Raw genomic sequence first — 576,716 nt, 5'->3', positions numbered from 1 at the left:
GACCCACATCAAAACAGCTAGAACTCTGCGGCAAGAGAACTTGGCAACTAGGTTCTTGGAAATGATGGTTTTCCAAAAATAACTACACTTACAGAGGGTTTATATTTGATATGTCCAGTCCTCGTAAGATAGAAATACGCCCCATTTTGCAAATGAGGAAGCTGAGTATCAGGGGAATGATACAACTTGGGAGAACTCACATAATCTACTAGCTTGGCAAAGTTGAGATTCAATCTTAGGTCTGTCTGAAAGCTCTTCTCCAAGTTGGCTGACTTGGAGAATAAAGGGACACCTTGAACCCTGCAGGGTTCTATGATGTCTGGTTCCCGGTTCCACTCTAGAGTTACGAGCATTTATTCCACTTATGGGCCAGGCAAGATTTCTCAAGAGTGGAGGTCTAAACATGGTGTCAGTCTAAGACAGGAGATGGTTAACAGTTGTCTCCATAGCATTAGGTGCTAAATGGGGGGTTGTAACACCACTGGAATGCTCAGTCCAAGCTGCTAGCACCAAGGTCCTTTCGACAGTCACAGAAGCTGAGATTTTTAAGACCTGAGTGTAATCAATACCCTGGTTCATACCAAGTGTCCTAGTTACAATACCATTGACAAGGCCACCTTTGAACTACATGGAACGTTGAAGCCTTGGTGAAAGAGATTAGTTTATTTTTCAATCCAAATGTGCCAAGTGAGCTCTAAAAAGTTGTGGAGATCAAGTTTTTGAGATATCTTCTGGGAAGATCATAAGCTGAAAGGCTGCTGTCATAGATACTGAAGTCAGTCATCACCCACTTGCTAACTGAGTCACCTGTCAGGTTAGTGTGGATTTTTTCATGCCCAGGTGCCCAACCCTTCTAGGTAGAGGGCCGGTTACCCAAAGTAACCTTGGCTGGAGTAACGAAAGGGCATCCCTTGAGTAAGTGGCATTTTGGAGGCTCTGAGGGTCAAAACTGGCAAAACTAAAATTGTTGGAAACCCCAAGGGTCACAGTCGGATACACGCTGAAACAAAGCAGGGGCACAAAGCAAAGGTAGGGAACATCTAGAGGGACCAAGGTAATTGTCACACTGTCTTGTAAGATTAGATTCACCTGTGTTTAGCAGACCATTCCCAACTCACACAAAGGAATCAGGAGAGTTACAGAATTCACAGAGAGTGCAAGAAGTGTGGTTTGTGTCTTTCACATACAGACGTTCCAAGATGGGCTGTTCTGGGGTAGTATGGCCAATCTGTTCCCCGATGGTCTTAAGGACTCTCTTAGGGTCAGTGCTGGCTGCAGTGACAAGCAAGCCCCCAGATGTGAATGTCTTAACACAGTAAAAGCTGTTTCCCTGATGATTTAACAATCCAATGTGAGTGTTTCTGACCAGCAGGCATCTTTCCTCCCTGTGGGTCTAACCTATTGTTGGCTCTTATAACCACTTGTTAAATAAACCTATTTCGGGAATGTATTCAGAGAAGCGTGCACATGGATTCCTTCCATCTTGGGATTCTGCCATTCCCTAAAGCCTAGGAATCTTCTGCATGTGGCTAGATGATGGAGAAAGAGTACAGAGGAGGGAACATGGACTCTAGTGGGCCACATCTAGAATTCCATTCCATTCAAATTCCATTGGCTGCAAGGGAGGTTTGGGAATCTAGTCCAGCTGTGTGCTGCAGAAGAAGAGCAAATCACTCTGGTAAGCAGTCTTTGCTACAAGGACCCAGGATCCTGGTGGCTCCTTGCAGCTCAGTGGTACCTTGCCCTCAGGGTCTGGCCCTTGATCAAAAGTGGCAGCCAGCAATGCCTCATTCTAGCTAGCAACCTAGCTAGAAGGGCCAGTGAGCTAAATCCTTAGTATAAGTCATCGCTCCCTAAGTAACTAATCTCTTGGGTCAGTTTGGATTTTTTTTTTTTTCATCTATAAGAGAAAGAAAGGAACAAAGCAAAATAGAAATGAGGGCGTGTATCAGGTGTGCCTTAGTTTCCTCATCTGTAAAACCAAGACGATAAGAATACTTACTCCATAGGATTGTGAGAAATAAAGGAGCCGATACATGCAAAATGCTTGAAGGCTCATAGTGTTTGATAATAGAGAACTACGGGAAGGGGAGAGGGGAGAGGAGAGAGAAGAAAAAGAGGAGAAAGGAAGGTTCCCTGAAGCAGAAGGGTCCCCAAAACATAAATTTTCCGGGCGTTTCTGCTGATTTGCCATTGGTCAGAACTTAGTCACATGGGCACAGAGCTACCAGGGAGGCTGGAAATGTAGTTTTTACTCCAGAGACTCATACACCTGACTAAAACTCAGGGACTTTATTACTATGGAAGAAAAGGAGAATGGACACTGGGGGACAACAGTTTCTGTCACGATCACTAACAGCCTAGACAAAGGTTCAATGTTCACAGCCACTGAGTTCCCAGGGAGTGAACAGAACCCCCTGGTTTAAACGACAGAATGGGGGCCTGAGACAAAGTCCATAGGCATGACTCTGGAGTGACAGGCAGTTGGGTGCCCAACCAGGGGCAGCCCTGAAAAAGGTTGATGCTGGTACTACTCTGCAGCTGGGAGAGTAGAACACCCAAATGTGCACCATCGGTCAGGGAGTATGCGTGAGCCGAGGCACCTCCGGGACTGATGAGAGACCCTGGCTTCAGCCACGCCTCAATCACTTCCTCTTGCTTCCTTGATTCTTCAGCCCCCAAGGACCCTCCAGGTTCCTAATTCCATCCTAGGCCCCATTCATGCCTGGCCAAGGCCCCATCTAGGCTCCTCTCACCCTCTGCACCTGGTGTTACAGGTTGAACTATGTTGCCCCCGCCCACCCACATTCACATGTTGAAGTCCTACCTACCCCCAGTAACTGTGAATGTGACTATTTGGAAACAGGGTCTTTGCAGACGTAATTAGTTAAGAGGCAGTCACCTTGGACCCTAGCAGGTGGGACCCTACTTGCATGTGACTTGTGTCCTTATAAGATTGGGATACCAGGAGAGTGCCACGTGGACATAAAGACAGAGATCAGGCTGATGCATCTACAAGGCAAGGAATGCCAAGGACGGCCAGTAAGCCAGCAGAAGCTGGGGGCATGGCCTGGAACAGATTCCTTTCACAGCCCTCAGGAGGAACCAAACCAGCCAGCACCTTGATCTTGGACTTCTAGCCTCCAGAACTGGGACACAATAACTGTCTGTTGTTGAAGCCCCCCAGTCTGTGTGACTTTGTTATGGAGGCCCAAGTAACCAAATGCACCTGTTCTGGCTCCAGCTTACTGTCAGTTTTCAAGTCCAGCTTTGCTCCAAGCCTCCAGACCCCGCCTCCTCAGCTGGTCTCAGCCCTCGGCGGCGACTCGACCTCTGCTTTCCCTATTCCACGCCCACCTCACTTGCCCCTTCCCCCTCCACCCATCTGCTTCCCTGATGCCCCAGCTCTCTCCCCCTGAAACCCTGGTCACCTCTGCCAATACCCCTGGTGTGGATCACACCTTCACTTTGAGAACCCTCCACCCACAAAACTGTTTACAGCCAGTGAGGGAGCATTTTAGGGGAAGCCAGAAAGCCTCGCCTCCCCTTCGGCTTTATTTGTACCATAAAACGAAATCCAGTCGAGTACCTTCCGGATAATCTGATTAACATTGACAGCCAAACTGAATAATTAGACTGTGTTTCTTTGGGCAGGGAGGGGTGGTATTTTTGCCAGAAACCAAGCACCCTTTCTCTCTAGAATGTCTGGGCACAGTTCTCTGCGTCTGTGCCGTCTGGTTAACTCGGAACTTCTGATGTATCTGGACCATCGATGGAAGAAGCCTCAACCGTTATTTACAAAATATTTCCCAGAAACTGAAATTAGAGAAGCTCGTGAGACAAAGACTTAAGAAAATAAGGGACGTGAAAAGATGTGCAACTAGTCTGACCATATCCAAAAAGGAAGTCCGTTGCTGGAAAGTTCCCAGGCCACCCAAGCAGAGAGGCAGACGCCAGCTTCCCAGCACAGCCCCAATTTCAAAAATTCACTTCCCTGAACACCTCAAGTCCCCATATGTATGTGTTTGGGTTTGGGGTTCAGCAAATACGGCCGCCATTGAACCAGAGCTCATGAAGAAAGCCCCCCTGCTTGCATCAGGGCACAGTGGAAGGTGGGGTTTTAAGGGGTGCTGATGGAGATCTGAGGAAGGGTCACGGCATCATGGAGCATCCAGGCTGCAGGGGACAGTGATGCCCCCTGGGGGGAATGCAGTCAAAGGTCTCCTCCCCCAAACTGGTTGGTAAATGCTGTCTGGTTAAAATGAATCAGGAAGGCAGTCTTGAGATGGAAGAGAAGTCCCAAATGGATAACGCAGGAGCAGGCATGCAGAGGACAGTCGTGGGTCCTTTACTGCCCCACTCCCTGCACCGTAGGAGTGAGCATCCTGGGGGCTGAGTGCTGTCAACACTGGCCTTCAGGGAGAACCGAGATCAAAGGTGGTACAAAAGGACTGCCCGGGAGCGGTCAGCTGGTGCTGGAACTGTAGGTGTGGCCCAGGCTTTCCTCCTGGTCTCCTTCAGGGAGAGACAAGAGGCATTCTCCCTGAGCTAGGGCCTGCACCGCCCTGATGTGTCCCAGTGTGGGCTCCCCTTGTCCCCCGAGCCCTGCAGATCCAGGGTTCAGGGCAACACAGAGTCCCTGGTGTCTGGGAGCCACGGTTGGTGCTCAGGCATTGCTCCCATGAGAGGACAAGAGAGAATATGACCCCCACCCCCCCAACCTGGCACTGGCCACAGTGGGAGGCCAGGACCCCAGCCTCATTTCAGAGGAAGGGGAATTTAAGGAGCAAAGGGCAGAGCGGGGTGGGGGGGCGGGGGGAGGAGATTCCGTCTGCGTTGCATCAAAATTTTGTTTTGTTTTGGCTTTTTTTTGTTTTTAATTTTCAGATGAATAATTCAGTGGCTATGCCAAGGTTGAAATATTTTTCTGTTTTCAGTAAGATGTGAGAAAAGGAAATGAATTTTAATGAAATGTTTTGGTTTACTTTATCAGAGGCTTCCAGTATAGTGGGATTCCCACGCCCTAAACAGATGTCAGCTGTTTTATCCTCTCGCCTGCAAAAGGCAAAAGAGCCGTGCGGCTGTCTTCATTACCTGCTTACCTTGCCCTGCCCACCCTCCCGCATCTGCCATGTCCTGGATGGAAAGAGCTACCTGTGTGCACCAGGCTGCTAGAAATTTGAAGCCACGCACATTTCAGAAAACGAAAATTACAAGGGATGCTTATGATGTCTTCACTGACACAGGCCAACAGGTCTCCCCAGGTGAGGGAGGGACCTTCGCATCCCTGCCCCGCCGGGTGGTGCGGGCTCTGGCAGGTGGCCCAAATTCTCCAAGCCGACCACTCCCAGGAAGGACTCGAGCGCCACACAATTCTGAAAAGAGGATTTAAGGGGGAGGCGGAGAGATGTGGCAATATCTCTAACGACAAGGCATTGCCGTCAGGTGGAGGTGATGTCACAGACATCCGAGAATATGCCAGAACATGAGCTCATTTATAGCTGCAGGCTCAGGACATGTTTTTAGCAGAAGCATCTGAACTAAGTCAGCAAAGAATAGACCACATGGACTCTCATAAACGGGATTACTGATGGGATTCTTCCTAATTCAAGAAAATGCCTGCCTAAAACGAGGTGACGTCTATAGATCAATCAAAAGCATGACTGGTTAGCCCTGGAGCACTGCACTAGTTTGGGGGACGGAGAGGTAAGGGGAATCGGCTCCTGCCTGCAAGGGCTTATGAGAATATGCTTGTCGGGGCAGTGACTGCACAGCCAACCAAAGAAAACCCAAACAAAGTCTGCAATCAGGTGCTCCTTACCTGGATTTCCAGCTGCCACCATCCCTGTGGCGTCACCCTGTCTGAGATCCAAGCAGGTATTTAAAAAAAGAAGAGCAGTTGTTGAAAGAACAGAGCTGTCAAAGATTCCTGCTGTCACAGGGGCCCCCTAATAACTCTGGTTTGATACGTCTCCATGTAAGTTTTTCCAATCATCTTCCAATCTTATCACATCATTGCCCTTGTAAGAAAAGAGTGGGGGACAGCTTTGTCCTGGTCTTACCGGTGATTTTGAGGAGAACTCGGCCTTCCTAGCTTCCTAGGAGCATCTTCACTCTGTTCCCCTGATTCATGCGGAGGGTGGGTGCAGCGGGCAGAAATCCCGTGAGGTAGAAACTTCTAGGGGAAGCCAATGAGGAGGCTCCCCTTTCCCCTTTCCTTTCCCCAGTCCGACTCCCCAGCAGTGGAAGGGCCCAAAGTGGCCAGTGATGGAGGAGGTGCCGGGAATGCAGCAGGAACAATTTCTATGTCCACAGGCTTTGCAGACATCCTCGAATATAGTATGGAGAAGGCGGGTGGGTACCTCATATAGACCTGGCTCAAGGAATGGATTTGCTGAGGAAAAAAAGGATCAACAGAGCAAACACAGAGCCCCAGTGTGTAGACAGCTGCAGCCAAGGGGTGAATGGATCAATAAGAAACAGTAGAAATTTAATATAAGCCTGAAAAAGATACCCACTCCTTTATCCTGCCATTAGACAAGCTGACTCTAACATTTATATGGGAAAAACAAACTAGACTGTGCAGGAAAACTATAAAAAGGAAGCGCAATGAGAAGGGAACCCTCCAGATCAAACATACGGCTGAGCCTCAATAGTGAAAATAGTGTGGGAATGGCCACAATAGCCAGACATACCAAGGGAAGCATAGAAACTCCAGAAACAGACCCAGAGACACACAGGAATTTGATTTCTGGTAACAGTGGTGTCTCATTTCAGTGGAGGTAATGTTAACATTTTTAATAAATATATTAGGACAAATGGATAAACATCCAAAAAAGATATAGCTGAATCCAGGGGCGTCTGGGTGGCTCACTCTGTTAGGCACCCGACTTTGGCTCAGGTCATGATCTCATGGTTCATGGATTCGAGCCCTGCGTTGGGCTCTGTGCTGACAGCTCAGAGCCTGGAACCTGCTTCAGATTCTGTGTCTCCCATCGCTCTGCCCCTCCCCTGCTTGCACCCTGTCTCTGTCTCTCTCTGTCTCTCTGTCTCAAAAATAAATAAACATTAAAAAAAATTTTTTTAAAGATATAGCTGGGTCTATACTTTACATTGTACAGGATAAGCTCCAAATGGATCAAAATTTAAAAGTGAAAAATGAAATCATAAAAGCCTAAGAAGAAAACATTAAAAAATTTCTTTGAAACCTTAGTGTAGAAAAGGTCTGCCTATGATTTGAAAAATGAAAGCCATTACAAGAAAATTATTATATAAATATAAAAAGCTTCTAGAGGGCAAAAAATAGCACAGCAAAGAGATAAATAACAAATGAGGGAAAATATCTGCAACTCATACCTCCCTCCCATATACGGAGCTCCTAGTCATGGAGAATATGGAAAACCAAGAATCTAATACAAAACAGGCAAAAAGATTTAAACAGAGAGTCCACACATACGCACACACACACAACGGCTCTTACATTTATGAAAGATGCTTAACAGAAAAATGCAAATTAAAACAACACTGATGTAGCATTTTTCTCCCATCAGTTTGGAAAAACCCGAAAGTTTGGGAACATACTCTACTGGTGAGGCTATGTGCAAACTGAGCTGGTAAAAACGCAGAATCGTTCATTTCTTAAGGGGAGGGTGTCTGGTACTCAAAAGTTTATCAAAACGACTAATGCCTTACCTCTGCCCAGCAATCCCACCTCTGGGAATTTACCCACAGCTGCACATCACATAAGTATGCTAACACAAGATTCATCATTATAACAACATTTGTAAGTGGGGGAAAAAAGTATAAACATCTCGGGTGCCCATCAATAGGGCAGGGATTAAATAAACCATGGATTATCATGTAGCTATTTTAAAAAATGGGGGCACCTGGCTGGCTCATTCCATGCTGCATGCGAGTCTCTTGATCTTGGGGTCGTAGCTTTGAATTTCACACTGGGCGTAGCGATTGCTTAAAAATAAAATCTTTAAGAAGAAAAAGAACGAGGGGCTTTTTTATATTTTAATATGGGACATTTCCCATGGTATAGTAAGCCGAGCAAGGAAGTTTTGGAACAGTATGCTACCTTTCCCGAAAGAAATGGGAGAGATGAGATTGTGAGCATTTGCATAAACGACACTGGCAGACTACACGGGGAAACTCATAAAAGTGGTCACGGGGCACATGTAATTGAATAGTCAGAAACAGGAGGAAGACTGAGACCCTCTGTCTGGGTCTGACCCCCTAAATGAGGGCTATCCAAACCTTCCCAGGGGAACCAAGTGGATTCAGTACATTTCAATTAAAAAAAAAAATTCTTTTTAGTCAATAGGAAGAAATTCAAATGACAAGGAGCTTGTTCTGAATCTCTACCAACCCCAAATCCTTAGTCTGACTTCCAGCCTCCACTCTGGCAAACCTCAACAAGAAATTCCAACAAGTTTGGGGTTAGTGTTTCCTGACAAGATAAATTATAGCTGATTTCCAAGTTTAGTTCAGCTATTTGCTTAGTATAAAAGATTTCTTGGGGGTGTGAGATTGCAACCCCAAACAGTAAGATTGCACCATGACTTTGGGAGGACACATATATGTCTCTTGTATGTTTGACTTCATGTTGTAAATATTTAAAATAAAGCAATCCTTTACGATGCTTTAAAAGGGTAGGAGAGATGTATTTACTCATTCTTTGACTCAGTGTTTTCTGAGTGTGAACCGGGTGGAAATTTCTGTGTCAGACCCTTGCCACCAGCAGAAGAAACCAACTCGCTCTGCTAAGCAGCATGACTTTCATGGCGAAGTCTGGCTTACCCACTCTCATATTCTGTGTTGTGGCCACACAGGTCCCTCCGCTATATGCTATCCCTAACCGTTATCTACCGGAAATGTTCCGCTCCCCACTGCTTGACAAACTGACCTCTACTCATCCATCAAGGCTCAGCTCGAGAGCCCATCACGCAAAGCTGATCAGGAAGTAGCTGCCAGGGGCTGGGAAAGTGGGGAACCCAGAGGGATTGCTCATGACCACGGGGTTTTAGGGTTGATGAAAATGTTCTGCAATTAGAGATGATGGTTCTAAAACTCTGTGCACACACTGAAACCACTGTACCCGTTCAAGGGTGAATTTTGTGGTATGTGAATTATATTCAATACGTATATATTTAAAGATCCCTTCTTCAGAGAAATCTTTCTGGATCAGACACCCAGTACTTCTGAGGGCTCTGTGGTACCTGTTATGGCAGGGATCACAATTATAAAGAGTAATTATGTCACTGGTTATTAAATACAGTGGTGTACTGAGGGCAAGGTGGTGGGAAGGGTCCATTGCAGAGAATTTAAAAGCAATAATAAAACCAACTAAAAGCTGATCTTCTCTTTACTATGCCATGTCCTGGCAGTTCTAAGCAATGTCGGTGATAAAATACATCCTCCTTCCAACCAAAAAAAAAAAAAAAAAAAAAAAAAAAGGCTTTTTGCTCTACTTTCTAAAGAATCCCAGGGATTACCATTGAGTTTAAGTGATATGTGTGTAAGCTTCAAATGAACACATTCTTATTCTTTTAATAAACATTGTATTCTACATGGAAGTTAATTCAGAGAATTCCCAATTATAGCCAGTCCCCTGCAGATGAACTCAGCTAGAGGGGTTTCTTGTGCGATAAATTTGTCATTGTAACGAAACAGTTAGAAATGTTCAGCTGGTGTTTCCAGCCTTGCTACTACAAATACGTGCCTTTCAAATGTGGATTCAAAGTAAACACTGATAGCACACTGATTATGAAGACGAAAGGGGAACATGAGGTAATCACTTCTGCGGGTTCATGTAACTACTTGAGTTTTTGTGTTTTAAAATTTTAAACAGCAAAATAGCGAGAAGAGAAATTTTCATTGGTGAGTGCAATAGTTCGTGCATGGAATATTTTACTGAATTGCATTCTTTTCTAATTGTTGTTTGCTTTAAACTACAGAACAAATTCAGAAAATAAATTTTTACAACAGTGGTACCATATGGTGGTTGCCTAAGTCATACCTTTCCCAGTTTGGTTTTATTAAAATTCACTTATTAGTTACCGAACAATTATTTACACCAAATAATATTATAGGAGACTGTAACCAAAGGATCAAAGTTTAATTTTAAATAGATCTAAAAATGAATAATAATCAGATTAGGTTTTTCCCCTTTTAAGCACAATAATATTTTTATTTTCCTTTTTTACTGCCAGATTATGCAAACAAATATTTACTATCAGGAAACTTTCCTTTAAAAAAAATTTTTTTAATGTTTATTAATTTTTGAGAGAGAGAGAAAGCAGTGGAGGGCAGAGAGAGAGGAAGACAGAGAATCCAAAGCAGGCTCCGTGCTGACTGCAGAGAGCCCAGTGCAGGGCTCAAACTCCCAAAGGGCAAGATTATGACCTGAGCCAAAGTCAGACACTTAACTGACTGAGCCACCCAGGCATCCCTAAGAATACTTTCAACATGGGGAGAGTATCTGTATTTCCTTTCTGGCCATTTTTGTTATTCATTTCATTTTGTGATCATTGCTGGAAATAATTTAGTCACATAGTGGAAGGGATTCGTTTCTAATACTCCTTTCTGTTCAATCAAATAGTAATATTCATGAAGGATATGTTGATGAGCTACATATGTTCTTGAACATATTCCCAAATATTTGGAATGTATAATAAGGTTATATATTTTTGAATAATGCTCATATTCATTTAAAATATTCAGGAAAGATACTCATCAAGGCAAGGTGTTGGTAAATGGCTAAACTGGGTGAATTAACTGTTTGGTGTCTTAGCCAAAACTCTGATGTAGAAAATGTGAAATAATTTTTCTGTGGTCAGAGCATCCGTAGGAAGAGCTGGGATCTGAACCAGAATCTTGTAACCGGAGAGCCTGCTCTCGTAACCATCACACAGTATTTCTTCCTCACACACGTACTATTAAAACTCAAGTCACCCATGAAATGCCAATTGTAACTACACCAGAGAGGTTGCCCAGGTAAAGATGGAGATACAGAACCCCAGTCTACACACTGGGTCAAACTCACATGTCAGCCCAATCGCAAGAATCAGAGATCACAAACAAGCAATTCTTCAAATGCCAAGGATCCACTTGCAGGGTGGTTCACTGGGTTCCTCTCCTAGGCTAGGTCCTGAGCCATATTACATCACTCCTGCCTCAGGGCCTTTGCACTCACTGTTCTTTTGTCTAGCTTTCCTTCCTGGCTCTTGAAATAACTAACTCTCAGGTTACCTCCTCAAAGAAGCCCTTCCTGACTATCATATATAAAGTTACCCCTCCTAATCACTAACCAATCGCTAACAGTTGCCCTGTTTCATTTATTTTTTATAGCAGGTCGCACTGCTTTTATTCTCCATCCCTTTCTTTTTTAAATCAACTCAGTGGCTGGTATATAATGGGTTCCTAATAAGTATTTATGAAGTTATTGAAAGAACGGCCATGTGAAAGGATTAGTAATGCCGTGCGAAGGAGGATTCTGAGGTTGCATCTAGGCTCAGTGGCACAGAGGACTGTGAGAAATTAGCCACATGTCATGCACAGGATGTGGGGGGGGGGGGTGGGCAGCATGTACATGTGGGTCCCGGACTGCCATATTATCCAAAATAGAGGGATGGGCTAGGGCTCGCCCCTCATCAGCACCCATCAACCAACTCACCGGTGTAGGCTCACTCACTGATGGGATTCCTTAGCTCTCCCTCCCTGGTTCTTGCGGAGGGAAAGTGGGCACAGCACAACTAAGGCATTACTGACAGCTGACAAGCCAGATCTCAGAGTTAAGAGGCTAAAGGCTTTTTTTTTTTTTTAAGACTTTTATTATGATTCTCACCTTCACGTGGAAACGACAGATTTGACTGGTGAGCAAAGCTTCCTCCATAGGGTTCACAGTTCATAAACCAAAAACTCTACCAGTGACCCACAGCCTGAGTCTGGAAGGAAGGAGTTCATGGAAAGGAAGCAGGCACGTAAAACCAACCCCAGCTGTGGAAGATTCTCTCCTTCCCCTCCCAAGTCATTAACAAAGACTGACACTGTAGTCTTTATCAAAAAATCTTGTTCCCTAAGTGGTGATACAGAATAATTATCTCAGCATGCAATCAGCACAGCGATCTTCTTCAAAGCAATTTGTAAAATTTGTGGCAAGGATATGCATTTTTAAAATAGATTAAATTTTCAAGAGCTCGCCTCTTAAACCTGGTCAGAATGTATTTACAACTCACCTGGTGAGATGATGCATATCTCCAAGCTGGAATTCTCTTTCATTAGGCCTTACTTAATTGAATCAGGCAGAGTCATTTTGGGATGGTCCCAAAAGAAAACCTTTTATCTCAAGGCAAATGTGTCTTAACAAGGCCCTACAGGTAAATAAAGCCAGGTTTCCACAAACCCAAGTCTCTGCTCCTCCTTTCAAAAGCTTACCACCGGACTTCATTTGTTTTTCTCTTAAGTGAGGAAATTGCTTATGGAGCTCACTGTTGCTAGTGAAAGCAACAAGTTGCCCCACCCCCTCCCTTTGTAACTATTAAGAAACACCTTGTCTCCTTTCTTTTTTTCCTTCCTTCCTCAACAATTAAATTGTGGATATGCTGGAATGCCCTTGCAAAGCAAGGGCTTGTGCAAGGTATAACCTGGAGTGTCAGATTCAGCCTCTGGTTGATTCCCACTGGGTGGACTCTAGAATTTAGGCTTTGAGCCAGTCTTTGCTGGATTCACTAAAGGTCAAAGACCATGACTCTGCATTCCCCCAAATAAGGTATAGTAGGAGCCCACCGTGTTTACCATGGGCTTCTTGGCTAGGCAGCCAGAACACCGGGGCTCTCCAACATTCATGTGCCCAACCGGGATCCTGGGGGCCTGGGTGGAGGCGGGGCTGGCCCCTGGGCCACACTCTAGATTTGAGAAACTGTGAAGGGTAATTGTCGTGATAACTACATACTTTCAACAGGAAGGGGTCCACTCTATTTCTTGTTTTTTTTTTTAATTTTCTAAAATGTTTTTACTCATTTTTTAAGGAGAGAGACACAGAGCATGAGCGGGGGAGGAGCAGAGAGAGAGAGAGAGAGAGAGAGAGAGAGAGAGAGAGACAGACATAGAATTCGAAGCAGGCTCCGGGCTCTGAGCTGTCAGCACAGAGCCCGATGCGGGGCTCGAACTCATGAACCGCGAGATCATGACCTGAGCCGAAGTCGGACGCTTAACCGACTGAGCCACCCAGGCGCCCCTATTTCTAAAACCAATTCCCAAATCTGCAGCGTGGCTTGAATGGTCTGTCGCCCGCCAGTCCCCCTACAAACACTCCCCCACCCCCCCACCCCGGGTCTCCCTGCTCCTGGCCCAGGAGAATCTAAGATTGGTCTAGAAACGGGACTTGTCTTTCCTGGCACTTTTTCTCAGTAGGTTTCCTTGACGCAGTACAAAGTCGGGTTCCAGCAAAAATCAGAGGCGGCTGAAGCGGCCGTGACTCCCCTCCATCACCAGCCACGCTGCCCGGTCCTGGTACCCGGCCGCCTGCCGCACAGATCGAATGTCACTCGGGGAGGACTAATCGCGGACGCCGACGAGAAGCCTTGAGTCTGACGGTAAATGAGCCCGTGCAAACTTAGCTCGAGTCATCTGACGGGTCACGTGGGCGGGGCGCGGCGGGCCGTCCCCCCTCGCCCGCGTCCTGCGTGACTCAGTGCGGCACACGGTCCTCGGAGAAGGGCAGCAGTTACATAAACGCCAGTGAGTTCGCACAGTGCGGCAGGGAGGCCGCGACCCACACACCTCCTCTTTTAGCTCCAGGGGTTGGGGGGCGGGGCGCCCCGATGGGGGCGGGCCCCTACTCCCCGCCCTCCTCGGATTCCCGGGAAGGTCTGCGAGGCCGCGGGGAGGTTTCCAGAACGCAGGAGCGCCCCCCCTCGCCCCCCCTCCCCCAGGAAGATTTTCTCACGCGGGGACCCGGCCCGGAGTTGGTAAACCCGGAAAAGACATCCTCCATGCTGGATCCCTCCAGAATTGCCCAGAAAGCGATTCCTCCCCATCCCAAAGCCCGCAGGGGCGGGGCGGAGGACGCGAGGCCGGAGAGACTCGTTCTATTATATAAACTTGTAATTGGCTTTGGCTTCTGCGGCTCAGGGCACTGCACGATGTTTCCAACCAGATGGATTGTGAGGTCGGTCAGCTTCCATTGCCCCTCCTTCCCACTCCTCCCACGTCCCCTCGCTGCTCAGGCCCCACCCTTCTGCCTCCCCAAGACTGCCAGAATTTCCCTTTCTTTCCAGGCCTCCCCTGTCTAAGGGATGGCACCCAAAAAGGCACTATTATTTGAAAACGGTGCTTAGTTATTAAACTAACGTGTACCCAGCCTGCAAATCCGCATGTAGGAGTATCTCACTAACTCAACTGGAAAATGAGTGATCTAACACCAGCGACCAGGCCTCAGACTTTTTTGCATCAGAAGGCCCTGAGGGGCCTTGTTAGAACTCAGGGTGCTGCGCCCTACTCCCGGAGTTCTGCTCACTAGGTCTGGAGCGGGTGGAGGAAATTTGCATGTCCACGAATTACCAAGAGATGCCGCAGCTCGTTGACCCACTAGTATAGATGGGGGGGGGGGGGGGGGGAGGGGGTGAGGGCAGGGCTACAATTTCTGTTTTTTCTACCACTGAAGAAGGTTAGTCAAACAAATCAATGGTGTGAACAGGATGTCGGGAAGACCAACCACCCCTTGAGGACTCTCTCGCATTTTAGAAGTGTGCGTTTACAAATCACACGTTTGTTTTAAATCGTAGCATCCATCCCCGTGCGTAATGAAACAGCTTTGCGCGAGCCCCACGAATTAGCAACCAAAGCTGGCTCATTCCAAGAGTTTGGAAATTCAGCATTTTATAGTAGGAGGTGACCTCAGAGACTGGCCAAGCCAAAACCTCACCTAACAGGTGAAAACCGAAGGACAGCAAAGCTGGTAGATTGGTGTAGAGAACTGGGAAAGCCAGCGTTCCGGTAAACAGGTATAACCAACTGCGTTTATTCAAACCCCCGCTCCACCACTGGTTAGACATGCAGTCTCCATTTCCTTCTGTTTCCTAATCTGTACAAAAAGACCGAGGTCTATTTTGCTGCAGTATTGTGAAAATGCTGTATAATATTTAAAACTTGCATAAATCAGATCAGATTTGCACCTGTGTCATATTGTGGTGTTAGTAGTGATCAAGGCCACGGTGCTAATTAACAGGTGAGCTAGGATTCAAACTCAAGACCCCTGGCTTCCAAAATGATTTTTTTCACCGTCCTAGTGTGTGGGGAATGTTTCTTAAAAATATGTGCCTGAGGTACTTAACCTCAATGATGCCTCTGATGCTGAAGCATTTTCTCCTGATTTGTACAAATAGTTGATATGTGTTGGACATTCTGGTTGTATATGAGCCTGACTGAAGTAACAATACCAACCCAAGAGCCCGAAGGATTCAAGATGCTATTTTGGAGCTTTTTGTGAAATACGTACCCTGAATTGGCTCACTCAATCTCGCCTGCTTTTTAAAACTGATGTTTTCCATTATTGGGGGACCGGGGTTACCTGTTAGCTAAATGACTCCCACCATCGCCCCACCCTAGGGCAGATATCCTTAGGACTAAAGAATCTTTGAAATTTCAGGCTGGAGCTTGGTATTGCCTAGTCTGAATCCCTGAACAAGCCACTGCTAGTGCCTAAACCACTCCCTCTGTGTTATTAGCAAACAGGGCTACCTCTGCACCTGCTTTTACCAAGCCCCCTGAGAGACCCCCTGCGGCTCAGAGAGTCACAGATCAGAAAGGGTTAGGGGAGGGAGGAAAAGCAGTCAAATCATCAGGGTGACTAATTGGAAATACAGAACCCAACGCGGCACAGAGCGCCATCGTGGGTACACGAGTACGTGGCATTCACATCCCCTCAAGAAATGAGATGCTAAATTGCTAATAGCCTCCCTGGGGTTCGGTTCCCTGCTGCGACGCCTTCTAGATTTTGTAGGAGTTTAGGCGCATTAAAATATCACAGCGTATGCTCACATGTGAGGCATCCACTCATGCCCTTGATATTGATGCTGAAATTCCATAAGGAAGAAAAGCCTCTTTCCCATGTAATCCAACTGTAAATTGGTATGAACAGGCACTTCCAAATGAGATCACTGTTGCTGTAAGCACCGCTGTGACGTCTGAGGCTTCTGAAGTTGTGATAGTGATACACAGAACAAGTTTTGAGCTGATCATTTTAATTCTTAGAATTTGTGTCTCTGCCACATTGTTTCTTTCTTCCGCCTCTCCACACTGACTCTGACTTGGCCTTCAGTTTTATTTCATCATTGCTCTTATTTTTAACTTTTCTCTCTCCCCCACCCTCATTTTAGATTTACTTGGCCTTTAAGATGGTGATTTTCCACTTCGGTTCCCATCGTTGGTTGGATTGTGAAATCAACAAGTCCTTTTATTTTTATTTATTTATTTTTAGAGAGAGAGAGTGTACACGTGTGCGTGCAAGCAGGGGACAGGGGCAGAAGAAGAGGGAGGGAGAGAATCCCAAGCAGGCTCCACCCTCAGCACCAGCACAAGCCTGACATGGGGTTTGACACGGGGCTCAATCCCAAGACCCTGGGATCATGACCTGAGACGAAATCGAGAGGCAGATACTCAACCAACTGAGTCACCCAGGCGCCCCAACAAGACCTTTTAAAAATTGGTCATACCGAGATTTGTGTGCCTAAAGTGTATCTTCAGGTAGGTGACATCCGTGACTAGAATCTATTTTAAATCCGTATGCTAGTCTGAACACTTATTCTGAATTTTCTCAAGTCATTGTCATGGAGTGATCACTTATTTTCCCTTTTCATCTTGATATTTTCCTCTGCGGTCAGTAACTCTTTTAGCCTGTCCTCAGGCACTGTGATAGATTGTGATTTATCTAACCTCTTACGGATTCAAGAGTATGGTTCCTATTTCTGAATATTTGCAAGCTAAGTTTTGATTGTTTTTGTGACAATTATTGATATATGTAATATATCCGGACCTGTCATCATTTACAGATACATCCAAAGAGGTGGACTTCATATAAAACTGAAATAATCACTCACTTGGCTCCCTTTCAAGGTTGCAGAATGGTTGTTCCCCTTGGGTTAGTCACTTCCGTATTAAAAACATTTTGTCTTTTTTTAATTGTGTCAGTCCCAATGTTCCTTCAGGGAATCTGGCGATGGTGGCAAAAGGTGAACAGATTTTATCTCTAACAGTGTCACTGTTAGACCAGGGACTCTGGAAGCCCGAGGAGGAGCATCTGATCTGCTTTTGGGAGGCCAGGATGGCTTCCTAGAGAAGATGGCACCTTTTCTGAGTGTTATAGGAAAAAGAAGAGGTTGATGGACAGAAAAGTCATCAATCAGTCAGTTAAGATGATGCTTTAAAGCATCTTGTATATAGGCTAAGATCTTCTTGTTTGTCTACAGATAACAAAGATTGGTTGTTAGTTGGCAGTTGGAACAGGTAGAAGTTCATCTCTCACACATAAACAAAAGCCAGCAGTGGTATGGAGGCTCTATAGTGTCCTCAACCCAAGGTCCTTCTATCTTGTTGCGCGGCTATGCATGATCTCTTGGTCCAGGATGGCTGCAGGAGCTCCAGCCGTGACATCTTCATTCCAGGCAGCAGCATAAGGGTGAAAGGGAAGGAAGGAAGGAAGGAAGGAAGGAAGGAAGGAAGGCCTTTTCCTTTTAAGAGGATCAAACTTTATTACCTTCTTCCACATAGCTGCAAGAGAGGCTGGGGAATAAGGTCTTTAATTCCATGGCAATATGCCCAAGTGAAGTCAGGGTTGTTAGAAAGGGAGAAGGGGAGGTATTGGGAAGCAGTGAGCTGTCTCTGCCAGAGTGGTAATTGTGGGTGGGGAGAAGACAGTGTGAGCAAAGGAGGGAAAGAAAGCTTATCTTGTTTCAGGGAATAAAGATAAGTAGGTCAATTTGGCTTAGAGTTTAGTTTGCCAAGAGATAAGGCTGGAAAAATAAACAGATGCTAGGTTGTGGGAGGTCTTATAAGCTGTGCCCTGCTGAGAAGCTGGAGTGTTATCCTGAGGACCACGGGGAGCCATTGATGGAATTCGTCCTTGAGGTAGAGGGGAAAGTGCACTGGGAGGTGAGGGCAGAGGCCTCATTGAGAGGTGACAGCCTTTCAGGAGGAGCTATGACAGCCTGAACTAGGCAGTGGCATCAGGGATCTGGAGACGTGAACAGATTTAAAAGGTATTAGAGAGGTAGAACAGGTCGGGTGTAGGTGGTGAGGGAGAAGTGACCAAAGATGGCAGAAACCCAGCAACCTGGGTGGATACACCATTCCCTGACATCACAGGGAATGCTGGAGAGGTTGGATGGGGAAGATGAGCTTGGTTTCGGTGCTCTGTCCCAAGCATTGTATCTGCACGTTCAGTTTGGGTTAATCCCGTTTTCTAGCAGTTTTGTCGAGGTTTCATTTATGTATCATAAAATCCACCCATTTTAAGTGTACAGCTGGATGCGTTTTTAGTAAATTTAGATAATTGTGCAACTATTATTTAGTTTTGGAAGACTTCCACTGTAGCAGAAAGTTCCCCCGTGCCCATTTATAGTCCACTCCCTCCCACCCCTAGCTCTGAGGAATCACTGATTTGCTTTTGGTCAGATCCACTTTTTCAAGCGTAAGTTCAATAAAACAATGAGTGTAGCGGATTTCCTGGTGGCGAATCAAGGGGCGACGAGGTTGGGGTGGGGGGGGTCATGATTCCCCAGGTGAGTATACAAAAATCGTCCAGGGGGCTTTTGCAGACTGCACACCAGTCCCACACCCCCTCAAGGACTGTGTTCCCTTTGCACCTCCAACCTTCCCCCATCATGAGCCACTATGTTCCAAATACCATATGAGATAGTGCTGGAAAGCACACTTTGTATTATGTAACATATCACTTTTCAATACCATCCCCTGGTTTTCCCACAGTCGGTGTCTCAACAGTATTGATGTACTAATCCCACCCGCCACTCCTTGAATAGACTTTTTCAAGTGCAGATCAGCAATTTACAAACCCAAGAGGTGTCCCAGCCTCCCTTGATACAGTAACTGTGTTGTTTTTTGTTTTTTGTTTTTTTGACTGTGAGTAATTCCAAATGTAAAAACGGACCGATGATTCTTTTTAATGGCAACGCAACCCTATTGAATGCTTTGAGGATACGTTGGTTTGAACATCTACGTTTGGTTTTCCCCAGCACAACTGTTCGATCAGGAACACCTTTTCCTAGTACTTGATTTGAAGCTTATTATAGATATCTAAAGTCTCCGAGATCCATTTCCATTATATCTATCTTGAGCAAAGTCAAGATTTCTTAATTAGTTGCGAACACCATCAAAGCTAGGAATCCTAAGACTGCTGTTTTAAAAATGAAAATTATGTAGGCACTTTTTGCTCCCTTAATTGTCTCAAAGCATTAGAGATTCAAAGCGGGTTTTGGATGGGACTATGGCTCTAACACATTTCCATCTCTCAAAAAGGCTTTTCCACTGTTCAAACCTCCCCCAATCTTTCTGTCACTTTCATAGATAGAAACCACAAGCTTTAAAAACCCATCATATCAAATATTCTTCAAATTCAACTTTCCTTCTAGCAAAGAGCTCTGGTGTAAGCAGCTCGTTGAAATCAATACCTCTCTGAGAAAAGTGGCCCAAAGGGGTTACCGTGTGTTCCTTCACCCCACAAATATTTTTGAGCACCTTCTGTCTGCCAGGCCCTGCCAAGTGGGGCACAGGGGATTCAGCAATGAGCAAGGCAGGAGACTCTCTGCCTTCCAGGGCTGACATTTTGGTTGGGAAAGTAAAAGACCATCACCAGGATAATTCCGAACTAGTAAGTGGAATAAATACAACAGGATGATGTGCTAGTGAGTGACTTGGGGAGGGTCTTCTTAGAAGGGTCATCAGGGAGGGCTTTTTGGAGGAGGTGGAATTTTTGCTGAGCCCCAAATGAAGAGACCAGGCAGTTGTGGTCAGAAGGAGGACAGTTCCAGAGAGAGGACCCAAGAGAGGACAGAGACTGACACACTCAAGGCACTGCCAGGAGGCCAAGGGTCTGCAGAAGTATGATCCAGGGGAAGGGGTGTGTGATGGGGTGGTTGCCGTGCAGGCCAGTAGCCCATGGGAACGTTTTCTGTCTATTGTAAGAGCCACGGAAGGTCACTGGAGAGCTTGAGGCTGGCAAGTACCAAGATGCCCTTTGCTAGGAAAATCACCCTGGCTGCTGAGTGAAGCCTGGACTGGGGCAGGGTGAAGGAGGAGATGGGGAGACAGGTTGGGAAGCTGTTGCCTGATACAGGTGGGAGATGACCATGGCTCTGAACTGGATGGGGATGAGGGCAGGTGGCAGCAAGGAGGAGGATTGGGGGCACGTTTTGGAGTTGGAGCATTGGGATGCAATGATGGGTGGGGTGGGGTGGGGTGGGGTGAGGAAAAAGAGGAAGCAAACATGATGCCAAGGTCCTTGACTTGGACAGCTGGATGGATTGGGGGTGGGTGGGGCTGCTTACTGGGGTGGGGAGGAGGGCAGGAGGAGCAGGTATGGAGAGTGTGGGGAATGAAGAGTTCTTTTTGGACATGTTCCATCTGAGATATCTGTTCACCCACTCCTTCATTCATTCACTCACTCACTCAGTCAACTCTTCTTCAAATGTGTCCTCTGTTCCAGAGACCAAGCATTCTCCCTGGGGTGATAATGATAAGCCAGAGTCCCTGCTTCCTGGGTGTGCTTAGTATCACAGAGGAGGCAGACATGTAAGAAAAGGTCATGATATGGGTGATCAGCGACATAATAGAGGTGAGCCGGTGGACCAGCCGTACCTGACTGAGGGTATGACCAAACTGAGGTTAGAGATGCTCAGGAGAGCTGGCCTCTTCAGGAATGACAGAAGCTCCTGAGTTTACCAATAAGGGGCATTTTCCTTGGGCACTGGAGATGGTAGCCATGGGAGTCCATAATCCAGGGAAGGAGGACCCGGAAAGTATGTGGCCCTCAAGAGGAGCCATGGATCCACAGTGACTGGCAACTCTTTTGAACCTGGGCCAAATTGAGAGAGTTACATGTACTGGATAACACAGATTTAAAAATAGATATATGAATAAACATGCTATACTGTATTGGCCCCAAATAAGAATTCTGTAAAGAAAGATGTATTTTCAGTAGTATTTTTGGAGGTGTCTCTCCATTTATAGAGGAACATAAGAAAGTTAAGGAGCTTACCCAGGGTCACTCAAGGGGTAAGTGCCCAGCAGGGATTTCAGCTCAGGAGGCCTGGCTCCAGAGCCCAGTCCGGCCCCTGCTCCCAAATGTGCCATCATGGAAGGATTAGCAAAGGCAAGATGAGCACATTGCAGAACAGTGTGTTCAGCATGATCTTGACTCCATTTATATTTGCAGGGGGGAAAGGCACTTAACCATAAACACGCATTCTGTGGATAGAACTTTTCTAGGAGGATTGAAAAAAGACTTAGAGGTCACTTTTGGGGAGTTGGAATAAAGCTAGACAAAAAAGAAACTTTTACTTTAAATTTTATATCCTTCTGCTGCCTAGATTTTTAAGAAGTGAGAAAGCATTAATTTAAAATTAAAATGTTGGGGGGGGGGAGGCGCCTGGGTGGCTCAGCCAGTTAAACATCCGACTCTTGGTTTCAGCTCAGGTCATGATCTCACAGTTCTGAATTTGAGCCCCCCATCAGGCTCTGAGCTGATGGTGCGGAGCCCGCTTGGAATTCTCTCTCTCCCTCTCTCTCTCTCTGCGCCTCCCCCCGCTCGTATGTGCTTTCTCTCTCTCTTTCTCTCTCTCTCTCAAAATAAATAAACTTAACAAAAAATTACTTTAAAAATAAACAAATAGGGGTACCTGGGTGGCTCAGTGGGTTGGGTGTTCGACTTCGGCTCAGGTCATGACACCGGAGCTCGTGAGTTCAAGCCCCACATCGGGCTCTGTGCTGACAGCTCAGAGCCTGAAGCCTGCTTTGGATTCTGTGGCTCCCTCTCTCTCTGCCCGAACTCTGTCTCTCCTCTCTCTCTCTCTCAAATAAATAAACATTAAGAAATTTTTTTTTAATAAATAAAATTAAAATATTAAAGATCGGTAGTCCAGGCAGGACCATGCCAGCATCCACAGTCCACCTTGCCTACCTCCCTTTCCTCCGTGGGATTTTTCGGATGCTAGGTTATTTTCCTTCTGGCGGCTGTCCAAGCCTACTTTGCCATTGCCCCAGGGCCTACGTGGGTAGAAAAAGCAGTTTTACTTTTGGATGCTCATCTTCTGAAAACGTACTCCCTGAACCTTCTTCCTGATGCCTCTCACCAATCTTGGTTGCCCTCAACTCGAGAGAGAGTTCATCGAATTCTTTCATTATTGCCCCAGGAGGACCATTCTCTATGGTCTCACCCTGAGAGGTTACAAAACAGGCTGGAGATAGTTTAGGGGTAGAAACCCTAACTACAAGAAAATCCTGGATGACTAAGGATGACAAGAGAGTACAGAAAACCCAAGTGGGACAGTTCATGAGTTCAAGTCCCACGTCAGGCTCTGTGCTGACAGCTCAGAGCCTGGAGCCTGCTTCAGATTCTGTGTCTCTGTCCCTCTCCTACTCGCACTCTCTCTGTCTCTCTCTCTCTCGCAAAAATAAATAAATATTTTTAAAAATGTAAAAGTGGAAGAGACCGTCAGAAGAAGAGAATCACAAGGAGATCTGAAGATGTTATGGGCCTAAAGAAGGAAGAGGTCCACAAGCCAACGGATGCAGGTGGCCTCTAGAAGATGGGAGAAGAGAAAGATAGGAATCCAATCCTAGTGTCTCCAGAAAAAACACAGCCCTGCCAACACCTTGATCTTGGCCCAGTGAGATCCAGGTTGCATTTATAACTTCTAGCATTATAAGATCATGAACCTGTGGTTTTAAGCCAGTAAGTTTGTAGGGACTTGTTGCCACAGCCATAGAAAAGCAAATACAAAGGACAACAAATGGAACGGGAATTTCTTACACTTCTCTCCCTTGCTATGATTCCTCAGGACTCTCCAGTTTGCTCTGGTCTCTTTAAGGGGCCCCATCAAAATTCCATCCCACGTATCCCAATTCCACAAATATTCTCTGTGCGTTATGTGACAGTGCACTGGGATTGGAAGCGAGGACATGACCACTGCCCTCAAGAACAGTGAGTTAGGGGCGAGCTAGACACACACGTGACTGATCCAGGCACGAGGCAGGCTGTGGCAAGTGTAGTTCCAGAGGTATGAACCAAGTGCTATGCGTGTAGTGGAAAGAATGAGATAAGTATCAGCTGGGAGAACCTGAGTTACTCATCTCATTTGAAGAAAAAGCCAAAGGCAGGATTGAAGGCAAGTAGGGATGACAACCACCTGGCATCCACACCTTATTAACCATACCTGGCCTGTGGCAGACATCACTAATCAATCACTAATTTACTAATTCCTTTTCTGCAGAGTTTAGCCTTTGCCTCAGAATTTCTCTGTTTCGTGCACCTGGCAGGAAATAGCAATTGAGTGCATTTGGCACTTGTGGTAAAACCTATTTGCCACATCTTGTGGGTAGGGTATTTATCACACTGAGATGGCGTCAGGCAAGGGATGTAGTAATGTTCGAACTTCAGTTGGTCCTTCCCTCCTTATTGCTACCTGAAGTTGCCCCATCATGACCTGAGCTGAAGTCGGACACTTAACCGACTGAGCTACTGGCCTCTTCCACTTTTAAAGGCACTTATGATTACATTGAGCCCACCACTGGGAGATTCCAGGACCATGTCACTATCTCAAGGTCAGCTGATTAGCAAAGAAAATGTATCCTTCATTTTCTTTTTCCAGGTAAGGTAGCATATTTACACGTTCTGAGGATTGGGGTGGGGACATTTTTGGAGGGACCGTAATTCTGTCTACTGCATCTTTAAACTTACAGACAACTCTGAACGCCCAGCAGGTGGATTTGAGGGGACATTTCATCTGACTCAGAGTGGGGGCTCCCTCCCGTCGCCTCACAGAGACCATAGAGGCCTACAGGGCCCCAGGGGCATGGCGGGAGGACCGCTATACTCCTGTCCCTCATGCTAACATCATGTCGGCATCACTCAAGAGGTGAGTTCCCCTCAGGGTGCCTTTCAGTTTGGTAGTATTCTCAGGTCTGGGAACCTCAGTGGAGAAGACCCAGCATCCCTGGGACCCCCAAGGACCTTTCCCGGTCTTCACAGACACTCTCCCCTCTCCCCTTCCTACTTTGGGACCTCCAGCAAAAGCTGTCCAGTGAGCTGGGAGTGTTTCAAGACAGGATCCCCTTTCCCCAGACACACACGCTTTATGCTTTTAATGGAGTAAAAACCCCTGAGGCGAGACTTCCAAAGGCCCTGACTACTTGCTTGGAAATGGGGTGGAGGGGAGGAAAACACAGAGAAGGAAGCATACATTAATACCTCAGAAATGTCTCAGGCCACACCTTTCACCCACTTTTGCCTGGGGCCCGGCTCTGCACTGTAAATGCCTCATCACAGCCCTCCTGCCTGGGGCACTCTTCCCATTTGGACGGCACTGATCTGCTCCTCTCTCAGCCCTGGGCAGGAGGCAGTCCCCCTGTCGCTGGCTGCAGTGCTCATAAATGCCCAGGCCAGGCCGGGCACGTCAGAGCCTCCCCGGGGAGCCGAAGGGTGTTTACACGGCTGGCAAGGAGGCTGGCCTCAGCGTGAGAAGAGGCCTGTTTGGAATAGAACGCCCGGAAGGATTTATGGAGGGCAGGCTGCTGAAATAGAGCAGTCATTAAGGAGAGGTGGGCAGCCGTTGGAAGCGGGAATATTTAGTAATGGCATGGGCACAAACATCAGTTAGGGAGGGCCTTCCTAGAATGTGCTGTTTTCTATTTGCTTTGTGGGGGAGGAGAGTCTGCTGCCTTTTTTGGAAAATGGGGATAAAAATGATGTGACTTTAGTGCTCGTGAGAGGCAGAGGAAAGCCCTGGGAGCAGAAGTCCTTAACACAGCCCCAGGGGCGCAGGTGGGCCTGGCTGTGACCTGGCGCCCTGCGGTGGGGCCAAGGCCGGGGGGAGGAGCCTGCAGGGTGGACAGAGCCTAGAGATACACCTGCGCAAATCATGCCACCCAGAGCCCGTGAGCCAGACTTCGGGTTTTTCCAACTGCTTTGTCCTTCGTTTCACCTGCAAAGACAAGGCAAGCTTTTATTCTTTCCCTTTTTGGATTTATTTTAAAATTCTGAACACTCTTGGGGCACCTGGGTGGCTCGGTCAGTTAGGCGTCTGACTTCAGCTCAGGTCATGATCTCATGGTCTGTGAGTTCGAGCCCAGCATCCGGGTCTGGGCTGACAACTCCGAGCCTGGAGCCTGCTTTGGACTCTCTCTCTCTCTCTCTCTCTCACTCTCAAAAATAAATAAACATTAAAGACGAATTATAAAATTCCAAACAGTCTTGAAAGGTCTTTACCTTAGAGTCTAAGGCTTAGACAGATTTTCATATGTGCTCCTTGAGGGTATTTACAAACTCTTTCTGAAGTTTTTGTTACTTTTATGCGTTGACTTGGCTTCACCTGAGGCATGGGTAGCTGAATCAGAAAGAGTTTCCTGAAATTGGAAGAAGCCCTAAGTGTTGCAGTCCTGCATCCCTTTCTTTGGGAGAAGATTCCCTCCCTCATCTATATGGTCCTGCTGGTCCATCAATCATGGGACTCACATTTCCCCTTCAAAGAGATGGGTGTATGAGCGGAGCAGACATGGTGATTGGTCAGGAGTAGACACACGACCCAGTCTTGGCCAGTCACAGGACCCTCTGGATACAGTGATTGATCTAGGATGAATACGTGGCCCAAACAAGGGCAAAGAGTGTTCCTTTAGGGAATAGCTGCACATTAATGATCCACAGCATCATTAATTTGAAAAGAAAGAGGTGGGCTTTCAGGGTGCCTGGGGGGCTCAGTCAGTTGAATGTCCAACTCTTGATACTGGCTCAGGTCATGGTCTTACGGTCATGGGATGGAGCCCCAAGGCGGGCTCCTCACTGACAGGGGAGCCTGGAGCCCGCTTGGGATTCTCTCTCTCCTCTCTCTCTCTCTCTGCCCCTCCCCACACTCTAAATAAATAAGTAAATAAATAAATAAATAAGAGGTGGGCTTTCTACTGGAACTGTTAAGGGGCCATCTGGGCCATCTTATGTGGCCACAGGAGGGAGCCTATCTGGAGTAGGAGACAAGGGAGCCATGGCACAGGAAAGGAGAATGGGGACAGGGAGGCAGGAGGATCCAGAGTCATCATTTGTGCCCTGGGAGGAAACTGAGCGTGGAGTCGGTACTCTTGGACTTTTTAGTTGCGTGAAATTCCCTTTGGATGTTTCACCTATTTTGAGTTGGGTCTCTGTCACCGACAGCCCAAAGTTGCCAACACATTTAACAAATACATTTTGTAAGACAGAAAGTTATTTTGTATCTCCAGATGAGCCTTGAGAATATTGTTTTCCTCATTCTGTTCCTTCACTCATAAAGTCTCTGTTTGCCAGGTGTGTGTTTCTAACTCAGGAGCTACTAACCCCTCCTCATATGTCCTGTAGCATCAAGAGACCAGACGGTCGTTGTTCCACCAGCATCCACAGACCCTTGCCCCGGCTCTTTTGGCCAGCATATGCAGCTGAGGAACAGCTTGGGGGTGGGGGGCACCCAAAGTTTGACGGTGAAGTGCTCGGTATGAGAATAGAAGTCTGTGCCGACCTTGTGTGCCCTGATGCTCCCAAGGCTGGCCCAGATGGGTGGAAAACAAGGAAAGTTTGTCACCAGGAGGCAGCATGGTGTAGTGGTTGAGGAAGAACATGGTTTGGGGGGCCAGAGACATGGTGGTCCGATCCCAGATTTACCAGCTGTGCACAGTTGACCCTGTTCCTTAGGTTTCTTGTGCCTCAACAGCCTTATCTGTTCAGTGGAGCTGATAAGAACGTCTAACCCACAAGGCTGGGCTGGGGGCCCAGTTGTTCATGTTACTAATTCAACCCCAGAGCCCAGAAGCAAGACACTTGGTGCAGAATCTCACACAATGATGACAGTCCAGTTCAGCCCTTTCCTATCTGTGTAACTTTGTCAAATGACTTAAGGCCTCTCGGCCCAGTTTTCTTGCCTGAGACAGGAGGATGGTAACACCTTCCTCATACGAATGTGTGAGCACTGGACGAAACGGTGCTGGCAAAATGGACATGATTGTAAAATGTGCATGGCGACTACTCAAGACGCATCAGCTATCAGCTCTCAATGTGGCTCTTTCCCGACAGATTAAAATCGAGCCACCCCAGCTGTCTTTGCCAAGAGCAAGCTTCGCCCAAGCATGAGGTGTGGCAAGGGGAACCCTGCCTGAAATAGGGGGTCAGACCTTCTGCCGCTGGCACAGTCCCCAACCCTTGTGGGCACTCACACCTGCGCGGGGATACCTGTGTCAGGGGCCTCTGCGTTTTCTGGGACAGGAGGCAACTGCTGGGACAGCTGGTTCCAACATTTCCTGCTTGCTAATTACATATTTTAATTCAAATGGAATATCCTGATGCCTTGCTCAGAGAGTTTCTTTCACGTATCAAATAACACTCTCTACTTTTGCAGGCTAAGAAATACATTTCCTCGAAACTTTACTGTTTTTAAACAGTATCTGTTTTGAAGTGTTTAGTTAACTTCCAGTGTAGAAATACATCAATATAATTAATTTCTATGTAACTGGCTTAAAAGCAATCAAATTTTACCTTTAACCAACTGCGTTTTGATCTGATACGTATTTGATAATTTAGGCGTTGAGTAGTTTCAAGTGTGCTATCATTATTGTGAGATGATTCATCACAGTGTATTTTATTCTTTTCAGAGAAAAGCTGATCCCCTGAAAAAAAATGATTAAATTTGTATTTTTAAAAGAAAACCAATAGGCTTTTTAGTAGGTGTAAAGCTAAATTAAAAAATAAATAAATAAATATTGAGATCTTTAGACAGGACTGTTCACCATTTTTTTTTCTCAAGGATGAAAATATGACGATGGATAGAAGCAATGGTATTTCTAAACAATGTTAGTTGAGAGGGGAGGAAATCGTAGTCTAAACATAGAATTGCAAAAGGAGGAAGCGAGAAATCAGAGGAGAAGGAAAGTGTTCTGCGTGCATGGCACCGGTGCTGGCTGTGGCTCACCTTGGCACAGAGGAACCCTTTGCAGACCTGCCCTCAGACTTGATGGGCAGGCGGACCCGGGAGTGAATGAAAGTTCCATTCAAATGGCTCTTTTCAGCCTGGAATCAAAACGGACTGCTCAGAGCCCAGGTCAATGAGCCGTGGTGTAACCGCAGACAGGCAGCCACCTCTGAGACGAAACACAAACCCAGGTTCTTGCCAGAATATTCCACGAAGGGGATGGGCAGGCACCACACACGTTTCCAAGTAGCTGTGTGCTGACTTCTAATGTTTCTTTATCCGTGCCAAATGTTTTGCCCTCTTTGTGTCCGATTTAGCACTTTTTCCTAATCTGCCTTGTGTTTGTCACTGTTTTGCATCTCTGTATTTTCTCCCCAGGGTTGGTCGGGAGGCAGAATGGGACACTGTAACCGACTGAGGTTTTACAACCAAACAGACTAGGCTCTGATGCCCAGCTGAGTGCCTTAGCCACCGAAGAGAATTTAACACATCCTATGTGTTTGAAAATTTGACCCTGAAAATCCTTTCTGGGCCTCAGTTGCCTCATCTATATGTGATACTAATACCTGCCCTACACATTTTTTTGTGAGAATTGAAATAACCCGCACACAGGTTCGCACCTAGTAAGTTCTTAATACATATCAACTATTATTATTTGCATTTTTATCGTCATAGTTGGAATACATGCGTAGCCTTCTAACGTTTTAAAGGCCCTACTTTCAAGAACAATGGTTGCCCAATGACAAGCTTCTTGCATGATGTTAAAAAATGAGCCTCATTAAATAATAATTCCCAGACTTCCTGGGAAGATGACAAAGGAGGAAGATCTTAAGCTCATCTCATTCCACGGATACAACTGGATAAAACCCACATCAGTATAAATAACCCAGGAAATTTCCCAGAGACTGGCAGAGCAAACGCTCCACAGCTAAATGTAGAGAAGAGACCACATTGCAGAGGGTAGGAAGGGTGGAGACCCAGTTGGGAGCTACATGGACCCATGGGACGGTCTGCGGGAGGGAGGGATGCATTGGGTGTGGAGAGGGGAGAGAAATAGACCCTCACACCGGGGACCCCATAAGATTTGGCTCTGAAAACCAGAGGGGCTAAATTTCATGAGATAGCACAGCAAATATCCCCACAAAGATACAGCATAAGAGCAGCAGTTTGAAAAACATCTGGGGCATATGCGAGAGAGATGTGTACTAATCTCAGAGCGTGTCCTGGAGGGGCAGGGATCCTCGGGAGACTTCTCCAAGAGCAAAAGACCTGGCAGGTGCCATTTCCTTTCCCCAGCCCTCTACCCACCTAGACACGCAGACACCTGCAGGAGCCAGCATGGCACCACCATTCCCTACCTAACTTGCTAACAGCACACCCCACCTTGTGATCTCCTGCAAATATACCCCCTCCAGCCAGGCTTCCACTACAGGTTTCCTCCCAGAGCAGACCTGCACAGATAGTGCTAACACTGGGCACCTCAGCTCCATGTTCCCCTGCACACCTGCCCCCTCCAACATGCCCTTGGCTGGAGCCCATCCAGAGCAACAAGCCTGGAAGTGTGCAAGCAGCCCCAATAGGGGCCAGGACTACCCCAAAGTGACTCCTGCCCTGGGGACAGAGGAAGCTAACTACACACAGACCCCGGCTGTGGGCTGGGGACAGCATCTGGTCTGACTGCAAACGCTGCCCACCAACAAAAGCTTCTCAGGAGACAAAGCAGAGAAAGCGCCCTGCAGTTCAATGCTGTTGCATCTCTGGCAAATGCCTGGTCTGACTCAGTGCAAACCCAAGGTGGCCCAGACTGGCCCACTAGCAACACAGGGACCAAACCCTTCCCACAATCGGCAAAGAGACTCATTGCAGATGGCTGGACTGAAAGCAAAAGCAAAGCAGCTCACCCATGATAGCAGGGTGCACACGACACACATAGGAGACACCCCTGGAGCACCAGATTCCCATGAACAGAGGACACTGCCATGCAGGACACTCCAGGACCTCTTCTCCATAAGCCCACTACTTTGAGGGCAAGAGACGTAGCTAACTTTCCTAACATATAGAAAAAGGCACAGACTTAGACAAAATTAAGAGACAGAGGATTATGTCCCAAATGAAAGAATAGGACAAAATCACTAAACAAGAGCCGAGTAATATGTCTGATAGAGAATATAAAATAATGGTCATAAAAATACCCCCTGAACTTGAGAAAAGAGAGGAGGACCTCAGTGAGACCCTTAACAAGGAGATATAAAGCATTAAAAAAAAACACACACACACACAACAGAGGGGCACCTGGGTAGCTCAGTCGGTTAAGTGTCCAACTTCAGCTCAGGTCATGATCTCATGGCTGGTGAATTTGAGCACTGCATCACGCTGTATGCTGACAGCTCAAAGCCTGGAGTCTGCTTCAGATTCTGTGTCTCTGTCTCTCTCTCTCTGCCCCTCCCCCCTCGCATCTGTGTCTCTCTCTCAAAAATAAATAAACATTAAAAAAAAATTTTTTAAAGAAACAGAGATGAAGTACTCAACTAAAATCAAAAATACACTAGATGGAATAAATAGTAGATTAGAGGAAGCAGAAGAATAGATCAGCAACCTGGAGGACAGAGTAATGGAAAGCAATCAAGCTGAACAAGAGAGAGAGAAAAAAAAATAAGAAAAAATAAAAATAGACTTAGGGAACTCAGCAACTCCATCAAACATAATAATATTTGCATTATAGAATCCCAGAAGGAGAAGAGAGTGAAAAGGAGGCAGAAAATTTATTTGAAGAAATAATTGCTGGAAACTTCCCAAATCTGGGAAAGGAACAGAAATCCAGAATTAGGAAGCACAGAGAATCCCCAACAAAATCAACCTAAGGAGGTCCACATCAAGACACATAGTAATTAAAATGACAAAAATATGTGATAAAGAGAACTTCAAAAGCAGCAAGAGAGGGGCACCTGGCTGGCTCAATTGGTGGAGCATGCAACTCTTGATCTTGGGGTTGTGAGTTCGAGCCCCACATTGGGTGTAGAGATTACTTAAAAATAAAAAAAAAATAAAAATCTAAAAAAAAAAAAAAGCAACAAAAGAAAACAGTTACATATAAGGGAAACTCCAGAAGACTGTCAGCTGATTTTTCAACAGAAACTTTGCAGGCCAGAAGGGAGTAAGGTGATATATTCAAAGTGCTGAAAGAAAAACAACAATAACAACAAAAACTGCAGCCAAGAATACTCTATCCAGCAAGGTTATCACTCAGAATAGACAAAGAGAGAACGAGTTTCCCAGACAAAGAAAAGTTAAGGGAATTCGTGATCATTAACCCAGCCCTACAAGAAATAGTAAAGGGGACTCTGAGTGGAAAGGAAAGACGATAAATAAGATTAGGAAAAGTAGGAAGCACAAAGCAATAAAATAAGTATACTTATAAAAATCAGTCAAGGGTTTCACAAAAGAAAAGGATATAAATTATGACACTATAATTGCCTATAAAAACATAGGCAGAAGAGGAGTAAAAAATGGGTTCAAACTTAAGCAACCAGCAACTTAATATGGACTGCTATATGCAGAGGATGGTATATACAAACCTAATAGTAACCACAAATCTAAAACCAGTAATAGATATGCAAAAATAAAAAGAGAAAGGAATCCAAATATATCACGAAAGAAAGCTCACAAACCATGAGAGAAGAGAACAAGAGAATAAAGGAACAGAGAACTACAAAAACAACTATAAAACAAGCAACAAAATGACAAGAAGTACATACCTATCAATAATCACCTTGAATGTAAATGGACTGAATACTCCAATCAAAAAACATAGGGTGACAGAATGGACAAAAAAGGAAGACTCATCTATATGCTGCCTACCAGAGACTCATGTCAGACCTAAGGACACATGCAAGTTGAAAGTGAAGGAATGGGAAAGCAATTATCATGCAAATGGAAGTGCAAAGAAAGCCAGAGTAACCATACTTATATAGGACAAAATAGACTTTAAAACAAAGACTGTAACAAAAGACAAAGAAGAGCATATATAATCATAAAGAAGATATAGCAAGAAGATATAGCAATTGTAAATATTTATGCACCACACATGAAAGCCCCCAAATAAATAAAACAGCTAATAACAAACATAAAGGAAGTAATGAATGGTAATACAATAATAGTAGAGGACTTTAACACCCCACTTCCATCAACAGATAGATCATCTAAACAGAAAATCAACAAGGCAAGAGTACCTTTGAATGACACATTGGACCAAATGGATCTAAGAGATATATTCAGAATATTCCATCCTAAAACAGCAGAATACACATTCTTGTCAAATGCACATGGAACATTCTCCAGAATAGATAACATAGTAGGCCACAAAACAAGTCCCCACAAATTCAAAAAGAAAAAGTCATCTTTTCCAACCACAACACTTTGAAACTAGCAGTCAACCACAAGAAAAAATCTGAAAAGAACATAAGTACATGGAAGTTAAATAACATGCTACTAAACAATGAATGGGTCAACCAAAAAATCAAAGAGGAAATCAAAAAAGATTGGAGACAAATGAAAATGAAAACACAATGGTCCAAAATCTTTGGGATGCAGCAAAAGCAGTTCTAAGAAGTAAGCTTATAGTAATATAGGCCTACCTCAAGATACAAGAAGAATTTCAGATAAACAATCTAACCTTACACTTAAAGGAGCTAGAAAAAGATCAGTAACAATAGCCAAATAATCCAAAACCAGAAGAAGGAAGGGAAAAAAATAAAGATTAGAGCAGAAATAAAGAAAATAGAAACTAAAAAAACCAATAGAACAGATTATTGAAACCAGGAGATGATTCTTTGAAAAGATCACAAAAATTGATAAACTTTTGCCAAACCCATCAAACAAAAAAGAAAGAGGACTCAAATGAACAAAATCAGCAACGTAAAAGAAATAACTGACACCACAGAAATACAAAAGAGTATAAGAGAATATCATGAAAAATTATATGTCAATAAATTGGACAACCTAGAAGAAATGGATTAATTCCTAGAAACATGTAACTTTTTAAAACTGGATCAGGAAGAAATAAAAAAGTTGAGCAGACAGAAAGAAACACACACAGAGACACACAGATACACACACACACACAAATGCTAGCATAATTTTAGGTCTCCTTAGTAAAGAATGATGTCCATTTTGTTGTAAAACAAAACAAAAAACCAACCTAAATGGGCAGTAGAAACAAATTGTCATAGAAGGGTATTTAATGGCATGGAAAGATATTCACCACATACTGTTAAAAATATAAGTTGCCAAATAAATGTCCTGTGTGATCCCTTGTGGTGAATTATCTACTTTTGTATGTTGCTAGAAACCTGTATGTAAATGCATAGAAACAAGACTGAAAAGAATATACTCTCAAATAATGAGATTTCCCCCCTCCTTTTTGCTTATGAAATGTTCTACTGCGAGAATACATTTTGTTTACTAATAAAAAAAGATACACTAACAAATGGAAAGATATTCCATACTCATGGATTGGAAGAACAAAAATTGTTAAAATGTGCATACTACCCAAAGCAATCTACAGACTTAATGCAATCCCTATCAAAATACCAACAGCATTTTTAACAGAGGTAGAACAAACATTCCTAAAGTTTGAATGGAACCACAAAAGACCCTGAAAAGTCAAAGCAATCTTGAAAAAGAACAAAACTGTAGATATTATAATCCTAGATTTCACAATATACTACAAAGTTGTAGTAATCAAAACAGTATGGTACTGGCACAAAACAGACTCATAGATCAAATATAGAACAGAATATAGAGCTCAGAAATAAACTCAGGATTATATGGTCAATTAATCTTCAATAAAGAAGGCAAGAATATTCAATGGGAAAAAGAGTCTTTGAACAAATGGTGCTGGGAAAATTGGACAGCTACATGCAAAAGAATGAAATTGTACCACTTCCTTATACCACACACAAAAGTAAACTAAAAGTGGATTTAGGACTTAAATTTGAGACCTGAAACCATAAAAATCCTAGAAGAGAGTACAGGCAGTAATTTCTCTGACATTGGCTGTAGCAACAATTTACTAGATATATCTCCTGAGGCAAGAGGAACACAAGCAAAAATAAACTATTGGGACTACATTGAAATGAAAAGCTTCTGAGCAGAGAAGGAAACAACCAAGAAAACCCAAGACAACCCACAGAATGGGAGAAGATATTTGCAAATCACATATCCGATTAAGGGTTAGTATCCAAAATATATAAAGAACTTATACAACTCAACTCCAAAAAAACAAATAATCCAGTTAAAAAATGGGCAGAGGACATGAACAGACATTTCTCAAAAGACATCCAGATGGCCAACAGACTTATGAAAAGATGCTCAACATTATTCATCATCAGGGAAATACAAATCAAAACCACAATGAGATATCATATCACACCTGTCAGAATGGCTAAAATCAACAACACAAGAAACAACAAGTGTTGACGTGGAAAAAGGAACTCTCATGCACTTTTGGTGGGAATGCAAACTGGTGCAGCCACTGTGGAAAACAGTAGGGACGTTCCTCCAAAAAATTGAAAATAGAACAGCCGTATGATCCAGTAATTCCACTAGTGGATATTTACCCAAAGAATATGAAAACACTAATTCGAAAGGATATATGCATCCCTACGCTTATTGCAGTATTATTTATAATAGCAAAATTATGGAAGCAGCTGAAGTGTCCATCAGTAGGTGAATGGGTAAAGAAGATGTGAAAATAATATAAATATAAATATAAATATAAATATATAATACACATACACACAAAATAGAATATTGCTCAGTGATAAAGAATGAAATCTTGCTATTTGCAACAACGTAGATAGATCTAGAGAGAATAATGCTAAATGAAATATGTCAGAGAGAGACAACATGGTTTCACTCATATGTGAAATTTAGGAAACAAAATTTTAAGTGAACAAAGGAAAAGGAGAGAGAGACAAACCAAAAACAGACTTTAACTATAGACAACAAACTGATGGTTACGAGAAGGGGGGGGGGGGGCGGGGTAAAATAGTTGATGGGGATTAAGAGTACAGTTATCATGGTGAGCACCGTGTAATGTATAGAAAGGAATGTTGAATCACACTATTGTACACCTAAAACCGATATAACACTGTGTGCAAACTACACTGGAATTAAAAAATAAGTCCTATATCATTACAGTCCCACACCAAGAGGAGATGAGTATTTCTTTAAGTTTGAACACAATAGGAGTAAAACAAATGAAGATAGAATAAAATAAACATCAGTCCACTGCTCCTACATAGCAAAATGAAAAAGTGGAGGGGGGGAGCATATGTGTGAGAGATTTTATTTAAAATAAATTACAATCATTCTGATCCCGTGCTCTCCCCTGTGTCATATGGGTGGTGGTCAGTTTCTTAAATCTATCCTTAAGGAAGTTCCTTTTGATTTCTTGGTCACTCACTGGAATTCCAGCACAGGTGGCTAGGTTTTGGTGCCCTGCTCGGTTTTCTCTCAGGAACCCTTTGAATTTTCCAGTGGCTGGCTGCATAACGTTCTGCGTACTCTTAGGCAGTAGACAAACCTAGAGCCACCTTAAATTACAACTTGGATGAAGCATCCAGTACAGGACATTAGCCACCATTTTAAATGCTTATTCAAAGCTGAGACTTCCCCCCTTTAGGCAGCTAAAAACAGAGTGACACACACCAGGGGTTGTCTAGAACAGTCTCAGTTTACCCCTATTGTCCTGGCATCCTGTTTTCTTTAATATCTGTCTTGCATTTCCCATTTTTAATCAAGTATTGCCTGTAATAGTGCCATTTAACGAAGCTGGTATCGCTTTGGTAGGTCTCCATTTGGTACCTTTCAGTTCTTCCAGGGTCTCTCTACTAGAGTCATGCAAGACTCACGCACAATGAATAGAGTTCTCGCTTCGACACAATATGAAAACCAGAAGTTGAGTGAAACTCTTTTTCCCAACCCTTTCCAAACTCAGGGTTAATGAATGACTTTTTTTACTCTCTCTCTAGGGACAGCGTGCAGGGTGGTGGCTAATAAAACAGTGTGCCCGCACATAAGCATTTGGGGGCAGGTGGCTCCTTTCATTCTCAAACAGGGATGGGAAAAGAAGCAATGCTGTTGGGCCAACCAACCACTTGATATACCAGCCAGCTAGCTATACCATGGTGGGTGCTAAGTCACAAAGCTTCCAGGTGTCCCTGGGCAGAGTCAGCATAATGTGGAAAATACTAGGTTATGTGTGAGAGAAGAAATATGTGCAGAAAATGGAAGCTGTGATCCTGTTGTAGAGCATTTAGACAATAACCTGAAATTTTCTGCTATGGTGGTATTGTTCCTTGTTGTATTGTATACAACTACTATTAATTGGTAATGCTTTTTATGTGCGATAAATCTTTTCAGCAGCAGTGATCTCAAAACCAATGTAAGTGCATGTTTAATGAAATGTTAAATATTGAATTTTCATCCTTTAAGAAATCGGATGATGAATATACAACTTGCACAAAATATCTCTTGGCATCTGTCATCCGTCAGGGGAGCTGCAACAATATTATTGGCCACATGAAAACTCAAAGACACCAATCTGATGAAAAAGCACTAACATCTTCAATGCATGCAACTGCAAACAGGGTTTTATATATCATTCTGTGAAGCATGACTTTTCATTTAGATCAAACATCTTCCTTGTAAATTAATTTTTCTTATCTTTGATTCTCCATTTTCTTGTGCATGCGTGAAAAGTGAACCCATGGCTGTTAATGCGTTGGCTCCTTTAGCAGCAGAAGAATTTTTGCAAACAGTCAAGTGTACCTGATTTATATCAGCGACATCAGATGCTTCAAACAGAAAGCCAGTTAACTCTAGTAATAATTTAATATTTTTGTCCAATCTATGGAATCAAAGTCTGGTTTTTGGAGGTTCATTCCATCAACAGTGAAATATCTGACATTATATGGATACTTTCAAAAATCTTAATAAGAAGTTCAACATTGAAGATAAAATTCTTTGTTTTTACAGTGATAATGGATTTATAAATTTTGGTAGAATATAAAATTGTGGTTAAAACATTAGCTCTAACTTAACAACTTTATGGAGTAGAAGTATATTTGGAATTGATTGTGGTGCACAGGTAATTTAGAATCTCATCTAAACAGGCTGAAACATTTTACTTTCAAAATAGAAGTGTTGGTTATCTCTTCATCTACCTATCTAGTAATATCTACTAGAAATTGAACTACAAAATTTTTGCAACTGAGATGATGCTGAATACAAAAAGCCTTCAGCATGGCAGTATGTGTTTAGGGTTTGTTTGTTTCATTTTTGGAGTTAGTCATGAGTAAAATTTTAAACATGTTAGAGCTTTTAAAGAAATATTTCATAATCACCCAAAATATCCTGTAATGGAATTACACTCTCCCAAAGATGAGTCATCCGAATATTGGTTGCATTTTGGTTGCACTCTGTTTCAAACAAATGATTCCAACAAATCAGTTGGAAATATTCAATCAAGTACTCCAGGAATGGAGCAAAAAAAAAAAAAAAAATCAGCTTTTGAAAGCTTTTTAGTCAGCTGTGATGGTTAAAAACAATGTTTGAGGCAAGAAGATACTACCTTTGTTTTCTCCACAAAAGCAAGGGAGGCACAATGAGATGCCACTTCACACTCACTAAGATGGCTATAATGTAATAAATAAATGGAAAATAACAAGTGTCAGGGAGGATGTGGAGAAATAGGTACCCTTGTACATGGCTGGTGGCTATGTAAAATGGTGGAGCCGCTGGGGAAAACAGTTTAGCAGATCTTCAAAAAATTAAATACAGAATTATCAGACGACCCAGAAATTCTACTCTTCAGATAAATACATAAAAGAATTGAACACAGGTGCTCCAACAAATACTTGTACAGAAATGTTCATGGCAGCATTATTTACAATGGCCAAATAGTATAAACAACCAAAATGTCCATCAAAAGATGAATGGATACACAAGATATCCTTTCTACTATATCCATATAGTAGAATATTATTCAGCTATAAGAAAGGAAGGAAGTACTGGAAATGCTATAAGGTGGATGAACCCTGAAAACATTATGCTTAGTGAAAGAAGCCAGAAACAATAAGCTTATATATATATATATATATATATATATATATATATAAACAATAATATATATAAGCTTATTGTTTATGTATATATAAGCCTATGTATATATATAAACAATATATATATAAGCTTGTTTATATATATATATATTATATATAAAAGCTTATTATTATGATTCCATTCATATGAAATATCCAGGACAGGTAAATCCATAGAGACAGGAAGTAGATCAATGGCTGCCAGGGCCTAGGGGAAGGGGGGACTGGGGAACAACTACTTAATGAGAATGAGGTTTCCTTTTGAGGTGATGAAAACATTCTAGAACTCGATAGAGGTGATGGTTGGACAACACTGTAAATGGACTAAGCACCACTGAATTGTGCATTTTAAAATAGTGAATTCTATTTCAATTTTTAAAAAGCGAGGAACTAAACATTAAACATAAATGGTGGGGCGCCTGCATAGCTCAGTCGGTTAAGCATCCGACTCTTGGTTTTGGGCTCAGGTCACGATCTCATGGTTGGTGGGGTCTAGCTCCACATGGGCTGTGCTCTGACAGCATGGAGCCTGCTTGGGATTCTGTCTCCTCTCTCTGCCCCTCCCCTGCTTGCTCTCTATCTTTTTCTCTCAAAAATAAATAAACATTAAAAAAAAACATATAAATGCATGATTTGGGGAGGAGTTCCTATTTTCTAGTAGATGTTTAGTGTTATGTTTGGTAACAGAATGGAATATAATTGAAAAGACCTAAAATCTGCAGTGCTTAAAGTTGATGAAACATTAAAATTCAATCATAAATAAAAACAATTTGATTATTTTTGTCTCGCGCAAATAATTGCCGAAGAAAGTTTCTCTGGATGAATGCAAAATGACAATAGCTGTGAAAATATTTTAGCTAAAATATTCACACATTTTGAATCCTGAAAAAAATAGAATACTTCACTTAACAGAAGTTGCTATGAGGTTACCAGTTACCTGTAGAGAGAGCATTTTGTCATTAAAATTATTGTAGTCTTTAGAGAAAGCTCATTTAAATATGGCACCAATTTCAGACTTATTATTTATAATAAATGCATACTACAGTGCATCTTTGAGGATGGCTTCAGTCAGTTTTATGAAAAAAAAAGACTATATTAAAAAATATATGCTATTAGAGCAAGGCTGATAAAGCTGATAAAAGTATGTGAATATGCACCCAAATTATTTACTCTATTTTAAATGTTCAAATAATCAGCATAGAGGAGTTTTATATTTTTCTTAATGTACATTGTATATATATGTTTTTCTTTCTTGTACATTATACTTATGTATAATTTTATTTTAAAATAATAATTGTATTTAAAATAGTTTTAAGAGGACTATTTTCTTATAAAAAGTAAAACCAATTAGGTATTCCAGTTTGGATGATCAATCATAGAGGCACACTAGGGAAGGCCTGGAAGACAGAAGAAGGGGACCTGGTTCACTTCTACTGCCTCTCTTCCCATCTTCCCTCCCACACTGGCTAAACAAGGTAGAGGGAGGAGAAGTAAGGGGGTAAGAGTCTTTGACCGGATGTCCTGAGCTCTCTGGATCTAGAAGATACTTGATATTGACTTTCTCATGGACACTTTCATGGGCTTAATCTAGATTCCCCACATTTGGGAACCTCCACAGAAGATCCCAATAAGTAGCTAATGCATATTCTTTGGCAAACACTTCCAACCTGGCTTTCCACCACTGCCATTTTCTCCCTCTCACTCTGGCTAGCGGCATGATGCTATTCTCCCGGGTTGCCATGTTGGATTTATTTTATTTATTTTTTTTTATTTTTGAGACAGAGAGAGACAGAGCATGAACAGGGGAGGAGCAGAGAGAGAGAGGGAGACACAGAATCGGAAGCAGGCTCCAGGCTCTGAGCCATCAGCCCATAGCCCAACGCGGGGCTGGAACTCACGGACCGTGAGATCGTGACCTGAGCTGAAGTCGGACGCTCAACCGACTGAGCCACCCAGGCGCCCCTGCCATGTTGGATTTATAGCAGGATTTACAATGGTTTCAGAAGCAACACAAATGGCCATCAATGGGAACTAGTTGAATGAGCTATGGTACACAATGGGTTCCAAACACTATGCAGTAGTAAAGAGGAATGAGGGAGATCTCTGTATAGACATACAAGGAACCTTTAGGATATATTGTTAAGTGAAAAAAGCAAGGTGGAAAATAGTGTTTAAAGAACATTACTTGGGTGCCTGGGTGGCTCAGTAGGTTGAGAGTACAACTCTTGATTTTGGCTCAAGTCATGATCCCAGGGTCATGCGATCGAGCCCCGTGCCAGGCTCTGTGCTGAGTGTGGAGCCTGCTTAAGATTCTCTCTCTCTCTCTCTCTCTCTCTCTCTCTCTCTCTCTTTCTTCTTCTTCTGCTTCTCTCCCCTGCTCATGCACTCTCTCTCTGTCTCGCTCTCTCTCTCTCAAATTAAAAAAAAAAAGAATGTCACCTTTTGTGTAATAAAAGGGTGAGCAGATAAAAATATGTGTGTCATTACATTAAACTTCAAGAAGAAACAATAGATGGTAAAAAGGGAAACCATAGGAAACCTATGGAAAAAGGGAATAAAGAGGGTCGAAGTGCGACTATGAATGTACCTTGGCATAGAGTAATGACTTTGGAGTCTTGTACTTACTTTACATAATTCAAAAACAAAGTTAAATCAAGATAGTGAAAATCAGCCCCACAAAATTGAAAACAAGTGGAAATGACTTGTATAAGTTAATTTGTGCCGGTGGCATAACCATCTAAAGACAAAAACTATTTCAGGAGATTTTAAGCACATCAGATTGACGGTACAGGGTGATGGTTGACAACAGTGTGAAAGTACTAAATGCCACCGACCTGTACGTATAAAAATAAAATGTTAAAATGGTAAGTTTTATGCTATGCATATTTTACCAGCATAAAAAACAAATACATAATTCTTTTTAGAATTTAAGAAATACAGAAAGCTAAAAAAGGAGAAAATACATCATCAATATTCCTATTATTTAGAGGGAAAAAATGTGTTTGCTAGCTGGAAAAGCCGAGAAGTAATGGCCAGCCAATAGCAAGAGCACCACTACTGCCCAGACAGTGGTCTCTAAATATCACTTCTCACTAGAGGGAACCTGGGCTCCTAGGAGAAATAACTGATTCTAGGTCTACTGCAATACTCAACGATTGATACGGTCATGTCAAAAGGACGCACGAGAAATATGGATGAGTTTCTGCTGGCCAAATCTAGGACAATTTTTACATCAAAATAATAATGACTGTGGTTGTTTCTAACATCTTGAATGAATACATAATCATTAATGAATAATAGAAGTCACACACAAAAAAAGGAGGCTTCTCTTTCAAAATGTTTTTTAATGTTTATTTTTGAGAGAGAGAGAGAGCACAAGCAGGGGAAGGGGAGAGAGAGAGGGAGACACAGAATCTGAAGCAGGCTCCAGGCTCTGAGCTGTCAGCACAGAGCCCAATGCTGGGCTCCAACCCATGAACTGTGAGATCATGACCCAAGTCGAAGTTGGACACTTAACTGACTGAGTCACCCAGATGCCCCGAGGAAGTTCTTCTTTAAATAAAAGTGTCAACTAATATAGGGGTGTAAAATTAGAAAATCAGCATTATACAAACCCCAGTGTAAAACTGATTCAGGCAAGGGTCTTCAACAGCTGGCAAAACCGTAGAGGAAATGTTTTAGGGGACCGGATATTTATGTGATGTCAAAGCATCACTGTATGGGCTATTTGCTAATTTCAAAAGAAAAAAGATATCTTCATAGTGAGAGTTCCGAAGGTGACCATCTTAAATGAATAATCAAGCTTAACGTCACTAACAGTGGAACAACATGATATCACCTGCTTTCTGGTATGATGCAATTTGAAGAAAGCAAATGGTTAAGAATTTCCTGCCAAAAAATAAATAAATAAATAAAAACCCAAAACACATAACCTAAATATGATCAAGCCTCTAGACATAATTTCCAGATGACAAAAAGCACAGGAAGTAGAGAAACAAATTCCAGTTCAGTGACAGCATGAAGAAACAATCAGACAAATCTAGAATCTAAGATGTTCTAAAAAATTTAAAAAAAGAAAGAAAGAAAGAAGCCTGAATACTTGAGAAAAATCAGTGTCACCCAGGACTCATATTTTGGTCTCTAAATACCACTGTCCACTAAAAGAAAACACAAATCTTTGGAGAACTGGGCAGGTCGAGGATAGGATAGGAGAGTCATTGGAAGAACATGGAATTTGTCCCAGAGGGTAAAGGAACTATCAAAGTCTATTAGGGTTATGGTAAAATAGCTCAGGACCATCTTGAAGAGTCTCACAATGGCCCATGTTGGTAAAATTTGAGCAATCATAAGAAGAAAGCTGCAATGAATGGGAAAACACTAAAGAAGCTTAAAAAATCAGTAAGTTCATGATAATATTTAAAAATCATTGACCGCCACTGGATTTTGCTAGAACCCAACTCGTGACTCTAGAACATGATGAAGGTAGGGAATAACACATTTTCTGCATTTTATACTATCTTTCTTTTATAAAATTTATTTCAAAGCTACTAAATAGTTTGTTATGGTAATTTCTTTGCAGATATATTCCAGCTAAAATGCAGGAAGAATGATGGAACTATAACCATTTTGAATCCCCTAATGAAATAGTAGGTGGAGGAAATGAATCAATGGCTTCTAAAACTACAAAGAGAAGTGCTTATGGGGAGCTTTGTAATGATGGATTGGGATGGCAGCACCTGGTCCCACTGATTGATCTTAATATCAAAAAGAGGTAACAAGACGTAAGATACACAACAGGAAGTGCACAACACGTCCTCTTAAGCGTTCTTAAAAAATATTGGGCCGCAATCGAATTAAACCTTCAGATACAACTATTCACAGAAAACACAGGGAACAGAAGAACATGCTAAAACAGCATGGATGGAATCAGCAAAAACCAGAATATGAGAAATTCTACAGACAAATCCCAGTTTTTCCAATAAATAAGTAGCAATTAAAAACAAGAGAGAAGAGGAACTTGTAGATTAAAAGCATCTAAGGAGACATACGAACCTAACGCAACATGTGGACATTGTTTCGGTCCTGATTCACACCAGCTCATTGGGGAAAAAAGAGACAATCAGGAAATTTGAATACTGGCCAATATTAAAGATGGAGGGAGGGAGGAAGGGAGAAAGGGAAGGAGGAAAAGGGAGGTTAAGAACACTTTCTTCAAGTACATTCTTCTGCAGAGATGGGATATATCAAACAGATCTCCTTGAGCTACTCAAGACATAGTTTGAAACCCTGAGGGGTCTCTGGGAAGAACATGGCTAAATGGGCTTGAAGAACACCAGGATCTACCTTAAGCACCTAAGGGCCTGCCTCCCCCAACACTCCCTCAACCAGGCAACGAGATTCATTCCAGTGTCAAACCCTACGCATCATATCTCAGTTCCCAAACTGTTTCCTCAGAGAATCCAAAGGACGTACCCTGAAGTTTTAGTTTCAAGAGCCATCACCCGTAGGAGCCCCTTTCAAGGCTCTACTGTGGTCACGTGGTCACATATTTCTGTAAACTTTACAAGAGATCACAATTGGTTAAGACCGCTGCCTCTCTCCATTCTGACTCTGCCTCCCTCCTGCTTTTCCTCTGGCTAGGTTTGGAATGGGTGTGGGGAAGCCGAGCAGGGAAGCCATTTAGTTTGGTTTTGGTGGGACATACATGTATATTTGGTCTTTAGTTACATCTATACATAGGGGAGTTACTGCCGGGTGTTCTGATCCAGGAAAGGCTTCCAGGAATACTTTCACTTCCCACTCTGCTGATTTACCTGGCAGAAAGAGACTAGAAGGAATGAAGCCAGGTCACATACAATGTAAGGGTGTCCTACAGCACCTGGCACCAAAGTCTGGGCAGAGTCCAAGAGAAGTAAGGTCTGAAATGCACAGAAATTCTGAAATGCACTGGAAGCCAGGCTGTGGAAAGTTCTCCCAAATATTACAGATCATACATAAAACTTAATGGAGCTTTCCCCAAAACTACCACAATCCTTACGCTGCACACGACTTCAACAAAAATGAGTCGTAAAGCTGAAGGAAACATTTGCACAGCTATCAATAATAAAAAATACATTTTCATCAACCAATGCTGGAGTAATGGCTAAGTTATCTTTCTGTAGTCTCTGTGGAACAGACACCACAAACTGCTACCCTATGAAAGTGTGATTGAAGAGTAGGCAGACAAAAGATGTTACCTAGGTATGTCAGAAAGTTAATTAATAAAAATATTATGGGCTGGTGGGGGGAGAGGAGATTTTGTGTTGTGGTATTTGCAGCTTTAAACTTTTGTGACTTGTCATCATTTATTTTTCATTCTAAATACATACTCCCTTTTAAGCCTGATTTTATTTTATTTTTTAATTTTTTGTTAATTTTTAAATTACTTTTTAATATAATGTATGGCCAAACTGGCTTCCATACAACACCCAGTGCTCATCCCAACAAGTGCCCTCCTCAATGCCATCACCCAATTTCCCCCTCCCCCACACCCCATCCACCTTCAGTTTGTTCTCTGTATTTAAGAGTCTCTTATGGTTTGCCTCCTTCCCTCTCTGTTTGTATCTATTTTTTTCCCTCCCTTCCCCCACGGTCTTCTGTTAAGTTTCTCAAGATCCACATATGAGTGAAAACATATGATATCTGTCTTTCTCTGACTGACTTATTTCACTCAGCATAATACCTTCCAGTTCCATCCACGTTGCTACAAATGGCATGATTTCATTCTTTCTCATTGCCAAGTAGTATTCCATTGGGTGTATAGACCACATCTTTTTCCATTCATCAGCCGATTTAAGCCTGATTTTATGGTTGTCATTTTGTACTTTTTATTCATAAAGATGACCCTTCCTTATATAACCTCAAGCCCTACAAAACCTGAATCATTCCAAAGATGCCTTTCCTGAACCCCAAAACATGGGTTATCCTACTAATGTCATCAAGGAACCTCATACTTTCTCTTGACAGCTCTAACTATGGTTTGTAGTAATACATTCATCAGGGTGAAAATTTGATTAACACCTATCTCCGCCCCTAGCCCCTGCCGCCCAAGACCTTAAGTTCTGTGAGGATAGGACCACTTCTGGTATTGTTCCCAATTATATTCTCTGCTTTCCTGTGCTCTGTACAGCAACTGGCACGTAATAAATGTTCAGTATATATCTGTAGAATTAATTAATAAATGAATGTATAAATATGCCTCCTCTCCTTATCAACATTAAGTACTCTGTTGCTTTATTAGTCAGAGTCTCTATTTATGCCAATTTCTCAGTTTCCACAGGTGGCTTAAATTGGGAAGCTGCGGAAGTATTGTTTTGATGTGTTTTCTAGGTATTGGATGTTTTTATGTATTTATTTTTTAAAAGACAGTTTATCAAAAAAGTTTATTTCATATCTTAATATGTGACACTGCAAGAAGTTTTTTTCTACTTTGTTACTTTAAAAGAAATAATGCCTTGGGGCACCTGGGTGGTTCAGTCGGTTAAGCATCTGACTTCAGCTCAGGTCATGATCTTGTGATTCATGAGTTCAAGCCCCGTGTCAGGCTCTGTGCTGACAGCACAGAATGTGGAGCCTATTTCAGATTCCCTCCCTCTCTGTGTCTCCACTACTCGCTCTGTCTCTCTCTCTCTCAAAAAAAAAAAAAAAAACAAAAAAAAACACCCTAAATAAACATTTAAAATTTAAAAAAATAAAGGAAATAATGCTTCTTTGGGGCTTTATCAGAAAATATATACTTTCTCTCCCATGTACTAAGCTCTCCAGGCTTTCATAAATTTTGCTATAAGTGTTCCTGAAATGCTATCTTCATGGGTGAAAATTAGCTACATCAGAGGCATTTATTTAGGAACCTGAAGGTCTCTCAGGAGCCAAGGGTAGTCCCAGCAATGTGTTAACGATGGGACCACCACTAAAATGGGGAGAATAACACTTCTCAGGGTGGTTCTGAGGATCAGTGCAGAAAGGGAAGAGATGCTATTCCTGAAAGTGCTTTCAAAACTGTAACATTTGTTACAAATACTAAGCATTCGTCACCACCATCATCATCATCACAGCGTTTTGCCAAGGCTTTGACATTATTAAATATATAACTTACACCAACTCAAGGTAGGGACAGGAAAAATCTTGGGAAAACATAATTCTGTGTATTTATTACTTCTATTATAGCATTTTAATGAAAATCATATTTTTGTTTAAATGAAATACTTTCTTCTCTAGAACAAAGGTATGGTAATTCTGTCTGTTAATAGCTCAATTTTTAAAAATTTAAAATCAAGAGTTCTGAGGAATAATCTTCCAGGAGCAATAATCCTTTTTCTCAATTCATAGAATCTGCTGTCGGTTTATTCATTAGTAATTTTACATGAAGGGGAGGCTTGATTTCTTCGAATTCTATTCCACCTTTCCATGTCTATTGCCAACTTGTGAGCTAGAATATAGAATTATTTTCTGTATGAAAAAGCCTCATCTTGTTGCAGATGCTAACAACTATAAATTTCAGTGTTGTGCCAGTGTAAATAATGGTAGGGGCACAATGTATGCACGAATGCGTGAATGAAAGCAAGGATGTCCCTTATTAACCTCTTCACACAATGTCCACCAGAAAGGGTTTTGAAAATGTTCCTTTTTCAAATTAAAAATAAATACAATAACACAAATTTGACCCCCAAATATTTCTGCTCAGCTCTGAGCTTGCTTACCCATCATTTTGCATAAAACCCGACCAGGATTTTGTGGGGTCATGCAACCACCTGTAAGTTTCTCGTCTCCCTTACTGAGAGCTATTACAGAAATACAAGTATCTCATAGTTACTGTATTTTTGTCTGAAATAAGACAAGTAGAGGATGAGCTGTGGGTCTTCCTATTATCACCAGTCATCTGTGTAATATGGTTTGTAGGTTTATCACAATCAACCCAACATCCACAAAGGTAAACTATATCATTGAAGAATGTTTAGAAAAAGACAGAACAAAAAAACCAGAAAAATACAAATTAGAAAATAAAACTTACCGTCACCCCACCTCCCAGAAAGAGCCTGCTAGGAACATTTGAGTGGTGGTCTTTTCAGTCTGTTTTCTAAGCATATATGATGATTTTCACTTTCATGGTGTCTTCAATCTGATTTGTAACCTGCTTTTCTCATGTCTTACCATTGTGAATTGTATTATGTAATATTAGTATCTACACAGTAGACAACTAATGACTGTACCATAACTTACTTCATTCAGTATTTGGTTACATTTGTATACAGCTTTGAGCAAATCTTTTCATACACTCAGGATATATCCTAAAAGTGGAATTTCTAGAATAGAAGATACTCATGTTTTTGAAAGCTTTTGATAAATAGTTTTAAAATACTTTCTAGAAGGCTTCAAATAATTTATTTTTTAAATTTAAAGCCAGTATATTTCTATATTTCTTTTCTTTCTTTCTTTCTTTCCTTCTTTCTTTTTCTTTTCTTTCTTTCTTTTTTTTTTTTTTTTTTTTTTTTTTTTTTTTTTTTTTGAGACAGAGCATGCACAGCAGGGGAGAGGAATAGAGGGAGGGAGAGAGAGAATCTTAAGCAGGCTCCACGCTCAGCACAGAGCTTGAACTCATGACCCTGGGATCAGAACCTGTGCCGAAATTGAAGAGTCAGACACCCAACTGACCAAACTACCTCAGGTGTCTCAAGGCTTCAAATAATTTAAAACCACAAAGTCCTCACCAGCATTTGGTATTATTATTAAAGCAACACACTTAAAGACAAAAAAAAATTACCCCACTATTTTAATTTGCCTATTTGATTTCTAGTGAGTTTGAATTTTTAAAATACATTTCACTGTGGTACCTGGGTGGCTGAGTATGAAGCCTCCTTAAGATTCTCTCTCTCTCTTTTCCTCTGCCCCTCTCCCTTGCTCACTCTCTCTATCTCTCTCTCTCTCTGAAAAATAAAAAAAGAAAAGAAAATATGTGTGTGTGTGTGTGTGCGTGTGTGTGTGTGTGTGGTATTTTGGGAAGAGGGGATCACCTCTTCATGTCTGCTACGGCAAAAAGTTGTCCTTATTTGGGGGCGCCTGGGTGGCTCAGTTGATTAAACGTGGAGTTTGGCTCAGGTCATGATCTCGCGGTCTGTAAGTTCGAGCCCCGCATTGGGCTCTGAGCTGTCAGCTCAGAGCCTGGAGCTTAGAGTTGCTTCGGATTCTGTGTCTCCCTTGCTCTCTGCAACCCCCCTCCCCCCAACCACCAGTACTTTCTCTCTCTCTATCTATCTCAAAAATAGATTAACATTAAAAAAAAATTTTTAAGTTGTCTTTTTTTTATTGATTTATACGAATCAGCTTAGTTGTTTACAAATGGCAGCAAAAGACAAATTTCCAGGACAACAGAACTAGCTGGTTGGTGATAGATAATTTGTTTTACTATATGAATACCACACTGGTCGTTTGGATAGAATACTAACTGAATGCTTGCATGCACGCACACACACACACACACACACACACACACACACACACACAATCTTTGCAATGGCAACCTGTAGCTAAGACATTGTAACTCCACTCCTGTATTTCAGTATGAAGTACGGTCCAAGGAGTAGAGGCCAGCCTTCACCTCCTCCTAGACAAACCCTGTGAGGACCCAGAGTACGCCTCCAGCCGTTACCACACTTCTGTCAGGAACATTTCTGGCTGTGACCAGGTCTCGGGAGGAGTGGGAATGTCCTTTCCTGCTCAATTTGCCAAAGAGCTCAAGGCATCAGGCACACCTTACTACCATTTACTAGTAAGAAGACTCCGGACAAGCTTCGTCTCAGGCCAACCTCAGTGTTCTCATTTGTGAAATGGGAATAATAAGACCACTGCTCCCATGGATTAACATGAGTAACAAGTGATCTAAGAACCCTAAAGGACTTCGTGTAACACACAACACATATTAAATGTTTAATCAACATTCCAAATGCACAAGGTGATTGACTTTTTCTTATCAATTTATAAGAAAACCTTTAAATTTCAGGGGGCACCTGGGTGGCTCAGTCGGTTAAGCCTCTGACTCTTTTTTTTTTAATATATGAAATTTATTGTCAAATTGGTTTCCATACAACACCCAGTGCTCATCCCAAAAGATGCCCTCTTCAATGCCCATCACCTACCCTACCCTCCCTCCTACCCCCCATCAACCCTCAGTTTGTTCTCAGTTTTTAAGAGTCTCTTATGCTTTAAGCCTCTGACTATTGATCTCAGTTCAGATCTTGATCTCAGCTCAGGTCTTGATCTCAGGGTCACTAGTTCAAGCTCTGTGCTGGGCTCCACGTCAGGCATAAAGACTACTAAGAAAAGAAGAACAGGAAAGGAAAGGAAAGGAAAGGAAAGGAAAGGAAAGGAAAGGAAAGGAAAAAAGAAAAGAGAAAAGAAAAGAGAAAGAAAAGAAAAGAGAAAGGGAGAGGAGGGGAGGGGAGGGGGAGGGGGAGGAGAGGAGAGGAGGGGAGGGGAGGAGAGGAAAGGAAAAAAAGAAAAGAGAAAAAAAAGAGAAAAAAAGAAAAGAGAAAGAGGAAAAGAAAAGAAATAAAAGAAAAGAAAACCTTTATTTTTATATTTAACTTTCTAGGGTGACTTAACTAGCTGGTCGGTTGCTGATGATCCGATTATGGGACCAATACAAATAATACCATACTCTTGTCCTGGATAAAACTCGCTGGAGGGGGCACCTGAGTGGCTCAGTCGGTTAAGCTTTTGGACTCAGCTCAGGTCATGATCTCGTGGTTAGTGGGTTCGAGCCCCGCATTGGGCTCTGTGCTGACAGCTCAGAGCCTGGAGCCTGCTTTGGATTCTGTGTCTCCCTCTCTCTCTGCCCCTCCCCCGCTCACACTCTGTCTCTGTCTCTCTCAAAACTAAATAAACATTAAAAAAAATTTTTTAAACCCACTGGGCACCAAAAGGAGTATTATTTGTATTATCTATTTATTTGTGTATTTATTTATTATAAGATTGGCAGGTGGTGGGAAGGACAGCAAGATAGAAGAGAGGAAGAAGGAAAGTGGACTTAGGAACTGGGCACCACTGAACACCATCTGGGATGGTTAGGATCGGGTAACACCACACTCAGCAACTCACAAACAACCCCAGCCACCTTCTCAGAGCACAAAGATCCTCATAAGCCTGGTCACTAAGCACATACAGCTCTCCTCCTGCAAAGGTACAAAAGAATTCCTTATTCACACAAGGCTTTCTGCACTTCTACTCCTATCTGATGTTGACCCAACGTGGCAGAGCGGAAGCCACATGGAAATCATAAACGGAGCCCACATCCCTGCCAGAATGCTCCCTGCAGCCAGACAGCTGGCCAAGATGCTGTTGTTAGTGGAGGATATGCGTGTCACTGAGGATTCCAAGGAATTTGGCTTGTTCTGGGCTCTGCCTCTCCAGCAAAATGATTTCCACTTGTTCCCTGCATTACCGGCTCTCTCGATTATGTGCAGTGGTGGTATCCCTTCCCGGCACAATTGACAACACTAATAAAAATAGATAACGTATTTTTAAAACCTACAGCAGATTGTCATGGCAATAAATAATTGTATCATGTTGCTGTCATAGCAACGAAGTCTGTGTAACAGAGACAAATCAAGCCTGTATGGAATTTTTCTAAATTTAGGTGTTTTAAAAGAGTTAAAATAGCCTATAGTCATGGAGAGGTGCGTTAAAAAAAACGCTTAACCTTCATTGGAAGAAACATTTTTAGCGATATTTTAAAAACAGAATTGCTTATTGTTATATTTCCTCATTCCCTTCAAATTATAAATAAACTTCCCATTTTGTCCATTGTGTGTATATATACATATAATATATATATAATATATATTATATATATTCTTAAGGGCTTTAATAAGCAGTGCAAGATTAAAGAGGATATTCTCTGTCTCACGCTTTCCCTCTCTCTTCTTCAAAAGTAATTTACAAGGAAGCACATCATAATTCTTGTACTTTTCCCTGGCAGCTAATGACACAATATTAATGGAATAACAAGTTACATTAGCTAAACCACGCCATAGCAAATTAATAGCTAGTTTCCATACACTTGGCTCCATTTTTTTTAAAGCATTTATTACTGCGTGATATCTAGAGCGCCATTAAGAAGTACAGACTACCAGAGCTAACCGTGATTATTCTCTGACACAGTAAACTTTCCCTCCCGACTTCAACTAAACGCCACTGAAGTGACAAATAAATGGCATCACCCAAAAAGGGGAAAGTGATTTTTTTCGCAGATACGTCATTATTGTGCCGTTAAGAGAAATCTCGAAGTCCAAAGTAATTACAGGAAAAAATGCCGCAGTTTCCCACGTGACAAAACAAGGCCTCTTTCATTTGATTTGTTTTCTTCTTTCATTTGGCTTTGAGGAAATGAAAATATTCCTTTTTTTCTTCTGTGAAGGGTTCTTGTATCCAAGTCCCCACGGGGGAGGAGCTGTCTCGTCATAGAAACGGTTCAATTCCGAGCTCAGCTACTTACACGCTGTGTGCACCTGCAACACCACGATACGGTATGAAACTTCTTAAAACTGTTATTATTTTGAAAAACGAAAAATTAGGTCACCAATTTTAAGGATAAAATAATTAAATGAGATAGTACATGCAGAGTATCTATACATAGTAAGTGCTCAGAAATATGCAAGCTGCTATTTTTAATTCAAATCAGAGATTGAATTCTGTATTTAACTTTTGAGAGGAGTCTAAAATGAGATCCTTAAACATCCGTGATGTAGGGAAACATCCAATATAAGCATCATAAGCAATGTGTTATAAATCGGTGCCTCTAATGACACTCTTTTTCTTTACTATGTCCCTTTATAATAATTTTCATGATATGTTTTTCTCAGATGAACTTTATGAAAAAGTGGTTGTCAGAAAGTGAGCAGGGTCTTTGGGGCGCCTGGGTGGCTCAGTCGGTTAAGCATCCGACTTCGGCTCAGGTCATGATCTCGAAGTTTGTAGATTCAAGCCCCACCTTCGGGCTCTGTGCTGCCGGCTCAGAGCCTGGAACCTGCTTTGGCTTCTGTGTCTCCCTCTCTCTCCCCCTGCCCCACTCGCATTCTGTCTCTCTCTCTCTCTCTCTCTCAAAAATAAATAAACATTAGACAATTTTTAAAAAAAAATGAGGAGACTCTTAGGAAAAGGGGAGATCGTGTTACCACATTCTGGCACTCACTCCACCAACGGCCACTGGTTTGCTTGCTTGACTCCCTGTAGCGAGTGGGGCTTCCCGGAAATTGGGAGACAACCCGAACCTTCTGCAGCCCCAGCTGTACCCTGAAACCCTGAAACCCCGAAACCCTGATGGCGAATAATAAATGTCTGCCGAAGAAGCCTGTGAAGGAATGAGACAGATTATGGCTTGCCCCTGAAATCAGAAGTGTACATATTTCGACGGATGAAGTTTGCAGCGTGCCTGGGAAGGAAGGCCCTGCCTTCTCGAGGACTCTTCACCAAGAGCTCAGCCTTGGTCTTGCCCGAGGTCTGCTCTCTCCCGGGCCGCTCTACCAGCCAGAAGCAACAGCGCCTCGTGCTTGCAGAGACAAAACCGGTTTGTAGGGTCGCCTCTCTTCTACTTCTGGGAGGATTCCTTTTCGCCTTTACTCTCTGAGGTTCTGTTCTCTTCGTTTCGTTTTGGTTTGTCTTTCAGAGGTATTTAAATGCCATCAGAGGACAGACCAACTTTTCGATGCTATTTTACGGGCCAATCATGCCTTTTAAAGTTATACACCAGCAGGAAGCTCTCACAAGCGAGAAAAAGCCTTCACCAGACACAAAGATGCTCAAGTTTGTCCTGCTGCGGCAAAACCTAACTTCGTAGATTCAATGCCCCATGCGTTTTACAGCATAAATTTCAACATGTAATTCTAAAGAAGGAAGGAAAAAGAAGAAAATAGATATTATATTTAAGTGATAATACTACAGATAATTCTTATTTTTCTTACCTACATTTTACCCCATTCCCACGACGAATATCTTTAATCTGAAAAAAAAAAATGGACATTCTGTAGGGGAAATCAAATTCTTCTTCATGTGTATCTGGTGCCCTGGCTGTAATTAAAATTAAATCAGGGGCACCTGGGTGGCTCAGTCAGTTGAGCATCTGACTCTCGATTTCTGCTCAAAGTCATGACCTCACGGTTCATGGGATCAAGTCCGGGGTCCAGCTCTGTGCTGACAGTGCTATACCTGCTTGGGATTCTCTCTCTCCCTCTGTCTCCGCCCTGCTCACTCTCCCTGCTCACTCCCCTGCTCGCTCACTCTCTCTCAAAATAAATAAACTTAAAAAAAATTAAATCAGAATGATGACACTGGGCCAGATGGCGTGTGTGACCCCTTCAGCTTCTAGATGCCATGGATTCGATTTGCACGGGCATGCACTGCCAACTGAGACCATGTGGCAGCGATAAAGTCATCCGATCTTATTACCTTAATGACCTTAATTGTCGGATTTATTGTTTTGGTAGTATCACTCCTGTCGCTGCCTTGCATGTGACATTTTTAAACAATTTCAAACTGTTTTCCAGTTGGTTATCTTCTCCTGAGACTGCAATATAACTTTACCCATTTTACAGAAAAGAAGACTCATCACCTCGTACTCAGGCTTCAGATCCTCTTCTCATCCTGTCTCTCTCTAGGAACTCCAAACGCCATTCAGTGTTGACATTAATTCATAAGTGGCGTGTGATTCTTGTGCGCATGTGAGAGGTGGCAGCAAATTTATCTTCCTAATTATGTTTTGCTTAGGCTAACATAAAAATCGGCTTGCGTTTTCGGAGCATTCCCCAGCTGGGAAGTACAGAATGTTTTGTGATGGGGGGAAGCCGCCTTGAGAGTCAAACTTGGCCATGTTTTAAAACAAACAAATAAGCACGGGGAGACATTTGGAGCATGTGGCCAGGCAGTATGGCAAGAGTTAATATCTCTATTATATAATGAGCTTACACAAATTGTTAACAGCAGCATGAAACCCCACCAGGCACAATGAACACTACCTTATATTTACATATTTTCTACGACTAAGAAAAGATACGTTTCTAGTTGAAAATCTAGAAATGTTTGCTTAAACATTGCATTGTGGCTTATCCCTCTAATAATCAAAGAAATTTAGTTTAAACCAAATTGGAGTGAGGCACTTTCCAGAACAAGGATTTAAAAATAGGAAATCAGTATACTTAACCTTGAAAATTATCCATTTTGAAAATCAATCTGCCAATATGTATGAAGAGCCATCAGAATGTTCCATCATTCTACAGGGTTTTTTTTTAAGGTTTATTCATTTTTCAGAGACGAAGACAGAGCGTGGTAGGGGAGGGGCAGAGAGAGAGGGAGACACGGAATCTGAAGGAGGCTCCAGGCTCCGAGCTATCAGCACAGAGCCCAACACGGGGCTAGAACTCACGGATGGTGAGATCATGACCTGAACTGAAGTCAGAAGCTTAACCAACTGAGCCACCCAGGCGCCCCTATCATTTGACAGTTTTAAGGCAACAATGTCATATATGGAAAACACAAGAAGACATTTGTGAAATGTAAAAAGCAACATGGAAAAATATTCTGGATAAAATCAGTGGGAGAAAGAAAGTAAAATTGCATGTACCCTAGGATGATAATGACCTAAAAATAAATATGTGACAGGCACCTGGGTGGCTCAGTCAGTTAAGTGTCTGACTCTTGAGAGTTTGTGAGATCAAGTCCCACATAAGGCTCTGAGCTAACAGTATGGAGTCTGCTTGGGATTCTTTCCCTCCCTCTGTCTCTGTCCCCGCCCCCCCCCCCGACTGAAAATGAATAAATAAAAATAAAAAATAAATAAATATGTGAAAACAGTGGCGGGGTGGGGGGGGGGAACACCCTGAAAACAGTGATTGTGGGCTTTTTATTCTTTCTACTCTCTTTTTGAAAATAGTAATTGTGGAGATTATTTTCCCCCTTTCAATTTTTATTATTTCCATCCCTTTCCTTCATGCTTTCATGAAAAAATGGAGCCGTGGACCATCCATGTCCGGAACACAGAGTGTGGGTAGGCTACCCTGGAAAGATAGTGGAAGGAAACCCAGTATCTCTCTCTAGATTTCAAAATGTATCAAGTCCAGTGGAACAAGGACTTGCAATGCCTTTTTTCTGTGTTCTCACCATCATGACCACAGCATCGCAGAAATACTGTCAATCAATTGCCATTTAAAGACATCTATAGAGGGAGTTTCTGAGAATAAGCTACTGGTACAGAATTTCTCTCATAAAATGATACTTGAAAATGTTGTCTGGGCCACCTACTCGCCCTTTCGCAAATACCCAAGTGATCAATTCCTGTTTGCATTCAGTTGTAGGAAAATTTTTTATGGAAGGGCATTAATTTGTAAACTCTCTTCTTGAAACAAAACAAAACAAAACAAAACAAAACAAAAAAAGCACCACTCTGTAGCCCCACAGCATGGACATGAACGCCTTTTTCTGTTGTCCTGGAGTTACCGGGAAGCTTCCAGCCAGACATTACCTATTTGACTGTAATCAACATTGAACATCTCTACCTTCTGTTTCCTTCAGGTTATCTGTGTCCTGTGGTTTTAACGCTTTGATGTTTCATCTTGGAGTTTCTCAGAAGTAGGTTGGTACAGAAATTGAAAATAAACAAACGAAGAAAAAAATTTTGTTGTAAAAACAGAACATAAGAATGTTTTTTTAATATAGGTGAAAATGATCTAAATGAGCAGAAAATGAGAAAATCAAAGTGTCTCTCCACCCAGTTCTGTTCCCCAGAGGTGACCTACTTTGCAGTACATTTTCTCATATCTCTAGACAAACTTGTTTTTCCCCTAAAAAATAAAAAAAAAATAAAACCAGCGAAACACTTGTTTTTAACAGAGTTCAATGTAGTCTTGAAATGTTATTTTTTTTAAGTTTATGCTTTTTTAAAAATGACTGTGGGATACCCGGGTGGTTCAGTTAAGCATCTGACTCTTGATTTTGGCTCAGGTCATGATCTCACAGTTCCTGAGTTCTAGGCCTGCATGGATCTCTGCACTGACATCATGGAACCTGCTTGGGATTTGTCTCCCTCTCTCTCTCTCTGCCCCTCCCCCACTTGTTCTTTCTCTCTCTCTCTCTCTGTCAAAATAAATAAAAATAAGCTTTAAAAAATGATAAAAACAGACTGTAACACTGAGGTATGTGTGATTGCTCACAACTCCATGTAGGTGAGGCATGCTAAGACTCAGGTGGGTTTTCTGAAAATAGAAGAATTACATTCTGTGTGGCAGATGAAATATTTTACATATAGATTAAGAAATTACCCATATCCAAATACCTAATCAAACTCTTCTTGAGGTATCCGAGCAGCTTAGGTTTGCAAATTTAGATGAAACCCTGGCAGAAACATAAGGGGGGAGCATTCGACTGTTTCTGTGTTTGTTGTGTATTTATGTTTTGTATTGATTTTGGTCTTTTTGTCTGGGAGGATGGATTTTCTGTCCTGATAGTTCAGACGTGTGATGAAAAACAGTGCTTTCCAAAGGCTGCTTTGGATGTTTTACCACTAACCCTCTTTTCTCAATAGGAAGCTCTAATTGACTCCTGGAAGACAGTGGACACTGCCCCTAAAAACTTAACTCCTGAGGGGTGCCTGGGTGGCTCAGTAGGTTGAGTGTCTGACTTCAGCTCAGGTCATGATCTCATGGTTCATGGGTTCGAGCCCCACATCGGGCTCTGTGCTGACAGCTCAGCCTGGAGCCTGCTTCAGATTCTGTGTCTCCCGCTCTCTCTGCCCCTAACCCACTCACATTCTGTCTCTGTCTCTCTCAAAAATAACACATATTAAAAAAAAATTTTTTAAGTTAACTCCTGAGCTTTCTGCTTAAAAAAATAGTCAACTTTCTTTTCTTAATAACACAGAAGGGATAGAATTCTTAGTGATTTTAACTATAGAAGATATTAAGACAGCTAGAATGTATATAACGCTTCACGTCATGAAAATTTTCAGTCAAGTTTGAAAGCTTAAAGAAAAAATTTTAAATTAGTCACATAAGCATATTAAAGTTACCAAAGAGCTATATAAAATGAACTGAATTTTAAAAATTCTTTCCAGAAGTATTAAGGGAAATTTAAAATCAGAATTATTAGCTATTTCCATGGCTTTCTTTTAGATCTAGTACTAAAGAATATGTTTGCAATTTGCCAAAAATGGATAATTATGTTATTTCAAATGAGTGAAAATAGGAAAACTCGAGGTAGGATTATACTATTTAAATGATTCTTGATGATTTAAAATTAGTTTTGATGAAAAGAAGGGATATTATTCCCATGAAAACAAGAAATTATTTAGTTCATTTATTCCATCAGCCAGCAAGCTGAAAAAGCCTATATCACTTACAAAGGAGGTGTTTCCTTTATTTAAAAGGCTATATTCTTTTAGGATAGTTATTGATCATAATCATTTAAAATTCTGTTGGAAGTCCGGCTGGACACATTGCACAGGATGATGAACAAATTAGGATTAGGATATTCTATTTGCTGACAGCAAATAAACATCCAAAATCAAAAGTACTTACAAAATATAAAATATTTTCAAAGGAAAAACAATGCTCATGTTAAGTGCCCATGTAAATACTGCATGTGGCACAAAGACAGTCTCTTTTTCTCATGATATTTGATACTAGCTTTAGTTTGTGATCGGGAAGAGAACCCACCCTGCCATGATTCAGAAAAACTTCCTCCAAACCATAAATGTGAAAACACACACACACACCTTAAAAGCAAAATTCTCTTTGACATTCAATTATTAAACTTTTGTATAAATGGAATTTCAAACTGGAGTATACCTAAAGCATGGAATGGTACTCAGAAATAAAAAGGAAGGAAATACTGATACATATTGATACATACAATCACTTGGATGGAGCACAAGAAAATTATGCTGAGTGGGAAAGCCAATCCCAAAGTTTATATAGTCTAGGAAATGACAAAATTATGGACATGGAGAGTAGATTGGTAGTTCCCAGGGGTTAAGCAGAAGAGAAAGAGCAGGACAGAAGTGAATAGATCTATAACAAGGCAACTGAGGGATCCTTATAGAGATGGAAATGTTCTGTATCTTCATGGAGGTGATGGACAGTTGAACCTACACATGTGATAAAATTGTATAGAATTAAATACATATGCATACAAGTGAGTTCAAGTGCAACTGGGGAAATCTAAACAAAATCTGAGATTGTATCAGTGCCAATATCCTGGCTGTGATATTGTACTATAATTTTGCAAGGTGTTACCATGGGAGGAGATGCGAAAAGGGTACCGGAAAATGCCTCAGTACTATTTCTTATAGCTGCATAGGAACTTACAGGTATTTCAAAAGAAAACCTTTAATTTAAAAGTTTTACTGTTTTAGGACAGTGCCTTCGAACCTGATTGAAAACAATGTGCTGTCTCTTGGAATAAAAATATTAGCAAGACATATGCGCTGAGAAAATACACAATATTCCCACATATCCTGCACCTTTCATGCATCCTGACAATGAAGTTGGATAGGCCTTTAAGTTGGAGAACAAAACAAATCCAACCCACCTGAACTTTGAAAAGCTTCCAAACACTCAGAAGCCCCAGGTGATGCTACACTTCTCCTGGTCCCAACAGATGTTCAGAGAAACCCTTTCAGATGCTCCAGAACAGAGTCCTAGCTGTCTTGTTACCATGTATAAAAATATCAAGCTTCAAAAAATACACATTATCTAAAACATTTTTCTCCCTCTGTGGACTTTCCTCTCCCCACAACAGGTGTTTTGTGTTTAGATGGGACCCGAAGAAAACTCCCCCCTCGCATGGCATGCCCTCTCCATTCTCTGGGTGTTGTGAGTGCAGCTCTGTGTCCTTGTCCACTACCGTCCACGAATGGCCGGGCACCTCTGCCCCCACCTTAAGTAGCTCTTGCCTCTTCGTTTTGTCCAAGCTGCGGGATGGGTCCAAGAAAACAATCATTTGGAAGGGCTCTGAGCAGCCCTAACTGTGAAGCCCTTAGTTCCTTCTTGCTACACTTTACAACTATGTTGGGATTCTCCAAACCAGCTGTTCTCACAGGGGAAGCTGTTAACAACTTCTCTAGAAAGAAATAACTCTTGCTGTTTCTAAAGTCAAATACTTTGGCTATTAACACACGGAACTGTTCTTCTAATTCATCTCTTGTTATGCCAGAACCTGTCCAACTCTTGGCTCTGGATTGTTTTTCAGTGTCATTTACTCATGTTTTTTCCTACTTTTTTTCTGCTTGGATCTCACAGAAGGCATGCCGGCTTCCTTTTATCTTTTCCCCTTCAAATCTGTTTAGCCCACGCATCTCCATAGCCACTAATGCAACAGGTCTCTCCAGGGAGGATGCCACCTCCTCTACTTTGTCATATATGAAGCCTAGGAAACAGGACTGTCTTTTGTTGTTGTAGGGGATGAGCTACTGAGGGAGAGAGTTGCCAAGATCCTGTGGACGAGTTGATACAAGAAATAATAACACTCGTATCTGTTTGGAGAAGGCACAGTCTACTCTTGATAGGGAAACTTAGCAGAGTGTCCCCCAGTAAAGTCCCCAGGATCCTCAAGCAACTTATTAATTCCAGGGGGGGATTTGGTAGACAGTATATAAAATAACTTTGAAGCTTTCCTTTATTTCACTTGCCTGCAATAATAGTTTTAGGTGGGGGAGGGGGGGAGAACTATTTAAAAGAAATTCTTCTTTAAAAAATTTTTCACTTTTTTTTCCTTTAAATTTTTTTTACATCTTTATTTACTTTTGAGAAAGAGAGAGACACAGAGTGCAAGTAGGGGAGGAACAGAGAGAGAGGGAGACACAGAATCCAAAGCAGGCTCCAGGCTCTGAGCTGTCAGCACAGCGCCTGATGCGGGACTCGAACCCACGAACTGTGAGATCGTGACCTGAGCCAAAGTCGGATGCTTAACCGACTGACCCACCCAGGCGCTCCCCCCGCCCCAGGTTTTATTTATTTTAGAGAAAAAAAGCCAGCAGGAGACAGGGGCAGAGGGAGAGAAAGAGAATCTCAAGCAGGCTCCACACCCAGCACTGGGCCCACTAGGGGTTCAATCCCATGACCCTGGGATCATGGCCTGAGCTGAAAGCAAGAGTCAGATGCTCAACCGACTGAGACACCCAGATGCCCCTGAAACAAACTTTTCTTGATGCCATTTAAAAATGAGGTGGGGGTAGGTTCACGCTCTACCCCGTTGGTGATTCGGACTTGGCACGGCCTGGAAATGCCTGGAAATGTTTACTGTTCTCCAGGCTCTCTCATCTCCTGGCCCATTTGTGGGTCCTGAGGCTCCGTCAGAAATGTGGTGGTCAATGTGGGCCAGCCGTGGTAACAGGCACACCTCACCATGAGGCAGGGCCTGCCACTGGCACCCCCATTTCATTAAAGAAGCTCTTCCCCTGTGTCTTGCTTCCCCACCCCTCCTGTGGGTGGCAGATGTGGAGAGACACAGGTCCGGTGAGCTAGACAGCCGAAGAACTTTCCATGGGAACCAGCTGCATCCAGCATGGACATTCCAATCCAGCACCAGATCCAGGCTCTGTCTTCTCCAACCTTGGATTCCACCCCGGCCTTCTTGTTGTCAGTTCCTCCTTAAAGTCACTCTGACTCAGTTATCCCCCTCCTCCCCAACCCCACTTACCCTGCCAGCCCCCTTGAGTTTCACAAGAAAGGGGCCAGACCATTGAAAGTTATGCTCTACTGCCCAGCCCTGTTTTCAGCTCTTCATATTCACAAAATGGTACAAGAAAATGAAACAAAACAAAAAAGAGAAGTTAATTCTAATAAGATGTTGGGCATCTGGGGCTAGGCATTTTGGTGACACAGAAAACACAAACATCAATCATCTCGGGCTGCAGAGACTAATTAAAGCCATCCATCCACGTGGAACCAAACATTGGCTTCTGGTCATGTCAATCCAGTGGTCTTGGGGAAGTGTCCCCCTCTTCAGGTCTCAGTTTCTCCTTTTGGAAAGTCAGGAAAGTGAAACACATGATTTTCAGGGTGACTTTCAGAGCTAACATTCTTAGAAAATACAAACGAATTCTTTTGAAGAAGGAAGTGAAGATGAACTTCTTGAGAAGTGCGATGTCATTTTAAAAGATTTAGCAAGGGGCACTGGGGTGGCTCCATCGACTGAACATCTGACTCTTGATTTTGGCTCAGTTTATGATCCCGGGGTCATGGGATTGAGCCCCGCCTGGGGCTCCATGCTGAGTATGGAGCTTGCTTGGGATTCTCTTTCTCCCTCTGCCCCTCTCCCCTGCTCTGTCTCTCTCTCAAATAAAAAATAATTAATCAGTTAAATTTCTAAAAAAATTTAGCAAATTTGTATATTTTTTTAAAATTTATTTATTTTGTGTTTTTTTCTAACATTTATTTATTTTTGAGACAGAGCATGAATGGGGGAAGATCAGAGAGAGAGGGAGACACAGAATCCGAAGCAGGCTCCAGGCTCTGAGATGTCAGCACAGAGCCCGATGCGGGGCTCGAACTCACAAACCATGAAATCGTGACCTGAGCCAAAGTCAGACGCTTAACCGACTGAGCCACCCAGGCACCTCTATTTATTTATCTTGAAAGAGACAGAGAGAGTACTAGCAGGGGAGGGGCAGAGAGAAAGGGAGAGAGAGAATCCCAAGCAGGCTCTATCAGTGCGAAGTCTGGTGTAGTGCTCGAACTCATGAACCGTGAGATCGTGACCTGAGCTGAAACCAAGAGTCGATGCTTAACTGACTGAGCCACCCAGGAACCCCAGCAAATTTGTATATTAAAAAAACTCAGATACAGATACGAAGGGTTCTTCTATCTGAATATTTATACCCAAGGACTAACAGTTACAAGGTTGCACAGAGAAGTAAAAGTCATCCTCATGGAAGACTGACTCATGAATCGATCCCTTACAATATTTTTTTCTCAACTGAACATCCTTCCAGGTTCAAGAGGAACACTGACCCATACCTGTCACATCAGTTTTGTTTTAGGTCAGTCTCTCTACAATGGTGACGATGCTGCAAATATCTAACAATACGAGGTACACAAAACCAAATTGGCTGCAAAGTGGAAGTATAAATTGTAAAACAAAACAAAACAAAAACAAAAATCCCATTAGCTTCTCACTTTGGAACAGTGTTGCCAAACCCTTACCACCAAAAATGATACAGGCTTGATTCTGAAAATCTGCACACGTTTGTCATCATTACCCAGGTGATTAATTTTGGCCACATTTTAGTTCATGTCTTTGATACTAAGTTCCAATTAAATGTGTTTCTCCCATTATTTGCTATAAAATTTGGCTCCTTTTCAAGTGGACTTATTTTAAGTAGTGTGCCCCTGGCAGTGATCATCAGGCAGTTAGAATTCACTGCGCTTACCAGTGAAGCCCCACAGAATGTGCCCACTGAGAAACAGTGGCGGGTATGCTCAAAGAAATCTCCAGATCCAGTGTGGATCACCTGCAACTTCAGTAGCATCAACACGGAAGGGGCTGAGGCCATCTCTCTGATAGGAAGAGGGTTCCAGGGAGCCTGACTTAAACCCTGTTTGGATCACAATAGGTGTCGTTTATTGAGGACCCACACTGTAATTCGGTCTACAGACACCATCTCTTATAAACATCACAATAACCTCATGAGATAGCTACAATTATAATTACTCCAATTTCACAGGCCATGAAGCAGCACAGAGCTGTCGCCCATTCACACAGCCACTAAGAGGCTACGGGAAGTATAACCCAGGCAATCTGGCTCAAGAGCCCGTGCCGGTCCGAATTAATTTGTAAACGACACGGAGCTGTTAGAGCTGGGCCAGGGGCTTGGGACTTTCTGGAAAGCTCCCAGATGACGCTGACAAGCAGCCGAGGGGCAAAACCCGGTGCGGGGCAGCACCTCTCCGATTTTAACGTGCACACGCGTTCCTGGGGATCTTGTTAGAATGCCAACTCTGGTCTGGAGGCAAAGCATATTCCGTGGTTCTATAGCTCTAAGAAACTCCTGTGAGAAGCTGATGCTGGTGGTCAGGGACCACACGTTGAGGGGAAATGTAGGTCTCTCTATTTGGAGCTGGTTTTGAAGGGGCTGATAAAAGGTCCTGGAGGCCTAGCTCCTACCTCGTCTGTAAGCCAGACCTTGGTGGCATCGTACAGGGAATCCTTGAAAATACACCCTCAGCTGGTGTGCCCCTCAGCAGGTACCTCCCTCCCTTGGTGGAGCAGGGAGATAAAGGTTAATCTTTCATAATCTTGAGCCGTGGAGATGCCAAGTTGACATAGGTAGGAATGGAAAGGAAAATCGCCTCCAGACACCCTCCCTTGTCCCTTCTCTAGGCTGGTAGGGGGATTTTATCGCCAACCAGTACCCAGGACTGAAGAAACTCCTCCTTTTCTGGCACTTCAGTGACACATCTCTCCTTTCCAAAAGGGGGCCTGAGGTCATTTTGTTTTCTTCTGGAACTCCAGGACCAATACCACTGGGAAAGGAATAGATATCCTCTGCACTGGTGCCTGGAAGAAACCCAAAGCCCTTTGAGAAGCGTTCCAACCCTTCTCCTTCCAGCTCCCGCTGCCCTCAAATTAGTCCTGCCTCCCCGAGGCACACACATTGCTGTTATTAAATAACTATTATTGTTTAACAGTAACCGAATACATTGTGTACAGAAAAGATACAGTCATTACCAGATGGACCTAAAATCTAAATGATACAAACAGGCACCAAACAGACACATTGAGAAAGCCTGTGTGCCAGTGGATTACATAAGGCTGGGGTAGAGAAGGAGTGGCGGGGACTGCAAGATGTTTATCGTCATGAAGATATCTGGGTAAAGAAGGAGCCATGCAGTTTAACTTCAAAGGGGACGTGAAGAGCTGCGTATCTATTTGAGGGCTAGTGAGACACAGCTCAAAAGCTGGAGCATTCGGAGCATTTTGGCTTCTGCCACTTCCAGAGGGCTGCGTGCGTGTGTGCGTGTGCGCGCGCACGTGTGCGCGAGTATGCATGTGTGCATATCTAAAAGGGAGCTTTGGATAGAGAGAGGGAGCTATTTAAAGGTAATAAGGACAATGCACTATTTCTCTTCACTCTGTTGAACCCTGGCCAGAACTGGATTACACACCTTCAGCATCCTGGCCATGACGCTCGGGCTGTTAAACTCACCAAGAGCAAGCGCTGAAGTCCCCTGGGAATGCGTCACAGAGGGACCCCAGGGCGGCATGCCCTGCACACCACTTCCACTCCGAAACCTTCTCCAGGTCTTAAGAAAGGCCAGACCTGGGTACGAAGGAACCTTCTCTCTCCAGAGGCCAAACTGTAAGTGGTTTGTTTGTTTTTCCTTTCTGCTATTTTGCTCTATGTTAGTTGGAAGGTTCCTGAAGCCTTAGTTGCTAGCAAGACATTAGGGATGGACGATGCCTCTGACTGCGGTCACCTGGCTTGTGGTCCTCTGTCCCACACCTTCCACCTCACCAGACCATCACCCATCTTCTATACATGGGATGCTTCCTTTCAGGAGATGTCCGCCCATGCCCTGAGCTGCCCTGCTTTGCTGAGGGGCCCCTCAGCCACAACCAGTTTGATCAATTTCACTTTCTTAACACCCCTCACCCCCACAGAGTGTCCAGAAGCCTAGAATCTCTGACTCACACGTACCAAGAACCCACTGTCCTAAGCCCTCTAAGGTCAAATCATGGCAGTCAGAGTGAGCATAAGCACCTAGAGAAATGTTCCAGGACACCTTCTAGAATCTAATGGCATCCCCCAAGGAAAAGTTAGGGCCCTCTGCATTCCCTAAGAGCCCTCTAAAAACCAAAAAAACATTTTTTAAAAATCTTAACATCTTCCACCCCCTGCTATATTCTAAATTCTCATTAAGATGACATTTTGCTCCCAAAGGATTCCAGTTGTCATTTTCAGATATTCTTTTTAAAACCCCTTAAACACCTGATGTGTGAAAAACATTTGAATTGAATTTCCCATTTGTAATTCGAACCAACATTAAGAAGGATTTGTCGACAAGGTTTTTGTAGAAATGTCTGTAAACATACAGGCTTTTAGCATACATGTAATAGCATGAGTTGGCTGAAGAGAGGTATAAAAATATGCAACATATCATTCCATAAAGCAAGAATGTCTCAGGTAATGGAAGAGAAAACATACTTCAGGGTAAGTTTGAGACTTAAAAAAAGACTTCAGATAAGACTGGTTTTAGATAAAGCGTTTGCCTCTGTTGTGTGGTCCAGAGTCGCTCCCCCTCCCCAGCATGGTTCTGACTGCATAATTGGTCTTTTCCACCAGATTATGAGCTCAATGGTGTGAAGAGTAGAGGATTCTGTCTGTTCGGTTCACTATTCTATCACTATCCCCAGAACCCAGTTCAGAATTTGGCAACGCTGTAGGATCCTGCAAGCATTTGTTGAATGAACTACTTCTATACCTGAATGCTGGGAAAGCCCACCCATTGTATTAAAAGGGGGGGGGGGAGTCATTGCTTTTAGATTGATTTATTTAATTATACTCCTAGAAAAGTAGTATTTCTTTAACTCAACTTCCCAGCTATGGTTGAATATGCAAATCTTAGTGATAGTGGCTAACATTAATGAAGGGTGTACCATGCTTCATAGCTTATTTGATTGGATCCTGACAACACCCTTTGAGTTCTCCTCATCATCATGCCCATTTTACAGATGAGGACAGTGAGGTTAAATGGTTGCCCAGGCTCCCGGAGCCAGCAGGAAGCAGAGCCAGAATTGAAGCCGAGGCTATCTGTTTCCACATCACTGCAAACTCATTCCTGGGAAAGAATACACTGGGTTTCGGTGATAAAGACAAATCATCTGCTCCCCCCCCCCCCAATTGTATAGTATATTTTTTTCATGTTTATTTATTTTTGTCAGAGAGAGACAGAGCATGAGCGGGGGAGGGACAGTGAGGGAGGCACAGAATCCCAAGCAGGCTCCAGACTCTCAGCTGTCAGCACAGAACCCAATGCGAGGCTCGAACTCACAGATGGTGAGATCATGACCTGACCCAAAGTCGGGCGCTCAACTGACTGAGCCACCCAGGCGCCCCATGGTGTGTTTTTAATTTAAAACCCAAAGCTACTAGGCTTCTGAGTCAGGATCCACTGGATTTGAATCCTAGCTCTGAACATGTGACTTCAGGCAAATGACTTATCTCTTGGAAGGCTGAAAAAACACCTGTCTCCTAAAGATGATGTGTGGAAACTCTTGGGCCCATAGTAGCACCGGGCAAAGCTGGTGGCTTCTAGGAAGGTTTCTTCTCTCTTCATACACACTGGGGGGGGGGGGGGGGGAAGGGCGGGGAGGAGAGTAGGGATTTTATGTCTGTGTCATTGAGATAAAAGACATGTATAGACAAATAATTGCATTTATCAGCGGGATACAAAGGGAAGAGTGTGGGGTGGTGAGTGGCAGAAATGCAGATTTTGTATACATGCTGGCAAATATCTGGTGCCTAGAAGCCTGAGCGCTGCGAAACAAACCATTTCTATTTACAGCTGAGGATGGAGAGCCTGTGGGCTTTGCAACTGTGTTTTCCTCTTGCCGCTAGGAAGGAATGGGGATTTCAGACCAAGTCCCAAGTTTTTCATGACAATCCACACCAAGTTTTAGAGTTAACATTTTGAGGGCCCCTATGTCATGAACTGAATATGTGAGGTTCAAAAAAACTGGAATGGAATTTAATTTCCAGAGGGATCAGGACCTTTTGCAAGTAACTGAGGACCTAGGGTGCGTAAAATGCACACACGTGTGCAGGAGAGAGCTTTAAGTAGGAGGGCAGAGCTGAGGCCTCCTGTAAAAAAAAAAAAAATGCTACACACAATTCCAAGAACAAGCAGGCCCCTATATTCCTTGAGCTGGAAAGAATTGGGCATACAGGTATGTTTACAAAGATTGGGCTCACTGAAGAGGTTTTAAAAGACTAAAAAAAAAGTTCAATGGGAAATAATACTTCCTCTTTCTTCTCCTTCCCTTCCTCCCCATCTTCCTCCTCCTCTTCCTCTGTCCCTCTCCTCTCTCTCTCTTTCTCTGTTCATGTGTGCGCATGCACGTGTGCACACACACGCACACACACACACACACACACACACACACTGTATCATCAAGGATTCCATCCTGAAGGCTGCTGACTGACTCCTGCGGTGGTCACTCCCCAAAGAATGTGTTTTTTTGGATTTCCCTGTAAGAGGCCTCCAGTCCTCTCTCCTGGCCTCCAGCCTGCTTTCTGTTGGTCGTTTTCACTCTTGCTTTCTCTCCATTGAAGCCCTCTCCTGATTTATGCCCACAGCCCGAAATCCTACAGATGGGAAGATTCCACACTGTGTTCATAGTAAACATATTATGCATTATTTAATTTCTTCTCAGGCTGCAAAAAGATTTCCTTGAAAACAATTGTCACTGGAACGTGGCTACATTTTGCAGTGGGAAATAACAAAGTGGCCAAGGAAAAGCTCTGTAAAACCTCAGGGAGAGCATACAAATTAGCCCTTTTGTATACATTTTTGTTTCCTTACAAAAATCTTAGCCTTCCTAACTTTCATAGTAGCACACTGAAAGCAGCAGACAAAAATCATTCTGAAATAGCAAGTGAGCCGTATGGAAATTATAGGCAGGTCTAGAACATTTGAATTGTTCAAGTCTTGTTTTTCCCTTTATTTAAAAAATTGTGTCGTTAAGAAAGTTAAAACACAGCTAACAACATGGGAGAAAATATTTGCAAATCCTGTGTTTGATAAGGGACTGGTATCCAGAATACGTAAAGAATACTTATAACTCAATTACAAAAAGGCATATAACCCAATTTTAAAATGGGCGAAGGATTTGAGGGAATATTTCTCGAAAGAAGATAAAACAATGGTCAATAAGTACATGCCAAGATGATCAACATAATTAGCCATCAGGGAAAAGCAAATCAGAACCACAATGAGATGCCCCTTCATATGCTCCTAGGTGGCTATAATAAAAAAGACAGACAATAGCAGGTGACAGTGAGGATGTAGAGAAATTGAAATAATCCTACGTTGATGGTGGGAGTGTAAAATGGTACTCTGCCACTTTGCAAAACAGTCTGGCAGTTCCTGAAAATGTTCCGCACAGAGTTACTAAATGACCCAGCAATTCCACTCGTAGGCATCAACCTGAGAGAAATGAGATCTACATCCTCACAAAAGTTTACACGTGAATGTTGATAGTGGTATTATTCTTAGGAACCAAAATATAAAAAAAAAAGAAAGAAAAAGCAAACTCAGCTGTTTTACGAACTCATGAATGGATAAATAAAATGGGGTACATCCATATAATGGAATATTATTCAGCTCTAAAAAGGAACAAAATACTGATCTATGCTAAAACATGGATAAGCCTTGAAAACATTATGCTAAATGAAAGAAGGCATTCACAAAAGAACACTTACCATATGATTCCATTTATTTTATTTTATTTTTTAATGTTTATTTGTTTTTGAGAGAGAGACAGAGACAGAGACAGAACATGAGTGGGGAGGGGCAGAGAGAGAGGGAGACACAGATTCCGAAATAGGGTCCAGGCTCTGAGCTGTCAGCACAGAGCCAGATGTGGGGCTCAGACTCATGAATTGTGAGATCATGACCTGAGCCAAAGTCGGATGGTTAACTGACTAAGCCACCCAGGTGCCCCTGATTCCATTTATATAAAATGTCTGGAATAGGCAAATCTATAAAGATGGAAAGGAGATTAGAGTTTAACTAGGGTTGGGGAAGGAGAAGTGGGGAATGAATCCTAAGGGGCATAGGATTCCTTTTTGGGGGTGATGATCATGCTCTGAAATCAGATCATGGTGTATGGTTGCCGAGCTCTGTGAATATACTAACACCATGGAATTGCACACTTTAAATGGGTTAATTTTACAGCGTGTGAATTATATTTCAAGAAGTACATTTCACCTATAAAATTAATTCCATGTTAACATTTTGCAACTCTGTGCTAAGCACCTTAATTTATCATTTTGTTTATAACACCCCTTGGTACACCTGTTAGGCTATTTCCATCCCTAATGGTAAAAATATATATCCGTTTTGATGGTAACATTTAAAAGAAAATGACAATAGTTAGGAGTGAAGCTCTTCTGCTTTTCTCAACGTTAGTACCAGGAAATGCCACCGTTTGGCTGTGAAGTAGGTGGGTAAGCTAGTTGGGGTGAGAAGGGACCTCCTTTGAGACACAGAAGCTCTCAGGAAGGGAGCTTCCCCATTCATCTGTTACCGGAGGAAAGACTTGCGTCATGCTGTAACTGAGGGGATTCTCTGGATTTTCAGAGTGGTGGGCTAAGTTTTCTTACCACCACTGAGAGAAAGTTGAAGGAGGAGGGGTAGAAGAGGATTGGGACCCTGACCCCCATTACAAGGCCCTATTGATTTTTTCATGTTTGTTTCTTTGTTTGTTTTGAGAGAGGATGGGGGGAAAGAGAGAGAGAGAAAGAGAGAGAGAGAGAGAGAGAATCCCAAGCAGGCTCTGCACTGTCAGTGCAGAGTCTAACGTGGGGCTCAAACTCATGAACCGTGAGATCATGACCTGAGCTAAAACCAAGAGGCAGATGCTCAACAGACTGAGCCACCCAGGTGCCCCACAGGGTCCTGCTTAGATCTCTGCTCCTCCAGAGACTTCCTGGCCTCCTCCCCCCCACCACCAGTCCCCCATCCTGGGAGCATGACAGCTCCTTGGAATCTGGCCCATCTTTTCTTACTGCCCTCCCCAGGTTGGCTTCTAGTTACCAGTCTCTTCTTTGACCAGAAGGAAGAAGTTGACCCAGTCATTATCTTTGTGTCCCTAGCTCTTATTTTATTTTTATTTTTATTTACTTATTTGTGTGCCTGTCCCTAGCTTTTAGAGCCATGCCCAGCACAGGGCAATCTTCCTGTAAATGTTTGTCAAGTGAAAAACCGATGGTCGAGGTGCCTGGCTGGTTCAGTCAGGAGAGCATGTGACACTTGATCTTGGGGTTGTAAGTTCGAGCCCCATGTTGGGTGTAAAGATTAAATAAAATCTTTTTGAAAAGGTATTTTCTCCTTGCATCTTCTTCTTCTTATTTTTAAGTCTATTTATTTATTTATTTTGAGAGAGAGAAAGCATGCATGTGAGTGGGGAGGGGCAGAGAGAGGGAGAGAATCCCAAGCAGGCTCTGGGCTCAGTGCAGAGCTTGACACAGGGCTCGATCCCACGACCTGGGATCATGACCTGAGCCAAAATCAAGTGGAATGCTCAACCGGCTGAACCACCCAGGTGCCTATTATTATTATTATTATTATTATTATTATTATTTTAATATGATCTCATTTTCTTCTGTGCCCTCACTGGGGTCTACCTAGCCAGAAGAGCCTGATCTCTGGCCAGGGACTTGACCTCCTGGTGCAGCCTTTGAGATGGAGCAACAAAAATGTGCTAGGACGTAGGGCATCCAAAGATCATCTGATCTAATCTAATCCTATGAAGGAGAAAATAGGACTCTCCCAGTGTAACCCCGATTTAACCCATGCCCTGATTTCGGTCCAGTGCTCTTAGTGAGATCCTCTTATGTGTAGGGGTAGGTAAGATACTAGATAAGAATGGATCCCTACAATTGTCCGGTGATCAGCTCTGGAGGCAGGAGAGGTTTGGGCAAACCAAGAAAATTTCCAGTCCCAGTCTACTCATCTAAAAAAAGGACAGAAATTATTATTTTTTTCATCACAGGACTATGTGATTCATTTTATCTGAAGGTTTTTTTGAAATATGGATGCATATTATAAATGTTAGTTTTTGGTACTTTTGTTCTTATTCGCCATAAACCCAAGGCTATCTGAGAAGGGAGACTACATCTTACAGTGTGGCAGTGACTTTTATAAATGCTGAAAGACTATCAAGATGGGAAAGCTGAGGAGGCCTAAGATACTTGGTTTGTAAAGACTTTCTAGGAGCGTGGGCGGTGTCACGTGCACTTGGACATGGCCAGGTGTTGGCTGATCTGGTTGCATAAGAGCCCAAGGCAAGGATTCTGAAATATCGGGGTCCCCCTGTGTGATCCTGAGCACATCCCTTTTGGCCCAAGTTCAAGCTTGTGCCTCACCCAGGAGAGGAGAGATGTATCCCTTGCCTCAGTGTCTGCCTACAAGGATGTAACTAGGGGATGTTTATATCCTCAGAGAGCACAGGGTACCATTTCCCTAGGTTCTCGAATATTTGCAGAAACTTTCCAAGAATGAATTCTACAAATCAGCACTGCATACAAGAAAGTCAAGCAAGGTTAGAGTACCTCAGAAGTCTGCACTAATGACTCTTTCCAGAAATGTCGGGCCCTTGGGGTTCATCTGAGATCTATTCCAGCTCTTCCTCCATGAGAAGCATAGGCTAGGTCAAGTGTCTAGGTCAACTCTCTGGGGCCTAGGTCGTTGGTGTCTCCCATACACATCCCCTTGGCCCACATTTTCTTTTCTTTTTTAAAAAAATTTTTTAGGTTTATTTATTTTGAGAGAGAGACAGAGAGTGAGCAGGGTAGGAGCAGAGAAAGAGGGAGAGAGAGAATCCCAAGCAGGGTCCGTGCTGTCAGTGCAGAGCCCCACGAGGGGCTCGAACCCATGAACTGTGAGATCATGACCTGAGCTGGAACCAAGAGTTGGACGCTTAATCGACTGAGTCCCCCAGGTGCCCCTTGGCCCACAGCAAGATCCCCCTCTGTCAGCACCATGGGTGACAACCAGGTGAGGAAACAAAAGTGGTGATGAGGTCACAGCCCCAGGGGGGCTCTTTAACCCCTTCCCTCTTCCCACCAGTTTGGAGGACATACAAGCTCACAGGACCCAGGCTCTGCCCCCTTGACATTGGATTTTATATTCTCCCCCACGAACCACCTGCATGCTATTTCCAAGTACACATCGTTTATAAATTAACAGGTTCAATGGTTGGGATGCATGGTGCTTTTTGTGGGTTTATCACCTATCCTCCAAGTGTTCTTACAGTTTCCTTTTTTTGACTCATCTGCTCTTTAATTTTACACCGTGGAAAAAATTAGACATGACCACAGAGAATCCTGGCTGCCATTTCATCCTTTGCCCAGCATCCCACTGGCAGAACAAAAGAAGGACACTGTTCTCCATGAGTCTATTTTTATATGACCATTTATAACAGTTTTCCCCCAATCCAAAAGCCATGCATGTTCAGTTCATACATTTGTTCGGATGCTGACAGATTTAGCTGCATCCACTGTGTGTCAAGTGCTCTTCTAGGCACTGGAGCGCTAAACAGACAAAAATCCCTGCCTTCACTGAGCTTTTATTCTAGCAGATTCTGGGTGTGGAAGATACAATTCAGGGGGAAAACTGGATTTGAATCAGCCTCAATTTCAATTGCTAATGGTTTAGAAATATCCTTCTGGTGCTTTTTAAAAATGTCTTTCCCTTAAACATCTTAATTATTTTTTAAAAAGGTGATACATTCCCTTTTACTGTATATTTGAAAATTCTAATAGTAACCTTTTTTTTTAAATCAGGAAATACAGTCATAGGGCCCTCTCTACCTGTGTCTGCCCTCCTGAAGAAAACAAGCCCCAACCCCGCGCCCCCGCCCCGGCCTCCTGCCTGTTCCTCCTGAGTGAATCTGTGGCTGTACAAGCATATATCTGTGCCTCCTCAGATTCCTACCTGTGAGTCCTAAGAAGGTGGGCCTCTTAGACGTGATAGAAGATTTGGGGTAAGGGGATAGGGGGAGCACTTCCTCAGGGCTGGGGCTGCCTCTGTTCCATGAGAACTTGGCCCGTGCCCATGACCTAGGCTCTATCCAGCATAGCACCTCCTGCCACTGTTGTGCAGTCTGGGCACAGAACCTCTTTGAGACCTAGTCTTCTTACCAGTGATGAAAGCATGATGCTCTCTGGCTGGTCTCACAAAGGCCAATGGGGTCAGTGGGTTGGGACAGTCTTACAGAGACCTACTTGCTGTGTATTGTGTGGTGAAAAATGGCCCTAAAGCCGAGGTCTTCCCTTTGGTGGCACATTAGGACCACCTAGGGAGATAGACAATCTATACACCCCAGTGCCCAGGCCCCACCTGGACCAATTAAATCCACCTCGCTGAGCCCAGGAGCCCAGGAGCCCAGGAGCCCAGGTGTCAACTATTAAAAAGCTGCCCAGGTGGTTCCAGAAGGCAGGCAGACTGTGGGCCAGCACTCAGGGGCTCACGGGCCTCAGGCAGAGTTTGTGGAACGAATCAGCGTAGATGGAGATGTCAGTTGTGTTGTGGGATGGGGGCTGTTTTCCAATTCCGATGTAGGGGGGGGTTGCAATTCCAGTTTAGGGGGACATGGTAGCCATAGGATCATTGATTGGGTTTAATAAAAAGCTGCAGGTATATCAGTCAGAGTGTTCTCAGAGGTGGGAAATCAGGCAGCACTCATGCTTGGGGGTGGGTATAGCTGGAAGGGGTGCCCGTGGGATACTAGTTACTTAGGCCTGTTCAGTTTGCTATATGCTGAGGATTTGTGCACTTTACCACAAGTGTGTTACGTTGATGAAAATCTTAGAAATCTCTCTCTCTCTCTCTCTCTCTCTCTCTCTCACACACACACACACACACACACACACACACGTCACTACCAAAAGGTTAACAGTTGTAACCTCTTGGGTGGTTACATTTTCAGTACCTTGGGTTTTTTCCTTTGCGCTTTAATGCATTGTTTGAATATTTCACTGCGAGCAGGTATCATTTTACAAGGATAATACATTTCTAAAAGAAAGGCAGTGGAGAAGAAAGGGCACAGAAGGAGGGAGGAGGGGAAGAGACATGTGATCGTTATCAGGATAGCTCTGCCGGTGTATCATGTTTATTACAGAGCAAACGGTAATTATTTGATTGTTTCTTATTGCAGACCAGTTCCCTAGCAAGTAGTCCAGCCTAGTTCCTGGTGATCCTCGTCTTGAGTGTCCCTCCCAAGTCCTAGGACCCTGACCTCAGCTCCCAGCCTTCCCGAAACAGTGGCTGCCTGGACCTTTGCTGAACCTGGGTGAGGCAAGCCCCTTGGTCTACGTTAAGCAAGAGCACAGACATGTTCACATGGACATCTGCCCAGGCGTCTTTCCTGGGCATAAGAGAGGGGCTGGGGAAGTCAGTGTACATGCTCCTCTCTGTTGGAGAGAAGTTTCTACTGGGTGTATGCTTGGACTTCCCCAAATTTACCTGGCCAGACTCAGAAATCCAAAATTAACTTTCCCCTTTATACTTTATGCTTCTTCAAAATTTCCCCTGCTAGATGGAGAAGGGGGGTGAGAAAGAGCAGGGGCCATCAACCCACCAATTTAATCTGACAGCATGAAAAACTTAGCAATGATCATTCAGTCGTAGAGAAAGTGCCCTGAAATAATTGTATTGACTATTACCGTCGACTCTTTTGTTATTGATTGATTGATGAAGGAGAAAGTGTGGTAGCTTTTGTTATTATCTGTCAATATTTCCTATAGGCTCAAAAAAAACTTTTTTAAGTACCCCCTTGACTGTTGCCCTGTAAGCAATGGCTAGGTCCCCATTTCAAGGAGAATTATCCATAGCTGTGTCAATAGCGGTTGCCTGTTCCCGCCCACCAAAGACATCTTGAGAAATGAATGTAAAAATCCCCACTGTCCAGCCCAAAAATGGCTGCGAGTTTCTTCTGCCTCCAGCAGAGTCACAGTCAAAGCAGGTGGCCATGGTCCGAGCTCTCGTTTTAGCAAGCCAAGTACCTACTCTAAAGGTCAGACAGGTGGGCAGAGTGCAGAACTTATAGGATGAGACCTCCAACTCCCCACTCCAGCAAAAAGCACTCTGAGAAAATGAATTACGTGCAGCAGCAATTTCCTTTTCCTACGGCTCAGCCTCTGAACCCTACCAGGATCCTGCCGTCTCTTTCCTTCTGGGTGAATGCAGTGGGGACAGCACCAAATTAAGAGAGGACCCGAGTTCAAGTGCAGGTTCTGTGTCTCATGGAGCAAGCTTTGGCCTTGAGCCTTTATCTGTGAAGTGGTGTTAATACACAGGGATGGTAGTCATCTCTTGGAGGGTTCCACGAGCTGGGACAAAGTGAAAGTACTTAGTAGTACAGAAATCTCTGTGCAGCCGGGAATGGTTTGGATGTAACTACATTCTTATTCCTTGTTCTTACACATCTTCTGTTCTCTCTGGCTACCATGTTCATGGTACTCCTCCTGACTCAGGGAGATCCAGGGTGAGAATTTATTGGGATTGGAGGAGGAGAAGGTAATGCCATATCGTTTATTTATGTGCTTATTATTGGCCTATCACATTAGCATGTCAGCTGCACCAAGGCAGAGTTCACTGCCTGCACGTCCACTGCTGTAACTCTGGACAGTGCCTGGACCCCCTTACCCACATTTTTAAAAATAAAGTTTATTCTTATTTATTTTCGAGAGAGAAATAGTGAGTGGGGGAGGGGCAGACAGAGAGAAAGAGGGAGAGAGAGGATCCCAAGCAGGCTCCACACTGTCAGTGCAGAGCCCGATGTGGGGTTCGAACCCACAAACTGCAAGATCATAACCTGAGCTGAAATCGAGAATCGGACGCTTAACCAACTGAACCATCCAGGTGCCCCCCGCTTACCCATATTGTAAATTATCACTATTATATATATCAATATCATCATAGATATTTATAATTGACCTATTGTTGGTTATAGATTACCTAGAATAATTGCAGTGATATAATAGCATCAATGACTTAATAATATATCAATATGATAAGTTCTAAGCCCCCTTACCCCCCATTAAGGAGGAACTCCTGGACACAAGAGAGAACCTTACATCAGCTATGCTGGAAGGGTCGTTGCCCTTTGAGACCTGTCACTGGAACATTCGGACTTCAGGCTTTGAGCTACAATACCACACTTTACATATGTTCTCATGGAAATCTCCTTGAAGCCTCTGTTGCACCCCCAGGAGCCTTTTCTTCTCTCTTTTGAATTTTTTTTACTTCTTTAAATTTATTTATTTATTTTGAGAGAGAGGGAGAGAGAGAGGCAGAGTTCCACGTGTCAGTGCAGAGCTGGACACAGGGCTCGAACCCACCAACTCTGAGACCATGACCTGAGCCAAAATCAAGCGTCGGATGCTCAACAACTGAGCCCCCCAGGTGCCCCATTCTCTCTTAATATGTCTTTGATGAACTCCAGAGAAACTTTCTATTCTACATGGAACGTCCAAAGCTTTATTTTAAAAAATTCTACAGTTCCCGATCTCATTTATGTTGTCAGATGAATCCTCCTGCTGGTAAAGCTTGTGAGGGCTGGGATTTCCATGAAGCCTTCCTTTCATTCAGGCTCGTGAAGAAAGAATTAACTTAGGGTTTCCTTCTTTCTGCAGGAAGGTCTGGGAGCCAGGTTCAGGACACCTGGTGTGAAATTGGGGAGGCACTTTGTCTGCCTGGCACACAGTCATTGCCCGTTGCATCCTAGTTGGATTTCTAAAAACATAGAAAATGAGATTTCTTCTTTCCAGAACCTAGAGCTTGATAGGAAGATTATAGAGAGTGTCAGAAACTTAAAATAGGAAAAATAAAGGTGAGGTTTGGCCTGGAACAGAAAGAGCCAGGAGACTACCTGCTGGAAATCACAAGGGACAGTGAGGACCTGGGGACAGAGCCACATGACAGTCAACTAACCAGGAGTCAGTGCTTTGTCAACTAGGTCTTTTTGTGTCCATTGACTGTGTCCCTTTTGTTTTCTATTAATTTCTAAAAAAGTTGCATGTGTGTGTGTGTGTGTGTGTGTGTGTGTGTGTGTGAAAACACCTCCATCCTGCCCTGTTTTTCTCAGGGAAGACGAGGAAAGTTCTGGAAGCTGTCATGAACCAGGGACAAAGGAGAGTGGAAGCCGTGCATGAGGAGTCATGACCACAAAGCCTTTCCATGTTCAGGAAACTCTGTCATCTCTCTTTTCTCTTTACAACAAACCTGATATAGTCAAGGTCAATTAGAGAGAGTTTACTGAACCCCACTGTGGAGGGAAAACTCAGAGCGAACCCCCCTCCCAGGACAGCTCTCCCTCCTATGCAAACAGCCTCTCAACCAGCTTCGTTCCACAGTGGGTTCTGACGACCAGGGTTCTCTGGGTTGCGACAGGTGTTTCTCAAAGGGTTTCAAGGTCAAAGCAGAAAATCTGTTGCTACTATAGGACCGCTCAGAGCTGTTTCTACATGTGGTAGGCTGAATAATGGCCCCAAAGATATCCGGTCCTAATCACCGGAAAGGTGTGTGTTTAGTAAAAAGGTCTTTGCAAATGCGGCTAAGTTAGGGATTCTGAAATGGGAGATTATCTGGGTGGTTCCTAAATGCATTCACAAGAGTCCTTAAAAGAGGCAGGCTGAGGGGGATTTGACACAGATGGAAGAGAAGGAAGCAATGAGACCAGAGAGGTAGAGACTGGGGGATGAGGCCACAGGTCAAGGACAGCCAGCAGTCACCAGAAGCCGGGAGAGGCACGGAACAGGTTCTCCCATAGAGTCTCCAGAGAGAGAGTGGCCCCGTGGACACCTTGATTGTGACCCAGATATACTGGTTTCAGACTTTGGGCCTCCAGAACTGAGAGAATACATTTCTGTTGTTTTAAGTTTGTGGCAATTTGCTACAACAGCCACAGGAAACTCATACTATGTGTTCAGTTAAAACAAAACTGCAAGTTTCCTGAAGGTTTGGGACTCCCTCTGATTTGTTCCCTGTTTAATGCCTAGCCCCCAAATGTTGCTGGGCAGTGGTCATGCTCAATAAACTTATTTACTAAAAGAACCCTTTTTCAAAAAAACACCTTTTGGCACAAAGGTTGTCTGCCTTGGGAAATACCGATTTTTTTCTCATGTGAATCTTTGGAAAGATATGGAGGGGGGTGTTTAAAGTGGTGCATTGTGGCATTCCTGGCTTCTTAACGAGGAGCCCTGCTTTTCACCTTGGAATGCCCAGCGTTTTACCAAGTGTCTTACATTTGGTGGGTGATGGGAAAAGCATGTGGCTGTTGATGCTCAGATTGTGAGGGAAAATATTTATGGGAGTGAATGGCTCTGATCACACATTTGTATTAACAAAAACGTGATGCTTTGAAATGTTTAAATGCTACCCAGGCACTATTTATAGATTCTCCATTTAAAAGGAGAGGCAGTCAGAAATGTCATGCTTGCTCAGCTTTACAGTAATAACACTATTTATTGCAGGGATACAAATAGTAATGTTAGCAATATTTAGCAGTGGCATCCAGCTTCCCGTTTCCCGTGCAAGCTAACGCGGTGTTTTGTGCGTCAGCTGCAAATTATCAATTACAGTTCTCCTGAAGAGGGCCAGCTTCCTTTCTGTGTACAAGAATGAGAGAAGCCCTGACTTTCCCTCCCTTCCCCTGCAGGTTTATTTTAGGCTTCCAAAAGAAAAATGCACAGGGGCGCCTGGCTGGCTCAGTCAGAGGAGCATCTAACTCTTGATCTCTGGATTGTGAGTTCGAGCCCCACCTTGGGTGTAGAGATTACTTACATAAATAAAACTTTTTTTTTTTTAAAGAAAGAAAGATGCATGAAGATATTATTCAGATGTATGGGCACTTTGGGGGTAGGGGTGATGCTGGGGGCAGCTCCTGCAGAGCCCGCGGTAACATAAAGCCCTGGAGCCTGCTGCATGCTGGGTGCGTGTGATTTTCAGTTTACTCAAAGATGTGCTCCTGGGAAGGTGTTTAAGCAACACAGGGGTAAACAGGTGGGGGGACGGGGCAAAAGGCGATGGTGCTGAAACCATTCTAGTCTGTGTTTAAGAAAGATTTGTTTTGGGGGCGCCTGGGGGGGGCGGGGCTCAGTCGGTGAAGCATCCGACTTTGGCTCAGGTCATGATCTCACCGTTTTTGGGTTCCAGCCTCAGTGTCAGCCTCTGTGCTGACAGCTCAGAGCATGGAGCCTGCTTCAGATTCTGTCTCCCTCTCTCTCTGCCCTTCCCCCTCTCATGGTCTCAATCTCTCTCTCTCTCTCTCCCCCCCCCCGCCCCCCTCAAAAATGAATAAACATTTAAAAAATCGAAAAAAAGAGAGAAAGATTTGTTTTGAGGGCACCTGGGTGGCTCCATGGGTTAAGGGTACTCTTGGTTTTGGCGCAGGTCATAATCTCTAAGTTCATCGGTTGGAGCCCCACATCAGGCTCCACTCTGACAGCACAGAGTCTGTTTGGGATTCTCTCTTTCTCCCCCTCTCTGCCCCTTCCCTACTCTCTCTCTCTCTCAAAATAAATAAATAAACACTAAAAAAAATTTTTTAAAAAAGAAAGATTGGTTTTCCCCCCCACAGAAAACATACCTGTATTAATAACTTCTAAAAACTCCATAAGAGAGGGGATTACATATCCAGATGGAAGGGGTTGCTGAGAAGCAGACTTGTATTTAAGTGATTAGTGATAAAAGGTCAAACTGTAGGAATCAAAAGACGTTTAAGGGAAGAAAGCTTTTCAACTCTGAGTAAAGTTAAGTTCTCACGTGTGTCTCCTTTTCCAATAGTTAAGAATAGTGATGTTTTGTTATCAAGGCCAATTACAGTAATGGACAATATTTTTTGTTTCACAAGGTAATTTGCATTTTCCCCGGGTTCTTTTGGTAAAGTCAAGTCGTTTGAAAAGAGCAATGTTCTGAATCGATGAGGGAGTGAGAGTTTCTGTAAGGTAGCTCCTGTCTGTTAAGACTTACCGAGATGCCAATTAAAATATCAGAAATCTAGAACCTCTTTAGTGAATGAGCCTTCTTGAGAAGGAAATGAGCCTTCTTAGGAACTGTGTAAAAACAAAGAAGAGTAAACACTTTAAAAGTAGGTGAAATCCTTATTCCATACACAACATTAATAGCAAGAAAACCATTAAAGCTGCAGTCCCTCTTCCTAAAAAGAACAAGTACAAGAATCACAATTAGAACATAGATGATATTTCCTTCTCAAATGAAGAAGAATGGGAGAGAATGACCACACAATCTGTTGCAGCTTTAAAAACAGAAAGGTAGGGGCGCCTGGGTGGCTTGGTTGGTTAAGCATCCGACTTCGGCTCAGGTCATGATCTCTCGGTCCATGAGTTCGAGCCCCGCGTTGGGCTCTGTGCTGACCGCTCAGATCCTTCAGCCTGTTTCAGATTCTGTGTCTCCCTCTCTCTCTGCCCCTCCCCTGTTCATGCTCTGTCTCTCTCTGTCTCAAAAATAAATAAACGTTAAAAAAAATAAAAAAACAAAAAACAAAAAAAAACCCAGAAAGGTAGGGGTGCCTGGGTGGCTCACTTGGTTAAGTTTCAGACTCGATCTCCAGTCAGGTCATGATCTAACGGTTCTTGAGATCGAGACCCGCACTGGGATCTGCACTGACAGGGTGGAGCCTGCTTTGGATTCTCTCTCCCTATCTCTGCCCCTCCCCCACTCATGTGCTCGGTCTATCAAAATAAAGAAATAAACTTAAAAACAAAACAGAATTGTAGTGATTGCTTTAAACATGACCATCTAGAACAAACTAGAAGCAGGCTCGGGGTATGGGAGAGACAACACTCCAGAATCTTAAATCATTAAGATAAAGGATAAACTGGAAAATCAAGTGTAGAATTAAAAAAAAAAAAAAAGATTAATCCTCCAGGAAAATCATAAAAGAAAAGAAAAAAAAATCACAAGGCACTCTGAGTCGAAACGATGGTTTCCAAAACTGACAGTGAGGCAGCTTGTGGCAAAAGGTCAATAAATGTTAGCCATCGCTGATACTCTTCCTCCTAGCGAAAAAGTTAGCGCCCCAGATGCTCATTTAAACTGTTAGCAAATAGAATTTCCAGAACCGATTGAAGAGCCCAGACTGGAAACTGTAACAGTGTTGAGTATACACTTGATTTCATAGGTATTTAAACTATTCCACATTTCATTCCAAAAAAGAATCTCAGCTGTGTGGGGCAGTTATATAACAGAGAAGCTATAAATAAAGAAAGAATTAGTTCAATCGATATATAAATAAATGAACAGGGCTCTGGGAGAACAGAGCTATCACCAGAGATCCAGAGATTGGCCCCTTAGACTACTCTCTGTAACCTTGAGAGCACCTCAATTTTTAGAAGATGCTGCGGTCGGTAGCAGAGCTAAATTTTGAATTCTAAACTCCGTGCTTCTCCCAGCAAGGGACCATGGGGTCTCACAAGCACACAGAAAGGCAGCCAACTAGTGACTCGAACATTCCTCGGTCAAGAACAGAGAATTCAACCACGTTTTCTCAGCGTCCACTGTGAGGTGAATACAAGCCACTGACGTGATGTTGCCTGTTCTATTCATGTTCTTCTTTAAAATATCATGAAGACTGGTGCTTTTCTGCTTTTAAAAAGTGCTTTAGATTAGGATCCAGTGAAGCAGCTGGGGCTGGGAGTGTCCCAAAGGCAGTGGAAAACTATCTAAAGCATTCCTAAAAAGAAAGAACAGAAAAGAAAAAGGAGAACCTCAGAGATTATCTACCAGTTCAATAGCAGAAAACCCTACATAAACTCCTTGGCCGTACACTTCGCTTTCAAGCAGCATTTCCAGAGTTATGGCAATAAGCAATCAGTACCAGAGGCAGAAAAATAGAAAAAACTTAAGAACGATTTATCTCAAATATACAAGCTGTGAGGAACTGGGATAAGGAGAAGAGGAGAGGGAAGGTATAAAGTCAAGGACACAAAATCCTAAGTGTCAGATTATTCTTAACAGTTACTATGGTATATTTATAAAAATACAAATATTTATTTTCTATTTCTTTTCAGAAATGAATGAGGTAAAAGCAACTTACATATAACTCCCAAGTGAAGAAACAAAAAAGAAATATAACAAAAAATATATCAAAAAATAAAAATAAAATATGTTCATGATGGTCTAAATATGACAATTGTAAGTGTATATGCCAATGGATTAAATTTCCTTATCTAAAAAAAAAGTTTCAGGTTGTATTTAAGAAAAAAAATCAAAAATATTCTATTTAAAAGGGAAGGAAAGATAAATGTGGAAAAAATAAAAATAATTGATTGGGTCAGAAAATATCAATCAAACATATTATGATATAAAAGCAGAAAGCAAAAAGGGTGATGCAATAGAAGTGAGTTTATTATGTGAGAATCAAAGGCAAAATAATCAGTGAAAACAAAAAAGTGTTAAATGTATGTGAACTAAAACACATTGCAACAAAGTACGTGGAAGAAATTTAGAATTATAAGATGAAATTGGAAGAAATAAAATTGTAGCAGAAATTCTTAATCCACTAAAACAGTTAAATGAAGTAGGAAAAAAGAAATAAGTATTTGCAGAACTGCAATTAATAAGGTTGAATAAGCAATTTTAGGGTGTGAATTTAAAGGGAAAACATCGAATGTGGCAAACTTTCACAAAGAAACTAACAGGAAATTTCAATAAAGGAAAGATACCCTAAATTATATGCAATACATGCATGATTTCACTGCAAAAATTGTGTATATTTTATTTTAAATTTTTTAAAAATGACCAAGTGCCAATGAAACAAAGATTCCAACTATTACCTAGTCAGGGAAGAAATTTGAAATACAATAACATATCATTTTAAAATATGGAAAACAAGTATAGTACCCATCAGATTCTTGAACTTAAAGGAAAGATATGTTTAGAGAAAACTTCACTGCTTCAAATGCCTTTATTAATAAGAAAAGAAAAATTTCAAAAACCAGAAATATACTTCTAGAAAAAGAACCAAGCACAAACCTCCAGGAAAAAAAATACATGCATGATTAAACAAATAAGACAAGAAGTATTCTCTGAAATACTAAAGCTGAGATCCCTTACTTTGAAAAGGCAGGAAAAAAAAATTCACTAGTAAATTCAGTGAAAAACATTTTTTAGAAATCAGAAAAAAAAATAAAACACTAAAAAGAGGCTGATATTTATATGGGAATATGTTGCCCATTCACCATGGTGATACATTTGGACATTCAAGTAAAATGGATGATTTTACCAAAGTTACAGAATTTAAAATGTTACAATAAAAGACTGAAAATGCAAATAGACCAATAACTAAGGAAGAAATTAAGGTTAGCTAAGAAACTGCTTTTCTTGCTACAAAGACATAATGAGTTAAATACAAATTTTCCAAAATTTCAAATAAAACTAATTACAACACATAAAATTTTTAAAAAATATTTATTAGTTTATTCTAGCAGACAAAAAATTATTCTGTTCTTCCCCCTGGTAACATTACAAAGGAAATCTCTTTCTAGACAAAGCTCTTAAAGATGTGAGAATATCTGTAAATAGAATACAACCCTGTTCCTAAAGTAGTTTTTCCACAAACAGGTAGGCTTTATTATAGTAATATGTCCAGGTAAATACAATGAAGCTAGGAATAAAATACACAATTTAAATAACTTCAGAACAAAATTTATATGGCCTTAATAAAAGATTAAAATATTTGATAAAACTCAATGCTGTTTTCTGGTAAAAATTTAAAACCAGAAATAGGAAGTGCTTCTTTAACAATGATAAAACCTACCAGTTTGTAATAGAGAAACTTTTGAAGCATTCCATTTAAAAACAAGGAAAAACAAAGAGGATTTTTGTTAAAATTATTTAGCATACCTTTGAGGATTCTTGTTGTCCTGACAATGCTTTAAAATACACTAAAGAATCAATATTATAAAAAATTTTTAAATATTACTATTTTAAATTGAACCTAAAGAAATTAAGGATTCCAACTAAAAGTATTAGAAATAAAATAAAAGTTCATTAAGTATACAGATAAAGGGTAAATCCACATAACATCACAGCATTTCTAGTAAAAACCAGCAAGTAACTAGCACTTTGAGGTGGTCCCATTCATAACACTAACAAAAATCTATAGTATTCCAGAATTATCCTAACTCAGGATTTACAAAGAAAACTAGAAAATGCTAAATTTTAAGAGGAGATATAAAGGAAGAAACTGTACTACATCACGAGATTGAATATTAAAGAAGAATGCATTTTCCCACCTATTAATTGTTGTATCTGATTTGCTTTCAATTAAACCTATAAAAATATCTATAAAAATCTGACAAAAAATATTCCAACGTTATGGCTCAAAAATAAATATGTATGAACGGTAAGTACAATTGTTAAAGATGCTTCATCATTATAAAAAACCAAATGCAAATAAAATAACATATGTGCTTATTTAAAAATTTAGAAAACACAGAATAGTGTAAATAAGAAAATAAAAATCATCATGGTTTTGGTTTAAAAACAGAAGAAAATTTAAACACAAGAGAGGATGTAGGGGTAGACTATCATATGTAAGAACTTGGTAAATGATCAATTTTAACAAAGCAAATGGAGAAGTAATAATTATGTAATAAACTCTTTGGTGATAACTGGAAATCAAAATGAAGAAAAAATTAAGTTAGATCCAGACCTCAAATCTACTACCATAATAAATAGTGGGTACATCCAATGGTAAACAATAATTGTTTCCTATTATCATAGGAAAAATAGAAAACATGATAGAACTATGTATGGAAATAATTTTGGTTATTCAAACAACGGAAAGAGTAGATTCATAAAATTCGATTTCTAGAAATCATATAAGATGATGAAAAATATTTGAGTGAAATGATCTGCAAATGCTTATTATCTAAAATAGCTGTAGGATTTATATAAATTCATTAGAACCAAATCAAATGCCAGTGCTCAAGAGACAGATGTTAAAAGAAAAGGGATAGTGTAAACAAAATAAAACATCTGATGAACCAGCCACCTATCCTAAAATTTAAAGAAATTCCCATTGAATCAGTGTGGCATCATTTCACACTGAATAAATTAAATGAAAGTAAAGCAAATGACAAAACTCATTGCTCAATGTGCTTTGGGGAGACAGAGAACTGTTGTTTGTCGATGGCAATCAAAATCGGTTAATTTCTTCCAGAAAGTAATCTGCGGACGCACATCTCACAAACAAACAAAAGAATGTTTTCACTCCAAAAGATGTACCTCCCAGAATTTTTCCCAATCAAGTGAATTTTTAAAGAAATTATATACCAAGATTCTTACCATAGCATGGTTTCAATTGTCAAACACTGAAAACAATTAATTGCATAGGAAAGGGGATTGTGAAATGCTGCAATGAATTATCACAAGGGGTTCATCAGTCCAAGGCTGGGGGGGATCCCGCCAAACAATACAGGATTTTCTTCAATATAAGAATTATTCTACCAAAGGATGCTTGAGAGTTACTGCTTTCCAGGAAAAAAAAATTAATGGTAATTACAGATACATTGAAAAATGTGTACAAGACAATTAAAAGTGAAAAAAGCAGAAAATAAAAGTAGATGAAAATGTATAAAACGATGGATAAAGGTGGTGTGAAATCCATTAATGTACAGATAAAACTCAGAGAAAGGCTTAAAGTAATATAAAGAGTTGAATGATTTAACCAAAAGAATGTGAACATTGTTTTTAAGGTGTTTCATTAATAAAGAAAAGTAAAATCTAGGTTGGAAACTAGAAAAGGTAAGGATGTATCCTTAAACTCTGACTAGTGTAGGAATCATGTGCTTTTTGGTATGCATTTCTCAAATCACACCTTAGCAAGACCACCTACTGAACTCATAAGTGCATTCACCCCGTTTGGGGAGGGGGCACAGAGCAAAAGAAAATGATTTCAGATCTGGGATCTCTGCCACTTCTCTTATTCATTTCCTGAAGATCTTTTTCCTCGAGTAGAAGTGTTCAAAGAAGAATTGTGGGTTATTTGAGCAATCTGAAACCAAATCTCTTTCGACTTATTGGTGTTTACAATGTGCCAGTATCTCTATGGCTATTTCTGGTATCAATTAATACAATATTTAGTTAGATATCTTTATGATACTTTGTTTAAAAAGTGAAACAAATAAGTGTTTCCATCACAAACAGCACCGTTCCTCTGGGCTTTTACTGATGGTGTGTGTGTGTGTGTGTGTGTGTGTTGTTTCAGGAGCACATGGGGGAGGGTAGAGGTCTTTTGGCCTTTAATTCTTGCTTGCTCAAAGGGGTTTTTGGAGACAAAGACCTCGTGAATTTCATCTCTGTATGACACAGCCAGCCCAGTGCTGCTCTTGTGTAAACCAGTATTGATGAAAATAATCAAACCAAACAAAAATACCAAGATAATTAGAAAGCAATGGAATGAATTAGGATGATAGGACAGATAGCAGTAAAAATAATAAAAGAAAAGAATGAATATACATGAAGTATATGTACTCTTTAAGAAAATTTATCCTAAACTCTGCTATTAAACTATCTCCTAAGACATTTATTATTAAGACAGCATTCACACTTGTCACCCTTAGAACACCTACAACACTGCCATACAGCATCTCTGTGCTTTTTAGCCCCTTACTTGCAGAAAGGGAAAACAAAGTCCTTTCTTATATTCCTTTCATTTTTAAAATTTTTTTTAAATTTTATTTTATTTTTTTAAATAAATTAGTAGCTTTAATTTTAAACTACGTATTTATCTTATGTTCCTTTCAAAAGAGTCATTTGAATGTAAGCCCTCTTTGTAGTTAGGTCTTTCTAAACTTTGCAACTTGACATGACATTTTTACATCAGAAAAGTGACAGAATGACAGAGGATGGCCATAATTTTGAAAGAGCAGCTTGAAGTGTCTTGGAGAATGCTCAGAACATCAGGCCAGAAGTCTTAGGTGTAAGTTGCTGCTTTGTCCAGCTTTCCCGAACCTGGAAATCGGCACATAAATAACCTGGTAATAATGACGATCAGGGCACCACCAATGTCACCCACTAGTTCTGAGACTCAAAACCGATTATTTAAAATTTTTTTTAATGTTTATTCATATTTTAGAGAGACAGAGTGTTAATGGGGCAGGGGCAGAGAGAGGCGGGGGACACAGAATCTGAAGCAGGCTCTAGGCTCTAAGCTGTCAGCACAGAGCCCAACTCAGGGCTTGAACTCCTGAATGGCGAGATCATGACCTGAGCCAACAACTGACGCTTAACTGACCGAGCCACCCAGGCATCCCTCAAAACCAATTTTTTTTTTTTAAACTAGGTAACGTATGTTAAGATTAAGATGCTACACAAATTCAAGTTATTACGTTAGCACAGCTGAAGATAATATTTCTTATATTGTAAAATCTGAGTGCTGTTCAAGAATTGAGTACTCGTTGTAAAAGGTACCATGTTCTAGGCAATGGGGTCGTCTGCCCATCCTGCCCTGCCTCTCATACCCCCACTCGCAAGAGAAAAGGCACAACATGCCAACCAGGGGCCTCTCCCCCTTTACTCCCAGCTTGCCTTCCGCCCAGATCCCAGAATCCTGGCCCCCACCTCTCCCTCAATTTGTTTCAGATGGTATTTGTGGGTGGCATTTGCACCTATGGTTTTTCCCCTCCCCCATTCCTCACTCTGGGAGCTGTTCCACCTTTGGCCCTTGGGGGTTTGTTAGAGATGGATCTCAAAGAACGGACGGGTCTGTACTTGAGGAAGTTGGTGAGAAAATATTTCATGGGAAAGGAAATGGCAGCAGCAAAGATACAGTAGCTGGACACTGAGCACCTAGGTGTGGCTGGAGGGGTCTGGATGGTGGGCAGGCATGCAGATGTAAGTCCCCAAGCAAGAAGAGCCCTCAAGATGTCTCCATCTGGATCACAGTGGCAGAGAATGACTGATCATTCCAATGTGCCAGATCTCTATTGATTTTTGCCATCCCTTGTTCAATCTGTGAAAGTTACCTCTTTCTCTAGGTGGCTCAGTAGGTTAAGTGTCTGACTTCGGCTCGGGTTATGATCTCCTGGTTCGTGGGTTCAAGCCCTGCATCAGGCTCTCTGCTGTCAATGCGGAGCCTGTGGGATCCTGTGTCTCCCTCTCTCTTTGCCCCTCCCCTGCTCGTGCATGCTTGTGCTCTCTCTCTCTCTCTCTCTCAAAAATAAACATTAAAAAATATCTTAAAAAAGAAATAACCAAATGTTCACAAAAGGTATATATACAAGGATGTCCATGACAAAGCTGTTTAAAATTGTGAAAATATTGAGGGGTGCCTGGGTGGCTTGGTCGATTAAGACTCCAGCTGTGGCTCAGGTCATGATCTTGTGGTTCATGAGTTCAGCAGCATGGAGTCTGGAGCTTACTTCGGATTCTGTGTCTCACTGTCTCTCTACCCGCCCTCCTGCCCCTCACCCACTCATGTTCTGTCTCTCTCTCTCTCTCTCAAAACTGAATGAACATTTTAAAATTTTTTAATAAAAAACTGCGAAAATATCCAACAACTGTTGATTGGTTTAAATAGGCTGAGACTCACAGGTGAGATTGGATTCTACTGATGTTTAACAACATTCGGTAAGAAAAGCAGACTACTATACAGGATGATCCTGCACACCCTATGTACCTATGGCCAGAAAAAAGAGAATGCACAGTTCATTAGTTACATATTATCACTGCACAGCAAGGTAACAGGTGGCTTTAATTTTATTTTACTTGATAGGTTTTCCAAGCTTCCATTATTAAGTATTTGTTGTTTTACTGGTAGTAGGGCTTGAAGAAACGTCTTTTATAAACTTTTTTTTTATTACAGTAAAATACAGGACATAAATTTTTGCCATTTTAGTCATTTTAAGTGTATAACCATTTTAAGTGAAAAATTCAGTGACATTAATTACAACCACAATGGTGTGCAATTATTACCCCTATTCTTAAATTTTTTTCATTTCCCCCAAACAGAAACTCTGTCCCCATGAAGCAGTAACTACCCATCCCCCTCTCCTCCCAACCCCTGGGTAGCACTAGTTTATTTTCTGTCTCTATGAATTTGTCTACTCTGGATATTTTGTGTACGGGGACTCACTGCAATATTTTTCCCTTTGTATCTGATTTATTTCATGTAACATCATGTTTTCAAGGGTCATACATTGTTGAAGCATGTATCAGAATTCCCTTTAAAGGCTAAATATTAATTCATTGTATACGTATACCACGTTTTGTTTATCCATTCACTGCTGATGGACTCTTGGATTGTTTCACCTTTGGCTGTTGAGAATAATGCTTCTATGAACACTGGTGTACGAATATCTGTTTAAGGTTCCAGTTTTCAATTATTTGGGGTGTGTACCCAGAAATGAAGTTGCTAGTTCATATGGTAGTCCTCTGATTAATTTTTGAGGAATCTGTTACTTTTTTTTTATCAGAAAATAATGCCATATTTAAAATCTCACTGTGATTTAGCTTTTTAAGAATATAGAGAAAGGAGGGACAGTTTAATGTTGATATCTATCTGTTGTAAAATTGAATGCTTCAAAATGTTCCATGTTTGACACGTGCCCACACCAGCTAGAAACCTGTGCCAATTTTTAGAAAATGTCAATATAAATTTAATTTATCCAAATATCCGTAAGAGCTCCATGTATGCCAAGTATTTCGAGGCTAGAAGCTAAAAGAAACTTTGTGATCAGTAACTCTTTTTGGAATGTTTCAAGTTGCAAAATCACCCCTGAGAAAACCACATCATTTACTTTATTGCGATCTTTTGCCAACACTTAGATCTTTTCCTCACATTTCCACACACAAAATTTTCAGTTCCAGGCAAACTCCATGTATTTTCTTTTAGGAGTTAGGTATCATTTTTTTTTTTTTAATCAGAATGTCACTTTTAAATTTTAGTCTGAAATTCAATTCTGTTTAGTTTAAGGAAATTTTTCTTAGGTAACTTGTCAGGAAAGCATGAATGATTGCTTATGACTTGAATATTTTTAAAAAAAGAATCGTGGAATTTAATAAAGCATATTGTTTTCTCATGGGCTTAAGGCATCTACAAAGGATCCAATTCAAATATGAATTTTAACCTTCCTGAATTTTTTCCACCAAAATCTTTTCTTATTAACCTGGCAAAAGAAAAAAATCTTGCCAACACTTTTCAGGACAGGGGATATCTCTTTTGATCTGCTTCGAAAACTCTTTCATACAAAGAGAAGGTTCTATAAATGGAGAATGGATAAAGTATGGATGGGAAAACATTTATTTATAATATTTATAAACATTTATATTTATAAACATTTGAGGTTCAAACGTTTCTGGTTATACAACCTAACTGTATAATCTAAAACCACGGGTACCTAGGATATATTCCAGAAAAAAAACCCAATACAGTGGATTTAATAGTGGATTGGTCATATAAAATATAGACTTATATGGAGAATGGGACATCAGGAAGGGAACATAAAAGTAGAAATTTAATAGGCAAAGGATTTATGTCAAGAATGCATAAAGAATTCCTGTAAATCAATAAGAAAGAGACAAACAATTCAGCTTCAAAATTGACAAAGTGTCGAACTGGTAATACCCAGAAAAGGAAACCAGAATGGCCGATAAACAAATAGTAACATGCTCCACTTCACCAGCACCAGGGGCAATGCAAATTAAAACAACCATGAAAAGGCATTTTATACCAATGATATTGGTGAAAAATAAAGTCTAACAGCATCAGCTAATAGAATGGAAGCAGGGAAATAAGGACTCTCCTTATGGGAGTGTAAACTGATGAAGCCACTTTGGAGAGTCATTTGGAAAAATCTAGAGTAGTTTGAAAATGTACATCCCCTGTGACCCAGCAATTCCACTGCTAGGTTTATACTCTAGAGAAACTCTTACACATGCACTTAAGGAAATAAATGCAAATCCCTCTGCTAAAAATAGCAAGTCTTATGGGGAAAACAGGGTTGGGGAACATCACTCAAAACCTGTGGAATTTAGTCACCCAAGAAGTAACAAAAACAAAAATGTTTTTAAAATCATGACAAAAATACAGTACAGTTAATCCACTGCTGGCATTTGCCCCTAGGACCCCAGATGCCTCTTCTTTGGGGATCCTTCCTGGACAGGTAGGTGTGGATTTTCATTAAAATTTTCATAAAATTAAGAATATGGCCCTCGGGATAGTTTTCTTCGTTATTTCATTGTTTTAGCACAGGAGGAAATGATCCCATTTCTCTGTTTTCTTCATCTGCCCTCTCAAGCATCACCTGATCATTTATTAGTGCAAAGCATAGTGGCCTTTGAAGCCATTAAACCTGTTACTATTTGCTCTGAAGAAAGATACTTCTGTAGATTTTCAGCTCAGGTCTGTATTCATTGCTAAGACTTTCTCTTTTCTATCGCTTCAAGACCGTAACATATTGGGAAAAACCACCTGTGAGCCAACGTGACTTCCATGTTATACCAACATCCTTCCCCTATTTACCAATATACAAAAAGTAACCCAAGTTGTAAAACGGAAGTTCATTACAGCATTGTTATAGTGAAGAGTTGGACAGGAACTCTCTAAATGCCTCTCACTTGGGAAGGGATAAGTAAGACGTGATATAGTCAAATTATGGGACATTATGTAATAACTAAGAAATAAACTAGATCGATAACATCAACATGAATAGATCTTGAAAACACATACTAAGTTTAAACAGCAAGGTACAGAATATGTAAAATTTTTAAATCATGTAAAATAATACTGAGGATAGTGGGTAGTAAAATTATAAAAATATAGGGGCACCTGGGCAGCTCAGGTGGTTGAGCGTCCGACTCGGGGTCAGGTCATGATCTCGTGGTCTGTGAGTTCGAGCCCCGCGTCAGGCTCTGTGCTGACATCTCAGAACCTGGAGCCTGCTTCAGATTCTGTGTCTCCCTCCCTCTCTGCCCCTCCCACACTCATGCTCTGTCTCTCTTTGTCTCAGAAATAAATAAACATTAAAAAAAATTTTTTTAAGTATAAAACTATAGATCAGGAAGATACATGCCAAAATAATGATCATAGTTTTCTCTTCAGTGGGCAGGAGAATGAAACCAGAGTAAAACCATCTGCAAATTTTATTCCTTTAAAGCAAACGAACATCTAAAACAAAAATGAGAACATATTATTTGCTGCAAATCCTGGCACATGGATCATGTGTCTCTTCAAAACTTTTCTTATTTTTCTGCATTAAAAATGTTTCCCATTAAAAAGGTAGGAATTTAACTCAGTTTAGCAGACATGTACTGAAGGCTTCCTATGTGCACACACGCCCCTAAGTAACATTGGTGGGAAAAATGGACACAAACTGTCTACAAATCATTTGCAATGGTACAGATGGTAACAAAAAAAAAAAAAAAAAAAAAAGTGGGGGTGGGGTGAGGTGGGAGAGTGTGAAGAAAAAGCTGATTCCACATCTGGGAAGCAGGGCTGCTCCTTCCTAAGAGAGGCAAAGTTTTATGGAGTGAATGAGTGAGTAGTGTCCAACGGGGCATTTTCTCTTTAAGGTATGACATGTTGTAGATATACTAGGACTTAAAAGAAAAAAAACAAAAACCTTTCCAAATGAAAACCCAAGAAAATGAGACAAAGGAACCCAATGGTGTAATCGTATGTGGCACAGGAATCCCTAATTCCACTGATTTTAAGTGTTATTTTGATAAGACAGAATTTGAGTTCCCCCGTCAGAGAACATTAAGTGCATTTTGCTAAATAAATTAATTTTTGTAAGTAGTGTATTTTTAAAAATGTTCTCCATGTCTGTGTTTAAGACAGAAGTTTTAACACCTTACATCACAAGTTGTACCACATTGGGAACACCTTTGTCCTCTGCTTGTACCTCAGTTTCCCCCTCTGTGAAAATGCCCGTGGTAACAATAACCAGCTCTGTGGTTTAAGGAAAAGGAAATACTACATCAGATACAATGCCTGGCCAAAAGTAAGCACTCAACAAAGGTAAGTTCTTTTCCTCCTCGCCTAGAAGAATCTATTTATATCTAAGCAATCTCTATGTTGCACTAACTAGAAATAATCATTATCTATTCATTAATGTAGCATTTCTATTTTGTTGCAATTTTGTTATTCCAACGCAACTTATTTTTGTAATCTTGAAACTAATGAAAGGTCCATTTTAAAGAGTCTCATTTCAAATGCTCACAATTTTCTTATCACACAGGGGTAACAAACTTGGGGTTCAATGGATGTCCATAGAGGGCTATCAGGGTCCCTGAACCCTAGAAGATGCAAAATTGTGTTTTGAATAGAGGCAGATTCTTCCAGGGAGAGGGGCCACAACTTTCATCAGATGACCCTCTCCCAAACGCTGCTGTACCCTTATGTTGTTGTGTGTCTTACTGTATAACCCTGCTTTTACATTATATACAAAATTTAAAACTACCTGCCTACATTTATGATGGGGTTCCCCACCCCACTCCTTAACCTTGGGGTATGGGGATAAAAGGGAATAAATTAGTAAAACAAGAGAAGAGTCTGGTACACAACAATAAAAGCAAGACGAACACAGCCCTGTCTGTGGCCCATTCAGAAGCAAGAAGCAAGCAGCAGCCCAGGGGCAGCTGATCCATGATAAAGCAGGTGAAGGGGATGATATTCGTAAGAATATTCAACATATCATCTTTCGTTGGAGGAATTTTTTCCACTGTCTTAGTTGTGAACCAAGAGGAAATGTGCAATGAAAATTTAATACCTCTGTTGCAAATGTCAGATTTTGTAGAGCAAAGAAACATCTCTATTTTTATGTTCCAAGTGCTGCAGATTTGGGGGGAGCTCTGGTTCCTTTGGGAAATGTCCAAACCCCTTTATCTTGCTTCACCCTCACTCCCATTGGCCAGTGACCCCATGGCAAAGGAAAGTACCATGCACCCTTCCCCCTCTGGTTCCTTAGTAATGACTTCCGTCCCTTTTTTTTAGCTGTGGTCTTTGGAGATTCTTCAGAAGTTCCCTCCTATTCCCCTCTCCCGAGGTCAGAGGGCTTCTGATTGACACAGTGATCCTGGACAGCAGCACCCCCTTTTTCTTCTCATAAGTGGACACAGTCCACTTTTCCCATGAGGAGGGAAGGGAAACTTTTGAGAGGCCTCAAAAATTTCCCTTACTCAGGTAATGGGATTTCGCACCTACCAGCATAACTTCTGAAATGAGGGCCCGGGCTGCCCTCACTTTAGGGAGACCCACAGACCCCAGGACTCAGCCTCAGCCTCCTCTGCTCTCTCTCTCTGCCTCATTGCATCCACACCACACAGTCTCCTCTGGGGTATCCTATATCATGCAGTGGTTTTCAAACTTTTTTTTCTTTTAAGCAGTAGAATTATTCTTTCCAAATGAACTATTGAGCCAAAATCCAATCTGTAAAACAGCTTGAAGCAGAACAGAGCTTGGATAAGGGAATGGGTCATATCTTTACCTACTTAACTTCTCCACCAGGGAGGGGCACTATAGCACTTCCCAAATCCCAGGAACACCACTGAGGAACGCTTGATGGAAGGAAACAAAGGAGCCACTGGCCACTCATCCTGTCAAGTTTGTAGATCACAAACAGCAAAATCCAGTTCCTGGCCAGCTGATCACTGAAGGGATTCACTGGAGGGCTGCTGTGTAGCTGAGAATTGTAAGGAAGGCTGGAAGAACCAAGTGCAAAAAGGAGAAAGAACGGAGAGGATCTAGATCGGCTGAGCTCCTTCTGAGAAGGAGGGCATATATGATCATATAGTTTATGCACCGCACAATTCCGAGGTGGTAATCACTAGATTTGTGTGCAGTGCACAACCTGCATAGCCATCCATGACAATCCTGAGCTGGGCCCTTGGGATCCCCTCTAAAAGAGATGATGTTCAGATGCTGGACCATCCAAAGCAATCGTCTTTCCTGCTCCTGTGTACCAAGTGCTTTACCTGTTTTAGCTCATTTTATCCGCTCCAAAGCCCACAGAATATCATAAGAAGCATTGGGGGCCCTTGTTAAAATGCGGATTTCTAGGCTTTTCCCCTTAGGATTTCATAAGAGAAAAACATTGGGGTGGCAGCCTGGGAAGTTCCATTTTACAAGCACCTCAGCTGATTCTGATGTGAGTGGTACCAGAAACACTGTCCTGCATGCCAAATTTATTATTGCCATTCTACAGATGGGAAAAGTTTCACTTACCCAAGATCACACAGCTGGCGATTGGCAAAGAGAGGGTTTGGATCCAGACGCTTCTGGCTCCAAAGCATGTGAACTTTTCACTATACTCAAGACATCTCTCTTTGCACCTAGTTTCAGAACCTCAGTTCCCTACGGTCCCAAATGTCACTTCGCATCTTTCTCTAAACAAATTAAAAAAAAAATTAGATTGGCTTTAAGAGAAAAAAATTTTTATCTCCATAAATAGAAACCCAGCATCACTTGCTACTTGCTGTAAATGGGAGGTCATTATGAAAGTGGATGGGCAGCTGCTAGTGACAAATCCTGGACCCACACCTGGAAGGCAGGCGCTTTGCCCACCCCGAAAACAGCTGGGCTCAAACGATGCGGTCTTCACCCGGAGCCCACCTGCTCACCCCTCCCTGTTCACAGATAAGCAAGCCCACAAAGTTGACATTCGTGAAATATACACAAGGCTTTCTTAACCTGAAGTCCAAGTATAGGCTCAGAGGTGAGGTTTACCCCACCATGGGACAATTTTTTCATGCTGCTTGATCTGTGTGAAGGCTTTTCTGGTTTGAGGGTCCATGGCCCTCTTCTGAGTCTTGCGGAGATCTACAATTCAAAAGAGATTAGGAGCTGCTGCTGAAAATGAACGTTTCCTCTCTGGATTTTCTCTTTAGCTTGTATCCCACGACTTTCCTTTTTGGCTAATCTTCTTCAAGCGCCCTGCCAGGTGCCCTTCAGTGGGCTTCTGCTTTCCCATATGGGCTTCAGGGACTGATTTTGAAGGGACATTTTGCCTGTGTTTCCATGAGTGCCTACTGGAAGGGTGCAAGGCACCAAGGGAGGTCTGGGCTGTAAATGGATCATGACATGAAGTGTCCTCTCCTGGCAAATGTCTACTCTGTGACTAGTCTGCACCTTTGGTCTGGATAATGCACTAAGTTGAGGCATTTCCCTACAGCTTTCCTTTTTCTTCTTAAAAAATTGTAAATGGAGAAATAATTAATGGATGGAAGATGGGGAGAGTCAGGTTCCTCACTGCTGTACTGAGAGCAAGGGAGAAGGTCACAGTGGCCCATGTGCTGATGGTTTAGAGCTGGGGACTGGGTATGAGACTTCAGTATGAGTTTATATTTACCTTAGTCTAGATGCAGACACGTGTAAATACACATTAGTATACACACATGCTTTCTTGTTCTGCCAGCCAAGAGGATCTAGAAGCAAGAAACACAGCTAGTGCCCAGATTTTGGTTTCTCACAGGGTTCTCCATCAGAAGGAATGAGAGCTCTTGGAGAAATGACTGATCACAGGACCGACACAGGAGATACATAAGCCTGGAGTATCTTATACTCCAGAGAATAAGGAGGATCTGGACTAAAAAAAACCCCAAGAACCAACGAAATTCAATGATGGGGATATGTCAAAGGGACACAGGAGCCAACTGATGGAGCTCCCAATAGCCAAAGCTGGAACAAGTTGAACAAAACAAAACAGATAAAGTAGTGTTGGATTGTCACCCAAAATATGAAATACGTGTACATGAGTCCATACCAATAGAAACAACAATTAAATAAATGCAGAGGATAGACAAAGCCTCCATGCAGAATAACTCCCAATAATTTATGGAACTATTTCGCTGTGAAGGGGGGAGCATATGTCCCTACACCTTAAGCATAATGACTTTCTTTCAAAAAGGATAGTATGGAAATAGGGGGAAAGAGTAACTCTACTGTGGAAAAATCTGAGAAACACCACCTCAGCCAGGTGGTCATGGTCAACATCAACAGTGATAAGTCAGTGTGTATCCTTGACACGATGGGATGAGAACGCAACCTTACCTCCGTGGTTTTCCTCCCCAAAACACGTTAGTCCAGTCTAATCATGAGAAAAACACCAGAAAAATTCCAGTTGACAGACATTCTACAAAATACCTGAGCAGTACTCCTCAAAGCTGTTAAGGTTATCAGAAACAAGGGAAGTCTAAGAAGCTCTTACAGTCAAGAGAAGTCCAAGGAGATATGATATCTAAATGTGATGTGGGACCCTCAAAGGGATCCCAGAACAGGAAATAGACCTTAGGGGGAAACTGAGGAAAGCTAAATAAAATATGGGCTTTAGTTAATAATAATAATGTGTCAATATTGGCTCATTAATTGTGATAAGTGTGTCATAGTAACATAAGATGTTGATAATAGGGGCACCTGGGTGGCTCAGTCGGTTAAGCATCCGACTTTGACTCGGGTCATGATACTGCGGTTCGTGAGTTCGAGCGCCGCATTGGGCTCTGTGCTGACAGCTCAGAGCCTGGAGCCTGCTTCAGATTCTGTGTCTCCCTCTCTCTGCCCCTCCCCCGCTTGTGCTCTGTCTCTCTCTCAAAAATAAATAAACATTAAAAAAATTAAAGAAAAAAAGATGTTAACAATAGGGGAAACTGGGTTTGGGGTATACAAGAAAGCTCTGTACTCTCTTTGCATTAACCTGTAAATCTAAAACTGTCCTAAAATCAAAGACTTATTTTAAAAAAGACAAAAAATTATAAAATAGTTCAAGCATATAGAAAAGTACAGAAAATAATTTAACAGACATACGTGTATCCATCATCCAGGTTGAACAGATACTAACATTTTGCCACATTTGTCTCAAATCTCTTTTGTCTTCTCATGAAATAAAGCATTACCAATACGGTTAAAATTACTCTATTCCTTTCCTCTCTCATCATTCTCAGAGATAATGTCTCAAGTTGCTGTTTATTATTTCCATGCGTATTTTATACTTATGCTACATATGTATATTTCTATTAACGAATATATGCTATAGTTTTGTGTTAATAGTTACATAAACAGTAACATGTGGTTATATAACTTTTGCAAATTGTTCCTTTACACAATATTAGTTATTAAATTTATCTATGTTGGTTCACTTTGATCTAGTTCATTCAATTTAACCTCTGTATAGTATCCTATTGAATGAATAATGCACCATTATTCATCCTTCCACTGAGGGACAGTTAGATTGTTTCCAGTTTTTTACTGTTGAAAACAATGTTGCAATTAACATTCTTATATATGTCTTCTGGTGCATACATCAAGAGATGTTAGGGTATATGCTTTATGAGCAGAATTGCTGGGTTATGGGCTAGGTGCATCTTTAACATTATGGATATGGCCACGTTGCTCTCCAAAGTGGGTTCACTAATTTATCTTCTCAGTAGCAGTGAATAAGAGTTCAGTTCCCCCATTTATCCCTATGAACAGTTGGTATTGTCCAATTCTTAATTCTGCCAATCAGGTTAGGGAATATATTTTTCATGCTTATTGGCTGTTCTGGTTTCTTTTGTGAATTTCCCGTTTATAGCTATTGCCATTTTTGTACTGCGTTGCTTAATACATTGCTTACTGAATACATATTTAATTTGTTTAAAAAAAGTAACACAAGGTTCTCAGGTGTCCTAACCCAGTGATGTCCTAGAGCCTCACAAAATCCAGATGTATGTCTCCTCAGAACTCTGTACTCTGTGACCTCACATTGGCAGCTTTCATTAGCCAAGGTGGAATATTTACACAGAGGAAATTGACAAGCTCTACAAATCAGACCTCCCTCCCCCAGCCTATTGTCAAACATTTGCAACTAGCACACTATTATCTTAACCTCCTCCTAGCTCCTACCTGGCTCAACCATCTCCCACACCATGTGGCAGGTTTGAAAGCAATCCCTGACCTTCTAACTTTTTAGCATATTGGAACCAGGCCTCGGACCGCTTTCAGGAGCTATCTCAACAGGGTTTCTATAATATAAGATAAACTCAACATCCCATTAAACTAATACATCTTCAACTTTAAAGCTCATCCCTATTCATTTAAAGCAAAGCTAGGCTCCTTCAGTGACCATCAGACACAGTAATCCAAGCACAGAAGTAGAATTTAAATATCCAGGGACCTCAGATATCACTTGTCATCCTCTCAGTTAATCCAGTGCTTCTTTGGACGATTTCCCCGGTAGGTGTGGATCCAGTCTCTGTATGAACAGCCTAATAACGCAGAGTTCTTTCCGGTACAAGGCAGTGCTCCAAACAGAGGTTATTTATTTGTATTGGAAAAGAAGAAACATTCTCAGAAAGAAGTGAAATCTGTTTTCCTTCCCATTAGTCTAGCTCTGCACATTGGAGTTACCTGGGTCAAGTCCAGTAATAATCTTCCAGGTATATAGAACCAGAGGTCATAGAAGACTTCTCTTAATGTCTATATGTCTTAATCATCCCTCATGGGATATAGCATCCAGCCCTTTCATACTCGTGCCCCTGTGTCAGTGTTCAGTTCTCTTGTTGATCAATGGTCCTCCAAGAACAAATGTCAACAACTTGATATTGTGGTCTCCACACTGTAGAGCGCAGACATCTGCATAACTTCAAGATCTCACTTATCTGCAGCGCGTCCATGAGGCCAGAACAGGGTTTGCTACTAGTTTGGACCCAGACACACCAATGTTGCTTAAAAAAAAGTCCTGAAGAAATGTACAAATATATCCTACAGAATAAGGTTTACACTGGAACTTAATATCCCAAAGAGGGCATTTTACAGGAACATTTTCAATAGTCAACTGGAAGATGATTCCTCTCGTGGATCACCTATAACCATTCGCATCTGCTGTGGTGATGTATCTGTTTGTCTCCCGTACCATATTCTTAGAAGAATACATATGAGAATTTAGAAGTGCTAAAAAATGGGTTCTACTCTAAGAAATCCTAATGTGTGGGAAATCTGCATTAATAAAACAAACTAGGAAGCAGTTGTTCCCTGAGCCTGGCTTCTCTTGCCTGTGCCTTGATTTATAGACTGTTAATTACTTAACAGAGAAGGCAAAGGTAGGAGACATGTGGGTTAGAGTATAAGATACCAAGGTAGCACTCTCGATTAAAAACCAAAGAGGGAAATCATGGTATTGCAGAAGCCAAAAGATCTACTCCAATGCAATCATTTCACAGAGGAGGAAACACAGAGGCAAAGAGGCATGCACAAAGTGACATACAGCACTATGGAGTAGGGTAGGGCAGGCGGGCAGGGGTGGGGGTGGGAGGTGGCGGGCAGCCTCCCTGCTGCTGATAAAACATATTTGGTCAGGGCGCCTGGGGGACTCCATCAGTTAAGCGCCTGACTTCGGCTCAGGTCATGATCTCACCATTTGTGCATTCGAGCCCCGCGTTGGGCTCTGTGCTGACAGCTCAGAGCCTGGAGCCTGCCTCGGATTGTGTCTCCCTCTCTTTCTGCCCCTCCCCTGCTTGTGCTCTGTCTCTCAAAAATAAACATTAAGAAACAAAGAAACAAAAACATCTCAGAGCTGGTGGCATTAATCAGAGGGAACACAAATCTTGATGTAATCCTACTTTGCAGGTACTTTTCTGATGCATTTCAAAACCAAAGTAACATCGGGGCACCTGGGTGGCGCCTCCGTCATCAGCTCAGGTCATGAACTCTCAGTTCACGAGTTCAAGCCCTGCGTGGGGCTCTGTGCTGACAGCTCAGAGCCTGGAGCCTGCTTCAGAATCTGTGTCTCCCTCTGTTCCTCCCTTACTTGCACTCTGTTGCTCTCTTTCTCTCTCTCTCAAAAAAAAAAAAAAAAAAAGTAGCATCTTTGATGCTCTCTGCCAGGCAGAGATCCTTACTACTGGTATGTGTGAAAGTTAATTACATGGCGGATAAAGAACATCTCTACCATCAGGATGCAGATAGGCTAGTGCCAATCTGTAGAAGGGTATGGTCAGGGTGTTGGTGCAGAGACAGAAGCCTTGAACCTATGGTGATTCCAAGGATGCCTGTCACTCCTGCCCCAGGTTTTCCAAGAACTTTTCTTATTGATGTTTCACCCAAACATGGTTCCGGAAGTTGTCAGAAAAAGATGTTCCAGCCATCTCTATCCAAATTCTCTCTGAAACCTCCATATTGCCTTTAAAGCATCACAGAGGAATGTAGCATTTACGGTCCTGTGAGCGCCGGGCTATCTGTGCAAATCTAAAATAAAAAAATCTTCTCAAGTTGGGTGTAAACAGATCTCATGGAGACTGCGACTCACATCGCCTTGACCATGCAGGGACTTGAACCAACTTGAGATCACTAGTATCTTTTCTACCCCTGGATTGCTTTGTGGACACCCCTTGGTGCCTAACACAGCTAAAACCCTTTCCAGTGGACCTTAGGCAGATGGACTTCTGAAAATGTATTTATATGTAGAGACAGCTGTGGGCATGAAGTTTGGAGATGAGCATCTCTGGGAACTCACATAATAGCAAAAATGGAAAGCCTTGTGCTTTCTTTTTTTAGAACGGCTGCAAAATTTCTAATTTACACAATACACACTTTAAAACTTAAAATCAGATATATTTACGTATAGTGAAGTGCATCCATTTTTTTAAAAATTAAGTTTATTTATTTTGAGAGACACAGAGACAGCATGAGTAGGGAAGGGGCAGACAGAGAGGGAGAGAGAGAGAATCCCAAGCAGGCTCTGTACTGTCAGTGCAGAGCCTGATGTGGTGCTCCAACTCACAAGACCACGAGATAATGACCTGAGCCGAAATCAAGAGCCGGATGTTTAACCGACTGAGCCACCCAGGCGCTCTATGAAGTGCATTTGTCTTAAATGTACAGTTCGATGTGTTTTTGATGAATGTCTACACTACCATGGCCAATACCCCAATCAAGACAAAGAGCATTGTCATAACCCTAGAAAGTTCTTTGTGCTTCTTTCTAGTCATCCACAACTCTCCTGCCCCCCATCAAAGGCAAACACGATTCTGATTTTTATCTCATAGATCGGTTTTGCCTGATCGTGAACTTCATGTGAACAGACTAATATACAATATGTGCCTGGCTTATGCATTATATTTTTGAGGCTCATCTGTGTTTTTGTATATATTAATGGTTTGTTCCTTTTTATTGTTAAGCAATATTGGCTCGAATGGACATATCACGATTTTTTAATTTGTTCTTCTTTGGTGTGCATTTGGGTTGTTTCCAGTTTGTTGCTATTAAGAATATAGCAGCTACCAACATTCCCATACAGGTCTTTTGTGAACTTTTCATTTCTTTTGGTTAAATAGCTAGGGATAGAGAATTGCTGGATCATAAGTCAGGTGTATGTTCAACCTTACAGGAAATTGCCAGACAGCTTACATAATACACTTTTAATTAGTGAACCTGATTACCTGTGAAGTGAATATTTCTACATTTTTTTATCTCATGATTTTTGTCTCAAATTCCACTGATAGGTTATGAGTACACATTCTTTTGAAATGTATCCTGAAGGATAAGTCCTTGAGTAACTATATCATTGTAGTGATTCTTTAATTCCTCTGAGTTATTTATACAAACAACTTAGAATCTGGAAAAATCATATTGGAAAACTGGGGTGATCTCTTTTGTGAATCCCTCCCATATTTTTATCATCTTCTTTCATAGTTTATACATACAAAAATATGTGCAATATATGCATTAGTTATAAAGTATAATTATAAAGTGGAAATCTGTAAACCCACCACCCAGCCTGAGGAATGAGCACAGTTCTGAGAACATTGCGTGTGCTTCTGGGCTTCTCCCCAACCCCTCCCAGAGGTAACCAGGATCCTATGCTTTGTGCTCCTTATTAATCCTTTTGCTAAAATAATAATGATTATAATAAATAAAGCAAAAATACTTTATTGTGTAATTATCTTGCTTTAAAAATTGCCACATGCTTTTTGTCGTCTTTGCTTTTAAGAGCTTTATCAAAATGGTGTTGTGTGTACTTTTTCAGAACTTGCATTTTTTTTTAAATTTAAAATTGTGTTTCAAAGCTTTGCCCACATTGTATGTGGCTGTAGTTTATTCACTTTTGCTTTGAATGACATTCCTTTCTGAGAATATATCACGATATATTGTGTACGTAAAATACTTGTCGATTGTCACCTGTGCTGTTTCTCACATTTCTTTTTTTTACTTGGTATATGTTACGTTTTGGGGGAGCATGATACATTGAGCAGAATATTTCGAAATAACACTTTTCAAGTAAACAGTTTTAAAAAGTGAAAATGAGCAACGATTTTCAGCTCCAAATGAAGGGAAATTTATAAGATACGTGGGGGGAAATTTGCATACAACAAAATGTGTGATGCATTGTCAATGCTACTGTAAAACAAAGACTCCAGTCATGTTTTACTACGTGATTTAATTTCCAAGGTTGAAAAAAATAAGTTTGACTTTGATATGTAGCATCTAATCCTGGAAGAAAATAAAAATCACCTTCTTTGTCTACGTGATCAAGTTAGAGCTGAAAAGCAATCTAAATTTTGACTCTCTTCTAAATATTAAGCTATATAATAGTAAGCATCTTCACGGTCTAAAATAACTTTATCTTATATATTTCCTACTACTTTAGGAAAACACAGGCTTTAAAAAAATTCACAAATGAAAAATCAATTTGGTCAAAAAACCCCTACAGTTTAAATAACTACGCATTTCTCTTTATTCCATAAACCTCCTTATGTTCTCAGGCACAACTCAGTGGGCATTTTTACTACTAATACTTGAAATATATTGTGTAGTAAGGATCTTATATTAGCATTCACCTTAAAAAATCAGCTCTAAACTTTTGTCTTAATTTAGAAGTACATATTAAAAAATTCTGAATATGAAATATGAAAATATATTATGGATATTCCTTTATATTTAGCTGTAGAATGGATCTGTAGGCTTCAAGACCAAACTCATGCAGGGAACTCTCTGAAGAAATATTTAAAAATTAGTAAACTAAATTTTAATTATTCACATATACTGCCTAATTTTTAAATGATACATGCTAAATTTAAGTTTCTTTTTAAAGATTCTAGTATGTTTCTTTCTCTGTTAATGTCCAGAAACATCTAAAACTGGAACACTGTATTTGAAAATTAAGCTGAATTCAGTTAAACAAAAACAATCCCATATGAATGACTTTCTTAAGTTAAAAAAAAAAAAAAGATTTATTTTCCTTCTATACAACTGACTCACTGAATTGAGCTAAAAATTTCCAAGGGGAAAAATGATCTAGGAAATAAATATAGGGGAGAAAAGGGCTAGGTTTCCATTATGATAGCTTCTGACTTGTTTTCAGCTCTTAATTAAAAAAAAAAAATATTTACGAATGATGGGATGCATAATGTAACGCGGAAATCTTTTACAATTACAGTAAAAAAAGAAACCTACCTTTCCTTTAGAACAGATCCCTACTTACCAGACAGTCTGATCGTTTATGAGACAAACACTTCCACTCGATCTAGAGATTCACAACTCTTTCATTAGCCATCTTCTTTTTATTTATTATTGACATCAATTAGCCTGAGTCATGAAACCGGACCACATTACAGACGACACGTGGTCCAATCACTATTTTTAAAAGTCCACGTATTTCAAACTCCTTTCTCCAGCCATTGCTGGGGTTTTTCTCCTTTGAGGACCTGGTCTCCGCGGCATTTATTCATTAGATGGCTGTCCTAGGGCAGTCTCGCTTTGGGGAAACCTCTCCTTGGTCACAATCAAGAAAACCACCAAGGAGACTTGGGGTTTGTGCTGGTTTCTAGCCACTTACGTAGCAAACGAAACTAGAGAGACGTGCTCGGGAGGACCCGAGGCAGGTGCGGGTGGGTTTCCGCAGTGACCACGGATCGCGCGTGTGTGCGGCATGTTTCCGGGTCCCGACACCAGCGGGGAGACTTGTCTCAGCTCCGGCCCTGGCCCCCCACCCAATTCTCAGGAGCCCTTCGGACACGCCCCCCCCCTGCCTCCGGGGCCCCGCAGACCGGCACTGTGCACGCGCCTCGGCCGCTCCCCGCAGCCGCCCACGTGGTGGATCCCCGAGCCGCGTGAGACCGCGAGGAGCGGCCAGGGCGGGCCACGGGTAGTGGAGGCCCGGCCAGCGCGACCCAGCCTAGCCAGCCCCCCTGCCCGGGCCCCCACATTTCCTCTCCCGGAGGGAGGCGACACTCCGCCAGCCGGCCTTCCCCGGCGCCTGCCGCGCCCCCTGGCGGCCGCTGCGGGGACGCGCCCTGGGCACGCGGGGCAGTCTGTCTGGGCCCCCCCCTTCCCCCGCTCGGGGCCCGCGGCAGGCGGCGGGCAGTATCCCCCTCACGCCCCTGGGCTAAACCACGCGGGCCGCGCCCTCCCCCTTCAGCTCCCCGCGAGCCCCCAGAACTCCGGACTCTGCGGCCGCGACGCCGCGGCCATCCCACCCTTGCGTGAGAGTGCCTGCCTTAGTAGGTTGGGGGTCTGCTTTCTCCCAGGTGTGCCCCTCCCGCCACATTCGGGCTTTCCAGCACGCTGCGAAAAAAATGCCGCATGCACGCACTTATTTATTTATTTTGCAACAGCTGCAAGAAACAATGAAGCTTTTCAAGAATCAGGGAAACGCGCTTTCCAGCCTTGCTGTTGTTTTCAATGAACCTCTCCGGCCCCGCACTGCCGGCCCACCCTGCCCCCTCCCTTCCTCCCTTCTCTTCTCCAGCCTGCCCCTTCGCGGAGCCCAGGCCGGCGCCGGGGGCATTGTTTTTGGAGTCTTGCGGGAGGGGAGGGCGCGTGCAGGGTGGCCGGCGCAGTGCGGGTGGGGGCGAGAGCTTGTGGGCGCGCGCGCGCGTGTGCCGGCGCGGGCGGGGGGCGGGGGCGGTGCCTCGCAGCCTCGCACCCCACGCCCCGGCTCCGCTCCGCACGTCCCTGGAATCCCGGGCTCCGGCTCTTGGCGCGCGCCGGCCTGGGCCGGGCCCTCGGCGCGCCGCGGCTGCGGCTGTGGCCGCTCCAGTGTGCGCGCGGGCGCGTGTGCGCGGCCCCGAGAGTGCGCGCGCGCGCGAGCCCCCAGTGTGTGGCAGCAGCGGCGGCAGCGGCGCGGCGAGGCTGAGGCTCTTGTTTACCAGCATTAACTCCGCTGAGCGGAAAAAAAAAAAAAAAAAAAAAAAAAAAGGGAAAAAAAAAAAAACCCGAGGAGGAGCGAGCGCACCAGGCGAACTCGAGAGAGGCGAGCGAGCGAGAGGGACGCCGCCAGCGAGCCTGCCCCCGGCGCGCCCGTGCCCGGCGCTTGCAGACCCTCGGCCCCACTCCCCGGGCCCTCCACGCCCCTCCCGCGCTAGGGGAGCTCCACGGCGCGTTGCGCGCCTCGGCTTTGACCTTCAGCGAGCCGGAGCCCCCGCGCGCGGAGCCGGCGGCGGCGGGCGGGGGCCGGGCGGGGGCCGGCGCGGAGCCCGGGCGGCGCGGCGGGAGTGCTGAGCGCGGCGCGGCCGGCCCGCCGCTTTGTGTGTGTTCTGGATTTGGGAAGGAGCTCGCGGCGGCGGCGGCGGCGGCGCTGAGGGAGGAGGCGGCGGCGAGCGGAGCCCGGAGGAGGAGGAGGAGGGGGAGCCGCTCATTCATTTTTACTCCGCATTTCTGCCCCCGGCCGGCCTCGCCCGCGACCCGGACTTCGGGGCAATCTTGCGAACTGCGTCGCGCCCTCCCGCCGCGGAGGCTCGGGTGTCGGACAGCTTCCCGCTCTGCCTGGGGTCGGGCTTGTTTTTCTCCGCCGAGACGAATTTGGGCTTTGCCCCCTTTCTGTGCAGTTCCCCCCCCCCCCCCCCCTCCTGCCTCTCTGGGTTTGAAAATGGAGGCCGACGACGCCGACAGCCCGCCCCGGCGCGCCTCGGGTTCCCGACTCCGCCGAGCCCTGGGCCGAGGCTGCCGGCGCTGAGGGGCCGCCCCGCGCCGCCGCCCGCCCGCTCGGCGCACCCGGAGGGTCCCCGGCCGGCGCCGCCTTTGGAGTATTGTTTCCTTCGCCCTTGTTTTCGGAGGGGGCGAAGACTGAGTTTGAGACTTTTTCTTCCTTTCCCGTTTTTTTTTTTCTTTTTGTTTTCTTTGTATTCTTTTTCTTTTTCTTTTTGTTTTTTATTTTTTTGAGAGAGGGGAATTTCGTCCCAAATAAAAGGAATGAAGTCTGGCTCCGGAGGAGGGTCCCCGACCTCGCTGTGGGGGCTCCTGTTTTTCTCCGCCGCGCTCTCGCTCTGGCCGACGAGTGGAGAAAGTGAGTATGTGCCCGCCGCCCGCGGCCACTGCGGGAACTTTTCCTCCGAGGGGCTGCGCCCTGTTTGCGAAACCCGAGTTGCCGTCGTCGCAGCTGTCGGGCCCCTGGACTCGGGGGCAGCCCGGCGGGGTGTGGAGGGGCTCGGTCTTCCCGCCGGAGCGGCCCCCGGAGCCCCGGCTCTGCGCACCCCCGCGCGGGAAGAGCCTCGGGGGCTTTCTCTTTCGCTGTCCCGGGAGCCCTGCCCCGCGGGCCAGTTGCCTTGGGAAGCGCTCGTGCCCCCGCGGCCGTGCCCGCGCTGGGACTCCGTCGGGGAAGTTCGCGCCGGGCCGGGCCCCGCCACCCACACCTCACCCCCCTCGCGGCGCGCGGGCCGCTCAGCACGGCGGGCTGGCCCCCGCGCGGCGCGCAGACGGTGGTGACAGCTCCCGCGGTCGCGCGGGGCCCTGGCTGCCGGGACAGGCGGGGATCGGCTAGCCCACCGGCCGTGGGGTTCCAGGGGGAGGCGGCCGGCGGAGAGGCCCCGCAGCCCCAGGACACGTTTCCAAACATCCCAGAGCGGCCTCGTGTCGCCAACGCGCTTTACCCCTCGGGCATTTTGGGTTCCTGGCCTTTCCCTCCCCGTCACTTTCGCCCGATCCTGTGCGGGTTACCTGCCCCCGGCTTCCCGCGACCGCTCTGTGCGGCTCAGGCGTTGGGGGGGGGAGAGTTCCCGCTCTAGACTCCCCCCACCCCCCACCCCCGAAAACTGCAAGGTCGGGGGCTCTGCATCAGTCCAGCTTTTCCGAGGAGCGCGTCTGGGCCCCTAGTTCACAGGGTTCTGGGACTTTCTTCTCCCAGTTGCTACCCCGGCCCGTAGACCCCTCTCCTCCTGCAGACGGGGGTGGGGAGTGTTCGGGCAGCATCCGACTGTGCGGGAGTGGGTGTGTGGTCCGGGCCGACGTGCATTTCCACACACGTGCTCTCAACGCGGGGCTGTAGCTGTCGCCACACGGCCGCTCGGGGACACCTAGACGCCTGGCCCCGGCGAGAGGTGTCGCGCGCCAGCCTTTAAGGCGCGCCGGGGTCTGCGGCAGCGGGGGGTGGGCGGGAGGGTGTTCTGTTTTGCGAGCGCGGAGCCCTCGCCTTGGTTTGCTGGCCAGAGTTGCGTCGCACTGTAGCTCTCCTGCCCCGCACTTCCTTTGTACAAAGTTAATAAGCAGTATCGCTCCACACTCGCTATCGCTTGCAATCTGATAGCTTTTGTTTTGGTAGTGTCGGGTAGGGGTAGGGAAGTGCGGGGAGGGGGGAGGGAGGGGGGAGAACTTAGGGCCCCACGACGTGTGGAGGAAGGAGGAGGAGGAGGGGGTTCTATACTCAGAAAATGGAAGCGTGGTTTACTGGCTTATTCGCGATGGCAGGGTAATTTGAACACGATTAAAGTTTAAATGCAGTCGGGGAACTGGGGCTGGGAACGTTGAGGGCGTGTTGGTGAGTAATGTTTGCCGAGGGTATGCAGGTGGTGCCAGTTAACTTTGAAAAATCACGACGGAGCCTCGAAGAGTGAGGGAGAATGGTGGGGGGTGGGGGGTGGGGGACGGCGGCGGGGCTGTCTGGCCCCATCACGGGGGCAATTCGGAAAGGCTGTTGTGTAAACAAACCCTTCTTAAGTGTCTTGGAAGAAATGAGTCCGTGATGGAGTAAGAGGAGATTTTTGTAAAGAATTAGTGTTTACTACACGGAGTAAGTCGCAGATTGAGGCCGGACCTTCCACAGAGCTGAGCTCTCCTCCTCTTTGTTTTCTAAACTTTCAGCTCACTGGATTGGACGAAAGGCTTTCGGCTCCCTTCTCAGGGTTACAGATGGTGTTTGGGGGGACAGAAGAGGGTTTCTAGCCTCTCAAGGCTAAATACAGTTTAGAAGACCACAGGAGAGCTAATCCATTTTTTTTTTTAAGGCATGATATTGAGGTGTGTAATGTTTCTAGTTTTATTATTTAATGTTAGTTGTGAGGTTCACAACACCAGTGATGGCCTTGCGTCTTGAGGAAGGAGTCGGGCATTTTAAAATAGGATGTCTTGTTGTTCCCAGCGATCTTCGTGAACAGTATTTGTGAAAGGAGGCTCTTTCTTGAGAAAACAGGAGGAGAAGGGGCATTTTCATGCATGTTTATAATACAGAGAGATACAGAGAGGCCAAAGCTTTTCTCAAGGATCCCTTGAAAATTGTTGGTTCCTGAAAACCTGACGGATGGCCCGAAGGCACCCCGACTCCTGTCTTGGTTTGTTGAAGTCCTAACTCAGTCTCTGTTCCTTCCTACAGCTCTGACGTTTTCAAGAGAAAAGGATATGCTCAGTGTTTAGCATGTGTTCAGTTTTTAGTCAGGTGCTGGAACCCTTAACTCTGATGGAAATAAACTACTGAATCCAGTCAGGGATGAGTATTGTTTTGGGATAAAAATGGGGCTGGTGTTTGTTCCTATTGTATTGGCATATTTAAGGATTAGTGTTTACTCTTCGAACACTGACACCTACAACAGTAAGGTGATTTTCTTTTAAATCTTTCACTGAAAAGATGTAGAAGTTTTTGAGGCAGATGAAGTCAAGCAGACACGTTTGTTTTGTTATCAACATAATGTGAACAGAGCATCTAAATAAGAGAGGCTGGGAAGTTCTGAGTGATAGCTAAATCATCTGATGGCTTCCTCTTTTTTTAAAATCCACATGTATTTTAAACATATTGGCTATCTCATTAAAAGGGCTCAGTCCTCTTTCTGCCCCAGGCACAGCCCTATCCTATTGTCAGGGAAATATAGGTATGTGAAAGGTTGATGTTTAAAGAAGTTGGTGTTTTATTACCAGAGGAAGAATCCAGAATAAGAAGGTTGGAAAAAACCTAAATAGCAAATTATAGTTTAGACTCTCTAGAGGGAACTAGCAAGTAAATGGTACTTTTGAGTAGGGATGGGGTGTGGGTCAGGATTTGAAGTTTAAAAGGTTATATGTTTGATTTGTCAGAAGGATTAGAAAACTCTAACCTTAAGAAATATGCTAAGGTTGACTGGAAGAACCTTAAAAGCATCATGCTAAGTGAAAGAAGCCAGTCACAAAAGACCACATATTATATGATTCTGTTTACATGAAGTCTAGAATAAGCAACTCCATAGAGACTGAAAGTAGATTAGTGGTTGAGTAGGGCCGGGGGAGGACGGAACAGGGAGTGACTGTTCATGGGTATGGGCTTTCTTTTGGGGGTGATGAAAATGTTCTAAAATTAGATTGTGGTGATGGTTGTACCACTCTGAATATACTAAAAATCATTGGAGTGTCCACTTTAAATTAGTGACTTTTATGGCATACAAATTGTATCCCAATAAACCTGGGTCGCCCCCCCCCCCCCTTTTTAAAGAAATCTGCGAAGGTTGGCAAGAATGCATTGTCACTTTGAACATAGAGGTTAGATTAAGTAAATTTGTCCAGCAAGTGATCATATCTCTTTTTTATTTGTGGAGTTTCTTACATCCGTGCACTCTAGCAATACGGCAAACTGATGGCTGGTGTTGTAACAGTGGGGTTTCAACACCATAGGAGAAATGGGCAGGAAAAAAAAAATCTTGGTTATACACAGCTCAAGTAGGGATTTAGGGGTTGGACTTAAAAAACACAAATGCCAATGAAAGTCAGATTTGTGACAGTGAAATCCTTAACTGAATCCGAAACGAAGTTGGTCTTTCCAAGACTAAAGTTTAGGAGCTGAGTCCGGAAGGCTTTTTGTATTTCCAGTTTTCTTACATGTGTTTTCCAACAAAGAAATAATGTACTGTTTTAAGATGGTAAAGAATTTCCACTTTGTTTTTTCTTTCTTTTCTTTCTTTCTCTCTTTGATATCCCTTATTAACTACTCTGGTAGTAAAGACTGAGGATGAATGGGGTGGGTTTTTTCTTTGTTGCTCATTTTATTTTTTTAAATGGCTTCAGAATCTGAGCAGGAAACAGGATCTTTGTACGCGACAGTAGTTTTTTCAGGCATACGATAATTTTTTTTAATTAAAATTTCTCGTGGAACAAAAGATTTAAACATACAGCAAAGGCATTTTTGCTATGCCCTTTTCCAGATTTACCTTGGCCTTTTAATAGAAAAAGATGTGGAGAATAGTGGTTGTTTACATTTGTTTTTGGTCTTTGTCTAGGACTTAGTTTACTAATAAAAATGTTTCCTGCCCTTCTTATTGTTGCAAGATCAGGGCAGTAATGAAAATCAACTGTATCGTTTTCACTTGTTGCCTTAGAGTTTTGCCAAGGGGAGCCCTCAAGGGACAGTAGCTTCCTTTTAAATCTGGTTTCATTTGTTTTGTGAGAAGCAACTGAAGCTGTAAGAAGCAACTGAATCCAGCCAGCACTTATTGGGCACCTGCTGTATGAAAGCTGGACCCTATGCCAGGCAGTGAGTAAGCTTACAAGGAAAGAGGGCTTTGTCTTTGTCCTTGGGGCATTTTTTAAAACTCCTGCGTGAAACAAAGTTGCTTAGAAAATCAGATCTTTTTCAGACTCAGCACAGAATGCACGGTTTTCAAATAGGCGGCAAACAGCATTTTAAAGGCCCTTTAAAAACATTTCTGTAGACTTAAGATACGAAGTAAACCAATGTTGCTGAATCTTCTAAAGCCCTCTGCTGCACCATTTTTGCCTTCCTCACATATTGCCTCCCATTGCAGTACTGGACGCACGGGACACATTCACCGGTCTGTGCTCAGCCTCTCAGCTTTTTTACAACATTGGTTCTGACAATTGTGATTAAAAATGTGGAGTGTTGCAGGTACCTTTTGCCAACACTTCAGGAGTTACAGGTGGCATTCGTGAATGCTGCACGGCATGTTTTGAGTTGTACGGAAGGTGGAACTTATTTCAAAACTGTTCTGGAGTAACACATTGCTGAGCCTTCTGGACATTATTAGGAAACTTGCTTAATTGTAAGGCTTTATCATGTAAAAGAACTCACTGTTTGTAAAGGTGCAGAAGGGAAAGAATAAGATCCAGGAGGCAATTGAATCGTGACTTTGTTTTTTTTAATCGTAAAAAGTAGAAGCTGTGTTTCTTTCTGGGTTGTGATTTGCTTCGATTTGTTTTCAACACTCATTTAAAAATCCTAAGAAGAGGTATCTGTGCCTGCGGGCCACCTTACACCGAACTGCTTTTCTTAGCCAACCTGTGACAGGTGCTGAGTCCAAGGTATGCATTCCCATCAGTTGTACTAAATATATAGTAGTTGCACACGTGCTTGAGATAGGGTTTCTCCATTTCTCTGTCCGAGATGTTCTGAAGGAAAACGTTGAACACTTGAAGGACAACAAAGTGAATAATGAATGAAGCACTCTGACCCCCCCTTTTTTTTTTTAAGTTTATTCTTTGAGAGCGAGCGAGCAAGTGGTGGTGGTGGGGGGGGGGGGGAGTTGCAGAAAGAGAGGGAAAGAGAGAATCCCAAGCAGGCTCTGTGCTGTCAGAGCAGAGCCTAACTCGGGGCTCCAGCTCATGAACTGTGAGATCACGACCTGAGCCAAAATCAAGAATCAGGTACTTAACTGACTGAGCCACCCAGGCACTCCCCTCTGACCTTGAAAATGGTGTTTGGGGTCAGATTATCAGGAGGAGGTTTTCCCGTTATTTGTAAACATGTGATTTGGCTTAAATTTAAGGAGGGGATACATGCAACAGTCCTGATGTTTGCGCACAATGAGACTTGTTGACATTTGGGGAGAGTAACTGATTTTCAGTATTTGGAAAGAAACCTCTAAGTATCTGTAAAACTGATTTGTTCTGAGCAAAGGGCATATGTTTTGTATAAGATTATTGGTAAACAAAAGATCTTTAAAAACAAGTCAGGTTGTTACCGCAATAGATGCGTATTCCCTTGGCATGATGAAGTTTGTTTCTCTTGTTATATTGCTATGGTCTTTTTTGACTCAGAATAGTAAGTATCTTTGATTTTGAGACTTTTGAAGACTTAGATTGTTTTCTGTTTTTAAAGCATCAGTTTTTACTCATGTTGTAAAGTCCCACATACCATTTTTGAAGACTTTCCTACTTTTTTCAATTATGCCAGTTTCACTCATGGCCTGTGAAACTGATTCATTTCAAAATCTTAAGGAAACATTGATATTTCTTGAATTGACAATTTTTTTCTCCCTCCTCTCTCAGTAAATGTATATCGAACACTTAGTGGGCTTAGATCTTTAAGTTTAAAAATTCATTCTGATACCATAAAATATTTTACAGAAGATTTTAAAGGTATGAATCAAACCATAGAAATCACTTGTTATGTTTATTTAAAACACTAAAGAAACGGGATGCCCAGGAGGCTCAGTCGGCTGAGTATCCGACTTTGGCTCGGGTCATGATCTCACTGTATGTGGGTTCAAGCCCCGCATCAGGCTCTGTGCTGACAGCTCAGAGCCTGGAGCCTGCTTCCGATTCTGTCTCCTCCTCGCTCTCTGCCCCTCCCCCCCCCAAAAAAAAGAAACATTAAAAAAACAATGAAACACTAGAGAAACAAACTAGTAAGCAAGGCTTTTATTCTTTTTTGTGCCCTATCAAGAATTTTTAAACGTATAGGTTGCTATTCAGATTTTACTGGAACACAACAGAAAGTAGTTTCTTTTATGATGAAAGATGCATGTTTGCAATGGCAATAACTGTTACAAGGTATTGTTGCTGTTATTTATGACGGGGAGAAGTAGGTAGGGATGCAGGGACTGCCTTTATTCTCATATTTATCCTCTCCTTGGTTAGTGCTGGTGATAGCTTACTTTCTAAGTTGCTGGGGTTGTGTCCATGGAGCTGAGTGTCCCACTTATGATGGCTGACGGTCTTGCAGCCCATACTTTCTTATTTGACCTACTATGGTGGCTTAGCCACATGGGGAAAATGTGCACACACATAACTGGTACCACAAATACTACAGAGGTAGCTACGTCTGCCTTAGATTGCTCACATTATAATAGTCTGGATTTTTTTTAAAGCATTTATATTTAAAGACTTAGAAGTATTCTATTCCTGGTCCAAAGGGTTCTTGGCGGGGAGGGGGGAGGGAAGGGAGCTGAAACTTTATTCATTTATTTCACTCCTCACTGTCTTAGCCCCCTGAGCAAGACAGGCACCGACTTCAGTAATATACTTGTTCACAGTTGTGTGTGTGTGTACGTGTATTTCCATCCATTCGAATTCTGACTGTTCTAAATACATTACTGTTTCCGTCTTGTGTACTCTTGTGTGGCTACTTTCTTTTTAACCTGGTGCTGGCTTTCCTTAAACCGGCTTTGGAATAACTTGTCAGTTTGGTAATTCAGGTGTACACATGCTGCTGTTTAAATTACTCTTGACATGGGAGAACAAATACATTTTGACAGCCTTAAAGCATAAATGTTTTATAGAGCAGAACTTTTAAATTTTCCTGAGATATTTTGGATGCATACTTTCAGCTTCTCTCATGTAAAATATAGTTGGTGGTTTGTCTCTATAAAATTGATCACTGGAAATACATATTTGACTAAGTAAATGAGACAGCACCAATTTGGGTTAGGCAAATTTTAGTTAATGCCTTTAGTTCATAGTAAAGGAACAGGAGTCTGATGATATTTAGGGGGAGATAGGCTTACGTGTTACGGCTTTTCCCAAATTTGGAGTATCCGAGTGGCTTTTAATAACTTCCTGGAAAAAAGTAGGAAGCATAGAGAGAAAGCCAAGGTGTGCGGTCCATGATCCATCTGGCAAATAGTTTTCTAAGTTATTAGCTTTGTATAGATTGTAAGATCTTCATCTAATGTGCTCAGATTAATCTGTGTTGTCCTGAATTTATTCTCCCCATATTCTTTTCCTGGGTCTCCTGCTAGTGGGATAATACACAAGCTCACAGACTCAGGATTTGAAAGAGGAGCACAGATTGCCATGAAAACAAACGAACAAAGAGACCAGTGACAGGAAGATCTGTCGTTCAGCTTTCCTCAGTTCTGTCGTCTGATTTCTGCGGACAGTGAGTTCATGGCATACGTTAGGTCGCAACGTGGTATAGTTTGGTTACAGGAAATTCTTTTGCGATCATCGCCTTGCACGGTTGGGTGACCTATTTGGGATTTTCTTTCTGACATGTCCCTCAGTAAGATTTCCAACAACAAGTGTTGAGTCAGGATGGAATTTCTAGTTAAATTTTAGTTCTTCAGCTCACTCGTTTCTGGGGAGACTGGTTAATTGAATGTTTCCTTTCTACCTTACCGAGTCCCTTGAAATCATTCAGATTCTCTCCTGATTTTAGCTCCACCCTGGTCCAGTCTGCCAGACCTGCATCATCTGTCTGAGGAGATGCTCAGCTTGGCCTCCGACCCGCTTGGGCTACTTTGACTCCTGTTCCTTCTCTCTGGTGTGATGGATGGGCCAGCCTCAAATTCTCAGCGTGTGCCTTTTGTGGTGCTGCATTGTGGTTCAAGAATCAAGTCCAAGGCTCCTCACACTGGGCTGCAATAAATACATCCTTAGTGAGACGGCTGTAGGGATCCCGTGTTAATTCCCAGCACCCACGCTTCACCTCTGCGGTGAACACGCCATGCCATTGCTGTCTCCATGGTTTTGTTCCTGCTGTGTTCATGGTCTGGAATGTTTTCTCCTCTCTGCTACCCGCGTACAGAATAGTGGAAAGTGCTACTGTAGAGAGCAACAGAGTCACCTGGTTCGAGTTTCTCCTTTGCTGCCAGTTAGGTCTTTGGCCCTGAACAAGTTATTTAACTTTTTTGAGGCTCAACACAAATGTAGAGACTTAAAATAACTGGGACGTTTTCTTCTTTTCTCATCAAGCAACATCACAAAAACGTCTTCTAATATATTCAGAAAACTAATGTCAGAAAAATTGGAGGGGGGAGGGTATAGTTTTTTTATTTTTAAAAATCTCTGGATTTCAGACAGATCTGTGGAGCAGGGACAGGATGGTGCTAATCAGGAAATTCATTTCCTCCAAGTACCTTTCTATGGTTTTAAAAGATCTGAGATGATACACTTTTGTTTCTAACTCCCGATGCCTCTTCCTTCATGAAGCCTTTCAGATTGTTCAAACTTCCGTAGACCTAACCTCCCCCCTCACTCCCTTTGAGTTCGTTACCACTACTGTGCTGGTTAGCAGTGATTTGTTTTGTCCTGTACCTGAGCTGTCGTCATTTTATGAGGCCGCCGAGAGCAGTGGAGCCAAAGAGCTTGCCTTGAGTCTCAGCTCCTCAGTAGTGAAGATCTCAGGCCAATGATTTAATCTTCCTGTGCCTCAGTTTCCTTGTCTGTGAAATTGCAATTTTAATAGAACCCACTTGATACACTTATTTATAGAAATTAAGTGAATTAATACATATGTCAAGTGCTTAGAGCAGAAGCTGGCATATACTAAGCTCCTCAGACTTCAGCTTCCTACTGCTCTTATGGATGTGACATTCTTGAACGTAGGTGTTCTTTGGATAGTGCCAGGAAAGTAGGACACACTGGAGACTTGACTGTCCTTGTAACTTACATGCGGTTGATATATAGTAGGTGCTCAGTAAATGTTCTACAATAAAACTTAAGGTGCTTAACAGGATACATTTTGCTTGTTAAATCCCAGTAGTACGATTTTACCTATTTTCAGCAAACAGTGGTAAACCCCAGCAGTTCACCTTCTGCTTCAGAGATCTGTTCACTACGCTTTCTCCCCTAATTCTTCCCCTTGTCCTTTCCTGCCGGCGCCTGAGAAGTCTCCAGTGCGTACTCTGCCCACCTCACTAATGCGTAGGCGACACCTAGTGGCCAGAAAAAGAGATTCAGCCTCTTCCGTGACTGATTTAACCCTGCTAGTGCCCAAGGATGAAGATCGCGATCGCCCGCTCCCTCCCCACGCGCGTCCCTTAGATTTTGTCTTCTGGCTTGGTTCCTGGGAACTGATAGCAGGAGAATGTGTGGACTGCAGGCTTCGGTAGAAACCACTGGGATTTCGGATTAAGACTGCTGTAGTGTGTCAGCCAGCTCCTTTGAGAATTAGCTACAATTAGGGTCTTCCTAAGTGAGGTAAACACCTTTGGCAGAGTCCTTGTATCTAGCGTACCTTTCACAATTCAAGATTTAAGGTGTTTTTACAGGACTTTAGCAAATAAAAAGTTCTAAAATATTTCTCTTGAGATTAGAGATTAAAAAAAAAAAGCCCTACTAATTCATTTTGAAAAATAAAGCAAGATCCCCATTGCTCTCTTTCTGTGGTAACACTTAAATTATCATTCTTATAGGTGTTGCCTTGGACAATTTCAGGTAGTTAAGACACTCACCAGTCAGAATTCCTAACGGAGAATGACAGACACTTCCGTTAACCGGTGTTAGATCTCACATCAGATGTACTGGGTTCGGTATTTTTCTGTGTTTTGTTTCATGCTTTTTTTGGTATTTTGAGAATCCACTTTGTCCCTTCCTTGTGACAAACTTACTATGTACGTGGTTACTCCATTTTACCTTTTGAAAGTTGTAGACTCATTTCCCTGTGATTGCTGTTTATTATTTTTATTCATTTTATTCTATTTTATTTGCTTTTTATTATTTTTAATTTGGAAATCATTCCTTTGGCTGAGAGAGGACCGCAGTGTGCCATCATCTCAGTCGTTTTGAACAACTCTTTGGGCTCCTTCTCAAACAGGCTGTACTCTTTCAAGTCCCTTTGCTCTGGCTGGTAGCAACCTCTCTGTTTAAAACAACTCTTAACCAGTTTGCCCTCTGGAAAACTCCTTTAAGCATTAGCTACAATTTCACCCCCTCCGCAGCCTTGATTCTGCATGTAGGGTGGTCACGTGACACGCTATAGCTCTATGAGTAGCTTGCCCTGTGTTGTTTCCCCAGTGGCCGAGAAGGACAATGATGGCACCTTGGTCATCTGTGAATTTCCAGGACGTGGCTCGGTGCCTGCCACACGGGAAGACCTCAAACAGGAGACTTCTTAGAGGGCTAAGCTCCGTCCCACTCCCCCTACCATTCACTGTGAAGCATCTTGATAACAAATGTATTCTCATCTTTTTGTTATAGCCCTGCCAGCAGAAGCATCTTACTGTGCTAGTTACTACTATGTGGAACTCGAAAGCAATAAAATTATCTTTAAAATCAAACTTTTGGGGCGCCTGGGTGGATCATCATTTGAGCTTCCGACATCGGCTCAGGTCACGATCTCACAGTTTGTGAGTTCAAGCCCTGTGTCGGGCTCTGGGCTGACAGCTGGGAGCCTGGAGCCCACTTCAGATTCTGTTTTTCCCTCTCTCTCTCTGCCCCTTCTCCGCTTGTACACTTGCTCGCTCTCTAAAATAAACATTAAAAAAAAAAAAAAAAGCAACTTTCACCAGGCTTTTTGCAGACTGAGGTGAACAAAAGCCTTAAAACTCCAGGAAAGCCCTGTCAAGGCTGTCTCATCCCTGTGGAGGGATGCCTTTTCCCGCAAGTTCCCTCCAGATAGGAATTAATGACTCCTGTCCACCAGTTGTTGGTAATGGGGCTTCGCTGGTGGTACTGGGTGCCTGACTGAAGGCAGGCACTCAGGCTGGGTTGGGCTGTGTTGTGGTCCAGGGGTGGCCTGATACAGAGGACCCCCAAGGTCCAGCCTCCGGGCCAGGTGGATGCTTCCATGTCTGTAGCTGCCCACCGCTCGCTCTCTCCCTTCTGGATCACACGGCAGGCCTAGGTCATTTCTCATGACCTGAGTAGCCTCCAGATCCCAAGACACAAGGTAGAGAGAGATGAAGTGCTTTGGAAGGTCTGATTGGAACCAGCAAAAATACTGTGAACAGACACTTGCTTCTGTCCCTTGCCTTGTTTTCTTGGTGAGGCCAGTGAACTTTTGCCTTGGATGCTGACAGGGATGGCAGCCAGTCGTAAAAGGCTCTCATCACTTGAGTGCCCCCCTCTCCTGGGTTCTGGCCAGGGCCTTTGATTGGCCTCTCCGACCCCCCCCCCCCGCCCCCGGAAGTTTACTTGTCTCGGATGGCGTGAAGAGGGCTCCTGAAAGTAATTAACACCTAAGAAATTATCCTTAAAAACTCCATGCTCCTGAGGAGACTGGTGAGGCGGGATATTTCTTACGGAAAATGTAAACATAATCATTTGAACCTGGCATGTTAATTTAAAGCGTACCTTGTAAAAAAAAAAAAAAAAGTATCTTGTAAAATTGCCCTATGAATGTTGCACAGGGTGGATGTGAACTCACCAGGACAAGCCAGTACAGCGCCCGCCTTTCATCTGCCCTCGTCATTGGGGTTTGCATGTGCACAGCGCTGCCTTTGAAGCCCTTTCTCCTCAAACACCTCGCCGTCTCTGTCTCTCCGATGCAGGGAGGCATATTGGGATTGGGAAGGGAGCTACAGGCCTCAGTGTCCCCATCGTCCCCATCTGCAGTTTGGGGTATTTGGGATGATACGAAGATTAGCAGTAACGTTTCTGAGGTGCCAGCAAGTAGAAGGCATCCAAAGGCATGTTTTATCAGTCTGTTTTCCATGTGCCATGGTGACCCTGCTGGCCTCTCGCTGGAGCTCCTATCCTCTCGCTGTCTCCCTGGCACCGGGTATCACTGTCCCTCAGGGATAGACCTCCTGTCCCTTGTCTACAGTGAAGTTTTAACTTCATGAAGTCTGAGCCTCAGCTCAGCCCTCTAGAACCACTAACAGGCTGCCTCTCTGAGCCAGAAGATAAGTTGTCTTTGAGTTAACTCAGGCTGGTTCCTGTGGACCCTTACATTCAAGGTCATCGCCCATCTAAAGAGGAGGACGGTGGGGAAGATCCAAAACCCTGCTTCTACTGCCAAGGCCTCCAATGGCCTCAGCTCCCCTGAGAGCCTGTGGAGAGCATGTGTACTACTTTCTCAAGGGGCTGACTCTCCAGATGGAAACAGTCAAATGCTGCTGGATGGTTGCAGGCAGATGCATTCAGTGCTTACTCATGGGATGCTGACTAGTGGGGAAGTTTGTGAGCTGGAGGGGTGCTGTCATGGAGCTACTGAGGAACCCGAGAAGGTGTTAGGCAGTCTGGCTAGGGTTCCAAGGGGCAGTAGCATTGGCATTGGCCTGGGCATTAGCGCCAGGCGCGCTGGTGAAGGGACTCAGCGGTGAATAGAGAGAGTGGGGAGCTTTGAAGCTTTTTGAACCCCGGAAAATTGAAAGGGGTTCAATTGAAATTGAAAGGGTGCTGGGGAGGCTGCCCTGGCCTTTGACGGGGTCAGGGTTGGGGGACCAGAGATAGAAACCCCAGGGTGAACCAGTGAAGGTGTAGATGGAGGAGGACCCAGGGGGAACACCCTCCAGTGAGGCGCTTGACATTGCAAAGCCCTTTGGAAACTGCCGCCCCGGACTTCAGAAAAGTTCCTGTAGGGGAGCGCTTACCTTTGTCAGGGGCATCAGGGGTACCTGGTAATGTCCAGTACGAGTGCTGAAACTGCGGGAGTAAATACACAGCCTCCAGACATACTCCCAAAGTGAAACCTTTTCAGGCGGCTGCTCTCACGTTCATTGCCAGGGCACTGCTTTCTAACTTTCTGAGAAAAGCCAGGCAAGAGATGACCCTCGTTTCCATCTGAGCTGGGTCGGGTGGACCCGAGTTGGCCCTGGCCTTGGCTTCCTGTGGTTGGGATGGACGGGGAGGGGCCCCTGCCCCCCCACCCCCCTGCAGTGCTGGCAGACCTTGCAGGGCTATTTCCAACCGTCACCGCACAGGCTGAGAGGAATGAGGAATAATTTGTTTAAACGAGGATGCCAACTTTGCGTCCAGGTCTGGGCTTTGCTACTGGTGCTTTTTAACTCCTATTGATTGATGTTTTTAACTTGGCTGGGCACATTGTAGTTCTCGATGAGAAGCAATCACCAGTGTTTAGCTCGCAATTGGTGCTCGTAGATACGAGCTGCCCGTTCTCTACGACTGTAACTGTTTTCACTGGACAAATACCATTAAAAGACGCAGTAATGCAAGAGGCTTCCTGGAAGGGTGACATCATGTGGCCTGGGGGATTTTGTATTCCTCGTCTGCTATCAGGATAGAGAATTCTGAATTTTAAATCATTTTCTACCTGTTTGAGCAAGTAGAGCCTAAGGATCTCAACCGGTCTGTGTTTTCATTTGGAAAACAGGCCTCCTGCCATGTCCCAGACGCTTCTGCCTCCAGTCGTGCATGATGGTCCAGGTTCCATTTTGAGATTTGAATTAGAGCCCAGAGCCTCTCAAAACAAGTCTACAACGTGCTGTTGTTCATGGGACACCTTATTTCCTGTGTCTGCCCCAGTCTTCTCATCTGTAAAATGGGAAATGGTAATGGCACATGTACTTCATGAATGAGTACACATAAATCTCTTAGAGTGTCTGCCACAAGTACTGGGGGTCGGCTGTTACTGTCTGTCATTAAGAATGGAGAATTTACACGTTAGAAGTTGTTTACTTAAGGGGCGGCTGGGTAGCTCAGTGGAGCGTCCGACTTCGGCTCAGGTCATGATCTCGCGGTCCGTGAGTTCGAGCCCCACGTCAGTCTCTGTGCTGACAGCTCAGAGCCTGGAGCCTGCTTCAGATTCTCTGTCTCCCTCTCTGCCCCTCCCCTGCTTGCTCTCTGTCTCTCTCTCTCAAAAGTAAATAAATAATAATAATAATTGTTTACCTAAAAATAAAACTGATGCCCTCCTGGGTGTGTATGATTGCCATGTTTGCTCTTCCTACGTTTGCCTTTTCTGATCTTCATGTTAAGACTCCAGCTTCATTTTACATAGAGGCATTTCAGAAGAGCTCTGTCCGGCCTCTCTGTCTCTGGGGATAGAGATGCACCTTCCTCCCCTGATTTTTGTGTCTCTACCTGATATCCCTCTGCCTCCGTGGAAGGGCATGAAACATTCTCCTGCAGGAGAGGGATTATTTGGCTCCCAAAAAAACCCATGTGTCAGGCCAAATGACCGAAATGAGTCATTCACATGGTAGTCTGAATGGTGTACTTCCCAGCGTTGTTCCTGTCTCAGGGATAGCTATGGAATTAGGGGTCAAGTGGCCTTCTGGGGGAGAACCAGATCTGCATGGTCAAAGACATGAGTAGCTGGGACTGGGAGTGCTATCCCCAGCCCAGATTTAGGACATAGGGTCTGGCATGAATCTAGGTATCCAGAAAAACTAAGTGTAGTATTTTAGATCAAAAGTGGGGAAAATTGGGGTCCGACTCTTGACTTCAGCTCAGGTCATGATCCCGCGGTTCAGGAGTTCGAGCCCTGCATCCATCTCCACACTGACAGTGCAGAGCCTGCTTGGAATTCTCTCCCCACCCCACCCCCCTTCTCTCTCTCTGCCCCTCCCCTGCTCGTGCACACACACTCTCTCTTCCAAAGTAAGTAAACTTAAATTTTTTTTTTAAAGTGGGGAAAATTAAGAATCTGTGCCCCTCGTTGTTGGAAGGCTGTTTCCAGAGATGGGAGTCCCTGGAGTCTGGGGCCTCAGACCTCCAGGGACAGCCTTAGTCAGGGGTTTGGAGGCCAGCTGCAGAAATGGCACCTGGCTAGTAAATGTTTTGCTGGAGAGCCTTTCTCTGGGATCTCGAGAAGAAACTGCCCTTTTACTTTGCTCCCTTGGGTTGTACAGGGTCTCTGCTTCCCAGGATTGGGATTCATTTCTCTTTCAAGAGCTTGTTAGGTGGGCTAGGGTGGTCTTGCTAGGGGGCCATCACCTACAGTGATGATTTTCCCAGGGAAACGTATTTTGAATGCAAACCACTTCCTCATCTTTAATGAAGCAACTCATAGTGTGATGGTGATTTTCTTCTGTGAGAAAAGCTCTCTGAGGAGGAAGAGTTCATTCCTTTGGTTCAAAATTTATTTCTTGAGGTCTGGAAGCGCATGAAAAGATGCTCAGCGCAGTACCTGTCATTAGGGGAATGCAAATCAAACCTACAACGAGATACCCCTTCATACCCGTTAGGATGGTGATTATCAACAAATTGAAAATTACGAGTGTTGGCAAGGATGTGAAGAGATTGGGACCCCCGTGCCCAAAGAATTGAAAGCAGGGAGCTGGACAGAGACTTGCGTACCCATGTTCATAGCAGCAGGTCATGATTTGCAGCAGCCCAAAGGTGGGCGCACCCTAGGTGCCCGTCAGTGGTTGAATGGTGAAACAGAATGTGTATACACACAGTGGAGTATTATGCAGCCATGAAAAGGAAGGGGATTCTGCCACCTGCTACAGCATGGATGAACCTTGAGGACATCATGCTAGGTGAAATAAGCCAGTCACAAAACAAAACAAAACAAATACTGTGTCCGTCTACTCACATGAGGTGCCCAGAGTTGTCAGATGTACAGAGACAGTAGGTAGAATGGCAGTTCCCAGGGACAGAGGGGAGGGGAAGGGGGGCAGTTAGTTTCTGGTTTAGCGTTTTAGTTTTGCAAGATGAAGACTGCCATGGATGGATGGTGGTGATGTTGTGCAAAAATGTGAATGTAACTACCGATACTGAATTGTGCACTTAAAAATGGTCAAAACGGAAAATTTTATGTTGGATTTATTTTACTACAATAGAAAAAACACCTTATTTCTTCTTCTTTTTTTTAAATGTTTATTTTTGAGAGAAGGAGAGAGAGCATGAGATGGGGAGGAGCAGAGAGGGGGACAGACAGAGGATCCGAAGCAGGCTCTGTGCTGACAGCAGAGAGCCCGATGCGGGGCTCGGACTTATGAACTGCAAGATCATGACCTAAGCCGAAGTCAGAGGCTCAATCGACTAAGTTGCCCAGGTGCCCCCAAACACCTGATTTCTTGATTGAGTCAGCTGTGAGCGTATACCATGTGGGATAGTGGGGGGTGGGGGGGCAGATTTAAGAAGACCAACTCCTGCCCAGCATGGCCACGGTTGAGGAGACAAGCCAAAGGTTTTACAGGTGCGGGGGGGGGGGGGGGGGTGCACAGCATAGGACATGGGAGGTCAGGGGAGGCCTCACCAAAAAACATAGATTTCAGATGAGTCACCAGGGATGGGTTTGTTTTCCATAGTGAAAGAGTGTCACAGATAATCTTTTCCTTTCGGGGAAAGTAAGTCAGGAGTCAGACTTTTGTGCTGTCTAGTCACAAAATTTATTACTAATCAGCCATGTGATGTGTAATTGCGTTTTCATTTTTTTATTTTTCCAGAAGAGAGATTTGTTTAGATATTTGGTTCCCTCACTGATTACCCTGGAAGTTTTTCATTTGTTTTGACAGCTCAATATTTTATTGCACACTGACTCCCCCATTACATAGGGAGCCCTGAAGGAAAGGGATTGACCTCTGTAGGCAGAAAAGGGAACATTTCAAAGGAAGGAAAGAGCCAGAGCCTTCACCTTACAGAAGGAGAAACTGAGGCTTCCAAGAGGCATGTTGCTGAAGGGGACAGGACGTCTGGCACATATCGAAGGCAAGGCTTGCCTGTCCATCATGCCAGCAGATTCTCTTGGGCTGGTTCTTTGTAACTGAGTTGTCACCCTCTAGTTTTCGAAGGCAAGGCTTGCCTGTCCATCATGCCAGCAGATTCTCTTGGGCTGGTTCTTTGTAACTGAGTTGTCACCCTCTAGTTTAACCAGGAGTCAGGGCTCAGGCCTGGACCTGCTCGATTCCAGCAAGACTGGGAGGTAGCTGAGCCTGTCTGGCTGCAAGACGAGTTTTCTCCACCCCACTCAAGGTACAGCTTCTTGGTCTGGGCCCCGTGGGAAGGAGAAAGCTGGCTACCACAGCTCATCCGGGTCTAGAAGTTGGACTGGCATTTCCCCTCCATCTCAGAGGCAAGCCTGAGTGACCACTCTTTTCCTGAGCGGGAAGTGTTTGTTAAATGACAAGAGGGAGGCGGTGCCTTTTCCTCAGGTTGGTGATTCGCTCTGCCTAGAGCCGTGGGGATGTCTGTGTCCGCTTGGGCTGTAATAAATTGCCAGGCTGGATGGCTTAAAAACAAAACAAAACAAACCCAGACATCTATTTCTCACCGTTCTCAAAGCTGGAAGCCCAAGATCAAGGTGCTGGCAGATCTCGTGTCTGATGAAGGCCCCCTTCCTGGTTTGCAGGTTGCCATTTTGTTGAGAGGGAGACGGAGAGTTCTGGTCTTTTTCTCTTCTTATGAGGACACTCATCCCATCACAGGGGTCCATCCTCATGACCTCATCTAAACCGAATCACCTCACCAAGGCCCACCTCCTAGTACCATCCCATTGGGGGTTACAGTTGCAGCACAGTGGTGGAATGAGCTATAGCGAAGGCTTCTCAAGACCAGGATTCTGTTTATATACACATTCTTGGCCAGTTTTGAGAGTTGGTTACAGATTCATCTTGAAAACTTCAGTGGGGGGTCCCGTACCTAAAAGTGCGTATTTTCAAAATGGCACTAAGTACATTTGCCTTCCAATGCTTTGGTCAAATGCTTGAAACGTATAGTTTGTCTTGTGTGTGGGCCATTGCTTTTCTTAAAGTGAATACTGCTTGAGAGGAATACAGTTACTGGGAAGTCTCAGAGGAAATGACCCCATTTCCCCCATTTTTGGACAAAGGAGTTGCTGCTTTTTAAACTCTGCAGTAGCTACATCGAGGAGAATTATACTCCAGGACAGCTTGACTCGTATTTTTGAAATCTCAGTTCGCTGGTGAGCACACACCTATTGGACGTATGGAATTCAGCTCAAAGGCACTCACCTCAACTTCCCCAGGGTCTGTTTTGTAAACCCCGACTCCAGTGTGGTGGGTTGGGGGGCCGGGGTAGTGTGCGTGGAGGACTGCGGCCCGTCTCGGAGTGCTTGGCGGTGGGTTTCTCTCACAGCAAATCCAGAAGGCTAGGGAGGTGATTGTTAATTGTTTATAAGCATTAGCTGTTTACAAGTCATACTTGCTATTTTAAATCAGACCCTGCTATTATGTTGTTTTGTTTCTGTTCACAGCTGAGTTTTAAGCTGGGTAGGATTTAATGGTGAGTCACTCCCATGACGGTAAAATCAGTATCGATCAAGCCTTCTTGTTAATCCTGCAAGCAGTTTAGAGCCGGATAAAGGCAGTCTTAAGGCTTCTGCCCGTGAGGATCCCTGGGTGCAGGTTGCTGCCTACAGGCTGGGGCTTCCTTAGGACCGAGTTAGCCCCTCCTACCTGCTGACCTGGAACCTGCAAGGAGCACTTCTTGTGCTTTTTTGGAACCTCCTCTGCCTGAAAAGAGGGCATGATCAGATGAAAGGGACACATGCCCCGGTGAAGTTTTTCTCCTCCTCTTTCCTCCCTGAACTTCACCCCTGCTACAGTTTGAATATTCAGTGAACGTGTGTCAGTGAACTGGGAGGAATTCATGATCCTTTTTTTTTTTTTTTTTTTTTTTTTAAACCTCCCTGGGCTCTGAATAGAAGTCTCATTTGCCACCTTTTTCTGGTCTGGGTCAGGAAGTTGTCCTAAGCATCGTTTGTTCGGAGCTGCTGTGGATTCTTCTCAGCTGATGGACAGAGAAAGGTTGAAGGCTAGATGTGTGGGTGGAGTGTGATGGAACTCTGGGACCCTCTTTTTCTTGGCTCTGGGAACTCCACCCCAACTCCCCTGAGGGCAGTGGGCAGGCACGCACACCCACCTCTCCTCAGTCCTCTGAGCAGCTTGCCAAGAAGGTGTGCAAACTGCAGGGTGCCTGCCCAGGGCCGTGTAGCCATCTTGGCATCCTGGCTTCGCGTCCTGGGCGTGGACTTGGAGGTTGGCGGCCTGGTGATGAAGCTGCACTGGGCATGGAGGGGTGCTCTGGCTCCTGGCAAGGGCAGTGGGTCATGTCCACTGATACTGGGCCTGCCAAGGGCGCCCATGAGAGCATGGGCTGAGGATACCACTTAGATTCGGTACCGTGAGCGAGAGAGGGGGATTTGGTGTTGGCTTTTATTGCAGAGCACATGAGGCAAAGGGGCAAGCCAGCGGCCCAAGGGAGGCTGAGCTGAGCTAGGTGGAGAGGATTTGGTTTTGTAGGAGTCAAAGAGAGAGGTTGGAGTATCTGGATATGGAGGGACCTGCTGGAGGTAGACAGGTGTATAAAATGCAGCTCCTGCCTTAAAAAGAGCTTATGGGATAGTCGAGAAGATAAGGGGTGCACGCCTGCTAGGATAGGAGGACTCTTTTACGAATGAGAACAGAATGAACAGGCTGGAGAAAAGCCGTGGGAACTGAGGAAGAGATCCTAATGCCCAGAGGGATCCTGGAGGCCTCATGGAGGAGGTGCTTAGAGGACCAGAGGATTTAACTACCTGTGGGGGTGGGCTGAGGTCAGGACTTTCACACTGTAGTGTGGGGCTTGAAGAAAAAGGCAGGAAGGAGGAGAGGAAGGTTTATTGACGTAGTAGTGGGGGATGAGGCTGGGGGCAAATTGGGAATTTGGGGGTCTGCAGAGGCCAGGCTAAGGGACATGGTTATTTCCTGAGGACAAAAAGAGTTTATTAAAGACTGGGTCTCTTACTTGTGCTAAATTAAAATACTATAAAGTGGAGGCTACTTGTCTTTGTGAAATAACCCAGAACCTTTTCGCGGAGATGGTGGTAAATGTCCCGTGGTGGACATGAGAGAAGGCTGGTCCGGGGGTCCTGTGTGGTCCCTCCCTAGTGTATGTATGCAGGTGCTCATTCTGCACGTTTCAGTTTGTATTTTCCTGTTTGATTATGGCACATTTACTTATTGGGATGCTGGGGAAAAAAAAGATCTCCCAAATTACCATATTTGACAGGAGCAAGTAGAAATGACTTTATTTCCTTCTTTTTTTTTTGCTTTCCACCTAGATGAACATTTTAAAAAACCTGTCATCTAATATAATCTGCTAGTAGAGGAGGTATGTTTGATTTCTATAGAAAATAATTGGGAATATTTTACAAGCTCTGGTAGCTTTCTGGTGTTCAGATTGTTAGGACTTTGGAACAGGAATAAGTTTCTGATTGAGTTGTTATTACTTTTGGAAGAAGGATGACAGTACTCGCTTTTCCCTTGATCAGCATAATAAACTCCTGTGCAGACATTTGTTGGGTGTCTCAGGTTGATGCAAATGCAGTCTTTGTAGAGAGCGAGCTCCACACTGTTCCTAGAGCTCTGTTTGAAACAGGTGATCTAAAAGTGAGAGCAGCATGCAGGGCTGAAAGCGTTTATGTAGTTTTGTTCCACAGACCTTTGAATTTTACCCAAATCTAACAGGATCTATCCAGGTAGTATCTTTCCCAAAAACAAAAGTGACCATGATTTTTAATCAACTGGCGGCTTTTTGAGTTGTGAAACGTTTCGGGTCCTGAGTCTGCTGCAGGTTCAACACTAGGAAGGAATGAGGAGGCTGAAGTGTGGGGGCAGGCCCTGTCTGTGCAAACCATGAGCCTCTCACCGCCCCCCTCCCCTCCGCCAGCAGCATCTCAAACAAAACCCCATTTATAGACAGCGAGTTCCCACTGAGCCTTTAATTATGGGGGCAAGGTATGCGTGGTGGTTGAGGCATGAAGCCAGAGGCTAGGGGCTTACTTACTGGTTAATTTTCTCTGGCCTTTCTCTCTCAAGTCTCAGCTCTCCTTAAGATTCAGAAAATAATGCAAAATGCCTAAGATTTCTGAAATTCCTGGCCTTGGAGACTTGACTACATAAAAGAGCCAGGATTTTCAGGCTGGCCATTTCAGCATCAACCATTTCCCACTTCCTGATTCATTGCCTGCAGGATTTGTAATGCCTCTAGACTTTTTTTTTTTTTTTTTTTCCCTCTCTCTCGCCTAAAAGCAGCCATTGAAAGAAAAAATAAATAGCAAAATCCCCATCCCAGAAGTTCTACTTCCTGTTGTTGTACTAGTGAGCTCTGAAAAATAGCTTTGCAAGTTTAGGCTCTTGTTTGGGCTCTTTCAAAAGAATTCTTGAGATCTTTTTGTTTGGATAGGCTGTATCTGTATGAAGGCGATAAGTTAAAAGGACTTCAGTTTAATCAGCACAGAAATTTTAGATCCTTTCTTAGCTTTATGGTGTGTATATGAATATAATGGAAGCACCAGTGAGTTAGCCGGGACACATAGATGTTTTCAACAATGCCAATTGTTTCCCTTATAATGTTAATGTTTATTTAAAAAAAAAAACTACTTAGGTACAAATTACACTTCGAGAATGTAAGAGATGTGGGAACATTTAGAATTCCTGCAACAATGGAGAAAGGTCCAAAGTGATCAAGAAAATGATGGAATGTCAGACTTCACACTTTCCCAACAAACCCTTTCCATTGAGTAAAAGTGTAGATCAGCAAAAGTGTCTCAAGTTCAAGTACATCTGTGCTATGACTTTTATTCTTCCTTTGAATAAATTTGAAAATTCGAGTCTAATTTGTCATAAACGTAGTAACATTTTAAGAAATATAAAAGCCTTTCGGCTTTAAGGGGTGGTGTTTTGGCCACTGAAGTGGTTCTGAGTTGACTAGTTCTAGTCCCAGAATCATTTCATCTGTGGTGAATAGACTGACCCCACCCCCACCCCCACCCCCTGCCTCTGCCTCCCTGCAAATCCAGGTGCCTGAAAAGTTGAAGCAGGATATCTAGCGATACTTGATCTGGGACTTCATGAGGATTAACACAAGTATCTCTGGGTGGAATTCTTAACGTCCAGCTTCCATTGTATAGCCTAGTAATTGTTGTTTGGAGATGCTGGGCTGTGTTGTCAGCCAGGGGTAGGTTAAAGTGGTATTGCCTACCTTCTCTGGGGTTTGTTGGGTCCATTCAGAGCACACATGATTTCATACAATATGGTTAATTGATATACTGGTGGAACAGCCTGTATTCTGGGGGGACTCTTTCTAGAGGTCATTAATAGGGGACATATCTTTTTGTTTTATCCTTCCTTAATTGCCCATCCAGTGTGGGGGGGAACAATAGCTCTCTTAGCTAGTTTTTGGGGGTTCTCTTAACAATAAAAATTGGGGAAAAACCCCTCAAATCCCTGGGTGTAATTTTTAGTTTTTCTTTTCTTTCCCTCCCTCCCTCCCTTCCTTCCATCAGACCTACACATCATCTTTGGAAACACCTGCATTTGTAACAAAATAGATGGTGACCACTGGATTCTTCCAGGCAGAGTTCATGTTCTGTAATCACAGTTAGACCCTCATGCCTCACCCTTAGCTGTTGGAGAAATCTTTTCAATTCCTGATGATGGTACAGAGCTCTTGGGAGCTGGGTGCTCTGAATTAGCAAATGGGCAACTGTTTTTTGAGGCCACTGAACATTCTGTGAAATAGGTGATGTGCACATTCCTGGTAAGCACCCACTTTGCATTGGGCTTGGTTGATTCGTTTTCAATTTTGTGTGTTTGGGGCCACCATCTTTTTGTCTCCGGAAATTAGTGAGCACTCTTTTCTCCGCATGCAGTGAACTTCCTGTTGTGGTTGCTGTTTCTCCAAAAACTGTGGAGTCTAGCGGAGGCTCTCTTGAGAGCTCAGACAAGTTTGATTGACAGAATGAGTCAGTGGTAGTCTCTGAGTGGTCAAAATGTTAATGCTTTTGATAGATTCTAGCAAATCTATGTGTTTAAAAGTAATGGTAAACTCCCAGCTTTTGGGGAGAGTGGATTTTAGGTACATTTTTAAATAACTGCTGTAAAATGGATCTAATTCTTGTATTGAAACAATTTGTTATCAAATTATAATTACACGTGCCAACAGGGCAAAATGGTGGTCAGATTTGCTCAAACTTAAAATTTTGTAAAGGTAAGCTGTTCCATAAAAGCAAGAACCATGTTCATGTGGGTCCATGGTACCTGGTATATATAGTGGGTCTTCTGTAAAGGTACGTTAAAGAAACGGAGGTCCAGAGGGTTCTAAGATCATGGTCAAGACTGCAGTCCAGCAAAGCTTCCTGCCTTCTTCCAGTTACTACATGCCCAGGAGAGCTCATTGCCTCCTGTATGTGGGGCCTACAAGAGAGGGTTCAGGTAGTTCTGAGAATTTGATTCAACCATCACGTGTCCATATGGCAATATAAGCATTTCACATAGTTGACCTGTTCTGAGATAACATGCCACATTGATGAACAACGAACCTTTAATTAGGGACAGATTTGCCTGCCACCATGTACTATAATTATTACATTTATTGCTTTTTTCAAATTATAATAGTAATACATGGTTATTAGGGGAAAATCTAAAATTAGCATGGGGAAAAAAAGGAAAATAAAATTCATCTTTAGTCAACCAGTCTAGAGGTAACCATTCTTAATATTTTGTTGTAATGTCCTAAGGTCTTTTTCTGCCCTAATCTTACACATCTATTTATATGTTTTTAAAAATAAAATGGGTGTTATGCAATATGTACAGTTTTTTATCCTCATTTTCCCCACTTAGCATCACATTGTGATTTTTCTGTTTTTTGGCTGTTACATTATATTCTTATCATCTGGAATATGGTTGTAAATGAAATAACTAAATATAATTGTATAACTGCTAAATTTAACCATCTTACAATTTTTGTCATTAAAAATAATGTGATAAGATCATTGTGCCCTGTTGTTGATGTGCTACTCTGTTTCTTTGGGTTAGCCTCTTAAAAGTTGAAAGTATAGAATACTAGGAACTTTTAAAGTGTGTATACTTTTGATCCTAGGTAAATATTGCCAAATCGCCTTCAAGAAAACTCCAGTTTACGCTCCTGGCAGGAGTGCCTGCCACCATACTCTTCACCGGTGTTGGATGCTAAATTGTGCTAGCAATTTTAGCATTTAAAATTTTTTTTTTTTTTTTTTTTTAGAAAAATTTTTTTTTTTCAACATTTATTTATTTTTGAGACAGAGAGAGACAGAGCATGAACGGGGGAGGGGCAGAGAGAGAGGGAGACACAGAATCGGAAACAGGCTCCAGGCTCTGAGCCATCAGCCCAGAGCCTGACGCGGGGCTCGAACTCACGGACCGCGAGATCGTGACCTGGCTGAAGTTGGACGCCCAACCGACTGCGCCACCCAGGCGCCCCAGCATTTAAAATTTTTTAATCTCACTGTTTTAATTTCCTTTTTTCAAAAAGTTATGGGATGTTCATTGTCCTTTTTTTCCATTTTTCCCTTGGGTTAATTAACAATGCAGCCTAATAGATTCGTGTAGACCTTTCTGTTATAAAGATGTTTTACCCTGTGCTCTCTGTATTGCAGATATTTTCCCCTGGTCTTTTTGTTTGTTGGCTTTTATTCCTTGTTGAGTTACTCAGTGTTTCGTTTTAATGTAGAATAGCAGTCTCTTCATTATGGCCTTTAATCCTTTTGTTTGGAAAGTTTACATTTATGTCAAAATCAGTCAAATTTAATCAAGCCTATTAAGTTCTAGTTTATGTTTCATCTTTTTCTTTTAATTGTTTAATGCTGCTAGGATTTATTTGGTATTTAAACAAAGCAGGATACTTTTCCCTATTGATTATTCAGTTTTCCCAACATGATGATGTTTTCTGTTTTTCTTCATTGGACGTCTAATATATTTTACATTGTAGGATCTTTTTTAAAGCTGTCTTTTCCCACCAATCTGTGTGTTGGCTGTGGTCGTCTTACACATGATAGCTTCATCACACATATTAACACCTTCTAGAAAGAGTCTGCACTCAGTTAAAAATTTTTGAAGACACTTCCAGATGAAGTGTGTGCATGTGTGTGTGTATGTGTGTGTTTTGCTTTGTTTTGCTTTTGCAAGCATCTTCACCACCACCTTCCTCAAAAAAGGGAAATCCATTAGATTTTAATTGTGATTGATAATAAATCACTTTGGGAGAAAAATAACATTTCCAAATACTTGGACTTCTCATTCAGGGACATTTCATGGCTCTCCATTTATTCAGCTTCTATTTATCTAATTAAGAAATTATAGAAGGTCATAGAGGTCTTATACTTTTCCTTTTGGGTTGTTCCTATGTCATTAACACTTTTGTTGCTAATCTGGAGGGAATCTTTATTCACCATTATATATTTTAACTGATTATTGCTTGTGTTTGAGGAAAGCTTAGATATTTTATATACTTATCTGGTTTCTACCCAAATCATTGATTGCTCTTTTTTAGTAATTTTTTCAGTTAATTTTCCTGATTTTTCTGTGCAGAAAATGGCTGGTAACCAACAAGGAGAATTTTGTTCCCATTTTCCCAGTCCTCACACCTCTTAACTCTGTTTCAGGTATGTGTCATTTAGGAATATAAATGGCTGCAAATAACAGGAAACCTGCCTAATAAAAATTTAAGTAGTCAGGGCTGAGTTTTCTCCAGTTCAGGAAGTTTAGAGGAAAGCAATCTGTGGCTACTGCAGTGTGCTCCAAGAGCGGATGGGGCACGGGACTCCTGGCTTCTGTTTTCTCCATCCATCCATGTGGCTTTTGTCTTCATGTCTCAAGACTGCCCTGTGCCTCCAGGCATCACGTCTGCATTTCAGGCAGGAAGAAAGAGGAATGTGAAAGGTGAAGATCCAAGGGAGAGAGAATGGCTTCTCAGCAAGCCCCGCTCAGCCAGCTGCCCTTCCCTGTCATGTCTAGACCTGAGTCACATGGCCCGCCCCTGATTAGAGGCGGGGAGGTGGCCAGTGGGTCTCCATGGGGTTTGGGTCAGCCAAGCAGTGTTGACCGCAGGATCTTGTTGTATTGGCTGGTACATCCAGAATCATACTAAATGCTGATCATGGGTATATATGTGTCTTTTGGTATATTAATGAGGCATTACACCTCTGATACTCCCCAATATGTATGATCTTTTGTGGTTTAACAAAGGGTTTCATCATGTTGAAGAATTATCTGTCAAGTTTGCATGGGTGACTTCTTAGGGATGGGTGTCAAATATCCTCAGATGTCCTTTTAGCATCCATTAGATTCAGACATTGTTATTGTCATACTTAGTCGTATGATGTGGGAATAGATTACCTGGTGGTAATTCCGCAAGTCCTGGGATGACCATTTTTGGTTGTTGCCGGAGACTGTTTATAATCCTAATTAAATGTGGTTTTCTAACATTTAGAATTTTTCCTAAAATTTAGAATTTTTTTCATCTCTAAATTTAAGCGAGATAATTTTATCGTTCTCTATGCTGTCTTTTCCCGATTTCGTTATCAGGTTTATGTTAGCTTTGTGAAATGAATCAATAACTTTTAATTTTCTTCTCTGTAACAGTTTATATAATATGGCGATACGCTGTCTTTGGAGGTTTGAAAGAACTCACTTGTTAAACAGTTGGGAGGCTGATGCTTTTAAAAATGGATAGTTCTGTGGGAACTTTAAAAGATTCTTCCACAGGTATTGGTGTTTTTTGGGTTTCTTGTCTTTTGAATCAATTTTGGTAAGTTAAACATTTCCCACGGGTCAATGTCATTATGTTTAAAAATTATAGCTCAGTTGTCTGTAGTTTTCTTTATGGTGTTATTTCCTCAGTATCTGTTTCCTCATTTCTATTTTTAGTTGCCTTTCCCTTTTATTCTTTGTTAGACCTGCCAGAGCTTTCTTTGTTTTGTGCTTCTGTCCTTTCCCCAAAGAACCAGAATTAATTACTTCCTTCTTTAAGCGGTGATGGCACTCCCCCTACGTTAGGATTCCGTCTCTTTACAAATCTGCTTTGCTGATAGATGGGGAGCCCCTTGAGGGCAGGTGCTGAGTGTCTCTATGTCTGTACCATTCTTGTTTCCCTCATCTCCCTGGCACATGACACGCACCTGATTATTTGCTTCTTTGCCTGTCTTTGCATCCACTATCAGTTAATACAGTTGTAGGGAAGTTTTCATTGATTACAGTCCATGCAGTGGGTGTTGCATGGACCTTAGGGGCTTGATGGAGAGGCAGATGTTTGCAAATATGGGTTCATCCCAAAGGGTAACCCCTGGATAAACCTCCAGGTTGAAGTAGTGTTGTAATTTGCCGGATATTAGGGGAGCCCCAGAAGGTGGCTCGGATGGCCTCAGGTGGTTCCCGGCTGCAGAGATGGAATAAGGTTGGGACAACATCACCCTCTGTGATGTCCCATGTGAGGGAGGGCTTGTGTCTTCTCTGGGTCTCATGCTCCAACCTCAGGGTTATTCTCTGAGGTGCTGTGACGTGCCCTTTGCCTCAGTGGAGAGCCTCTCCTTGCGTATTGGTAAAGGTCAGTCTGGCTCAGTTTAATTTGAAAATTCTGTTCATGTCTCTTGATTTAGGCCTATATCAAGCCAATATTGAATGTAGGGCCTTTCTCTGATATCATCTGAATGACTGTTTGGTATAGTGACCATTAGGAGAATGTCCGTATTCAGCTGGGGTGGGGGAGTGGGAGAAGAAATTCCACGAGTTCTGTTGCATCATGTGAAGTCAATTTAGGATTTTGATGGCATCCTTGTATTCTCTCCTTTGAGCTAGGTGATTTTCCGTGTAAGGTAGAGAGTGATGAGGAAGTACTTTTCTGCCCACACGGATACGGAGGTCCTTGGGCCTAGAGTCCGTCCCGGAGAGCAGGATGGGCGACAGGGTGGGTGTGTGAACAGGCCTGTGCCCTGGAGACCTGCAAGGAGTTGCCACTGTCATTTGGTTATACAGAGTGTTCAGTGGTGATCTGGTCTGATGTGCTTTCCAGGACCCTTTGTCTCCCAAATCATACTAGGAGTCTTTCATCTACCAAGGTGACCTGAGTTGTGTTCCAGAAGGGACTGGGAATATTCCAGGAGAAATGCCTCTTTTAGGTTTGCTTGGGGTGTTCCTGTTGGGCGATGTAGTATTCCATTTAGGGCCCAAAGAGACCAGGCTTCGCATTGAAGAAGCATTATCTGTGCTGTTCATGGGGAAAAGTGTCAAATGTAATTATAAGAGGAGCCTTTTTCTTTAAATAGTTGGTTCAGAAATGTTGGAAGTTTAATTGAAGGCCTTGTCTACATTTTCACGTTTTCCTTGGGGACACAGAAACTAATACCTTTCTTTGGGTTGCTTTTTAAATTTATATTTAATGTCTTATTTGGGCCTCGCATGGAATCAGTGGTTAGACTTCTCTTCCTATGCATTTTACTCAAAGTAGCCTCTCGGGCGGCATTCCCGTCCTAAAAGTTGGTTACACTCTCATGTCAGCGACCTCTTTACCTGTCAGTATACCTAGTATGCACTGTGGGCTATACTGACCTCATGGTACTGGGATGACTGGTTTATCTTTCTCTCCCTCCGCACCCCCCATCGTTACTAGGGGTTCTCTAAGAGCAGGGTACGTGTTCTTTGTCTCCCTAGAGTCTGGTGTCTGGCACATAGTAGGTACTCATTAAAACAGGTGACACTAGGTTGACATTCCAAGGGTTCTAGGGGAGATCTGACTAATTTGGGTACTTGACTTAGCAAGAGATAAGGTGCCTTTCCAAGGATACACCTCAGGGATTCCTCAGACGATTGGGCTATTTATTTTAAAAGTCAAAAAGTAAAGTGTTTGTTTCGCAGACCACATCTCTCACAATGTGATGTTATCCACTCCTATTGAGTCTCCTTCAGCGTCCCAGAGCCGGGGGCCAGTCCTGCTCAGCAGGCAGGGAGGTTGCTGGCAAGCACCCCTGGGTGCTGCAAAGGACGTGTGCTCGTGCGGGCACTGCCCAGCTGGGTTATGACTTGTTTACTGCCGTTGGTTTTTGAGGGATGAGGTAATCTCAGCTCAGCTTAGTTTAATACACAACAGTTTCGTTTGTTGAGGAAATCGTTGTCTATTGAAGTTTGTTGGATGTTAGGGACGTTATGAATTGCAATCAAGTGGGTATCCTCTTATATAAGTGCATCTGACAAGCCAATTTCACAAGCGCTTCTCATCAGTCACAGTCGGATGGCAAGGTTTATTGTTTAATGTGTTTTTTTGGGGGGGGGGGGTGTGTGCGTATGTTTTTTCTTTTCTTTTTTTTTTTTTAAGTAGGGAAAGGAAACCTCTATATAGAAACCAAATGGTTTCAGAGGCCAGGAAATGGCACAAAAGCGTGGATGTTTAGGAATCTGGACAGAATTCCCCGTTCCCCTTACTCTTTTTTTTTTTACTTCTGATCTCTGGGTCTTAGAGACAGCTGTTAGTTGAACTGCTCGTTCAAAATATTGAGAAGTAATGAAATACAAGTGTTGTGACCACCTGGCGGGACCGGTCCTGAGGCCGATGAGGCCACTCCAGAGCAGTGTCCTTCCCAACTTGGCCTCTGAGCAGGAACCACATGCTCTGCGTGCTCACAGACAGCGCTGCCCATCCCACTAGCCAGTTGTTAACTCATTTTGGATGTGTTGACAACCTCCGAAAAGTTACAACCCAGGGGGAAGAAAAAAAGTTCAAATTTGAAAAAAAAGGTAAAGAAATGATCTCCTCGTGAGACAACTTCTCTCTAAAACATAAAAGCTCCGAAGACATAAATTCTGTGTTATAAACAACTTGTAATTTTGATCGTTTTCTCTTGTAACTCCAACAGCCTCTATGATAGATCTTAAATATGTTTATCGCAGCTGGAAAAATGCCTTATTGTCATCCTTGTTTATCATAATATACCACCTACTCTGGCTGTATCTTACTGTAGCTCTGCTTTTCTGTTTTATGTTTTTTGAATGGGGGAGACAGGGTTGCAGGTGAATGTAAATGATACCTAGAAATTTAAACAGGAAAAAAAAAAAGATATATTCAGCCAGTGTTTTTTTCCAGGTTATAGCTAGACGTCAGCTGGTAGCCTCCGAGCTGTGGTTTATTGAATAATACTTAATACTTAGCACAGCCCTTGGTGAAGATCTTTTTATGGCCTTTTCTGAATGTTTTACAAACATAACTAAAGCTTATCCAGATGAGAGCAGGGAGCTTTTTTAAAAGGAGCAAAAGTTGGCCCTTGGGATGCTACAGCTTAGAGAATAGGAAGAGCATTGTGGTCAGGGGAGAGACCCCTGTTCTGGGAGAGCTTCCGCGGGGTTTGGCCTTGGTAAATCTGGGCTTGCATTTCACCCAGCATTAATTAGTATTTAGTGACCGATTTAAGGTGAATTATGAAGTCCCCCTGAGCTTCGGGATGTTTGGGAAACCTCGTGAGGAGTTGGGCCCTGTACTGTATGCTCTGTAGATGCATTTCTTCTTCCTCTTTTTCTCCTCCAGACCAGAGATCATCCCTGCATCGATTTTTTTTATAGCTTCGGTTGTGCCCTGCCACTCGGCACATAATTGGGTGCCATTTGTTAACGTAATTTGGAAATTGCAAATTCATTTTAATAATATCTTAGGCCAAGTGTAATGAGGAAAGCCAGTTATATGGTCCCAAATCGTATTACACAGCTAAACGGAAACCAGTTTAGATTATTTTAATTTATCTGTGTCTTTGCCATCGCGTCTGTCCGATGTATACTAGAGGATCAGATTTCACTAGATCGAAAATCCGAAGATTGGTTCCTAGCATTTCAGAATTCCGTTTAGCTTTGCAGTTGGAGCTCTTGTCTTTTTAAGAAGAACGATGCTGTGTTTGAATTCAGTCAACATCACTGGTTTCTGGGAACTGAAAGGAAATGGTTGATGGTGGGAACATGAGCCTAGCAATGGTGTGGTGCTCCTCAGACCCCTGGGAACTGCCCACGGTGGGTCCCTACTGGGGCTGTAACTTACAAGAGCGCAGACCTGAACTTCTGCTTGAGTTGGTTGGTGCAGAGGCTTCAGGGTTATGAGGCATAGACTTTGCCTGGGGTTTCCTCCCTCAGCCTCCTGCAGTGCTCCGCCCCTGCATGCCTTGCTGGGAATCTCTTCCTCTTCCTCTTCCTCTTCCTCTTCCTCTTCCATTTCCACTTCCACTTCCACTTCCACTTCCAGATCTTTGCCTTTGGGCATCTTCCCAGGGGCTCGGACACAGCCTCTTTCCCTGACTGGCTCAGACCATGTGTGAGCTGATTGCCCGCTCAGGGGCTCTCTGAGATGTCTCTTGAGAGCTGAGCTCCTAAGTAGCACCCCCAAATGACTGTTAAAGGTGGAAAAGGGTGTGCAAAAGACCAGCATGCTCCCAGCGTTGCAGATCTGGTTCTACGGCTGGTGGCAGGTTCCCTTTCCCGCATCCCATGTACCTCATCACTGAGCCTTTGAGCTATATAGCCTCTTTGGATGGCGGGGCAGTGATCAGGGCCTAAAACTACTTTGAGCTTTGCTTACAACAGTGTCAGACAGGAGCACGTGAAGGCACTCCAACCCCCTCTCCCCCCAATTTTAATTGTACACATAACATAAAATTTATATATGGATAACATAAAATATACCTAAAATTGACCACCTTAACCATTTGTAAAGGTACAGGTCAGTGACATTAAGTGTATCTACGCTGTTGTGCAAGCAGCACTCCCATTGATCTCCAGAAGTCTTAATATTGCAAAACTGAAACTGTCCCTGTTTAACAAATACTAACTCCCCATTTCTGCACCATTTCCTTCCCCCGGCCCTTGGTAACCACCATTCTACCTTCAGTCTCTACGAATTTGACCACTCTCAGTACCAGATAGAAGTGGGATCAAACCCTATTTGTCCTTTTGTGTCTGGTTCATTCACTTACATGATGTTTTCAGGGCACGTCCGGATTGTAGCAGGTGTCCGAATGTGCTTTTTAAGGCTGAATAATATTCTATTGTATGTAGAAACGGCATTCTGTTTATCCATTGGAGACGTGGGTTTCTTCCACCTTTTGCTGGTGGAATAATGCTGGTATAAACACGGGTGTGCACATGTGTTTGAGTCCCTGCTCTCAGTTCTTTGGGGGTATGTTCCCAGAAGGGGGAATTGCTGGATCGCGTGATAATTCTATGTTTAATTTTGGAAGAACCATAATACTCTTTTCCACAGCTGGCTGTACCGTTTTATATTCCCACCAATAGTGCACAACGATTCCAGTTTCTCCACATCTTTGTCAACGTTTGTTGTTTTGTTTGTTGGTCAGCGGTCTGTAGCCGTCCAAATGGGTATGAGATGGCATCTTGTGTTCCATCGAGGACACTTGACAGTTTTAGCAGATTTTAATGACGTGTTGGGACTTTCCATGGACACACATGAATTTAAAGCCCAAAGGCTTTCAGAGGAGGAAAGGAGAGAGTGTGTGGACAACGATTAGTGGCTGATTTTGTACCTGTCATTCATTCGCTGGGTATTTACCAGGCACTGGCTACTCCTCAGGCCTGTGCTAGGTGGGCCCTCAGAAAATAAATACAGGAAAGGCCCTGCTGTCCAGAGGCTCCCAGTCCAGTAGGCTGGTTGGTGAGCACCCAAACACAAGGGGGAGATGAGTGCATCCAGGGTCCTGTGGCAGAGCAGAGAGTGGAGGGTCGAGCTGGCACTAAGGTGAATTTTGAGGGCCTGGCTGGCATAGAGAAGATGCGTGTTTTGATAGAAGGAGCTATCAGGAAGCCTGTGTGCCTAGTGTCTTAGAGTTTGGGAATCTTAAGGTGGGTTCATGTATTGTCCTTGGTGGGGGACTACCAGAAGTGGACACTGGAGGTGTTGGCATGGGTCAGATCACAAAGGGTCTTAGAGGCCATTCTAAGGAGGTGGATTTTTTTCTGGAAAGCACAGGGAGCCTTTGAAGAGCCTGAAGTGAAAGAATAGGCATCATCAGATTTGCATTTTAGAAAGATGGTCTTGGAAGCAGGGTAGAGGGTACATCATAGAGGGTTGGGCTGGGGGTCCAGCCCCCAGCCAGGTATGTGCTCTGTGGTAACCAGGGAAGAGGTGATGGCAGCAGCAGCTAGGACTTGGTATAGATGCCATAGCACCCCAAAATTGCCATTATATAATGGTTAAAAAGCCCTGGCCTGCTTTCGTTGGGACACTGTTGCTCACTATGCAGACTGGGTGCGTTACAACAGAACTGTGTCACATATGTACCACTGTGTGGCATTGGGAGGTGTGGAAATAATGTTATGATCCCTTTTTGGGGGGATCAAGGCTAATTTCTGCTGGATGTGCTGTATGTTTTTAGAAACGTCTCTTCTTGGTAGCACAAGACGAAGGCTTCATTTCCATCCTGCCACCAGCTAAGGGGGACTTTGAAAAAGGCCGTGGAATCTCTCTAGCCCTCTGTTTCTTCCTCCGTAAAATGGTATTATAAAGGTTTAAGGCTCAAGTGTAGTTGATTAGTGATCGGTGACTCAGGAGGACCGTAGATGGGCTTCAGAAGACCTCTTGAAATTGCATGCAAATCCTTTGTAAGTGTGGTTCTTTGGAGAAAGGGCCCAGCTTTTAGCAGACATTCTGAAAGACGCAGGACCTAAAAAAGAAACCACGATTAATGTCAGAGGTACCCCACTTCCATTCATCAGCGTATGCACCTTGATGCCCCTCCCTGGGCCTAAGGTTCCCTGCTTCTCTCCCTTCGGAGTGGTGGGTGGTGACTTTGGCCTGCTCAGAGGAACCAGGGAACCAAGGAATCAAGGAAACGGAGGCTCAGCCCATCTTAGCGAAATTAAATCCCTCTGAGAAAAATCGATGTTGGTGAAATTAAGTCACTTGATCTCAGAAGCAACGTGGAATAGCAGTTTTTCATATTTGTTGTGCCGTTTTCTCCCTCTAGGTATCTTACCGTTATTTCCAGTTGTTTGTTGTCGACGTCCTTTTTGGGGAGAACCAGCTTTGGACTTTCGTAGTAGGTGGTTAGCCTCCCCAGGTGGGGACCTGGGAGTTTGTCATAGGTTGAAAAATCAGAAAGTCTTCCTCCAAAGTATTACAGTCTACTTACTGCTGGAGGAGACCTTGCATAGTTTAAAGATGATTCAGGAGGCACGTTAGGAACTTGCCATACTTTCCTGCCATCATGGAGATCAGTTACCACGTTCCTGTGAGTCTGCCAGGAAACTGCAGTGGGGAGCACTGTTGGTCCCTTACAGACCCTGTTGGATGGAGAGATTCTGTTACCAGCAGTCCAGCTAACATGCGAGGGAGAGGGGAAGGGGGGCACCAGGGGGCTGTGGGCAGGGGCCGGGGTATGGCCCTGCAAGCAGGATGGCAAAACGTTTGTGGGCTCCGTTGGGTGGTTTGGGGTCAAGGCGATGGAGCAAGTCAGGAACGAACTGGGAGGATGTATTGTCATTTTGATAATGATTGGAATAAAAAAGACTTGCTCTTGGTGAAACACGTACACAGTAAGACGCAAACATGCTGAGCCCCTCCTCCCCTCCTTTCTTTGGACTCTTCCTCCTTCCATCCTACTTCCCACAGGTAAGCTTTGCCCACATTCACCACTCATGGCAAAATGTCGCGTCCTCGGTCTTTTTAAAACATAAATGTGCGATTTGTGGTTTTTTGACGTAATGTATCTTGGATATCTTCCTGTAGCAGAGTGATCTGCTTTGTTTTTAAAACGGCTTTGAGTGTGCAAGTAATACATGAATGTAGGGTCCTTGTACAAATGGAAAGGGCACAGTCACAGAGTAGAAGGTGACTGCCGTAACCTGTCCTCTCCCTGCCCTCAGAGGTGATCACTGCTGACAGCTCAGCGATGCGATGTCCTTCCAGATGCTTTCTCCTGTGTGCATGTGTATACCTGTGTAAACTGGGGAGGGGGTTGGCGAGTAAGGAGGGAAGCAGCCACAGAGTGGTATAGATAATTAAAAAAAAAAGACATAAATAGGATCCCTATTGTCCTGAGTCTGTCCATCTGTTTGTTTTTTTAAATTACTTTCTAAAAATTTTCTTATTTTTTAATTTTTTTTTTTATTTTAGAGAGAGAGCACATGAGCAGGGAGAGAGGGGGAGAGAGAGAGAGAGAGAAGGAGAATCCCAAGCAGGCTCCATACTCAACACGGGGCCCAATGTGGGGCTCGACCCCATGACCTGACCCACAATCATGACCTGAGCTACAATCAAGAGGTGGGCGCTGAAGTGACTGAGGCACCCAGGTGCCCTCTCTGCCTCTTAAAAATAATATTTTTAACACTTATTTTTTTTTTTTTTTTTTTTTTGGGACAGAGAGACACAGAGCATGAATGGGGGAGGGGCAGAGAGAGAGGGAGACACAGAATCGGAAACAGGCTCCAGGCTCCGAGCCATCAGCCCAGAGCCTGACGCGGGGCTCGAACTCACGGACCGCGAGATCGTGACCTGGCTGAAGTCGGACGCTTAACCGACTGCGCCACCCAGGCGCCCCAACACTTATTTATTTTTTGAAATACAGAGAGACAGAACATGAGTTGGGGGGGCGGGCAGAGAGAGAGAGGGAGACCCAGAATCTGAAGCAGGCTCCAGGCTCTGAGCTGTCAGCACAGAGCCCAACGAGGGGCTCGAACCCATGAACCACGAGGTCATGACCTGAGCCAAAGTTGGATGCTTAATGGACTGAACCACCCAGGCGCCCCTATCTATCTGTTTTAAATAACTCTTTCCTATTACAATAGTTTTAGATTTGCAGAAGAGCTGCCTTGACAGTTCAGAGTTCCTACCTGCCTCTGTTTCCCCTACATCCATGGTACACAACCACAACTAACATCACTACCTCACTTTTAATTACCTACATCCCATACTTGATTTGGACGTTGCTGGTTTGGGTCCAGTGTTCTCCTTTCCCAGCATCCCACGCAGGATCCTGCGTTACATTGGGTCTTCACGTCTCTGTCCCCTCCTCTGGTCGGTGACCGTTTCTCAGACTTTCCTACTCCTTGGTGGCTGTGCCCGTTTTGAGGAGCACTCTGGTCAGGTTTATGTAGAGTGTCCCTCAATTTGGGTTTGTCTGATGGTTTTCCTATGGTTGGACCCGGATCCTGGGTTTGGGGCAGGAAGACCCAGAGGTCGAATGCCCTTGTGTCACAACTCATCCAGGGAGCACCCTGCCAGTGACACTTATCCTCACCCAGCCAATGTGGTGTTCACCGGGCTTCTCTTCTCTAAGGGCTTTTAAAAATCATCTATATGTTGATACTCTGTTCTTTTCAGTCGTGCTGTATTAATCACTGTAAGGAGGCCTTGTAGCTTCTCTGAAAGATGGACGTTTAGGTTGTTTCCTAGTTTTTGATTTTATACGTACGATTCTAGGGAATACTTTTTGTCTGTCTTCCCCAACTGTGTGAGGGTTGGGTCCCCAGGAGCTAGTGACTGGGTCTCTGGTTTCAGAGACCCAGTTGAACATTGGGGTTGATGTTGCCCTCCAAACATGGCTGTAAATGTGCTGTTCACATTGTCCTGTGTCTACTCAAGCTTGGTGGTATTAGATTTGTAAATTTTTTGCTAATCTGATAAACTAAAAGTGTTCTAGTTCACATTTTTCCAGTCATGAGAAGCGTGTTTATGATGCCCTGGAAACCTTGATGAAGATGAGCGCAAGAATGCGACTCTCCAGTAACATTGGATAAAACATCTGTTTAGCACTAAGCTCTGCTAGAAATATAAACATAATAGGGATCTCCTCTCAAAGAATCAGAGCCTTCCTTCAAAATCTTCCCTGCCCCCTGCGGCATCTACCTAAGATATTCTCCTTGGTCATGGGCCCCAGTATTTAAATATGAAAAGCACTCAGTGTTACTCTGAGTTTGTTGTTTTCCTTCAACAGTGAGAGCTGCTGCCTTGATGGTGTGGGGAGATGGTGGGGAAGGGAGAAACACATCTTGCTCTGGAGCACTAGCGGATGCAGGGGGAGGTAGGCCTGGTGGGATGCGGGCGTGAGCGAGCCACCTGAGAACCCACAGCCCTTCATCTCCAGGGCCATTGCATTTTGCCAGGGCTTTGGCTCATGTCCCCTTTGCCAAGGCGCCGGCCTCCATAGCGAGCATGGAGGGGCACACAGAGCATGTGCAGACCCACTCCCCAACCTCCGGCCCTGTTGCTGCATCCGTGTGAACACCCTGTTCTTCACACCCCTTGATCGACTACCCACCAGCAGTGCTGTGACTGGGAGACCCCTAAGGCTGGGTCCAGGATGAGCAGAGCAGACGGCAGGCAGAGAGGTGGTGTTGGCCGTGGGCAGGTGAGCATTAACCCGGCGTGTAAGTGGTGTCGCCTGCATGTGGGGGGGGGGGGGACAGGATTTATTACCTTATTGTGGAGACTTGAGGCTTTTTGTTTAGACTTTTTCTCCCCCTTCACAAACAGCTCTGTTTGAATCCCGTACTTTGGGCGTGTTTCCTCGGCAGATCCCTGGGAAAGCTGGTCCATGGAGCTCCTGAGCACGGCTTAGGAGCCCCTGTCCCCAGCTGCGGGACACGGAGGGTGCTGCAGACTCGATCCTAGGGTCTCTGTGGCCGGCTGCTTCCCCAGCGCTGACAACAGAGGCCAGTCTTGTCAGAGTGCCACTGAGCTGGGCCGGCTCTGCCTCGCAGGGGTTTGTTTGTTCCCTGACAGAAGGATCATCTGTCTTCTGTGTTTGCCTGCTGTCTAGGGTAGAAGTCTTCAAGGCCTCACCCTGTGTTACCCTAAAGAGGGAAAGCGCCGAGGTGGGGTGCCTCCATCGCACCTGTCTTTGCTCTGGGCACCTTGGAGACGTGCCTGTTAATCCGGTACCAAGGAGCACTGGATGCTGCACTTTTACGTACCCAGGCTTTATTAGTATAATTGTTCTTGTCTCCACGGAGGTACCATGTTATCACAGTACGTGCTGGGGTGCCAGGGGGCAGGGAAATCGAATTGGAGGAGTATCAGAGTATCAGAGGGGCGATACTCCCACTGCCTCTTTTGTTCACGGGTGCCCATTCCAGGCCAGTGTCGTTCATCCTCTATGACAGTCCCTCAAGAGGGCACGTGTGTCACCCCTTCGCTAATGAGAATCAGCCATGGCAGGTTCCGGTGCCCTGGTCGTACCGCTCTGGAGCTTCGGGAGCATCTGCCACCTTCCTGGAGTGAGGGGAGACGGCAGCATGGCTGTGCCCCCTTGCCGTGGGACTTCCACCTGCGGTGCCCCGGCCCCGGCACCCCTGAGCCCACTTGAATGGAAGGCCCGGGTGAGACGGGGTGCAGATGCTGGTAGCCACGTTCCGTCCCTCACATCTCACTAAGTGGTTTGCTTTAAAGGCAAGAGTTGCTCGTTCTCGTCCAAGTTGAGAGTACATTGTTCTCAATCTGAACTGGTGAAGAAAAAAAAAGCTTCTCAATTGCTGTGGAAGAACATAGAGATTTTTCCGTTGGGCTGGTAACTCTCTTAACATTAGGGCATCTTTGTGTGATCTGAATTTCAGCATCAAATAAAGAATGTCTGTGGTAAGGTTGAGGGGGGCCGACTTCCCTATGACTTGCGGAGGGAAGTTTGACCTGTTTCTAAGTAGAATTGTTACAAAGAGCGATGTGTGGAAGGAGAGCTATTTGAGAGTTGAGATAAAGGTGGGTTTGTGATTTCGTGGGAACACGGGGAGCGATGAGGGGCACTTGTCTGATGGGGTCGAAATCTCGAGTTCCTGATTGGTGAGCTCTGTCTCCATCTGCCAAGGAAAACATCACCTGCACAGGAAGAGTTCTTGTAGTTGGGTGAGACTGTGTTTCTTGTCTGTCCCCCCGCCCCCACCATGGTGTGTGAACAACAACAACAAAAAGAATTTGACGTTCTGCAGTGGAGTTAGCTTACGGTGATGGTATATGCTTTTTCGATGGAACATGCGGTCAGAAATGAGAAGTTAACCCCCTCAATGTCTTGTCCCTTTACATATGGGTGGAGATACCTGTAAGGCTCTTTATAAGTTTTCTTTCGTTCTTTCTTTCTTTCTTTCTTTCTTTCTTTCTTTCTTTCTTTCTTTCTTTCTTTCTTTCTTTCTTTCTTTCAGGGGTCAGGGCTCTTTGGGCTTGACACAAGTGTCTGCTTACCCTGAGAGCCCTTAAGGAAGTGCCCACAATGGTCAGATGGCACCTGGGGTATACCGTGTGTTGGAGAGCCCCTCTCCCACACATAAGCACCTGGCTGTAGCATCCTTGCTGCCTGGCCATACATCGGAAGAGGAATTTTCTGCTCCAGGTTGGTGGGAGGAAATTCAGATTTAAGCCCCAGCTCTGCCCCCCCCCCCCCCCATAACAGAGTGATCCCAGTGGGTCATTTTGTTGTTTAGTCATTGTGTCCTCAGCTGTAAACAGGGTGAATAACACACCCACAGAGTTATCAGCAGTAAATGCAATCAGGCTTGTGAGGAGCCCACAGAAATCTTTATTACCTCCTTAGGCAGCCCTGCCTGACTTCAAGTAAATCCTACTTCGTGTTCTCAGATGCAGCCTGAATCTTCCCCTCTGTGCTGGTCCGACTTCTGTGTTCCCATCCCCCGTGAGAGGGATTTCTGGTCCTTGCCCCTCCCGGGCTGTCACATGGATGTCCTCCCATTTAGTCTCATCTCTTTTAAACGGTGGAAACAGAAACCCAGTTTGAGGGGGCTCTCCTCTGGCCCCTTACTGTACTCACTCTCCCCTAATACGGTCTAAGACCACCTGACTTTTTTTTTTTTTTGGCAGCCACAACACCCCATCATCACATGCAGAAATTATATCCAATTAAATCTCCTAAGTCTTTTTCACACCTCCTACATTTGTGCATTTCTTTTTTTTGCACCCAAGTGTCCAAATAACATTATTTCCTCTCGATTGCAATTCCAATCTGTTGATCTTTTTAGCTCTTGACTCTGTTATCCAATGTATTTGCCATCTCCCCTGGAAACTTGGCATCCTTGAATTGGATAAACATTTGATCTGTGCTGTCGTTCAAGTAATTGATAAAAATGTTGAAACATACAGGACTCAGAAAGAGCCCTGTGGCCTTCCACCAGAGACCTTCCTTGGGCCATTCATTAATCAGCACATTGGAGGGTGAACTGCACATTCACCCAGCTGTTCAAATGTAGCTCAGCAAGGATATGATGAGATTTTAACAAGGCACTGTAGATAAAGTCTAGTGTCCCCACAATCTACCAATTAAAAAAATCCTCATGCTAAGGAGAAGAAAAATCCCCAAATCCCAGTCATTGTGGCGTGTGATGGTTTAAGGCTTATGACCCATGGCTTCACTCTGCTGCAGTACGTTTCTTTCATTCTGCCTTTGGTTGATAATACTGCTGGAGTGGAGCGGGGAGTGTTACGACCGGGTCACCTGGGTTTCGGGCTGTTATCTGCAGCAGAGTGGGATTGAGTGAAAGATGTTCGACTGATCTTTTTGGGGAGCCAGGGTCTTGAAGGGCACTGGTTTAGGACACCCTCTCCTGCCGGGACACCGAGCGTGGCTTCCATGGGCCGCTGTCCAGGCTGGTGGGTGGACACCCCCATGGGGTGGATGAAGAAATCCCCACTGCAGAGGGTACCTGGTCTTGGTAAAAAGTGCAGCATGCCTCAGTGAAGGAGTCAGGGATGTGTCGGCCTCCAGATGCTTGGCTAAGCACAGAGTGGAAAAAATACCTCTCTGGAGGTGTTAGAGCAGAATAATAAACACAGACGTGATAGAAGGTACAAAGGCCTTTGCAGGAGTGGGCGTGAAGGCCTAAGGGATGGCAGGAGATTGTGTATGGGGGTGGGGAGGACAGGACAGGCTGGAGTGTGATTCTCCTTCTCAGGCTTACTCTGCCACATTGTCCGAAGGCCAGAGCTGCGTGGAGCTACAGATGTACCCGGCTGTAAGACGTGAACTGCCACAGGCAAAGTTAGAAAACTGATGCAATGGAGTGAGCATTCTGCCGATGGGTCCTAGCAGATAGGGAGGGTCAGCCACGGGCTCCGTGGCAGAGGGCGGTGGCTTGTTTCTGCCCACTCCCTAGAGAGGTGCGTGCAGGCAGGCGCCAGTCGATGGGACCACTTACACCTGCCTCGGATGCTCAGCGCCCATTTCCCCGGGGAGTCTGCACCTGACTCTTCCTGAGGCCCCGCTGTTTGTGCCCCAAGGTCTCTGGCTGTGCTGAGTTCAGCCCCACAGCCATGCCTGGCCTGGGGCATCATTCTCAGTGCCCAGCCCATCTCTGAGCCTGTTTTCCTGCCTGCTGGGCTCTTTGTGGTCCTTGCTGCTGGATGGGCTACATGGCCTGCCTTTAGCTGTCCTTTTTACACCTCTGTGACCCACATGAGGGGCAGAATAAAATGCAGTGAACGTTTATACTTAAAAAATTGTGGCAAAATACACTTAACATAAAATTTGGCATCTTAGCCATGCTTAAGTGTACCGTCACGTTAAGTACATTCACATCGTTGTACAGCTCACCTCCGGAACTCTCTTCATCTTGAAAGCATGAAACACCGCACCCACTAAACTACCCCTCCCCATGCCCCTTCCCCCTGCCCTGCAGGCACCATTCTGCTCTCCGTCTCTGTGAATTTGACTACCCTGTGTAGTGGAATTGCACAGTATTTGTACCTTTGTGACTGGCTAATTTCACTCAGCCGAATGTCCTCAAGGTTCATCCCCATGCAGCCTGTGTCAGAATTACCTTCCTCTTTTTTTTTTTTTTTTTTAGTGCTTATTTATTTTTGAGAGAGAGAGAGAGGGAGGGAGGGAGAGGGAAAGACAGCAAGTGGGGGAGGGCCAGAGAGAGAGGGAGATGCAGAATCTGAAGCAGGCTCCAGGCTCGGAGCTGTCAGCACAGAGCCCGATGTAGGGCTCAAACCCATGGACTGTGAGATCATGACCTGAGCTGAAGTAGGACGCTTAACTGACTGAGCCACCCAGGCACCCCGTCCGTGGCCTTCCTGTTGCTTTGAGAGTTCTGAGGTGACACATCCGGCTGGGGTTTTCTTCTTGGCTTCTTTAGTGCCTTCTGTTCCAGGCCTTTCTTTGCCCTTCTCTGGCATGCCTTGCCTCTTCCTGCTTTCCTTCAGACCTCTCCCTCCCTTTCTTCTCACCTGCTTAAATCCCTGCCACCCCAGCTCCAGGAGGTCCGTGCTGCCATCAGCAGCCCCTGCTGTGTGTGGCCCTCAGTTAGGCTCGTTTGTCCCAGGATGACTGTCTGGGCATTGGAGACCCAGCATCCTCTCATGTTTTGTGTGATGGCTCTTTGTAGTAGGTGTGAGCTGACTCTGTGGGTGTCCAGCAGGGGCATCTGTCTGAGCACATCAACCCCACAGTGCCCTTTGTTAGGGTGGCCGTGGGTGAGCCTGGGAGCCTGCCCTGGAGAACTTGGACTGGGACGGTTTTAGGGCTCAGTGGGACCGGCCGCTCCACGAAGGCAGGAATGTGTTGATTCTGTTCACCGCTGACTTCTGGGTACCTGGAACGTTACGTATTAGCACACGGTAGGCATCTTATTAGTATTTGTTGGAAGAAAAAATAAACTTAGTCCCAAACCTGATGAAGTGGCTGACCTCAGGCCAAGTGGCAGGTGGTCCCTTCCCCTCTGACAAAGCCCCCAAATCAGGTGAAAAGCCTCAACAGTTGAAGAGACTGACCTTCAGCACCATATCCATGAGGAAGTGCACCACGGCACAGAGGGAGCTGTTGAGGGGGGTTTGTACACCCATAATCAGCTTGCCGAGATAACTGCCTAATTGAAACAGTACAGGTCACTTGAGGTAACTGGAACATTGGAAAATATTTTTGAAATGAGGATGTGAACTGGAGTGATGTAACACGTTCTATAAAAGCCCGTGAGATAGGATGGGGGCCACAGGGCCGACTTTTATTTGGAAGGTTAGCCTGGTTCTGAGCAGAAAATCCAAAGTCAAGAGAGAAGGGAAAAGGAGGCAGAAGGAGCACATATTTTCCAGGTCAGGCTGCAGCTCCTGTGTTGAGGAGGCTGCCCCAGGGAGGTCGGGCAGTGAAGCCTGATGGGTATCCCCCAAGGTCCCGTGAGCGGCTGAGTGGGGGGTAGTGGGTGGGCATACCCAAGGGAGTCTCGTCCTTGGGTGCCGCTTCATCAAAAAGGCAACCAGCCATTGGGACTGGGAATAGTTACAGACGATTTGGGCTCTTACAAAGGTGCTTTTAAAATCTAGGGACTTGGAGTGCCTGGGTGGCTCAGTTGGTTAAGTGTTTGATTTCGGCTTGGGTCATGATCTCATGGTTCGTGGGTTTGAGGCCCGCATGGGGCTCTGTGCTGACAGCTCAGAGCCTGGAGCCTGCTTCAGATTCTCTGTCTCCCTCTCTCTCTGTCTCTCCCCCATCTTGTGCATACACACCATCTCTCTCTCTCTCTCTCTCTCAAAAATAAATAAACATTAAAATATCTCTATATCTATATATATCTATGTCTATAGAGATAGATATAGATAGACCTACCTATATCTATCTCTATATAGATATCTCTAGATCTATCTATAGAGATCTATCTCTATATAGATATCTCTAGATCTATCTATAGAGATCTATCTCTATAGATAGATCTAGAGATCTCGAGATAGAGGTAGGTATAGATATCTATATCTAGATATAGAGGTAGATATCTAGATCTAGATCTAGATATAGATATTTATATCTACCTCTATATCTATAGATATCTATATAGATATAGATATCATGATATAGATATAGATACCTATCTATAGAGATAGAGATAGATATTTTAATGTTTATTTATCTCTAGATATCTTTATATCTATATCTATAGAGATATCTATAAAATATCTATCTCTATCTCTATAGAGATAGATATAGATAGATCTAGAGATATCTATATAGAGATAGAGGTATATAGATATAGATATATCTATATAGAGATAGATATTTAGAGATAGAGATAGATATTTTAATGTTTATTTATCTCTATATAGATATCTCTGTATCTATCTATAGAGATATCTATATATGAATATGTGAATATCTATAGAGATATGTGAATATCTATAGAGATAGATACAGAGATAGATAGATAGATAGATAGATAGATATAGGGGCACTGGGTGGTTCAGTCAGTTAAGTGTCCGACTTTGGCTCAGGTCATGATCTCACGGTCTGTGAGTTCAAGCCCCGTGTTGGCGCTCTTCTGACAGCTCAGAGCCTGGAGCCTGCTTCTGATTCTGTGTCTCCCTCTCTCTCTGCCCTCCCTTGCTCATGCTCTGTCTCTGTCTCTCTCAAAAATAAACATAAAATAATTGAAAAAAAAAATATATATGGACTTGGGGGCACCAGGGTGGCTCAGTTGGTTAATTGTGACTTCAGCTCAGGTCATAATCTCATGGTTTATGAGTTTGAGCCCCATATTGGGTTCTGTGTTAACAGTGCAGAGCCTGCTTGGGATTCTCTCTTCCCTTCTCTCTCTGCCCCTCCCCCACTTGTCTTTTCTCTCTCACTCTCTCTCACTCAAATAAATAAACATTTTTTTTTTAAAGTTTTAAAATATAAGGACTTGGAATATTGGACTTTTGATATTTTCAGATTAGAAAAGAGTTTGGAGTCACCATCAAGGCAGCAAAGTTGTTCTCATGAAGACCCAGGAAAATAGGTGTTGTTCCTCTGTTCGAGCAAATACAGCTTTCTGCACCAGCCTGTGTGGCTCCAGATGCTTTATGTGATGGGGACACTGGGGCTTATGTTCCCTCCAATCTTTGAAGTACTTCCCAGTGAAGTTTCCATTTCTTCATCAGAGAAGCAGGATGTAAACATCTCAGCCCGCTTTGTGAATTCTTTGCCCAGCGCACTCTGTTAATGTTCAGAGCCTTCAGGGCTATGTCTTATGTGTGAATGGGTTTTTAGATTATGTTTATATGTATGACAGAGATGGCTCTTCTGTGGGGCAGTGGAGGACAATTTGCATGTTGAAAATTACACTTAATTTTTAATTTCCGTTCCGAAAGCCACCTGCGCGATGCAATCCCTTACATTCTTGTGATTGTGGGTAGTTATTGAATGTGTCAGGTTGTGAGGACTGCTTGCCGTGTGTAAGATATCAATGTACATATACAGTGTAAACACATTCTCTTTGAGGCATGAAGATAAAAAGGCTTAACATGAATTGTGTCTGTTTACACTTACACAGAAAATTCTACTATAACAAACTTTGGAGTATCCACAGTGTTTATTATCACAACATTGTTTCTCCTCCCCCACCCCACCCCCCTTTCTGGTTTTTTGGTTCGTTGAAGTCTGGGAGGGAGTGGGTGGAAAGAGACCCATGCCACCCCTTTCCTGAGCACATGGAGGGTGTGCTGAGACAAGCCGGAGTAGGCGCTGCAGATTCAGCAGCCGCGGGTGGACCGTGAGGTGCTAAGGACACTCTGTCTCCACCTGATTTTCCTTCTGCTTTGCTGTGCTTCGTGCAGTTTCTATGGGTTGCTTGGGGATTTTCTGGTAGAGTGAGGATCAAATTAAGAAATGCAGGTGCACAAGTTTTACGTGTGCCACATTGCATGTGTGAGTGGGTGGGGAGGGTAGTGACGCATGAGGGGGGTTACAGGATTACTTTCTAGGGCAGTGGTTCTCGCAGGGTGGTGCCCAGGCCAGCAGGCTCAGCATCACTGGGCACTTATTAGACATGCAAATTCTTGGGTCCCTGCGTCTGTGTGTTAACAAGCCCACCAGGTGGTTGTGATGAACGTTCAGGGTTTTGAAGGCTGTTCTTACCTGCAAAACCAAGTTGACCTCGTAACAGCTCATCTCAGACTGCTTTCTAGCTTCTGCCCTGCAGTTGCTTTTGTTTCTCTGTCCACAGGCTCTACTCCTGGGGGTTCCCAGGCACCTCCATGTGTGTGCACCCCCTGACTGGTGCCCTGGCCCCCTGCCTTTCCTGGCAAGACCCTGCTCATTCTTCAGACCATCTTCAGGGATCCCCTCCTCGGAGATGGCTTCCAGACCTCCCCAGAGGTGGGGAGTCATGGGTCCCCTTCTTTGTGGTCCTGCAGCCCTGTTCACTGACCTATTAAAAGTTTTAGTTCATTTAACTTGCCACTGGCTGGAGAGGTGGTTGTTTGGCCCCTTTGTACAAAATTCAGTTAGACATGAATGCCCTCCTAGCCTCTTAACATCAGTGTGACTTTCACAGAGTCTAGAGATTTTTTTTTTAAGTTTATTTATTTATTTTGAGAGAGACAGAGAGCAAGGGAGGGGCAGAGAGAGGGGGTAAGAGAAAGAATCCCAAGCAGGCTCCGCACTGTCAGCACAGAACCTGATGTGGGGCTTGAACCCACAAACCCTGAGATCATGACCTGAGCTGAAATCAAGAGTCAGATACTTAACTGACTGAGCCACCCAGGTGCCTCTAGAGTTTTTATAGTACTAAGTTATTGATTCCAAAGAACCCATTTTAAGGGACATAAAGAACTTGTATAGAGGGCCACTGTCTGAAAAGAAAAAAAAAGGGGGGGGGGTTGTTATGTTGGGCTTTTACCACCAGAACCAGACATGACAGCTGGTTGACGACCATTTTACTCATTATCTGCCTGTGGACCTGTAGTAAAATGAGGCTAATTATGCTTCCCAATGTCTTTTATTTCCAATCCTGCAAGCTAAGACTGCCCCATATTTTTAAAGAAGAGTTGATCAGAGTTGAAAACATTTTAATTAGGTAACTACCTCTGATCATCTTTAATGGAATTGGTGTCAGAAGGCTAATCAACAGATTTGTTCATTTTCCCCTTTGTTGTCCATATTTAGATTGGGGCAACAAAACGGGGGCGTGTTTATGTTTTTTTATTCATGTTTATTTATGTAGTAACATGGCCTAAAGCCCCTTGCCAGCCACAGGAACATGAAAGTCCTATCTGATCTTTATGACCTCTTCCTTCGGGTAGGTATGAACAGCCCATTTTGCAGGTGAAGAAAATGAGGCTGAGGAAGGGTATGTGCCCCCTTGAGGGTAGGAGCCGGTAAATGGAACTTGGGACTCAGACCTAAGTCATCCCATTTTTCTTTTTCTAGGACACAAGATTGTGTTTCGCATAGAGCATGCCAAAGCGGTCATTGATTTCCTCCTCTCTTTCACATACTTAGATTCATAGCTTTTTTTGGGGGGGTGGTTTCTCAGGCAGATGCTTTTTATTAACCCTTCTTATATTAGCAGTTCTTAGGGATTTGTTTCCCGAATATGTATCGTTTGTTTATGTTGTTCCCTTAGGTCCCTAGAGCAGAAATTCTACCCTTTGATGTCTTAAAAATACATAGGAAATTTTGGGGGAGCAGTATTCTTTCAACTAAAAGACTTAATTTAAAATTTTAGTTTGGAGGAAGTGATTTCTACCCCCCCAGGTCCTTGCCTGCCTGTCTGCTTGCCTGCCTCCCTCCAAAGGGTCCTGGCCTGGGGTACCAGACCACCCCTGCCTCTCCCCTCCTCATCCCTCCCCGTGCCCTCTGCTCCTGCCTTGGCGGTCTGTTCATGCTGCCCCTACCTTCCACAGTGTTCTTTCCCTCTGCTTCCTGTTTGCTTTCACTTCCATAAGCTTTGATTATTCTTTATGGGGCCAGCCTGAGAGCTCACATTCCAATGCCTTTCGTAAAGTCGAGTTGTTTTTTTGTGTTTTTTTTGTGTTTTTTTTGTGTGTGTTTTTTTGATATCTGCTGCTTTGAAAAGGGAGAAACGGTGTTTTGCAATTTCCTTTTAATCATCAGTGAGTAGTAGCAAGGGTGTGTCTGTCTCTCCTTAGTGTGCTGTGTGGAATATTGACTCCCTTAATGCTTGTATTATTTCACGGCCCCAATGAAGTATGCTGCATTCTCTTTTCCTGTTTGTGGCTTGTGCCTTCTGGACACTGTGTTATCATTCCTGGCCCAGCTGGGTTTTCCTTTTTCTGTTCCTATCACAAAATACCCCAAAGGCGAACAGTGTCGCTCCTGGAATCCAAAACACCCAGTAGCCGGGTCCTGCCTCGCACTTTGTGGCTTGGGCTTGTCTTCTCTTCAGGAATAAGTGGTTAGTTTCTTCCTTGTTTTTTTTCCCCCCTTTTCTTTTCTTCTATAAATGGGGGAAAAGTGTCCAGTGTGGAAACAGTTCTTTCATTTGAAGAATCTGTCCATATCAGCTCTGTATCATGGCTCATTAACTGAGTGGTCTACATGGCAAAGCCGATTCTTTCCCAGTGTCTTTGATCGCAGTATAAACTTTTGGCAGACTTTGGTTATGAGGCTTCATGCTCTTTCACTGGGTCCCGAGCTTTCTGGTCTGCAGGAAATGATAGCAAACTAATTGCTGCCTAACACCTTATAATAGGATCAAACACATGCTGAATGCAAAACCAGACCGCATCCAAGTACTCTTCTCTAAAAACTTCTGTTTATCATTTCAGAGTAAACTAATACGCTTAGTTTATAATGGCATAGAAGGAATGTAAAATTTTAGGCGGGCCTAGGAAAAAATGAATAGTTCAAAAGCAAAGAAGACTTGCGTATTGAGTCACTGACCTGAAACTATCATTGGGTGACATTTCTTGATTTTGAGAGAATTCTAGTGGCACCTATCTGATAGATGCTTTGTTCTCCCCATCCCACCTTAGGCTCACCTTGGCCCCCAGCCAGGCAGCACATCTTTACGAAGCTGCTGGATGTCAGACGTGTACGTTATGCTGGATGTTAGGCATGGGAGACAGGCAGAAAACTGTACAGAGCCTCTCATTTCCATGAGGGTAATAGACAGTGATCACTCAGCTAAATACATCCTTTCAGGGCCTGACACTTTTCAGACATGAAAAGTGCTGTAAAAATAGTGAAATAGGGAAATGAGGTGGGGGGAGAGAGTTAGGGGGGGATTCTCAAAGCTAGGGTGTTGGGGCAAAGCTCTGATGAGGTGACAGGACGAGAGTGGAGGGCTGTCCATGTGACAGGGGACACACTTCAGACAGGGGATAAGGAAGGAAGGCGCTTGGCAGCTATAGTGTGCTAAGCAAGAACATACTGGCAGCTGAGATAGAAGTAGACAGGGACAGAGACGGGATGGTGGGGAAGGTGTAGATGAGGCTGGAGATGACAGTGGCTCAGACCAGGGCTAGAGCAGTGGAGACGGACAGATGTAGTGAAATCCATTCATTCTACGTGTGAATTAATGGTGTGCCCACCATACATCAAGGACTGCTTCAGGCACTGGGGGTGTCGTGGTGGGTGAAATAGAAAATAATCTTCTGTCCTCCTGGAGCTGACACTAGTGGGACAGATCAGTGGGGGAGACCCTGGGATGAGAAGAAGGCCAGAGGACGGCAGACATGCCCTGGGTGGGGCGGGGGTGGGGGGAGGGGAGTGAATGGGGCCATTGAGAAACAGTGTACAGAAGAGGTGGGGTGTAATGGTGGGAAGAACATCCCAGCTTCCCACAGGCTTGGAAGCTGGAGCCAAGAGGACTGTTGTTTTTTGTTTGTTTGTTTTGTTTTTTCAGCTTTTTTTTTTGAGATATTATTGACATTAATACACATCAGTTTAAGGGCACAGTGTACTGATTGGATACGTGTATGTATTACAGAATGATTACCATGATAAAGTTAGTTAACACCTCCACATCCTCTTACATAAGTATAATTTGTGTGTACAGTGTGTGTGTGTGTCTAGATAACATTTACGATCTACTCCCCTAACAACTTCCAGGAATACAGTGTTGTCAGTTCCAGTCACCGAGCTGTGCCTTAGCTCCCCAGGTCTTCTTTATCTTAGAGCGAGGACTTTGTACCGTTTGACCAACACCTCCCCACTTCCCCCAACTCCCGGCCCCTGACACCTACCATTCTAACTCCGTTTCTGTGAATTTGACTTTCTTTAAGATTCTGTGTATATGTGAGAACACAAAACGTTTGTCTCTCCGTCTGACATGGCAGTTAGCATAATGCCCAAGAGGATGGGATCTGTACAGTGTAAAGGGAGAGAGAGGAATCAGGAATGAGCCCTTGATTTTGGACACGAGCAATTCAGAAAATGGGGTGTCACTGACCCAGATAGGAGACTGCAGGAGGCAGATTTTGTCGGAGGAAGGGAATGTTTTATCAGACACCTAAATGGAGATGTTGAGTAGGCAGATGGACATGCGACTCTGGAGCTGCCACTGGCATGCATTTGACAATCATCTAGTGTATGGGTGGCACAGGAAGCCAGCTGTCCATGTGAGAGGACAGAGAGGGGGGAGGCTGAGGCCAGAGGCCAGCATTTAGAGGTGAGGTAGGACCTGAGGGTGGTGAGTGGGTGTGTGGAATCAGAGAGGCCTCGAGAAGGAGGCAATGTCAGATAACTGGAAGGATCAAGTAAGAATAGGACAGGGAATTGTTATTGGCTTTGATAATGTCATCAGGGGCTTTGCAAAGAGTTGTTTGGTACCATGACTGGGACAGAAGTTTAGCTGGAGGAGTTTGGGGGTAACCAGTTGGTGAGAATACTAGGAGCTGGGACTATCCAGAAACCACATGTCAAGCTTTGCTGTGAAGGAGCCAGCATCTTACATACGTCACCTGTGCAAAGGGGTGATGATATTACGGAGTGTGAAGTACTATTGAGAGCATCACGTGAGATGAGACAGAATGAAACAAAGCTTCCCTCACAGCCTTTTTCCAGCATGGGATGTTCTCAGGGCCCTGGTTTCTCCCATCTTCTTCTTTGTTGTAGAGGCTTCCTTTGCTCATCAGCAAAAGAGGGGAACTGGACCAAATGAGGTTTCAGGTTATAGGTTCTCAAGCTTTGACTGCTTCTCTGCTCTTGGGTCCCCTGGACCCCACCCCCTGACTGCCATTCTCTGTCCAGTTCCTGTCTATGGTTCTGTCCCCCACTGGACTGGTCTTCCCTTTTCCCTCAGCTGCTCCACTTTGATTCTGTCTTGCACTTGACCACAGATTAATCCTCCAAAAAAAGGTCTCCCTTGGGCTTCTCTCCCACTCGAGAGTCTTGAGAGGGGCCTCATTCCTGAGACGAAAGTTTCCATCCCCCTGTGTGACCTTTTGTGACTTGGACTCTACCAAACTCATTTATTCGCTACATCCCTGGCCATCAGTGTTGCTGTCCCTTGAGTGTATATGCTTTCCCTTTTCTCTGGCCTCTGGAATGTTAATACCCAGTTTTAAGTCCTACCCATCCTCTAGGAGTCAGGGCATGCAAGGGCTTTCCTCAGCCCTGCCACAGAAAGGGCCTCCTCTCTGTGGGTAGCTCCAAGGCTGTCTGTCCTGCCCAGTTCGGTTCACATCTAGAGTGGACTTGCAGTCTACACACCACTGACCAGCTTCTGCCACATACGACAGTTGTTTGTCGTGGGTCTTAGCTCTTGGCATTCGCCGTGAGCCTCTTCAGAGGGCAGGTACCACTTCTTTGCACTTCCTACAGCGTCATATGTGTTGAGTGCTCCAAAAACTAATGAATTACACCAGTCAGAAAACTTGACTCTATCTGAGAAGCTTTAATGGAAGGTTTGTGATTATTAAAGCCTAAGAAAGGGTACTAACCAAGGTGTGTGTGTGTGTGTGTGTGTGTGTGTATGTGTTTAGAATTTTAAAAATAAAAGTTTCCAATATCAAGCCTGTTCTATCAAAAGCATTTCAAATCTGCAGATGCCTTGGTCCAGCAATTCTACTTCTAGGGACTTATCTCAAGAAAAGAGTCTTGGATCTCTGCCGAGAATGTTCCCTGGAATGTTCCTTATGATGAGAAAAATTGGAGATAACCTAAATATCCAACAATACGGGATTGGTTTTTTAAAAAATAAAAGAACTCATGGTGCATATTCACAGCCTAGAATCAGTATCTCCTTAAAGTGATAACGTAGAAGGACATTTATTGATTTGGTGAAATGTTCATATTAAGTGATTGAAGTGTATTTGAAAACGTGATATTATTGCCTGATTTCTTTTACCTTAATCAAATTCCTTACAGAGAGAGGATCACTGGCATAGGAACTGTTAACAGTGATTATCTTTGGACGTTGAGACATGGATGAGTTTTACTGTCTTTTGGCTATTCTGTTGCCTAACCTTCCTATGGGAAGCCTGCTTTCTTGATTCTTGATTCATAAAATATTAGAGTTGGGATTGCATATCCCTTTTATTCATAGAAACCGTGCATTCTTGCCTTTCTGTTAAGTTAGCCTTTGTATCTACATTCACGCAGTATTAGGGAAGAACACAAGGCCACCTGGCCCGCATCAGATGGTAGCAAGAAATGTGGGAATGTGCTTCTTTGTGTCCCTACTTTCTAGGTCAGGGTGACTGTTCTCCAATATCAACTGCTGCTTGGTGTCCTTGAGGCTCGATGCGGTAGGAAGTTGTTATGTGGCTGCTGAGCTGTTTGTTCAGACTTTGGGCACTGGTGCTCTGCGGAAGGGGTGGGGGGTGAGCGGCTGGCAGCTCTGGAGCCTGCAGCCTTGATTCCCGCATGTGCTTCTCGTGTACGACCCCGGGCTCAGAGCTGTGGTTTACACATAAGTGGGACGGGGACGGCATCCCCCATGGTCGCCGTGTGTGTTGCACAACATCCGGCCCAGAGTAGACGCTTCACGAATGACAGCTGACCAACTAGAGACTCAGATAGTCCGCCTGCGGCCCTATACCTAAAGCTGGTCTGCTGCGAAGAACTGAGTCTTATTTCTTTAAAAATAACAATAATAAGATAGGTTTCCTGAAAACTGACCATATTGTGGGGTGGGAAGTAGTTCTGAAAATGATTTCCTTTTGACTCAGACGTGTCCCGCCCTTGCCCTCTTGTCTCCCTTCCAGTCTGCGGGCCGGGCATCGATATCCGTAACGACTATCAGCAGCTGAAGCGCCTGGAGAACTGCACGGTGATCGAGGGCTACCTCCACATCCTGCTCATCTCCAAGGCAGAGGACTACCGCAGCTACCGCTTCCCCAAGCTCACGGTCATCACCGAGTACTTGCTGCTGTTCCGCGTGGCCGGCCTCGAGAGCCTCGGGGACCTCTTCCCGAACCTCACGGTCATCCGCGGCTGGAAACTCTTCTACAACTACGCCCTGGTCATCTTTGAGATGACCAATCTCAAGGATATTGGGCTTTACAATCTGAGGAACATTACCCGGGGGGCCATCAGGATTGAGAAAAACGCTGACCTCTGTTACCTCTCCACGGTGGACTGGTCCCTAATCCTGGATGCGGTGTCTAATAACTACATCGTGGGAAACAAGCCCCCAAAGGAATGCGGGGACCTGTGTCCGGGGACGATGGAGGAGAAGCCCTTGTGCGAGAAGACGACCATCAACAATGAATACAACTACCGCTGCTGGACGACCAACCGCTGCCAGAAAAGTAAGAATGGCGCTGATGTGGCTTTCCCTGTGCCGCTTCTCTTTCCCCTCCTTCTCTCCCTTGCCCTCCTCCTCTTGGAACGCACGGGTTCTGCCGGGGGTTCTGCTGGGAGGGTGCGGTGACGTGGCACTGAGGACACGTCCGCCTGCCGTGTGCCGGTGGGGGTCTTGGTTGGCTTCCTTTTGCATCCGGGAACTAATGGGATGTGGGACTGTGGCATGGCTGCCATCAAGACCTTTCAAATCATGTACTAGAAATAATCCACCACCCTTCTGGGCTAGAAGCTTGCTCACCGACCTTCAGCTTTGGATTTCTGATGAGAAAGGTGATCCGCTGTGTTTGGAAGGGCCTACGCCCTGGCAGTCAGGGACTGCTTAGGGATCAACTCGTTCATCCTTTGCACGAAAAGAGATCTTTTGGCATGGCGGGACTTCCTTAGCATGAATATACTTGGAATATGGTTGAATAAAGGAAAAGTAAAGAGCTAATGCAATTCACATCCTGTGAAAATGGTGACCTCCACTCCCTCCTTGGTCCCCAGTGATGTTATGATGCTTATGTGTTGCTGGTTTATGATGGAGCACCTGGCCATGGTGCGAGAGCCCTGGACCAGGTTTCAGGAATCCCGCATTCAGGCTGTACTTGAAGGTGGCTGTGTAGTGAGTACAGTTGTACACCCCAGTGCGTCCATTTCCTTTTTTCTATCTTTTTTTTTTTTTTTTTTTTTTTTTGTCCCCTGAAGAGTTACAGGTCTTATGAAATCACTCAGTGGAAGAATTTTGAAATATGCCCACTGCTCTTCTGGTCCAGGTGGTGGTATTCTGAACCTTCTTGTTCATCAGCAGTCTGCCCGTTTTACGCCTGAGTATAACCAGACTCTTGAATTATTGTGATCAATACCTTGAGACCCAAGTTGTTTGGTATTAGAAGGTGACTCTGGGCCTTTGCTGTGTTGCTTTTCGCAATGTTTAGGTATATTGGCCAGGAAGATTCCTCTCACTGGTTGGAAGTCAGCGTGGTAGCTATAAATAGCTATTATTTAATGGTTGGCCCAGTTAAAGACCCAAAGAGCTCATGTATTCTAGCTAGTCATGAAAAGCCAAGAAATCCCAAATTGGTAGGCTCGCCTAAACCATGAAGTGTATAAAATAAACAAAATAAAGGCCAGACCCCACAGGTAGCTGTTGTTTCTGTTTCCCTTCCAGGGTTGAAGCAGGAAAAGGATGGTTTCTTTGACCCAGCTCACACTTTTTTGCTATCATTCCATCAGTGTGTACATGAACATTTGATTAATGAGGGAAGGGGTCCCACTGGCTTCAGCTAGGACCTTGGATGGCCAAGAACGCCATCAGGCCGCTGAAGAGTCCCTGTTGGCTAGGGTTGGAAGAAGGTCCTGTGCTAAAGTCACATTTGTGATTGATTAAAACGGTACCCTATCATTAGGTTACCCACTGGTTTTGGGAAAACAACAAAAATACCTTTTTAAGGAGTCTTGACATTTTAAAATTTTATTTTAAAAGAAAAAGGCGTCAGCAAGGGAGGCATCGTGTGTAGTGGGAAGATGTTGGATGCGGTGTAAATGGCCTGGGTGACCTTGGACGAGCCTTCTGGGCCATGGTTGGGCACCTTTAGAATGTTCCTTAGGGCAGTCCCATATTATTCCTCAGTGGTGACCAAATGTGTGCGAAACTGCTTTGAAAACTCATAAGCTCTGTACAAAAGGGAGGTGTTATTTAAAAAGTCATTAGGTGGGCACTTGTTCAGTGATTCAGTCGATATTTACTTTGGCCTCACTGTGGATTTTTGGCTGTTTCTGACCAGCTGGTTGTTGAAGAAGCCTGGAGCAGAGGTGAGGCTTGGTTTCTGGGTCCAGGTCTGGTAGCTGGGACCGGGAATGAGCAAGTAATTTAAATTGCCTGGCCCTCAGTTTCTTCATCTGGGATAGATCCTGTCTTTCTCATAGGACACTTGGACTATTTAAAAAAAAAAAAAAAAAAAAAAGGAAAAGCACCAGAAAAAAGAATGGGGGTTAGAAATTGGGCCTTGGTGCTGGTATGGCTGATGTTGACAGGCCTGTTGGCTGGACACCTGCTTCCCCAAGGCCGCACCCTGCAGGCTTCTCCCCCGCCAGTTCTCAGTCCTGCTGACGTTTTTCTGAGATTTTACAAGGGAGTATTTATTGAAAAATTACTACCAGCATTCAAGGAAATTGTCTTCTCTTCATCTGGGAGTTTCAGGAAAACTCCAGCATGCATGGGCAGGCTTCTTAAGAGGTTTTTCTAATTGAATCAGAGCTCTCTCTTTACATAGATTCCCTTCAGACCTGTGCTGTCTGATGTGGTAGCCACTAGCCACATGTGGCTTCATTCAGGCTTGAACTGTGGCCTGGTCCGAACTGAGACTCACTCAAAGCGTAAAATACATTGGATTTCAAAGATGTAGCAGGGTCAGGAGAAAAAGTAAGGTATCTCCTTATTAATATTTTGTTGTTGAAATGATAATATTTTGGACAGACTGGAGTCCATAAAGTATGTTATTAACTTAATTACACCTGTTTCTTTTTACTTTGTCATGTGGCTACTATAGCATTTGAAGTGACAGGTGTGGTTCTCATTCTGTTTCTGTTGGAGAGTGCTGTTTTAGAGCACTCCTTCTAAGGCCATACGTTCTCTGTCCCCCATCGTCTCTCTGGCTGAGCACTGCAGTGCTGTGATATCCCTCTCCAGGAGGATGCTTATGAGTCATTCAAGGAGCCTGGTGAAGGGTGTTGAGCCTGGACACAATGTCTACCTTGAAGTCAACGTAAGCATTAAGATGCCCATTTAAAACAGTGAAGTGTGGAAGAACCCCATTCAGTTATTCTCCACAGGGCTGCCCACAGAAGCAGGGAGAGCGTCTGGAGAGCTACGTCAAATCAGGGATGCGTGTGAAATTTGTGACACCGCGGAGAAGGCCTCAATCCTGGAGTGCTCATACGCACTTTTTACTTGGTGCTCTTCCTTCGGCTCCTTCTTAGGTATCCTAACTGGGCGGTGGGTGGCAGGCAGCTTCGTAGACAGCCCCATCAAGGAAATGACTACTTCGTGGGTTCTCCACCCACTTTAGGATTTCTCTGTTGTCCTGTGATTTGGAGAAGTGGTTTTATGCAGGCTTGAGTTACGGCTAAAGAGTGACTGACCCTTAAAAAGTCATGTACGGTGTTCTCCCTTCTGTAAAAATGTAACTTGTGGCCCTGACCTTCAGCCCTGGTGACCACCCCTCCCCCCCAACCCCCCCCACCCCCCCCACCCCCCGGCCTCCTAGGAAGATACTGCTTCTCTTCCTATGTCTACAACCATTCCTTTTCCGGCTCCTTTTCCTTGGTTTAGTCTTTAGTACCTGGCGGTCTCCAGACTTCCATCCTAGGCCTCTTTTCACTGCCCTTGTTCCCCAGAATGCTCCACCTGCTGCTTCACCATCCTTTTGTCTACAGCTGGTCCGTAAATATCATCTTCAGCTTAGACCTCTTTATAAGCTCTTAGACCCACATATCCATTCCTGTCTAGACAACCATGGGCATTTCAGTGTCTTCTAGTCTTCTCTGTCTCCTCCCTTCTACTGAGTCTTTTTCTTCTATTCTGTCTCTTCGTGGACAGCGTTCTGGTGCTCCACGCTCCCATGTCGGGAACTTGGGTGTTTGGATGCTTCCTCCTCCAATTGCAAGACAAGCCCTTTCCATCCCAGGGTTTCTCAGATCTACCACCCTCCGCTGTCCCCTCTGCCCTTTTCAGCGACCTGGCCTCTCTCCAGCCTTCCTGCACCCCTGCCTCGGCCCAGTGAACTCCCTAACACATGCTCTGACCGACAGGCTCCTCTACCTGAAATCCTGTAGTGGGAGCTTGTGGAATCTCATGAAATTGGGCCATGCATGCCCCCGACAAGCTCCCTGCCTGCCTCCTGCCTGCCGTGTCCCTGGCCCGTGATGGTGCTTGCATGTGCTGGCCAGGTGGCCGCCCTCACTGGCAGACTTCTTGCCCCTTGGCATAGGACTCTGGGACTTTGCAGACTCTGGTGGGCCTTTCCCGTAGCAGAGAAACCTGGCAGTGGCACTTTCTGCACTGCTGAGTCAATTCTGGGCGCGTCCTCCACATCTCGGAGAGCATGGGTGTCACCCCAGGGGTGAGCACGCACCTGCTTTGTGAAAGATTTATTGTCAGGAAGATCTGTTTCCCCCACCCCCCGCCCCTCTGCAGAGAGCAGTGTGTAATAACAGTCCTCAGCAAGCCAAAAGACTCGAGGATTATGAAATGTGGATGTCTCCTGTGTCGCTTTCACGGTCCTTGCTACCCAGGAGCTCCATCACGAACCCTGTGTCCGGCTCATCACTGGCAGGGAGGATCAGCCGTGGATGGTAGGAGCTCTTCTCTGTCCTGCCCTTGTCAGAAGGATTCAAGGCCCAAGGTGATGGAGAAGTGCAGAAACCATCTTAAAAGTTGAACTTGGCCTGTGGCACTTGGCACCATCCCTTACTTTGTACAGTTATTTGCTGAAAGCCAACCGTGTCTAGGGAGGGGGGCGGGTGAGGGTGGATACTCTGGAAGCACCTGTGGTTCTTTTCATGCCCGATTGAATTGCCTCAGTGGCATCTGGCGTTTGCTTGCCACTGGGGCTTTCTGGTACTTGATTTCAGTTTTTGTAAATGTTTATTTATTTATTTTGAGAGAGAGAGAGAGAGAGAGGTAGAGAGCGAGCAGGGAAAGGGCAGAGAGAGAGAGAATCCCAAGCAGGCTCCGCACCAGCACATGGTGCCCGATGCAGGGCTTGAACTCATGAACTGTGAGATCACGACCTGAGCCAATATCAAGAGTCTGGCGCTTAACCAACCGAGCCACCCAAGCACCCCTCTGGTACTTGTTTTCAGATATGGATGGTCCTCCAACCAAAAAAAAAACAAACAAACAAAAAAAACCAAACCCAAAAAACAAAACAAAAATCTAAAACTTACTACTAAACTCAGTGTCTCCAAGTCCTCTTTAACCCATCAGGATGAACAGCTTGTGGTCTACTCACATCCCTGTATTGCCTGCGAGAAGGCCTGGTCTTTGCCAGGAAATTCATGAAGGTGGCGAGCCTGGCCAGCTTTGCTGGTGGCACAGCCTTCTTTCAATTAGAAGGGTGCTGACTGGAAACAGTGGTCCCGGGGTCTGTTGCGTTTCCCCACTGCCTTCCAAATGAGAAAGCAGGAAAATAGCAGATTGGAGCCTTTGTGCGAGAAGGCAGTAAACGGCTCCCTTTATTGACAAAAGGAAAACATTTTACAGCCATCTTGCTGATGAGATCAGGGACTCAAAATGAAGGCAGGTAGTATAAAAAAAGACAATTCTACATCCCCCCCCCCCCCCCCCAAAAAAAAATAGGTTCTCATGTTCCTGTTTATCAGATACTTCTCACAGGGCGGTATTGGTGTGTGGAGTGAAATTGTTCCCCTTCCTCATTTTCTTAGAGATTGGCCTGCCGGGTGAAAGTGAGGGGCTTGCTTAAGTGTTTGTAAATCACCTGCTGGAGTGGGGTGAGGTGAGGGACACGGTTTCTCTGCCCTGCAATGTGCCTACTTCATCTTAATTCTCCCCTCCTCCCCCTCCTCTCCATTCTCCTCCTCCTCCTCCAAGTTTTAAGCTTCCGTGAGGGGTATTTCTTTCTGCGAAATACTGTGTGGTCGGCCGCCAGGTTCTAGCATGCCTGGGCCCTCCAGACTGCCCAAGGTGGATGAGAAGAGGGGCCTGCATTTTCCAGCTGGAGCCGGGGCAGGTCTGTGGATCCTGGATGAGAAGGCAGCCAGTGGAGCGGGTCTGGCATGGTGTTGATGGTAGGAGCTTGTCTCTCTTCCCCCGGAAGGCCCCTGCTCTGGTCAGCTGCTCCCAGTGTGGGGGTGATCTTTATTTAGAAGGGGGTCACATGCCCCTGGGCCTCATTTCTATGCCTTTTATAGTCAAGCATGGAGATCACATTCTGTTCTCCCTGACTGTCGACCCTTGTTACCAATACGGTGAAGCAGTTTGTGTCCATGGCTCTCTGGGACACCTCTGAGCCCACCCCCATCTCTTAGTTCTCCTGCCTGGCTCCTTGAAAGGCTTTGTTCTTGGCTGATTTTCCCCTAATTAAGGTGTCACTTTCCTGGGTTCCCTTCAGGAGTTTGTTTTTTAATAAGGATCTCAGAGAGTAAAAAGGCTTTCAGAATAACTCTCCTAGGGTGATTTTTGCAATTCTAGGTGTTTGGAAATATCTGAAATCCCTTCAGAACTCACCAGTTGAGCCTACTTGTAAGATTGTCCTGATTTCTGGGACACCTGGGTGGCTCAGTCGGTTAAGCGTCTGACTCTTGATTTTGGCTCAGGTCTTGCTCACAGTTTGTGGGACTGAGTCCCGCATCAGGCTCTGCCCTGACAGCACAGAGCCTACTTGGGATTCTCCCTCTCTCTGCCCTCCCCCTGCTCACATTCTCTCTCTCTCTCTCAAAATAAATAAATAAGCTTAAAAAAAAAAAAAAAGCTTGTCCTCTTTTCCTTCTAGTCCTAAAATGCCTCTTTTGTTACGTTAACATTTCTATCTTGCTTTTCTTGTGTGTATGCCAGTGTGACATTCTTGATTTGAGTGGGAATGACGTGGATCACGTGGGCCCAGGGCTAACCTTGTGCTAGACAGCATCGCTCAACTTGAATGCATAAGGTGGTTCAAAAGTTAGGTTTGGCCCGTGGTGAAGCTGGAAGCCATGAATTGGAACCATACCTCCTTCTAGCGTGTGATGTGACTCCGGGACTCAGGCTGTCTGAATCGGGGTCTCTGAGCACCATTGTGGGATGGACTGCGCCCCTGACTGGGAGCAAACGAGAGACAGCCACAGTGTTCCCGGAACTCTGATAGCAAGAGATGCGATCTTTCTGTCTGTGACACACAGGATATTAAACAGAGCAGGCGTCTGTTTATCACTGTGCATAACTTGAGAATCTAGATTTAAGACATGTTGTAATCTTTTGTGTGGAAGAAGGAACCTCCGGTCAAAATCTGAAATCTAGAGCATTCTGGGTTCTCTTCTGTATCCAGCCTATCTTCTCAGTCTTTGGAACAGTCTTCCCTGTCACTGTGTGAACTGCTCTGCAGGAGCAGGAATGAGAGCTGAGCAGTTCTCGGAGCTTGGTGGAGATGATTGTCATCTCAGGTCAGGGAGTGCTGCAGGCTCCTGGGGTCAGTGGAAAAGGGCGGGTCATAGACAGGAAGAGTGGCCATCCAGGTAAGACTGTGCTCCTGTGTGTTAGCTTAGACGCTGTTCTACAGTCCTTTGAGTGTCATGGGACTGGCTGGGGCCTCACTCCTGACATTCCGGGGGTATCCACCCTTGACAGTTGTCATTGTGGATTCCGTGGAGACAGCACCTGCCATCACATGCCTGGCATCCTCTGTTCGGCTGGTCTCCAAGCATGTCCAGTGGCTCTGCACCTGAAAGATGTGATTTTCCCCAGTGGACCATCATGGCATGTTAACGTTGATATTTGCAAGAATATGTAGTTTTCTACAAAATGGGAGATACATACATACACACACACATACATATTACATTCCGGTATGGACAGGTGGCATCATACGGCAAAGGTTTAAGAAGAGTCGATGAATTGAGAGGGTTCCGCTCATTAGCCTCGTGTGTTTCCAGGTCCTGGAATGAGGCTGCCTTCCCCATCTTCCATTTGTGAAACAGGACGGGGCAGGGACAGAACTTACAAAGCACCAGACAGACTGCCGAGCACATAGTAGGTTTTTGGGAAATGATAGCCAATTGCTAGTCTTTCTAAAATTAAACTGTCTAAGAGCTGCATTCTGAGACCATCTAGAATTGTGAGCATTAAACTGCATTGAATGTGTATGTTTACTGCCATATCTTAAATGGTCTTTCTCTATGGCTTTTTCTAAATTGCAAAAATTCAATTATCATAAATAGCATGGCATAGTGTAGGAGTGGATCTTGCTAATTTAATCCAAATTGTTCAAATTCTTGTGTCTGTCCAGATAAGCCGTATCTTTAAAGAACATTCAGTGAGGTACATATGACTGTATCAGGATGCCAGTGGGGCCTCTGTAGTTACATGTAAACTCTATTTATTTGGTTATCAAACCCTATGAATTTATTCTGCTTGCAAGCGTGGTGTGGGGAAGAATTTAAGAAATATCAACAAGATTCTTGTTTGATACTAACATTAAATGTTATCTTTTTTTTTTTTAATGCGTTTTTTGCAGAGAGCAGTAAAGTGGTTATAGAGTGGGAACGATTTGGGGGAAGATAACAAGGATGTACATTTTTATTTGTGACAAATGCCAGTCTCACATAGTAAAGGTAGCCAACCGTCTGCTCCAGGCTGAAGCATGTCTGTTTATTTCTCTTCTTTGGGAAAGGCTCGCAGTATGTGTGTGTGCGTGTGTGTGTGTGTGTGTGTGTGTGTGTGTGTGTGTACTTGCTCATGCATACCACTCTGTGCTCCCACCCGGCCTCTTCTCCTGTTTAGGCTGTTTTGTTTTGTTTCCTTTCCCTCCTCTCGCCCCCAGTGCAGGAAACAAACAGTGGCTCTCTCTGTCCTCCCTTAGATCTTCCTTCCGTTCGAGGGGATCAGGTGGGTGGGAAAATGCTGTGCAGGAATGTCAGGCCTTCTCCCGGAAGCCCGGTTTCTGTTTCATCTCATTATCGGACAGAAGTCGCTTTTTGTATCTTGGCCTTGGTCACAAACAACCGCCCGGTCGTCTCTCGTTTCTTCGTGCCATTTTTCACGGAATCCACGTGGGATGGGAACAGAGGCAACGTGTTTGGAGACTCGGTGTTGCCTGATCCTCACTCGTAGCCTTGTGTACAAAAGGCTGTGCGGACTGACCCAGCATGCAGCTGCCTCTAATTTGTGTTTGCAAGTTCTGATGAAGGGACTCGGATGGAGTTTACGAGGTTGTAGCTGCCGGAGCCCATGCAGGCCCTGGGCCCGAGCCCACTGTGCCCAGGGGCCCCTGGGGAAGACGGCCCAGCTGCGATATGCGTACATCTGCCCTTGGCAGCGGATCTATGAACCAGGGCTGCCATTCTGGATTTCCGGATAGATGCAAAGTGCTTGGATGGTTTTTAGCAGCTGCCTGAGACCAGGGAGTTGGACATAGTAGTAAAAAGAGGTGGGAAAATAATAAAGAAAGATGGGGAAGCAAATAGCCTACGATACAAGAAAAAAGGCAAGATGAAGGTTGGTATTATTAGAAACATTCCTGGGGAGCCATGGTGTTCGAGTTAGGAGTCCCCCTCCCCACCCCCGACCCCCACAGAAGGTACTAGTAGTCATATGCAAACAAATGGAAACTAGCTAGATCCCTAGGTCAGAAGGGACTAGCCTTGTTCCTGGAGTTGTAACCTACTAGGACATTTCCATTCTGATTTCTTAACCTCTGAATGGTCCCTTTATGCTTTGCCAAGTAGATGATATTGATAGGTTCCTAGTCTTTCCTCAGGTAAGATGTAGGGGTATAGTTTTTGTTGTCTTCTTCAGTGAACTTGAAATGATTGGATTATTTTGTAATCCATAGGTACTTCCTTTAAAGGGTTTTGAATAACTGTGTCAAAGAAGCTTTGGAACAGATTTTAAGCAAGGTTGTGGAAAATGTACCTTGTCCTGTCTCCCACACACGAGGAAAGACAGGGAAGCCTGGATGCAGAAGGGCATATTCTTTACCTGCTCTTTATAATTTCGTGCACGGTCTAGGGGACACCAGCGAGGCAGCATGGTCCAGGTGGCATGGTGTCATCTTCTGAGATCATTGGGTTTCCTGCTTCTTCTTCGCCACCTGCCACCTTATCCCTGGCCATCTTTTTTAGGCTCATAGGCAGTCAGGGCTTGAAGGATCTTGACATCGTCGTCGTTTACGAATGGAATTCTGAGAACGCGTCATTTTTCTCAGAAGAATGCTTCTTCATCTCAACAAATATTTGTTTGTTGTGGGGGGGGGGGGGGGGACTTTCCGTGGAAAAGTCACGGGATGCCAGAGATGGCGATTAGGAGGGTGAATGTCTAGGGGTGCTTAATTAAAGCAAATTTTATATGATGGATAATTGGTAAAACAGGAGAAGCCGACCTAACAGACCACCATTTCAAGAGAAAGTTGTTTTGCGGGACGAATTTGATTTTAGATTTACTGATGGGCCCATAGGGATAACTGTCAGGGCCTTGCTTCCTTCTGCCCAATTACTATGCCCAGGAAGACCCCTGGAAATGCAGTCACACTGCAAGGTTGGGGGCTTCAGACCCTCAACTTGCTTTGGTCTTGCGGGAAGGTCTATACTGTTCGTTTGGGTAACTGCAGCTCTGTCTTGCCGGGCACGGCATTCATGGAAAGCCTCAGAGTGTGGATGAAGAGCCGATGGAGAAGGCATTTAAGTGGTCATTAGAGGGAAATGGTAATTGGGATGGTGTTCAGACCCCACTTCAGCTAATCAATAAAAGGTGAGTGGTTTTTGTGAATCGTTTAGTATGAGCTCATTCAGATTCTGTGTGTGTAAACAAGCCTGGTGTACGTCATGCATTTTCAAAAAAAGCGTGAAGCGTGGACTCTGCTTACAGCAGCTCCTCACCCTCCTGTAACTCCAGTCTTCAGTGCCTCCACTGTAGCAAAATAAATGCAAACCTCTGGTCGGTGCCTTCTCCTCTCTGAAGGCAGCCTGGAGAGGTGGGTGACTGGCTCATCAAATGGCAGGAAGGAGAAGGGGGCAGTGCAGCTGATCAGTGCAGTGGAGCTTGCATGAAAATTTTGTACACATCATGTATTGTGGAAAGCACTGATCGGACCTCCTCCACCACACCTTAGCCAGGCACTCAGTCTCCCTGCTCCTTGGTCTCCTCATCTTTTTGAACCAAGTGAGCCTGAATTTCCTTCCAGCTCTGAGATTCATTATTGCAGAGTAGGGTGTTAGGAACCTAAGATGGACCCATCGGCCCTGGTTTTCAGTCAGTACTGCTAGAGAAATGGAAACAGACATTATAGACTTGTAAAGGCATAAAGCATTTGACCTGCTCTTTGGATGGGCTCTACCCTTAGGGACAGGATTGGAGAGTGGTAGGTGGGCTGTGGGGTCCCAGGAGGTGGCTGTGATTCACAGGCTCTGATGAGCTGGTAGCAGATGTAAGTAAGATAGGAGGCTGGCGAAGCATCTCGGTGATAGGGTAGAAAGAAATAAAAGTGGTTAGAGAAGGCGTTGAGACTAGGAAAATCAGTAGGATTTATGTTAAGTCTTGTATCTTTGAAGTGACTTATTCTGGTCTGGCTTTTGCTGTTACCAAAGTGAATTATTCATAAGTACTTTGAGAAACACCGATGTAACACGATTATGTTGAATGAATTTAAATTCATCTAAATCATTCTTTTCAACTAAAGTAGGCTTTCCCTCATCCAGAATCTGAGCAAACTGATAGCCCAGCAAGAGTTTCCTGCTATCATGGCAAGTGACTGATGTCTACCATGATACTGCTGAGTTGCTTTGGACTCAGAAGCACTTTTGGCTTGATCAAAGTGAAACTAAAATACTTTCTCAGTAGTTTGAGAGTTGGGTGTGTTTTACATTTGTGTGCATTTTTGGTTCTAGGCAATCTGGCTTTGGTGTGTATCATGGCGAGTTTCAGCTGGGGCAGACGTTGCCATGCTCTTCATGGCTTCTCCCTAACCATTGTCTGCTTGGCTTCTCCCTAACCATTGTCTGCTTCAGGGTTTGGCTCAAGTCTGCTCTTCCGTGAGACCTCCCCACATCTCCCTTACGGAGGGCTCATGCACCTGTGAGTCATTCGTGTACTGGCATGGAGTAGGCATGGAGCCATTGCTGTGTTCTCTGGTCAGTGATCATTTCCCTCTGCTGACAGTCATTTCAGAAGACCTTGCTTACTCACCATTTGTGTCTTTCTGCAAATAGATGATAAGCCCCTTGTGAGTCCAGACTTGAGCCCTGTTTATACATTTTGCTTCTCTACCTTCATTGCCAGAGGGAGGCCCATGGAAAAGATGTTTCATACAAGTCCATCTCCCACATGGGCTTGACCCTGGGTAGCATGTGAGTAGTTTGGTTCCCGTGAAGATGGGGAGGCTGGGTTGTGCGGGAAGGGAGGTGTCTGGGATGTAGAGACTAGGGAGTCTCCACTCAGGGAAGGGCAGGTGTGAGCACACTAATCTTAGGCACTAATACTGCCTCACTCTAGTCTAGGAACTTTAAAAAGGGATTGATAAAATATTTTTAGATGACCAAAGCAGTCCTAGCTGGAATGAGTAAACCAACTCATTATCAACCAAGTCTAAGAGCAATTGCATGAGTGAAAGTTTGAGAGTGTACCTGCATGTACACTTAAACATGGTTTGGGTAAGTCCTTAACCTCTGCTGAGTTGTGAATTATTTTGGGTCTCCTGCTCCTCCTTACCATTCTCATGAAATGAAAGAGAATATATTATATACGTATCATTCCTGTGGTAAGGAAGAAGGGTGAAGAGGCTTGAATGAGAAGTGCCATCTAAGTTAGGTCTCGATGTGTCTCTGCAGGTTTTCACATTTGTTACTTGGCCACAATCGTCTCCATTGTTTCTGTTGATCTATTTAGGGCAAGTTCCATGCAACGTGAACGAAACTTGTGATTTTGTTATGCGATAAAATAAAACACATGACATTCCAAAGGATAGAGATAGAGCATTTATGCTGTGTAATGAGGCGCTCCAGAATTTTGGCCAAAAGAAGAGGAGAGGCAAAGAGTGCTGAGAGCAGAGGAGGGGGAGAGTGCCATATTTGGGGCTTTGCATGGGAAGAATATTTGCCTTAAGTGAGATTGAGGCCTTTCATTAAGAATGTCTACACTTGCTCAGTACTATTTGCCTGGCATTGTATATACGGCCCTCAACTCGTGAATGGGTTGTGCTCCAAAACTTGGTAAGGCGTTTGGAATTCGGAGTACATTATTTCATAAAAGCAGAAATCTGAATGGTGGTTGAGGTCCAAACCAGCTCCCCCTCCTGTGCCCCCCACCTGCCCTCAGTCTGTTTGTCTTAGATACCATTTGTATCTACTTCCCACAGCTTTGGTTCCATGTGGGAGAAGACTTTTTGAGTGAGCTCTATCCAGAAGCTCTATCCCTTTGGTGTATGATGGTTGGATGAGGCAGGGGTGGTGGTGGGAAGCTAGTCGTTTTCACTTTATATCCGATATCAAAAAGAAGGACTCTCTCTCCAAGGGCTTATGTTCAGGTTTGGGGGAACAAAGAAGTTGCCTTTGCAGGGGTCTGTAGGTGTGCAGTCAGGATAGGAGCTGAGAGTCAGCACTGCCAGGTTCCTGCCTGTCTGGGTGTGAGGATTCCGAGTCAAATCTGGAACGTGTCCACCAAGTGCTGTAGGAGGTAAGAAGCAGATGTGTGTGAAGAAGAAGAAGATGTGTGTGATTCTTGCCCTCAAAGGACTTGAGTTGGTTTCTGTATGGTGGACTTTTGATTGATTACTCATGGCATGATTTGTATGAAATGTGGACTTGGGGGTCCATGTCTGGGTTCGACTCCCTGCTCCACCACGGGGCCACCAAGCAAGTTTTATGATACAAGGTCAGGGAAGTGTCTAACAGTGCCTGAAACAGATGGGCTCAGTGCGTTTTAGTCGCTTCTCCTGTTCTTCCCCCCTGCACTTTGGGTCTGAAACGTGCGGGTGCTGATCTAAGCTTTTGATAATGTATGGAGAATTGCTCCCTGGAGTGGTCTACAAGAATGAAGGGATTCCAGACATCCTCCCCCTCTCCTCATCTCTTCTGTCTTCCAGTCAAAGAAAAACTCAGCGTATGATCTTTGGCCCAGAGAAATATTAAATCTATGTTAAGTATGCAGACATGAATGGGCAAAGGAGGCATTTGTGGCAAAGAGGAACTGCTAAAACAAATAAGTAATGTAAATGGGCAGAATGAACTGTTAAATTGATTGCATCTTTCAGCTCCTGCTACTTAATGCAAAGAAGAGAGTGGGGAAGGGCTGCCATTTGAAGTAATGGAAAGATGAGGGAGCTTTGAAGCTAGCCAAGATTCTTCTCCCTGCTAATAGAGCAGCTTGGATCACAGACAGTAAAGGTGAAGATGTTTGAGTATGGCAGCTCCATTTAGCATGGCGCGGGATACTTGCTGCTTTTTGCACTGCCTCTGTAGTAGAGGGAGAAGCCAAAATCGCTAGGCCTGGAAGATAGCGGTTAACAGCTCATTAATCTCTTGTCAGGAGCCTTCACTGAACGTTGTGGGAAGACTTGGAATGTCTACGTTATGAAGCCATGTAGATCTTTTAAAAAAATGTATGTTGTTAACATTTTTTGTTTATTAAGTGGATCAGGAGATTGGAGGTCGGTAGATTTGATTCTCTCCTACTGTGTAGTATGCCAGAAGCCCAAGGTTTCCTAGAATTTTTATCAGGGCAGTGAGGGCAAATTTAATTAGCAGGTTGAAAAAGCTTTGGAGCAGTTTAGGCCAGTCCGCAGTTAATTGTATCAATGATTTAATATGTCAAGAAAATGGAAAGAAACAAACTTCCATTTCTTCTAGGATTTTATTGTGTTATTTGAGGTTATGGCAAATGAGTTAATGTTTGAACGAATCAACTAAGGCAAACCACAACAGGTAACCATTAACTTTTTGTGTTGCGTATCATCTCCCCACTGCCCCCCCCCCAAGCTAATTATGCCATTAGCGTATGAACAAGCTTGATTAAGGAGACTTAACTCTTTGGATTTCCATGTTGAGGACATTTTAGGTGTGGGCCCCAGAAATGAGTTTCCTGGAGGAAAGAGGTTGTCTCTCCAGGTGGGTAAGTGGCGGGGTGGGGGTGGGGAGGAGGTGGGGGGCGGGGGAGGCGATTGTGCCCCAGGCCTGGCTCCCAGGGACTACTACTAATGGGGGATGAAGAAGCCAGTTGGAGGAAATGTTGTGCATCTGTGGATCTCAGGGTGGAAAGGAAGCATAGAGATCATTTAGATGGTTCCCTGACTTAATTCAGGAATCCCTTCTTCCAGGACCTCAAGCAGGTGCTTTCATGAACCTGCCATTTTTACTAAAATTACGACTGTCATGGTGAACGTCACCTGGGCCTGCATGTTCCAATTAATATTCTTCATGTTTGTATTCCAGTTAGGCGAGACCTTTGTGATAGACACAGCCTTGCCGTTGTCCTGTGTATCTAAACGTATACTTGACTGGGGGAGGGGGGTGTCTTCTGGCTCAGAGGGAGCCTGGGGGAGAGCACACGGGACGTGATGACTCTGAAGTACTTTGACCTCGTGGAACATGCTCAGGTTTAGCAAACGAGAAGAGAATTTTTCCTGCAGTGGAGAAGTAAGGGCTGCAGGAGGCTGAGTTACCTGGTCTTACTCCTTGTCACTCACAGCAGAGTCCTTCAGACCTGCACGCTATCTCCGGATTTGGTTATTCAAGGATGTGCTGCCATTAGCACACAAGAAAAGGCTTAGGCTCTGGAATATATAAAAGTTCAATTAGAATTTGCATTCCATAAAGGAAATATTTCTAGGAAATAATTTCACACACTCTGCTTAACCCTCCGGAAAAGTCCGAGCGGGTTAGAGGGAAACTAACTTGGAAAAGGACGGGAAGATTTAGCCAAGGCCACACCCAGGACTCTGAGGGTCAAGCCGGATTAGAACCTGGGATGCTGCCCAAAGACAGTCTCCACCTATGCATACTCTATCCTTTCCCTGCCATCACTCCCTTTTTTTCTGCTTCCTTTTTCCACCATCAAGGGCTCTGGGTCCAGTGAGAGGGACGGGTGAGTCAGTAAGTGACACTGGCACACTGTGAATGGCACCAAGACAGAGCTATTCATCTGATGGTAGAAATGGAGCTACAGCATCTTATTGGGTCAGAATCTTGGTCTTCTTGTCCAGTGTCTTTATGTGACTCACTTTTCTCTGAACAGAAATCCCAGGCATCTAACCATGTTGACAAAAGTACATTTTTGCTAATCTGTGTTAAAGCTCTCCAGAACCTTTTAGAAGATTCCCCTGCCTTTCGATGTTTTGCAGATTAGAACCCATGTCCCCTCACAGTGCTTCAGCGTGTCCCGCAATGAGCTAGACCTCTGAGATGCCTGTGGATCTATCCCACACGTGCCAGGTCCCTTTTGGACACTGGGGTGTGGCCTCTGGGGTGGAGAGGAATCAGGGACGAGGTGGATTCTGCACGTGATCCGTACATTGGTGAATGGACCCCAGTTGCCCTCTGGATCCCTGTGGCCATTAATTGCTTAGAAAGGACTGTGTTTACGATCATGACCTGCCTTCGCTGAGCAATCGGTATGTGCCAGGCCATTCTCATGGAATCTGTCACTCTAGAGGGTGGATACTGCTGTTCCATTTTGGGGAAGAGAGAAACTGAGGCATCAGAGACTTGACATAACACCTGTAAGGTGCTGTGCAGAGCTAAGCAGCCAAGCTGAATCCAGACCTGCTTTTCTTTGAGTCCATAGCTGTCCCTTCCTTACTGTCCCCATTGCCCCATGCCAGTTCCCAGGGAGCCCCCTGAACCGTCCAGTGCACGGCACACCCAGCAGCCACTGGATGGCCTGCTTTGCCCTGGAGATGGCCAGGCTCCATGTTTCCACATTTGATGAGTTCTTGGCAGCCTGCTCTGTCTCCCCAGTGAGGCTTAAGTCAGCTTGGCCCCGCATCACTCTCCCCTGACTGCCCCCTCTTCTTTACCTGATCAGAAAATTTACGACTCTTCAGATAAAGGAACTATGACAGTGAAGGAGTGACATAATTATAGTCAAATTGAGATGCTTAATTATGAAACTGCTTGTTTCTGAATGTTAATGCCTCGCTTCTGTCCCCATCACTAAGACCCCCTCTCCTTTAGGCATTTTTACATTGATGGATCCTGTTCCCGTTGGCAGCAAAACTTTGATGCTGATCAGTGATCAAGCACCTTTTTTTTTAAACTGATTTTTAACGGGGAGATTTTTTTTCCTCTCTAAAACCCTTCTTTAATCTTATAAAAATATCTTTAAATGGAGGTGGGGGGGGTGCTTTAGCCCTGATGAATGGCAGGTTGTGGTAAAGAAAGAAAGGGATGTGGTTTACAGGAAGCTTTTTATTCTGTGTGTATGTGTGTGTATAAACATAACAGGGAATAAAATAGAAGGTGTCAGGAAATGATTTATCAAAATCAGATCTCCAACTGCTGATTTTACCATGTATTAGGCTCCTGAAAAATCAGTTGGCCATGCAGCCTTACGTTTCTTTTTTTCTTGTTTTATTTATTGGGCCAACTGAACTTGTGGTTGCCTGCCCAGAGTTTAATTCTGCCTCCCTCAGGCAAACACCCAGCATTTACCTGGAGTTTTTCTCGAAGAGATAAAAGGTGTACCATGGACCTTGGCTTTCTGATCCCTTAGCGCGCTGCAGGGCCACTGGCGGCCACTGGGCTCTCACCTGCGCTCAGGTGGCCTCTTTTTCTTCTGCAGCAGAAGCCGCCCTCCCGTGCTGCACCTGGAGCTTGAAGGCAGAGCTAGGGTTTTCTTTCCGAGGAAGGGGCCCTGGGCAGCCACGGGGCTTCCTCCGGCTGCCTGTCCTTGTTGTCCTCTGGGTGGGTCGGGCACGGGCCAGATTCCTGTGGGCTTAGTCACCACGCTTGCGGGGCTCCGGGAGGATGGGGAAACCGCGGCCGGCCACTCTGTCACCCCAAAGGAATGCCGGCTGGGCCGGAAAAGGTCTCCTGGAGGCTGTGCTGCAAATTCATCCCTGCTGAGGCAAAATAAAGCCCCCTCTTCTTTTCCCGTCATAGAAAAAAATGAACAGGAGGTAACCACTGTACTCACTGAAGTTGACTTTTTTTTTTTTACTCACTTTTTAAATACTTTTAAAAATATTTTTGTTTTGCATGTTCCTGGACCTGCAAACATACCCACAGTTATTCAAGATAGGCGTTTTAGTGAAAAGTGAGGTTTCCAGGGAGAAATCCTGCCTGTTGTTGCCTCTGTTTACTAGCAGTCCTTTTGTCTGTCAGGGAAAGGCTGGCTGGAGTTGGTGCGGTCGGGAACGAATGGTGAGGTCAGCTGGCTTTAGACTGGACAGTCTTCATCCTCCTGGAGAGGCCCGAGCCACTCCTGTACTGCTCCCCTCAAGACCCCTGTTCAGGGGACAGCAGAACAAGGGTGAGAGGTGGCCCCCAACTCTTCCCCATGCTAACTTGGTTGAACCCATTCGGCCCTCTGTCCCAACACCAAGTGCTGGGTGAGACCCCAGGGAGTATTTGATGGCCTTTCTTTGTACAGATTTTTAGGTGGCTTCCTCTTCTCTGGTGGCGAGGCCAACACCTTTGCCCTATGTCAAGAAAGTCCCTTCTAGTAAGAAGTCACTGAATCAGATAGATCCGGCTTAAAGTCTTGGCTCTGTTACCCCCTGGCTCTGTTACACCTTGCTCAAACGTTTATCTTTCTGAGGCTCTTCTTCTGTAAGACAGGATACTAGGTCCCTTCCAAGGTTGTCATGGGAAGTAAAGAACTCAACGCAGGGCCTGACACAGGACAGCTCTTCAGTGAAAGACTAGTGTGGATGGTTGTAATGTTTTTGTTCCCATGGGTGTAATTTTTAAACAACAAAAGGATTGTAGAGTAGGCACAAAAAATATTGCAATTTGAGTTTGCTTCGGATTCACACGTTTCCAAAGAGTAGAATTCTCACTACATAGCTGTTCTTAAAAGAGGTAGCTATTTGGAAGAGTTTGGGACCAAGATGGCACATTAGGAAGACCCTGAACTCACCTCATCCATGAACACACCAGATGCACATGTACTTGTAGAGCAGTTCCTCACCAAGAAAAAAATGGTCTGCATATGCTCATACAAATTAAGTGAAAAAACACAGGCCATTGTGTGTACCGTGATCCTTCGGGTCTGACTTTTTTGGTGGTAAATATATACTGGCAAATGCTGGTACACTCACTAAAAAGTCTTCCAGAAGGTGAGAAACACTTATTTTCCATGGAAAGGGACTGGAGATCCTGGGTGACCCTCACTGCTCATCTTGTACATTTTTGGCCCTGTTTGGATTTTCTAACCATGTGCTTTTCTTGCTTTTATTCTTTTTAAAGGTCAACAGGTATTATTCGGACAGTAGGGTATGGTCCATTTCCTGTGTTTGTTGTTACACTTCTTTGCATTAAAATAAAACGCCACTTAAAATTTTTTTTGAATTTTTTAACGTTTATTTATTTTTGAGAGAGAAAGAGTGCCAGCAGGGGAGGGACAGGTAGAGAAGGAGACACAGGATCTGAAACAGACTCCAGGCTCCCAGCTGTCAGCACAGAGCCCAACACAGGGCTCGAAGCCACGAACTGTGAGATCATGACCTGAGCTGAAGTTGGATGCTTAGCCGACTGAGCCACCCAGGCACCCCTAAAACTCCACTTTAATGCGTTTTTATAAGCAGACTTCTCTACATCTGATTGTCCTTCCATGAGAGCAGACTCTGTGTGAGGTCTTAGTGAACTCCCCAGCTCTCTGGAGACATTAGATGGGGACCTGCTTGCCATTCTCAGTGAGAATTGGACCTTCTCAGGAATTGAAGCCTGGGATTCACCACCTCTGTGAGAGCCCAAACAGTAGGCCCTGGCAGGGACCTTGGTCTATAATGCCCTTGGGACAGTGTGTGTGTGTGTGTGCGTGTGTGTGTATGTGTATCTCCTTGGTAAATGGCCTTGGAAGTGTCATGTGTGCTTTTGGCAAACTTGGATAAGGTTTTCCCTGCGTAACCCTTGGAAAGAACAGTTCTCACTTGTAACACCCTGTTTCTGCAGGTCCATGATTTTGTAATTAAAAGTTATGGGATCACAAGGGCCCATTTAAAGGGCATCTGGTCTGAACAGCCCAGTTAAAAGCAGAATTTGTGTCAGTGGCTCCCTTAATTTCTCAAATGTGGTTATTTGTAAATTCATCCTACTGGATGCTTGTGTGGAGTGTTTTATTGATGAAAGAGGCAAGATTGCATAAGGGAAAGAATGTTTAAAAGCCAGGACTCCATGTCTCAGTGCACAACTGCTTCCTCGGCATTAACTTGGGGGAGCTTACCTCACCTGTCTTGGAAACAAAGGTAAACCACATCAGTGGTTTCAGAATGTTTTGACCCACAGTAAGACATAGATTTATATCATGACCCCAGGACAAAATAAGTATGTGACTAAAATAAATGTTTCTAGAACACTTCTTGTGTGACGTAGTGCTCATTCTTCCTACTTAAGCAGTACCGTTGGATGTTCTTCTATTCTAATGCTAAGAGATCCATTAAAACATTTTTGAGAACTGATGGGGGGTAACTAGTGGTTGTAAAAGCACATTAGGGGCACCTGGGTGGCTCAGTCAGTTAAGTGTCCGATTCTTGACTTCTGCTCAGGCCATGATCTCACGGTTTGTAAGATCGAGCCCTGCATTGGGCTCTGCCCTGACAGCATAGAGCCTGCTTGGGATCCATTCATTCATTCTCATTCTCTCTCTCTCTCTCTCTCTCTCTCTCTCTCTCTCTCTCTCTCTCCCTCTCTCTCTCTCTCCCTCTCTCTCCCTCTCTCTCTCTCTCCCTCTCTCTCCCTCTCTCTCCCTCTTTCCCCCTCCCTCTCTCCCTCTCTCCCCCTCTCTCCTTCCCTCTCCCCCCTTCCCTTCCCCCCTCTCCCTCTCTCTCTGTCTCTCTCTGCCCCTCTCCCACTCATGTTTTCTCTCTCTCTCATGCTCTTTCAAAATAAATGAATAAACTTAAAAATAACACGTTATTAAGGTCTTTTCATAGTTCTGACTTGGAGTGAGTTCCTTGGCTCTGAGTTGAGAACCTTTGAAGTCAACCTGTTTTCTTATGAAAATGAGGAGCGAAGGGCATTGATTGTTTTTTTTGTGGCTCCCCCCCCCCTACAATGGGAGGATTTTTAGAATTTAAGTGTGTGTTCCTAATGGTGAGATATATTTTGTTGTCCACCCACAAGCACGTTTGAATATTTGAGATTTATTTTGTCTTGTATAATTTATATCAGTGCCTATTCTGTAAAATAACTCAAGGTCAGTTGTTAACATAACAGAAATAATGACAAATTTTATACCTTCCTGTCCTTCCTCAAACTTTAATACATACAAACAAATTTAAAGAGTTTTATCACATCAATGTAACCACCAGTGAATTATTTCATACCAAAGGCTTTGGAGAGAGTGACAGTAGATAGTATTTGAGTGCTTATTATGTACTAGGCATTCTTTCTATTAAGTCACACTCGTAAATAACCCTATTAGCTAAGTTCTAGCCAAGCTTTGTTGGGCGTGCGGAATCATTAGATGAATTTTAAAATAACTTGGTCTGTTCTAAAAGCCCTACTAGATCCAAACTGTTGTGGACTGGTGCCTGGTAACTTTGACAGCCATTTTGAAATGTTACCATAGTGATAATTCTTCTGGAATCTCAAGTCATTAAAAGTGATATGGCTTAACTCTGGGCTGTGTGCTATAAAAATAGATGTCATGGGATGTGTGAATCCTTTTCTCAACATTATAGTTTATACCAACTGAAGGAATATTTTAGTCAAGGCCTGAATTCTTATTAGAGGCTAGTTGCTCTGCTTGTTTTTTGTTCTCTGCACAAGTCATGTATCCGCGTAATCATTAACCCTTAAAAATGAATGGCATTTAAAAAGGTTCGATTTTTTTTCCCCCTCATTTGACTTCAGTTATTTTGCCTATTGTTTGTTCCTCCCAATGAATTTTTCAAAGGCTGGGTCATGACAAAAGATTAATCATCATTGATAAACTGTTTCCATAGATTTGTTTGTTTAAACTGCATCCAGTGACCCTGGGTTCTTTGGCTGGCATCGCGTGCCTCTAATTCCCATGGTGGTGCCTCTTGTGCAGGGGGGATTGGGAGTTGGCACAAATCATGTCCTGTTGCCTGTAACGTACTGTGGACAGTTCAGCTTTGTGCTGGCCCTTTCTCCTCTGAACCCCAGGGTAACAATTAAAAGAGTCTATATTAGTTCCTTCTCTAGTTAGAGGAATACAGGTTGGGGACTCCTAATTAGCTATTACCCAGTTGGTCCAGGATGTGACGGAGACCACTGGAACATGTGGTCAGCAGTGACCGTTGACAGCGTGTTTACACACAGTTGTGTTCTTTGGTTCCACTTGTTGACTGGAGTTACTGGCGTTGGGAGAGGTACAGCTTCTTTCGCCAAGTGGGTAGCGTTAGAGCCGCTGTGTTTATTTCACAGGTGCAGTCTTCTCCTCCGAGCTCTCGCTCCAACCAAGTCAGGTGCATTCAGCCCACATTCCTAGCTTGCTGCCCTCTGCCAGGCACCAAGCTCAGCTCTGGGGATCTGAAGACCAGTGAGACACAGCTGCTATCCTGGAGGAGCCTCCCCTGGGTTAGGTTTGGGGGAGATTGATAAGTGAATCAACTACCCAGTAATGTGGAGTGGGTTTTATTAGGGCTGTGTTTAAAGTGTCATGGGAGTCTGGAAGGGGGCATGTTGGCGTGGAGGGCATCAGGGAAAAAGGCTTATGGGTGAGCAGGGCCTCAGCGGATGCAGAGGTGTTCACCAGGTACCAGAGCTTAGGGACTGGGGTGAATAGATAAAGGTAGGTAAGAATAAATCGGGATAAGCAGATTGCCTCAAAGAGTGAGGGAGAGGTTGTGTGGGGATGGTCGGTCAGCCTGCCTATGGAGGTTGGACCTGACTTTACAGGCAGTGGTTGTGAAGCAGAGGAGGGCTATAAGTAGATCTGTGTTCCATAAAGATTCTCTGACAGTCACTTGAGGGAGGGAGAGAAGCTGGCAGAGCCGGTGGGTAGAGAGTGAGCGTAGAAAAGGGTGTCAGAGACCTTTTGGAGATAGATCTGGCAGGGCACGGTGAAGGAAGACGGTGATGGGCAAGGTAGAAGAAAAGCAAAGAGCTTAAGGATCACGGACGACCGACTGGAGATACTGATTGATCATCGATGCCATTAACTAGGATAGGAAAAAACAGAACAGAAATGTGGTGGGGAAAGGAGAGAGAATGTTTGCACTTTCAGTATTCGAACTTGAGGTGCTTTGTGGCCTGAGCAAGTGGAGCTGGACTAGGAGGTTTCTGGAAACGCTGACCTGGCTGGGAACAGCACTGGATACCTATTTTGGAAGTCATCCCAGTGCTTTGGAGGGGTTGTGGGGAGTGGGAAGAAGAGAGCAGCCAGCAGCCAGGACCCCCGTCTTTTTTTTTCTCACAAATCTTTGTTTTAAACACTTTCTATAAGGAGTAGCTGCTATACAGAAGGGCATCTCTGCGTCATCAAGCGCCTGGCATAGTCCACGGAGGAAAGCTTCAGTGAACCTCCCCTCTGTAAGGGACCGGGTCCAGGGGCACTTCTGAGTCTCTAGAGAAGGAGGCTGTTTTGAAAGGCTCAGATTCTCCCTCAAGGAAGGTTTGTTTAACCCCCATGTGGTCAACAGGAGGCCAGAGCATTTAGAGTAAGGAAACGCACCCGAGGCCACTCAACCCTTGGAGCCAGGCCTCCCCCAGCATTTGAGAGAAGAACGCTCCAAAGTCTTTAAGCTTATTCGCAGTACAGTCTGCTGCATAACTACCTGATAAATATGAGAAGCGATGGACACCCCCCTCTGCCCCAGACTGTAAGATTTTCACAAGATCTGTACGGAGCACAGGACTCGTTGCACAGGACTTCTGTTTCCCAAATCACGATGATAGGGACCTCAAACAACGCACTGAAAGGTGTCTCTGGGAGGCAAAGCCTAGAGATTTGTCTAGCTTACCTCTCATCATCCCATCCTTTCCCTTTCTTGCAAACTTTATGCCTAGATAATTTGGTACACTCGATCTACTAACAGCCAGGACCACCTTTGGGGCTGATATCACATACCCTGAAAGTCCTTTACAAATGCGTTTGCAGCGTGGATAGAAGAGTTTCCTGAGCAGCAGGTAACATTAGCCCGCCTCCCGGGACCCTCCAGGGCTGGCTATGCATGTTGCAGTCCTTAGACATAAAGGAGTAGTGTGCATCCAATCCATATAAACTCTACTACGATTTCCATTTGAAGTTTCTGTTGTACTGTCATTTCTTTGGGAGTTTTCCATCATGGTGTTAATGTGAAAATCATGCAGGCTTGGTGGCTGGATGTAGTAACAGGTATTTTCCTCTAATCGTTGTGCTCGGATATATTAACCTAATAAAGTTACAGGACATGACATTTTTTGTATTCAGCCTTTTTTTTTAATTTTTAAAATACTCAGCTATAAATTCATCCTTTTTTTTTTTTTTATTTCCAAGTAGGTCAGCCTCAATCAAATCTCAATATTTCTCATCATGCTTTTTTCTCCCCCCACTTGAAACAGACACACGTGGAGAAAAAAAGTCACATGTTCCTTTTCCCTCTCTGTACCCAGAGTGACTTACGGAATTTGCATCCAGGGAGGGTTCATAAAAGTGGCATTAACTTTGCAGTAAAGTAGCTGACCCCAGACCTGTGTCACTTCAGGCTTAGGCACTAACAGAGCAACTTAAAACTTAAACAGAGGTGTGAGCTTGATAAATCAGTGCGTGTTTTGGACTAATTGGTGACCACCATTCTGAACATTAACTGCTCTTTGTGCTTTAATGACGCTAGGAGGCTGATTGTGCGACCTTTGAATGCCTCCCTGAGTTTGGACAAGAACTCAATTAACATGGTGCTTTCCTACTTAAAAAGACTTTTAGGAAGCTATGAATCACTTTCTTCTAAGTGTAATTTTTGCATTATTTAGTTTTTATGATGTTGTTTGGAATTTGGTATTTCCCATCTATGCTGAGATGAATTTGTAAGTTAAACCAAAAAACCCCCCAAAAACAAAAACAAAAAACAACAAAACAAAAGCCCCAAAACAAAAAAAAAACAAAACCTTAGGTACAGCCTAAATCTCTAAAACCTGGTCCTGAGGAAGGAGTATCTAATTCTACTTCCAATTTCAGGCCTTTAAAAAAAAAAAAAAAAAAATTCTTTCTTCTCTCTGCTTCCCAGTGATGTGTGAGACTCTGGAATGTTCCAGTGGCACTGCTGATTGATTGTGGCTGTGGTCACCGTGGATTCCAAGGTGGGGGAGCATGGAGGGGCTGTCAGCCAAAGTGCTGTCGTGTTACATTGGGGAGATGACCACTCTAGGGCAGCTGCACCCCATCATTCCCTCAAATCTGGGGAGGGCCTTGTGGCCTAATGGGAAATGTATGATGTCTCTTCATTTTCATTTCCAGGACTGTGGAGGGGGGGCGGGGGGGGTGGGGTGCGGAGTGTATGTGGGATGGGGAGCATTTCTACTGATTTATGCAAAACAAAACAAAACAAACAAACAACAGCCCATCTCACTTAATGGAAAAGTCTGGGGACGGGCAGGCTGCAAAAGCCCCACTGGGGGCTCTTCACGACTCACCTGTCAGCATATTGGCTTCATCCTTGGGGTCCATGTGGCAGCAGAAGGGTTGTTAGCAGCTTCAGCCCTGCAACCCCAACTTTGGGTTCAGTGCAGAAGAACCAGGGCTCTGTTCTGATGGCACAGATTTGTTTCCTTATGTCTCCGTGGGCCTGCCCTCCACCGGTGTGTCCCATGGCAATGATGCTCTGATGGGCCAGCCCAGGCCACTGGTCCTCCAGCCTCAAAGGAGGGAGAGGACAGGGTGGTCCGCCTGAGGAAAATGTGGATATTCTGATCAGAAGAAGGAGGGTTTAGAAGGAATACTCACCTGCCGGTAGATGCTTAGTGCGATGTTTGCAGACATGTATTTGAGCGTGTGAATTTGGAGGCGCTTCAAAGGGCAAACAGGACTCTGGTGTCTTTCTCTTAGTGAGTTACTTATCTCTGCCCTAAAGGAGAGCCTTGTGCCACTGCTCTGTTGTCAGAATTGTGTCGAACAGGGACATCAAATTAAAAACTTGGGCTCACTCACCAAAATGGTTTCCTGTACAGCCCTCCCCTGAGGGGGGATTGCAAGCAGTTAATTCATCCATTTCATTGATCTATCGTTTTTATTACAAAGGAAAAAAAAGGAAACCTCCAACCACCAGAGGAAGTGCAGCCAGCTGCCTAACGAGTGGAGATGATAGGAGATGATATTTTGATTACATTAATCTATATCCTGTTAGTTCACTTTGCTTCTGTCACTGCCACTGGTGAAGTTACTAATGTGAACTAATTACATTTGCTCTGAAAAGCCAGCATTTTTAATGCGTCTCAGCAAGAAAGGTTAATATTATCCGTTTAACAGCATGAATGAAACATTGTGTGTGTTGAACTCAAACTGTCCTAAAAGCTTGGATAATAAAAACCCAGTGGCTTCTTTTATAACTCGCTGGATAAACAGCTATTGGTGAGATACAGTGAATACTTTCTTCTCTTTCAATGTGACAGGGCGGTCAGCAGTCGGTGTTGGGTGCTGTCTGTTGACGGGGCAGTCTGGTAACTGTGTGTGACATAGCCAAGCACGTTAGAAAAGGTACTCCCCCCCCCCCCCCTTTGAAAAACTGCACGGGGCTGCATGTGTTTTCCTAATCAGCAGGGCTGTTTTTAAAGAAAAAAACGAATCATGTCAACCCCAAATAGTAACAGCCCTCCTGTTGTAAAAGCATCTATGAATTACCAAGACCTGTAGCACAGTGTACTTTAAATGTCAGTCACTTCCCTGGAACCAGCCTGCTGCTGAAGACAGCATTTTGGAGAGGGGGTGTTCTGGGAAGGGGACCTCATCTACAGGGACTTCGTTGGATGGCCCAGCCTCTTGCCCACTCACATGGTCCCCTAATGATCCCTTTCTTTTTTGTTTTGTTTTAATGTTTGTTGGTTTATTTATCTGAGAGAGAGAGAGAGAGAGAGAGAGAGAGAGAGAGAGAGAGAGAGAAAACACAAGCAGGGGAGGGGCAGAGAGAGAGGGAGACACAGAATCTGATGCAGGCTCCAGGCTCCAAGCTGTCAGCACAGCCCAACTTGGGGCTCGAACTCAGGAACCACGAGATCATGACCTGAGCCAATCAGGTCAGATGCCCAACCGACTGAACCACCCAGGAGCCCTGTTCCCTTATCTTTAATTATTTCCTGCTTTCCTGTGGTAAACAATGAGAATGGGCACAGCTTGTGGCAGCTCTGTGCCATCCATCATCTCGGGAGCCACCGTGTGGCATTCTCTCTGAGGCAGGGCATGAAGTTTCTGGCTGGTGGCATTTGGGTACCAGTTGGTTCCTCAGCATCTTTCAGTGTCAACATTAGGAACCCAGAGAGGATCTGTCCTGCCAAGAACTTGACATCTCTCTCTCTGTCTCTGTCTCTCTCTCACTCTCTCACTCCCTCTCACTCTCACTCTCGCTCTCACTCTCACTCTTGCTCGCCTGGGAGTCAGGGAGCTAGAAATACTCTTTTGGGAGGGACTCATTCAAAAGGGTGGGCTGAGGCAAGGACTTCTGAGTTTGTGATCTTTTAGATTCCAAATTGTCCTCCAGTAAATGTGTCAACTGGGATTTTCCAAAAATAAGTCCTTGAAAAAAAGAACTTAAAGAGTTCATCTTGAGGCACCTGGGTGGCTCAGTTGCTTACGAGTCCAGCTCTTAATTTTGGCTCAGGTCTTGATCTCAGGGCTTCGTGAGTTTGAGCTCCCACATCCACTCTGTGCTGACAGTATGGAAGCTGCTTAGGATTCTCTCTCTCCTTCTCTCTCTGTTCCTCCCCGAATTGTGTGCTCGCTCTCTCAAAATAAACTAAAAGAAAAAGAAAAAAGTGAAGAGTTCCTCTTGTTTCCTTCCTGCCTCTTCTCCTCTCCTCGCCAGTATCCTAGGACAAAGAAAAGTAGGTTTTCGAAGAGCTGTTTGTCATCATATGTTTTTAAGCAGTCTGAGCCTGTTGAGATCCAAGTTGATCACTGTTGGTCCAGGATCCACTGTAGAGCAGTTGGGATGGAGTTGGAAGAGGAGAGGGAGAGGTCTTTGAGAGGAGGTATGGATGGGGAAGGAGTGGAAAGTTCTGTAATCTCTCTAATCTTCTCTCTGGCCCTCATTCAGCCCTTGAGGATTTGGGCCGTTTGTGCTACGTCAACAAGGAAAGGACCACTGAGGCCCTGGATGTCTGTTGTAGGAGCACAAGTGTTCCCTGGTTCTGATCTGAGCTCATACAGCCTTGTGTACGAAGGTTTGTCACTCCGATTTGGATGGCACCTGTAGGCAGGCTGTTCCTCTGGCTGCACGTGCTTGGTCATGCTCATGGTGTGTCTAGATTAAAATCCTATCACAGTCCCCCAGCGCATATCTAAATTTGTTCAGGGAATCCTACACAGAAAAAAAAAAAAAAATGACAGAGGCAACAGTTAGCCTTTACTGGAGCAAAATATGATTTATTCCTTGGTTTGGTCCTATTGTGAGGCCAGGGGAGAAGCCAGATGATGAAGAGCTTTCTTCGAAATGAATAGGATTTAAAATAACCACGGGGATGTGGTATCCTGTTCAGAAGTAGGCTCTTCTGTTGCAAGTACCCAAGGCCTTTGTCTTCGATGCTGTGTTTCTGTGGTGGATGCCTTTGCTAGATGTGGGTGAGTGCCCACCTTTGCTAATGGACACCATCAGGCTCCCTGAGCCTCTATGCCTTGCACATGACCCAGGCCTGATAAATACAAGAGGGGAGCTGTTTATGAATGTGTACAGTCATTTGCTTTAAGTTCCAGAAAACCATGGCACAGAATTTTAGTCCTGACTTATATGTTATGAGGCAGTTGTGTCCTTCTGAGACCAAGCCACAACCTCCCTTTTCTAGCGCCTCCCATGGCCTTTTGAGGATTTAGTTGGATAAATCTCACCTGGGTTTTCATGTGAATTTCTTTTTTAAGGTTATTAAAGACCAGAATGACTGGAAATTCAGATTTGTACTGGAATACCTAATGATGCCCACCATCCCATGGTACAGTTTGCCCAGGATGCTCATTTGAACCTCCCAACTGCCATTTAAGTGGGTATAATTAACTCCAGTTTACATTCTGGACGACTGAACATTGAGTGTCTTTGCCCAAGGTCCCTCAGCTTCTGAAGTGGTTAAACGTGAACCCTCACGCCCTTCCCGCTCCAGGATGTATACTTCTATGTCCTGAAACACAAAACAAAATAAGAACAAGGTTTAGATGACCTTATGTCCTACTTAAAAACTTCAAAGTTTACATTGCTTGAAAAAAAAAAGTTTGAAGTTTGAGTGTGGGAACAACATGCTCGCTATTTTCATGCCGTAACTAAGCCATCTGGGAGCCGTGCTCTCTGTGCATTTCATACAGAATTGACCTTGATTAATGCCCACTCAGGAGCTATGCACAACATCCAGGAAATGGTGGCGGCTGATCCGGGCAGTTCTTGGTTTGCTGAAATGGAGGCTCCCACGCCACGTTAGCTGAGTGACCTGTTCGAGGTCTCGTTATGAGAGAGAATCTTCTACCTTTGTGTCTGTCACAGACTTTCTAGTAACATCTCACGCACACATGGTATTTTTTCATCCTTTTTCTCACAGTGGCACTTTGGTACTTCTTCAGCATCGAGGTATAACCATGGATATGTATCATCAACAGAATTCTAAACTGACTTGGCATCATGTCTTTCGGTACCAAACGGCATGGTTTTTTGTTTTTGTTTTTTGTTTTTTTGGTGCTTCATCAGATCCTGTCTTAAAAATTTGTCTTTGAAAATACACAACTTACATGAGCCTGTTAGGAAAGTAGAAGAGAGTTGGTGAAAAATGGCACCTTTGCTAAAAGAAAATATTAGCCTCATGACCGGTGGCTTGCTCCGCAGGAGAGGCTGGGGACCTTGTGACTGCATGCAGCAGGTGTCCCAGCCCCACTGCCACGTACGTTTACGAGGGACAGGGTTTCACAGTTCTTTGAAAAACTCAAGCCTGGGGAAGGAACTTGCGAGCAGGCTCAGATAGTGCCACTTTTCTTAAAATATTTTTGCCTCATTATTTGATTCAGAAAGTGAAAGCACTGAGGCTAAATGTTAAGTGTTGGTTAGTCCTCGATGTTTCAAAACACCTTCTTCCCATTCCTACGTTGGTCGCGCGCCTGATGTCGTCTTGCCCCGATTTACACACCTCGTGCATGTGATTAATTCGCCGTGGGATGCCCGTGGCTTTTTGAACTCCTCTTTCCAGTTTTTTCCCTCAGAGAACATCGTGGCTGTGGTTAATGAGATGATAAACGGGACCGAGACGAAACGAAGGCTAAAAAAGCATTTAACAGGTCAAGCATCTGAAGCTTTTAAGAAGAAGAAACAAGAAACCCAAACGAAGCCAAAACAGTCTCGAAGCACACCCATCAAAACCCAAGTTTCGGAATTCCCTGTAGCTTGGTTTGCCAAGTCACTGCAAACTTGAAAAGGCTTTTGTGACATAAGAAATCGTGGTGTCTGAGAGAAGTAGAATTTCTCTTTTTGAGGAGAAAAGTACAACAAAGGGAAATGTTTTATTTGGAGCTATTTTACTTACAGTAAATATGTGGCTTGCCCTCTCTGTAGGGCAAAAGTTTGGTTGGGAGTGTTTTGAAGGCAGAGTAAAGGGAGATGTTAAAATGTCCATGCTGCGTACTATGTAGTGTGACTACACATGGGAGAACATTGTAGAATCCACACAGTTAAAAAAAAAGTGGGTGATTTAGGAAATACTTCTGCCCATTCCTTGGCACTCCCGTGTGTCTCTTCCTCTGCCCTCTCCTGCCACTCCCCGTTATGAATCTGGATTGGCTCTTGGAAGAAATGGAGTGAAATCTAATTATCTAGGGAAACCTCACTTGGTATGCCACGAGAATAGTCTTTCTGGTCAGCAGATCTCAGCTGAGTATATCTGCAGTCAAAAAATCCTTCTACTGAGTAGAAATATCAAAGAATGGTATTTAATAATGCTTAGAGTTTTGTTTTTTAAAGAGCTTTATTTATGCTCTGTACATTTCAGCCTAACTTCACATTTCTAGATTTTCTATTTGAGAATAACTCTCAGGGAAGTTGTTAGCAGAAACTCCTGTGTCGACCTAGGCCCATTTTCCTTTCCTTTAAGGTTGTCCCCACCAGAGGTCTTTTGATAGGACTTGAATGGGGTTTTCCTGGGCATTTGGGGGGTAACGAGAAATCTGTGCTCTCTGAAAAAGTGTTGGCTTTTCAGTTTATATCATTTCCTGAAACTTTTAGATGCTACGTGGAAAAGTGACTTTCTTCCAGGGTTAGGTAAAATCCTTCCTTTCTGGTTGAGGTTGGCACTCCAGTCTTGCTGCCTGATCTGCTCATTTCCTTCTTCAGCAATGGGAGGCCCTATATCACCTTTTACTGGGCACCCTGAGGGTCATGTCAGAAAACAGCAGACTGCAAAAACATCCCCTCATGAGAACAAATTGCCAAGTCCTTTCCAGGCCAGCGAAGAGGTCACATTCATATGTGTTGGGGAGCAGACGTGTCCTTGCATACCTGCTGGCCAGTGCCAGTTCATCTCATGGTACCATATTTCTTCCCTTTCTGGGGAGTTGTTCTTCTTAGACTAGGGGCTCCCTCAGAGTTGTTGGATTTTCCCAGGAGATGCTATGAAGGGTCGTCATAAAGAAAGCAAGCCATGTCTTGGTTTAAAGCTTTCATTAAGTAGGTTTAAAGATGTATCTCTGTTGTTTTCTTCCTACGTATGGATTTCTATGTGGTTGATAATACGGTTGTGTACATTTATTCATCTAATTTTTTATTATTTGTTCGTGTTATGTATATAGCATGTATACATGTGTGTGCTATGTATGTGTATTCATGAAAGACCTTGGAGAAGATTGATAGGCTTACTTTATGGTAGTCTCTGGGCAGTAACAAGTGACCGGTGGGAGGGCGGCAACAGGTGAGCCGGCAGGAGGTGGGGAACTAGCCCTTTAAGAATTGGTATGTCCCTGGTAAGCCAGACTAGAGCCCTGTCTTCTTTCCACAGCTGGTTCCTGAAATGGTTCACCCTACAGTTCAGCTGGTGGGGGGGGGGGGGGGGGGGAGTCTCTTTAAAGATCAGAGTTTCTTCCTGAGGAGTGTATCCAGCCCTCCCACGTGCCTATCATGTTAAATACCTGTTTAAGGTTAGCCCAGGCCTGGAAAATGGGACATGATGGATCCAGGTCCAAAACAGAGCGGTTTGAGGATGCACGAGGACTTTGGTGAAATTTGAAAACAAACCCAACAGAACGGGTGCTGCTCTTGGTCATTATTAAGGCAGGCAGGGGTGGTGAGTAGCTTGGTCTAGCTGAGCTGTGAAGTGCTGGTGGGAATCCGTGTGGGGTGAGCTGTTCTGACACGGTGAAGGTGTTTGCAACAATTTCTGAAGGGATTAAAATAATTTTGTAGAATTAACTCCGGGCGAACGTGGCTTGATCTGAACTACTCCCAGCCAGAATGCCTGTGTTGCAGTGTTCGCATAAGGTTTTCTGAAGTGCAAGATTAAAAAAAAAAAAAAAAACTCTTTTTTTTTTCTTATTTTAAAAATACAGGTACTGATCACTTGGGATTGTTTCTAAATAATATTATTTTCACTTGTTACAAAAATTGGCTCGCCGGTATAATAACGGCCCTCATCACAAATCCCTTCAGGAAATGTGTGTTAAGTTAATCATGATTTCAGAGTAAATCGGTTATTTTTAGATTTTTTTTTTTATTGCCCCTTCTTTCAGTGACTAGGCCTTCCGTGTCTACCTTTTGAAAATAACGTACTAATTAGATGGATGTTAACCTAAAGGAGGTAAGGTAGAAATGCATTACCGTTTTTCTTATTTGTTGCTGATAAGGTTTAGAAACATAAACACAGTAGGCTGGGTTTTCCATGACACAGCTGTATTCTTACAAGGCACTTTTGAGGTAACTGGGATTTTCATGTCACTTGGAGGGGGGCAGGCCTACTGATTCATCTCTTGTTTCATTGGTTCATTTATTATACACATACATATTAAATGCTCGCTGGGCACCAAGGAGTCATTTGCATGCCCTGGCGCCTAGGGCACCGACTATCAGGAGACACGTTCATCACACCAGCCGCAAACAAGTAGAACGTTCCATCTGTGATATGTGCCACAAAGGCCAGGCGTGATGCTATGAGACCAAGAGGGAAAGGAAGTAATATGTAAAAGGTCTGTAGTGGGAATAAGGGGGAGGTGTGGGGTGGGAGCTGCACCATGGCAGGGCCCCAGAAGCCATGTGGAGAGTTGTGTTTTCATAACAATGGGAAGAGAGGCGCCTGGGTGGCTCAGTCAGTTGAGCGTCCAACTGGGGCTCAGGCCATGATCTTGTGGTTCACGGGTTCGAGCCCCGTGTCGCTCTCTGTGCTTACTACTTAGAGTCTGCAGCCTGCTTCAGATCCTGTGTCTCCCTTTCTCTCTGCCCCTCCCCTGCTGGCACTCTGTCTCTCTCTCTCTCAAAAATAAACATTAAAAAATTTTAAAAATAATAACAATGGGAATAATAATAGCAATGGGAAATCAGTGTAGAATATTCAACAGATAGGGTATGTGCGTGTGTGTGCCAGAGAGAGAGATAGAATGTCATGTTGGCATTAAAAAAAAAAAAAGAAAGAAAGAAAACCACCCTGGCCACAGCGTGTGGAACAGCTAAGAAAGGAGGCCCATTAGGAAGCTGTTGAAGTGAGCAAGGCAAAGCATTGAAGCTCATTTGGACTAGCAGAGGTGAGGAGAAGTTGATTGGAGAGTGAAATTGCCCAGATTTGTGTTGAGGAGTGGACGGGCAGGATGTCCGGGGTAAGATCTAGGGTTCTGTCTCCCCTGGGCAGGCGAATGCTGGAGGGAGACCAGAGGCGAGGATTGGGAGCCTGAGTTTGATTTTTTGGAGGTGGAGAGTCTGGGGCACCTCCGAGTCACATAGGCCTTTGCGGAGTGGGGACTGGTGGTGCTCAGAGGGAGATCTCTTTAGAAGTTGCCTCTGTGGACGTGGAACCTGAAGGCCGAAACGTGGTCCAGCGCACCAGGGAGTTCAGGACCAGAAGGTTGTGCTGGGGAAAGGTCCTGATGGAATGGCAGCATTCAAGAGCCGGTAGAGAAACAGGGATCTGTAAAGGGGACCCAAGTGGTCCAAGTGGAAAGAGGAAAGCCAGGGAGTGTGGTGTCCAAGATTCCAGGAGATCGGGTCTCAGGAGGTAGCTGGTCAGAGGTTCCAACAGACACTAAGGAGCCAATGAGGAAGGGAAACGAAGAGGTCCACCGGGTCCTGCTGCAGGGAGGCCCTTGAGGACCGACCTGGGAGCGGAGTCAGTGCAGGGGGTTTTACTGTGGGCTTCGTGTATGTTTCCTCATTTGATCCTAAAAAATCCTCCGACTAGAATCTGCCATTACCCTCTTGTAGAGGAGGGCACTAAATCTGGAAGGGTTTAAGAAACAGTCCACAGCCCCCCAGGGGGAGGACTAGCACTGGGAGATGGCCCCAGGGAAGTTCCCTTCCCTGAGCCGAGCTGGGGTGGACTGGTGCCTCGTACTCTGACCCAGAGGCCTGGATGCAGCCAAATAATGACTTTTTTACCCAGTAAAATTTAACATGGACTTCATGCTTGAGGGGATGGTTGCCTTTATTTTAATGATTAGTTCTTTTTCTAGAAATATTAACTAGTGCAGGAAGGGAAAAGCTAAGCACTCTTCAAGTAAAACAGTATGTGTGTATTGATTTACTCCACTGAGCTTTCTGCTAAATTACAGGAGTTAATTTACACCTTGTTATACTCTGGGTATCACGAAATGATGGCCATGCATTTATTATAAAATGGCACTAGCTATTTTCTTGGAGTGCCACTCGCTGCACTAAAGCTTTTGCCCCGGGGTTGGCTGCCCTCGGGGTCCCTGTGGGTCATGTCATCAGTGACCCGCATCACGGGCGGGGGTGGGTGGTGGTGGGGAGGAAGCCAGGAGATGCAGTGGGCCTTCAGGAACTCCTGAGTGGCAGAGTCCTGTCTCTTCTCACTTGAAATGAGAGAGGACTTTGGAACCTGGCCTGCATGAGGGCCCTTGGTAGGGCAGGCAGGCTATGCTTCTCTTGGGTTTTGTTATGGTATCCTGAGGATAAGAGAGGAAAAAAGAAAAGCATCTTTGAGGAATTGCAGATGCTCCTGTGGAAGATGTCGGGGCTGAACCTCCTCCTGCGATTCCAGTTCCTCTTTGGAGAAATTTTTGTTTTCCCTTTTTTTCCTATTTTGAGGGTTAAAGCCGCCCTGAGATCCCAAAGTTTGTGCAGCAGCCTCTATTGTCACGACTTTGGAGAAGAACTCTCCTACGTGGCTGCTGAGGTGACAAAATGGCAGCACTCTCGTGGAGGGCAGTGTGGCGGCATCCATGAACGTGAAGTCCCACTTCTGGGAATGTATTGCTTGAGCACACCCGTCCACATACCAGCCACGGCACTGTGCCGGATAGTAGTAGACTGGGAACATTCCTCATGCCCTTCAGGAAGGGGGACTGGCTAGTTAATTAAGAGTTATGCACAAAGTGGAATACCCTGGTTTCGTGAAGCATAAGGGTGCTCCATGTTCTGTATGAATAGGTCTCCAGGATGTACGTAGAAGACAAGGTATACTCCTTTTCTGTAAAATTAAGAAGAAAACCATAAGGCTGTGTCTTTGCATTCGCTTGTGTCCGTGTCGCCTGACACCGGAAAGAAAACCAAGGGCCTGGTTAACATGATGGCACGTGGGGGCAGGTGGGGAACAAATCGGGTGGAGACAAGGATGGGAGGGAGCGACACAACTCAGGGTACATTTTTGCATCCTTTTTTAAGTCTTGTGCTTATATTACATGTTACAGCTTAAAAAACAAAGCAAAACTGCTGTGCTCTCTCCTGCTCAGGGAGCGTAGGTTGATCTAGGATGGCCTTACCTCTGCAGGAAGACCGGATCCATGCCTCTTGGGTAGATCTCCTTCTGTGACTTACCGGTTCACAAAAATCGCCTTATTGGTCCTTGTTCTGTGGGTTTTCTCCCCCAGTCTGTGCCTTGCTAACAGCACACTCACCAACAGAGGGGACACTTGTGTATTGTCTTAGTTTCTAGAAAGAGGTATCTCTGGACAACATGCTTGTCTTTGTGTTTTGGTCTCCTTATCCTTGTCGTTACTCAGATCACAAGTTCTGCTGTTCAGATGCTCTCCCTTACTTTAAAAAGAACTTGCTTTTTGATCTGTTTTGTTTTTGAGAGTGGGGGCCCCCAGGTGCATGTAGTAAGGAATTCAAGGGGCCAAATGGGTGTGTCTTTTTAGTTCTTTGACCCTCCCTCGACACTTGACTGGTTTTGATTGTTCACTAATTAAGATTAGTTAAGAAAGCCTTTAACACTGGTTTGGAGTAGTGGTGTTCTTACACACCCTCTCTTGGTGTTGATCCTGTGCAGTCTTGATACATGAACTTGTAATTCACCAGGTTCATGGACCACTATGATTAATTTCTCAAGCGTTCAGTTATTTAACTGTCTAATACCAAATGTTCACAAAATAATGCAGATTCATACCGGTGACTCCAGCAGTCTACCTCTTAAATTATAGCTGTATTGGCTCCCATTTATTGACACCCTTTTCCTATCAGGTTGTAATCAGTAAGTAATTTGGGGTGCTGGGTCAATTAATCAAGAATGGGTTATTTTGCATCTTAGATTCTCTCTGACAACTAAATATTAGAAGCGGAGGCAGGTGAGCGTGATAACTGTGTTGTGTGGTTCTGTAGCAGGGTCAGTAGTGATCAGAAGGGGTTTCAAGATTAAAAAGAAAAAAAGTGACCCAAGACTGTATCTTCTGAACAGTTAATTGACTGGTGGATCGTCACTCTGTATTTGGAACTTTAGGGAAAGTCTCTAAAGTTCTGTTGTCCCTCTCAAAAGCAAGAGAGAGACAAGAATATGATCAAATTTGGGTCAGCTATGTTGTAGCACATGGTAGTGAGTGTCACTAGTTTGTTGAGAAAATGGCTGCTTACTGACTCTTAAAAATATGACCTGTGGTATTAGCTTTAGTAGCAGAATGGTTCATTTATTGTGTGTGTGTGTGTGTGTGTGTGTGTGTGTGTGTGTGCGCGCGCGCGCGCGTGCGCACGCACTTGTGTTGCAGGGCAGTAGAGAAGGGATTAGTTAGGTCAAAGATTTTCGAAATCTATTTGGAGAAGGTAAATGTTTGCCTATTGAATAGTTCTAAAACTAGAAATATTCCCCCCCCCCCCCCGGTTATTTTTTATTTCTGATTTTGCTTACTGCTAACAGGGAATAATTCTTATATGATCAGAGTATGTTTTCACACTTAGACTTCTGCATGTAAGATTTGTCCTTTCTTTGCCTATTAGGTGCACTCCTCAGGATTATTGTAAAATGAAAATATACATGTGAATCATTTTTTGCTATTGACTTTCCTTGTCAAATCTGAAAAGCTGTAAGATCTGAAACAGGTCCCATTTATGACTCCTCTAACATCCACTTGTGGGACTTGCTTGCCTTTTTCAGCAGAGTGTTTTAAAACTTTTTGCTATGTAAGTAGAGTTAGTCCATTGGCAATTATATATGTTGGTATCTTTACTGCAGACATGTGGTTAATTTCTTTTATTCTTGAAGCCATCCTTGCTTTACTCCTAAGACTTGATTTTCAGTAGCTATAATGGTTATTCCAGGAGTTACTACAGCCAGAGAGAGATGCTGTTTAGTTACTCTTAGGCTGGGTTGGTTCACATTGTGCATATGGGGTGTCTATAAAGGGGCTCTCTGCTGCCGGGTGGGGGTGGGAGAAGGCCCTTTGGATGTACCTCTTTTTCTCCAATGAGACCCCAAATGTGCATTAGTTCAGTGGTTCCTGTTGGCCCATTATTCAGCCAGTATTCTTTGTTCCTGGAAGACACCATCGCTTATTTTTCCCCTGTTAGCTTTAAAAAATTGAGTTTAGGTAGGATTTGTGTTGAAGCAGTATAATAGATTATTTACCACCTTTCTGCAACTCTTCATCCATGAGATGGGTCTGTTACCACCTATCTAACTGGCTCAGATACTACAGGCTGACATTTTTTTTGAATGACAACTACATTGGGAGGCAAGCAACCTAAAAGTTGACTTCAGAGATGCTTTAGTTTGATTTTCAGGTTGCTTTACAAACCGGTGAGAGGTCCTGACACTAGCTTGTGACACTCTCCCTGTTAATGCTTCATAAACTTCTATTAGTACCTACTGGGAGCCACAGAATAAATCCTTTTAGTATGTGAATACCTTTTAATTTACCTATTTTTAAAACTTGGGTTTTGTACTTGCCTTGTTGTATACAGCTACCAGGGACTGCTGTCTCCCGCTCTTTTTTCAACGCAGAGGCAAAAGTTGAAACTGTATCTTAAATATTTATATTTCTGTTTGTTCTTGGTGACACAGAGTGATTTGGGTCACTCTGACATTTAATCAAGTTAAACAGTGTGGCTCTTGGAAAATATGTCTAGCAGGTAATCCGAGAGCTGGATTCCTGGTAAAACAACTGAGAAATTTCATCAGGATTAATTCATTAATTTCTTAAGCACCTCTTATCCAGTTTGCCCTTATTTTTGCACTTTTCGAAATTCCCATCAGCAACTCTGGCCTCTCTCGTTACTTAATAATGAATGGTTACAAATTGTTTGTGTGTTTTTGTAATTAGAATGTGCTAGTAGTTATCTACCGGATGAGCTGACATTGTAATGACATAAAGTCAGTAACAATTAGGCCTAACAGGAAAATTAATTATGTAATCCTATCATACCATATTTTGCCTAAGAGATTAGATTTGGCTGTTGCTAGCCTGGGCCAGGCAGGCGACAGTCTGGTGTAACACTTCTCATTTTTCCGGATGGACCAGTTCACTGTAATGTTCACTGTGTCACCTGGGAAAAATTGTTTGATTATTTTAGATTTTTAAACTAGGTATTTTCGAGCTTTTGATTTTCTGCTTAAAAGAGAGAGAAAGAGAGCAACACACCCATTCTAGTTTGGATATTTTATTCTTCCAGCTTCTTAGTGAATAAAGGTATTTGCTGGATTTCTTTCCTGGAGGGGCCCGTACTTCTTACCTGTATGCAGCTGCTTGCATACAGCCATACCACTTTGAAGCCAGTGAAAGTCCTCATCTTTCCCTTTTGTCATTCCCCAGCCTCTGACCTAAGGCACCCATTCTTCCAGCACACGAAGCAGCTGCAAGCCTGGGGTGCAGGCAGGGGACTGGCCTCCCTGGCCAGTTGCACTTTGCCTGAGGACTCGGACCCTGGAATGATCTCATCCAGTTTATCATCTTCCAGGAATAAACACTGATGCTCTAAGGTGTTTAACAGTTTGTCTAAGGTGTGTGTGTGGGCGGGGGGGGGGGGGGGGAGTTCCTGGGTAGCTCAGTCAGTTGAGGGTCTGACTCTTGACTTCGGCCCAGGTCATGATCTCACGGTTTGTGAGTTCGAGCCCCACATCAGGCTCTGTGCTGACGGTGCAAGAGTCTGCTTGGGATTCTCTGTCTCCTCTCTCTGCCCCTCCTGCACTCTCTCTGTATCTCTCTCAAAAATAAATAAATAAACTTTAAAAACAACAACAACCACCACAATTCATCCGAGGGGAGGGCCAGGACTACAACCCAAGTCTTTTTGAGCCTGGTCTGGTATTCTTTCAATCATACATTGTTTTTATTTTGCTCTGTTTTAAAAAATTGCCTGAAGCTAATCAGGCCTCTAGAAGTAAAAGTTTGCCTTGCAGCTAATGAATGTGGAAAAAAAAATAAATCCAGAAAAGTCAAGAACCCTATAAGTCCATCACTGAGAGTAGTTAAGTGCATTTTCTACTAGATTTTTAAACATATGTTAGTATAGTCCAGCCTCTTAGAGTATTATGTTTATTTCCTGGCATTTTGAAGCTTTTCAGTGCCAAACACTCATTCTTCGCCTTGTTTTTAAAGACTACGTAAAGTTACATGTGATGGAGATGCCATCATCTCCTGAACCATTCTCCAGTGTTGGGCGTTTGCTTTGGCTCCAATGCTGTAATTTTTCGCAACGGCCAGGAAGGCTGCAGTGAACATTGTTGTACCTTAAGCCTTGCCCTTTACTTCAAATTAATTCTTAGGGTACATCCTCTGAAATAGAATTTATGAGGAAAGATATGAATTTAAGGCTCTTGACCCACATTGGCCAATTTGCCTCCCGGACAACGTACGCCCACGTATACTCAGACTGGCTTTCCTAAGTCACGTGTACAAGATGTTCGTGTTCACTTAGTGAGAAATTCCCCATGAATACAAAAACCAGGAGAAGACAGGATAACACTATTGTTTCAATATATGCTGTGGTTTGGGTGGGCATCTCTTACCCTGTCCCCTCCCCAGCCCAAGCCAATCTTATTCTAGGGAAGCAATGTATATTATAGAAACTCTTTACTATTTATATTATACATTTATTTTGCCAGCCCCTGTCAGTGTTTACATGGGAACTAGAGCATCACTCTTTTTGGGGGTACAACATGCACAATTGTGTACAGACTTAGTTCTTTGGGTACTGAGTTGAGGTGATCCCAAACCCGTTTAGACAACTGTCCAGGCACCTGACCTCAGTATTTGCCCTTCCTGATTTCCCTCCCCTATATATTAGTCAATGACAAAAAGATGCTCTAAGTGAAACACTCATTTGTGGACTTTTGACATCTGTAACTGTTTTCCAAACCCCAGACCAGGCCATTTTTTTATAAAAATGAAAACATATAACTGAAGACTCAGGACATATGGCCTTCCTAGCTAATGGGTCCTGCTGCCTGTGGAGTTGTTTTGATTTAAGCCCATTTTTAAGGAATAGAGTATTTATTAAACTATATTTAAGTTTTATCCTCCAGCTGTATTTTACATGCAAATTATATAGCTCAAATTTGTGATACATATATACACACACACACACACACACACACACACACACACACACACACATATATGTATATATACACACACACAATCACAAATATATTAGTATATGTAATACTAAATGTACTTGGAGTTGTACATACTACATAATTAGCTTTTAACTTAAATGTATTAATATCAAATATTCAAGGAGAAAAACCTTAAATAGTAGTAAAATAGTTGCTCAGATGAGATGAGGAATATATTTGGGGCTAGAGAATCAGATAAACTTTGATATAAATTCGTGAAGAAATGTGGACGGTTTTGTGCTAAGCATATTTATGAAGTTAAGTAAGTTATATCTTTTGAATCATTTTATTTAGTTTTTAACTTATCATCTGGGAGGAGATTGTGGAGAATTCCCTGTTAGTGAAACCATGTTGGATTAATGTTTCTTACAGATGGTTTTGTTTCCTTTTCATATTACTTGGATCATGGAACAAGTATCTTGGAAAATGTGAGGTACAAAGATGTGAGTTTCTCTCTCGTATGTAAGTTCTTTCTGTAGTAGAGAACGGATACTTTCCTTCAAAGCCAAGATGTTTCTCCTTTGCACTCTGGGCTGTGATTTTGTTGCAAGGAGTTTGCGTGCCGTTCTCCTTGGGGACATTATCTGCTCCTTGTCTTTGCAGTGTTCCAGCCACCCTCCTGGCCACCTCATTTCTCAGAAAAGCCCTGTTTTTCTTTTCTTTTTTTCTTTTTTTTTCTTTTTTTTTCTTTTTTTCCTTTTCTTTTGTTTTCAGAAAATTTAAATGTATTTTCAACACACAGTTTAACCCCTTTCCTTGTTACCTTTTCCTTCTCTGTATTTTGTTCTTAACTAACAAACACTGTCTTAAAGAATGGGATCCAGTGTCAGGACAGGGAGGTGACCAGGTCTCAAAATTTCCCTTTTCTCTTTTTCTTTTCTGCTTTTAATGGCCCTTAATTAATCCAGGCAACTTGGAAGCAGTAGCTTTGACTCTTCCTGATGTTTTCCTTCTACGTTTCCCCCTGGGATTTGCAAAGAGAGGGCTCTACCAATGCCTCCTTTGTCCTTTTCTTGCCCGAAAGAGTCTTACGTGATCTCCTCCAGGAAATCCCTGTCCTCTGCCAGCCATCTGCCTGTGAATGTTTGAGAGAAGTTGCTGCTTTTAAATACCAGTTGAGAAGTTCAAGGCTGGTGTTGTGGTTGTGACTGACTCCCAACGTGACAACTGGGGACTGCTGACATTTTCAGTCACCGTTGACTCACTTATACTGGCAGCAGTGGTGACACTGAAAAGGAATCTGCTCGAAACCTTGGCTGTAGTTGCAAGTAGCAAAAGCCGTGGATTTAGGTACTGCCAGGCAGCCCTGGGAAACCCACGGGGAGGCAAGCTTTTGTTCCTTCTTTCTGTCTGCAGTTTTGAGAGGATAGAATTAGTGACGAGCTTTGCAAAGCCAGGTACAAGCATTTTAATCCTCTTGACAAGCCGATGAGGAGTGGGAGAAGCTACACCCATTTTACAGATGATGAAACAGAGACTCAGAGAGTCTTAGAAACTAGTTACAAAGTGAAGTTGGGATTCAAACTTGATCTGAGGCCAGCTGCTACAATCAACGTATGCTCTTCTGACTTGCCCAAAAAATAGCAATATGCACAAGATCTCTTTTCTTAATTTTGTGTGCCTGGCAGCTGGCTTTGTACCATCAAAACATATTTTGGGGCCCCTTTAAAATTTTCTTTCACAACATAAACACAAGCAGTGATGCAAGTAAAAAATAAAAGATACATATAGAAAACTTAATCTCCACTGTGTTCTTTCTCTTGCAGCATAAAGCTATGTACATACATATAATTTGGGGTGTTCATAAAAATGGGATCATGATAGTAACATAGAGTATTCTGTATATAGTATTTTGTAGCATTTTTGTACAAGTATGGACACCACTTCGGGTCAATTGCATATAATTGAAAGAAGAGTTAACATTTTAGCAATTTACAATATGGGTGTATCATGATTGAGCCACTTGTCTTGTGTGGATGGACAGTCTTGTTGCCTTGGGTTTGTTTGTTTTTGTGTGTTTTGTTTTGCTGCTAAAACACGATTACAGTAAATTCACTTGTGTATGTACATGTATCCACCCTTATTTGCTGGTACTTTCGTTTCTGTGGAAAGGAACATTGCTATCCTTCTCTTGATTTTAATAAAACAATTTCAGCGTTGTAAGCATTGAATGTGTTTATCGTGAAGTTTTGGGAAGTAAAATTTATCATTTTTGAGTTGTGAATCTCCATTCATGTTTTAATTTTTATTGAAAGAGGCTGATGAATATTATCAAATGCCTTTTGGACATGATGTAATTGAAATATTTTGCCTTTATTTTGTGGCGTAAGATATTACATTGATTAGATTTCCCAATACTGAATCATCTTTGTATTCCTGGAAGAAACCCGAATTCATTACAGTGTGGAATTCTTTTGATATATTGCTAAATTTGATTTGCTAATACTTTAATTTTTATGAGTACAGTCTTGAGAAGGGTCTGGAGATTTCCCCTTATTTGTACTTTATCCCATATTGATATCATGATTATGTTTTTTAAAAAAAATAAGAGAAATTTCATCCTTTTCTAGAGTCTGGAAGCATTTACACAATAAAGGAAACCTCTAGTTCTTAAATATTTAAAAATCAGCTGGAATATCACCTGGCTTTGGTATCTCCTCTGTTCCCCACTTTACCCTGAAATCTTTGAAACTTTTTTTTTTTAATGTTTCTTTATTTTGAGAGAAAGAGTGAGAGTGAGCAGGAAAGGGGAAGACAGAGAGGAGAGAGAAAATTCCAAGCAGGCTCCACGGGGCTGGTGCAGAGCCTGACATGGGGCTTGAACTCACTAACCGTGAGATCATGACCTGAGCGGAAATCAAGAGCCAGATGTTCAACCAGCTGAGCCACTCAGGCACCCCTACCCTGAAATCTTCTAAAGCACATTCTGTAGTTTTCCAAACAAATTACAGTTGTTCTATTCACCAATTTTACCTTTTCTCTGGATTTTGTTGTTTTCTCTATGCTGGGGAATTATTAATCTAAAATTAAAGTTTCTTGCATAGAGTTGTATATAATATATAATTTTTTGGGGGGGGCATTCATTGTAAAAACCTCTTCCCCATTACTAATGCATATTTTTGCTTTTGTTCTTTTTTCCCCTTAATCAAACTTGTGAGGGGTTTGTATATTTTATTCTCTTGAAAGATCTGGGTATATTAAGTTTATATTCATCTTCTAAATTTAATTTCAGTGTTTAATCTTTATTAATTTACTTATTTTTGACTTCAAAAAAATTTTTTTAGTGTTTAATTATTTTAGAGAGAGACAGCGTGAGCAGGGGAGGGGCAGAGAGAGAGGGAGAGAGAGACAGAATCCAAAGCAGGCTCCAGGCTCTGAGCTGTCAGCAACAGCCCAATGCAGGGCTCGAACTCACAAACCATGGGATCTCAACCTGAGCTAAAGTCAGGTGCTTAACCTACTGAGCCACCAAGGCGCCCGTTGACTTAGTTTATTAAGTTGAATGCCTATCTCATTTTGCTTTTAGTCTTAAAGTAATGGCATTTAAGACTATAAATTTTCCTTAGGAATAGCTTTAGCTATGTGCCTTTGGTTTTAGGGAATTAATCATTTTGTTATTTTCTAGATGGTTTGCAGTTAAAAGATTTACTTGCCTTTTGGTTCTGAGATTATCTAGAAACATATTCCTAAATTTTGTGCATCTTTTTGATATATTTCGTTGTGATCTATGTGATACATAGTTCTGAAAGCTCTATGTAAAGGGATTGATTAAAGTTTGCTTGCTTGTCCATTGCTTACATGATCAATTTTTAATTGTTCCATGGGCATTAAAAAAACATGTCCTTGGTAAAACACAGAGCTTTCATTTTATATATTTAGTGAATCAAACTTATTGATTGCATCATGTTTAACTAGAGTCTCCAAATCCTTGTTTGGTTTTAACTGTGAAATTGAAAGGTATGTTCAAGTATCTTTTGTAATTTTTTTAACTTTACTGCTTCTTGGAGCTTTCGCTTGATGTGTTCACCTGCCGTTTTGTTTGATGCATAAAGATGTATAATTCTTATATTTGCCTCCAGTTGCACATTTGTCATTATGTAATAGCTCTCTCTTCAGGTTCATGCTTCTGCTGATGGCCTTGAATTCTACTTTGACTTCAGCATTGCCACCCTTGCTCGCTTTTTGTTTGTATTTGCTTGTTATACCTTTGTTCGATCCTTGTTTGTCAACCTCGTCGCTTCGTTTGGGGTAGGTTCCTTTTTCTGTTGCTGTTAGGCAGAGCCAGATCTTTCAAACGCAGTGTGACAGTTCTGTCATCCAACGGGGACATTCTGCCTTGTCCATCTTGACTGGAATCACGGAGACGTTGCATTACTGCTTTCATCTTATTCAGGGCTTGTCCCTGATTTTACTTTGTTCTGTGTTTCCCAATCCAATTTCTCAATTAACTCAACAGTCCCCTTGTTAACTTGAAAGCTGTGTCATTTTCAGCTCCACCCGTGGCTAACAGGACGGAAAACTTTCTCTCCTAACACACCAGTATCCAACCACCGATTCCCCCAAGATGTGCATTTGCACATTCTGTCATGCATGCAGTTCTCTGTAGCTCCTTCACAGCCTCCAAATTTCTTACCTTTGGCTCATGAATTCCACGTTCTTTTTCCTTAGTCTTGAATACTTGCATTTCTTCTTTTATTTTTGTAAGATTTTATGTGCAAGTAATCTCTACATCTGACATGGGGCTCGAACTCACGACCCCAAGATCAAGAGTCGCATGCCTCTCAGACTAAGCCAGCCAGGTGCCCCCACGTGTCTTCTCCTTAAGCCTCCAGAATACTAATTTCATATTCCAGAGTGACAGATGTTTTCTGTTCATTTTATTTTTCATTTTTAAAATTTTATTTTGTCGGGTGAAGAACCCTTTGCGTGAGATCTACCCTCTGACCGAATTTTTAAGTGTATAATACAGTCTCGTTGACTGTAGGTACAGAGTCATACAGCACCTTGCTTAACTGAGACTTTATGCTTTTCTGTTAGTTTTAAGTTTTTTTTAATTCAAAAGTTGTTATAATGGGGTGCCTGGGTAGCTCAATCAGTTAAGCATCTGATCTTGGTTTCTGCTCAAGTCATGATCTCACGGTTCATGATTTCAAACACTGCATCGGGCTCTGCGCTGAGTGTGGAGCCTGTTTGGGATTCTTTCTCTCTCTCTCTCTCTCTCTCTCTCTCTGTCTCTGTCTCTCTCTCTCTCTCTCTCTCTCTCTCTCTGTCTGTCCCTCTCTCCTTGCATGCACTAAGTATAAATATAAACATATAAATACATATATTTATTTATATATGTATATATGTATTTATATATGTGTGTGTGTGTGTATATGTGTATGTATGTATATATATATATATATATATGTTCACATATCTTCCCTGTGAAGAATGTGCTGGAGTAGATTTTTTACTTGCTGTACTGTGGGATGGCAGAAGAAAAAAGATGTGTATATCTGTATTTGGAAGCACCTCTAGGAGCGATGATGCATCTGTGAGGCAGGATCGCCTTAATGTAACTCTGGAAATTAGGATAATTACATAAAGGAAACACAATGCACAGCATGTTTCTCTTATAGAAAGGATTCTACTTCTTACCCTTCCCCCCACCCAGCACCTTCTCCCCTACATCAGTGTCTCAGCACAGAGAATAATACATCTTATCAATGGAGTAGTCTTTGTTAATAACATTAATTATGTAGCTGAAGTGTATACACACGCGCGCGTGCACACACACACACGCAGGGAAAGGTAGCATTTCCTCTCTTCACGGCTGAAAACCTTGAGGCAAAATGCCTAACCAGCTTTGGCCCCAATTTGAGAGTGTTCATATGGGCATCTCAGTGCAGGTGTTTATGGCTTACATTCACAGCCTATTTATATAAAGTGGTGCTGGGGCGCCCCAGAAAGGACGGCAGCATGAGGTTAAGACCACGTGTGCTGTTGCTTCATCTTGATGACAGTCTTGTCTTTGGAATTAAGTGTGTTTTCCCATTTCTCAGGATCATTGGACTTAAGTGCTAAAGTACCTCCACAGTTTGGTCCCAACATGGGAAACACCTTCCCTTGCATCACCGAAGAAGGGCCTCCTCCGTGGTCTGTTCGATGACCACATATTATTGCGGAGAGGTGCCAGAGAAATAGTCTCATGTCCTCGCAAAATTGCCAACACAAGTAAGAACCTGGAAATTGTTGCTATGGATGTTGTTACAGGTTACTTAACCACTTCCATACTGAATTTAAAAAAACACACAAAAAACTTTTTTATTTCCAAGTCTTGTAGGGGTTTGGGGCAATATGTCAGGCCAGATTGGGTATTCTCAAGGTTTTTTTTTTTTTCTTTCGTTCCTTGGGTATACTGTTTGGAATATTCCTGTGTTTCAGGCCTAAAAGTTAAAGCGCCTGTAACCTGCTAATGAAAACACCTGAGGTTCAACCACAGTGTGACTTGTAGGGTCACTTAATGCTGCTAAAGCCTTTCAGCCCTCAGACCCACGTACTTTGAGACTCGCTTCTTATCTATGTTGACCAGTGTTTGCAGATGGGGCTGCTGCCTTTGCTGCCACTTTTGCTTGGTTATTGCAAGAGAACACCATCATTTTTCTCTTTTTTAATGAAGCAGTAAGGTCCGTTTACATAGTGATAAATAAAGTAATTACTGCAGCAATGGCATTCTGCCTAAGTCATCTCGAAAACTGAATGCAATATCTTTTTAATAGCCCCATAATGGTCTCTTGAAGTGTTACAGATTTTTATAACGATAGCTGTAATACAAGTGCCATTATTTACTGCAAGACCTGAACACTTTGACCATCTACGTGGGTCCTTATGCGCCTCCAGCTGAGCTGAGCGCGTATCAGTGGAGACGGGTGGCTACTGGCTTCCGCAGTGGGCGTCTGTCGGGTCACCCTCTGACAGGGAAGGAGGCTAGCCTCTCACAGTCTTGTGATGACCAGAGTGTATCTTCTCTAGCTCCAGGTTTTAGGATCTCTTCTTTTTTGGGCAAAACAGAGATTCTGTTTTGGGAACTCCCAAGCCTCTGCCCAGTGTAGAGGGTGTTATGTAAGAAGTTCTATTTCTCCTGTTTCCCCAGGACCCGCCATTTGATACAGACTGAACAAAGCACTACAGTGATGAAAAGGGGAGAGGAGACTGTTGCTCAACTCTTCTCTTGGCTGGATCATTTGCTTTTTGATGTCTAATTTATTAAAACAGTTTAAAATGACTTCTACTGTGAACAGCCTCTTCAAGCCAAATGTAAAATTAACTAGAGAGGAGTTTAGCACAGAGCCATGTGGAATGTTATCCTCTTGATAGAGTCTAGGCCTAGGTGCCATCTGGCCAGTGGATGGGCGACCAACTCTATTGTGGGGATGTGGCAGCTCTGTGTCGAAGGCAGCTCTCTGGCTCTAAGTTCCAGAGTGTTCTCCTATGGGAAAGTCTTCAAGGCCATGGCAGAACACTTGTGCATTTGCACATCTGTTGTGGACTATCCTTGGCTCAGATGGCTGGCGGTCTCATGGAGACACATCACTGTGATCCACAGGGGTCAGGGTTGTCTGTCACTGCTAGCTTTCCAGTTCTAGGTCTCAGCTGAGTTTCAGGGACAGAGGCAGGGAGGGAGGAAGAGCACATTCCAGAGCAGGTAGAGAAATGAATTCATCCAAGAGTTCATAGAGGGGGACTCAGCCAGGGGTTAAGCCCTCGAGATTTGACTCTATAGCTTGTCTGAGACTGGCTACCTGGTTGAGTTGGCCAGAGCCATGGGTACAGATTCCAGACACACCCCTGTCCTGGGCTAGGAGAGCCCACATGACAGCATATGGCTCTGTGGGGACTTGCCCTTTCTGCTGGGGTTTGAGGCAGACCCTCAAATGGCATTTCTACCTAGTAGTCCCCCACCGCCCCGCCCCAAGTGTGAGCCATTGCCCTTGCCAGAAAAGCCTTCTGTGGGTATCTCCAAATCCTTCCTTTCTTTGAGGTCTCATTCAGTCCCTAACTCCCTTCATGATGGAATATTGGTAGATGCACCCATGTAACGTTTATTGGCCACCTATCGTGTGCCAGTCCCCATGCTAGGCATGGGGGCGGGGTACAGTGATGACCTCACCCTTGTTCCTGCTTTCAGGGACTCACAGTCTGGTGGAGAAACAGACAAAACTGACATCTTAACTACACACCTTTTTACTCTTTATGTGTTTTATCAGTCTTGCCTTCCTAACATTTATTCCCGGTTTTAGAGCATGAGTGATGTGAACGGCTTTCCATGTAGAGATTGCAGTGTGCATTTCTTCACCTCTAGAAATGATGCGACTGACTTGGTCCGACAACAACAGTAATTCTTGCATGTGTACAGTGACTGTTGTATTTGTGTAAAGAAATGGAAGCATATACAAGAAACTAGTAAAAACTATTACTTCCTTAAATATGTACCTTTTGATACCATTTTGGTTTTTTAACTGTGTGGTTCCCTATTCCAAAATAAGTTTTGGGGCACCTGGGTGGCTCAGTTGGTTGAGTATCTGACTTCAGCTTGGGTCACGATCTCACAGTTTGAGTGTTCGAGCCCCGTGTCAGGCCCTGTGCTAACAGCTCAGAGCCTGGAGCCTGCTTCAGATTCTCTCTCATTCTCTGTCTCTCTCTCTGTCTCTCTGTCTCTCTGTCTCTCTCTCTCTCTCTGTCTCTCTCTCTGCCTCTCCCCTGCCCACATTCTGTCTCTCTCTTAAAAAAATGAGTAAACATTAAAAAAAATAATAAGTTTTAAATTTAACAAAATTCATCTTTCGAAAATGCATACACATCTAGGGACACCTGGGTGGCTCAGTTGGTTAAGCATCTGACTTTGCTCAGGTCATGATCTCACAGTTTTTGAGTTCTAGTCCCGCGTCGGGCTCTGCGCTGACAGCTTGGAGCCTGGAGCCTGCTTCAGATTCTGTCTCTCTCTCTCTGCCCCTCACCCACTCATACTCCGTGTGTCTCTCTCTCTCAAAAATGAATAAACATTAAAAAAAAATTAAAACAAAACAAAACAAAAGTATACACATCCAGAGGTTAATTTTTCTGTTAGGGAGATCCCATTCATTCAAATATGTAAGCTGAATTTAAACGAAAAGGTTAACATTTGCGAGGAAGTGAAAACCAATGTAACGTGCACAAATGCAGTTTTGATAAGCTCTTACTTAATGTGGGCATATTCTAAAACATTTCCCTTTTTTAACTCGAACTTTGTTTTTCTCCCCGTGTTTAGATTCTTCCCCCTTCTGTTTTCTTAATTTGTCCTGTTATGCTCCAGCATGTGAATCAGGGGTCACAAACAATCTTTGAAAGCAAGCAGCCCATGCCCAGCGTCATAGTTTCCTTGTTTGTTTGTAGGACAGTTGATATTGTGCAACTGGCATGGTTGGGACTCCTGTCTTTTTGTTTTTGTTTTGTTTTGTTTTAAGAACAAAGCATCGTGTCCATTGTCATCCTGGCATGGAACAGGTGGCCTGCCCCCGGCCCACACCCACCCTTCCCTTATTTGTGAGGCATTCTAAACCTTGTTAATGGTCCTGACTCTGGGATCGGAACAGGTTCCCTTTAGAAACCTCTGGATCTTCCCCTCATCCAAGTTGTAACCTTAAATCCTGGCACAGATTCTCTTGTTAAAATTGGGGTAAGTTGTTTTAACTTCTTTTGTGCCTTTGTTTTGAATATTTGGGCCGGAGTGTCCCTTAGAGGCCACCTGACTGGGTAAGTACTGTGTAACTTCCACAGCTGGTTGGTTGGTCCCCCATATGTACCTGCTGGTGTCACACACTACTTTTTATTATTTTTTTGGTAGCAGCTTTATTGAGATTCTATTCAGATACCATTCAGTTCACCCCTTGAAAATGTACCACTCAGTGACTTAGTATATTCAGAATTATGCAATTATCAGCACAATGAATTATTTTTAGGGGGGACAATGTGATGATTAATATATGTATACACAGTGAAGTGATTACCACATCCATCACCTCACATTGTTATCGTTTGTGTGTGTGTGTGTGTAATTGAGAGCACCTAAGGTCCACTTTTCAAGCAAATTTCAAGTGTATATGATACAGTATTAACTATAGTCACCATGCTGTGCGTTAGACCCTAATAATGTATTCATCTTATAATTGAAAGTTTGTACCTTTTGACCAGAATTTCCCCATTTCTTGACCCCTGACCCCTGGCAACCACCATTCTATTCTCTGATTCTATAGGTTTGACTTTTTAAGTCAAACATGTAAGTGAGGTCATGCAGAATAAGTCTGTCTGACTTATTTCACTTAGCATGATGTCCTCTGGGTTCATCCAGATTGTCACAAATGGCAGGATTTCCTTCTTTTTTTCTGACTGAATGGTATTGTGGGGTGTGTGTGTGTGTGTGTGTGTGTGTGTGACACCTTCTTTATCCATGCACCCATCAGCAGGCTTTAGGTTGTCTCCCTGTCTCGGCTATTGTGATTAATGCTGCAGTGAACTTGGCATATACTGTCAATAATGGACACACGTGGGGTTGCCACGCATTTCTAACAGAGCTCTCATCCCAGCCAGTAGGACCCCGCTGATGTGAGTGGTTTCCCCTGAGAGGGCGTCTCCTTCTTCGAGCGCTCATTCCCATCCTGGGTGCATACGAGTGGGCCTTGCCACATGCGTGTGCCAGGTAGGATGTGTGTTTCAGCTTTTTGATTATTCTGGAGAAAATATCGTTGATGAGAACACTTGACATTGCATCTGATTTGTTCTTGTGGCTGCTGTATTAGCAATAAATAGATACTCGGTTTGCATATTTAACACCCCTTCTTCCTTCAGCCTACACTTCTGCACTACAGAATCAGCTTTTCGTTGCTTAGTAGAGCTTTTAATTATGTGAGGCTTTTGTGTCTTAACTGGTATATAACTTTCCTCCTTATTAATCAGAAAAAGTCACCAAGAATATTATAGTTTATAATGGAGGAATATTCACAAAAAAGTTTTTTTCCTTTAAAGAAAAATTTTATTACATGGGGCACCTGGGTGGCTCAGTTGGTTAAGCGTCCAACTTTGGCTCAGGTCATGAACTCGTGTCTGTGAGTTTCAGCCCCATGTCAGGCTTTGTGCTGACAGCTCAGAGCCTGGAGCCTGCTTTGGATTCTGTGTCTCCGTCTCTCTCTGCCCCTCTCCTGCTTTCACTCTGTCTTTCTGTCTCTCTCTTTTAAAGATAAACAAACATTAGGGGCACTTGAGTGGCGCAGTCAGTTAAGCATCCGACTTCAACTCAGGTCATGATTTCACGGTTCGTGGGTTTGAGCCCCACGTCTGGCTTTGTGCTGACAGCTCAGAGCCTGGAGCCTGCTTCAGATTCTGTGTGTCTCTCTCTCTCTCTCTGCCCCTCCCCTGCTCATGCGCTGTCTCTGTCTCTCAAAAATAAATGTTCAAAAGATTAAAAAAAATAAACATTAAAAATTTTTTTTCTTTACACGACCTTTATCACCAGGGAAGAAAGAAGGGAAATTTTGGACGTAAAAATAAATTATTCATGTGCTAAAATCATCAGCCTTCATGAGTAACACTTACATAGAATGTTGGTCTGGTGTTTGTAGCAAAGGAATTACATACTGGAGAATTCTGGGGACTTTTACCGAATAAGGGAAATTAGATCTCATTACAAATAGAGGGCTTTCAGCACAGAGAAAGGGGACACTTTATAAATATTGTGAAGAGTTTGCAGAGATAATAGAATAACAGAGGATACTAAATTTAAACAATTTCTAGTATATATTTTTAATGACACTGTTTGAATGATAATTCCTTATACTGTTTTCAAATCCATAGCCCCCCTGACCGAAGTGCCTACGTGTTTTCAGAGCCCCTGAGAGTCTGTTTGAAGACTTCCTTTCTGATGTATGTGATGAAAGATTTGCTATTTTTTAAAAAATGTTTGTTTTTTATTGAGATAAAATTCACATAACATAAAATTAGCCACTCACAGCGAACAGTTCATTGACATTTAGTGCATTCACAGGGTTGTGCGACCAGTATCTCTATCTAGTTCCAAAACATTGTCATTACCCCAGAAGGAAACCCTGTTCCCATAAAATAGTTGCCCCGCCCCCATCACTGCCCATTCTTCCCAGCCCCTAACCGCCATGAGTCTGCTTTCTGTCTCTATGGCTGAACTTACGCTGGACCCTTCATATGAATGGAATCATACAACATGTGATCTTTGTGTCTGGCTTCTTGCACTTAGCATCATACGTTCGAGGTTCATCCATGGTGCAGCATCTATCAGTCCTTCATGCCTTTTTTATGGCCAAATAACGTTCCATTGTATGGTTATACCACATTTGTGTTTATCCCAAAGATTTGCTCTTTATCGCGTAAACCTAGGACTTCACGTCTCAATCTTTGTTCTGAGATGGATACACTGTGCATTATCTCTCTTTTCCGTTCTCCCTCTGGGAAACCAGATAATCGCGCCAACACTTCTTATGCAGAGCATTGGTTAGAATGGTCTGAACAATAGTGAGAGCACTTTAAAAAGATGATCTTTTACAGTTACTGCATAACGTGTATTTCTATAGTGCAGGCTAATCTTACATTAACTTAGACTGACTAAATTCTTTACAACAGTCTAGTGTTGCAGAAAACTCCCCCCGTAGTCTCACAGCTGGCTTCTCAGCCAGTGTGTATTGGGGATCAGCTGTGCACCTGAGACTGCCCCCAGAGACCATCTTCCAGATGTTCATGGTCCAGCAGGGAGATGCCATTCGGGGCAGTGGTGTCATGCTAGTGCTGAGCATCTGACGGCAGACATCCTGATGGCACACATCGAGAGGGCTTCCAGGCTGTGCAGGGATGCTGGCAGAGCTGGGGGAGCGGGCTAGCTCAGGGGGAAGAGAGCGGCCTGGGGAGGGGGGCTGGAAGCAGCCTGTGGAGGGAGTGAGGCTGGACCACAGGTCCAAAGAGCACTTTCAGGGCCATGCAAAGGTTCTTCATTCTTTAGTCATTAGGGGATCCCAGAAGCATTTTCATTGAACCGGAATTTCCCTAATTTATTACTTCTAAGGCTTAAATACATTCAGGGCTAACAAACTGACCAGCACCAAGTTATGAACTGGATCCCACAAGGCTTTCCAGGTCCCTGGAAATCTTTGTCCTGTGTCACCTGGCTTTGCAGATTGCAAGTCCACACTTCTTTGGGAACTTGTTGGCTTATTTTCGATTCCCACACCCACTTTTCCTCACTTTTCTACTTAGTGGGTTTGTGAACTTCAACAAAATAAGGATGAAGTGGGTATTCTGAAAATTCCAATATTAAAAATGGAACTTTTATCCATTGAAAGATAAAAATTGGGGTGCCTGGGTGGCGTCTGACTTCAGCTCAGGTCACGATCTTGCAGTCTGTGGGTTCCAGCCCCACGTCGGGCTCTGTGCTGACAGCTCGGAGCCTGGAGCCTGCTTCAGATTCTGTGTCTCCCTCTCTCTCTGCCCCTCCCCTGCTCATGCTCTTGTCTCTCTCTGTCTCAAAAAATAAAAATAAATTAATTAATTAAAAAATAAAAATAAAAATCACTATGTTCTATACTTTAAGGGTTATTCTTTTTTTGTTGTGGTGGTGATGATGGTAATGGTGGTTTTTTTTAAGGGGTCATTCTGATTATATATTAAGATGTCTTCTTAACATATCTGCAGGACTTGAATGGCTTGTGACTGAATTACTCATCTTTTGATTATTTAACTCTCTGTGGGTCTACAAGGACCCATCTTTATACATCTTATGGTCTTTTTTAGTCCACTTTTTAAAAAATTTCACAGTGTCAGCCTTTGCCAAAGTTGATGCAGTTCCTGCGGGTGGTAGGAAGCAAACCTGTTAATGTATTTTACCTTAAATTATTGTGTCAGGATCATCTTGTACCTATAATTCTGTATCAAGTCAGTTACTTTGTTAATTTGAATTACTGTGAAAATAACAATAGATTACTTAAGCAAGTAACAAATTTATAATTCTGTTTGTAGAAAAAAACACATCTGGCCAGCCACATCATTCTGGGACTGGGTAATGTCAGAATGGGCTTCCCTCAGGGGTACCCTCAATCCCACCCCTCCCCAGTTAGTGGCCCACATTCCCAGTGGTGCATTCTGAGCTATTAGGAACCCAGATAGGCATTTCACATTGGTCACTGGGAATCATTAATTTTCCCATCTATATTTGTTTTGTGTTCTCTGGAGCATTAGTTATAGTTTTTTTTTCACATGCATGTGTTAGGTGTTTCATATACTCCCTTGATAACTGCAGTGGGGGTGAATGATTTCAATATTATTCATTTTTTTATTTTTAATGTTTATTTACTTTTGAGAGACAGAGAGAGAGTGAGAGAATGAGAGAGAGTGAGTATGAGCAGGGGAGGGGCACAAAGAGAGGGAGACAGAATCCAAAGCAAGCTCCAGGCTCTGAGTTGTCGGCACAGAGCCCAACACAGGACTCCAGCCCTCAAAACTGTGAGATCAGGACCTGAGCCAAAGTCGGACACTTAACCAACTGAGATGCCCCTCAATATTATTATTTTTAATAGTTCAGATGAAATCCCTTTGCTGAGCATGAGTCTTTCTGTTCCTTTTTTCTTTTCCAGGTAGGCTATAATTCTCTGCTGTGGCTCTCTTTAGGAGTGCTGTTCTTGTCACGATTGCTATAGCTATTAAGAAAGGTGCCTCAGTACATGGGGCATCACTGTACGTATGACCCATCCTGGTTGGATGGGTCTGTATTGTCTTCCACCTCTTCACGAAATTTAGAAAAATTGAGACCAGAAGTGAGGTCATTTTCCCCCTCCAAAAGCTGTTTGAAAATAAAAGTGTATCAAAAAAGTTGTATGCATGTTTTGAATAACCCAGGAAATATTTTTTATTGTCAATATTCAATACTTCGCAAGCGCAACGGTCTTATAAGTAGGTTTTTACCAAGATAATGATTTCGGGTATGATGGGATTTAATGTATTAAGATATATGGTTCTCAGTGAGAATTGGATTAAAAAGCATAGTGAGCACCAACAGAATTTTCCATGCGAACCCCTTGTGTTTGGTCTAAGCAGCCAGCATCCCTGGCTGGCTGGGGCATCCCCCTCTGGCTGGTGCTTGATTGGGAAGAAGTGGCGAACATTATGCCCGTCCTATCTCCCAAGTGAGATCCTTAGCATTGCTTGAATATTTGCATGTTTGTGTGGGGGTGATGTTTCCCTGAGAATGTTGCTAAATAATAGAAATTCTCTGAGTTCCTCAATCCACAGACTGTAGCCGAGTGGCGCATGCCTTCTAGCAACGAGGTAGAAATTCAGGTTGATGGAAAGACAGACTTCGGTTGGAAAAACGGAAGTGCGGGAGGAAGCGGTGGCCTCTTTGTCTCCCTGCAGGCCACACTCAGGACCTTGGATGAGCTCCTGTGTCCAGGAAGTTGGGCTGAGGTCTCCTGATACCATCAGCTGCACCGAGATTATTATTTTTTTTTTAAGTAACTTTGATTTCAGTTGGTATGTCATCTCTCCGAAGAAAATACTCATCAGATGCCCTTTCTACACTGTGGCACTGTGCCAGAAGTATCAGATTAAAAAAAAAATGTTAATGTTTATTTTTTGAGACAGAGCATGATTCGTGGAGGGGCAGAGAGAGAGGGAGACACAGAATCCGAAGCAGGCTCCAGGCCCTGAGCTGTCAGCACAGAGCCCGACGTGGGGCTTGAACTCACGGACTGTGAGATCACGACCTGAGCCAAAGTCGGACGCTCAACGGAACTGAGCCACCCAGGTGCCCCTCCTCTGCCCATTTCTTAATTGGATTGTTTGTTTTTTCAGTGGTGAGTTGTGTAAATTCCTTATATTTTGTTTTTTGTTTTTTGTTTTATATTTTTTATGTTTATTTATCTTTTGAAAGAGATGGAGAGACAGAGCAGGAACTGGGGAGGGGCAGAGAGAGAGGGAGACACAGAATCCGAAGCAGGCTCCAGGCTCTGAGCTGTCAGCACAGAGCCCGACGTGGGGCTGGAACTCACAGACCGTGAGATCGTGACCTGAGCTGAAGTTGGAGGAGTATCAGATTTAAACGTAAGAGCACCACAGCTATGGCCCCAGTGAGCTTACCTGTTCATGAATGTAGTGTGCATGGTGAATCCATTTGCTATCTGTTGCAAAAAAAAAAAAAAAAAAAAAGTTTGATCTCACCCCTTGTTTTAACTCCTTTGACACAGATCTCTGTATCAAAAGAATCAGCAAGAGTTTTAAGTGTGCCAGTACCTATTTTGCCTAGTTTTGTGAAGATTTTCAAACAGAAAGACTTAATGTTTTCTTTGTAAGCAAACAGCATCAAGAAGCAGCCCACCTCTTGTGTTTCCGGCACGCATCTTGTGATTTGTCCATGAAGGGATATGCTCTGTGTTGTGTTGTTTAAATCACTCAGCGCCTTTAAAGTGTTGCCAAATTCGCCTATTTTTGCTCTGAGAAGTACAGGGTGTCAGCACATGAATGGAAGTGAGCTCTTATTCTCACCTTTTCTGCTGGCTTCCTTCTGTTCTTTTTCTGGGAAAACTCCCCAAGCTTCTGCGTCTAGGCGCGCTCCCGGGAGCCTTTGAAGCCCTCCCTCTAGCAACCATGCTACCTGATTGCAGGGAGGGGAGGAAGACACTCTGGTATCATTCCTTCCTCTTACACTCGTAAGAAATCTGTCAGAACCTATCCGATGCCCTCAGGATCGCAGTACGTTGCACTACTAGGAATTAAAACTGAAGCCCAAATTGAATAAGAAATAATTCTTTATTGATTGCTGGCGTTTGTGAAAAAGGTTTAATTAGATCAGGAGACGGAGGGGGCTTATTGGCACTTTCATTAGACATCGTTGACATGGTTATTTTCTCTGTCTCCTTTTGCTTGGGAATTTATAATTCTCTTCCACCTTCTTGCAAATATGCCAGCAACAGTAGTGGATGCTGGGTAGCCGTTGCTGTTGCTGTTGTTGTTGTTGTTTAACTTACACATCCCGGCGCGTGCTCAAAGGGTTTTCCGGGCAAAATTTCTGTTAAGCAGGAACCGAAATGGTCATTCTCCTTCGTCGTGGGTTATGCCCATGAGTGTTGTCTCAGCCTTTCTGTGGTCTTCGGGTTGCTTCCTGGTTCTCTGGAGATCTCTGCATGGAAGTGGCCATCAGCTGCCTCTCAAGTCCCTTCCCTTCCAGCCGTCCTTTGGCTCCATACCCTGGCGGGCATCTAACTTGGAATTCGTTTCTGACGTGGAATCCTGGATCTCCACCATGTCAGTGTGACTTCCAAGTTTGGAGGTAATAATGAGACACCCCAGACTGAAGCAGTGACCCTCATCAGAGTTACCACCTGGGAGAAGAGATAGGTTGGGCATATGTTTTTACCCTGAGGACCTTTGAACTGGGGAGTCGAGGGACAAGGTTCAGGGTGTGGTAAGTCTGTGAACCCCTCAAAATATGTCAAAATTTATACGCGTTTTTCTGGGCAAGAGGATCCCTCATTGTCGTTGGACTCTGAAAGAAATGTCTGATCTGTAAACCTTTAGAAATCACCAGTCAACAAGAAGGTTCTAGTGCTGCCTTACTGGTCTGCATGGTGGGGTATTTGAAGGGTTAAAGCTGGAGAATGGGTCCTTTTGGCTTAAACCCATGGGTGAAGCCCTGAGTGGGGATTGTTGATGGGAGTTGGATCATCAATGAATGATGAAGTGCAGCTTGGAACTAGTGGGACCCTCAGAATTGTTGTGACACTGCTGTGTCTGTGTTTTCTACCCACCCATCCATCCCTCCTCACGTCCAAGTGCCCAATATGGAGATCAGAAAGGTGAGTTGCATGTTGACCCCACTCTTCTGGTTTTCTTACAGCCCACATTTAGATTTCTGGAGAGTAATGCAAATTGGGATTTGTGGGTTACTTTTCCTCCTCTTCCCCTCCCCCCCTGTTTGCCCATCCTTCCCTCTCTCTCCTTTTCCTCACTGTCTGATGTTTCCTAGGGGTTCCCGGACTCCTCTGAATGGAGCGAACCCTTGTGCACATAGGCGTACGTGCTTATCAATGCATGTGTATTCGCCAAGGAGAAGGGCCAAGGCCAAGGCTTTGAGCAGTGAGCTAAGTTTCATATGCAGTGATACCCAGAAAATGGTGATGTGGAAGGTGAGGCAGTTGATCTGGGCCAGAATATGCCTCCAGAGTGAAGATCTCTGGTGAGACTCCCAGGCCTGTTGGAGAGAATGTATCTCAGATTGGGGCTTGGGTTTCCCACTGCAGTTCATCTGTGAATAAGCAGCGTGCAAGAGATATAGCTTTTGTTTCAGAGTGAACATTTTCAGTGTTAAGGGAGAGAAAAAACTTAAGGGCAGTGTTAAGTTTGCATTGTTTCGTTATTGGCAATTGTTACAAAGCCCAGGGTATTCTTTGTTCACCAGCAGCTTGCTTATCAAGTTACTGATATTCAAGCTTACTTTCCCTCCCTCCCTCCCTCCCTCCCTCCCTCCCTCCCTCCCTCCCTTCCTCCTTCTTTCTCCTACCCTGACTACAATTTATTTATTCTACTTATTTTTTTTTAAGTAAACTCTACCCCCCAACACGGGGCTCGAACTCACAACCCCGAGATCAAGAGTCACATGTTCTATCAACCGAGCCACCCAGGTGCCCCTACAATTTGTTTTTAAGTAGGCAGGAAGGCGTTTCGTTTTTCAGCAGCGTGGGGAAAGTGGGGAATAGCTTAAATGTCCCCCCTCTAGTGGTGTGTTCGTAGCAGTTTAGATGAAGAAAGACGTTGGCACAGCTGAGTTCTTAAAATGAATACATTGCTTGCGGTCTTTATGCACACGCATGGAGGGCTTCTCCAGTGAGATCCCCAAACTGTGAATAAACAGAATTTCAGCTGAACTAAAAGCATTATTTTTTTTCTTTAATATAGGACCCCATGACACCTGCAGAATAATTTGAAAATTTCTGAAAACATGAAACAGGTGTTTGATTATAACTTTTCTGACTTAAAAAAAATCATGAGAGAAATATTACACCAATTTTATTAAAAATTACTAATTTAGATTTGCGAGTATTTCTTACTGTTGATTTATTGATACTTTTTTGTCTCTGGAAAAAGGGACTTGTTAAAAGTTTATTTATTTGGTGGCGGCGGGGGGGGGGGGGAGAGAATCAGAATGTGGGGAGGGGCAAAGAGAAAACGAGGATGCCAAGCAGGTTCCCACCATCAGCATGGAGCCTGTGCAGGGTTCAAACCCAGGAACCATGAGATCAGGACCTGAGCTGAAGTTTTTTTTTTTTTTCTTTTAATGTTTATTTATTTTTGAGAGAGACAGAGACAGAATGCGAGTGGGTTAGGGGCAGAGAGAGAGGGAGACACAGAATCTGAAGCAAGCTCCAGGCTCTGAGCTGTCAGCACAGAGCCCGACGCAGGACTCAAACTCATGAGCTGTGAGATCATGACCTGAGCAGAAGTCGCTCAACCGACTGAGCCACCCAGGCGCCCCAACCTGAGCCGAAGTTGAATGTTTAAGTAACTGAGCCACCCGGCTCAGCCACTTTTTGAAAGTGACTGATATTTTTGCTATATATATATATATTTTTTTTAATCCATTCTCATGGAGTGGCAGGCGATATTAAACAGGCCGTTCTGAACAGAAGAAAGGTTTGTGAAGAATCAAAATGACCAAAGTCTTCAAAAGGTCATCTTTTGGTGGCTAAGGAGAGGAGGAATTTGGAACGGGATTAGCGACTAGGATTTGCTGTTATTTTTTTCCAGAGCAGATAAGTAAAGAGCTTACCTATGCTACCTGTTGATCACAGGATTGTGTTTGCTTTTGAGTTGGGGAGATGTGGACGGGCCAGTGGTTAGAACGATTACCCTTCTCCTTGGGGCAGAGTGGCCGTTCATTACTCCCTGACTCAAATCTCTCTTTAACCTTTAAGTTATAGGTACCTGGACTTAGGAGGTTAGAACTTCAGAATTACAGAATCTTGCTTCACATTTCTATGCCTTTCTGGAGTTAAATGCTGTTATGATGCTTACCTCAGGCCATTGGTGGACAACTATAGATAAGAGAGTTAGAATGTCGTTTCCAATCGGGGAACTTTTAGCATCTTCTTCTCTGACTACTGTGCCCAAATACTTTCTCGTTGTTGTTATGGCTAGATTAGCAGCTCGTGTTGTAGAAGGTCTCTGCGCCCTCCCCCAGATGCATTCCCATCCAGAAAATGTTGGGGGCTGTACAAAACTCAGGGCCCAGAGTGATTGCCATTTTTTAGAAGATAAATATGGTGGCTGTTGGCTTGCAAGTTCAACGTTATAAAAGTACACGTAGTTAGAGAAGATCAAAGCACACCTATGAACTCTTGCTTGATCATAAGGGATAAAATCAGTACCCTAAGAGAAAGGGAGGGAACGTTCTTAAGTATGTGGAATTTTGGCACAGGGGTTAACATGGAATAATTGCTTAAGCCATCAGGTACCTTGGGGGACATGGATCAGCTGCCATTTCCTTTTGTTCACAGCACCGAGATTTTCCTTTGGGGACCACCCTATCCACACAGGAGCAGCCACACATTTTGTATGGGAATAACTCCAAACTTGGCATAAGTTAATCAGAGCATCCTCCTCCTCCCCAAAGGATGCCATTATAATCAGTGGAAGGCATTTCCTGGCCATAATTTCACAGTCTAATTCAGGTCGATTCATTAGGACACCACTCAGAACTTGGGCTTGGGAGTTTTGAAAAACAGAATGTGAGTAAGGTTGCACATTGCTCTAGTTGGTGCTTGAGCCATCTTGTGGTCATGAGGGATGCCAGCCTGAAGATAAAGCCAGTGGGGAGACAGACAGGACAGGGAGAATCGCTGAAACACAGAGTAGAAGCCCTGGGCAAACTGTGCCTGAAACCCACCCTATTTCTTTATGTTTCAATTTTAAGCAAATCCCTTTATTGCATAATCAGTTTTAATCAATTATTTTTATTCTTTGGAGTTGACTGTTGGTCAGTTGCCATAATTTGGAAATAGGTGAAGAACTAGGCTGTGGGTTAGATGTGATGCAATGACAAAAAGGAGAGGATCTCAAAAGTGGAGGGCCACTCAGGTTTTCTGAGATCTCCCTCAGTCCCTTCAAATCAGATTATCTTTTCCCTCTAAGACTTCTGTGCTCAGAAATGTTGCATATTAAGTCACATTGGGTACAATACTATCCTGGATCCCTCATGATTCAGGTTGTAAAAGTGGCTTCCACTGGTCCAAGATATAAGGCAGAGACTGAAAATTGAGAACATCTTGCCCATTTCCCCACAAAGGATCGAGGGGTGTGTCTCATGATTGCATGAGAACTGGTGTCTGTGTTCCCGGGCATGGGAAATGCAGAGCTGGGCTAAAGACTTTAGTTTTTACATTTGGCAATTGTTTCTGTAGTCCACAGGTGCCTGTGTGGTGCAGTCCGTTAAGTGTCCGACTCTTGATCTCAGCTCGGGTCATGATGTCACGGTTCGTGAGTTCGAGCTCCACATCGGGCTCTGTGCTGATGGTGTGGAGCCTGTTTGGGATTCTGTCTCTCCTTCTCTCTGCCACTCCCTCGCTTGTGCGCTCTCTCTCTCTCTCTCTCTCTCTCTCTCTCTCAAAATAAGTAAACTTAAAAATTTTTTTTAAAAAGAAGAAATGTAGACTATTATTATTCAGCCTGAAACAGGAAGAGAATTCCAGCACCTGCTACAGTATAAGTGAACCTGGAGGACATTGTGCTGAGTGAAGTAAGCAGGTCACAGAAGGACAAATAGTGTTTGATTCCATTTGCATGAGGCACCTAGAGGGATCACATTCATAGACAGAAAGCAGCGTGGTGGGGGCCGGGGGCCGGGACAGTGGAACGTTAGCAGTGAATGGGGTCAGAGATTCAGTGTCACCAGATGATGACAAGACTTCGGGGCAATGAATGACGATTGACGACAGTTGTTCAAGAAAATGTACTTCATGCCCCTGAACGGTATGCTGAAAATGGTGGAAAGGGTAAATTTTATTCTATGCATATTTTACCACAATTAAAGTCAGTTAATTTTTTTTTAAAAAAGAAGAAATGTGTTAGTTGGTCATTGGTTCTTGGATCAGGGAACGGGATGTGGGGTCTCACTTGGTCACTTTTTGTAGCTCAGGGACCCTGTGTCCAAGCTCATGCACCAGCCAGGCAGTCCTGGGTGTGAGTTCTGGCTCCAGTGTGGGGCTGTGTGACTCTGAATACAGTACTAACCCGTCTTAGCACCAGATTCCTTATGAGGGAAATAGATCTAGATAGTACCTGAGGTGATTTGCGTCAAGCCCATATTGGTGTCAGGCCCCTGGGAGCAGTCAGTGCAGGATGATGCCTGGCTTGTCTTGCACCAGACTTCGGGGTGACATTCTTCTTCATGTCACGTGCCCCCTATGGCCATGTGTCAGGTACCTCTAGTGTCCTGCCTGGTCTCTGTTTTATCAGCCACAGATCAGCAAGAAGAACTAAACTTACCTGCTCATTGTAATCACCCAGGGAGCTTCTTAAATTCCAGAACCAGGCTGCTGTTCTCCCCTAGACCAACTGAATCACCACTTCTGGGGGTGACACAGGGCATCGATATTCCTGCACCCCCCTGGTTTTTTGAGGTATAACTGACCGATAAAATTGTATATCTTTAAAGTGTACAAGGTGAGGATTACATATGCATTGTGAAAGGATTCTCACCATCAAGACCATTAACACATCCATCACCCCACATAGTTATTTATTTTTCTTTGTTTTGGTGAGAAGGCTGGAGGTCTTCTCGGCAATTTTTTTTTTTAATTTTTTTTTTTAACGTTTATTTATTTTTGAGACAGAGAGAGACAGAGCATGAACGGGGGAGGGGCAGAGAGAGAGGGAGACACAGAATCGGAAGCAGGCTCCAGGCTCTGAGCCATCAGCCCAGAGCCCGACGCGGGGCTCGAACTCACAAGCCGCGAGATCATGACCCAAGCCGAAGTCGGACGCTCGACCGAATGAGCCATCCAGGCACCCCTGACCTTTCTTCAATTTATAACTGGAAGTTTGTACCCTTTTGCCAGCCACTCCCCACTCCTGGCTCCCCCACCCCTCTGCCCAGGCCGTGGCAACCACCATTCTGCCATCTGTTTCTTGAGTTTGACATTTTATTTCAGATTCTATGTGTAAGTGACACCCTGCAGTTGTTGGCTTTCTGTAAGCTTTATCTGGCTTAATTTATTTAACACGATGACCTTCAGATTCATCCACATTGTCATACATGGCAGGATTTCCTTTTTTTGTGACTGTATAGTATTTCATTATTGTGTGTAGGGGGGTGAGACACACACAATGCACATATCATATTTTCTGCATCCAGAAATCATATTTTCTGCATCCATTCTGTGCCAGTTTGTATCCCCACCAACAGTGCGTGAGGGTTCCCTCTCCTTCACAGCCTGGCAACCCTTCCTGTCTTTTGTCTTGTGATTCCAGCCATTCAGACAGATATGGGGTGACGATTATCTCCTTGCGGCTTTGATTTGCGTTTCCCTGATGGTCTTGGGTATTTTTAAAGCTCCCAGGCAAGTACCACCTGCAGACAAGTTCAGGGACCGCCTCTCTTCATGTCTCAGCCTGGGTCTCCTATCACCGCTGCCACTGCAGCCACCTGTGGGCTGTCCCAAGGCCCCACTTGTTGGGGGAGCTCTGAGGGAGGGGTCTTCTGCCTGCTCAGAGGCTGTGAGGGAGAGTGGGATGCCTGCTGAGCCCCAGCTGAAGCTTGGCCAGGGGTCAGCAGCCCAAGGACCACAGACCGGAACCCCTGGGGAACGTGCTGAGAACTCACCTGACTGGCCTTCCCTTCAGGGTTTCTGACTCAGCATATCTTTTTTAAATAAAAAAAAATATGTATTTTTTAATGTTGGTTTATTTTTGAGAGAGAGTGTGAGCAGGAGAGGGGCAGAGAGAGGGAGACACAGAATCCCAAACAGGTTCCAGGCTCCAAGCTGTCAGCACAGAGCCTGATGCGGGGCTTGAACTCACGGACTCATGACCTGAGCTGAAGTCGGACGCTCAACCGACTGAGCCACCCAGGTGCCCCTCAGCACATCTTCTGACAAGTTCTTCTCCCACGCCCCTGCTGCTGCTGCTGCTGCTGCTACTGCTGGGCCTGGAGCGCACCTGGGGAACCACTGGCCGGTTGAGCAAATCTGCGAATTAGGGAGGTGTGTTGTGGGAGGAAGGGCGCTCCTGAGGGTTGAAAGAGTATTTGCTTAAATACGTTGCTGGGCTTGTGCCAAGTACACAGCCTTCTTTCTGGCTTTAATCATACATAGACTTTCTAAATCACACGTAATTGCACATCCTTTAAGCTGCTTTTGACCGACTTTGGTTTTCTCCTTGTGGTGATTTTCCTTAAACTCCTGAAGGGCAGGCGGGTGGGGCAGGAGAGATTGTATTTCTTTTTCTAAAAAGGGGGCTTATTGGTTATTAGCAGAGTTGCCTTCTAAGTGCTGGGTTTTGTAAGCATTACTGTAAGAGCCTCTTCAGCTGCCCCCCTGGGTTGAGGCAGGGGCTCTGCAGAGCTAAAGTGTGTGCACAGGCCGCCTGGTCACCTGTCATCAGTGCTGATCCACCCTAACCTCCCTTGACTCACCTGAGGCCACATGAGTGAGCAAGGATGTAGTCTGTCATGTCACAGGCAAGTTCTCAAAGTGGTGGTTTGCTTGCTGCCTGGATGCGATTCTGCTGAAAAGGCTTCGTGGGACGCACATCTTAAACACCCGTGACCTTGAATGGTCTTTCTGGTGGGGTGGCTGGATTTGCGTTCCTGTCACACTCAGGTATGTGTCAAGCCTGCCGTTGATTCAGCACTGGACACAGGTGCTTAGGAAAATTCCTTACCGAAGGGCTTTCGGGATTTACAAATTCTTGCTGTTTCTGTGACCTTGTGCGGTTTCTGGTTTCACAGAAGGCTTTGTTTCTCAGTTCTTGCTGCTGCGTTCAGCCTTGCCCTGTAATCACCGGGCGCCAGGGAGGGCTGCGGTCTGCTTCCCGGGGTGTGCTTAGATACCGCGTCAGCCCACGTGTGTCACCGCAGGGGTCGGGGGTCGGAGGGGCGGGGCGTTCTGAAGCATACTCAATTCCTAATCACGGCCTTCATTTGGATGTTGCACTTGTCCCAAATGCAGTCATTCCTTTGAGCTGCTCTGTGTGGTTTGTTTTCGGTGGACCATCCCTTAATTCACGTGACTCTGGAACTTAGTATAGTAGATGCATGCGCTTTCCAAGTTCAAAGTTTCGGGGCTGTTAGTTATAACCTTCCAAAGAGGGAAAAACATGCCTTGAATTCATTGCAGGGTTTGGGAGTTTGGCGAAGGTGGCGGGAGAGCAGGGCACAGCGGAGACCCTTATGAAGCAAAGTGTTGGTCAAGGACACAGCCTCATAGCCTGTGTCAGGAGGCTTTAGTGTCCTATCTGAGGAAGGAATGGTGGCCAAAGACGATTCTCAAGGGTGCAGGTGGTTCTGGCATTCCAGGCTGCGTGTCAGTGATAGATAGAGCAGCTAAGGAGTGGTGTATATTGTGGGAGCTCTCCAAAGTCATGGAGCACGCTGTGGCCAGCACAGGGGCTAGGCAAGCAAATCCTGACAACGAATGGAGAGGCTAGCCTTTTAAGGAAGAGAGAAGAACGCAGATGCAAGACAGAGCTGCAGATAGTCATGCTGGATGCGGAGAGAAGCAGCTTGGGGCCACTGCATTATTTTTCCAAAAAGTAGCCTGTGTTCACTGCTAGGGTCCCACGCAGAGACTCTCACAGTAGGCTCTGGATGAATGGACTGGGGAACAGGGGAGAGGAAAGTAGCACCTCACAGTATTAAGACCCATGGATGCTATTTCCGAATGTGTGTGGGTTGGGGATGGGAGGGATATTTTCAGTTATTGGGCACCTGCCACTACCAGGTGGGGCATTCAGCAGTGACAGTGCAGAGCTTACTAAGACCAGGGTCTGGACTAGTCTGTGGGAGGAAAACAGAGCAGACATGGTCAGTTATACCCCTGACCTGTGAACACAAGCGGGGATCCGTGGGCAGCACCATCAGCTGTGCCTGAAGGCTGCTGGAGAGAGGTATCTGCCATGCTCACCGCCATGCTGCAACCACATCTTTGCTGTCCTCACTCCGGTGGGAAATGGCGAAGTTGTAAGACTTGTTCAGTCTGTCTTCATCGACTTCCATTTTATTATTTGGAAACCTGAGAGTGTCTGGATGCCTCTGCTCCTTTCTCATAATCCTTGGCACAAAGCTGTGCACTTAGCTTATTAGTTTATGGTGTCTCATTTTATTCTGCATCATTCATGACCTGCACTCCTGGTGGCAGCCATCTTTTGATCCCACGCCTCCACTTTACAGGTGAGAAGACTGAGGCCCCGACAGAGGTTGTGATTTATTTAGCCGAACGATGCAGACGCCCACTGGGCACAGAGGCTCTTAGACTCTCTCAAGTCCAAAGGCTCCTTGACATTAGGAAGGACGCTTTCCAGGGGAGCAGGGGCGGGGTGGGTGGCCCTGGGCTGGGTAGACGTACACTGGTCTCTGATTGGCCATGTGACTCTGGCCAGCTCCCCTCAACCCCTTAGTCTGTTCCTTTTTGTGGAGTAAGGAAGTGAGGCTGTTCTCGTCTGACCAACAGTGTTCCCTTGCACATCTGTCCTGCACAGAGCCACCTTCCCAGGGACCTAGCAAAAGCCCCGTAGCAGTCCTGCAGCTCGGGCGGCAACCTTTTCTGTGTGATTTTCAGTGACTGATCACTGTAGCATCGCTGTAAGTTACCATGTGGGTAGTTCTCTGTCTTTTGAAAACAATGGAAAAACCCACCAGGAGCCCCAAACCAGCTGTCTTTCTGCTGATGAACAGATAGCAAACCCTGAGGAGCAAAAGAGTAGTTCCTTGTAAGTGCTCTGGGAGTGCATAATACATTTTAAATAAGATTAAAAATTATGTATTATTCTTACATACTAACATCACTGTCAGATAATGGAGTGTGAGAGCATTCAGCGTCGTGTGCTAGGTACGAAGCAGTAACATCAGTTCAGTGTTCAGCACATCCACTTTGTTCAAGAACAATGTATTCAAGGTCAGCGTATCTTGGCTGTGCTACAGAGTTCTGGAAATTCCCAGGAGAATAAGTTTTTTTGTGTGTTATGTAATCCAGCACAAGTGAATGATAGCAGCACCCCATGTTTAGTAATGACCTGTAAAATGTGGTGGGATCTAAAATTTAGCTTTTTAAAATTTTGACTGACTTAAAAAAAAAAAAAACACCTCTTAAGTTTAGGGTAGACTTTTGCTTACTTGATTTCATTCATTCAAGAAATAGTTACAGAGCACTGCTCTGTGCTAGGTACCAACACAAGCGCTTCAAAAATATTAATTTCTTTAACCCTCAACCTCATTAGGTACGTTATGGCCACACCTATTTTACAGATGAAGAAACTGAGCCAGGGAGAGGTTGAAGTACGTTGCTCTAGTGACACAGCTAGTCAGAGGCCTTGATGACTTTGTAAGTGTCACATAACCACTCTGAGATTTTATCCCCTTGAGCGACACATCTCCCACTCTTCCCTGATGCGGAACTCTCATTTAAAAATACCAGCCCTTTCTCCGGAGTCCGACGCGGCAATAACGTCGCAGCGGGCTTGTTTATGGAGGAGGGAGACCTCCATGGTCGCCGAGGCTGGGGCTACCGCAACTCTGGGAAGGACAGCCTTCCTTCCAGTAGAGGGAACACGTGAGCAGGCTGCCTGTCTGTCGGGAAGTCCTGACGGAGCAGAGGGGGGAGATGGACAGAGAGAGCCCCAGCGAAGAAAGGTCAGAGATGAGTTAATGAGCGGTGGAATTTTCCTTCCAGGCCTCAGTGGGCATGTCTGCATGGGGATCTGGAGTTCCTTGGGCTGTTGTGATCATTAAAAAGCTCACCGAGTCCTCTGGCTTGGGGATGTCCTGCTGTTGTAAGTCACCTGCACACAGCTTTATGGGGCTGTCCTCTGGAGAGTCTTGCCTCCCCACAGGACAGCCTCCAGAAAGGGGGTGCCGTGGGCTCTTTGCAGAGGACACTCCTCCTACACTTTAACACCATCTATTCAAAGTTAGTGGCCAAGAATGGAGCCGGTGGGCATTTTTCTCTACGTCACAGCAGCAAAACATTCATATTTACTGAATATCTATCTTGGTGTGTCAGACACTATTCTAGGTGTTTCTGCAATGTATTATCAGATTTAATAATTCTGGATAGTGTAAATTAATCCAGTAAATAAGACTGTAAGGTGAATATGGAGCCTACGTGATAGAACTCTTTTAAGTACCTTGAAGAGTTTCATAATTTCCTATTTACAGGTGAAATTAACATGCTAATTACAAATCATTCCTCACAATTCATTCAGGCAGGTTAGCTCCTGAAGGATCCCCTTAAGGTTCAGATGGATAACTTAATTGAATTGCTTAATATATTTGGAATTAATAACCCTGTGTTTCTTTTTAATTATATAATCTAGATAACAAGGAATAACTCTAATAGGAAATGTGCAGGACGTATTTATGGAAAATGTACAGTATCTTACTGATAAATACAGGAAAGAAGATTCAAATAAAATTAAATGTCATTTTTCCGGGATGGAAAGCTAGACGATTACCAATGTCACTCTTTCCCAAATGGATTTATAATTTAAAAACAATTTTCCTGCTTCTACAATTTGTTTGGACTTTGATAAAGTGATTCTAAAGTTTATCTTGAAGATTCATCTGGTGAGACACATTTTTAAATTTTTGGGAAAAAAGGAATAAATCGGGGTTGGTATGTAGGGGGCTAGTCTGATCACTTTCGCTAGAACTAAATGTCCCCTGAAAATTACTAATGTTCCACTTCAGATTATACTTCAATCCATTAGAAGATTTTTACCTTTTATGGAGAACTACCAAATAACTGGTATAGACTCTGCGTATAACATGTGGGAACCCAGTTTCTCGGTTTTCAGCTTAGATTTACTTCACTGAACTTTTGTAAGGTAGTACTTGGCTGTATTTTTACTGTTTATCAAATCCTTTCTGAATTGAAATGATGAGTTAATCGCTTTTAATCTGTGTTGGTAAATTAATAGTATAAACAAGATTGTGGAGCAAATATTTAAACCACTTGGAATTTTGCATACCTTGCAGATTTTACAGCTCCTATTTGCATATGCACGTCACGTGTGCCTTATCTGTGGAAGAGTGCCTCGTGAAGAGTGCCCCGTGCTCTCATTGTGCCAGGTGCACAGGCCATGTTGGGTCCCTTGCCTGTCTTTGTCAACTTGATGGATAATATGGACAACTTTGGGATATTGCAAAGGCAAGGGGGTCAAGTTCAGAATTTCTCAAACTCTGAAATGCGCAGAGCATCTTTTCATGCACTAGCCAAATGAAAGGTTGATCACTATATTCCCTTCCTGTGTCTGCTTTAGCCTGCATGTTTCAAATCTATGGGAGCAAATAACTTTCCTGTTAAAACACAGGATTCCTGGAAAGACTGGAGTTTGAGAGCCCCTGATCTACTCACTTTTTAAAAAGGAACAATTCAGGGGTCCCTGGGTGGTTCAGTTGGTTGGGCGACTGACTTTGGCTTGGGTCATGATCTCACAGCTCGTGAGTTCGAGCCCCGCATCAGGCTCTGTGCTGACAGCGGGGAGCCTGGAACCTGCTTCGGATTCTGTGTGTCTCTCTCTCAAATAAATAAAACATTTAAAAAATTTTTTTTAAAGAAGGAACAATTCAGTGACAGATTTGGATTAAAACCTGAAGCTGTGCTTTTGGGGATGATATGAAAGGAAGTAACTTTTTTTTTTTTTTAACTCAGTTGAATTATGTGGAAAATACATCTTATTTTTTTTTTAATGTTTTTAAATGTTTGTTTGTATTTGAGAGAGAGACAGTGCACAAGTGGGGGAGGGGCAGAGAGGGAGGGAGACACAGAATCTGAAGCAGGCTCCAGGCTCTGAGCTGTCAGCAGAGAGTCCAATGCAGGGCTTGAACCCACGAGCTGTGAGATCATGACTTGAGCCGAAGTCGGACACTTAACCAACTGAGCCACCCAGTTGCCCCTTAACATATCTTATTTTAATCAGAGTTGATAGACATCTAAATTTTTATGTGTTGTGATTGATTGGGTTTGTTTTTTTTTCTTACAATAAGAATATATTTTTTTAGAGTTTATTTATTTTGAGACAGACAGACAAAGAGAGAGAGAGAGAGAGAGAGAGAGAGATCAAGTAGGGGAGGGGCAGAGACAGAGGGAGAGAGAAAAAATCCCAGGCAGGCTCCGCACTGTCAGTGCAGAGCCCAACTCAGGGATTCAACTCACAAACTATGAGATCTTGACCTGAGCCAAAGTCTGATACTTAACCAACTGAGCCACCCAGGGGACCCAAGAATACCTTTTTCATTGTCTTTAGCATAAAGCCATGCCTCCTTCACCCATCCAATTCACCATCCCTTTCCCCTTCAAGTCTTTATCACAAATAACTTTGAAAACATTCCCTCATTTATATCATGTATGCACATATTCGAATCTGTAGTTTTAAACTACATAGTGTTAATGGGATCATTCTTTTGCATTGTTCTATACCTTTTTTCAGCTTAATAACTTACCTTAATTATTATTTATTCACTATCAGTCCATATGGATCTACCTTGTTATTTTTAACCATTGCATAATGCTAGAATGATGGGCAAAATTTCTTTAATCATTCCAAATTAGGCAGTTAGATTGTTTTCAGTTTTTTAGTATTACAAATAACCCTGCCATAAACATGTCTTGGGTATGCATTCTTTTAGTTTAAAATAGTCTTGTTTCTTCAGAAAGTTGCTCAATAATCGGCTCAAAAATTCTTTTGTGCTAATTACTGTGATTGCTTGTTTTTTGAGCTACCCCTTTAGTTTATTGTTTTCATAATATATAATCCTAAACTATTATAACTGAAATGGTCCTTTTGCTACAAATGCAATTTAGCTTAAAGATGGGATTTCTAAATAGAGGCTTAAAAATTAACCTCTTTGGAGCTGTGACTTCTTGATGAAGTGGTAATGCGTGGACAGAATATGTTTTACATCTGGACGGCCTACATCAATCAGGAAATGATGTGATTTGCAAGAAGCCGTTTGTCTGCCTAGGCTGCTGGGCGATTGCAAGTTAACTTATTTGTTGAAAGACTTTTTACATTAAATTTTTTTTTATTTTGAGATAATTGCAGATTCACATGTGATTAGAAGAAATAACACAGAGAGCTCCCGTGCACACTTTCTCCAATAGTAATATTTTGTGAAACTGTGTTACAGCATCACAAGCAGGATATTGACATGGGTACAACCAAAATACAGAACGTTTTCCTCATACAAGGATATCTCCTATTGCCCTTTTATAGCTACTCCACTTCCCTCCCCCGCCCCACTCCCTCCTTAACCCTGGTTACAAGTATTCTCCTCTCCATCTCTAAAATGTTGTCATTTTAAGTATGTTCTTTAAATGGAATTATAATATGTAACTTTGGGGATTGGCTTTTTCCCCCTTCAGCCTAATTTTCCAGATTCATCCAGGCTGTTATATGTTCCTTTTTATTCCTGAATAGTATTCCATAGTAAGGATTTACCACTGTTTATTTAACTGTTCATCCCATGAAGAGCATCTGGATTATTTCCAGTTTTTGGCTGTTAAAAAAAAAAGTTGCTATAAACATTCATGTATAGGTTTTTGCACGAATGTCAGTTTTTATTTCTCGGGGGAAGGTGCCCAGGAGTGCAATTGCTAGGTAATATACTAGATGCATATTTAATTTTTTAAGAAATTGCCAAACTATTTTCCATTTTACATAACTACGAGCAATGTGTGAATGACCCACCTTCTCCACATCCTTGCCAGCAGTTGGTATCATCACTGTTTTTTATTTTAGCCTATTCTGATAGATATGGACTGATATCTCATCGTGGTTTTAATTTGCATTTCCCTGATGGCTGATGATGTTGAACACATTTGCAGGTGTTTATTTGCTCTCTGTATATCCTCATTGGTGAAGCACCTATTCGTGTCTTTTGCTGATTTTCTGGTTGTGTTGTTTTTTTTAATGTTGAATTTTCAGTGCTCTTTCATTGCAGAGACTAGTCCTTTGTTGGATATATGTTTTATAAACATGTTCTCCCAGTCTGTAGCTAGTCTTTTCATCTTTTTAATAAAGTCTTGTGCGAAGCAAAAGTTTTAAGTTTTATTGAATTTTGTTTGTTTTATTTATTTAAATTGGAAATTTTATCAGTTTTCCTTTTATGGTGTATGCTTTTGATGTCTAGCCTAAGAACTCTCCCTAGTGCTAGCCCCCAAAGATTTTCTTTTATTTTTTTTTCCAAAAAGATTTATAGCGTTATGTTTTCTATTTAAGTCCATGAGCCATTTTTAGTTAATTTTTTTATTAGGCATAAGACTTAGGTTGAAGTGTTTTTGTTTTTGTGTTTGCCTGGGGTTGTCTACTTCGGCGTCATTTTTAGTTAAAGCTCTCATTCCTACATTGAATCGCTTTGGCACCTGTGTCAAAAATTAGTCATACCTAAATTTGTGTGGGTCTATTCCGTTGATCTGCTGTTTCACACAGTTTTCATTAGTGTAACTGAGTAGTAAATTTTGAAATCAGGTAAACTGATTCCTCCCACTTCATTCTTCTTTTTCAGAATTGTTTTAACTATTATAGTCCTTTGTCTTTCAGTGTAAATTTTTGAATAAACATGTCTGCGTTTTAAAATACCACACTGGCAGGGCACCTGGGTGGCTCAGTCGGTTAAGCGCTAGACTTCAGCTCAGCTCAGCTCATGATCTCACGGTTTGTGGGTTCGAGCCCCACATTGGGCTCTATGCTGACGGCTCAGAGCCTGGAACGTGCTTCAAATTCTGTATCTCGTTCTCTCTCTGCCCCCCCCCCCCCCTTGTACTCTGTCTTTCTCTGTCTCTCAAAAACAAATAAACATTAAAAAAAATTTTTTTTAAAAATACCACACTGGCATTTTGCTTAGGAATGGCAGTAAATCTGTATATAAGTTGTGCAGGGAGAGTTGATATCTTGAGGAGGTTGAACCTTTTATTCTTTGAATATGGTGCCTCTCTGCTTCTTTTAGTTTGTCTTCGAATTCTTTCATGAGCATTTTGTAGTTTTCAACATATGTGTCCTGTATATGTTTGTTGTAGTTAATACCTAAGTATTTAGTTTGTTGTTGTTGTTGTTGTTGTTGTTGTTGTTCATTGCTAGTATATGAAGATACAACTTGTTGAACTCACTAGTTTTTTGGGATAATTTCTTAGGATTTAAAAAAAATTTTTTTTAATGTTTATTTTTGACAGAGAGAGACAGAGCTTGAGTGGGGGAGGGGCAGAGAGAGGGGGACACAGAATCCAAAGCAGGTTCCAGGCTCCAAGCTGTCAGCACAGAGCCCGATGCGGGGCTCGAACCCACAAACCATAAGATCATGACCTGAGCTGAGGTCGGATGCTCAACCGACTGAACCACCCAGGCACCCCCGAATTTCTTAGGATTTTATGCATAAACAATGCCATCTGCAAATAAGGACAGTTTTATTTCTTTCTTTCCAATCTTTTTTTCCTTTTCTTGCCTTATTGCAGTAGCTGAATAAATGCAGTGATAGGAAACTTCTTGCCTTGTTCATGATGTTAAGAAGGGTTTCCATGTTTGTTTGTTTGTTTTTTTAACTTTAAGCTGAAATGCAACCTTCTGTTTCTTAAAGATATAGTTCTGTTTCAAAACTTTTTCCTGTACTGGATAGTACCAACAACTGCCTTACCACCCTGTGATGGCATTTAATTTTAATCTAGTCTAAAGAAGTTCCTGTATGTTCAGGTGATGTAAACTCCTGTTGTTTTTATGAGGAACCACTTGGTGAATTTTGTGGAGCATACTGTTGCTATTTCCCCGAAAGTGCTTTTGTCACAAAGTCAGCTTATATAGGGGCGCCTGGGTGGCTCAGTCAGTTAAGTGTCCGACTTCAGTTCAGGTCATGATCTCGTGGTCTGTGAGTTTGAGTCCCGCGTCGGGCTCTGTGCTTGCAGCTCAGAGCCTGGAGCCTGCTTTAGATTCTGTGTCTCCCTCTCTCTCTGCCCCTCCCCTGCTCATGCTCTGTCTCTCTCTGCCTCAAAAATAAATAAAAACATTAAAAACAAAGCTTATATATATTTAAACCTCTCTCTCTCTCAAACTCCTGCCTTCCTCCTAAGATAGAAGTTATTTACATACTGTGTGCACATACACTTTGTGATTAGTCTGTCACAAACAGTATGGCATTTAAATTCAGTTTTTAGGTATAAAAAGTTTTTCTCCACCTTGGGGACTAGTTTATACATGGTGCAGAGATCTGGCATTCTTCTCATTGCAGTAAACAGAAGAGACCTAGGGGAATCCTGCTCCATTTGGGAGTATAGAATATGTGACCATCTTTTCTTTTTTCCTTTTACTTCTAGAAAGAACAGTGTCAGGATGAGGTACCAACCTAGGTGATCAGAATTGGCCAAAATACTAATGATGTTGTTGAGCTTTTTACACTAGTTTCACTCATACTTAATCCCCTGCTGTAGTTCTGGGTCTAATGTATAGACATCCTTATCTGAGTTTTTATAATTCTAAACATTTACCATTTGAAACTGAAAGTTATAACGTGTCTAGTTTTTCGATGACTTGGATTAAACTGAAAAGAATACACGCACACACACACGTGTGTGTGTGTGTGTGTGTGTGTGTGTGTGTGTGTGTGTGTTTGGAAAGGGGCAAGCAGTTAAACAGGGTAAGTAGTTCCTAGTTCCTAGTAGCTTGTAATTTTATGATTACAATCTTAAAACCCAGTTTTACAACTGAAATTTGCCTTGATTGGTTACTGTCTTCTGGTAATTAACCTCCAACTCATCAGCATGACATCTTGTTACAAGGAACTGAATCTAATTTTCTTATGTAAAGGCTGTTTTTGGAAACAGTACACTGTATATCTACTTTGTAGCAAGAATTGAATGTACCCAGGCAGGTACTTGGAGATTCTTTTTGAACTGTGAGTTTCTTCATCCTTCTTTCTGTCAGATGTTACAGTTTCCTATTCCACGGTAGCACATGAAAGTTGTGTGTGTGCCCTGAATTTGGGAACATCAGGTAATAGTACAACTAGAGTATAGTCACAGATTTCAGTGCTAGGTAGTCCAGAGTTCAAAATAATGTCCTTACGGGAAAAGGGTGGCAAATTGTACATTTGGATACTAATTATAGGAGATGGTGTTAATCAGTCCTGTAGGGGTTTGGGATCCAACAGACTTTGTAGCTCCAAGGGCTTTTACAGAGCTTGACTGGAGTCCTCGTCAGTACTATGGGAATAAATAAATGCCTTTCGACGTATTTTGAGGATTGAATTAGATAATGTGAGTAAAGCAGTCTAGCCTGCTACGTTATACTATTAACGTTAACATTTAGCAACCTGTGTTGATTTCCCTTCTGCTGGCATGATCTGTTCCCCAGGCAGGAAGGGAAAGAGGCAGGAGATCTGACCATATGAGATGGCCAATAATGGATCTTTATGGTAAATCTGGAATCTGGGCATTGGGTTTCCTTCAAATAAAGTGCACCTCCGTGATCAGTCGCTGGGCTGGGTGTACTGACGTGTGGGTTGGCTGCCTAATCTAATCATGGCTGGTTTTTCAATTTACCCTAGTTCTCTTACTCTTCAGTCACTGTGCATGGTCCAGGGTTGCCCCAGAAATCCCAAGCACTTGTAGGCCTCGCAAGTACAGCCTCCTTAAGCAGGCATCCGAAGCATGTTGCTGAGGTGTATGGATGAGTGTTAGATTTTTTAGCACGTCACCTAACTCGAGGTCTTGTTCATTGCAGCCCTGTCCAGGTAGTACCAGTTTAAGGCCAGGAGAACAGAGCCAGGTGAGGGCATCTTGAAGGTGCAACATGGTTTCCTTGGCTCATCTGACAAGACTGAGAATAATTATCATTGTTGCAAATAGTTCTTACTCTATGGTTTGTTAGCCATAGAGTTAAACATCTTTTTTATACCTCTCAACCTTTCTGAACAGATCTTGAAAGAAAGGTGCTCACTGAAGGGAAGCACCTTGGTCTTAGTGTGTGGGACCTGAGAACATGGGTGATCTCCATGGCGACTATTTTTTTTTAATTTTTTTAATGTTTATTCATTTCTGAGAGATGGAGAGAGACAGAACATGAGTGGGGGAGGGTCAGATAGAGAGGGAGACACAGAATCTGAAGCAGTCTCCAGGGTCTGAGCTGTCAGCAGAGAGCCCGACACAGAGCTCGAACTCACGGACCCTGAGATCATAACCTGAGCCAAAGTTGGATGCTTAACTGACTGAGCCACCCAGGCGCCCCTTTTTAATACGGTAAAAAAAAAAAACAAAAAAAAACAAAAAAAAACAAAACCCTCTCTCTTATTTGTGTTGGGGAAAAATAATCCAGATTTGTGTGTATATATCCACTCCTAGGGCCAGTTTAGAATGGTTTGGGGAAGGACGTTGTTCTCCGGCCAGGAACCAGGCCATTTCCCCAGTCACCAGATGATCAAGCAAGTGCCTGCACCATCGGAGGTCTGAGAGATGGGCTGTGAGAGTCACTTCTGAAATGTGACCCCTCTCTCTGCTTTTGTTGCCATCCTAATCTTTTCCTAAGTCATGGAGAACTGATCCTGCCTGGAGCATTCCTTACCTTTCTCACCCACTTGAGGGTTGCTCAGAGCCTGGGTTCTGGATTGAAATGGCACTATTTCTGGTTGTTGATGACATTCCCTAAGCCTGCAGTGTGGTTTAAATATCCACAAGAGTGCCCGGGATCCGTCAGCACCCGTTAGTACGTGGTCATGAGACCTGGGGGTGGAGGGACCTGCGTAGGGTTTCCTTGTCCCAGCTCCTCAGCAAGGGGACTCCAGCTTGATGTGGATACACAGGTCTGTCTCCCATTTTCTGTCCTTTCCTTCATCTGTCTGGCTTGCAGGGCAGAATTAAGTCACTGTCCTCACCACTCCTTGCTGACCTGACATGGCTTGGGTAGAAAGTGCCCCCTTGGTGCTCCCAAATAAAACACCCTCAAACAAATGCAAATACTATTGCTCCCAAAACCACCCACCTCAAAATTGTGAAATTTTCAGGTTGACTAAATCCAAGAGAAGGTGAAGGAGTATGAGCAAATGCAAAATGGCTAGAAAGGTTTGCCTTTCACAATCCAAATTCAAAGCTTATATAGTTAAGTGTTCCCCCCCCTCCCCACCGCCCACACACACCTTTAGTGGAACCCTTGAACCCTTAGAGGGTAGATATCAAATGCACTCTATCTGTTGATCCTGAAAAAGATGACCACTCACCTTTACCCCAGGTACATCTGGTATGCTCAGCTCAGGAGGAAAGAATTAGAATACTCAGCTAGTACTCTCTGGTAAGGGCATATCTCTGCTTTTTGAATAGGCTCCATGTACTTTTTTGTACATGTGCCTGGAGGCCATTTGTGGCGCGAGAACATGTAATTTGATGAGGCCAGAAGGAGGCCAAAGAAAAACAGGAATGATTCTCAGGGCTGCATCTTTGTGAGGGACAGTGGGGTTCTCAGTTTGCACACTGGGCTTCATGACAGATTAGCCTCTGTATCCTCAGGTCACAGTCCGCTGATGGCTAGGGTATTTTTTTTCCTTCCGAGGTGTTTTCTTTTTGGTAATGGGATTGGTGATGGCTATACATTAGTGAAGAATGCTGGGGTGGCCTGCCCACACCCTTGCTGCATCGAGGGGCTTTGTGCGGAACAAATGTTTGATCCCCCCTCCGAATGGACACATCTTAATCTGAAACCATCAGATTGTGTGCCACTTCCAAAATCAGAAAGGAACGTGCCCACCGGCGTGGATTCCGTGGCTACTCTCATCCCAGGGTTCAGAGGAATGTTGAGGACCTGGAAGATGTTAGATGCGGAGGCACAGGCATTTTTCCTGGAGGGACAGTCCCTGAGTCAGGAGCTGGGGCCAGTGAAAGGTCAGAGGGAAGTTCCATTGTCTTCCACATCATGGTCTCTCTTCCTGTTCTCTGGGCCCTGTCACACTCTACGTGCTTTTCCTCGGAGGTGCTAGTGTGTGCTTACACGTAATGTACGTCCCTGCCATTAAAGGATTTCTCAGGTATTTATCTAACGCAGGTCTCCCTCTGCAGAGACATCTTCTCCCTGGTTGCATGTACCTAATGATGTCGGCTTTGCAGTTTGTGTAACTCTGCAAACCGTTTGTTTACTGCGCGGCCTTACCCGGGGCTCCCTGAGGATGCTCCCGTGGCAGGGAGCCCTGACAGCTTGGGGAGGGTGGGGAGGGACTGTCCTTTTCCCTGCACTCCAGTAGGTAGGCCATCCAGCTCCGGGTGGGGGCTGGACGGAAGCAGCCCCAGTAATCTTTGCAGAAGACTCATTTTCTCTCTCCCCCTTTCCCCTTTTCTGGCTTGATATCTTCAAGGTTCAGGGCAAGGCAGTAGGCTTCGTGTTTATGGTCTGTGGTTTCTTAGCAGTTACTGCTAGCAGTTGAGTTGATTAAAGCAATTAAAGAATTTTTGTGCTCAGTAATCAGTTAAATATTTTTTTCTAGCTCTTAACTTAGAAATTAGTCTTACAGTGGCTCCTTGCTTGCTTGCTTTTTGCCTTCTACATTTCGGAAGGAAGACCGCGGCGGCGATCAAGGTGAACACGTGAGCTTATAGCTTACTTTTTCCAGGTCACTTTCCTATTCATTTACCTTTCTGTAAAATGGAAAGACAAACAAGCAAACCCTTAAGGCTACCTCTGATCACGACTGCCAACTTTTTTCGTTGTGCGTAAGTAGTTATATTATTTCTAGGTTATGCCTTCTTTATTTATCTTTGAGAGAAAAAAAAAAAACCCTCGCGCTGTTTACAAGAACGCATTGTTCTAGGCTGTACAATTGCGTCTGTGACGCTTTTTTCCACTTGGAACCATGGGGGTGATAAGGTCGATGTTGGCTGGCCAGACTTTTTTTTTTTTTTTTTTAAGGCAGAAAACCATAATCTTAATCTATACCATGATCATTTTCATTATGTATATATAGTGTATTTCTCAGGAAACCAGATGTCACAATTCCAGATTCTGTGATTGACATCTGTTCCCCCCTTCCTCTGCCCACCACCTCCCTGCTCCTGACTTCTAGTCCTCTCCTTGGAGAAGGCCTTGTTCTCCCATTTGAATATTAACAATTCCATGCCTTACAAAGAAGGTGACATGTTTCTCAAATGTAATTTACATGCAACTGTGACTTTTGAAGTGGGCCTCTAAAATGATGCCATTGAACCTTTAATATGGAGGAGGGGCTTTACAAATTGGATGGTGATCTTACAGTTTAATAAAGAACAAATAAACCAGGCTCTACAGGGCATGTGTTCTTAAATCCTGTGACCAGGGTGGGTAACCCCGGGGCTCTTTCATGCCCTAGGAGTGTTGTCTGCTTTGTGGGGGGGGGGGGGGGGGGAGGAAGAGGTGGTTCTGGAGGGAGATGGTCAGAGTAGGGGCTCCTGGGGCCCAGAGGAAAAAGAAAGTTCAGACACTGAAAATAGCCCCGATTTGCTTTGGGTATACTCCATCTGCCAACATTTAATATCTGTGACTTAGCCAGAGGGAATGCGTATTAACTGTTGAGTTTCTGTGGCTTGCGTTCTGAGACTTTGCCCCCTGAGGAGGCTCTGTGACAGAACAGGTGGCTGTGTTCCACCTGGGTTGGGGCAGGCGCTGGGACAGGTGACAGAAGCAGAAAGCTTCGGCAGTGCAGGGGGCATCGTGCCTGGTTGGGGTTCCAGGTGGCCCAGCAGATTCGGCATCTTGGAGCATCATGTGTGGTGCAGTGCTGTGGGCCTGGGTACCAGGGGGTGAAAGATATAAAGTGAAGGGGGCACGTGGGTGAGCTGTGTCCTTGCCTAGAAAGGTCATCAGTCCTTTTGTTTAAAAGAAGCATGAGAAGGAGCCTCAAGGATCATTTCTCCCTCTGTCCTTCAAGGTGACACCTCTCCATAGGCCTTCACAGACCTGCATAGAAGGCATCCCGACACGGGAAGCATATCTGAGGAAGCTTGTCTCAAATCCATTTTGCACCTTGCAAAGGGGCCGTGGTGCAGGGGGTGGAACAGCGTGGCAGAGTCCAGAGACCTGGGAAGAAGGCTGGTCCTGGAGTCTGGAGCCTCTGGGCCTTACTGTTTTCATCGGCCCAGCAAAGCCTCTAGTCTCCCTGGACTCTTCCCCCTGTAGGACCTTTCTGTCTTGGGCCATGAGGGCGTATATAAAAGCGGAGAAGCGTTAACTTCTTCCCCTTGCAGAGGTAAGGAGAAAAAACTATTTAGCAGCATTAAACCCAAATATAAAACTCCTACCATCATATAAAACCTATTTTTTTTTTCATTCCTTGTTGAATTATGTAGTCAGGCTAATCAAATGATGGAGTTTTCACTTACTTCCCTAAGTATGTGTATTCAACTCACTTACTTTGTAACGCTTAAAAGCAGAAAAGGATATTGGTAAACATGAAGAAAAAGAATCATTTTCTTTTCTTTTCTTTTTTTTTTTTTACAGCACCCCCCTCCCTTTTTTTAAAGCAGTCTCCACGCCCACGTGGGGCTTGAATTCATGACCATGGGATTAAGAGTCATGTGCTCTACTGACTGATCCAGTCAGACACCCCTTATTTTCTTTTTTTATATATTTTTAATGCTTATTTATTTTTGAGAGAGAGAGAGAGAGCGTGAACAGGGGAGGGGCAGAGAGAGAGGGAGACACAGACTCTGAAGCAGGCTCCAGGCTCTGAGCTGTCAACACAGAGCCTGACGTGGGGCTGGAACTCAAGATCCGTGAGATCATGACTTCAGCTGAAGTCGGATGCTTAACCAACTGAGCCACCCAGGCGCCCCTTCTTTTTTATATTTTTTGATGTCCCCTAGTCAGATAACTCTGACTGCATGCAAAGTAAAACCATTCCTCAGCCTTCATTAGACTGAAGCTTTTTCCAGAACTTTTGTGAAAGTTTTGTAGCAGCAAGTTCACATTCAGATGGTTCAATGATGATGGGTTCTTGATTAGAAATTACTTAATGCCTAATGATCTGTTGACTAATAACGTTACAACACATTCTTTTAGTCCTTAAATCATATTCTTATGGTGCCAGGAAGGCCTTCTGGGTGTGGTTGCTTTTGTTATAAGCTGTTATGTTGTTTATCAAATGCAACAAATGTTACTCTGGTATCTCAAAAGACTTAAAGAAGCAACAACTAACTTGTTTTGTGTCTTTTCCTCTAACAATGTATTTTAATTCATTATTATTGACTATTAAACTTGCTAGGAGGTTTACTTTTTTTTAGTGTTAAATTTTACTCGTAAAAGCACGAAGCCAAGAAGATTAGTGAACTATTCAAACAGATTAACATCCCTGTCTGTGACCACCTACCGTGTAACCACTTGTGGTCTGAAACAGGACAGTTTTCCAACCCAAAGTCCTAGTATCACAGATGGACAAGATCCTTTTGCCATCTGATGAAAAGTAAAACGTATGGGTGAATCTTGGAAACAATATGCCAAGTGAAAGAAGCCAAGTCACAGAAGACCACATATTATATCTGATCCCATTTTAGTTTGTAAGTTGAAGAAAATGTTGTGTGACGGGGAAAGGCTGGGTGTATCTTAGTAAACAGAATTATAGTGCCAGAATGAGTTAAAATTCACAGGCACATGCGATATGGTTAATAATAATGCACAGTAATTTATTGTGTTGCATGGAAATGGTGCACAAAGAGAAGGTAGCATAGCACATTGCAGGTTCCTGCTATTTTACACAAACACAAATAGAAAGTTTCAGTGGGATAGTTCGGAGGGGGAGAAGCAGAAGAAGGAAAAGAGGGACGTTGGCAGAGTAGAAAATCTGCTCTAATACTCCCAGTACCTAATCTAGACTTCGATCCTCATCTAGCAGGGAGTGAAGTAGAAAGGGTTGGTAGAGTGGCTCGGGGTTTAAGGTTACTTTGCCCCCCCCCCCCCCCCACCATTCCCTTTCTGTAGAACACTTGAATCAGATTGCCTTCCTAACATTTAGGTTTAAGGTGTGAATGGCGGATGGCTCTCTTCTGTCAGCATCGGCCTCCCGCATTTATTTACTGATTCAAAAGAGTGTTTAATTGGCAGACTCCAAATGAGTATAAATGTATTGAAGGTAAAATCTAAGCCTTCACATGGTAGCTGCTTAGTGTCAGGGAGAAGAGAAGGTGCCTGGTACCCACACAAATACCCACCATTATATGAACTGAGCATTTATGAGATCTTGTCACATATCTTAGAGACAGGAGCATCCACAAGTGAGATTTCTGAGTGAGATTCAGTCTTTGGAAATATGGAAGACAAGTTGGCAAAACCTTTCTAATTTTAAAATGTGCATTTTGATTTGATGTCTGTTTGTTTGGAAAGAGGCTTTTAAAGCAAAAGCTATCAATGTGTGACCATTTTCATCAAAAGCTAAATTCTGGTGGGTAGATATTACCCAGGTTACCATACCAAGATCATTATGGCTGGTGCAGATTATGGGCTCTTTCATATATATGTGTGTGTGTGTGTGTGTGTGTGTGTGTGTGTGTGTGTGTATTTTACACTATAACTCAGTCTTTTTTTTTTAATCTCCTTTGGTGGAGACAGGTGCAAGGCCAAACTCCCAAGGCCCAAGTTTTAAACAGTCATCATTCCTCTTAGTGATTAGATATTTCCTTGAATTTACTTTTTCTTTCAAGAAAGGTTTTGAATATTTTGTACTGATAGTCTGTGTCTAAACAAAAGAATTTTTTTCTTGTTCCATAAGAGTTGATATTTTGTCAGGGGTTGCTTCCTGTGAGAGTCCCAACACCGATCCAAGTTCAACAGGCTTTTGAACCGGATGTTTCTATGTGCTAAAACTCTGTAAACACGTGTAGCTTTGTCTACCATTGTATATCGCTGTATTGATTTTTTTTTCTTCCTGAAAAGCTCTAGCCTGTCTGTTCCATGCTGATACAAAGGCTGGCCTGTTCCCCGGGGCCACTGGAAGAGAACCTTCAGGGTGTGTGTGTGCTATTAGATATTATTGTTTGTGAAGTCACTCCAAATTCCCTTGCACTCCATCCTAAAATTCCATTAAGAGTTTAACGTTACGTGAAGTTTCTTTGTCGAAAAGAATAAATGTTTACTCAACAGATCCAGTTGTCAGTCACTGACAGATGTGAACATTAACACAGCAAAAACGTCTTCCTTTTAGGAGAGGAAAATGAGTACTTTAAAAAATCCTGTGTTGTCAATAAACGAATCCCATTTTAACAGCATTTTCAAACGTTTGTCATGAAAATGGAAGCCTTATAATGTTTCAGGGCTTATGGGAAGCCAGCTTATAGGAATCACAAGCTTCTGTTACTCTTATCACTATAGGAATAGGGCTGAGTTGTGATTTTCAAGTCACAGGCTCAAGTTACTCCCGATTTCGGAGGCCGTCACTACACGTTTCTTTTTAAAAAAGAAAAGAGACCGTAAACCAGTATTCCTCTATGCTAAAACATAAGAAGCTAGACTGTTGAAATGACAGTTTAGATGTTGTTGTTTTTGATGGAAATATTAGTAAATATGTCAGATTATCCTTTGCTAAATATTTAGAGCTTCGAATGCATCTTCTGATGCATAATATTTTATGAAGGAAATATCCCTGCCTCGAAACTCTTCCACTGCATTAACATCAGTCTACAATTTACATCCAGAGATCTGTAGGCAAAGGCTATATTTAAAAAAATTTTTTTAATGTTTCTTTATTTTTGAGAGAGAGAGCGAGAGACAGAGCATGAGCAGGGGAGGGGCAGAGAGGGAGGGGGACACAGAATCTGAAGCAGGTTCCAGGCTCTGAGCCGTCAGCACACAGCCTGACGCAGGGCTCCAACTCATGAGCGGTTAGATCACGACCTGAGCCAAAGTCGGACGCTTAACCGACTGAGCCACCCAGGTGCCCCACAAAAGGCTACATTAAGAACTTTTATTTCAGCAAAGATGTAACTCTATCCTAATGAGGGGACACCCTTGAATCTTTGGAACCCATAAGTCTGGAGTGTTCAGAAAAACGTGCATGTTTATTTTTTTGCTAGGATTTTAAATAGCTTCACTTCTGTGAAAGGTCATGAAAGGAAGGTGATTTCAGGTGTGAAAGTTTGGTTTCTGAACTGAGCGAGGTGCACAATGGTGAGTTAATTACCCAGTCTCAGTACTTAGGTAATGGCTATGACAAGCATCCTATGCATTCCCGTCCAGAAAAGAAATGCTCTTGTGAAAATGCCGGTCTCCCCTGGGTTCAGCTTTGTAACCGAAAGACGTCGTTCAACAGCTGTGGGTTTATAAAATGTCACACACCGAATATTTCTCTCTGGCTTATTTAGAGAAACCAACCTGGACTTCTGTAGTTTTGGATTCATGGCCGTTGTTTTGGATTTTATTAGATGGCTCTCAGAGGTACTTTTCAGGTGGACATTGATTTCATGCCAGCTGTCTGAGACGATTTTCCCTAAAAATGGATGGGTATATAGGATACATTCTGTATCGGAGAGCAGATGTTATCTGAGGTGGTGCTCAGATTGATTATGTGTGAGGAGGGAAAGAGCAGAGATAGAGGGCAAAGGCCATACCTCCCACACAGCTCTGTTAACAGCCTGATGGTTCTCCAGGATGGGCCGGTTACTGTTTTTATTTACAAAACGGTCTTGGAAATCAATCAGTAAACAGACCGGCTCCATTAGACCAGAGGCATTCTGATGTGTCTCTGAAAAGTTCCGTTTCCCAAGGAATGTTCTCCAACACACATACACAAACCCTGTCCTTCACATACAGTGACCACAAACTTCTCTACTAACATTTGCTGTCATTTGTGACAAAATCAGTCATGGGTTTCACAATGGAATAATTTCAGAGCCCTTCATTTACAGTTGTCTGGGAGACCCTTACAACACCAAGTGATCTTGATTGACTACAAACTCTCATCAGGAGATGGTTTTAGTATGTCCTTGAAGCAAGACTCCCCCCTCCTCTTGACCCCTCACCACGTCAACCCTGAGTGTTCAGCCTTGTTTTATAGACGTCAGTATACGACGTACTGTGTAATCTTTGACCTTCTCCCTTCCCTTCCAAGCCACGACCTGACTGTTTATATGTTCGTGTTGCTATCAGTTTGGACCAGAAGTCATGAATCTTTCCTTGACCTTAACCTCACTGTGGGTCAGCTTAAGGAAGAATCTGGATCTGCTGACGGGTAAGCACTAAATTATGTGAAAAGTAATAACACTTAACCCTCAAGTCCACAGATAAAGTAAGTGGGAAAAAAAACTGAATATGATAGCAGTTGTAAATTATTTAGGGAATAGCTATAAGGTAAGTTTATATTTAACCAAAGTTTAGAAAAGCAGGTGAAAGACAGTGGGAAGGGGAGGACTCATTGAAACTCCCTTTAACTCACGTACCGCCATATTTTTACTTTGTCCTCTAGGCTTGGTTAAATAATCGTGTATTTTACGTCTTAAAAAACATATGAACATATATTAGTAACTTAGATATTTAATGATATACAGATTATTATGTTAGCATTATGTGTTTCTTCAATTAATGAAGAAACTTTAAGAAGCACATTTTACATATGCTATTTCTTATAACCGTTTCTTCCAGATGGAACATGCCAGATATTTGGGGTAACCCCTTTCTTTGTATTGTCCACATTTTCTCCCTAAATAATACAAAGCACCTACTTAAATTACTTTTGGCAAATAAAATAACCAGCTCGGCATTGAGGTTTATAAGGTACTTCTGGAATATCTAAAATACTGAAGATACTGCACCTCTCAAGTTTGCTGCCCCATGGACAGGCTGTGCTCCATTGGGTATCCCAGCAGCTGGATCAGTGCTCAGCACGGCCCTGCTCCATGAGCATGCTGAGCACAGGGGGAGGTGTCTCTGTAGAAGGAGAGTGGCCAACAGGAGATGTGAACTCTGTGACCAGGCATCATGTTAGGTGCTGTGCTTGCAAGGGCGGGATCACGGAGTGTGCTGGCTGATTCGAGTAGACCTTTGTGACCCTCAGCGGGTCAGGAGTACTGTAAAGGTGCCTGGAGAAGAATGTGTGTATGGGGGGGAGGGGAGGTGGTTTTGCTTGGGATTTGTTGTAAAAGCCCCAGCTGCTCACCTTTGGAAAAATTCCAGTCCTATCCAGAGAGTCACCTGCCAGGGATATTGTGGAAGCAGGACCTTGCTGGGCAAGCATTTCACTTCTTCAGTAAAAGTGTGCTGAATTTCTGACCTGTGCCAGGCACCCCTCTTCAGCTGAGAATCCTTGGGGGAACAGAAGGGACACAGATAGCGTGATCCTGCAATTTACGTTGTAATGTGCACACTTTTGTCCATCAAATAGTATAACTTCTCTGGTATGTCTTCACTTCCGTGGTCTTAGCTGCTGGGATCTCATCACTGGTAACTGGTGATTTCAATCTGGATTTCCCCACTTATGTTCTAACATACAATCTTACTTACTCAATAATTAGGTCTTTTGTATATTTTTCTCTCTCTGTCTCCCCTTACCACCCCCAACCCTGGCCACACACACACACACACACACTGATGAGCATAACAAGGGCAGGTATCTTATCTTTCTTGTTTTCCTTACGATTGTCTCCTAAGCACCTAGACAGAGCGTCAGTTACCAAAGCTTCAGTAAATGTTTGCGGAATGTGTGTTCACACTGGATTTGTTTGAACACTCTCACTTACGAATCCTGTTGGAGTCCCGAGAGGGGACCTGTCTCTCAAAGCCACAGTCCTGGAGTGTCTTGGGTGGGTGAGTTTGCTTCCACTTTTTCTCTGGGGTGACTGAGACGTCCCCCGCATTCTTCACAGCCCTGCCCCCTCCCCTGTGCTGGGGCAGAGCCGCTGTGCCCACAGTCACGATCTGTGGCTCCTGGCTTTCCCCACAGTCACAACAGCAGCACCATTAAGCATCACACCTGCTTTCTCAGTGGCCTTGAGGGTAATTTTTCCTCTTCAGGGAAGTCGCCTGATGTCCTTGCTGGGTAGGAAACACGTCCGAGGCTTCGGGAACTTGGCGCTGGCCCCCGGGCTGTGGTTGTAGCCTGTTTTTGAGTGGCCGTCTCCCAGGCAGCTGTGATGACTGCTCTAAAGCCCGCTCAGGGAGAAGGGAAACCTGTCACCCTGTATTTGGACAGGTAGCACCACGCAGGGATCGTTGGCTGTGCAGAGTTGCGCATCTGTGGTGACAGATGTTGGGCTGTTATTTAGTAACTTAGATTTGTTTTCCTCTGTGCACAAGCCATCTCCAGAGCCTGAGTGCTTGCACCGGCCACCACAGAGAGCTGATCAGTAGGTGGGGTGTTTCCAGGTGCCCAGGGTGTTTCACTGAAACACTGGGGCAGGACAGAAAGAATCCTCTCCACCCCTCCCCTGGATCCGTGCTGTTAGTTTTTAATGAACGTCATTATACCTACCACCATCCATTCAGAAAGATGGGTCAAGTGCATCGTTGACGCTGTGGTAGCCACTGGGGGCACAGAGATGGACGAAGCCAGATCCCTACTTGGATAGAAGCATCCTAGTGACAGAACCAGACAGTAAACAAGCAAACAAGTAACAGCATCAGATAGCAATGGAAGAACTGGTTGGGGTGGGGGGAGGGGGGGGGGTTGGGGGGGAGCAGGGACTTTGGGCCGGGCTCTTGGAGGAGGCATTTCTGAGGAGGGTACAGTTGCTCTGAGACCAAAGCCAGAAGACATGGGTAGGGGTAGAAGACGAGCACGAGATGGAGGGGTGCCCAGGTGAGAAAGATCTTGGGGTTCGAGATCAAGGGCCATTTATTCACTCTACAAGTGTACTTACTGAGCAACTGCCCTGGGCCAAATGCTGGTGTGGGATAGAGTGGTGGGCAAAACAAGGTCTCTCCTTCATGGAACTTTTGTGAAAGTGGGGATGGCAGGCGGGGGTTGGGCTGTGCTGGGGCTGGAGTGCTCTTTTGCATGGGGTGCTCAGAAGAGGTCTCTAGTAGGATAGCACATGGGCAGAGACCTAGAAGAAGGGGCACAGGAAAGCAAGGAGGCCAGAGGGCCATGGTGCTGCAGCAGGTTAGTTGGGGCAAGGAGCCATGGTAAGGACCTTGGCTTTGACTCTGACAGGAGCTGACAGGGTTCCGAGCAGAGAAGGGACATGGGCCGTGATACGCCAGCTACTGAGTTAAGAATAGACGGTGGGACACAGACAGAAGTACAGAGACCGGTAGGAGGAGGCAGTGGCCACAGTCCACGGCAGAGAAGATGTATCTTAGACCAGGGCAGTGGCAAGAGACGGTCAGTGTGGAAGCACCAACAGGAGTGGCAGAGGCAGATTGGGATGGCTGGGAAGGGGGAAGAGACAGGTGGTGGGGCAAGGCAGAGGGCGGGCATAGCCAGATCACACAGCCGGTGGAGCCACAGTGAAGAATTCGGATGCTGTTCTAGGTGTTAGAAACTCAATAGAGAGTTGGGACAGGTGATGGCATGGCATAGTGACAATATTAGCAACAGCGGCTAACGTTTATTGAGCACTTTTTGTGGACCAGTCCTTATAACAGCCCTGCAAGGGCCAGTTTCATTGTTACATGCCCATTTTATACAGGAGGAAACTGAGGGACATAGAGATTAGATAACTTGCCCGATATCACGCATTTGGTTTCGTCTAAACTTAATGAAACGATGTGTGTCCTGGGTATGTATTTTATTGTTCCTGTTGGGAAGTTACCACATCTTTGGGCAACCATACCCACACCTAAGGGGGTGAGGAGCATTTTGGTGATTAACAGGAAATGTTTGGGAGTGGGGCCAAAGATAATTGAGGTGTCACAATCTCACTAAATCTGCATCTATTCTGTGACTCACTCCCCTTTCTAGGGCCCCACAGAAATGATCATGGGTACATGGAAAGCATCATCATGGTCACAGAAAAAAAATACACTGAAAACTTGTAAAGAACCACAGACCTGCATAGGAGCTCTCTGCATAGGAGCTCTCACACAATGGCCAGAAGGTCTGAGACAAGTTAAAAAAAAAAAAAAAAAAATCGTTGTGGATTCTGGGCTGCAGCCACCAGAAGGTGTGGGTAATCTCTTTATAAAGCTTGGCATCATTTCTGTAAGACTTGTTTATTTTGCTCTGAGCCTGTTATCTTGACATATTTGCCTTTGAAGAGGTTATAGAATTATTGTGATTTAATCACTGACCAAGTATTCCACAAGATTCATTTGCTATCTCCAAATTATTTTCTTGTTTTTTTGGCTGTCAGTCCCTGGGCGAAGGTTGGGGGAGGGGCCGCCTCAGGGGAGAGAATGTGGTAGAAATGAATCTGAGGAGAGTACTGAGGGCTTCTATTACGGTTTCCGGGCGCCTGGCGGAGAGCGTGTAGGAACATGAACTCCCGCTCACCAGCCCTGATGAGCAGGGTGGGATTATGGAGGGATGGTGGTGTTAACGCTAGCATTTTCTGGAAAGGTAGTGGACTCCCCGAGCCCCTTGCCCTGTGAGATTTTGAAGCCCTATTTGTTTTGGGAGAGTTGAGAGGGGACCAGTTCATAGCTCTAACCATCTTGCCTCTGGAGTAAATTTATATCTCAATTCACCAGAAGACAGCTCTGGTATGAGGGCAACAAGAATGGTTTTATTCCTTTCTTCCCTTCCTGCACTCTGTTCCTATTTAATTCTTGCATTAAAACCATTCCTAGTAAATTAGAACCTGTTCTTATGTTCAGACCTTGTTTTTAAGAAGGGTGTTGAGTCTAAAACAAGGGATCGCCTCTCATTTTTCATGGTGATGTCTGAGTTTCCTAAGGGATGGGTGTTTGAGCAGGGCTGCTCCCTTTGCAAGAACCGGCACCACCACCACCACCACCACCCCCCTCCACCCCCCGCCTGGGACGTGGTAAGAGATGCTGTGCAAGACGGGGAGCCACGCAAAAGGGATTAGACTTGGGGGGACTTTTGCTAACACGCAGCATATTGATTGTCGATTTGTTTTGTTCAGAAATCTGGGAAGTAATATTGAATTAAAGTTGTGGGGCGCCTGGGTGGCTCAGTCGGTTAAGCATCGGACTTTGGCTCAGGTCATGATCTGATGGTCCATGAGTTCGAGCCCCGCATCAGGCTCTGTGCTGACAGCTAAGAGCCTGGAACCTATTTCAGCTTCTGTGTCTCCCTCTCTACCCCTCGCATGCTCACGCTGTCTGTCTCTCTCAAAAATAAATAAACATTAAAAAAAAAAAAGAATTAAAGTTGTATCTTACCTCCTAAGGTTTCTAGCGTAGATGTAAAAAGTTTGAGTATGGCAATACCAAATTAAACGTGGATGATCAAGAAATGCCACCCCTTTCTTTAGGAACTTGGTTGCCGCCACCCCATTAATGTGGCAATCTTTAGATACGCTGTTAGCCCTCATTTTACCAACAAGGAAGAACCTTTGATTTTCACTTTTTATCATTTTTTTTTTCTTAAATGATAGGGAAGTGCAAGATACCGAGTGTGACTAAGCAGATGGGAATTCCTTTAATAACACGCTGGGTGTGTTAGCATTAGAACGGCTGCTGACAGAGCCCTGCAAAATGCCCTCTGCCTGTTTGGGTAGCAGATCTGGAGACCAAGAGAAGCCGCAACGTGACTTCCCAAGAGAAGGCAAACTCGGTGATAATATCCGAGGGATTCTCTTTGTCTCAATTGTTTTCCCTCTGTCTTGGAAAATACAGACGTAAATCCAGTCCCGGTTGCTGCAGCTGCTGGGGCAAAGCAGGCTTTTTATGAATGAGGTCCAGGAGGGGGGAGGAGAGGGCTTGAGTTACACCAGCAGTTGGGTAATGCATTTCATTCACTCCCAGCCATCCAGCCCAGGCTTTATTTTAAAGGATATCGTTCATTTTCGGCAATTCACGTTAGACTGTTTTCCCCTGCGCAACTGGCGGTAAATTAGAACACTAAGCATGTGTGTGCGTTAATTTTGTTTTTCTTTCAGTGTTTGAGTGTTTGCTCATTTAGTTGGGGGGAAATGGTAGGAGAGGTGAACTGAGAGAAGGGAAGAAATGGCTTTGTCATCCCTGGGAGACTTAGTTATGTGTCTGTCCCTGTGCCCTGCTATGAGTAGGCAGGTGGGGTCCCTCTGCCCCGTCTGGCAGCCATCTGAGTGTAGTGATGGGGTGACTTCTACCTGGGGTCTGCCCAGGTCTCCATGTGCCAGCCCCCCTGTCCTGCTCCCATCCTGCTCCCAGTGGGTGGCTCTTTATTTGTGGCACTTGGAGCTCCATTGTTGTGGTACCAAAACCTGGATTGGAAGCTGTGTGGCCACCCTGCCCCGCCTCCCCCCACTGCCACTGCTTCCTGCTGGGGGCAGAACGAAGAGGGCAGGCATTGTCTTGGGCATAAATGAAGTTCTATCAAAACAAACACCCAGAGAGGGGGGTGGCATGGGTCACAGCTGCCTGTGTGAGCCTGGACAGAGGGCCTCATTCCTCACAAAGAGCGCTTTAAGGCCCGTATGAGGCCTTTACTTGGTGACCATCCTGTGCACAGAGAGCAAACCACCCCGCACTTAACGCAAAGCAAACCCCAAACTAACTGACAGTCTATGCCACCCTTGAAATGATTCCCCAAATTGGAAATGCCAAGTGTATGTTCTTGAGCATATTTGGGGGGAAGAGAATTACCCTCTGAGGCCTCAGAGGTGTAAAACAGAATGTATAATTCTGTTTTAAAGCTGTGCTGTCAGTGAGGTTAAGCTCACTCTCCTCCAAGGTGGACCCTGAGAATAGACTCGGAGAGGATTAAACTGTTTGGTTTGGGGGGCGCCTGGGTGGCTCAGTCGGTTAAGCGTCCGACTTGGGCTCAGGTCATGATCTCACGGTTCATGGGTTCGAGCCCCTCATCAGGCTCTGTGCTGACGGCTCAGAGCCTGGAGCCTGTTTCGGATTCTGCGCCTCCCTCTCTCTCTGCCCCTCCCCCACTTGCGCTCTCTCTCTCTCCTTCAAAAATAAATAAACATTGAAAAAAAAATCAAATGGTTTGCTTTGGGTTTTTTCTTTTGCTCCAGCTTTTAAATAGGACTGCTTCCTCTGTTGCTAGCAGCAACCAGGTACCTTAAGACACCTACTGGCCTGATGTCACAAACAAACATTATCCAGAGACCCTGAGCACCTTTCTTTTGCTCTCCACGTTTTGATGTCATATAAACACACCTGGTAATGACCCCAAAGCACCGTTTCCCAGTACTGGTGTAGAAACTCACACTGCATACCCAAATCCTTTCCCTGGTCCCCTGGTTTCCCTCTTGTGTGGGTGTTGTGTGTCCTGTTAGCACAGTGTGGCTTCTCCCCAAACTGTGCACCTCACCTGGGGGGTAGTAGGTGTGGGCAATACGAGCCAGGTTTTCTTACCATAAAAGGGAAAGTGGGACGGGTTGCTGGTCGTTTCATTGCAACTACACCAGAGGAAGGTTTGAGAGGGAATATGTTGAGGCCTTGATAGAAGTAGCTAGTCTTGGGTCCTAATTGTCATGTGTCTTGCTTTGGCAAATCGCCAACCCGGTGTCGCTGTGTCCAGCCTCCCGAGGGTCTGAAGTAAAGGCAGTGATGGCCTCTGCCCTGGAGTCCAGTTGGAGGCCCTGATTAAAAAAAGATGAGGCTGAGCTGTGGCAGGGTGTGGCTGGCAGTTCTAAGACAGGATTCTGGCCTTCGCCTAATTGCTAACAGTGGCAGGTCACTTAAGCCCACAGTCTAGGCCGTGACTTCAAGACTTAAGGAAGGAGAAAGAATGGAGAAGGTTTGCGGTGAGAAATAAAAGAAGAAACAGGAGAGAATGGCCATAGAAGAAGAGGGAGCAAAACCACTCTGAAAGAGGTATTTCTTTATGTTAGGAGGTTGAGGTGGTGCTGTGTGACTGGGTCCAAAACTATTTTAGTAGAAGGAGCTGGACAGCCCAGCGGTTAAGCTGTCTGTAGAGGCAGGAATGGGGGGCTCCTCTTTCTGAAAGACAGCCAGAAGGTTTTGGCTTTGTTTTGTTTGGCCTGGGGCCGGGGGATGGCCAGAGTGAGATCAAGAGAGCCAGAACTGTCAAGATCGAGAAGCGTTTCAAAGATGCTTTGACCAACAGCAACTGTGTGGAGCAAAATATGCAGGCTTTGAACTTAGCTCCTTAAAAGAAGAGTCTCTAGAGGTACCTGGGTGGCTCAGTGGGTTCAGCATCCGACTTCGACTCAGGTCATGATCTCACGGTTTGTGAGTTCGAGCCCCGCGTCAGGCTCTGTGCTGACAGCTCAGAGCCTGGAGCCTGCTTCGGATTCTGTGTCTCCCACTCTCTCTGCCCCTCCCCTCCCCCCTTAAAAGTAAACATTAAAAAAATGTTTAAAAAAGATGAGTCTCACTTGCGCGCACAAATTCACATTTAAATAATGCCTCCTATCGTGGCTGCAGTCTTTCTGTACGTGCACACATCTACATGTGCATTTTATTTGTCTAGCATCATTGAAACAAGTTTTTTTTTTTGCCTGAGTTGATTGCCTACGTAACTGAAGCTCACTTTCTCACAATGCAAGATACTTACATTTTTCTCTCGGTTGTTATTGGTTGAAGGCGCCTAGGGCAGTATTAGGAAACCTGTTGCCTCACAATCTGTTGTCGTGTGGGGTTCTGATTTTCCTTAAATTAAATGGCCTTGGACATCTATGTATGTTTATATTGGATTCCTTTTTCTGTAGTGTCCCTATGTTTAGGGATTGTAAATTCTGATCTTAGGCTATCTCTCAGTAAAATAGATAACTCTGAACTTTTGTAAATGATTTTCCATGAAGCTCAAAAGGCTTTTGAGATTGCTTTAATGTTGGCATCAGGTTCCAAGTATTTCATGGTTGAGATACTAGAATTCTGTCCATCAGATACATGGAGCGTTACTATAAACACATACTCGGGTATGAATTCCAAATGGGAAAGATTTCTCCGTAATGGTTTTCAATTTTGAACTACTTCTGTTTATATCATTGTATTTTTTCCCTCGTGTTTGTGGTCAGACCCCCTAAGAATTTTGGTTTCTTTATCTTACTTTTTGTACACATGATTCCTTATGTTTTTTCTGGATAGGAATTGTGCTACCTAAAAAAATGAAAAGTAAATGTAACATTTTATTGGTAATTGTTTCCATTTGGGGTTGACACTGAACTAATGATTTTTTAATTGTAGCTGACTTTGAAACACAGTGAAAAAAGTGGCTTCCTGCTGTTTTGTTTTGTTTCTGTTAAAGCTGGATTCAGTAAGTTGAAGTTAATTAAAAGTGTATAGATCCCAGTAATGCATTTATATTCCATAGTCATGAGTTAACCAAGCAGTGCTCATGTATAATAGCTGGATGCGATGAAGGAACACCGAGCTAATGAATAGTCAGTTTTATATATTTATTACATCATTATTTATTTAGAGGACTAAAAAAAAAAAAAAAAAAAAAAACACCTTTTCTCTGTAGTGCTAAAATGCCATGAAATGTCTAGTTGAGGCATTATCACGCCATTTTGCAAGGTAATCTTCCATTTTGGAACAGTGTGACACATAACCAGTCCTCTAAGGGCTGGTTTGGGACTACATTTAGGGGCCACAGGTGAAAGGGAAGAAGTAAACACATACCTTTTCTTTTCTTTTCTTTCTTTTTTTTTTTTTTTCCAACGTTTTTTATTTATTTTTGGGACAGAGAGAGACAGAGCATGAACGGGGGAGGGACAGAGAGAGAGGGAGACACAGAATTGGAAACAGGCTCCAGGCTCCGAGCCATCAGCCCAGAGCCAGACGCGGGGCTCGAACTCACGGACCGCGAGATCATGACCTGGCTGAAGTCGGACGCTTAACCGACTGCGCCACCCAGGTGCCCCTACCTTTTCTTTTTAAAGGAAGGATAGTAGCTTGCTTGTTGGCTTAGCGTTGACTATGGAGAATGAAGGATACACTCCAGGGTGAGTCAAGGAGAAGTAAAGAAGGGGTGGGGTGTGAGGTGCACACAGAGCACGTGTGCGGACATGATTGTGAGTGAGGGAGAAGAGTACTCAGGCCATTCTAGATCCTCAAAAAAGTCCTTACTCCTCTGTGTGAAGTTACGGGAACTGGAGAGGATTTTTACAAGAAACAGTAGATTCTCACGGTGAGAAAATACAGGAAAAGTTATTCACCAGAGTTTGAAATAATCATTATATTCAAGAATCTTTCCTCTTGGGGTGGCTTTTTATTTATGGTTTGAATTTCGATGACTCATGATTTTAACTCATGAGGCATTTGTGGAGCATTGCAGGGGCATCTATCTCACAGACATGTGGGTTAAAATTTTAATTTGAAGATATTCCCCCATTTTAACTTAACGCTGCCCGAGTTGGCAAGCTAAGTGAAAAGCTAGAAGAAATTCATATAGGCCTAGCTCCCCCACCCCCTCCAAAAGCTGGTTTTCACTTTGGATGAAATGTTTCTCATTTTTCACGGACCTAATGTTTCTCCAGGATTGTTTTCCCCGAAGCATGTTCTCATTCACCCCTGCATTTGGGCACAGCAACAAGATCGGGCTTACAAATGGCACGCTGCATTTTAATGTGCTTTTGTGCTCATCCTTTCCCAGAGGTGCTGCTGTGTTTATATGGTATCTTTGCGTGTGTGTGATTCAAGGCACTTGGGACCTGTCCACCATCACCCCCAGCAGCCTTGGCAATGTATACAGCCTTTCTTGTATGTTTTAGTCGTCCTCTTAAGTGTTAGCAACCTATGATAATTCTGGGAGAGTCAGAAGGAAGTATGTATTTGGGTTGGCTTGTTGAAACCAATGAAACCTTTAATCTTGGCCCTTAAAAGAAACTCTAAAATACTAAAGTAGCTCTGATAAGTTGTCATCATAAATTGTTTTTCGGTGTGTGAATTAACATAAAGGAGTCCCCATTCCCTTTTCTTTCTGGTTGGTGGGCTTTATAACCTTAGGTAGCACAAGACCATTTCTAAGAGTCGTGTCAGCTTGTTAGGGAAGACAAATGCCTTTTTGGTCCTTTACCTTAGAAAAAGCACCCACCGTGAGCTTCCCACAGCCCTTCTCTCAGTAGATGTGGGACAGAATATGTTAGATGGGGGCACTCGGCAGGGTGTGGGTGTGTGTCTGTGAGAAGCTAGAGTGAACATGGGCCCACACATGTTCCCATCCACTCCCTGGGTCCTATCTGTCTCAAATTTCTTTTTTAATGTTTATTTTTATTTATTTTGAGAGAGAGAGAGAGCAGGGGAGGGATGGGGGGAGGGGAGAGAGAGAGAGAGAGAGAGAGAGAGAGAGAGAGAGAATATGAATCCCAAGCAGTCTGCACACTGCCAGCACAGAGCCCGATGCGGGGCTCGAACTCACAAACCGTGAGATTATGACCTGAGCTGAAACCAAGAGTCCGATGCTTAACCGACTGAGTCACCCAGGCGCCACTGTTTCAAGTTTCTGGGTGAGTCTTTGTCTCACATTTTTCTGTTTTTGATGAACTAATCAGGAACACTGTAGGAAGGGCTGGGATGGGTTAGCACAGGGATTTAGTGAGGCCACCTATCCAGATTTGTCTCATGTGTCAGAGAAAGGTGCAGAAAGAGTCACATGTCCTCCATTAGCCCTCCTTACGCCCCGGCCACCAGATCGCCGGGCTCCAGGGAAGAATGCCACCCTGCCGCCCCTGACCAGCCCTCCTTGTGTGGGGCACGTCATTCAGGGAGCTCTCGAAGGAGACTTTTTTCCTGTTGTTTTGCCACACGACTTTCATAGCTACTACCCGAGCACTCCAGGATAAGACACAATCTCTTCCCTCCCCTCTGCCTTCTTCTATTTGCAAAGTTTGAGGCTAGCTTGGAAGGAAAGTGGGAGAAGGGGTTGCAGGAGGAAGAGCTAGAAGCAAAAACGATGCTTCTGTTAGAGGTGTGAGCAGGTAAGAATTTAGCTGCAATACCACGTGCTTCTGCTACACCCACGTAGGATGGGCCAAGTTCTGTGTGAGGTCCATGCCAACTCAGGGACACCGGCAGGGGCCCAGCCCACGCCCTAGCTCACCATGTGCCACGTCTGCTGGTGTCTTCTGGCTTGAGATGGCTCCCCTCCCTTACTCTTCATCTGTTTCTTGAGAGGAGCTTTTAAAAAATGAAAAATTCTGGATAAAGGATAGGAGCCTCTCTATATGATTGGCATGTGTGGGAATAAACACCTTCTAATAGGTGTTAGCAGAACTCCTATGGAAGTTCTCTCGCGGTGTTGTCAGCGCTGTGAACAGAAAAGCCGACTCCCTGGGACGTCCCTGTTCTCAGTTCTTTGTCTGGATAGCAAAGCCAGGAATGGTACTTTGCCCAGAAAAATCCATTCTGGCATTAGTAAGAGATAGCCAAGCATGTATATTTACCAGTATAGGCCAGACATCCACAAGATGTTGGATATTGACATAAGAATTTTAGGGGCGCCTGGGTGACTTAGTCGGTTAAGCATCCGACTTCAGCTCAGGTCATGATCTCGTGGTTCATGGGCTCAAGCCTGGCATCAGGCTCTGTGCTGACAGTGCAGAGCCTCCTTCATATCCTCTGTCCCCCGCTCTCTCTACTTCTCCCCCCCCACCCACCTTTTTCCCTCTCAAAAATAAAGAAACATTAAAAAAATTCTTTAAAAAAAAAGAATGCTAGGGCACAACTGACTCTAGACCTGACATGATGGGTAATATCACGCAGGCTGAAAATTTTTATGACATCTAATGTGCTGTGTTCTCTAGACGTTGATGTCAGAGCTTCCTTGTGTCCCCCCACCTCCCACCCACCCAGCACAGCCTTCTTCGGCTCAACTGCCCTATGCCTGGCTCACAGTTGCTCAATAAATGCTTTGTTAGCTGTAGCTTTGGCGGGATTTTTATAAATCTAAATAACTTGGAGGTAGCTGTCACATTTTTAGCAGCTGAACACATACTGATCATAAAACTTAGATTCTTCCAAGCAGGGCGTTGGATGCAGGATGTATGAACAGATGAACCACATCATGTGATACATTTTTTGTCTCTCAGAACTTCCCTTTGCCTGCATGTACCATACAAGGCCTGAGCTGCTTTCTAGAGACTTTCCTTGTACAACATTGTGCACTAGATGTACTCCTTTGTGATATCTGAGACATTTTGGTTGTATGGAGCTTGTTTGAGTTACATTTAGATTATTCCCAGGGTAGGTTCAGACCTGAATGCATTCTCTGAGATAAGGCGGGGGCTGGAAGCATCAACTGTTGCCAGATGGGTTCTCTCCAGATTCTACCACTTACTGGCTCAGATCTGTGCCTCTGTTTCTCACTGTGTAAGATGGCATCGATAGTGGTGCCCACCTGGAAGGGATGGTTGTGTTTGAATGAACGAATTCACCTGTGGAGTTTCAGTGGTGCCTGGACGTAGTAAAATGCCACCTGGATAAGTGTAAGCCTTCTTTGCTTTTGTGAACATGGTCAGTAATTAACGCGTGCACTCTCCCTTTGCCTTTTTTCTTTCATCCCAGCAGTGGAACTTTCTGTCAAACAAAAGAAAGCCTCTATGTTTCACACAGTTGTCTGTTTAGGGGAAACAGTGGCAGCTGTAGCTAAACAGTAACTTTCCTTGCAAACTGATACTTGTAAATTTCATCAGCATATCTGGTCAACAAGCTCTCACTCTAGACATTGCCTTGGAGTCGGAAAACTCTTTGAGAGCAGCTCCAATGGACACAACTTTTGCATAGTTGCAGAGTTGAGGTATGGCTTCTGTATGGTAAAGAAACTGTGACACAAAGTTACCAAATATCTGCTGTTCACTAAAAGGTTGGCAGCTTGGCATGGGGAAGGAATGATGTTGGAGTATTCCAGTGCGGTTTGGAGCTGAAAAGATAAAGTCACCTTTGTTGGTATAAGATCTATTAATATTAAAAAGGAGCGCCTGAGTGGCTCGGTCATTGGAGCATCCAACTCGTGATTTCAGCTCAGGTCATGATCCCACAGTTTTGAGTTCAAGCCCTGCATGGGATGCTCTCCCCTCCCCTCCCCTCTCCCTCTCCCTCTCCCTCTCAAAATATATAAATAAATCTATTAATATTAAAAATAATTTTCAAATAATATATCGGGCTTTTGGGTAGCCATCAAATTAAGTACCTACCACTAAATAGCCTTTCACTAATTCTGAAACCTGAAGTTCAAAGATATCCATTTTTGTTTTCAGTAGGTTTATCTCCCTCAAAAATATGTTTCCACCTTTGGGATGAATTGCAAATAATCATTTTGCTTTGATTTTTAATATTTCCAACACAGCGGTTTTGCATTGGAAGGACAATGACTATGAGAATAGTTGGTTAGCCCTGTGGGATTGCTGCATGTACCCTGTGTCCCCAACAACACACAGGAGCCGGGAGAGCAGATGAGTTTAATATCCATCTATTGAGATCACACTGTAGGCCATTACAGTTTCTGGTGCCGGAGATCATGATGAGGAACATAACATGAACTTCACCTCTAGTCTGTGCGGGGATGGGAGAAATATATTCCTGAAAGATTCCTTTTAGACAAGTAAGGAAGAGGCTGTCAAGACGTCCACCTGCCCTGAATGTTGCAGTCCGACAAGGTGCTAGGCACGTATGGGGATGGAAGAAGCCTCAGGGCAGCACAGGGATTCGTGGCTGGGCCGACAGCAAGCACATCAGGGTCCAGGGAGGCCTGAGGACCTCCAGCTGTAAGCTTGGATTAGCCTTTTCCAGGGCAACAGAGATCCGACTCCGTTTGCTCAGGGTCTTAGGAACCGGAAGGGCTAGATTCTGCTAAGGTAAGTCTGGGAGAGGAGCCGTGAGGTCACTGTGAGCTCTGCTGCTTCCCAAGCCCTGCTGGCTGGAGAGGTTTGCCTGATGCCAAGGCTTTGGGCATCGGGAGCGTTGCCTGGCCTGCAGGGCAAGAAACGTGAACCACCGCAGTGAGCTGGCAGTGAATTAGCAGACTCTTTAGCTGACATTTTCCCCCCCATTCCATGTTTTTATAACGCCACTGAGTAGACACCAGATTATAAATCCTGTGCAAATAGTCTTAGAGTTTCTGGATTCAACCCCAGAGGAGACCAGTTTGGGTTTTGAGGAATACTTAAAGGAAATGTTTGTTTGGTTCCATTCTCCAATGTAAAGTGCTATCCAAAATGCAGGAGTGTCCACAGCCATCAGTGAGTGCCTGTAGTGGACACACTGCTTGGGAGGGAAGTGGTTCCAGCAGACTTCATACCCTCCGTCCTAGTTGCTAAAATTGGGTTTCCCATGTGTTTTGTTAATGTAATGAAAACCCACCACCCCTCCCATGGCACCTAGTAGGGGGAAAGACAGTTGTGCACAAGAGTGGCATAGGGCTTGGTGTGAGCTTGGTAGAGTTGCTCTATCCTGAGGCACAGGAGACTGACCCAAACAGATCCTTTGGGGCATTTTGGATGAACTAAGTGAAGAGAGATCGTGAGAGCCACTTTTATGGTTTGAATGAAGGTTGATACACATCCCAGCCTTGGTAGATGGGCCTCGGATATCCAACCTTATGGTATAAGGCATAGTGGGGGGGAAGGCAGGTTTCTTCCTTGCATCCTGAGTGGTCACTGTTGTCTGCAGCAGCCGTTCTGGTGGTTTGCTTAATGTCTGCATTATATCAATCCTGCATCACAGCGCGATCCTTCACATGATCGCTGTGCCTCGTGAAGCTAGTACTCCTATGTTTTAGATGAGCTCCCCCATCCCACCTCCAAAGTAAAACCTTGCTGTTTTAAGGAGAAAAGTCAAAATTGTTTATTTTAGTCTCTTTGGTTAAATTAATATTGGGGAAACAATACTTACTGAATGTTCATGCTTGTATACAGCCACCCCTTTATATCCTACTTAGAGGGTGCAACCCTTGTAAAATCAAAAATTCTAAAAGATTTTCTTAAATTTAATTCAAGGATTGGCATACTATAGCCCACACTGTCAAATCTGGTCCACCACACCTGTTTTTGTCAGTGAAGTTTTACTGAAACACAATCACATTCATTAGCTTACATATTGTTCGTGGCTCCTTTCACACTATAATAGCAGAGGCGAGTAGTTGGGACGCAGCATGGTTTACAAATCTTTTTACAGAAAAAGTTTACTGAACACCAGCATATTTGGCAAGTGAAAAGCAAAAGATTCTCCTATACACCTCCATAGCCTTCATCTTACAATGGAACTCGTTCCATTTTCAGGCACCTTGTGAGTGTTGGAAAATTCTTCCCTTACAGAAACAAACAAAACCTTACTTCCTCGTGACTTGATATATGTTGGTTCTATTTGTATCTTATGACCCATAAAAAATAAGTCAAATATCTTTTCAAGATAATTGCTTTTTTGAATATGTGAGGACATCTTTCTGTACTCTCTGAATTAAACCCTCTAGATTAAACATTTCCAGTTATTTTATCTTTTTTTTTTTAACTTCATAATATTTAGTCTCCATTGGATAGATTCTAGTTTAACAACTCTCTAAACCACGTGAGAATTAAAAAGTCATTTTGGAGGAAATCAGTAGAAATCAGACCAGGACTGTTTACTGCCCTTATTTTGGATGCCATGGCCCTTGGGATATAGCTGAAGACTGTGTCATCTTGCTTGGGCACTTCCTACCCTGCTGACTTGTTGACATGAGCCAATGGAGCATTTTGACTCTCTGACCCTTTCAGCTGTTAGCCCTGTCACCCTCATCATGGCTGCATTGTCGTTCTTTATAAAGTGTTTCAAAACTTTGTTGTGTAATATTTGGACCCTCTTTCCAAACTTGATCTTTTTATATCTGCTATTCTCCAACGAATTTGTCTTTGAATTTCATATGTGTGTCGTCTAAGTCTCTCTTTGAGGCATTGTCCTTGGCCTTTCTACCAGCTGACACTGGGCCGACCCCAATGAGCTGCCTTCACATGTATCATGCAATCTACTATTGTTGACAGGTGACCAGGTAATCATTCCATTACCTTAAGTCCCTAGACCCACTTGACTTCTTTTACGCCGTTCTAACCTTCGGCTGAAAAACTGTGGTTTAAGTGGCATTTCTTTTTTTTTTTTTTTTTTAATTTTTTTTTAACGTTTATTTATTTTTGAGACAATGCAAGAGACAGAGTGCAAGCAGCGGAGGGGCAGACAGAGGGAGACACAGAATCCGAAGCAGGCTCCAGGCTCTGAGCTGTCAGCCCAGAGCTGGACACGGGGCTCAAACTTACGAACCGTGAGATTATGACCTGAGCCGAGGTCAGATGCTCAACCGACTGAGCCACTCAGGTGCCCCATTAAGTGGCATTTCTAATAGTGCTAGTAAATTGGGAGTTTCTATTTAGATATTCTCATCATCCCCCTTGACTTGAGTAAGGATTATTACTTGGGAACATAAAAGTTTTGACCTGATTGACTTATGCTACCTTTGTGAATTAAAATCATGCCTCTTTACTTTCGTAATTCTGATGCTTTGACATCTTGGGTCCTTATGACTCTGGAGAGACTACCCGTTCCAGAAACAGCCAATTTCTAGAGTTAGTAAATGAGCATACCTTCCATATAAACCCCATGCTTCTACCTACCCATCTTGGGTAGGGCTCTGACACTCAGGAGCAATATTCCTCCAGGGCCAGGGGCCAAACAGTAACAGATAGCTCCCACAGCCCCAGAGCCCATATTCAACTCTGGCCAATCCTAAACCTGCTTACCCTGCCTCACCTGTTTCTTTCTGTGGAACCCACAATAAATCTCTTGCTTACATTTTCCTCTCCTTCCTCTGCCTCCTGACTGGCCCTGGTGCTTCTCCACGTGACCCTGCATGGTGTGGCCTGGCACAAACACTCCATTTGGGAACTATAACCCTGTTTTTCTGGTGACTGTCATCCCCTGATCTGTTGGTCTCACCATACCTGAATAACAATAAACCTCACGTTATAGGGTTGAGATTGTCACATGTTGAAAAATGCAAGGGGATGAGGTCAGTTTACTGGATGCAGAGCAGCTCCATCTATTCCTTTTGTCTGAGCCCTGAGACTTTAGAAAAGGTATAGTGGAGCCTGAATTCCAAGAATTGCCTTCTCTCATGAATTCGGTTGAACACACATGACCCCCTTCCATCATTATGCCTCCATATGTTGAAAGTTACAGTGACTTTTGACAACATAACTCAATCCATTAGAGAAAAAAGATCCGGAATAGATCCTGGTCTACCGTAATTGATGGGTTTTGTTTTTTTTTTTTTTTTTTTACTTTCAGTGCTGAAGCCCGAGCAGATGTGAAAGCATCTCTTGGGTGTTTTGTAAATTGTGAGATCATTGGAGTGTGTGATATCGTGAATAAGCCAGTGACTCCTACTTGAACTTCATAACAAATGAAGCACGTGATGGTGGATTGCTTGCCTCGCTAGATCCTGTCGAGAAACCAAGACTAAACTTTAAAACACATTTTAGTCCCCTTTATGCTCCGATGTATCATTGATCTCTGCAGACTTATATGGTTTGTTTACATGGTTTGAAAAACAAAAATGTATATGCTGTCAAGATGCTTTTAGAGAGTGTGTTAGTGTCTTGGCCGTTCAGAACTCCATCTCACTTAAATTGGAAGAATGAACGTGTCCAGGAGAAAGACTGTAAAATAGGGGGAGATAGGGCACCTGGGTGGCTCAGTCCGTTAAACGTCCAACTTCGGTTCAGGTCATGATCTCGCAGTTCCTGGGTTCGAGCCTCGCGTCGGGCTCTGTGCCGACAGCTCAGAGCCTGGAGCCTGCTTCCGATTCTGTGTCTCCCTCTCTCTCTGCTCCTCCCCCACTCACGCTCTGACTCTCTCTCTCAAAAATAAATAAACATAAAAAAAAATAGTGGGAGGAGTAACCTCTTTGTGTCTAATGGCCGTGGCTCAAACTGGAAGAATGGTCATCCTGAATTATTGGGAATATAAAAATTTTTAAATTTCCTTAGTGGAAATATTGTAACTGGCAAATAAAGGCATTTATGGCTGAGACTCTCCCTTGTACCTGTGGGACAAAAATCAAACTTAAATTCCAGAAGGGCACATGTGCTTTGTATTTTTAAATACAAAGGATGCATTTTTCAAGTAGCGGCTAGGAAGTGAGTTTTATCCTTTATTTCACACTTTTTTTTTTAAACCAGGAAAAGTACTCAGTAGTACAAAAAATACAGGCACTCCCTTAAACCCTGTGTAATTCCGAAACTGGTAATATAGAAAAATAAAAACAGGAACGTTTTTCAAGTTGCAACTTACTACAACTTAAAATCATGGTTGACATTTCGTAAAAAAGTTTCAAAGAAATCACCAGCCTAAAACTGTGTCATTTGGACTTGAGAACAAACAGCCCTCTTCTGGTGAAAGGAGAATTTTTCTGGGTGAGGTCAAAGGCAACAGAAAATCTGGGGAACAATGGCCGTTCTCTTTAATGGGTCTTGTTCCTTTTCCTTTGTGGTAACAGCCTCTTCCTGTGCTCCTTCCCTAACGGAATGGCTGCAGTGAAGTTCCTGAAGAAATGGGGAGGGGGGAGTCCTATCCATCCTTCTGCAGCAGAGAACTGGCCTGGGCCTCTGAAAGCAAGCCTTTGTGTGTGCTGGGCTGGGCCCCTGGCAGACAGGGCACAATCAGCCTATTGTTTGTTTGGGAAACGCTACGACATCCTATTGCAATTATTTATGGAAGAAAATATTTGATGTTTTTGGAAGAGGTTGGGTGGGGGGGGGGGATGTGGGAGTGAGGGCAGGAGGCTCACTGCTCATCCCGTCCACCCCAAATCTCTCGGTGGGGGGTGGGGGGTAGGTGGGGGAGGGTGGGAGACAATGTTATGTGACTCCGTGTGTCCGGGTGTTTGGGGACAGAGAAATTCAAACCCTCCCCAGCATTGGTTCCAGGAAGGAGAGAAGGGATGGTCTTACTTTGCCCAAGGCCAATAGGAGGCAGCTTGTCCTGTGTTTGAGCCTTCCGGCCCCTCTTACTCCTTGATGCTTTCTTTGTACTTTTGCCCACACCCTGCCTCCACTCTGGCTGGAGTCTGGACCTGTTAATGTTGATTCTGAACTAATTGCTAGGGGAAAATGAGAAAATATTTGCAGCTACCCCTCTTCCCGTCGATGTTCACTTTTGAAGTCGGAATGCTCCTCCAGACTGCATGGGCGCACTCCTGCAGACCCCTTGCACACCGGGCATTTCGTGGTCTGCTGTTTCTGTGGCCTGGACTCATGCCCCCACCCCCCTTCAGACTTCATGTTCTGCCAATTACAGCCCCCTGGCCTCTGCCCACTTCATCTTCTCTAAAATCTCTCTCTCCCGTCTCATTCATCATGTTCTCGTCTCCATAGACTTCCCTGGTGGCCCTAATCAGGGATGTCACCCTGTTCACCTGTCTGTGATTTGAGCGACCGGCCCCTCCTTAAGACTCTCCATGAAATTCCCATCAATAAGTCCAAGAGCCGCTCAGGCCTAGCCTGTAGTAGGCCGTCAGGAATTTGTGAGTTTATACATTTTCCTTCACCAAATCATCATTCCTCGCCCTGCCGTTTGTGTCCAGACCTCCCTTTTCAATGACCTACCAAATTCAGAAGCACCTGCCTGCATCGAGTATGGTACAAAAAAGCAGTTCGTCCCAGCTGCTGGGTCTCTCGCCTTGGACCCACCCTTTCTTTCCTCCTCTGCTGCCATGGCTTGCCTTGGGTTTCTTCAGGCAGTTCGAAGTGGGCCCTTGAGGAGTTGTCTTATCGAAGGGACACCTGCTCTGTAGCTCAGATAACAAACACTGGGTCTACCCTCATGCTTCTTTGTGCCTGGATGATTTTTTTTTTCTCAGGCCCATGTTTCAACATAACATTGAGACTCAATGTTCCCTGGAGTGAAAGAATATGAATTACTGCTCACTGTGGATATTGCAGTTAATTATTCTCTCCTGTCCCATTTGGTCCCCAGAGGAATCTGAGATTGGCACATACTCAGGATGTCTTTCTTTGGGGAGGTGGAGGAGGGGAATGAGTCGTGGGGCAAGGCAGATTCACTTGGCCTCCTGGCTCCGGAAGCTGACTGGCTCAGAGAATGGCTGGAAAATCCCCATTCTTTAAATGTAAGACCTGCAAAGGCAGATTCATTCACTCACTCACTGGTTTAACACATATTAAGCACCTACTTTGTGTCCTGTCTCCATACAGTGGTGAACAAGACAGAAAAGGTTTCTGCATTGCCTACCCGGGGGGCGGGGGGGTGACAGAAAATAAACAAAGAGAGTAATGGGCTAGCGATGCTTACCCAAGAAGAAAATTTAAAAAAACAGGGTATTGCAGTTGAAATGCAGGAGTGCTAGGTGGGGGCATGTGGCGTTGGGGATGCTCGTTAGGCTAGCTAGTTGGGCCTCTCTGACAATCAGGTGGCCCTAGGCCCAAATGGACTAGAGATGGTTGGTAAAGGGTCAGCCAGGGGAAGTTCAGGGAGGAAAGCCAGGACAAAACACCATGATGTGGGCATAGGCTGATGACCAGAAGGCTGGGAAATTGGGTGTATCAGTCAGCTCGAGCTGTCATAACAAAACACCATAGCCTGGGTGGCTTAATCTACAGACATTTAGTTTGTCACAGTTCTGGAGGCTGGGAGTGTGAGATCAGGGGCCAGCAAGGTTTGGGTTCTGATAAGGACTCTCTTCCTAACTTGTGAATGGCCACCTTCTTACTGTGTTCACATGTGATGGAGTGAGCGAGTGGGGTATGTTATTGCTAATCCTGCTGTGTTAGGGCCTTACCCTTACGATCCCATTTAATGCTAATTACCTTCTTAAAGGCCCTATCTCCAATACACTCACACAAGGGTTAGGTCTTCAACATAAGAATTTGGGGTGACGGTGCCTAATTGAGTCCACAGCACTGAGTTATAAGAAGCGTCAGGAAGCAGAGCGGGAAGGGCCTCTAGGCCATGGCAAGAGTGAGAATTTACTTAGTGTAAAACAGAAGAGCAGTGTGCTCTGATTTATAGATTTTTACAGCAATTATTCTGGCTGCTGTGTGGAGAATAGAGCAGGAATGGGAAGGGGAAGTAAGAGCAGAAGCAGGGAGATTAGTTAGGATGCAGTTTGGATAACCCAGTGGAGAGAGAGATCAGTGGCTTGGACCAGAGCTGGCTCCTCAATGTTAGGACTATTGACATTTGGGCCCAGATAAGCCTTAGGGGTGTGTGTGTGTGTGTGTGTGTGTGTGTGTGTGTGTGTGCGCGCGCGTGTGTGTGAGAGAGAGACAGAGACACAGAGACAGAGACAGAACAGTTGTCCTGTGCACTATAGAATGTTCAGCAGCGTCCCTAATCTCTACTTGATAGACACCAGCAGCCCACACCCCTATCCCCAGTCATGAAAATCAAAAATTTATCCAGACATTGCCAGATGTGCCCTGGGAAGGGAGGAGAGGGTGCCCTGTGGAGAACCACAGGATCTGAGTGATAGCATTTGCAGGTGGATAGATCTAGGGATATTTAGGGACTTGTGAAATACACAGAATGAGGACCAGAGTTGGGGAAATGGGAACTGGGGCTCGAGAAGAGCAGGGACTAGAGGTGTCAGTTCCTGAGTTGGGAGCAGGGTGTTTTGGGAGGAGCTGCGTCTTGACTCTCTTGAGTCTGAAATGCCTCCTAGACATACAGGGGAGGAGCTAAGAGGGAGTTGGATATAGGAGCATGGGGGCTCAGAGGGTAGGTCAGGGATGGAGAGAGGCATTTGGGACTCCCCTGCCTGTCACCGCCCTGGTAGGAAGGATGAAGCCATTCAGGGGCTTTCATATTCAATGCTTTTGGGATCCCTACATGTGGACAAAAACAACCCCAAAGAGCTTTTATTTATGGGGGTTATACCTACTGATGTTTGCCATATGAAGCATTACAATTCAATGACTTTTAAACAATTATGCATTAGTTCATTTAAAAATAATAAACCCATTACATGTTAACCCCCCCCCCCCGCCCCCGACAATGTAGTAATACAGTGGTGATGTTTTATGTTGTTTCATAATCTCTTCAATGTCTGGGGGATAGAATTCAACTGGATTCTCATATCAGCTTCTGCATTCAGTCTGTGCTGATAGCACACAGCATCTGGAAAACTCCACCATACACTCATGAGACAATCAGAGTGAAAAGGCAGTAGTATCTTCATAATGTTATGAAAATAGTTTGATCTCATAGACCCACCCAATCTCATAGAACCCCCAGGGGTCCACAGCCCACACTTTGAGAATCATTGATCTGGAGATTCAGTTCGCTGATTTTTATGCTGTTTGGAATGTGCCTGAGGCTCTTCACAGATAATGAGTTCCATACCCAAAGTTGATATTGCAGAGTTTGGCCCCTCTTTAACAAAAGAACTGCTGAAGTCACTTGCATTTACGTGTAATTTTAACTTTCCTCTCTGGTCACTAGAAGACATACATAGGTGCTTTCATATCACGGAAATATGTCCAAAACAGCAGAACATTCTAAGATTATGAGGAAAAACTTTAATTCTGTAAATGACAGCCAAGTTGCCTGGTTGCTCTAAGAGTCAACATTTTTAAGCAGCACCATTAAAATCATTTCTTTAAAGGAAATACTTCTAAAGGACCTTTCACATTGCTTGCATTAAAGAGAACGTAGTGAACATATCTCTTGTTTTCAGTATGCAAGGCCATCACCGTGAAAGTAGCTTTATTCTATGATGAGATAATATAGTGATTCTCCCAGAGCAGTGTTTCTCATCTGTGGTAATCTTTTAGGTAAAAGGTAAAAGATACTACTACCCCTTAGTGTCATTACAAATTACTTTGGTATAAAGATATTTAAACACCTACAACTGTAACACTAGGCATAAACTTCTTATGGTTCTAGATATTTTGATAACTCTGAATTAAATAAATGTACACATTAAGTGCACATTAAAAAATAAGACCCAAACATTAATTTAATGACCTGGGTGATATTTTGCTGACATTAAATCACCACTCAAAAGCAGGAGTACCTTTGAGTTATGGAATGCTTATGTTTGACATTTCAGTTGACTTTTCTCTTTAAGTGTGGTAAAGCCTCAGTTCACACGGAGTACCACAACCTTGCTTGGTCTTCACATGGTGTGAAAACACAGGTTTAGGTGTTTAGTGCACCTTTTCCCTTCTTTTTGGTGTACAAAAGCTAGAGTAATACAGTTTGCTTCCAATGTGTTTCTGATATAATTGCTGATGCTAAAATCACTTGGCAACACTGAATTCTAAGAAGGTTAAATAGATGAACTAGAAGATAGAAAAGTAGGTCACACTTGAAAACAAACAAAATAAAAATTATTAAGGGGAACTCTCAGGCCCTCAGGAGTGTGCAGAACAACTTTCGGTATGAGCAGCCGTGCAATGTGCTAAATGGCCTATGACTGCCTAATTTTTGAGATCCTGTGGTGGGTTTTTTTGTTGTTGTTGCCTTTTTTTGCATTCCTTGTGGTTTTTTTTGTTTTGTTTTTACTGCTTTTATCATCACTATTTCTAACACTACTTCCTAGAATTAGCTGTCTCTGATCTACTTTGGGCTTAGAACTTAAATATTTACTCTTTACAAGTATATGCAAGTTAATATTCAATAGAATATGAATGAATTTAGATGACTAAAACAGAATCGTGAATATGTAGTCACTGTGGCCCTTTTCTTGCTGGAATACTAGGTTTGTAACCATGTCGGAAGGGGTGGAAGAGGAAGGCGTAGTTAACTTATGGGTACGGGAGATGTTGAATGTGCCTCATACTCTAAAATGCTTCAAATAATTTTACTATGACTTCTTTTTCACAGATAATAAAACCAAGACAAGGAAATGGGATGTGGTTCTTTGATCTTGGTTAGTGGTGGGAGTGCAGCTGATTTAGTCATGAAACTAGAACCCAAACTACTAGGCTGTTTTGTGGTATAACCAAATTTGCTTGATTTGATATCTGCAAGGAACTTAAGGAATAGGTTGCCTAGGGCCAGAGGGCCAAACGATTTTTTTTTTTACTTGAAGTATAATTAACATACAATGTTATATTAGTTTCAGATGCACAACGTAGTGATTCAGCAGTTCTATACATTATGCAAGGCTCACCACAATAAGTGTAGTCACCATCTGTCACCACACAATGTTATGACAATATTATTTTTTAATTTTAATTCTGGTATAGTTAACACAACAATATTATTGACCATATTCTCTATGTAGTACGCTGCATCTTCATGACTTATTTATTTTATAACTGGAAGCTTGTACCTCTTAATCCCCAACTCTTCCTAGGCAGCCACCAGTTTATTCTCTGTATTTAAGGGTCTGTTTGTTTTGTTTGTTCATTTGTTGTTGTTTTTAGATTCCACATGTAGTGAACTCATACAGTATTTGTCTTTCTCTGCCTGACTTATTTCACTTAGCAGAATACCCTCTAGGTCCATCCATGTTGTCGCAGGTGACAAGATTTCATCTGTTTTTATGGCTGAGTAATGTTCCATTGTACATATATCACATCTTTTTTTTTAACGTTTATTTATTATTGAGAGACAGAGAGACACAGAGCATGAGCAGGGGAGGGGCAGAGAGAGGGGGAGACACAGAATCCTAAGCAGGCTCCAGGCTCTGAGCTGTCGGCACAGAGCCCGACGCGGGGCTTGAACTCACCAACTGTGAGATCATGACCTGAGCCGAAGTCAGTCACTTAACCGACTGAGCCGCCCAATCGCCCCTACCACATCTTCTTTATCCATTCATCTATCGATGGACACTTGGGTTCCTTCCATATCTTGGCTATTGTAAATAATGTTGCATTAAACTGTATCTTTTTGAATTAGTGTTTTCATTTTCTGTGGGTAGATACCCAGCAGTGGAATTACTGGTAATTCTATTTTTAATTTTTTGAGGAACGTCCATCCTGTTTTCCACAGTGACTGTACAAATTAACATTCTCAATTGGCCAAGATTTAAAGTGTCATAGGATAGGAGGGAATTAGTTACTGGGCCAGCACATGAAGAGACACACATGTATGCATGCACACACACATGTTTATATTCATGGTGGCTTCTGAATTCCAACTTCATGCCGGCTCAGTTCCCTTCCCCTCAACAGGTAGTTATGTACTTACAAAGGGTTATGAAGCACTAAAAATATTTACAGAGTATGTTGCAAATATGAATTACTCTGTAAATGGTAAATAATCATTGACCGGCAAGTCTGGGCAGGGCAAGTCACAAGAAAAAAGATGTTAGGCCTTCAGAAAGTGGAAAATTCCCTTCATCTCTGCAAGGACTGTTATAAAGCATTTTTGAGCCATCCTCAAATAGTTATCTAGTGAGTGTTCCAGCAGAGAAAGCAGCCCTGAGAGGGAGCCCCTTCTGAGACTTGCACCAAGGGTAGTCATCGTGTGTGGTGCTGAGTCTTGCCCTTGCCCCGCAGGCCAAGGCGGAGTTCTCCTGAGTGTGTTCACTCACCTCTGGTGATGCTTCTGGCAGGGAGGAAGAAAGTACAGGATTGGGGTCAGAAGCATGTTTTAGCTTCGAGATGGCTCTTTATGTTTGGTTAATGTTACTTCATTTCCCAAGGCATAGTAAAGTTCTAGAGTGACAGAAGTTCCTGTCTTACAAATCCCAATACAAATAATTGAGCCTAACTTAGAATTTTTTTTTCAGTTTATTTATTTTGAGAGAGAGAAAGTGTGCATGTGAGTGGGGGAGGGCCAGGCAGAGAGGGAGAGAAAGAATCCCAAGCAGGCTCTGTGCTGTCACCACAGAGCCCAATGGGGGGCTCGATCTCACAAACCATGAGATCATGACCAGACCAAGAGTCGGACACTTAACCAACTGAGCCACCCAGGCACCCCAAGAACTTAAAATGCATTTGACCCATTGATATTAGAAGCTGGTATAACTTCATGCCGATGAATCACTGGGCTTTTCATTGGTATGGATTTGTAAAGCCTGTTAAATGTTTTTTAACACATTATCCTACAAGGAAGCTTTTTCCTGTGAATTGAACACAAAAAGTTAATAATGTTACACCAGAGTACTTGAACTTTCTCTACTGCTTTGTGACTTCTGTGGTAATACTGTATGGAAGATGGGGAAAAAATCAGAGTAAACTGCCTTAATGTGCAAATCAGAAAGGAGCCGTTCCAACTTCTGGTGGCCATGTTGTTAATGTAAAAATAGTAGGGTTAGGTGAAATAAATTAAGAGGACCTGTAGAGAACGAGAGGTAGTATTTGACTAAATTAGAAATGTTCTCTGAGAGTTCCCGAAGTGTGAATGATTTAAATGAGGTTCTGGCATAGAATCGCATGTGGTTTCCATTTTATAGCTCTCCGGCTTGAAAACAAACTGTCAGGATTTTTATTTAAGTGGATCAGATTTAACTTACTCAAAGATTAGCATCCACCTGTACTCCTCTGCCTGTCTCCCTCCCTCGTGCTTTGAAGAAGGTCTTACACCTTGGTGATGTTGATTGAAATCTTTACTTCACCTGTTGTAAACTGGCTGAAGGGAAACAAAGGACATTTGGCACCTCTCGACTACAGAAGACATGCTTCTTCCTCTCTCTTTCTCTTCTAAATGACTTGACTTGGTGAGGTCCCCAAGTCCCTGACAAGGCGGGAAGCTGAAGTACAAGCAGAGCTGAATAACCAAGTGACATCGCTCGGAACCAATTGGAAGAGTAGGCATCATGTGCCTGGCAACTACTTCAAGTGCCCGTAAAACAAGAGCAATGGCTTAAGGCCCCTCCACCATCCCCACGCCCCTGACCACCCCATCCCACCCCCCAGTCAGCAGCAGACTTCTAAAGAACAGAGGCAAAGCAATTAGTACACCAGTCTGAGTTGCTCACAGAGAATGATGCATCTTAACTAGTTAGTAGGTTTTTACAAAGCATTAAGTCTAATCACATCTTATTTTTCTGTTTTTGCCCTACCGGGATGGCTAGGAACGTTTCTTACTGAGTGGGAAATTGGGGCATGGTCAGGTTCGATTCCAGATGAGTTTGCGAGCCAAGCAGAGCTAGTCTGTGAGCCCTGTGGCACTTTTCCAGGTGACAGACCCGTGGTTTTAAGCTAACGTTATGTTTACTGAGCCTGATAGCAAGAGCGTCTTGGTTTCATTATCATGGACGTTTTCGCACAGCCTCCGCACGTTTTCTGTTTGTGACCTAATAGTTGAAACTCTCCCAGAAAATGCTTCTCGCTCTAGACCACCCTGGTTTTAAAAAAACAAAAACAAAAACCAAAAAACAAAAAACAAAACCCACCACTGCAAAACAAACAAACAAACAAAAAACGCAAACAACTTGGTCAACTACTACTCTTGGGCATATTCTGGGAGAGAAGGGACTAGGCATCCTGAAAACAAGCAACATGATTGTGTTGACTTGTTATCACCCAGTCATTTGTCAAGGATGTGTTTCGAACAAAACTGAAATGGGAAGAGTTTTTCTCATCAAAAATGTGAGTGCTGCATTCGGAACTGGTGAAGGTAGCCTGAGAGCATAGTTCGGGATTCTCAGGGCTGACTCTTTGATGCAGCCCAGCCCGTTGGGGAGAGGAAAGCATGGATAGTTAGCGCTGTCCCAGGTAGCAGGGCGTCTCCCCTGTAGAAGAGAGCAAATGCACAGGCCTGTGTGCACGCCCACCTCCTTCTAGTCTCACTTCCCCGTGTGTGCGTGTCACATGGCTCGTCATCGTTAGGCAGAGCTTGGAAGGAGCCTTCCTCCCAGACCATGTCCTCCACTCTTACGCAAGTGCCTCACTTCTCCCTTCCTCTTTCAGTCCTGCCGCTGCTACTCTAACGTAGCCTCCCAGTTAGGAGTCCTCACTTACCCCTCCTGCTCTCTATGGCACCCTGTAACACACTGCCAGCCTGTTAGATCTGAACTGCTCCTCTTGTTGACACACTCACCTGCTCAGAATTCTCCGAAAGGGCTCCCTACTGGCTACGACGTCCTGTCAGACATTGCTCCCCCACTCACACCTAGGCTTGTCTTTTACTGCTCCCCAGGGGCACGGGCCACTGAACTGGCTTCCTGAAGCATGTGGTAAGATGCCGGGTCCTTGTCTCTCACCTTCGTGCCTTCACTCATGCTCTCTCCCACTGGATTGGAATTTCTTCCCTCACTCTTTCCTTGATTGTCACTCCCTCGTTAAAGTCTGTTTTCTTTTGTTTTGTTTTGCTTTTTTCTAAGCACTGTATTATCATTGTAGTCTCCAGTTACTCCACTAAGACTTGATCACGCACTGGGTTGTTCTGTTCTTTTTTTATTTTTTTTTTATTTTATTTTTTTTAACGTTTATTCATTTTTGAGAGACAGAGTGTGAGCAGGGGAGGGGCAGAGAGAGGGAGACACAGAATCCAGAATCTGAAGCAGGCTCCAGGCTGCTGGCTGCACGGAGCCCAATGCGGGGCTCGAACTCACAAGCCGTGAGATCATGACCTGAGCCGAAGTCGGACGCCAGACCGACTGAGCCACCCAGGTGCCCCTGTTCTGTTCTTTAATTTCACAAGCTTGGCATAGCCTGGGAGGCATTGTAGCAGTGCCATAGATTGGTCAACTTTTGGGTTTGGGAGTTGGATGACTCCTCCAGTATCATCAGCCATCTGGCCTTTATGGCCCTCAGCATGGCTTTCCATATCTTTCGAATGGGATGAATTCCTCCCAGGAATGTTGTGGGGTATAATGGCATGGCCCGTGTGTGCTGGTGTGTCCTACGTGCCCATAAAGCAGCGAGTCACAGTGGTAGTACTTGACTCCTTGAAACCATGGAGGTCCCCAAATCCCTTCCCCAAGTCTGGACACATGTGTTAATAGAAGTTCAGTAGGTACTTGTGTCTGGTACTTGAACACACACCTGTTTCACACACCTGAATATTTTAAAGCCAACCCAACTGTAGCACCTTCCTCCAGAGATTTGACTTGCTAAATGTAGAAGACTGAATGATAGAATATGTATGCTCTCTTTTTCTCGTATTTCTACACACTGTCCATGTTGCAGCTTAAATTAAAGATTTTTGGAAAGCAACGTAAAAATGATTTACTCTTCTATAATTGGTTTCCTGAAAGCAAAATGGTATTTATGTGAGCTGCAATGAAAGATACAACTTCTGTAAGTTATCGTTGAAGAGCATTTTCAAAGTATGTAGAATGACTAAAGCCTAAGTGTATTAAATATTCTAGAGGAAGACATATTTAGGCTATAAATCCATAGACGGCTTTAGACTTTGTTTTTCCTTCTTCTCTGCCAGGTGTAAGAAGATTTTAAGTTCTTAGGCCTCGGTGGTAGGAAGATTTAAGGTTTCGGGAGTACATTTGTATCTCTTTTAAATTTTCTATTGTTTATCAATGACATATATAAATGTTTTAGGGAAGTGTTTACTGTAACATTGCCCACGTTAGCTCTGTGCAGTTGTCTGGCAACCAGCGTGATAAAGACAGAAGGAAGTGCTGTATTTTGTTGCTGACAAGGATATCTCAAAAGTGCTAGAGCACCTGAATAGGCAGTTAAATATGGAGAGCTGCTCTCTCTGGGTGACGTGTCTGTGGGGTTTATGCTCGGTCTGGCCATCCGCCTGCCTCGGCTTACACGGTCTTCACATCACACTGAACACCCTTCTTAGAAAAAAGAACAAAAGGGTAGTTGATTTTAAAATGCAGCCACCGTGTTCCCAACATTTGCATTTAGGATAAACCATTGGTTGAAAATATTCTATCTGACCTACCCCACCCTCTTCCACCCACCGCCCCTCAAATCAGAGGAAATAATAAATGAACATGACTTCAAGGTCTTACGGTTGGCATTTTCATACCTATGTTCAGGAGTTTCCGAGCGAAGGGCTCTTGGACACCATGCAGAGTACATCTCAGTGGGCATTTGTAGCCCTTTAGAATCTCTTGAGTTCTGCGTTGTGCCACGTGCCTACTGTGCACATAGGATTTGGATACATACCTGAAGACACAATTCCATTAAGAGCCCCTTAGCCCAGATCGCTTTGTTGTGTTTAAGCGATGCCAACATTCTTTTTTTTTTACATTTTTTTTAACGTTTATTTATTTTTGAGACAGAGAGAGACAGAGCATGAACGGGGGAGGGTCAGAGAGAGGGAGACACAGAATCCGAAACAGGCTCCAAGCTCTGAGCTGTCAGCACAGAGCCTGACACGGGGCTCGAACTCACGGACCGCGAGATCATGACCTGAGCCGAAGTCGGCCGCTTAACCGACTGAGCCACCCAGGAGCCCCATCGATGCCAACATTCTTAATGAACCGAAAAGGAAGCAGTTATGGGAGAAGAGCCTGGACTAGAGTTCATTCTAATGATTTTAAGGACAGTCTGAGGAGACCCTCTGACTTGGTGAACTGAGGCACTTGGAAAGAGTGTGAATTAGTTTAAAAGGCCATTTATCCCTTCTTTGGTAAATGGCCTTTTAAACCAGCTTGTACTTCTCTGATTAAATGTGGTCATTTAAGCTGCTAGTAACAATCAGAAGGGACTACATTCTCATTGCTTTATTCTGCAAAAGAGGAGGGGATTGCACAGAAATTTTTTCATCTACCCTCCTCTTACCTGCTGAAAGCTGGTTGATCAGTCAGGTATTGATTTTTCCTTATTGGTAATAAACTAGGCTCCAGAATTCCAGGGAAGGGGGATGAGGGGCGGAGACATCGCAGAAAATAAAAAGGCAGTCAGGAGAAATGTCACCTGGAGCATTCGGCACTGGACAGATGTGCCCTTTGCGAGCAGTCACTTTTGGCCAGTTTGACTCCACTTACTTGGGAGAGGAGTGAGTTCTAATGTTCTCCTCAGCACTCACATGCTTGAGCTAAACTTCTCACCATCAGATCTTCAACGTCAGGAGAGGATGGGAACTTTTCTTTGACTCCCGGGGAGTTCTGCCCCAGCCAGAATGCCAAACAGAGCCCACGAGAGCCCTTTCATGCAGCTGTGTAAGACACAGCAGCTTGGTAGGGTCGCTGCCACTGATCACGGGGCGGGCTGGCCGTTGGCCACACGGGGACACGGTGAGATGTCTCATTGGTGCATCTGATGTCTTATCCTTCTGACTACTTGGATTCAAACGGGGTGATGGAGTGGCCTCTGGAAACCATGGGGAGAGAAAGGGTTAGTTGGTAGGTTTTGAAAGATGATGCACACTTTTTAAAACCCCAGTGAGCTTTACTTCCTGTGCTCTGGCCATGTGGTCTCTGGACCCCAGCACCTTTGTGAAGTAATTAATGAAGAAGCACTTACAGGCCTGGATAGGACCTACTATTGAAAGGACTCCTGAGCTGAATAATTTTCTAATTTATATTTATGCTAATGTATTTACTTAGCATGTGTTTTTTTTTTTCTATTTTTTGAAGTTTGTTTTTTTTTAACCCTGGGAATACCTAATATGTACTCTTTAGTGCATTTCTCATTTTAATAGTCCACTGCATGACAGAGTTGACCAATTCAGTTAAATGCCATAGAATCTTTTATATGAACTTGATGATATTTGAACTACTTGAGAACAACTACTTTCCAGCCCTCAGAAGCACTTAGTTGCAATTGTTGGCCTAATTGCACATTATTCTTATTCATTAAAACAAGTCCCGAAGGGCTTCTTAGGATACTGCATAAGTCCTTCTTATTATTATAAGTCCTTACCAGTAGAAAAACTTCATTAATTTAAAAATAATCTCCAATTCACACTTCATTCAAGCAAGTCATTTTACAAATAAGTCCAGCTCAGAGAGGTGGGTTTTTTTTTGTTTGTTTTTTGTTTTTGTTTTTTTTTTTATTTTACCACATTCGATGTGCTTAGGAAGAGAATATCTGTGCTAGATTTCCCAGTTGTTACTGTGACCAGTTCTGATGTCCTTTTCCCTGTCTTTAGCATTATCCACGTCTGAAAGAACGCGACGCTAAGTGACCAAAGTACTGATTTGATGGAATTGCTGTGTGATTTTTCCCACAGCAATAGTGGCTATGACGTTAAAAAATAACTTGAGATTTTTTCCCCCTTTATGTGGATGTTATACAAATATGTAATTAGGCAGTTTGGGGGTTACAGTTGGCAAACCAAGGAGTCCACTTTTTAAGAATAAATTTGCAAGCCAAAATTGAGTGGTGAACCGCTTCAGAGTGCGGGTCTACAGAGGGGGTGATGTCTACTTTACTTTGTCTTGTGGAATAATTTTTAACATTTCTATTTAGCATTCATGATGCTCGAAATAGAAGCAGGAGAACACTGTAGATCTTGGATCCTGGGAGAGGCAGGCCACAAGGGCTCCTGCTGTTTGGGGACAGTCTGTGACTCTACATCTTTTTATACGCAGCAATTATGACCTTGAATAATGGGCAACTCTAATATTAGCATTTGTCAACTTGAAACATTTTTTAAGTGCACAAATGCCAGAGACCAGATTGTCTCAGATGGACCAGAATTGACCACTGCTGTGTTTGGAGCACAGTGTTTTGGTGAAATCTGATGCCCTCACTTCTCTCTGTGTACCTTGTTTTTTATTGGAAAATAACTTATTTATGAAAATAACTTAGGGTGAAAAAGCAAAGTATAATTGAATGTACGAGACAGCTCTATATAGCTGTAACTAATTGACCGCTTATCAAATATCCACCATAAATACGCTAAGTGTGATTTTCTAGTGTGGAGACAGAAAGAATAGGGTAGCTCGTCATTCAAAGCCTTATTCATTTGCCCCCACTGTGTCCTGGCCTGGAATGCCCTCTCCCCTCCCTTCAGCAAAGCTGAACAACTCTTTGAGCTCAGCTCCAGCCTTGGTTCCATAGAAATTCTTTCCTGTCCACCAGGGCCCTCCTCCAACTTTCTAGAGCGGTGTGCCTGCCGGCCTGCCTTCCTCCCTGTGGCATGTGGCAAGAGCCTATCATCTTCATGGATTTATCACGGCCACAGAGATAGGTTCTTGGACCTGTTTTCCCTTCTCTTTTTCTCTCTCCCCATGTCTCCACTGTCCATCAGACTCATGCATTGCGAAAGCCTCCCGTTATTTCAGACTCATCACGTGAAACACCACATGCATTGGATTTTCAAAGCCAACCTACATCCTGGACTCTATTATGGATGCATTGGCCTAAGCTGAAAACCTTGAACTCTGCCATCAGTGATCAAATTCTACCAATTCTTTCTAAGATCTCTTTCCCATTGGTTCCACCCACATCCTACCCCAGGGTTTCTAGTATCCTACATGAATTTTTTGTATTCACTTTCTCCCCCACCTAAATCCATGTTGCCTCGCCACCTGCCAGCTTCATACTCGTTTGCATGGACTCTGCTCAGGCATGAATGTAGCTCACTGTTACCAGTTCTAGAACCCCACACCCTGCTTTGTATCTTGCATGAAATCTTCACGTGTTTGCACTGGCGTATGCCATTCACATTCTTATGTTGACATCTCACTGCCTTTTATTTTCCAGAAATAGTCTTCACCCTCTTCTCCGTGTTTCTGGGTCCTTTATTCCCCCTGCGCCCCCTACCAGGGAATTCTTCTTCCTCTCAATTTCCAGAACTCACATTTCTTTTGTCTTCTAGCACTCTACTTCTATTTAATTTTATCATTTTGTGCAGTTTCTGTGTGTCCAGAGAAATTGTAAACTCCTAGAGGGCAAGGATTATGTCTTAAAACACTAGAGTGTAGTCAGATGTCTTTTAAAACACTCCTGCAGCCCTGCTTCGTTCGTGGGTGTAGCAGGCATACATATCTTATACCCTCCCAGGTCCCCAGTACATGGCACAGGCCCAGGCTCCTTCTAGAAACTTATTACACTTAAATGAGTGCCTGAATGAGGGAAAGAATGCAGGAAGGAAAGTTGGTAAAACTTTACATTATTGGGTTATCTCTGAGATGTTTAACCTCCTCACAAGTTAGATTTCCTTAAGCCACAGTGTGGGCATTTTAGTCCTACTCAAAGACCTGAAAGATTAAGCATAATCCTTCTACAGATATATGTTGACATGTCTCTGTGAATGTGAATTAACTATGTAAATCTTGGTTGCCTTTCTTGGGTGCACAGTTTTCTTTTGAAAAGCAAACTTAAGTTAGGCGGGATGCCTCGTGAAGCTTAAGGCACCTTTCTCTTTTTTTTTACATTTTTAAAAAATGTTTATTTATTTTTGAGACAGAGAGAGACAGAGTGTGAGTGGGGAAGGGGCAGAAAGAGAGGGAGACACATAATCCGAAGCAGGCTCCAGGCTCCAAGCTGTCAGCATAGAGCCCGACGTGGGGCTTGAACTCACGAACTGCAAGACCATGACCTGAGCTGAAGTCAACGCCCAACCGACTGAGCCACCAAGGCGCCCCAACACCTTTCTCTTTTTTAAGACACAGTTAATTACCTTATGCTAAAGAGAAACTGGCTTCCTAAACTCTGTTTACTTGCTATGTCTAGCAAAAAAAAAAAAAAGATACAATCTGTGGTTTATAGAATTTTGGTCACATTCACCTGGTCCCTGCTAGTCACAGATTTGTGAAACCAATTTCTTATTGCAAACAGTACTGTTATCAGTTTAATTGTTTCAGATCCTACACTGCCTGCATCTGTAGTAATGACTGCATTCATTCATGGCCTTGACTGGGGGGACCTGAATGTTGAACCAGTGTCGTAGGTTTGGGTTGGGTCAAATACTAGTCATGACTGAGAGAAGATGGCAGGAACCACTTATAGACCCTCTTCCCGATTCAAAACTGTCAAAGACAAGTCACTTTGAGTTGAGATGTCCACTGGTACCCTCTCCCAAAACTCAGTAGAGTAACAACGATGTTCCTAGAAAAACAAAGAAATCTAGATTCTTTATTAACCCATTCAGTCTCCATCAACAGCACTTTTCTCATCTGTCAAACAAAGAGTTTTGAAAAGTTAACCCCTGTGCTCCCCATCTGGAAAATTTAAGGACCACCATATATGGAGTATCTGATTGTTCAATGCTCTCCATTCTAGACCTTTGCCTGTAGTGTACCTCTAAGAGTCACAGAAAATGATGAAAACAATAGTTCTGAGAGGTAGGAGGACGTGACTGGTTGATTCAGTCCTGGTTTTTGACTTGGTCGGCCTGATTTGGTCTAGCCTCAGAATGAGTTCACAGGTAGATGGCTTCCTAATGTCAGTTCCAAGTACGCAGCTGAAATACGATATTTGCATCAGCCATTTTGTGGAAATGAGTTATTCTCTTGGTGGTAATACCTTCAGAGTTTCATGTGAATGGCTCGACAATAGTTTCCATTTTTGAATGGCCCATTGACAGCTGTAGTCAAAAATTTTCCAGAAATTACATGAGGGATTTTTTTTTTTTATAAAGGAGGTGGGCGTGAGGAGGGGGCATATCAGTTCCAGAAGGATCTTTAGGGCAATTATACTCTGTTAGGAAATGCGTGTAATAGGAACACAGATATGTAAGCTTATATCACATAAATCATTAATCATGCATGCTCTTGACAGGGAGATTATTTTCCAGTTTTTAAAAAAGAAAATCTTAAAAGCTTCAGCTTTTTTTGTTTGCTTTTTTCATTAAAAAGTAATTTGGAGCCAGTAACTTAACCTGTTTTTCATAAACGTGCTAGCTAGAGGCAGCCAAAAAAATATTCCTGCTTACATAGTTGGGGTCCTCAAGTGAACTTATGTGTTGGATCATGATAACTCTAGTAATTGCATGAATTATCCTTGTTGAGTAATCGTGTGGACCCTGAGTACAGGGGTTTGATTTATTATGGCCAGATGTCTGCTCTGCTGGGTTTATGAAGTCTTGCTAAATGCCACCTCCTAATTAAAACCCTTCTTTACCCTTGCGATCCTTCTCCACTACCCCTGGGAGATAATCCATTTTATCTCTGTAGCATGCAACAGTTGATGTTGTAGTTCTATGTTTACAGCTTGATCTTTGGCTAGACTGTAGCTTTTTAAAGGGTTTTTAAGACTCTGAAGTTTAATTTTGACTTAGCTTGGTATCCCCAGCATCACCGTGGTACCTGGTACACAGTAGGGTTTACATTTACAATAGAAACAAAATATGTTTATGGTGGAAACATCAGAAGGAACCACTTCCTCTAGCCATGGTGGTTGTCATCTGTTTAGGGAGAAGATACTCTTAAGAAAGTGGAAGTCATTAAACACTCCAGCTCCAGCGGTATAATTTGTGTTTTTATTGTGTGAGTTATATCACTAAAGGATCAGATTCTTGCAAAAACTCACGGCTTCACACTTATTTCTGCTTTATTTTATCTTATTCTTATAAGGCTCCAGTCTAGTTGGGACAAATTGAGCTGAAAAAACTGAATTGGAACATACCTGAAAACAGCAGGTACTGATAGGTGTACCTCTAAGCGTCCTTATCTTTGTAGATCTTTGTAACAGTTCTGAAAGAGTTTCACTATATGAGCCAGGGAAAGCCATCCTGGATGGTTCACTTGGCTCGAGCATTGGATCAAGGGCACTCTTTACCCTTGGACTTGGAAGGGTTTTAATTAGGAAAGATATTCAGGGCATCCTCATAAACTAGCAGACATAAACCTACTGATATAAATCAAACTTCTGCCTCTAGGGTGTAGACTATTACCTGAAGTTAGACTGTTGTCACTGTTATCAACAAATCTGTTGACTGGGGATTTGGGGGGGGGGGGGCAGTGGGGCTCACATCAGTGTTTGCCTGTGTTTTGTTCTGTTCTTTGTTTTTCTTCTCAATGTTTATTTCTTTTGAGAGAGAGCGCAAGCAGGGGAGGGGCAGAAAGAGAGGGAGATATAGAATCTGAAGCAGGCACCAGGCTTGAGCTGTCCACACTGAGCCTGACATGGGGCTCAAACTCATGAACCATGAGATCCTGACCTGCGCTGAAGTCGGATGCTTAACCAACTAAGCCACCCAGGTGCCCTGCCTGTGTTCTTAAGAGGGAAAACGTTGAGCCCCGCCTTACGAGCTTATATCGAAACAAAAGTTATGTGATCCTTTGTCAGAAGTAATTCAGGCTTTTTACATGGCCAGGGCAAGAGAAAAAGGCGCGCACGCACGCACACACACACACACACACACACACACACAATTTAAAGACTCTGCTGAGAAGCTACAACTATACAGGTAGGACCACCTGCCATTAACTTACTGGCACAGTAGAAGCACTTGTCTTCAGTCATCCTTCTCTCATTGTTACCCTTCAGGAGATAGTTGCAGTGTGGGGTGATTTTAACACATGGCTTTACAGTGGAGATTTCCTCCAGGAATAATTGTTCCTGTCTGCAAGGGTAGGTTTTTCTATTGTTGTTTAAAATTGTTTTTGTTCGCACAAAGGGTTCAGTTTAGTTAAGTTCAATTTCAGTTAAATTTTAGGCACAATAGATCAAAGAGTGGGGAAAAGTTGCCATTCCTGGTAACAAGCGATACTGACTTACACTATTAAGGAAGTCAGGAAGGAGTGGAAAATGGGAGCCATCCTGGCAGCCTCCTCATGCAGGTGAGGTCTGGGAAGAACACCCGGTCCCCAGTTCTCTCTGTGGAATGGGGCCTCTGCATCCTTCCGTAATTTACTAAAAGTTTGTCGGAACTGCATTTTCTACAAAGCCAAGTTCTGAATAAGGAGTGTTTGTTTTGGAGTCTTGCCAAATTACTGCAGTGTTGTTGAGGGAGGTTTGCCCACGAAAAGGGTGGGGGCCTGGGATGGGGGTTATTGTGAATCATGAGGGTGGTGTAAATTACTTAGAATTTTTTTAATTTCTCAGTTATCCCTCTTTCTATAGCATCAGTGCGACTTCTTTATTCATGTTCATCCTTCATTCTACCCAATTTGAATTTCAACTGTGTAATATTAGTGCTACCAAAGATGATAAAATCCATCAAGTGAGGAAAATCTGGAGAGCTGGAACAACAACCAGCGCCTTTGTAGTGAGGGTGACCCCACTCTCCAGGGGTGAACTGAACAGTTCTTCTTTCCTTTTTTTTTTTTTAACTTTTTATTTTGTAATAATTTTAGACTTACACAACAGTTGAAAAACTACACAGAATATCCAAAATGTCACCCAGCTATCCCTAACATTGACATCAGACATAACCCTAATCCAATGATCAAAACCAAGAAATTAACATTGGCACAGTACTCTTAACTAGAGTGTATTCAGATTTCACCAGTTTGGGCATGAATGTCCTTTTCCAGCCTCAGGATCGTTCATTGCATCTATTTACTGTATCTGCTTAGTCTCTTCCAGTTGTGGTAGTTTCTCCATCCTTCCTTGTTTTTCATGACCTTAACACTTTTGAAGATTATTGATCAGTTGTTTTGTAGAATGCTCTTCAACTTGGGCTTCTCTGATGTTTTCTCCTAATCAGACTCAATGTCTGTGTTTGGGGGAAGAATACCACAAGAGTGATGTTGTGCCCTCCTCAGTGCATCGTATCAGGGTGATGTCAGTATGTGCACCGCTAGTGATGGTAAGCTTGATCACTTGGTTAAGGTGGTGGGTGTCGGCCAAGTTTCTCCACTGTAGTTACTACTTTCCCCTGTGCACCTAATGTCTTGGGTATGGGGGGTGATACTTGGAGACAGTGCATATGTCCTACTTCTCATCACTCACTAATTTCAACTTCCATTGGTGTTGCTTACCTGTAGCAATTGTTGCTCTGACACCCTAATGGCAATTTTCTTTGTCCTTCTCTATTTATTCATTGGGATTTTTCTATAAGAAAGAGGTGCCCTTCTCCCCTGAACAGATCCTTTAACCATATTTTTCTCCAGGTAACTTTCTGGGTGGCTGAAGGTGATTTACAAAGAATGGAGCGGTCTTTTAACTGTTAAAAGGCCGGCAATCAAATGGATCCAAAGAATGCTTTTTTCACATGACACTGACACTCTATAAACTACCTTGACAACAATTCTGATTTGGATCCATTGGATTGCCAAACCTTTTAGACAATTTACAAAATAGCTTTTATGGCTTGAGAGTCTTTCTGAGACTGATTTTTTTTTAAACTATTTCTTTACAAACAGCCTTTATTTAGTAATATATTATATAGAATGTGTTTTGGGTCCACCTTTATTAGAAAGAATTTAGACTTTCTGATTGCAGCCTTTTTATTTTCTATCATTGCTGATTTAGGATATCATGCGGATCTCTTTCTTTCTCATCTGTCTGCATTTGACCATCTCAGTTCTTATTAGCATCTTAACCAAAGGTTGGGCGATCAGTGAATGGAATGAAATGTATCTCTTTGGAGCTGTACCAGAAGTCTAAGGTAAAGATTAGAAAAAGGGAAGAAATTGATATTAGTGGCTAAAAGGAATTTCTAAGATTATCTGTAGATTTCAATTAACCATGCTCTTTGGCCATGCTTACCACAGATTATCAAAAGTTGGCTGTCCTGCAAGGAGATAAGAGAGACATTTGACATCAGTTCTACCAAGTGATGATAATGATGTATTTATTATTGACGCACAGCTACTAAAATTGCGGGATCAAATTAGAGGCCTCAACAGGGATGGTAGCCAAACTATATTTAGAAAGATGGAAGTTAGAATGTTCTCTGCATCTTGCCCGTAAAACAGTGCAAACTTACACATGACCCTGGGAAATTCTCTGCCTCTCACTCCAGGTTTTGCACTTGAAAATGGAGTGTTAAGAACTAAGTCTATTCTAGGACTTATTGGAATATGCATATTTAAGGGATGGCAATGGTAAGGAAGCCTAAGATTGCTTTCTTGAGTTCCAAACTTGCTATTTAGAAGGTCGGTGGCAGCCTGTGTGCAGCTGAGCAAGGTTTCCGAATGGCTGTTTGAAGCCTGTGCTTTAGTGGTCTTCTCACTGGCCCGTCAAGACCTTTGCAGCACTCTGAGGCCAAAGGGCAGCGGACCATTGCTGATACTATCATAGTGTCACTCTTGCCTCCCTCAGCTGCATGTGTTTGTAGGCCCCAGTGCCCAGAGAATCCCTTTAGAATGAGACTTAGGACAACTTAAATAAGCCTCTAGCCAGATGGCAGCTGGCTGCCATCCTGGGGGAGACACTCAGGCTCCCTTGTCATTGCCCGAGGCTCTCTTCTCCTGTCCCTCAGCTTTCCTCTTGTGACCACTCATGTGATCTTGGACAAATACAAGAATTTGGTCCACGGTGTCTGCTGGGGAGATGGGGCTCCTGCTTTTGCCGGGTGAGTCTCAGGTGCCTCGGTCCCCACTCAACCCCGAACTCCTGCCAAGGCCACCAAGGGCAGGGCGACTAGAGGACGGTTAAGGGGTGAAAAGGCCACTGGGTTTCACAGATGGCACTGCCAGCCAAGCTATAGCTTGTTAACCATCCAAGATTCTCATTCCTGTTCCTGGCAAGCTTACACTTCGATGGCAACAATAGCCGGCACTTACTCAGCACGTACCGTGTGCCAGGTGCTATTCTAAGCACTTTACACATGCCCACTCAGTCTTCACAGAGATGCAGTTGTTATCCCCACTTCAGAGGTGAGAAAATGGAGGCACAGAGCGGGTAAGTAGCTTGACCAAGGAAGCACAGCCAGTAAGTAGCAGACCTGGGATTTGAACCCAGGCAGTCTGGCTCCAGACTGCATACTCTTAGACCCTGTTCTCCACTGCCTCTTGTTAGAAGTCCCCTCCCTGCCACACAGACACACAAACATGGAATCTGGCTGAATGTTTCAGACAGCTGAAGTGGTATCTCCGCTCTGTGTGCCTCAGACGTGAAAATGTGAGGGTCATTCGCTACGGAGCATCACATATTCCACTAGCTTCGTGTAGAGGAAGGAGACAAAATGTTTGGGGAGACAAATAGCCCTTCTTTGTCACGAGATTGTGTTCCCCTTCTCTGTAGATTTAGTGACAAGAGCAGTATCCTGGATAGTGGGGAAGGTAGTGGTAGGAGAGACACAACAGCCCCTGTGTCTACTTTGCCCCCATTAATGACAGGACGGAGGGGCCCCTGCCTCATCCATGCACTAAGCAGCCATCTCTCAGCCAGACCTGTGGAACTGGGTGCCAGGAGAGGCATCCAGAAGAATATCTCCATAAACCCCTGCTTCTGCCAAGCCATCCTCTGCCATGTGGAGTGGTGATCACCTCTCTTGTCATTTTCCCAACTTCCCCTTGGGTATTGGTCACGTCATCAAGTGAGTGGATGTCTTTGCTCAAATGGTCCCTGCGTCAGGGAGCCTGGGTGGCTCACTGCTTTGAGTGTCCTGCTCTTGGTGTTAGCACAGGTCTTGATCTCAGGGTCATGAGATCAAGCCCTGCATTGGGTTCCACACTGAGCGTGGAGTCTACTTAATAAAAAAAATAAATAAAATGGTCCCTGGGTCCTTTCATTTTGGAAGGAAAATCATTTGCCTGCTGTCATTTTATCTGTAATATTTTTTTAAAGTCATAATCCAGACTTTTTAGCATGTTATTTATCTTGCGGTTAACTCTTTTTTTTTTCCAGGTCCCTTCTAAAAACTCAGTTGTTCGCACCAAACTTTGACACAGCCCTCCTGATTAACTTTGCCTACAGAAATCATTCCCCTTGTAGTTTTAATTGCGCGTCCGTTCTTTTCTGCCTCCTTGGACATTATTGCTGGCACGGTTGGGGTAGGGCAGGCTCTCAGGAATCCCCCACAGCCTCCTGAGTGGGGGCATTCCAGAAGGGAGTATTCAGAAAGTCCAGAGCACACGACGTGAGAGTCATTGTTGGTGCAAGACACTTGCACAAACAGCGTGTGCTTTTATCAAGCCCCACTGCCTTAAAATGCCTCTGTCTGTGGTAGCAAAATAAGCTTTATTTACATAGTGTCTTATTTCTTCTGGCATTATCTAAACCAGTGAAAAAAGTGAGTAACTTGTAACCTTTAGGAAAAAAAAAGAGAAGATGTACTGAAGGGACCTGGCTTTACCAGTAAGTTTTTTTTAAGTGTGTGTATGTGTGTGTGTGTGTGTGTGTGTGTGTGTGTGTGTGTGTGTGTGTGTGTGTTGAAAATCAGTCTTACCATCACAGTGGAGTTATCAAGTGCATTTCTTTTTTTTTTTTTCCAAGTTTATTTATTTATTTTGAGAGATAGAGAGAGAGTGGGGGCGGGGCACAAGTGGGGAAGGGGCAGAGAGAGAGGGAGAAAGAGAATCCCAAGCAGGCTCTGTACCACCACTGCAGAGCCTGGGGCTGGAACTCACAAACTGCAAGATCATGACCTGAGCTGAAGTCAGACACTTAACCCACTGAGCCACCCAGGTGGCCGCCGCCCCCGCGCAAGTACATTTCTACAGGCTACCAAGAAAGCCATTTCTCTAGTCTTGTCTCATGTTCAGCCTCATCACCATCTGGAAGGAGTTCGGGTTGGTAGGTCTGCCTGTTTAGCCACTCCTCTGCAGATTGAGAGCCTTCAAAAGCAGAGACACAAACAACGTGTGGAAGTCTTTGAGCAGTGCCTGTGAGGAGCAAGCTGCCGGGTTCATTCTAGTCATTTGCTGCAGGGCCAGAGTAGTGGGTGCTTCCCTTCCTTGACACATGGGGGCCACGCCCCTGCTGCGTTTGTACATTTAGAAAAGAAGTTCATCCAGGTGCGCCTGGGTGGCTGAGTTTGAGCCCCACATCGGGTTCTGCTGACAGCTCAGAGCCTGGAGCCTGCTTCGGATTCTGTGTCTCCCTCCCTCTCTGCCCCTCCCCCGGCTCACGCTCTGTCTCTCTCTCAAAAATAAACAAACATTAAAAAAAAAATTTTTTTTAAAGTTCATCTGCTCCTTGAAATGTTCTGGAAAAGGGGCTTCTCCCTGACTTCCCAGCTTACTAGCTTCTGTACTATTGGCTTCCTGAGGTTCAAGAACGTTGGCCTTTCTGTCTTCCTAAAAAGGGACGACTCCAGGCATCTTCCTTCTAGATCAACTCCTTCCTATGACTCCTTTAGAAGCAATTTTCTGTGTGTTTCATTTTGCTTTTGTTTTGTTTTTCCCGGTAGATAGGAGTAACAACATCCTGACTAGAAAGTTCCCTGTTATGATACTGAAAATGGCCTCCTTGGAAAATTCCAGAACAGACCTCTTAATCTCTATCCCTAGAGAGAGGCAGAAGCAGGTGACGTGCTTTCCTGGCAAGCCGAGCACCCACCATTTTTGAGCAACCTAAGCATAGAAATCTATGCTATGTGCATTCATTTTTTAAATTTGTTTTTACTCCTTTACATCCTTTAATAAGGGAGAGACTTCCTTATTAAAACTAATTTCACCCAGAGTAGGCTAAGAGAAAAACAATCTATTGTCCCATAGAGGTCAAGGCCGAGCTCAACAACAGGACCATTGTTCTGCTATAGTTTGGTTTGGGGGACAAGGAGAATGTTTATAAAAACAAACTTCGGAACCAGGGACAGTGAAAGGTTTTTGTTTACCTGACGCTCTAAACTTAAGGTACTCATTTCGCCTGAAGAATAATGAAATGCAGAGTTGTAATTTTAAAAAAGGTTGATGTAATTGATATGTTAACAGTCTCTGCTTGAGGTTTTTCTCTTTCCAGTTTATGGCAGCCATGTACTTATTTTTCTGAAGCCGAAATCAGAACTGTCCGTCGAAGGCAAAAACAGGCCTCAAGAAACACTGTCTTTTGGCAAAGAAAGACAAAGATCCTTGTTCCGTAGGCCAACGTGCGTGTGTGTGTGTGTGTGTGTGTGTGTGTGTGTGTGTGTAATGCTTTAAGGAACAATTTTGAAATGAACTCTTAGAACAAAACCCTGTTACAGAGTCCTTTTTATGGAGGTGCGCTAGGATTCGTGCAAGCATTCTCCTTTGAGCCCAAGATTTCCAAAGTTGAAACATAATCACAACATGACTCGTTCACTTTAACAGTATCTCTCTTAATCCGAGAGTAAATATTTGTAGAAAATCTGTAGAAACTCCACCGCACTCTTTTGTCTTCATGCTTTTAACAAAGGGCGGTATAGTATATAGCCTGGCGAATGGGATTTCAAGTGTTCTTTTTGTAATCAGATTGAGCATTTAATTTGGAAAGCTGCAAGTTAAATTTCTTCTTCTCATGGCAATAAGGTGTGTCCTCTGTTTGTTCACCAGCATGTGCATTCTTATGTCATTCTGGTTGCTGAAAAAGCTCTTAGCCAATCTTTCTTCCTTTAACCTGCTGTTTATTTGTGTTCAAAATGTAATCACCAGGGATAGTCTTTTTTGCATATGTTTTTTTTCTGCCTGAAAGTAAGAATACTGGCATTTCATCCGTATTAGTAAGACTCCCACCTGACGTGGCAGGATGTTTTCTTACCGCCGTAGTAGGAGTAGGGTGAACTCTCTCTAAGTGGAGTCAGACTGTCCATCAGCCTAGACTAGGGTGCCCTGTGCTGTGTGCCCGACACTGAGCATGCCCTGGAGATTACAGAAATAAATAGGACGGAGCTTTTTTTTTCCCTTGTTTTTTTTCTCTACTTCTCATTGGTTTAGGGGCTTGCCAGTTCTGGATTGCATTGAAAAGGAAATTTCATATATCCAGTGACAGTTCCAAATATTTTTAAGTCTTCCTCCACACTCGCTTTCCCTGTGTAGACAGGATACCTAGCTTTCCTTCTTTCTTAACTGGACCACAGAGAAGCAGCCCCTACAGAAGAAGGAAAAAAAAACAAAAACAAACAAACAACAACAACAAAAAAACGTATCCATGTGAGAGTTCTTTGCTAGCACTGTGTGGTCCAGAAGAAATTCACTGCTGGTTTCTTCTGAGCTTTCTTCAGGGTGGGATTGGTTTTTATTTTACCATAAGTAAGGAATAGTCTATTAAGTGAACAGTTGCTAGAGGAGAAACTACATCTAGATATAGAATTATATTCTTGTCAGCAGTACGTTTTCGTAATAGCAAGGGAGAAAAGAATTCTCACCAGCAGCCGAAACATACTAATACCGAAGAAATTCCTGTGAACTGTGTTCGCCGCTTCCTTTTGTTTGTTTGTTTCCAGAGCAGATGGGCTTGTTTGCTTTTTGCTTAAACATTAATCAAAAATCAATTTATGGCTATGTAAGTGGCATTAGATAATTCTCATTCTGACTACAGTAAATAATATCTATTTGTTCATGTTAGATAAGTCCGGGCGGCAGTGAAATGTAAAATAGAATTACATGAGATATGACATATGGCTATGTGTTTTATAAATTAATGCTTTTATGCATGTGGGAGGAGAAGTAATTTAGTTTACTGACAAAAGGAAAAGCAGAGGAAATTGCAGAGAAAGAGCAGGATAGCAAGTCTAAATAAATTTGGAAGATGAAGAGAATATGATAATTCGGTTGCATCTTTTTAACACATCATCCCGATTTGTATGTTGGGATAAGAAGCAGGAGAAAAGGTATATTCTAAGTGCTGAACACTTTTATATTCTCCAAAGGTGCTCTTATAAGTCTTCTGCTGACCAAAAAAAAAAAAAAAAAAAAAAAAAAAGTAACTGGGGTTTAGGGTGAGGGGCATGTCAGTATAGAAGAATACATTTTTCCCAATCTTCTAGCAGACATGCCTATTTGTAAATAAGTTGCCTCAGCTAATCACCCCTGTGCAAATATAGCTAACATTTCCTTAATATTAGAAAATGAAAAATTAAGTTTTGCTGAGTAATATATACATAACATATACACTCTATAGAGAAAGAGATACACACCCTTCATGAAATACTTAGAGAAAGTGAGAGATTATTGAAATTAGTTATTAATGCTTCCTTTTTTGTAGATGTAGATCTGCTAATTGCAAGAAATCTGTTTTTAAATCAATCAATGGGAACTTTTTATTTCTTCTCTAAGATTCATTTAGCCTTGAAAAAGGCCAAAAGTTTAATGAAGCTTCTAAATGCCAATCTTTTCTTCCTTCTGTAGAAAATGTACTCCAACTATAATTACATTTGCATTGTTTAAAATATTAGTAATTCTACAGCCAGCCCTCTGAGATAAGCTGAGAAATGTCAAAGGGAAGGCTTGAGGGCATCATCAGGCCCCCTCCAGACCCTCTCCACACACCACATGCTGATTCATCAAAGGATTTCATGGGAGGGTTGTTTTTTTCCCCCCAGCTTTATTGAGGTATAATTGACAAATGAAAATAATTGACCACCTCACCGAGGGGGGAATAACGTGATGTTTCAATATCCATATACATTGGGAAATGATCCACAATTAAGCTCATTAACATACCCAGCACCTCATTTGAAATGAAGTTACAGTGAATATTTTGGCCTAGTTAAGGATCTGCCCAGAGAAAGATCTGGGCAGTGCCCATTGCAAACTCTTCTTGTTATCTTCTATACAGAAGGGGCTCAGTAACTGAGAGTAGGGAGAGGCATAGGACATACACCTTTAATACCGTCTCCGTGTGGCTATGAACGGTACACATTCTGACTTTCCCAGGGAATTGTGCCGAGGAACTTGTTTTTCGTTTACCCTAATTCAGGATCGGGACTGGCATGATAACTGTTGAGGAGCTTTCTATGTGTGCAATTTGGAAATTGAGTCCGTCTGTCTGCCCCACCACCCTTGTATATTCTTTCTCCCTCCCCCACTTTCTCTGTCTCTCTGATTTGCAACCTTTCCTGCCAGTTAAGATGAGCGTGCGAAGCACTCTATTTGCAGTTGATTGGCAACTTACTGTTCTTCTGCAGCTGAATCATCACTTACCTCTATCAGTTTTTGAACACCTCACCTAGTGATCTTGGTGGGGAAATTACAGTGACTAATGCTCCAACTCTTGTTTGCCCATAAGTGTTCCAAAGTAGTATTTTTTAAAAGCTCTTCTAAGTTACTTTTTTCTCTCTCCTAGTAGATACAGTGAATATTAAATGTCCCCTAACTGATGAAATTTTTGTACTATAAAATTGAATTGGCAGCTTTGCAAAATAAAAATTTAGAGGTATGAGCTTGATTAAGGCTCACAATTTCACAACATCCTTGGGTTGCCTTGCCTGGTTTTTTTTTTCTTTTTTGTATTTTTCTTTTGTTATCATGTGACTGTTACCAGTGGCTGTTTTCACTTAATCTTGGCTTTTTCTAAAAGATGTGTTGCTGATTTTTCTATAGCTTCTCTGATATCAACCAAAAGAAAGAAGCTTTCTTTGATTATATATATTTTTCTCCCCACCCTCTTATTAATATCAGAGTGTGCTCTTTCAAATGACTTATAAAAATTCGAAATTACTCCAGTTCCATAAGCTGTGCATACAGAGCAGAACATGTCCGTGCGCTGACGATCCATTTGTAATTTGTGTTGTTTAGCAGCTTTAACATCCTCTGCTAATTCCTTGGTGCTTCTGCTAGCTGATAAAGTGATCGAGGCATCCCCGATGTGGTCACGCTTCCCTGGGCAGTGGCCAGTGTAAAGGCACCACAGTGCAACTTTACTAAATAATAAAGGAGATAGGAGAGAATTTAAGGGTAATGTAGTTAAACATAATCTTTCCTTTAGTGCCTATAACGAACTACAGTGGGAGGAATTTAGGGACAGGAAACGTGAAGATGTCTGCCCCGTAGCACCACTAACCAGTGGCTGACTTTGGGCTGGCCTGTTGGCTTGGTTTCCTCGGCACCACCACAAAGTGATGCGGGAGGTGCTGTCCAGTCTCTGGCTCACACAGCCCGGGTTTCTCTTCTCCCCGCGTGGAGAAGAAGGTGACTGCTGGACTCAGGGACGCACTCCAGCCAGGGTCGCCCTGCTTCTCTTACGCGGCCTCAACACAATGCTGGAAAGCCACCGGAGAACCCTCCCTTGTGCCCCCCACCCAAGATTAATTTTACCGGTTTAATCAGTCAGTGCGACCAGGGGAAATGGCACAAACATTTTCTCAGGAGATGTTTAAACAAATTTGTGAATGCTCTGTTATTGGCTTGGCATAAACAAAGAACAGCCTTGACCCAGGGACATGGTACTAGGCTCCCAATTATTATATCTGCTCCAAAGACAAAGACACAACAGGCCGTTGTTTACAGGGAGGTATCTAAGTGTAGGTACAGAAGCACCCGGGGTGCCATGCCAGCTCCAAACTGCATCAGCACCATGACTCTGCTGATGAACTAAGAGTGTTGGACGGTGCACCAGCAGGAAAAGAAAGGCTCTGGAACCCAAAAGACCTGCCTGCATTTGAATCTGAGTTCTCCCATGTATTTGCATCAGGCACTCCTTGTCTATAAAATGGAAATGATCATACCTGCTGCCTCAGGTGGACGGGAGGACAAATTAAGCCAGACAAACTAATGTAACTGCCCAGCCTTCAGTAAATGCTTACATACAGCCATAGATTTGTGATTTGAGGCCTTTCTACTTCCGGTTCCAGAATTGTCTGGTCCTGCATTATGGGGGGATTTTTATTTCCTCCTTTTCTCCCAACATTTCCTTTTTTTTTTTTTTTTTTCTTTCTTTTTCTTTTAAGTAGGCTCCATGTCTAGCATAGAACCCAATACAGGACTTGAACTCACAACCCTGAGATCAAGACCTGAGCTGAGATCAAAGGGCAGACACTTAGCCCAGTGAGCCACCCTAACGCCCCTCTCACATTTCCTAAGCACTGTCATTGCAGGTTGGGTTTTCCTGCAGACTTGAAGGTGAAGTTACGAATGTATAAGATTTACCTAAAGAGCAACATTTGCACAAGGGACAGGGGAGGAGGAGACGATGGATGTGGGCTGGAGGTGAGGGGGCACCTGACCAGGATTCTGATCTGACAAAAGTTTTACCAGCCCTTAAGGAGCTCCGAGCAAAGGGGGTCCATTTGAGGAGTCCCTTGTTGGATGGATATAACTAGGTCCCTAGGACCATTGCCATGCTCAGGGGCTGCCCTAAGAAGAGTGTGACCTTGGCCAAAAGCTGAAGTGGACCCTAGGAGAGCCAGCAGCTGGAGGCTGTCAGCTAGTGACACTGTGCAGCTGGACGGTGAGTCCTGTCTGAGAGGGGAGCCAAGCCATGCATCTGTCTCTGTGCCCATACGGCTCTGATGTTTAAAGTTGGGATCTCTAGATTAGAAAACTGTGTGTTTTGAGTGAGAGTTTGGTTATTCTTTTTTTAATTTTTTTTATTACATTTATTTATTTTTGAGGAATAGTGAGACAGAGCGTGAGCCGGGGAGAGGCAGAGATAGAAGGAGACACAGAATCACAAGCAGGCTCCAGGCTGTGAGCTGTCAGCACAGAGCTGGAAGCAGGGCTCCAACTCACGAACCATGAGATCATGACCTGAGCCAAAGTCTGACACTTAACCGACTGAGCCACCCAGGCGCCCTGAGAGTTTGGTTATTCTTAGAGGGATGCCTCTTTAAAACATATGGTGATGGGAAAGGAAGCAATTTCTTGACTTGTAAATACCACCTTGAGTAATCACCTCATGAGAGGTTGAGTCCATTACCCACAGTTTACCTGTTCCTACTCAAGTGCCAATCTCCTTGGAGTTTACCTCGTTTCCATATATGCACTGCTAATATATGACAATATAGCTAAGATATTACCATCCTCTGTAGGCCTTTAGGAAGGCATGAAATCAGCTATTCATGATTGTTAGATCAGTCGTTAATTTTTTTTTCTGTTTATTTTCCCTAGCCCCTCTAAATCTATTGGGTCTAAAGCTTAAGGAATACCATCTTCTCTTTGCCAGAGTCCTGCCTTAGCCATTCCAACAGTATGCCCCACACCGTTTGATTTGCTTATTTTGTGAATGCCAACTCAAAATGGGTCATTTAGATGGTTGATTAGGAACCTCTCCTCTATTTATTGTTGAGAATATTCAACCTTTGATTTCTTTTTCCATCCCATTGTATTTTTCTAAAGGCACAGAATAGAATTTCCTCTGCTAGAAACAACGTAAACAGTTTAGCCATAACACAATCCTACAATATGCAAGTAACTTGTTAGAAGATACTATAGAAGAAAAGACTCTATTTCCAATGAAAACAAAAAGAGAAAATACCTAAGGATTAACAAGAAAACTTTACTGGGGTGCCTGGGTGGCTCAGTTGGTTAAGCGTCAGCTCAGGTCATGATCTCACAGTTCATGAGTTCAAGCCCCGTGTCGGGCTCTGTGCTAACAGCTCAGAGCCTGGAGCCTGCTTCACATTCTTTTTTTTTTTTTTTTTGTTAAATGTTTATTTGTTATTGAGAGACAGACAGAACATGAGCATGGGAGGGGCAGAGAGGGGGAGACACAGAATCCGAAGCAGGCTCCAGACTCTGAGCTGTTAGCACAGAGCTGGACGTGGGCCCCGAACTCACAAACAGCAAGATCATGACCTGAGCCGTAGTCAGAGGCTCAATGGAGTGAGCCACCCAGGCGCCTGGCCTACTTCAGATTCTGTGTCTCCCTCTCTCTCCGCCCCTCCCCCACTCACTCTCTGTCTCTCCTCTCTCTCTCTCTCAAAAATAAATAAACACTTAAAAAAAAAAAACAACAGAAAACTTAATGCTATTAAACAATACAAAAGACAACTTGAGTAAATGGAAAGACATACCATATTATTAGATGGGAATAATCAACATTATCAAGATGTCAGTTCTTCATGAGTTAATTTATAAATTTACTGTGATCCAAATACCAACAGGGTTTTCTTTTTTTCTAATTAGACTAATTCTAAAGCTGTCATGAAAAAAAACAAGATAGCTAAGAAAACTGTAGAAGAACAGTGGGGAGCCCTAGCCTTATCAGATATTAAAATAGTCCGTAGAGTCTTAATTAAAACATGGAGGTACTGGTGCATGAAGAGACAGGCCAGTGGAACAGAATCGACAGTCCAAATATAGACAGAAGTGCATATGGAAATTTAGTGTTTGATAAAGGTAGCCTCTGAAATCATTTGGATAAAGATGAATGCTTCACTTACTGGCACTGGGGCTTGGGTGACCATTGGGAAAGAAATCAAGTTTGGGTCCATCCATCATACCATACGCCATCATTCCAAATAGATCCAAGGTAAAAATATAAACAACAAAACGATAAAAGTCCTAAAAGAACATGGGGGAATTCTTTATAACCCTGGGGTGGGGAAGGCCTTTTTAGTTGCAATACATAATCCAGAAGCCAGAAAAGAGAATATCCATAAGCATGACTTTTTTTAAAAAAGCAAAAACAAAAAAAATCTGCATAGCCAGAAACCATAAGCAAAGACAAATGCCAAGCTGGGAAAGATACATGCAGCTTCTATCACTGACAAAAAGCTAATCTTCATACTTAAAACACACACACACACACACACACACACACCCTTTGACTCAGCAACTTTGGAGAAGACATTTACCCAACAGATATACTTGCACACATGCAAACGGACAATTATGCAAAATTATTCATTATAGCACTGTTTGATATGGCAAAAGATGAGAAATAACCCAAATATTCATCAATAAGGAAATAGATACCTGAGTTAGGACAATGGCTCCTAAACTTATGTGCTCACTAGAATCACTTGAGGATTTATTTATTTGTTTGTCTGTTTGTTTATTTATTTATTTAAATCTCAAAGTTCAGGTCACACCTCAGACCAGTGAAATCAGGCTCTGGAAGGTGGGATACAGATTTCTTTCTCTTTTTCTTTCTTTCTTTCTTTTTTTAATGTTTATTTATTTTTGAGAGAGACAGAGACAGAGTGTGAGCGAGGCAGGGGCAGAGATAAAGGGAGACAGAATCCAGAGTAGGCTCTAGGCTCTGAGCAAGCTGTCAGCACAGAGCCTGATGCGGGGCTCGAACCCACAAACCGCGAGATCATGACCTGAGCCGAAGTCACATGCTTAACCAACTGAGCCACCCAGGTGCCCCTTTCTTTGTCTTTTTAAAATTCCCCAAGTAATTCCAATGTACAGATAAGTTTGGGAACCACTAAATTAAGGTTTATCCATCCAGTGGAATATTATTTAGGTGCTAAAAATAGAGATCTCCATGGTATAGTAAATGAATAAAATAACATGCACAACAGTGTGTATGAAGGTCATTATCTGTGTAAAAAGAGAGAAATAATAATACTGGCATTGGGCAAATGCTGAAAGCAAAGACCCCTGAGAAGGATGATTCTGTGTTGGGTCTCATAGATACATTTTTGTTTTCATTTCTGAGCCATGTAGTTATTACCTGTACCAAAAAATTGGAATTGAGAAGTAAGTACCTATGATAAGAGGCTTAAAGCAGGGCTGGTTTTTACTATCGAAAGTACTAAGTTTGTCAGTAATGATGTACCCTTTCCCACCATTAATCTTCATCCATTTGGGAGTATATACAGGATGACGCACATAACATGTTCTACTGGGTACAAACAGGGACCGTGAGTTTCAGCTATGGAACCCTGGGATTCTCAGAGCACCCGAAACTCTTTGGGCCGAGTGAGGCCACAGAGCTTAGTCCTGTCCATCTCTTTTTGGTTTACCCAAGTGTCAGCCTTAGGGTATTTACTGAAACATGCCCTCCCAAAAAGCTTGGCTTCTGTCTGCCAGGATACCTTGCTGGGTGATGTGTTCTCTGTTGTCCCTTATCGTGCCCAAAGTTAGTTTGGAACTTCCGGTATGGGCCAGGCATTCCTCTAGGTGTGCTGAAGATACAGTGAGTACAGCAGATGAAAAGTTCCTGTCCTTATTGGAGCTTGCATGCCAGGGACGGGAGAAGACAGGCTACAAAGCCAACAATTGGATAATCAGATAAGAAGGATGATAGTTAAATCTCATGAAGAAAATTAAACAGATCTGTGTGATAGTGGTCAGCAGGTGGGCACGGTGGGGCGACATCTGAGCTGTGACCTAAATGTTGAGAAGCAGCCAGCCACTCGCAGACATAAAGAAGCCTTCTGGAAGAAAGAGCAGGGAGAGGGACCCTGCCAGAAACACTGCCCATGGCCGTCTGGAGATCAGAATGTATTGGTTTGGTAGATACCTGGGAGCACCACTTTGTGAATCTGCCTTTCTGCCCCTGGTTCTTCCAGCAAATCTTGCCAGAGAGAGGCACTAGAGAGAGGAGAGGGTGCACCGGAGGGTCTGTGGAATGCTCTACAGGGAATGGGGTGCTTGTGGAAGGCCTGCCCAAGGTAGGAAGTGATGTTTAGGCAGAATAGGAATTTGCAGAGTCGAAAAGGCAGAAAAGGATCAAACTGGCCAAGGAAACAGCATGAGCTGAGAGCAGCTGTGTCTGAGGAAAGGACCTCTGAGAGATGTGTAGGGGCAGAGCTGCAGGGACTCCTGATCTCCGGGCTTCGGGGGGGGACACATTAGCAAGGAGCCAGTGGTGGGAGAGCATGAGGAACTGACTGGGGACAAGGGGAGAATGAGGACGGCTTGCAAATGTTGGGCAAGACTGGAGTGTGCTTATGGTGGGCGTGTATCTCCAGGAGGTGCACAGATCAAAATGTGACCCAGATTGCCCTTGCCTTCAGGACGCGCGGGGTCTGCCAAGGTGGACTGGAAGCTCTGACAGTGGCACTGACAGAAAGGCGACTGATTTCCAAGCAGTTCCGCAGGGCCAGGGAAAGCGATGGAGAACAGTGGCCTCTCCCGGGCAGGCAGGGGTAAGGCCTAGAAAGCAGAAGGCACAGTCTGAGGGAAGGGTGTGTGTGGCTGGCTCAGGGACCTGTGACAGGAACAGAGTGGCTGGAGGGAGGGGTGCTTGAAAGGAAGGCGGCTGCATGCCTAGGCGCTGGGGCCAGGCTGGAAGGGCCAAAGGGGGCTAACTCCATTCTGCAGGCTTTTTACGGGTGGGTGTGGTGACTGGAGGGGCTGAGAGGTTTCCTTAGGAGTGCTTGGAGTGAGGCTTGGTTGGAGCAGGCAGACACCACAGCCTGGTGGAGAGTGTGCGCTTTGGGGGTGATGAAGAGGACCCCCCCCCCAAGGTGGCCAGTTTACCCTAAGCTCTGTCCTGCAGGGAGTCTTTTGTACCTTTTTTTTTTTGTTTTAAACTTGGACCATCTGGCCACCAGTGAGAGCCTAGCTTATCATCAGTGTAGATTCAGTGGGGAAACAAGTGAAGTGGAGATCCCTCCTGGGTCCAGCTTCCTGGTCCCCTTCTCTGGCCTCCCCTGCCCTCCATCAGCACAGGGAGGGGCCTCTCTGGAATCTCTGTTTTGGAGGTTGTGTAGACCTCTGAGGTGATTATGCACCTCCCGGGGCAGCCCCAGGAGCCGCCTCACTCGAGAGCAGAGCCTCCATGCTGGAAGCTGCGCATTTTCTCGCTAGGGTCCTGAAAACCGGGAGGCCAGAATGAGGAATGGATTGTGATTCAAGTCAAACCAGAGGCGGAATTATCTTCGACTGCAGTATCCTGGGTGAACTACACCCTCTATGGAAAATGCGAGTTAACCGTTTATTTCTTGGCAAGTGAGCTTAATGCCATCGTCTCAAGTTTTCTTTTTATATATGCTGCGGAACACAGGCACCTCCGAGTGAGATCACAGCTTGAGAAACTTGGGATGAATCGGTCTAACAGGGCATCTGATTCACCTCTGTGCCATTAACAGCGTATCGTGTAAGGAAACAGTTTTTAGTACAGGTATTGAAATCAACTTCAGAAAAGCCAGAACTAGAAACTGAAGGTGGAGGAGGGGTGCAGCTGGCAGGAAGGAGGGTCCACTGCATTGGCTCTCACTCCCTTTGGAGAGTTTTTAAACCCAAAGAAGAAGAGGAGTAAGAATCGTGGCAACAAAACCTTTACGGTTTTGCACAGAACAAAAATGATGTGAAGCTGCAAGTCAGCAGATCTCGCCCAGGGGCTCTAAAGGACGCCCACTCGCGTTTGCTTTACTGGGCAGCTCCTCATCGCCTCCCCGCTGCGGGTTCCTTTTGTCTCGGGTGCTGCCCCCCAGCTCCCGGGCGAGGGCCAGCGAGCTGGCATCCTGCGCCCTCCCCGTCGCGGTGGACCAAGGTTGTTTACTACTTTCTACTCCGAGTAGCACGCCAATCACGAGGGCCCGCCCTCCCCGCCGCCCAATCAGCTCGTTGGGAAAGTCCACCTTTCTGCGGGGCCCAGGCAGCGACTGGCTGGAGCAGCTGTCAGTCAAGCGGGCATCCCGCAAGGATGCAGCAGGAGTATTAGGGACGCGATCACCAGAGCGGAGGAGGAGTAACCTTCCCCATAAACAAGCTGTGGGGCCCCCCCAATAAAGCGGGGGGTGGGGGCTTCGAAGCACTACCCAGCCCTGGGGCCCCGCTGGAGCGGAGCGGGCTGAGCGCAGAGTCGGGGAATCCCTCCCCCCCCCTCCCTCTGCCTCCCGCCCGCCGCCGCTGCAGTTGTAAACACGTTTCCCTCCATGTCTGTTTTCCCTTCTCTCTAACAGTGGCCATTACAGGCTGCTGTTTACCAAAATCCCGTAGGGCAGAAGCATCTTCCCGGCCCCCGTGCTCCATTGCCATCGCCTCCCTGCCCTTATTCTGGCCTTTTTCTTTTCCACCCTCTGGTCCGGAGAGTAAAGGAAGCTGGGTTGTGATCAGTCTTGTTTTCCTTTTATTCTTGCCCATGTGGGACAAGTCATGCTTTGTCAACATGCACCATTTTCTGCGGAGATCCTGCTTCCTTTTTAAATTGCATGCAAGGGCTAGATGGATTTTGGTTAGGAACGCTGCAGCCCAGGCAGGCGCTGCTCTGGAAGGACTGGGTGGGTTTTTTTGTTGTTGCTGCTGCTTTTGGACACATGGAATGCTCTTTTAATTCTGCGTTTTCTTCCAAGATGGGTCTTGAATCCTTTACTGACGGGTAGATTTGAGATAGGTACACCCCACCCCTCAAAAAAGGGACAGCATTGTGTTGAACTGTTTTTGTACCTTCTTCTGTGATCTGAATCAGGTTTCCCATTTCCAGCTGCACAATGTGGTTGTATTCAGTGTGATAGGGGCGTAGTGGACATGAATTATTTGCGACAGGGCTGCCTGGAAGATGCGGAGCGGAGTTTGCGTGGCCTGGAGCAGCTCCAGTGTCTGAGGCTCCTCTGTTCTGTTACACAGGCTCCAGGCAGGAAGCGCAGTCAAAATGGCAAAATACAGCATGTGGCATTCGGTTCAAAAATGCCCATTCTAGGAGCTGCTATTCCACATAACATCCAGTCTGATTTAGCTTTTCTTTTTAAAGGAAAGGAAAAGTTATCTATGAAGGTGGCTGGTTTGGGATATTCTCTGATAAGCCTTGTTCAACAAAAAAACGATTTTGAGGTTCTGGTTTGCTGAGTGGAGGTTAGGCCTCCTTCGTGTTCTGAATCACAGCCACAGAGAGAGAAAGCATTGGGTTTTGGATTATAGGAATTGTAGCAACATACTCTCGAGCTGCAGCCATGGGGGAAGAATGGAGTCTGGGGCTCATCTCAGCCTTGCAGCCTGTGTACTTTTTCAGTCTTGGGCATTAGAGGTGCTTCCAGGGAAGGAAAAGGGTTGAAAAGATACATTGCAAGTATAAATGTAAGGAATTGTACGTGGTGGCCAGGATTTGCAAGAGCACCTTCCAGACCTACTTAAGCCCCAGGAAACATGTCCTATTTCAAATTAGCCACCACATCTGATTTGGATTTCTCTCTCTCGCTCTCTCTCCCCCTCTCTCGCCCCCCTCCCCCTCTCTCTCCCCCCCTCCCCCTCTCTCTCCCCCCCTCCCCCTCTCTCTCCCCCTCTCCTCTCTCCTTTTCCTCCTCCAGTCATCCATTTGTACTCTTTGACCTGCTAGGAGTATTTTTCCAAGATGATCAAGTTTATGTATATCCTTGTGTTTTTGTTAGAATGGGTTCAACTGTCACTTCACGATTTGACAGAAAGAGCTTCTGTGAGTCAAGGGGTGAGGGCAGGTGAGGGAGAGGGCCAGAGCTGGGCAGCGTTCGGCCTCAGGGCCATGACGTTCCTGGCAGCATCATCACAGCACCTTGTGAGCTACCAACTTAGCAACTGATTGAAGGCAGAAAGCCGCCGCGGGTGCCGTGGGGATGTCTGCTCTGGCTCCGAGCCCCCATTAGCTCAGCTGGGCAATTTCACATCTGTGAGCCTCAGTGTCCCCCTGCACGAGCTGGGAATAGCGTGTCTGTGCCATCCTGTAAGGACCAAAGGAAATACCTTAAGAAGTACGCCTGCCTCTCTGCTTGGCCCCGGAGGTCCCCGAGGTCCTGGCTCCCCCACCCCCTCCGGTAAATCATCTCCTGGTTCTTTCCTCTGTGGCCCCTCACGTGAGCCTCCTGCTTTTCAGCGTGGCCCAGCAAGCTCATCTTTTGCTGGGTTTTTGCGTCACCTGCTCTTTTCTGGCCAGGTCAGCCTGTTCATTTTTCCATGCCAACAAGCCTCTACGTGCCAGTAAGTCACGTCTGAATAACCAAAGCATGTTTCCCTGCTGGAGAATGCCAGGGCAGGCCGGTCTGGGAGCCAAGTGGCTTTCTCGCGTTCAAATAAGCAGGGGAAGCAGAAGGGCCCTGGTCGTTCAGCTCCTCAGTGACTTGAGACTCGTTTTGAATCACCTGGGGAATCTCCTGAAATCCTGCTTTAATCCCCACCCCGGTGTCAGGTTCCCCCTTTCTTTCCCACATGACTGGGCTTTGAGCCCTCTGTCCTTTAGCCTGGCTTTGCCTCCAGGCCCCCAACCCTGACAAGTGCCTGTCTGCCACCCGCCAGAGTGCTCAGTGCTCCTGTGACCACAGCACCCGTGGACTTACTTCCCTGGCCTCCCCAGTTCCAAATGGCTCCATCTTCTAGAACCAACTTCACACTGTCCCTCATGAAGCTACCCCCACTGCACTTGTTCCTCACCTTCTTTTCTTGTGAGTCATGTTCTCCCCCACTTAATGGGACATGGATGCATTCTTGTGGTGTCCTCGTCGATCTCATGTTCACCTTTTACTTTCCAGGTGTCTCCCAGTCCCGGGGAGAGGCACTATTATATAATGGTGCTCTGGGCTGTTGAGCCAGACACACTGGCACCTCCAACACATGACTGACCCTCTGAGCCTGTCTTTCCTCATCTGTAGAAGGGGGTGATAATGCCTTTCCCGTGGGGGAGCCATGAGGATTAACTGTGCTTGGCACTGAGTTCGCGCCTAGTAGGCACTTAGTAAGTGTGAGTTCTCATAAGCGTTGTTGTTCTTTGTTTTTATCAGCCATAGATAGACATTTCACCAACTTTACAGGACCAGTGAGAGATTAACTGAGAATTATGCACAATCACTTATTAGCGAATCCCATTAATGTTCATTTATCTTACTTCTGTCAGGACAGGCACCTTTTGTTATACTTCCGCTCTTTTGTGTCCCATCCGGCAAACCCTCAGTAAATACCTCTTTTAAAAATTTGCTCTTTGTGTGTGTAAATTTCAGAACTTGCTCCTTTATCAATAGTGATTTTTTATGAAAATGAATGCTTCTAGGTCAGACTTCTAGAACTTCCGCCTTGAGGGAATTGGGGCCAAACAAGAAAATCTGAGCCCCTGAGTTGTGTGACCAACACCTGGGGCCTGATGGATCCCGACTGATTCATAATCAAGTGTGTTTTTAAAATAACAGGGTTATTGGGTAGGAGTTCAGAACAGTGAGAAAAATGATAACATTTGACGTACGGCCAGCTCCTTCCAATGCCGTGCAGCTGGTCGGCCTGCAGAAGCAAGCTGGCCCCTGATGCAGGATGGCCACAGAGGCCAAAGCATGAAGCTGCCGTATAGGGGGCAGGGTCACTGTGATACCCCACTGTCACCATGGGTGAGAGATGGGGTGTGCCCGGCTCTGCCCCCCTTCCTGTGACCCCAGGCGTGGGTACCCTTGAACCATTAGGACTGTTAAGCTTTTTTTCAGCAAACATTTGCGGATGCCTACAGGGCAGATGCTCTGCTAAACTCTGGGGGTGCAAAGATACAGAGCCATTCCCTTCCTTGAAAGAGTGCCCCGGGACCACTGTAGATTTCCCGACCCAAGCAGGAATTGTACAAGCAGGCATTATGACGGGCATGATCCATTTTCGTCACCTGGGGAGGCTTTCCAACTAGATGTCTATACCTTTGTGACCTTGGACAGGTCCCTTAATTTCCCTCAGCCTTGATTCCCTCCTCCTCGCAGCATAGAAGGTATCAGAGTGAGGGGCAGATGAGAACGCATATGTGAACTGCTTCGTGCTATGCCTTTTGCTGTGCCTTTTAGAAGGAGCCATTGCTGAGTATGGAAAATATTGAACCGTAGCACGCATGCTTGCATGAATCAGTCTGCTGAGTTATTTTAAGTTTGCATCTGAAAATAAAGGGTGGATTGCTGTCCAAATATAAAAGAATTGGATCCAGGCTCTAAAAGGATGTTTGCTGTTCTTTAGCAAAATACCATTCTTCTTAAGTTTCATTCAATCATTCCACAAAAATCTGAGCATCTGTTTTGTCCCAGGCACTGTGCTTGTAATGGGTGTACAACAGCAAACAGAACACTTGCTTTCTGCTCAGCTCGGGCTGACACTTGGACAGGGAATGTAGACGTTAAATAAATAGAAGTATGATGATGGCCATATAGGGGGAAGCCTGCTGTGTGTTTTAATATTTAACACCTGCTATGTGCGTTAATATTTAAATGTATCTTGGGAAGGTCTTTCCAACTAAAAATAATGATTTGTCCATTTGCCTGCAAATACCTCCTTTCTCTATAGGCAGTAGGCTGTTCATTTTTTGAGTGAGAGGTTCTGTTATTTGGGAAGAGAGCAGTTTTATAATTGAAACTAAGCTGGAGATGATTCAGAGGAGAGACTATATGTTGGGTTTTCCTTGGCTTGTGTGTTGAAGTGGCTTAGGGAAAGTGGTTATGTGCTAGTGGACAAGGGTTTAAAGAAGCCACCCCAAATTCAGGTAAACCATGTTGTGTATGTCGTTGAAAATAAATGTAAATACCCAAAGCTCACACCTCTGTTCTTCATCTAGACCAGAGCTGTCCTGTAGAATTTTATGTGATGATTCAGATGTTTTAGATCTTACCTGTCCGGTAAGGTCGCTGCTTAGCCACGTGTGGCAATAGAGCACCCCAAATGTGGCTAGTGGGACTGAGAGATGAATTTCAGATTTTATTTAATTTTTAATTCGTTTAAATATTTGAATAGCCGCTTGTGGCTTGTGGCCACTAGACGCTACAGATCCAGACAGAAGATTAACTGACGAAACTCTTTCCTCCTGAAGTATGTATTTATTTTGATTAAGGGTAACTAAGACCTGTACATTTCATTTTTTCCGTCATATTTACGGCAAATAAAGGGGGCATGCACATTTTTAAAAATGCGACACAATCAGACCAGCTGCCTAATTGCACACATTTTCTGGGCTGTGAGCCTTAATGACCTAAATACTCCTAATAACCTAGGAACTATAAAACAAGCAAGTCATATTCTATAACTGAATACCAGTGGGTTTCTTGGCTGAGAGAAAGCAGTCAAGGTCTTTGGGGTTCTATCAAGTGGCTGTTGATGCATGGACATTCAAAAGCTTTTGTGAAAATAAGGTAGATTTTAGAAATTTTGAAACCAAATTGAAACTCTCATTCAGGTTTAAAATTTCATTGGAGTTTATTTTCATTTCTTCTTTTGGTTCATCTGTGGGGTTTTTGTTCCCCCTGCTTTGTTGTTTTCATCAGGTTGGGAGAATAAAGCCTGGCTGGTCAGTTTCAATTTTATTTAAATTCATTTTGTCTTCATTCCTTCTAATCTAGCACAGTCCTGTGTTATATTGAGATCAGAGTGCTTCGGGGAAATGTTGAAATATAAAAACATTTTCATGAAAACATTTCCACTTACATTTAATTTTTCTTCTCAATACAAAAATATTTCCAAGTTAATCCTTCCTCTCCCCTCTTGAAATGAATTGCATGCTTTAGAAATAACATCAATCCACCCAAGTACGCAAGGACGATCTCAGCCATTGAATGGAGATATAAAGGCTCAGAGCATGGTGGGGTTCAGAGGCAGAGACTGCCTTTCAGGATGCTGATAAACATGGGCGAGGCCCTCAGAGGGCCCTCGGTTCCCCACACACCAGCGCAGCAAACCAGTACAGCACTTAGGTCTGGGCCTGCCATGGAGAAATCTCTCACTCCATCTTAACCCATCAGCATCGTAGAGCTTATTTTGAATAACTCGTGAGTGTCTGCCAAAGCACTCGATGTTGAAACTTCCTCTTTCCAAACCCCATCTGACATCTGGGACCAGCTATGCTAGAAGGTGTTTGAACACGCCATGGAGTGGCTCACCCGTTTCTTAAGGAAAAAATGGCAAGCAAGCCCCTCTCAAGGGCAGACTCCTGCCTTCCTTCTGCCCTTTTATTTTGTTGTTGTTCCTTGGTAACCTCAAGCTTACTAGGAAGCCCAGCCTTAGGGGAAGGTGAGCCTCTCTTCCAAGGAAAAAGCAGCCGCTCATGTCCAACCTAGAAGCACCTCCAGTGTGAGCTACCCTGTGCTATCATTCCAGTCTGCAAAGTGCAGGGATATGGAGGCTGTGTGAAAATTTAGTGCATTCACCTGCATTGTAACGAGCGATGTACTGAGAGCTTACTCTACAACTGCTCAGGCACATTTCATTTAGTTTTTACAATAGCCAGTGGGGTGGATTCTCCTGACATTGTTTTACTGTTAAGCAAGTAGAGGCCTGGAAAAAATCAGTTGTCCATTGTCACACACACCTGGTAGGTAGAAGAGACTGGATTTGAACCAAGACATGCCCAATTTTAAAATGTATGCTTTCCTGGGGCGCCTGGGTGGCTCAGTCGGTTGAGCGTCCAACTTCGGCTCAGGTCATGATCTCACAGTCTGTGGGTTCGAGCCCCGTGTTGGGCTCTGTGCTGACAGCTCAGAGCCTGGAGCCTGCTTTGGATTCTGTGTCCCCCTTTCTCTCTGCCCCTCCCCTGCTCATGCTCTGTCTCTCTCTGTCTCAAAAATAAATAAACACATTTAAAAAAATGTTTAAATATATGCTTTCCTTTGCTGTACTCCGTCTGTAGGCTTTGCACCCAGAAGAGCAAATTTTTGGTTACATGTTTTCTCCCAAGAAAGAGCTCATGAAAACAAAGATTTCCAGTTTTTAAGGTTTGCCCTCAAGAGGGGAAAGAAATTTGTGGGTTCCTAAAACAATAAGAAAATGAAAAGTCATTTTATTGTGTCTGGGTTTTCTGATGAAGTTGTGACTTTTGTAATCAGGTAGATTTTTCAAACAATATCAAGATCTCTAAGGTTTTTCCTTAAATGAATATACACATCCCATTCTTACATGCGTTGATTAACCATAAAGTGATTCAGCTATAGGATGTTATAGCCTAAATATAAGAATGTATGAGTGTCAGAATTAATTTCCTCAACAAGGAGAAAGAGTCGGCAAATTCAGGAAGTGTAGTTCCGCGGTCCTTTCATATTGTTACATTTTTGTGCAGGCAAAGTCGCATGCCTTGGTCATGGGTACTGATTCTTCAGGTGTTGACTACTCCCTGATTCCTAACTGTTTGATCAAAGCCTTGGGCCAATTTCGTTTGCTCAGATCCAAAACCAGGTTAAAACTTCTTTCAGACCCAGTTCCTAGCACTGACCACAAAAGTCCAAACACTGGTGCAGGCTCTCCAGGTAGACCTATGGGTCCTGAGCAAGTGAGACTGTGAACTCCATTGACAGCAGGAACCTTGCCTCTCAGAGCCATTTCTCCAATGTGCTCAATCAACAGTCTGTCCAATGAAAGCATGAAGAGACAGGGAAGTACCATCAAAGCCATAGGGATAGCCGAGACTACCACACCAGCTTTCGTACGCTATCATGCGGGAAATCTTTCCAACATAAACTATGTACTTCTTTCCTTCTTACTCTAGTGAATATAATTTAATCATTTCTGGCCAACTTGGGGACATCAGTGAACATATATTGTTGTATTATGCATAATATGGTGATAGCCTTAAGGCGTAGTGGGAGGCAGTTTGCCGTATACTGAAGATTTCTTGTGTTTATTGTGTTCTTATGGTTTGGCTTTATCATTTTTATGTCCCCATTTCTGTTTAACAGACTTACTGCAGTACGACAAGGAAGCTCCATCAGCCTCTCTGTAGGTCATTATTTGCTGCTTCCTCTTTGCTGTGGGTACTCTGAAAACAGATTTCTAAGCTTGCTAGAATTATATATAAGATGGCGCGCCTGGGTGGCTCAATCGGTTGACCACCTGATTCTTGATTTTGGCTCAGGTCGTGATCCCAGGGTCCTGGGATTGAGCCCCACATCGGGCTCCGTGCTGAGCATGGAGCCTGCTTAAGATTTTCTCTCTCTCCCTCTGCCCCTCTCCCCTGCTCGCTCTAAAAATAAAACAAATCCTAGAGAGAGAGAGAGAGAGAGAGAGAGAGAGAGAGAGAGAGAGAATTATGTGTAACAGTAAGTAGGCTGTAAGATCTAGCTTCTTTCTGGTCCTTGGCTGTGGACCCCCACAAACATGTTTTTGCTGGATAGTTGCGTTCCGGAAGGGTGTGGTATCCATCTGTGAGAAGTGTTTTCCCTTCACATGATCGTGTTTGTTTTGTTTTTTTTTTATTTTACTTCTCTCTCTGCATCCATGTCTCTGTTTCTCTAGTAATATGACAGGTGCTGGAATAATTAAAATTAATGGAACACGTTTATCCACATGGGAGCAATTGTAGTGGTCAAAAAACATTTTCAAAAGGCATGCAATCCCCCCTTCTGTATCCCGGACCAGCCCTCAGCACCTAGTTTCATGACATAGTATTTTACAAGGGTCCCCTTGTATTTCACTTTCAGATAGCTATGCCTGAAGGGGCTTTTCCACTCCCGCCTGGTATGGGTTCTCCCTCCCCTGCTGTCGTCTCCCACTCCTGGTCTTCGTCCTAGGCCCACGCCAACCCTGCCAGGCAAGACTCCTCTATGCGTTCCACTTCCAATGCTCCTGCACCTTTCCGTTGTCCTATTAAGGGTCTCTCCAGCAGGCCCTCCTTCTAGGGGCTACCACCTTTCTAGCCTCCATTCCACTGGACACCTCTCATTGCTGAAGGCTTTGTAAGCGAACTTGATTTCCCTTTGGGAGGCAATGAGGTATAACAGAGCCGAGATCTTAGAGCGAAGCCAACTGCCACCCGAGGGCCCCCTCTATTGGATAAGTCAGGCCGGTCTTGGAGCCTAGATCTCCTGTCCATAGAAAGGAGTTTGTATGGATCCAGTCAGCGCATTCTTGGTGTGAAAGCAAGGGCTTAATCCAGTGGCACTTCACTCCCTTGCCTTTCGGGATTATTGCTTCTGAGTGGACAGGTAGCCGCAAGGGTTGACAGCAAATTTCTCATCTCCTATCGCACACCCTGTGATGCTGGGAACACCAGAGCAAAAATGGTTGCTGTCGCGCATTCATTTCTGGCCTCAATTTTCTATTATTCCCCGATGAGGATCCTTTCGTTTGAGACCAGTATCTGGAAGAGAAAAAAAAAAAAAGGAGATCAAGCTTTTCAGATGAGATTTTAGTGCAGCCCCGACAGACTCTTTTTATTGCCTTCGCTACCACATAGTGGTGGATCAGGAAACTGTAGGGCTTGCAGGGCTGGGAAATTGCTGCCAATGGAGTGAAGATTCTGCTGCTGAAGGAATCTGATCTCTTTTCTGCATAACACAAAGAAAGCAGAAGCCCGTATCGTCTATAGCAGATGACAGAGTATATGTCCAGTTCAGAAAAAAATACATTTCTCAGTACCTTTAAAGCAAAAAGACCGAGTTGTGAGAAGGATCTAGAAGAAGTCGTATGCAGTTTACTGGTGTCCATTTTGTTGCTGCTTTTTGGCATTCCTCAACCATCTTACTTCCTACTCCCACCCCACTGGAGGATACTCCAAAGATAAATGAACTGTTAGGCAATATGTCAGAAAGGCTACGGTCCTCAACATGTACACCCCGTTCTCTACCGGCCTCCTTAGCTGGTAGCAACAATACTGCTCTCGGAATCATCTATAAAAAGTAGGCATTTGCCTCATCTCCAAATTAGGGGTTTATCTTATTTGCAAAACACTTTCGGGGCCTTTGTCTGGGATGGCAGGGTGTTAGCAACTCTGGTCCAAGTGGGAAGCACACGAAGTTAAGTCTCATTCAAAGCGAGATTTTGGAGTTCCCAATGGTTGATTGGCATGTATCCTTATAGCTCAAGAGTTTCTCTGTCCATTCAGCTGATTGACTATGCTGTAGTTGTTTTCTTTTCCTTGATGAACTTTTTAGGAACATTTACTTTTGAACATTTAAATTTGAAATAATTTCAGACTTACAAAAAAAAAAAAATAGTTACAGAAAGTACAAGTTTCTGAACACCCTTCAACCAACTTCCCCAAACGTCAGCACCTTACATAACCAATTGAGGCTTATCAAAACCATCATATCACCATGACGTGGTACTACGAAGCTCCAGACTGGATTCAGATCCCACCAGTTTTCCCCTGTCTGGTCTTCTATCCAGTAGAGGATCCCGCCTCACATTTGTGGTCGCGTCTGTTCTATTTCCTCAAACCCAGGTTGTTTTCTTCAGTCTTCCTTGGTAGCTTGCCACCTCCACACTTTGGAAGAGCACAGACCAGTTATTTTGCAGAATGTCCTTCTCTGGGTGTTTGCTTGTGATGAAAGTCAGGTGACAGCAAGAACATACAGTGTTAGCAAGATGACCACAGAAGTGCCACTGTGCCCTTCCCAGTGCATCCTGTCTGGAGACACATCATGCCCATAGGTTTCATTTCTGATGATGTTAATTTTGATCACTTGGTTAAGATGGTCTCTGCCAGTGCACCCGTTGTTAATCTTGACCTTTGTAATTAGGAAGCATCCTTCAGAGGTAGATACTTGAGACTAGCCTCTTCATACCGTTCCTCATTATTCTTTCACTTCCCAGTTTTAACACCCATTACTGTGGTGTTTGCCAAATGGTGGATTTTTCTATTTCTGTTTTCTACACTTAGTAATTGGAATTCTACTCTGAGGACTCTATGTATTTTTAAAATGAGGGACATAAAACTTTTTAAATAGCAGTGGCAGCTCCACTTTTTCTGGGAGGACAATTATGAATGACATGCAGCAGAAAAATATGCAGAAGCCTGAGAAGTCTCAAATAGGAATGTTATTTGAGATGTCGTTGCCATCATTTCCCTTCAGAGGAGGTGAAGTAGAGGGGAGGAGATCTCAGCCGCCCTCCAAAAAAGTCCTCTTAGTATCTTGGTCCTGGCTGCAAGTGTCTCTTACTTTTGAGGACTGAGAGGACACAGTTGCAAGACTGTCTCTGGAGCACAGCCCTGAATGTTTTGGATGGGTTAGGAAGGCTTACGCCACCATAAGAACTTTAATTAATACTATGAAATGTTATCTCTGAGCATTTTAGGCTATAATTGAAAGGAGTGCTCAAGATACGGTTTCCTTCTTTTAGAATATACGCTATTACTCACATGGCAAACAATTTAGAGGAGCCCCTCCCTCCATTTAATTAAATTTCAGCAGCCCAAAATCCAATGCGTGTGAAGAAATCATTATTTTGAATTCTTTATCCTGAAAAGATTAAAATTACTCTTTACTCTTAGAGGTTTTTTTTTTTTAATTGGTCTATTTTATTCTCTGATTGTGATCCTTCCAATGTGATTTTTAAAAATATTTTTACTTCTACCTTAAAAGGATGAAACAGTATGTATATGCAACTACAATATTTTATCAAAAGCTTGCGCATCTAATTGAAAGGACTGTGAATGGCTACATTTTTAAATATCCTGCAGTCCATCCCAGTTTGTAATTTTATCATCACACTCTGGCAAGATCACACTCGGTACATTAAATTCCTGTGGCCCTCATTTTTCCCTCACTGATGTTTGTAACTCCTTGCGGATTAAATTTTAGGAGCCTGAAATAGAACCGTTCCATTAGGAAAAGAAAAAAGAATCTCACACACCCCAGACCTTGGGTAGCTGCTCATTAGATACGGCCAGGGGACTCACATTTGCCGGACCAAGCAGGAATTTTGATGGTAGAATTGACGGTTCTGAGTTAGGTTGGATGAAAAATACGTACGGCTTTTAAAGGTGTGGCCGCACAGAATTCATGCTACCGAGTACTGAGGTTCTTTTCGTGTTTGCAGTGCCTTGGTGAATGTCCTAAAGTTGGCGGCTGAGCGGAGGGGGACAGGGAACATTTATTTGAGTGTTATTTCTAGACCGCAAGCCCAGCGCTGGAAAAAGTTCCAGCGCATCCGTTAAAGTTAGTGCACGTGCTCGGGCGGACCGGATCCCGGAGCGCCGCCGCCGCCACCGCAGCGCCGCAGACCCCTCGTGGCCGCCCGCTTCTGCCCTGGCTGGCGGGAGGCGGGGCTCAGAAGGCGCGTGCCCGCGCGGGAGGACTGGCCGGCCACGTGACCACGCTCTGGCCACGCCCGCCGCCGCCTCACGTGGTCTCCGGACACCATGTGCGAGAGTGGATGGAACAGGGAGCGGCCGGGTGTGGCATTCGGGGTTGGGAAGACAGAAGCGTCCTGATTTCCCGCCCCCTCCCCCCCTCTAATTCCTTAATCCCGATAGCGGAAAATGCAGAAAGTATTTCTCATGTATTTCCGATCATGTCATCTAATCCCTTTGGTGGCTCAAGTTTCTTTATGGGAACGTGGTTTCCGTCTCGAGGGGTCGATCCCACGGTGCCAGAGCCACGCTGCCTCCCTCGGGACGGGGGGTGGTCTGGGTTTCCCGAAGGTCGATCATCCATTTTATGGCAAAGAAGTAAACCGTTCTAAACCGTTTCACTACGAACCCTGGTTTCTCCTTAGCGATAATTGAATTTTGATGGAAAACCGGCTGTCCTAAAGTTATGGGAAGAGGGTGGTTCACCCTCCGACTTCCGCGGCATTGTTGCCGCTTTGCCGCGGGAGGAGGCTCGCGGAGTAAATAACTTGGATGGGTCCCTCCACGTTCGTTCCTCATGTGCTTGTGAGCAGTGCACACCGTAAAAGGAAAATAAAAGATGGAAGTAGGTTTCCAAAAGAGAAAAATTAATATGGAAGGAGGGCGTGCGTTCTCAAATTGAACCAGGGTCTCATTGTTCCGAGCTAACGTCCAGTTACGTGCTCCAGTCCGATCCCGGACCGCAGCAGAACCGCCTGGGGAGCTCGTGCGATCCGCGGGGAGGTGTTGGTGCCACTGTCCCCCGCCGCCGCCACCACACGGACGCACGTGCCCTGTTAATTTCCTGGCACCCGTTGCGTACGGAGCCTCGTGTAAATCTTCGGCACACTCATTTCTTCCCATTTCGTGTGGGAAGTTAAGGTTCTTTTCGGTTTACTTTCTGTTCACCTTCATTAAAATGCGGCAAACCGAAAGGAGTTTATTAATGGAGATCCCAGTGTATAGAGAGATTTTATTGAAAAGAAGAAGGGCTCGAATGATAAAACCTCATGTTAAAAATCAGAAACAGACTCTTGTTATTGTTAATAACTTTGAAAATGGAAATCCAACTTGATAAATTATTTCAGAGGAGTAGTTCTAGGGACCAGACATTTGGTAGGTAACTCTGTGTCTGGTCATCAATTATAGTGATTTCCTTGCATCAGCTCCAGAAAATCAGAATATTCATGAGCTTTCTGCTCTGACTCAGACCTTCAGGAGCCATGAAATTTTCCTGTTGGGATGAGAGGAAGTGCTGTCGGTGGTTTTGGCAGCTGAATGAAACCAGAAATAGATAAGCAGGGTAGAGGGGCGATGTCCATTTGTCTGGTCTTATCATCCTGCTTTTAATTTGTGAAAGTTAAAGTTTAAAAAAATTATATTAAACGTGCGATCCTTTTTAGAATTCACGGAGTACGTTGAGGAAGTGGTTTTGTTTTTGTGAGTTTGTTTAAACAAATGACTGAGGTTTTTGTTTTTCGCTGTGTCTGGCCAGGCAGCAATGCTACACTTTTTTAAATTCATGAAATACTGACCAGCGAGTCTGTTCTTTAGCACTCCTCTGCTTTTGTGATGGGAAGACAAGGAGGCAGACACCAATGGCGCCTCTTACAATGGAGGTTTGTTTGTTTATTTTTTATTTAATGGAGGGATTGTAGATGGCTTAAAATTTCCTTGTGCCAGGACAGAGAAGGGGTGGGGGGGGATGGGAGAATAATTAGCCCATTTTAAGCAACTTTAGCAATAGCCGATCCATAGGCATTAACTTTCGACAGCGACAGAAGCCTCTTTCTAGACCTCATCCTGTGATGTTTTAAACAAATTTAATTTTGTTTGATTAAAATCTTTCTTAAAGGCCAAATATCGCTGAGGTCATTTTTTCAAATTTTTTGGTTATATACTAATAAAGATGGCAAGTTATAATCTTTTGTTGAAATATGCGGGAAGCCTATCCTTCACCCCCTCCTTCCCTGAAATGCCAGGGCTCCCTTGCCTGTTCTGAGAGGTCCTTCTCCGGCACTCCTGCCTCGTACACACCCTTCCATCCCGTGGTCCACTCAGCCGAAAGTATTCTTGTCTTCCTGATGTGTATCTTTTAGGACAGGAATCTTTACCTTGAATTCTTATCTACATGTACAACAACACCTGGGGTGTCTTCCAGACAGGTGCACTCAGGTTTTAAGTGAACAAATATTTAATCCAGAAGAATTTATGAAAAAAAAAAAGGGGGGGGGGCTGTTTGTATTTTTTTTTTAAGCCATTGTTGTTAAACACCGTGTTTGGAGTGGTACGAATTCTGTGCTCTACCAATTTGTATGAATTACGCCATTTAAAGTAGAAATAATTAAGAAATATTTCATTGCTAGGTTAAACACAGGAGTGAAGTTTCCACTTTTTTATGTAGTCAAATTCATTGCCTTTTGGTCCTTTGGGATGGTGCTGAATGACCCTGACAGAACTGTAAGGCACAGAAATGAGACTCATGCAAGTCTGAGAGCTGAGCTCCTGGCATTCAGTACTTCTGTTTATCATCATCTGTCTCCCTGTTAAGTCACAGCCTCTTGTGGTCCTCAGTCTCCTCATCAATGAAATATCGCTGATACCTTTCTATGACTTATGAAAGTAGGTTATGAGAACTACAGTAGAAAACTCTGTGTCATGTGCACGTGCACGGTACCTTACTGGTTAGAAGCATGGACCCTCGAGTCCTGTCGCTTCAATTGGAATTTCTGCCTCTGCCTCCCGAAGCTCCGTGACTCCGGGCAAACCACTCTCTCTGTACTGGAGACTATGGTTCAGAGGACGGGAAAATAGGCCCTCCCTCTCAGAGTTGTGGATGTTAAGTCAGCGCATGCCAAGCACATGTAGCAGTGAGTGCCCCCACGTATGGTAGGTGACTTACTATTACGGATAACAAATGCTCATTTTTTTTCTTCTCATCTAGTACTTTGAGCTTTCACTTCTATTAGGGCCAAGAGACAGAGACAGAGAGAATTGTTATCATTAAAAAAGTTGTAGTCTGCCGGGGTGTCTGGGTGTCTCAATTGATTAAGTGTCCAACTTTGGCTCAGGTCATGATCTTGCAGTTTGTGGGTTTGAGCCCTGCATTGGGCTCTATGCTGATAGCTCAGACCCTGGATCCTGCTTCAGATTCCATGTCTCCCTCTCTCTCTCCCCCTCTTCTGCTCACCTCTGTCTCTCTCTCAAAAATAAATAAACATTAAAAAAAATTTTTTTTAAGTTTTAGTTTGCCTTAAAGCAGATACGACCTAAAAGAAGGCTGGGGTTTGGTGTTGGATCAGATGATTCTTTGGTTATTCTCGGGGAAAACCAGCCAAGCCATGAGGCCAGAGGACTATCTTTCATTTTATTCCTCATCTCCCAAAAGTGGCTTCTCTGATTTTTCTCATTTTTCCTCCTTTTTAGGAGAGTCAAGGAGAGTAGTTTTTCATATTACTTTTGTCATCATTGTTATTTATTTGATAACAATTCACCATCAGAACATAAAACGTACTTACTTATCCTACAAGAAACTCCCTTCTGTTACGTATTTGCTTTCAATTTATGCTTTGTCTAATGCTAAAGAGAATTTGAGGCAGATTCTAATTAAAAGCCAACAAAACAAAACAAAACAAAAAACCCAGATGACACGGGACCTGAATAGCCACATCAGCAAGATAAGCACACCATACTAGAAGGACTATTGGTCTTCTTGGAATCTGGTTCCTCTGGGATTCTAGGCACAAAGAATTTCCTCAAGGCAAAGAGGAAATACAGTAAAATCTGCATATGTAAGTATACATACAAAGTCCCCATATACATCTTCTGTAAATTTCAAGGGCTTTGCTTTCGGAAAGTTTGCCTAAGTAGTAGTCCAGGGTTAAAGTACCACCTGACTCCACGTATGTATATCATGTCTCATGGAACCAATATACACTGCACAATATACACTGCGCCACCATGGACCAGGCTCTGGACATGGCCCTGGGAACACAGTGATGAAAAAACATAGGATTCCTATCCCAGTGCACTGTGCACCAGTGGAGAAAGGAGCATTAAACATAGTTAAGTGTGTGTTTTTTTAATTGTAGTACTGTGCATACAAAATTTATCATTGTAACCATGTTTAAATATATGCTTCAGCGGCACTAAGTAAGTACATTCCCAATGTTGTGCAACCATCACCACCAGGCATCTCCAGAACTGTTGTCTTGCACAACTGAAACTTTGTACCCATGAAATAATAACTCTTCCTCCTTCTTCCCTCCAGCAAAAATAATAATAATAATAACCATTAAAAATAAGTTTTTGATTGTGAATGTGGTCAGTGCTTTGAGAGACATGAAGCGGATGCTGTGTCTTAAAATGATAGGGCAGCAGGAAGGGCTCTTACCCAGAGATGGTGATGGGGAGAAGAAGTCTTTGAAGGTGAAGACAATCCCCCAGCACTAAATGCTGCAGAGGCAGGTTGGGAGTGGGAAGAAGCGTAAGCCAGGCAGAAGGAACAGCATGCATCATGGGTCAGAGTCATGACAGGGTCTGCCTTCTTCAAGAAAGAAAAAGGAGCCAGGGTGGTTGGAGCAGGGGCCAGGCGGGTAAGAGGTTTTAGTTTTACTATGTGTATGGGTATTTGTGTATCCTTGCTGCGATTCAGTAAAATCTTCACCGTGCCCTAAAATACAGCACGGTCCGTCCGCAGCTTTTCAGTAACCTGGAGCACAAACTCATAGCCGCTTCTCAGAACTCCAGACTGTGCCTGCACCAGGAATTCACTAACACCCTTCCTGGCGGGATGAGCAAGTGCATTATCTTCCTTGATACGGGCCCAGAGCAGGGAGGTCCGAGGAGCAGGTGGTCGGCGTACTCCTGGAAGCCTCCTTCCCATCCCAGTGGCCTGGAGCCGGTGGGATTAGGATGAAGGAATGTCCCTGTGGCACTGGCACCAGGGATCATTTCTGTGAAGCAAGAGCAGTAGGTTCTAGATAGGGAGGTGCAGGTGGCGTGAGAACTGGACAGTCTGGCTGCTGCTCTAGCCAGCTGGCTGTCCTTCCCCTCCCTCCACGCAGAGAAGCCAGCCCGGGGTGCCTGTGCACAAAGCCAATGTTTTTTTTCAAACAGCTTGCACATGTTCTTGGTTGCAACGCAGAGGTTTAGCTGGTGGATCCTGGAAGAAATTCCTTTGACCTGGAAAATCATAATGGCAATTATTTTTACTTAGCTCCCAAGCGAGCCTCTGAGTGGTTCCTGTAGAGCCCCTAAATTTGCGCAGCCTATGAACCTGAGAGCGGAAACTAGTTGTTGAGCCCTTTGGAATAGTCGTAGCTCTGTCGGTTTATTTGAGCACTGATGACAGTTGGTGATACCTACCCAACCTTTGGCGACACTGTGTTATCATCACTTACCCCCACCTTACCCGGTAATTAACAAGGAGGATGCTTCTTCACCTCTTCACTGTTTGCAGGGAATTGTCTCATTGCCCTCCTGAAAGGAGCTTGTATATACCTTTGCTATAGAGAATCTTCATCCAACCCATGTAAAAGGTGAATAAAGTAATTTAGGAGAAAATTGTATTAGGAGGTTGGTTCTTTGTTTTTTGTTTTTTTGAAGACCTCTGTGAAGTTTTTTGAAACATAGAAAAAATTCTCTTTCTCATCTAAAAAGAGCTTACTGCCTGATGGAAGTTGAAGGTTTAACTTCCATGCTATGGAAGCTTTCTTGGCAGGCTCTAGAAAGTAATTTGCCCCTGGCCCTCCCCAAACCTCCCCATCCCCCAGCCTGCAGCTTGAGGACTCTTCAAAATAGTAACCAAAACTACAACGAACCTTCAGATGATGATGTGTTAGGTAAGCTACTGCCCACCTTGCATTAAATGAGGATTATTTCAGAGCAAAGGGATTTAAGAACAGCAGTAAAAAACTGGAATTAGAATGCCAAGCCAATCTGAAATTTGTAATGTTTTTATTTGTTCAAGCAGAGATAAAATCTGAAATATTTCTGAATCCTGTCTTAGTTTTTGTTTTTAAGAGAGATAGCAAGTGAGGGGAGGAGGAGGAAGGCAGAGAGAGAGAGAGAGAGAGAGAGAGAGAGAGGATCTTAAGCAAGCTCCAGGCTCAACTCAGAGCCTGACTCAGGACTTGATCCCTTGATCCTGAGATCATGACCTGAGCCGAAATCGAGAGTTGGATGCTCAACCAACTGAGCTACCCTGGCATCTCTCTATTCTTTTTCTTTCTTGGCCACATAACTCTCCCCCAGAAGCGAAGTCTTGTGTGTATGCTGATACATGATATCAATTGGGAACATGGTTCTTAGTGTCTTCCTTTGCCCTTCTCGGCAGGTGGTGGCCCATAAGGCCCGGGGGGATTAGATAGAGGCCAGTGGGTCACAGAGTGAGACTCTCCCATGCACATGTCAGCTAAGTGGCAGATAGGTGGCAGAGGCAGGACTAGAGAACCCTAGGACCTATGGAAACCCTATTCACAGAGGACCTATGACATCCCAGGAAAAATACTACAGTTCCATGGTTTATCACATTTAATCTTGCACTGATTAGCACAAGGTGGTAGTATCTGTCTTACACACATAACTGAGTCCCTTTTCACACAACAGCCAATAAATGGCAAATGGGATATAAACTCACTTCTTTCCAACCCCACAGTCCACATTTTCCTCTAAGGCGAACATTGCCTCCTCTCTCATGCTGTGTCTCCAAAACAGAAGATGAACTTAAGCATCTCAAAATTTTAAACACTTGACTCTCTCTAAAACGATTTTTTTTTAAGTAGACAGACAGACAGACATGACTTGGGCCCTTAAAAATGCGGCCAAGCTGGCACATAAATGGGCGTAGGCTGTTTCTAAATTGTTGCTTTAAATTTTGCCAACATAGCTTCTAGGCTGGTAGTTTTGTTTGTTTTTTCATATATTTTTGACACTATGTATGTGCAGAGGAATGTTATCCCTTGTCATAGTGTCCCTCCTCCCCGAAGGCAAGCAAGGGACATGGGGCCACATCAGGGGATGTGCACCCAGAGGACAATAGGGAGAGACTGAGGTTAAGTGACAGTATTTGAGGGCTCGTTGATTTTTTGCATAGACTGTCTCACAAACATGTATTGACGCATTCATCTATAAACTGAGACACATTAGCATTTCCCACTTTTTCCTATTTGCTGTTTCTTCATTTTCGTGGATGCTTCTTTCAAAACTATGTCTAGTCTAGGACCCAATTAAAGATTTATCTTTAGATAAATAGATTTATATCTTTGATGTCCATCGTTGTCCAGTGTAAAGATTTGGAGGGAAATCCCAGATAAAGAAAATAGGATCACTGTCTGCTTTCCTCCCGGGGTTATTTTACATGTGTACTAATTTGCAGATTGTTTGTATCAAAAAAGCAAAACATGCCCCTTACAAAGGGGGGACAAGGGCGCGTGCCTGGCACACCTCTGCCCCTGTATGCACCGTAAGACTTGAAAGTGAGCCAGGATTCGAAAATATTGGATTGGGATAATGTTATTTTTTTAAACACCTGGCTAATTTAATATAAAGTGTTTACACTTCATTTTTCTGGCAGTGGATTTACTCTGTAGGTGTGGAAGATTTCCTGTAAGTTTTGCAAGTTCCAGGGGAGGAAAGTTGCAATATGTACTCTCTGTGGTCACAGCCGCATGAAGGGTGATTTCTTAATCCCCTATTGTTACCGTGTGTAGGTGAATGATGGGTATTGCAGACGGTGTCCTGGACTCTTGCAAGTTCACAGGTACACGAACGAAAATAAGCAAGAATGGTCTTTTTTAGGAATTCTGAATACGGAGTCTTGAAGAAAGATCATCTTTTCCCTAAAGGGGTGCTTGGGTCAGAATTGCCGGCTACTATATACCTCGTGGGTGAAGCGGATATTTTGAGCATGACTGAGCTTATTAAGAGCCTGAGGCGCTTCCTCTACCAGGGTTTAGAAATTTCAAAGGATGGGGGTTGGGGAGGAGGAATTATGGCAGGCATTTTAGAGAGGGCAGAGGAGGTTGGAAGCAACAGGTTCCAAGTGTATCTACTGTGCTCCTGCAGAGCGCTGGGTGGGCTGGGAATGGCAATTTAGGAAGATAAGGTCTGCCCACCTGCCAGACAGGAAAAAGTAGACTTGGGCGATGGGGTGGGGGAGTTCAGGCTTTAGTTATGTAGATGGAGGTGTGGTGCAATTGAGGTGGAAATACATTTAATAGGCTTTACTTAGGAGACCTCAGTTTGTGGAATGGGGGCAGGTGCATTTGGGAGGAAAATACCTTGAGTAGGCAGGTTCAGAAATGGAAAATGGGGGAAGATAATCTATTTCAAAACTTCCAACAGCAGGGCGCCTGGCTGGCTGTGTTGGTGAAGCGCAGGACTCTTGCTCACGGTTGTGAGTTTGAGCCCCACATTGAGCGTAGAGATCACTTTAAAAAAAAAAAAACCGTTAAAAAACCTAAAAAGAAAAAAAAAATTTTCCAACCGTGTCAAAGGAGATTTGTGTGTGGATTATCCCAAAAGGGGTCGTGTGGTTTTAAAGGTCTGAGAGATCCCTCTCTTTGCAGGAAAGTAGGGGGCTGGGAAGATCACATCACGGTGTGACAGGAGCCCTGGGCCAGGAGTTCTGGAGACCCTGGTACTGGGCCCAGCTGTCCAGTACCTCGTGATTGTCGTAGTCTCAAGCTGTCTGGGTCTCGTTTTCTTCGGGTGCTAAATGAAGATGAAAGCATTCGACTGGATGCCCAGTTCCTGGGTTGCTTTCAGCTCCAGAAAAAAAAAAAAAAAAACGAGGGCTCTTTCCTTTGGGCATTCATCTCATTTCAGAGATGCTCCCAGCTCGCCTACGAAGCCAAACAAAGGAAAGCAGCCCCGATGGGGTGGGGCGTGGCCTTAGGTGAGAGGTCCTCCTGGGTGAATGGGAAAGCGAGAAGCCTGTTCCCTCTCCAGAGCACTCCACTTAGCCAGCGTTGCACAGAGCCTGGCTCAGGCTGACTTCAGTCTTCACCCTGGGTTTCAGGTCACTCTGATTGTTTGCAAAACATGTTCTTTTTTTTGTCCCTTGCCAGTACTTGTTCTCTCTGTGAGTAAAACACAAACAGGTCCTGAGGGATGCTGTGCGCCAGTCTGCATTGTGCCAGGAGCGCACCCTGGCCTCTGCCCGGGGCTTGAGGATGCCCCAAGAACTCCCAGCTCCGGAGACAACAGTTGTGTTGACATCAGATCCTAGGAAGTTGCCACAGAGCTTATTCCTTTGAAGGAAAAAGAAAAGATCACTCTCTTAACCACTTCAGATCCTTATCTTTGGTGTATTCAAGTCCAGGATTTTAGGTAGATTTTTTTGAAGGGCTTTATGCTTGAGATCACTCCTTTCCTTTCCTCCCCTAACCCACTTAGCCAGTTTGGGGCTTTACAGTGTTTAGGAAAGGGTTAAAAGTTGACTTGTGAAGCACAGTCAGGTGTTTTAAAAGTTGCTGTCTATTTTTGCAAACAAGTAAACCTTATATACTCTCGTGGTATGGCGAACATGTGGCTTCACGGGTATGCTCATCCTCACTGGGGGAGCTTGAATGCAATTGGACCCCTTTGTGTTTATGAACTTTTTGTGCAACTTGCTTCAGTCTTCAGGCCAAGGATGGAATGAAAGAATGATTCTTGGACCGGTTTCCAAGTTTGCAGCCTCATTGGTGTTTTGCATGGTAGGGCTACCCTGCTTGTTTCTTTTAAAAATAAAATGAGCCCTAAAGTGTTAAGTTCTTCCATCTTTCAAAGAAAATTCCTTTGAAGCCTGAAAATCAGACCGTAGTATATAACAGAGAGTGTTTGGGAGGCAGTGAAAAAATGAGGAGGTGGGGTGGGAGAAAAGTTACTCAAACAGGAAGGGGAGAGGGACCCACCTCTCTGCCAGTGCACGCTGGGCTTACAGCACATCACCCCTTTGATCCTGGCCCAGGCGGTCATCCCTTGCCTGCGAGTAGCAGTGTCTGAAGGGGAAAGTCCCTGAACCTTCCACCTTGCTTTTCAGAGCTGACGGTAGGCTTTGCCATATTTTGCATCCCCTTCCAGCTTCCTTAGAGACCTAAGTGGATGTTGGGCCTGCAGCAATCCAATTCACTTTGAATAATACTCTGGGGAAAAGCCAAATATCCAAAATCAGAAGTGCACTAGATATTTAAAAAAAATTTTTTTTAATGTTCATTTATTTTTGAGAGAGAGACAGAGCATGAGTAGAGGAAGGGCAGAGAGAGAGGGAGACACAGAATCTGAAGCAGTCTCCAGGCTGTGAGCTGTCAGTATAGAGCCCGACGCAGGGCTTGAACTCACGAACCTCAAGATTGTGACCTGAGCCGAAGTTGGCCGCTTAACCAACTGAGCCACCCAGGCGCTCCTGAAGTGTACTAGATATTTAATTGTTCAGAGATCAAATGACAACCTACTCTCGGAAGATTCCTAATTAACTGGAAAAAAAGCAGAGGGCACCTGTGAGCCCATCTCCGTTGGGCATTTACAACTCAAACACACTCTTTCAACTGGCATTTTACACAAGTTGCCTGTGTTGGCACTTCAGGTGAACCCAGTTTTACCGATCACTTACAAAAAACAAAAACCAAGAAATTCAACTATTAAGGTTAAAATATTATTTTCATTTATTTTTTATTTTTTTAATGTTTATTTTTTTGAGAGACAGAGACAGAATGTAAGTGGGGGAGGGGCAGAGAGAGAGGGGGAGACACAGAATCCGAAGCATCCTCCAGGCTCTGAGCTGTCAGCACAAAGCCCGACGCGGGGCTTGAACTCACAAACCGTGAGATCATGACCTGAGCCAAAGTCGGACGCTCAACTGACTGAGCCACCCAGGCACCCCTATAACTTTTTTTGTTAATGTTTATTTATTTTAGAGAGAGAGAGAGAATGTGAGCAGGGGAGGAGCAGAGAGAGAGGGAGACACAGAATCCCAAGCAGGCTCCAGGCTCTGAGCTGTCAGCACAGAGCCCGACGCGGGGCTCGAACTCACGAACCATGAGATCATGACCGGAGCCGAAGTCGGACGCTTAACCGACTGAGCCACCCAGGCGCCCCTAAAATATTATTTTTAAAGTTGTGCAAAGGATGGACTTAAACTTTGGAATCTATCAGTCAGCCTTTCCAAAGTATAGAGACAAGATTTTTCCCCATATGAAATTGACAAAACGATACTGTCCAATGGGACTGAATTTACGTTTACCAAGATAGGATTTTAGCACTTTTAATGCTTTCTGGCAAGGGCGATAAAAGTTTTTAGTAAAACTACTGCCCCCACCCCTCCACCATCCACACAAATAAAAAACCAAACAAAATAAAATATAAACCAACAGAATTCTGTGGGAATGACAAGGTATTTTTGGTTCAGGTGTTTTTGTTTTTGTTTTGGGCTTCTTTTTTTGGGGGGGGGGTAATCATCTTTGCAAGGACATTACAACATTTCTACATTTGTATGTTTTTCTAAGGCACTTTTGAATCATCAGCTAGATGAAATATAAGTTCCATGAATTTTTGTGGGCGTAGGTGTTCTGTGGTCCAGTTATCCAAAACTGGTTCTCCTAAGGTTTATGTGTTAATTCTGTGAACCAGCATGTAGGATCATTTGGGACACCCTGTTCCCCTCCTTTACTGATAACACAGTTTACTGTACTTGGGAAGTCCAGTGAATCTTTTTGTGGTTTTTCCACAGTAGTAAAAATACTTTAACTTCAGGAAGTGGGGTCAGCAATCAGATTAGATAATGGAAAAGAATAATGTGGTATTGTAGCATAACATATACTCTAAAATATATGTTTACAAGTCTGAAAGTGTGCCACCAGGAAGGAACGCAATCAAAAGAGAAAGGAGCAAAGACTCTGGAGAGGTAAAAAAAATGACTTAAAGTCTACTGTTATGACCCACGCTTCTCAAGTAGATGTAATTACAGAAGGGGGAAGCATTTTTCTCTCAAGCCACCTACATTTTTTTTTTTTTTTTCAAGGCACAGTAGTGTGTTTAAAAAGCATATACAGGGGCACTTGGGTGGTTCAGTTGGTTAAGTGTCCAACTTCAGCTCAGGTCATGATCTTGCAGTCTGTGAGTTCGAGCCCTGCATCGGGCTCTGTGCTGACAGCTCAGAGCCTGGAGCCTGCTTCAGATTCTGTGTTTCCCCTTCTCTCTGCCCCTCCCATGCTCATGCTCTCTCTCTCTCTGTCTCTCAATAATAAACGTTAAAAAATAAAATAAAAAAAGAAAAGCATATACATCTTTAAGGGCTCAAATTTAAATAATTAGTAAGAAGTCAATCTTCCAAAGAAGAAAATGGTCCAAATCATTGAAAGACAGTTAAGACGTACGGTAAGTGGCCAAGAAATCAGGGGGAAGGAGGCAAAACCCCCAGCCTCACTGGCAGCCACAGCACTGAGATTAGATACGTATTTCCCCTTCTGACATTAGGAAAGAAAGAAAAATGGGTTTAGGGACCATTTTCCCCTTCCTTTTACAAAGAGGTAGGTACCGCTTTTGAGGCTGTATCAAAGAATCTACTATGGTGTCTAGAAACATTTTTGCAAAGAAGATCCTGAAAGGGCTTTGCAAAAGCGTGAGGGCACTGACTAGGTGGGTAGCCTCTCCAAGGAGGCAGCTTTATTTGTTGACCGCCTGCGAAGAGGCCGTACCACGATGCATATGTGTGGACAGGTGTGCACGTACAAATGTAAATCCCAGATATACGGCACAAATCTACCTCCATAGGTACTTCATGCATTTAACACTGTCTCCTGGTAAACGGTGCTCTGGTTGACCAAGTTGTATCCAAAACAGTGCGGGCTGGTCTCTAAATAGTAGTCGCCCCACAAGTGGCTACATTCAGTTAATGCATTTAAATTATGTTTACGTAAGTGTTTATGTATGTGGAACGGGGCTTTGGCCTGGCTGATTCCAGTACTGCACCTTTTGGACTTACAATTTCCACCAAAATAAATCGGAGGAAGTGGTATGTGTAGCCAAGCTGTACAGCATGGAGCTTCTAACAGGTATGTGTAATAAACAATGTATCAGTAGCATTGATACTTTGGTCAACACCAGTAAGGCAGGCAGTTGTCCAGAAATGGGCCCTGAACACCGGTTTTAAGAGCTGTAGCCAAAACCACAAAGCTGGAGGCCTCTCCCTCGGAGCTTGGCCTCCACTTGGACAAAACAGCCCCCAATTTGTCCCTGCGGGACACAGGCCTGCCTTGTTAGGAAATCAGCAAAGTTTAGGAGCCCACAATACCTCACATAACTCTGTGTACAGTAAAAGAGTGTGGAAATAGGGCTGTAAGCACGAACAACCAGACAAGTTATAAATATAGAATACTCTCTCAATTCCACTTTAGTTAGTCATGGAGGGACAGTGTGAGTTTTATAAACTTATAAGGAATATACAAACAGTTCCACATTTAAAATAACTTGGAGTAATTTTTAAGTGTGTGAAAAGGATATTTTTTCCACCCTGTCCATTTAAGCATCTGTGACAGGCAGTAGTAAGTGATTGGTGTCTCTATGTGCTCGTGCCTGGCGGTCGCAGCACTGGGGAAGGGTTTCAAAAGAGTCACCCATTTGGCAGTGAAAGACTCAAAAAAAAGATGGAGGAGGTGGGGGGCGTGAGTTGTGTCTGAGGGAGAAGCGCCGTGTTCCCGCATGAAGAAGCAGACACAGGCCACCCTCGCCACGGTCCTGCCTGGACCCCCGACCTGTTCCCCCATTTCCTTGATCTTTTTTCCCCACTGAGTCTTGTCTGTGGTTCCCAAGTTTGCATGTAGGCTTTGAATATGAGTTTGGAAGAAAGAATTTGGGGACGATTTTCAAGTACGTTAGGATGATTTGATTTCTTTTTTAAAGAATACTGTTTTATAAAAGTAAAGAGAGTGGGAAGGCAAATCTCCCCTCCCGCCCCTTAATATCTGACTTTATTCCTTTCCTTTTTGCCTCACCCCCACCTAAGGAAGATTTTCTGCGATGCAGCGTCTCCATTTGCCAGGCATTTCTATAGAGATTAAGCCCATTGGTATATTTTATCCTCCGTCAGGCAGAGCAGGTAAGAGCGTCACAGATCCGGTGACCTCTCCCCCACAGATTAGATAGTGATTCCTCTTTTTTCTTAATATCAGAGAATGACACAATTTAGTCAAGTTGACAAGTATCATCTTTCTTCCTTTAGAACAAATCTAAACTGTGAATAGATTCTGGGGTTCAGATCGGCCTCTCTACCAGCCTCTCGATGGGCCTGTGATTTCATCACTACATGTGAGGAGTAAAGGCTAACTTACAAGGCTAATTTTGCCACCTGTGGATCACGCAAGCAAAGTTTCATAGAAAATAGAGGGAATGAAACACTGTCACAGGCCAAAATGTGGAGGAACCTTGAGAACGTTATGCTAAGTGAGAGAAGCTGTCCACAAAGGATCACACAGTGTCTGGTTCCATTTGTGTGAAATGTCCAGAATAGGCAAATTTGTGGAGACAGAAAGTAGATTAGCAATTGCCCAGGGCTGGAGAGGGGATTTGGGGGGGGGGGGGGGAAGTATGAGAGGTAGATGATGGGTACACAGTTTCTCTGTGGGGTGATGTTTGCACAATTGAGTGGAAATACTAAAAGTCATCAATTTGTACACTTTAAAGGGGTGAATTGTGTGTGAATTATATCTCAATAAAGCGGTTATAAAAAAAAAGGTGTGAAGGAAGGGAAAAAATCACATAACCCACAGTAACCCAAGCCAGCTCAGCCAGAACAGGATTCCTGATCTGCCTTGTGCTTTTCGTGGTATATCCATTGTAATCTTACATTGTATCTTTGCTCTAATGGATGCGCTTTCCTTACTCTTCTTACTAGTTAACCCTGGAAATTTTGACTTAATAACGGTGCTACCTAGAACTTTCCTCCTTCTGGATTCTGGGCTGCTTGTTTCCTTCGGCTTCTGTTTTCTCTGTTTTCTCAGTGCTCCTCCCAACACAACTTACCAGACCTTGGAGACTTAAGCAATCCAGTAGGCGCTGTCTGGAGATGATTATTTCTTTTGCTCATTAATGAAATGTTCACGGGGCGCCTGGGTGGCTCAGTCGGTGGAACGTCCGACTTCAGCTCAGGTCATGATCTCACGGCTTGTGAGTTCGAGCCCCGTGTCGGGCTCTGTGCTGACAGCTCAGAGCCTGGAGCCTGCTTGGGATTCTGTGTCTCCCTCTCTCTCTGCCCCTCCCCTGCTCACACTCTGTCTCTCTCTCCCTCAAAAACAAATAAACATTAAAAAAAATTTTTTTAATAAAAAAAAATGAAATGTTCACTGATGCTTTCAGTAGCCAGTATGAAATGTTCTCCCATACCTCCTGGCTTACCTTGTGTACTGGACAGTGAGGTCTAGTCTTGGAGCTCAACTATTTTCTGTTTCTTACTTCTTTAAGCCTTGATTATATGTGTTTATGAGCTGACCTAGAGGAAGGCACGGAACTTTTTTTTTTTTCCCCTTCCTCCTCCATGACCACGTTTTCAGTCTTGCTGAGACATATTAACTGGTGAAGGAAATGAAGTCTGGTTATCTAATTTCATGAGTTACACTTATTTGGGTGACGTGGGTTCTGCGGGTCACTGAGTCTCCCTGGGTCTTACTGGTCGGGCTTCCTGACAGCACAGTCATTTATATATAGTTGCATTTGCCCCACAGAATGTGTGCTAACTCAGTGCCCTCCATGATGGGAGCTGTTACTTCAGTATTGCAACTTAGCAGTGACATTTAATGGTACATCTGACAGGGCTCAGCCTTGCAAATTTGTGCTGGAAAAAATGTCCTTGAGGGTTCTATTTGCTATAATTCAATAAACAAAGAAGGCTTCGTGGGGACATGTTATCTCCGTAATATCACCTGGATGCTTGTCCCTTTTCCAGAGTGTCATGTTTCGTGGGTGTTGTCCTTCCTTCTGATGACATGGTGTACCTCAGGGAGGAGAAAAAGGTGCTGGGACTTGGGATTTTTTTTCATGATGGATGCATGCTTAAAAAGAAAAGCGGCACAAGAGCCATATCCTAGCCCTTTCCTTTTAGATAACACAGACTGGCTGAAACATAGCCCCGCCGTGGAACAGAGTGGGTGAAGAGGCTACCACCAACAGTCTGAGAGATCTAGGTTTGAAGCCCAGCTTTACAGCCTAACAATTATTAAATTGTACATGAATAGCCCTGGACGGTGATTAAATCTCTGTGCCTCCATTTGGTCATCTACCCATGATGATAATGATACTGACCCCATGTGATTATTAGGAAGATTAAATTAATGTATACAAGGTACTAGGTGTGTATTGTCAGGCCTGTGAAAATGCTCAGTGAAGGTCAACTTTATGTTAACAGAGAGTCCTGTATTTAGACCAAAATTGCATCCATATAAGAGAGACTCAAACAGGTATTTTTGATCTGAAAAAGAAGACAGGAGTTTTAGGCAAATAGTAGCTCAGAATGAGCTATCTCAGCACAATAATGATAGTTATTTCGGAGTTGCAGTGATCACCCCAAGCACACTGCCTTGGTCACAGAAGACCACCATTGGTCTTCTAGTCCCCTGGCATTCCACACTGTCCCATCTACTACCGCCGTGTTAAGAGTAGGTTTGGGGGCAGGTGTTGAGAAGCAGTGGTACTCATGTATGTTACATGAGCTGTGACTGAGTAAAGCATTCAGAGGGAGGCCAGGATCACCGTGTTGGAATTTGGAGCCTGAGTATTTGAAAGTCTGACCTGTAAAGAAGAAAGCCTGTGCTTACCTTGAGTATCAGACACCCATTGGGGTCTGGGGAGAGTGCCAAGGAGGAGGAAAATGCACGCTCATTGGGTGTAAAGAAGAACTTAATCAAGGTTGGTGCTGTCTGGCCGTTGGAGTAGCACTTTCTCTAAGGTGAAGAACCCCCTAGACATTTGCAGAGAAGTGTCTGAGACAGGCATGGGATGAATGACCTCTAAACTTCCTTTCAGCTCTAAGTCTCTGTGCTTGGATGAAAGGGGTGAATGTGACCACAGTACTTGTCACTTCTGAACTGGAGACAGATCTAATGGCCCTAGAAGCTTCTTGCACAAGGCTGCCTGCCTGCTGTTGCATGCCCCAGAGTGGACCCTTTAGATGGCGTGGAAGGTGCAAGAAGACAGTTAACAGGGAGGGAGTAGTAAGGAGAAGTATGTAACTTCTTCCCCCCCTTACAAACCTCCGTATCTCAGAAAGTTCGTATGTTAACACAAGGATGCTTTGTCCAGGGGCCTTCCTGTTGGGAAAAAAGCAGACTCCAAACTGGGTCTTGAAAACCGCTTCAGATTGCAAAGAGGAACTCCTTGGTACACATTTGGGAGAAAACGAGGCTCACTGTGTTGACAGGTTCAGAAAGAACCTTCAGTGGGCACACCGAATGCTCTTGGATCCAACAGAGAAGACTGAGTATCTTCAGGAATCTAACCTGAATGCAATCAATGTTTTCTCTAGTACAGGAGGAGGTTTCTTTTGGCCTTAAGAGAAACATTGTTGCAAATGTGACTTTCTATGGGGAATGTTTTAAGATACCGGTTGCCACGTGAACTTTCTTTTGCCACGGGTAACTGATTTGGCTTATACGACAGTCTTCCAGGCAGAAGCTTGTCTGCCAGTTGTTTTAAGCTCCGCTTGGGATTTCCAGGCAGTGGTTCTCCAGAGTTTTCCATTAGCCAGTTCTCAGGATGTCAAGAAACTTGATAGGTAGGTAGATTCTTCTTGTCTTCCTTTTGAGGAAATTGTGCTTTACTATAAATATGTGCCATATATATATATGTATACACACACACACACACACACACACACACACACACACAGGTATGTGTGTAGCTCATACATAGTTGTACCAGCTGTATTTTCGTTTTATTTCATGTTTCATGGCTTCTAAGCTTTTTCCCATAAGCCTGCTTTTGACACTAGCTGACTTGTTTAGAGAGCCCAGCCTAATACACTGGGATAAAATGTAGCAGCTCTCCCTGAGCCAGGGAAGCCTTGATGTTCCTCATACTCTGCTCCCATTGATGGAGGTCTTTGCTTGGGGTGACGGGTGGGGAGGAGTATGCATGAGGATAAAAGGGAGGACAGATTGAAGATTATTTTACAGTGTGAGAGCATCTGGCATACACCAAGCAACACATCCCAAACTGAACTGATCTTTCTCTGTCCCTCCGAAAACAAAAGCTCGCCACACTTCCCACATTCTCCAGATGTATCTTCAAGCTGCCTGCTCTCCCCATCCGCATCACTGCCTCTTTGATCTGGACCACTGTCACGGCGCACGGTGATGGCAACTGTGACTCCGTGGGTCACCCGTCCTTTCTGTTTTCCATATAGCAGCCAGAGTGATCCTTCTAAAATGTATATCTGCTCATGTGACGCCCAGCTTAGAATCCTTAAATAGCATCCTTTTCCTCTTTAAGAGTAGTCCAAACTCCTACTTGTGGGTTAAAAGGCCCTTCTCACCTCTCTCTAACTTGGGTCTCACCATCTTTCCTCTCTGCCTCCTGTACCCCTGCAGTCCCCAAAGCCTTGGTCGGTCACACATTCTTCCTGAGTCTGGTTCTCCTGGCCCGCGTTCCCCATCAGTTCTGCCAGCACCCCCATGCACCTGCTAGCTCCTGCTGGCTTTTCAAGCTCCTGGCAGTCCCTTCTCCTGTAAAGCCCTCCTCACTGGTCCCTTGCTTGCCTCTCTTGGTACTCCCACTGCCTGTCCTCAGGGTGGGGAGCCCCAGGAGGGCTGGCTGTCCTGTGCTTGTGTGTCTACAGGACCTAGCCTAGGGCCTGGCTCCTAAGGCTGATATTTAACAGTCCAAAGGAGCCTTTCTCATCCCCTCACCTGTGGCTGAGTGCTCCCTGGAGGACAATGCCGACAGCCTTGAATGGATTTGGGCATTCAGCTCACCCAGCTGGCGTCCCTCCCCTCCCCCTGCTCACGATTCTATCTGATGGAGTCAACTCCTCCCCTAGCAGGACGAGAAAACCATAAAATTTCTCTTGCCCCTGCATGTCCCTTATGCACTTTGGAAATTAAAGTGCATTTTCCTGGAGTTAGCCGTGGTTCACCTTTATGCATAAGGATGCATGTCAGTCAGGAAAGGCATGTGTCACAGAGGGTAACCCAGAAATAATTAAGATGTCTCAAAACTAGCCTGTGTTTTGACTCAGAAGTTTGACCTCACTCGAACATCCATGAACTATTTCTATTCTTTGTCACAATTTTACCCCAGATAATTTCCAAAATGGCCCCCTTTCAATTTTTTGTTCCGTGAGAAGAGGTTGAGTTCTCCACCTTCAGTTCCAACCGAACACTTCATAATCGGTTTTAAAATGGCTTCTCTTTGGTAAAGATTGTTAAGGAACTGACTGGCAAGAACAAAAACAAATGTAAAAAACAAAAACAAAAACAAAACACTAAAAACTAGAAGGAACTTAATAAGTACAAGGACACCAGGGAGGGAAGAAGTTAAAGGCTGATATGTGACTTATTTGCTGCCCCCCAAAATGAAGGGAATGAGCTTTTAAATGCAACACCTCATTTTTATGTGGCCGTGACCCCAAATTAATCCTTTTAGTGGTTGGTGTGGGACATGTCGTTAGTTTTTCCAGCAGTTTAGATAGGCTTTTGTTTTTATTGTTGGTCATTCTGAGAATCCCAATGAATAGAAGGATCTCGTGGGCAAAATAAATTTGCTTTTCTCCCTGTGTGTTTGTTAGTTTATAGCAGCTTCCATTTTCCTCTTATTTTGAAAAGCTGAAATGCCTTTTAATCATGTTAGGTGTGCTCCTATTCATGAAAGCCAGGGAAGAGGCTCTCTTCTTTTTCTTCTACAGCTCCGTAATTGGAAATTTGGTAACTGTACTAAATTTTAAGTTTTGGCATTTGTGTGGAGCAGCCATCCATCTGCTGGCGAGACGCACTGCCCAGGGCTTTTCAAGAAATCCCTTAATAGTCCTAAACACTAATAATATTTATATACATTGAGAAGAGACAAAATTTACAGCAGGCTTCTGGGGCTGACTCCAGGACTCTCTAATCCTGAACTTCCTGAGTGTTCTCCTGCCTCCCAGAATCCTCTGATTGTGCTGCTGGGGGAACACCAGCTTCCGTCTCTGGAGCAGCCTCTTATTTAGAGTTTGTCCTCCAGAAAACAAGTGACCTCTCCTTTCTCCTCTGTCCCCGTCACACCCCGTTTTTATTCCCCTAGAGTATTCAATATGTGGCGTGCAGTTTAGATCATGTAACACAAAGGAACCCCTTGATTTGTGATCCCTTTAAGAGGAATTGTTCTGCCTATAAATAACATGATTTTACCTAATTTAAGCTTTTCTGAAATTCCTTCTGAAGTAGCTCCCGTCGCTGAAACAAAACCCTAATTCCCCAGCCTGTGTGCTGCTTGTGGCAAGAACTGACTGACCGTGCCGCTCCATGTAATGCACTCCTTTGAAGGGTCTCGGTGGACCACTGCCCAGAGATGCTATTTCCACTGGAATGGGGAATGGAATGCAAAATAAAGCTGCAGATACTTTGTCAGGGTTTTTCTTTCTTTCTTTCTCATACTGGAAATGCGCAACATTTGCATTTGGGTATAACTGATTACCAGCCGGTGCACGGGGATATTTTTTCATTGTTTTAAATGCTCTTGAGTTTTTAATACTATTTACTGTGAACGTCTGCTACTTATGATTTTACGTAGCATTTTATTTAAATCATAAGCGAGGGAAAGGGGGTTTCGCAAGCAGATACTGGTCCCAGTTTCTGGGACTCAGGGGGTTTTTTATGTTTATTTTTGAGAGCGGGGGTGGGGAGGGGGACAGAGGATCCTAAGTGGGCTCCAAGTTGACAGCAGTGAGCCCAACGCGAGGTTCGAACTCACAACCCGGGAGATCATTACCTGAGCTGAAGTCAGATGCTCAACCGACAGCCACCCGGGTGCCCTTCATCTGTGTTATTCTTTATTCTCATCCTTATCATGTTTCATCTTGCAGCTCTAGCCTCAGTACCTCTTCAAAACCTTCCCTGGTTCCCAGGGCATGCCATGCACCTCCATTCGCCCCTGTACTCAGCTGCCATATTGTCCATTCCTTGAGGGCAACATCTGACACACAGGTGCAGCACGTTGCTAAATGAACACTTGCTAAACAGGTAGATAACTAAAGGATAAATGGCCTTCTGTTCCTGTTACTAGTTTAAAAAACCTGAACCAAAGATACACAGTTTGTTTGTTCTTTAGATCTTGAGCCTTGAGGTTACCTCCATAATGGATATATTTGAAATTAAATAGTCTTTTAATCTATTTTATTATTAGATATGTTCATGTGTGAGAGCTGATGGTAGAACCTGTGTGTGTGCACGTATGCATGCACATGTCTGTGTGCATTTACTACAGATATGCAAGGCTTATAAATTCAAATTAGTGTTACCCTCTTCAAGATGGTCTCCTTGGTAGACAATATTTGTATCTCAACATTTTAGGAACTCCTGTCTATAATACATACTTCGTTGGTGTGCTTAGAGATAGTTACTTCTCGTTATTTGTTGGGTAGCTTAGTTTTTAGAAATAGCCAGAAGTCATTGAGGCAATCCTGGTAAACAAAAATGACATAAACCAACAAGAATGGTTGTCTTCTTTGCTTGTAAGTAGCTCTGAAGGTGTGCATCTCAGTTGGGATTTTTTCAGTTGGATCTAACGAATAGCAGGCACATAAATAAGATAAAAGTTTACTTCTCTCTCATCTAGAGAAGTCTAGAGGTAAGCAGTCCACGGTCATGAGGGACCAAGATCATTTTATCTTGTTCTACCTTCTTTTTTTTTTTTTTGTTCTACCTTCTTAATGGCCTACCTCATGGTCCAAGATGGCTGCTTGAGCTTGATGCATTGATCCTACATTCTAGCCAGCAAGGAGGGAGGGCATGCTCACTCTGTTTTAAGGAATCTTCCAGTAAGTTCTAGCCAAAAAGTTTTCTTACATCTCACTGGCTAGGACATATGTCACTTCTAGCTACAAGAGAGGCTAGGAGAGGTAATATCTAGATATATTTTGGGGGCAACATGCCCAATTAAAAACTCGAGGTTCTATTAACAAAATAGATGAAAAGAATAGATAACGGAAGGCAACTTATCGTCTCTGCCAAAAGATGATTTCAAAGGAGACGCTTGCAAAATTATTTTAAGAAGCTCAACAGTATCCTGAGAATTTGTCCGTTTTCTTCAGAGGTGACAGTTTTTATTTGAATGTCCAAGTTCTGATGTCCATTTTTAAATTCACCTATTTGCAGTAAGATAGGAACTCTTGGATGCAACTGGTAGGGTGTAAATTGGCACAAACTTTCCAGAGCATAGTTTGACTTGGCGAGGTCAGTTCTGGAAATTGATCCTAAGGAAATAATTAAGGATTCTCATGAAGATTGCAGTGTTCATTGTAATAGTAAAATGTTGGGAGTAAACAGAATGTCTCATAGTAGGAGACAGGTTATAACCTACACTATACTGTGAGATGCAATGCAGGTGTTAAGTGATTACGGAATCCATGGTATATTATGGCAAAAAATGGCTTCAGAATGGTTTGTTCTTTTTTTGTAGATATTTATATGTACATGCACATGCGTAGGAAGGGACCTGGGAGGGGCGTGGGGGCGTTCTACATGAAGGTATTAATAAAGGGGGCATTTGAGGCAAATGGACTAGATCTCCTATATATTTTCATTTCTTAATTGTGATCTCTGATACTATTTTGAGTACATATTTTGATTATAAGGAAAAACAATAGAATCTTCACTAAGTAATATATGTCAGAGTCAATAATACACATATTTAAATACTTTTGTGTTGTTTCCCAGCTCAAGAAAAAGTAGGAGACATCTAATACAAACCAGATTTCGTATTTTTGTTGATTTATATTTTATCTGCCAGTGAGGCTAACAGCCCCATGGAGTGTGATCATTACAGCATTGTTATGGAGACAAATGCTAGCTCATCTGCTTGGGACATGAATTGTGGATCTCTGGTTTTTAGGCACCGCTTTCACTTAAGTTGAGCAGAGGGGCTCAAAGGAGAATGTTTCTAATACGCTGTGAATCCTCCGGACTCAGAGACACTGCCCACCCACCCTTTTTTTTGTTGCTTTGTTTTGTTTTGTTTTTGTATTTGAGGAAAACAGTCCGACGCAGGGTCCTCTCAGTTATATAATAGGTTAAGATACGGGAGTAAGTTAATACCATCATTTTTTGGAATCAGACCTTTGATATCCAAGCAGACTCAAACTTCTCTAAAGCCATTTTGTAAACCTGAATAGTATGGTCTTTACTATATTCTAGGTTAATCATTTTTAAAGTAAATGACTTTTTAAACGATTTTAAGATACTCTTAATATCATAAATAATAAAATAATCTTTGAAATAACTATTTCTGCACACGGAGGCTTTTTAAGATATTCAAGGCATACATTCAAAATGCAGAATGAACAGCGCATAATGCTTTTTAAAGGAATAATACACCGTATTGTTCCCATAGGGCTACCACATTATCACATTGGCCTGGGGCAAACTTCTAATGTGGATGTTACTACCCTCATTTTATAGATGAGAAAAGAGAGAGGGTCAAGGTCAGAGAAGCTAATGACTCATCAGGAGCAAACCGGGAGCAAATAGGAGAGGCTGGACTTTAAACCTGGTCTCCTGACTCCAAATACAGAGTATATTCTCCCTGCCTTGATGAAAGTGTGATTAGGGTCTGTAATACTGTCATTGCGAGTCAGTGGGGACTGCAGAGCGGGGTGGTCGGGTAGGTGGTTGGGTGGTAGGTTGTCGGTCACTGGAGAGATCCGGTGGGGATGGGGGGTGGTGGGGAGGGGCCGGCCACCATGCAGGCCAGGCCCGGAGGAGGCTGTCCAGCCCCTGCCAGTCTCACACGCTGTCCCCTCCGCCCCCACAGTGTGCCCGAGCGCGTGCGGGAAGCGGGCTTGCACGGACAGCAACGAGTGCTGTCACCCCGAGTGCCTGGGCAGCTGCAGCGCGCCGGACAACGACACGGCCTGCGTGGCCTGCAGGCATTACTACTACGCCGGCGTCTGCGTGCCCACCTGCCCGCCCAACACCTACCGCTTTGAGGGCTGGCGCTGCGTGGACCGCGACTTCTGCGCCAACATCCCCAGCGCCGAGAGCAGCGACTCCGAGGGGTTCGTGATCCATGACGGCGAGTGCATGCAGGAGTGCCCCTCGGGGTTCATCCGGAACGGGAGTCAGAGGTCAGTCCTGCAGTCCCCACTTTTCCACCCCCACCTCCATCCACCCCCCCCCCCCCACCCCCGGGGAGCAGGGAGGTTTGCGCTGCCCTTGTTCCATCTGGGCGGTGGGAACCCCCGGAGGTTAAGAGCGATGGGTCCACTTGAGAGGACAGGCGTAACTGACATTTTGTAGGAGATTCTAGGAGGAGTTGGACAATAATAGTAATAATAATGATAAATACAATAATAATAATAATAATAATAATAATATAATAATAATAATAATAATAATAATAATAATAATAATAATAAATGGCTTGCATTTGTTGTGGAAGTGTACTGCCTGGCCATTTGAAATTAAGTACCTGACTTGCTGGCCTAGGTACGGCATGGAGGTCACTCTCTCCCCTCTCTGCACTTGCCAGGCTACCATCCAGGCCATGCTGGGGTGTGGGGGAGACCTGGGAGGGCTGTAGACTTAGGATGGCCCTGCCCCACTTCCTGCCACTCGGCACAGGCCCAGTGAAGTCTTTGGGAGCACAGGCGGAAAGCCAAGCCAAGCCAAGCCCTGACCAGCATCCCTGGGGCAGCCTGCAGGCCCAAAAGTCCGATAACACAAGCTCCATCCTGTGCCCATGCTAGCAGCACCAGACTAACCGGCAGCTTATAAAGTAACCTGTTGTCCGTCAGCACCTGCTCCTCTCGCTCGCTGGCTTCCTCCACCGTCACCTTCCCTCGTTTTTGTCCGTCTCTCTCGTTTTCCTTCCTGAACGTGGGGACTTGGGAAGCAAAGAAGTTGTCCACAGCAGAGACCATCCCCCTCGTGCATGCCCACCGGGCTTCCGTAAATTTGTTGTTGGCTTATGTTTTTCAAAAAGCAATAATAGCATTGTTGTAAAATAGGGAACTATAGCCCTGGAATCAAAAGAAGACTAGGGATATGGGGTTGTTCTTCCCTCCTGTTAGAGCAGAGGACTTTTAGGGAAGAATAGTTCAGTTGCGGTGGGCCAAATGCTTCTTTCATGATTAGCTTAGCACCAGGAGACCCTTATGTGCCTGGGTTCTGTAGCAATCTTCTGCAAGTAAAAAATACTATTAGAAAAGTAAACACTAATTTTGAATGTGCAACTCACCTGCTTTTTGCTGCAGTCTATTTCTGGTAACTGCACCAAGCAGTTTTAGTTATTTATTTTGAGAGAGAGAGAGCACCCATGCACAAGCTGGTGGGGGTGGGGGTGGTTGGGGGCGCGGGCCAAGAGAGCAAGAATCCCAGAAGGCTCCGCGCTATCACTGCAGAACCAGACACGGGGCTCGAACCCATGAACCGTGAGCTCAGGATGGGAGCCTAAACGAAGAGTTGAACACTTAACCCGCTGAGCCACCCAGGCACCCCTCAAGCAAGTCTTTCAAAAGGGGATTGTGTATTCCAGTGTAATATTTGGAGATGTGGCTTATACCCTAGGCTTAATTTCAAAACAAAGCTAGAACTGACATTATTTCATAATATTAGACATAGAACAGCTTTTCACCTGTTGTAATGGCTTTAACTAAAAGATAGTGTGCCAGGGACTCACAATGAGCTCTAAAGTATACACTTTCCACCCAGAATTAAGTCTACCACATTTTAGTCCCCTTTTATTGGCAGACTTAGAACTTAGGAGGGCTTTCCCAGTGCCCTAGGCAATGCCTGGAACCCACATGAGGCGCAGCTATGCTTCCTCCGTGGGAGTGGGAATGGAGATAGGGCAGCTGGTGCAAGAACTGGGGGTGCTACCATCTTTGTCCTCGGGGTACCCCGTCCTGCAATGTAGTGCGCCAGAAGGAAGGGAGTGCTAAGCATTTCAACAGTGTTGTTTCTCCCACTGCAGTGCGTTTTCAAAGAATCGAGCTGTTATTTTCCCTACCAGCCCTTATAGTCTGTTCAGAGCTACAGATATACCTCTTCTATTTTAAGATAAAACACCGTCAAGAAAGAATAAATACCCCTCTCAGCCTTTAAGGCCTATTTGACACTGAGTTTAAAATATTTATTAATGCTGTTTATACCCTCTCCGTACCAGAATGGATTCAAGGAAGCTTAATCTATAAACATGTAATCAGAGCACTTCCTTGGAAAAACATTTTTAAAGTGCTAGATGATTCCTAGACAGTTTAGCAAAGGTGTTTGGTTCAGAAATTGCTATTTGAATAAAACGTCAGGGAAAACTAAACATACACTTAACACACGACCCTAGAAGTTATACTACTGGACATTCATCCCAGAGAAATGAAAACATACGTCCACAGAACAACAGGTGCACAGTTGTTCATAGCAGTTTCATTTGTAATAGCCAAAGACTGAAAACAACTTAGATGTTCCACAGTAGGCAAATGGTTAAGCACGCTGTGTTACATGCATACCATGGAGGAATAATTCAGCAATATAAGGGAGCAGAGTGTTGAAATACACAACAACTCGGATAGATCTCAAGGACGTTATGCTGTGTGTCAAAAGGTCTCATACTATGCCAGAGACTCATATGCCAGTCTCAAAAGGTCACATACTGTGTAACTCCATTTATATAGCAGTCTCAAAAATGACAAAATTCCCGTGATGGAAGACAGATCGGTGGTCACCAGGAAGGAGTTAGGGAAATGAGGACAGGGTGGCTGTATGGGAGAGCTTCGTGAGGTACGTCTGTAACTTGACTGCATGAAGATCACACAAGAGATAAGATGACACACACAGAATTATAGGTACATTGTAGCAGTGTTAATTACCTGGTTTTGCTATTGCATTATTATTATAGAAGATGTAACCTTTAGATGATGAAACTAGGTGAGGGGTCCAGGAGACCTTTCTGTACTCTATAACTTTCTGTGAATCTGTAATTATTTCAAGGAAAAAAAAAAGGTTTTTGAAAGGGAGGGTGGGTGTATTATGTGGTGTGTAGGTGAGTTAGAAGTAATAAACGACCAACAAAAAGTGCTGAAGGGAAGCTACTACCCACGGTAGAAGTAAGAATGTTGTGTGTGATGTTACAGGAGAGAGAAATCTGCCTTTCTGGGCTTGGCCCAGCTCCTTGGGAAACGTTGCCTGGCATTCTCCTGACATGAAATGGGAAAAGAACAGGGAAATTTTGTTTACCTATGAGCTTATAAACAAAACAAACTCCTGCACCATTGCCTTAGATATGCAGGAAAGTTCCATTAAAAAAAAAAAAAAAAAAGACTTTCATGAGAAGAGAGTTACAACTGCTTTCTTGAATGTTTTTTACTTACCTTCATGAAGTTGAAAAGACCATTCAAGAACAACACTGGAAATACACCTGGCTCATCAGTTCACCATTCTGTTTATTACACACATGTTCCATAAGGTTGTACCTTTTATTTTGTTTGGAAATCAACCCACTTTGATCCCCGGTCTGTGGTTCAGCAACCTGATGAGCATTTTGTCCGCTGTTTCTTAAACAACCGTAGGTGATCAGGAGAAGTGCCAGTCTCACTCACTGATCCCTGAATCTTGGTGGTTAGCAGGATGTTTGGGATAGCGTTTGAAACAGGAGTTCATTACAAAGTAGTGCAAGTTCCTCGCTTTCATCGCGTGTACAGTGGAGAAAACCACCCAGATCCATTTATAAGTTGCTGCAAAACACCATCCAGACATAATTTCATTTGTGCTTTAGCAAGAAAATGATGGATCTGTGCTATTCCACATGCCTTTGGGAATCCCTCACTGGGTTTGGTTGGGAGGCGGGCCTCGAGAGTTAGTATCCCCTTTGTGGCGGAGACACCGCTGGCCCTGTGCTCTCCCTGTGCAGTCTCCCAGGCTGTGCCAGGGAAGGCCACAACATCAGAGAGCGGCCCCATTTTCCACAGGAGCCACCAGCGAATGTGTCCTTTCTTCCAGGCTGTTTTCTCCCACATGGAACCAGCTGGCTCCCCAGCCGATAGGATGCCTCAAGGGTGCACCACATATTTTGTCTGGAAACAAGAGGCACGCTTTTCCTTTGTAGGCACTTTCTCCTTTTGGTTGCAACTTGAGTGGCTTATCCTGGGTGGCTTAGGGATGAGATGTGGCGTGCTCACTTACGTGCTTCAGAACCGTTGCATTTTGTAACATGTGCCGCAAAAACAACCAGAATAAAAGCGTACCTTCATGATTTTTTTTTTTTTAATGCACGGAGCCTGACTCAGTTCTCTTGGTTGATTCTTTATCTTCAACAGCATGTACTGCATCCCTTGTGAAGGTCCTTGCCCCAAGGTCTGCGAGGAGGAGAAGAAAACAAAGACCATTGATTCTGTTACCTCTGCTCAAATGCTCCAAGGATGCACCATCTTCAAGGGCAATCTGCTCATTAATATCCGCCGAGGCAGTAAGTATTCCATCCCCCCGGAAGAGATGGCTGGATCCCTTGGTTTCCTTTTGTTGCTGTCTTTCCTTCCCATCCGTGCCTCACAACTGCAGTACGGGCCTAGAAAAACAACATGGTGTATAAGCCTCGTGCCCAACACCTGTTTTTTGAGTTTCCCTTCAAGATAAAAAAACAGATTGAAAGGCAGTCTGTTTTTTAGTCGTGGGCTCAGTGTCGATTCGCGCTGTGGGTCGCCACTCGTCTTTCTGTTAGTCCCATCGCCCCTGCAGGAGATGCAGGTCCCAACACACACAAGCCCCAGAAGAGGCTGGTAGACCAAAGGTATGACCCTGCAGCCTGCAGCTGGAGCGAGATCACGTGGCTCCAAGTCCAAAGAGTTTTGGTTACTTGAATGTATTGAGGAGACTGAGCAAAGAGAAGAGTTTAATGATACCACTTTGAAATTTTATTGAGTCCAAAGAGTGGTTAATCTCCTAATTTACTTTGGAGAGCCGGAAAAAAAAAAATACAAGTGCATGTCATCAAAGCTTCAGTCTTCACCCCTGTAAGATTGCCATCATTTGGAGTAGATGGCATTCCTGGTAATTGCATGTGTGCAGAAGCATTACTCATGGACTTATTCTGTGATATTTTCGTTTCTGATCTTCAGCTGACAACAGCTTCTAGCCTTAAATTCTCCATCACTGGGACCACTCAGTCAAGGTACTGATGATCGTTGCCTACACTAGAATAAAAGTAGTAAGAACACCTCGAGGTTCCCTAAATCCTTTTGGGGAGAAATCTTTACAGATGGAGAAAAAAAAAAAAAGACTGATTTATTTATTCTGTGAATTTACTTGTCCTTAATACTCTGTGTTCAGTGAGTGAGCGGAGCTCTTATAGTTTCAAGATGGCAGAGACATGTTTATGCTCAGTCCATTTGGAGTTTTTGAAACCCCTGATTTTTCATAACACTTTTGACACAACCACCACAGAGATAGCTTGGCATCTCTGGCTAGAATTTTCTTACCCTTAAGGTGCTTCTAAAGCTTTATTCCTTTGGCTCTTACTAGATTTCTTAATTTTTGAAAAGATGTCCTTATCCCTAGAACATATCCTTTAAGTACCAAACCTTCTTCTTCTTTTTTTTTTTTTAAATGTTCATATCAGGCATGCATCCCGCCCCACATTTAAAATTCAGGATCTTTTCCTTGAAATATCAACTGCAGGCAACTTCCTGTGTTTATAACAAGATTCCAGGAAATACACCATTGATACATTATGTTGTTTTCACATAGGTAGTAGTAGCAGCTCTTTCTCCAACTATTCTCTCGTTATGAAAAATCTTACATGTCGTTATAAAAACCCTCAGAAAAAAATTATGTGTGTGTTATAAAAAACCCTCAGAAAAAAAATCATGTGTGCGTTATAAACACACTCAGAAAAAAATCATACGTGTGCATTATAAAAAACACTTAAAAATCATGTGTGCGTTATAAAAACGCTCAGAAAAAAATCATATGTGTGCATTATAAAAAACATTTAGAGAAAAATCATATGTGTGCATTATAAAAACAGAAGCACAGAAACGAATTTTTAAACATCACCAGCAGATAACCATCATTAACATTTTGGTGTGTTTTCTTCCAATCTTAGTAAGATGGACCCTTTAAATATAGATCCCTGTATCTTAGGAACTAGAAATGCAGCAAAGGCAGTTCCTAATGAGACCGAGAAAACGTTGTTTATTTAGTCATGCCCTTGTACTGTGGAGGCAGCACTGTCTGTTGACAGAGCGTATTAAAAGACATTCCCCAGATTTGTCAGCCTTCGCTAATTGGCAGTCTGGTATTTATGATTTTACATTCTGTTAATCAGCCCGGGAGCTATGGTACCCAGCCTTCTAGAGAGTCTCCTTCCCCTGACTCTTGTGGGGCCCTGTCCCAGGAGAGGTTGTTCAAAGTCAAGCCCAGGGAAGTACGTTTTTGACAGGGATGGCAAGTTCCTGCACCAGCGGCCTGAGCCTCTCAGTGGCACCACGACCTGCCACGGAATCGTTCTCCAAACACGTTTGTGGGAAGCCGAGTGTGGCATCCTCATGCTTCGCGAACGCTCGCTAACGCGGCCCCCCTCTTCGTGCAGATAACATTGCCTCGGAGCTGGAGAACTTCATGGGACTCATCGAGGTGGTGACAGGCTACGTGAAGATCCGCCATTCCCACGCCTTGGTCTCCTTGTCCTTCCTCAAAAACCTTCGCCAGATCTTAGGAGAGGAGCAGCTGGAGGGGTAAGTGCTCCGAATGTCATGAGCCGACATCCTCCTTTTACAAAAGAAGCAGCGTGCTTTTAAGACTCTGCGTTACTAAGGTGAGGGCCCTTTCTTGTTAGGAGGAAGCGAAGGTATTGCGGGTCCGACGCTACCTGCGTGATGGCCCATGTCCTCAGGTGGGGTCTCACAGACGCTTGACTCCATCCGTGGGATGTTGCTGTTTTGGAAAAAGTGTGTTGTGACCCGTCAATCATGGGCTGCGTGTCTACAAGACAGGGGTACTGATGGGGACCCTCTGTGCCAAAAGCAATAGAAATAGGTCTAAGGTGCTTAATCATCATTTGCATGACTCTTATCTACCTCAGGATGCTACACACTGTGGAAAACCATTCTGTCTTTTAAAATACAGTTGACCCTTGGTTTGAACAATGTGGTTTGAATCACACGGGTCCCCTTATACACAGTTTTGTTTGGATAAATACAGTGCAGTACTGTAAATGTTATTTTCCTTATAATTTTTTAACTAACATCTTCCCCAGCTGACTCTGGTGTAGGGGCACAGTATATAACACATATAATATATGAAATATGTGTTAATCAATTGTTGATAGGACGACTTCTGGTCAACAGTAGACTGTTAGTAGATAAGTGTGGGGAATGTCAAAAATTACGTGTGCGTTGGTGGCTATGCAGAGTGCAGCACCCTAACCCCCACGTTGTTCACGGGTAAACTATATATGGGAATGTAAGCGATCTGGAGGAGTCTTGATAGTTCATTTTGTTACACAGAAATCATGAGTCACAAAATTGTTTTATCAATTAGTCTACAGGATTTATACTACTGGTAGAATTTTTTGCCTTCTGCAGAAGTATGCTTTGTGATCGGGGCTTTTAAACTAGCTGGAGGCTTTTCACTACCAGGTAAACAAGAGTTGATGTTTCTTGCTACGGTTTCTTTCTAGAAGTTAGCCTGCGTGTACCTCTGCATACATACCTTTCTCTTCATACTCCCTTTCAATACAACTCTTGCCTGGCTTTAAGCTTTGCAATAAAAGGAGACATTCATTAAAGAGCGAATTCCTTCTAAAGAGAATTTGGGGAAATCATTTAGGAAAGAAAGAGGTGGGAAGGTCATGGGAAAGGTTGTCCTTGCTGATTTATCTGCCCCGACTGGATAGAGTTACCCCATAAGGGTTTCTTTATAGCCTCCCTGCTTTTCTCAGACTAACTCTTGGTCAGTCTTAAATTCTTAAAATTCCATCATCTGATACAGCTAAAGAGAGAGGGCAGCCCTTCATTCCATCCTGGAAAAGCACACTGTCCTCCCCACTGGGAACACTGATTCTCGAGGAAAAAAAAAACTTTCTTTCTCCCCACAAATCCAAGAAGGCTGCCACTGTGCCCCACAGTGTCCCAAGTCACTTGTACATCAAGCTGGGGCTCTGCCATTTTGGGGTGCTGGCTACTTTTTGTTACATGAAATCTTAGAGTGAAGTTTAGCACAGCTCTTTTTCTCTCCAGGTTTGTGTTTCTGGGATCCCTCGTGTTGGTAAGCACTTTTCCTTTGGCAGGCCGGTATCAGCAACTTTTCCTGCTGCTTAAAGATACACGTTCCCCCCCTCCCCCAGGCTGAACAAGTGATATACATAGAGATGAAAGCTAGGAGGAGAGTGTAATTTTTATTAGGAATGGTTATACGAGGGGATTACCTTTCAGTCGCGTGGCCACTGAAAAGTATGATGCCCTTAAAGCTGAGATACTTAGCTGAGAACTAAGACTGATTTTTATTTGTAGGGATGTAGATAACACATTTCTGACTACCTGAAGTTTGTATAGAACCTGAAGTCCCGGTGGGGGCTCTTTAAAGGATGCCTGTCATTGCTCAGGTGTTTGGGACTCCTCCAGGCTCCAGGATGCTTCAGGCCCCCGCCTGCTATTAACGTTTTCGATGACAAGGGAAGGCAGATGGGGCTGTGGGTTTTCACACCCCGCTGCTGATCAGTGGCCCTTGTAGGCTCCGAGGATGCTGGGCTTCCAGCCTTTAATTCCTATGTGCTGCTTCTTGGAGTCTGTCTGTCTGTCTCTTCCTCTCTCTCTCTCTCTCTCTCTCTCTCTAGAGAGACTACTACTTTAGAGAGAGAGAGAGAGAAACCATGAGCAGGGAGGAAGAGAGAGAGAATCTTAAGCAGACTCCTTGCTCAGCTCAGAGCCTGAGGCAGGGCTCGATCCCACAACCCCGAGACCCTGAACCAAAAATGAACAGTTGGGTGCTTAACTGACATAGCCACCCGGGCGCTCCTTGGGGGTTCTCTCTTTAGCTGGGGTGCTTGAGACTCTTGCCTGTCTTGGTGGGAGTTGCGTTCTCTCATGGGCCTTCCCCACCCATGACCAAAAAAGGTTTCGGTCATCGTCACTTGTGATGAACGCCCCTACAGCTCTTTGCACCAGGTGTGCCCACCAGCAACAACTCAATTCTTTGTTTTGCATCCTGAAACTTAGGAAGAGCATTCGTTCCAGCCCTTCACCAGCTCTCCCCACGCCTGCAAGGAGGGAAGGGTCAGAGAGAGGCAGAGAAGAAAGGAATATGATAAAAATAAATACCAACAACAGTGCAGAAGCAGAACTTGCAAGGTGCTCCCAGGGAAGGGAAAGGAATGTGCCACGGGCATGAGAAAGAGGCAGATAATCTGATTACAAAGATCCCAGGGTGGCATTTGACATGGGCCTCAAAGTGTTTCCAGAAACACTCAGAAAGCAGAAGGTGAAGAGGGCAGTTCAGGATAGGGCAGCAACCGCAAAGGCGGCGAGTTGGGGCATCCTGGGACCTGTTTGGCAAATAATGCTGGAGAGGTAGGTGGTATTAGAATTACGTAAGGTGTTATGCACCCAGGCGTGGAGGTTATAATTTAGGTAAGCGATGGAATGTATCCTTTCGAGCCCGAGGAGAGTTAGCAGAGCGGCCTGGACATTTCGTTTCTGTGCGCCTTTGGTTTAAGCCAAGGTAATTTTTATCCCAGTGCTTTCCAAACTTTGCGACACGTTAGAATCCTCTTGGGTGGGGACAGGTAAAAGAAAAATCCCAGTAGCCCAAGTGGCACTCCCAGTGTGGTCAGGATGTTTGGGGGTGGGACCCAGGCGCCAATGATTTTCTTAAGAATCCGAGGTGATTTCACTGTGTAGCCACAATTGGATACCATTGCTGTGTCCTGTCATTTCTTCTCCTCAACGTGTGCCTCCTCAAAGCACTTTGCCTCTTTTCCTAAATATTTTCTTGTCACACTACTGCCTTAAAGGACATGTTTCTTGAACTTCTGTAGCTGACAAGAACACTAATAAGTGCCACCATTTGGCTCAATGGAAGTTTCATAGCATTTTGTTTGGATGGAGAGCAGACAAGTCCATAGCACAGGGATCCTTCTATCTGAAGACCTTGGCTTTCCAGACTGGAACTGAGATCTACCTCTGAGTCCCTTGCACAACCCAGACCACGGAGTCAAGCGCAGAACATGAAGCTCAAGCATTTTACCTGGAGTGGAGCTCGAGTCTGTATTCCAAGCGAGCCGATTTTGTAATCTGATTTCCAGGCCGGCGAAAGATGTGGGCAGAATCACATCTGAACAGGCAGCAAGGTACTTGGCGGCTGGAAGAACAGGGCCCGACAGCATGAGGCAGTCATCAGTCTGTCCGCAAGCACTCAGACCTCCAGGTTTCCTCGAGGACGTGACTCAGGCTGCGTACTGTGATGTGTTTCTAGACTAATAGCCTTAGACATTGAGAAATCAAGGTTTTTCTGCTACTTAAGAAGGAAATGGGTCTTGTAATACACACGTGTAAGATTTATATAAAATGACTAATTTTTAAGCCCTGGAATAGAAAACAGAATATTTCTGCTATCTTGACAGTTCCTTCATTTGGACACCCTTATTTTTTTATGGCATCTTTTTTATGGCATCAGACAAATGAGGAGTTAGAATTTCAGATTCTTTGGTGCCCAAGGATTGTTGCTCCAAAAAGCATAAAAGCAGATGCAGGTAGCAGGGGATATAAGAATTGAAAACCTTGGGTGCCTTTAGGCATCTCTGTGCTCACTATCCTACCACTTGACTTTGCAAAACTTGGCGCTTCATCCTGCCTTCCTGCAACTCTCAGATTAGGCTGCAACAGGGCTGTGGGGACTTTTAAAAATAAAGACTCAACCATATGACTCAGCAATTCCAGGCTCTACCCAGTATCTTCCCAAGAGAAATGAAAACGTGCCCACACAAGACCTGAATGTGAATGTTCCTAACAGGATTATTCATGATGGCCCACCCCCCACCTCAAAACAAAAACAAAAACAAAAACAAAAAAACACTGGAAACAGTCCACATGTCCATCAACAGATGAATGGATAAACTGTGGCACAATGGAATACTATTCAACAATAATATAACAACATGGGTAACCCTCAGAAACATTGAGCTAAGTGGGAAAAAAGCCAGACACAAAAGGCTGCACATTACGTGATTCCATTAGTTTCTACAAAAAACAAAACTGTGGAGACGGCAAGCAGATTGGTGAAGCCTGGGGGTAGGGGCAGAGACTGACCAGCGTTGGCAGGGAGGGAACTTTGACATCGTGGAAATATTCCGAAACTGCATTGTGGTGATGGTTGGACAGCTGTATAAATTTATGAAGCTCATGGCTCTGTACACTTATGATGGGTACAGTTTTTGGTAGGTAAATTCTACCTCAGTAAAGCTATTTAGAAAAAAAAGGGGAAACATGTTCTGAGTTTCTGTCTGGTGCCTAGTGGCACTTGAATATAAATGCCCGCCCTTGCTGAGCCCCCGAGGTTGGTGCAGAGATCGGATTTGGGGGAGATTGGACGTGGTGTAAAGCCGCATCTGTGAAAAGGCCAAATCCTGTATCTGTTGCAGATTGCTAGGATGCTGGAGACAGTCCTCGTGTGCTGGATTCTGATGCCCCCTAGAGACAGCCGGAAAGAGTCTATGGTTTCTCCGAGAAATGAAAGGGAACGATCAGCTGTGTATTTGCAGATTTTTTTTTTTTTTTCAATTTGTCAGTAAGGGCTGAAAGGCAGGAATATCCCTTCCACCCCCGTAGTTTGAACTCTTAGCCCTCAATCCCCTTTTTCCCAGCCTGGGAGAAGCCAAATAAGACACTGCCTAGAGTTGTTGCTTAGTGAGTGGTGGAGATGATGCTCAGACCCTGATGTTTGGATTCTCCAATGCAGTGCTCCAAACACTGGCCCTGGAGCTGTGCACCATGCAGATTCCCAGCCCTTTCGCTTTCCTTTGCTTCCACATCCTTCCTGCCCTTCATCAGAGCAGGTGGGGAGGTGGTCGTTATTGGTTACTCAAGGAAGACAGCCCCAAGACTGGAGCCATGAATAAAACACCTGAGTGTCTAGTATATACTAGGTATTTAGAGTATATCAATACAGTTAGGGGCGCCTGGGTGGCTCGGTTGAGTGTCCGACTTCGGCTCAGGTCATGATCTCACAGTCCGTGGGTTCGAGCCCCACGTTGGGCTCTGTGCTGACAGGTTGGAGCCTGGAGCCTGCTTCAGATTCCGTGCCTCCCTCTCTCTCTGCCCCTCCCCTGCTTGTTCTCTCTCTCTCTCTCTCTCTCTCTCTCAAAAATAAACATTACAGGGGCGCCTGGGTGGCTCAGTTGGTTGGGTGACCGACTTCGGCTCAGGTCACGATCTCACATTCCTTGAGTTCGAGCCCCGCGTCAGGCTCTGGGCTGATGGCTCACAGCCTGGAGCCTGCTTCCGGTTCTGTGTCTCCCTCTCTCTCTGCCCCTCCCCCGTTCATGCTCTGTCTCTCTCTGTCTCAAAATAAATAAACGTTAAAAAAAAATAAAATTAAATTAAAAAAAAAAACATTACAAAAGAATATAAATCAATACAGATAATATACAGGTATCCTCAAGGAAATGATGGATTGCTTGCAGCCCACCAGAATTGGTCTACATTTTGTCTGATGGGGCCCACCCAAGTACAGAAACAAACATCTTTTGCCACACAAGGAGGGCTGGGAGTCAGGATATCAATACCTATAAAACCCGGGCATCTGTGTGAGCTACAGAAAAATAAACAACTTAATTTTTTTATATATATTCTATGAATGTAAAGGCAGTAAGCTTAGAAACAATTAGGAAATCACATTGATTAATTGACGTATATAGCCATTTCCTTTAGGAAACAATGAAAATCTGTGAGTGTGTGTGTGCCTGTGTGTGTAAATGTGCAGGCAAGTCTCTCTGCCTTTTACCGTCTCTTAATTTTCACCTAATCATGGGAGGGAAGTTTGGGGCGGAGCCAGGCCCCAACCTGGGGTTGGAGAAACAAGAACACTATTGACAGGCAGCTCCTGATGGCTTGGTTATTATTTTGACGAGGGTTTTATTTTTGCTTCTTCTGTTGCTCACACAGGCTCCATAACGCCTGGGTTTTATTGATACTGGTATCCTGGCCCCAGGCCTTCTCAGTGTTGTAAAAAATGTTTGTGTTTACTGTAAAAAGATAATCTTGCTTTTCAAAGTGATTAATCACATACACAGAATTTCAGTGTGCCTGCCACTCATTTGTCAAGTTCCTGATTTATAATTCATGCTTCCTCCATGGGGAGAAGCATGTTTTGTTCAGAAGGTATTTTCCGTGTAGTTCTGTTCCCTGCCAGTAAAATCCATTTACTAAAAGGAAGCCTCACCCCGAGTTGAGACAGGAGCTTGACCTGGTTAATTGGCCTGCACTCCCGGCCTAGAGGTTTCTGCACCAACCAGATCTTGTCCCCTGGGACCAAGACAGGAACCTGGGAGCAGCCAGACCCTTTGGGGTTTGGTGTCGGCACTGCAGAGTGTCCTTCAGAGCAGGAAGTAACCGTGGGCAAGAATGGGAGAATAGGAGGCATCTGTTTCCACCTGCAAACCCCTCCGTCAGTTGTATGCATGCATCATCCTGCTTTCTGCAGCCTGGCAGTGCGGGGGGGGGGGGGGGGGGGGGAGGAGAGTGGCCACTGGCCCAAGGGGATGGCCCATCTCACCTTGCCACATCCCAGCACTCCCCAGTTGTACACATGGCCTTGCGTTGCGTATGCTGAGTCTCGATTCATTTGGACAACATGTCATGTTCCTTTTTCAGTGGATATACGTTTTAGGGAGTGAGCTCTTCCCGAAAGGAAAGTATTACTGCCTCGCAAGTTTTGGCCACCTGGTTTGGTGGCCATGAATGTGTCAGGGGACCTCAGGGTGGGTTAGTGAGGAGCCTGGCTTGGTTTGAGAGGTGCTGCCTTTGGACTTACTTGGCCCACTGGACCCTGTGTGGGCAGGACTCCCACCACCACCACCCCTGCACGTGTGTGGACGGACAGCGCCCAGTGCTTGTCGGGGGGCTGGGCTCAGGCTGGTGGGGCAGATTCCAGCTCAGCGTTGTGACTTCTCCCGGGCATTAGGGTCTTGGACTCCTAAAACCAACAGGGAGCTCAGATGTTCATACCCCTTGTTGTCCTGACTATGTGTTCATACCCTCCTAGTCCTATGAGTGAACCAGACTGATGGCTACAGAAAGTTCTAAGTGAACTGCCCATGGCTACGTGGCTCATTCATGGCATTTGTAGTCCTGAACCCCTGTCTCCGAATTCCCTTGTGAATTCCCATGAGTGCATCACAAGTCTGCTTGGCAGCATTTTAACCATAAGTTTTACTTTCTTAATGAATGAGACTCAGGCTGGGGATTGACAAGGCAGGTGGAGGTCCTGGTCTGAGTATACATGAAGAACCTCACCAGGTGCAGAGAGGGGCCCATGGACACAGCCTCTAGGGAAGAAGAGGGCTTTACACTTCTGTCTGGCTCTCTTGGCCCTGGAAAGGGGGCTGGATCCTTTCTTCCCAGCAGTTTGTGTATTGGATCCTTAAGTGGATCTTAGAAATAGCTCAAAGTGCTGTACCAGTTCCGTTTTGTATAAAGTGCTCGAGTGAGCCCCGGATAGAGCCTGAGACTGGGGACCAGGAGGGGGAGAAGACAGGTTCGAGGCCTATGTGGAGCTGACCTTTCAGCCCAGAGGACTTGGATGGGCAGCAAGGTCCTGCCTGCTTGGTTTCCCCAGGGACCTGGAGAAAGGGGCGTTATTGCGTGGATCTTTCTCCAGACCCCTAAGCTGTAGCTATCTGCTCTCCCACCTCCCGGAGCATGGATTTCTCTCTGGGTAGCCAGAGCTGTTGCTGATTCCGCCGTCCTCCCATCTTCCCTTCCGTCGACAGGTGGAGCCGCTGCTTCTGTGTCCGCCCATAACTCACTTGGTCAGCTCTGGACCTCCAGCCCCTTGTCAGTGCCCAGCACCTGTTAGACCAGTGCTTCTGCCGGTGCGATCCCGGCACCTGAAGGTGTCAGCACCACTGAGGTGCAGGGTGCAGGTTAGCAATGCAGATTCTTGGCCCACATAGACCTACTAATGAGAAACTCTGGGAGTGGAGCCCAGCACTTGGAAAACAAGCCTTGTGCACACTAGCCTTGTGTTGGATACTGAGTCACTGTTGCCTGGATGATGTGGCCCAGAGGGACTGCCCTTAGCGGGGGTGGTTTCTCTTTCCCCACCTTCTCCAAGGCGGGTGGTGAGGCTTTTCAAGATGGGGTGAATCTGGAGGAGGGAGCAGGCCCAGGGCTGGTCCACCACTGAGTCTGGCTCCCTGTCCCCATTCTGCCTCCTGCCCCATCAGACACCGCTGATGGCACGGGTGGGATTTACCCCCAAGGATAATGGCAGACTTTCTACAGCAAATATGTAAGCTGTTCCGGTTGAGTAGCCGAGCGTGTCTGTTCTCCCGTGGACTGACTTCAAGTGCATTATACGTACTCTGCTCTGAGAGAAATACCCAAAGGCATTTCTGTGGAATGATTCCAGCAACACCCTCTGGTACGCGAGGCATCATTTTGTTGGTAATAGAGGTCCTAAAATTAATTCGTGTCTTCCCGATTCCAGTACGCTGTCCTGGAATCAGATGGTTGCTGTTGTGAACAGGAACTGTCCACGCTTCCCCACTATTAATGACTAAGTCTCTCACTGGCAAAGGCAGCGTGTTCCGGAGCCACGTGTGGAGGAGGGCCCGTGTGGCTCGGCCAGTGGGTGGGAGGGGACACTGGGCAAGGGCCGGAGAGCTCACGGTGGTTTCTGTGCTTCCAGGAACTACTCTTTCTATGTCCTCGACAACCAGAACCTGCAGCAGCTCTGGGACTGGGGCCACCGCAACCTGACCATCAAAGCTGGGAAGATGTACTTTGCTTTCAACCCCAAGTTGTGCGTCTCCGAAATTTACCGCATGGAGGAGGTGACCGGGACTAAGGGGCGCCAGAGCAAAGGGGACATCAATACGAGGAACAACGGAGAGCGAGCCTCCTGTGAGTGGCCCCTCCTCCTCCAGTCTAGAACAGCGGCTCCGTTTGTGGTCCCCTCCTCGCTTCACTTGGGGGTGGGGGGACACGAGGCCTCCGTAACTAGCACTTTGCTCACACGTGTGTATGTTCAGAGTCGGTAGCAGGGCAGATTCATGACACATTCATGTTCGTGCTTCTCCCTTAGCATCTAGATGAATGCACTACACATTTATAAATAGGTTCCTACACAGATTTTCCAGAAGTGCTTACAGAATGCAGAGTTAAATGTCCATGTATTTTATATATATATAATGTATGTATATTATATGTGTATATTATATATAATATATATATATATATATATTATATATATTAGAGAGAGAGAGAGAGAGAGAGAGAGAGAATCAATCCTAAGCAGGCTCCATGTTCAGTGCACAGCCCAACGTGGGGCTTTCCATCCCACGACCCTGCTATCATGACCTGACCTGAAATCAAGAGTTGGATGCTCAACTGACTAAGCCACCCAGGTGCTCCAATTTAAATGTCTTTTAATGCATAGGCATACGGTCAGATTATTTGTCACAGAGGAGCTAGTTCCCTCCAGGGAGTGAGCTCAGCTCCACTGCCCACAGCATAGGGGAAGCCTGAGGGCAGAGGGGGCTAAGCCCCAAGCCCAGTGCATAGCCCTGGGGTGTCTGTCTCTCACTTGGCCTTCTCCTCACTCACACCCCAACACGAGAAAGATGGAGAGAGTCTGTAGACTCCCTGAATTGACACTGCTTTCTTAAATTTAGAAGAGTGTAATTATAACCTTGCAACGGTTACATGACTTTTACCTTTAAGGTCCCGTATCTGAGCTGTAGCAGTACATCTCTCAGCTAACCCTGTATGTAAAGCGGCTTTTGAAAATGTGGTTCTGTTCAGGTGGATAGAGTTCTAAAAGTAAATTGTCTCTCTGTCCTCGGCCTTTAATAAGGGAAGGGTCTTAGGAAAAAAAAGAGAGTGATTTATAGGATCAAAGATGTGCACACGCACGTGCACACACGGCACACGCAGGTTGGAGAAACTATTAGCATTTGATTAGTTTTGCTGGCATCTGCATTTACCCGGTAGATACTCAAACTGCCCAGGAAGGGTTTTTGGAGGGAAGAAGCCTGATGCAAGGCGGGATGGCGTGTTTGCAACCACCAGCTCCTTGTCCTTGACATGCCCACACAGCCCCTGCTGGACTCCCTGTTCTCCTCCAACTCAGCCGGTCTGCCCTATCAGATTGTGACTACGGTAGCCGTTTCTTTCCCATTGAAAACAAAATCATGTTTTCTCTTTAAATAACCCTCGAGCGGGAACTGGAGTGTTTTTCTAATCTCACATCAGCACATTTTGCCCCCCAACTTTTTAGTATTAACTGCCTTCAGCCTGCGCTTCACCTACTGAGTACGTCAGGATTCAGGCAAATAGAGGCAGAAAAGGACAGTCTGTAGGAGGGCTCCAAGTCTCCCTGAGGAGAGGCGGTTAGCAGCTCTTCCCCGGTCCTCGTGGTCCTTTGAATCTGGCCAGAGGAACAAGACAGAGACTCAGAGCTGGGTCCCTGCCATACCTCCCCAGCCACGTCCCACGGAGCACAGGGGGCTTTGCCAGGTGACACTGTTCTTGTCAGTGCTTACTTCATTCCCGGTGGTATGTCAGCCCCAGCTGGAGCCTCCGGGAAGCTTCCGTGTCCTTCCAGGCCGATACCACGTTTAGACTGAAAGTGCCCCACTGTGGCACACCTGGTCCGTTAGCCCGTCTCTGCTGGTTGAGCAGGAGCAGGCGGAGACTCCTAACACTACAGAGCAGGTGCCCTCCTATCGCAGAAGATTCAACCCAGCTTACGGGGCTCACCTTCCCCGGCCCCCTTGGCAGCCGCGTCTTAGGGCTCAACAGAAAGGGCAGGTGCCTGGCTGTGTCAAGCAGCCCTTCCCTGTCGGCCTCGGACTCGCAGGGCAGGGCCAACGCAGCCAAGTGTGCTAAAACAAAGGACCAGGCTGGTCGCAGCTCCATGTGGGAACAAGTCTGGGTCCTTAGTAGAAATAAGAGAGCCACTGAGAAGTCCAGAAAGGGGCTTATTAGCATGCACAGCCAGCCTTGGAGAAGAGGAAAACGGTGCAGGGCAGGTGGCTTGTCAGACACTCGGAGGGAAAGGACGTCCGTCCCTGTCACTCACAGATGTACCTTTCGCCCCAGGTGAAAGTGACGTCCTGCACTTCACCTCTACGACCACGTGGAAGAACCGCATCATCATAACCTGGCACCGGTACCGGCCCCCTGACTACAGGGACCTCATCAGCTTCACCGTCTACTACAAGGAGGCGTGAGTTTCTTCGTGGGCAGGGCTGTGGGTGGGGAAGCCCGTGCTCCACCCTCCCCACCCTCCCTGGCTGTCACGTGACATCCATCACCGCGGCGACAGCCACAACACTACGGTGTCGGCTTGGGGCCTTTCGTTCTCCAGTGGGTAGTTAGAGGGGTTGGCATAAAATAACTCCAAAGAGCAAAGTTTGTTTTTTAGAGGATTAGGCTAGTCCAGACATCCATTAACTGGGGTAGAGGATGTGCCCGCCAAGCCATACCCCAGGAGCACCTGCACCGTGCAGGGTGCTCAGCTTCCCTGGAGGGGACCCCCAGACCGATCTGTCCGCTTATTCCTGTCCCTCTACCCACGGGCCCTTCCCAAGGCACCGTCCTCTGCTCTAGGTCATGAGCCCTCCGAACTAGGGATGGAAAAGGGAGAGAGACTGACCTCCATGTTTTGAACCTCTCACGATTTCTCCCAGCATCTGTGGAGGCTTTGTGCCTTCAGGGGACACCTGCCGCAGCAGCCACGATGTCCTCCTCCAGACGGAAGCTCTTGTTGGGTCTCCCTCTTCCTTCCTTTGCCTCTTGTCCAAGTGCTTCCCCAGCCTGCTTAGTCACCCTCCTTACCCGGCTCCCACTGTGATGTCGTAGGTCTCTTTCCCCAGTGATTGGCTTCCCCGGGGCTGGAACCAGAGCCACTAATGGCAGTATCTGGCCCCCTTTCCCCTGCCGGAGCCAGAGTCCTAGGGAGGGTCATAGCAGTGGAGAAAGCAGGTCTCGGGATTATTACGCATTCAGCATATTTACACGTGGGAGTCACTCATGGCCTTCCATTGTGACCACACAGAGGGGTATGTGAGTAAGGTACTTAAGCCGTCCCAACTGTTTGTGAACAAATTTGATTTCCGAAGCCGTATTTTAGACGCGGTTTTTCTGTAGCAAAAGTCCTTTTTCTCCAAAAGTTATTTTTCATCAGTAGCTGATGTTTGCATTAAATGATTACACTTGTTTTTTTTTAATGGTGAAAAGTGCCACAATTGGAAGAGAGAAAAATAGCATTTGCATATATTCTTTTTTTTTAATTTTTTAACATTTTTATTTTTTTTTTAATTTTTTTTTTAATGTTTATTTATTTTTGAGACAAAGACAGAGCATGAGCAGGGGAGGGGCAGAGAGAGAGGGAGGCACAGAAGCTGAAGCAGGCTCCAGGCTCTGAGCTGTCAGCACAGAGCCCGATGCAGGGCTCAAACTCACGAACTGTGAGATCATGACCTGAGCCGAAGTCGGACGCTTAACCGACTGAGCCACCCAGGTGCCCCTAACATTTTTATTTTTGAGAGACAGAGAGAGAAGGGTGTGAGCAGGGGAGGGGCAAGGAAAGAGGGAGGCACCGAATCTGAAACAAGCTCCAGACTCTGAGCTATCAGCACAGAGCCCGATTCGGGGCTCGAACTCATGGACGTGAGATTATGACCTGAGCCGAAGTTGGATGCTTAACCAACTGAACCACCCAGGTGCCCCTGTATTCTTTTTTTTTTTCAATGTTTATTTATTTTTGAGAGACAGAGCGTGAGTGGGGGAAGGGCAGAAAGAGAGAGGGAGACACAGAATCCAAAGCAGGCTCCAGGCTCTGAGCTGTCGGCAGAGTCCGACACGGGGCTTGAACCCACAAACCGTGAGATCCTGGCCTGAGCCGAAGTCGGACGCTTAACCGACTGAGCCCCCCAGGCGCCCCAACATTTGCATATATTCTTAGGGAGCAGTGTCTGCAATCCCAGTAACAATTAGAACTTACCCTTCCTGAGGCAGCGGCTGCAGTTCTATCGGGTGTTTGTAACCACGGTGAAACCTGGGACCAGTTGCTTCATTTTCTTCTTCTATAAAAATCCGATTGATTATTTTATTTAGAATTCCTGTTACAGAAAGGGTGACATACTCGGCCCCTGGGCAAGGCTTCTGAGCGCCTCGATGGCAGGGACCGAAACCTTTCTCTGAGCTTCACCCGTTATCTTTCAGACCTTTTAAAAACGTCACGGAGTATGATGGCCAGGATGCCTGTGGCTCCAACAGCTGGAACATGGTAGATGTGGACCTCCCTCCCAACAAGGACGTCGAGCCTGGCATTTTACTGCATGGACTAAAGCCTTGGACGCAGTATGCTGTTTACGTCAAGGCGGTGACCCTCACCATGGTGGAGAATGACCATATCCGCGGGGCCAAGAGTGAAATCTTGTACATTCGCACCAATGCTTCAGGTATCCATGCACCATCCATCCCACATTTTTCATGAGCTCACTGTGCTTGTTTATCACAGGAACCGGTCAGCAGACCAGCAACGAGCGTGCCTATAGTTTTTCTCTACCTTGGACCAGTATGTCTTTTATGTGCCTTTCTTATCAATAGATAATGCTGTATCCTTTCTTTTCCTGGTCCCAAAACCCTAGGCTCCTCTGGTCCATTTTTCGGATTCAGTAGTGCCTTCCATCACTCACCTGCCCTGTGCCGGTGAGCCCAGGTCCTCCAGGGTGCTGGCTTGGTTTTTTTGGACGACCCAGCCAGGATCCAACCCCCTATAGCTTACCCTTCTTGTTTATTTTCCCTTTTTTTTTTTTTTTTTAAGTTTATTTTGAGAGAGAGAGAGAGAGAGAGAGAGCGAGCAGGGGAAGGGCAGAAAGACAGGGAGAGAGAGAGAATCCCAAGCAGGCTCCACGCTGTCAGTGCAGAGCCCAATGCAGGGCTCGATCCCACAAACCACAAGATGGTGACCCGAGCTGAAGTCAGGACTCAGACGCTCAACTAACTGAACCACCCAGGCACCCCCTCTTGTTTATTTTCATAGTTGAACCTCCATGCTGATTTGGTGTTCCGGGACTTTCACATGGCTCGTTGGTTTTTTGTCTTCATTCTGTAGGGACAAGGGTTCCAAGGAGGTAGATAAAATTTGGAAAACGTCAGACAGAGTATGTTGTGAACATTCCAAGTATTCACTGGTGAAAATGCTCCTCCTTTCTTTGTCTTCATTTCCTTAACCACCTCATTTCTCAACTCCAGGATCTGGAAGTAATGAAAGGAAACGTTTGTGCATTTTAGCCAAGCATATAAAACCGGCTTTGAAGTAGGAAAATGCACATCATTTCTAAAGACAATGATACATATTCTTGGATGGGAGCTGTTTTTTAAAACACCCATAAGGTAGCACAAAATATGCTGAAATGGCAGAGAGGGTGAGGGAAAGCATTGATGGGGAAGACCTTTGGCTCATGCATTGCCTGCTTTCTCCTCCCTTCCCCTGCTCCATCTCTAGGATCTCGTAAGGGGTCGCAATCATGTCACAGACCCTGAAGTGTTTAGAGAAATAAGTCTGGCACAGGCTTCTGATCCTGGGTGTGGGGCAGTGTGGCAGAGATTCAAAGGCAACAAAACAAGTTATTCTTCTTAAGGTTTGGAAGTCATTTATCGTGGACAGCTCGGGAAAAATAAGAATCTTTCCTCATTATGACAAATACTTAAGAAACCTATTCCCTTTCCCCATAGATGGAAAACTAAGCACCATACAAATTGAGCCACTTCCCTACATTTTGGCCCCTGTCCTTACAAATGGTAGGGACAGAGGGGAAACCTGGTCCTTTGCCTCTGCTTTTTTGTGACACTTATCATTGAAACATCTGGGGTAAGCTGTTTTTTCTTGAAATACTTGATTTTGGAAACCTGAAAATGGCTGAGCATTCAGTGGTTATGTTTCTCCTGGCACTAGTCACGACTTTTCCCCAAAGCATCATTCCAGACAGGTGTTCAGAACCTTGTGTATCATATTACGGGCTTTGAAGTACCCGTAAGGTCTTTGCCCCTTTGAAATTTTAAAGCGGCTTGGATGACCATGTTGTTTAAGTGACATACAGTAGAGAGTTCTCTTGCACTTGGGAAAACCCATGAAAATTGGTGTTTTCTTGTGAACCCAAGGAAAGTAAGATTTTAGTGGTCCTGGGATGCATTTGCCCTTCATACACAAGACATCTCTGAGTTTGGGTTTGGGTTTGGGTTTGGGTTTGGGTTTGGGTTTGGGAGACAATAGTAAATAAAACTTTACCAGATTATTATGCTTTGCCTATAAATCGATGTTCTTTGGCTGATAACAGTCCGATGTTTGCAGTCAGGGCTCTGTGTGTATTTGAGTTTGCAGACTGCTTCTCCTACTCCTGTCTCAGTCATTCCACTGAATGTGGTTATAGAATTGAGAGACGTGCGGGCCCTCTATCTTCACGCTTCTCACACACACTCCAGCCGTTTCCTACTTCCTCTCTCATTTTGGCATCTTGCCATGTTTATCAGAGCTCCAAAATCTCAGATGAAAGGTAAGTCAGTCCGTTTCACCTCTTACAAAACTGCCAGAGTCCAACACTTTGGAGAATGGCAGTTGCAAGCCATGAGAAAGACACGGTGCTCCAATTAGATTCGAAGTCACCCACTGTAACCCTGGTGTGGCCCCCACAACCCTGTCTCCATTTGCAGCTCGGCCCTGTTTGTTTCCACAGAGGTGACCTGAGGATAGAGACCGTACAGAGAAGCAATGGCGTTTAAATTCATACAATTTCAAAACAGGGTTCTGTTTTCATGTCACGCGTCCGCGCCCTCTCCTTCTCTGGGCCACCCCCACGGCTTCTGGTTGGTTTGCGGTGAGTTCCTGACGGCCTTTGTTCCTCTTTCCAGTTCCTTCCATTCCCCTGGATGTTCTTTCGGCATCAAACTCCTCTTCTCAGCTCATCGTGAAGTGGAACCCGCCGTCCCTGCCCAACGGCAACCTGAGTTACTACATCGTGAGGTGGCAGCGGCAGCCCCAGGACAGCTACCTTTACCGCCACAACTACTGCTCCAAAGGTGAGGACGGAGGGTGGAGGGTGGGGGGACCCGCAGCCCAGCCCCCGTCGTCTGAGCGACCCCGTGAAGCTGGCTCCATTCTCCATTAAAGGCGCTGACAGCCACCAACATCTGTGACTTGGCTTTCATTTCCGCTCCTGTTGGCCTTCTCTCTCCCGAGCAGACAAAATCCCCATCAGGAAGTATGCCGATGGCACAATTGACGTCGAGGAGGTGACCGAGAACCCCAAGACCGAAGTGTGCGGCGGAGAGAAGGGGCCTTGCTGTGCCTGCCCCAAAACCGAGGCCGAGAAGCAGGCGGAGAAGGAGGAGGCTGAGTACCGCAAAGTCTTCGAGAACTTCCTGCACAACTCCATCTTTGTGCCCAGGTACCGGCGTCCTTCGAAAACGTCCCCAGGCTGGCGCTCCCCAGGCGGGTTCTGTTGCTTTCTCTCCAGCGGGGTGGTTTGCAGAACCCCAGAGCCGTCAAGGGGGAAACAACAAAGCAAGGTGTCCATTTGGTTGAGTGGAGGGCCTGTGGAAGCCGGGTCGCCCTGGAGGGAAGGGGAGGGGGCCGAGGGCTCAGGCTGTCGGGGGCCGTTTGCGTGATGATGCCGCTGCCTCAGCCACACAGCCTCCCGCAGAGGGCAGATGGGCTCCCTTGGCTGTGGGGACAGGGAAGGGCACTCTGCAAGGCGTAGGGGAGAGCCCCTCTGGCCCATCCCACTTCTCCCTGCTGCCTCTTGAGCCTGGCTAAGGAGGAGTGACTCAAGAGGCAGAAAACCAGAGTGAGCTTTGAAAGGGGTCCAACTTCACGAGGGCGCCTGGGTGGCTTAGTCGGTTAAGCGTCTGACTTCAGCTCAGGTCGTTCATGAGTTCGAGCCCCTGCATCGGGCTCTCTGCTATCAACGTGGAGCCTGCTAGGGATCCTCTGCCTCCCCTCCCTGCTCCCCCCACTGGCTGTGTGTCTCTCTCTTTCAAAAATAAATAACCATTAAAAAATGAAAAATTTGGGTTTTTTTTTAACAATTTTATTTTACCACACTAAAAAATGGTATAAAAAAAGTGGAGGGGAGTCCAGCAGGGTAGCCCTGTGATGTCTGTGAAAGAGACGGAAACAGAGTAGTGGTCCTCGTCTCCCTCTTTCTCCTGAAAGTTTATAGTGTGGGGGTACCTGGGTGGCTTAATCGGTTGAGCGTTCAACCTCGGCTCAGGCCATGATCCCACGGTTTGTGAGTTCAAGCCCCATGTCGGGCTCTGTGCTGACAGCATAGAACCTGCTTCGGACCCTCTCCCTCACTCTCTGCCCCTCCCCCACTCATTCTGTCCCTCTCTGTCTCTCTCTCTCTGTCTCTTTCTGTGTCTCTCCTCACTCTCTCCTCTCTTTCTCAAAAATAAATAAACATTAAAAGAAATTTTTAAGAAGATCATAAAGTGGAGTTTGCCTCCTGCCTGAAATGTGGACATTGAAACTGGATTCAGACCAGTGCTGCTCCTGTGAGCTGCAGGTTCCTCGGTCCCCATAGTGCCCCAGCCTCCAGCCCCCTGCCAAGCATGTTCTCAGATCACTGTTCTTCCTGCCACCGACCCTGAGAGGCACCAGAAGCCTGTGGCTTCTGTTTATTCTGTAATTACCTTGCCCTTAAAGGCTTACTTAGGTTGTGTCAATAAAGTTGCTTTTACAGTGATTTTCTCTGTCAAGTGACCTTCCTAATGTTTGTGTAATAGTCAAAGATAGCCATCTTGCTTTGAAAAATCATGAAAATATGAAATAAAGACCTTTTAGAGTGCAGGCATCCTTTCCTTTTCAGAAGGAAGCCCTTCGTCGCTTAGTGGCTGTCTGTCCCTCCTGTGCCCTCTAGGGAGTTGTGAGAGCCCACGGTGGGTCCTCTTGACCCGCCCCGCTGCAGATGCTCCGATTTGCCTGGTAGATTATGGGGCTGCGGTTCAGGTGCTAATCCACGTTGTCTGTATGTCACGCGTAGTTCCAAGAATAAGAACGTTTGAGGAGCTCAAAGATGAGAAACTCGAATTCAGGCTTAGCGACTTCTCCAGCAGCCTAATTAATTAACAGTCTATTTGGGAGCTGGCCCCCTCTTGCCACACACCAGGGTTCCTGCCCTTGGTGACATTGCCTCTCAACATGGGCCATCTCCCCCATGCCAGCAGAGGCTCAGCTAGTGTCCCTTCCTGTGGACACAGAAGAGGGTGAATTGAGAGTGTCCCAAACAGGCTGGGCAGGAGTTCTCTTGTTTATTCTCCAGCAAAAGCTATCGGCTATGTTGCTGTCCCACTGACCTGCCAGAAGCTCAGGTTGTGAGTCCAGGCTTTGGGAAAGTTTTGCTAAAGGGCCCCGAGCTTTCAGTTTGTAGTTTCAAGGCAGTAGTTTTTTTTTTTCCCCCTCATTAGATGTGAAACACAAGATCGGGCAATGTGAAAGCAGAGTTGTGGTTGACACAGAAACGATTAATGCATCGTGCTTGTGTTGTTGAATTCAAAACTAAGTTTCTCCCGTGCCGGATTCCCCCTGATGAATGCCTGCACCCTGACATTCTCTCTCTCCTAGGACAACTCTGACCTGCTAGTCTGTCTTCTCATAGGAGGAATATAAATACCATATTTGCTTTTGGTGAGCAGCCCCAATTTATAAGAACTTCATTTTTTTTTTTAATGCCTCCTCCCGAGGGCATAAATCTGATGTCCACACAATTTGCAATAGAATTCGGGTAGAAGGAATAGTCTGTGTGGCAGAATGACTGAATCATCAGGGAAGGTTTTCTGTTTTAGAACTAAATTATCCAAAGATGATTTTTATTTCTTTTAATTCATTCTAAGAACAATCTATTGGGTGGGGGTGGGGGGGGTGCTAAAACCAGTCAAGTTAGATTTAGTATGTTACATATTGTCCAGTGTGTCCCGTATGGTTTGAAGGTTTGAAGTAGAATGGACAATAGAGTTTATAAAGTGCTTTCTGGAGTCAGTATTCGGTGGTGAATGCCTTTTATTGACCACTGCCTTCATTTTTTTTTTTAAAGTTTATTTATTTATTTTGAGAGAGAGTGGGAACATGATCAGGGGAGGGATAGAGAGAAGGAGAGACAGAATCCCAAGCAGGCTCTGTGCCATCACCACAGAGCCTGACTCCAGGCTTGAACCCACGAACCACGAGATCACAACCTGAGCTGAGATCAAGAGTCAGATGCTTAACCAACTGAGCCACCCAGGCTCCCCTGCCTTCATTTTTTAAATCACATAGTTGGGTTTCAGTAGTAAACGTTGGCAGGTGTTGAAGAGTGAAAGATTTTCCAATGGAGTAGGTTACGTGATGGAGTGGGAGTGGTTTGGAAAGCAGACGGTGATGCTGTCGGTCACACCATTTGGAAATGTGGCTGTTTACAAAGAATCATGGGCATGCCATTCTGCTTGTGCCATACCTTGTCTTCCTGATAATGTCCCATGTGGCCTCCCTTCCCCCAGTCCCTAACTTAGTGCCATTAGTAAGAGCTCTGCAGTCTCCAAAAGTGTGGTGTTTAGAAATCAGCTTGACTGAACTTCATGGTGTAATCCCAGGTAAATGGGGATGGGCTGCAGGAGGGGTTTGGGCACAGGATTATTTGCAGTGGATTAAGCCCAGGCAACTTCTTTCTTACAGATGTAATTGGGTGTTGTGTTGGTTTTATGTGTTGCATTGGTTTTGAAGAGAATGTAGGACGTTAGTTCTGGTAGGTTCAAAAAAGGTCTCCCTAGTAATTAACGTAGTTTCTTGTGTGCTTCTGTTCCAGGAAGGTTGGCTGGTATGCAGGTTGTGAGGACAGGAGATTATCCGCCTCGTTTCCTAATCTTTCCTCCCCCAGTATTATGAAAGTAAATGCAGTGGGGCCATGAGTACACGGCCTGACCCCGCGGTTCTCTGCCTGGCGGAAGGAGTCTATCTGGGTTGAACAGTTCGTGTTTGGGTGGGGCCTAGTGGGTCACTGCACAAGAGTGGTGATGGCATTTGGGCCGGGCGGACTGGGGAGCCAGAGGCCCTTTCCCCAAGCGCCCTGCTTTTCCTTTCCAAGTTTTTCACTTCATGGCAAATAAGGACCCACAGGAAGCCTGCTGCATGGCAGTGAGAGCATGAATGGCTTCCCAGGTGCCCTGTCTCCCTGTGGGCCTTCCGCTTTCTCCCCTACATGAGAACTGATGAGCATTCCTGTCTTCTGTTCTTTCTCCTTGCCTTGGACTCTTAGTTTTCTTCCAGATGAGATTTGTTCTGTTTGCTCCCCGCCCTTTGCCCGTGCACAGGATAAGTGATGCCTGCTGACAGCCTCCGTATGGAACGGACAGCACCCTCTTCCCCACCGTTTCCGGTGGCTGACCTGAGGGTGGCTGTTTCTTGTCTGGGTGTTTACTTTCATGTTCTGTTGCTGTTGGTTCCTGTAAACGCTAGGAGCTTCTTTTTAAGGCTTTTTGGGGGAGGGGTGCCTGGGTGGCTCAGTCAGCTAAGCGTCCCACTTCAGCTCAGGGCATAATCTTGTGGCTCATGAGCCCCGTGTTTTGTTCTGGCTGACAGCTCAGAGCCTGGAGCCTGCCTCAGATTCTGTGTCCCCCTCTCTCTCTGCCTGACCCTCCCTCCCTCCCTCCCTCTCTCTCTTTCTCTCTCTTTCTCTCTCTCTCTCTCTCTCTCTCTCTCTCTCTCTCTCTCTCTCTTTCTCAAAAATAAACACTAAGGTTTCTTGGGAGAGCCCAAAACCATTTTTTTCATACCACCCCCCCCCCCACCCTGCAACGCCAGCTGCTTGGACCGTTTGTCTGCCCTTTGGGGTGTAGACATTCTTTTCTTTTGATTTGTCTTTTGCTGTCCTGTGCTTTGTGTAGCTGTTGTTCTAAGCCCTAGTCAAGTCCATGGCGGTGACTCTGCCCCTGTTAAAGCAGAGCCTTGGAGAGGCCATAGGAGGTCACTGCTGAGTGGGAGGCAAAACCAGGCTGGAAAGACCTCCAGGAGTGTGAGAAATAGAGACAATGGAGTCTCAGAGGAAAGGGGGGTTCAGCGGGAGCCCCAGAGGGAAGGGTCAGGGGGTCCAAGCAAGGGCTCGCTGCCTGGTATCTTTATTTCCACAGTCAAAGGGAGCCGGCGAAGCTACCACCACAGGCCTTTGAACCCCCTCTGCCCCCTCCCACCTCACCCCCTAATAAACCTTGGTGTGGCCAGCAAGTTGGTCACTGTTAATGTTTAACCATAAGGTCTGTGGACCAAGGAACATGGACATTGTGATGAAACAGCCAGGATACTGCAGAGCCAGGAATGGCTGAGACCTTTGTTTGCCTCTAGGTACAGTTGAGTCACTACTCTGGGAGCCAGGGGGGCAGTTTGTGTGCCGATTCTGAGGTTTGCAGAGTAGAGAAAGCAAAATAAATAACGGAGGAAATCCCCATATTACTTGTTGGTTCTCATCCAAAGGGGCTGAATAGTTCCTTTCATCCAAAGTGAAGATTTTTCTTTTCTTTCCGGTACTCTAACCCAAGTCATAGAAAGGACCAAAGAGGCAGAAGCACTTACCAGCCAAGTTTCTCTCTTCCTGACAGACCTGAAAGGAAGCGGAGAGATGTCACACAAGTCACCAACACCACCATGTCCAGCCGAAGCAGGAACATCACGGTGGCAGACACCTATAATATCACAGACCCCGAAGAGCTCGAGACAGAATACCCTTTCTTTGAGAGCAGAGTGGATAACAAGGAGAGAACTGTGATCTCCAACCTCCGGCCTTTCACTTTGTACCGCATTGACATCCACAGCTGTAACCACGAGGCTGAGAAGCTGGGCTGCAGCGCCTCCAACTTTGTCTTTGCAAGAACCATGCCTGCAGGTACAGTGTGATCCGACTCGCCCCGCTCCTGACTCACTCACAGCCCAGTGGAGAAGCCTGTGTTTTGTGGACACAGAGTCGAACACCCCGGGCGATGACCCTTAGTCTCCATCCTGCTCATTAAAGAACGGTGGTCATGTAGGCAAGCATGGTAGACCAGGAGCTCAGGGAAGGGAGTCTGTCTGCTCCTAATGACATCGCCTCCATCCCAGCCTGTCTATACAAAGTACTCAGGAACAGGGAGCTCCCTTCAGGGTCAACTCTCTTCCTCCCCCTTGGTGCCTCGTGCATTCCCGCGGCCCTTTTCCCCATCTGTGCACAGGGAAATTTGCGCGGTCCCTCCTGAGTTCTGGGGTCCGGTGGAATCAGTTAACTGCCTTGACTCAGAGTGACTGTCGCTTCTCAAGGTCAACCGCTGGAGTAGCCTTTAGTCCTCCTATTTGGTCTTTGTGTTCCCCTTGGAAGTTAGAAGCTGCCTGTTACTCAGACTGCCATCCATCTTTAAGGACAGGGGGCGCCTGGATGGCTCAGTCAGTTACGCATCTGACTCTTGATTTCGGCTCAGGTCTTAATCTCACAGTTCATGAGATTGAGCCCCATGTCCGGCTCTGCACTGACAGTACAGAGCCTGCTTGGGATTTTCTCTTTCTGCATTTCTCTCTCAAAATAGGTAAATAAGTTTCTTAAAAAAGGAGAGGTGAACTGCCCAGTTCTCTTTCCTGCCAGGACAGCAGGTGGTAGAAGGAGCCCAGAAGTACTGGAGTCTAGCAGGGGGGCCCAGTCCTGGGGCTCACATGCAGCACGTCTCGAAGCAGCTGTCAGCCTCCCTGGCCTCAGTTTCCCCACCCTTCCAGGAGAGCCCCAGAGCAGCTCATTTCTCAGAGCCCTCGCCAGCTGTAACTTGCAGTGACTCCTGCTCACCACTTGCCTTACTGCTTTAGCAAGAGAGCAAACGCCCAGCCTTCCCTGGCGGCTGGACGAGTTGATGGTGGCTGTGAGGGCTGGGTCCCAGCACGAGCTTCCCAGCGGCTTCCTCAACAGGCCCGGCTTGCGGGCCGTCCTTCATGCCCGCATAAAAAAGATGTGTTTGCCGTGTGCAGATGCAGACTCGGAAGGTTCCGCATCGCGGCCTGGAGGCTTGCTGCTGCCTCCTCTGCTTGCAAGGCGCTTTTTTTTTTTTTTTAATATTTTTTTTTAACGTTTATTTATTTTTGAGACAGAGAGAGACAGAGCACGAACGGGGGAGGGTCAGAGAGAGAGGGAGACACAGAATCTGAAACAGGCTCCAGGCTCTGAGCAGTCAGCACAGAGCCCAACGCGGGGCTCCAACTCACATACTGCGAGATCGTGACCTGAGCCGAAGTCGGACGCTTAACCGACTGAGCCACCCAGGCGTGCAAGGCGCCTTTTTGATGCTGCTTCTGTTCTGCAGCATCGCATAGGTTCCTTTCTCCCGAGATAGCAGGCTTTTTTTGGGGGGCGGGGAGTCTGAGGGGAGGGAAGGGACCGTGGCATCTTGAGCCCCACAGGTCATTAGATTGCTTGGGTTCCAAACCCAGTGTGATGTATGAGCACCCAGCTTCGGAGGAACCTGTGTGGCCACCGCCCTCAGCCCTGCAGGCACAGCCTGGGGGGAGGGGATTCTTAGGTTAGCCTCCACCCCACCCCCACCGAGGGGTACCCGAATCTGACTTTCTCGCTTGTTTAAATTGTTGTGCAGAAGGAGCAGACGACATTCCTGGGCCGGTGACCTGGGAGTCAAGGCCTGAAAACTCCATCTTTTTAAAGTGGCCGGAACCTGAGAATCCCAATGGACTGATTCTAATGTATGAAATAAAATATGGATCACAAATCGAGGTAAGCGTGGGGCGGTGGTCTGTACCTGCGGTCCATTCCAGTCGATGCTTCCATTCCAGTCGATGGCACAGGTCGCCTCCTGGTTAGCCAAGGACTTAACCCCATAACCCACAGAGACAAGTCAGCGAGGATTTAGGTCTTTCTGCTGCCCCGCACTCTGCCCAGAGCACTCAGAATATGCGAGGAGGTGGGCTTGTTTTCGCCCTTAAGAAACTATCCCCCTTGCAGAAAGCGATCTTCTGGCACAGAATAGATTGGTTTCAGTAACCCTTAATCTTTCTGCAGCTCTTTTTGATTACAAAGAAAGAAAGAAAGAAAAGTTCGTTTAGAACTTGGGTGTGTGTATGGTCACTGGAAGACGGCCATTCAACACTGGGTTCCTTTCCTGTTCTTGCACATCGGGATCACTGTTGGGTGGGATGTGAGACACTGGGTAGCAAGAGGCACCCATTTCTCACGTGCTCGTGGGGAGTTGGCACCTATGTTTTTTTCCCCCAGGATCAGCGGGAATGTGTATCCAGACAGGAGTACCGGAAGTATGGAGGCGCCAAGCTTAACCGGCTCAACCCGGGGAACTATACGGCCCGGATCCAGGCCACCTCTCTCTCTGGAAATGGGTCGTGGACGGATCCTGTGTTCTTCTACGTCCCCGCCAAAAGTAAGGCTTGCGGAGGGAGTAGCTGGGAACCCCAAAAGCAGGCTGGGCCGGGACCAGGGAAGCCTGGGCTGTCGGGCCCTCTGACTTTCTGATTCCATGTTGGAGCCGAGTTGGGCACATCTCAGAAGGGTCGTGCTTCTGCCAGCAACTCGTTTGGGAGCTCCAGCTGGGCTGCCGCCGCTGTTGAGGGTTCCTACCTCTCTTGTGGGGCAGGGAGAGGGTCAGAGCCCCTTTCCAGGGAGGCCTTTTGAGGGGGCCTTTGCTTCCAACGTGTTTAATGTCCAAAGCATTTTTACAAAGTGCTGAGTTGACCATTCTGCCCCTTGTCCAGTTAGGGCTGCTAGTTAGGTCTCAGATTCAGGACTTCGAATCCTAAAGGGTGACAGAAATCTGGGGGCCTCCAGGCCAGCCTGTTCAGGAGAGGAGTCCTTGTGGTAGCATCACAGGCCTTGTCCCCTTCCCTGCCTGCCAGTAAACTACAGATGTACTTTGAAAGCACAAACACATGCAGAATGTGCCCAGTGTTCGCCGGCTGGCACCCAGACTGGGCCATGTTGTGATTTTATGCTCAAACCGTTGACAAGACAGAATTCTTAGAAGGCCGTTCTAGACAAGGATTTCAGATTTTAAAACTGAGTTTTGTAAAATGTGTAGGTACACCAAGGGCCCTATGGTTGGTTCGCCAAGAAAATGCAGTATTTTCTGTGGTGACATAAATATTCCTTATCATTTCCATATTGAGTTTCTCTTTCTAATTAGGAACCCGGTTTTTTTTTAAGATTATTTCACGTTCAGTTATTGGGGTCAAATTTGGCATAACACTGCTCCTTACTGCCCCACATGGAAGCACAGACCCACCTTGCTTACTGGTGCTACTTTTGGGTCCAGTGGATGGTCCCCACCTCCCTGGTCCCTCCTAGTATCCACCTCTGTGCTGCCCTGATTTGCTGTCTGAGGTTTTTATTTTTATTTTTTTTTAATTTTTTAATGTTTTATTTATTTTTGACAGACAGAGGGCGAGCGGAAGACAGGCAGAGAGAGAGGGAGACACAGAATCTAAAATAGGTTCTGGGCTCTGAGCTGTCAGCACAGAGCCCCATGCGGGGCTTGAACTTATAAGCCATGAGATCATGACCTGAGCCAAAGTTGGACGCCACTCAGGCGCCCCGAGTTTTTAAGTTCTGGACTTCAGCCATTCCGGCAGTCCACCTGGTTAGTGCCTAATAGCCAAAGACAGGTATTTGAAAATCCTAATAGTACAAATATCAGAAGAAGAATGGAGTGAATAGAACTGCAGACCTCAAGGTAGCATTTTTATGAGCCTGGCCCTGTGCCTGAGTTCAAGTTTTAGGGGTAAACAGCTGAGGCAGGTTATTCCATCAACTAAAGTAGTCTGAACTCCCCATGGGGTCCACTTACCCTGCTCTTACCAGTGTGCCTGTGCCACCCGGTCCAGTGCTAGAACCTTCACCATAGTTCTGTCTAGAGTAGCATCTAGCTTCCTCTTCTCCCCTCCCCTCTCCTCATCCCTTAGGAACAAGAGCCTCGGTTTAGGGGTCGGTCGAGCATCAGGCTACGACCTTTGAAATAGCAGCTCTGACTTACCTTCAGAGAAGTCGAGGCCCTCTGTGCCATGGCTACCCCATCTTTAACCCTGTGAGTGCTAGGTTCCCACTGGAAACCAGGAGTCCCTCTGATGGACTCTTTCCAGCAGAAGTTGACATCTACTGCAGGAAAATTAAATCTGCATGCCTGCTTTGCTGCTGGGAGGTTTGTCCTCATGTCAGACAAGACTCTCCTGTCCTAGTGCAGTGTCTCTTCCTCCTGTTTAATCCTCAGAGGAGACAGAAGGTTTACAAAAAGGCTTTCTGGCAACTGCTGTCCTTTAAGGAGCCCTTCATGTGCTTGAAAACTATTAAATTACTCTCCAGACTTTTCTTCTCCAGACTAAATAATCTCTGGTCTTTTGGCCCTTTCTTGTAGCCCCAGTCTCAGAGACCAATTTTCTACCCGTCTAATCATTTTGTTCTTCTCTGGCTGTGTTCCCGTTTGTCCACGTCCCCGTTGAAATGTGGGACTCAGAAAGAACACGGTACAGCCTGACCGGTAGTATCAGTGATACAAATATAAGAAATAGTCCTCAGGAAGAAAAACTAAAACCCTACTGGCTTCCCAAAGGCAGTGATAACTTGAGAGTATTTTCAAGAATTGGAAAATGCAGGAGACTGAATCCATTTCTGAGAGCTATCTGATAAAAAATGTCTTTAACTTTTTTTTTATTTTAGAGAGAGCATGAGCAGGGGGAGGGGGGCAGAGAGAGAGAGAGAATCTTAAGCAGGCTCCATGCTCAGCGCAGAGCCCAACACCAGGCTCAATTCCATGACCTCGGGATCATGAGCTGAAATCAAGAGTCGGACACTCACCCGACTGAGCCACCCAGATGCCCCCAAAATGTCTTTAATTTTAAAAGCACAATAGCTTGGGGCTCCTGGGTGGCTCAGTCAGTTAAGCATCCAACTTTGGCTCAGGTCATGGTCTCACTGTTGTGAGTTCAAGCCCCGCGTCAGGCTCTGTGCTGACAGCTCAGAGCCTGGAGCCTGCTTCGGGTTCTGTGTCTCCCTCTCTGTCTGCCCCTCCCCTGCCCGCGTACCTCAAACTCAAACCAAAATCACAGCTGCTACCCTCAGAGTATCTCTCTGGCCTCTGTTCCCAAGGTCAGTGAGTGGCACCATAATCCATGCCCCACCCAAGCCTGGACCGTTACAGCCATTCCCCACCTTTTCTTTCTCCCCAGCCACCCACTTCTCATTCAGCAACCCCCACCCCCCGCCCCCTGTCACACTGATTTAGCCTCTCGTGTGCGACTGAAATCCAACCCCCGTTGCCACCACTTCAGGTGCTTGCTTTTTGGGGCAGCTCTGAGCTGTGGGTACAGGAAGCGTGTACCCTCCCAATCCCAGGACCATGGCTTACCTGCTCCCTGTGTGACCCTTGGGGAGTTCAGGTCACCTCTGGGAGTCTTCTTCTATAGAAAAGGACCAGTGGTCTCTTTGTGAGGTCTGGGCTAGATAACGCAGCACAAACCAAGGTCCCTGCCCCCTGGCCCAGCCCCTCCAGGACCCGCAGTGCCTCCTCCATGCTGCCAGCCCGCTGCAGGCTGGCCTCACGCACAGCCATCTCTCCAGACGCACATCTGATCGGTTCACTGCGGGGCCTGAGAGCTCACACTGGCTGCCTTTCGTCTGCAGAATGAGGTTCAAACTGCTCAGCTTGAACAGGCCCCTTGGAAACCAGTCTCCAGTATCCTTTCCAGCCGTTCCTCTGCACTTGGAAGGCTTCCCCTGGCTCCCTTCTCGCCTCTCCCTTCCTCTCTGCATCCCTGCAGTGTGTGTAGCCCACTTTTTTCGGCTCTTGTGCTACCTGTGGACACACTCATCTCCCGCATCCAGGAGAATCTTCCAGAGCATGCGTCAGCATCCCCAGTGTCCAGCCTGGCTCCTGTCATATGAGGGCTGGTGACAGTGGGGAGCAGGTGTTTCGGTCAAGCTTGTAATTAGACCCAAACATTTAGGGAGAATTCAGAGCAATTTCGGCAAGGGGTGCCATCGAGTTAGTTGTGGTTTTTGGGGGGGTTTTTTGTTTTGTTTTTTGTTTTCTTTTTAATTGTCTGTGAAACTGTCTTAACAGGTAAAGTTCAAGGCACCCAGGTGGCTCAGTCAAATGTCTGACTCTTGACTTCAGCTCAGGTCATGATCTCACAGTTCATGGGAGCCAGCCCCGAGTTGGTCTCTGCACTGACAGTGAGGAGCCTGCCTGGGATTCTGTCTCTCCCTTTCTCTCTACCCCCCTCCTGCTCACACACACGCACTTTCTCTGTCTCTTTCTCTCAAAATAAATAAACATTTGAAAAAATTATCTTAGGGGAAAAAAAGGGGGCACCTGGGTGGCTCAGTTGGTTAAGCATCCGACTTCAGTTCAGGTCATGATCTTATAGTTCGTGGGTTCAAGCCCCACATCGGGCTGTGTACTGACAGCTCAGAACCTGGAGCCTGCTTCGGATTCTGTGTCTTTCTCTCTGTGCCCCTCCCCGGCTTGCATTCTCTCTCTCTCTCTCTCTCTCTCTCTCTCTCTCTCTCTCTCAAAAATAAACATTAAAAAAAATTCTTCTTAAATAAAAACAAGCATCAGTACCACTTGAGCACTATTTATGTAAAACTCTATTCATTTTATTTTAGCAAATTTATTTATATATATATGTATGTATACGTATATGTATGTATACATTAACAGTCATTGAATTGCATACAAATATTATTTCACTTGAGCCCACCATTTGAACTATTATTTCAGAATACACTGTACTTTTTAAAAAAATATTTACTTATTTTTAGTCGAAAGATAGCACATGAGTGGGGGAAGGGCAGAGAGAGGGGGACAGAAGATCTGAAGCAGGCTCTGTACTGACAGCAGAGAGCCTGATGTGGAGCTTCAAACTCACAAACCATGAGATCATGACCTGAGCCAAAGTCAGACGCTTAACCACTTGAGCTCAACACCCGGGTGCCCCGGGAATACACTGTACTTCAAAAATGACTATACTCCTCAGTACACACTTACTTTATCTCCACCCCCACTGCCCCCCAGATAACTCCGGGGTTTTTGCTGTGTCCTATCCAATACCATTTACCTTCAGAATTCCTAGTTTGTGATAGGGCAGTCAAGGAATTTTGGGGGATTTTTTTTTTTCATATTTCCAGCTTAAAAAAAAAAAAAAAGAGGACCAGCTTGTTCACCCAGTGATATTTTATCATTTCCCTTGTCTCGGCAGTAACATATGAAAATTTCATCCACCTGATCATCGCTCTGCCTGTTGCCGTCCTGCTGATAGTGGGGGGACTGGTTATCATGTTGTACGTCTTCCACAGAAAAAGGTGAGAGCCTCCGGGAAAAGCTCAGACACTTTTTGTGGCTGTGCGCTCTGATGATTTGAACCTGAGTTCAGGTACGCGATTTGAGGATTTTGAGGAAATACCCCATGGGTCGGGAAACCTGATTTTCCAATCAGTGCTCTTCACAGGAAAAGGGAACGTTTCCTAACGAGTCAGTGACAACAGAAAATATATCTCGGGCCGGTAGGGTTTGTCCCCTTGCTGGTTGCACCCTCAGATACCGCTGCTTATGCAGAGATTTTCCAAACCCAGTGTCCCAGCCTTTTCTATCCAGTAGACCTTTCAATTTCCAATGAAGTAAAGAAACAGTTGTTTGTTTTTGGTTTTTTGTTTTTTTCTTAATTTGGGGGAGAGCGAAAGTAGGGGAGTGGCAGAGAGAGGAGGGCAGACAGAGGATCTGAAGTGGGCTCTGTGTGGACAGAGCAGAACCAGAGGTGGGGCTTGAACTCACGAACCATGAGATCATGACCCTGAGCCAAAGTCAGACGCCCAATCGACAGAGCCACCCGGGTGCCCCAAGAAACAAATGTTTCTTACGAGGCTTTCATCCAAGACCACTGAGGAAGCCCAGAGCCCTGTTAGCAGATGTCTTCGGCTCCAGGCAGATGGGGGAGTGTAGGTGAGGGTCTGCAGGCAGTAGGTGCCCCTTGCTCCCTTCCTCCTGATACTTAAAACAGGATAAATAAAGCTGATAGAGCAAAGATGAGATGTGTGCACGTCGGGTTTTTTTTAACCTGAATTTTTTCCTTCTTACAGAAATAACAGCAGACTGGGGAATGGAGTGCTGTATGCTTCGGTGAACCCAGAGTACTTCAGTGCCGCAGATGGTAAGCAGCTAAGCTCCGGGCACTGCCTGGACCCAGTCAGGTCCCAGACTGGGGAGCTTTCAGGAGTGCGGCTAATTTAGGGAGAAGAGGTTTGCGTCATTTGACGTAACTTTGGCTTCAAATACGTCGTCATTAACACTTTCTTTAAATTTTTATTATTTTTTTTAAGTTAATTTATTTTGAGAGAGAGAGAAAGAGCGAGTAGGGGAGGGGCAGAGGGAGGGGGGGAGAGAGAGAGAGAGAGAGAGAGAGAGAGAGAATCCCAAGCAGGCTCTGAGCTGTCAGCGCAGAGCTCATCGCAGGGCTTGAACTCACAAACCGTGAGATCGTGACCTGAGCCAAAGTCAGACGCTTACTGGACTGAGTCACCCAGGTGCCCCGCCCCCTTTCTCTTTTAAATCAAAGTTTTTAGCAGTTCACTGAATATGTCGAAAATTCTGGGACTGTATGGAATGCCCCCAAAGAAAAACAGTCTTCAGAGACAACTGGTCCCCACAGTTGTCAATTTACTTAATTGCCTGAGATTTTATGCTAGGATGACAAAAGTTGTTTAATTGTTGACATCTAGTCAGAGGATACGCTACAGCTGACCAAATAGTTCCTTTAAACCTGTTTCAGCCTGAGTTTCGTATCGCTATGATGGTCTTTGATCACTCATGGCTTCTCTGCATTTTTCTGTCTTGGAGTTTTTCTGCTCATTCCCTCCTGACCGGGCTTCTATGACTTATACCCTCACGGCCCATTCACATACCCTTGGGTAATAACTCATGAGGTCCATTTAGTTAAGTGACTGAGGTCTGACTTGGCAGTTGGGTTCTATTCGATGGTTATTTCGTTTTTTCCTTATTTACTGTCTCTTCTCCCTATTGTGCTTGAATCCAAACCTTTATAAGTAAGTCCAGGCCGGGCACTGGTCCTGGGGTCTAGTGATACCGGCACTTGCCGGGGGCTTTTACGAACGCTGTTCCCTTTGATCCCTGTGTCCCGGTAAGGTGGCTTTTCTTATGCCCGCCTGTCTGTAGGTGAGGCGCTGAGGTTCAGAGGACACATGTGCATAACTAGGTGGTTGAGAAGTCAGGATGACATGGTCTCTGGCATCTTGTCGACCGCAGGGAAGCTGACCCACAGGAGGAGCTGGCTTGGGTCCACCAGATAAGCCAATGAGTACATGAATTCAGGGAGGTGTGTTTAGAAACAGTGTGTGCCTCCTTCTTGCTTCAGGTGAAGTGAAAGTTGGTGTGTAGAACGTGTGAAATGGAGTTGTGATTATTCTGATCGATTACCCTGAGTAAATGGAAAACATAAGAAAACACACTGACGCTTTAAAAGCACTGTATAAATGTGTAAAGTTTTGTTATGATTTCTCTAATAATTTCTAATTCAGTTCTGTTTACAGCAAAGCCGATCAACAGCAGCCTCCCCTGAATGGGAATCAAGTGCAGAATAAGGACATTCTTCCTGATTCTATAGACGTCTCACAAAGTTGTATTTTTTAATGTCTTTATTTTATTTTTATTTTGAGAAAGAACGAACAGAGGAGGGGCAGAGAGAGAGAGGGAGAGAGAATCTCAAGCAGGCTCCACACTGTCAGCACAGAGCCTGATGCAGGGCTTGACCCCGTGAACTGTGAGATTGTGACCTGAGCCGAAATCAAGAGTGGGACGCCTAAACAACTAAGCCAGCCAGGTGCCCCACAAAGCTGTACTTTTAATAGGCATGTAGGTATGTGTGTACATATACATACACATGTACACACACACATATTTCTATACTCCTTTATGTAATGTATGTATGTATATAAGACATAGAGAACATTCTGGAAGGATACACACCAAATTTAAAATAGTAGTTACTTGTGGAAAGTATCTTTTTCTTTATTAAAAAAAAAAAGCAAAAAGATTTTTATGCATTGCTTATATAATTAATAGCTTTTTTTTTTTTTTAAGTCAGATAAGGTAAGGAGTCATCACACACTTAATGGAATTTATGAGGGAAATGCAAGGCCACTTTCCTTCTCTGTAGAGGTGGAATAAGGCTATTCCAGAGAATTTGCTCTGCTTTGAAATAAAGCACAGAAGACTGGCATTTTGTCATTTTGACTATGAAGTGTCCAGGAAGCTTAGAAAGAGCATTAATACAATAATATCAGACTCTAAGGGTGATTTGAATGCAAATTTTATATCTTTCCAGAACTACTTTCATAATATGCCTTGATTCGCCTTTAAAAATAAAATAAAAACCCAACGCACTGTCACCCAGGCCAACAACAGGTAGGAACACGGTCACCTCATTTGAACTTAATTTATTCGGCCATTTGACAAGCACCTTATAGCTAGTCTCCTCGAGGGGCGACAAAATGACATTGCAGTTCGAAAATGCTTTAAAAACTTCTTTCTCCAGAAGCTATTCTGCACGTCACCATTCTCCAGAATATACCGAAAATCCCCTCTAGGGAAGTGCTGATAACATTGTGCACATAACCCGTTGCCGGCTGGCGGGGCTTAGGACCTGCTGGCTCGAGTCAGAGCTGCTGGGTTGAATTTAGAGAAAGAGATTGCAAGTATTGACTTCAGGGACCTCCCAAGGAAGGAATGGGATTGGTTTTAACTCCGTGTTTTATGGTGTGCTACAGAGTTAATTCTGATTAAAAGCAAGCCCGGATTTTCGGAGATAAACGGATACAGGCGGTTTCTCTTTATACTTTCTGAGGGGTATCGTGAAGAGTCTTATCTACTGGCTTGTCTTACATACTTTCTCTCCTAAGCAAGCCTCAGCCTCTTCTTAGGGGCCGTATAACATCTAAGCCACATAGAAGGTAGACTCCCGTTTACGAAATTCCTAAACTACATATGTAATGGGAAATACAAAAGTGCATATGAGAGAAAATTCTAGATTGATGAACATAGGCCATATTGGACACTCCTCAGTGGCGTAAGTTGGTGGGATCTCCTGGGCCTAATTTATAGACGTCTTTCCTTCCAGGCATAAAAGTACAGGAGACCCAGTGGTGTTGGAATACAGCTGCCAGCCACTGCTTCTCCCACATCCAGCCGTAAGAGCAAGGTTAACGTCCAAAAGCATACAAGCAAACACAGATGCCATCGCAGCTCCCCAGTCCTGCATTTCTGAGCCGGGACCCCTTCCTGGTATACAGTGGAGCCTGCTGGGAATCCCCCTCTCTGGCAAGGACAGAAGCACACACAGCATTAGAAGGATGTCCTTATAACTGAAATTTCTTAGGGAGGTAATGGAACAGGTCACAGTTTTCTTTTTCTTTTTCATTTTCATTCTGCCCATCTGAGTTGTGGGATGGATCCTCTGTATTGTTTTCTTTTCTTTCTTACCTCCCTTCTCCCTTTTCCTCTTTCTTTCTCCTTCCTGCCTGCCTGGAATTACTTCTTTGTTTTCTTAAACCAGATTGACTGAAAGCCTTGGCTGGAGAAGTCATGTTCAGGCTCTGTCTTACCATGTCCCACCTCCCAGCCCCTCAACCCAGTTGTGGGCGGTCCCTGAGTTCATGGAACTCAGGCCAGGGCCCTGGGGAGACCCCTGTGCTCATCAGCTGTCCCTCCACCTTGCTCACCACTGATGGTCCTTGGTGCCAGAGTTCAGCAGCTTCTGTTCCTATATAGACACCCCAGGGGCTTCAGTGAGGCTGGAGACACTTGTCTAAACTAGAATAGTGCTACCAATAGAAATAGAAGGCCAGTCCCATATGTAACCACAAGTTTTTCTAATAACCACGTTTAAAAAAGTATAAAAGAAACAGGTGAGGGGCACCTGCCGTGGCTCAGTCAATTGAAATCCCACTTCACTTAGGTCACGATCTCACAATCCGTGAGTTCAAGCCCCACATCAGGCTCACTGCTGTCAGTGAAGAGCCCACTTCAGATCCTCTGTCCTCCCTCTCTCTCTGCCCCTTCCCCACTCACGCTCGCTCTCTCTATAACATGAAAAAAACATTAAAAAAAGAGGTGAAAAAGTGTTCACGATACACGTTATTTAACCCGGTATGTCCAAAGTATTATCAATTTAAATAGGTAGTCAGTCTAAAAACTATTGAAATATTTGCGTGATTTTTTTTTCGTACTAAGTCTTTGAAGCCTGTTGTGAATTCTATACTTAGCGCATCTCAAATTGGATTCCTTTGTGGTTCTTGTGTGCTGTTAGTATCCTAAAATTATCTCAGAATCCTTAAAGACTTGAAATACCAGTGTGTGACCGTGTAGCTGTCTTGCAAAGATTTCAGGACAAGCCGTGTCACTGTTTCCTGATGTTCTCTGTGGACTTCAGGAAGTGGCATCTTGTATTCTGGTTTCCCCAAAAGCACCTTCTGCCCAGGGGCTCCCTGCCTTACCTGTTTCGGTTCTGATTTCTTCTTCTCCAGTGTATGTACCTGATGAGTGGGAGGTTGCTCGGGAGAAAATCACCATGAGCCGAGAGCTGGGGCAGGGCTCGTTTGGGATGGTCTACGAAGGAGTTGCCAAAGGCGTGGTTAAAGATGAGCCCGAAACCAGGGTGGCCATCAAAACGGTGAACGAGGCCGCGAGCATGCGTGAAAGGATTGAATTTCTCAACGAGGCTTCAGTGATGAAGGAGTTCAATTGTCACCATGTGGTAAGAGAATGCCCTGAGAAGCCAGAAACTGACGCAGGGAGAACACCTCAGTGGGGCCCCCCAGAGTGTCAGTGGCATCACTTGGGGGTTTGGTGTCTCGCCCCGCCTTCCGGAGTTCCCCGTCACCTCACTGTTGGCCCTTAGACACCTGTGCACTAGCAGCTCTGGCTGTGGTGTAGACCCCGGCTAGTGGGGGCCCTGTGGCCTGCACATCTGGGCTCTGCAGGTCACAGACTATTCTAGCAGCCTGGATGGGGACTGTCACGGGCAACCCTCACCCTCTGAGTCCTTCTCTCTGTCATTCCTCCCAGGTGCGGTTGCTGGGCGTGGTGTCCCAGGGCCAGCCGACGCTGGTCATCATGGAACTGATGACGCGGGGCGATCTCAAAAGTTATCTCAGGTCTCTGAGGCCAGAAATAGAGGTCAGTTTTGGTTTTCATGGACTTCATACGTTACCTGTTCTTTCTTTAGCACCTTCCCACCACACCCCCCCCCCCAGAAGATATTGTGTGTTTATTTTTTTATTTTTAAGAAATTTTTTTGAGTGTGAGCCGGGGAGGGGCAGAGAGAAGGGGAGACACAGAACGGGAAGCAGGCTTCCGGCTCCAAGCTGTCAGCACAGAGCCCGACCCGGGGTCAAACTCGCAAACCGTGAGATCATGACGTGAGCCAAAGTCAGATACCCAACCAACGGAGCCACCAGGCACCCCTGTGTCTTTAAACCTGCTTACTTTTCTTTTTTCCTTTTTTTTTTTTTTTTTAACGTTTATTTATTTTTTTGAGACAGAGAGAGACAGAGCATGAACGGGGGAGGGGCAGAGAGAGAGGGAGACACAGAATTGGAAGCAGGCTCCAGGCTCTGAGCCATCAGCCCAGAGCCCGACGCGGGGCTCGAACTCACGGACCGCGAGATCGTGACCTGAGCTGAAGTCGGCCGCTTAACTGACTGAGCCACCCAGGCGCCCCTAAACCTGCTTACTTTTCAACATTGAATGTTTCTTGCTGCATGCTTGGTTACAGGTTCTTTGTATGAAAGATGTCCCCGACTAGAGAGAGACCTCAAGATTTTGTGGGAGCCCCTTGCCATTTCTCAGATACCCTTCTACTTAACCCCTCTGTGCTCCTGTTCTGCATTCCGCCCCCCTCTAGGTCCCTCCTCTGCCGCAGGTGCTCCCTGACTTCTCCCTGCGTCTGCACAGCTTCCTCCCTGAAGCCTTCCCTGCTCCCCTGCCCGGAAGGCAGGAACCCTCCATGACTGCTCCCCTAGCACCAACTCTCTCTTCTATGGTCCTCCGAGTGGATTCCCCTTCCACCCCATCGTGTTCAGCTTTTCCTCCCAGGCTCCGAGCGCTGCCAGTTCAGGGTCCGTGTTTGTGGCAGGCAGTCTTTCAGTAAACGCCTGTCAGAGTTCAATGTTAGGTTGACGTGATTCTTGTTGATGGTGTGGTTTCCCACCTGGCTCTGTACACATAGATGCCCCCTTATTCATGAGCCCCCTCCCCACACACGTCCCTTCCCCCAGGCTGTCAACAGTCTGAGCCTTTGAGACCGGGAGGCCCTGTTTTCTCGAACTCTGCATCCACATGTCAGGCTTGATCCTGAGGCAGAATGATAATCACCTCGGCTGCACAGTGTCTGCTTAGTCTAGTAAAAAAGACCAATTTGTGTTATGAGCTTCAACTTGTAAATCTGCTGAAGTCCTCTGCAATTTTTCATTAGTCACTGTGGTGTCTCCCCGTCTGTGGCATGAACCCACAAGGCAGCTTTTTAGCATATGGAAGCATGACTCCAAGTGAGTCACTCTAGGAATAAACTGGTAGATAAATACTTACAAATAATACCAGCAACATCTGCCTTTCATTCGGCCCCCTCAGTGGGTCTGAAGGCCTCACTTTCACCCTGACTTTGCTCTGTGTTGAGCAGGCTTTGCATCTGCTTGTATTCCCAGAATACTTCCCTTTTGAATCTCTACAGCCTTTCCCTGTTTGAGTCTAATCTTTGGTTTTCTTTTCATCTACAACTTAATTATCTCCCAAGTAGTTGTTCCTTAAATTTTAGTTCTGAGCACCTGTTCGCACGTGGCTTCCTCCATTCACAGCAGATGATTGTCCTTGTGGTTCTCTGAGGGTCACGAGGCCAAGTGTGGCCCGGGGCCCTGAGCAAGATGATTTACAACACACACCCACCCTCTGCTCTACAGTGTGCCTCCCCAGGTCCCCTGGATCGTAAACTGCCTCACTTCTGTAATACACAAGCCAGCATGAGGGAGAAAAGCTTCATCAGATAGGTGGCTCAAGACACGGCAGTGTATTTCTTATCAGATTCATGCAGACATCTGAAAAGTATGAAACGCTCATTCCCTGCATCCCCGATTTCAGGCACAGAATAAACATTTGGAAACACGTAGTCTCCGTCCCGGCTCTGCTGCAAGCTGTCTGCCGTCCTCAGGCAGCTGCTTCGGGCCTCCGCACCTCAGTGTCCTCGTGTGTAAAATAAGATGGTTGGACAAGAAGGTTTCTGAGAGTCCCTTTTCCAGATCTCAAATTCACTTTTAGATGTGTCAGATTTAAACTTGTTCTAACTCAGGTCAAGGATAAAAATATGTATGCTTGTCCTGCAGATTCATTATACTCTATTTGGCATCTTCTCCCCAAGTTAAGATTTGCTCATTTACTTTGCTAAATGTGGGTGTTTGTGTATACATGCCTTCAGTAGCTCGAAGCAGATTAAAGATTTCCGCTCTCTGAAACGCCTGAAAGAATGGCACTGTGGCACCATGAACTGATCAAATGTCAGCCCTCTCTTCCAATATGTATAATCAGATTCCTTTTATTGATTCTATCCTTCATGTTAACTATGAATGACCACTTCTTTTTTCTTAAAATTTTTAATGTGTATTTTTGAGGGAGAGAGAGAGACAGGGTGCAAGCAGGGGAGGGGCAGAGAGAGAGAGGGAGACACAGAATCCAAAGCAGGCTCCAGGCTCTGAGCTGTCAGCACACAGCCCGATGCGGGGCTCAAACTCACGAACCGTGAGATCATGACCTGAACTGAAGTCAGACGCTTCACCGGCTGAACCACCCAGGCGCCCATAAATGACCACTTCCAGTAAACACATATACTTAATACTCCACAGCTTAAGTATTATGAGCATCAACTTAACAGTTCACCTGCAGATTTCCTAGCATACCATGCACATCTAAAGCCCCAGAAAGCTTAAAAGGCAACGGTGGGTCCTGAGCCAGAAAAGCTTGTCTAAAGGAGACTCCCATGTAAAAAGAAAGTGCTGGTTTGGGCTTACCCTTGGGGACATTATGTCACTTCTCCCAGGAAACTCCGTGATAAGTATTTTAAACCACCAGAGACTGTCTTGATAGTCTCTTCAGAATGTAAACATACGCCATGTGTAGGGAACTACCCCACAAGCGCTTTGGAGGGTTGTTGTACTGCTTCTAGAAGGCAGCTTTCAGCAGAAACCAGCACATCTCTGGGCAAAGCCAACATCCACTGAGCACAGACCCTGGCCAGGCACTGGCAGGCACTTTCCATGTGTGGTCCCAGCTCATGCTTCCGGCAGTGACCCCACCCAGGCATGCTCTTCCCATGGCACCCAGGGTTTGAGCCGGGAAGGTGGCGCTTTGGGACCTGTCAGAGTAATATGGCTTTGCAGTGTTGTAACAGATGCTCTGTAGTCAGGGAAACTGAGGTAAACTCTATCGCACAGCACAAGCAAGAGGTGGTTAGTATCTAAACTGTGGCGGGCTGATTTGCTCTGTATTTTTTTATTTTTTTAGGATGGAGAGATTTGGGCACATGTTTTATATAAGCTTTTTTCTAAATGGATTTTTTATTATTCTGAAGTATTTCTCTTTAATTCCAAAGCCTCCTCTACAAAGAGGAAATGCTTATCATGTTACGTGTCCCCGTTTTACATTGATCCCCCTCCAGAATATGCTTCATCTGGACTTAAATTAATTGGCGAGTGCCTGTTTTCCTTGGTGCCCACAGAAAACAACAACCCAAGGAGTGCCACGTTGTGAAGTGAAAATGTTAGTCCTGATACTTTTGTACTTTAGATGAAAGTTAAAGAGAAAGAAAAAGATCAGATACTTGATAACGATGCTCACATGGGAAATAAAGCATACAGTGTCCATTTGGGAAACACATTTACTTATTTCCACACAGCCTTTGTAATATTCTCTCGCTCCTTTCACCTGCACTTTGATTATAGACAGAAAAGGAACATATAAACTGATAAAAACTTGAGTAATCAAGAAATCTTAATATCTGAAATTGTTAGTTTCACTTTAAATAATTTTTGCCCTACCCAAAATAGAAAATGCTGGTCCCAAGTTGTGCTAATTAGCGTTTCTCTCTGCAACTCTGTGTGATGTGGTCAGCGGGCAAGCGCATGACTTTACCACGAAGCAGATGCTATGGTCTCCATAATAATATGTTCCTTCTGAGCAAGTCCTGTTTCTTAGCAGACTGACCTGTGGTGCTCAGATTGAACAAAGATGGATTTGCACACCCTGGAAGAATTAGGGTGGGGGACACTCCTAAATTCTCACGTGAATTTTTTTTTTTTAATCTCCAACAGAATAATCCAGTCCTAGCACCTCCAAGCCTAAGCAAGATGATCCAGATGGCTGGAGAGATTGCAGACGGCATGGCATACCTCAACGCCAACAAGTTTGTCCACAGGGACCTTGCTGCCCGGAACTGCATGGTGGCTGAAGATTTCACGGTCAAAATCGGAGGTGTGTTCTCAGCTTCCCAGGTCTGAGCAGGAGCTAAACTCACACACATTTCAGAGACTGAGCTGGCATTCACCCACCTGTGAAGAGGTTTTCCAGTGCTTCCCATGAGTACAGAGTCTTGTACTGGGGAATAACTTGGTTGTCTCCAATTGATAGTCAATCACAAACCTCACTGGGCTGGCTCAAATCCCTATAACACATGTGGGCACAGCAGAACAGGCAGTGGACAAGGATGAGCTGAAGCCATGGTCTCTGAGGTAGCCTCTCCTGGCATTTGGGGCATTTTTGGGCAGAAGAGTTCTAAGCGTTGGTTACAGAAATAATTGAGGCAATGTCCTCAGGTGATTTTGACTTGGGAGTAAAAGTTGCCATATAAATTACCAACATTTCCTCCAATGTTTCTGGCTTGAAAGGGGTTTTGCCCTCTCAGTGGTCCATGGAGTTTTCTAAGATGTGAGGCCCCCAACAGTGAAGCCCCTGCATAGAGCAGTAACAGTGACAGGGAGGTGCAATCACTCAGGTGAGGGAAGATCACTGCTTATTGGGGTTCACACCCAAGTTGGTCAACCTCTAAGCTCTTGACCTGTGTATTATAACGCTTAGCTGATCAACCTGCTGGTTAGACCCCTTGTTGCCACCACCCACTGAAACACCAAAAAAAGGGGGGTTGGGTTGCATTTCTGGTGCTGGTTAGAAATTCATTTTAGCCTTTAGGTTTGGGTTTTGCTTTGATCTCTTAATCCTGATAAAAACACTTATAACTTCAGGGCTACTCAGGAAAGCTACCTACTTTTACCAGAACCCTTACCTTCCCATTATGAGATGACAATGGCTCAGAAAAACATCAAGTATTTATTCTGAGAAACTTCAGAGGACACTTTACATCCAAAATCCATTTAAAATTAACCTCCTTGATGTAGCTGACTTTGCTAACACATAGAAACAGACACAGAGAGTTAGACAAAATGAGGGGACAGAGGACTATGTCCCAACTGAAAAACTAGCACAAAATCACAGCAAAAGAGCTGAACCAACCAGAGGTAGGCAATATGCCTGATAGAGAAATCAAAGTAATGGTCGTAAAGATACTCACAGGACTTGAAAAAAGAGTAGAGGATCTCACCGAGACCTTCAACAAAGAGACAGAAAATATACCAAAGAACCAATCAGACAGAGATGAAGAACTTAGTAACCAAAATTAAAGATACACTAGAGGGAATCAATAGGAGAGGAAGCAGAAGAACTGATCCCTGAACTGCAAGAGGGAGTAATGGAAAGCAACCAAACAGAACAGGAAAAAGATAAAAGAATGATAAAAAAGAAGGATAGGTTAAGGGAACTCAGCAACACCATCAAGCATAATAGCATTCACATTATAGAGATCCCAGAAGGAGAAGAGAGAGAAAATTTATTTGAGGAAATAATAGCTGGAAACTTCCCTAATCTGTAGAAGGAAATAGACTCAGGAAGCAGTGAGAGCCCCCAGTAAAATCAACCAAGGAGGTCCACACCAAGAGACATAATAATTAAAATGGCAAAAGGTAGTGATAAAGTTTTAAAAGCAGCAAGAGAAAAGAAAGCAATTACATACAAGGGAAACCCCATAAGACCATAAGCTGATTTTTCAGCAGAAACTTTATAGGCCAGAAGGGAGTGGAATGATATATTCAAAGTACTGAAAAAAAAAAAATTAAAATAAATTTAACCTTTTTCTAGCTCTTGAACTATCTGTTATGGAAATGCTCATCTTTCTTTAGCAGTATATTTTTTCTTTAGCTATGATTTTGAATGAAATATTTCGGTCCTTTAGTTGTGAATGAGGAGTATCCCCTCTTGAATAGTTATCAAATTAGGGGTTAGTGTCTTTATTTTTCATTTGGAGGAAACAGAGATGATGAATGGAGCCATATCATAGAGCAGACATCCCTGAGTCATCAGAACTACTCATTCATGAGCTACCAGTATGTCCCTGGATTTGGCCCTTTGAGGCATCCACATGTCTGGTGCCCCTTGAATCCCAAGAGGCTGACAGGCTCCAAGGTTTCTAGGAAACAGCCTCTCTCGCCACTGTCTGGGCTTTCTTTGTGCTCCCTGCTCCCTTCCCCTTCCCTTTTCGTTCCTTCCCCTTTTCCATGAAGACTCAGATTATTCCCATGGAGATGCCAGGCAGCCCTCCTTCCCCAGCGCTACAGAACAGGGAAGCCCTGAGCTTAAATCCTGGTTCTGCCGCTAGCAGATGAGACTTGGGACTAGTGCCTTAAGTTCTGAGCCTCAGTTTCTTTCCCTCGGAAATGGGGATGCTGATAGAGCAGACCCACGAGATGGTGGGCAGGACTGGGCACAGGACAGCTCCAAGCACACGCCTGGCACAGGACAGGTCCCCAGTAGATGTCAGTTCCTGGGGCCATCAGCATCCTGCTTCCCACACCCGCTTCCTGGCACACGCAGGAGCTCAGCTCATGCTACCTGCTTTCCGGTTTCACATCACGGTGGGAGAGCTCTTGTCGGGCCACTTGCCATTTGAAGTCCAAATCAGCAAGGACCATATTTGCCATTTAACACAGTGGCACATTTACAGTGACATTTGTACTTGCAGTTTTTCTCACTAACATTTGGAATTTTTCTTTTGTGCTGTGGAAGAAATAGGTTGTGTTCTTTTTCTGGGGTTTCTTTTTTTTTTTTTTTTTCTCCTTTTTGTACAAGTAAAGACAAGTCCTCTCCTCTGCATGTCACTGGATTAATTCTGAGATAGGGTTCCAACACTTCGTTTTTATTCCTCACTTGGGTTCGAAAGATCTGTTTTTCCAATGCCCGGTGTCTCATGGAGTCCAAACATGACAAGTAATTTCACCAGAGGCAGCTGTTGACCCCTCAGCTCAGTACAAGTAAGTTGTGTTGGTTAACGTGCAAGGAACTTTATTCCCTGTGTTTGCTTTGTAGCCTAACCGCTTTGTGGCACAGTTAGAGACATGAATGAACATTTTAGAAAGGAGAGCAGCCCTTTCTCCTGGGGAAGGAAACGGAAGAGTCCCTGTAAGAAAAGGTTGGGTGATTGAGTGGAAAATCAAAATCTGACAAAGAAGCGATAATTTAGGATTATAAAGCAGGCCTGCCATCAAACATAATTATGTGACATCTTTTAGAGACATGGAAAATGGAACAAATTTTCAAAAATGAGTAGGAGCATTATGTTGAAAAACATTATTGGGTAATAGCTTCAGGGGCCTAGTAAATAGCATCTCCTAGCATCTTACTGTGTACTTTTCTTTCCCCGTGAATTGGTACTTTCAATATTTTCCCCCTTATTAAGCAGTAAGACTATTTTATTTCCTCTGGCAGTGGGGCAGTGCTACCAAGTAAGTAAGAATCAGAATGCTCTTATTTATTTCACCAGGTTCTAAAACCACATGTAAATGACCTTTGGTCTACACGTGAATGTTTTCTTGATAAAGTGGGAGACTTGGTAATTTATAAACTGCTTCTCACTTTAAATGAATAAAGGAATTAACTTTTTTATTTATCTGTTTCTTTATTTGGAATGAAATTAAATTTTTTTATTTTTATTAATTTTTTGAATGTTTGTTTATTTTTGAGAGGGAAAGAGAGACAGAGACAGAGTGTGAGTGGGGGAGGGGCAGAGAGAGAGGGAGACACAGAATCTGAAGCAGGCTCCAGGCTCTGAGCTGTCAGCACAGAGCCTGACGTGGGGCTTCGACCCACAAACCATGAGATCATGACCTGAGCCGAAGCCGGATGCGTCACCAACTGAGCCCTCCCGAGGTGCCCCAACTTTTTTTTTTTTCAAAGGACTCAAATTGTAAAGCTATTTGAAGCAGACATTCATTGGTATTTACTTGTCACAGGATTAATCGATCAGTCATCCCTTATCGATTCTGCCTTATACAATTGTAAATGCTGATACCCAGCCTCCTGAGAGTGTGGCTCACCCGTGGGTGCCCCACAGCTGTGATGGAACATCTTTGCTTCCGCCCTGAGAGCTGCTCAAAGTGCGTCACTCTTGTGCCTTCTCTCCACCTTACAGATTTCGGTATGACGAGAGATATCTACGAGACAGACTATTACCGGAAAGGAGGGAAGGGGCTGCTGCCTGTGCGCTGGATGTCACCCGAGTCCCTCAAGGATGGGGTCTTCACCACTCACTCTGACGTCTGGTATGAGAGTCTTCTTCTGTAATGCGAGCCCAGAGCCCTCCAGCTTCCACAGATCCCACTGGCTCCGTCTCGAGGGCTTTATGTTTCTATTGGTCTCTATGCATCGTTACCCCGTTTCCAGCTTTGGCCAAGCGCTGTGTGGGCCATAGTCCTGCACAGTTGAAAGGCTCCTGTTGTCAGTGGGCTAGCTGAGGACAGCGGGCATTTGTGGGCTCTAAAGAATTTGTGAGACCCACATTTCTTGCAGTCCTTAAGTGCTCGGTAAGTGGCGAGGAGCCCTTGAGAGACAGACTATCAGGGGCCGGGACATGTCCGAAAACTTCACCTCTCCCCTGGCCACCTGCCCTCGTTCCATCTTTCCCAATAAATAGATAACGTGGTGTGTGTGCGGCTGCCTCACCTAATTACAACTCCGGATTGCAGACATTCCTTTGTTCACACCCAAAGCTTGTGAGTCTGGATGTGTTCTCTCATTGGTCCCATCTGCTGTCTGTCCTTTTTCAAAGGACTTCACCATTGTGGACCCAGGGATGGGGTAGAAAGCACAGTGTCTCCCTTCACGATAACGTATCTTGGGGTAGAAAGCTTAGCTGAGGAGTACAGAAGACTCTCAGTAGCGCTGTTTCCTGTGATACCTCAGCAACACTGTGGAGAGGAGGCCAGGTTCTGAAATACAACTGAGGTCCTTGGCAGGCTGAGGCCCTGGCACATCTACCTCCTAGAACGTCAACTAGTTTCTTGGCTGTCCTCTCGGGAGGTCCCATTGCTGCTGTGTTACGGAAATGGGAGTTGTTTACTCAACTGTCTGGACGACCACATAGAGGAGCTATTTAAATAGTGACCGACATCATTTTTTTTTTTTTTTTAACCTCGTGAACCTTTCGTAGTTCAAGGGCCTTGGATCTCACTACGAAGACAGGTGCAAATTGGAAATAGCATTTGAATACGACCCAGCAAAGCGTGATTGCTTCTCGGGTTCACGTACGAGATCTGTTTTTGCAGTCGGTCTGTCCAAGATAGTTAGCTCTTTGCTGTCAAATCAAAGTGCTCACCACCATTTTTAGATGTAGAGATGATGGGGAGAGAAGGTCTGTTCATGCATCTGATTATTGTAGCCTCTATACCTCCCAAAGCTCTGAGGTCAGCTTGTAGTACAATAAAATAGAAAACCGTGCGAGCCAGGGACAGCAGAGGCAGGATGAGAAGATAAAACTAGAGTTATTAATATCTCACAGGCTAATTTTGCCCAAACCCTGGTTAGCAACGAATGCCACCAGCAGCAGCAACAGAGGGACTTGCAGGGGGTTCGATGCCAGTTTTCTCCCACTCGACGGCATCGACATTATGCATGAGTAATATGTGTATGTAAACAAGAGTGTCTATTTGATAATCATTCCGTTCAGTGTTCAGGCATTAACAGTGCTTTAAATTCTTTTTTTTTTTTTTTTTTTTTTTTTGGTAACACAGCCTTTGAGGGTAACATGGGTAGGGTAGGCCAGGACTTGGTGAATATGGAAGGTTCCTCAGCTGCCTAGGATCTCATGCCCTCCCTGTCAAAGGAATGGGAGTCACCTTAGATTGTATTCAATAGCACAAAACAGGTGTTCCCAAATAGTTGAAACTCTAGAAAGAGATACAGAGAATTGTATTTGACTGTGTCAAAGAGACCTCAGCGTCTTTGGTTTGGGAGGCACTCCCAAGGTCGGGTCCAGCCCCCACATCCCACCCATGGCCTCTTTGACAGCTAGCGTTCAGGCTTCTGCTCAAATGTCTCCAGGACTACTTGTCCTCTCCCTCACAAGGACAGGCCACCCTAACTCTTAAGACGCCCTTGTTCTTTGCACGTCTTTCTCATATGATGCTTAAGTCTGCCTCTTGGTGACACCTGTTGGCCCTCCTCTGTAGCACACTCGCATGCTCTCGTCTGTTTTTGACGAGACGGGCCTTGGAGTCACAAGGAAGTGGTCTCTTTTCTCTAGTTTGAACACTTCCACATTTTCCCAGTGCCCTCTGAGATTTTATTCCCAGGCCCTCGGGCTCTGTGCTTCCTACCCCTGCAGCTCTGTCGTAGCACCGTGTCCTTGCAGGACGATTCCTTTGGCTTAGAAGACACAAGTGTGCCCTCCAGGGATGGAGGGAACCAAGCAAAAAACTAGGCAGTTGGGGCCCACAAGTGTGTCCCCTCCCTGGGCATCTGGATCACCCTCCAACAGTCTTCATTTCTTGACTTACTGAGAAGGTTTCCAAACTTCCACAAATACCTAGGCCCGCACCCACTTAAAATTATTTGCTTCTTTGCTGGCTAATTCACGTCAGCGGGGAATGTGGAGATCTGTGTAGGTCTCAATTTACTGGTGGGTGGGACACAGACATGATCCTGTCGTGGTGTGCTGAGGTGTGGTTCCTGAACGCTGGCCCCAGGTGGCAGTGGCACTGATGTGTGATAGTCACATCAAGTTGTACCTTCTTCGGGGCAAGCCCCCCAGTGCTCATGATTGGAAAAGACGTCACGCAAAGACATTTGTCTAGTGTTTACAGATGAAACCTGTCCACAAAATTCATGACTCGGTACGATATGAAGGCATTGAAACCAGTGCCCATGCCGTTGTAAATCATCTGCTTTGAAAAGTACACAGGCTTTGCCTCTTAGTGTCCCTGTCTGGCCGTGTGGCCTTGGTCAAACCACGGGGCATCTCTGGGCTTTGGCTGCTCAACCTGTGAGGTGAGGTCTGCTTTGGAGTGTCTGCACTCCCTACTAGGCCTGCAGTAGCTTGCTGAATGTTTACATGGCTCCTGTGGCAACTAGTGATGCCAGGGGGGGCGTCTTGGTGTGGGGTAGAGATGGCTCAGCCTTCACGCATTGGACTCTGCCGGTCACGTCCCGCGAAGCATGACCAGACTCCAGCATCAAGTGGCCCTCCCTGACGAGGGATACTGACATCACACAGGAGTCACTCCAGGCCAGCCCTGTTACCTGCTGTGTGACTTCATGCGTGTGACCGTGAGGGCCTGGTGAGGCCCAGGAAATGCTCAGTGTGTGCAAGAACGGGGCGACTAGAGACCGACTCCCTGTCCTGGAAGGGTGAAGTCTTGTGGAGAAGAGGAAGTGATCCTGACAGGTTGGAGTCACAAAAGCCTGGCCAGAAGAGACGGGGCCATGGGGCACCCTGAAGTAGAAGTGTCACTTACAAGGCAGTGGGGATGCAGGTTCTAGACCGCGGGAATGCCGAGAGAGGCTATGGCGGGAGGACACGCTTGCGAAAGACGGTGGGACTTCCTTGAGGGAGTTAGGGTGGAGAGAGAGCAAGTAAGGCCTCAGATGTTGTGTCAGGGGCTTGGGCCTGATTCTTCAGGTTCTGCAAAGACGCATAAAGTTTCTGAAGGAAGAGCGACACGGGAGACTGTTTTAAGATGTTCATGTTAGCTAGAGCATCAGGCCGCATGGTGAACGGTGCTAGCACCAGAAAGGAAGAGTGCTATAGGCCGAGGAGGACCGTCAGTGCCATGGTGGGCCCTGAGGAGGCCGAGGGAAGGACGGCCTTGGGTTGACTGCTCGAGTGAGGCAGGACACCAACTACTTGAGGCCAGAAGAACAGGACCGAGAGGCAGAGCTTGGGCTGAGACACGGGAAGTTTATGGATAGCCAAGTGACCGGGAGCTTGAAACAGAGCACCCGGAGCCGAAAGAGTCCGTGCGGGAGCCGTTGAGTGAGAATGGGCTGCTTGAGAGGGGCTGGCCCCACCGGCAGAGTCTGTGGAGGAGAAGGGGCTCTGGGAGGGAACTGTGTTGTTCTCAGAGGATTCCTCAGGCCAGGCCTGCAATCAGTAAAAACAGCCACGCTTGTCTTTCCTTGCACTGTACCGCATTCCAGACACGAAGGTTGGGAGCTCCGAGGCACGCTGCCGATGTGACCAGGCCCACTCCAGTATGACATCCCAGCACCAGAGTTGTGGAGAAGCCGGCTGCCTTCAGCCCAAGCCTCTGAAGTGTGCCTTCAGCCACACTTAGGCCTCTGAGTCTTTGGCTTTTCTAGGTCTCTTGTGCAATATAAAGGCTATTTCTTGGTCACTGGAAATTAAAAAGGGCCTTGGGTGAGTCGGTCCTCTGCTAAGATTTTATTTATATCTGATATCTGTTCTTAGTACAAAGTTGCACAGAAACCTTTTTTTTTTTAATGTTTATTTATTTATATTTAGAGAGAGAACATGCTTGGGAGCAGGGGAGGGGCAGAGAGAGAATCCCAAGCAGGCTCCACGCTGCAGTGCAGAGCCGGACATGGGGCTCGAACCCAAGAACCGTGAGAACATGATCTGAGCTGAAATCAAGAGTTGGACGCCTAACCGACTGAGCCACCCAGGCGCCCCTGTACAGAAACCTTTTGCTCACGGAAAAGTAGCTATAGCTGAAGCAGTGAATAAAACATTGGCTCAGGCTCCGGGCCAGGATCCCGGGAGCTCTCGGTGGGAAGCGCCAGGCCCCAGAATTTTCAGTGTGGCTCTGCCACTAGCACCCCCTGGCCCTTCCGCAGTCCTGTCGGAAGCCCCTCGGGCTGCTTGCTGCCGACGAGCCTGCTTTATTTTGCTGAAATGAACTGAGCGTAAAGGCACATAGACCGAGGAAAATTGGTGCGAGGTGGCAGTGTTGGGAGGTCACCTTTATTTTGCAGGTTACGGCATCTCCTTTTAAACATTACCTGTCTGAACTTTCTGTGTGCGTGTCCACATATTTTAATTTGTTTTCCAGCAGTTAGATCTTCTAAACCAGCAGGCAAAACTGCATGCATAGCGGAATGGCTCACTGCCCCCGCTGCTGAATTTACGCCTCGGCCCCTTTGCCCCTCAGCTAAACTCTTCTTAAGGACGCCTCCTTGCCTGCCAGCCCGCCGTCAGCCAGTGCTGTGCTCCTGGCTTCTCTCCCTGTGAGACTGAGCCCCCGTCACATGTCACAGACCAGCAGCTCCCCAGCTCACTCCCACAGGGCTTCCCTCCCCACTGGCCCCACTGGACCTGTGAGATCCCCTTCCGAGCTTTCTAACCCTCCAGACCTGTGGAAGTCAGAACTGCGGTCAGAGACCCAGGCGTCAGTATGTTTTGAAAACTCAGCAGGAGGGGTGGGGGGGTGGCTCAGTCTGTTGACTGGCTCAGGTCATGATCTCAGGGTCTGTGGGTTCGAGCCCCACATTGGGCTCTGTGCTGACAGCTCAGAGCCTGGAGCCTGCTTTGGATTCTGTCTCTCCCTCTCTCTCTGCCCCTCCCCTGCTCGTGCTCACTCGCTTGCTCTCTCTCTCAAAAATAAATAAACATTAAAAAAATATTTAGGAGCACGTGGGTAGCTCAGTCGGTGAAGCATCTAACTTCAGCTCAGGTCATGATCTCACGGGTTGTGAGTTCGAGCCCTGCGTGGGGGTCAGCACAGAGCCTGGAGCTTGTTTCGGATTCTGTGCCTCCCTCTCTCCCTGCGCCTCCCCCACTTGCACTTTGTCTCTTTCTCTCGCTCTCAAAAATAAATAAACATTAAAAAAATGTTTCTAAACTTGCCAGGAGTCTCACTCCACAGCCAGCATTGAGAGCTACTTGGGTACAAGTTTCCAAAATAGGGGAGCTTGTTGAATGGCTTGATTGTCCCAGGCTGTATTCGAGGTCACTAAACCACTGTCCCGGCAGGGCCTGGGGACCTGCCTTTAATTAGAGGATAGAGCACATTTGGGAGACACTGCCCTATTGGGCCCGTGGCTGGGGCCAGGCCCTGAACTCAACCTGCCCAGGGTTCAAATGAGAAAGCAGGTGCTTCTGAGTCATTCAGGGGGCACTGCAAACCACCCCCTGCTACAGCTTTGCCCACACTGCGGGAAGACAAGGGCCACGCTTCGCCGCTGCTGGGCGCACTGGAGGACGCTCGCTCAGTCACCACGCCGAGGGCACGTTTTCAGCACCCGGAGTGGGGAAATGCTGGAAGGGAAGGGGCAGTGAGGGCTGCCCGCCCCTCTCTGAGCCCTCACGTCCCCTCTCTCACCCTAGGTCCTTCGGGGTCGTTCTCTGGGAGATCGCCACACTGGCCGAGCAGCCGTACCAGGGCTTGTCCAACGAGCAAGTCCTTCGCTTCGTCATGGAGGGCGGCCTTCTGGACAAGCCGGACAACTGCCCCGACATGCTGTACGTACGCCTGGGCCCCTGATGCCCTCCCTCAGATTCCCCTCCTCGATGACCCTTCCTGGGTCACCCGAGATGGGTGGTTCTGAGAGCCAGTCTCTGCGGCCCGGCAGGTGGAGATGAGGGGGCGGGGTGCAGTTTGGAAGGAGGTTATCCTGATGGAAGGACCCTGTGCCTTTGCGGAGTCACCTTAAGTTCACCGCATCTCCCTTAATCTTTTAGTCCTGATTTGCACCTGGGGTCTCAGGCCAGACATCTCTGGGAAGTATTTGACCAAAGCGATCCTTACCGGCCTCAGCACCAGAGTTTAAGAAAACTGGGGGAGGGGGCAACAACATGGCACTGGCTGCTCTTAAGCCAAATCCCGGAGCCTCTTGCAGCCTTTGGCAGGACTGCTCTGGCACCACGTAGGGCAAACCTCAGGCCTCTTCCCACCGCGTGCCACCTCCACCGTGGCACCCCCCCCCCACACACAAGGTTTCTTCTCTGCTGAGTGCTGACCGAAGTCATTAGCTGTGAAAGCAACACGCTTTCTGGGGCTTCACCCAGTGACCCATGGGGACTGGGAATGTGGTTCAGCTGGCCCATCAGGGGGCCCCGACACAGCCCCGGGGGTGTACAGCTTTGGGCGCTGGCAGATTCATCACCTCAAGCTGCTTCTTTTTAACAACAACAACAAGAACATTCCGCTTTTTGTTCCTGAGGTTTGTCCGATGATGGGAGGGTGTCCGTGATCCCTCCTGGGCCTCGCTACTCAGCGCCTTTAGTTGCACTCCTTGTTGGCGCAGATCAGAGCTGTCGAGGGCAAGAGGGCCTCACTGTCCACAGGAGGAACGAGTCAGACGAGGGTGTGAAGGTGTTCTGTGGTTGGGTCATTGGGTGCAGGACAGGAGCAGGGAGAGAGTGTGGACTTGTTTTCCACATGGACGTTAAAGCAGGGCTCGTAGAGTCTTCTGGATCCCAATGGGTAGAAGGTAGGCTACCACTCATGCCTCAGCACCAGTTCCGGAATTTTCCAGAAGTGTTCTTCAGGACAGGTGTGGCTTCACATTGGGAGCAACCCCGGAGGAGATGTCAGGCCGCCTCTGTGTCTGTGTGGAAGACCCCCCCCCCCCCCGCCCCAGATATGCCACCTGCACGTGCACCAGGCCCCCAGCGAGCAGGGGCCCCAGGCCGGGCCTCAGGGTGGTGGGTTTGCCACTATGAGTCTGATACCACGTCCACTGGGGACCAGGGAAACTGGCCTCGACAGTCCTGAAACCTTTGCTCCTTTGAGTCTCTCACAGTTTCCTTGGGTCAGGACTCTGGACACGGGTGTGCCGGCCCCTTGGCTCAGTCTCATCAGCCCGAAATCCAGACGTAGCCTGGGGGCGCCAGCATCTGAGGCTCTGGGCCTCCGGCAGGACTCATGCCTAGGGCTGCAGAACCGCCGGCCTTCCGGAGAATGGGTCTTCTCCCGCCGGAGTGTCTTACTTCTTCAGGGCCAGCAAGAGAATCTCTGCTGCTTTTACCATTCGTTTTAGCTGATTAAGCCACATCCAGCCCAGATCATCTCCCTGCTGGTTAACTCAGAGTCAGCTGATGAGAAAACTCCATAACGAGGTGAAACCCCATCATCTTTCTTAGTCTGACCCACATTCAGGTGAGGGGTTATACAGGGCGTTGACCCCAGGGGCAGGAATCTGGGGGAGCATCTTAGAATCGGACTACCACAGCTTGGGAAGCAGAAACCACTGTCCATCAACAAACCAGGGTTTTGTATATTTTTTCTGAAGCACTTTGTTGCTACCAAAACTGAATCCACGTCGATGTGGTAGGCCTTGTTCCCATGGCTCTGACCGTGCGGCTGTAGGACCTCTGGGCTCGGGGACTCAGTGCGGCACCCCATGCTTCTGGAGTGCATTAGCTGAGCCTTATGCTTCCTAACTGCTGCTTCTCAATGTTTGTTCAGCTGAAGCCCAGGGATAGCTGGTATGGAATTAAGAAAGAGGACCCAAGACTGCCATAGGGGAAGCAGCATTCTGGCATCCACGTGTGTGTGTGTGTGTTGAGGGCGGGGGAGCCCCCTGATCATTTGAGCCCGGGGCTGGACATGGGGTGCAGAGTAGACCCACCAATGACAGGAGGCCCCATTTCTCAGAGGGCTGTGTATATGGGGCAGGGAGGGGGGATGGGGTTTCCCAGATCCCTCAAGAACCTTCCCAGTTAGCCTCTTCAGGTTTCAGAACCCAAAGTTAGAAGAGACTCAAAAGGTCACTTAGTACATGTTTATTAATTTGCATTTATATTAAATAGGTACATAATAATACACATTAATTTACATGTATACATACATATATATATAAAGAGAGAGAGGGGCAGGGAGAGAGGGAGGGAGAGAGAGAGAGAGAGAGAGAGAGAGAGAGCACACAAACAGGGGAGAGGGGCAAAGAAAGAGAAGGAGGAGAATCCCAAGCAGGCTTTGCAAGCATGGATCCCGACCGGGGACTTGAACTCACAAACCCGTGAGATCATGACCTGAGCCAAAACCAAGAGTCGGACACTTAACTGAGCCACCCCGGCGCCCCTCACACTTTCTTCCCTAGCATGGAAACGCTTCCTCTGTGCACCTGTATTAGTTTTTTACACAGTGGGTCATTATCCCAAACCCAACAATGAGCATTTACCATCTCATGGAGTTTCTGAAGGCCTGGAACCTGGGAGCGGCTTAGCGGGATGGCTCTGGCTCAGGGTCTCTCACGAGGCTCCGGTCATCAGAAGGCTTGACTAGGGCCGGGACCCACTTGCAACTGGCATGCAGCTGGCTTCTCCAAGCAGGGCTTGGCAAACTTACCTCTAGAAAAACGGATAGGAAGTGTTCTCAGCTCTGTGGTCTCATACGATCTCATAGTGCAAACGCAGTCACAGATACCACGTGAATGAGTGTGGCTGTGCTCAGGTAAAACTTTACTTGGGGATACTGAGATTTGAATTTCACATAATTTTCATGTCACAAAATATTCTTATTTTGATTTTTTTTCAACCATTTTATAAATATAAAAACCATTCTTAGCTCAGAGGCCTCACCAGAAAAATTGGACAGTAGGCTAGTTTTGGGCCATGGGCCTGTAGCTTGCCCGAGAGCAAAGGACTCCAGAGCGGAGCGGATGCCATAGTGTCCTTCATGGCCGAAACTCAGGGGTGGTCCTCTGTGATGTGGGAGGAGATTACGGGAGGCATGAGCCCCAGGAGGTGGGGATCACCGCGGGCTGGGTACCACACCCCACTGACTCCCAGGTTGCCTCACAGGTGACTGTTCTCCATGAACAGTGTGGTCACTGTATTCTTATCAGCTCATTATAAGAAAAATCTTCCTTCGGAGAAAAAAAAAAAATCTCAGTAATGGAGTATAAGGAGTGATGCCTGCTGAGTTTGCAACCGAGGGTCTGGTGCCAGAATAGAGGCTGATGCTGGGGCTGGTGGTGGTGTAGGAAGCTTAGCCACAGTCCGAGAAAGCAGGTGTCGGTTTTGTTCGTGTGGTTTGGGGTAGTGGGAGGAGAGGTTTTATTTTTGAGCTGTCTCTTTGACTCGGAGAAACGGCCTCTGAGAAACTTGTGGGACTCCCTAAAGTTGATCCACCTCCCGGTGACTGGAGTTTTGGTATTAATTTAATATGCCTGGGAAGCAGCCCACCTGCCATGGGAAAGGCGCTAGACTTCCTGTTCCCAGCATAGAGTGACAAGGAAATTCACATGGAGAGGTTACTCTTGGATATTACGTGTTTGATTCCGGAGGCATTTCTGCTTTGCCCTCCAGAACCCCCCTGGCAAATTGTTCTCCCTCCGAAGAAAACAACAGAATGGAAGGAGGTTAGCTGATGGCGCAGGGAGTGTCCGTGTTGTTCTTCTGAATTTATTGATGAGCTTAGGTAAAGAAGAAGTGTTCTGGGAGAGGGGTTCTTTTGTTATGGGGCACAAAAGAGCGGACTCCCGTTTCTGCCAGAGGAGAGGAACGTCACTGAGCTCCTGGGCGTTTCCCAAAAGCCCTGCTGGGCGCCCGGGTGGGAAAGAAACCACTTCCACTGTGTGGCTCCAGAGGTGTGAGCGGGCACCAGTAGGGTAACCTGGGGGCTGGCGTGCAGCGGCTGTGGGGGGTGAGGGGCTTCGGCTCAGCAGCGGCATCTTGGTGGTATCTACAAGCAGGTGGGATGGGCTCCTCTGGAGCAGCCAAGAATCCCTCTCCCCTCAACCGCGCAGAGCACTTAGGCTTCAAATCGACGACAAAGCCTGTCCTTAACCTTCTCTTAAGCTCTCGTCTCTGTACCGCCACCGCGAGTGTCCTTGAGCGCCTGTGTCTGCGTGCCGACCGCTGACGTCCCAGAGACAGGGCTGCGAGGCGAGGCCCCAGCTTTCAGAAGCTGGGTGGCAGAAGGACCGGGTTGTAATGCTGCAGGAGAGGGCTCGAGCAGAGGTGCAGCGAGCTGTAAGCCCTGGGCCAAGAAGCCATATCTTTTTCGGTAAAACTTCCACAGTGTCACAGGTCCAGATCCTTGCCAGGGCAGTGCTCAGTATACACAACGCAGGAAAGAATTGGAACTTTTTAGCCCAGAGAGTCACGAACTCACAGAGGAGACTGAAACACATTCAGGGGACTCTGGTGGTTCTTGTAGTCTTCAAACATGGTTTTCCCCCTTGCTGTGATCCTGTGCTGGTTGTGTGGGAATAGGGTGCTTGAGTAGAATCCAAACAGTCAGGAATGGCCATTGGTGCGTGCTTGGCCTCGCAACTACAGGCCGTCCCGTGGTACCTGGGCCCTGAGTCTGGTCTCAGTCCAAAGCCAGAGTGATATGGGGCAAGGCAATGGGCAGGCCTGCCGTCCCACTGGCAGGCGCCGCTGAGAAGCGGCTCATAAGACAATCCTGGCTGTTCTAGGCTGCCAGGAGGAGGTGGAGGAGGGGTATGCCAAGCCCTGCAGGGCCTTTCTAGAATCTGGTCTTTGTTGCATCGGTTGGGTTGTCACGGGGCCGAGGCTGGGCTGCCTCTCACACCTGGGCTTGTGATCACCACCTGCGTGCATGCAGCAGGGCCTAGAGGAAGGTGACGATCCTGAGGCCCCCTGTGTGCAGGATGGGAGGGGTCGGGACAGTTGTCCCTCTTCCCTCACACCACCTCCTCGGGTCACACTTGCCTCTGTGAAGCAGCTTCACAGCGGGGCAGCAGCCCCCTTTGGTCCTGTTCCTGCCCCAGGTGGAGGGTCTGCACATCCCCTCACCCCCCACGAGGGGGCCTTGGGTAAAGCACTGCTCCAGAGCGGACTAGTTCTAAAACGTGCCTTTAAAAAAATTTTTTTAATGTTTATTTATTTTTGAGAGAGCGAGCGAGCAGGGGAGGGGCAGAGAGAGGGGGAAAACATGTGCCTTTTTAAAGAAGAGTTTTATCAGTTCATAAATCCTTCTAGAGTCTACTGGAAAGTTTTCTTGTGGAGATAGTGTAAACAAGGTCTTGAGTCCTACAGAGTAAGAAAGACTTCCTTTTATGGGCAGCCCTGGAAGGCTTTAAGAGAGGCATCACATGGTTTGTTTGTGCTGATGTCACTCCAGTCACTGGTGGCACCTCTCAGCACCTCCTCCCCTCCCCCTGGCCACAGGGGCACCGAGCCAGGGCACATCACATGTTCTTGGCCTTGGCTGCGCTTCTATTCAGGGATAAGTCAGTCAGCCAGAGAGGAAATCACAGCCGAGCCACAGAGAGGGGTTTCGAGTATTTATGGCCCCGTTTGTTGGGGGTGGGGGGTGGGAATGGAGTCCTTTCTCTTGGGGAGCAATGGGAGGTAAGGGAAGGCAGGCTTGTGTGCCACGTGACCCCAGGCAGGAGCTGTCACACGGTGACTATGAGGACAGGAATGGCTCTCCTAGGGGGACCATGGTTTCCCTTGTTGAGGTGGAGAAAATTCCTTTTCCTGAGGTAGGTGGTTTTCAAAGCACAACCATACTCTTTTGCAGAGAATGCCATCCTGCTCCCGCCTCACCAGTTTGGGGACCTTGGACAAATTACTTACTCTCTTGGTGTTTCTGCTGCTTCATCTACAAAATGGGGACATGTTACAATGCACCTCCTTCTAGGACTTGAGAGGATTCAAGCAGTTCACACACACAAAACCCCGCCTGCCCGACACCCTGTGTGTTACTGGGTGCATTAACCAAAGGTTAGCCCTGCCAAATGGTTAGTGGCATGGCCAAGGCAAAAAATCTGGTCTTTGTATTTTGTCCACATCTTTTTCTGCTAGAGCACGAGTGGTAAACGTTTTCCATAAAGGGCCACACGGCCGGGATCTTGGGCTTCTAGGCCAGGCAGTCTCTGTTCCAGCTACTCACCTAGCAGGTGTCCCTTGAAAGCAGCCACAGACATACGTGAACAGATGGGTGTGGCTGGTCCAGTACAACATAATCTGCAAAATCTGATTTCTAAAACCCGGCAGCGACACAGGCAGAAAGCCTCTCTCAGGCTCCCACCCTCCCTGCAGGTCACGTACTCTTCCCTCCCGGACCGGACACCTTTCCCCCCAGGACTTCCAAGGTAGCTTGGCCAGGTTGGCTTAGGGCTTTGCCTTTGCAGACTGGTCTCCGTGCCCCCCTGGGCTTCTTCCCTGAGGCCAAACGAGCAAGTGGTCTGTCAGTCAAGCCTTCCATTTAGCCATTTTTATTGAAAAGCGTCTCTTTAGCCAGAAGTTTTTTTTTTTTTCAATATATGAAATTTATTGTCAAATTGGTTTCCATACAACACCCAGTGCTCATCCCAAAAGGTGCCCTCCTCAATACCCATCACCCACCCTCTCCTCTCTCCCACCCCCCATCAACCTTCAGTTTGTTCTCAGTTTTTAAGAGTCTCTTATACTTTGGCTCTCTCCCACTCTAACCTCTTTTTTTTTTTTTCCTTCCCCTCCCCCATGGGTTTCTGTTAAGTTTCTCAGGATTTCACTCTCAGGAGTGAAAACATGTGGTATCTGTCTTTCTCAGTATGGGTTATTTCACTTAGCATAACATTCTCCAGTTCCAACCACGTTGCTACAAAGGGCCATATTTCTTTCTCATTGCCACGTAGTACTCCATTGTGTACATAAACCGCAATTTCTTTATCCATTCATCAGTTGATGGACATTTAGGCTCCTTCCATAATTTGGCTCTTGTTGAAAGTGGTGCTGTAAACATGGGGGTACAAGTGCCCCTATGCATCAGCACTCCTGTCTCCCTTGGGTAAATTCCTAGCAGTGCTACTGCTGGGTCATAGGGTAGGTCTATTTTTAATTTTTTGAGGAACCTCCACACTGTTTTCCAGAGCGGCTGCACCAATTTGCATTCCCACCAACAGTGCAAGAGGGTTCCCGTTTCTCCACATCCTCTCCAGCATCTATAGTCTCCTGATTTGTTCATTTTGGCCACTCTGACTTAGCCAGAAGTTTTAAAAATTTTTTTAATGTTTTTTTTTTGAGAGACAGAGCATGAGCGGAGGAGGGGCAGAAAGAGAGAGGGAGACAGAATCGGAAGCAGGCTCCAGGCTCTGGGCTGTCAGCATAGCACCACATGTGGGGCTCGAACCCACAGACTGTGAGATCATGAGCTTAACCGCTTAATGCCCCTCTTTAGCCAGAAGTTTTAAAATAAACAGAGAATAGTATCTTCTGGCGAGAACAGTAATGGAAGGGAAGGCTCTTCTGTGCCAAGCTCACGCGAGAAAGGGCCGCCCGCCAACCCCTTCTCGGAACCGTAGCCTCCTCTGGCTCTGTGGCCAGCCTGGATGTCAGTCACCCTCCTTTTTGCTCCCAAGGTCCACTCAGCTGGGTCTCTCTGCGTTCTGGGTTCATAAGAAGTACGCCCTCCTCCCCTGGTCATCCTGAACCCTTGTCCAAGCCCAGGCCTCCCCTGGGTCCAGGCCGCTGGCTGTACCACAACACCGTCCGTCCTTCTTCCTTGTGCAGCCTCCTGCTTGCTCTCCGGCGGGGGGCGGGGGACGGACACCTCCTGTGGTCCACTGAAGGCTTCACAGAGGTTTGCGGCCCAAGTGCCACCGTGGTCCAGCTGGTGAGACCCGGCACAGGCTTCATGCCATGTTCTTTGCCCGCCCCCTTGCCTAGGCAGGGCCCCTCGCACCTTCCCGCCTTGTCGGGATCTGGCTACACGTCTTCATAGGACTCTGATTCATTTGGCTCAGCCTGGACCCGAGGCCAGAGCCCGGGTGGTGGGGCAGGCAGCAGGCAGCCTGGGTGGTGCTGGACCGGGACCTCAGACCCTAGATGCATGCTCCTTCTGTCTTGTGGCCTTCCCACCTCACTGCCAGCTGTCCGGCCCCAGGCCCCAGAAAGAAGCTTAGAAATTGCATAGGTGGCACGAAAGGGAGGGTCACTGTCAGGATAGCTGTGATCGCTCCTAAGCCTTTTTTTTTTTTTTTTAAGTTTATTTTTATTTATTTTGAGAGAGTCCAAGCAGGGAAGGGCAGAAAGAGAGCAGGGGGAGAGAGAGAGAGAGAGAAAGAGAGAGAATCCCAAGCAGGTTCCACAGTGTCAGCACAGAGCCCAATGCGGGGCTGGAACTCACAAACTACGAGACTATGACCTGAGCTGAAGTCGGACGTTTAACCGACGGAGCCACCTAGGCACCCCTCTTTAGCCAGAACTTTTAAAACAAAACAGAGAATAGAATCTTCTGGTGAGAACAGTAGCAGAAGGGAAGCAGTGGAAGTCAAGAGTCAGATGCTTGACCAACTGAGCCACCCAGGTGCCCCCATTCTTAAGCCTTATTAGTGAGAAACCAGAGGCTTCCTGCACTCTAATTCTGGAAGTAATGTTTCACTGGTGGCTCCAAGAGACACTTCAGATAGGACGCTCTGTAGGTTTTTGTTTGTATTTTTATTTCTTAGCACTGTCCCCATAACACCTGTCATGCCAGACTCTGTGTAAACCTAGATTTGTCCTCAGGAAATGAGAGGTTGGGTCTTGGCCCCGGGGAGGGTCCTGGTTCCCCGGAGCGAAAGCGGCGCGGGCCAGTCGGGCCGTCAAGAGAGAAATGGCCCAGCTGCCTCCCTGCTCTCAGTGCGCGAGTGTGGGGGGAGGCCACAGCAGGTGGCCCCGGAGCCACCGTTCGCGGCCGGGCCCACCGTCTGTCTGTCTCCGCCTCAGGTTTGAACTGATGCGCATGTGCTGGCAGTACAACCCCAAGATGAGGCCTTCCTTCCTGGAGATCATCAGCAGCATCAAGGACGAGATGGAACCCGGCTTCCGGGAGGTCTCCTTCTACTACAGCGAGGAGAACAAGCCGCCCGAGCCGGAGGAGCTGGATCTGGAGCCGGAGGACATGGAGAGCGTCCCCCTGGACCCCTCCGCCTCCTCGTCCTCCCTGCCGCTGCCCGACAGACACTCAGGACACAAGGCCGAGAATGGCCCGGGCCCCGGCGTGCTGGTTCTCCGAGCCAGCTTCGACGAGAGACAGCCTTACGCGCACATGAACGGGGGACGCAAGAACGAGAGGGCCTTGCCTCTGCCCCAGTCTTCGACCTGCTGATCCTCGGATCCCGGATCCCGTGCAAACAGTAACGTGTGTGCACGCTCGGCGGCGGGTGGGGGGAGAGAGTTTTAACAATCTATTCACAGCCTCCTGTACCTCAGTGGATCTTCAGAACTGCCATTGCTGCCCACGGGAGACGGCTTCTCTGCAGTAAACACATTTGGGATGTTCCTTTTTTCAATATGCAAGCAGCTTTTTATTTCCCTACCCGAACCCTTAACTGACATGGGCCTTTAAGAACCTTAATGACAACACTTAATAGCAACAGAACACTTGAGAATCGAGTCTCCTCACTCTTTCCCGGTCTCTCCTCTCATTATCTGTCTCCCTCCCTCTCCCCCCGCCCCTTCTCTCTCTCTCTCTCTCTCTCTCTCTCTCTCACCTTTCTCTTTCTTTCTGCTTCATGATAGAAAAACATTTGCCGCAACCCCAGCTGGGACGCCCTTTTGATCAGATTGAGGAAATGGCTGTCCCTCCCTGCGGCCCCCACCCCCATTGCCCCTGTACACACCTGCCTGTCACCGTAGGTCTTTATAAACAAAACAAAACAAAACACCTTGAGACGGGATTTTTTTAACTGTATCTTTAACCTTTTTAGGGACGTAACGAGATTTAAAAAGGGCCATCATTCATTCAAGGTTGTCACCATTTTAATGCTGCCAAATTCTGCCAAAACCCTGAACTTCCTCCCTCATGACCCCCGCACTTATCTCCTTGTTTCCAGAGGCATGGGGCGAGCATGGTATCTAGTCACGTCATTTAAGAGCCACGTGGATGATGCACTCCATCTGGTCGCCCCTGGCGTTCTTTTCAAGTCTTACGTTCACACAGGTCTGATCGCTTTCTGACTAGGCTATTGTTTGGGGGGAAGTGGACAGGATGGGATTTTCTCTCGGTGGAGACTGGGAGAAGTTGAACCCCGCTTCCCTGCCCCTCTCCCCCACCCCCACCTGCTAGCCCCCCCCCCCCCCCCCCCCCCGGAATTGTGGAGGAAACAGGCCCTGTCGTGAGCCTGGAAGACAGGCTTTGAGTCAAGGTCATCCACGTGCCAGTCTCCTGTCCCCCCTGCCCTTGGCCCCCCGCTCCCGGCCCCCAGGACACAGATGGGAAGGGGTTTCCAGGGACTCAGCCCAACTGTTTATGCAGGTTTGCAAGGAAAAGAAATTCAAACACCACCACAACAGTAAGAAGCAAAGCAGTAAATGGATTCAAGCATTCTAAGCTTTGTTGACATTTTCTCTGTTACTAGGACTTCTTCATGGGTCTTACAGTTCTATGTTAGACCATGAAACATTTGCATACACATCGTCTTTAATGTCACTTTTATAACTTTTTTACGGTTCAGATATTCATCTATACGTCTGTACAGAAAAAAAAAAAGCTGCTATTTTTTTTGTCCTTTATCTTTGTGGATTTAATCTATGAAAACCTTCAGGTCTACCCTCCTTCCCTCTCTGCTCACTCCAAGAAACTTCTTATGCTTTGTACTAGAGTGCGTGACTTTCTTCCTCTCTTCCCAGTAATCGATACTTCTCGAACATAATTTGCCATGAACTGTTTGATGCCTTTTTATAAATACGCCCTCCCCTCCCTGCTCCCCCTGCCCGTTAGTTACGTTCTCACCCGTAGGCTGTGTGGGCACGAGGCTGGCGAGGGAGGCAGCGCCCCCCATCCCCCACCCGGCCTGCTCTCTCACCGCGCTGGAGTCTGTTACAGTGCAAGACATGACGCAAACTCAGGTCAGAAAACAAAAGGTTAAATACGTCGCACGTCCTCGTTCAGTGTTTCTAGTCGCGTTGTTGGACAGTCTCACCTTCACTTTCCCTCACCTTCGTTTTGGTTGTGACACACATATCTCTATTTTTTTAATTCCTGGGTACAACAGCAGTTTGAACTGCAGACGCTAGGCATTTGGATTACTTCTTTTTTTTTTTTTTTTTTTTTTTTTTTTAATGGATATTTAATCCTTCCATCCCATGAAAAACAGCTGCTGAGTCCAAGGGTGCAGCGGAGCGGGGTCTGGCGGGCTCCTCCATGGCCTCCGCCACCACCCTCCAGACCCACCTACCTGTCTCCAGAACCAGAAACTCCCTGGGGGGCCTCCAGGGCACTGGCGGGGAGGGAGCCACGGGGGTGGCCTCCTCAGGGTGTCAGCCAGCCCCCCACCCCCACCCCCTCCAGGGTGCAGGGCCAGAGGGGCCGGGTCGGGCACGCATGGGCACCATGGTGGCCGATGGCCCTGGAGCCCTGTGCGCTCCCCGGGGTGGGGGGGGGGGGGGGGGACCAGAGCCCTGGCGCTGGCTCGCTTCTCCTCAGCCAGGAATCCCAGTCCTCGGGGCCCGGGGGTCTTGTATTGTTTAGTTTTTAGCACTTCTCACCAGAGTGATGACAGCACCCGAGTTGCTTCTGGGATGGAAATGTTTCAATTTCGAGGAGGAACAAAGCTAAAGTCTGATGGTTGCTAGTCGTGACTGGAGACGAAACACGAGAAAGCAAGCATGTCGTGCTTTTTCTGGTCAGTACCTTAAGTCCTGCGATGTTCTCTAGCCTCTGCCCCATGGTTTTTCTCCCTTAAGAAAAAAAAAATGAGAAAAAGAAAAAAAGTTAAGAAGGTATTCTATGTAGGAGTTTTAATTTATTTTGTGATACCAGTTTCAATCACTGTAGAGAAGCCCCCAGTGATGAATTTAAATACTGAGGAAAGGGTTTTGTGTGCGTGTGCGTGTGTGTGTGTGTGTGTGTAAGACAGGACAGTTTTCGGGTTTCTTTTGGTTTTTTGGTTTTGTTTTCGTGTTTTTTGGTTTTGGTTTTGGTTTTCAAACATTTATCTACCTCACTCTTCTTTTTTATATGTGTATATATACAGAAGAATACATATCCCATCTCTCAGCACCTGACAATATGCCGTTGATATCGGTAACCTCATCCACACCACAGGCCGAGCACATGAGGCAGGGAGAGGCCAGGAGGCTGTATTCGGGGGTCGAAGCAACACTAACCCGCCTCTCCGCTCATTTCAGACAGCTTGCCTTTCTCCCAGATGTCTCGTTTCTTTCTCTTCCTCCTCCTCCTCGCTTGGTCTCCTAAGAGGCTCCTCCTTAGGATTCCCTTCCTGGCGGGCGGGGGGAGGCCGCCCGGCTGTCCCAGGCCGTCACTGAAACGGACTTTGCGCAGAGTGAATGACACACAGATTCTGTCATCCGGAAGAGCGCTCGTTTTGCAGGTTTTGAGGACAGGGAGCACCGCGGTGGGGGGCAGTCAGTCTCTGGGCGTAACCGCACCTGTACGCGTGCGGTGTCCGGGTCTCGGGCCGCTGCTCTGGCCGCCGAGGCCCAGGCCTGCGCCGGTTCAGTTCGGTGGTGCGGCCACATCAGCGCTTTGAGCACCCGGCCCGCCAGGCCTCCTGCCCGAGAAAGCAGGCCTTCCTGCACTCGAGGATGCACGCGGGAGAAAAGCTCCCCCCCCCCCCCCCCCCCGCCCCCCAGACTGTTCCTCCACCTCACCCTCCTCTCCTCCTCCCCCAGGGAAAACAGAGACCAAACCTGCGGGCTGGAAGGGGCTGGCGGTCGGCGCCCGGCCTCCTCCCCGGGTGGCACTGCCTCCCGCCCGGGGCCTCACCTCCATCCCATCACCTGCTGCTCCCCGGGCGGACGGCGCGCTGCCCGCTTCCAGACGCTGCTCTCGCAGGCACCCGGTGATCCTATCTGGGAGACGTGGTGGCGGTTTTCCCGAAGGGCGGTGGCTCCTTTCAGATCCCGCACCGCAGTTCCGTCCTGCGAGCACACTACTCTCTTTCCCCAGCCCCCTGGCATCTTAAGGTCACTGAGAAATACTGTCGGATCAGGGTTTTCTTCTTCCGCACTGTAGGTGACCCCTGGGAATAGTAGCCTCTCCTCTTTTGCACAAACCTACCGGTTTCCACAACTGGATTTCTACAGATCATTCAGCTGGTTCTAAGGGTTTTGTTTCAACTGTCCTCGAGTTGTTGGTGTCCTTCTGTCTTTGTTTTACGTAGGTGGTTTCTCTTTAAGTAGAAAGAAAACAGTAATAGCGTAGTGCCCATCCTAACGAAAGCTTCAGAAACACTTAAATAAAAGAAAATTTTGCTTGCGTGACGGTGCAGTCATTTTACTGGACCAAACCACCCACCTTGACTTTACCAAGGCATCATCTGTCCACAGTTCTAGCCTCATTTTATGCTGATTTTCCCACCTCTTCTTGATTTTTCTCTTTCGTATGCTCCACATAATTTAATCAAGCTGCGTTGTGGCATTTTTCCACGCAACCTCCTCCTGACAGCAGCTCACGCTGCTTGAAGTGACGTGAACCACTGAGGCACATCATGGAATTGATGTGAGCATTAAAACGTTAGCACACACAGCCCTTCCCCGAGGCAGCAGGAGCTGGCGTGTTCTGGAGACACTGTCGAACGTCCGCTGTGTGACGCCCAGACCACTCCAGCTCTCCTTTGTGGGATGTCGTGATGTTTGACACACAGTTGGAATGAGCTTCCTCCTTGGAAGATGGAAGACCGTGTTTGTGGCCGACAGCGGCCTCTCCTTCCAACCTGTCTCTTAGGACTTGGGACGACATTTCAATGGTAGGAAAAGTGGCTTGGTAAAATTAAAAAAAAAAAAAAAAAAAAAAAAAAAAAAGTGGTGACTGTGGAACTACCCGACGGCAAAATGCTTGGCGTGAGGTGCGGTGTGTTTTGGTCGGGATAACAGATTTCCGAGCCAAGTATGATGCCAAATTCTAGGCCAGTCTGTCCCACCAAAGCCTCTTTCTCAGCGGCTCACCTCCGTTGGTGGGTGGCTGTGCGTGATGCAGGCTGCTGTTGTGGCAAGGTCACACTATAGCTCAGATCGGTGAGAAGGCTAGGATGCTTGGCCCAAGGTCCTCAGCTGTCACTGCCGGGTCCTCCCGGGGTGGCCAGTGTCAAAGGCAACTCCTTTCCAAAACATAGGCACCCTCCGGTTGACAGTAATGCTCCACAGTATGCCTTGGCCCATTCCAGCAGTCCCAGAAATGCATTTAAGGTTTGGGGTTCTTTTGTTACTGTTACTTCTGTGTTTGTCGGCTGTTTTTGTCATTGTTGTTGTTTTTGTTTTGTTTTTTTAATTTCCTGGGCTAAGCAGCATTGGGCGATACGGACCAGATCCACTCTCTAAGCACCAGTGATGAAAGTCAAACTTTCTTCCTCCCCTCTGACTAGTCGGTGGCACAAATGAGAACTTCAAGAGAGGATGTTGTGTAGATTGAACCTCTGTTGCCAGAGATGCTGAAGATACAGACCTTGGACAGGCCAGAGGGTTTCATTTTGGGCGTCCGGCTTAGATGGCTAGTTGGTCATTTAGAGAAAAAGCAGATGAACACCCCTTGAGGGTGGGATGATCAGGCAGCGGGAAACCACTGTACCAGGGTCATGACGTGACATGGAGCAGAGTGGCGAGCAGAAGGGTACAGGGCTAGCAAGAAGTGTGGGCCACGTTTTGAACTTGATGGTTTCTGACGGTATCAGACCACATCAAGGCGCAACAGTCATCCAAGGGCATTTGGTTTCAACAAATAAACCTGACATCCTACTTTGGAAACGGTCGTTGCAGTTAAGTGAGATCGTTCAAGAATGCGAACTGCATCACAACGGTCGGTTGTCAGTTCTGGGGCATGACTTTAGGGTTTTGTTTTACTTTGTTATGCAAGAACATAATGATCACTCATCTGTACGTCCACGTTTGTGTGTGTCCACATCTTTCTGGTCAACATTGTTTTAATTAGTCACTCATTAGTGTTTTCAATAGGGCTCTTAAGTCCAGTAGATTACGGGTAGTCAGTTGACGAAGATCTGGTTTACAAGAACTAATTAAATGTTTCATTGCATTTTTGTAAGAACATAGAATAATTTTATAAAATGTTTGTAGTTTATAATTGCCGAAAATAATTTAAAGACACTTTTTTTCTCTGTGTGTGCAAATGTGTGTTTGTGATCCATTTTTTAGGACACCTGTTTACTAGCTAGCTTTACAATATGCCAAAAAAAAAAAAAAAAAAAAAGTTTTTGTTTTTGTTTTTTTTCCCCCTGACCCAGGCCGTTGGTTCACCCTCTTTTCCCCCATGCTTTGTGCCCTAGTTTATAACAAAGGAATGATGATGATTTAAGAAGTAGTTCTGTATCTTCAGTATCTTGGTCTTCCAGAACCCTCTGGTTGGGAAGGGGATCATCTTTCACTGGTCATTTCCCTTTGGAGTGTAAGACTGAAGGAGCCTCATTGGCCAAGCACATAGCAGAGGCGTTGCAGCCCAGCGGTGGCCCTGGCACTCCTGAGCATCTGGTTTGGTTGGTCGGGCCGTCACCGTGGGCATGCTGTGCCTAGAGAGGGAAGGACCTGATGGCGCGGTGATCACAGCATGCAGACTTATCACGCTAATGATGATAACTCTGTGCGCACGGGCCGTTTGCTTACATGCCTCATATCGTGATTAGCGCTTTGTTCTAACAAGGAAGAGACCCTATTTCTTTTATTTAAGGCAGAACACCGAAGATACATTTTTCCAGTCCAAAACAAGTCCTTTTGCGTAAAAAGTACACACACACACGCAAAAATGTGTTTAAGTCGGACTCCATTTCCTCTCGCTCCCAATGGATTATTGGCCATGTCTACACTACTCCACAAAATCTCCATCGTTAGAAACATCTGGATGTTTTGCACTACATGGGAGAAAGGTCCAGAAACAATTGGTTTTTTGTTTTCAACTGTTCATTCAGATGTTTGGCGTTGCATACACACACCCACAGGTGGAACAGGTGCTTGGCGAAAACACCTGTCTGCTTTCTAAGCCAGTGAGGTTGAGGTGAGAGGTTTGCCAGAGTGTCTACCTCTGGGGCAAAGAGAAAAAAGAATCAAACCAGAAGGCGCAATGGAATGGATGCATCGCAAATAATGCATTTTCTGAGTTTTCTTGTTTAAAAAAAGTTTTTTAAAAAAGTATAAAAAAAAGGTAATAACATGGCCAATTTGTTACATAAAATGACTTTCTGTGTATAAATTATTCCTAAAAAAAATCCTCTGTTTATATAAAAAAAAATCAGTAGATGAAAAAAATTTCAAAATGTTTTTGTATATTCTGTTGTAAGAATTTATTCCTGTTACTGCGATATACTCTGGATTCTTTACATTATGGAAAAAAAAAAGAAACTTTGTCTATTTTGAATGGCTGAAGCTAAGGCAACTTTAGTTTCTCTTACTCTGCTTTTTTCTAGTAGTTAAAGTACTACATGGTTTAAGTTAAATAAAAAGAATTCTGTATGCATTTTTGGTCTCTGATTTCGTTCCCCTCCCTTTCTGGAAGAGTCCCCACGCTTCTGAGGCAGGGGAGCTGAGCTACGTGTGGCATGTGTGTGTTCACACATGTCGCTTGGAGGTGTTCTGCGTGAAGGCTTTGCTTTATTTCTGACAGCTGAGTCTTTGCAGCATGCAAATTGCTGAAGACGGAAGCTCTTCTCCCTCCCTCCATTAAATCAGCTAGCAGAAAATTTGAATACATAAGATAGAGAAATCTGTACTTCGTTTTTGACTGATCCGTAGACTTTTCCTGTACCTTCCACTGACAAAAGTTAGGCCGAGCCAGGTTTGCCCTCGGGTGACTCTGGGACGAAGGACTCCAACTTCGCATTTCCCTGTCCCTGTTGGTACCTCGTGGCCAGCATACCTTGTCAGGAGGCATGTGAGACCCAAGCAGGCCCACACGGGGGTGTGGCCCCCTGGCGGTGTTCAAAATGTTACTTTCTAGCCGATGACCTTGGCCTGTCCGGGGGCCTCTACAATCTGGGATTCCTCCCCCCCCCCCCAGGGTGGGAGTGGGGGGAAGATGGCTATAGTAAGAAATGTGAATATATGTTCAAAGGCAACAAGCTGTAAGTGTTCTGGAATCAGACCAGAAATGCATACGCACATCAGGCAAGCTGAGCATTTCACGAAACTTCGATGGTAAGAAACTACACTCCAGGAACAAGGTCAGACACCGTGTAAAGGGCAGGGTAGCAAGGTGCGGGCAGCAGAGGTCAATCAAAGGCCACAGTTATTTCAGATCCGATGAGTCGCACAAATACTTGGACCTAAAAACAAAAGGCCTTTCTCAAAGAGAGGGCTGTCTGAAGCTCTTGGTGTGGCCCCAGGGTTTCTGCTCACCCCTGGCACTCGGGACCGTCAGTAGCCGGATGAGTACAGGCAGACGCACTTCCGAGGCACGGGCGGGGGTGTGGGCTGCCGTGGGGACAAAGGACCCAGGCGCGGCGCTCCCACGATCCCGGGCCGATCAGGGTCGCGCTCCCAGCTTGTGGCGGCGCCTTCCGCGCCCGTCCTCAGCCGGAAGCGGCCGCAGTGTCTTCTCAGGATGAAGGTGCTGCGTCTTTACAAACGTTAGAGCCTCTCCCCACCGCGCCACTTTTTAAAGAGCACAGATCCCGCGGGGCTATTTCTGTACTTCCCCGGCGGGTCCAGCCACAAGCCCAGACTCCGCAAGGTGTGTGTGCCGGGCGGGGCGGGGGGGGGGGGGGGGGGGGGTTGCTCACACATCCGTTCTCTCACCAGATATTCACGACTCTGCAAAGGAAGGACTTTACTCTTCTTCGGATAAGCAAACATACAGACGTGCCCGAGACCCCCCCCCCCCCCCCCCAGCTATTAAGTGACCAACCCAGGGTTCAACCTGTTTAAGCTGGGTCAGCTCTCGGACTCAGAACCGGCAGGCAATAGCCCCAAGTAAACAGGCCCCAGGATGTACGGACAGGGGGATGTGAGTGGGCCCTCTGGGATTCTCCCTGAGGAACATCAGAGGTCACACAGCGGGAGATGATGGGGACGGTCATGAAGAGGGAGCTCTGGGCCTCCCAACTGGCTGACATCTAAAAGTTTATAAAACATGCATCGCCTGGTGCCAAGCAGTCTGAAAATGACCCCAAGGCTGGGTCCCGAGGCCCCCTGCTTGTCCGGGCCTGAGACAGAAGCTACAGGGGGTGGAGGGTGGGCACGGGGCTCTGGGTAGCAGGTGTTTGCCTACAAATACAGAAGGCTCTCCACTTAGCAACCAGGGCGGCGGGACCCACGCGTGTGCATGCTGGCTGTACCATCCTGCTTGGCTGCCTTTGATCTGCTACAATGTGACTCTGAACTGGTTTATGTCAAACAAGCGAGTTTCATTTGCAAAAGGGGTCCTGTAAAGTCTGTTCCAAAGGCACAAGTGTGGTAGCTAATGATCAAACAAGCAAGGCCCTCCCAGTTCCTCTGTTATTAAGCTGCAAATGCGTTTTCTTATGGTGAAGGAATCTGGATACTAAGTGAATAATGCTTTTTTTTTTTTAAGGTAATTAAATGAAAGTGATAGGGAGCACAACAAGGAACAAGAAATTTCCCAGACCTTAGCCACCTTCAACCCCTTCCTCCAAAAAAACAATGTATCTCGTTGGATATCTGCCCCTAGCAAACACAAGATAAAACCTTGCTTTGAGCAGCTTGGCACAAGACCCAGTGCCAAGTGTTTGCCCAAAGGCAACATGATAGCTGAGAAGGGGAGATTCTGCTTCTAAAAAGTAAGTATAACACCCATTGTGGCAGACAAGCCAAACCTAGCTATTCTCCTTTAACACCAGACACTAAAGGGGTGCCTGGGTGGCTCAGTCAGTTAAGCATCCAACTTCAGCTCAGGTCATGATCTCGCAGTCCATGAGTTCGCGCCCCACATGGGGCTCTGTGCTGACAGTTCAGACCCTAGAGCCTGCTTCAGATTCTGTGTCTCCCTCTCTCTGCCCCTCCTCTGTTCGTGCTCTCTCTCTCTCTCTCTGTCTCTCAAAAATAAATAAACATTAAAAGAAAAAAATTTTAATGGCTAAAGGGTAAATTTTATCCTGTGTATGAAAACACAATTTTTTTAAAAGACATTAGAAAAAGAAAAACCAAACACTAGAGACCCAGTGGCTCAGAAGCTGCACCCAGCACCTGGAGGCATGAGCTGGGCGGCCAGGAACGGGGTACCCAGCGGCAGCTACACCTGTGTTTCCCCACGGCCAGCTGGTCACAGATCACCCAGTCACACGCAGCTCTGCCAAACAGGTCTGCGGTTTTAGCAATCCGGGCAGGATCACACAGGCCCGCTGCACAGTCTTTTTAAGAGGGAAAAAAAAATTACTAGGATTTCATTTTATTGTCATGAAAACCATAACTGAAGCTAGTTAATCCCTTGTGAAATGTCTGCCTTTCAGAGTGTTCTTCTTTCTTCTGACAATAAAATAACCCTTTGTGATTTCGTTGGGCTAATTTAGAGCTTTTTCCCTCTGTGTAAACTGTTTTACAAGCCATTTTTAAAAAGTCTCTCAAAGCACAGTTGAACTCTGCACACGGGATTGAAACATTTAATTTTCTCTAAAGGAGCAGTCCCCCCATTGGTTCCCCGGGTCTGGAATCACCGAGGTTGAGTTTTCTGCAAACCGGGCTTTGAGCTCGGGCTTTTTCTCATCTCGTCCAGCACGTCCTGGGAGCCAACAGGATAATGGAGGCACGCGGACGAGGGCCGTGCGCGCATTCCCATGATGCAAAGACAGGTGGCAGGTGTAATCACAGACGTATCTGCAACCACACCAAGTGCCACATTACTCCTGGCGCGGGCCTCTCACCCCAGGGCCACGTAAGCAAAAGGGTCTCCGCAGCACCCCCAAAGCCTGAGGGGGGTAGGCTGCCACCCAGGAAGACTTCGGTTTTGTTCTTCTGCCTCAGAAAGCGCACGTGGCTGGGAGTGAGTCGGGAAGAGACTGACCCTTGGTCTCACCGTCCCACGACCATCAAGTGGCCGGGCCCGGGAAGGGACCAGATTTTCAAAGCGACTACTCCCAAACCCCTTTTCCCCTAGGAACCCCTCTCTTTCGTGTCTGCACTGAGTCACTTCTTCATTCATTCTCTTGTGGGCGGGGGGGAGGAGAAACTATCCACTGCGGGTCAGAGTTCGCAGGAACAAGGTAAATCAACCTGTGTGGGGGGCTGAATCAGAATAGTTAACTCACAACTTGGGCCGCAAGAAATAAAAACAAAGCATCCACAGACTTTAGTGGCTCTCGAAACACGCCTTCCCATCTCTTCTCTAGCAAGGCACCAAAGGCCCGGATGGAAGGGGGGGGGGGGGGGGGGGGGTTGGAACCGAGACCCCGGGGGGGAGGGGGCGTGATGACCACGCGCTGGTCTGCACCGCGTGAGCAAGTGGCCCGCTGCACGGCACAGGATGGCCTCGGGTGGGGAAGGGGGACGACCCGGGAGGGGGGCTGGTCGTGCGGCGGCGCGTCCTCCCCACCCACCCGGGGAACGACCCCGCCGCGCGCACCTGCCCGCATGGCGAGAGCAGAGCACCTGCGCGCCCTCCACCGCCACCAGCTTGCCGAGCGCCCTCGTGCTGACCCCAGACGCGATCACTTCCGGGCCATCCGGAAGGCCCTCGCCGCGAGAGCAGGCCTGAAGCCCCGGACGTCGGCATCCCAAGAACCTCGGTTCTTGGCGCGCTGTTCCAGAACGTTGGCCTTGGGGGAGGCGTCCAGCCCGATGTGCACGACAAGCTGCAGAAGCACAAGGGAGGACCGAGAGCATAGGGAAACCGAGGCCTGCTCTGCCTTCCCGGATGTAGCTGAAGGGCCAAGCCGAGGGAGAACCAGCCCTGGGCCCAAAGCAGCTCCAACCCCACATCTGGCCGGCACAACCTCCGGGATTCCCCGCCGACCGCCCCTCATGAATGTGCTGGAATGAAAAACAGCCGGATAGAAACCCATGCGGCATTTCATTTAACTGCTTTTATACGTCCAAATATTCTGGCAGGAAAACGTATTCCCTTCTTTGCCCCCCAGCGGGTGGCTAAGGCTCGCACAGGAGAAGCTTCCCATTTCTGGAGAATCTTCCAGCTCTTTTATGAAACCCTAATAAAGGAAGTTAGTAACAATGCACTAAAATATTGTCAGGGTTTTTTGAGCTGATTATTTTTCCTCTTTGAAAAAATAGCTGCGGAGCATTTTATCCACACACCTGAGTCTTAATGGCTTGGTGCTGCACGTTGTGTTGATCTCATCATCGGAGCTTCCTGTTTTGTGGACGTTTGTACAGTTTTGTCCATTTTGGGGACAGTTTTTCATATAACTCTATTCGGATTTAAAAAAAAAAAAAAAAAGGCTGGGCGTCATGAAGATGAGACCTCCCTCCGCCTCTCTTCCAGTCCCAAAAGGTCCTCGCCCCCGCCCCCCCCCCCACCGCTGCCGCCCCCCTCCCCCCCTCCCCCGCCACCCCTCCCCTCCCCCCTCCGCTTCACCTCACAGCCCACCTGCCCTGCCTGGGCATGGCCGGGACCCAACGCAAGGGCCCCTCTGTTAGGTGGAAACTATCTTTGAGTCACGGCAAGGAATAAAGATTCCCTTTATTTTCCTCCTCTCTCTCCAGAATATTCTTCCAAGACCTACTCTGTGTTTCAGCTTAAACTCTTGAAGGCACACCCAGAACCTTAGAAAATCGGCTAGTACCTCACTGGGGGGAGCGTGGGGGCGGAGTGCACCTCCACCAGCCACTCTAGAACCAGGGTCCCGGGGTTCACAGCTCCGGGGCCCCATCTCCTCATCATCCCAGCCTCACCGACTCCCCAGCCACCATTTCCTTGCGGTTGAAGGTCTTCCCAGATTCTGGTGACCCTCTGCGTCACTTCCCTGTAATCTACAGGCAGCTGAAGAACCGCAGCCCCACCTCCCTGTGGGCCCAGCTTGGACAGCTCGCGCAGAAAGAAGCAGGTAGACTCCCCTTCCTTGATGCAGGGCCGGGGAGAGTCCCTGAAAAGCTAACACTTGGGTCATTGATTCTATTCCCTGGGGCCTTTTTATTTTTTTTAAGTTTATCTTTTGAGAGAGAGGGAGAGAGCAGGGAGGGGCAGAGAGAGAGGGAGGGAGAGAGTCCTAAGCAGGCTCTGCACTGTCACCTCAGAGCCCTATGTGGAGCTGGAACTCATGAACCCTGAGATCGTGACCTGAGCCCAAATCGAGAGTCAGACGTTTAGCCGACTGCGCCCCCCAGGCGCCCCTCCAAGGGGCCTTCTGTGGGCCTGGACCCTGCCCTCAAGGAGCTCACCTGGTGGCAGGGGGCCCGCAGGGGAATCACGGTTCCTGCCCCTTAAGTCACGATGTGAGTACCCCAGAGGCGTATCTGACCCAGCCTGTGGGTTAGGAGCCCGTCCATGAAAGGGATGCAGGGAAGGTGTAGGGGGACAGATGAAGACAAGCCGGATGAAGGAGCTAGGGAAGGGTGTGCCGGGCAGAGGGAGCTTCGGGGGCACAGAGGAGCACGAGAGCCTGAGCCTTGGGGAAGCACAGGGCGACTTGGCGCGGGGCAGTGGGCGTGGGGCAGCGACAGCCTTCTCCCGTGTGTCCTGCACCAGGGTACTTAGCGCCCCTGGACTCCGATCGGAGCACTGACTGCCTGCAGCACCCCTAGGCATTTTGACAAGTAAGCCACCACCACCAATGGTGTATCAGGGAGCACTGCCCGTGGGGAAGGGTGGGAACAGAAGCTAGAAAAGCCTGTGGAAGCCAGACTGAGCGCTCAGCCAGAGGCTGGACTTGAAGCAAAAGGAAGCCATCAAAGGATCGTGCACAAAGCGCTAATGGGTCAGAGCTTCCCCCTAAGAGGACGGAGGGAGAAGTGGGCTGGAGGGCATCATGACGTTGACTTGGGACCTGCTGACTTTGAAGTGGGAGAACCCGGTCCCTTGGTTCCGTGTGTCTGGAGCTCACAGAGAGGATTCTGGGAAGACAGTGGCCTGTCAGGGCTACAAAGGCATGGGTTTAGGCTAGATCCAGACAGAGTGAGGGGTGGGGGGCAGGGAGAGGAAAGAAGGGCCGTGGGGAAGACCCAGGGTCAGGGAGCACTGTCCTCACAGGCAGGAGTCTGGAAGGAAGAGAGCCAGGAGAGTGAAACCTCAGGCACGTGCAGTTCACAGTTATTAGACGTTAAATCAGGAGCCTGAAGGCCAAGTCCTTTTCCTGCTCCGGGACCTGTGCTAATCACCAAGATGGTTTCGGATTAGCGCCTGTGTTTCTCCTGACTCCCTCCCCTGGCATTTCCCGACATCCAGGAGCATGCATCCTCGGATGGAGATGGCCGTCCGGGTGCCAGGCCTGCCCAAAGGTCACAGACGGGACATCCGGGGCCCTGCCCTGGGCTGCGGAGGAGACGGGCAGGAGTGATGTGCCCTGCTGGAGGGCTGCCTCCGCTGCACTCGCTGAGGACCGCACTCCTGGCCAACTTTTGGTGTCTCAGGTCCGTCCCCGACCAGCTCAGCCTTCCTAAGGCGTTCTGTCCCGCCCACCGGACACCCACCCAGAAGCCCAGGTCCCTCGACCGGCTCAAGCTTGCTCTCTTCCAAAAGTGCCAAGATCACATCCCCATTTGGGGCCCGAAGGGAGACTTCATTCATTTGCCTGATTCTGGTGGTGGGAGGCGGGGAAGGAGGGCCAGGTCATGCGGGGCAGTGCCTGGAGGGCCATGGAAGAAGCAGGCCGGCATTCCAGGGGCCAGACAGACCGAGGGGTTCCAGCTCTTGTGTAGGAAACGAGTGAGACGTGAGCACTGAGGTCGCACAGGGCCCCGGCCCCTCCGGATGCTCCCAGAGCAGGAAGCAGGGGCTGGACGGCATCACTCTGGGGTCACCTTTGCCTTTGTCACGAGGGTGAGGAGGCCGTGGCTTGGCTCCCGGGCTGCTTCTCAGAACCCAGTCATCTGCGAAGAACCAGTTTCTTCTACTCGGTGGGGTTCCCGTGGGGTCTGGCTCTGAGCAAAGGCTACGGAGGAGCCCCCAAACCAAATGAGGTTGCCTGGGACTCTGCCTTCAGGGCTGTCCCCCGCAAAGGCTGCTGTAGTTCAGTTGTCCACAGAAACGTCGATTAATTACGCGTACTAAGCCTGCGAAGACACGGTTCCCCGAGGGACGGGGGCGTCCACCCTGAGCCGTGCAGGCCCCGTCAAGCCCAGCACCCACCGGCCTCACAGAGGAAGGCTACTCTGCTTCCGGGCTGGCCCACACAAGCCCAGACCAAAGCGGGCCACAGCAGGAGCCCCCTCGTCCCCCCCCCCCCCCACCTCAGCGTTTCCTCTCCACCCACCCCACGCCAGCTGAGAGGAGAGGAGAGAGGAAAGCCTCCAGACATTTTCTAGGTCTTCCGCTGCGGCCTGGGCCCCGGGACCGGCTTCGGGGAGCTTCCTCACGTGACCTTCCCGTGGCTGTCTTAACTAAGCGCCACAACCTGAGTGGCTTGGAACCAAACTCGATCACCCCAGCCTGCAGGAAAGAAGTCCAAAGTCAAGGTGTCGACAGGGCCATGCTCCCTCTGGGCCTCTAGGGGAAGGATCCCACCTGTTTCTTCCAGCTTCCAGAAGCCCCCCGGGGCAGCCCTCGGCTTATGCGCTATGTCTCCGGTCTCCACGTTGTCTTCCCTCCGTGCACGGCTGTCTCCGAGTCCAGATCCCCCGTTTTATAAGGAGGCTGAACCCCTAACACTGTCTGAGACCGGGCTTTCCAGAAGGCTGATGGCATGGCTCTCGCCAAAGTAGAAAGCGCCGGGAGGCCAACCTGGAGCTCTCCTTGGAATTCACAGAGCTGGTGCGGGATGGAGGGCATTCGACGTTGCACTTGACAACTTTATGTTCTTTATTTATCTGAAAAACGATTCCCAGGGGATTAAAGCGCCCTGCTTCTGCTCATCCGGTGTTTCCTTTCCAGCTCCCAGCCGGATGCCCAAACACACTTGACGACGGGCCGGCACTGGCACGCATCCGCTGGATTCCAGCGGAACTCCTGGGCCAGGGCCGGACTCCAGAACCAGCCCCGTGAAAACCGCAGCACAGGAAACGCGGACGTGTACTTCAGGTGGAAAAACCACAGGTGTCACAAGCTGCCTCACGTCAGCTCGGGTCACTTTTTGCCAGCAAGCAAATTAAGAGAAACTTCGAATATGTGGAGATGCCAGAATTGCACATGAGGGATTCGGGACCATTATAAACTGGCACTTGTCCACGTATCGCCTTGGAATTACTCTTCACGTCTCCCTGGGGTATTTTCTCTTTCTTTTTTTATAATTTTTTAAATGTTTGTTTATTTTTGAGAGAGGGGGGGAGACGCAGCATCCGAAGCAGGCTCCAAACTCTGAGCTGTCAGCACACAGCCCGACTTGGGGCTCGAACTCACAAACCGCGAGATCGTGACCTGAGCCGAAGTCGGAACTCCACCGACTGAGCCACCCAGGCGCCCCTGTATTTTCTCCTTCTAACTAGAATGTCACCCTTTTCCTCTTTCTCTCCACTGTTGTCCTGACAAGAGAAGATCCTGCCGCTTGGGAGGTCTGCCCTGTCACCAGCGACTCTTCTAAGGTGCAGCCAGCCTCCCCGGCCAGGAGGTGACCACTGCCATCCACGCCGGGGCCAGAAGTCTTGAGGCTTTTGGGGTCCTTCGAGCCGGGGCTGGGGGAGACAACTAAAGCCAACAGACACCCCCTGCAGAGGACAGAGGACAGAGAGAGGAGGCACTCTTCCTCCAGAGCCTGCAGGCCTCGCCTGGCCCCTGGCCCAGCTGCTTGGACGGCCCTGGAAGGACCACAGCCATCCTGAGGTCACCAGGACAGGGTGGGGATCGGGGGAGGGCTGTAGTAGTGTAGGAGGGTGCTATGGACTGAAATGTGTCCCCAGCAAAACTCATCTGCTGAAGCCCTAAGCCCCGATGTGATGGTATTTGCAGATGAGGCGTCTGGGGGTGCTTAGGTTTAGACGAGGTCAGCAGGGTGGGGGCCCCAGGATGGGATTAGTGCCCTCGTAAGAAGAGGGAGAGAGGCCAGCGCCCTTCTTTCTCTGCGGTGTGAGGACACAGACAGAAAGTGGCCATCTGCAGGCCAGATGGAGGGTTGTCACCAGAATGCGAACCTGCCAGCACCTTGATCTCAGACTTCCCAGTCCCCGGAACCAGGAGAAATAGACGTCGTTTAGACCCCCCCGGGCTTTGAGACTGTGTCGTGACAGCTGGAGCGGACTGGCACGGGGCTTCCGGTCAGCAATGAGATAAGGCCTGGGTGGGTCTCAGATTCATGCCAACTCGTCCACCCAGCTCATCGTGAGGTTTAAAGTGTCCCACACAGCCTGGGACTGCAGACAGGATCTGATCTGGGGTACTGAGGAAATTTTTCTAACTGGCAATCATGGAGAGAGTCTCCGGGCATTGCCTCATGTGGACAGTCAGCTCACTCTCTCATTCTCTCCCTCTCTCTCTCTCTCTCTCTCTCTCACACACACACACACACACACACACGTACACAAATGCACTTGGTGTCCTGGGCCACCTACACAGTGCCCACGGCAGACATAGGCATTTTACAAAAAAATAAGCCAAGCCAGTCTTCACTGCCAGCCTCAGCCTGGAATGAGGAGGGTCCAGGGCGGAATGGGGCCCATACACCAACGGACCCCCAATTATGGTGTCGCAGGGAAAGGCATGGGCTTTGGGGTCAGGAAGATGCTAGTTTGACGCCCGGCTCTGCCACCTTCCACTGGCTAAACTCGGCCATGTTATTTAGCCTCGGTGCACCTCAGTTTTCTCATCTATGAAATGGGGAGAATTCGCAGTCAGAGGAGTTTTCACAAATATTAAATGAGATGATTCACAAAAGGTGCCCAGCACTGTGCCTGGCACACGGTCAGGGCTTTATATGCTCGATCGTTGCTCATAATTAATGCATATTAAATTGAGAAAGTCAGGCCAAGATTTATTGAAAGTGACATTTAGTAGAATCTGATGAGCCCGGGGCCTGTCAGAAGCAGCGAGTCGAACATTCTGCATAAACCAGAAGGCAGGCCGGCTTTCTGCCGAGAAGGGATGGTTGTTTTAGCAAAGAGAATGTAGGTTCTGGGCAAACCTGGAGAGAGCCAGAGGTTTGTGTTTCTCGGACTGGCACGCTTTCTCAGCTAGGAGTGCAGAATGTTTTGTGCTCAACGAGGGGAGGGACGGAGCCCAGTCTCACCACCCTTGCCAAAGTGGCATCCAGGGTATTGCGCCAGCCAGAGGAATGACAAGGCTCGGCCGGGCGCTGGGTGCCCATGTGGGGCCCATAATGCCTCAAAAAAGCCTGACCGCCCCAAGTCGCAAAGGTCCTGGGGTAGCCGGGAGCCCGCCTTCTGCCTCCTTCTCCCACTTCTTCCTGTCTCCCTGTCGCCTGAAATCTGGTCACCAGGAACACAAGGCATTTGAACAAAGGGAACTGATGGAAGGAAAAAAGACACCAGTTGCTGTCCGAATTTTTTTCAAATCCACCGAGACTGTGGCACCAACTGGTGTTGTAAAACAGTTGCTGTTTTTCCAAAATCCGATGCTCCCCTCTCAGATGAGAGTTCAGGGCTGGTACCAGCCAGCAAGAATGCGTTTCTTCATTCAGTCATTCATGCAAAATTCCCGAGAGCCCACAGTGCTGTCCTCTGCTCGGGGCTTGGCACGTCCTGGAGGGTCCCGTTCTTAGAGGAGACGCGGACTAGAAATGGGAAGTGATGACAGGATCCTGGCGGGAAGGGCTGGGTTGGGACCCCACCCCCCACCCCAGGCTGCAGAAGCCTGGGGGTAAGACAGAAGGAGCCTAAACCCTGCTTCCTCCACTCCTAACTGTGCGTTTGGGCAAGGCATTAAAACCTGTGGAGCCTCTGTTTCCCTATTTGTAAAACACAGTAAAACAGGACCTCATTCATATGGGTTGCTGTAAAGGTTAAGCAAGGCTGTGCACGTGGGAGTTGCAGTCTGAGAGGGCTGCACGGAGGAGGGGGTTCTGACCAGGCCTTGGAGGATGAGCAGGACAGTGCCAGGGAAAGCAAGAGGGAGGCTTGGAGATGTGTGCAGACGCTTCTGTCTCCCCTCCTCCCTTCCTCCCTCCCTTTTTTCCCTTTACAACGATTTATTGACATAGGAAAACCCCTAAGAAGGAAGAAGTTTAAAAAAAAAAAATCAGAATCTCGGACTATTTCCTGTAGCCATTTATGGAAATGGGAACACACGGAAATGGGTATCCCTGGAGGGAAGAAATAGGGTGATTCTTTTTATTTTACTGTTACTGTGGTATAATTGACATATATCGGGGCAATTCTTATCTCTTTCTACACTCTGTAAAATTTTTACAATGGACAATACTATTTTTCTGGTTCTATAAGCTTAAAAAAGTACTTTTCTGGGGCGCCTGCGTGGCTCAGTCAGTTAAGTGTCTGGTTCCGGTTAAGTGTTCGACTTCGGCTCAGGTCATGATCTCAGAGTTTGTGAGTTCGAGCCCTGTGTGGGGCTCTGTGCAGACAGCTCCGAGCCTGGAGCCTGCTTCGGATTCTGTGTCTCCCTCTCTCTGTGTCCCTCCCCCGCTTACACTCTGTCTCTGTCTCTGTCTCTCTGTCTCTCTCTCTCAAAAATAAACATAAAAAAAACAAACAAACAACCTTTGCTAATCAGATTCACTGCTCCTGGAGAATGCTGGCTGTGGAGGGCGCTATGCCTGACACCTCACAACAACCCTCCTAAGGAAGGGCTGACAATGTCCCCATTTTACAGACAAGGAAACTGAGGCTCAGAAAGGATACGTTTAAAAGAGGGAAGGAGGGGCACCTGGGTGGCTCAGTGGGTTAAGTGTCTGACTCTTGATCTCAACTCAGGTCATGATCTCCCAGTTCAGTGAGTTTGAGCCCCCCATAGGGCTCTGTGCTGAGGGCACAGAACCTGATTGAGATTCTGTCGCTCCTTCTCTCTGCCTCTCCCCTGGTTGCTCTCTCTTTTTCTCTCTCTCAAAATAAATAAAAGAGGGAAGGAATTCCAGGAAACACCCACAAAGGAAATGTTACCAACAGTGGGGTCGAAGGGGGCCTGGGTGGCTCAGTCAGTTGAGCGTACGACTTCCACTCAGGTCATGGTCCCACGGTTTGTGGGTTTGAGCCCCACGTGGGGCTCTGTGCTGACAGCTCAGATTCTGTGTCTCCCCTCTCTTTGCCCCTCCCCACTTGTGCTTTGTCTCTCTCTGTCTCTCAAAAAATAGACACGTAAAGACTTTTAAAAAATGGTGGGGTCGAACTATTTAGGTAATGGGAAATTGTGAGTAATTTGGGAAATTGGGGTTCTGTTTAAAAAAAAATTTTAAGGTTCATTTATTTTTGAGACAGAGCATGAACGGGGGAGGGTCAGAGAGAGAGGGAGACACAGAATCCGAAACAGGCTCCAGGCTCTGAGCTGTCAGCACAGAGCCTGACGCGGGGCTCAAACTCACGGACCGCGAGATCATGACCTGAGCTGAAGTTGGATGCTTAACCGACTGAGCCACCCTGGCGCCCCAACTGGGATTCTGTTTAAAAGTCCCTCTCTTTTCCTTGGGGCACGCACACACACACACACACACACACACACACACTATAATTAGCTGATGTCTTGATGTCTGAGGGCACAATACACCTTTCAAACAGGCTTCATTATTAACAAGTGGATAGAAGTCTATATTTTCAATGGTTTTCTTAATTCCTCCTCTTTTTGGGGAGCAATTTCTTACCAGATTGTCATTGTTTTTAGACAATTTTTTAAGTATATTTTGAGAGAGAGAGAATGAAAGAGCACGTGTGCAAGTGGAGGAGGGGCAGGGAGAGAGAGAGGGAGAGAGAGAGAATCCCAAGCAGGCTCCGCATTGGCAGTGCAGAGCCCAATGCAGGGCTCAATCCCACCGAACCGCAAGACCTGAGTCAAAACCAAGAGTCAGATGCTTAACCAGCTGAGCCACTCGGGCGCCTCGGATTGTCATCACTTTTGTATAAAAACCCTGCCTGGCAAAGAGCTTATTTGAGGGGTATGAGGAGTGTCGCTCAGATATTTTTGCGTGTTTGCTCAGGTTCGCATTATTCATGTTATCTTTTATCTGTGGGATTTTGCAGATCTTATCTGTGAGGATTCCTTGATCATAATTTAAAGGCTAGTTCCATGAAAACTGGATGATATAATCCTGAAACCCATTAAGTTGGCTGAAATACTTGTAATAAATTGAAGTGAGCCAGAGAGGGAGGGTCCCTCTATCACCCATGGCCTCCCTTGCCCCAAGACTGACACGTTTCTCTTTTGGCCTCTGAAAAAAAAATGTTGTATTTTTCACATTGTGCACGGCGTTGTGCAGTGTTACGATTACATTTCCCTGCGTGCCTACGAAGCAAGGCCAGCATCAGTCTAGCTATGAAGCATTGGTCCAGGTTAATTTCTTTATTATTTTCATAGACCGAAAACACAGAAATTCACACCTGCTCAGGATGGCCACTGTGGGGGGAAAACAAACCCAGGAAATAACAGGTGTGGGTGAGGATGTACAAAAACTGCGACCCTCATGTACTGTTGGTGGGAACGTAAAATGGTACAGCTGCCGTGGAAAACAGTGTGGAGGGTCCTCAGTATATTAAAAATAGAATGACCGTATGATCTGGCAATCCTATTTCTGGGTATATATCCAACATAATTGAAAGCAGGAATCCCAAAGAGGTATTTGCACACCCATGTTCATTGCAACATTATGCGCCATAGTCAGAAGGTGGAGGCAACTCTAATGCCCCTCAGTGGATGAATGAACACAAGGTGGCATCTACTCACAGTGAAATATTATTTGGCCTTAAGAAAGAAGGGAATTCTGGGGCACCTGGTTGGCTCAGTTGCTTAGCCCCTCCCCAGCTCATGCGCTCTCTCTCTCTCGCTCTCTCTCTCTCTCAAATAAATAAACATTGAAGAATAAAGATAAATTTAAAAAAACGAAAGAAGGAGGGAAATTCGGACACATGCTACAACCTGGATGAACCTTGAAGACATGAGGCTAAGTGAAACAAGCCGGTCACAAAAAAGACAAACCTCGTATAATTCCACTTATATGCGGGACCTAAAGTAGTCGGACTTGTAGAAATAGAATATCAAATGGCGGTTACCAGGGCTAGGGGGCAGGGGGAAATGGGAAGTTGTTTTCAACGGGTGTTGGGTTTCAGCTTTGCAAGATGAAACATTCTTGGGCCCTATTGTATCACAATATGAATGTACTTAACGCCATTCAACTGTATACTTAGACATGGTTGAGATGGTAAATTTTATGTGTTTTTTTAATCATAATTAAAAAAATTAACACAGAAATGGAAACTCTAATGTGTTTAATCCCCTATGCCCCAGTGGCTCGCCTTGTAAACCCCTCCAGGGAAATGATTTTGGAGCCTCAAGTTGGTGCTGACGTAGGAAGTATTGGCAAGACCTGACCCTCTCTGTACTTGCACCTGTACCGTGTGGGGTTGCTGCGCCTCTGGGTAAGGGGCTGGACAGGGAACGTTGCCTCAGTAGGCCCGGGCTGCTGAAACGCTACATATTCCCAAGAAACTCCTGTCTTCAAGACCGGCCCTTGGCTGGCGGCTGGAGCAGCGCTTTGAGTCCTTGGGATGTTCTCCCTGATAAGGGTGGTTTTGTATGCCTGAGGCATCGGGTCACGTCATAGTAGCTTGACTGGAGTTTCTGCTAACAGGGTGATTTGTTTCCGCTCTGGAGTCTGAGTAGCTGAGGTCGGCCAGGTGGGCATGCCTATGTGACCGACCGCCAATAAAAACCAAGGCTCACGGGAGCTTCCCGGATTGACGGCACTCTACACTCAATGTCAGATGTCACTGCTGGGAGAGTAACACGTATCCCCGGAACTCCCCTGGGGCAGGATCCTTAGACGCTTGCACCCCGTCTCTCCTCGTCTTTGCGCATTGCCGCTTTCCCTTCACTGATTTTCATCTCGATCGTCTCGCTGTAGTGAACTGTAACTGACTCGAACAGCTCTTCTGAGCCCGATCCAGGGGTTATTACGGAGCCTGAGGATGGTCTTGGGGACCACCTGACACAGAGCTTCTCAGTATCTCTTAGGTTCTGGCTCTTCCTTGGGAGTCGTTTCTCCTTTCTTGTTTCCTCCTAGCTTTTTTGGTCCGAGCAGGACAGATTTTTCTGTTTTCATTCATCTGTTTATGCAGTTTGTCAGTACTCTTTGAGCCCTTCCTTCCACCAACCATGGTGCTGCCTTGTTTGTACTGTGAGTGGGAAATGCCCACGGAGAGGAAATGTCCTCAGAACAAGTAGAGGGTGGGCAAGAGAGACGGTATGACCAGGGCCAAGGTGGAGGGCCTTGTACCTCGTGGGGGTTGAGAAGGAAGGTTTGGAACCTGTGGATGTAGGTTCAATTCCAGATCTGCCCCCTCAGGCACCAGCTCAGGCACTTGACCTTAGGCTCTTAAGGAGCCTCAGATGCCTTATCTGTAAAATTGGGACGTTACCGGTACCCTGGCATTGGCTTTTCACAGTGATACGGTCTCCTGAGGGGGTGTTTGACACATGCAGGGTGTTTTTAGTGTTTTGGGGAAAGCTACTGGCAATGTCCCGGAGGTCAAGATGCAAAATATTCCTCGATGCACATTTTACTTGACCCAACACTCTATATACAGTGGTCTCGGAGTAATAATACTAACTCCACTTCCAACAGTATAATTACTGAAAAGTTTAAGATATTTTCCTTTTGATTTTTGTTTTTGTCCTTAAATTACTGGGTTTCAAAACTACTCTCTCCGTGCGATCACGTCACTAACTGCATATACTTTTAGGCTTATTAACTCAATTTGCTTTTAATTTCCATGAATTGCTTCTTTAAAAAAAATAGAGTATTTTACATACTAATAAAACTGAATTTGTTTTAACTGGTTCCGAAGTTAAATCCACAAAACAAGTCTGACTCAAAGAAACCTAGTCCCTTCCCTTTCCCTCCAGTGGAATCCGTGTTTTAATTTTAGGATTTATCCTTCAATTTTTTTTTATCATCATAAACAAATATGGAACATCTATTCAGCCTCCCGTCCCCTTCTTATATATAGTGTCTCCATCTTTGTGCGTATGTCTTTTCTTATAATTTGCCAGTGCCTCTTCGGGAGAGCTTCCTAGGAATTTGCTGGAATATAGGATATAAGCATATGTCACTTTGTTGTATGTTGCCAAATTCCCCTCCCGTGGGATTGTACCATGCTGCTTTCCCACTAGCAAAGTATGACAATGCCCATCAGCCTCACAGCCTCACAGACCAGTTGTCAGACTTTTGGATTTTTGCCGATCTTGGTGTAGTTTTAATTTGCTTTTCTCTCATGAACAAGTTGGAACATAGCATCAGATGGATAAGAGCCATTTGTGTTTCTTTCTCTGAAAAGTCTTTTCATGTCTATAGCCTTATTCACCTTTTTTTTTTTCTATTCACAGAAGCTCTTTATATATTAGGGATATTGCATTTTCACTTCGAAATTTCTCTGCTGCATTTGGCCCCTGATGACCGGAGAGGACTGAGTGTGGCAGAGAAAGGACGGGAGGCGGTCATCCCTGCTGTCTAGGCAAAGAAGGGCAGTAGGGGGTCCACCACATGCCCCGAGCTGGCCAGTAGAGACGGCCGCCAGACTTGGCTGAACGCATGTCCAATGGTTTTGTCCGGAGAATGACGCCGGACCCTCACGATCTGTCAGCAGTGCCCTCCAGCTCCAGGGAGGCCCCCGTCCCCTCGTCCGGCAGCCTGGGCAGATTTAAGCTTTTGGGTGTCACCCCCAGGTCTGTGGAGGCCCCAGGTCTTCTCCGCAGCCAGGAGCCAAGGCATAACCGGACCATCTACGTGATTCGTAACAGCGAGGTCAAGGGTGTTTGGGAGGCCTGCTCAGGCTCAAAGGGCAACAGTTCCTGCTCCTGATGCCGGTGGGGCTGCTGTGAGGGCCAGAGTCGGAAGGGGGATACTTCTGTAGCCACACAGACCTGGCAAGGAAGCCGTTTTCATAAAATAATCTGCTCTATCAATTTCCTCCCAGACTTTCTGAGTCGCTCACTTGAAACTTGGTCTCTGCAACAGAATGGAAATGCACTGTCATTCCACTCCGCACACGTGACTTTTTTCCAACGAAAGACAGAGGGGAACAATTAACCCAAAGTAATCGTAATCTCATCCCAGAAGAACGTTCCTCCGGCAGGTCTGGTTTCTAAGCAGCTGCAGGCTCGTAGTCAAAGGAACTTGGGTCTGGAAAGTTGAGGTGCAAACAGGCCGCCTCCAATTTCCCCTCCGCCTCTCTTCCCGGGGCTCCGGGTACTGTGGTCCCACAGATGGGCGCCAGGTGCCCCTCCGCCTGGAACGCTTCTCAGAGCGGCTTCTGCTTCTCATTCAGGTCCTGGCTGAAACGTCACCTACTCTGAGAGGCCTTCCTGGTCCACTTCTGCTAGAGGACTTCCCCGGGCCCCACCCACTGTGTCACCCTGGGCTAATTCTTGGTGGCCCTTAGCCCTCGCTGACATTGTCTTGCTTAGTTTTCACCTCTTTCCGGTCTGTTTCCCCACCGCAGGAAGCCTGCACCATAGGGACTGAGACTGAGGCTCTGGAAACAGGACCTCGTGCCAGATGTGTGCCAGATGTTGAGGAAACACGCAGGGAGTGACCAGCCTGTCTCTGAACTGTGTGTCTCCACAGATCCCCAATGCTGGGGTTCTTCACTGGGATTCCAGGATTATTCCCAACAAGACGCAATAATAAATATGCCTACATAGACTTCCAGAATTTTATCAACCAATGTTTCCAATCACCTAAATCTGAAGGTTTGAATGAAAAACCAGTGTCTTGTGGGCACATGCTGAAGAACAAACCAGGAGTCTTTGTCGTCCAAACGAGCAAGGGCGGGGGGTGGGGGGATGCTTACATTGACTTTTATTTTCAGTAAGGGGCGCCTGCGTGGCTCAGTTGATTAAGTGTCTGACTCTTGGTTTCAGCTCAGGTCATGATCTCATGCTTTGTGAGTTCGAGCCCCGCGTCAGGCTCTGCACTGACAGCTGGGAGCCTGCTTGGGGTTCTCTCTCCGTCTCTCTCTCTCTGCCCTTCCCCGGCTTGCTCTCTCTATCTCTCTCCCAAAAAACAAATAAACATTACTTTCATTTTCAGTTTTTTTCAAAGTTGAAGGTGGGGCATATTTCGGCCCGGGTAATCTGTTGGTCATGATGATAGTCAAGCCATAACACTTGAGATTGACAACTGTAAAAAGCTTGGAAACAATTTCCAAGCATACAGATGCAGTCTATGATTATCGGGATTATTTTCAGTTTCTAAAATGGGACCAGTCGAGAAACTCAAAGGAATTGAGTTAATGACACTTCTCCTCCACTCAACACCTTTGCTGTGATTTAAGTTTACTGGTTTAATAGGATGTATATTAACAACGTGACACTAATCAGACTACCAAAATCCTAACAGCCCGGTGTCGGGGTGTGTGTGAAGTGCCGTGTACTCATTTCCAGCTACTGAAAGGGGGATTTGGTATATCCCTTCTGAGGGGTAATATTATCTCCTGTGTTAGAATAGCCCCAGGACGGTCCCCGCTGTGGACTGAATGTGTCCCTCAAAATGCATATGTTGAAGCCCTAACCCCCAAGGTGATGGTATTTGGAGGTGGGGCCTTTGGGAGAAAATTAGGTTTTGATGAGGTCATGAGGGTAGGACCCCCATGATGGGATTAGTGGCCCTTATAAAAGGGCATGATGAGACCAGACCTCTCTGTCTGCATGCTTGAAAGAAAGTCTGCGTGAAGGGGGCTGGGGTGGCTCAGTTGGTTAAGCGTCCGACTCTTGGTCTTGGCTCAGGTCATGATCTCACCGTTGTGTGAGTTTGAGCCCGAGTTTCATGAATTTGAGTCCCACGTCGGGCTCTGTGGTGACAGTGTGGAGCCTGCTTGGGATTCTCTCTCTCCCTCTCTCTCTCTGCCCCTCCCCCACTTGCTCTTTGTCTCTCTCAAAATAAATAAATAAACTTAAACATTTTAAAAAGAAAATCTGGGGGTGCCTGGGTGGCTCAGTCGGTTGAGCGTCCGTCTTTGGCTCAGGTCGTGATCTCGCGGTCTGTGAGTTCAAGCCCCGCGTTGGGTTCCGTGCTGACGGCTCTGAGCCTGGAGCCTGCTTCAGATTCTGTGTCCCCCTCTCTCTCTCTGCCCCTCCCCCACTCATGCTCTGTCTCTGTTTCAAAAATAAATAAACATTAAAAAAATAATAATAATATTAAAAAGAAAATCTGCTTGAGGTCATCACCAGGAAGTGGGCCCTCATCAAGAACCCAATGTTGCTGTCACCCTGACCTTGGACTTCCCAGCTTCCAGAACTGTGAGGAATGAATGTTTGTTGAAGCCACCGGTCTATGGGATTCTGGTACAGTAGCCCCAGCTGATTAAGACAGATCCCAGTGAAGCGTACTTTCTAATATTCACACCCTCGTGTATTCTCCTCCCACACTGAGTCTGAACTGGCTTGTGACTCATTTTAACCAACGGAACTCAGCCAGGTCAGGGGCCTACCCCTTTGGCATCTACTCACCCTGCTGGGGAGACCTCCCAGGGAGAGGACAAAGGCCTTGCTACCCTAGCACAATGGAGCCTCCAGGACCCTGCCCCAGCCTCCATCTTCAAACAACCACATGAGAGACCCAAGCGAGATCAGCAGGAGAACTGCCCCGCACAGCCGGGCTGTCCCCCAGCCCCCGGACAGATAATAAAATGGCGGCTGTTTGACACCACGAAATCCTGGGCTGGTTTGATTTGCAGAGGCAATACATGCCCGACGCAGAGCATGACAATGAAGCTGGGGAGGGCACACACTATACTCTGTTTTTAGGTGGCAGATTACAATCTCTTCCTTTGTGGTCTTTGGAAGTCTTGTGTAATTGCTCATTCGGAATTGGAAAAAAGAACAACACCTGTTAAAGGTAAGGTACGTAGGGTATAGGTTTTTTGCTTCCTTGGGAATACGGCATTTCTTTAAGAACAATGATATTCCTCCAGCTATGTTAATTTTGCTCCTACAGTGTTCCAGGCCTGTGCTAGGTACTCGTGACAAACTGCAGACCAGGACAGACAAGGGAGAGAAGGGCAGGTACTGAGAACAGTGTCACGGGGGAGGGGAAGTGGCCAAGTTCAGTAGCAAATGTGAGCAGAAATGTGGTGAAATAGGCCAGACACAAATGGGCAGATACTGGATGGTTCCATTTACATGCGGCAAGCTAGCCTAGCCGAATGCATAGAGAAGGTAGAACGGTGGTTACCAGGAGCTTGGGGGAGCAGGGAATGTGGAGTTATGGTTTAATGGGTACAGAGTTTCTGTTTGGGAAGATGGAAAGTTCTAGAGATGGATGATGGTGATGGTTGCACAACGGTGTGAATGTACTGAATGCCAGCAACCTGTACATTTCAAATGATTAAATGGCGAATCTATTATTATGTATAGTTTGCCACAGTTTTAAAAAATGGATGGACCTCACCATCAGGCTGGGCCACGAACGTGGTTTAACCTGGCAAGAAGTGCCATCAGAAGACTGAATTCCCCATGACTTAGCTCGGGCTGACGCCTCCATCTTTTAGACAGGGCTCATAATTACAGGGGGGGTTTAACAAAGCCGCCTCTTTTTCATATCTGAAAGCCTCCTGCGTTCTATGGCAAAGTCTAGAAGGCATCTTCTCAGAGGACAGCAAGAGTCTAAGAGGGAACAGTGTCTGAGCTGCTGGTTTGCTGAAGGTGTCTCGGAATTTGAGGGATCCTAAAGGGGAGTAGTTACGGGTGGCAGTTATTCCCAGATAAAGGCCGTATTGCAAACCCAGGCCCATCGAAATGTGGCGGTTTCCCTGGAAACAGGGGAAGAGGCAGGGACGGGGGCGACTGCAGGCTTTTCCGGAGGCGGGGGTGAGAGGAAGGCGAACCATTTGGAAGAGGGTCTTGCTAAGGGAAGCTCATGGTTATAGATGATGTTTTATTTGATCTATATGGGCCGAACCAAGACATTACAGGTTATTACCGTATTTGGTTGAATCCTCACAGCTGCCTTTCAAGCCAAGACAGGGGGATCCAGTGGCCCTGGGCCTCAGTCTTCCCACCTGTACAATGGGAACAATAACCATAAGGTATCCACCACAAAGATTATTAGGACCCCAGAGAGGTCAAGCGAAATGACAAAAAAGAGAGAGAGAGAGAGAGAGAGAGAGAGGGAGAGAAATTCGTGACTGATGGCAGGACTTTGAGTGTGGAACAAAGGCTGGAAGCCAGATAGTGGTAAATAAACTTTAAAATTAATAAGAATCATTCTCTCTCTCTGTCTCTCTCTGTCTCTCTCTCTCTCTGTCTCTCTCTCACTCTCTTTTTTCCTTGATCATTCTGGCTAGAAGTTTATCAATTTTGATTTTTCTCAAAGAGCCAATTTTTGGTTTCTTTAACTTTCATTATTAGGACTCTGTTCTCTGTTCCACTGATTTCTGCTTCGATCTGATTATTTCCTTTCTTCTCCTTAGTTCAGATTTCACTTGCTCTTCCTTTTTCCAGTTTCTTACAGTAGACATGAAGGTCACTGATTTGAGACCTTTCTTCTTTACTAGTGTTGTTGTTCAGTGCCACAAATTTCCCCCTAAGTTCTGTATTAGCAGCATGCCACAAATTTTATGTTCTGTGTTAATGTTCATTCATCTCCAAAGACTTTCTAACATCCCTTTTGATTTCTTCTTTGAGTCATGGCTTATTTAGGAATGCATGTAGTTTCCAAATATTTGGGGATTTTCCAGGTGGTTCTCTGTTGTTGATTTCTCATTTAAATCCACTGCGGCCAGGGAACATACTTTTCATGACTTGGATCCTTCTGAATTTCTTCCGACTTGTTTTATGGTTGAGGATATGGCCTATTTCGGTCAATGTTCTACAGGCACTTAAATGAGTGTGTGTTCTGGGGCACCTGGGTGGCTCCGTCGGTTAAGTGTCTGACTTTGGCTCAGGTCATGATCTCACGGTACATGAGTTCGAGCCCCACATTGGGCTGTATGCTGACAGCATGGAGCCTGGTTTGGATTTTCTGTCTCCCTCTTTGTCCCTCCCCTGCTTGCACTCTCTCTCTCTCTCAAAAATAAAAAAATAAACATTAAAAAAAGAGCGTGTATTCTGCTGATCTTGGTGGAATGTTCTATAAATGCCAATTAGGTCAAGTTGGCTGACAGTTTATTCAAGAGTTATGTACATGTGCTGAGTTTCTGTCTGTGTTCTCTCACTTATTGAGAGAAGGGTATTAAAATCTCTGACTACAGTTGTGGATTTTTCTTTATACTTCTATTAGTCTTTGCTTGTCATATTTTGGAAGTGTTGTCATTTGGGGCATCGATGTTTAGGGTTGTTATGTTTTCTTTATTAATCGACCTTGATTAACTGGCTGCTTAACACATAATTGCTAAAAGGCTCTCTGACTCCAATTTGTGAGCTCTTAGAACACAGTTACCGAGACAGGTAATGGGCAGGAATAATTTTACAGGTGACAAAAAAGAGGGTGACCCAGCAGCCTGGGGACTGACACCAGAAATGCGTCTTGTGGCTCCCCAAACATTTCCCCACCCCTGGGGGGCCCAGTGCCTAAAATTTGACCACCATAGGTCATTCGGGGGTATTAGTTTCTGTCCGGATATTTTGGTAGATGCCTGCAAGAGAAGAAACACTACCCTGGCACACCTTCCTGCCTGCGAGCAGGTGCAGTGTGTGTGAGCTCCGGGGCTGGGACGGGAGAGTCAGGAGCACCCCAGAGAGTTTCAACCCTTACTGAGGTGGGTCAGGGGTACGGCATAATCCTCTATGATTGTAGGCGTCAATGCAGAGGCTGGGGACCTAAGGGGGTCTCAAACTGACTCTCAGCCTGCAGGCCCACGGAGGCCTCCGTGGGTTTGGAATCCTGGGGGCACATCCCTAACATAATGCTGACATTTTTCAAGATTTTGTAACGGGCTTCTAATGTGAGTGGATGTAAGGGTGGAGATGAGAAAAAGTAGGCCCAAGAACTTTTGGTTCGTTTTTCCCCAAATTCTGTCCCTCCCCAGAATGAAAAGGAGCTTCAGAGCCGACGTCATGCTGCCCTGAGTAACTTGCGTGATTTCCAGGGTCACACTTGTCTCTGTACTCTTCCCTCGTGTTCGACTGTGTGTGTTGCAGGATATATTTTCATCATATTGATGGCAGCACAAATACAGCCTTAATCCCCTCAACATTCTGGTCTGGACGCCACAAAGCAAGATAAACAGGCCAGAGTGCTTCCCATGCCGATAGACTGTGTAACCCAGAAAGGGCATGGTGAATCTCATCAAATCTAAGCCTCCGAGACTGAACGCCAAGCATTATCGTATGAACCACCAAGAAAGCAAAATCTCTGCTCAACGATGGCAAATGCAATTGACTGTAAGAGTCGTCCAATTTTAGGATGCCAAAATGCTTTTATATTTTTTTAAGTTGGTTTTTGCATCAGTGAAACAGGACGGTCGAATGTGTAGGAGGACAGGAGAATGTGCTCAGACTTATACATAAAAGTAGTACAGTTATTTAAAAAGTGCCCGCCTTAGTTAAACCCAGTACAGCCAAAGCACACGGCAGAAAAAGAAATGTGGAATCATGTGTTTCTTTTGGAGGAGAGAGGCATTGGGGATCAGAAAATAGCAAAGGAGGTGAGAAAGGTTTCAAGAGAAGATACACTTTTTTTTTTTTTTGAGAGAGAGAGCATGAGCAGGGGAGGGGCAGAAAGAGAGGGGGACAGAGGATCAGAGGTTGGTTCTGTGCTGACAGCAGGGAGCCCGATGTGGGGCTCAAACTCACGAACCAGGAGATCATGCCCTGAGAGAAGTCGGACGCTCACCGACTGAACCACCCAGGCGCCCAAGAAGATAGACTCTCAAAAGGAAACAAGCCATAATCCAAAATATAAAATAAAAATCCATGAGTCCATTCCACTGTAAATAAATAAATAAGTAAACAAGGGAAAAAAGGGCCAAATCTTGACTGCAGGTGCATTCCAAATAATTTATGCAGATACTCTGCCTTCACGAAGGCGTAACTCCCCACTCTCCCAGGGTGGGCTGGGCTTAGTGCTGTCCTTCCAAAGAGTATGATATGAAAAGGCAGGGGGCAGAGAGCAACTGTGCAGTGAGAAAGCTGACAAGCCAGGTCATCAAGGTCAACATCAATGGTAATCAGGCATATTGACAATACTTGCCCTTGAATGGATAGGAAGAGAACAACACTTGACTTCTGTGCTCTTCCTCTCCCAAACCCATAATCCTAGGCGAATCACGAGAAAGACATTATACAGACCCTAACTGAAGGCAGAGTATAAAACAGCAGGCTAAGCAGTACTCCTCAAAACCCTCAAAACCATCAAAACAAGGGAAGGCTAGGAAACTGTAACAGCCAAGAAAAGCCTTAGGAGACCTGAGGACTGAGCGTGATGTCCTATCCTGGATGGAATCTTGGGACAGAAAAAGGACCTCAGGTGAGATGTTAATAATAGGGGAAACCAGGTATGGGATATATGGAAACTGAACTATTTTCACAACTTTTCTGTACATATCCATGTGTTTGTAAATAAAATTTATACTTAAACAGACAGGAAAGAAGTCAGAGAGTCTGCTGTGCTTTGGCACTTTGAGGACTCTGCATTTGCTCGCAGGCGGGGGACACACAGTAAGGCCCTGGGAGGTGCTGGTGTCCTGAAAGATCTTCCTCTGGCTTCTCTGCTTTGTCATCCTGTCAACGGGGGATTTAGGGTTTAGCAAGAACTGAAACTTTGACTCACTTGTGTGCAAATGTAAGTTTCTTTCCCCTAAAAGAAGCAGACTAAACGCATTTCCCTGGATGTTTAATAAAAGCCTGGTGTTTACAGGGAGGGCTGTGAAACCACAGCAGATGCTTTTCATGAATATGGATGGGGGGGGGTCCTCCTTCACTAATATGTGGGTTTCCTCTTGACTTACCTTCATCCAGGGGGTTCTGTGCAATCCAGCTCCGTGTATGGAGTAAGCCTTCCATCCAGGACCCGGGCTCTTTGCCATGGCCTCACATAGTCCCCCTCTTCTTGTGAATTCTTGTGCCAATGTGAAATGAGAAGTCGGGGACACTCCTGTGTCCTGATGCACTGGGACCAGCCTGAACTGTGTGCGGTAACACGGCTACTTTCTCTTCCCACTGATAAAATGGGTTCACACTACACAGTCATCAGATTGAACAGAGACCGAGGTATAAGAAATCATGAGAAATGGTTCAAGTGAGTTGGAGGTCAATGTCCAACCAGCCTATTGAAGCAGTTGGCACTGAGCTGGTTGCTAGCACAGGTGATGTCCCTGCAGATGACAAGGAGATCCTGGGGTCTCTTTTTATCCCATGCTGGTTATTTTTATCTCAGGCCTTCTTGTATAAATCAAGAAAAAACAAAACCATGGGGATACCTGGACGGCTGAGTCAGTTGACTGTCTGACTTCAGCCCAGGTCATGATCTCAGGGGTCTTGACTTCGAGCCCTGCATCAGGCTCTCGGCTGTCAGCATGGAGCCCACTTAGGATCCGCTGTCCCTCTCTCTCTCTGCCCCACCCGACCTGTGCTGTCTCTCTCTCAAAAATAGATAAACCTTAAAAAAAAAAAAAAAAAAAACACCCAAATCAAAACCCACTGTGGGCTAGACTGAAAAATGTCATTATATATATATATATATATATATATATATATATATATATGTTGTCTTTGGTCGCCTAGGTTGGAAAAAGTTTTTACTCTTAGGATTTGGGAGGATGAAAAGAGGCCTTCCTACAAAAGAAAATAAAGATGAATGCAAGAAACAATTGAGTTTTACTTGGAAAGCTAAACAATCGCCTGCTTGCCCTAAGTGTGCTCTTCAAGACCCATCCTTCTTTGCAAATGATATTCAGCTTGGTGCTTCTTTCTGCTATCTGATTCACTGCCTATTCTTTATTATTATGATTTAAAAAATTTTTAATGTTTATTTATTTTTGAGAGAGAGACAGACAGACTATGAGCTGGGGAGGGGCAGAGAGAGAGGGAGACAGAATCTGAAACAGGCTCCAGGCTCTGAGCTGTCAGCACAGAGCCTGATGTCGGGCTCGAACTCACCAGCTGTGAAACCATGATCTGAGTCGGACGTGCAACCAACTGAGCCACCCACGTCCTCCTATTATTATGATTTTTTTTAAGCAACGTGTAATAAAGGCATATCGCCACTTCATCTTTGGAGTAAAGAGAAATTATTCTGTATATCAAGTTGATCAAATCTGGCAGGAGCTCTGACCTCTTGGCCACCCAGGCTGGGTTTATTTTATGTGTAGTTACATAATGTCTTGGCCCAACCGACCCATGGTGTGATTTGCAAAACTTTTGTTTTATTTGCTGCCTTTCCAGGCTCAGGCACTTCTAGAAGAGCTAAGGACATAATTCCTTTTGAAAGAATGACACAGTACCTGTTCCAAAATTAAAGTATCCCCAAACCAGGAGATAATGACACAGCAACTGCATTCATAAGTCAGTAGATAAAATTTACGAACAGGGTGGGAGGGGTGCCCACCACAGGTCCGCACAGTGTTAAATACTTTGGCACATGCTGTTGGTAAACAGCATGAAGTCATTCTTCTGGGAGCTTGCAGACTTTTCGTTGTGGACTTTCAGCATTTATATTACTTTTCTGTATTTTCCTACTTTTAAAAAACACTTTTCTCCCACTCAAGAGCAACTATAACAAGGGATGCCTGGCTGGGTCAGTTGGAAGAGGATGCGACTCTTGATCTCGGGTCGTGAATTCAAGCCCCACGTTGGGTGTAGAGATTATGTAAATAAAAACTTCTAAGAGCAACGATGACGAAAACCTGGTCAACTTATTATCTGTTAATAGCTCACCTCTCTTAGATGTGAGATGCTGCGAGTGCAGAATTCAACATTCTTTCCTCCCTGTAATTCCATAATGTCCATTTACGATGCCTGGCATGTAACAAGTAGATAGCCCCACATAGGACTCTCTGCTGTCAGCATGGAGCCTGCTTCAAATCCTCTGTCCCCATCTGTCTGTGCCTTTCCCACACTTGTGCTCTCTCTCTCTCTCTCTCTCTCAAAAATAAATAAACATTAAAAAAAAAAAGGGAATTCATTCATGTATCCAGCCCTCTGTGCGAATGGGGATATGTTGATAGAGGTGCCCACAGACTGTGTGGCACTTATACTGACTTAGGAGCTGTGTGCTGTTTAGTGCATAATTTAGCCCATCTAATTATCCATATCTGTATAACGAACCAAACATATGTACATGAACTAGGTTGGACCTTTGCCTCAAGATGGTCACTTAGATGATTAGCTCTGTAATGGGCGTTGTGTTGGCAGTCTGCTGGCACTTTCGTGGGTGCTACCACTGTGGTCCCAAACCAGAATCGGAAAGTCTAACCCTGAGAAGAGTCTGCAGATGTGTTAGTGAAGGACACAGAATGACGGAGGGAGGCCCAGGAAATGAAAATGGTCCTGCAATTGAGAGTGAAAAGAGCCTTCTAAAGACATCACAAGTGACTCCGCCCTGGAGAAAGAAGCCAGAAAGAAGGGCAGAGCAGAAGCCAGAGACGGAGAGCAGGGACCAGTGGAGGAGGCAAACTGGGGTGACAGTGGGTGCTGGGAGCCGGGCCTCGGCTTGCTTCCTCATCAGATGTTAGTGCGGCTCCTGCTCTGGTCATCACCATTGTGGTCCATCGTGAGCTAGGAGAGTGAGCAAGCTGCCACCTTGTGGGGAAGGGGGTGGGGGATCAGCCTTGATGACACGGCTGTAGGGCTGAGGCCTTTGGGTGACTCTCTTCACTTTGCTTACCCAGGGGTCACTGGGCAGTGGTTCTGGATGTTTCTTGAGTTCTAGGAAGTTTATAAGCCATTACTGAGCTGGAAGTGGTCCTCTTCCTCTGAACCAAATGTTGTTTTCCCCCCAGGGGAAGAGGAAGGCATGTGAGCTAAACCTGGACTTCACTCACCAGGAGACTGGATTCCAGATGGCAGGGGTCTTCAGGCCAGAGAGTCAACCGCCCTGAGCACCTGTTTCCTCACCAGCACAATGGGAATAAATACCAATGTCTCTGGACTGCAGGAAGAACTACACGAGCTACTCTGCATAAAGTATCCGGTGTGGTACCCAGCACACTTTTTTTTGTTTAATGTTTATTTATTTTGAGAGAGAGACAGAGAGTGAGCGGAGGAGGGGCAGAGAAAGAGGAAGACACAGCATCCGAAGCAGGTTCCAGGCTCCGAGCTGTGAGCACAGAGCTCGAACTCACAAACTGTGAGATAATGACCTGAGCTGAAGTTGGACGCTTAACCAACTGAGCCACCCAGGTGCCCCAGCACACGGTGGTTTTGAGAATTTATTCCCACTTGTCAAAAATGAGCCTGTCCTTCATTCTGCTTCCACCAAGATGGCCATCCCAGGGACCTCCCACGGGGCCAGTTTCCTCTCATTTTGTTTAGGTTTTTTTTCTTCCATCTGTTCTCCAGAGCAAAATGAATCTCTTCCTCTTCAGGGAATCTAAGAGCATAGTGCTTCTCAGAATCTGCTTTGAGTAATAACAATTTTACTTAGGGGCCACCTCATCTCCCTAGACAGGAAACCCCTGTAGGGAACTGTGGAATCAGAGAGAGCCTATCTGGTTCTTGTCCCTATTTCTGGGCACCAGAGCTTCAAAACTTCTGGAATTTCCTGAGTGGCAGCAGTTTGTTATGCTAATGAGGTGACTCTTGAGGGTAGGGGCCCTGGATGCTTCAGGTTGGGATCTGGTCACCAGAAAAACCAACCACAAGGTTAGAGGATTGGAATTTTCAGCTGCTTAACCTTCCGGGAGGGGAGGGGCACCAGACTGAGTTTAATCATGGGGCCAGTGACTTAATCAATCGTGAGCACGTAATGGAACTCCAGCGAAAGCTCTGGACATGGCGGTTCGGTAGAGTTTCCTGGTTGACGAATGCACTGACGTACCAGAAGAGAAATGCGCCCTGACTCCACAGGGAGAGAACGTATGGGACCCTTCCAGGCCTCACTCCTTGTATCCTTTAGAGACAAACAAACAGGGGTGCCAGGGTGGCTCAGTCAGCTAAGGGTCCATCTTTGGCTCAGATCATGATCTCACGGTTGGTGATTTCAAGTCCCTCGTCGGGCTCTGTGCTAACGGCTCAGAGCCTGGAGCCTGCTTCCAATTCTGTGTCTCCCCCTCTCTCTGCCCCTCCCCTGTGCTCTCTCTTTCTCTCTCTGTCAAAAATAAACATTAAAAAAGATATATATGTATCTTTAAAAAGACAAACAACTACAATTGCAAATATAGCGTTTTGCTGAGCTCTGTGAGTCAAATGATCAAACCTGAGGGGGTCATGAGAACTCCTGAATTTATAGTCAGTCAGAAGTGCAGGAGGCCTGGGGACCCCTGACACGCAGCTGGAGTCTGCAGTGACCGCAGTCTTGGAGAGAACTATGCCCTTGACCTGTGAGGTCAGGTAGTTATAATAATTGAATTGCAGTACTGGGGTAGAATCTACTGGGGTAGAATCAGAACAGGAAGAAATTACTGTCTCAGTAGACTCTGTGCTCCACATCAGGAACTAGGTAAATGTGGGCTGAACTGACAAGGGTTGAACCTTCCTGTGCTTTGGGGCAACCCTGATAGGGGAGCCTTGGTAAAAGAGCCTGGGTCTCCCCACAAGGACTGCAAAGGTCAGTCTCTCTGTGGCCAAGGCAAGATCACCTAGGCACGGTGAATTGAATACACTCATCTTTGACTTTGAGCCAGGAGCAAATCTCTCTGATGGAAGCAACATCTTTCCAGCTTCCCAGGGCAGCAGATGGCAGTGGGGGTGTGCGGTAGCCAGTGTCACAGGGGCAAGCTACAATAACTAGTGTCAGCAAGATAGTCGCAGTGTCCTCAGATCCAGCTTGTTTCCCACGGGGTGATTTGTGGCCCCTTTGATTAGGGTTTTGTTCAAGTTTCCTTATTCTATTTGGTTTCTCTGCCATCTTGGAAGTTCCACTCTTTTATAGTTACTCTTGAAATTTTGCCGTGCATATATAATTTAACCAAGTCTAGATTTGATATCGGATGCCTGTCTTATAGAATACAAGGGTTTTAGAAGATTTATATTCTGGGGCACCTGGGTGGCTCAGTCGGTTGAGCGCCCGACTTCAGCTCAGGTCACGATCTCACAGTCCATGAGTTCAAGCCCCGCGTCGGCTCTGGGCTGATGGCTCAGAGCCTGGAGCCTTCTTCCGATTCTGTGTCTCCCTCTCTCTCTGCCCCTTCCCCATTCATGCTCTGTCTCTCTCTGTCTCAAAAATAAATAAACATTAAAAAAAATTTTTTTTTAAAAGAAGATTTATATTCCAATTGTCCCTTGACTTCTATGCTGTCATTGTCCTTTATTTTAGTTTAATATTTTATTTGTAAACCTGCAAATTAGCCAGTTACTATTATTATTATTTATTGACAAACAATGCTGCTTTAGGAGTGTCTGGTCGGCTCAGTCAGAAAAGCATGAGAATCTTGATCTCAGATTCGAGCCCCACATTGGGTGTAGAGATTATTTAAAATAAATAAGGCTTAGAAAAATAATTCTGGCAAAAAAAAAAATAATAATAATTCTGGCTTAGATTTTACCTCCACTTCCTCCTTCCATCTCATGCCATCTTTCTGGAACCATTTTCATTCTTTCCAAAGGACAACTTTTACATATTCCTTTAGTGTGCCTGCTAGGAGCAAACTCTTGGTGCTTATTTTTATGTAAATGTCTTTATTTCTTTCTTGTTCTAGAAAAATAAGTTGCTGGGCACACAATTCCATGCTGACATTTCTTTTTCACCAGCACTTTGAAGAGACTAATCCACTGTTCTCTGGTTTTTATTGTTGTTTTAGAAAAACTCACTCTTGGTCTCATTGTATTGCCAATTTCTGTGGGTGGCCCATCTTTTCTCTCTGGCTACTTTTCAGATCTCTTTGTCCTTGCTTTTCTGTGGCTGTACTGTGTGTGGGGTGTGGACTTTGTTAGTCTTTGGTGTATTTTGCACCTTTTATCTCTGTGAATTCATGTCTTTCATCAATTCTGTTATCATCTCAATCATTGTCTCTGAATATTGTTTCTTTTCCATTTTCTCTCGTGGAACTCAACTCGTGGAACTCCAATTAACCATATGTTAGAATATCCCATTTTATTTTTTAATTAAAAAAACATTTTAATGTTCATTTATTTTTGAGAGAGAGAGAGAGAGAGAGAGAGAGAGAGACAGAGCTTGAGCAGAGGAGGAGCAGAGAGAGAGGGAGACACAGAATCTGAAGCAGGCTCCAGGCTCAGAGCTGTCAGCACAGAGCTGGATGCGGGGCTTGAACTCACCAACCGCAAGATCATGACCTGAGCCGAAGTTGGATACTTAACTGACTGAGCCACCCAGGCGCCCCTAGAATATCTCATTTTATTATTCGTACCTTATTCATTCTTAATTTCTTTCATCACTTCTTTGTCCATGTCTTTATGCTGTCCTTTGAATAGTATCTTCAAAACTATCTTCCAGTTCACTAATTTTCTCTTCATCTGTCTCTAACCTGCTATATATATGTATATTCATGTGTGTGTTTCATATTTCACAATTTACCCATTTAAAGTCTATAATTTGAAAAAAAAATGAAGTATATAATTCAATGACTTTTAGTATGTTCACAGAGTTGTGCAACCATCACCACAATTTTAGGATCTTTTCATCACTCCCGAAGAAATCCCATACCCATTAACAGTCACTCCCTATTTTCTCTAATTCCCCCTCACTTGCCTTCAGCAACCACTCATCTACTTTATGTCTCAATAGATTTGCTTCTTCTGGACCTTCATCTAAAGGGAATCCTACAACGTGGTCTTTTGTGACTGGCATCTTTCACTTAACATAATTCTAAACTTCCTTAGAGGTCATCTGTTGAATTCTTCACTTCGTTTTAAATTTCTATATGCTTTATTACTTCCTTTTTAAAAATATTTATTTGTTTTTGAGAGAGAGAGAGAGAGAGAGAGAGAGAGAGAGAGAGACAGAGTATGAGTAGGGGAGGGGCAGAGAGAGAGAGAGAGGAAGACACAGAATCCGAAGCAGGATCCAAGCTCCATCCCATCAGCCCAGAGCTCGATGTGGGGCTCAACTCATGAATTGCATTTGATCATGATCTTAACTGATTGAGCCACCCAGACACCCCTCTACTATTCCCTTTTTCAATTTACCTGATAGTCTTGATAGACTCTAGTCTTGGTAGACTCTCTTTTGATAGTCTTTTTTTCTGATAGTCTTGTTTTTTGATCTTATTTTTACTTCTTTAAATATTTCACATACAATCATGCTATTTTATGATGCTATCTAGCAGAACAATTTAGAATCTCAGCTCTTGAGGTTCTAGGTCTGCTTCTGCTGATTTTCATTCAGGGCAGTTTATTTCTTTATGTCGTGGTGACATTTGAATGGAAACTGTTTTAGTTTATCTTTGTAGAACATCTGAGGTTGTTAAATCTTCAAGAGAAATTGCTTCTGCTTCTGCAGGGAGCTGGGGTCAGGAGCCCCTTGCAAGGGTCTAGCTGCCAGGATGAGTCTTGGTTTCATCTCCACCTCCCCCACCTTGCATCTGACTGCTGATAGTGGCGATTTTCCCCCGCCCACTTTTTGTGTGGAGGCTAACCTGTCACTCCTTCAGGCTGCAGCCCTTGGTATGTGTGATGTATACCTGTACACGTGATATATACATGTGATGTTCGTGAGCTATCCTTTCTTGTGGCACGCCCAGCAACACATGGAAATTCTGTCCTTCCTCGTTTATCTACAGGGGAAGGGCCCCTCTGAGCACCTAATTTGCCAGCTGTTTCCACTTCCTGGAAGCCCCTAACCTGCTTCTGATTCTGCCCTGCTCCTCTGGCTTTATGGGTCAATCTTGGGGCTCCCAAATAATCCTCTTGATTATTCCATCTCCTATGTAAATCTCCAAAGTCAGAACCTATTTGCCCACAACTGAGAAGACTGACGGATAGAAGAGCTTCCTGGTGACAAGGATCATATTTGTGAGCACAAGCAGTGCACCCTGCCCTGTTCCAAGGGTTTTCCATGTATTAACTCCCATAGCATGACAACCATCCTACTTCGCAGATGAGGAAACTGAGGCACGGAGAAGCAGCGTGGCTTGTTTGGGATCCCCCAGGTTGCAGCTCCTGGAGCTGGGAGGCAAACCCAGGCGGCCTGGCTCTTTTCTCTTTTTGTGACTGCAAAAAGAAACAGGGGCTCAGGGTCATCCAGCATTCAGCAGAAAATCCCGCTTTTGGAGGAAAAGGCTACCAACACCCGGGAGCTCATAAAAACCCTGACCTGGCCTTTCTGGTACGATGTACTTAGCAGGCGTGGCAGTGAGTCTGGGGTTCTCTGAGCTTTTTTTCCGGCTGAAGAAAAGAACACGCAAATTCACAGTCAAGAGTCACAAGTTTCCCTGAGAACATCTATGCAGACAGGTTAGCACTAAAGCAATGCTACCGAATGCAGGATTCGAGTGCCTTTGTTGCATTTTCAGCTTGCCTGGGAAGCCCTGAGAGTGGACTCAAGACCCCACCTTTGACTTCATCCAACAGAGGCATGAAATTGACAGTCAGGTGTGAATAAACAGCCGAATAAACAGCCGGCTGTGCTCTGAGCGGCTAAGTAACATCCACGTGGGGACTGGTAGGAGGACTCTGCTTCAAGGGGGACAGGTGGTCTGCTCTGGGGATGAGACCCTGCCTGACCCCTCCTCATCCTGTCCCAGGACGTCCTCTGGTCGGCTACTCCCTTAAAAATAAGGGAGTGTCATTTATAATAATCATCATCGTCAAGCACTTACTTTAACGCCCGGCACTATGAAAAGCTATTTTTACAGACTTACATACTCACTCGCTTTTTTGCTTGTTTCTTTTACTCCTCAGAACAACCCTGTAACATCAGCACCATTATCCACCCATTTCATGCACGAGGAAACTGAGGCTGGGGGAAGTAACTTTCCTGGGGCCCTACAGCCAGAAGGGGTGGGGGTCATGGGAACCCAGCACTTGGGGCAGGAGAGCCTGCCTTTGGGCAATCCCTGTCCTTCTCAGGAGTGTCCCTGTGGTCTCTTTGCTTTACCGCGAAGCCAGAAGGGCCACCTGAGGGCAGGCAAGTCACAACCCAAGGACCAAAGGCTAGTCCTTCTCCAGAGGTCCTGAGGATTTGTTTTCTGCCGTCTGATGTGGATCTGGCTACTGAAGGGCCTTGCACACTGGGTCTCTCAGAGCCATGGAAGGAATTGGTGGGGCCCTGAGCTGCTGGGTCTGAGCTTCAGGGTCTGGTGGGCGTTTACCTTCACTGCTTCCCAGCTGGAATTCACCAGGTGCTGCCGGAAGGGCCCAAAACCTGAAACCAAAGAGACTCTGGTTAGCTCAGGCCAGGCCTAGCAGGTGGGGGGGGGGGGGGGGGGAGGAATGTCTCTACACCTGGGCTGCTCCCTGCACCCCCATGGGAGCTTCCTGCTGCTCTCAGGGCCATAGTGGCCCCCAGGGGACTCCATACACATCCTTACTTGTGGAGACCTGCAGCTTCACCGATCTGGGAGCATTTCAGAGTTCTCTTTGGGAGGCATTATGGGGGAGCCAGAAAGGAATGTGCAGCCAACCCTCTCCCCCAAGCCAGCAATGCTTGAGAAAGTGCACAGATGTCTGGCTAAAATGCATCCTTTGTAAAGAGCCCAGAAGTACACCCAGTGAATATGCCCAGTCCTTTGCCAGGAGAGGTGTGGAATCACTTCCATGGGAGAGGGATGGCCTTTTCAAGAAATGGGGATGGAACAGGACACTCAGAGGCAAAAACATAAACCCTCAACCTCAGTCTCTCAAACTTGTACAAAAATTAACTCCAAATGGGTCATCGGCTTTGATGGAAAAAGTAAAACTATAAAACTTTTAGTGGTAGAGAAAGGGAGGAAATCTTGGGATCTACCCACTAGGCAAGGACTTCTTGACACCAAGAGCATACTATGATCTATGAAAGCAAATGTTAGCAAACCAGACCGCATCACAATGAGAACTTTCGCTCTACAAAAACCCCTTTTGAATGAATGGAAAGACCAGGCACCAACAGGGAGAGCATAGTTGCAAATCACACAACTTCTCACTTGTGGGCAAATAGATTCTCACTTCGGACATTCACACAGGAAATGGAATGATCAACAGGATTATTTAGAGTTGCAAGTCACACAACATTAAAAAAAAAATCAAACAAAAAACCAAGGGCGCCTGGGTGGCTCAGTTGGTTAAGCATCTGACTTTGGCTCACATCATGACCACAGTTCGTGAGTTCAAGCCCCACATTGGGCTCTGTGCTGACAGCTTGGAGCCTGGAGCCTGCTTCAGATTCTGTGTCTCTCTCTCTTTCTACTTCTTCCCTGCTTGTGCTCTGTCTTTGTCTCTCTCAAAAATAAGTAAACATTAAAAAACAAAACAAAACAAAAAACCAACGAGTTAGAAAGTTGGCAAAACACACAAAGGGACAGTTCACTGATGAAGATCTACGTATAGACAGTGAATAAACACAGTAGGGGATGTCCAACATTGCTTGCCAGGAAAACTCAATGAAGACCGCAATGAGATATCATCACACTTCTAAAAGAATGGCTACAATAGAAATACTGATAACACCAAAAGCTGACAAGGATGAGGAGAAACTGGCTCTCGTACACATTGCCGGTGGGAATGCAAAATGGCACCGCCACTCTGGGACATAGTCGGCCAGTTTCTTTTAAAAGCAAAAGTGGACTGCACACCACACAGACTCCTGGTTATTTACCCCAGAGAAATGAAGACTTGTTTTTGCATAGAAACTCCTACACCCTTGTTTACAGCAGCTTTATTTGGAATAACCCAAACCCAAAGCTGGAAACTACCCAAGTGTCCTTCAGTAGGTGAACGGGAAAGCAAGAATTCCAAATCATAGAAAACTACTCAGCACTGAACAGAAAAAAATTGGAAACAACATCAATGCCCATCAACTGATGAATGGGTAATCAAAAGGTGGTATAGTCCATACAATGGAACATTATTTGCCAACGAAAAGAAAGGGAGTACTAACACAAGGTACAATACGGATGAGCCTTGAAAATATTGTGCTAAGTGAAAGAAGCTAGCCACAAAGGACCACATATTTACGGCTCTATTTACAGGAAAGGTCCAGAATTGGCAATCTAGAGAGACAGAAAGTGGATTAATGGGTAGTAAAGCTGGAGTGTGTGGGGGCTGGGCTGGGGGATTAGGAATTGATAGTTAAGGGGAGTGGGGTTTCTTTTCAGGGTAACGAAAATGTTCTAAACTTGACTGTGGTGATGAACGCATAACTCTGTGAATATACTAAATGCCATTGAACTGTACGTTTTAATGAATGAATTGCATAGCATGTGAATTTTATCTCAACAGAGCTGTTAAAATTAAAAAAAAAAGAAGGAACCACTGATACGAACAACAACTCGGATGAATCTCAGAGGCATTCTGCTGAGTGAAAACAAAGTCAATCTCAAAAGGATACATTCCACATAATTCCATTTACACAATACAGTAAAACCTTGTTTCGGGAGCATAATTCATTCCAGAAATATGCATTAAAAAAAGCACTTGCATATCAAAGCGAATTTCAAGAACCATTGGCTCAGCTGTGATCCTGTGACGGTCGCCTTCAGGTACTACCCATATTGCGAGAATCATTTGTTTATCAAATTAAAGTTTATTAGAAATGTTGGCTCTTTTTGTGGAACACTCGCAGAACAAGTTACTTGCAATCCGAGCTTTTACTGTATTTGTAAACCAACACAACTACAGACATGAAGAACAGATAGTGGTCAAGAGTTAGAGAAGGGGAAGCGTGTAGGTGTGGCTATAAAGGGGTGGTTCCAGAGAGCCTCGTGATATCAGTACAATTATGTATCTTGATGTTGGTGGTCGTTACACAGAGCTGCATCTGTGATAAAGATGCATAGAGCTGTACACACACACACACACCCTGAATCAGACCAATGGCAATATCCTGGCTTTGATATTGAAGATGTTAACATTGGAGGAGGCTCGGTGGCGGCTGAAGGGGACCACTGGATACATTTCTTTGTGATTTCTCATGAATCTATAAATATTTCAAAATTAAAAATAAATTTAAAAACGTGTATTTCGGTTCAGCATTTCTCAGATGCCGATATGCACATTTGTCTTACTAAAATATAGAATTTTATTGTGTGGGTTTGGGGTGAGGCTGGAGACTCCGTATTCCCAAGAAGCTCCCAGGTGGTGCTGATGCCGTTGGCCCTTGGACCACATGGTGAGTAGTGAGACTTTGAACACCTAGGATCAGAATACTTAAAAGAGGAGAGAGAGCTGGTGGGTGTTTTGGGAAGATATGAGCATTTAAATTGGTGGGCCCAGTAAAGTAAATGGTCTGTATCAATGTCAACGTCAGCAGAGACCTTTCTGCCCTAGTTAAGTTCATCTTCACAATTCATGGCTCATTCAGACAGCAGTTAAGTCCCAAGGGCTGCCTTAAAAACAAAAATAAAACCCCACAATCTTCTAATCCATTGAAGGCCAGAAGAGAATAGAAAGTTTGGACAAGGTTGAATTTTCTCTTTCTGGCTGACTGCTGACCTGGGGTATGGTTTCCTGCCCTCAGATGGGACTTACATCATTTGTGTTCCTGGTTCCCAGACCTTCAGACTTAAAATAGAATTGACTCCCTGGCTTTCTTGGGCCTCCAGCTCCCAGGCAGCAGGTGGTGGGACTTCTTAACCTCCATGATCACATGAGCCAATACTTTGTAATAAGTCTCTTTCTAGAGATGTATACATATTTAGAAAAGATAACTATGTATTCTGTTGCTCTGTAGAACCCTGACTGATACAGACCTCTCCTTTTCTGGAGAGAGGAATAGAGGGGCTAAAGAAAAGGTGAAATCTTGTCTCTGAAGGGTGGAGATAGGGTACCCCTGGCTGATGGGTTCAGCACCCCGGGGGTGGGGTGGGGTGGGGGCATCAGGTGATCAGAGAGAATCAGGGCCACATGGGGAGACTGGAAAAGGATTCAGCATCTGTGGAGCCCCTCCCAGGTTCTGGAAACTGCCTGGTACTTTCCATATGTGGCATTGTTTAATCTATACAACAGACCATCCCAGGAGGTACATAACTCTAACAGCAGTAAAGGTAAACACTCTGCTTTCTATGTTCCAGGCATTATTGCAAATGCTCCATTCTATTCACCCTTTTATTCCTCGAAACAATCCTACTAGATTACTATAATTGTTCCCATTTTACAGATGAGTAAACTAAGGCATTAAAGCTAAGAAACTTGTTGTAGGTCTCCCAGCCGGTCAGTGGTGGGGCTGAGATGCAAAAAGTGAAGACAAAGCCCAACTCAGGTCTCTGACTTCTCCTGGCTTCCATTCCCGCCATGGTCTGAGTTTTAGAGGGGCCACTTCAAGATGTGGGCGCAGCAAAAACGAACAGCCAGAACGCAGAGAGGGCAATGGAGTCCTAAGACATGGCTTCTCCCAAGGCCGGCAGGTAACCTTTCCTAAGCTAGGAACAAAACAAAATTCTACCTAATTGCCTTTTGTTAGAAATCTTCACTGCAGGGGCACCTGGGTGGCTCAGTCAGCTAAGCATCTGACTCTTGATTTTGGCTCAGGTCATGATCTCACGGTTTGTGGAATCAAGTCCCCCATCAGGCTTTGCACTGACAGTGCGGAGCCCGTTTGGGATTCGCGCTCTCCATCTCTGCCCCTCCTCCAAGCGCGTGCGCACGCGTGCTCTGTCTCATAATAAATAAATAAACATGCAAAAGATTTAAAAAAAGAAAGAAATCTTCACTGCAGTTGAATTATGAAATAGTACACTGTGTAAGTGTTCCCAGTGGAAGGAAGAAGCCATTCCATTTGTCCTAAAAGATGGTGTAGAAGGAGTGACCACACCTGTGGGGTCTCTTACTTCATTTCTCCTTCAGAGTGGCCCTTGCTCAGGGCTCGTGGGCCACTGGCACCCACCCATCCCTGCCCTTGTAAGGGAGGCCAGTGGCTGCCGGGACCTCCGGCTTTTAGAGTGGGAGAGGTTCTGGAGAGGGCTGTGCCTTTGAAGTTCCCTAAACTCTGGATCTAGAACCACTAGGCGTGGCTCTTTCTCAGGGAGTGGAGGAATTTTGGACAGGATCTGGACACCAGGAAGCAAATGCTGTCCTCTTGACGCTGACTCAATCCTATGGAATAAAAAAGACCGTAGCTGCCACGGAGAGCAGCCAGGAAAAAAAAAAAAGTTTTCAAAAATATTGAGATTCAGAAAAAAATCACTGACAAACCAGGTACCTCCTGGGATGATTGTTGACGTAATAAAAATACAGCGAGGGACACACAAAAAATCACCTTCTGATTCTCTGCCTTAGAACCGTATTCAGATCGACATATTCAGACCATCTCTTATCTGTTTTTAATTAGGAAAAACAACTCAGCAAGTACAGGTTTGAAGGTTTTGTTTTGCAGGGTCAAACCTTGCACTTTAAACTTGGCGGGCCCTCGGGGTGAAATTTGCACAATCTTTTGCAATCCAGGGAGGTGCTTTGGAGGGATGCAGGTTTTCTGGGTGTCCCATTGTTCTGTTGGTGCGGGTCAGAAGTTCTTGAACCTGAGGCAGTTCTTCAGAGCCCGTGTCTTTCCCCCGCCCCCATCCCCATTGGCCTATGTGCCAATAGGCTTGGCGAGATTTACACACAAATCCAATTAGATGAAAAGAGTACCCTGGCAGCTCAGAGCATTTTTAATAAAGGAAGGCCACACTGTGGAAGCCCAGTGGGCATTCCCAAATCGTGGCTGATTATCAGGTACTTCATCAAACAATCTAGAGTTTGCCAACAAACCACAAGCTGACAGGCCAGAGGCAGGGGTCTGTGTGAGTCGGAGACTTGGTGGCTGGGCTTCAATATTCATATTTCATTTGTGACAAGTGTTGCATTTATTGGGGGGAGGGGGAGGATACAGTTTCCTTAGCAATTCAAGAATATTTTGAACCGCTCAATCTCTGTACCCAAAATAACACAAATGAGAACAAGGGAGATAAAGGGTTTGCAAAAGAATTTTCTTTTTCCTCAGAAGGTTAACAGTTTGATGATAGTCTGAAAATATTAAGATAGGTAATTTTCCAATTTTCTGTGTGCACAGGAATACTGGTTTCCTCTTTTTCCTTCATCTAATACAATTTTAAAAAACCTTGAAATATGCCAAATATGTCTAAAAGGAAGGAGCTCTGTGAAGAAATCAAGCCCTTCGGGGACCAGCCTGTGACAAGGACCAGAGGTGGCTGGGGTTGATTTTGGATGTGCTGGTGAAAAACAGGAGTGACTACGATTGCTTCCAAGTTGATCTTTTGGGGTTCAGCACCTCCAGTTGGTGGGTCTTGTTATGCCCAGAATTCGTGATCCCCAAAGACCACCAGGGAGCCGAGTCCGATGCAAAAGCAAAGAGCCTTTATTCGAGCTAGCTTGAGCTCAATCCCCTACCTGCACCGAGGCAGCGGTGAGATGCCGGGGAGAGAGATCGAGTTTCAAAAGGACAAAGGTTTTATTGGGGCCTAGGGGCAGTTGGTGAGGTAATGGTTGTGCCCTCAGCTGATTGGCTGGGGAAGGGTCGGAGTCCTGTTAGGCAGGTGAGAGGGAGGTTACTCAAGGGGAGGAGGTGTGGTCAAGGTGAAGGACACAGAACAAGATGGAGTCGGCGGGCGTAGGCCCGCCCTTTCAGGTGTGGGGGGGTGCTGGGGGAGGGCTTCAGGGTTTTCTGAGTAGCTGAAAGCTCTTCAGTCCAGGTGTGGGGGCTGTGAGCTCCTCTGGGGTGGTTACTGTAGATGGACCACTGTCCCAGCCTCATGTCCTTTCTGGATCCCCAGCTCCCACGTCCTTGCTAAGGAAAATGCACCGCAGTGGGTGCCACATGGGCCTACTGGGCCCCAGATTCAGGCAGCCCGTGCCTCCCTGGGATTCCTCCCCGGTGGGCAGAGGACAAGGTCTGAGCCTAAGCCACATGCGGGCACCTGTGTGTATGTCACTCGAGGGTTATTTGAAGGGAGGGATAGGACCGAAGCAGAAGCATCCTGTTTTTTAATACGGAATAGCTAGAGGTTAGCTTCCATCTGTAATTATTGGCACCAGCAGATGCCAGTCTTTTTCCCTGAGAGAGAGAGAGAACTGTTTATGACCGGATCAGGCAAGTGCACATTCCATGGTTGGGCTAAAAGCAGCAGCAAATGGCAAAGCAGAAAAATAGTCGTATGGGTCGCCATCACGCAGCTGGACTGGGAATCCATGAAACCCAAGTGGGGAGAGTTTGTATCTGTGCCTCTGAGGGTCAGATGGCCGTGGCTCCACGCAGGGCACTGGGCGCTCAGAACATGGGGCACCCCTTCTGCCTGGCTGCTGGTAGTCTCAGGCTCCTATCAGGGCACCCAACCTTGTGTGGCTGGGAGCCCCCCTCCCCCCCACCAAAGGGAATGAATGGCTAGGGTGGGGGTAGGGCAGCAAGACGATAGGATACCAATACCGCTTGAAGGCAGAAATAACCAGCTGAGGACTGAGGCTTTGGGCAACAGATAAGTCGGAGCATAATCAGGGACTTTCTGGACTCTTGGGTCTGGATCAGTTTGTTGCTGGGTATGGGTCTAAGGTGAGCCATGAGTTTGGCGGTCAACTGTCCCTGTTTGCCCAGGACTGAGGGGTTTCTGGGACTGGGACGGGGGACTAAAATGGGCTGAAACCAGTGCAGTCCCAGGCATATCAGGTGGGTGGACGACCCTACAAACTGTTGGTTTAGACCTTTTCTCCTTTTTAGTAATCGTCTTTTCCCCTCCGCTGGAGTCCCTCATTGTGTGAGGCCATTATGACTAAGTGAAATTTGGCTGCTCTTGAAAGTGATTATGCAAATTATGTTAAAGAAAAAAAGGAAAAAGAAAAGAAAACCAAAACCACAGATGAAGCTTATGGTAAAAGTGTTGGTTGAAAGCATCTGTCACCTAGAAGCTGTGGGTCCTCAGATGAGTTCACCTGTGACCCCTCTCCCCTTTCTGTGAACTGGGGAGGATCACACAGCACCTCCTTCCTAGATGGAGCCTTCCTGAGCCTTGGCACTGTCCCCGGCCCCCACAGCCCTGGGGGGCAGAGGCTCACACCCCCAGCAAAGTCTGTGCTGGCTTCTCAGGCTGCCCCCTCCCCACGTGCTGCCTGCCACAGCACTTAATACGGTGCTTGACAAACCACATGCCCACTCAATGTTAGCCACTGCCCCGTGGTAGCATTCTACCTGGCTAGGAAGACGTTCCTCCTCCTTAATTGTCCTTAATTGTGTCAGAGTAACTAAAGCTAACATTTTGGGTTTTTCTGCCTATTGAAGAAGCCATGTAATGCAACATCTTGACCCCTCAGAATACATATGTATATTATATATATTAGCTAAAGTATATATTTTAAAATTTTTTCTTAGAGGCAGAACGTGAGTGGGGGAGGGGCAGAGAGAAAAGGGAGACACAAATTCAAAGCAGGCTCCAGGCTCTGCGCTGTCAGCACAGAGCCCGATGAGGGGCTCGAACTCATGAACCCTGAGATCGTGACCTGAACTGACATCGGGGACGCTTAATGGACTGAGCCACCCAGGCACCTCTAAAAATATGTTTTTTAGAAAGCTGTCTGATAGGAAGTACAAAAAACGATTCTCTTTCTCTCTCTGGGTGTGGTCATGAGAAGCTCCAATTCAGGGCCCCTGGGCGCTGGCCAAGCTCCTCCAGGGCCACACTGCTTCCCTAAGTTCAGAGTGCTCTGTATTAGAGGGTGTGATCATGTGGTTCCATCTTCTAAATTGGCCCCTTGATAGAAAAAACTATACCACCCCCTTTAATTGGGATCACTGCCAAGGACTAGACTCCACCTGATGCCTCCCTGGGATGCTGAACCAAAGGCTATTCCTTCTAATTGGCCCCTGGTGTGGGCTGCAGGCTTATTTACAGCAGAGAACAGGTGGGAAGTGGCATTTGCCCCCAGTGGCCTTCCCCTGCCTGCTCTGGGAAGCCAGGGCCACCTTGTTTTGCAAGGGAGGCAGAGGGCATTGCGTTATACCTTATTTTGAGATTAAAGCAGACAATACAAAAATCCAGGTTGGAAAGCAATTACTGAGTTTCACATACTCCCTCAGGCACTGCTGATGTTATGTCAACCCCCACTTTGGTGAATGGCTCCCCTGGTTCCAGTTCACTCACCTAGTTCATCTGTCAGGAGGGTTTTGCATGGCCATCACAGTCATAAACAAATTAGGCCACAGGAAATGCCCACATTTGTAAAGTTGGTTGTTGCTAAGGTCACACGCTGATAACAATATTAACTAATGAGATCTGGGTAGCCAACTTATGTTTACTAACGTTAACTTATCATGCCTCAAAACAGACTCAACTGTTTTTAAGATTGTGCTACTTTTCTGCCAACGAAACTGCAATTTTTATTTCTATTTTTTTCAGGATTTGACACGAGCCATTCTTATTTTAACTCAAACTGAAATGGGTCCTGGAATTTTCACTTTCCCATAATTCACTTATTTCCTTATACCCTAAACTTTCCCCTAATTTTGCAATTAATGAAAAAGAGAATATTTTTACTTAGCAACAGTGACATGTCTCTGACTGCATCCAACCCCACCCGAGAAAAAACCCCACACATTCTCATTCTCTAAAATGAAAACAATCCAGAGAAGTATGGATTTTGAGGTCTGACATCTGCACTTTTATTTCTTTTTCCATTGTAAAAACAAATGGTCTCTAACAATTGCTGATGTCAAACACAATCTTTAGGCGGGTGAAATACAGTAAGCCTGAGAACGAATAAGGCGACTAAAGAGAGATGTTTTATTTAACAAAAAGCACCGTGATCTTCCTTATGAGTTAGATTCCCGAGAGGAAGATATTTGTAATCATGTTTGACTCTGGGATTAAGAGGGCAAGGTGCAACCCTGTCTCAGTGAACTGAAAAGCAAGTAACAGTACACACATGTTCTCACCAGGGATGACAAATGTGGGCTGCCAAGATCATAATATCCCAAGAACTAAATATTTCAAGTTTTGAACCAAACATAAAACTTTGTGGGATTTGTTTAAAATTTCTCATTGGCAAGTTGTGACTTCCTGCTTAAGCAAGAAAAAGGCTTAAAAGTGTTTATTTGTCTCTTACATGAACAGCTCTTACAACACGTTTTGTACACTTGACATAAACGAAATTTAATCAACCTGGTCAAACTCCTCTTGGGAGGTGGGGAGAATAAATCAATCGTCAAGAAGCATTCGTAATTTAAATAATAACAATAATAATAAGCTCTCCTCTGTGTCCAACATCTCTGCCTCCAGCTCAGCTACTTATGTCTATCATAAAATATAAAACTCGTACCCAAACTGCCTCGTCAAAGCACTAACAGATTCTCAAAAAATGTCAGTCTTCCAAGGTAGCCTTTGGGGACTCGCTCACCCTTATTCCTTTACTTTTCCAGCTTAGTAGTTCAAAGGGGGCCCAAACACAGTCCCTGCAAAGAGCTACAGAGTAAACATTATTTGCCCCGCCCTTGTAGTTTTCAAAGCAGCCTGAGCAATATGCAAATGAGAGGGCGTGGCTGTGTTCCCATAACTTTGACTTTTGAATCCATGTAATGCCCATGTGTCACAAAGTATTATTCCTCTTGTGCTGTGTTTGAACTATTTACACATGTAGAAACTATTTTTAGCTCACGGGCTGTACAAAAAACAGGCGGAGGGCTGGGTTGGGGCTGTGGGCTGTAATTCGTAGCGTGTAGGCCCCTCGCTAGAGTACAGTTTTTCTTCCCTAAAGAACAGGATGTGGTTGATGATAAAGTAACCTTATGGGATACAGGAACAAATTTGTAGTTAAATGACTAACTAGATTTGGTTAAAATCAAAATGAGGATTAAGTGACTCAGAATATTCCATCAAAGAATTCATTGCTTTCCCTTTTCGGTTAGGCTCGCCTGTTGTTAAACGAGAAGAGCGTTCTGAATGAATGTGGCAAACAGTTTTGTGTTCAAAATTATAGTATTTATGATTCTCACTACTATGGAATTAGCTCCCTGAAGCAGTTAGCAATTGATATTTTTTTAAATCTCAGCCATCGATGTGCAATTGCTTTTCTAGGCGAGATTTGACTCCAAAACTCATGTAAGGAAGGACCCTAAAGCTATACTTCACCTTTTGGGAGGTTTCTGACACAACATATTCATGTTTTTAACCTCCCTGCTAAAGAATAGCTCTCAAATGCTCACAGCACCTATTTATTTAAAAATTAAAAATTTGAGACTTTTATAATACTCTGAAACAACCATTTAAAACTGTTTTAGAACAGAATTGGTATGTTAGAAACCACATTATATTATAACATCGGGATCATGTTCAATATTTCCACAGGAAACTGGTATAGAAAGATGCTAGTATTTATTTATTTATCTTAAAAAAATTTTTTTTTAACGTTTTATTTATTTTTGAGACGGAGAGACAGAGCATGAACGGGGGAGGGTCAGAGAGAGGGAGACACAGAATCTGAAACAGGCTCCAGGCTCCTAGCTGTCAGCACAGAGCCCGACGCGGGCTCGAACTCACGGACCGCGAGATCATGAGCCGAAGTCGGCCGCCCAACCGACTGAGCCACCCAGGTGCCCCTATTTATTTATTTATCTTTAATTTGAGAGAGAGCATGAGTCGGGGAGAGGGACAGAAGGAGAGGGAGAAACTTAAGCAGGCTCCACACTCAGCTTGGGGCCTGACACGGGGCTCAATCCCACAATCTTGGGATCATGACTGATGGGGTTTTGAAGTGGTGGGGGTTCAGAGCTCACAGTCAAGAAAAAATTCTTGTGATGTCTTTGGTGCTAAAAGTTTTTCTTTATTAAAGCACGGGGACAGGACCGGTGGGCAGAAAGAGCTGCCCTGGGACCTTGGGGAGAGAGTGATTATATACTTGAGAGCTGGGGGAGGTAAAGTTCAGGGGAAGTTTCCAAAGGGATTTCCATATGCTAAAGAAGACACATATTCCTGGAGGCCTAGCTATTGTCAAGCTAAGGTTGTTTTTCCCTCTAGCAAAGGATTAACATTAAGACAGTTGGGAGTTCCTGGAGAAATGTTTTACTCCGCCTGCCTCAAGTATTTGTCAATGGGCTGCAAGTTATAAGGAAATTTAATTTTATCAGCCATTTTCTTCTGCCTTTGTTTCCCACATCAGTGACCTGAGCCGTAATCAAGAGTCAGACGTGACTGAGCCATGCTGGTTCCAGAAAGCTGCTATTTTTTATGCCACTGAAGAATTATGAACTAATAGCTTGATAATTTGTGTTTTAAAATATCTAGCAGTCCGCTCTGATACATCATAAGGTAATGTTTTCCCTACATTTTATAGAAGAAAGTTTTGTGTATATTTTTCTTCTGTGTTATATTCTGTCCTTCAGTTTTTGCTAAGCCTTGATCTGTTTCTCTCTCTCTCTCTCTCTCTCTCTCTCTCTTTTATCAGGACTACAGCTCCTTGACCCAAAAGTAACAACTTCTACAAAAGGAATTTATTTACTTATTAAAATCCAGTAGCTTACTAGCCCTTTAGTTTAAATACTGGATTTTTCCTTCAAATTTCACAAATACCTGGGGAATGACTAGAACAGTTGTGTTCTGAGCACTGAGGAAATGAACGTGTAGGTAAATGAGGCTGGACGAGGACTAAACTACCTCCTGGATGTAAGACAGAACCATATTGAAAACATGCTCTAGGCCTTTGTGGGAGCTCTATTTTCCAGTATACATATTTAAATAATATTTTTCTTTTCTTCTTGGTTAGGGTTAAAAGCAATTTTAGTGTTAGAAGTGAGTGTGGAGTTGCTGAGGTTTGAGGTAGATTTAGACAGCTAACAACTTATTTATAGACAATCTGATGCTCTACTTAGAAAATCTATGATAATTGACTTTAAAAACTATTAGACCTCATAAGAGTGGCTGGATAGGAAACTGGTATATACCCAAGCCAATAGTTTTCTTATGTACCGTAATAGCTAATTAGCAAGTGTAACTGGAGAAAAGAAAAATCCCATTCATAATGGCCAACAAATATCAGAAATATGTAGGAATAAACCTAGCATAAGAAATGTATTAGACCCAAACAATAAATAATAAAAAATAAAATAAAAAATAATTTAAAAGGGGTGCCTGGGTGGCTCAGTCAGTTGAGCGACCCACTCTTGGTTTCTACTCAGGTCATGATCCCAGGGTCATGAGATTGAGCCCCATGTAGGGCTCTCTACTGAGGGTGGAACCTGCTTAAGAATCTCTCTCTCTCTCTCTCTCTCTCTCTCTCTCTCTCAGGGTGCCAGTTGGTTAAGAGTCTGACTTGGGCTCAAGTCATGATCTCAAAGTTTGTGAATTGGAACCCTGTATCAGGCTCTCCCCGCTGGTGGTGCAGAGCCTGCTTGGGATTCTCTCTCTCCCTCTCTCTCTCTGCCCCTTCCCTATTTACATTCTTTCTCTCAGAATAAATAAGTAAGCAAAGTTTAGAAAAAAAAAAAAAAAAAAAAGGATCTCTCTCTCCCTCTGCTCCTCTCCCCTGCTTGCTCTCTCTCTTTAAAATAAAGAAAAAAAATTAAAAAATAAAGAAATGTATTAGATCCATCTGTAAAAACTAGAACTTTAGCCAAAAAGAAAAAAAAAAAAGACCTGAATAAACCTAAGTGTGCTTATGTTTTCTTATTGGATGACTCAAAACTTTAAAGATGTTAATGCTCAGGGGCCTCTGGGTGGTTCAGTCGCTTAAGCCTCCGGCTCTTGGTTTCATGGTTCATGAGATCAAGCCCTGCGTCAGGCTCCTTGCTGACAGCACTGAGCTTGCTGGTTGTCTCTCTCCTTCTCTCTCTGTGCCGCACCCCCCCACCCCTGGCCCACCCAGCCAAAATAAATAAATACACTTAAAAAAATAAAGATGTGAATGCTATGCAAATTAATGTTCAAGGTTAGATGTAATCTGTGTCAACTCCCAATATCCTTAACTACCTGGTTTGAATATTTGATTAGAAAATGCTTGTCTTCCTGGATGTCCAAACATGTGATGAAGCTATGGTAATTAAAATAGTGTGGTATTGTAGAAGAAATAGCAAACATTGTCAATAAAAGAAGAGCTGTAATGTACACGAGAATTTCATATATGATTTAGGAAGCAATTCATAGTAACGGGGAAAAGAATGGACCATATGATGGTGTGGGAAAAATTGGTTCTAGTTAGATCTATTACTTATGCCATAGACATAGATGAGTTTTGATTGGTTTTAAAATTCCAATCTACAGGCCAAAACAATTAAAATATTGGAAATGTAGAAGAACTTATTTTCGGGGCGCCTGGGTGGCGCAGTCGGTTAAGCGTCCAACTTCAGCCAGGTCACGATCTCGCGGTCCGTGAGTTCGAGCCCCGCGTCGGGCTCTGGGCTGATGGCTCGGAGCCTGGAGCCTGTTTCCGATTCTGCGTCTCCCTCTCTCTCTGACCCTCCCCCATTCATGCTCTGTCTCTCTCCCAAAAATAAATAAAAAACGTTGAAAAAAAATTAAAAAAAAAAAAGAACTTATTTTCTAATTTTGGGGTAGTTTCAGCCTAAAGAGAGAAAAACCGAGAAATTATTAAGGAAAAGATGGAGTGTTTGACTAAATACCAACTTTGGAAACGGGAGTTTAATGGGACACAGGGACCTTTTTAGTCTAAAATCTTTTTTTTTTTTTTTTCCCCTGAAGGAACACATATTCAGGTATTATGTGAGTAACTAAAAAAAATACAAAACTTAAAAAAAATTAACAAAGACTTGAAGAAGTATGCTTTATTTTTAAAAAAAAATTTTAAATGTTTATTTTTGAGAGAGAGCACGCACGCACGCAAGTGGGGGAGGGGCATAGGGGGACTGAGACACAGAATCCGAAGCGGGCTCCAGGCTTTGAGCTATCAGCACAGAGCCAGATGTGGGGCTTGAACTCAGGAACCGTGAGATCATTACCTGAGACGAAGTCCAAGGCTTAACCCACTGAGCCACCCAGGTGCCCTTGAAGCAGTGTGCTTTAGAGCAGAGATTAATAAGCCTTTAGCTCCGTGTACCAATGCCTTGAGTAACACCCACGATTATTAGGAGTGCAACAAAGATGCAAGGCTCCCAAAAAGAGACTTGTTCCCACCTCAGGGCCTTTGCACTTGCTGTAACATTTGCCATTTCCCTTTTTCACATGCTTACCTCCCTCACTTTCTTCATGTTTTTACTTCCCTTTCTCTGTTTTAAACATTTTTCTTCTCTATCCCATATTTACCATACTATTGTGTTCTATCTCCTGCTCACTTTCACCCACTAGAAAGTAGCCTCCAAAGGCAAGGTTTTATTAATTTTGTTCACTGCTGAATCATTACAATTGAGAACAGGATAGGGCACATGGTAGTGGCCTAATTAATCTGTGTTTATTAAACAGGACAAGTGTTTGGAGAAGTTAAGTGTTCTGAATGCTATTGCCCAGGGAGCTCTGCGTTTTCATTGCTGTAGAAAATGAAACCTCAAACTTTCAAGAAAGTGACTCTAGGGTGGACCTAAGCTGGGTCTCCAGCTCTGGTCGCCATGAACTTGCACACTGCTACGAAAAATAATGGAAGCACCAGCAGGGGCGGGGGTGGGGGGTCGTTTTTCATCCCATGATTGAGGATGTCCGCGTCCATGACAAGTCTTGCTCGTAGGTGGGGATACACTCTGACCGGCAGTTGGGAGGCTCCCCTGAGCAGCTGTTGCTGGGGGTGGAGGGACAGGCCGGCAGATGAGTTCTAGACCTTCTGTCCTGCGGCAGAGGCCCAGAAGGACCGAGGATACAGCTTGGGCCATCATCCACAAGGGCGAATTTCAGAGCTGCCAACCAGAGAGCAGGCACCAGCTGACTGACCACAGATCTTGGGTTCCAAGGCCGTTCGTATTTTAAAACCACCCCAGCTCCATACCTCCCCTGTAAAAAAAAAAAAAAAAACACCTGGAAACACGGCAAGAACTGCTGGAGAAACACTTGGCTGTCATTGAATCACGCTATTTCAAGTGAGGACAAGCCTGAACATCTAATAAATGAAAATATTCGTTATCGGCAAAACTGGGCACATGACAGGCATCAGAAGAAATCTGAAATGGGCGGAAAAGGTTATTAGATGCCCTGTCTTAGTGACATTCATGGTCTTTGAGTTAGTTTTTTTTTTTTTTTTTTTTTTAATGTTTATTTATTTTTGAGACAGAGAGAGACAGAGCATGAACGGGGGAGGGTCAGAGAGAGGGAGACACAGAATCTGAAACAGGCTCCAGGCTCTGAGTGGTCAGCACAGAGCCCGACGTGGGGCTCGAACTCACGGACTGCGAGATCATGACCTGAGCCGAAGTCGGACGCTCAACCGACAGAGCCACCCAGGCACCCCCTTTGAGTTAGTTTTAAACTGTAAATTTTCGAAAAGGAATAATGCAAATGATTCTTGTCCTTAGAAACAGAAGAAGGAAGTGGGAAGGGGCTCAGAGAGGGGGTACTGGGTTTAGGCCCAGAGACCCTGGCCATGGGATGGGGTGCAAATAGTTTTCTCTTCTAAAGAATGAAAGGAAATAATAAAAGCTCCTCAGGCTGTAGCTTTGCAAACTAGGGAGTCGGGGTCGCTGGGCGGCGCAGCGAGGGCCCCCAGGGCACGCGGCTGGAGGCGGGGCAGGGCCAGCTCTGGGGAGCGAGCCGCGATCCGGCGCAGTCCGGGGGGAGGGGCGGGTCAGCCTCGGAGTGGGGGCGGGGGCTGGGGGCGGCCCCGGGCCGGGAGAGGAGGGAGCGCGGAGGGGACCGGACGCAGCGCCGTAGGAGCCCAGCATGGAGGCAGAGGCAGCTCGCGGAGTCGCAGGTAAGCGGAGCCGCGGCCGGCGGGGCCCGGAGCCAGCTCGCCTCCCTCGCTGGCCGGCGCGATGGCCCCTCCCCGCGTGTCGGGTTTCAATGGCTGGGCTGGCCTGAGAGCTCGGGGCCCCAGCGCTGCAAAACGAGACCGTAAACAGCGCGCAGCGGCCAGGAAACTTTCCCCGGAGTCGGCGCCAGGGCGCCACTAGCCGCGCACCTGTCGCCTCCAGGGAACTAGATGGGCCCACGGCCCGGGACGTCGGGTGCGGGACCGACGGGCTGAAGCTCTCACTCCTGGGAGGGGTAGCCCTGGAGGGGTCACGGTCACGCTCCCCCGCCCGTCTCCGGGGTCACCGGGCGTCCGCACCGCTGACCCGGGCTTGGCGAGCTCACTGACTTCCCAGCCGTGGTGGCCTTGTCTGTGAAATGGGAACCGCAAGGCCGGAGAGAAATCAGAAGAGCAGCTCGGGTTACAGCGGGCGCCTCCGCTCCCCCGCCGCCCCCTTCCCAGCTTCCAGGACGGCCTGTTTTATCCCCGGCACCTTGCGCGGCGGCGGGCGTGCGGCCCCCAATCCAGCAGGCCAGCTGGGGAGTCTGGATTTGGGGGCGCCTCCACCCCCCCGCCTTCCGAAACTAAGTCTGCCTCCTCCTGAGAGGCCCAGGAGGGGCCCTGCCCGGCTCCCTCTCCGGAGAACCAGGCCAGCGTTGCCATTCTGAGTCTGAAAGCACGTGGGACAAATCCCCAAAGGGCTTTCCGCCAGTCCCACAAAGGAGTGTTTGGGTGGGAGGTGGCGTAGGGGCGTTGGATGCTGAGAAAATGCCTCTTCCCTCCTGTATCCGCTTCCTCTGGCGGGGACCGGCGGCTGGAAGGGCCCAGTGGCCGGGTACCTCTCGTCCCCTCCGTCCAGTCCGGCCACGAGGCGTGAGGCCACAGGTGGCCAGCCCTGCCCCCGCGTGCAGTCAAACCCCAGACTGGCCGCTTTCTTTCCCCCCCATTTCTGTAAGGAAAAAAAAAAAAACAATATTACAGAGGCTCCTTTGCCTTTTATTGGAAGTCAACAGCGGCAAATGACTCGTTTTTTACGACCTGCACTTAAAAACTGTGACTTTGAGTTGTTTTCCCCGATTTTTAGAGCGAGTTAAGGAGAGAAGGTGGCCACTAGCCAGTTGTATGAGTTTTACATTCCTGGTGAACGTTTTCATTAGTCTGGAGATTGAGAAATGGTTTGGTCGCTGTTTTTAGAGGTGGGGGTGGGGGGTGATTTTGTTGGGGTTTTGATTTTTCCCCTCCCCCCTGCGGTCCTTTCTGGAACATTGGTCGCCATGGTTGTGGATAGTGAGCGCTGGGCCAGTTTGAGAACTGGGTCAAGAAACAAAAGTGACTTGCTCTTCTGGTCTTGTCTTCCACATCTGCAAGAGGGAGACGGTTTTGCTCCCTAGGGAATTACTGTACAGGAATACCTCCTATATTTTCAACACTTAAGGAATGGGCACAGAGTTGTGCAATCCCTCGCTTCTCCCTTCCCCTCCTCCTCGGAGTGTACCGTGAATCAGAGAGTTCTTCCCAACCACTGTCTTAGCGCTGTGCAATTCTACCCAGGCTTTCTACGTTTAATGGGAAAAGTAAGGGTAATTTCACTTCTGGAAAAGTGTAGTTGGCCTGGACACTTTAAGGATTTTCCTGCATTTCTTTCAGCGTTTGCTGTGGCTTTCGTGGTTGCTGATGGACCAGAGGACACACGGCAGTTACACATTAATCATTTCCACATGTGCTAGAGCCTAATGGATTGGAGTCTTACATAGCTGAACCGTTGCCCAAGCTTTGATAGCCCATTTCCAAAAAGGGCTTGAACGAATCGTGCCTACGTAGGAATCCTTTTTTCTTTAGCAAGGAAGCATGAAACTAAGAATTATGCTTTCAGATAAGGTTGTGACCTGGCCTCGCTTGTTCTAGCCCTAAAGTGTAGGGAAAGGGTCTGTGACGCTCCCATGGGCGTTGTGTTTTGGATCTAGATGAGCCTCCTCAGTATTGGGGTGTCTGGTTGGGGGATATGATACAGTGGGGCTCTGGAGCTACCCCGAAGTAATTCAAGACATGCCCCAGGGCCACACACACACACACACACACACTCACACTCACATACTCTCCCTCTCTCTCTCTCCTTCTCTCTCTGTCTCTCTCTGAGGGTTTTTAATTTCTCTGATGCTGAAAAAGTTCTTAGGTCCTAGCAGACCATCTGCTGCTGTCATTTTAGCTTGGAGCATCCTGGAAAAGAAAAGGCAAGTCCGACACGGTCCAGTTCTGTACTCCTCTCATCCTTCACCTCGAATCTCCCTCATCCATAAAATAAGGATGTGACCTACCTCGTAAGGGTTCCAGGCGACCCTGAGCTCATCACTGCCGACTGCTGCGTCCATGGTAAAATGTAGGGTCCCCTCTGAGAAGGCCATTGTTTTGCCCTTCATCCCTTCTGTTTACACCCCAAATTGAAAGGTTTGTGAGAATTTCCTATCTTATGATCTCCACTTAGAAAGTCGGTTTAGGGGTGCCTAGGTGGCTCAGTTGGTTAAGCATCTGACCCTTGGTTTCAGCTCAGGTCATGATCTCACAGTTGGTGGGTTCAAGTCCCACGTCGGGCTCTGCACTGACAACATGGAGCCTGCTTGGGATTCTGTCTCCCTCTCTCTCTTCCCCTCCCCTGCTCACTCTCTCTCTCTTTCTCTGAAAAACAAATAAATTAAAAAAATAAGCTATTAAAAAAAAGTCAGTTTAGTGTTCCAGGTAAGAAAAGTTAGGTGTTGGACAATTTGCACTGGTAACAAAGCAGAGCTTTACAGATGGGAAAGCTAGCACACAAGGAAGACTCCAAAGGCTGGGTTGACTCTGAAGCTTGGGTTGGGGGAACAGGGACAGTGATGAGTTCAATAAAGGAACTGACTTTCAGAGGGGGAAAACCTGAAACAATCTAGACACAGGGATTTCCGAATGTTCCAGAACATGCCACCCATGGGTGATACTGAAGAGTTAGTCAGAAACACTGACTCTGGAGTGTGGGAGAATCTAGAAAGGCCAGTGCCTGCCCTGAGCTCTGTTGGGGACCCCTGGAGGTCTGGTGAGGGTGTCCCCTGGGAAATGGGAAGAGGAGAGGAGCTGAAGGCACAGCCTGAAGCCTCAGAGAGGGGGAAGTGCTGAGGTTATGAGGCATGGACCCAAAGGAGGAGAGACCAGAAAGAAAAGCCCGGGGCAGAGCCTGGTGCTGAGAGAGGCTGAGGCAGGCAGGACCCGTGTCTGCCCAGAAGGGTATCAGGGCAAGGGCGAAGTAACTTGCCTAAAGTTACCTGCTAGTAAGTGGCAGGTTGGGATTCACATGGGGGTGGTCTGACTCCCCAGAGAAAGGAACTTGTCATAAGGGTGATGTTTGATGTGGAGCCCCTCCCACTTCCTTCCTGAGAAGGAAGTAATCCACGAGCCAGTCCTTAAAGGGCCTCCTTCCTTAGGGACGACTTCATGCGAACATAAAACTTAAAAAAAAAAAAAATCAAATATTTATCAAATGTGGATCTTATCTAGTTCAAGGTCCAGAAGGGTCCCCATAGAGGCATGTGGACCTGGTGAGTCTGGGCACATGATTTGAGTCTCTGACAGCGGGGCCTCATTGGGGGCAGTGGGTAGGGGGCTGGGCTGGCCACTTGGACTCATGTCACTGTTGCTAAGTGCTTTCAGGTCTCCATCCCTTCATCAGGAAGGAAGGGAGAAGATGGGATGGTCTCTGAAAATCCACTTGGCCCTGAAGTTGGTCAGTTACTTCCTACCCAGCCAGACTGTGATCTCTCTGAGGGCAGGACCTTAATTAATCTTTCTTCTGTAGCGCCCCGCTCTGACCTGGCCCACAGCAGGAGCTCCATGACCTTTGAATGGAGAAATCATTTCCTTTTAGGAGCTGGTGAAAGCTTTTGTTGGTTGTGTTGGTCGTAGGATTACTGCATATTAGGCGTATCAGGATATGGGATGACCCAGGCCGACCTGCCCTTGCTGGTGCAGGGTGTCCCTGGACAGGGCTCTGGTCAGTCCATTCCTTGGGATATCTTTCCCGGGTCCTGCTTGTTCTGGGAAGCCTGGGTCCTGAGCAGGTCCTCCTAATGGCTTGGGCATTTTGTGTTACCCGCCCCCCCCCCCCAAGCCCCACCGTTGGTTGTGATTCCTTGCCGTATAATGCTGTCTGTGCTATAGATGGTCCTCACTCCATTTCTAAATGAGGGCTGTGAAATATCTGTGTTAAATGGGGATCTCCAATGCAGGAAGCCAGGCCAGAAATGACTCGTGTTCTGACCTCCTCCTGCCATGTGTTGGCAGAATGGTGTGAATGATCGAGCAGCCAGGACTCCGGCTGGATGGTGGGAGGGCAGTGGGCATTGAGGTATTGTCTTTCTGACCTTTGAAACCCTAGTCTACTGACCAGCTGACTGGCCTTAGCTCAGTTCCTGACAGTAGTTGGCTCCCGCCTCCTCTGATGACATTCTTATTTGTAGCTTAGCCTTGGGAAATCCCAAACAGAGGATTGTAGAAAATGGCTCTGTTTTCTGCTGTGTCCGAGTGGTACAGACAGAAAATGCGGGGCAAAATTCAAGCACATTTTGGGGTCAGATGCCCCTAGTGTCATGTGACTTTCCAAGTCAGGGTTGCCGGGTTGTGGGGGCCGTGGCAGTTAAGACTGACTGTCAGTAGCAACTGAAGGTTGGGACCTTTGAAAAACACTCATTAGGATGTAACAGCTGTGCTTGAGAGATTCCATGCTTTTTAGTGCGTCCGTCCTCTGTTGTGGTTTTCTTTTCCAAGGCCCTTGATCAGCAAGCTGGGGTTGGGGGTAGGATACACAGGGTGTCTGAATCCAAAGGCCACTGTCTGTTGACATCCTGGCAGATCATCCTCACCCCACGCTGGCCCCCGGGGAGCCCTCTCACATCGAGCTCTTTGCCTTGTCGATGCCCAGGCAGTGGCCTCATTTCCCGCTTAAACCAATACCTGTTGTCTGTCCAGGTGTAGAAACCTTCCACTGTGCTTCTTTGCTCTTCCAAAGGAGGGCAGCCACAGGGCCACTGGGACTCAGGCAAGGTAGAGGTCTGGGGACCCCGATGGAGGGCTGTAAGGGAGCTCCTGCCCACGTATGTGCTGGGGGCTCCCAAGGCCCAACCAGACTTTCGAGACTGCTCGTTTTCCTGGACTTGCAGAAGTGGGGATAAATGTGTGTTTCTTGGAAACCGAGTTTCTAACCACTGCTCTTGAATTGCATTAAGATAGGGAAAAAGCTGTGTTCATTTCTTCATTGCATTTTGCTGAAATAAACCCTAATCAGAGCCCTGAATATTTCATTCAATGGTAGGAGCTGGAGAAGATGTTGTGTAGACTTCCCCATTGTGTAGACCTTCCTCTGGAAACACTGTCCTTGCCCAATATTCTTCTGCTACTTCGTGGACTATTTTTGCCGAGTGTATGTATGTGGGTAGAGGGGTATAATGCCCAAAGCGAATTATAGTTGCTTGTTGGTTTTGGCCTTTATACCTACCAACAAGTGATTTCTGTAATGCATATGTATTGCTTACCTTTGGGCTCTTAGAACATCTTGGGGGAAAAAAATAAGCTATGTAGACAGAAAGGTATTGCTTTGTGTTTTTTTCATGCTACATGAACACTGAATAAAAATATTATTAAAATATTAAGAAATATTTGGGTAAAGACACTAATGAACAAAATCTGCCCTACTAAAGCATAATCTAGTTATTGATGAATATTGTTTTTTTTAAAAAAATTTTAATGTTTATTCATTTTTGAGAGAGAGAGAGAGAGAGAGCATGAGCAGGGAGGGGCAGAGAGAGAGGGAGACACAGAATCTAAAGCAGGCTCCAGGCTCCGAGCTGTCAGCCCCGATGTGGGAATCGAACCCATGAACTGCAAGATCATGACCTGAGCCGAAGTTGGATGCTTAATCGACTGAGCTACCCAGGCACTCCAATAAATATTGGTTTTTAACTGTAACAATTAAATATGAGTATCAACAAATCATCATGTTTTCATTTTTTTTTTTATATTGAGATACCCTTCCCCAACCCTTGTCCTAATTCTGTTTTTTCTCTCCTATTTTGAAATGTGATACCTATATTTCTATTCTTTTGGGGGCTAACTTAGAAGTTCTATTTATTTATTTTTTAAAGTTAAAATTTATTTTGAGAGAGAGATAGAGAGCAAGTGAGGGAGGAGCAGAGAGAGAGGGAGACAGAATCTCAAGCAGGCTCCGTGCTGTCAGCACAGAGCCCGATGTGGGGCTCAAACTCAAGAACCGTGAGATCATGACCTGAGCCCAAGTCAAGAGTGGGACGCTTAACCGACTGAGCCACCCAGGCACCCCTCACTTAGAAAATTTAAAATGCACGTTAACTCTCATTCTGAAACTAATCAATTTTAAACTTTCTTGGAATCACGTCAAGACCTTATAGTGCTCCCATTTCAATTATCCCCTTCCCAGTTTATGTGTTGTTGTTATGCAGCACCTTTGTTCTAATTTTTAATTTCCTGATTTCTAACTTCTGATGTTCTGAGTTTTCATTTCCTCCAGTTAGATGTTTTTGTTTCATCTGGTCAGCACTGGCTTGAGTTTTAGCCACGTGGTTATTATTTTCTTTGCTGCCATTCCTTCTTAACTAACTTACCTTGAGGTTCTTCCCTTATCTCCTGGTAGGTATCCTTTAGAAATAACTTCAGTGAGGATTTTCTGGTAGCAGACTCCTTCAGGTTTGGTTTTTCTAAACAGTTCTTTATTTGCCCATGTTCTTGGAAGTTACTTTTGCCGGGTGGAGGATCAAAGTTCTTTTCCTTCTGCCCTTTAAAAATGTTCTTCCATTGTCTTCTGGATGCCATAGTTGCTGTGGAGAAGGCCGCTGTCAGTCTACTCAGCATTCCCTTGGAAGATGTCTTGTGTCTTCTGGCTGCTTCATTTTGTGTTTGTTGTTTTGCAGTTTGGTCACAGTGTGTCTGGGTGGGGATTTTTCTTTTTCTTTTTTTCCTACCTTGGGGATTGGTTGGGATTCTAATATGTGAGGGTAGGTATCTTTCATCAATTCTGGAAAAATTTCAATCATGATTTCTTTAAATCTCAACTCTTCTCCATCCTATTCTCTCCTTCTAGAACTTCAGTTAAGATTGTTACTGGACCTTGAAGTTCTCCTTTCCTCTTTCTTAACCTGCCTACCGTATTTTCCCCGTGTCTTTCTGTGCTGCATTCTGGGTAATTTCTGCAGATATATTTTCTAGTTCATCAGCTCTTTAAGACATTCATTTCTAGAGGTTCTGCTTCCTTTCCCCCTAGGATCTTATTGGCCAAACAAAAAATGTTGGCTTTTTAAATTTTGTATTTAAATTTCTTTAGACATATTTAAGATCCTTATCTTCTCTACTGGACGGTTTCAATATCTACAGTCCTTGTGGGTCTGATTCAGTTTGTGCTGACCCTTTGTGGCCATTTCTTTCATCATGTGTTTAGAGATTTTTGAAATCAGGTGTGAATGACCCCAAAGCTGGTGCCCTTCCCTCATGCCCAAACTTCACAGCCCGTGTGGCTCCATACTGGGGAGATCTGGCATGGTGGTATCCTTTTGTGCATAGCTTCATCTGTCTTCTCCGATGGGCTCCATTCGTAATACCTTAAGGAAAATACTTAGTGTTTTAAAATAACATACATCTTATTCTTTCTGTTGGCAGGTTCATCAATTTCCCCCTTTGGAAAGAGCTAGGATCTTAGCAGACTTAGATTGCTTCCAGTGCTAGTTTATAAATCTGTCACAGGCTGAAAGGTCCCAGTAGAATTTCATTGACTTATATAGAGGGGAGGGGGTAAAGTAGGCCACCTTGGCCCCTCACCCCGTGCATCCAACCACCATCCAATTCTGCTATGTTCGCCGCCCATCTGGCCGAAGCCTGCCAACTCTTTCTCGTTATCTCCACTGCTGTCTTTGGTCCAAGCTACTGTCATTGGCCACTTCAACCTGCATTGCCTCTGGTTTGGTGCCGACTGCCGAGTTCTGGAAGAAGGAGTAAAGACACGCTCCAGCTATCATGGCCTGTTGGGGACCTTTCAGAGGCCTCCTTTTGCATTTTCCTTGAAACCTGAAGTTGGGAGCAAGGCCAGGGTCCTGAAACTAATGCAGGCTCACTGGCCAGCCTTTAGCTCTTGGAATCCTTTTGCTCCTTTCTTCCTCCTACATGGGCTGTTCCTTCAGTGTTCTGGGCCCTTGCCCTGCTCTGCATGGGGCTGACATTTTATTCTTCAGTCCTCTGCCTAAAGATTACTTTCTTAGATCGAACTTCCCTAGTCCTCTTGTCTCCTGTCTCCCCTTCCCTTCTCCTGCCATACCATGGGAGTATTCAACATTTTTTTTTAAGATTATGTGTCTCCCTGACCAGGCTGTAAGTTCTAGAAGTGCAGACAGAGACTGTTTTTGTTTTTCTCCAGGGTATTGCCCGGCACCCCTGCATGGTGGCCTTGATGTCTTAGGTTACACATTTTAACATAGCTTTATGGCAGAAAATTTTGCAAACCTTTGCTGTGGGCTTGATATTGGATGTGACCTGGGTCTGATTAGATCTGTTGCTAGGACCCTGGGGTATCAGGGAGACCTTGGTCTAAGCTGATGTCACCCTTGGGCAGGTACCCTGGGGACAGGTATCACAGAGGCCTCAGGGTGTTACTGTAGTATTATTTTATTTGTTTATTATTCATTTTTAAATTTTTTTTTACTGTATTATTATTTAAAAAAAGCTGGGAGGAGTTTTCTTTTTTTTTCCCCTCCAAGCTTTAAAGTAGCTTACCAAATGACAGTGCACACTCAGTCTGTCCTCTTGACTTCAGCCGTCTCCCAGCCACTGCTGTCTTTGTTTGGAGCCTTGCACAGCTGGACGGTGGGCAGAGGTGGGCATCATTGCCCAGTGATGAGGGTAGTGTGAATGAATCCTCTGCAGGTATTAGTCCACTTAGGCCACTCCAGCCTTCCCATGTAACCCTTTGTGAATGCATGTCTTTTTACTTCTTACAAGGTTTTCAAAGTACAGAACGCTCTTTCTTTAATTAAAAAAAACTTTTTTTTTAATCTTTATTTTTGAGAGAGACAGAGAGAGAGACAGAGCATGAGAAGGGAGGGGCAGAGAGAGACAGAATCCGAAGCAGGCTCCAGGCTGACAGCACAGAGCCTGACGCAGGGCTTGGACTCGTGAGTGGCGAGATCATGACCTGAGCTGAGGTTGGCCGCTTAACTGACTGAGCCACCGAGGCGCCCCCAAAATACAGGTTACAAATTATGACTGTTTGGGCAAAATACTTGAATAGACCTTTCTCCAGAGAAGATATACAGATGGCCAGCAAGCACATGAAAAGATGCTCAACATCACTAATCGTTTGGGGAATGCAAATTAAAAGCATAATGATATCACTGCACACACCCTTTAGAATGGCTGTTATCAACCCCTCCCCTGCAAAACCAGAAAATAACAAGTGTTGAAAATAACAAGAATGTGGGGAAATTGGAACCCCTGTGCGCTGTTGATGGGGACGTAAAATTGTGCAGCCACTGTGGACAGCAGTATGGTGGTTCCTTAAACAAATTAAGCATAGATGGGGCACCTGTGTGGCTCAGTCTGTTGAGCGTCCGGCTCTTGACTTTGGCTCAGGTCATGATCTCACGATTTGTCAGATTGAGCCCTGCGTCAGGCTCTGTGCTGACAGTTGGCAACCTGCTTGGGATTGTCTCTCCCTCTCTCTCTCTCTGCCCCTCCCCGACACGTGCATGTGCACTTGCGCGCTCTCTCTCTCTCTCTCTCTCTCTCTCAGAAATAAACTTTATTAAAAAAATCTTTTAATGTTTATTTATTTTTGAGAGAGAGAGAGTGCGAGCGAGTGGGGGAGGGATCTCAGAGAGAGAGAGAGAGAGAGACACAGAATGCAAAGCAGGCTCCAGGCTCTGAGCTGTCAGCACAGAGCCCAATGCGGGGCTTGAACTCACAGACCACGAGATCATGACCAGAGCCAAAGTCAGATGCTTAACCGACTGAGCCACCCAGGAGCCCCAAATGAACAAACTTTTTTTAAAAAGTTAAAAAAAATTAAACATAGAAAGTTCTGGGTGTATACACCCAAAAGAAGGGAAAACAGGGGCTGAAAGAAATATTTCTAAATCCGTGTTCATTGTACCATTATTTACAATAGCCAAAAGATGAAAATGGTCCAAGTATTCAATAACAGGTGAATGGATAAACAAAATGGCAGTTTTACACACACACACACACACACACACACACACACACACACATTATATAACATAATATGATTCAGCCTTAAAAAGGATTATTTTAAGCAGTGCTGTGCTGAGTACTAGCTCCCATTTGGTGCTGGCTTATAGCACATGGCTCTTGACATGATATACAATAGTAAGCAGGAGGGGGCGCTGGCAAAGGCTCCCCTGGAAATCTTAAGATCTGAGTTTGAGTCCAGCCCTACTACTGACTTTCTGTTTTTGAACTTCCGTTTCCACATCTGAGAAATGGGGTGAGGCTCTGTGTGCTTTCTTGACTTCAAAGGGTTGATGTACATTTCAAACAAGCAAGTACTTGTGTGAAAGCTTTTTGTAAAACTGGAAAAAAAACCTATGTGAATGGAAGATGTACATTTTATTTAGTAGTTATTTCGAGAGAGAGAGAGAGCATGCATAAGTGAGCAGGGGAGGGGCAGAGGGAGAGAGAAAGAGAGAGAGAGAGGGAAAAGGAGAAGGAGATATCTCAAGCAGCCTCCACGCTGTCAGCACGGAGCCTGACTCCGGGCTCAGTCTCACAAACCTTGAGATCATGACCTTAGCAGAAATCAAGATTTAGATGCTTAACCCACTGAGCCACCTAGGCACCCCAAAGGGTACATTTGATGTGAGAACTTCTCATTAGTATTCTGTTTTCTCCCAGCTAGTACTTTTCTAAAAATTTATTTTATTTGTTTTTTTAAAGTAATCTCTATGCGCAAGGTGAGGCGGAAACTCAGGACCCTGAGATTAAGAGTCCTGTGCACTTCCCGCTGAGCCAGCTAGGTGCAATTTAGTGGCTACTAACTTTGATGCAACTATTTGTATTTGGTGTGTACATCTTCACCTATGTTTCAGTTTTATACAAAAGATCCAGTGCCCTTATAAAAATGTAGCTACCTTGACACGTTTCCAGTTATTGGGGAACAATTGTCTTCTAAGTAAATAAATTTTTAGGATTCAGGTAAATCCATTCTTTTTTTTTAATGTTTATTTTTGAGAGAGAGAGAGAGAGGGAGGGAGAGAGAGAGAGAGGCGGAGCACAAGTGGAGGGGGGCAGAGAGAGAGGGAGACCTGAAATCTGAAGCCGGTTCCAGGCTCCAGCTGATAGCACAGAGCCCAACGGGGGGGGGGGGGGGGGACTCGAAGTCACGAACTGTGAGATCATGACCTGAGTCAAAATCGGACGCTTAACCCACTGAGCCACCCAGGCACCCCTAAACCTATTCTTTTCCATTCATTCTCCATGGGTGGTAGTCTGGGTGATGAGTCTAAGTACTTTGCAGTGTGCACAACTTAATCTAGAACTGGGATGTGGACACTGAGGGCTGGTCTATTTTCAACTCCCTCTGATGCTTTGTACAGGCATCAGAAGCCAATCTTTCCCTCCTCTTCAGAGGTATTATTGTTCGCAGTGTAATAGATGAGCATACAGAGAGATACGGTTTTCTGGATGAAAGTTTATGAAGTCCATTAAGAGCCACAGTTTTGGGGTGAGTTCTGAGAAATGTTATTCTGTGAGTAATGGGTAAAAGCATTACATTGATGAAGAGTTATTTTTCTTCCTCTCGTTGCGTCTTGTGTGGTTTAGGGCTCTGGTTCCGCTCTGGACAGTTGCTCCCCACAGCATTTTCCCATCAGCTTTGGGGCCATCGCGTGTTGTGGTGGTGTTACTGACACCGGGGCTCGGTATTTTCACAAGTTCTTGGTCAATTACATTCAGGATACAAAGAGTCAAGCTTTCTCTGTTCTCCTGAGCCTTCTTCCTTCTCAGTAAAGGTTAGACAAATATGGCACCGTGGTGATGATCACATGGCACGGAGCGGCTCAGGTTCAGGGGTGAGGAAAGCCCGAGCTTCCCACAGTTGTCAGGGTCAGACAATTATAGGTTACCATTCAGAAGGAAGTATACATTGGAGATGCCGTTTCATCCCGCCTGCCCCAAGCAGGGCTTCACGTTTGTCCTCCGACGTGACACCTCTTTGGATGCAAAAACAACAGCGTGTTTCATTCCCACCTCATGTCCTTTTGAATGATTCAGGGGAAGAAATAGTTTTGTCTCTGTATCACTTGCCTGCAAGTAAGATGCACCAGTGGTCAGATTACGAGACCTTCATATTAAAAGCAGTTAGGGTTCCATAAACCTTTGTGTGGGTGGGCACATAAAGTCATCGGCATATTTTACCGTCTTAGACTCGGGACGAGTGATTTATTCTCAGCCGAGGCAGTGACAAGTTGCAAGTGGGCCAATACTAAATATGTGATAACAGAGCGACAGGCTCCCTGTCAATTATCAGGGAAGGAAACTTTCCCGCCACCACCTGCAGACCTTTCCCAGCGTGCTTACGTGCGTTGACAGTTTTGCTCATCTGCTCAAAAAATTCTAACATATTCTACAGTCTGTCTTCCAACTTTCTGTTTTTTTTTTTCTCAATTCTTTGCTAAGAATATTTTGGCAATCAGATGCTCTTCAAAAGCAACAAAAATATCTGAGTGGATGTTTGCTTCACCTTCTGTTTTCTACTCTTTTCTGTGGATGATCGCTCTTGTGTCACCGTGGCTCCCTTGGCTGGTGGGCCTTTGGGCTCCGAGCATTTGCATATTTGCTCTCTGTCTGAGAGCGATGCTGCCTTCTGCCCTGATATTACTTCAAAACACTCTTCCCAGGGCACCTGGGTGGCTCAGTCAGTTGGGTTGAGTGTCCGACTCTTGATTTCGGCTCAGGTCATGATCCCAGGGTCGTGGGATTGAGCCCTGAGTTGGGCTCCCTGTGGAGTGTGGAGCCTGCTTGAGAGTCTCTCTCTCTCTCTCTCTCTCTCTCTCTCTCTCTGCTCCTCTCCCCTGCTTGCTCCCCTTTCTCTCTAAAATAAAAAAATTTAAAATACCCTCCCTCCTCCAACCCCCCACTCTTCTCTAAGTTGTGCTTTTCATCTGTCAGTTGGTGTTTTGGACACAGGGGTCCCTGGTTAAATAAGTATGGGAAATAAATGCTGGATTAAGCAAATTCCACTGCTTCAGGATTTCTCCACGTTCTGCTTGCTGATAGGCACGTGGAGCTCCCAGCACTGAGCTCTGAGGACAGCAGGCCCCCATTTTGAAACGTGCCTGCCTTGGAAGCCCCGTTCACAACATATCTTATGGAGCTAAGTGTTCACGGGATGTGCTTGGGAAAATGCTGGAATGGCAGGAGGAGAGTCCTTGTGATGGCTGTGCAGACTTGGGTTTTAGGATAGTAAGTAAATGCCAGGCAATGTTTTGTTCAACTGTGGGTATTTCTCACTACAGGTTTCCCCCACTCTCTGCAAGGAGAGCCTTCCTATGAGGCTGAAATGGCATAAAGAGAAGAATCAGTTACCATGGACTTATATGGTGTTTGAGCATGCCTAGTCCCAAAAATAACCTGTCGCAGGCTTTTCTGATACCTTAGGACACAACTTGCTAAGGGATACATAAAATAAATCGAGATAAAGCACGGGTGCTCACAGACACCGTTAGAAGTTCTGGCAGCTTGATGCTGAGATGCTGAGATCCTTTCCGGGAAAGGAATTTCTCCCGACCACTGTCTGTGCTCACTGTGTGTGCCTTGTGCCTTGTCTGTAAGGGCTCACTGCAGAACCGATGCCGAACACTGTTTTTGCTTTTCCCCTTTCATCATAAAAGGGAAAGACCTGTTTGGATTTTTTCAGTGAGCAAAAACGGGTACTAATGTAGCTCTTTCATGAAAGCAAAGTGGCATAATGTAAACTTGGGAAGAGCAGGGGATACCTGTATACGCAATAACCCTCTTTTGTTTTTTAGTTAAACATACTCATCCCTTAGGTGATGAGTAGTTCTCAGTTTTAAGGCATCCTGTGGTGGATGCTTCGGAGGCTCAAGATGCAGTTTGCATGGCGAATACTGAGTTTTAAAGCATACAGCTTGAAGACACATAGCTCTGGGAGCGTGTCGTGCAGCAAAACACATTCCTCGCTAGAAATTGGGGAGCCTGATGAGTTCCTGGTCCTGAATCCTGAGCAATGGAGGTGGCATTTGGGAATCTTCTCCCATTAGGTGCTGCCCTTCCTGCCGTGGGTGTGCGGAACGCCTGGGTTCAGATCTGCACGGACACCTCTTGCTCCGTGCTTCTGGTCTCTCCTGGTGCCCTTCTCTCTCTGGTTACAAACTAGTCTCCATGTTTCCTGCTAAGTCCAGAATTAGTCACTTAATCCTCGCTGGCAGTTTCTTCTGTAATATGGATTCTTTCTTACAAGTTTCTTTAATTTTTTTTTTAATGTTTATTCATTTTTTGAGAGAGAGAGAGAGAGATAGAGCGTGAGTGGGGGGAGACGGGGGAGACACAGAATCCGAAGCAGGCTCGAGGCTCTGAGCTGTCAGCACAGAGCCCGACACGGGGCTTGAACTCATGAACCACGAGATCATGACCTAAGCCGAAGTTGGATGCTTAACCGACTGAGCCACCCAGGAGCCCCTCTTATAAGTTCCTTTGAGAAGAAAATTGATTTTTGAAGAAACAGCAGACCACTTGTATGAAAAATAAAGGAAAGCAAAAATTAAAAAAAAAAATGTATGTTAGGAATACAAACCATTGTTGAAAAATAAAAGTGGAATACTGCCTTCTAATTTTGTATTCTTAGAAATTTTTTCACATATCATGAGCAAGATTCGTTAGCTATACTTCAAGAATGACAACGTACATTACTACAAAAAAAATCAAGTGATTACAGTCAGCTTTTCTGATGACATAAGGCCATGTAGTTACTGATGGGTAGATAGAGGCTTTCATTGGGGTCAACATTCTCAAGAGCAGGGCTAGGAAAATTTAAAATATCTTTATTCATGTTTCTCGTGATCATAGTCCCATATGAGAAAAATCTCACTTTCCCAAAATGAAAGAACTTTCTTCATATTTGTTTGAGGTGGTATTCGGAGAGAATATTTTGCAAGCGGTACTGAATAAATGGGTAAGTGCAGATCATGGACATCTTTCGAGGTCTTCATTAGTTGGCTTTCTTTTTTTTGAGAGAGAGAGAGCACGAGTGGAGGAAGGGCAGAGAGAGAGAGAGGTGGGGGGATGGGGGACAGAGGATCCGAAGCGGGCTCTGAGCTGACAACAGTGAGCCCGATGCGGGGCTGGAACTCATGCAGTGTGATCTCATGGACTGAGCTGAATTTGGATGCTGAACCGACTGAGCCACCTGGGTGCCCCAGCATTGCTCTTTATATTGGGAGGACCAAAGAGTGCTGAGAAGGTTCTAGAGCATTAGGCTTTGCCAGACTGAGCAGCAGTGGGTGGCCCTGGAGTGGCCGTGGCTGATCAGCAGTGGGTAACAGGCAGTGGCTCGGGGGAGTGTTGGGTACCATCCGTGCAGCCCTGGGAACTGGGACTTCGGTACAAAGATCCTGAATGATTTAAGTATTTTCCCTAGAAGTATGCTTTAAGAGGTACCACGTTGTTGTTGTTGTTCCGGTGACTACAGCAAACATACGCTTAATGTGAATTCTTAAATTGGGGGCTCGTTTGGGGATCTCATTTTTTTTTACAGGCTGCAGTGAATTATCATTTCAACTGCGTGTCTTTTTCATAAAAGCATTTTACGTTGTACTGAAAAGATTACATTCTTTTGGCTTTGGAAAAACATTTCCTGTTCAGTTGAAGCCATTAAAGCCTGTTAGCATTTCACATCTGGAAGCCCCTGCCCGGAGTCTGCCTTCCATCACCGGCGAAGCCAGTGCGGCGGTCCCAGCTCAGCCTCCAGAGCGCCTGCGTCAGACGTCCCAGACTTGTTTACTTCCTGGAGGCCCCTGGGCACTGCCCAAGTGTGCCCTTGCGGTCTGGGGGGTGAGTGGGTGGGAGGCTTCCTTCCTCTCTCGGGGTCTCCTGTGTGTGTGTGTGTGTGTGTGTGTGTGTGTGTGTGTGTGTGTGTATGATCATCCTGGGCTGGGGAGGGAGTCTCTCTTCCTGCCAAGTTGGGGAGGGGTCTTTATTCCCCTGGGAGAGCAGGGGTCCCCTTTCCCAGCGGGTACTGGATGTCCCCCCCACTCTTGCCTGAAGCGTTTCCTTTTTTCATTCCCACGCAGATTTCTAGAAACCGAACCCACACAGTTTGTAAGAGTGAAGCTGCTGTAGCTTTTCTTATGGGGGAGCTCCTGCCCTCCCACTTACCGCCCAGGCGGAGGAGAACTAATTAAAACCCAAAGGGCTGAAGAATTGAGCCGCCTCCCCCAGACTGGTTTGCCTGTCCCAGGACACTTCTGGGGAGTGTGGGGTCTACGCCTGGCTTGGAGGCTTTAAAGGGGAAGTGGGCCTGGGTGCGGCACGGGTGCTGTGTTTTGTGTGGGGCCTGAGATGCTCAAAGGTGCCCTCCGCTTCCCAGAAGGTTAGTCTGTGCCCTCCCGGGTCCTGACCCCCAGAGGCAGGCCCGATTTTTCTGGTGGCCTTCCTGCTGAGAAGACCCCCACCCCACCCCCACCTCAGGGCTCTGCCCCTGGGCCCAGCTGACAGTAGAGGCAGGAAGGCTAAGGGTGTCCTGAGGTTACTGCCCCTCCCCCCAGGTTCTCTGAGGGGGTCTCCCAGCTTCAGCAGCGGAAGCAGCAGGGGAAATGATTTCATGGTGTGTAAGGAGCAAAACACATTCATTGCATTTCTCCTGACCACAGGCGACCAGAACTGATGCCAGGTAACCCTTGGCAGCCTGTAGGGGAGCCAAGCAGGAACCTCTGTGGGCCCCCCAGGAGCTCCCAGGCTTTCTGGGCCCTGTGGCCCTGGTGGGGTGTCCTTTCTCTCAAAGCCCTGAAGACCACAGTGTCCTCCCTGACCCCCAAGGGGCCAAGTTCAGCTTCCTGGTGGAGCTGGTTGGTGACTCCGTCCTGGCAGCCCTCGACCTCACTGGAGCGCACTAGATGCCTGGGTCTGACAGGCATCGCTCCTGAGAAGATCCCAGCAACAGAGAGTATAAGGGGGGGGGGGGTCTTTACTCGCTCCTGAGACAGAGCTCCTGGGGGCAGTTAGGAGAGTGTGTTCTTGAAGCTGTTTTCATGGGGTGAACACGCAGCTTGAGTTGGGTGCTTCAGGGTTGAAGCCACCCTCTCTCCAGTTTGTTTTTCTTAATTCATTTGAACGTGCACAGTCTTTTTTCATAGCTGTGGGAAGCCACTCGACTGTCTAGAGGAAGTGAAGAGCAGTTTGAACAGAGAGCCCACCTAGACACCTGCCCAGATTTCCTAAGTGCTCGGGGTGGGAAAAGCCTGGGGCGGCAGGGTGGGAGAGGAGAGAAGCGTTCGCACCAGGTGCTCTGAGGAGCACTCCGTGTTCCTGGCTTGGGAGCCAGTGGGGTGAGGCTGCCTCTCTGGCCCAGCGAGTTCATGCATGTGAGGCCCTGATGGACAGGGGAGGCCGCAGAGACAGATTCAGTCCCATCCTAAGCCGAGTTGGGATTCGGACACAGGACTCAGAGGCCCCCAGAGCCCTTGCCTTTGGGGGCTCCGTGAAGGCTTCAGGGAGTGTCTGTTTTTGAGATGGGCCTTGGGGAGGTCACGATAGAAGGAGTGGGGGGTGCAGGTGTAGAAGCGTGTTGGGTGAAGGGGCGTGGAATTATGAAGGGCCTTCAGAGCTGGGTGGAGGAGATCGTTTTTGATGGGATCGCTGACATAATCTGAGTGTTACACCGATTTTGGAATCAGCCAGAGCTTCATGACCTGCTGGTGCCACTGACTAGCCACGCATTCTCCTCTTGGCCTCAGTTTCCTCATCTGGAAACGGGGGTTAAGCCAACTGACTGAAATAAGGGCTAGAGAGCACTCAGCATCCTGCTGGACCTGGGCCCCAGGCAACCTAGCTGGGTTATTTTGGTCGATGGCGGGTGGCAGGTGGCTGAGATGCTGAGGTTCAGGACTAAGAATGAGCATGGAGACAGGGGACACAGGCAGGTCTTGGTGACAGGTTTGAAGTGGACCCTGAGGTAGGAGCCAGGGTTCCAGCTTGGATCCCTCTGGGCTTGGAAGGCCCAGTAGGGGGTAGGGGAGGTCTGCAGGTTCAGCCTGCAATGTCTGGTTGGTTTCTGGGGCTTCTGGGCTCAAAGGGAGGAGTCTGGACCTCCTTGACTCTGGGTGTGTGTGTGTGTGTGTGTGTGTGTGTGTGTGTGTGTGTCTGTCCGTCCACAAGTGTGTGTCTTTTGCAACAGAATATGTTGGCTATACAGAGATACAGCCCTTTTTAAGAGGGAGAGATCCCAGAGTTCATCGTGGACTTTTTCATAGTCACCAAGAGGACTGTTAATTCTTCTGTCTGTATTTGAAACGTTTGTATCAGTGCATTTATAGTTGTAATTTTTGGGTACACATTTTATACTCAAATATTTTTTTAATGTGTATTTATTTTGAGAGAGAGAGAGAGAGAGAGAGAGAGAACATGGGGGAGAGGCAGGGAGAGAGGGAGAGAGAACAGGCTCTGTGCTGTCAGCTCAGAGTCCGATGCAGGGCTCGATCCCACGAACCATGAGATCACGACCTGAGCCAAAACCAAGAGTCAGATGCTTAACTGACTGAGCCACCCAGGCGCCCCTCACATCCTTTTTTAGAACATTGAATAGCGGGAGAATGTATTTGCTCATCTATCTGTCACTCTGTGTGTGCCCACGACACTGTCAGCATGTAAAGCCCGGGGCAGGGTTTGGGCATATGCAGAGGCGGGGCCCTGGTCCACAGGCGTTCCTGACATCCCTCCTTTTCTGTGAGCGTTTCCCCCAGTAACGAATCCATGGCAGTAACATTCCTCACAGGCAAAGACTGGGGACTTGAAACCCTTTGCTGCTAACAGCAGCCTGTTTCCTGAAAAGTAGCTGGCAGGAGGAATGGAGGTTCTGAGAGAAAGGTGGGAAGCCGCTATCTCTGTGAGTGTGTATGTGAAGGCTTATCTTTCTTGAGGAGGTAGAGGAGGGGAGGAGGAGGAAGGGGGTGATCAGGCAGCCATTTTGGCAGCCTCACCCCCGTAGGAGGCCCAGAGCTGAATCAGAGGCAGGATCCACAGAAGAGAAGGGGGCGACAGAGTCCCCTCCCACTTGGGCACACGCCAGCCAGAGGCCAGCCAGCATCTCAGGGGAAAGCCGACTGCTGCTTCCAAGCTGAATTGGATGCTATCAATTTGTATGATTATTCAAGGATGTAATTTTCCTTTACAAGTGTGATGATAAGAAAGAGATGCTGAGGAGGAGCCAGGGGAAAACTTGCAAATTAATATATACACTAGTCTCCCTGTGTATGGACATGTGGGTTTACAGTTCCTACTAACTAGTACATTTCAACTCTCTTACACAACAGTAGCCCAACTCAGGGAGAAGAATTGGCAAATCTTATCAGCCTGCACAGCGAATATGGAAGCTGGCAAAACTCAAGCTGGCTTTGTCAGTGTTATCAAGGTTCTAACCAGGGTGCCCAGGTAGCTTAGTCGTTAAGCATCTGACTTCCACTCAGGTCATGATCTCACGGTTCATGAGTTTGAGCCCCGCATCGGGTGAGCTCGAGCCCCGCTTCCGATGAGCCCTGGATTTCTCTCTCTCTCCCTCTCTCTCTGTCTCTGCCCTTTGCTTGCGCGCCCTCTCTCTCTCTCTCAGAAAAAAAAAAAAAGTTCTAACCAGCTAGCGTGGGCTCTCAAGGTGTCTGCCTGTGCACATGGCTGCTGTGGCTGACCCTCTGGGAAGATAGATACTTGGGAACCCATTTGATGGTTTGGGTTTATGGAAGGAAGTTTCTGTAGCATTGCAAGAGGGTTTGGGTGGAATGTCCTATCCCTCCAGGGTTGCTGCCACCCCTGCCATTGAGAATGTCTTCTGGTTTCTTTTGGCATCTGTTGAAGCACTTTTTCATTGAAAAAAAAAAAAAAAATAGGTGAACATAATTTTTACAGCAAGTGTTACTTGTGTGGTTAAAACAAAAAACAAAAAACAAAACCCAGCAGGGCGCCTGGATGGCTCAGTTGGTTAAATGTCTGACTCTTGATTTCAGCTCAGATCAGGATTTCATGGTTCCTGAGATCGATCCTCACATTGGGCTTTGCCCTGACAGCATGGAGCCTGCTTGGGATTCTCTCTCTCCCTCACTTACCCCTCCCCCCCACCTCATGCCTTCTCTCTCTCAAACACACACATACACATACACCAAACTTCAAGAAATAAAGGACTTTCCCTTTAACAAAAGAGTAAATCTAATGCCATTTCTTGCTGTCTTTCCTCCTTGCAGGCATTTATCCCGTGGATATTTTGGAAGATGACCCTGAAAGGCATCTGGAAGCAACTCTGGGTTATTATGCGACACTCAGGGAAGGGATACGGTCCTCAGTAGAGGTTTTCTCTCTTCCCACTGGGGAGCAGGTATGTGTGATGTTCCTTGTTGGTAGAAAGCTCTGGAAAAATCTAGCTCACTAGAAAGTAGAATGTTAGTACTAGAATGAATATTATAGATTAAGAAAATAATAACTTCCAGAGTGAATGCTAGAATAATTCCACTTTGAGAAGAAGAAGGAATCCTAGAATAGGCTTTGGGAGTCCTGAGTATAAAGTCCAGTTATGCGAGGCAGTGAGTGAGACAGCCTGTTGTGAATCCCACATTTACTGCTTACTAGCTGTGTGATCTTGAGCAAGTGTCTTAACCTCTCTGGTTTTGGTGTTCTTATATTTAAAACTGGGACAATAACAGAGCTTACCTTGCACTGTTGTTATGGGGACTGAAGGAGACACTGTGTGATGCCTGGTTGGGCCTCAGTTTCCCCATGTGTAAAATGAAGGGATTGGTTGCTCTTTGGTCTCTAGGGTTTGGCTCAGTTTTAAAATTTTGTGATTTGGAATGAAGTTTTGTCAACTGGAATGAAATTATATAAAAAATGATTTTTAGTACCGATAAGATTGCATTTTTTAAAAAAAGTTTATTTATTTTGATAGAGAGCGAGTAGGGGAGGAGCAGAGAGAAAGGGAGAGAGAGAAAAGGGTAGAGACAATCCAAAGCAGATTCCATACTGTCAGTACAGAGCCCGATGTGGGGCTCGAACCCATGAACCATGAGATCATGACCGGAGCCTAAATCAGATGCTTAACCGACTGAACCACCCAGGTGCCCCAAGGTTGCCTTTTGAATAAGGACTGGAAGGGAACAGAGAGAAATGAAAAACATTTATTTGTTAGGATGGTGGGACTGTGGGTAAAATTTTAAAATCGTGTTACCTTTAAGAATGTTTTTTCCGCATGCAGTAAGTAAAAAGAATATGTGAATCTTGGGCTGTACCTAAGTCAGTCACGTTTCTTTCAGATTTGAGTCTGATGTTCGAAGAGACAAGATATTCTTGTTTTACACATATGTAAGATTTTACTCGTATCAGATATCATTGCTGTCTACCCGGCATAGTAGGGTTGTTCCAGAGTTAATTAGAAAAGTGGCTTGTGCAGCTTGTATAGTGTGGCTTCCTTGAGATTTTGGAGATGCTAATTCATAATCAACTCCTAGATGAATCTCTGGGGTGATTCCACATTGTTGATCTGCAGAGGGAGGTCCCTGCACGCACACGCTTTCAGCGCCCCCTAGTGGCGGTTAAGCCGGAAGAGGACGCAAGCTGTCTATTAGGGTTAGGGTTGCTAATTCTTGGGGAGCCAGAGGCTGTGGGCTGCAGGGTGGGACGGAGTGTGGGGAAGCCTAGATAACCTGAGAGGCTGGTGAAATACAAGAGTTAGTCCTGGAGTACCTTAGGATGCAGTTTCAATCCTCTGCTTTCATTTCACGCTTATTTATGAGATTCCCTTCCTTAAAAAACCCGAATATGTAAGTGTGCTCAGTGAGCCAGTAATTTTAGTGTTCTTAGCAAAAACATAACAAAATAAGACAGTTTTTAAAATTAAGTTGTTTTTATGTGATAGAAATGTTGAAATGACTTTATATCTATCTGCTTCTCCCCCTTAAAGGGAAATAAGTTTCCACGAGAACATTATCCATTTGTTTTCCTACCATTTTAGCAATTACTTAAGCAATGGTAGCCGTTTTGTACCACTTAGTGGTTGAAATAGTCTAATTTGGGGTGGCATCGGACCTCCTCATTGCTTTTAGCAAATTTAACTTTTCTTTTTGAATCCAGAGAAATTTTTCCAAACAAAATGGAAGATGAGAAAGCGGTTTGAGGATATGTCGTACCCCATCGATCTGGTTCTTCAAAAAGTCCTAATGAACTGTTTCCAGTCTTGAAATTGTCCTATCACGTTTAAACAGTAATACTTATGATTTTTTTTCTGGTAATAAACCACCGTATGCTGGGATAATTAATTGTATTATTCATTGCATAATTAATAATATTTTGTATAATATTTGGGAAACTGTAGCCAGGGACAGATAGAATTAAAAAAAACCAAAGCTAACTGCTGTGAACATTTTGACATGTTTCATTTGATTTTTATTTCTGCATATACATTTTAAACATTCACGTCCTCTCAGAATACAATATTGTCTGTAAGAAACATCTTTTTATGTCAATACAGTGCTCTGTGTGTATATTTTTGAAAAGATTTTATTTCTGGGGGCGCCTGGGCGGCTCAGTTGGTTGAGCATCCGACTTTGGCTCAGGACATGATCTCGTGGTTCATGAGTTCGAGCCCTGCATCAGGCTCTGCACTGATAGCTCGGAGCTCAGAGCCTGGAGCCTGCTGTGGATTCCGTGTCTCTCTCTCTCTCTGGCCCTTCCCCACTCACGCTGTGTCTCTTTTGCTCTCAAAAATAAATAAACATTAAAAAATGTAAAAAAAAAAAGATTTTATTTTTAAGTAATTGCTACACCCAAAGTGGGACTGAAACCTCCAACCCCAAGATCGAGAGTCGCATGCTTCACCCACTGAGACAGTCAGGGGCTCCTGTATGTATTGTTTTTAATGGCCTGTAACAGCCCTCTAGTGGGTAAACTGTGCTTCACAGAACCACTGTGGGAGGGCCAGCTCGGAGACTGTCCCTAACGGTGACTTGAATTTGTTAAGAAACAGTTCTCCAAAACCACGGAGGCCTGCTGTAAACTTTTACAGGCATCCTGCCTGCCTCGCTCAGCTGACACATTCTTTTCTCATTTTCTTATACTCTCCTCAGTTTTCAAAACAGGCTTTGCAGTGGAACATGTTGGCCTTTTGCTTTGGGAGCCAGGAGCAGTGGGCTCGATGGCCCCAAAGAGGGCTGGGATGGCAGCGCTTTCGAGAAGGCTCTCGGACAGTCCCCGCATTACAGGCTCCACACATGCTGCTTGGTGTTCCTCTGGTTCATAAGCCTACAGGCACCGGCACTGAGGTTCTCTGCCCCTGGGCCGCCCCAGACCCAGAGCTGAGCCTGCAGGGCCCAGAGAGGGTATGGGTTTATTGAGACGGCTTGCAGAGACCAGTGGCAGGGCGGCAGGCAGCCTGAGTGGCATCGTGGGTGGACACAGGCTTGTTGAGGCTGTTTCCATGGAGTGGCCACAGGAATACAGTGGAGGCCAGCCTGGCAGGTGCAAGCCCGAGGTGAGCGTGTGGCCATTGGCTTTTGTAGGCTGAGGCCCAAGGGGGATTTGGGTGGGGGAGGCTGATGCTTCCCAAAGCATATGGAAGGGAGGGACTGGAAGGGTATCAGTTGAGTAGGTATTTAATCAGTCCTTGGATAGATGGACAAGTAAACAATGGATGGAGAGGGTTTTGCTGGGTAGGAGACAAAGGAAGGGCCTTTGTCACTTGCCACTTGTGTTTAGCTCAGAGTGGGTAAAGGTTTCCATTTCTAAATTGCCTCCATCCTGTCAAATTAACCTCCGTGTAACAGTTCTTTTGGTGAATATTGTGCTAGTTAATTGTTAAGTCATTTCCCGTGCCCTTACCAGGATGACAGAACAAAATGGTGATTTCATTATTTTTTTTTTTTTCAGATTAAACTGGAAGCTTCGTCTGTTTGCTTTTGCACCATGTACCGTGACGAACCTCAACATAAAATATTAGCCTTGGTTAATCCCCAGGACACAAAGACAGGTTGGTGGTTATTAATGGATTGAGCAAGAATTCTGATTGAATTGCTTTTGCAGCTAATGGAATTAAATACATGGAATGGTGGTTGTACTCTTAGGCTGGACCTAGAAGAATATCAAGGCAGAAGTGATTGATTTTCAGCCTTTAGAGATCTGATAGTGCATTATTTTTGTTTATTGACACACATATTGGCTTTTGTATTAAGACACTAGACACCTTCGGAGAGCCTGGGCGGCTCAGTCGGTTAAGCGCCTGACTTCGGGTCAGGTCAAATCTCACGGTTTGTGGGTTCGAGCCCCGCATCGGGCTCTGTGTTGACAGCTCAGAGCCTAGAGCCTGTTTTGGATTCTGTGTCTCCCTTTCTCTCTCTCTGCCCCTCCCTGGCTCTCACTCTCTCTCTCTCAAAAATAAATAAACGTGAAAAAAAAAAAGACACTAGACACCCTCGTACCCACGATGACTGTGTTCCGAGCTGCCTTTGAGGGTAGTACTTGATGTTGTTGTTAATAACATGTACGGGCTGTGTGCAGAGGGCGGAGCCCTTTTGTTGGAGTGTCCCCACAGTCCTATGAAGCACAGGGACTATTCTTATCCCCCATGTACAAATCAGGCCTCTGATGGTCAAGTAATTTGCCTTGGGCCACACAGCTAGTGCATTGCAGGGGAGTTTTGCAAGGTGATGATTGGGTGGGGTTTTGTTTCTGGTGAGGAAGTTTATTTAATCTGTAACTCATTTATTCTTCCTCTGCATTATGAAGAGACCATTTGTGACCGATTTCAGCTCCTTGGAGTGAGTGCTGAGTTGCATATGGGGTAGGGATCTGGGGCTGTTGGTAGCGGGTGGCAGGAGGTGGCTAGGGGAGAAGGTTCCCAGCCCATCATTCCACCTGGGGCCCAGGGCACCGGTGAGCTGTAAGCAAAACACCTTTGAAGTCTCTGACTTCAAGGGGGCCCCAATTTAAGTTCCGTTCTATAAAAACTTTTTTTTTAAATGTTTATTTTATTGCTGAGATACACAGAGCATGAGCAGGACAGGGGCAGAGAGGGAGAGGGAGACACAGAATCTGAAGCAGGCTCCAGGCTCTGAACTGTCAGGGCAGAGCCCTGCATGGAGCTCTAACCCACAAACCGTGAGATCATGACCTGAGCCGAAGTCAGAAGCTTAACCGACTGAGCCACCCAGGTGCCCCAGTTTCCTTTCTATTTTGGAAATTTTCTCCTTGATTATACTTTTCTGTGTTTTATGGATGTGTTTTTCGGTGACCATGTATTATTTTCCTAATAAGAAATTAAAAAAGACCAAACCAACCCTTTATCAGTCAGCCCCCTGTAAACGATGTGTTATCTGGTGAAAGTTTGGGGTTACAGATCTTTAACTACAGTTTGCAGAGGGGGCTTTCTTCAGCTCTCCAGCCCCCCTGGAGAAAGACCTTTGCTTTTCACCCTGCGTACCCAGCGTTTGTACTCAGAGGACACTCTGCTTGATTGGTGTCACAAAGCCCAAGGTGATATCCTGGACTGGAGAAAGTTATTCAGCCCAGAGACTGTTGTTTCTGCTTCTTTTCTTGTTCATCTGGAGACACAAGTGTTCTTAGCCAGCTCTCTGTGGGAGTTTTTAGCATGTTGGCAAAGCCTCTTCATTGGTCCAAGGCTGAGAGTGGCTGCTGTGTGTGAGAGCTTTCTGGTTCAGGTTCAGGACTCCTTCCATTTCTGTCCAACAAAGCCTTGGTTGCCATGAACAAAGGGGCTATGAGAACCCCAGGCCTTCGGCATTGCCTTGAATTTGGGACTCCACCACCAGGTTAGCGAAAGTAACAAGATGTGCCCACAGGCACTCTTCGGTGAACAGATTGTCAACAAAACTCAAAATATCACTTGCCGATTTTAAGCAAACGTCCAAATATCAGCAGTGCTCCTCCCCCCCCCCCACCTTTCTTCGGCATTTAACAATATCCTGGTTATAGGTCTTTAACTATAATTTGCATAATGTAAACATGTGACTGACTCATAAATCTGTTTCCTATTTATACTGTACTTAATTTTTTGGTTGTTTTCAAGAATGTATTATAATAAATATTCATAAGCTATGAGAAATCTCACTCTGGACCTTTCCTTATATACAGTAGCGCTTTAAATAAAGTTTTCAAATGTTTTCCTACTGGCTGGGGCTCTGTGGTGCTTGCTGAAATTTTGCACGAGTTCCAGAAAGTGCGCAGGTGTTATGCGTACCTCACGCTCTTAAATCTAGTATTTCGAAGCCGACACGAGTGCATGAACGCACCTCCTGTAGCTGGTTTGAACTCGGAAGCAGTGGATGCTGTCGTAGACCCTCTTCCCAGCTCTGACCCGCTTGTCACATCACCCCCGTGCCTGGTTGTGACCGTTGTGTCCCTGGTTCCTTTGTAATTCTGTATGGACAGTTACATCGGTGAAGGCCATGTGTGTGTTTGGGTGGACACTAAAGGGATCTGAAGCTGTTTGATAAGCCCCATGTAGGAGTTAATCGTTGAGAAGCTGGTTGAGTCCATCACAGCAATTCTCGATAACCCTGTGAGCAAATGGCAAACATCCTGGAGTTCTGAATTCCCGGGGGACAAGCAGTTAACGTGCATGACAGGCTGGTGTTGGGATGTAAGTCATGAAGCTCTCCAGCTTCTTCCTCAAAGACGCTGGAGATGCACTTTCCAGAAAGGTGGTTTGAGAAGCACGTGCCTTCGTCCCTGTGGGGTTCACTCTTCACTGTTTCTCTGATCAGAGGCCGGCCGGTCACCAATGCTGCTGAGGACCCCCATTCCTTAGTTGCCTCTCAAGGGCCTTATCTTTCATTTCTTTCCCCTTGTTTTATTATTCCTTCTATTTTTAAATTCTTAACTGATGTCAAGCGTTTACAGAGATGAAAAAATAACTCCTTATCAAAAAAAGCTGTGGTCTTTTTCTTTTCTCCTGCATTCAATCAAAACTGCTTACCCTAGCATTCCAGATTCCCACCAACTGATGGCCCTTGGCCTTTCCCATTTCCTCCTGTGATTTGCAGGGAAGCATAGGATGAACCCGGACGATGGTGTCAGGGACGACTAATTTGGCATCCTGGCTCTGCCAACCTCCTGGGTGACCCAGAGGAGTGATTTGACCCGAGCTCATTTGTCATTTGCAAACTGGGATGCCTCACTTCACAGGGTGGTGGTGAGCATGAAGTGATTTGTGGCAGAAAAGCTGATGACGCTCTGGACCGTCCAGGGCCAAGAGTAGGCGTGATGCCCGTCGTGTTTTTCCGTCACGGCGCCCTTGGCTCTTGCACGTGAGCCCACGTGGGGCTTGCTCTTCCTCCGTCTTCGAGTGTTGTGTGATAGAAGCAGGGGATTTTAGAGCGGGAGGCATTCTCGCCAAGTGCTGGCCACGCTTTGGCAGCTGCGTGACCTCCGGATGAATTCTGCCTGCACACCTCATGGATAGGCAGGCAGTACCACACTAGGCCAGGTTAGCCTGTGTTTGAACAAACCTAATTGTAAGAGAGTTGTTTTCCGTCTACTGATCCCAGACCGCCTCACGGGATAAGTGTCATCTAGTCCGTCCAAAAGCAACCAATGATCAAGGATGTGCCCAGGAGGACGTGTCTCTGCGCCACCCAGGGAAAAAGACACAGATGGCGGTTTTCATCCTCAGAAAACACAGTGAGCCCCGGCATTGCAGTGGGGCTGCTGGACAGCAGACGTGACCTGGGACTGCGGTAATGGAAGGGTAATATCCCGGTGCAATTACAGATTTGTTCTCTTTGGTGCTGCTGAGACCGCATATGAAGCAAACTGGCACTCGTCCATGGAGAACAACCAGGGTGATGAGAGGGCTTGAAACCATTTGAACAAGGCTTGAAGAGACTAGGGCTATTCAGCTTTGGAGGAGGGATGCAGGGGTCCAGAAGCTCATGATTGCAGGGCTGTGTAGATCATTAGGTCCGGTATTTTCCAAGGAGATTTTGGGGGGGGAGTGCGGTTGAATTTCAGGAGAGAAAAGGATGGATGATCTTTTGAATTTTATTTCAATCCTAAATATATCAAGGAAAAAGTTTGCAATTCCTACTAATACGCCTTTGATACTTATCTATCACTTATTAATCTAAAAAAAAAAAAAGAAGAAAGGAAAATATGTCTCCAGCTGAGAGCCCATAGCTAGAATTGAAAGATTTGTCTAAGGTTTATTTAAAAAAAATTTTTTTTAGGGGCGCCTGGGTGGCTCAGTTGGTTGGGCATCTGACTTCGGCTCAGGTCACGATCTTGCGGTCCGTGAGTTTGAGCCCCACATGGGGCTCTGTGCTGACAGCTCAGAGCCTGGAGCCTGCTTCAGATTCTGTGTCTCCCTCTCTCTGCCCCTCCTCCACTCATGCTCTGTTTCTCTCTCTCTGTCAAAAATAAACTTAAAAAAAATGAAAAAAAATCTTTTTATTTATCTTTGAGAGAGAGACAGAGTCAGAGTATGAGCAGGGGAGGGGCAGAGAGAGGGGGAGGTACAAAATTTGAAGCAGGCTCCAGGCTCTGAGCCATCAGTACAGAGCCCGATGCGGGGCTTGAACCCACGGACCTTGAGATCATGACCTGAGCCAAAGTCGGACATTTAGCCGACTGAGCCATCCAGATGCCCCTAAGGTTTATTTTTTAAAACAGCAAATGATGCCTCTTTTGTGGCAGGGCTAATAAAGTTGGTATGTAACTCTGTCAGAGTCTTAAGGGTGGTGTCTGGGGAGCACTGGGCTCTAGTCTGGGGCCTCTGCATCCTGGGATAGACTGTTCTATTCTGGGACACCTCTGAGTATTAGAACATTTCTTCGTAAGGAATCCAAACTGATATGCCCGTACGTCTCCTTCCTGGCCCGGTGCCCCCACTGGGGCCATCCAGGCTTGCAGTTGTAGGCAGGGCTCCTCCACAGGATAGATCTTCCCAGACGTGGGTCAGCTGCCATGTCTGACACACATTTCTCATTCTTCAGCTGCTCCCCCTGTGACATGGGCTCCAGGGTCATGACATCCTGGATTCTTTTCTGAGTCAGATCTAGGCTTCTCCTGGAACATGGCGTCCAGGGCCCGTATCACGGACGCTGTCGAGGGAAGAACCTGGGTTTTGGAGTCACTTAGACCTGATTTCCAATCCTTGGTCCTTGGTGAGTGGGGTGGCCTGGGTTAAGCTATTTAGCATCTCTGAGCTTCAGTTTCCTGTCTTTTTACTCAGTGGTGTGGCCCGTGGCCCAGCTGTGAGATAGCACCAGGAAGCTTGTTAGAAATAAATGGCTGGAGGTGGAGCAGCTGGGTGGCTCAGTCGGTTAGGCGACAGACCTCAGTTCAGGTCATAATGTCACGATGTGAGTTCAAACCCCACTTTGGACTCTGCACTGGTGGTGTGGAGCCTCCTTGGGATTCTCTCTCTCTTTGTCTCTCTCTCTCTGCTCCTCTGCCACTTGCTCATACTCACGCATACTCTCTCTCAAGATAAATAAATAACTTACAAAAAAAAAAAAAGAAATGCAACTACAGTTACTCATCATGCCTCGGCATTTCAGTGGAACCAACCAAAGGTTGACTCACCTCCAGCTGACAGCTCATTACCATGCATGCCTGGCTTCTGGGCTTTTTCAGCACAAACTCATTATTAAAGACATGGCCCCGTCCTCCAAAATTTGTGGAGTTGATGTTTTGAACCCACAGGAAAGACTACTTTTATTCCCATTATATGTATAAACAGATTTATTGAGACATAATTCACATGTCATACAATTATCCATTAAAACATTTTTTTAAATGTTTATTTTTGAGAGAGAGAGAGAGAGAGGATGCATGTGAGCAGGGGAGGAACCGAGAGAGAGAGAGAGAAAGAGGAAGACGGGATCTGAAGATGGCTCAGTGCTAATAGCAGACAGCCCCACGTGGGGCTCCAACTCATGAACCTCGAGATCATGACCTGAGCTGAAGTCAGACACTTAACCGACTGACCACTCAGGCGCCCCATACAACCACCCATTTAAAACCTATAGTTCGATGGTTGTTAGTATATTCATAGAGTTTTGCATTTACCACCACGCTTGCTTTTCATTATCCCTAAAGGAAGCCAACCTGTCTCCCCTTGTGTGTCACTGTCTTCTGCCCACCTATCCTCCTCAGCCTTAGGCAATCTACTCTGTTTCTATGAATTTGTCTGTTCTGGATGTTTCATATGAATGGAGTCACGGCCTTTTGAGTCTAATTTCTTTCACTTAGCATGATGTTTTCAGGGATCATCCATGTTGTAGATGCTTTAGTACACTTATTTTTATGGTTCCACACTATTCCATTGTATGGATATACTACGTTTTATGTATCCATTTATCAGTTGTTGGACATTTGGGTTATTGCCACCATTGGGCTATTATGAATAATGCGGCTGTGGAAATTCACGTACGTGTTTTGTGTGGATAGATATGCGTATGTCTCTTTAAGTCAGCGTTTTTGTTTCCCTCAGATAGATACTCAGAAGTGCAGTTGCTGGATCACATGGTAGTTTTATTTTAAATTTTGTGAGGAACCTCCATACTGCTTTCCATAGGGGCTGCACCAAAGTACGTTCCCACCAATAGTGCGCAAAGGTTTCTTTTTCTCCACATTCTCACCAAAGTCTTTTTGATACTAGCCTTTCTAACAGGTATGAGGTGATGTCTCATTATTATTTTGGCTTGCATTTCCCTGATGGTGAGTAATATTGGACACTTTGTCATGTACCTATTGGCCATGTGTATGACCTCTTTGGAAAAATGTCTACTCATCCTAAGTGTGTTTTGAGACTCAGTTTCCAGTGCGTGGAGGGGGTGTTTTCCCATACAACACCAAGTAATTCTCCATATACCAGCTGGGTGTTACACCATTCAACTCAGGTCTGACACCATCTATCCAGAGGTAGCATCGATCCCAGAGGATAAGGAATTCGATCCTATAAGACTCCCGAGTCCCTTCACATGCCAGTTACAAGCCCGGGCTATTGCTTTTACTTCTGACCAACTGGCTACATATTGGAGGTTCCCATGACCTTGTCTTTGAACTTTCTATGCCAGTTGCACATCTAGGTTGTTACCTGTTTTCAGACTGCTATAAAATCAGAGTTTTCTACTTCTTTAGTTTGATTTGTTTGCCAGAGTGGCTCACAGAATTCAGAGAAACATTTCATTTACTAGATTACTGGTTTATATAATAGGATATAACTCAGAACAGCCAGATGGAAGAGTTGTATAGGGTGAGGTATGAGGAATAGGCAAGGAGGTTTCGTGTCCACTCCAGGGATGCCATTCTTCTGTTAACTCCACATACTCACCAGCCTGGAAACTCTTCAAACCCCCTCCTTTATGATATGGACATGATAGTTTAAATCATTGGCCATTGGTAATTGATTCACCCCTTAGCCTCTCTCCTGTTCTCAGAGGTCAAGGTGATGGGATTGAAAGTTTCCATGGCTGATCACATGGCTTGTTCTCCTAAAACCAGTCTCTATCTTTAGAAGCTGCAAAAATCATCTTGTTAACCTAACAAGAGACACCTTTGTCACTTAAGAAATTGTAATGAGCTCCTAAAGGAGCTCTGCCAGAAACAGGGATGAAGATCATCCCCGCCCCGTCTCTCTTTCTCTTCCTTGTTATAAATCACAGTATAACACAGATCCTCTGCCCATTTTGTAATCAGATTATTTGTTTTCTTTCCTATGGAGTTGTAGGAGTTCTTTATGTATTTTGTATACTAACCCTTTACCAAATATATGATTTGCAAATACTTTCTCCTATTTGGTAGGTTGCTTTTTCATTTTGTCGACTTTCTCCTATTTGGTAGGTTGCTTTTTCATTTTGTCGACGGTTTCCTTTGCTGTGCAGAGGCTTTTTAGTTTGATGTAGCCCCACTTGCTTATTTGGTTTTGTTGCCTTTGCTTTTGGTGTCAGATCCAAAAATCGTTGCCAAGACCAATGTCAAGGAGTCATTGTGGTTTTTAAAGAATCTTATTTATTTTATGTTTATTTTTATTTTTTAGAACCATTGTGGTTTTGATTTGCATTTCCCTCATGACTAATGATGTTGAACATCTTTTCAAGTGTTTACTGGCCATTTTTATGTCTTCTTAGGAAGAATTATCTATTTCAGACTCTTTGTCCATTTTTACATTGGATTATTTGTGTTCTTATTTTTGAGTTGTAAGAATTCTTTATGTATTCTGGACACAAGTCCCTTATTAGGTATATGATTTGCAAAAAATTTTCTCCTCTTCTATGAGTTGTCTTTTTACTTTCCTTTTAGTGTCCTTAGAAGCACAAAAGTTTCAAATTGAAAAGAAAATTTAAATTTATTTATTTTTAGAGAGAGAGAGAGAGAGAGTAAGTGGAGAGTGTCAGAGAGAGAGGGGAGAGAGAGAATCCCAAGCAGGCCCCGCACTGTCAGCATAGAGCCTAATGTGGGACTTGCACTCACAAACTGTGAGATCGTGACCTGAGCTGAAATCAAGAGTTGGACGCTTAACCAACTGAGCCACCCGGGCACCCCTAAAATTTTTTGTTATGGCCAGTTTATCTATGTTTTGTTGCTTGTGCTTTTGTGTCATATCTAAGAAGTCTTTGCTTGTTTGAAGAGCAGGTCCTTCCATCCAGTTAGATTAACCCTTCCTTCTGGCTGTTTAGTTAATGTCATTTAGCCTTTGACAGTGTGCATTCTTTTTTTTAAGTTTATTTATTTTATCTTCAAGTAATCTCTCCACCCAATGTGGGGCTTAAACTCATGACCCTGAGATAAGGAGCTGCATGCTCTCCTGACTGAGCCAGCCAGGTGCCCCTGAAGGTGTGCACGTTATTTTTTAATCCAAATCATTTTAAAAATGCTGTTTTTTTTTTTTATTCATGCAGTTATGATACCACTAAATATACACCCAACCTGTTATTTAGCATATATTTCTGGTTCATCCATAAGGAGATTTAAAGATGTTTTCTGAAATGCATGCCTGAAATTAAGAATGGAGGAAATCTGGCTCGTGAAATTAGGATTACTGTGTTTAGGTATTTTCCGAACACTAGCCTGGCACGCTTGTTAGAAAAGGTAAGCGAGGCCAGTTTGTCTTCTTTGGTCTTGGTGAATTCATGCTGATTTTATTTTTTAATTTTTTTTAATGTTTATTTATTTTTAAGACAGAGACACAGAGCACGAGTAAGGGAGGGGCAGAGACAGGGAGGGAGACACAGAATCTGAAACAGGCTCCAGGCTCTGCACGGTCAGCACAGAGCCCAATGTGGGGCTTGAACTCGGGAACAGTGAGATGACCTAAGCAGAAGTTGGACGCTCAACCGACTGAGCCACCCAGGTGCCCCAATTCATGCTGATTTTAAATCCAGTCTTTCTTTTCTAGGGTCGTTATGGACCATCTTTTATAATTCGTTCTAGACTGTCATGAGGAGGGGATGTTCAGGGAACCAGACATTGGTTCCCAGATCTACATCTTCTCCTAACACATTAGGATAGTTCTGGCTCATTTGTTTTTTGTTTTGTTTTGTTTTTTTTTTTTTTTTTGGCCCAACCCTGGCCTCCCATACTCTCAGAGATTAAGGGTTACAACTTCAGGATTACATTCGCAGGACTTTCTGGCTCCTGGGACATAAATTCCCTGTGTCTAGAGACTTGAGCTTTTCTGAAAGTAGCTAACGCACCCCTCTTGCCTTTGCACTATTTCCAGTTGCCAACCTTGCTCCTAATTTGGAGCAAGTGAAGATGGTCCTCTGTGACCATTAGAGCATCTGGCTAAGGAATGTTTCTACCTCCAGGTTCTCGAGTTTAGGCACAGCTCACTCTCTTTTCTTGAATATTTTCCTAGCCTGCCCAAACTTACTCACTGCTGCAGTCTTTCCCATATGACCTTAAAGGATTGTGCTGGGCCTAGGGACCTGTCCTTGGTTATGGGGGTACCTCTTACCCTCTACACTTGGTCTTTTAACATCTGACCCTCTCTGTTGGAAGGTGTCTCGGCAAGCTCCTGGGCCCCATGTATAGTCTTCCTAGATGATGTCTACCTATTTTCCGTGTTAGGAAACCTGCCAGATTTTTTTTTTCAGCTCTTTTTCTGACAATTGTCTTTTTGATATATTTTTCATATAAAACCCAGTGGTCAGATGATCAGAGGAGACGGTGAAGAATACCAGAGGTTATTAAAAATGGTAATTTATAATTCAGTCAAATGAAAGAGAGTTAATGCTACAGCATTATAGAAGTTTCTGGAATAAGGGGTCTTTTGGGTATTGCTGGGTGGAGGGAGGGGCCAGCCCTGGTTCTTGGCAGGGAGGTGACAGTCTGGTCAAAATAGGGGGCGGGAGTTCTCCACTGTCTATTTTCTGGGATCGCTGGTTCTCTTTCCTGGCATTTGGGCTCACTGGTGGTCACACAGTGGTCATAGGGGCTGCCCCTCTGCCCTGCAGGGCTGGGGGCTCTGGACCCAAAGGAGCACCTGCAGAGGCACAGGGGACCCAGAAGCTCATCCCGCCACCCTGCCACTGCCCCCCAGCAGCTTCCCATCTTGCAGTCTGGCCATGACTCACCTGGTCCCTTCTTTGAATGTTTTAAAGTTTCCTTTCACAGAACCTTCTCATTATGCTCCGGGCCCTTGGGTGCTGGGAGGCCATGCTGAGGGCAGTTAGATGCCTTGTGATGCTCTGGAGGATGGTGGGCTCTGGGGCTGGAGACAGGGGTCCTGTTTGGTTCTTCAGCTCTTTGCAGAGTGCCTTATGTGTGCCCAGAAGGGAGGATGAGTGGGAGCACAAGCCAACAGATCCTTGGGAGGATGGTTAGAGCCCAGGGGAGGGATGCCTGGTGGGGAGGGCACGGGTTGGGGAAACAGTGGGAAGGACGGGACTGGGGGTGGATGGCAGGTACGGGGAGGAGGGGCTGGGAATGGCTCAGCTCTCAGCTGGGCTTGGCGCTGGTGCCTACAGTGCTGGGCAACCGGGAGGGAAAATCACCTTGTGGGTGAGGGGAAGCAGTGCTCGCGTCTGAAGGGGTCTGTGGGAGCTCAGATTGGAGGGTGGGGTCTGGGTGGGGTCCTGGGTGCACCTTCAATGTGGGGCACATCCCTGGTGGCCGTTCATTCTCGAGTCATTTCCGGTGGCTCATCTCCGTGGGCGGACCGTCGGCTCTTGGACGGGAGGGCTCTTCCGGGTGGGTGTTGGGCCAGTTCTCGTCGGCTCCCTGTGCAGGGGCGGGTTGGGGGTGGGGGTGGGGGTGGGGGTGGGGGCGGCAAGGCTGACAAACAACGGGATACTTCCGGTGCAGGCAGCTGGAGGAGAGATTGTTTGTGGTCTTTTCACCGCTTGTTGACTTCTCTGATTAGAACATCTATCCCCCTAGCTCTCTTCCAGGACGTTTTGTGACCAAGCATAACACTCATCCTTCAAATTGCTGCTAATTTATTTACAGTTTTTGGTGATTGCATGTCATGTGCACCCTGAGAAAAACAAGCAGGGAATCAAAAAATGATGATTTTTTCCTGGAAAAGCATGCCCATTCTAGGCCTGCAGCGACAGCAACGAGCCAAGGCAAACATTCAGATGAAACTGGAACCTGTGTGGAGCCCGCCTTCCCAGTGGCCGTCGCGGGGCCGGGCGGGATTGCGACATGCCAGGCCCCCGTCCAGGCCTTCTGGGGGCCGCGTTTGGGGCAGGTGGGTGGTGGGTCGGGGGTAGGGGGTGGAAGGTGTGCCCCTGAGGTGCCCAGGGAGCTTCAGAATTGGGGAACCCTATCTGGGATGCTCCTCACCCCTGAGTGTGCTGTCTGGATTTTGGAGAGGGGTCAAGGGGGGAAGGCCAGAAGGTGACGGTGGAAGGGTGCTGCGAATTTGTGACTCCCAGAAAGGGAGCTCTTAATCCTGAGTGGGCCTTAAAGGGAGAGGCCTGGCCTCCTGGCGGGTAGGGTGGATGGGGCTTAAACACAGCTCCGTTTCGTGGGATGAACCTGCCGATGTGACTCGATGAAACGGTGGTTTCTGTCTATCCAGTAAAAAGCAAGCTTATATGGCAGGAGGGGGGTGGTTGGGGGAGAGGCTTGTTGGCCTGGTAAAGTCTGAATTTCAGCACGTGGGGAAGTCATTGCAGTTTTTCTGGCTCTGAAGTGTGATGGCCCCGCAGACTCGAGAAGCCAAGTGTAACCAGGGACCCCACCTGGTAACCACCTGGTTACCAGGCACCCCGTTGGTGCAGCCTCCCAGGACTGTGCGGACTTGGGATCCTTATGTTTGAGTCTGTGCTTGCTTTTTGGTGATGCAGAGGGCCCAAGATGGGTCCCTCGCCCCACTTTCCACATTAGTGGAGTCTCACTGAAGTGGGTTTGACAGTTTGGGGGAAAAGAGCGCTGGCCAGAAATGCAGCTTCAGTTTAAATACCTGTTCCTCCTTGGCAGCTAAGGTGCCCGTGTGACCATGGACGTGAGGCCGGGACCAGGTGGCCCCCAGGTTAAGTAGGACCCGAGTTCCCTTAAGCTAGAGAAGCTCCACGCTGGAAGCCGAGGGTTCTGTTTTCCTTGGGCAGTGACCGATGCAGACTGAAGAGCCACTCACAGTGACAACATCGTGTTTTGGGAACACATGTTGGCTATTGTTTGGGATTTTCTTCATTATTCCGTGTTAATTTATGGCACTTACTGTGAGTTGGATTTAAACGTAGGGGAAAACAGCATCCCACAAACAAAGACATGTCATTCTTACCAAGGGACTAATGGTATTTGCAAAACAGGGAAGGTCCAAGGAAAATATTTCTAGTGCCAAAGATGGAGCCATTGTCTGGGGGTGTGGGTGCATCTTTGAGGCATCTGAGGGTTTTACCACTGCATCTAGGGCTGTCTGCACCTTTCTCTGCTTCCCTGAGCCCTGAGAAACTCACCGCGTTTGCCTTGGTCCAGACTGGTGATTTTAAGATTCCTTTCCTAGATGGACTAGCTTTGGTGTGGGTTTCTTTCCTTCCTTCCTTCCTTTTCCTTCCTTCCTTCCTTCCTTCCTTCCTTCCTTCCTTCCTTTTCCTTCCTTCCTTCCTTCCTTCCTTCCTTCCTTCCTTCCTTCCTTATTTATTTATTTATTTATTTTGAGGGGAGCCTGGGTGGCTCAGTCAGTTGAGTGTCAGACTTCGGCTCAGGTCATGATCTCACCATTCCTGAGTTTGAGCCCCCGCGTCGGGCTCTGTGCTGACAGTTCATAGCCTGGAGCCTGCTTCAGGTTCTGTGTCTCCCTCTCTCTCTGCCCCTCCCCTGCTCATGCTGTCTCTCTTTTTCAAAAATAAGTAAACATTAAAAATAATTAAGTTTACTTATTGTAGAGAGAGACAGACAGAGACACAGAGAGAGACAGAGGGGGGGAGAGAGAGAGAGAGAGAGAGAGAAAGAGAGAGAGAGAGAGAAAGAGAGAATCCCAAGCAGGCTCCACACTGTCAGTACAGAGCCCGATGTGGGACTCAAACTCATGAACTGTGAGATCATGACCTGAGCCGAAATCAACAGCTCGACGTTTAACTTACTGAGCCACCCAGGAGCCCAGTGTGAGTTTCTTTCTGCCCCAACACCTTGCATTCCAGCGGCACCTCAGGAACCAGGCACCCCATCTTGTCCCTCTTCCTTGAATTAAACTCTTAGACTTATGAAAACAAAATTGCTTAAGGCAAGAGAGGCCTGAGAACTACAGGGAGGCTGTTGCAAATATACTGCAAACCAGATGTTTCTTTCTCTATGGCAGAGAGGCGCCCGAGTTCATGGGGCATCTGGGGAAGTGTTTTCCTTTAAGGAAGACATCTGTATGGAAATGGTAGCCCAAGTAATGTAATGTGACAGTTGCTATGTCAACTTGCGTATTTTTCCCCTCCCCTTAAATTATTGACCGGCTCGGTCAATGTTGCATAAAAGTCATGTAATGCCTTGGAATGTGTTTATGTGCTGTCCTCTGCCAGAACTTTTTCAACGTTTTTTTTTTTTTTTTCCCTATGTGTATTTTGCTTTTGGGAAGATGGCCTGTCACTTTGGTTTAACTGTACTCTTTTTTTGTGGAATTACATATTTCTTAGATTTGTAACGGGGCAATCAATGGCAGCTTAGACTCCGGGGGAGCGATCAAGTTAAGGCAGAGGGTGGGCAGTAGGGGGACTTGAAGCCCCTTCAGTTGTGATCGAAGAAGTATAGACCATGGGCCAGGACATGAACAGCTTGCAGTTAGTGTGGGGGAGGTAAGGGGTGTGTGTGTGTGTGTTGTGTGTGTGTGTGTGTGTGTGTGTGTGTGTGTGTGTAAACCCTTTCCTCTTTGGTTCCTATGATGTTACGGGGGCAGGAACCTTCTCTGTGTCTCTGCTGTGTATCTAGCTGCCTGCTGGCTGCCTTGACCTTGTTAGCTTTAACAGGCATTTCAAAACTAAAGCCTTTACGTCTCCTCTTGTCCTCACTTCTTCCTGGGGAAGGCACCTGCATCTTCCACTTAGGCTTGAGAGCTGGCTGCCAACCTCTGCCCCACCCTGTGTCTTCGGCCTTAGCCCAGTCTGATTCCTCAGGTGGTGTTTTCTGTCCTCTGGGAATCTCCCTCCCCACCAGCCTGACTGCTGTGGTCAGCCCCTGTTCACTTCTTGTCTGGATCAACACTTGTTCTCCCTGCCTCCAGCCTCACCTAAAACCATTCTCTACACTCCATCAGGGAGATCCTTCTCCAACAACCTTTTTTTTTTTTTAAACAACAACAACAACAACAACAACAACAACAACACTTTTTAAAAAATGTTTATTTATTTGAGAGAGAGAGAGAGACAGACAGTATGAGCGGGAGAGGAGCAGAGAGACAGGGAGACCAAAGCAGGCTGCAGGCTCTGAGCTGTCAGCTCAGAGCCCAACACAGGGCTCAAACTCATGAACCATGAGATCATGACCTGAGCCAAAGTCAGACGCTTAACCGACTGAGCCACCCAGGCGCCCCAAACTTTTCTTTTTTTTAACTTCAAAATGGCTAATTCCTCCTACCTGGGCATAATCCAACTGTTCTCTTTTTTGTTTTTCATTACAAAGATTAAAAAAAAAATTTATTTGGGGCACCTGGGTGGCTCAGTCAGTTAAGCGTCCGACTTCGGCTCAGGTCATGATCTCACGGTCCGTGAATTCAAGCCCCACGTCGGGCTCTGTGCTGACAGCTCAGAGCCTGGAGCCCGTTTCAGATTCCGTGTCTCCCTCTCTCTCTGCCCTTCCCCTGTTCATGCTCTGTCTCTCTCTGTCTCAAAAATAAATAAACGTTAAAAAAAAAAATTAAAAAAAATTTTATTTTATTTTTGAGAGAGAGAGAGAGAAGCAGAGTACAAGCAGGGGAGGGGCATAGAGAGTGGGAGACACAGAATCTGAAGCAGGCTCCAGGCTCTGAGCTGTCAACACAGAGCCTGACTCAGGGCTTGAACCCTCAAGCTGTGAGATCATGACCTGAGCTGAAGTTGGATGCTTAACTGACTGAGCCACCCAGGCGCCCCCCCGCCCCCCATTTTTTTAAGTTTATTTATTTTGAGAGAGAGATCACACCAACCTGGGGGAGAGGCAGAAAGAAAGGGGGAGAGAGGATCCCAAGCAGGCTCCACACTGACAGCGCAGAGCCCAGTATGGGGCTCGACTTCACAAATCATGAGATCGTGACCTGAGCCGGAAAGGAAGATTTAGACGCTCAACCAACTGAGCTACCCAGGCACCCCCTCCCCGCCACCCCAACTGTTCTCTTTCTAAAACACTACTCTGATTATGTCTCTCATTGGTCAGACTATTCTAGAAACTTCTGAAGCTAATATCTCAGCCTGGTCCCCACAGCCTCCAGCTCTTAAGCCCAGTCTGGCTCAGGACTTTCATTGGCATTCTGCCCCAGCCCCCCCCCGCCGAAAGACTGCTGGTCTGAATATTCGTGTGCCCCATAAATTCATATGTTGAAATCCAAACCCAGTGGGATGGCATTAGGAAGTAGGGTTTGGGGGAGGTGCTCTACCCTCATGAATGGGAATCAGTGCCCCTACTAAAGAGACCCCAGAGGGCTGCCTTGTCCCTTCTGCCCTGTAAGGACACCGCGAGAAGTTAGCAGTTTGGAATGTGGAAGGGGGCTCTTACCAGAGCCTGCTCATGCTGGCAGCCCGCTCTCAGCCTCCCAGAACTACGAGAAACACGTTTCTGTTGTTTACAAGCCTGTACAAGTCCGTGGTGTTTTGTCACGTCAGCCCAAATGGATGAGCGCACAGCCCCTGGGTGGGTGCGTGACGGCCGCTCATGCCCGAGAGTGCTGGTCATGGTGTGTGTGGTCACGGCCTGGTCACCTGTCCTGCCCCTGCTGATGCCAAGTGCAGTGCCTGGCCCTTGTCCTTGTTTGCTGAATGAGTGGCAGGCCCCTTCCCCCACCCGAAGCACAAAATGAAATCCTAAAGCATCCGCCCTAGTAAGGTCTTTCCATGCTGATCTCTCCTTTCTTGTCACAGTGTCTTTTTCTTGTCTGTTCCTCATCTTTCATCCCTGTCTTTCTTTTTGTTTTTAAATTTTTTTTAAACGTTTATTTATTTTTGAGACAGAGAGAGATAGAGCATGAGCAGGGGAGGGGCAGAGAGAGAGGGAGACACAGAATCGGAAGCAGGCTCCAGGCTCTGAGCCATCAGCCCAGAGCCCGACGCGGGGCTCGAACTCACGGACCGCGAGATCGTGACCTGAGTCGAAGTCGGACGCTTAACTGACTGAGCCACCCAGGCGCCCCATCATCCCTCTCTTTCTGACTCTGTCAGCTTTCGTCGGGGCCTGGCCCTTGGCTCTGTCCTTTTGTCTCTCCTTCACGTGGAGATTGGGGGATCTGGAACCAACAGGACTCGGTTCACACCCAGTCCCAACGCTGCTGTTTATGGGCACCTGGCCTTGACCAGGTTTCTTAACTCCTCTGAGCCTAACCTGAAAAAAAAAAAAAAAAGAATCAGCCGTGCAAGCATTAACTGAGATACTGCCCTTGGCGCTGTGCCAGATGCTTGGTGAGTGCTTGCACCTGTGGTTGTGGTACATGTTCTTGTTTTAAAACTGTAACTGGGTCATGCCCCTTTTTTTCTCCAAAGCATGGTGGCTGGCAGTGGTCTGCAGAGTACGTAGGCCCTTGAGTCCTCCCTGATTGGCCTCCTCCCTTCTCCCCACGCTGTCTGCTCTGGCACCCTGCAGTTCCTGTCCTTGCCCGTCATGCTGTGCCCTCTCACATCTCTGAGGCCCCGTCACCTACGGTACCTGGAGTCCCCTTTCCTACCTGGGCTGATGCATCCTTCAGGCCTGCTGGGGGTGCCTTCCACCACAGACTCTCCCGGCCCCTCAGTAGGAATGCCTGCCTCATCCTCTCTGGTGCCCTGTAGCACGCAGCCTCCATCTGACTTCACTGTATTCCGTTTCACGTCCCAGGCAATTGTCTCCTCCTCGGAGTTGTCAGTGTCTTAAGCCAGAGTCTAAATTTAATCCCTTGAGTGGATTTATTATGTGCTTTGCACATAATAGTGACTCAACATGTGGGTTACATGAGCAACATGTGCTTCAGAATCGTGACCTTCGGAGGGTCTGTGTATGATGTGGGTGCATCCTGCTGCCTGCCTGTGTGTTGGGGCAGATGAGGAGGGACGGTGAGCACAACCACAGGTGCTCCTGCCTCCTCCCTGGATATTGCTCATCCATCACAGTGCTCCTTTCACAGTGCTCCTCCTTGCTGAGTTAGAACGTGGCCTCAAAATCCTTCTCTGGAAAGGGGCGCCTGGGGGGACTCAGTCAGCTGAGCCTCTGACTTCGGCTCAGGTCATGATCTCGCGGTTCATGGGGTCAAACCGGGCATTGGGCTCTGTGCTGACAGCTCGGAGCCTGGAGCTTCGGATTCTGTGTCTCCCCCTCTCTCTGCCCCTCCCCCACTTATGTGTGCGCTCGCGCTCTCCCCCCCCCCAAAATAAATAAATAAATAAAAACATTAAAAAAAATCCTTGTGAGGAATGCTCGCCTCTGTCACAGCCCATCTATCCTTTCAAGGACAGGTGACAACCAGTTTTCCCTGACCCGTACTATGGAAAAATCTTGTCAACTTCTTAGCAATTATTGCTTTGCTTATTTATTCATTATAAAAAGCATGTTTAAACAAAAAAGGACTTAGCTCCTTTAAGAGATCTTGGGAGGCAAGATGAAAGGTTTAAAAATTTTGTCAGGGGATGCCTGGGTGGCTCAGTCAGTTAAGTGTCTGACTTCGGCTCAGGTCATGATCTCACGGTTGGTGAGTTCGAGCCCCGCATCGGGCTCTGTGCTGACAGCTCTGAGCCTGGAGCCTGCTTCAGATTCTGTGTCTTCTCCCTCTCTCTCTGGCCCTACCCTGCTTATGCTCTGTGTCTCTCTCTCTCACGAATAAATAAACACTTAAAAAAATTTAAAAATTTTGTCAGGAGGCACTGAGTGGGTTCAAATGTGTGTCTTCATCGAGCCTGAGGTGCTCCTTCAACAGCCTTGGAAGGAGAAAGTGAGGAAGACGGTGGTCAGCTTAACACTCCCTGACAGAGAAAGGAACGGCCATGAGAAAATGTGGTGGGTACAGACCTATATCCACTTGAGGGAGCAGACAGGATAGTAGGGGTCAAGCTAGAGAAAGAAAGATAGACATTTCCATGCAAACCAGAGCAGGAAGTTTGGAATGGGAGTTTTCAGGAAGACACGGGAGTGTTATGAATCAGTTTCCATTGTCTCATTGACAAAAGCCAACAAGTGACAAAAGGGCTTTTCATGCTTATTTGATATCCCAGAGAACCACTTGAAGCAAGTGGAGGAAGTTTCTGGAAACCACTGACAAGCTTCAAACACCTTAGGAAAAGCAGTTTGGTGAGGTGGACTCATTCACCTAACCTGCAGATGACCAGGTGAGAGGATGTTGTGGTCTCCATTTGACAGGTGGGGGCTCAAGGCTGGGTGAAGGTCATATAACTAGGAATTGGAGAAGCCGGAATTTGAACCCCATCTGGTTCTGAAGTCTGAGTCTTTTCCCTACACAGGTGCACAGGGCCATATCTAAATGTTTATGTCATCTTGTTCTCCACTGGCATGGAAGTCTGTTAGAGACTGGTGAGTGAATAGTCTATGTTTTGTTGAGATGGTATTTATTAAGAGTGAGGAGTCTGTATCTAGCTTCATTTTTGTGTGTGTGGATGCCTAATTGTACCAGCACCATTTGTTGAAAAGACTATCTTTGTTCCATTGTATTGCCTTTGCTCCTTTGTCAAAGATCAGTGGACTATATTTATGGGGGACTATTTCTGGGTTCTCCATTGTGTTCCACTGATCTTTCTTTCACCTTCCATTCATCTTTCTTTCATTGTCTCTTCTTTCACCACAATCACACTGTCTTGATTACAGCTTTATAGTAAGCTTTATATATTTATATATATGGATACTATAAAGCTTTAAGTAGCTTTGTAGTAAGTCTTGAAGTTAGTTAGTGTCATTCCTCCAAATTTGTTCTCCTTTAATCTCGTTTTGGCTATTCTGGGTCTTTTGCCTCTCCCTCTAAACTTGGGAATCAGTGTTGCTATTCACAAAATAACTTGTTGGGATTTTGATTGGGATTGCATTGAACCAAAAGATCGTATTGGGAAGAAATGACATCTGTACAATATTGAGTCGTTGTCTTTTTTATTTTATTGAAGAAATTTTTTTAATGTTTATTTTTGAGAGAGAGAGACAGAGTGTGAATGGAGGAGGAGCAGAGAAAGAGAGGGAGACACAGACTTGGAAACAGGCTCCAGGCTCTGAGCTGCCAGTACAGAGCCCGATTCGGGGCTCGAACTTGGGAATGGCCAGATCATGACTTAGGCAGAAGTCGGATGCTTAACCAACTGAGCCACCTAGGTGCTCCCTCCTCCCCCCCCCTGCCTTTTTAATGTTTATTAACATCTGAAGTAGGCTCTGAGCTGATAGTAGAGAGACCCATGCAGGGCTCGAACTCATGAACCGCGAGATCATGACCTGAGCCGAAGTTGGCACTTAACCGACTGAACCACCCAGGCACCGAACAATATTGAGTTGTCTTATCCATGAACGTAGAATGTCTCATTATTAGTTCTTTGATTCTGTTTGTCATAGTTTTATAATTTTCCTCATAGATCTTGTGCATATTTTGTTAGCTTTATACCTAAGTATTTCATTTTGGGGGGTGCTGATGTCAATGGTATTGTGTTTTTAATTTCAAATTCCACTTGTTCATTGCTGGTATATAGGAAAGCAATTGGCTTTTGTATATTAGCTTTCTATCCTGGAACCTTGTTGTAAACCAACGTTTACAGCCCTTTCTATCGGTTAGGCCTCGTTGCAGCTATCCCTACTACTTGAGGTGCCCTGAGCATGGCCTTGGACTTGTAGGGCTCTGTGCCTCTTCTCACAGGTTATGCTGCCTGTAGTGCCCTTGCCTGTTGTCTCTGCCTGTTGAAACCTTACCCACGGATCCAGAACCCAAGCTGTCTGAATTCCCTGGGGATGCTCTCCCAACACCCCTCTGCAGAATTGCCTCTCTCCTCTGGGTCCTGGTGATGCGTTGGCTCCCGTCTGGACTCTGGCACCTTTCGTGCCCCGGCCTGTATTGGAGCAGCTTGTTTATTAGCACTCCTTCCTCCGCAGGCTGCCACCTCCCAAGGGCAAGAACGGGGATTTACGCATTGGCCTCTGAGGGCCTAGGACAGACAGCACTGTTCATGCATTCAGGAACTCAGCCACGGGTAGTTGAATGCAGTTTGAGCATGCTGAGTTGCCATGAAGCCGGGCCACTGGGAGGTAGTAGCCTTAGGGACCTCACTGTCTTAACTTGTTTGGGAAACCTTGGAGCGTTCACAGAATAGAATCCATTACTGACATTTCTTTGTGGTGCACATCGCCTGTCGCTCAGGGGGCAGGGAAATTAAATCCATGCAGTGAGGCTGGCCTTTAACTAGTAACGTCCTCTTGACTGTTGTCACCACTGCACAGCCTTCTGCGATGTCCAGTCTCTGCTCAGGCCCTCGATGGGAGAGAGCCCGAGGGATGCTGATCACATTTTCTTTTAAAACCACAGGTGTGTGGCTTCCACTTTCTAACTCTTGGAACTTGCTGGCTTCAGGGTCTCAGAAGTGATGCCCTGAGGCTGGCTCTGCAGTGCCTGTCACTCCCCAGGATCCATCCTTTGTCCTTGCTGAGCTGGCTGTAGTCTCTCTCCCTGCGCCCTGACACCACTCTGTCCTCCTGGTTCCTCTTGACTAGATATACTTTTCTGATCAAAAGCTGCTGGTTTCCAGAAGGCCGATTCTGTTTTTAAAAAGAGTTGATTTGGAGGACAATTTATTTTACGTCTGTTGAATTTGATTGGACTTCACCTTCATTGTTATGTATCCTTAGCAGCTTAAGATTAGTTTTGGGAAAAAACAAAACAAAACAAAACAAAAACCCCCGAACAACAACCAGTTCAATCTATTTTGTGACAACCTGTGTGACTAATTAATGCTCTGCAGCACACTGCAAGGCACCACACAAACGCCAAATCATCACACATTCCCTGTTTGAAACTGTCGTAGCAAACTGAACATCTGTATTACGGTAATACACTGCATTAGTAAATGGAACATCCTTTATTGATTCACCTTGTTAAGCGGGAAAATAATCCTTATGGCTTTATAAACCTCCTGTAAGTTCTAGTAGGTGCCATTTTGAACATGACTTTAATTGAATAAATGAAGCCGGGTGTCAAGCATTTAATTGGCCCTTCTCTCTCAGCTGGCTCAATCAGTTTTGGAACGATTGTTGATGATGTAACTCAACAATGATATGACACTGACATAGTGGCTTAGATGCTCTTGGTCTTTGGGGAGGAGGGGCTGGTTGGGCAGAGTTCATGCTTAATAACTGACTAATGTCACTGTAACTTGGTCTTCATAGAGTTTTCTACTTAAGTTCTTCAAAGAGCAGAGAGCCATAGGGAAGAAGGTGGTAGCAGCTTAACCTGATTGGCCCACAAAATTGGTTTCAAAGTCATGAACCTTATATGAATGTTGGAGTGACTTTTGTTTTCTATTCCATGTCATTTTCCTCCACATCTTCAGCTAAAAAGATCTGACTGGGAAGGTGCATCGTTTTACTGTGTGGCTTCTGGACCCCTCAGGGTTGAGAAACTGGCATAAAAATGGCAATTTGGGGTGCCTGGGTGGCTCAGTCAGTTAAATGTCTGACTCTTGATTTCAGCTCAGGTCATGAACTTGCAGTTTGTGAGATCAAACCCCATGTCAGCCTCTGTGCTGATGGCATGGTGCCTGCTTGGGATTCTCTCTCTTCTCTCTCTCTCTCTCTCTCTCTCTCTCTGCCCCTTCCCTGCTCATGCTCTCCCTCTCCCTCTCTCTTAAATAAATAAACATGAAAAAAAGTTTTTAAAAAATGGCAATTTAATAAAAGGGGGTATAAAAAAGATATCAGAGGGGAAATTGTGTGGTACATCCAGACAGTGGAATATTATGTAGTGCTAAAAAGATTTTTGAGATCTCTAGCCATGAGAAGACAAGAAAGGAATCTTAAAGGCATGTTACTATGTGAAAGGAGCCAGTCTGAAAAGGGTTGCATACTGTAGGATTCTAACTATATTACATTCTGGAAAAGACAAAAGTATAGAGACAGTAAAAAAAAAAAAAAAATCACTGTGCGGATGTGCGGGCATGGGGTGCCTGGGAAGTCTGTGCACCTTCCTCTCAATTTTGCTATGAACCCAATAAAACTGCTGTAAAGAATGCTCTTAATTAAAAAATAAAAAAACACAGGGGCGCGTGGATGGCTCAGTCGGTTAAGTGATGGACTCTTGATCTCAGCTCACGTCATGATCTCACGGTTCATGGTATTGAGCCCCGAGTCAGGCTCTGTGCTGAAAGCACAGAGCTTGCTTGGGATTCTCTCTCTCTCTCTCTCTCTCTCTCTCTCTCTCTCTCTCTGTCTCTCCCTCCCTCCCCCTCTGTGCTGTCTCTCTTTCATGCACTCTCTCTCTCAAAATAAATTTAAAAAATTAAAAAAATAATAAATAGAAAATAAAACAACAACAACCAAAAAACAATCAAAGGAACTTTGGTGTTTAAATGGAATCCTTAAGCAAGGAAAGGAGGGTTGCCCAGCAGGGGGGCAAGAGGCAGAGGCCATGACTGGATTTGCCTTTGGAGTGACCACTCAGTAGGATGGATCAGTGGGGGACACTGAGGCAGGGGGTCAGGTGAGGTACTGTCATGGTCTTCTGTGCATGGTGGCCTGGACCCTGCTGGCATCTGGGGCTGGGTAGGAGGGCATGGGGCCCATCACGAGGTGGCAGGTGGAACTGATTTGGTGCAGCAGCATGGAGTGGGGGAGGAGGGAGGCGTCTATTAGCTGTCACTTGGCCCTGTGCTGGGTGTTTCCGTCCGATCCTCATCAGAACTTGTCAGCCACCTCAGGTGATCAGTTTGGGCAACTCTGACGATTTTGGGGCTCAGTGAGGTTGAGGTGTTCCAAGGTCACCCTTAGAGTAAGTAGCAGGGCCCATGTCCGAACATGGAGTGCGCAGAATCCACAAGCTTCAGGGGCTGTGTAGCCTGGGGTGGGGCGGGGCAGGAGTGGTTGGAGGAGAGATGTCTCTTCCTTCTGCAGATCCAGCCCCAGAGCCTCCTTATTCAAAGGCACCCCCGCCACCCCATATTCTAACAGCTGACTCATTTCTGGCCTCTGTGAGAGAGCACTGTCCTTGGAGTCCAGTGGCCCAAGGGTGGACCCACCTCAGACCCCCCCCCCCCCACCCCAGCTCGCTGCCTTCAGGTTACTTTACCTCTGAGAGCATTGGTGTCCTCAGAAAAACGCAGGTGACAGTTTCACTGTGAGAAGGGGAAAAAAAAAATCATGGAAAAAAAGCCAGGGCCAAGCCCGGTGCTGAGGACAACGAGAAGATGGTGTGTTTGATGGCCTTCCATAATGTTGGATTTGACTAAGTGGGGAGTTCTGAGTTGCAGCCCATAATTGGACCTTGAAGGAAAAAAAAATGTAATTCTTGGCCATCGAATTTGTGAGCAGTGTGGTGTGTAGCGTGTTTTGCCCAGTAGCATTGGGACACATATATCTCGTTTTGGAGCCGGCAACGGGCCATCTGTGAAGATCTCTGTGAAGTCCCCTTCAGGTGAGAGGGGTCACTCTGTCCTGCTCAGTGCTGTCAGAGAACACAGTTCTAGAGCTATCGCCCGCGTTACCCACACATCCTCCTCCTTTGCGCCTCTCTGGAGGTCGCATGATGTTGAAACCGCCTCTCTGGTGGCCTCGTGGCCGTGTGCACATCATCATTTTCTCTTGGCTTTCTCTTTAGTTGTGGCTGTTTACATACAGGAGGCCTGGTGGGCCACCGAAGATGTGCTGCGAACCTCTGATCCTGCCCGAGAAGGTCTGATGAAGGTGAGGGCATGTAAGTTTACATGGATATTGCAAAACAGGTTTCAAGTCACTGTGCTTATTATCGTGTTAATAATCGAAAGCAGTCTCCCTTTGTGGATTAGTCTCCTAGGGCGGAAACAACTGGAATGTATGGTCTCACAGTCCCCTGAGGCTACAAGCCTGAGGGCCACGGAGAGAATCTGTTCCACGCCTCTGTCCTAGCTGTTGGTGGCCTCAAGTGTTCCTGGACTTACAGACGGTCATCTTCCCTTGGTGTGGGTCTGTGTCTGTCCAGGTCCCTCCTTTCTATATGGACACCAGCCATATTGGATCGGGGCCCACCCTAATGACCTTGTCTTTTTTTTTTTAACATTTTTTTTTTAATGTTTATTCATTTTTTTTTTTGAGAGGGAGAGACAGAGAGGGAGCAGGGAAGGGGCAGAGAGGAGACACAGAATCCAAAGCAGGCTCCAGGCTCTGAGCTGTCAGCACAAAGCCCGATGTGGGGCTTGAACCCACGAACCACGAGATCATGACAGCCGAAGTCGGATGCTTAACCGACTGGGCCTCCCAGGCGCCCTCCCCCTACCCCATGGCCTCATCATCTTAACTTGATCATCTGGAGACCCTATTTCCAAATAAATCACATTTGCAAGTTAGGACTGCAACATCTTTTCAATCTGGAATATCCTGCCGGTAAGAAAAAAGAGTAATAAATGGTCGTGTGCAACAGACATCTGGCTATTGGCAAATCTCTCTTATCTTCCTTAGTGGCCCCTTGTGTCTTAGTTTTAAAACTTTAATCGAAACGATCTCTCTAGTGTGTAGGAGAGTTCTGTGTATTGCATCCAAGTGCTGTCTATTGGTGCTTACCGTGAGTCAGACATTGTGTTAGGTACTCACCTGTGTGTTACCTCAGACTCTGTGGGGATAATCTACTTTTAGAATCTTAAAGGTTTTGGTTTTGCAGATGAACACATTGAGGCTGAGCCACACAGCTAGTAAGTGATTTAACCAGACATAAACTCTAGTCTCTTTGAGATCGGGCATGGAGGTCTTTGACGGGCTGTGGTTTTCTAGAGTAGTTGTAAAGCCAAAACCTAGGATGGCAAGGGTAAGGGCAGGTGCCCCAGCAGCTCCTCGGAGTCCCTGTGGCAATCTCTCCACTGAAGTTTGGCTCGGGCAGAAGCTGAGGAAAAAGGTAGTAACTAGTGAAGAATTTAGACTGTTTATGTCACGTCTGCCTGTTTTCATTTGATTGGCACACTTGTCTTCATTCCGTAGGTGCTTCTTGGCAGTCTTGAAATGGTGGATGTGTCCACAGTCCACGTGATCTCCCTCATTGGGTCCTGTAAATACTAAATGAATTATCAGTATTCTTTCAGGTTTGGTTTAGAAAATGAGCAGATAAATGTGTACTCTAAATTGCACCCTTTCAAAGTATATAATTGAGTGATTTTCAGTATTTGCACAGAGTTGGACATCAGTCACCATTACTTGATTCCAGAATGTTTTCATCACCCCAAAAGGAAACCCCTTACCCATCAGCAGTCACCCCTCATTTCTCTCTTTCCCCAGCCCCTGGCAACGAATCTGCTTTTTGCCTCTACGGATTTGTCCATTCTGGACATTTCACATCCATGGAATCATACACTAGGTAGTCAGTCTTTTGTGTCTGGCTGCTCTCACGGAGCATGAAGTCTTCAAGGTTATTCCACACGGTAGCACGTGTCAGACCTCATTCCTTTTTGTGGCTCAGTATTATCCCACTGCATGGATAGACCATGTTTGGTCATCCATTTATCTGTTGGTAGACATTTGAGTTGTTTCAGTTTTTTTGGCCATTTTGAATAATGCCACTATGAACATCTGGGTGCAAGTTTTTGCGAGGACATATATTTTCAGTCATCTTGGGTATGGACCTAGGAGTGGAACTGCTGGTAAGCGGGACCACCTTACATTCCCACTGGCAACGTCTGAGGGTGTCCATCTTCCCATGTGTCCCTGATACTTGTTACTGTCTTTTTTTTTTTTTTTAATGTTATCTATCCTACCCAGTGTGAAGTGGTATCTCATTGTAGTCTCGATCTGTATGTCTCTGGCTAAGGATGTTAAACATTTTTTCATGTACTTGTTGGCCATTCATATATCCTCTCTGGGAAAATGTCTATTGAAATCCTTGGCCCCCTTTTTATTTAAAAAAAATTTTTTTTTAATGTTTATTTGTTTTTGAGAGACAGAGACATGGCACGAGTGGGGGAGGGGCAGAGAGAGAGGGAGACACAGAATCCGAAGCAGGGTCCGAGCTCCGAGCTGTCAGCACAGAGCCCGACGCGGGGCTCGAACCCACGAGCTGTGAGATCATGACCTGAGCCGAAGTCGGACACTCAGCTGACTGAGCCACCCAGGTGCCCCTCCTTGGCCCCCTTTTTAATTGGTTGGTTGGCTTTTTACTGTTCAGTTGTAAACACTTTTTCATATATTCTGGGCACAAGTCCTTATTGCATACATTGCCGATACGATTTGCAAATACTGTTTCCCAGCCTGTGAGTTGCCTTTTTCATGCCTGCCCCCCTCCCCAGCTTTATTGAGGTACATCTGACATAAACGTTGTGTAAGTTTGAGGTGTACAACGTGTTGATATGATACGCATACATATTGCAACATGATTCTCACCATGGCGTTAGCTAATGCCTGCATTCCATTACATAACTGCCATTTTTTGGTGATGAGAACATTTACGATCTATTCTCTTAGCAACTTTAATATAATACAGTATTATTAGCTATATATGTTATCATGCTGTGTACTAGATTCCCAGAACTTATTCATCGTACAATTGGAAGTTTGTACCTTTTGACCAACATCTTCTCTTTTCTCCCACCTCTAGCCCCTGGTCACCGCCATTGTATTCTCTGTTCCTAGGAGTTTGGCTTTTTCGGATTCCACATGCACGTGAGATCATGCAGTATTTGTCTTTGTCAGACTTATATCACTTAGCATAATGCCCTCTGGTTACACCCAAATTGTACACAGCAGGATTTTTCAGGTCTGGTTTTAACTGACTGAAAAGATAGTGTTTTGAAAAGGGTCCCACCGTCCCCCCCCCCCCCCAAACTGGCAAGTGGCTTGAGATTCAGCAAATGTGTGTGGGGGACCCAGTGGGGTGGCCTGGTGTACCCGTTTGTGTTTCTATGCTGGTCCCTTTCCACAGGTGGGCCAATGGTATTTAGTGGCGGGGTGTTCTGAATGCCAGGAGGAGTCTGATTTGCTCTTTAAATCATTTTTTTTTTGTTTTCGAGAACAAGAGTGGTCACTTCTTCCATGTGTCAATTCTTCTGTGTTTAGATGAAGAAAACCCCAAATTTTCTGAAAATGTGGCCTATGTTGTGAACAGAAAGAAGCTTGGATGTTACTTGCACTTAATGAACCATGTTGTAAAGATCTAGCTGTCCCCAACTGTCTGTGGATAGTTTCCCTTTCCATTTGTAGAACTTCAGGTCTTGACATTTATCTATTTTTTTCTTTTAATCACATTTTGTTTCTTAGCCAGCTCTTCTTTGTAAATTACCAAAAAAAAAAAAAAAAGGTTAATGTTCTTTCTGTGAACATAATTAGTGGTCCTAATTGAGGGATTAGAATTGGATCTCAGTTTTGTATTTTCAGAAACGTTTCTAAGTCAGAATCACATGTCACCCATTTTTTTCCCCCTGTAATGAAATTGGATGAATTAAGTGCCTTTTCTTTTTCTCCTTTTTCTCCTGCCAGTTTTTGATTGGATATTTCCCTTCTGCCAGATGCAATCTGCTTTTCTCTTCTGGCTTTCCTCTGAACTTTTTGGCTTTGTAAGTTGAAAAATACAACCTCCCACATCACCCCACTCAGGTTTTGCGTGACCAGCTAGTTATTCTTAAAGTCTGAACTTGATTTGGCCTGCTACTGTCTGAGATACAAAGTTGGGGTGGCTTCTCAGAGTTAAGCTGGTGTGGTTTTCACAAAGCTTTTTCTCATTTAAGATTTGGCTCCAGATGAGGGTGAACTATTTTACATTCTGGACCAATTAATAAGTTTATTGGCACTGAACACTTTGTGCCATTTGCTAGGGTGCTGCAAGCTGCCTTGTTTTTATTATCAGAACACTTGCAAACAAGTGTTTTTTTCCCCTCCCCTCCCCCCAAAACAAGTGTTTTAAGGCCCACTTAGACAATCTTCTCCCTTGACCGCTGGAGGAAACGGAGGCTCAAAGAGGTTGGGTGTTGCTAAAGAGCTCCCCACAAATCTAGGCTGTAAAGTCAGTATCATAGATGATGACGATGATGGTGATGATGGTGATGATGGTGATGATGATAAAACTTTAAGGGGTAAAGTATTCAATATAAAACTAAGCATAGATACTTATGTGAAACTTTCCCAAAGTCTTAGTTCTTTTTCTTTTTTTAAATGTTTATTTATTTTGAGAGAGAGAGAGTGCGCACAAGTGGGGGAGGGGTAGAGAGAGAGAGAGGGAGACAGGGAATCCCTCTGCAACTGTCAGCACAGAGCTGGACTCGGGGCTCGAACTCATGAAACCGTGAGATCATGACCTGAGCCGAAATCAAGACTTGGGTGCTTAACTGAGCTGCCTAGGTGCCCCTGCCAAGTCTTAGCTCTAATGCATGAAGATGCAGAAAGGAACCATGAGCTGGGCTATAGCAGGTGCACTGGCCTGGGACTCAGAAGCTCTGGCCTATTTTGAGCCTGCCTGTCTCTGGCAGAGCCCTCATTCAGCTGTCATAAGTCCTCTTTGGAATGAGGCACGGAAATCAATACATGTAGTCACTTACCCTCTTTGAGTTTCAATTTCCTTACCTATGAATCAGGACCTTCCTGGCGTGTGGTGACAATGGAATGGGAGCTTGTGGGTGGAAGTCACGGCCCAGTTAATGGCATTGCTGATCTCGTGGTGACGCATAGGACGGGGTGACCAATACCCACACACGTAGGCTGTCACATAGCGGTCTTGTCAGAGTGCAGTGCTTTCTGTTCATCGATAGTCGATTGGGTTCATCCCGAGTGTTTGCTGGTGGTTGCCTGGAGGACTGCAGTTAGGACTCTGACCGTATCCGGACTCAGTCGCACAGACTGGGATCGATTAGCTATGTCTGCCGTGGGTGTAGGAGTGGGACGCCTCTGTTTATGCCACGTATTTGCCACCTGTGGGCTATACAAATGCAGAAAATTTTAACAGGCAGAGGAGTGTAAAGTCATTTTGACTTGTTAATGCTAAAACTCTGTGTGGGCCTGACCTTGACCACACACAAATGCCTCACTTGTGACATTGCGATGGGCAAGAAGTGGTTTCATGTTATTGCCTTAGAACAAGATGAGCCACAAGATGAGCCTTGACTCCCAGTAAGTCTCTGAGATTGGGACTCTAGTGTGTGCTCCAAATCTATCACATCACAAGCCATTGAAAGTCGTCCGCTTTTGGTGTAGCCATTGATCTTCCCCAATTCTTTATCCTCCTTCTGAGGGTCAGAATTCTGGGGCGGTTGTTAAAAATGGAGGGTGGGATGATTTCCAGACATGTCTAGTCAAACTGCTGAAATGGCTTGCCTGGCCCCCTCCAGAGGTAACTTCCTGTTTTGTTGACCAGCAAAGGATCGTTCTCTCTTTCTATTTACATTCCACATCTGTGGCCCTGGGGACCCAGGAGGCCCCTCTGGCACTGCCCCTCACTCCTGGAGGCTGATGGGTGCGAAAGGTCAGGGTTGTGAAAACCTCTGTGAGAAATTATGATTCACAGTTTGGCTCCTGAGCACGGAAGGAATCCTGTAATGATGGCGCACACACCTGGCCCCGAAGCGTGGGTTGATTCCAAGTGCAAAATTTATCGCGTGTGATTTTCCTCTCTCACTTGCTTGTTCTTTCTTTCTTTTTCTCCTTCCCCCTGCCCCCCCCCCCCCCCCCCACCTCAAAGGTTCAGTCATTCGGGGAAAGGATTGTGCTTTTCATTCTCAACGTCGTTATTTTTGGAAGATTGGAGAGAAATTTGGATGATGGGGACATGTTTTTTTTACCTCACCCTGTGAAGGAGCAAGCGAAAATTCTGTGGCGGGATGGAGCAGCTGTTGGGTTTTACACAACCAAAAGGAAAGGTAAGGGACACGTGGCCCTCGGGGTGAGGGAGGCTCTCGATGCCTGCCTGCTGCGGAGGACCCCCCCTTAGCACAAGTGTTCCTTGGAGAGAATCTTCTGGCACAGGAAGTGTTGCTAATTCAGCTGTCCTGTAAATAAACCCAAGGTATGGATTTCATTTTCTCAATTCTCAGTCTACTGGCAATAGGGTGAAAAGTGTGTCCTTTTGATTCGCAGGCATTGCCATGTCCCTCATAAAATGCTTATTGCTGTTAATGGTGTAAAATGACTTTGCAAGCACAGTGCTCTTCATTTCTTTTCTTTAATGTTACCAATTAGCTGTCAGGAAAAATACCATTGCTAACAGCTGACATGTGGCGAAAAAAACACACTGGATGCCAAGATTTATAGACATTACCTCAGAAGAGGGGGAGGTCGGCCATGATAATAAGGTTAGGGTAAAATACTGGGACTTATTTTTTAGGGGCTGTGACAAGAAGTGAGTGTGATACTAGGACCATTTTGCCTCAGGGATTTCTCTCGTCTTTAAAGTTGCTTTCTTTAATAGTTTCTTGAATATTTAAAGGCTGTCAACATCTCTAATCCAAATGGTCCCAGCTCTCTTCTTTAGTTCTTATTGAGTTCTAAATTTTAGCAAGAATGAAGTTTCCCAGGGAACCACCACAGAGGTGCTGTTCTCTTGAGTTAAGTGCTTTTCTCAGGGGATCGAAAGGCTGATTGTGGTATTGAGCTACATTCATATTGTGTGTTTGATCCACCTGTCCAGGATGGAGTAAATCTGCATTTCTCCCTTTTTTCCCCCCAGCTCAGTGTGAGATGACCAGTTTCCCATGCAAACAACTCCTTTAGTTAATTATTTGTCAAGGTCAGTCATACACACTTAAGCACCTGTGTCTTTCCGCTCCTTTGCTCACCATAGCCATTTACTCTTGGATTTCAGTGCACCATTTTGCTTTTCCAAGTGGCTCTGTTCTTTAGTCATTTATTTTTGATAGACCAAGGGATCCAGAGAATAATTAAAATGGAAGGGAAACTTTTTGTAATTAATTCCTCTTTCACTTTCTAAACATTTTTTTAAACATTTATTTATTTTTGAGAGACAGGGCGAGACAGAGCATGAGCAGGAGAGGGGCAAAGAGAGAAGCGGGGGGACACAGAATCTGATGTAGGCTCCAGGCTCTGAGCTGTCAGCACAGAGCCTGATGCGGGGCTCGAACCCATGGACTGTGAGATCATGACCTGAGCCGAAGTCGGACGCTTAACCAACTGAGCCACCCAGGTGCCCCCCTCTTTCATTTTCTAATAAATGGCTGGTCTTAAATCTGTCACAGTATCATTTGTGCCATAGACATCCTACTCATAGTGAAAATGGTTAACAGATCCCACCTTGATGTGTGAGAACCACAGCAATGGGGGGAAAGGAGTGTGTGACCTTCTCTCTCCAGCGCCTTCTGTTGCACCTTGTAGCAGCGATAAACCAGGGCGTCGTTTTGTGAGGATGAGGTACAGGTTGGTTGTGGCTGCCTCGTTCTTCCCAAAGCAGACCCAGACCTCAGAGTGAAGGGGAGGACCTTAAGATGTCAAGCTGAGTCCGATGATCAGACTAAGGTGCTTGGATTTCTGCTTCCTCTTCATTTTTGATGAATTCCACGAATTTGGTGGAAAGTTCTCTGAAGCTGCTTCCTGGGTCATGTTGTTTTCATCCATGAACTGATCTTTTAAGTGGCAATTGACTTTTAGCTACTCAACAATTTATTGCGTTTGGGAAGTACCAAACCAGTATAAAATCAAATAAAGAAAATACAGACTTCTGGTATACATTGCCAATTAAAACTTTTTCTTTTTTAATTTTTTATATTAATCAGCAGAAAAGTTTCATTTCTTTTAAGGACAAACAAACCACATCCAAGGCCTTAACTTACAGACACAAACCAAAGTAGCCATTTAAAACATTAGTTATTGAGGTACAATACCTACACTGGGGGAGAATGCTTCGCCATCTGAAGCTTATATCACACTTTGGTTGATCGACAACTGAACTCTGCTGGTGTTTGGGTGTGGATGAGGGTAAGAGGGTATCTGCAAAACCAAAGGAGAACAGCTGTGTTCCACAAGTACTGAAATATTTTAGACTGCATTGTGGGGACAGGTTTCACGCTGAACGGAAGAGAGGTGATAAAAGCTATGTCCCTCCCCTAGGGCATCAGGCTGTCTTGCAGAGTGCCACAGCAGAAAAGCGGACCTCCCCTTGCTTATGCTCAGTGAATTCTCTGCAGACCTTCGCAGCTGGTTTACCGGAAAAGGCATTCGTCCATCAAGTTCATAGAGATGGCCATCCACCATGAAAATTCACTTTGTAATCTCGCTGACATTGGCCTTCCTGTGCCATGGCATCATGGACTGCCTCAATGGCCTCATTCTGCTCAAAGCATTTGGTTCTGTCATCAGGAGACAGCTTCTCTGTTTCAGAAAGAAACTGTTTCAGGACTGACCCTTCTCAAACTCCAGTTTGCCTTGGTTATTGGCCACTGAATGTATAAGTCTGATGGTACCACAGGGGTTCCTGATGGTCTGCTTCATGAAGTACACCTTAGATCTTTTTTTTTTTTTTTTTTTTAATAACTGCCGTTGCTTGATTAGCTTAGTTTTAGAGAGAGAATAAAACTATTTCTGTTAGAATAATTATATAGATACTGCCTGCAGCAATGTATGAGAGTCATTAAATATTTTAGTCCATTTCTTTAACCGGGCCATTTGCTTATTATTGAGCTTCATGGTTTCTCCACATGTTATAGATGTAAGTTCTTTATCAGATAATGTATTGGAAAACAGTTTCATTTTGGCACAACAGTATTTTTCAAAGAGCAAATGTTTTAATAGTTTGATGAAGTCTGTCTTATCAGTTTACCACTTTTCATTATTATTCAGTTCAAATATTTTCTAGTTTACGTTGTCATTTTTATGAGTTGTTTTAAAGTGGTTTTTAATTTCCAGATATTTGGGGGCTATTCCAGATGTTTTATTTATGTATTTATGTATGTATGTATGTATTTATTTATTTATTTATTGGTTTCTAATTGAATTGTTGCAGTATGAGAATGTAGTCCGTTACATTTTAATATTCTAAAAACTATTGAGAGTTGTGTAATGGCCCAGTATATGGTCTATATTGGTAGACATTCCCTGTGGACTTGAAGGAATGTGTGTATTCTGCAGGTATTGGTTTAGTGTTCTGGAAATGTCAGTTGGGTTAAGGTGATTGATAATATCATTCAGATTTTCTGCACTGTTACTGATATTTTTTGTCTAGTTCTACCAATTTCAGAGTTTGTTGAAGACTTTATGATTATGAATTAATCTTTTTCTCATTTTAGTTCTATCAGTTTTTACTTTATGTGTTTTGAAGCTTTGTTATGAGTCAAATCTATATTTATAATTGTTCTACCCATCTGATGTATTGACCATCTTATTGTTTTGAAGTTCCCATTGTCTTCACTAATATCTATTATAAAGTCTATTTTGTTTGATATTAATATATAGCCACTTCATTTTTATTATAGTTACTGTTTGCATGGAATACATTCTTTGTAGCTTTTTATGTTTAGTCTGTTTATGTCTTTATTATTTGAAGCATATATTTTATTGACAGCATACAATTGACTCTTTGGTTTTAAATCTAGTCTTAAAAGTGCCCCAGTGCTTTTGGGACACCTGGGTAGCTCAGTCAGTTAAGGGTCCCACTCTTGATTTCGGCTCAGGTCATGATCCTGGGTCGTGGGATGGAGGCCCACATCTGGCTCTATGCTGAGCATGGAACCTGCTTGAGGTTCTCTCTCCCTCTCCCATTGCCCCTGACTGCTAATGCGCGAATGCGCTTTCTCTCTTTCATCTAAGAAAAATAATGTCTATGTTTTGATTGGGGTGTTAGTCCGTTTACATTTATTTATTGATTTGGTTGTACTGAGGCCTTTTGCAGTTTGTTTTGTGTTTTCTGTTTTTTTTTTTTTTGTTCCTCTGTCCCTCCTTTATATCTTCTTTTATTTTAATCAGATGTTTTTTAGTATTTCATGTTAATTTCTCTGTTGGCTTTCTAGTTCTATATTTTTGCATTTAAAATTTTTTAGATGTTGCTCCAGGATTACATATACGTCTTAAACTTTTCCCAATTTACTTAGAGTTAATATTGAATTACTTCAGGTAAAATATAGAAATCTTGCAAAGGTGTATTTTTGTTTACCCCTCATTTTATTTACATAGAGTATTGTTATATATTAGATCTGTTTATTTTATAAACCTATCAATGTTGATTAATAGTTCTTAATAAAGTAGTTATATCTTTTAGAGATTAAAAAATAAAAGAAAAATACAGTTAAAATAGTTACTCACATACTTACCTTTAGGAAAAATTTTTTTAACATTTATTTATTTTTGAGAGAGACAGAGACAAAGTGTGAGTGGGGGAGGGGCAGAGAGAGAGGGAGGGAGACACAGAATCCAAAGCAGGCTCCAGGCTCTGAGCTATCAGCACAGAGCCTGATGTGGGGCTCGACCCACGAACCGCAAGATCATGACCTGAGCTGAAGTCGGACGCCCAGCCGATGGAGCCACGCAGGTGCCCCATTTAGAAAAATGTTTTTAATATAGGTCCCAGTTGCCATCCAGTGTCATTTTTCCCACAGGCTAAAGTACTTCTTTTAGAATTTGTTGTAGTGCAGTTCTGTTGGCAACAAAAAACCAGTCTTTGTTTACTGAAAATATATTTTGTTTCATGGGCATATTTGAAGGATAGTTTAGCTGGATATAGAATTATTAATGAAAGCTTTTTTTTTCCTTCAGTGCTTTTAATATGTTTTTCCAGTCTCTTCTGGCTTCCATAGTTTCTGGTGAGAAGTCATCCAGTTATTTATTGTTATTCCCTCATACATAACACATAGTTTTTCTCTGACTGCTTTTTTTGTAGTTTGACAGTGGTATATCTAGGAATGATTTTATTTTTGTTTATCTTTTTGGGGTTTGTTGAGTTCCTTGAATCTTTAATTTTTCACCATCTTTTGGAAGTTTTTGGCCATTATTTCTTCAATTTGTTTTTTATGCTGCTTTCATTCTTCCTTTCCTGGGGTTCTAGTTGTATGTATGTGAGGTACTTTATAATGTCTTATAAGTTGTGTCTTAGAGGTTTTGTTCATTTTTCTTCAAACATTTTTCTCTCTTTGTTGGGTAATTTCTACTGGTATATATTCAAGTTCATCTGCTGTCTCCAATTTGTTGTTGAGCCATTGAAAATTTTTAGTTATACTTTTAACTCTAGAATTTATATATTATTTTGTAGTTGCCATTTCTCTGTTGAGATTTTCTATATATTTCCCTTTAATTTTTTGAATTATTTTAATTCTTTGAATATATTTGTAAAGCTGTTTTGAGGCCTTTGCAAAATCCAACATCTAGGTCTATTTAAAGTGAGTTATATTGACTGCCTTTTTTTTTTTTTTTTTTTGTCCTGAGTATGGGTCACACTTTCCTGTTTTCTTCATGTTGAATAATTTTTAGTTGAAAATTAGATGTTGCAGCTATAGTATACCAACATTATAGCTATTGTGTGCATGTGTTTTCTCAGGATTTTTAGATTTTTGACCTAGTAGTCATTCAATTTGCCTGGATTCAAACAATAGACTTTGTCTCCTTTGTGATGTGCAGCTGCTAACATCTGTTTGTTTGACTTCCTGTGGCTGTTTCTTTAGCCTAGCCCTGTAGGGATCTTCCCTGTGGCTGCAGATTTGGTGGTCAAAGATGTGGATTTAGCTTATCTCTCCTGAGGGTTTGTTGTTGTTGTTTTTTGCTTTTTTTTTGTTGTTGGTATTTCGTTGTTGTTGTTGTTGTTGTTGTTGTTGTTGTTGTTTTTCCTGCTCCTGCTGGTTTGGGGCTCTGTACTTTCACTGTTCAAGCCCATTTGGCTCCAGCTCTCTGCCACTTGAGCTGCCTCAGTTGAGGAATGTTTATGGTTGAGAAAAGCATCAAACTCACAGATGATTTAATCCTGTGTAGTTCCATTTTTTTGAAAGTGGATATCTTTCTGGTCTTTTGACTTTTTTCTTGTTGGGTTCCCTGGGGGCTCCTTTGCTTATGTGTAGGTCAGCTATAAGCCAAGGATTTGGGCAGTTGCTCAGAATTTGAGTCTAGCTCATTCTGTCGTTCTCCTGCTGCTAGGTCTTTCCCTTTAAATTCCCAACTGCTTTCAGGGGCACCTGGGTGGCTCAGTCGGTTAAGCGGCTGCCTATGGCTCAGGTCATGATCTCACTGTTCGTGGGTTTGAGCCCTGCATCAGGCTCTATGCTGTCAGCACACAGCCTGCTTCAGATCCTCTGTCCCCTTCTCTCTCTCTTCCTCCCCCGCTCCTACTCTCTGTCTCTTTCAAAAAATAAACATTAAAAAAAATAATAAAATAAATTCCCAACTGCTTTCCTAATTCCAAATCTGATCTCTGACACTTTAGCTGGTAGCATTTCAGCTTTTTCCACCACTGTTTTCTGTAGCATTGGGGGTTGAGTTACTCATGGCCAGGAAGCTGCAAACTCATAGGTCTTCCCTATCCCAGTCACAATTTCCTGAAATTAAATTTTCCTCTGGCCCCTATGTGCTTTTGGGTGCCCTGTGGTATCTTTCAATGATTTCTTAAATACATTTCTTAAACAGTTATTACATGTGGGGATTTGCATGAGCATTTCATTCCACCACCGTTATCTGCTGGGGACTCTGTTCAGGTATGGATCATAGAATTTTTTTTCGTATCTTTCCCATGTCTTTCTATAATCTGAGAGAGGGATTTATTTTGATAAATTAAGAAATGATTGATACCAGCAGCATCCAAGTAGGCCAAAAACCCCCATAATTCAGAAAGGGAATAGATCTATTTTATTGTGCTTTATTATTTGCACACGTGATTTACGAAAAATCACTGGCAGATACATGTGGAGTAGCAGACTACAGGAGGAGTTTGTAGTCACAAGTTCAGAACGGTTGTTTCATCAGTCTCGGCTTTGTCTTCGGTGCTTGTCGTGTGGCATTATGTATGGTTTTCGTGTTGGTGCTTAGGATATGGGCATAGCACATGGCATCCTTCTCAACTTTGTACCGCTACAATGTCTCTTCATGAGATTCGATCCTTTGGATTCAGAATATCTGTTAATTTAGCTCAAACTGGGCTTCAGTGTATAATTTCATTCTGAGAGGAAGAGAAAGTGTGCAGATTCATTGCATCAGTTGGATCACAGGGGCCAGGGTTCACCTATTTAAGCATCTGACTTTGGTTAAGCATCTGCCTTCGGCTCAGGTCACGATCTTGAGGTTTGTGGGTTCCAGCCCCGCGTTGGGCTCTGTACTGACAGCTCAGAGCCTGGAGCCTGCTTCAGATTCTGTATCTCCCTCTCTCTCTGCCCCTCCCCTACTCTCTGTCTCTCTGTCTCTGTCTCTGTTTCTCTCCAAAATAAATGAACATTAAAAAAAAGTATGCATTGTTTCTAGGCACATTCTTGGCACATACTTTTAAGTATTTAAAAAATTTATCAGACAATAAAATTGACCCTTTTTTTGGCTTTACAGTTCTATGAATTTTGACTTATGTATAGATTCATGTAACTACAACCATAATTCAAATACAGAATGGGACAGCTGGGTGGCGCAGTCGGTTAAGCATATGACTCTTGATTTTGGCTCAGGTCATGATCTCACAGTTGTGACATTGAGCCCTGCGTTACACTCCATGCTGAGTATGAAGCCTGCTTACGATTCTCTCCCTCCCTCTCCCTCTGCCCCTCCCCTGCTTGTACCCTCCCGCTGTGTCTCTCTCTCTCTCTCTCTCTCTCTCTCTCTCTCAAAAAGAAAAAAAATACAGAATAAAATCCACCATCCCTCAAAACCTCTTTCATGTTATCCCTAGTCATCCGCTACCCTCCCTGCCACCACAGGAAATCCCAGCAACCACTGCTTTGTTCTCCATCACTATCGTATTGTCTTTTCTAGAATGTCACATAATGGAATCATATAGTTTATAAAATTTTGAGACTGTTTTCACTCAGCATAATGGCTTTGAGATTCATCCAAGTCCATGTGTAGATCAGTAGTTTGTGCCTCTGTATTGCTGAGGAGCACATTCAGTTTGAAACAAGTGCCTTTGTACAGACCGAATGAGATCTTTTCAGGTAGACCTCTCTTTGGGACCATTTTCTTTACAGGCTGGTGTGAATTTCTCCCTTCATTTGGCCGTTCAGTGATTGCCTTTCTTAAGAAATATTGACACTTCAGCCATTTCACTATTTTATGTCGAAATTCTCCCCCAGCCCCAGATAATCAAAACTAATGAGGTTTTACTTTAACTTCTGTTCTCAAACCACTAGTCCACAAGACTGTTAGCATTCAAGGGAAGAAAATACCAGACTGTAAGTGGAGAGCTGGCCAATTTAAGGCCGAGCTGGGAAGTATTTTGCTTTTGTATAAAAATCTGAAAAGAACAGCTTTATATTTCAGATTCCTGAAAGCCCGACGCTAATGCAAATCATAAAACCAGGAGCGGCACTTAAAAGCATTAAATTAGGTGATTTGCAATCCAGACAGGCATGGGGGACGGCAGCGATGCCACGAAGTGGCCTCGGCTGCCCTGCTCCTCGCAGGGGGGCAGGGGGGTGGGGCTTCTTCCCTTCCCCCTCCCCCAGACGCCCAGTGCCCCAGGCACCTCCTGCGGGGTTGTGTCATCAGGCAGGACCCCCTCGTGCCATCTTCTGGACTTCGGCGGAATCATAAGTAGCCAAAGTGGCGTGCGTGGCGAGAGCGTGGTGTTGGTCCAGGTACTGACGCTGCTGCCCGATGAGACACGGGCTGCTGTTGTGAGGAATGGGGGTCCCCTCGTGCGCCTGAAGATGGGGTGTTGGAGTCTGCAGGGAAGAGCACGGGACACAGCCTGCCTTCTCATGCTGGGATGTGTATCAGCGGCTGCTGCACGTTTATCCTTGCAAACAGCTTCCTTCACACACTTACGTCTCCTGCTTCCTCTTTTTAACTTTTTAAAATTTATTTGTTTAGAGAGAGAGAGAGAGAGAGAGAGAGAGAGAGAGAATCCCAAGCAAGCTCCACACTGTCAGTGCAGAGCCCGTTGTGGGCTCAAACTCATGAACCGTGAGATCATGACCTTTACCAAAATCAAGAGTTGGACGCTTAACTGAGTCACCTCGGCGCCCCTCCTTCTTCCTCGTAACCTTGACTTGAGTTTGCCATGATGCCCACTGGGCCTCTTCCTGTACTGCCTTAAAGGGCCAAGATCTATTGTAGTCCTAGTTTTACTTTATTTTAAATTCCCTCAAAAGAATCAGATTGGTCCAGCTGGCCTGTGGATTGGTTTCTTGTGGACCATGGGTCCACCTCTCCTCTCAACTGACTGTGGATGGGTGGACTGGCTTTCGTGGTCTAGATATGGCCACCTAGCCTTCGTTCCTTAACTGAGGCTGGGGCAGGGGCAGTTTTAAAGGACTGTGGGCTGGGTAGACACCCCATCATAATCCATCCTGTTTATGAAGGCTTAGTCTGGCCTGGATACTTGTGGTCAAGACCACCAGGCAGCCCTCCATTACTGCACAGAGGATCATGCGTAACAGATGGCGTGCTCCAGCACCCGGTTTGCGCTGCTCATCTGTTATGGGCTCCAGGAACCCTCAGGCTCCGTCCAAGACCTGCTGCATCAGAAACCCGGATGGTGGAGTGGGGCCCAGCAGTCTGTCTTAACAAGCCCTCCAAGTGATCCCATCGACCCTCTGAGGTTTTAGAACCACTCATCCAAGGCATGCATTCTCAGTGGGTTGGTATTGCCCCCAACAAGCTAAACCATTCTTTCTTGGGGAGCAAAAGAATCATAGCTAATACAATGGTCTGTGGCTCTCCAAACCTCAACCCAACAAAGCCTTATTCCTTGGTATTTAATTTGGTGGGGGGGGGGGGGTTGGCGATTAGGAGGAAATGTCTCTGAAGGCTCATTAGATTGGTGATAATGAGAAAATATTCGATCAACGCTGCTTGAGGGTGTATACCTACGAGAGGAACTGCTAGCTGTAGGTGAGTCATACCCTCCGCTTCCCCACGGGGCGCATAGCTGTCTTCCAGAATGGCTGTACGCATGTATGCCGTCACCTGCAAAAAGTTTTTGTTTCTTCACGTCTTTATCAGCATTGGTATTGTCCAGGTTTGTTGTGGTTGCTGATCCTGTGGCTACAAAATATCATCTTATTTTAAAGCCTATTTTCTGATTGTTGTTCGTAGATAGAAATGCCACCTCCATCTTATGTGTTGGTCTTACGTCCGCTGACCTTGCGAAACTTTCCCTCTTAGTTTTATAATTTCTTGGTAGTTTCTTTTGCTTTTATCATTTTTCTGTATTTTATGCCATATGGAATGGATAATGTGCAGGGTCCAGCGTAATGTTGAACTGGAGTGGTTCTTTCTCCTGTAATCTATAAAGGAGGCGAATTACTGATACAGATTTTTTTTAAGTTTATTTATCTATTTTTTTATTTAAAAATTTATTTATTTTGAGAGAGAGAGAGGGAGACAGAGAGTGGGGGAGGGGCAGAGAGAGAGAGAGAGAAGGAGCGAGAATCCCAAGCAGGCTCTGCACTGTCAGTGAAAAGCCAGACATGGGGCTCGAACTCATGAACTGTGAGATCATGACCTGAGCCAAAGTTGGATGCTTAACCAGCTGAGCTACCCAGGCGCCCCGGATACAGATTTTCTTATGTTTAACAGGACAGACCTGGGCAGATGCTTCATAGCCCCCACAAATGCTACTTTGCAAAAGGAAATGCACCAAGAGCAGCATTGCTTTTGGCCAGGCACTTGGTTATTTTGTGCCTTGCGGCCCCACATCATTACTTTCCTGGTGCCCAGATCTCAGTTCTCAAAAACAGCCGGCAGTGGCGATACGCTGTGACTGTTGTCTTGCCACCTGCCTGTTATATCTTCCTTCTGACAAATCTCTCTCTTTGAAGCAGATACAGTTTCTTCCATTACTTTCTGGCTGCCTGTTGCTATCATATGCCCATGGTGCACCATCTGTGAATTCTGTCTTAGGTATTCCAAGAATTCACTCCTGTCTTTGTGAAGTAACCCTCCTGGTCTTTTTTCTGTGTTTTGTTGGGTGTGTATTTTTAGTGGACAGTCTGTTGGCTTCACATTGTTCAGTCTGTTAGGTTTTGTCTCCTTCTCTCAGAGGTATCTTCTTCAGGTCCTCCCAGGCTGTTGAAGGTAAAGTCATCATTATGTGCAGTGTTAGTTCATGCCCCTTGGTCATGGTTTCATCATAGATACCTTACCGGTCATGCATATCTTCAGGAACAGCCAGGGTGGTGAGCAGAGAATCCAGCCCCTTACAGCGATCTAAGTTAACTTTGTGTACCCTGTTGAATTCAGTTTGTTAATACTGGGTTAAGCTTTTTTATTTTATGTTCAAGAATGACTGTTATTTTTCCTATCCTTGGCCATTCTTTCTTTTTCCTTAAAAAGTTGTACTATACTCATAGATGAGGCTGGAGAATATTCTCTCTTTGTTCTCTGGAAGGCTTTCCTCTGGAAGGTTGGTAAGAAGTTCTACCAACCTAAGATAGAAGTTAAAGCCACCTGGCCTGGTGTGTTCAGTGTGGGAGAGGTTGAAACTTCTGATTCCATGTTTTCAATGCTCATAGGACAAGTTAGTTTATCTGTTTTTTTTTTTTTTTTTTTTTTTTTAATTTTAGTCAGTTTTGGTGGGTTGTTTTATCCTGGGAATTTGTCCTTTTCCTCTCTTTTTAAGTTTATTGGCATATTTATTGTATTCTCTTACCTTCGAAATTTCTGCCACATCCATAGTGATATCTTTAATTCCTGATGTGCTTTATGTATGGGGTATTCATTTTTTCTTACTTTAGCAACTCTTTTTTTTTAATAGTTCATGTTATATTTTTGTGTTCTATTTTATAAATTTCTATCCTCCTTGTCTCCTTCCCTTTATTTTCTTTGGGTCTCTCTTCTCTTCTAACCTTTTAAATTCTGATGCTTGGCTTGTTAATTTTCATCTTTTCTTGTTTTTTTTTTTTCCTGTCAGCATTTATGGTTAAAATAATCCCATCCTACTGCCATTTTAGCCAATTGGGTTGGCCATTCTTTTTTTTTTTTTTTTTTTTAAGTTTACTTATTTATTTTGAGAGAGAGAGGGCATGAATGGGGTAGGGACAGAGAGAGAGGGAGAGAGAATTCCAAGCAGGCTGCATGCTGTCAGCGTAGAGCCCACCATGGGGCTTGAACCCATGAAATGTGAGATCATGACCTGAAGCGAGATCGAGAGTCTGAAGCCCAGCCGACTAAGGCACCTGGTCGTCCCTGGGTTGGTCATTCTGACTGGTTTGTGCTTTACCATAGTTTTTTTGTTTGTCTTGTTTTGTTTTGTTACTCCCACCATTTACTATGAATTGTGGACTCAATGGATATGTTCCCATGACCTTTTTTTTCAGGACCAGCTATCCTCAGGTAAAAGACCTTTCTGGATATTTAAACTTGCCTGAGAGAGAGCATCTTTATTCCAATTTTGAACAGTGCCCATCTGGAATATGCTTTACTCTTCTAAGTGTTGTTAGGTATAGACAACTTGTGTAGCCATTGAAGGCAGTTTTGGACATGGAGCAGCCAGAAGGAAGGAAGGGGACACCAGAGGTTTTGGTTCTTGACTCTGTTCTGCCATCAGTTACTTTGGTGGTGTGGGTTGGTCTGAATTTGCTGTGGGATCAATAGACTCTTTGTGAGCTGAGGAGAGGTAGTTGGGCAATTGTTACTGACAGAAAGGAGCCAAGCCCTTTGTGTGTGTGTGTGTGTGTGTGTGTGTGTGTGTGTGTGTGTGTGTGTTTTCACCTTTCTTGACCCTGTTAGCTGTCATGTCTGTAAAATGGGTAGAATGAATAAAATCACTGCTGGGGTTCTTACCAACCATTCCATGTTATGTGGCATGATTTCCTTGGACTTCATACTCTGATTATGAGTGGAGAGTTCATTGGCCTACAGCAAGCTCATTGCCTGTGCCCCATGCCAAGCCAAGCCAAGCCAAGCCAAGCCAAGCCAAGCCAAGCCAATTCTTTGGCTTTGGGAATTGATGTTAGAAGAAAGATTTTATTTGACTGGCTTGAAGGTGTGATTGGCCTTTAGAAAGAGCTGTTGGAGTGCTTTTGTTTCTTCTGCCCCCTAGTCTCCCCCAGCTTTTCATTTTGAAATAATTTTAGATTTATGGAAGAGTTGTAAAGATAGTTCAGAGAGTTCCTATTAAATACCCTTTTCCTACGTCCCCTTGCTGGTAACATCTTATGTAACCACAGTAACCACAGTATAGGGATGAATACTAAGAAATTAACGTTGGTTAATTTTTTTTTTTTTTTACATTGGTTAATTTTTCAGCAATGTCCTTTTTCTCTTATGGGGTCTGATCCAGGATACCACCTTGCCTATATTTTTCGTACCTCCTTAGTTTCCTCCTTTAATCTGTAACCATTTCTTGGGTCTCCTTGTCTTTCATGACCTGCACACATTTGAGGAGTACTGGTCAGGGGATTTGTGGAATGTTCCTTAACTTAGGTCTGTCTGATATTTTCGCATGATTATCCTAGGATATGAGTTTGGGGGAAAGTGAAGTGTCCTTGTCCTCACATGCTCACATCAAACATGAAGGCACATGATACCTACATTACTGTTGGCGATGTTCACCTTGATCACTGAAGGGGGTATCTGATGGGTTTCTCCACTGTAAGGTTACTATTTTTCTCTTTCTACACTTGACTGTATCCTTTTCATGTAACTCCATATAATTTTAAATACAATTCATTGTATCTTTTATTTTTTATTTTTTTAATGTTTTTAATGGTAATTTATTTTTGAGAGAGTGAGACAGACTGCGAGCAGGGGAGGGGAAGAGAGAGAGGGAGACAGAATCCGAAGCAGGCTCCAGGCTCTGAGCTGTCAGCACAGAGCCTGATGTGGGGCTTGAGCCTATGAACTATGAGATCATGACCTGAGCTGAAGTTGGACGCTTAACCGACTGAACCACCCAGGTGCCCATCATTGTATCTTTTAAACATCAGTTTCATAGATGGATACTTTTACACCCCGTAAAATTTGCCGATGGTAAGTGATTTCTAAAAAATTTAGAGAGTTGTGTAACCATCACCACCATCCAGATTTTGGAAATTTCCATTACCCCAGAAAGTAGCCTGTTTACTGTCAATCTGTGTTTCCATCCCAGCTCTAGGCAATCCCCTATCTGCTCTCCGTCTCCATCAATTTGTGTTTCCTGGACATTTCATCTAGATGGAATGATACAATATGTGGTCTTTTGTGTCTGGCTTCTTTTACTTAATGTTTTTGAGGTTCATCCAAATTGTAGCATGTATTAGGTTCCCAGGAATAGAATTGGTGGTTCATTTGACAAGCGTATGTTTAACTTTAAGAAACTGTCAAATTATTTGACCAAGTGGCCTTACCATTATACATTCCCATCCGCATTATGTGACAGTTTCAATTTCTCCACATCTTGTCACCACTTATTATTGCTTGTCTTTTTGATTATAGCCATTTTTATGGTAGGTCAAAAGTAGCATTTCATTGTGGTTTTCATTTTCATTTTCCTAATGGCTAATGATGTTGAGTATCTTTCCCCTGATTGGTAACCATTTGTCTTCTTTGAAGAAGTGTCTATTCAGATCATCAGTCCGTTCTTACTTATTTATTTATTTATTTACTCACTTACTTAACTTACAAGGCAAGTTCTGCTTTCAGACTTTCAAACATGTTAAGGTTAAACTTGCAACGGGTTTTTCCTTTCTACAGTGATCAGTTTTTAGTGTTGATGTACCAGACGTTAATGGTGGTTGATAGAAGAACTTAATGCACATTGAGAGAATGACCAAAAGGAGCCAAGAAAGATAGCTGGGAACAGCAGACATTGTGTCTCACATGTTTCCAGAAAAAAAAATGGGGGAGGGGGGAAAGCCACTGAGAGTCGTTATTCCATATGGCACTGAAACAAACATTCAACTCGGTTAGGTAAGAGTTACCTATCCCTGAACATAAAGGCATCTGATTCTAAGTAGCTTTAGGAATTCAATGTTTTCCTTGTATTCTCCAGCAAATGGCCACCGATCTGAAGTCCTAAACCAAATGCAAGTGTTCTCAGCAAATAATTTCCTTGGTTGTCACTGATCAAGGCTACTCTGCATGTTCTGAGAGACTTAAATGATCCCTGAAACTGTAGTGTTTCATGTGTCCATTTTTAATTGGTTGTTTTCTTTTTGTTGAATTATAACTGTTCTTTATATAGTCTGGATATGTCTTTTTTTTTTTTTTTTATCAGAAATGTGATTCGTAAACACTTCCCTACAGTTTCCTTTGAAGTACAAAAGTGAATTTCGATGAAATCAGATTTGTCAATTGATTGTGCTTCTGGTATTGAATTTAAGAACTCTCTGGCTCCCTCAGAACTCTGTGATGATTTTCTTTATTATTTTCTTCTGAAAGCTTTATAGTTTTTTAAAGTTTATTTATTTATTTTAAGAGAGAGAGAGAGAGAGAGAGAGAGAGAGAGAGAGAGAGGGAATGAGTGAGCAGGGGAGGGACAGAGAGACAAGGCGAAAATCCCAAGCAAGCTCCGTGCTGACATGGGGCTCGATCCCACAAAATGTGAGATCATGACCTGAGCTGAAACCGAGTTGGATGCTTAACCAACTGAGCCACGCAGGCACCCCTGAAAGCTGTATAGTTTTAACTTATATTTATGCCTAGATCCATCTTGAATTAATTTTTGTGATATGAGGTAAGCGTCCAACTTAATTTTTAAAAATACCTAGTACATTAAAAACATTAATAGGCTTTTTTAAAGAGCAGTTTTAGGTTTACAGAAAAATTGAGAAAGTACAGAGTTCTCCCATATCCCCCACCCTCCTCCACACACGCACACACACACACACACACACACACACTTCCTCTATTATTAACATATTGTGATGCATTGGTTACAATTCGTAAGCTAATATTGGTGCACGTATTAGTTGGCTAGACTGCCATAACCAAATACCACAGACTGGGTGGCTCAAACAATAGAAAGTAATTTTCTCACAGTTCTTGAGGCTGGAAGTCCAAGATCAAGGTGTTGGCAGGTTTGGTTTCTTCTGAAGCCTCCCACCTTAGCTTGTAGGTGGCCATTTCCTTGCTGTGTCCTCACACGGTCGTTCCTCTATGTGTGCACATCTCTCTGCGTGTCCAAATTTCCTCTTCTTATAAAGACGCTGGTCAAATTGGATGAGAGCTCACTCAAAAGACCTTGCTTTAACTTTAAGAGGTAATGACCTCTTTAAAAATTTTTTTTTTAATGTTTTTATTTGTTTTTGAAGGAGAGAGAGACAGAGCATGAGTGGGGAAGAGCAGAGAGTGAGGGAGACACAGAATTCAAAGCAGGCTCCAGGCTCTGAGCTGTCAGCATAGAGCCCAATGCGGGGCTCGAACTCATGAACTGTGAGATCATGACCTGAGCTGAAGTTGGATGCTTAACTGACCGAGGCACCCAGGTGCCCCAACTTCATTATCTCGTAAAGTCTGTGTCTCCAGATACAGTCACATTCTGAGGTACTCGGGGTTGGGCTTCAATGTAAGAGACGCCGTTCAGTCCATAAGAATACATTATTATTAACTAAAGCCCATAGTTTACATTAGTGTTCATTCCTTATGTTGTATATTCTATGGGTTTTGACAAATGCAGAAGGACGTTTCTCTATCCTTGTAGCGTCGTACAAGCGTCATTGCCCTGAAAACCCCCATGCTCCCCCTATTCATTGCTCCCTCCCCACAGCCTCTTAACAACCACTGATCTTTTTGCTGCCTTCATAGTGTTGCCTTTTCCAGAATGTCATATAACTGGCGTAATTGTACAGTATGGAGACTTTTTCAGATTGGGACTTTTCCTTAAGTAATATGCCTTAAGGTTTCCCCATGTCTTTTTTTTTTTTTTTTTTTTTTTGCTTGATAGCTTATTTCTTTTCGGCATGGAATCATATTCCATTATCTGGATGTGCCATAGTTTATTTGTCCATTCACATATTGAAGGATATCTTGGTTGCTTCCAGTTTTTGGCCATTATGAATATAGGTGCCATGAAGTTCATGTGCAGGTTCTCAACTCCTTCAGATAAATATCAAGGGGCACAATTGAAGGATCGTATGGAACAAGTTCTGTTTGCTTTTGTAAAACCACCAAACTCATCCAGGGTTGCTGTACCATTTTGCATTCCCACCAGCAACGAATGAGAGTTCCCATTGCTCCACATCCTTAGCAGCATTTGGTGTTGACCGTGTTTTGGGTTTTGGCCATTCTGGTAGGTGTGCAGTGATATCTCATTGTTTTAATTCGCATTTGCCTTATGACATATGATGTGGAGCATCTTTTGATATCCTTACCTGCCATATGTAATAGCTTTGTTGATGAGGTATCTATTAAGATTTTTGGCTCACTTTTAAATCACGTTGTTTGTTTTCTTATTGTTGAGTTTTAAAAGCTCTTCATATGTTTTGGATAACAGTCCTTTATCAGACAATGTGCCTTTTGCAAATATTTTTTCCCAGTTTGTGCCTTGTCTTTTCATTCTTTTGACATCGTCTTTCACATGTCAAAAATTTGAGCAGCAAATTTTATTTTATTTTTTTAAATAAGTGCACTATTTATTTTTGAGAGAGGGAGAGTGAGAGTGGGAGAGGGGCAGAGAGAGAGTGAGACAGAGGATCTGAAGCAGACTCAGCACTGACACTAGAGAGCCTGATGCGGGGCTCGAACTCACAAACCATGAGATCATGACCTGGGCTGAAATCAAGAGTCGGATGCTTAACCAACAGAGCCACGCCGGTGCCCCAGCAAATTTTAATTTTAATGAAATTCAGCTTGCCAATTTTTTCTCTCCTGGATCATGCCTTTCGTGTTGTATGTAAAAAATATGTTACAAAACCCAAGGTCATCTGGATATTCTCTTGTGTATTTTCTAGGAGTTTTGTAGTTTTGCATTTTACATTTATGCTGTGATTCATTTTAAGTTAAAAATTTTGAAGTATTTAAGGTGTGTGTCTAGATTGTTTTTTTTTTTTTTCCATGTGGATATCCAGTTGTCCGGTGTCACTTATTGAGACTGTCCTTTCTTCACTGACTTTACTTTGCTCCTTTGTCAAAGATCAGTTGACTATATTTGTGTGGGTCTAATTCTGGACTGGCTGTTGTGTTCCAGCTTCTTCCTGTTTTTTTTTTTTTTTTTGTTGTTGTTGTTTGTTTTTTTTGTTCTTGGCTTATTGACATCCAGTCATACCACCACAATTTGTTGAAAAGACTGTCTTCTCATTGGAAAAGGGCAACATCGTTGAAATTAAAAGTATAAGAATTTATTTCTTGACTCATTTCTGTTCCATTGATACACATGCCTGTCCTTACACCTGTATCCCACTGACTTGATTGCCTTGATTTTATAAGAAACCTTGAAATTGGGTAGTGTAAAATCTCCAACTTTGCTCTTTTTCAAAACTGGGTTGCTTATTGTAGAGACTTTGCATTTCGTGTCAGTTTCAGTATCAGCTTGCCAATGTCCACAAAAATGCCTGCTGGGATTTTGATAGGACTGGTGTCGAACTTACAGATCAGTTTGGGAAGAACTGCCATCTTAACAGTATTGAGTCATCCAATCCATGAACATGGTATTTCTCCACTTATTACCTTTTCTTTAATTTCCCTTAACCATGTTTTGTAGTTTTTCAGTATTCAAGGCTTATGTTCCTTTTATTAAATATATCCCTAAATATTGACTCTTTTTTTTTTAATGTTTTTATTTTTGAGACAGAGAGAGACAGAGCATGAGCAGGGGAGGGGAAGAGAGAGAGGGAGACACAGAATCCGAAGCAGGCTCCAGGCTCTGAGCTGTCAGCACAGAGCCCAACGCGGGGCTCAAACTCACAGACCGTGAGATCATGAGCCGAAGTCGGACGCTCAACCGACTGAGCCACCCAGGCGCCCCTTGACTCTTTTTTATTTTTGTTATTTTTATTTATTTGAAAAATTTTTTTTAAATATTTATTTTTGAGATAGAGAGAGACAGAGCATGAACAGGGGAGGGTCAGAGAGAGAGGGAGACACAGAATCTGAAGCAGGCTCCGGGCTCTGAGCTGTCAGCACAGAGCCCGTTGCGGGGCTCGAACTCACAGACCGTGAGATCGTGACCTGAGCCGAAGTTGGAGGCTCAACTGACTGAGCCGCCCAGGCGCCCCAATATTGACTCTTTTTTTTTTAAATTGTTTTTACATTTATTTATTTTTGAGAGACAGAGAGAGACAGAGCACAAGTGGCGAGAGGCAGAGAGAGAATGAGACACAGAATCCGAAGCAGGCTCCAGGCTCTGAGCTGTCAGCACAGAGCCCGACGTGGGGTTCGAACTCACGAACTGTGAGATCATGACCTGAGCCGAAGTCAGACGCCCAACCGACTGAGCCACCCAGGCAACCCTTGACTCTTTTTTTTTTTTTTTTAAAAGGAATTGTATCTTTATGTAATTTTAATGTTTCTCAGCTTTGGAAGACTACCATTTGGGGAATGTTGTTCTCCTCAATATAAAAGTTGGCAACTACAGAATTCCAACCTAAGTTTGTCATTTCAGGAACATTGAGGGTGAAATTCAAATACTTTATACTTAACCATCCCAAGTGAATTGGGTGGTGTTGATCACTGGCCTCAGATTACTTCTTCATTCATTTTTGGCACAAAATCAACTGTTCAGCTCACCATTCTTTTGGATGACAGTTTTGCTGAGGCTCAGCTGGGTGGGATGGGTGGTATAGGTGGCTCTGCTCCGTGGGACTGGCTAAATGTTTGCTGGGACCACAAGGGTGCCCAGGCCATGTTTCTGTTATGGTGGCAGGCTAGTCCAGTTGTGTTCTTAGAGTGAGTAGCAGGGATCTGAGAAAGAATAGTAGAGGGGCACTGGACCCCATGAAGCCAGGCCCCATTTTTGATGGGAGGTGCTTCAGAATCACATGTAATGTGATGTGGATATAGGAAGGGGAATAATTGTGCTCATTTTTTGCAAGCAGTTCACTACAGTAGCATGTATCCCTGCAACTCAGTCTGGCTGATCAGAATCGGAGTCAGTTTTTTCGCTTGGGAAATTACCCACCATCTGATTCTTGACAGGGACAAAAACTTCTTCCAATAGGAGCTGAATATGCTCCATACTTCTTTTCCTGGGTTTTCGTGCATCTAGGGTGCAGGAATCTGTACGTTTGGAAGTAAGACAGGTGATGTAGTAGGCTCTGTGTAGCATTGATTTTCTGGTTAGGGTGACAATGCAGGTGAACTTGCAAGGCCAAGGCCAAGTTCCTTTTGCAGAAACAGCAACTGTGCTGGTATTGGTGCTGGTTGCAGTGAAGTTCAGTTCAGGGTGGAAAGGTGGGAAGGGTGCCAACTGTGGCCCCTCTTGCTCTGCTATAGCAAGGTCACTGATGTTGTAGGGGAGGCAGGACTTAGTCTGCTTGGGGTAAATGCACATTGTCTTTTTTTTTTTTTAATCTTTATTTTTAAGAGAGAGAGAGAGAGCAAGCAGGGGAGGAATAGAGAGAGAGGGAGACACAGAATCTGAAGCAGGCTCCAGGCTCTGAATTGTCAGCACAGAGCCCGACGTGGGGCTCGAACTCACAGACCGTGAGATCATGACCTGAGCCGAAGTCGGATGCTTAACCGACTGAGCCACCCAGGTGCCCCTAAATGCACTCTGTCTTAATTGGACACGATGACTGCTTGTTAGAGTTACTGAAACAAGTCCATGCCCTAGAGATGTGTTGGGTGGGTCTCCCAGCCCATATCCCTTGGGTTCACGGAAAACCTTGATGTCCAGATGCCCCTCATTGGCTTCCAGTGTCTCTGTGAACTCTGCACAGTGTGGGCAGCATCTGAGGGTCTTGGGTGCGTGAATGGCACATGCACCTGCGTTTGCTTTTCATTTTGGTACAATAGTCTGGGGGCTGCACTCCTCGTGATCAATAACATGTGGGCTGGTCAGTCGGCTGGAGAACTGGTGGTTTGGGATGATCTGCTCTTTTGTCTTAGTGATGTGAGCCCTTCTAGGTGGTACCAGTGACCCAGCTGTGTGGGAGTCGCGCAGGGTCCTGGCAGCTTGGTGCAAGCCTGGGACGGCGCCTGTCTCTTCCTTTCCCTGCAGGAAGCCTGTGTGGTGATGGCCCGGGTGCATGCTACCTGCTTCCCGTCTTCGACACCGTGTTTGTCAGGAGGACTTACCGCCGCCAGGGCCTGGGCACAGCCATGCTGCAGGACTTCTGTGAGACGTTCCGTGAGGACGAGGCTCTGGGCGTCAGTTGGCCGATTTCTCCCGCCATGTTCAAAGGTAAACCCGCTTTGTGTCAGGCGGAAACGTATGGGCGACGGTGATGGATAACACGTGAGTTCTAGGTGGTTCCGGGGAGGCAGGTTCCTTGACACTCTGCGTGTGGGTTTTCTCTTCCTCCTGAGAAATCTCCCATTGCTTCAGCACAGATGAAACTTTATGCTGTGGCACTGGGGGGTGGGGGGGAGCCTTTCCCAGCCCTAGAAATAACTGGATTTAGAAATAATAAAAAACATGGCGTCAGAGAGAAGCAGAATCCAGAGAAGTGCACCTGCTGGGCGCTCAGAGGGCCTTTGTGGTTTCACTTGATGCTTAGAGCCCATGACTTAGTCCTTTCAGCTAGACGCTGAAAGGGAGCCCAGGAGCTTTGTCTGGGAGGGCAGCTGGAGTGCAAAGGCAAGCTCTGACTGCACTGAGCCCCCAAGTACCTCGTAGCTCTTGCTGCAGAAGACAGTCCCCTTCTTCCATTCTTACCCTACTGAGTCCCCGTACTGGTCAAGTTTCTCCAGAGAAACAGAACCAATAGGGTATACACACACACACACACACACACACACACACACACACACACACACACGAGAGAGAGAGAGAGAGAGATTTATTATAAGGAATTGGCTCACATGGTGTGGAGACTGAGACTCCCAAGATCTGCAGTTAGCAAGCTGGAGACTCAGGACAGCCAATGGTGTCATAACGGTGCAAATTCTGCCAGGCCAACAAAAGCCTGGCAAACAAGCCAGCTTGTTTTTTTGTTTTTGTTGAAAAGCCAACAAAAAGTTTTTGGGTCAAATCCAAAGGCAGCAAAAGACCCATGTCCCAGCTCACCAGACAGGCAGGAGTTCCCTCTTACTTGTGGGAGGGTCAGCCTTTTCCCTCTATATTCAGGCCTTCAACTGATTGGATGAGGCCCACCCACGTGAGGGAAGGCAATCTGCTTTACTCAGTCTGTTGATTCAAATGTTCATCTCATCCCAAACACCTTCACGGACACACCCCGAATAATGTCTGACCAAATATCTGGGCACCCCCTGGCTCAGTCAAGTTGACACTTAAAATGAGCTATCACAATCCCTTTTTACATTCTGGAAGAGAAATCCTTATATGTATATTTTTTTCAGAGGAAATGAAACAAACCCTGGTGTTAAACATTACGTTCCAAGTACGTAAGGGGGGCAGGTTCTGGTGAGCATCTCTCTAGGTTCCCCACACCCCTGCTGTGAAGTACACCCCTTCCACCCTGGGTACTGTTTCACTTCTTGTCATACAGATGTTTTGGGGCCCTTAGTACTGAGTTTCCAGTACCGTTATTGTGTGGGGAGATCAAGAGATAAGAGAGAAAACGTAGGGAAGGTAAGGAAAGTTCTGTTGCTCTAAAGTCCTAAGAAAAGCAGGTGAAAACATATTTTCAAGTAGGTTTAGTCATTTCTTTATATTTCCAAACTCATGGTCTATAATTAAACTCTGAAGAGCCTTGAATTTCTGCAAAGAGCATTCCAGGATTCCTGTACTGTGTTGCTCACTTTGAGGTGTTGCAAAGTTCCAGAACCACATGCCTGTCCTCTCTCTCTCCTAATTTTTGCGTCAGCTCGGAGACCTTGGTTTGAGTGCATTGGCCTCTCAATGTGGCCACCTCAGGTTTCCCTAGGGAAGTATCAGTCTCCACGGAGGGGGGAGGGTGCCCCAGAGCCAGCACTGCAGGTACCCTTGCAGGGTCTTGTGGATCCCTGCTCTCCTTTTTCTTTCTTTCTTTTTTTAAATGTTTATTTATTTTTGAGAGATGGAGAATGCGAGTGGGGGAGGGGCAGAGAGAGAGAGGGAGACACAGAGTCCGAAGCAGGCTCCAGGCTGAGTTGTCACCGCAGATCCTGACGCGGGGCTCAAGCCCACAAACTCTGAGATCATGACCTGAGCTGAAGTTGGATGCCTAACCGACTGAGTCACCCAGGCACCCCCCTGCTTTTCCCTTTTCTATATCTCTGCCCCATAGAGAAAGAAAATAAGAACGTGCTGATTCTGAAGCACGCGTCGTGTCTTGGGGGTTTGAGCTGCCCAGCTGAGGATGTTGGGGCCTCAGGCTTTTACGTCACCCCTGACTGTACCTGGGCATGTATGTGAACAGGTAGAATGTGGAGAAAGAAGCAGCTGGAGGTTCAGGACTGGGTTCAGGTGTGTGCCACCTGCACACTTTACTGACTGGCTTTTTTTTTTTTTTTAATGTTTTTATTTTTGGGAGACAGAGAGACAGTGAACGAGTGGGGGAGGGGCAGAGAGAGAGGGAGACAGAATCTGAAGCAGGCTCCAGGCTCCGAGCTGTCAGCACAGAGCCCGACGCGGGGCTCAAACTCACGGACCGTGAGATCATGACCTGAGCTGAAGTCAGACACTTAATTGACTGAGCCACCCAGGCGCCCCATGACCGGTAGGATTCCTTCTTGCATTCAAAGGACAGGCCAGAGCCCTATGCTTTAAAGCCCTCTTGCAGCTGCGTTTCTCTCCGTGGTGTGAGGAGTCTTGGGCCCAAGAGTATCGTCCTTCCTGGGTCCAGACCACTCCTTCTAAGCTGACTCAGGGTACCAGGACCCCTGGATTCCTGCCAGTGGCGTGAGGGCCCGAGTGGACTCCATCCTTGGGTCTGCACGTAAGGGTGGACATGCCACCAGTTTGCATATCTTTAGACCCTAGGGACAGGCGTTGGTGGGATGTGGGTGGAGTGTGTGCGTGGTGTTCACATTTGCATTCACAGGCCCCTTGCTGTGTACGTGTGTGGGGCTGGGGTAGAAGGAGAAGCGGGTGGGCCGTCTGTCGGGGGGGTGGGGGCAGCTCCCTCAGTATTGCCACATTCTGGTGCAAAACTCCAAGGAGTCCAAGAATTCTAAATTTGAAACTGGCTTTCCCTGTTGTTATGAAGTTATATTTGTCAAGATAGGAGAGCAGAACATTCTATCTAGCACTCTGCTAGTTTGGCTTACACTTTCCGAATACTTAGTTTCACCCTCTGGAGGTTTCCATCTGTGCTGTTGCCCCCGGCTGGGACGTATTAGGGGAGGGCCCGACGGGGTCCCCATGGGCACCTGCGGGACCAGGAGCAGCTACTCATTTGGCTGGGCTTGGGGCAATGCCCGGAGAAAATTCTCACCCTGTGAATGAGGACATAGAAGTCTTTGAGCCTTGAGGTGACTGGAATCAAGGCATCTGCAGAGGATGAGCTGCAAGTTCTGTGGGAGAGGAGGGCTGGGGAGGTTCAGGGTAAGGAGGGACAGTGCCCGAGGAGAGGACAGTGTTGGGGGGGGATGTTAAGGGCTGAATTGGGTCCCCCGAAGTCTTATGTTGAAAGCTTACCCTCCATGTGACTATACGTGGAGGTGGGGCCTTTAAAGAGGCAATTAGAATTTAATGAGGTCATAGGAGTGGGGCCCTGATCCAATAGATTCTTAAGAAGTGGTTCTTATTTATAAAAGAGGAGCCTGGGACACGGATGGGTGCAGAGGGAAGGTCATGCGATGCCACTGTGGGAAGGCAGCCATCTGCAAGCCTCTGCCCATGCCTGGCCGTGGGACTTCCTGCCCCCACCACGTGAGACAGTGGAAGTCTGTTGTTGGAGCCCCCCAATGTGTGGTTCTTTGTTATGGTGGCCCCAGCTAAGATAGGTTGGGTGAAAGCGGGAGCATGAGGGGTGACAGCTGAGGAGGCCAAACACTGGTGCCCCTGGAGCAGAAACATAGCAGAGCCAGGGTGGGGCGGGGCCTTGGCTGGAACCGGAAGTGCCCGCCCCTGAGACGCAGAGGGGGCCGGCCTTCCTGGCTCACTCTTGCACATCCTCAGTGTGCAGGAAGTTCCTGTTGGCCCATCCGGAGGAGCGGGGTCGCCTGTGGGAGGTGGAGCCCCCAGGAGCCTGGGGCCAGCGAGGCAGCATCTGGCTGAAGGTTCAACTGCAACAGTCAAGACTTCCAGACTGTGAGTCACATTGAACAAAGTGCCCTTTGAAGCACAGGTTAATGCATACGGATGGAGTCAGGCCCGGGCAGGTGTTATGTTTATTGTTGCAAGAACAGAGGAGGGAGTGAGACCAGGGTGGTGCCTTCTTGTTTATTTCTTTTTTAAAATGTTTATTTATTTTGAGAGAGAGAGAGAGAGAGAGGGAGGGAGAGAATCCCAAGCAGGCTGCGCACTATCAGCTCAGAGCCCAGTGTGGGACTTGATCTCACTAATGGTGGGATCAGGACCTGAGCTGATACCGAGTCAGACGCTCAACCGCCTGAGCTACCCAGGCGCCTCCGGGGTCGTGGCTTCTTGTCCTTGGTCTACCTTCCTTTCCCGAATGAACCACACCTTCTGGACTTTGATGAAGATCTCCCCCAATTTAACTAAATCAGAAGCTCCCTGGGACAGAGTGGCTCCCTGTTTATAACTCGAAGGGATCACTGAAACCCAGAAGAGGTCTAATGTGTGCACCTGGTTAAAAATTGGAAGGCCACACAAGGGTTTACCTTGAAGAGCAAGGCTTCCATGCACCCCCTCCTTCCCTTGGGGGAGATGGCAGGCATACGTAAGTGGTAGCATTGCAGAGACAGCGTTCTGCAAATGAGTACTTTGTCCCCGCCCTTTTTATTGGCAGCATAGTAAGCTGCTGTATGGAGGTGTTTTTTTGGGCAGTCCCTGTTACAGACAGGCATTGTCTTCAGTTTGAGGTTGTTATAGCACCACGGTGTGTTTGCCGGCGGGGTTTTGATGGAGGGTGTTTTCAAGCAATGAGAACGGGCAGAGGGTCCCAAGGAGAGATGGGGTGGGAAGACCAGATTCACTTGTGTCTGGTTCCCCAAGTTGCTTTTTGACAGTGTGCCTTCCTCCTCTCCCACGTCGGGGATGGATTGCACTCCGGATGGATTGCACATTGCTGTTGGTTCTCCGCTCAGTGCTCAGGGAGAGGGCCTTGGAGGGCAGGGCTGAATCCCGGCAAACCCTTTCAGGCTGCAGGTGCTGTGTGTGGGTGGGAGGCTCAGGAGGGCCTAACAGTTTTAAGTTTCACCCGCCAAAGTGAAAGCACTGGCTTTCCTTCCCCGCCCCCGGGGAAGAAAGCTCCTGTCAACATCAAATGCCATTTCCCAGGCTGTAGGTAGCTCATTAGGCCTCCGTGGGCTTTCCACGTGGGTAACTGATTTACGTTAGGTCGTGACAGGGAAGAGCGTCTTGGAGTTTATTGATGATAACAGTGATAGGTTTTGCTTTTATGGTGCCTTTCAGCTAGAAGGCTTAATGGAGCTCTGCAGATATTAATGGGGTGACCAGGCACCTGGGAAGGAGGCCATGGTAGGGCTGTGACTGTGATCCTAATGAGGCGGTTAAGTGACTTGCCCTGTGGCATCCACAGTTAGAAATGAAAGGGGAGCTTGCCCGGATCCCCATGCACTAAGCTGACCAGCCGCGTGGGTTTATCAAGAAACGTCACAAATGAGCCTGCAGCTCCCACGTGGACTTGGCCTTTGTGTCTTGGATGTTGCAGCTCCTTGGCTGGGAATGAAGGAAAAAAAAAAGTGTTGCATATCAGAACGTGGAAATAATGTGGAAATTGCACAGGCTGGAGGGGGGTAAGCAGTGGGAGAACGTGTTCGCATAATTGGGGAGACTGCTTTCCTCGGAGGAGAATTCCACTGGGGTTATTTCAAGAGCTGAGAGTTGGTGTGGTCTGGTCACAGGAAACTGAGCTGGAAGTCAGATGCCAGACCTGTCACTTTAACTCACTGTGAGATTTGCCAACTCTCTCTTTAAAACAGCAAATGAGGGAACTTGCACGGGGAATGTTCCAGAAGCATGCTTTGAGTCCTTTGAAGGAAGAAGGGTCATCGTTATGATCAGGGTATAATTAGATAATTAAAACTATATAATTAAAAAAATGCTAAATTATGATCTTTTCACTCCCTGTATAAATCATGGCTAGTTCCGGGTTTCACCCACAACTTCTGTGTCCCCCCAGGGCCAGCAGTCAGGATTTTAATTCAGTCAGGAAGGTTTTCAGCCAGCCAGCTTCATCTTGTAACAATTTTGTCAGCATTGACATTTCAGGTTTTTTCCAGGTTGGTGAGTGGGGGGCTGCAAATGCAATCACAGATTAGCCCAGATGCTCTGCATTTTCTCAGTTTACAGTCTGTCTGCCTTCATGGAAATCTGTGTTAGCCCATTAGGTTTTCCCACAGGTCACCCCACAGTGCAGGTTCTGGAATCTTCTTTTGCCTGGAAATGTCACACAGCCATTTAATTTAATTTTAGTTTTTAACCAGCCCGTTATTCTTAGAGTTGCTTTCTTGAATTGTTCTGCTTTTCAAGTTCTATCTTTTGTTTCTTTATTTCTGGCTGTTATTTTGGAGGGCTCCTACAGTTTCATGTGCTGTAGCAGTAGAACTGTAAGCAAGAAGCCCGGGGGAGCCAATTGTTTTTTACATTCTAAGTAAGGCATGGACGTTTTACAATGTTCCAAAGGGAAATTAACTTGTGCTCCTTTCCAGGGTTTCAAAATCTATTTTTTGAAGCAGCGTCATTTATGGACGAGGTCTTTTAAAGTTTGCACGATCTTGCCTGTTGATAACATCTGTGGCTTATAATGGCCCTGAAAATATTTACAGCGTTTTCAGAACTTTTGAGAGAAGGAGTTTGTGGGAATTTTTTTTTTTTCTTCCTACACTCAGTTACATATGAAGCCTTTGAAACTTGACCAATAGGATCATAATTCTGTCTGGTGTGACTTCTCAGTTAGCTTGCACATGCCTTAAGTTTCTTTACTGGAGGAGATGAAATTGAATCCTCTGGCAGTTGAGTGTTCTTTTACAAAAATGTGGCTGGAGGCAGGAAATAATTGCACACAGCTTTAAAAATCATTGTTTTCATTGTTTAGGTTATAGCGTTGCTTTCTTCCCAGGTGAGTTTTTAATAGATTCAATTGTTATCCACAGGGAAAAGAATTTTATTTACATTTAATTTTTTTATGTTTTTATGTTTTTATTTTATTTTTGAGAAAGAGACAGTGTGAATGGGGGAGGGGCAGAGAGAGAGGGAGGCACAGAATCTGAAGCAGGCTCCAGGTTCTGAGCTGTCGGCACAGAGCCCGACGTGGGGCTCGAACTCACGGACTGTGAGATCATGACCTGAGCTGAAGTCAGATGCTCAACGGATTGAGCCGCTACATTTAATTTTTAAAGCTATGGTGTATGTATATAAAAAGATGTGAATGAACTCTGAGCTGGGGCCGGGGGGGGGGGGGGCGGGCAGGGTCCTTTTTCTAAAAATCTGATGCTTGCAGCTCTGAGCTTGTCTCAGCTTTTTTGGGGGAGTTGGACATGACATAGTGCGGTAGTTACAGCAATTTGGCGGTGTGAGCTATGGTGGGAAGTGCATAGCAGTACCATCATCCTGGATGGGTTTTTCCTAATGCTGCTCTTTGAAAGGTTGTGTGGCTCCCTCTAGCGGCCATTGTCACCTACTGCGTCCCATATAGTAGTAACTCCTGGATGGTAACTTACTGTGACCTACCTGTGTGGTTGCTTCTCGGATTCTTATCCTCGTGCTTCCAAATTAGAGCATTCATTTTTTTTTTTAACATTTATTTATTTTTGAGACAGGGAGACACAGAGCATGAACGGAGAGGGTCAGAGAGAGGGAGACACAGAATCTGAAACAGGCTCCAGGCTCTGAGCTCTCAGCACAGAGCCCGACGTGGGGCTCAAACTCACGGACCGCGAGATCATGACCCAAGCTGAAGCTGGGCGCTCAACTGACTGAGCCACCCAGGCGCCCCTAGAGCATTCATTTTTAAAAATTATTGAGGGGCGCCTGGGTGGCTCAGTCGGTTAAGCGGCCGACTTCGGCTCAGGTCACGATCTCGCGGTCCGTGAGTTCGAGCCCCGCGTCGGGCTCTGTGCTGACAGCTCAGAGCCTGGAGCCTGCTTCCAATTCTGTGTCTCCCTCTCTCTCTGCCCCTCCCCCGTTCATGCTCTGTCTCTCTCTGTCTCAAAAATAAATAAAACGTTAAAAAAAAAAAATTTAAAAATTATTGAACTGTTATTGGTTAGGAATAAAATACAAGTAAACATTTGATAGTTACCAAGCACGCTTTGTCTGTAACGCATAAAAAGATAGTTTCACACATCAGGAAGTGTAGAATATACTGAATTGTCTGCTTCATTCTCTGATTCACTCATTCATTCATGCATTCTCATTCATTCATTCACTCATTCATTCATTCATTCACTAGATTACTCTAATGGAGGATCTCCCAGTGCCAGGCCACTGGTTGAGGTGATAAGGATATAGTAGTGAATAAGGCTGAGTCTCTGAACTCATTTATGAGCTTACTTTTGCAAAGAGAAGTACATGAGGAATCATTACTGCATTATATAGAAACTCCCAAGGGAGCCCTGAAGTACTCTGGTGTTTTTCACTGCTTAGGATTCAATTTTGCCAAACCAAAGTTGGCTAATTTATAGAGTCTAAATAAAATTTACCTGTATAGGTAACGTTTCAATAATGTATTTATTTTTATTTGAAAAAATGTGTTTCTTGCATTTTCAGCTCAACTGGAAAACTATTTTCTTCCTAAAGCATCTGAGTGCCCCCCCCCCCCCCCCCCCCCCCCCCCCCCGCCAAATCACCTACCTCTACGTATGGATTTTGGGATGTAGGAAGTACACAGTGGGACAGCAAAGTTATCCTTTCCAAGTTCGGTCTGATTTGGAAAGTGGGAGGAGGGCTGAATTAACAAGGGTGACTATGGGTTCTCTTGTGAGTAACAATTCCAGCGAGCAAAGAGAAGGGCCTAGGAATAGCTCTGCAAGCCTAACTCCGTTTAGTGTCCAGATAATTGGAAGAAAAGAATTCCAGCTCAGCAATGCTTGAGTAGTGCCTACGGCTCTACTCCCAATCTCTGATCTTGGAAGCTAAGCAGGGAAGGGCCTGCTTAGTAGCTGGATGGGAGACATGCTTGAGTAGAACCATTGCTTCATGTCTCCCCAAACCTGGCAAGTTTCCCTTTTCTCCAGAAGGCACTGTAGCAGGTGTCACAGTGAAGTTCATGAGGATAGAATTGGGTCGTGGCGATCGGTACTTTCAGAAGGGTCCCTGCTGTACTGTTAATCTTTTGATTGTCTGCTCCCTCGGGGCCACCTCCATTTGCTTATGCCACTCTCTTGCTTGGGGAGGGCAGCACACCCGGGAAATTCCCAGGAGGACGTGAGCAGTTGTGGGCGGACTTCTCCAGATGATGGACCCAGAATGTCTGGTCGTGAAGGAGGCAAGAAGGTACGGTGGTGAATGTGTCATTCTGGGAATGTGTCTTGTTTTCTTAGCAATCACGTTGTGCTTGTTTAGCAAAGCTTTGAACCCACGAGGCCTCTCCCTCACCACCTTGGCTGTGGGTTTCTCCACGGCAGCGGGCTGTTGATTCACACTCGGAGTCTCTGTGCTGCGGCATGAGGCGAGGCCTTCGTAATTAGACTCTTCACGGTCCTCTTCTCTGAGCTACACAAGCTCTAACGAAGCCAGAACTAAACAGAGAACACGTGGCAATCAGCGTCACCCTGCTCTGTGAAGGAAGTATTGGAAAATCTGAATTTCACATTCTGCCATGGACCAGTGTCTTTCAAGTGGAGCAAATGTGCGGACAAATTTCTTTCTTTCCTCCTCCACGCCTCCAAGCCCAGATGCTGCAAAATGGAATATGGCATTAGGTCATTGTGGAGCCCAGAGTGATGAGAGAATAGACCCACCGACAAGGATGGCTGCTAAGTATTTCTTAGTGGTCCACCTTAGTGGTCTGCTTTGAAGCGATGTGATTCCATGAGGCATCTTCCCGAAGCCAAGACAGACGTTGGCCGGTATAAGATAGTTCTGATAACGCCCCTTCTCGGCCACAGAAGGGTGTTTGCTCTTGAATTCCTGAAGAATTATTAATGATTTTAAAGCTCCCAAACTTAACAGTTGCAACTTGTGGGCAGTACTGCTTATTTTGGAAAGTAGATGATACGGGGATAGAAGACGCGACACCAAAGGCATGATCTATCCCAGTAAGCGCTGGATTGTTTTAGAAAAGCGGGCGGAGGAGGGGGCTTTCATTTTCCTTGGTTTGCAATGGAAAATTTGGCTCACTGACGATTCTACCAGGCCACCGAACTGACAGTATTGTGCTTTGCCTCTTTGCGGATCGCTGAGTTTGCATTTAAACCTCGAAGGCCTTTGAAGGGAGCAGGAGGTGTTCAGTGTGATGTCCCGCCCGTGGGCAGGCATCTTGGGACGTCCATGTGCTCAAGCATAAGCGTGCCACCTTTTAAAGTAGTGCTGCTCGCTTTGCCCTTTCTCAGATCTCCATGGGCTGGGCTCTTCAGTTCCCTTCAGGAAGTATGTTCCCATCAGTAAATACGTGTCCAGAGCATCTTAAGAACAACATACAGCGTCCCTGTGGCCGGCTGGGGTGTTGGAACCCGGCTCAGCCGTTCTGAATCTGAGCACACAGTGAGTGCAGGGGCCCGGCCAGGACACTGTGGGCTTGTTCCAGCCAGCATTGGAGAGCTTCGTTGATTTTTTCTTTTTTTTTTTTTTTTCTGATTCAGGAGAGGACCAGCGGAGAACGGGAACAGACAAAGAGTGATGAAGACTGCGGAGTGGAAGAAGAAGCAGGGCGGCTTGGGCGAGCCTGTGGGGCCGAGCCGGCCAGGCAGGAAGCCAAGAGGACTGTGCTGGATGCAGGACTGGCCTGGGAGTCCCAGAAGAAGCACGTGCGGCCCAGCTCCTAACTCCCAGACGCCATCCTGACTCTTGTTGAGGGGCCTGTCTGGGCCCCAGGGGCCACGGGTGTGAGAGCTGCCCCTGTCACTCCATGCTCCTGTGGCCGGGAGCTGGCTTCTGTCCTTGCTGTGTTCTCCTTCGAGGAGAGGGTGACCGCACAGACCTTGACTACCTCAGGCTTGTTTTGTGGGCCCAGGTGATAGAAAGCCTGAGAAAGTGCTGCGTTCCTCAAGCACAAAGATCTAAAGAGGTACAGGTAGTTATTTTCCCAAGCTCGAATTTCAGAAGCTCGTTTGTTTAACCTAGTGTAGTTTCTGTTACTCGGGGGGGGGTTTGTAAAGATCTCACCGGAACCACACGCACGTGCCTCTTTCTTGAAGCTCAGAGAAGGGCCATGCCCATTCCAGCCTGCACTGCAGAGATCTGTTTCAGGTTTGCTCACGCCAGCCCAGATGTCACTGTGAGACCACAGACACCAGAAGGGTTTCTAGGGAGGCACGTTTCTTTTCCAGAGAAACTTCAGTCACATCAGAAGCTCCCCGAGGGCAGTGGCTGGGATTGGCTGGTGCAAACCACCCATGGGTCCCTCGGTCACATCTGGCCTCGCATACAGGAGGCACTTAGAGCAGGCTCCAGGCGGTGTCAGGATCTCAGCCATGGCCTGATTCAGAGGGGAAGCCACTGGAGGGGGCTCTGGGCTGATGGCTCTTCCAGTGTATTGGTGCCTGGAGGGAAAAGACCCATACTGGTAAAGGTGAGTCTAAAGGTACCAGCCAACCCCGAGTGTGACAGTGGCCTCCTCGGCTACCTACACGGCCCTGCTTGGGGCGTGTGCTCGGCCACTGTTAGGGCTTTGGAGCTGAACCGAGGGACCCCCTGCCCGTAAGAGCCCAGTGAGGACAGGAGAAGCAGGCCTTCCACGGGGTAAGGCGCGGTCCAGGCTGCTTCATGAGGTCCCAGAGCCTGCTCCCTGAAAGCTGTGGCGGGGGTTTCTCTGCAGCTGGCGTAGTCTCACTGATGTTCAGTAGGATTCTAACCAGAGGAAGCTGGCTGAGTCGTCTTGGGGCAGGCAACGCGGTCCCGGCTCCTGTTTCCGTGTGAATGCAGACCTGATCTTCTCCCTGGGGACACCCCTCTGGGGCTCTGTCACTATCTTTGGAGCATCCAGGCCTGTCACAGAGGGCCCTGATGACTCTGCTCCCATCTCTGGGCACGCCTACCTTGCGTTCTATATCCCAGCTGCCTGGGCTTTCCCATCAGACGCACCTGTGCCCTTGCTTCAAGGTCAGCGCTCATGCACTTGTTCTGCCATGGGCATGTGCCTTTTCCTCTCTCCCTCTGTGCTTCTGTCTTTCTCTCTGTCCTCCTTTTTCTCTTTCACTCTCCCTCCTCCCCTCCTCCCTCTCTGTCACTCTCCCTTCCCTACCCCTCTTATGCGTGTGTACACACACACACACACACACACACACACACAGCTTGTCAATCAGTCTGATTCCTACTCCTACATCTAGTCTCAGATGTCCCTTCCTGACCACCTCCTTCTTCCCTTCCTACATGTTCTCAAAACACCGGGCACTCAGTTGTGAGCCCCATGAGTCGCCACCAGGGTCAGCCCTGGGTCTGCTCAGTTGCTGCTTGTGTCCCCAGCGCCAGTGTAGAGGCAGTCCTCAACTGCATGGGGAATGAACGGTAATAGATCACCTCAAGGGTGAGGGGTGACAGCTTCCTTCTGTTCATCTGTTGCTAGACTCTAGAGATGGATGGAAGAACAGTTTTAGCTTTTTAGGGGTGTAGTAAATTCCTATCCTGGAGCCTGGGTTTAGGGAGGAGACCACCAGACCACCAGCACCAGATACTCACTGCTGTTTCCCTAAGTGGACAGAGGGCACATGTGATGGGACCTCTGTTAATTATTTATTCATCCATCTGTGTGTTCATCCACCCATCTGTCTGTCTTTTCCTCTACCTGTTAGTCCATCTGTCTATTTACCTACCCACTTGTCTCCATCCATCAGTCCACATTTGTCCATCCATCTGTCCATCCACTCAGCTGTCCATCTGTCCACATTTGTCCATCCACTCGTCTGACCATGTTTGTCCTTCCATTCATTTATCCATCCACCCACCTGTCTGTTCATCTGTCCTGATACCCATCCATCCATCTGTCCATCCTGTTTGTCCGTCCATCCAACTGTCTGTCCACGTACCTGTCTGCCCACATCTGTCCATTTGTGTATCCCTCTACTCATCCATCCATCCATCCATCCTGTTGTACAACCAGTATCCAGGGGGTACGTGGGTAGTTCAGTCAGTTAAGCGTCCAACTCTTGATTTCAGCTCAGGTCAAGAACTTGCCATTCGTGAGATTGAGCCCCGCATCAGGCTGTGTTGTTGACGGTGCAGAGCCTGCCTGGGATTCTCTCTCTCCCTCTCTCTCTGCCCCTCCCCCATGCGTGTGCGTGCATGTGTGCGTAATCTCTGAAAATAAATTAACTTTAAAAACCCTGGATATTTAACATGTTTGCTCAGGGCCAAGCTCTGTGCTGGGCACTGGGGGTAGGTATATAGATAAGTGAAATGTGATTACTGGACTCAAGGAAACCGGTCTCTCTGGAAGGGTCTCTTCTAGAGTGTTCCCCGGAGTTGTTTGTCTTACACCCATTAGAAAGAGGGAAGAGTCCAGTGGAAAGAAATAGAGTGCAGAGCTCCATATGGAGACTGCATGAAGTCCCCAGTGCATGTGGACTCTGTGTGAAGGAGGCACGGACCATAAAAGTGGACTTGCAGTGGAATCTGCGGCCAAGGGGGTGCTCTGTGTGTGGTGGCAGGCCTGGCCTTTAACCTGTGACACAATGGGTGCTGTGAACTTGACACCGTTTGGCATGAATGGCTGGTGCTTTGTGTTTACCTGGAAACGAACTGATGAAAATGTCTCAGGGGTTTGTTGAAGTTCCTGTTCAATAAAAACATCCTCCCAAGGGAGAAGAACTGATGTGTTGGTGTAGTTCATTTAAAGATGTTAAAAAAAAAACACACACACACAAAAAAACAACCCTGCAGAGTTAGAAGGAAACACACTGGGGCTCTGAGCAACCCCCTCTCTGGCCAGTGACACAGTTGGTTTAGGTCGGGCTCTGTGCAGGGTTTCCTTCCACATAGCTTGGAATGTCCATGAGGAATGTCCGTAAAGTGTGTGTGTGTGTGTGCGTGTGCGCTGTGTTGTTTTTGTTACAAACCATAAAATGAATTTCATTCGAAGTATATAGTTCCTTTTTTTTTTTTTTAGTATATTTGCAGAGTTGTGCGATCAGTGCTCAGTCAGTACCCCAAAAAGAAACCCCGCACCTATTAGCAGTCTGTCCCTTTCCACCCCATCCCCCCCCCCCCCCCCCCCAGCCTTAGGCAACCACAAATCTACTTTCTCTCTCTTTAGATTTGCCTGTTTGGGACATGTCCTACAGGTGGAATTATACTGTGTGTGGTCATTTCCATCTGGCTTCTTTCACTTGATGTAACATTTTTAAAATTCATCCACATTGTAGCACGCATCAGTACTTTATTCCTTTTTATAGCTGAATAACATTCCGTTGTATGGATATACCGCATTTTATTTATTCATATACCAATGAATGCATTTTTAGATCGATTTCTTGGCTCTTGTCAGTATTTTTATGTGGACATGTTATTCAGTTCCCTTGGGTATATACCCCAGAGTGGAGTTTCTGGGTCAGAAGGTAACCTATTTTTGAGCCATTGCCAAATTGTTTTTTCGAAGGGATGACCCCATTTGGCATGCCCTCCAGGAGTGTATGAAGGTTCCAGTCTATCCCCATACCAGCCAGCACTGGTTGCTATTCGTCTTGTTGACTACAGCATCCTTCCTGGTGCTTGAGAACTAGCAGGTGTCTCATTGTGGTTTTCATGTGCATTTCCCTGATGACTAACGATGTGGAACACCTTTCCATGGGCTTGTTGGCTCTTTGTGTGTCTTCTGTGGAGAAATGTCTACTCAGATCCCTTACCCATTTCTTTACTGGTCTGTCTTTGTTTTATTAAGTTGTAACAGTTCTTTATATATTCTGGATACAAGTCTCTTTTCACATACATCATTTGCAGATATTTTCTCCTATTCTGTGGGTTGTCCGCTTCCTTGATAGTGTCACTGAAGGCACAGCGTTTTGGGTTTTTGATGATGCGCAGTTTGTCCACTTTTCTTTGGTTGCTTGTGTATTTGGTGGAGTAGTAATGATTGGGTCTTAAAGTGCACTCCATCTAAAGGGAGTTATTGGGGAGAAAGTTATTTGATTCTACAATGAATACAGCAAAATCCACAAAGCAATCATTAGAAGAAAGCCATCCCTGGATCCCAGGCTCATGCCCTGTGAGAGGGGCATTGCCCTGCAGGTTGCTCCAACCCAAGCTGACCATATGATCCAGAAATTCCGCTTCTGGGTATGTAACCAGGAGAACTGAAGAGATACGGCCACATAAAAGCGTGTACACAAATGTTCAAAGCACCTTATCGATGATAGCCCCAAACTGAAATCATTCCCAAAGCCCATAGATTGGTAGGCAGATCAACAAAATGTGGTAAATCCATACAATGGAATATTTAGCTACAAAAAGGAGTAAAGTACTGATGCATGCTACACTGGATAAACCTTAAACACCTTATTATGCTGGGGCGCCTGGGTGGCTCAATCAGTTGAGCGTCCAACTCTTGGTTTTGGTTCCTAGTTCGTGGGTTTGAGCCTCGCATCAGGCTGTGTTGCTGACAGTGCAGAGCCTCCTTGGGATTCTCTGTCTCCCCTTTTCTCTTTCCCTCCCCAGCTTGTTCTATCTTTCTCTCTGTCTCCCTGTCTCTCTCTCTCTCTCTAAAAAATAAGTAATAAACTTAAAAAACACATTATGCTAAGCAGAACAGCAGCAGCAACAACAAAACAGATGCAGGGTGGGCAGAGGATGTTGGGAATCCGTGGTCCTATAGAAGCTTGCCTTACGAATGCAGGGTCTAGTCCTGGTGGCGGACGTTCACTGCTGTGTACTGGCTCCTTGAACAAGTTTTCTTTCAGGAAGTGGGGTTTCAGGCTATATTAGCATCAGATACTTCGTTCCAGGAAGGCTTTGAGAACATGCCCTTTGGGGCGAGGAAGAAACATAAATCCAACTGGGTGGCTACTTGCAGAAACCCTAGGGGCCCCACAGATCACGAGACAGTTTCTAAAACCCCCATTTTCTGCGAGAAGCATTATAAAAGTTTTGATTTTGATTGAGTTCTCTTTCTAGGGAGAGATGGTCAGCGACTGGAGGTTTGGAAGTTAGGTGTGGGGGTTTCCCTGTTGAGAAGCTGTGAAATTCCTTGGCCAATTTTATCTTCCGCCTCCCGCCGTTTCACACAGGGTGCAGAATGTCCCAGTGGCCAGGCAAGAGAGAGATGAGCTGGAAACCACAGCGACCCAGTCACGGGTCTGCGAGCCCAGCACCCAACCGGACATCCAGGGGTCTGGGCATTCTGTCATTTTCAGTATCTACTGAGACCTTATGAGAAAGTAATTTCCTGTAAGAAAGATCCTACAAATGGTGCAGCAACAGAAGTGCTTCCCTGAATGTATTCTGCAGGCTTTCTAGAAGGTAACCTCTCCCAACAGTGACGCTGGGCAGTGGGCAGATGAGCTGCAGAGCTTGTGACCTTTCATAGCCTTCATTGCCCCCGACTCAAGGCACCCACGCCCCAGTGGGCAGCTCATGGCTGTTGTACAAGGTGGATACTGAGCAGATGGCTCCTTTGGTCTCTGGGTGCTCGGCCCCTGTTTGAATTCCATGGAATTGGAGGACGTGCCCTTGGGTGGATGGTGGTACAGTCTTCCTGGCTCCGTGTGAATTGCAGGAATAGGCTTGGTTGTTATTCCTACTTGGCTGTACACTGGCCTGATTTGGCGGATGTTTGCTGGATTCTCAGGTTACCAACAGAAGCAGGTAAAAACCACATCGTTTCATATATATATATATATATATATATATATATATATATATATTTTTTTTTTATATATATATTTTTCATATATATATTTCATATATATATGTTTCAAAATATAAATATATGTTCAAAATATACATATATATTTCTCTCTCTCTCTCTCTCTCTCTCTATATATATATATATATATATATATGTAGGAGATATACATATATATATATCTCCAAACGTGTGTATTATGTTTGTAAAGTAATTTAGAAAATTTGTATAAATTAAATCTACATAAGCTACATAAGGAACTATACGGAATATGCTTTTCATTTTTTAGAGAGAGAGCACGAGCAGGGGAGAGGGTCAGAGAGAGAGAGAGAGAGAGAGAGGGAGAATATCAAGCAGGCTCCATGCTCCGCGCAGAGCCCGATGTGGGGCTCCATCCCAGGACCCCGGGATCATGACCCGAGTCGAAATCAAGGGTCACATGCCTAACTGACTCAAACACCCAGGCACCCCATAAGGAACATACTTAAAGGTACCGCTGTAGGTAGAACGCGGGCCTTTTCTGGCCTCCCTCCGTGGGCATTCGTTTCTGGGGCTTCCCAGGGCAGGGCCTTGGTGGGGACGGGATGTCACCTCTTGGCTTGGGTCTGTCCTGCCCACACTGGCAGCGGCTCACGCGTACCGTTGTCCTGTCAGAGTGCCTGGTCTCAGATGCCCAGCCACGTGGGCACCACGGGCTGTACTGGCAGCCTTCCACACCCGACTCCTGCCCTGCGGCCCCGCAGGCATCTGTGGGTGCTTCCTTGGGTACCCCCCCCCCCCCCCCCGGGACGAGATGCTGCAGCCTGCAGATTTCCTTGTGACCTGTGCCTTGTTGTTTCTGGCCACGTGGGAAACCCCTTGCTTTCCCCTGGGACCGTTGTGGCTTTGCTGTGGGGCGAGCCCTGGCACCCCCCGTGTAACCTCCATAGTCTGGGGCTCAGGCTGCCCTTTGGGGCCTTCCCTGGGAACTCCAGGCCGGGATGGGGCGTACCTCCTTTCCACTCTGGAGCCCCCAAATCTGTCTGAGAGTTCCTGCCACCCCCTCCCATCCCACCCCTGCTCCAATGAGATCTCAAAGCCAACGAACCGGTCATTTCTTTTCCACGTCTTTCAGGGATGCCCTGTGTCCTCACGTGTAGCACAGAGCCAGACTCTGAGCATGCGTTGTCAGTGCCTGGCAGAGTCCCGGTGCCCTCGCTGTTGCACATCCCATCCCTCAGGGCAGGCTCCTTGGCCGATGCGCACAGTCTTCGAGCCTCCAGGGGGATGTGGGCTGCTGACGACGCACAGCTTGAAATCCCACCGTCAGAAATGTTTGCCTTTGGGGGTGCCTGGTAACCCAGGGGTTTGTGTCCCGAGACTGAAAAGAGCATGGGGCCCGGTTCCAGCCTGGCCCCTCACTGGGGTCTGGGATGGCAGCTTCCTTTCTGGGGAACCCGGGGTCCTCATCAGTGAAATGAAGGTGTGAGTCAAAGTGAGTCCAGGTCTATGAACTGGCAGCTGGAGGGCCCACACCAGTATACAGGTGAGATTTGTCTGGCGACACAGGGGTTTAGGACCCAGACACAGCTGTCCTTCTCACCATTCGCTGGCTGTGTCACTCGCCAGCTGGAGCCAGTCACATTTGTACTCCCTTGTGACTGGCTAAATGATGACCCCCCACCGATGTCCGTGTCAGACTTCCCGGAAGCTGTAACTATATTCCCTCAGGTGGTAAAGGGGACTTCCCAGAGATCTCAGAATGGGGACATTATCCTGGATTACCCGCATGGGCCCCATGTAGTCACAGGGGCCCTTAAATGACGGAGGCAGCGGGAGGTTGGCTACAAAAGACATCATTAGGGGGATGTGCTGTGAGAGAGACTCCACCCACCATCAGGGGTTTCCAGTGTGGAAGAAAGGGCCATGTGCCAGGGGATACAGGCAGCTTCTAGAACCCGGAAGAAGCCAGGAAGCAGATTCTCCCCCTGGAGCCTTAAGGAGGAACACAGTGCTGTGGACACCTTCGTTTTAGCTCCGGGAGACCACCTTCCAGAACCGTATGATAATAAACCGTGCAGTTTTAGGCCACTAAATGCGTGGTTGTTTATTAACAGAGGCAATAGCAACGAGTATACCCCTAGACAGTGGTTCTCTATGGGTGCCGATTGGCCCCCGCGGGGGCATTTGGCCACGTCTGGCGCCATTTTTGGTTGTCACAGTTGGATGAGGAGTGAACTGGAGCTGGTGGGTAGAAGCCAGGGAGGCCGCCCGGCATCCTAAAAGGCCGGGGTGGCCCTTGCAACCTCGGCCTGAATTGTCACACCAAGGCCGAGAAACCCTGCCCCACACTAACAGATGCCTTTAGCTCTCAAGTCCCGGGTGTCTGCAGACTTGCTCCGTCATGGCTTCAGAGCAAGCTGAGAGCCCGGGTCTTGAGACACGGATGGACCACTTTAACTGCTACTTATGAGGACGGGGCTTGCAAGCTGACCCGGCAGAGACCAGGCCAGTGCTTGGGGACGCTTCACATCTCGGGCCTTCCTACTGTGCTGACTGGTGAGCAAGTTCTTCCCCGTTTAGAAGAGAAATCACAGCGTGGGTATAGTTGAAGTCCACGGTAAGGCTGGGAAAGTGCCCCGGAAGATTCAGACCTGCATGGCAACATTAGAACTTGATTTTCCTCTTGATCTGTATCTTGAAGCCCCCATTCTGGCTGGTGGCAGATGAGCGGGAGACACGGGACCTTGATACAGACTTGCAGAAAACAGGAACCTGTCTAACGCCGGGTAGTTTCCTGAGCATACCCACGGCGGCCACATGATGGCAGCCTTGAGCACAAACCAAAGCCTGCTCCGCCCAGGACCGCAGCCCCAAGTGGGGGTCCTGGGGCCCGCGGACACCCACCTGCCTTCCTGCAGAAACGGAAGATGCCCAGCCTGGCCAGGGTGGGCGTCTTTCGTTGTGGTTGGAAACACCAAGCTTTATAAAGAAATAGTGGCGCAGACTGCACGTACCTGCCTCTGTTAACTGGTTTTGTTATGGTACTAATTTGCCACCCCAGCCCCTGAATTTCCGTGATGTGGCAAGACAGACTTCTTTTTCCTTCCTCTTTATTTATTTATTTATTTATTTATTTATTTATTTATTTATTTATTTTTTAGTGTTTATTTTTGAGAGAGAGAGAGAGAGTGCGAGCAGGTGTCAGGAGAGAGGGAGACAGGCTCTGAGAATCTGAATCCGAAGAGAATCAGAATCCGAAGCGGACTCCAGGCTCTGAGCTATCATCACAGAACCCGGTGCAGGGCTCGAACTCACAGACTGTGAGATCATGACCCGAGCCGAAGTCGGACACTCAACCAACTGAGCCATCCAGGTGCCCCCTTTTCCTTTTCTTTCTTTCTTTTTTTTTTTTAGAGTGCGAGAGAGAAAGTGGGAGTGGGGAGGGACAGAGGGAGAGAGAGAGAATCTTAAGTAGGTGCCACACTCAGCAGGGAGCCTGATGCGGGGCTTGATCCCACAGCCCTGGTATCATGACCTTAGCTGAAATCAAAAGTCAGATGCTTAACCGACTGAGCCACCCAGGCACCCCAGCTGGGACTTATTCTTAAGAAGGGCCCAAATCTCTCTCATTTTAAAGGAGAAAATGCTTAGCTTTCGTTGTGAGTCCAGGGGTGCAGACGTGTTACAAGTTTCCCCATTTCTTCATTAACCCCACAGGCTTGCCCACACAGAAATAAAGACAAGGAGCCCCCAATGCTCTCAAATGCAGCCTGCCGCCTTTTGCTGCTGGGGAAACTGGGAGGCCTCGCCTGCTCCCCAGACCCTTCACAGGCCGAGTGCTTTCGCGATGCTGTCTTGAAAGGGAACGAATGGAAAACTGTGAGGTAAACACCCACCCACCTGCAGTGAGTGTCCTACTGGCAGAGGGAATGGCGCCATCTTGGTTCCCTTGTACCCATTTGTGTGGCCCATCAGCACTGGGATGCAGGGAACTGGGAAGATCATTCCCTTTGGTTCTCTCTCTTAAAAAACCCGCTCTATTGAGGCATAATTGACACACAGCAGACTGCACATATTTAACGTGTACAATTTGATGAGTTTGTGCACATGCCCACACCCGTGAAGCCATCACCACAGTATCAGGGTAATGGACTTATCTGTCACCTCCAGAAGTTTCCTGTGTCCCTTTTGATTGGTGAAAAAACACTTCACACGAGATCTAACCCCTTCACCAGTTTGAAGTGTGTAATACAGTATTGCTGACTGGAGGTGCTCTGCAGTATGGTTAGCTCTGTAGAACTCATTCTTGTTACATAACTGGAATTTTATACCCACCGAACAGTATCTCCCTTTCCCCCTCCCCCAGCCCCTGGTAACCAGAATTCATGCCTCATATACGCGGAATCCTGCAGTATTTATCCTTCGGTGTCCGCTTTATTTCATTCAGCAGAATGTTCTCCACTTTCATGCATGTTGCCACAGAGGTCAGGATTTGCTTCTTTAAGGCTGAATAACATTCCATTGCATGTTTACACCACATTTCCTTTATCTGTTCATTTATCAATGGGCACTTGGTTTCCATGTCTTGGCCGTCATAAGTAATGCTGCGATGAACAAGGGGGTGCAGATACCTCTTCCAGATCCCGATTTCAATTCTTTCTCTTTAAAGGTGCCTCCCAGAGCAGCACTCTTTCAGCCAGACTCATTAAAAAAAATTTTTTTTTAATGTTTATTTATTTTTGAGAGAGAGAGAGAGAGAGAGAGTGTGAGCAGGGGAGGGGCAGAGAGAGAGAGAGGGAGTCACAGAATCTGAAGCAGGCTCCAGGCTCCGAACTGCCCAGAGCCTGACACGGGGCTCTAACCCATGAACCGTGAGATCATGACCTGAGCCAAAGTCGGACGCTTAGCTGACTGAGCCACCCAGCGCCCCCAGCCAGACTCGTTTTTGACATTTGATGGCATTTAATTTTTCTTACTCAGCACATTCCCTTCCTTCTGTCTCCACTATGTGTGTGTGGGGGGCTCCCAGGAGGCCCAAACCCAGCTTCCCTGGGGAAGAGTGCATTCACCTGACTTGTGGGTGAACTCGCAGGGGAGGAATGCAGGTCCTGGCCCCGGTGTACTCCTCTGCCCGGGCCCCTGCCCCCACGCTCCCTCTCAGCTCTCCTAGCCCTTCAGCAGCCTCCCCTGGGAGATGGGTTCAAGAAACCCTGGGGACCAGGTACTTAGGGACAGGTCACCATCCAGCTGTGATTTGGACTCCCTTCTCCCCTTCTCATCTTTCATCACTTTGGCCCCATTTTCTAGATTGTTCCTTTGAGGGGTTTGTACCCTCTGTCCTTTGAGCTAGGAACCTGAATTGACCCAGTTTACTTTGAGGTGGGAATATTCTTGATCAAGTAAGAGAGACGTTGTATCAGGAGTCAGGGGACTGTGACCTAGCCCATCTCTGCCCCACCAGGTGGGTGGGGTGGGAAGCCATGGATCCTTCTCGGGCTGGCTTCCATCTCTGGACAGGGAGGTGCTCCCTTTGGGTGTCGTGAAGTCTCTTCCCATCTCTCCACGGAGGCTCACACTACTATACATCCGTTCAGCTGGTCACAGTGACTGTGGGTAATGATGCGTGTGTGGCCGTGGCTCCCCCGGGGCTGCCTTGGTCTCTCCACCCGGAGCATCATGGAAATAATCATGCAAGAAGGAAGTTAGGGACCTGGGATGAATAAACGGCCAGGCAAGAGCATGCTGGAAACCACCGAGGGTCTTGTGGCTTCTGAATACCATCGTACCTCAGTGAGGGTAGCAACTGAGGGAGCTGTGTTAGGGCTCTCCAGAGGAGGAGAATTAATGAAGTATTTGTCTCCCTCTCCACCTACCCACCTACCTGCCTACTACCTACCTACCTTTCTAGCTCTAAAAAGAGATTGCCTATAAGGAATTGGCTCATCTAATTCTGGAGGCCGAGAAGTTCTAAGTTCTGCCATTTTCAAGCCGGAGGCCCGGGAAAGTTGGTGTAAATCCAGTGTGGGTCTGAAGGGCTGAGAATCGGGAGTGAGGCGTATGTAAGTTCTCATCTAAGCGGGGGAGACTGATCTCTCAGGAGACTGAAGTCTTAGGTCATGCAGTCAGGTATAGTGGTATGGAGTCAGGTATAGAGAGAGAGAATGAATGAATGAGAATTCCCTCTTTCTGTACCTTTTCGTTCTCTTCAGGCCCTCAGTGGATTGGACGGTGCCCAACAAGTGGGGAGGGCCACTTTCATCACTCGGTCTCCCGATTCAAGTGCCAGTTGCGTCCGGAAACACCCTCACCCCAAGGCGACACACAAAATGAACTACCCTGATGCTGCGGCAGAACCAGCAGCCTTGTGATGGAGGGAAGGGGACCAAGCTATAAGCCGGCAGTGCCTTGGCCACATGTGGGGCCTGCTCTCCATGCCTCCTGCTCCAGAGGGCTCTGACTTCCCTTGCCTGGAGCCCGGAGTATGTGGGGGATGGTGGGCGTGCTGGAGAGGACCGTCGCGGGACAGCACGGTGATTGCGTCCTGGTGCAGCCATCCGCGCTGATTCCCCAGAGAGAGCCGGTGGGCCCCGCCTGGGGTGTGAGGGGATGTGGGGTGGGTGCAGTGGCCACTTCGAATAGTTCTGAGTTGATTTGGACATGAGTCTTCATTTGAGGAAGGGTGAGACTGTTTCGATTTAAAGGTGTGATATGAAGATGATGTTTAAAACTCATTTTGGGGGGCGCCTGGGTGGCTCAGTCGGTTAAGCATCCGACTTCGGCTCGGGTCATGATCTCACGGTCCGTGAGTTCGAGCCCCGTGTCGGGCTCTGTGCTGACGGCTCAGAGCCTGGAGCCTGTTTCGGATTCTGTGTCTCCCTCTCTCTCTGCCCCTCCCCCGTTCATGCTCTGTCTCTCTCTGTCTCAAAAATAAATAAACATTAAAAAAAAAATTAAAAAAAACAACAACTCATTTTGGGGAGGCGCCTGAGTGGCTCAGTCGGTTAAGCATCCGACTCTTGATCTCAGCTCAGGTTACGACCCCAGGGTCGTAGGATTGAGCTCCGTGTCGGGCTCCGTGCTGGGCATGGAGCCTGCTTAAGATCCTCTCTCTCCCTTTCCTTCTCTAAAAAACAAACAAACAAACAAAAAAAACCCCCAACCGTTTTTGGAAGCATCATAGGCAAGTTAACTTAAGAAAAGTATGTAGGTGGTAGTGCACGTGGCCAAATTGCAAGAGTGATGTGGGTGTGACAGAGGTTGGCATCCAAAAGACTTACTCGGAACGATGTCTGCAGCCAGCAAACGGACCAGCAAGGGCCTGCGGTGGGGATTTCTGCATCTTCCGGTTTCCTCCCCGCCTACACCTCTCTTGGGCCTGTGATAATTTTCTCTCCGCGATTCTTACACTGCAAGGACAGTAGGAAGGCGGGCAAACGCACACGTGGAGTCTGGAGATGAGGTTCGGTGTTCCGGCCCTGCTGCTTTCCGGGCAGGGGATCCTGGATGAGCAGTTTAACCTGTCAGGGCCTCAGTCTCCTCATCTGTGAGATGGGGATCATGAGATCGTGGCCCCCAGGGTTGGTTGGGTGATCCCACGTGCTGATGTGTGCAAAGACCACTCACCTGTAAGGCACGTGCAGCCGGATGGTCAGGTTGGCTGTTCTGCTTGGGATGGGCAGGTGACCCGGACCTAGGCCAGTCAGAGCATGAGCTGGTCAAGACAGAGGGAGGCTCAGCTGCCTGAAGAGAGGCTGGTGGGAGGTGAGGGTAGCAAGGCTGCTGTCATCTTGTGGCTACAGGGGAGGGCCTGGAAAATGGAACTGGAGTTGACAGATGGACAGACACCGGAGCCTAGTGGCTTTGACTGAGCCCCTGAATTCAGCTGCACCTGAAGCTAGGAGTTTTCCAAGAGATAAACATTTCTCTTTTGCCTGAGCCAGTTTGAGGTGGTTTTTTTTGTTGTTGTTGTTACTTGAAACCAAGAGTCCAGACTGAGGTTCTTTTTGTCTCCAGTTTACTCTTTTGTAAAAATGTAAGGAAAAGAGGTTACACACAACTATTTACGCTTAGAGCTGTACTGGCCTTCAGGGCAATATAATTCTGTTCTTTTTCTTGACCTGGAACCTCCATGGGCCTTGGCACTTTTGCCTCAGTGGACCCCTTTCTCCATTAAAAAAAATTACATTTGCTACTCTGTTATCATAAAGATGAACATAACCCAGAACAGAGTGTATCTTTTTTTTTTGTTCCTTATTTTATTTTATTTTATTTTTTTTAAATTTTTTTTTTCAACATTTATTTATTTTTGGGACAGAGAGAGACAGAGCATGAACGGGGGAGGGGCAGAGAGAGAGGGAGACACAGAATCGGAAACAGGCTCCAGGCTCTGAGCCATCAGCCCAGAGCCTGACGCGGGGCTCGAACTCACAGAGTGCGAGATCGTGACCTGGCTGAAGTCGGACGCCCAACCGACTGCGCCACCCAGGCGCCCCTCCTTATTTTATTTTTAATGTTTTATTTTTGAGAGAGAGAGAGAAAACACAAGTCGGGAAGGGGCAGAGAGTGGGAGAGAGAGAGAGGGAGAGAGAGAATCTGAAGTAGGCTGCAGGCTCGAGCTGTCAGCACAGAGCCCAACTTGGGGCTCAAACCCATGAACCACAAGATCATGACCTGAGCCAAAGTCGGACACTTAACTGACTGAACCACCCAGGGACCCCTGTTTTCTTATTTTAAAATAAAACATTTCCTTGGGCAGAGTGCCTGTAGTGTTAATAGATAAGTCAACTCTGAAAGTGCTAGCTTTTCTCCTGCTTGTATACATTTTTATCACGGGCAAACATTTGTAATGAATACTTAGTTCCTAGTTACAAGGAAATCGCCTTTTTCAATTGACGTATAATGCAGTTAAGAGCCATATCAACTGGGACCCAGTTCTTAACAGGGCAGGTATAAACAATTTTGTAGATTTTTGGTGGGTGGGGTTCAACGATTAATCACTTCTGAATGGGTGAACTTATTTATGGTTTGATTGGCTGTGATGTGGGGAAGCACAGAGCAGTGCTCACTTCTGATTGGCTGAATGCCCCTGTTGTCTGATTGGACTGGATGTGATAGGCTATTACTAAGAGCACTGCTCACTTTTTTTTTTTTTATTTTTTTTTTATTTTTTATTTTTTAATATATGAAATTTACTGTCAAATTGGTTTCCATACAACACCCAGAGCACTGCTCACTTCTGATTGGCTGAACACATGTGCTGGCTTATTGGCCTAGGTGTCGGGACAGAGCATGCTCAAAACTGCAGGCTGAGACAACAGGCCTGTCTTGGAGTCATGCTGGTCGTACCAGTGCAGAAGCTTCTCGTTTGTGTTCCTAAATCTCCAGCATGAAATGCCCTCAGCACGAGTCTTTCTGCGAAGGTTGTGGAACACACACGAACATTAATTTTGCAGAGATGATTTCCAGCTGGCCCTCCGTGAACGTCGGCAGTAGGTATCCTGCCCTGAATGCCTCGCTCGATGCTGTGGTTGGAACTAAGGGTCTTTGCAGCGTCAGCAGGCCTGGGGCTGGGTATGACTTTGTCTCCTGGTGGATTCCAACCCGTGACAGCGTGGTGGTGGGAAAGCCCCAGCGTTCAGCTCTTAGATTTCTCCCTTGTCCTCCAACTCCCTCTCCCACTTTTCAAAGAGAGTGGCCAGCCCGAGGTCCTGGACCTCTGCCAGTGTAACTGCAGTCAGATAAGTGCAGACCACGGGGGGCTTTCCAAATGTTTAGGAAGAAGCAGTCCAGCCTAAATAATTGGCTTTTGTTTTTGTTTTAAAATAACTGTGAGGTTTAAGCAGTGGGTCTGAGTGGGGCCCTAGACCAGCAACATCAGCATCACCAAGACTGTGGTAGAAATGCAGATTCTCAGGCCCCACCCCAGACGAACAGATCAGAGCCTCCCGCTGTGGCCCAGGAATCTTGGTTTTAGCAAAGCCTCCAGGTGACCTTGCTGCACGCTCAGGTCTGTGAACCTGTGCCTTTCTGAGGTCTCTAATCAAAAGAACACAGTCTTTCCCTCTCTGGAAGAGGCCTTTAGTAACAGCCGAGCAGACAGGCACAGTCCAGGCAGGCTGGCGCTAGCCCTGGCAGGAGGACCTGAGACCCGAGAGACCCCCCCGCAGTGAGTTCCAGACAGCCGGGGGATGGGGCGGGGGTGTCCCAGGAATCCTGTCCAGTGTCCCCGGTGGGTCCCTCACCATCATCCAAGCCAAATAGGTCAACCCCCTGTACACGTTTTGGCTTTTACTTCTGTTAGTGATGTGGCAGCGGTAGCCATTCTTGTTACCTAAGAAGCTCGGGAGGCCGTGTCATAGGCGCTGTGACCACGGATGGGGAGGGACCGCGTCCCCGCGCAAAAGATCTGTAGCAGCATGGGGATCTCCGCAATTGCATGACACGGCCACTAGATGGCGCTGTTGCACTTTCCTGCGGGCCCCGCGTGGCGCGCGGGCACCGCCTCTCCGCTTCCCCTGGTTCCAGCAGAGTCCCCGAAGAGAAATAACAACGTGCCATTGTGAGCCGGGGCCTCTTTCACTAAGATGTTCAGGAAATGATATGCAGCCAGCAGGCTTAGGCCAGAGGGAACTCCGACTGTGGGATTGTAGCTGGAAAGCTCTTTAGGACTTTACAAGTCTCCCTCCCCACGCACTGCATGCCGCGTGCCCCCCTCCCCCCGCACTCCCAGCCCTAGCCCCTTGGGGTGGCATAGTTCAGGCCACAGGCCCTAACATCCATCGGTGGAGGCGGGCCCATACAAGTGGCAACAGGCTGGTTTCTTCTCTGGGAAAGCCTCTTTCTTGTTCTTTCGTGGATCTGTGTGTCAATTTAGCGGCGACAGGGAGTAAAAGGAAACACACCACGGAGTGGACAAGGACCTGGGAAGGTCTCCACAGGGGAAGAACGTGTGCTGGGCTTGAGGGCATCGGGCCAGGGCTCATGAACGAGTGGGCCTGCGGGCGTTGGGGGGTGAGTAGGAGAGAAGGCAAGCCCCAGGCGGTCGCAGGGTTCAGGACCAGCTGCAGGTTGGAGGCAAAGGTCAGTGTCAGTGCGTGGCAGTGGGTATCGCATGGGAGGCTCCGTGGAGTTCTGGGTGACGGAGGGCCACATCTAGGGACCCCTGCCCGGGACTTGGCAGTCTCCTTGGAAGGTGAGGCTATACTAGTAATAAGCACAGCACCAGCCCTGACAGTAAGACGCTGTCTGTGTGCCGGGCATTGCTCTAAAAGAAGTAACTCGTGTGATCCCCCAGCACAGCCCACAAGGGAGGGACTGTTGTGGACCAGTTTACAGGTGAGGGAATACAGGTACAGACAGTGTGAGTCAGGCCACACCCGACCAAGGGCAGAGGGAGGGTCCACCCCGGGCTTTCTGTTTCTACAAATCCTGGCCACAAAACTGGTGGCCCCAAGGCCTCTTGGAGCGGTCCCTGGACGCTGTGTCCACACAAGGGGCAGCTTGAGACGTCTTGACGTTCGTCCCTTCTCTTCGGCTTTAGACGAGCCAGAGGGCCCCAGTGCTCTGGGGTCACATTGCTCCGCTGGAATGCCCACCTCCCCTCTGCCCCCCCCCCCACCCCCCATCAGCTGCACAAGTCCCGAGGCTGCCTGAGGAGACCAGATCAGTCCCCGAAGGGCACAGCTTTGATTCCGTCAGGGAGGTTTAAAAGAAAGCGCATAGGCCTGGGTGAGACTGCAGTGTTGAGATTCTGGCTTCCTCTCAAGAAGAGAAACCTGGCCACAGGTGCAGGGGGCAAGACCAGGTGAGGGCGAGAAGCCAGCCAGAGCCAGGTGTGTCCCAGGGAACCCCAGGGAACCCCAGGGAGAGGAACCGGAGGGAGCAAGAAGTCCAAGTGCAAGAAACAGTGGTGTGAATGGTCTCATCTGCGTGAGTGGCACCCCCTTCACCCAACTGCTGGGGCCCCGGCCCCTCCTCTGCTTCCTGCTCAGGGCTAACTCCTCCGTAACATCCACACCTGTCAGGACCGCCCCCCAAATGCCTCACTCCTCACGCTCCCGCAGCAATGCTTCCGTTTCCCTGAAACACATTCTATTTTCAGTCTCCCACTTTACGTCTTCTTACATCTTTTGAACTTCTCCCTTGGAGCTTCCAGCAGCTTGTGGTGATGAATTTCCTTGTGTGATTTCCAGTGCATCATCTGCTGCCTCCTCCTCCAGTCTCTAAACTCCGTGAGATAGTCGGTTTCGATCGCCACTATGCTGGGGCCTAGGGAAGCTTCTGGAATGCAGTGGGTACTGGAGAAGATCAAAAGGGCTCCTCTCCTGGGCCCATGTGGTGCTGCCCCTGCCTGATCCCATGTTGCTGGGACATTCTCTACCCCTGCCTGTAGTCGCTTGAGATCAGATTTGAAAGCCAAGATTAAAAAAAAATTTTTTTTCTGAATGTTTATTTTTGAGAGAGAGAGAGAGCGAGAGCACGAACAGGGGAGGGACAGAGAGAGAGGGAGACACAGAATCCAAAGTAGCTCCAGGCTCTGAGCTGTTAGCACAGAGCCTGACACGGGGCTCGAACCCACAAACCGTGTGATCATGACCTGAGCTGAAGTTGGACGCTCAACCGACTGAGCCACCCAGGCTCCCCTAAAAACCAAGTTTTTATTTAGAATTAATTTTAAATGGAAAGGAGTTGGCAAAACTACAGATAGCACAGAGGGGCATCCTTGTATCGCTTACCCAGATTTGCTGTGTGCGTAATGTTTTTTGCTGACCCATTCAAAGTCTTTACATATATCATGGCCTTTTAAACCGGAAGATTTCAGTGTGTGTATCTCCTAAGAATGGAAGTGATTGCTCGTGTGATCACAGCACAGTTATCAATATCGATTTTATTGGTACAGCGCTTTCGTCTATCTGTATTCTAATCTGTCACTTGAGCTAATAATGTCCTTTGTAACATGATCCCCTCCCCCGCCCCCCAAGTAATACCGGATGCAGTTGAGGAACAGATACTGCATTTATTAGACCCCTTAATCTGGAATGTTTCCACAACATTTCTTTCTTTCATGACATTGGCATTAAACATTTTTTAAAATTTCTTTATTTATTTTGAGAGAGACAGAGACAGTGTGAGTGGGGGAGGGGCAGAGAGACAGAGAGAGAGAGAGAGAGAGAGAGAATCGCAAGCAGGTTTTGTGCCTGCCAGGACAGAGCCCAACGTGGGGCTTGAACTCACGAAACCGTGAGATCGTGACCTGAGCCGAAACCAAGAGTCAGACGCTTCACCCAGTGAGCCACCCAGGGGCCCCCATGACGTTGGCATTTTTAAAATATATGGTTCCTCTGCTTTTTTTTTTTTTTTAAAGTAGGATGTGCTTTGTTCTGTGCTTGTCCAGTGTTGCCGTGTGCTCGTGCTGGGGCACGGCAGAGGTGCTGTTGTTCCTTCTAGGGTGTACCATCTGAAGGGAGACACTTAAGTCAGGACCTTCCTCAAGTACCTTCTCCTAGCTTGAGCTGGTTCTGCGTCTCTTTGCTGCCACGGGATCTGTGCAAACGCTGTTAATGCCAAGAGGTGGCTCATTTTCAATGTGGGCTCTGCAAAAAAAAAAAAAAAAAAAAAAAAGTCTTTCTTCTCAGCTGTGGTTGCAAGACCTGAATGAGCCTCCTGGCTTCTGGCAGGAAGTTCTGACTTCAGGCATGAGTGATGCTGGAGGTTCCCACGCCTCCCAGACATCACCTCTTCTGTGCTTACTGACAGGGCTACACTGTAAAGCCCTCCCCAAGGGGCAGATCCGGGCTGGGAACAATCCTACCTTTTACCTCCTTGGCAGTGTTGTTGCATAGTTTTTAAAACAGTCCAACGTGTGTTGTGCTGTGAACGGCAGGGGTTTAGAGAAAACGCTTGGAAGGCTTCCTTCCTCACACTTGGGAGTTTTAAAATGCTAATGTCCCAAGAAGAGGGCACACTGGGAGCTGTTACTGGCCATGGGCTACCGGAGGTGACCCAACAATGGAGTGTCACCAGAGAGGGGACTGTGGAGGCGTGGGGCCCTGGGACTACAGCAGTGACGCCCTCTAGGTGGCCCCTTTCTACACGGTTCTTGCCAGTCCCAGCAAAGAAAGAAGACACATCTTTTTTGCCTTAAAGCGCCCTTTGGGAAGGCAGCCCAGGGAGTTGGAAGGAGTGCCCAAGTCTGAGTCTCAGGTTCAAATCTTGGTTCTAGACCTGATTAGTGTGGGGCCTTGACTGCCTCTCGGTCTCTCCCGGGTTCAAAGTTTGTAGCCACGAGAGAGGAATGAATGTTTGCACACAGTTGATGCTTCCACATGGGGAGACCTTTCCCCCCTCCCACCTCCTGGCTGCCTTTTCCCTTCACTCCCCCAGCATGGAGACGGGAGGAGGTGCTGGATGTGTGGCCGTGACCCAGGCCTGAGTGGGCATAGGCATCTGTAAATGCTGGTGGCGTTGGCATTTTTGACTACTGCTGGTTTGGCATTGTTCTGAGGGCCCCCAGGATTTGTTTTGGGCAGGCGTAGTAGGACACGCAGAAGCAGAAATATGATTGTCCTGAAGAAGTTTATCATATTCACGGTTCTCTAGGGCCAGGTACGCAGGACTCCACCCAGGGCCACATAGGGCAGCACCACGGTCGATCAGGAGGCAGAGAGACAAGGGAAAGTGGGTAAGAGCATTCATTGTGGTTTCCATGGGAGGAATGCATGAGGCAGGTTAGGCAGGCTTAGGATTGGCTGGTTTGAATAGTTTCTGGGCTCTGGGGCATAGGGTCTGTCCCTAGTTATCTGGGACCTGTGGTCCTGGTTGATCAGGGCAGGGGCATAGCTGCTCTGAGTGTGCTAGCCTGATAGAGGAGGAATTTGGGGGTGTGAGCACTGGATTGGCCGGTTTGTATATGAATAGTGTCCTTGATGTCATGGAATTGTTCAGGAATTGGCTAACCCTTGAAGGGGCAGTCCCTGCAAGGTCAGCCAGGCCCCAGATGTCAAGGCATTGCAATACAGATAGTAAAAGACGTGATCAGTACAGGCAGTTTCCATCCCCAGTAAGGAGGAAGGTCGAACTTTGGGGATCCCACCCATCAAGGCTGTACAAGGCCACGGCTTTCGTTTATGGTATTCTAGACTGCATGGTTCACTGCCTCAGATAAAGACTTCCTGGGTGACTGCAGAAAGGCTGGACTTTTCATTCAAATGGAGGAACTTCCCGCATTACATAAAACTCAGCGGGGCAGGGCGAGTGTGGACACCTTGTCAACAGCCTCTCTTTAGTCTGTTTCTCGCTCAGTCTGCCAGGGTGATCACCAGGGATTCTGGCCTGGGGTGGGCTGGAGATGCCCAGGAGAAGAGTGACCCTTCTGGAGGAGACTCTGTATCTGTGTTGTGTCTCCTTGGGGTTTATATTCTTTCAGGTGGCAGCTTGGAAAGGGAAGGGAAACATTGTACAGACAGCTCCGGAATGTAAGAGTTTAGAGCTCAGGGTTTTGTTTGTAACTGGGCGTGAGAGCATCCTAGGTCACCAGCTCCAGCCCTGGGCAGTACCCAAGTGGCCTTGCATGTTATTTCCTGTGTGTACATACATGTGTATGCATGTGTGTGTGTGTGCACATGGTCAGAGCTCTGTGCGTTCTAGGGGTGGAGGGTGAAGTCAACGTCCAAGGCCACGGGTGGGCCCCGAAGTGTGCACGTTTAGGGTGGAGACAGGAGAGTGTCATTAAGAGTGACACTGTCTGGGGGCACCTGGGTGGCTCAGTTGGCTGAATGGACTCAGTTGGACTTTGGCTCAGGTCACGATCTCATGGTTTGTGGGTTCGAGCCCGTCATCAGGCTCTGTGCTAACAGCTCAGAGCCTGGAGCCTGCTTCAGATTCTCTGTCTCTCTCTCTCTCTCTCTGTCCCTCCTCCACTCACAGTCTCTATCTTGCTCACACTCTCTTTCTCAAAATAAATAAATAAAAAACAAAAGGGTGACTGACCGATGTGCCAGGAGGAGTGTCTGGCTGGACATCAACAGCTGGGCTTGGGTAGTTGAAACTCTGCCAGAGAGACAGTAGCACATTGGTCAAGCCAAAGTTAGTAATGCTCCTTCATCCAGCCTTTAAGTTTCTCCAGAGAACGTTCCTTCCACCCCACCCTCCCTTCCATACCTACTGTGAGTCAGTTACTGGGTCTTAGGCACTGGGGGCCACGCAGTGAACAAGAAAAGACCTACTGCCTGTCTGGATGGAGTTTGTAACCCAGACCGGGGTTTCTCACTCTCAGCAGCATGAACCTTCGGGCTGGATGACTCTTCGCTGTGGGGGGTGAGCTGTGCGCCATCAGGAGCTTAGCACATCCCTCTAACATGCTGGATGCCCGTAGCGTCACCCTTCTCTCTGCAGTTTTGACAATCAAAAAATGTCCCCAGATATTACTCAACGCCGCCTGGGTGACACAGACCACATTGGTTGGGAACCAGTGATCCGATGGGTCCATCTCTGCAGCAAAGCTTACGTGGCATGGGAAGGGCCTCAGTGGGGCTCTATTCAGGGCTGTTCTAGAAGCTGGGCAGCGGAGCGTGAAGTCAGTTCTCACCTGCCTGTTGAGCAGGTAATTGACACCAGGCCCCCTAAAACTCCAGTCAAGGGAAGACCTGTCTTCATATGGTGGGAGGATCATTACGGCACCAAAATAAAGTAGGTGGAGGTATCTGTGATCCTCCCTGTTATTGTCTTTTGACCTTTCCTTGACCCTGAAATAACTTCAGCGCCGGAGCGCGCGTGCTTCTAGCGCAGGCCCGCAGTGTGCACTTCCGCGTTTCCGTTCAACCTTGACTCCCCTCGGTGTTTCTGTGGCCCCCTGAAGGAGCGGCGGCGGAGAATGTGCACATGGATTTCTCCGCGCCGGATCCGGGCGGGGGGGTGGGGGGGGCAGGCTCAGCTTTTGCCAAATGTGTGGCTGTTATCTGGCGCTTGGCAAGGGCGTCTGCACATCTGCCGCCCGTGACGTCTGACGGGGGAGTGCTGTCCGATTCAAGAATCCTTCCCAGAAGACGCTGTCAACACCCCCTGCTTGTCCCTCCCCATGTCCAGCTGAGTTCCCTTCTCTCTGCTCGGCTCCGAAGTGTTGATGGGTCAATCAATGTGGTGCCTGCAATTTTCTCTCCACTGGGAACCCTGATGGGGCCGCCGTGTGCCTGTGTGCATGCATGCATGTGAGCTCGCTCCTTGGTCAACACACACGCGTTTAAAGTGCTACAAGACGCTGCTGGAAAGGATTTTATCTTGTTCATTTGACCGTTGAAAGAGGCCTCGCCCGCTGCAAGTTGCTCACATACTCCAGGATAATGACAAGCATTTCAGAAAACGGGACATCAAAGTGGAGATTTTTTTGTGCAACAAGACATGCTCTGGCCATTTCAATAACTGCAATGGCATGTTTGGAAACCCCTCTAAGTGAAGTAGGTTCCTAAGAAGCCATTTTTGGGAACGTATTCTTTAAAAGGAAGACTGTTCTAAACACCAAAGCTAACAATGGTGAGGGTGATCTTTGTGATGACAAGGACAGATCCATGCAATTTCCATTTCTAAAAGGCTCGAAGGTCCCTCTCAATCTCTCAGGCTCTAAACATTGCAGGAATCTTTGTGATCTTTCTGTCCTGTACTCTCGCGGTCAGCCAGTTACTGAGATCCGTAGCGTTTCCATCTTTCATCAGTTATGGGTGGTCCAATCCTTTCTGTTCCCATCACCCGCCATCAGCCCCTCACATGTCTTTCCGAAACTTTGACAAGGACTGTCTAACTGGCCCCCTTTCCCCCTTTGTCACTGAGTTTCCAGCAATTTCCCGAGCATCCCACTACAGCTGTCTATTGCTGTGTAATATACCCCCTTCCCCCAAATACATTGGTTAAAACCGACAAACGTTTATTATCTCACACACTTTAGAGAGTAGGAGTTTGAGAGCATCTTAGCCAGGCAGTTCCGGTGCAGGGTCTCTTGTGAGGTAGTAGCCAAGATGCTGGAGTCACAGTCGTCT

General features: G+C 45.6%; 2 protein-coding genes and 3 long non-coding RNA genes across 10 annotated transcripts; 2 read left to right on the top strand and 3 right to left on the bottom strand.

Annotated features, from left to right (window-relative positions):
* Nucleotides 1–106,206: 106,206 nt before the first annotated feature.
* On the top strand, nucleotides 106,207–413,923 carry IGF1R (insulin like growth factor 1 receptor). Of its 2 annotated transcripts, none has more exons than XM_078448958.2 (21): nucleotides 106,207–107,405; nucleotides 160,760–161,305; nucleotides 339,776–340,088; nucleotides 344,274–344,422; nucleotides 346,544–346,688; nucleotides 355,858–356,072; nucleotides 358,272–358,398; nucleotides 360,399–360,637; nucleotides 363,090–363,257; nucleotides 363,421–363,625; nucleotides 368,805–369,088; nucleotides 370,809–370,945; nucleotides 371,444–371,603; nucleotides 376,432–376,534; nucleotides 377,309–377,379; nucleotides 381,767–381,996; nucleotides 382,308–382,418; nucleotides 386,597–386,756; nucleotides 390,799–390,928; nucleotides 396,946–397,080; nucleotides 406,228–413,923. In XM_078448958.2, the coding sequence occupies exons 1-21, from the start codon at nucleotides 107,312–107,314 to the stop codon at nucleotides 406,607–406,609; spliced, it is 4,104 nt and encodes a 1,367-aa protein (XP_078305084.1). In that variant the 5' UTR covers nucleotides 106,207–107,311; the 3' UTR covers nucleotides 406,610–413,923. The 2 variants fall into 2 exon arrangements, with proteins under 2 accessions (XP_078305084.1, XP_078305085.1); XM_078448959.2 differs by lacking the exon at nucleotides 106,207–107,405 and adding an exon at nucleotides 247,621–247,740 and having other exon boundaries at nucleotides 161,207–161,305.
* Nucleotides 312,009–315,628, bottom strand: LOC132668764 (uncharacterized). The gene is made up of 2 exons (XR_009605782.3): nucleotides 315,371–315,628; nucleotides 312,009–312,829 (listed from the first exon to the last, which is right to left on the bottom strand). It is a non-coding gene; the product is annotated as an uncharacterized LOC132668764 (long non-coding RNA).
* On the bottom strand, nucleotides 343,384–359,132 carry LOC132668763 (uncharacterized). The gene is made up of 2 exons (XR_009605781.3): nucleotides 358,828–359,132; nucleotides 343,384–344,312 (listed from the first exon to the last, which is right to left on the bottom strand). It is a non-coding gene; the product is annotated as an uncharacterized LOC132668763 (long non-coding RNA).
* A 51,556-nt stretch (nucleotides 413,924–465,479) lies between the features above and the next one.
* LOC132668760 (protein FAM169B-like) lies at nucleotides 465,480–555,684 on the top strand. Of its 3 annotated transcripts, XM_060617764.3 has the most exons (9): nucleotides 465,480–465,571; nucleotides 486,127–486,257; nucleotides 489,797–489,896; nucleotides 514,260–514,345; nucleotides 520,284–520,461; nucleotides 541,743–541,925; nucleotides 545,748–545,879; nucleotides 551,116–551,210; nucleotides 552,518–555,684. In XM_060617764.3, the coding sequence occupies exons 1-9, from the start codon at nucleotides 465,541–465,543 to the stop codon at nucleotides 552,698–552,700; spliced, it is 1,119 nt and encodes a 372-aa protein (XP_060473747.1). In that variant the 5' UTR covers nucleotides 465,480–465,540; the 3' UTR covers nucleotides 552,701–555,684. The 3 variants fall into 3 exon arrangements, with proteins under 3 accessions (XP_060473747.1, XP_078305087.1, XP_078305086.1); XM_078448961.2 differs by lacking the exon at nucleotides 545,748–545,879; XM_078448960.2 differs by lacking the exons at nucleotides 465,480–465,571; nucleotides 486,127–486,257 and adding an exon at nucleotides 488,361–489,401.
* Nucleotides 500,076–501,124, bottom strand: LOC132668761 (uncharacterized). 3 transcript variants are annotated; one of them, XR_009605780.2, is made up of 3 exons: nucleotides 500,884–501,124; nucleotides 500,464–500,600; nucleotides 500,076–500,372 (listed from the first exon to the last, which is right to left on the bottom strand). It is a non-coding gene; the product is annotated as an uncharacterized LOC132668761 (long non-coding RNA). The 3 variants fall into 3 exon arrangements; XR_009605779.2 differs by having other exon boundaries at nucleotides 500,975–501,124; XR_014137786.1 differs by having other exon boundaries at nucleotides 500,464–501,124.
* Nucleotides 555,685–576,716: the final 21,032 nt, after the last annotated feature.

Source organism: Panthera onca, chromosome B3 (genome assembly GCF_046562875.1).
Source record: "Panthera onca isolate mPanOnc1 chromosome B3, mPanOnc1 haplotype 2, whole genome shotgun sequence".
Lineage (NCBI taxonomy): Eukaryota > Metazoa > Chordata > Mammalia > Carnivora > Felidae > Panthera > Panthera onca.
This window is presented reverse-complemented; position numbering and strand designations above follow the sequence as displayed.

Excerpts from the sequence above, each read along its gene's own strand:
- IGF1R (XM_078448958.2), top strand. The coding sequence starts at position 107,312 with ATGAAGTCTGGCTCCGGAGGAGGGTCCCCGACCTCGCTGTGGGGGCTC. Across the intron at positions 346,689-355,857 it reads GGAGAGGAGCAGCTGGAGGG|GAACTACTCTTTCTATGTCC; the intron begins GTAAGTGCTCCG and ends CTGTGCTTCCAG. Across the intron at positions 356,073-358,271 it reads CAACGGAGAGCGAGCCTCCT|GTGAAAGTGACGTCCTGCAC; the intron begins GTGAGTGGCCCC and ends CTTTCGCCCCAG.
- LOC132668760 (XM_060617764.3), top strand. The coding sequence starts at position 465,541 with ATGGAGGCAGAGGCAGCTCGCGGAGTCGCAG. Across the intron at positions 486,258-489,796 it reads CTCTTCCCACTGGGGAGCAG|ATTAAACTGGAAGCTTCGTC; the intron begins GTATGTGTGATG and ends TTTTTTTTTCAG. Across the intron at positions 541,926-545,747 it reads TTCTCCCGCCATGTTCAAAG|TGTGCAGGAAGTTCCTGTTG; the intron begins GTAAACCCGCTT and ends GCACATCCTCAG.